The 576,716-nt window shown below is 41.3% G+C and overlaps 6 protein-coding genes and 2 long non-coding RNA genes across 21 annotated transcripts; 7 read left to right on the forward strand and 1 right to left on the reverse strand.

Annotated features, from left to right (window-relative positions):
- The first annotated feature begins 79,626 nt into the window (after positions 1 to 79,626).
- On the forward strand, positions 79,627 to 93,252 carry LOC147260507 (uncharacterized). The gene is made up of 3 exons (XR_015116302.1): positions 79,627 to 79,735; positions 79,820 to 79,884; positions 92,813 to 93,252. It is a non-coding gene; the product is annotated as an uncharacterized LOC147260507 (long non-coding RNA).
- Positions 93,253 to 184,710: 91,458 nt separating this feature from the next.
- unc5db (unc-5 netrin receptor Db) lies at positions 184,711 to 409,118 on the forward strand. 3 transcript variants are annotated; one of them, XM_086207110.1, is made up of 17 exons: positions 184,711 to 185,040; positions 285,543 to 285,758; positions 318,717 to 318,860; positions 322,381 to 322,484; positions 333,829 to 334,009; positions 334,772 to 334,939; positions 345,559 to 345,723; positions 348,925 to 348,957; positions 350,139 to 350,324; positions 353,422 to 353,784; positions 363,231 to 363,315; positions 377,973 to 378,144; positions 388,058 to 388,285; positions 393,034 to 393,183; positions 396,681 to 396,845; positions 401,471 to 401,649; positions 403,827 to 409,118. In XM_086207110.1, exons 1-17 carry the CDS (start codon positions 184,956 to 184,958, stop codon positions 404,080 to 404,082), a joined length of 2,880 nt encoding a protein of 959 aa, XP_086063236.1. In that variant the 5' UTR covers positions 184,711 to 184,955; the 3' UTR covers positions 404,083 to 409,118. The 3 variants fall into 3 exon arrangements, with proteins under 3 accessions (XP_086063236.1, XP_086063237.1, XP_086063238.1); XM_086207112.1 differs by lacking the exon at positions 184,711 to 185,040 and adding an exon at positions 267,687 to 268,146; XM_086207111.1 differs by lacking the exon at positions 348,925 to 348,957.
- Positions 409,119 to 412,330: 3,212 nt separating this feature from the next.
- Positions 412,331 to 414,037, forward strand: LOC147260509 (uncharacterized). Of its 2 annotated transcripts, none has more exons than XR_015116304.1 (2): positions 412,331 to 413,330; positions 413,461 to 414,037. It is a non-coding gene; the product is annotated as an uncharacterized LOC147260509 (long non-coding RNA). The 2 variants fall into 2 exon arrangements; XR_015116303.1 differs by having other exon boundaries at positions 412,331 to 412,500.
- Positions 414,038 to 420,188: 6,151 nt separating this feature from the next.
- LOC147260510 (tumor necrosis factor receptor superfamily member 6-like) lies at positions 420,189 to 434,564 on the forward strand. 3 transcript variants are annotated; one of them, XM_086207113.1, is made up of 10 exons: positions 420,189 to 420,374; positions 422,867 to 423,017; positions 423,182 to 423,310; positions 427,725 to 427,836; positions 427,928 to 428,019; positions 428,473 to 428,565; positions 431,224 to 431,255; positions 431,421 to 431,660; positions 432,616 to 432,649; positions 432,921 to 434,564. In XM_086207113.1, exons 1-10 carry the CDS (start codon positions 420,351 to 420,353, stop codon positions 433,211 to 433,213), a joined length of 1,200 nt encoding a protein of 399 aa, XP_086063239.1. In that variant the 5' UTR covers positions 420,189 to 420,350; the 3' UTR covers positions 433,214 to 434,564. The 3 variants fall into 3 exon arrangements, with proteins under 3 accessions (XP_086063239.1, XP_086063240.1, XP_086063241.1); XM_086207114.1 differs by having other exon boundaries at positions 420,190 to 420,374; positions 431,421 to 431,489; XM_086207115.1 differs by lacking the exon at positions 431,421 to 431,660 and having other exon boundaries at positions 420,191 to 420,374.
- Positions 434,565 to 443,145: 8,581 nt separating this feature from the next.
- Positions 443,146 to 453,290, forward strand: cyb561a3a (cytochrome b561 family, member A3a). Of its 9 annotated transcripts, none has more exons than XM_086207117.1 (7): positions 443,146 to 443,240; positions 444,851 to 444,960; positions 445,287 to 445,491; positions 452,245 to 452,453; positions 452,555 to 452,709; positions 452,785 to 452,953; positions 453,025 to 453,289. In XM_086207117.1, exons 2-7 carry the CDS (start codon positions 444,862 to 444,864, stop codon positions 453,049 to 453,051), a joined length of 864 nt encoding a protein of 287 aa, XP_086063243.1. In that variant the 5' UTR covers positions 443,146 to 443,240; positions 444,851 to 444,861; the 3' UTR covers positions 453,052 to 453,289. The 9 variants fall into 9 exon arrangements, with proteins under 9 accessions (XP_086063243.1, XP_086063250.1, XP_086063249.1 ...); XM_086207121.1 differs by having other exon boundaries at positions 443,220 to 443,240; positions 444,851 to 445,086; positions 453,025 to 453,288; XM_086207116.1 differs by lacking the exon at positions 443,146 to 443,240 and adding an exon at positions 444,286 to 444,356.
- Positions 453,291 to 456,648: 3,358 nt separating this feature from the next.
- On the forward strand, positions 456,649 to 500,414 carry loxl2b (lysyl oxidase-like 2b). Its single transcript, XM_086207125.1, has 14 exons — positions 456,649 to 456,811; positions 460,974 to 461,327; positions 461,534 to 461,709; positions 477,375 to 477,586; positions 481,690 to 481,906; positions 487,948 to 488,131; positions 490,508 to 490,659; positions 492,499 to 492,666; positions 495,555 to 495,720; positions 496,057 to 496,297; positions 496,469 to 496,584; positions 497,109 to 497,245; positions 497,340 to 497,451; positions 498,463 to 500,414. Exons 2-14 carry the CDS (start codon positions 460,985 to 460,987, stop codon positions 498,531 to 498,533), a joined length of 2,295 nt encoding a protein of 764 aa, XP_086063251.1. The 5' UTR covers positions 456,649 to 456,811; positions 460,974 to 460,984; the 3' UTR covers positions 498,534 to 500,414.
- Positions 500,415 to 501,529: 1,115 nt separating this feature from the next.
- LOC147260513 (golgin subfamily A member 7-like) lies at positions 501,530 to 520,768 on the reverse strand. The gene is made up of 6 exons (XM_086207126.1): positions 520,658 to 520,768; positions 517,705 to 517,830; positions 514,689 to 514,841; positions 512,663 to 512,764; positions 510,372 to 510,424; positions 501,530 to 502,687 (listed from the first exon to the last, which is right to left on the reverse strand). The coding sequence occupies exons 1-5, from the start codon at positions 520,664 to 520,666 to the stop codon at positions 510,383 to 510,385; spliced, it is 432 nt and encodes a 143-aa protein (XP_086063252.1). The 5' UTR covers positions 520,667 to 520,768; the 3' UTR covers positions 501,530 to 502,687; positions 510,372 to 510,382.
- Positions 520,769 to 556,652: 35,884 nt separating this feature from the next.
- Positions 556,653 to 571,289, forward strand: LOC147260514 (secreted frizzled-related protein 1-like). Its single transcript, XM_086205455.1, has 3 exons — positions 556,653 to 557,291; positions 560,845 to 560,925; positions 569,778 to 571,289. The coding sequence occupies exons 1-3, from the start codon at positions 556,799 to 556,801 to the stop codon at positions 570,098 to 570,100; spliced, it is 897 nt and encodes a 298-aa protein (XP_086061581.1). The 5' UTR covers positions 556,653 to 556,798; the 3' UTR covers positions 570,101 to 571,289.
- The last annotated feature ends 5,427 nt before the right edge of the window (positions 571,290 to 576,716 follow it).

Consider the following 576,716-nt stretch of genomic DNA (forward strand, 5'->3'; position numbering starts at 1 on the left):
CATTTTTCCTCAAAATAGTTTGCACACACATCCAAATTGTTCAAAAGGCAGCTCTGCATTGAGTTTCTTTCAAAATGTTGGCAGTGTGTATTAATGAGTCAGTGTGGAGGTAAATTAGCAGAAAGTTGAGCTAAAAGTAACTATCAAACATCACAGTGACAATGCATAACAGTAGATAGGGATTCAGTCTATAAGGCAAGTTCAATCAATATCTGCTAACTAGTGTGGAGATATTAGTTGGAGTTGAAAGTGTTCAAGCGGACATCTGAGGCTGAAGTATTAATGAGGACAAAGGGAGCGTCAGACAAGGGGCAAGTGTGATGTCTGATTTGCTTCTCAACAGCAGAACTCTACTCCTGCCTCTTTAACTTGCTCTTCAAAAGTCAAGTCACAGTTAAGAGTCACCCCGAGGTTTCTGCTCACCAACTCTGCAGAGGAGCACTCACTGCTGCTAAGATGATTTAAAAAAATAAATAAATAAAAAATCTGCCTTGAAAGCGTTATCTCTCCACTGTTCCGACATAGTGAGGAAGCTCCACTTGATCAGACAGGAACTGCACTCTGACTGACTTGTCCTGTGGCAACGTCACCTGTCTTTACAAGCGTGTGACGCTGGTGTCACAGTAAATAATCCAGCTGTGGGAAAACAAAGTTTCAGGCATGTGAGATTTTTTTTTTTTTTTTGGTGGCAGCAGCTTTCTGGGAACCAGATTATATGAATTCCAGAAATTCACCAACAGGTGGCAAAAAGGCATCCAATGATCTGCTTCTCAAATGATTCTTATCACTGATTCAAGTTAGCGCATAAGCTAAACAGTTAACCAGAGTGTGTTTTTCAAGACATTTGAAGCGAAATAGTCAATTTTACTTAATTTTGATTCATACTGTACCTTCGTGTTGAACTAATAATATAGACCAACAGAGAATAATGTAAAACTGTGGCATATTTGGACCTGCTGAGGTCTGTATCTGCCTATTTTCTTTCAAGTCATAAACTATAATTATTAACCTACACCTTTTACTGTCCAAGTGTTTCAAATAACTTGTGATTTGAAGTGTACAATTTTACTGACTGGACTTGAATACTACATAAATAAACTCTAAAATGTACTTTTACTCTCATTTTGGTAATATGCTTATAAATTAAGTCACATCAACACACTATTAAGAATGCATGTGTACATATTCAACCACTGCCACTCATGGTCACCCAGGTGTAGTTTTCACTTTTCAGCTGCCATTTTAAAATGTTTCCTCTGACCTCTTTGCATTTTGACAGTTACATTTGACTCTATCATTTGGATTTAACTTTAAATTTAATGTTATAGAGCAATGGACTCCACAGCTGTGTAAATGTAACTTTTGGCTCCGTTAAATCCAGTTTTCTTGCTCACCAGTAACTGCGTTCAGGTCCTTCACTACTGTTGAACTCACACCTCATGACAGTAATAAGGGATTATGAGCTCTGAGATACGGCAGTGCCTGACCCTTAAGGGGTTTGTAGGTAAGGAGAAGGATTTTAAATTCTATTCTGGATTTTTACAGGGAGCCAGTGCAGACGTTAATACAGATGAAATATGATCTCAGCAGCATGTTGGATCAACTGCAGAGTGTTCAGAGACTTGTTAGAGCAGTTTAATAGTCAGAGACAGCAATAATCCAGCCTGGAACTCATAAATGCATTGACTATTTTTATTAATAGTGTACTCCAATTTTGAGATAAATGTACACTGCAAACAATGAAAACATGTTGCTGTGTATGACTGGCTGAGTGCTTATTTGTCGATCCTTGACACAGTATTAGGAAAAAAGAAGTTTGGGCGCATCTGTACAAAATCATGCAATCTAATTCAACAGCAGATTGATCCTACCTTCACAAAGCTTTGTCAGCTTTTGTTGGCAACTTTGAGGTTGTAGTGGGAAGTGTCGGACTGAAGTACTCTGAAAATTGTCTCTAATATTCTGTCACTTATTATGTAATGGGTTGTCAAAAATATTAAACACGTCTTAAGGGGGAAAAAAAAGCTCCGTTTGTGAATTAATACAGTAAGTGTATATTATATCAGCACTTTTATGATAATGGCTGAAATACCACCAGGCCCATGCTAGTACACAGCTGCAAGCGGCACAGATGGAGGTGGTGCAGCAAGTAAAAAGACCTTCTCTGCTGGCAGGTTGTGTTGCCAATCGGCCAGGGTTTTCACTGTAAACATTTGCATACAGCATATATTGTGAGACATTTAATCAGAAATCAAAAACAGTGGGTGTAAATCTGCTGGTTACATACATAGCTATAGATTAATTCACTGAATATTTTGAGAATAATTGCAACCCTTTTACATGGAACACCTAACTTTGCACTCAGACAATGCATTTTTAACTTATTTGAATAGAGTTACAGTTAACATCAGTTTTTGTAGTTTTCAAATGCAGGCTCAATTTACAGACTCCATGGTGCAAAAGAATGCTAATTTACTTTATGCATGGGTACAAAAAGAGGTCTTGACTTTAACTTTTAAATGACGGAATTCCACAAAACACAGGAGTGGTGCTGTTCGCCCTAATTCACACATATAATTTGATGTGACAAGCAAACAAAACCTGCTGTGTAAAATCAATAGAGTTCCCATTGTGATTACCTTTGAATACTTTCCAGTCTCCTCAAGTGATTCACGTTTGGTCAAATATGAATCAAAAAGAATGGTAGGAAGCGTGTTATGTAGTTTTACAAGCACAAATAAAAACATTTTTGGCCATTCTGATTAATTGTTGAAAACTCAGACACACCCTCTAATTATGTTTGCGCTCTTGCTGTCAGATGAAAAGAGATTTCACCTACTGAGAGGCAGATTTGAGAAAACTCAGTTAACTATTTGTTCAGTAATAGAAATCGGTCCTGGAGGTAGGTGAAACATGTCATTTGATTGCATGGTTTGAAAGATGTTTTTCTTCTTTTGTGGCATTTTCTGTGGTTTAAAATCCCCCAGACTGTTGTGTGTTTGACCGAAGCACAGGTCTGATCCACATATGGGGTTCTTGTTCTCATTCCTTCTTTAATCTTTCAGGTCTCATCTTGGCATTTTCCACGTCACCTGAAACAGAGGCTTGTCCCTCTGTTGATCTGCTAACTATTCAGAACTGCACAACTAGACCTTAACCATCACCTGAGTGCCTCGCAGCAGCTGCTTCATTCATCTGCACATCACACGTCAGCCCATCCATTTGTGGCACGGTGACAGATACTCCCTCGTTATTTTGCACTGATGTTGCTGTTATTGCTTGCAGTTACTCAGCCCTCATTGTAATGTTTCTGCCATGCCATTACATTTAATTAACCTGCTCAACCCCGATGTTAATCAACATGGAGATCAGGAAATCCAGCCCCACTTGGCTCAGCCATACAAAAATCATTCCCCAAACATCACTTTGCAGATGCTTATGCAGATCAGACGGGTTCAGAGCGGAGCAAAGGCCCTCGTTAGGACTGAACCAGCAGCTCACATATTCCACACGTGATTCTCAAATCAGCAGGTCTGTTTTTAACACCACACCATGGACTTTTTTGTTCTCAAATAGTAAGATGTTTGGAAGCATTGCTAACGGTTAATTCAACCTGCTGGGAGGTCCAGTGGCACTCTGCTACCTACAACAACAGGTCATTATTCCAGCTTTGCATGTTCTGCAGCTGTGGAACATGTGGGTACAGGATAATTCTGGTTGACAAAGAGAGCAGATAAGTGGGTTCAGTGGAAAACCTGAGCCTGTTGCGGTAGCCCTGCAGATTTTCTTCAACAAACCTTGATTATCTCTCTCTTTCTTCTCCTGTTACACCCGCAACACCCTAGAGACGCACCCAACGTGTTCTACCAGCAGTACAGAACCCTGTTTTTAAGTGGCCACTGTGGCTCTATATACATGTCAGATGGAGGGGTTTCTATGGAGATTCTGTCATTTTAAACGCCTGGAGGAAAATACAAAGAGCTGCTGTGTAAAAACAAGAAAGGTTGAGAGGTGATGGTTGTGTCTTATGTAACAGATGTGGCATCACTGCTCCAATTAATTACAATGGTTGACTGCAGGGGCTGTCACTACACTCATGTTAGGTGGGTTGGACAAGCAGTTTTTCAGCACTTGTACCCTTTGAGTAAGTGCACACACCTGTGCACTGAGTATGTGGTTGAAGATAGATGGGTGATGGAATTCACGTCAGTTACAAATACCTTGTCCATTTTATATCATCTACGATTCCGATTTGGCATGATGCCCTAATAGAGGTGCAAGTCTCTCTCTGTGCCATCATGCTGCCAAACACAAGAAACTGGTGCATCTTACAGAATCTTAAGACATTTAAGATAAGAATTTTTAATGATTCTGCTAATTAGGATGAACATTAAGCATGCTGATGGCCATACACCAAGCTTTACGGGGTATGTGTTTTTTATATTTATTTGATTCGTTCATATTCATATTTTTACCTTCCCTGTCAAATTCTTACACTTATGCACAGTATACTTTGAAATGGAGAGGCCAGAGGGTCACAGGGAAACAAGTGCAGGGCAAAGAAAAGGAGGGCAGAGGACAGGGTCTGGAGCATCTGGGTTCAGGGCAGAGTCAGCAAAAGGGCTAAAATGCTGTCAAGATTTATTCTGATATTGTTTTCTACTTTTAACGACACCATTCAAAAAGTTGATTAAAATTGGTTTAACAAAACATTTACGAATGGGAGCGCTGATAATGATTTAAATTACTGTGTTAAATTATCCAGCTTCTTCTCACATAAAAGAGGTGGGATTAGAGCAGGTTTCAGATCAGTGTGAAGACACTGGGCTGTGGGGTACGATTAACTATGGAGGATGTCTTTAGATACAGACTAAAAATAGTTTTCATGAGGGAGGTATGTGGGTCAAGAGAACATGTGGAGGGCTTCAGTTATGTTACTGTAGTATTTCCTTGAAAATTTCCATGTCATCCAGGTCAAGATGATACAACTTGATGATGATTCCATATAGATGACGAAGGTTGGAGTGCAGAGTGTTTGTTCTGCTGGTAGATATCTGAACAGCAAGCTAACAAGTCTACCAAATACTGCAGTTAAGGAACATCAGCTGAACTTAAAAGCAGTCTGCCATCGTACATGCTCGTATTTATCAGGTTTGACAAATGCTTGAAATGAATTACATTTTTTTAATGATATGCATTCAGGAAGCAGGGACGTGGTGGCCACTGGGAAAATTGGACAATTTTTTTTTTTTAATAGACCTATATAATTTCCAATATACACAATTATCTTTTAACAAGGCAACACTGTTGCAGCCTACATAATAATGTGACCAAGCAAGCAACATGCACAGCATGCTGGGCATTGATAACACACACAACACGGACAGGCCAAGTGAGACAGTCATCTGCACGTGTTCATAGTCCTGTGGAGTGTCAGTGTTGTGCTGGCTGCAGCAGTGCACGCGCTGCCTGCCTGGTCCTGTCTGAAAGATCTAATTTTGCTGAAATCTGATTGGTTATTTGGCTCAGTTGGTTTCATTTCTCTGTCATCCCAATCAGTCTCAGTCAGCTTTTTTTGTGGCGTGAACGTGATGGATAGCAAGGAAAAAAAATGGCAAAAATGAAGAAGACAGGTGAGAAAGAAATGGGTGGTGCAGAAAGATTAGATTAAAAAAAATAAAACTGCTACAGCAAGATGCTGCCAAATGTGCAAAATAACAGACCTCTTCCAAAGTGGAAGGGCTGGTGGTAGGAAGGATACTGAAGCTGCAGGAGCAGGACCCAGCACAGTGGACACGATGAGAAGTGGGCATGGTGGAAACTTAAAGTGTGTTAAAATTGGCTAAATATTAGACCTAGCAGGCCATGCATGCATTTATTATGTGAATTATTGGTAACAAAGTAATGTTAAATACTTTGCAGTCCACTGAATGCACAGTGGACTTGAAGCATCATAGATTCTTGTTACTTGTCACTTCTTATGTTTATGACTTTACTGCCTTTGCCTTTATAAAAACAATACAATCTTTATTTTTTGCACGTGTAGATGGAGTGTGCCTGAGTGAATTTTCAACAGTTGTCTGGACCACTTGATTTGATAAAGCTACAGCTAGAATACCTGAAATTTGTTTCCTGAGCTACTAAAAAAAATCTGTTTTATGTTGTAAATGCAATACAGCAGTGTGTCGTCGTTTTTTGTGAAAAGTAGTTCATATTTTGGTACAGAAGTTAGCAGTACCTCGGCTAGGTTGCCTCACAGCAAGAAGGTTCCTGGTTCGAGTCCTGGCTCGGGCATGGGATCTTTCTGTGTGGAGTCTGCATGTTCTCCCCATGCCTGCGTGGGTTCTCTCTGGAACTCCAGCTTCCTCCCACAGTCCAAAGACATCAAGAGGGGACGAGGCTGATTGATACTCTAAATTGACCGTAGGTGTGACTGTGAGTGTGAATGGTTGTCTGTCTATGTGTGTTGGCCCTGCGATGGACTGGAGACCTGTTCAAGGTGAACCCTCTCGCCTGAAAGCCGCTGGGATAGGCTCCAGCCCCCCCCCCCCCCCCCCCCATGACCCTTAAAAGGATAAGCGGTAGAAAATGGATGGATGGATGGATGGATGGATAGATGATTCGCTGTGAGACTCCCGTTCTGTAGAACTAAAAATGCAGACCAATAATGACAAACATCAGCGATCATAGAACAATAACATTGTTAGCAGCATTGCTAATCATAATTATGAACATATAAAACAATAATGACCTCATTAGCCTGCTCCTCAATTAACGGCAGTCACCCCCCACCCCCAGGCAATCTTCAGGTTAAACAAAAATGCAGTCTCCGACACAAACTCTTATACAACACATTCATAACTGTAGTAAACCACATGTGATAATAATAAGACAACAAAAACAAAACTTGCGATGCAACATTGCTGCTAATAGTCACCACTTCAGTTTTTTTCTCTTTCAAAATAAAGTCACAGATTTCAAAACAAACTGATGAACTGCTGAAATTACAATATATGATGTATCCTGCAAAACAAAACTGTGCACTGCTTGTTTTCTTGCTGGATCATGGCACTTAATCATAACTTGCATTCTTTAATGAACAAAGTATTTGACAAAGAAAGGAGTAATCATTGTGTAAGAAAACACATGCATACAGGCTTCATGTGTTTATGACAGCGGTAGCTCTGGCACCAGCTCTTACACATGTGACCATATACTCCACGGATGCTAACATCATATATCTGCAGTTGGCACTGGCTCATACTGGAAAGCCAGATTTGCACAATAATAAATTGCCAAATAATGTAACAGTGGCCACGGCACTGACTGTGTTATTTTCCCAGAGACGACCTGTAACCAAAGATATCACACAAGAGCAGTTGAGCACTGATCATGTCAAAAAAACAGATTTACACAATAAACAGTGATCAAAAAAGGGACCACAGACACTTGTTTGCTCTAAAAGTGTTGAGTTCATGCTGATACATGAAAGCCACATTGGCACAGCTGATGGTAAAACAATGACAACTGACAAATTACAGAAAATACATAAGGATGGGATCAACAGGCTTATAGTTATTTAATAGGCTCTCACTAATGTGATAATTAAGCTTAAACAATTGCATGAGGATGAAAGATATTTCTTAACTTCAAATGGGTTCCGGTGTTCAGGGTTCACACTGATAATGTTTATTTTGTCATGTCCTGTACATCCAATTTTTCAGTGTCACATGCATGAGTGCAAGGTGCGTTCGTCTCTTCTGGGACATAATGCTCCTCGGCCAGAGTTTTAGGTGTCTGAGTGTAAGAAAATTCTCTGAAGAAGAAACTGATATAGAGAGGCACAAACTTTTTTTTTTTATTAGTTTTCCCTCTCCCTCACAAAGAGGATGGAATTTTGAGAGAGCTGAGGTCAACTCTTGGACTGTCTTGTTTAGAAGAGGTGGTCTCTTGGAAGACACTTTCCAACATCTGGAGCTCAAGGTGCAATTGGCCTTGGTTAAAATGTGGGGAAAAATGGAGATACTGGGTGTCCAGTATTGCAGCCAGCATTCCCTTTGCCATGTTGACAACAATCTTCGCCATGGATGGAGCCACTGACATTCCATCTGCTGCTAGCAGCTTCCTCTTGGTGCACCTGAATGAGACTGTTGTTGCTAGTTTCCTCTCGAGCTAAATAAATGTTGGCTCTCTGCTCCTCATACAGAGTTTGCAGAGGTACAGTACTGCATGTATCTCTGTCAGTTGCTGTTTTGGATCCATAAAGTCACTCTACTCTGCTACAGTATTCCCAAAGAAATCAGAAACTCACTCCTGGGCAGCCATTTTCCTCTGCTAGTGAGCACCAGTATGAAACCAGTGTGTGTCTGCTCACATCATGAAACTAGAATTCAAATGTCTTTAGAATAGCAACATAATCAAATGGGAATTAAAGAATTGTTTCAGCATCATGATTATTCTTAATTTTGATTTATGGTACTGAATATTTATCTTTATTTATTAATTTATTTTTACACTGTAGTCTGAATGTGCAGATCATCTGCAGGGTGTGCTGAACAACCTAACGACCCCTAACTCCCATGACCTTGTATATGACATTCCATCTACCAGGTGATTCAGCATGTTGAGACATTGCATGAAATAAATACAAGTATGACCTGATTTTGATGCTGGAAGTAAAGAGAGGGGATCCTCAAAGTCTCAAGTTCATAAAGATCCATCCAATATTTTTTTTTTTCCTCTCAAACTTGTAGTCAGAAACTAAAATAGGTAGCTACCCTTTATATAAGATAACCAGCTGACAAAGAAGAATTCTTATTAGAATACAAACATATTTTCTCCTATTAGCTTTTTTGGGAATGTCATACAGTGATTCTTGAAGCTCAATCTGAACCAGTTAACGCTTACAGTTTCTAATTTATTGACATAATTATTAATTATAACATTGACAACATTTTTGACATGCGTTTCTAAACACTAAGCATTTTGACAATTGCCCTTCTACATTGACACAAGTTAAATTACTTTTCACTGAGCTGCTCTGGTTTGAAATTGGTTCACAGGTAAACCATCATTCATCACACTTAACCTCTAGTCATCTGTTGTTAAATTGTTTTGAAGATTCTTATCTGTCTGTGTTGGAAAGTGTACGATTGCCAGTCTCACTGTAAAGCCAATGATCAGGGGTCATGCCAGGTTCAGTTGAATTTATTTCTTGTTTATTTTTTCTTAGACTTTTCTTGTGTGTGTGTGTGTTTTTTTTAAACAAAACAAATTCTTATTTTTATTGATAGCTATTCTGAACATAACAGACTATCCATCCATTTTCTATACCACGTATCGGTTAAGGGTCACCGGGCAGGAGGCTCAAGAATACTTTGACATGGTCACTGGGGGTGTGTGGCACGGTGGTGCAGTAGTTCGCACTGTCACCTCACAGTGAGAAGGTTCCAGGTTTGAGTCCCGGCTCGGGTACGGGATCTTTCTGTGTGGAGTCTGCATGTTCTCCTTGTGGGTTCTCTTCAGGTACTCCGGCTTCCTCCCTCAGTCCTAAGACATGCAATTGGGGACGAGGCTAATTGAATACTCTTAACTGACCGTAGGTATGATTGTGAGTGTGAATGGTTGTCTGTCTATAGGTGTTGGCCCTGAAATGGACTGGAGACCTGTCTAGGGTGAACCCTGCCTCTTGCCCGAAAGCCGCTGGGACCTGCCACCCTTAGTCAGGATAAGCCGAACAAATTGGATGGATGGATGGATGGATGGATGGATGGATGGTCACTGGGGGAAGTGAGCATCGAACCAGCGGCCCTTCAGTTGCTAGATGGCCACTCAACCTCTGAGACACTATGAGCCACTATCAACTATCTTTACACAATTGACTGCCATCTCCACAGCAATGTAGCTGGCAAGAGCAAAACAAAGGAAATAGGGAAAGAGAAAATGTGTGACAATGAAGGTCATTCTGTTTCCCTCCTTTCTGACTGTCAGTGGCAGTTAAGCAAAGTGGATATGTGTCCTCGGGCTACGTGCAGGTCGAGTTCTTATGAATACAAAGTCCCATGTAAGCTACCTGCACTATAAAGACCATGCAGTAGGCAACATCTGACGTTGTTGACCTTCTTATGATCAGTCTGGCTTTGTTTGCAGGTTAATTTCCCAGTCAGGTATATGTTGTGGTTGGCAACTCAAAGTTTACCTTTCTGGCTACTTGTTATTTGATTGCACTGGGTTAAAAATTCAACTTCTCCATTGAGTTGAACTTCTGGCTTGCCTGCAGTTATATATCTGATTTAGCACATAGCCTCATAAGCTACAAGGCATTTAGGTGAACAGGCTTGTAGTTGAGCACATTAGCCTGTCTGGCTAGCTATATGTTCATCTTTGTGCACTGAGCAGTAAGTCTGCTGGAGGTTTCGTTTGCATTCTGTAATTGATCATAATACTTGCTTGGAATGCCTGACTATAAACACAGGGTACAGGAGCAGACTTGCTTAGGCAGGAATACTTCAGTTGGCTAGCCACTGGCTTTTCTGCCTGTGATGTTAATATGTTGTAGGTTCTAATCTGCATCCTGTGGCCTGGTCATAGTTCTCGCTCAGATTTCCCAGCTGACCCTCAGTTGTGTCTTAAATGAGGTCTGTTGTGGAGCTCAACTTAAGGTTGGCTTATTTTGGCCGTGGGTTATATCCCAGGTGCCCGGGTCACTTAGGGGAGGCCCTGTCTGACCCATTTATGTATTGTAGAATTTTCAGAATTTTGCCACTCTCAGCAGGTGAAGAGACTGTGACCTTTCACCCTCAGGGCACAGCCATAGAAACTGTGGTTCTTGCAAACAGTGTGAGAAATGAAGAGGCTTGCCGCATGATATACATAAACAGTGCAAAACAGTAAAAGGCAAAGGAAGCAGTTCCCTTTCCCCTGAAACAGAGCTCATTAAAGCACTGGTACAGGCTCCTCCTCCCTTGCCGGGTCCTTATGTGGCAGCCAGGTAACGATGGTGAGGATGATATGTCCTCAAGGTCTTCGAAAGCCCAGTTTCAGGCTTCTGAGGAAGGAAGATCCTTCCCCTGAACTATTCCAGGGGGTTGAGTCTACAAGTGCACAGGCTAAGGATGGCTCAGGAACTTCCTTCAGGAGCCCTGGGATCCCTGAGTGATGAATCAATCCAGGGGAGGGAGCTTGCTTGTTGTATGCAAAACTGTGTGCAGCCCTGGGCCAGGATGATGAATCCACTTTGTGACTTGTGGCCAACCATTTTATTTTTTGCCTGACCCCCATTGCCCCATACTCTAAAACCCCTCACCTGCCTTCTTGGAGGAGCTTATGCACTGCTAGGCTGATCCAAGGATGCTTGCACCAGCCTGGCTAAGATGCTAGAACCCTAGACTCTATGCAATATGGAAGAGGATCATAACACAGAGCACCCGCCTCCTGTGGACCAGTTTATGGCCTCACTGCTCGTCTCACCAGATAAAGACAATGCTCACTGCCCCCGACCACAATGCTGGGTCACTTATAGTGTTGTCTCAAAGGCTTTTGAGATTTCCGTGAGACTGTGCTCCTCCTTACCCACATGAAACAACTCAATTTTGATGGGGTGAGAGCTGGATGACACGGATAATGTGACAGATCAGGCTTTGGGTTGATGTTCAACGAGCTTGATGTCCTCTAACTGGTACAGAAATGTGAAATGAAGAGTAAGAAACACAGTCTGGGAGTGTCAGAATAAATGGTGAATATAATTATTTCTCACCACAGTAAAAATGTATCCTTCATAGAGGTACTTGTCAGTTAGCTACAGGGATTTTATTTGTCAAACTCTTGTGTGACTCTCTTATGATCCACTAACCAATGTCCGATTATCAGTGGGATGAGTGGTGGCAACATTATCCATGAGACACGATAGGTCAGTAGGAGGTAATTGTACATGTTTTGATCATGTAGTGTCTTATCATTTATCCTGCTGTGGAGCAGCCTCGGTTTGTAACATACATTTCCACAGTGATATATTTTTCTGAAAATTCAGCTACCTTCTTACTTCAGAGGATCAGGTTATCTCAGTAACTGTCTCATCCTGCTGGGTAGCACAGGCCTCTGACCCCCACCCCCAGCATAGTTGTTAATCCCTACCAGATTGTCTTCTGTTTCAGCCTCAGTAGTCCAGACTTTCCCCCTGCCTGTTTCCTGTTTGTGATGATGACCCCTCTGTCTTCCACTTGGACCTTTGTTCTCTTGCCTGCCTCCCTTTTGTGAAAGTCGTCTTTTGCATCCTTACCTACCTGGCCTGAGGTTTTGCTTTTGTGTTCAAGTCTGCTGAGCCGTTAATTCTAGAGGGTGAAATGAGTGACAAGAGACAGCCAGCTTTGTAGAATCCAATTGATTTATTTTGTATTTGCTCTCAAACAAGATCATTTTTTTTAAGGGGGGAAATGCATTGAATAACATGAGGCCTCTTGCTGCTTTAGTAATTCCTGATTAAAAAGCTCCACAACTACTGCTAAGTCCTTATGTTTCTTACTTTTTAATTTATTTGTTCATTCTATATGCGGTGTAAAAGTATGTGTGTGTATGGGTTTATTTTATCTTAGGGCAAGATGTTAACTTTTTCTGCCAGTAGCTTTGAATTCAATCAGTCCTATAAATAGGAAAACAACAGTCTGTCAAAATAAAGAGGCATTTACTTGGATGATTATGGAATATGCTGCTTTGTTAATTTTACCCATTAGCAGATGTAGTTGAAACGAGGTTTATGGTTTTATAGAGTACTGTTGCAATGTGTCATCTCAGAGCCAAACATTTTATTTGTGAAAATACGATGTTCATGATGTTTTGTCTATGGCACAAAATGCTTTCACAAGAAATCTATATAATTGTTTGATCAACTCTATTTAAGGAAACAAGAAATTACTGTAGGTGCCACCCTGATGAAGTTAGATCCTTTTGTATGTTGTTCTTTGAGATGAAGCATCCCACAAGCTATTGTGAGCAGTGTCAGGAGCAGGACATTATAAACCATTCTCTATATCCTGCAAAAAAACAAACAAACAAACAAACAAACGAATACACAGAAAGGATTGTTGGGGATGGTATATCAAAATACTTAAGAATAGTTTGACTTAAGTGTTACTGGAACTTTCTTGGGACCGATTTACTGCAAAATTACAGGGGTGCTAGTTAGGGCCTGAGCCCAAAGGAACTTCGGGGCAAAGACCCTTTTGTTAAAGGTTGGCCTGGCTTTGTTATTTTTATTTTAGGAAGTACATGTGGAAGTCTGTTTAAGTTTGGTTGTGTAAGTCAGTTTTTGTCACATCCTTGGGTCTCATCACATCGCTTCACGTGTTTTGCAGCCTATTAGTCTCCCAGAGTTTTCCGGAGTTTTGAGTTTTTGTGTTTAGTCTCTCAGTTTATCTTTTGTTTTGTTTGCTTTTAAACGTTCATGAAGTCCTACCCCTGCTCTCCTTGCCTCGGTGTTGGATCTTCCTCCACACGTCACATGCCAGCTGATTGGTAGTTATAATTTGACAGTATGAATTATTGCCTTTCAACAAGAGACCAACTTTAGACAGGATGATCAAAGCTATTTACCACCATCGTAGCTTATAACGCATCAGGAGGTTTCTGCTCTGTGACCTGAAACTGACACACACTCTCTCAGTGGTGTAGCAAACCAGCAGCACAGTGAAAGGCTGGTTGCTGCTGAGACACAACAGGTGAGAAGCTTTTAAACCAGTCTGTAGAAGTGTGCAGAATTTTCTTTGTAGCTTTCTGTGGTCTGCACAATAGTGCAATTAAACTGGCCACAAACGGTGGTGTTGAAACCCGACAGCAACATGTTTGTGATAGATAGAAAACTAACATAAGCCTATAGTTAAAGCAGCTGTAGGAAGTAATCCCACAAAACCAGATGACTGAGTCTCTTCCTACCAGACAGGTACTTGCAGACCCAAGGGCTTCTCGGCGAGACATGAGTATGTTTCTAGCTGCATGCCATTCTCCCGTTACAGATGAGTGGTGTCTACGTTATTTATTCAGCAGTAATGTGAGTGTGAAGTGAATCCTCAGTTGGAAACTGTAGCAGCGAGGCTGGTCATCAACAACGGGGGGATTTTTGTACTGCATTCACTTCCCCTTTTCCTTCCAAATCTTGCCGCTCTGATGAGCTCTAATGTATAAAGTCAACTTCATGCTGACTCGTGACTGTACGCAGACTACCTTCTTCACATACATCATCTACAGATAATGAAACCCCAGTGAAATGTGCTACTGTTTGGAATTGAATACATCAGTTTCACTGCTGAGAGCAATCCCTGCACCAGTGAAATGCCACTCTACGCAATTTTGGAGAAAAAAAGATGTAAATGTCTATGAGGTTGCTTGCAGATGTTGGACATATTTAGATATTGGACAAAATAATTGCTCTGGGTGGCTGGCCGGTTGTTTATTTTTACAAATAGTTTCTGACAATGTATGCATTATTGATCCACCCGTCACATCTCTAGAGAGTGACGATGTTTTATTATGTGTGTTGCTGGACTCTTTTTATGTGGTTTTATGGCATGGGCAGCCAATGTTGGAATGGCCACCTTTCTTGCCAAATATTTTGCCATTGATTTAAGTTCTCCACTGCACACACAGCTGCTCAGTGGAACAGCCAACAGGAGTAGTTTTCTCTTAGAGCATTTGATTCAGATCAAGGTGAAAATAATGTTGGATTTGGTGTTCTATAATGCCAAACGATTACAAAGAAAAAAACTTGCATACCCTCACTTTAAGGCAAAACACTCTAATGGCAGAAAAAGGTTTTCTTTGTTTATTCTCAATGTATGTGTGTCTTGTAAAGATTACCTTCCTGAGAATGAGGACATTCTCTGAGGTTTATATGCTGTAAGGGGGTGGAAACAATTTGAAATTCCATTCAATGCAGAACCAATCCACGGTCAAGCTGTGTGATATGTACAACTCATGTACTTCTGTAAACATTGTCTTACCGCACATGCATTCATAGTAGGAAGACACATTAGCAGCAAAATATCTGTCAAACAATTCTTTTTATCCACTGCTAGGTATCCCCCACCCTGGACTGGTTAGTGCACACACACTCAACATTTCACGCAGCACAAACACACGCGCACACGCACACACACACACACACACACACACACACACACACACACACACACACACACAGTTATTTACACATCTCATTCATATAAAGCTTAAGCACCACATTTCCTCCATTCTTGCCTCCCTAGTTCAGAGTGAGTTTGTTCCCTATTTTTAATAAACAGCCTTCGGCATTATCCTGCTTCACCGGTGTCCTGTCTGTCTGTGGTTGTGTTACTCGGGTTCGGCTCCAGTTTGGGTCAGCATAACATGAGACGGTTTATATCCTGAGGAGTAAACTCTTAGTCACATCTTTGGGTTCCTTGGTAGCAGTTTCAGCTTGACTGGTATTGGATCTGTGAGGAGGGGTCATTAAAAACAAAATTACTATTGTAATATTGTATGTACTGTCTGAATGAGTCACTAGGGTATAATGTACTGTTTTAAAGTGTGACAAGCTGCTCTTATTATTGACTCCATCTCATTAGGAGACATAACATTGCAACCACTTACTTCATTTCCATAATCTGACATTTCTGGGACTGACTCAAACTGTGCCTGGTAGACACGTCCTACCTTTAAAAGCCAACAGATGCATAGAATGGCCACAGCGATAATTGATTCACAATCCCAGCGGGTGATGCAGCTGAGATGAGAAATGATGCTGGTTTTCACAGTAGTGGTTATATTCAATGAGGCCTGTGACTGAAAGACAGACACTGTTATCACTGTGTCTGGCATCAGTGGAAACAACTTTGAACTCTGAATTACACAGGGGAAAAGCTTGTTTTAAATGTAAATTGTACAGTAGAGCTGCTATAAATGAAGGCTGCACTGTGTGTGGTTTGAGCTATGAGCCACAATGCTCTGTCATGTGCGTCTGCTATACCTGCCATATTCTGTGGCCACCAATACATATTTACCCTATTGTTACGGGGTTGTTTTCTGTTGGGTGAATGAATAGCTGGACTCACTGTTCCTAGAATCTAAAATTATCTGTAGGGGGTCCTCCCTTTTTAAAGGTGCATGGTTAAAGCCACAGGGGTTTCAATGTCTGAGATGGCTATCTAATGTAGTAATAACCTTTTTTTCAGAAAAATGTGGCTAGAAAACACTGAGATTTCAGATTTAAAGTTGCAGAAGACAAGAAGGAGAGCCATTTTTACGACACCAAGACATCCACTGAACTTTTAGAAAGGTGCAGAATGAAAGTTTAAATTTAGCCAAGAAAAAAAAGCTATTTCAAAAAAGGTATTGGGTAAATGCTCTGAGTATTTACATTCCAGGAAGTTGGCTGTCTAACTGTTAAAGATCTCAGAGCCAACGGTATTATCACTTTGATATCAGTGTTCTTTTTCACTGAGCTCAGGAATTGACAGATGTTGGATTAACCAGAGAATTGACTGAGATCATGGCCTCATTCCGTTAATCATCTCAAATACCGCCAGACCAACAAAGGAGCAAGATAAAGGTCAATATTGGTTCAGCAATTCTATGCTGGTCTAAGCCGAAAGACCTAACATAAGTAAAGTTAGCAACAGGTAAGTTTATGTTTGCTAACTAGCAACAGCACAAGATAACTTTAACCTCTGACAGGTTTGTGTCATTAAGGTGAGACAAATTCACCAAATGTATCGTGATGACATAAAACCACATGAATTGTGGCTATTCCAACCCCTACCTTTGTTGGGTCGTGGTGTCAACCTGGTAGCCAACAGGGTAGATTAGTGCAGCAAGAATGATGGAGACCCGAGTGACAGGGAGGTGTAAATGTGGTCAATTGCACCTTTTAAATGTCTGATTATCTTAATATCTACTGAAGATGCAGTGAACCTGCAGGACTCTGTTTGGATACAGGATGTCATTGTTGCACAAAACAGGCTGCAGGCTACATCCAAAAAATAATAAGAATGAAATCACAAAATGCTTTTATTTACATGTAGGAGCATTACCTTTGTGGGGACATCAGCCGGCTGAGTACATGTGCTTCTGAGTATGACTGAGGCTTAACTCAAAGGAAACGGAAAATGTCTCCACACCAACTGTATGATGTTAGAAACAGAAGGTTGTAGCTCAGCTGATGTAGAACTTCAGCAGTGGCCACTTTGGAACTTTGCCTGCAGCTTCCACTTGTAGTTGCTAACATAATTGTGGTGGTGTCTCTGCGCTAACAAATTGGCAGGGTTGGAGGAAAATAAGTAACCTGGGAGAAGTAAAGGTTGATCGAAATTGAAACATTATTTCAATCAATTTCCGATTTCAAGTCAACATGGTGACATCCCTAGTCTGTTTCCATGCTGCACACACCATATCGTCTTCGATACAACTGCAGGGTCTTGGTCCTCTGATCCCTCTTCCTGTCTTTTCTCATCCTGTTCATGAAAGGATGCAGTCCCTCTGAACCCTAATAGAGAGACACAATTGCGCATGGAGTGAAGAGTGATGATTCCACTAAAACCCTCAGACCCCTCAAGCATGAAATTCAAGGGAAAGCAAAAAACTTTGTAGTTCTATTTGGCTGCCAGGTGATCTCGCGAAAGAACACCCTCAGCTATGATGAGATTATGTGTGGAAAAGCAAAGACAACACGGATTTAAGGGATTATTATTTTTCTGTTTTTGAGAAAGTGTCCTATTTGATTAGTATTTCATTTGCATCAGTTATTAAGATGCTATTGTTTTCCACTAAATGTAGCAGTGTGAGGAAATGCATGTGAAAAGCAAGTCCATCCATATAAAACTTCAAACTGACACTGAACACATTAAGTTTAGTGGTTTGGAGGGTGATGGCGCTTCAGACACCATTTGAAAGGATGTTGTCAAATCTGAATATTATCAGAATTGTAAATTATTTACCTGTGACTCAACCGTAACAGCTATGTGCATCATTGCAGCTGTGATAGAAAGCTGGAACATGGCAGCATGACAGGTGACACACACACAGCAATTTTCTTCTCATCAAGAGATGAGGTAAATCATTCTCAGGGTATAATTCAGTCAAGGTTGCTTTTAACGGTTTAGATTCTTGAGATTGAATTGATTTCACTGTTGGGGCTTTGACTACTTTTGACTTTTTTCCCCCCTCGCTTCTCTTATATACTCTCTTAGGTATATTCTGCAGGGCGAAAGCTTCCATCGGACTAAGGCTGACTGAACGTAGATAAATTGCCATGGGAGAAAACTACACGACTGTCCTCCCAAAGGCTGTTGATAGAAGATCCATCTCGCTTGCTCCCCAGCAGCTGCCAGGGAAATGAGACCTTGAGAGAGTCTGGGGAGTTTCACATTTTGTCATATTCATTGTTTGCTCCTTCATATTTCCCAACCTGCAAGTTGATGGTAATGGCACATCTGTTGACAAGATAACAAGAAGGCTGGTGGTTAAAAGTGAAAAATGAGCTTGTTTTCTCACATTATCTTCCTGCTTTAATTAATGTTGATATAATCTTTTCTTTTTGGTTCTGTTTATGCCACCTCCATAAATGCCCCACTAGTCTCATGTATAACGATTTAAGATCAGCGAGAATAAATAATCACTGTCTTTAAAGCAGGATAATCTTCCAGTCATGTCAGATAAAGAATCACCTTTTTAACATAAATGTTTCCCCAATTATCACAATATTTCTGCAGATTCTGTAAGTGCTTTGACATTTTGTGCCTTTATATGTCGCCATGGTATTTATGGTGGGCAATATTCATGGTGTAATGTGCATTAATTAAGGACTACGTCTAAACATTTTGTAAGTAAGCTGTTTTTGTTGATATGTTTTGCTGCTTAAAAAGGCAGAACTAGTTGAAACAAGACCTAAACACTGGCATATAGTCACTTTACATATTTGCCGACATGTCAGGTATTAAACGTTGCTCACCTATTTTATTCTTGATTCCTAGTGGCTGTCATATTCAAATAAATTCCCTGAGTGTTTCTGAGAAATCCCATTCATATGAGGTGACAGAGACTTTGACCCTTTACCACCCAAATCTTTTCACTTCAACCTTGAGTCCTATTGGATGTTCATGCCAAAGCTGATGGACAAACCAAAACCACAACGCTTCTGGTCCACAATTGTTGCTGACAGAGGCACAACAAGCAAAGCAGTGGAATAAGGAGTAGCAGGTGTGATTATGGAGTAGGGCCACTAATATTACCCACAGAGCTAAAGAATGCTAATAAAATCTGTAAATTGGGTCTGAATTATGCTCGTGGTTTTTGCGATGTCCATCCATTGCCCGTATATGGTCACAGGGGGGTTGGAGTGTATCCCAGCTCAGTCCATCACATGGATCACATATAGAGACAGACAGCCATTCACATTCACCATCTATTCAGGATCTCCATTTAATAAGTATGTTTTTGGCATGTGGCAGTACCCAGAGAGACCCACGCAAACATGAGGAAACCATCATGCTGCCCTACTTACAAAACAGAGATTGTAAACAGATTTTGTTGTTGTTGTTGTACTGAACGCTCTGTCCTGCAGCCGGAAACATGGGTATGAGCAACAAATGCAAAATTAGGAGAAGCAGCTCCTCTGACTGAAATACTGGTAGTGTCATGTTTTGCAGTTTTTCACCACTGTTTTTTCTGTGTCACCCTAAACTCGTCACCACTCTATTACTAACTCCCTCAGCCAATCAGTCTCAACCACCTGCACCTCTCCCCACTTTATAAAGGTTTCCCTTTCCCTTTGCTCTCGGCCAAATAGGTGTGCATTCATGCCAGACTCTCTAGCAAAATCTTTTAGACTGACTTCCTGGCTTCAACCCTGCTTGATTCGACCACCTCTCTAAGGGCCTCTGTCCCGGTAACCGCTCCTGTCTGCCCCTTTGTCTCTGGATTTCCTGGTACCGACCTTCAGGGGTTAATTTGAGCTGGGTCCTGACGGAACAAGATCCGGCACCTCTGAATTTTGGCCTCCCTGTGTTCTGGTACTTATTTGGGCAGATCCGGTAACTCTTGCATTAAAAGAAAATATGAAAACATTTTAAAATGTTTAAAATACAACAATAATGTGCATAGATAAATTTACAGACCAAATCCTTAGAATTTCATGTTGTTTATTAAGATTCAACGTCATTTGAAAGAGTTGGAGATCTGCTGATGCACTGATGCCAACACACCACGCCCCTGACACAAACAAATAACCTTTCGAAATTCGCCGCCTCTGAGCAGCAAGCAGAGAGGAAATAAACAGTTACTGTTTCAATGCCAACATGTCAAAAAGACAGTTAAATTTGCTGTTTTTTCAAAAAGAAGGAAGAGTCGCATGACGCTTAAAACAAGTCAGAAAAACCTCCACAAGCAGCAACAAAGGCAGCTGCAGCGGTCATGTTGACGATCAAAATCTCGGCTGCAGCAGGAGGCTAGCACCGCCACTGCTAGCCAGGTTCAACTCCAACTAGCCAAGCCGGGTCTAGCATGATGTGGGGTGTCTTGGACAACTAAATGGTGTGCATTCCGTCTAATAATAGGCCGCCGTGCCAATCTTTAAATACCATAATAATAATAATTATGGAAGATTTGTGTGTTTTATTGTGAGCTCTTTTTTGCTTGTTTTACAAGTTAGACCTGTTGAGAAACGAATTGCTGACTGTAGACTCTAAGTCCCACCTGTGGTGATGTGCTCCTGAGGAGGAGAGGAGGAGGCTAAATAACTGTGAATTATCGTCATAACATTGATACCATGGATATTATTTGAAATGGATGCTTGAAAGTCCCACATCATGGCAAGTGGGCATTTGTATGTTGTTTTCTGTACACGATCCGGGACCCGTGCCCCTCTCTCACCCCTGAGCTGTCATATGTACTTTGTGTTCCAGCACCTTATGATTTACAAATTAAGCAATGCCTACAGCTGAACCTCAGCCACGCTACTGTATGCCCCTATGTCTCTGGATTTCCTGGTACCCACCTATACCTGAACTTGGCCAGACTCCTGTCAGCCCCTTACCCTGAACCTGTTGGAATAAAGGTCATTACCAATCAAACTACTGTGAAATGTGATTACATCTGGGTCCATACAACCCAGTTTCAATAAAATCTGTCCAAACGTGGACCTAGCACACACGTCCCCTGTCAAAAATAATTTTGAATGCATTGAAGGAGTCTTCCAGCAACATGAGGCCCTCATGGCATCTGCCCACAGCTGATGCAACCACTCAGGAACAGGCTTTCTCCTCTTTGGCAAACCAAGTGCTGCAAGTAACTGCAGTCATTGCCCAGTTAGCCCCTGTTAGCACTGCCTTTGTCCCAGCCCCTGCCCCACGTACAAGCTCCATCCTGCCACCAGTGCCAGTTTCTGAACCACGTATTGGAGCCCCTGAACATTATGCTGGTGAGCCTGAAGGTTGTAGGCCATTCCTGACAAACTACACCACTGCAGTGCAGCCTGTGTAAGTGGCTGGAATGAGAGTGCTCTTTGTGATGCTTTTCTGCATGGGCTGGCTGATTACATCAAAGATGAGCTTGTGTCCTACCCCATACCCCTTTCTCTTGATGATGTCATTGCTCTCAAGAGGCTCTCAAGAGAGAGAAGCAAAAAACAAATCAAAGCTCATGTACCTGCCCATTCATCACAAGGTTCTGCCCCCAACTTGGCCCAGTCTACAGCAATTCCTGAGCCCATAAGCAACAGTTCTGAACCCATGTAGTTGGGCCGCGCCAGTCCCTGAGGAAAAAGAGCGACACTGAAAGGCCAATCTCTGTCCATACTGTGGTCAGTCGGGTCACTTCATCTCTCACTGTCCAGTAAAAGGGAGGGCTCATCAGTCGTGGAGGAGTTACTTGTGAGTCCATCCCCTTTTAAAGCCTCTTCTGCTTTTAAAGCCTCCTCTGTTTGTAGCCAAGCTCCTTCTACCTGAAAGCTCTCAAGTCCAGTCCACATTTATTGATTCTGGAGCAGATGCTAACATATTCCTACCAGGGCTCTTGCCAGTCATCTGCTGGGAATGGTCACTCATCAAACCATACTGATCCATTTACTCATGTCTTGGAGTCACCACAAAACCATCCAGTTTTATGCTCTGCTCTGCTCTCACCTCACCTCCCTCTTTTACTGGGCTACCCATGGCTTTGCTGCCATAATCCACATGTTGGCTGGTCAACAGGGCTCATCCATGGTGGGGGTTCTGCTTGTCATCTGGTCTGCCTGAAACAGGCGGTTGTGCAGCTCACTCTCCACTCCCCCTGTGGCCAGCCCAATCTCTCTAGGGTCCCAGCCCAGTGTCATGACCTTTTTGAGGTTTTCAGCAAAACCAAGGCCATGTCACGAACCCCCATCATCCCTATAATTGTGCCATTGACCTTCTGCCAGGCACCTCTCCTCCCAAAGGGTGCCTCTACTCCTTCTCTGACGCTAACAGGGAGGAATACATCAATGACTCCTTGGCAGTGGGTATCATTCAACCATCCTCATCCCCTGCTGGTGCTGGCTTCTTTTTTGTGGAAAAGAAGGATAAAACCCTCTGCCCTTGCGTTGAGTACAGAGGCCTCAATGTCATTACTGTAAAGAACCGGTACCCATTGCCACTTATGTCCACTGCTCTTGAAATATTCCAGGGGGCCAGTGTCTTCTCCAAATTGGATCCATGCAACGCATACCATTTGGTCCACATCAGGGAGGGAGATAAGTGGAAAACACTACTTAACATCCCCACAGGCCATTATGAGTATCTTGTCATGCCTTTTGATCTAACCAATGCCCCTGCTGTCTTCCAGGCATTAGTTAATGATGTCCTTGGAGCCATGCTGAACCATTCTGTTTTTGTTTATCTGGATGATAATTTGATTTTCTCCAAGTCTATAGAGGAGCATGTTCATCATGTAAGGCCAGTCTTGCAACAGCTTCTGGAAAAATCTCTTTCTCAAAGCTGAAAAAAATGTGAGTTTCGTGCATCCTCTGCCACCTTCCTTGGTTACGTTGTTGCTCAGGGTAGCCTACATATGGATCAGGGCAAAGTTTCAGCCATCACAGCCTGGCCTGCCCTTGATGATTGGAAACAACTACAATGCGTCCTGGGCTTAGCCAACTTTTATCGCTGCTTCATTTGTGGCTACAGCACTCTGGCTTCACCCCTCACAGGCCTGACTTCCTCCAAAATCCCATTCTCTGGGACTCCTGCAGCCAATAAGGCCTTTGAAATTCTAAAGGCACGTTTACCACTGCTCCCATTTTGCATGTCCCTGACCCTGAAAGAGTTTATGGTAGAATTGGATGCCTTTGGTGTGGGGGTGGGGGCTGCGCTGTCTCTACGTTCAGCCTCAGACCAGAAACTCCACCCGCTTGCCTTCTTTCCTCACTGTCTGACTCCTGCAGAACAACACTACAATATTGGAGACCAAGAATTGCTAGCAGTCAAACTTGCCTTTGACTGGAATGGCGGCACTGGCTGGAGGACACTAAAGTTCTATTTCTTGTCTGGACAGACCATTCGCACAGCCAAGGCCTAACCTCACCTCAAGCCCGCTGGTCACTCTTCATTACACAATTCAACTTCTCTCTAACCTACTGCCCTAGGTCCATAAATGTCAAGCCCCATGCTCTATCCTGTAAATTTTTGAAAGGAAATTCCCCTGTTGAGGCTGCCCCTCTTCTGTCCCCCTCCTGTCTTGCTGCCTCACTCTCTTTGAACATTGAAGAGAGTCAAAGCCGCCTCAGCTGACCAACCTGGACCCAGTGCTTGCCTCCCGATCATCTGTTTGTACCTGCTACATTAAGGTCAGAGGTTTTAGAGTGATCACATTCATCCAAGCTCACCTTTCACCCTGGGGTACACAGAACCAAGGTGTCATGAACTTAGACACAAAATAGCAGGATTCAAATGCATGACTAAGACCAGTGGGATCAGACAAGCAGGGATATGAATATGAAACAAGGAGTTGCTATCACGACAGTTCTGGTGGCCCGCTATGAGGATGTGCATGAATATGTCAAAGCCTGCTCTATTTGCAACCAACACAAACCATCCTATCAGGCTCCTGCTGGCCACCTCCTATCATCCCGGGTCCCATAAATCCCTGGATTTTGTTACTGGTCTTCAGCCACCAGTCCCTCTCCTTTCCAGTGCTCCCTCAGTCTATGCGTATTCATCCCATCTTCATGTCTCCAAAATTGAACCTGCTCCAGAAAGTCCTTTGAAAGTCCCCAACACCTCCTCCCCCTCCTCCTTGTGTGGTTGAAGGCAGGCCAGTTTATGCTGTCCGATACCTCCTTTGTTCTCGCCGCTGAGGGTGAGGCATGCAATATTTGGTTGACTGGAAGGCTATGGGCCAGAAGAAAGGTCTTGGGTTTCTGCTACTTTTATTTTCGACCTTCTACTCATTGCTGACTTTTATCAAAAGAACCCTGATCCACCACTGCTGACTCTCAGCGATCTGCTTACTCCCAACAGTCCCACCCCTCTCCCCAGTGGTACTGGATGAAGAGGAGGAGAACAACCAGGAAACTCAGGATAATATTGACTATATGGATGTTCAGGATTATCAGGATGCATCTCTTCCCTGGACCCCTTCCCACCCCACCCCGGATATGGAATGGTCTGCTTCACCCGAATAGCATTTTTGATCTGGACACTGTCATTTACCTCTTGATGTGTGCTAAGGTTGACTGGCTAGCTGTAATACTCTGCCTGTCTTCATAAATATCAACTATCTATCTTTTGACCAAATTGCCTCTTTCTTCAGAGACCTTCATTCTGTAGATCCTAGTATTTAGTTCAATTTTGTTTTGCTGCAATCAAAAGGTGGCCATGCAATTGATGTTATTTAAAGGAAAACATTTAGACCTAGAGGCTTAAGAGTTCGTCTGATAGGTTCAGTATATTCTATATAAACAGCAATGGAACAACTTGTCTATTCAGCTATTTTACTTCATGTTACATTTTATTAAAAGACAATGTGTGTTGTTAGAGGCATGTAGAGTCAACATTAGATTTTCATGGAGGACAACAAAATTACTTCAAATGAAAAGAATAAAATTGACTGTCTCCTGTGCTTACCAATAGGCCTTTCATAACAATTACAACATTGGATTTTGTACAATAAATAGTTACAAAGTGAATTATTCTGCTGATCCCAATACATTCCCCATTGCCTTTACATGTTTGTATAAAAAATCCTTTTCAAAGGAAAGGGGCATGATATGACTCATGCTATAAGAGTGTGGTCAACCTTATTGTAGTTAGATTTTATTGTAGGTTTTAGGATATTTTCACATTCTAATTCTACTGTCTTACTGGTATAATCCTTAAGAATGTGTTATTGTGTTATTATACTATTATAATTGTCATAAAAAGCTCTTAAAGTGACAAGAATATAATTTATTGCATAATTTCTGGGACAATATGTTATCAAACTAAAGTTGTTTTCTCATGCTCACTAGATACTTTGTATTTATTGATAAGCAGGAGGAACCAAATAATCAATTTAAATTTTTGATCCATGTTCTCTACTGTGCAGTTACTGGGGTTGGAATTTTTATGATTTATAAAATGTTTATTCGTTAACATGTTTCCGGATGATGGTTTGTTTATCATGTTTTGTTCAGATCTTCAGTTGGTTCCTGTTTTATTCTGAAATGTTCTTCCTGTTTTTGTCTGTTTACCTTCTTTTTTTCTGCGATCACATGCATCTTGTCTGCTAAACACAACATGTCACCTGCTGCTTATCCAATTATCCTCCCCGCCTTCCCCTTCTCCCACCTTGTTTTTATCTTATCATTATAAGATTAGTTTTTCTTGAGTTTGCTTAACAGATTCTAAATCCTTAGTTTGTGACACTGTCATAATTGTTAGATTATTAAATTGACCTGAAAGCAATTTTGAGAAAAGATTCTAATTACTTTATACCCCCTTTATACCACCCCCCTTATTTCAATTAATGACATATTTCATTAGTTCGTCACAGGTTAGATGTGTGAAATAATGGGCTAGGAAAGCTTTCTTGTACATAGTTTTTACAAATAAGTGGCGTAGAAATATGGCATTAAATGGAAATAAGATCAAGTTTTCAAACTATAATCCCTGATAAAGTGCTCATTTGATAATTTGATTATTATATCTGTATGGTTTTATATCCTTTTTGTGATAAAAAAAAAAAATGAAGGGGGAAGGGGTCATGGCTAATCACCCTCCCAGCTCAGTCCCATCAGTGTGTTGTGGCTTGAGTGTGCTGGTGGCAGCAGCAGGGACAGTGAGACTGCAGGTTCTCAGCCTCTCCCTTGAAAATTTAGGACAATGACTGGAAGTAGCTAAAACAATGCTGGTGTACTGAGGGAGAAGTCTGAGTGTCCTCAAGTGGCCCAGCTCAAGTCCTGATGTGAACTCTGTTGAACATCTTTAGAGAGAAGTGACAGTACCCGTCCAAGCTGACAGAGCTCCGGAGGATCTGCAGAGAGGTATTGCAGAAAATCTCCTAATCCAGGTATGCAAAGCTTCTCCCGTCACACCCAAGATGACTTGAGGCAATAATCACTGACAATGGTGCCTCAGCTAAGTAAAGGCTGAGAATACTTTTACATTTTCACTGTTCCCCTTTCAGACAAGGCTCTCTGTTTCTGAGCTATGTGTGTTTGTGTGTGTGTGTGTGTGTGTGTGTGTGTGTGTGTGTGTGTGTGTGTGTGTGTGTGTGTGTGTGTGTGTGTATGGGGGGGGGGGGGTTACAGCAGCTCTCAATACACATAATGCAGCACCGCAACCCGTCACCATGGTGGAGAAAACAAAACATTCAGAGATTAGGCTTGGCTGTACTACCAAAGTTGATGCTGACAATGCTGGTTGGAAGTGCAACACAAGTTTTTTTTCATGTAAGGATGGAAATTTGTTCAATTTAGGAAAAGGCAATCATATGCAAATACAACAGAGGTTAGCTATAGGCCAGGTAACATTAACCAATCAAACATAGAGGCCAAGCTCATGTCTTATAAGTAGTTGGAAAATCTCACTTTTCCCCATTCATTCAATCACAGATGAGAGGGGCTTTTATAAAATATATATATTTTTTATTTTGTTGTAGAACATACTTTACGAATGTACTTAAGAAAATTTTTCTTTTATTGTCTTAATAAAAGTCAGGAATATTGATAATCATTAAGGCCTGACTGACGAACAGTCACTGATAAAGATGCAATGTGAGAACCGACATCGTTTATTTATATGTAATAAGTAAAATTAAAAAAAAAAATTCAATCACAACCTGTGTCCCAAATTCACATTCAAATCCTACACCACGACTGACCGTTGACGCTGACATTAAGTACGTCAGCACTTTGAACATGACAAAATAAAGACACCCTGCATTCATACTGAAAAGCAATTGATTTTGAATGGTCTATTGTACTAAATTCCCCCATAATGCGATGCACAAAGAAAATGGAGGAGCTGCTGGAGGCGGTACATAGTTCAACACACTTGTGAAAAGTGGTGGAACGGCTCCAGGAGCACCTAAGGCCAAAAAATATACGACCTTTTATGGAAGACTTATGCTCTGAGTTTTAAAAAAAGTGTAAGAGTGTGTCTGTTTTTACTCCTTTTGACTGCTGTATGTATTTAATAGCACAGAACTGGTATATAATCATGATTGTGAAAGTACTACAAGCATCATTAAAACTATCAATCATTGTTGTGACAATTGCTAAACTGAGATGAATGGATCTTTTTTCATGAACTCACAATATGAAAGATCCTATGTCTTATGATATTTTGAAGAAATGGTATTTGCTCTTCGGCCCCTTTTCATGGAAAAATTTTGTGCAAATTTTTGAAAAAGCCTTTAACAAACAACACATTTTTGACTGATATACTGTTTAAAACACTTTGAAACTGTAATCAAAACAAATGTATTCGTACAAACAAAACAATCCTCAAGTAGATGTGAATATCCTTAAAAACGTGTTGCGTCCTGAGGATTTTCTCCTCTCCTGTGGCCCTTGAAGTGTTTTCACCTTGACTCTAAATTTGACTCTCTTACTGTTTGACGTGAATCTTGCAGAGGTTGTATCAGGGGTTGGAGGTGTTTTGATCTAACCAAGGCCAGTCTGCAGCAACATTGGTGTTCTTTGCAAATTGTGTATTCTGGTCCATGTCCAGCGTTTCAAAACCACATCACAACCATAACAGAAGAGGACTTTCTCATTTTGGCCAGCCAGTTTGTAGTCTGGCTGTTGTTTGCTGTTTTTTTTGTTTAGTTTTTTGTTTTTTTCTTGAGCTGCATGAAACATTTGGACAATATTTTACTGCAAGAAATGCTTATTGCCTTCATGGCCAGAAAAAAGACCTTTAACAAAAGAAGAAAACATCGACCGCACATCACCTTCAAGAAAATCATCAAGACAGAATCCTTTTAAGCTGTGAAGAGAAAAAAAAAAATTAAAAATGGTTTGGAATCTGGAAAAACTGTGTAATCCAAAAGGTCTCTCTCTCTGGGGGAGTTTTTTTGTTGGTTTGATGTACCTTCTTCTTTGAGGAGAGTTTCATCTCTTTTTTGAAGTTTTTGTCTTTTTTAGACAGCTCTGGTGGAGAACATCAGGTGTATTACTTGAGTGTTTTGAAAAATGAAGCTTGAGAAATATTGGTACATATTTTAGAATAAATGATTCTTCTCTTGTAGGGGTGGCATGGCTCAGAGGTGGAGTGGCTGTCTAGTAACCGAAAGGTTGCTGGTTGGATCATCACTTCCCGTGGCGACCATGTCAAAGAATGCTTGAGGAAGATACTAAGCCCCTGATGGCCCTGTGACGGACTGGCGACCCAGTCAGGGTGAACCCTGCCTCTCACCCAGTGTCACCTGGGATAGGCTCCAGCAACACTCCCCCCCCCCCCCCCCCGTGACCCTTAAAGGATATTGAAAATGGATGAATGAATGTATGATAATTCTTCTCTTCTGCCTCATCAAATAAAATGGAAAACACCAACAAACAACCTCCGAACACAGCAAATCAAGTGGATGTGGTCATGGAGGGATGTCTTTCATATATGAGGCACTATAATGTCTAGTTCCATTGTTGGATTTTAATGTTTAATCGATCATGTTTGCTTCAAACTGTCCCCTGCCTCTGAATATAGCTCTTAGCCTTCAGAGCTGTGATGTTGGCACTGAGGTACCATTCAGCGCAGGAACACTGTCCTTCATTTCTCCATGGGCTGCTGTGCACAGGCTGATTACTGCCTTGAGGATCATGAGCTCGGCCATTCTAATGTTGCTATTACTCAAAGGCAAGCGTGCTACTTGACTAAATACATATATTACATCTGTAAGCAATGGGAGCAATTATTCTAAAAAGCCATTTAACTATCCAGGAGGGAATTTTCTTTAGCACATTTTTTGCCAAGGCTGAGTTGTGATGATGCATATGTGTGAGATATTAGTACATTAGGGGAGTGGAGTGGAGGGAGAGAGCTGTGAGTTTGTTCTGAGGTGGAAACGAACCTTTTTACTGACGACTGAATCCTGTCTCAGGGGCCTCGGTGTGTTCCCCAGAACAAATGCAAACCCCTTCAGAACATTTTTTTTTTTTTTAATCGGGACGAGCTGTTGCACATACTTTCAAAACCATTTCATGAATTTCCTCCCTCATCTGCTGCTGTTAAGGTCAGGTTTTACAACCCCCTCCCCCCTTCACTCTGTTCAAATTAAACACCTACAACTCTTGTGATTGACATTTTTCAATTAAAAAGCATAATCACAGGCGGAACGGTGGTGCAGTGGTTAGCACTGTCACCTCACAGCAAGAGGGTTCCTGGCTCCAGCCCAGGCTTTCTCTGTGTTTGCATTTCCTGTTTCTGCGTGGGTTCTCTCTGGTACTCTGGCTTCCTCCCACAGTCCAAAGAGATCAAGAGGGGACGAGGCTGATTGATACTCTAAACTGACCGTAGGCGTGGCTGTGGGAGCGAATGGGTGTCTGTCTCTATGTGTATTGTTGACTATTTCTGGGTTCACATTTCGCACCAAATACCAACATGACTTCCTGATAAAAAACAACAATTGATAACAGATGATAATCATAAACTAGAGGTAACATTTGAACAGAAACAGAGTCAAAGTCCAATAATTTCTGACAGTGTCCCAGGAGATGGTTGAGGGAGAATCAGTTGGAAGTGGTCGATGACGATCGATTTTCTCAAAATTTGAAGTTGATTTGCCAACTGATGTTAGAATAAAAAAAAATAGGAAAAAAATAAATAAAATTTGCTCATATTCAGTTCAGTTTTTCTGAAAGAAATATCTACAAAAGAAAAACTACCTCAGTAAATGACATCTTTGCAATTTTTTGGACACTTTTGCAGGATACAGGGTCAAAATGCTGCAAGTGTGCGTGCATGGCGCAGGCAGGTTGGCTCTGACACAACGCAGCAGTTAATCGTATTCATTATGATTATACTGTTGCTTTCATCCAATACATTCCTACAGAAAGAAGCCCTTTTTCCCCCTTGTGACGCTGCAGACTCATTCATGTTGTCTCCGCTCTGTCATCTTTGCATGAAAAACACAACACAGTCGGGCTTTTGGGATTAAGCAGCCTGAAGTGTTAGGCTGCTACATCTGTGATATGTTAAACCACTTACTCAAATCCTCCATTTTGGCTTTTCAGTTTCACAAAAAATGTTGTCGCTTCCTCTGTACATCTACGGTAAATGCTACACACAGTATGCTGCTCAGTGCCTTTGAAGAGACACAATTATCTGAGGATGTCCAGGGACTATAAGAGGACAGAGACTTTACGTATGTATTTATTTAAATCATTCATTTAGTAGATTCTTATCTTTTTTTTTTAATATATTCTAGTTATTGTGCATTTAGTCTTCCCTCATATTGATTCTATAAGATGCATTTATTTTTAATTTCTCTTCACTGTACTTTGTTGGCTATATTTTTATAGACAGTTTCTTGTTACAAAGTGTGCCTTGAATGTTAAGAGATTTATCATGTTTCTATGCCTTCATGTCGTGGAAATTATTCTTTTTTTAATTAAAGAAATAAAGCTAAAAACTCATTTACAAAAAAAGTTACATTTCAACTGTCGACTAGTTCGACTACTCACAATGATGATCAAAACATATATAAATAATAATGCTACTTGCAAGTTAGGGCCCCGTTTCATGTTAACATAACTAAATGCCGCCAAGATTCTCAACCCCTTTATTTAATTATCCATCCATCCATCGTCATCTTCCGCTTATTCCTTACTAGTAAGGGTCGTGGGGGGCTGGAGCCTATCCCAGCATCTACGGGCGAGAGGCGGGGTTCACCCTGGACAGGTCGCCAGTCCAGCGCAGGGCCAACATAGAGAGACGAACAACCATTCACCCTCACATTCATACCTACGGTCAATTTAGAGAATCAATCAGCCTCATCCCCTCTTGATGTCTTTGGACTGTGGGAGGAAGCTGGAGTACCAGAGAGAACCCACGCAGGCACGAGGAGAACATGCAGACTCCACACAGAAAGATCCCGCGCCCGAGCCGGGACTCGAACCTGGAACCTTCTTGCTGTGAGGCCACAGTGCTAACCACTGCATCACTGTGCAGCCCTATTTAATTATCATTATTATTAATTATCGTAGATATGCATTCAAAGAAGAGGAAGACTATTTCAACACACACAGACATGTAGGCTACACACACCTTCACACACACATACACCTTCACACACGGTGGGAATTAATGAATGACTTACAACGTCTCTTCAAAATAACCTGGGAGAATAAAGAAATGAGAAATGTTCACTTTCGATTCATCTTCAGAGACTGTTCAGAATTTTTCTCCATTATTGATTAAACTGTTGTGCGTTCTTCCTTTCACTACTGACACGTCGCTCCATTTTTATAATAAGCAACATATATGTTTTCCAATACAGACGGAGTTCTTTCTGGTGTTGCAGGATTCATAATGACTAATGTAGATCATTTTACAACCCAACCCGTTGGGTATTTTAATATGGTATTATAATACACATCATTCATTAAAGAAAAAAAAACGCACGAGGGATTTAGGTTCATATCTACCTAAGGTGCGTCTGTAAGCCAACTCTGCCCACAAGTATTTAATTTTATCCCTCTTGCAGCACGCTTGACCAATGGAATTGTTCATTTTACATTTTAAACAAATGCTTGACGTGTCTTCATTGCATCTATTTTATCTCTTGTATACTAAACCCTGGTCGTTACTTTGTATTTTTATATGGGGTAGGATTTTTGTTGCTCCTTATATTTTGAGAAATGCTCAAAGACTCAAGCCAGTTGGTGAATAAATTCACAGCTAAGTCCACATTCCAGGTGTTAATTATTTTCTATGCTCTTCGTTTTTATGTTTTGAGTTCGTTTCGGATGTAGAGAGAATATCATCTATTTCACTACATTAATCCCATCCCAATATTTTGTCAATGAAGTGTGTAATTTAAAATAATCCTTTTTGGTTAAGCTACGTTTTAGTGTGTAAATTGGTATCTGATCCAATTCAAATAAATGATGGTGTTGTTAATTAGTTCTTTTAAATGAAAAATATCTCCTAACTTTTCCACTTTGTCCATCTCATTGGTTAAAATGTATTTTTCCGTAATTTGATATTTTTATTTATTGTTTTTTTCAAACGTTAATGGTTTTCCGAGACCTTCTCTTGAGATATTGATATTCAGCTTTGTCCTTTGAACACAGAGTTTTTCTCCAGATTCCCTGAATCTTTTGATGACATTATAAACAGTAAATGATAGGACATTGAAAGTCTTTACAATTTCAAATTGGGGGACATTTTTTGAAATTGTTCAGCAATTTGCAGACCCAGTTTTCACAGACTGGTGAACATCTTTTTCTTTTGAGAGACTCTGCCTCTCTCAGCTGCTCTATTTTTTTTAAATACCTAATCATGTTACTAACCTTATATATTTCACACAACGTCCCAACTTTTGGGAATTGGGTTAGTATTTTTTTTTTTTTACAAATCCAGTTTGATCCGTGGTTTGAAAGGTTTTTGCTAAAATATTACTTCTCTTAGTCAGGATTTGCGGTATCAATTTCAGCTGGTCCATCTCCTATTGTATACCTTTATTTTGAATGGTGGTTATTAGAGACTGGTTCATTGACTCTGGTAAGGTTTGGTTGGTGCTGTTAAATTAAACTGTCATGAAAAGAAGTGATATTAAATCACAAGGTCTTACAGAACTGAGTCCCTTTTATCGTGAAAATCCTGTACCGCCTCTTCAGTCGCTTGAGCAGTGATTTTCTTTCTGGGACTTTTGATTTCTGTTGGGGAAAGTTTCAATACTCTGTGTTAGGCTTTATTTTGGATGTGTATAATTTTTCAGAGAACTTTTTGAAATAATTATCTATTTTATTATTAGTTTCCAGAGCATCGGTGCTCTCGTTTTTTCAGCATTAATCCCAGTTTACTTGTAATGTCATTTTAATTTGTGCTGACATTTGTTTCCCTGCTGTCATATAGACAGCTTTATTTGAATTATATGGATATTTTAAGCCTGTCTGAGAAGGATTCATATTTTAATTTACCTTCTTCTAATTCAACTTTTTGTCTTTTTCACGTGGATCTCTTTTATGATTCGCTTTCAATTTAAAAACATTTTTCTCTTTCATTAACATTAATGATTCTAACTTTGATTTTTTTTTTTATAAGATTAATAATATGAGAGCTAATTCCTTGAATATAAATTTCGAGGCATCAGTCATTATTTTATATATCACTTATTAAATATTGATCTGTTTCTGTTGACGTTTGACAAATTTTGGATCATTAAGAAGAGCTCTGTTTGTTTTCACTGTATTCTTTGCATTTACTGCATTTTCTTTTGTAGTCACTCTTTTACGTTCATTGAGAGATGTTTTAGAAATACATTGTCTGGAATATTATACTATCTGGAATAGCTATTTGTTGAGTACTGTATGTGTAAAATAGTCTTTCATTTGGGGATAGCGAGCGGCAGCAAGTGTGACTCAAGTATTGTTTGTAACTTACTGAGGAAATACAAGTTAAAATACAGTGATACCATAACCTTTCCATATGAATATAAAATTGCGCTATAAAGAATCTACTCTCTTGATCTACATATTGTGATATTAAAGAAAATGAAGCACTTTAATTACTAATATTCCCTCTCGTCTGCTATTACACTATGTTGCTGCGAAAACCTCTCCTAATTTGTGTTTTTAAGTAGATTTTTTTCCCTTTTAAGGTAGAACACTGCTACATCTGCTCAGTTTTTCAGGTGGTTGAGAACTAGTCTTTCTTTTGCCCTGTCACATTATCCATGCACACATAGCTTATTTTTCATATTTCAGTGTTTTGTGAGTATTGATATTTTCCTTGTTTGTTTCTACTTAGCATTTTTCCCTCTTGTGATTGAACCATAATCTAGTTTCATCATTTCCATTGATAAAAAGTCTGATTTTAGTTCCCTCATACACTAAACATTTCACACACACCATACAACACCAACAATGACTACACTCTAAAGACAGGAACTTTAGTCTGCTTAAATCCATGTTGTTCTACAGTTTTTATTTTTAATTTTTCGTGGGTTATCAAAATTCTTCAGATCATGTCATAAGCATTCATAGATCTTTTGTGCAAAGATTCAGATTCATTAGATGTACCTTCTAGGAGGAGCTATAAAAGTACAGGAGGTTTTGCTAAGTGTACTTTTTTAGGGAGGGGGGGGGGGTTATGGGTATGGCCTATTTCAGGAAGTTCAGTTTACTCAAGCAAACTTGAGTTTGGTGTTGCAATGAGTGGCATAAACGTAATCAGATATTAATGCATTATGCAGTTCTAGAAGTTTCTGTCAACCACAAAACGTATACATTCTGCAGTGTAGAAAAGAGGGACTGAAGTGAATTATTGACCTGAGAGTTTCTTTGCAATAATCTAACGTCTGCATGGGAGTTTGACACCGTATAGTTTTCTAATCATCAATAACGATAGTTTGGATTGGTATCAGTGAACATGTACTGAGGTTGACGTGACATAAAACACTGTATCACATAGTCCTCAGGGACAACGTTAAAGCAGTGAACTGTCATCATTTCCACAACTGTATTTCAATTATAAGCCATAAAATTTCAAGCCATGCACAGATGTCAGGACAATCCTGCCACATTCTGTACTTTAATGCATAAACATGTACACAGAATATAACATACATTTGGCTATTTGTGACTCGAGCTGTTAATTAATAGATTTTTTTAGGGCAAGGTGGACTGATCCTCCTGATCAGGCCCTGCAGTTTGCACATCCACAGTGGCTCCTACCAGAGAGAAGAAAGAGCGACTGGCTGATTTAAAGACGTCCAGTCTTTACCTAATTGTCTAACGCACCTCACTGGGTTCACAGGAAGTCAGCAGGTGTGAAGTCGATCAGAAGCGAGGATGTCGAGAGAATCCAGGAACATACAGTGCAGTAGAGTCCTTTAGCAGAGACATGATTACAGCATCTCGTGATTCTCTTAAATGCCCCGTTGACATTATAGCCAACAAATTAAAATGAGAAACCTGAAAGCGTCAAATATGATTATTGCTCCAATCGATCCATTATTGATGAAGTAATTGCTTGTAGGCTTTCCTGACTCAGTCTTATCGGCTCTGCTCAGGATGAGTTTCTCTCACACGTGTAGTGTTAGCGAAAGAGTGGCTGACATTTTAAACAGATTGTCACCTAATCTGCCTGGTAAGGGCATCATACGATAGGTGAACTTAGAACTTTGAGGGAGATAACTTTTGAAATGTCACCAGCAATGAAAAATAAAGCAACGGTTCTCAGATAAAGGAAAATATGCTCAGTGTTCCCGAGGGCTCGTCGAACAGTCTGTGGCTGCCCCCAAATATAAAAGGAACAGCGACATCACTGCCCTGGAACCTGTAAGATTCATGATAAGCAATGATCTCAAACCAATAATTACTTTTGAGTGCACCTTCACAGTCTTTTCAGATATGTTTATCGCTTAGATTTCGATTCCTAAAAAAACATGGTACCGGAAAGATTGATTTTGACCGAGTTAAATTCCGATCAAATCACCTGTCAGTATGGTGCATTATTGTTGGCTATTTTCTCTTTGATTTTTTTTTGACAATGTAAAAATAAATCAATCAATGTGTCTATCGTTGATATCAAGGCGGGGCCATGAAACCGAGTCAAGACCACGGTCCAGCTAATGTTAGTAGCCTTGCTAGTGATAAACAGGATGAAAGTCAGGCTGTGTACTGGGAAGTATTTCCAGATGCTCATTTTCTGTAGTGTGCCATTTTAAAGTTGAATGCATTTGTGGGGAACATCCCATCCCCTGAGGCCAGTTTGATTGATCTCCTCCATACATGTCCACCGTAATGATGCACCTATTTAAAGTTCAAAGACGATTCGGTAGGATCCAGTTTAGCCCTGTTGTGATACAAGGTGTTGGTGCTCATATGCAGGCTTGCCAAAATATCAGAAGCGACTCTCAAGATAATTCGGCTCAGTCATCACCACTGAAAACTGCAAGACGTTTGAATTAAATATAGAATCAGTAAATTAATGCTGCTGCTGTGATTGACAGGCAAGCCTGCTGCGGGTCTTTAAATGTAAATGCAGACGATGCAAGTAGATATCAGCTTTCTATCCTCGAATCCAGTTAAAGTTAGCGCCATGTCACCTGGGTCCCTGACTATGAAGCAGGATTAGATGGTTAGCTAGATAACTCACTCACTCAACATGGTTTGCTTTTAAGGGAAATGTATCATGGTAACACACCACAGACGGAACCTGCTCTGGAGCAGGGTAAGAGGTACACAAAATCAAAAAAACATACAAGCGTCGTTCGCCGGCCATTAACATCTCTACTGTATATTAAAGTCATCAATGTTCCTCCCACTGATAGTTTGACATTGGTGCACAGATCTGTCTAGTCTGGCCTGACAGGAGTTGGACAGAAAAAATAGTATTTCCATGCAGAATGTAAAAAGCTCCTCCTACATGAAGTAGTAGTTGCAAGTCAGACAAGCATGCTGGGAGTCCAATCAGAGTTTGTTATGTTTTAGTCCTGGTAAACATCGTGTTGCGAAGGGAACAGTTCTCTCTCTCTCGCGCTCACTCCTGAATTGACCATCAAACAGCAGTCAGCTCCTTGTATTGGGGGATGGGTGGGCTAGGGCTGAAGATGAGTTTAGACAGTGGTGTGCGGCGTGTGTGTGAAGTAGAATACATTTTCCAGAGTAAAGCAGCAACACCATTAGTAATCAAGGGTTTATGTTAACTGCTTTACTGTTGATTTGTCAGAGACCCTTTTTTTATATTCAATTATGTTAATACTATTGACAGTCCTTTTTTTATTCTTTTATCTTTTCTAGGCTGAATTTGAGTGGCAATTGTTTCAAGGGTTGTCAATTTACTTGTCAATACTTTATTTGCAGAAAAAGTTCTGTGTTGGAATTGATGAGGATAATAAAAGGTGAATGCAAACTAAGTCTTTTTAACCATTACCTTTACTTTCAGTACTTTCTATATCTCTCAGCTGCTTCAGAACCGAAGTTTGCAGCTTAAGTATTTTTGCAGTAGGAAGCACTTAAAGGAATACATTAGCATTGTATGGTAGCTTCATAATTCTTTTAAATAATTCATTTATGTTGTACACTTCTAATGAGAAACTCAATAATAGCAAAATGCTAATTTAGGCTTGCTTGACCTTTGTATTGCACATGTGGGATGCAAATAAAAGCTTCACATTATAACCTGGACACCAGGTAAACAAAGTTGAATCAAAGATGGTTGTCCCACCATGAATACTGCATACTGTGTTTCATTGTACAAAACAATGGGAAACTGGTAAATGGATTTAATTTGCAGTACACCAGAGTTGGCCAGCTACAGTTTACACTACAGGTTACACTATCAGGCAGGAAAACAAATACATTTGTAACCTGGAAGCCTAATGTAGATGGAGACAAATGCACAGAGGAGCTCTCACATCAAAATGATTGTGTTAACCTTAACTTTATCTTCATTAATATTTCTCTCCGTCTGTATCCTCCTTTTTGGGAGTTGTTGACTACTAATTAAAGTGATATGTCATCCAGAAATAGTATTTTGCCTTTCAGTTACTCTAAAATGGGTGTTTTGATCATTCCAGTGTGTCATTTACCTTCGGCTAGAAGCGAATGGCTAATGGCTAAGAACAGTAAAACTTTCCAAAATTGTCTTTTTACAAACTCTCTTCATCTGTTATGATCTCTATCTTTTTTTTCCAGCCATATGCTTAACAATCTACAAATACTTTGTTTTCAGTGTAATCAAACTATAATCCTTTTGCTCGTTCACTGTTGGCAGGAGGTCAAAGGTCTTCGTTAGCTCAAAACAGTCTATTTGTGAGTATTTGAAAGGTAAAACTTTTTTTCTTGTGAAAAATCTCTTTAAGGGTTAAGATTTGTTCTAAGGGTTGGGGTTAGAATTTGGTTATGGCTGTGATGGTTGAGATCCAGCAAGGCTAAGGGGCTAGGGGATGTACATAACCCTGTTGAGGATGATGTCAAAAGTCTGTGTGTGTGTGTGTGTGTGTGTGTGTGTGTGTGTGTGTGTGTGTATGTGTGTGTGTGTTTTGAGTTTTTAAAGGTAAAGTCACCACGTCAGCACGATGAGGTGGACAGAAACAGATCTAAGAGGGATGAGAACATCCAAATACTGATAACACGCTGGTAAGCAGCCCACTCTGGGGGTTATAGAGGAGCTGACTGATAATCTACTTCAAAAGTAGCTTGCACAGGGGAGGGAGATGTGCTGTGTTCAAGGCAGGAACAAATGCCCCATCCGAATGTGCACCTCTGTTCTTCTCTCTGACTGATAGTTGTTGCAGTCAAATTCTAGGCTCCAGGCACTGCCAGAAGGAATAAAACCTCTGCTGATTCTGATCCAATTTGTGGCAACCAGGTTACAGACTTCTGCATTCATTGAAAAAGACAAGAGTTTGGGAATTGGTATTCTGCAAGGTGCTCTTGGAGTGTTCAGGCAGGCAGTTTTGCATTTGGGGGATCGATGTTTTCTGGCATGAAACAACAACACTCACACTCACACTCTCACACACACACACACACACACACACACACACACACACACACACACATACACACACACACACACACACTTGTCAGCTCTCCAGGCTGGGCTGAAAGTGGACCCTGTGCTGAAGATGAAGCCCAGCACTCTAATCCAGCAGCCTACTGTGAGGCTACTGCCTGCCTGAAGCCTCAGATTTCACATGTCAGCGTTAGCACGTGTTCTCAGTAATTGGGATGGAAAAAGGGCTTTGGTGGATGTTGGTTGGTGCGGTTTTGGTAGGGAGTATAATTTTCTGTTTTATCTATGTACAACAATAGGATGATGTAAAACTGGCCCTGTCTCTCAATAATTTCACACTGTATGTCTCCCATGACTATGATTATTGCAACATCAATGCGGCAAACACATGAGAGTAGCTGCTCTGGAGCATGATTCTGTTACCGATGTGCCCTGAGAGCTGCATGCATGATGTTCTTTCCTCCAAATGTGCATCATCATCCAAGGTGTCTTTTACAATGTGCCAAATAGTCCATATAGTACATTTTACTGCCTCAAAAGCCAACACCTCCTCCAGCTAATAAGCAGTCTTTTGCTGAGTCTTCACAGTCATGTACCTCAGGTGCTTCTGAAAGTACAGTTTATACATCTGGAAAATAAACACAAAAATCATCAGGTTTCATGAAAACGCCAGTGCAAAAACTGTGAGGTGCCTCTAGTTTTAATGCAAACCTGTCCTTTTGGGTCTTAATTACTGTCATAGAAGAGCTGAGAAGACATTTCCCTGGAGGATACACTGAGGAACACTTTTGAGAAAATAAAAACACAAATGCTTGAGATCATTTTTGGAAAACTCTGTTGTTGTGGAGCAATTTCAGAGCCTATGTTGTTCGTAAGTCATACCAAATATCTTCAACAGAGCAGTCTGTCAGAGGTAGATGCGGATTTCAGACCTGCAGGTGGATATATTCATCTAATATTCTTTCTTCACATTTGCAGATCCTGCAGTTTTCTCTAACTCTGTTTTAAGCTTAGGAGTTTACTGTATTTTTTTTTTTTTGTGGTTAGCCAAGTTTGAAATCTCTACCTTGTTTTGTCTTTATTGGATCACAACTTACTGACATTCACCTTTTTTTCTGAATACACTTTTGGTCTGGTATTCATTGTGTGAATGTTTATACCAACTCCTTTCTTGTTTTCATGAAATTCCTGGCATCATGAAGTGGTAACCTGCTGTTTTCAACAAATACATACCTCCAACAAAGCAATACGATAAACAGGTCCAGATCAGGATCAACTGCTCCTGTCTATTTACAACTTTTTTCAGGTATGCTGCTAAAAGACAGACATGGCCAATGATCACTTACCTCATTGGCACATGTAATTAAACCAAAAGATCACTATGGTGATATGAAAACAAAAGTTTCTGCTTCACTGCAGTGCTCTTACAAGGAAACACAGTTATGTGTATTATTGAGCTGAGACTTTGCTGAGCCACAATGCAAACAAAGCTTATTATAAAGTACATCAACTATATTAAAACAAAAATAGGGTTCCTAATGTTTAGTATATATATTGAACCATATTCTTGCTGTTTGACAGTTAAGGTTTTACAAAAATAATTGCTATAAACATCCTAATTTATTTATAAATCTGGTCCTTTCTCCATTAATGGGCTATGGTAGTTGTTTTATTCTTAAAATACACTCAGCACATCACTTTTCACCTGCTACACCAGATCTGTCTGTATTTCTTGCAGCTGCATGCCAGCCATGTTTAATCATGCAGCTCTGATTACTTTATAAGTGTTATCAGAAAAAAATGGTTCAAATTCCATCCATCCATCCATTTTCTAGTGCTTATCCTGTTAGGGGTCATTGGGGGGCTGGAGCCTATCCCAGCACCCTTCGGGCGTGAGGTGGGGTTCACCCTGGATGGATCGCGAGTCTATCACAGGGCCAACACATACAGACAGACAACCATTCACTCTCACAGACACACCTATGATCAACTTGGAGTATCCAATTAGCCTCGTCCCCTCTTGATGTCTTTGGACTATGGAAGGAAGCTGGAGTACCAGAGAGAACCCACGCAGGCACAGGGAGAACATGCAGACTCCACACAGAAAGATCTCGTCCCAGAGCCGGGGCTCGAATCCGAAATCTTCTTGCTGTGATGCAACAGTGCTAACCACTGCACTGCCTTGCCACCTGGTTAGGGCAGCCTGAGCCTGTGAGCCTGAGCTCAGAACAAAGGACTTACACAGCCATTTTAAAAAAATTTTTACAGACACACAACTCTCTGCAAAGACAACTCCCCGCACAAACAACTCCCTGCACAGACAACCCGCTGCACGCATTGACAGATCTGCAGTATACCAAAAATCACCTGTGCACGAACAGCCAACTGAGAGCTCCCGATGAATTTGTGTGGGTGTAAAATAAATCCTCGTCCGTATTGAAATGTGTGTGTTAAAAAAAAAAACTTTGTCCGTATTCAGCTTTGTGTGTGTGTATAAAAAAAAATTGTACTCACAAATCTGATTACACACACACAAATTGAGATATGTACACCCATGCAAATGAAAAAACAACATGCAGACATATATGATCACACACATGGATTGATATATGCATATGCAATTATTAAAAGGTACAATAATACCTCCATAAAGGCCTTATCCTAAACCATTGTCTAACTTGAATGTGGACGTGAATGTGGCTGAGGTATGGATAAAGATGGGGGATCCAACATGGCGGACTCCACGTCTGTGCTCTGAGATTAACTGAGTTGTTTAAGTGTATATTCTTCATTTTTAGTCAGTTTTACATCAGATTTTAATCAGTTTTACTACTTGAATTTGGTTTCATTTACATAGAAAAGATCAAGCAAATAGTGACCTGCTTTTATGAATTCATACTCATACTGTGTGGAACTGTATACCGCTAGCACTGCCACTAGCTTACCTGTGTTTCTTTATTGCCATTGCTGACAGGCGAAGGCACACCACCATTTTATATAGGAAGCTCACACATGGCACCACTCACCTTTCAATGGGCTCCCTATGAGTGCTGCCTTCGCTTCACTGGAGGAAAGAGTCTCCCCCTTACCAGATTGGTGAAGATTATTGTGCCATGCCAATGCAGTGTTCCTGGAATGCAATGGCATCAGGTGAGACCGCTGGCAGAGACCTGAATGACACAGCACCGTGGAACATTGCAGTCCCTGACTGAGGGACAGTGGACTCAATCTGGAGCAAGACTCTCCAGAATTCCACCCCTGGGCAGTGGACACCTTAGAGGGTCATTGAGCTATGCAGAAAACATGGCGGTTATCTGGGAAAAACATCATCCCCTTGTCTTCCTCCAGCTCATGATCTCTGCCTCTCAAACAACATTGTGTTGAACTTACAGGAGTTTCCTCTACTTGCTGGATCCCCTAAACAGAGCCCCAGACACAGGCAGTCTATGGTAGCTCTCATCTCCACCTCTACCAACTGCAATGGCTGGTGTAACTTACACGTAGACAACCAAACAGACTCAGGCTCAAGAGATTTGAAATCTGTTTAGTTGTATGAATTGAATCAAGCATGTCACCCAGCCCACTCAAACCAAAGGCCACACTGTAGATGCGGTGTCATTTTTGATTCCCGTCTTTATTTTGAATGACACATCAGAACCATAACCGAAACAGCATTTTTTTATATTAAATTACCAGAGTTTGACCATTTCTCTCTCTCAAGCCAACAAAGAGACACTAATGCATGCTTTTATTACCCACAGAATTGACTACTGCAATGCTGTACTTTCTGGTCTTCCTGAAAAGAATATCTCTCAATTGCAATTACTGCAAAACTCAGCTGCACGCGTGCTGACTAAAACCAGAAAGTGAGCATTGGCTTCCCGTCCGCTTCAGAATTGATTTGAAGACCCTTTTCTTGGTTTTGAAAGCTCTCAGTGGTTTAAGTCCTAGCTATTTATCTAATTTGCTTTTATCTGAAAAACCCTCTAGAAACCTCTGGTCCTCTAGCAGTGGCCTTTTAATCATCCAAAAAGTTAGAATGAAAACCTAAAGCGAGGAATCCTTTTATTACCATGTTTGTCGAACAGCCTGCCTGAAGACCTGAAAGACAGCAGAGAATGAAGAGATTTTTAAAAGCAAACTTCCAGACTACTTCTTCGGTCTTGTTTTTAACTGAATTTTATTTACTCATTTAATGACAGTTTATAAACTTAAATACATTTTACCAGTTTGTGTCTGCTTACAAATGATATTTACCATGCTTTTTATTGTCTTTTATTCCTATTAACATTGATTTATTTATTATTTTCATCTTACACTCCAACCTGCTCATTTATTCCCTCATCTAATTAACATTTTTGCTGTCTTTAGTGCCATATAAACAAAATCTGGGTTTAACTGAAATGGTTAAATCTTGCATCTTTCAAATGTTACCACACCAAATGGATCAAATTCTCATGGATACTGAGTTATTTAAAAGGGGTTTTGTGATACTCCGAAAAAACGCACTGTTTTACAGTCGAAACAATAACGACAGAGCCAATGACATGATGTACCGTGCAATAACTTTAAGTGGTCGCAGCCTAAGCCTGCCGCCTTATCACACCGTTCCCTTCTCCCTTCAATAAATGTTTATCCCACTTACCAGCTGTCTGTGTCTGCGTTTGGTTCCTCTGAAACTGAATCATAAAAGACTTTGCTTAGGTGTATCTAGTAAATTTGTCATTTTTGCGTATTTGTCCTTGAACATGAAGATCCATTATAAAAGATGTGATTTAAATAATAATAAAAATGAAGTTCATCTTCCACTTCAGAAGAATTTCAAGAATAGGTCTTTTTTCGTTCTAAATTTGCACTCGGCCCTCGATGTTGGGTTCAAATGCTGTCTTCAGGGAAATCAAGTGCAGCTTAGGGAGCGTTTCCACTGTCTCACTTGGGCTCACGTCGGGTTGGTACAGCTTGGTACAGGTGCATTTCCACTCGCATAGGGAACATGTCAGCGTGGGTGGACTCACCGACTGAGAGTTCCCCAGCGTCATTTGTGTGCGATAAAACAACAACAATGGACGACATGGAGGCAGCGTTGTGCCTGTAGCTCTGTCAGTGTTTTTTTCTTGAACTAAAAGTAAGGGACGACAGACAGGCAAGGCTTCAAGCGGCAGAAAAAGAACACCCAAGAAAAGTATGACAGACTTTACCACGCATCGACCAGTATTCCACCAAGGCTAAGATGATATGAAGTAGACGACATAAGCTGGTAAGTTACCCAATCAGCGCCCTGCTATGAGTTTATATTTTAGTCCCCACTTGACTCGCTTGGAACCCCAGCGGAGCAGGGACCAAAATGGTAATGGTTAGTACCGTGTTGGGGCCAGTGGAAACGGCCAAACTGACCCGACTCAAGCCAAAGTGAGCCAGTGGAAATGAGGCCTTTGTGTTGCGGAGAGGAGGCCTGTTTAATCCTGCTAGAGCGTCATCTTCCACAGCAACCTCCTGAATGATGAAAGCTTTTACTGGCTAAACAGATCTATGATTATCTTATAACTTAGTTTGCTGCAAGAAAACACTGTCAAATTACCATGTAGCACCTGACTTAACTTGCTCCAGATGCTTTATGTCTGCCTTTATCTGTTGGTAGAATAATTTAGATCTTTTCTTGTTTGTGCATGTTGAAGTAAGGAGTCTTTTAACAGTAAGTGAGCAAGAAGCAAATAAGAAAACAAGCCCTCCAATGTGTACTGCATACATCATTGCCATGAACAAAACACAGCTGTAAATATTAAATAGGAGAGCCTTGGCTTTAAGTTGGAAGGCCTTTGCTGCTCCTCTGGGCATGGCTACTTGCTTTAATGCCCTTGCTTCTGTTCTTCCCATTTGGCTCAAATTAGTGTGGTGGAGTTTTATTAAATGGAGGACAGAAAATGAAGATTTGATCAAGCTTGAGTCGGTGCCTCAACAGGGCATGTTTTATGGATGTGTTCCACTGCAGCTGAATGGGAAGCCTGATGCTTTGCTGTTTTGCTTGTTTGCAGTTCTTATCATGGTAGTAATCTCTCCAGAGTTGAATGGAAGAAAAAAAGTTCATTTTGTGCATTTTTATCATGTTGTTTCAGGCTTCTGTCTTTTTTTTTAAATAATCTTATTAATGAATTAATCTCAGAAAAAAAACTACAAGCTAATTAGGAGAGAAGCTTCTGTTATATTCTACACATATGCGCTACTATGGAGAAGGCTCTTGACGTTTTACGGTTTGCTCATTTCTTCATACACTGAATTTGACATGAACCAGACAAGCACTTCAATTCTATAAAGCTTCTTGTACCAACTTAAGAAATGCTATAAACATCAGGGGATTTGCGCTAGTTTTCACAGTATATTTTGATGGACTGACTCGGGCATATCCTTCCACAATTGGTTGCTGATATTGGAACAAGCTGCAAGCACTGAAAAACTGTACATCATGTTTCTCTGCGCTCCAAGAGAGAGCACCTGAGGGTCTGGAGATAGCCAATGATTCCTGGGAATTTTCTGCACAAGTGAGTTTTGCAAAACCAGATGTCTTTCTATTTCTTTTTCAAGAAAAATTTAAGTTAACTGGAAACGTCTCAAAATAACGTATAGTTAAGTGCTTCGTGTGCATTTTCATCCACTTGGTTTGTAGCAAATAGGCTATATAATGCTGTAAGAGGATGACATAGGCAGAATTAAACATGTTGGCCATCTACCATTGAAAAAAATTGAGTTAAGTTTAGAGGACTTCCTTTTTTGTGCCTGTTGTCGTTGTTCTTTCATACCAGCGAATACGTCGCATGTTATCGTGAGATGAAGTTCATGAACATAGAGACGCCAGCAGCAACAGAACAGCTGTTCAGATATGTGCGTTTAAAAGATTTGCTATTTATTAAAGTTGTCTGATTACCATGCAATTTTGTAAAAAGAAGGCTAAAAAAAAAAAGGCATGAGGCAGCAAATTGAGTTCATTTGAAATGGAAGAATTTCCTTCTCACTGCAGCCATTTTGACAGGTAATGGCAGGGAAAATATTAGGTGCAACTGATCAAATTAGTGATGGCCCTGTTCTGTTCTGATGGCCATTCCCATTGGCCAGCGTGTACAATACCAAGACTGTGGCCCATCTAAATGGAGCAGGGCCTTAATTAATATTATTAATTACACCTGTTTACCCTGTGATGACCTGTCAAAATCCCTGCTAAATGGCTGAAGTGAAGGACCAATATCCCTTAGGGATTAAAAATGAACAGGATGATACAACAGGGCCTGAACTCTATCAGTAAGGAGGATAGAAACAGGATTTGTCAGAGACCTAAAACTATGTTGGCGATTTCAAAGAGGTGAAGGAGGCCTAAGGTGGGCTCGCGCTCACATTATTCACCCATTATGGGCTGTCCTCATTTATCCCCATCTCCAAGGTGTTTTTCTACAATGAGAAGGAGTTAACCTTGGTTGTTTTAGGAGTGGTGGAAAATGCTTGGTCAGGAAATGACAAGGAAATACAGGTTACAAATGAATGTGTTTTAAGTCTACTTAAGCAGAGCAGTATGAATTTGTGTGCAAGTGCGGATCTGCATGCTATTAAACTGCATATATTGGTATCAAAAGTTGCAATCTAACAGAGAGTGATAGAAGCTCTCGATGGGTGTTAGTCAGTGTAAATCCTGTGTGATCTAGAGTACAAGAGCATTAGCTCAGTGGACTCTGGTAGCAGGGGCTCACAGAGTTTGTGCCCTGAGGCCTCTACTGTAATTTTTCATCCATTGTTGATCAGGCACTGTATTTGAATTACCTAGATAAACTGTACTTTCCATTTCAAAGGTGCCCAGTGTTATTTTTTGGGTATGTGTCAACTGAGTTTCCTAATTTAAAGGACAACACGGGGGCACTGAACTGACATACATTATTTGCTCTAAGGGTGATTTTAGTGGTTTATTTAAAAAAAAAAAAAACAATTAGCGAATGAACTGCATTATAAGGAAAATTGTAACTGTTGTTGTAAAATGACTGCCAGCTATACGTTTGAAGTAAACAGGTGTGCAGGTATTTTAATTTGTCTACTTTTCATTAAGAAGTACCTTTTGATTTAGAGCTTTTGGACACAGTATTGTATCGTGTGCTCAATAAGTGCTTCTGTAGAGGCTGAAATGACGTAGTATTTTAAGTTCCATGTGCACCAGACTTTTTTCTGATTATTAGATTAGATACATATTTTTAGCAGGTTTGCTGTAAGGTCACACATTGCAACTCCTCAGCTTTTATATCTGAAACTCAGTAACAACCTTGATTTAAAGATAGAATTTGCAAGCAGCCATGAATAATTTTGTGCAGCACTAATTTCAGGGTGCTGCATTTCCTGCCAGTGACTAATAAAATACTTCTCACCTCATATATTTCACCTCACCTTCACCCGCTCTGTGACACATCATCATTTCAGGAGAGGAAACAGGATGGAATGTGTTTATTTTACCTCTTTGTGTTATGTAGATTTTACAATCCATGATACAGCAGGTAATTATAGATTGCTACTGGAACTTCCAAGAATTGTGATTCCATTTCCAAAGGGAGAAAAAAAAAGTTTGTATATATTAATGTTGTGGATTCTAATATTTGAAAATCAATGTTATATATTTGACACAGTTAATCATTTCATTTGTTTGGATTACTGTCTGAACACTCAACCATTATTAAGTAAACAATAAACTTTGTAACACTGGTAATGACAGCTCTTATCGGTTTTTTAACTATCCCACCTTTGATTAAATTACATTTTATTAGCTGCTTAAAATAACCATGACTTTAATTAACCAGATTTGCTTAATCGAAACTGTACGCAAACATCTTAATTAAAATCATTTTATCAAGAGCTAAGATGTCGAATACCACCTCACCCCCAAACACCCCATTGGCTCCGCCTGCTAAAAAGCAATATTGCAGTGAGGGCACAAAGTGACGCACAAATGGAGGATGAGGACAAAGATAGGAAGAAGAGTCTCACTGACTAGTAATGAGGATGGTATTGTTAATGGAAGCATGGTATGTTATGGATTAGTGTCATGCTGCGTAGTATGTTTAGCGTACAAACACTCACTCTACACCCACAAGGACCGATGCCTACTTATGATGCTGTTGCTCATACCGTCAGCCTGACTCGCTCACTGCACTGATCCAATTTATAGCGATAGGCATTCCAGTCACTATATAACAGTGTACAAATTCAGTTTGGTTCTTGTCTTAGCAATATAGTCATGACCATAAATCCCAGTGAAGTAAGTAACATGTAAATCTTGATGACGGGAAGATCTACGAGTGCTGTTTCAAAATATGAGGCCTCCCATTTAAAAAAATCAAAGCACATTTGTAGGAGTCAATTTATAGCATTTAATCAGATTGCAGCATGATGTGTGTGTGTGTGTGTGTGTGTGTGTGTGTGTGTGTGTGTGTGTGTGTGTGAAGTGGTTGTTTACATTGTCGGCACAGGGACACATTTCTAATAGCCCATAACCCTGTTTATCAAAGTGAACTTTGTGGAAGGATGCATTCAGCTATTTAGGAGGATGAAAGTAAACCCCATAGCACGGCAGCATGATAACCAGTGACATTAAGCTCTAAGAAAAACAAATAATCCAGTGTAACGTTTATGCATTTCAGATGCCTCACTGTGTGTTTGAATGTCACAGCCTTTAAAAATGACTCAACATGGCTATTCTCTGGCCAGGCTTAAGCTGCATCTCATCACCTCATGCTGTACACTCGGGTCGGGTGATCCATACTCCTTTTAGATCGTCAGTTCATTTTTAATGGAGTTTGCGGATTTACGATTTCAGTTGAGCAAAGAGTGAGATGAGTTGCGTCACTGGGCAGCAAGCATGGGGGAAAGAGAAGTTGATTTTGGTATAAAGAAAAAAACATGATGCAAATAAAAAAGCCAAGTGAAGTGTTCCAAGGCTATAATTGGTCAGGGTTACTGGGGACTATTATTAGTGATGGACAGATGGAACGTAGTCTGCATCGAGTCAGATTTGATATGAAGCTAATTATGCTCACAGTCACATAGCGGCATTAATGCTGCACCATCCTTGTGCTAAACAAGTGTCTTGCTAACACCTAATGCACCTTGCCAGTCCTCGATAATGGCGGCTTTTGCAAAAGGTGTAAACCATGAGCATGACAGAACAGATGGGTCGAGTGCGCAATGGCCACTGCAAGACATTTAGCAAAGATTCGGTTTCCTTTTCCGTAGTCAGACTAGTCAAACCCTATTAAATACCTGGATTCCTATTTAATTTAAAGAAATGACTGTGATTAATCCATTCTTTTGCTGATTAATTACCTGATCACAAATCAGAACAAGCCTACAGTAAACTTGCTTTGCCGCTGGGAGGAAGCCTTTCTCTGTGCATGTGCAGTCAGTTCCAGGACTGTTAAAACATGTACACTGAAAGGCAGACTATTAAGCTGCCTTTAAACAGAACTGTACAAAAATGCTGTTATTTCCATTGTGACTGCTTTGACACCAACTCTCTTCTATGTGCTGTAAGTTCAAGAGAGCTAATGGACATGATGACCCACTTTAGTTGGCACCATAGTTCAGTTTATAGCTTTTATGAACTCAAATTTAGGTTTACTACTGTAATACTGAATTATGGCTCCTCCTCCTTTTTAATACCTTTTGACGAATGTTTTTTTGGGGAGGGGGGAATTAAGTTAAATATGCTCATCGTGGCTAGCACCAGGCCCACCCAACTGAGCTTACTCTAGATTCTACTGCAGATCTGTTTGTATCCAACTGTGTTCCATTAAATGTATGGATTGCTTAGATGTATCATTAGGAATATAAATAAATATTCGTTTCATTCTGTCAGCAGCAACCCCGGCTCGATTGAACAGTCTTTAGAGTGCAAGTACAAATAATAAAACTGTTGCCAAGTTCAACAAGTAGAGGTTGTAATGTTTTAATGAGTCTGTATTTGGCCTAAATCACGACACAAATGCTTGTGGAACAAGAACATAGATTGACGAGGAAATAGAGATATTGGGGTTTCTGTGCATGGAGGTCCATGGCATGCGTGGCATATAGCTGACACATGCACTGAAGCAGTGTATGCTGGATGAAACAAATCACACATAGATATTTATATAGTGATGCTGTCGAGAAGCTCAGCGATAAATAACTATGTCAGCTAACAGGTGTTAACGCTTTGATGCAAATTCTTTTCATGTGCTGAACATTTTTACTGTGATTTTGGTTTTAAAAGAACTTTATTTGGGATTTGGTGAATTCTGCTTTGATTCCGTAGTCGTGAGAGACTGATACAGAGTTTTCAGTGGCCAGGGAAGATATATAGCAAAGATATCACATTTTACAGCATAATAGATATTTGAAAAACATTTTTTCAACACAAATGTTATTGATATTGATTTGCCTCCATGATATCCTTGTCCATGAGACCTGGTGGATGTCTGAAATATTCAAAGCAAAGACATTTCTTCTGGATAGATATGAGAATATAATGCTCATGCTAAGGACTGTAACCTTTATCCTTGACCCCAAAAACCTCTTCAGTTCCACCTTGAGGCCAGGTGGATATCTGCGGCAAATTTGAAAGAATTCCCTCAAGGTGTTTCAGAGTAATGCAAGAACAAGAAAGGGGCATGGTGTGCATATGAGCAGACGCTGACCTTGCATGTGAACACAATAAAATCAGTTACACTGTGTCAGAAAAGACAAATGTACTTGTGGTCCAACCCAAAAAAAAAGTGTGTGTGCTGAGAAATAGCCGTGAGGACAAGTTAAACAGAAATTTCATATAAACGTATACAGTGCTATTTCTCCAGACCAAAACATATTAACGATGTTGTTTGATTTCCAATGTGAAATGTCAAATAGAAATACACGGCAGCTTAACTCAATTCCAATGCGACAGGAAAAACAAGGCGATATGCAATCTTAAATATGATTTAATCTGAAATGCAATAACTTTCACAGCACTGTAGAGAGCTCCAACCATCGCCAGAGTTAAGAACATGAATGGGACTTCTTTTTTTTTTTTTCACGGCTCCAAAGTTTAACCAACAGATGCAAGAACGGGGTTGGTATATTCAGGGCTACAATTATGACAATCTTGGCCATGTGAACCCAGTATGGAGCTTACCTTGTTTCACCTCATTGCAGTGAAATCCATTGACCCTACAGAGTCACACCAAGCACTGAAGCTCATCCCCTCTCCAGGCTATAAAGCTCCAACAATGCTTGTGCACTTATCTGGATCATTTAATCTCACATCTCCAAAAGACCTTGTTGATTAGATGTTTAATTATCATCATGCTGGAGTGGCCTTGGGGCATATGATAGCAGCCTGATCCTGGAACACTATGTACCCACAACATGGCTCAATGCATTGTGCCCATCAGTGGTTATAAGCGCTGGGCAATGAAAGACTGCATAAAGATATCGGCCGCAAGAATTATTTTGCTGTGAGACGTCCTCCGCACACTTCAAACAGAATGCCAAAATTGCAATGCCAGGGCAGATTAGATGAAAAGCAGATCAAAATCCTCTCCATTTGCCTTATCAGAGGAATACTGGGTGCCAGAGAGATTGCTGCATGTTCGAGGCTGACCCTCATACTGCTCAAACTTATTTTCATGCACCATGTGAAGTTATGAGATTAAAAGATAGCATTAACACCCACATATGCTTCAAATGCATTCATGAGAAAATCACATCCAAGGTGTCATTCTTTAATGCAGCTTGGAATTGTGTGTGTGTGGGGGGGGGGTGGTGGTAATTCCTGGCCCTTTGCAGTTCCCAGTGCTGCTGTAATTACTCCACTGTTTGAGGAATATTTGGCCTGACATTTTGTATTCCCATTGAAAGCCAGGGAGATTGAAACAAAAACAAGCATGATAGCTTACCACATGGCAAGTTTATTGCTTTGGATGTACATGTCTGGAGTTTTACTGAGCTGTACCACACTGTGATTCCTGAATGGTATATTTGTCAATTTCTGTTCCTTTTTGTTCAGCTGTGAGCAAAAATGCAGAAAATGCCTTGGAAATGAAATATCAGCTACATCTTCCAGCAGGTCTAGAACTGAATAGTTACTTCTTTTATACAGGATGCACATACTGTATAGATACATATATCTATATATGTCTGCTGTCAGCTGAAAGCCTGTCAACATATGGAGTCACTGCATGATGCACATACAGTACAGCACATGTGCTTGTTTTGGAACCCAGCCACATGTGCTTATGCCTCAGTCTGGTCCCTCATTTAAATGGGGTCTGGTTCCCTGACAGGACCAAATCAATAAGTAGCTATGCATTATCTATGAACATTGGTTACAGCAATATGTCACCAAAAACGTGTATCTTGCCTTCAAGCACTCACAAATACTGTGGGTGTTGAGCTCACACGTGTTTTCTTTCACCACTGCATAACTTATTGTAACTCCAGAAAGTAGAAAAAAAACAAGCACACAAATTTAGCTTGAAGCTAATGACTGACCTCCTCCCAGGCCTGCTTCACCTCTGACCACCACCTCCTCACAGGTGTGCATTACCTCTAATCACCTAGGTGGATTCCAGCTTCTCCTGTATTTACAAATAAGACATACTCACACGCCGTCACCTGGTGCACGAGGAGGTCTAATTCTTATTAGCTGAAATGATGCATCACTGAAATAACTTGCCAAGTCCTGGTGCAACCTGGGTTTTCAGGTAATGACACAAGGCACTCTGATTGGTGCCACTCCCAAAACACACCCATGAATAATTGGATACCTCTTAGTGGTGTGGTTTACACTCTGATTATGCGCCCTCGAAATACCAAAATGTGGCTAAACCACTCCTGAACACACGGTACACACATAATGGCATCTGTCAAATCCCTGCCACCACAGATCACCTAAACAGGGCCCTTAAACTAAATATATGTCTTTCTCTGTCTTCATTTTAGAATCTTGAAGAACTGGGGGGGCGGGCTCATGAGCTCAAGAATCAAGCGTCAGCGTTAGTTCTGTCAGGCCGTGGTAGTCAAGCGCTATTGGCTTTCCCGTCCATCAATCAAACTGATCAATCAGCTGATCTACAGCTGCTCCGAATCAGCTGATCAAATCCCTCGCTTCTGATTGGCCCCTCTCAACTTAAATGTCACCCGGCCTCAACTACCACTCTGCTAGCTTCTGGCTATGCTGCTCTGCCCGCTGCTATCTGCTGCTATCTGCTGCTATCTGCTGCTATCTGCTGCTATCTGCTGCTATCTGCTGCTATCTGCTGCTATCTGCTGCTATCTGCTGCTATCTGCTGTATAGTTTCTCCTGCTCGCAACTTGCTACCCTCCACCTCCCCAGCTCCACCTTGTCGTGTATACATGGCATAGTTTGTTCCATGTCATGTTGCTACTGTGTTCACGGGGTTATGTTTGCTCTTCCAGTCTTAAACTGGGAGAACCTTCCCTCATGCTGCTGGTCCCGTTTCATGGTGCTCATGAAAAATTATCAGGGGACTCCTGAACAGAGCCATACCGCCAATTTGTACTATAATAAACAAATCAAGCTCTTTATCATCTCTTGTGTTTCTTGACGTGAATGGACCTGACAGAACACCTATTTGTGAGTTAACTCATTTTCTGAGGCTGGTGACTTGGATGAACTTATCCTCAGCAGCAGAGGTGGCTCTTGATCTTCCTTTCCGGGGGTCCTCATGTGAGCCAGTTTTGTCGTAGCGCTTGATGTTTTTTTGTGACTGCACTTGAGGACACATTCAAAGTTTTTGTAATTTTCCGGACTGACTGACCTTCAGTTCTTAAAGAAATGATGGACTGTCATTTCTCTTTACTTAATGATTAGTTCTTGCCATAATGATCATATATGAATTCTAACAGTTGTCAAATAGAGCTGTCAGCTGTGTACCAACCTGATTTCTGCACAACACAACTGATGGTCCCAACCACATTAAGAAGGCAAGAAATTCCACGAACGAACCCTAAAAAGGGAAACTTGTGAGGTGAAAACCATTTCAGGTGACGACATCATGAAGCTACTGAGATAAGGCCAAGGGTTTGCAGCGCTGTCAACAAAGCAAAGAATGGCTACTTTGGGGAATCTATAATATAAAACATATTTACAGTTATTTAACAATTCCTTTTTTTTGGTACATAATTTGATATCTTGCTTCATATATTTGATGTCTTCAGTATGTATCTACAATGTAGAAAGTAGTAAAAATAAAGAAAAAACATTGAATGAGAAGGTGTGTCCAAACTTTTGACTGGCAGTGTATATGAGCACCTAGGTGGGAAGAACTTTATAATTATATTTTGCACCCTAGTTACAGGGCCAGTTTCACCAGCATCACACCATGACAGCTATAATTTACAGCAAGTAAGGTCATTTTCAGCTTGTTAATCTGATGAAACCTGGGCCTCACTTGAGGATCTTGCTTGAGGATACAAGAGTCCCAAGGGCTCAAATTGATTTGCTATTCTTGAGAAAAGATTATTCCAAAGTTTCTGTCTTTTTTTTTTTTTTTTAATTTGATCCAGAACTGTATTGTTGACAATACAGGGGGGAAAAAATTAACTTTTATTATTTAAAAACGGCGGCATGGTGGTGCAGTGGTTCGCACTGTCGCCTTACAGCAAGAAGGTTTCGGGTTCATGTCCCGGCTCGGGCACGGGGTCTTTCTGTGTGGAGTTTGCATGTTCTCCCTGTGTCTGCATGGGTTTTCTCTGGGTACTGCAGCTTCCTCTCACAGTCCAAAGACATGCAAATGGGGACGAGGCTGATTGATACTCTAAATTGACCGTAGGCATGGCTGTGAGTGTGAATGGTCAACAGGATAAGCAGAAGAAAATGGATGGATGGATTATTTAAAAGAAACAAAAGTTATTCAAAATGCTTAAAGGGTATTTTCCATATTTTATGACAGTAGTTATGGATTAAATCTATCTTTAACCAGTCAGTCAGCAAAATGCAGCATACTGTCTGTGCATCCGATGTATTTGTCATATATTGTACAAGTTCATGGTTTGAGGGAGGTGTTAATTTAATGACGGCCATCATTTGTGTACTGGTGTTCCTAATATTCTGTCCATTTTTGCAATTGAAACAAAATAAGAAAAGATTCAAGGTTCTTTAAGGAAGTCTTGAAGCAGATAAGAATTATGTTGGGGCATCAGAAAAATTAGACATGTCTCCTAACGAACTAATTCAAGGAGAGGGATCAAACCTTGTGCTCTGGGACAGGTGACCTGTACCGGATTTGCTTCAATGGATTCTTGACTGCAACAACAATTACTATGCTCCCAGTAGGCATCACGGTGAGACTGGGTGTTTAGGTGCAAGAGTTAATTACAACAGGGTTTGATGAAGATGAGCACTGGAAACACTGGAGACATATATCGCTCATAATTACTAGACTGAAAATGGTGGACAAACCCTTTCCTTGCCTGGGACAGTTTAGCTAGCTCCGGGGTCGGGGGTCCTCGTCTCACAAGATCTAACTTCACTTGAAAGGTCTGTCTAGATAATGGCCTTACAAGTATATCTACAACCAAATCTTCTCCTCCTTTAGCCAATGTGGGCTAAAAAAAGTGAGCTATATTTGATATGCCAGCTAGCGGTCTCCAGGTGCTGCTTGGTTATTCTGCATAGCACTGCCTCTGCTCAGACCCTCACAAGTGAGTATCCAGTTACAAGACACTTACATGTCACGTTCAACGTGAGGCCTTCTTGCTGACTTTACTGTCACTAACTTGTGATCTGATTGGCTATCGCAACTAATGATATGTGCCTGTTCACTTTGCGCACAGATGCTTGCACTGTTGATTCTGAAGGCCTCGGGCAGATTTCATACTGCCTGGTAACACAAGCTAGCTTAATTCTGATTGGATAAAAACTTTAACCTTAAATTAAAACAAGGAGTGTAACCACATAGATATAATATGACATGAAGAGAACAGAGAATCATTTTATGTACAGATTCATGAAAAATGAATTAAAAATGAAATTAACTTGCATTATAATTATGATCATGATTTGTGGTTATGTTAGGCCAACAGAGAAGGCCTGGCTGGCCCTGATGGCCCACCACTGAGTTTGACCTCACCAGTGAAGAAGCATTGTTGCTGGGTTGTCCTATTCTCCTCGAGGGCCTTCTCACAGGAATGTGTGACACAGCAAAAAAGAACAAGTGAAATAACACTGACCCTTAAGGCAAAAATTGCCTTAGTCCCAGCTGTGAAACGTGAATATGGTGACGCAAACAATATACCTGTTGATCAGCTTCTCATCTGAACAAGCTGTTGATAGCAAATCCTTTGGCAAGGATTATAATCCAATGATTGCTGTTTCATGGATGTGATCAAAAGGAAAATGCCGCCCCAAGTGTCCATGCTGGACTGGCTACTGCCCCTTGTCACAGAAGGAATGGGCATTTAATCAAGTAGTCCTATCAGTAATACAATATATTGTGTTATAAATTGACCAAAGCCTGAGATGCTAGAACAGACTATGCATCTATGATATTTTTAGAGTGTATTATTTTTTACATTTAAAAACTACACAGTAGTGTGTATGTGTGTGTGTATCCGGCAGCAGACCAAGGCGGGGGCCTTGGCAATCTGATCCCCAGCGATGGAAGCTTGTTTTTGGGAAATGGAATGTCGCCTCTCTAGCAGGGAAGGGGCTGGAGCTGGCAAGCTGCCCTTGCCCTTGAGAGGAGTTCAGCTCACTCCATTGCCGGAAGTCCTGACTGTTCTCTGCACTTATGTGCTGAACAGCAGATCAGAGTACTCACCCTTTTTGGAGTCCCTTGGAAGCGTGCTGGATGGCACCCCAACTGGGGACTCCATTGTCCCACTGGGGGACTTCAGTGCTCATGTGGGCAATGACAGCATGACCTGGAGGGGTGTAATTGGGAGGAATGGCCAGTCCAACTTGGATGGTGGAAGGAATACTTTGAGGAGCTCCTCAATCCCACCAGCATGCATTCCATGGGGGAAACAGAGCCGGGGGAGGACTTGGTGAGGGGTCATCTAATCTTGGGGGCAGAAGTTGCAGAGGCAACAACTCTCTGGCGGCAGAGCTCTGGGTTTGGATGAGATTCGCCCTGAGTATCTCAAGGTTCTTGATGTTATAGGGCTGTCTTGGTTGACACGTCTCTGCAACATTGTGTGGACATTGGGGGCAGTGCTTTTAGAATAGCAGACAGGGATGTGGTCCCCATCTTTAAGAAAGGGGACCGGAGGGTGTTCTCCAACTATCGGGGGATCACACTCCTCAACCTCCCCGGAAAGGTCTTTGCCAGGGTACTGAAGAGGAGGGTCAAAGCATTAGTCGAACCTCATATCGCGGAGGAGCAATGTGGTTTTAATCCTGGCTGTTGAATCGTGGATCAGCTCTTTACCCTCAGTAGGGTGCTGGAAGGGGCATGGGAGTTTGCCCAACTAGTCCACATTTCCTTTGTGGATTTGGAAAAGGCTTATGTCTGTGTTCCCAGGAGCATCCTGTGGGGGCCACTCCGGGAGTATGAGGTGGATGGCTTTTTGCGGATGATGTGGTCCTCTTAGCTCCATCCAACAACAAGTTCACAGCCAAGTGTGAATCAGCTGGGATGAGAATCAGCACCTCCAAGTCCAAGGCCATGGTCCTCAGCCGGAAAAGGGTGAACTGCCCACTTAAGGTTGGGGGGCTCTCGGGATATTGTTCATGAGTGAAGATAGGATGGAACGGGAGATTGACAGGCGAATTGGTGTGGACACTAAACCAGTCTATTGTGATAAAGAGGGAGCAAAGCCAGGGTGAAGCTCTTGATTTACCAGTCAATCTACATTCCATTCATGTAATAAATACAACAGAAAAATCCCTCTGGGTTTAGATTGTGTGCATAGCATTAACAAGTGTGCATTGAAGGCAAAGGATGTGTAGTGGTTAGCAGTAACATGATATCTAAGAATATATTTGTGCAGAAATGATGAGCAAGTTCCCATGTTGATACTGCTTGATTAAATACTTGTCTCAGTGGATCATTGGTAGCGTAACTGTTCTCTGAATTTGCAGTAGTTTTTCAGTATCAAAGCACTGAAGCTCAAGAGCAGCTAAGATTACTGAAACTTAAAACTACCAGTATCAATAAGCCTAATGCTTATTATAAGAACCTTAACATAAGGTGTTAACAATATTTGAATTTACAAAAAATTATCATTTCAGGAGTGTTTGTTTACAGATGCAATTTTAAAAGGGATAGATATGAATGTAAAGGATTTATTTTCTTTTTCTAGCATTATTAATTAAAATGAGAATGTTTATTATTACCGTATCCACATTAGACTGCAATAATTATCCTTGAGTGAATTTGTGGAATTATTACTGTAAATCACTATTAAGAGTGATCAGCATATGTTCACCTTTCATCTTGAGAAGTACTGCACGTTTGGAAAAAAAAAAACTGCAACACGTAAATAATTGAAGGTGAAGCTGCCTTTATTCTTGAACTGCTTTTTTTACTGACTATTTTTGCTCTAAGATAACTGGAGAGAAATCTTGCAATGAAAACTACTGTTATATCTCTACACAACAGCTTTGCAGTACCCACTAACAGCAGCACTGAAAGGGAAACATAGACAGACGAGGAAACAAATGTGAAATCTTCTCCAAGCTACTGGGAAGGCACCTCTCGTCACTGCAGCTCCGAAACATTTCGCAGATGTATTTATCACCTGACATTGAGGACAATGTCTCCCCAAACTAGAATACTATTAGAGGATGATGAATTCTCTCAGATGAACCTTAAAACAAGGTGGCATGGTGTTGCAGTAGTTTGCACTGTCGCTTTACAGTCAGAAGGTCCAGGTTTTGAATCGACCAGCACACTGGGGCCTTTCTGTGTTTGCATGCTCTCCCCATCTCTGTGAGTCTCTCTGGGTATGCTGACTTCCTCCCACATGCTAAAAAACATGCTTGTTACTGTTAGGTTAATTGGAAGGCGTCAATTAAAGTCTGTAGGAATGATTACACCATTATCTGTATCTGTACAATCACCAGAGTGATCTGTATCTGCACTTGGAGGAGGTGGGGCTTAATCCTGAAACATGTGGGGCTCTAAGTAGGTCAGGCTAAGAGGCCCTTAAAAAAAAATAGAATAAAAAAAAATACAGATTGATCAGAAGTTACTACATTTTTTTGAAAATTGTATTGTTGGTCTCTATCCTTATGACTCAAGAACAACAACGTGCTGTATTATCCATTACATTTACTGACCTTCTTCTCCTTAACATTAACACGTCAGTGAACCTCAAATCCCACAGTGCAATACCCCATAGTGCCACTCCCTGGTGTACTCCTTCCATTACATCTCCCCCTTTTAACTAAGGGTTTCACTGTTTTGGGCTGCACGGTGGTACAGTGGTTAGCACTGTGGCCTCACAGCAAGAAAGTTACGGGTTTGAGTCCCGGCTCAGACACTGGATCTCTTTGTGTGGAGTTTGCGTTCTCCCTGTGCCTGCGTGGGTTCTCTCTGGATACCATCCAAAGACATGCAATTGGGGACTAGGCAAATTGGATACTCTAAATTGACCGTAGTTATGACTGTGACTGTGAATGGTTGTTTGTCTCTATGTGTTGGCCCTGCGATGAACTGGTGACCTGTCCAGGGTGAACCCCGCCTCTCGCCCGTTGACGCTGGGATAGGCTCCAGCCCCCCCGAGACCCTTAATAGGAATAAGCGGATGACAATGGATGGATGGATGGGTATCACTACTTTCATAACTCAAATAGAACATGTTGCATCTTTACTTATGATAACTGCATAGATTAACTAAGAGTATGACTTATTCAGAACATAACAAGAATCACTGGTCCTCGTTTTCGTTTTCTTTTACATTTACCATTCACATGAATTTCTGTTTTTCATCCTTCTACCCCTCTTTTTTTAAATGTCCAGTCTATGGTGACCCGTGGCGTTGGCACCACCCTCAGATGAGGACTGTTGTGACGCGCTCCAGCTGTGTCCACCACATAAGAGCGTGGCGTGTGTGAGTTGCTAACAACAGTACCCTGCAACTTTGAAGACATAATCCAAACCTTCTGCCCAGGAGTCAGAGTGGGCGGCATCTGTGCATGATGTCTGTGGTTGAAGGCTTGCTGCTGCTGCATTTTCATGGCTGCATCCTTTCCCATAAATGACTGCAGATCTGGCCACTTTGGCTGAAGCTGTCCAAATGAGATGGGGACTGAGATCCTGATCTCCCTCCACATAATGAGTAGTGCTAGGGAGCTCCCTTGTGCAAGGGGCGTTGCTCTGTAAATCAGCAAAGCCTTGTGAAAGTCCCCCTCCTTGGCAAGAAGTAACTTAATCGTCTGAACAGCCTTCTCAGCTTCCTAATTGTTGCTTGGACATCTGGGGCTGCTTGTCACATGTTTGAAGTCAAAGTCAGTTGCAAACTGAGCAACCTCTTGGCTGGAGAACTGTGAGCCGTCATCTGAGATTAGGACCTCTGGGCACCTGAATCTTGCAAAGACATCTTTGCACCTGTCAATCACTTGTTTGGTTGATGTGCTGCCGGTCATGTTGCATACCTCTATATATCTGGAAAAGTAGTCAACTAAGACCAGATAATCTCCATTTCTCCACTGGAAGTCCCCCCCTACTGTTTGCCATGGTCTGCTTGGTAAGTCTGTTGTGATTAGTGGTTGAACTGGTGTTGGGGTTTCCATAGCACAGTTGTCACACCATTCCACCTTTTGCTTTATTTGTGATGTTGGCCATCAGACCGATTCTCTTGCTCTGGTGAGGCATTTATTGATTTATTTATTCTTAGATGACCTTGGTGAATTTTCTGCAGTACCTGCTGCCTCATGTGGTCTGGAATAAGCTGCCTCGCTCCCTTCATAATCAGTCCTTCCGCCTCATGCAGATTTGAACGCTCTGGCCAATAGGGAAGAAGCAGTTCATGGACTTTTCTCCTGTGGTCCGGCCACCCCCTTTTTATGAGTCCAATGAGATGTCTGCATGTGTCATCTTTGTTCTGAGCCTCTTTGATTTGTTCCATTTTTGTAGTTGTTGCTGGCAGTTGGGCCATCACACTGTCATCATATGCCTTACATTCTTTTTCCAGGTCCTCTTCACCCTTGGTGAGCATCGCTGGCAGTGGTGCTCTGGACAATGTGACAGTGGTTATCAGGTTCTTACCTGGCACATACATTATGTCTTCAGTGAACCTTAGCAGCCGCAGTCAGAATCTGAGTACCCTGGGTGGGTGGTCATCCAATGCCTGTGACTTAAGGAGTGAGGTGAGAGGCTTGTGGTCTGTGCATATTGTGAAGTCAAGCCCATACAGATATCCACACAGCCGCTCACATGCCCATGTCATTGCAAGGGTCTTCTCTATATGAGCATATCTTGATTCAGCTTCACTGAGGCTCCTTGAGATGAAGACAACTGGCCTCCAAGAGCTATCCAGTTGTTTTTGTGTGAGTACTCCCCCCAGCCTGTAGGAGGAAGCATCGGCCGACACCATTGCCTCACGTGCTGAGCTATATTGAGCCAACATGGTGTCTGAGCTGAGTTCTTTCTTTACGTCCATGAAAGCTGTTTTTTGAGGCTCCTCCCATGTCCAGCGGGTGTCGCTCTTCTCCGGATCCTGTAGTGGTTTTGTTAGTTAAGGCAGACATGGGGAAAATTTTCCCACAATGTTGACCATGCCCATAAAGTGGTGAATATCTGCCACTGTCTTTGGTCCTGGCATATCCCGGATTGCTTTAATTTTGTCAGGATCTGCCCTGATGTCTTGTGCATTGACAATGTGCCTGAGGAACTTGATTTCTGTCATGGCAAACTTGCACTTGTCATTCAGAGTCAGCCCTGCCTCTCTAAATTTTGTCAGCACATGGTGCAGTCTGTTTTCATGTTCCATCCGGTCCTTTCCTGTCACAGGGATGTCATCAGCATGGCAGATGACTCCATCAATGACATCAATGAGCTGAGAGATTCTCTTTTGAAAGTGTTCAGGGGCTGATGAGATCCCAAAAGGCAGCCTTTTGAAATAATACCTGCCCTCTGGAGTGATAAAGGTTGTGAGCCATTGTGAGTCTTTGTGTAGGGGAACTTGCCAAAACCCTGATGTAGCATCATTTTGTAAAGACAGTGTCTTCTTCTGGTCTTGGCAGCGTCTTGTCCACTGCAGGCAGGATAAGCCATTCCCTTTCCACACTGCCATTAAGATGTGTTATGTCCACACAGATACAGTTTTCCCAAAGGGGGACCATATCTGCACACCAATCAGTAGGTTCCTCTACATGGGCTATAACCCCCATTTCCTTCATTCGCTTGAGCTTCTCCTTGACTTAGCTGCCGAGAGAAAGCGCCACAGGTTGAGGGACAGAGAGTGCAAAGGGCTGTGCCAATTCCTTCAGTTTTATTTTGTATCCTCCTTTTAGTTGTCCCAATCCCTAAAACAACTCCTGATAGGCTGAGCGGAAATGTATCTCTACATCTTCAATGCTGTTCAGCTGAGGGATCATTTTTAGTCTCATGATTGCTGTGAAGCCAAGCAGTGGAGTAGCTCGGTCTCTAACAACAAAAACTGTCTTCTTCCTGTCTTCTCTCTCTGTAACAGCATCCACCTGTCCTATGGTGTCCAGTGGCGTGTTATTAGGGCCATACAAGGGCTTGCTGGGAGATGACAGTGGGTCACATCAGTCCTGTGTGTATGCAGGTACCGCAGTGACGTCTGCTCTTGTATCTATTTTGAAAGACATGGGCTCCCCATTTATTATCAAATTTTCTGTCCATCTGGGGCTTTTCTGTGGACTCTGTGCAGCCACTGTGTCCAAATATGCTGCATCTGCTGCATCCGATCCTGCCTCTGCAGAAAGGAGGGCCTGAGCTGACCTGCACACAACTGCAAAATGTCCCTTCTTGTGGCATTTTCTGCATTATTCAACATCCTTTGCTTGGCATTCACTCCATGGATGCTTTGTAGTTTTTCCACATTTTCCACAAGGTTTGACTTTGGTAAAGGAAAACTGATGTGAGGCTTGGGCATGATGTTGCGTGGTTTTCTGCTTGTAGTTATTTTTCTTATATTTATTATGTACTACAGCATCCATGTGGGCGGGGGAACCAGCTGCTGCTTTTTCACCTCTTCATGCTGTCTCACTTGTGTGATTGCTGTGGCTAGATCCAAATTTGGCATCTAATTGTAGTCTCTTTGACAAGCCAGCATCGCGTATCCCCACAACAATCCTATCACGGATCATTTCCTCCCGCAAATCCCCATAGTTACAGTGTTTTGCCATTTTATGGACATCTGTAATAGAGTGCTCCGCACTTTCCCTGACTTCCTGGCTTCTTTTCTTAAATTTTGCCCACTCGTATATCAACATTGTGTACTCCAACAAAGTGGTTATCAAAAGCCCTCTGAACAGCAGCATAGTCTTTTACCTGCTCCTGGGTCAGTTGTAGGGACCCCAAGATATCATCAGCCTTGTCTCCCGTTATGTCGATTAAGGAATTTACCTGATAATCCCCCTCTTTACTTGTCAGGCCTGATGCTGTCCTGAAGCGTTCAAACCTTCTGATCCATGTTTGCCACGAGCTGGGTTCAAAATCAAAGCCTTCTGGCAGGGAAAAAAGTTACTATTTGTCCATATCAGCAGGGCAGAGTTGTCCTGACGCATCTTCATTCATCAAACTTCAGCAAAGTAGTCAAAATGGTCCTCGCAGGCATTGAACTTAATCCCTAATGGGTGCAGCACTTCTGACACCATGTTTTGTTGGTCTCTATCCTTATGACTCAAGAACAACAACGTGCCATATTCTCCATTACATTTATTGACCTTCTTCTCCTTAACATTAACATGTGACTGAACGTCAAATCCCACAGCGCATTACTCCACAGTGCCACTGCCTGGCGTACTCTTGCCATTACAAAAACATTTAAAACACCTCAAATTAGGGTTAAATCAGGTTGTTTTTTTTAAATCAGTAGACTAAATTAACTGTATACAGAAGAGTCTCAAATTAAGCTTCTAGTAACACTGCATTGATGGTGTCTGACGTAATGTAGAGCAGCTGATTACTCATTCAGTGTCACTGTTAGACAAATAACATTGTATATCACTCATTGCTCACTGAGTATGATTGTTTCAGATAAAACAAAACTAGTGTGTGTGTGTGTGTGTGTGCGTGCATGTGTATGGGGGTGTGTGTGCGTGTGTGTGTGTGTGTGTTTTCACTCACGTGCATATGTAGGGCAGAAATAAATGAGGGAGTGTTATTTATTTGCAGGCCACATGATGGTTGTTTTTTTTCATTAATGTTTTTGAACTGACAGTGTGACTGTGGACCTGGAGATGATGCAGTTTTTTCTGCTTTCTTTAAAAATAAAAGCCCCCAGTCTACTTTTCTATCAATCTGCAATGCCCCACGTGATCTGATGGATAAAAAAGAGGCCAAGCTTCACTGAGCCTTGTCTAAGCAGCAGGTCTGTGTTCTACAGCTCTATGTGTGTATCTGTGGGGGAACTCTGCCGATCGGAGAATGGTGTGGGACACTCAAAAACACCCAAACATGGTGATGACACATTGTTAATTGTTAGTTACTCAGCCTTGTGACAATTCTGTACCAGATACTCCAGTATCCAGCTCATCCCCAGTAGTCTGTCCCTATATGTGAACTCTGGGATGGACTGAGTATCTATCCAGGGTGCACCCTGGCTCTTGCACAATGCCAGCTGGGATGGGCTCCAGCCCTTTTGCAGCCACAAACATCATAAAGATGGATGGATGTACTGTAATCTGAAAACAGAGCTCAAATAACTGTCCATGTATAGCACTGGTGCTACCAGTAGTGTAGTCTACGTGATACACAGGTATGCAGACTAAAGGACCTTGTTTTGGTTAATTTTTACAATAACAATTCATTTTACAGTTCGCTGTACGCAGCTGTACTTATCAATGCATCCACATGAAACAAATCAGCTGACTCAACTGGAGGCCTGTCTAAAGGAAATAAAAACATCTATGACCCTTAATTTCCTTTTATTAGACTCTGACAAAACTGAAGTTATTGTGCTGAGCCCAAAACACCTTAGAAACACCCCATCTAATGAGATAGGTACCCTGGATGGCATCACCCTGGCCCCCAACCGTAAGGAACCTAGGGGTTCTCTTTGATTAGGATCTGTTCTTTATCTCCCACACAAACCAAATCTCTAGGACAGCTTTCTTTCATTTACATAACATCGCTAAGGTCAGGCACATCCTTTCTCAAAAAGATGCAGAAAAACTAGTCAATGCTTTTGTCACTTACGGGCTGGATTACTGCATTTCCTTTCTTTCAGGCTGCATCAATAAGTCCCTAAAAACTCTCCAGCTCGTCTCTCCTGTACTGGCTTCTCTGCATAGTTTCCCTGTCAAATTCAGAATAGAATTTAAAATTCTCCTTCTAACATACAAAGTCCTCAATAATCAGGCACCTTCATATTTGACAGAGCTCAGAGTCCCCTATTATCCTGCTAGAACCCTTCACTCCCAGGATGCAGGATTACTTGTGGTTCCAAGAGTTTCTAAAAGTAGAATAGGAGCCAGAGCCTTTAGCTATCAAGCTCCCCTTCCTTTTTGATCAGGCTTATAGTTAGGTCCGGCTTAGGCTAGCCCTCAGATATGCTGCTATAGGCTTAGGCTGATCTCCAGTGGTGCACTGGGCTCCTCTCTCCTCCTCTCTTTCCTCTCTGTCCCCCTGTATGTTTTATACATAAATCATACACATATGTGTTTGTTACAACCCGGCTCGCAGGGGAAAGGGAAGCAACACAAAAAAAAAACCTAGTTGTTGTCAGGTAAGCCAGTTTATTGTAACTTAAGATTCTAAGAATAATGGTTAACAAAGATTCAGACAAACCCAGGACCAGGGGCTGGAGGATGCTGTTCAAAACAAAAACAGAATATAAAAAAAGGAGGACTCTCTAGGGTGTAATGATTTACAATTCACTAATTCAAAGTAAAAGGAAAACAAACGGGCTGTCTAAGCTAACTAAAAACCAAACTCAGCAGAAACAGCACCCTTGAATTTAGTGATTCTAACAGAGGTACGGATCTACGTGTAAAGGGGAATCAACAACATCAGTCACGAGTGTCTTAAGGCTCAAGCCTGGCCACACATTGGGTTTTAAAAGGTTACAGTAGCTACCGAGACAAAAAGCCCACTAAATCCCACAATACAATTCAACAATGTCCAAACAGAGAGGCAAGCTGGCACTAACAATCAGCCGCCCAGGCTGACAAGCTGGGAGAAGTTTTGTGTCCTCTGGCTCCTGTTTCAGCAGCTGGGATTGGCCAGTTGCACACAGGCCACACCAATCAGGAACCCAGGTGAGCTGAGGGCTGGGCTGTCAGGAGCCAGGAGGCCGCACCAATCAGGTGACCGGGGCGAAGCCTCTGGGGTGGACTGTGCAGCTTGGGAGACAGAGGAAAATTAGACATACAGTAGAAAAAGTGGGAAAAGTGCTGGCCGTAACACTCCCCCCCTTAAGAGTAAACCCCCAGGTTTTAAGTTGAAATTCTAAGCAACAGTATTTTCCTATGTTTACTTAACACAATTGTTTCCACATCAATTTATCCACTCAGGACTGCGGGGCATGTGTCTGAAGACGAGTGCAGCAGGACTAAAGCCGAGGGATTCCTGCATGGCCTCATAACGATTCTGACAATGATACTTACAATCTGGACAACACATCAGCTAACACATTTTCCGACCCCTTTTTGTGTTGAATCTGCAAGTTATAGTCCTGCATGAGCAGGGCCCACTGCATCAGCCACTGGCTGTAGTTGTACACATGGGAGAGAAACATGAGAGGGTTATGATCAGTAAACACTGTTACTGGCAAAGAACTAGACCCGAAGTAAACGTCAAAAAGCTGAAGTGCCCACAGCAAAGCAAGGGTTTCCTGTTCAGTGGTGGAGTAGCTGGCTTGGTGCTTGTTGAACTTGCATGAGAACTAAGATACTGGATGGTCTACCCCATCAGCATCTTCTTGTAGCAGCACAGTGCTGGCCCCAACGGCACTGGCATCAACCTCTAACTTGAAGGGACGAGAGAGAGATTGGGCGCGGTGAGCACAGGGAATGGCAGAGGAGTGATTTTACACTTTCAATGGCATGTTGCCAATCTGGAGACCACACAAAAGCAACTTTTGGGCTGAGCAGGTTGGTTAATGAATGGACCAAGGTGGAGAAGTTGCGGCAAAAGCCTCGATAATAACCACCCATGCCTAGAAACTGGCGCAGGGCTCTCCTTGTGGAGGGCACGGGGAACTCTGAAATGGCAGAAAACTTGGCCTCCACTGGGCGCACCTGTCCCTGCCCCATCCGCCTCCCAGAGTATGTGACTGTAGCCTTGCTGAATTCACATTTAGCCAAGTTGATAGTGAGTGACTTACTTGCAAGGCGAGCGAATACCTGCTCCAAGATCCGAATGTGTTCTTCCCAAGTGGTGGTATACACAATCAGATCATCCAAATACACGTTAGAGTTTGACAAGCCAGCCAGAACGGAGTTTACAAGATGCTGAGAGTTGCACATACCGAAGGCCATAACAGTATATTGCAGGAAGTAGTCAGGAGTTACAAAAGCAGAAATTTGAGACGCACGCTTGGTTAATGGCACCTGCCAATAGCCCTTGAGGAGATCCAACTTGCTCACAATTTTGGCTGTACCCAAATTATATTTGCAGTCCTCCATCCTGGGCAGAGGATAGGAGTTGGGGATGGTAACTGCATTTACTTTACGGAAATCTGTGATAAAGCGGGGCGAACTGTCAGTCTTAGCTTAAAGGCCAAGCTGTGTTGAAGGAGAGTCTCTTTTTTCATTAACTCACACTTAGCAGAGTTTACATGATATGGGTGTTGTTTAATCAGCTGAGTGTTGTTAACATCAATATCATGCTGAGGAACTATGTACGGGACGGAACATCACTAAAAAGACAAGGTAAATGATCTATTCACGCAGTTACGTAAAATTGCTGCTCAGGTGACAAATGAGATAATTGGGATGGCAACACTTACAACATTTCAGAGTTGGACAGTTGAGGACATTGATGTGAGGAGGAGAAACGCACTGTCACATCATCGGGCAGGTCATGGGCCTCTGACACAATTAGCGCGCGGATACGGGGAACTACAGATGGCGGTGTGGATTCAGATGCTTTTGGACTGAGAGTCTCTCTGGAGTGGTACTGTTTTAACATACTGATGTGACAAACACAGGTTTTTCATTTTCTCTCAGGAGTACAGATAACATAGTCTGTGTCACTGAGACGCTCACTGATGTCAAAACTTGGCGGAGAGTGCGAAGCCAGGAATGGGCAATGACGCCAAAACTTTGTCACCAACCTGAAACTGTCAGGGAACAGCGGAGTGGTCAAAACGACACTTTATTACAGTTTGTGAGGAAGACAACGACTCTTTATCAAAAGTGTGGGCACAGTGCAAATGCTCATGAAACTTGCTGACATAGTCTAACACATTCTTCTGGGGAGAAGAGGCAGATGACAGAAACTTTTCCTGCGGGGATTTCAAAGGACTGCGGGGTATGTGTCTGAAGACGAGTGCAGCAGGACTAAAGCCGAGGGATTCCTGCATGGTCTCATGGGCTGCAAACACAACGAAAGGAATTCTCTCATCCCAACTTTTAGCAGTTTCCAGGCAATATTTACGGAGCAGCAACTCTGGTAGGCGCTACAGAGCCCTGCGCACAAAAACCACAAGACTGAAAAACAGTTTCTTTCCCACTGCCATTACTCTACTAAACAGTTGATCTGTTAACCTGCTGCACTGTTGAGTGGTCACACACTCATGTTCAACTGGATACCCACTTAAGTCTGCACTACATTGTGGACCTTGCACAAACTGTGTTTTTGCACTGACCATTTTTGTACATATCTTCTTTCTACAGATGTATATACTTTCTATTATTTGTTTATTTTTATGTTTATTCTGCGAATTCCATGAGTGACACCAACGGCCGGAGTCAAATTCCCTGTATGTTGTGAACATACTTGGCCAATGAAACTGATTCTGATTCTGATTCTGACTCTAAAGTCTGATGCCAATGCTCTAACATGCCCTTGGACTCAGGATGATAGGGACTGGAAACGGCATGCTGCACGTTCAAAGTCGCCAACACCTGTTTGAACAGGTTGGATTTGAAATTTGTGCCCTGGTCTGTCTCGATTACCCGAGGAAGGCCGAATGTGGAATAGGATCGAGTCAAAGCTTTAACAACAGCACTGGCTGTTATTTTACGCACTGGTATTGCTTCGGGGAAACGAGTGGCGGCGCACATTTCCATGAGTAGATACTGATTTCCACTCTTGGTTCTGGGTAGAGGTCCAACACAGTCTATAATAATACGATCAAATGGCTCTCCTACAGCAGGTAAGAGATGTAAAGAAACGGGGGAATGGTTTGAATGGACCCTCCGACAATTTGGCAGATGAGGCAGAAGCAGCAGTTATTGGTTACATCAGATTTTAAACTGGGCCAGAAGAAGTATTTGTGGATAAGCTGATATGTTTTTGTAATGCCTAGGTATCCAGACCACTGACTTTCATGTGCTACAGACAAAACATGTGATCGGTACACAGAGGGCACAACTATCTGAAACACTGTGCTCTAATCAGAACCAGAGAGTCTACTGTCTAACAAATAAGCCACTTTCTCACCCTTTGCTTTTTCTGCTCTCACCACTTTTGAGAAGCGTTTCTGTAGCATCGGGTCAGCCCTTTGTGCAGCTCACAGGTAATCAAGAGACGGAAGGATAAGCCGTCAGGAGAGGCTGTTTCAGGGCTGACAGGACACACCCGCTCAGCGGCACTTACACAGAGATATTCGGCAGCGCTTTTCTATCTTCTGGCTCCTGATTAGGCGGCTGGGATTGACCAGTTGGCTGCACCAATCAGGAAACCAGGTGAGCTGAAGGCTGGACTGTCAGGGGCCTGGAGGCTGACCAATCAGGTCAGCAGGGCGGAGCCTCTGGGGTGGACTGTGCAGCTTGGTAGACAGAGGAAAATTAGAAACAGAAAAAGTGGGAAGAGTGGTGGCCATAACAGTGTTACCAACACGGTGTTCTTCTCCAGAGCCTTTGGGCTCCCCACATCCAGATGCAGGGTGCTGCTGGAGGAGGCGACAGTCCTGAAGAGGCTCTCGTGGCCACCCATAGCACCAGCTGCTCATGCCCCTGTCTGTCCATCGGTCTCTTCCGTCTCTCTCTCTCTTTATCTCTGTCCCTCTCTTTCCTTTTGTATATCTGTATAACTCCATTATCTGTCTTTGTCTCTGCCCAGAGGCAGAAGGCCATTCCCATTGGGCCTGGATCTGCTCCACATTCCTGCCTGTTAAAAGGAAGGTTTTCATCGCTGCTGTTGCAGGATGTGCTTGCTCATGGAGAAATGTTGGGTGTAAATTCATTGAAGGAGTGTGGTACTAGACCTAGTCTACTTGCAAAGTGTCAGATAACTTTTGTGGTGATTTGGCGCTATACAAATAAAACTGACTTGACTTCACTTGACTCCTGTTCCTGCTTGCTACTCTTGAGTTGTTGCATGTGGGTCCACTTGCCCCCAACATTTGTAACATTAGCAGGCATCAATCAACTCCTTTGCTCCGATGACATTACTGTACATATCACAATAAACAGTGTATTTTTTGGGTTCATTTCAAAGGAAAATAAAACAGCATTGCTACACAGTAACATTTTGGATCGTAGGCCACAAATTTACAAATACAATAAATTTACTCAATTTTAATACAGAAAGTGTTTCCAATTAAGCTGTTGACATTTATGTGATTTCTCTACATTGTAAGATGAGACAAGTATGAAGTAGACTGAAATAGGGTACAGTCGATGAAAGAAAAGAAACAAAAAATATATTTAGAGAATACGAATGATCCAGCTAAGGCACACTGGCTGCCTCTCGCTGAGGTTTACTTGTGTGGTATGCACCTTAAGGTGATACTTTACCAAAAGGATATTTTGCTTTTAGGTGCTCATAAAAATCAGTAGCACAAGAGTTTGACCCTCCTCATCTCCTTCCTCCTCTGTCTTCATAATTGCCTTTTAAAAATTCCCTTTATATCAGAGCATCTTGCTAAATTTCTTGCTCTGACTGTAGATTGTCCACTGTAGAACTGCAGTCAAACTTGATCTGACATTTACAAAGGTCTTGAAGTGCCTTATTGGGAAGAGAATTGGCAATGTTTTTATGAAAGTCCCTGGAGTGGAGCCATGCCGAATCAGCAAAGAGAGAGTCCTTTGGCCACATATCTTGAGGGGATGGCCTCCATTGCTGTGTGCTCTTTATTCACTCCATACGCTCTCCCCCAGCATCACTTAGGACCTCGTTTTGAGCCATCTCTCCAACCCTGCTTTGTTCTTTTCAAAGTGCTGCCTCCACATATAACTCTGTCTCTTCCTCCTTCTCTTCAGTGTTTTCATTTGACAAGTGGGTCTCTTCCAGCTCCTTTCTTTCACAGTTGTGACATCCCTGGCATGGGCTTGACATCTGCAAACACATTGCTAATGTTAGCTAGATAATAGTGCTGACATTACTTTTCACATGGAAACTTTCAGAAAGGGCGGCATGGTGGTGCAGTGGTTGTTAGCATCTCACAGCAAGAAGGTTCTAGGTTCAAGCCCCAGCCCATGGGATCTTTCTGTGTGGAGTCTGCATGTTCTCCCTGTGCCTGCATGGGTTCTCGCTGGTACTCCAGCTTCCTCCCACAGTCCAAAGACATCAAGACGGGACTAGGCTGATTGATACTCTAAATTGACCGTAGGTTTGACTGTGAGTGTGAATGGTTGTCTGTCTATATGTGTTGGCCCTGCGATGGATTGGCGACCCGTCCAGGGTGAACCCCACCTCACGCTCAAAAGCTGCTGGGATAGGCTCCAGCCCCCCTCGACCCTTAACAGGAAGAAAATGAATGGATGGATGGATGGATGGACGTTCAGAAAGCTAATGTTAGACAGGTAGCACCATTTAGTCCAGGATCTCTGTGAATCAATCAATTCTTGCTCCACTTAAAATATATTAAAAAATTGTTTTTTTATAATTTGTCTTGCATAACATATACTTCAATGATCAGACCCTGATATGCACAGAAGTGTGTCTTTAAATTTCAACTGGACTACGCAAATTCCAAATATTCTATTATTCTTCATTGGAGATGAAAATCCCGGCGTGCCCGTCAGTACCCTCATCTGCACTACAACATTTTTCATGTCATGGAACTTGACATGGATGGTTCTCATTTAAACAATATGTGTGATAAAAAATGACAATTGAGCATTATTATTGAGGTTTCATGTCGCTGAAATATTCACTATTTATACCGAGCCCAAAAAAGTAACAATTCATGTTGTCACTGCTTGGATGATACTCCATATTTAAGATTTAAAATTTCGTGAGAGTAATAATTTGCTGTTAAATATGTGGCAGTCGAGTAAAATGTACAATATTAGCCTCACCTGAAGGATAAATTGAAGAAAAAATAAGAAAAATATTCCATCAAACAACATGGATCAATAATACAAGGATACAGCGTAAAAATTCTTAGATGAATCTTTTCACCACAAATGTGGAACCAACCTTGATTGTCAAATGAAAAGGAAAATAAATTATTTTAGATTGTGTGCAAGCCAAAGCAGTGTTTCTGTTGGAAAGACAGTCATGGTAATGTCACTGTTCATTCAGGACTTCAAAAGACAGATTTGGACTATGGCCCCTCAAATTTTAAGAGTGGCTGACCTCGTCATCAATACTCTTTTGAGGTGTTTCTGGAGGAGGTTGTCCTTGTCAAACCCCTCCACTTCTCCCAGGGGTCAAAGGTCACAGTATTGTCACCCATGGTGAGTGCACAGGGTGAATAGAGAGCAATAAGACATCCACCATAACTGCATTTCCTTTTCCAGTTCCAGGACATACTGGGCCCAATATCAGGCAACAACATAGTAAAGTAATGCATTTTGCATTGACCTGCCAGGAGTCAGTTTCTTATCAGTCCCTCCATCTTGGCTCAAGAGGCAGAATCCCATATGAGCAGCCTTTGTCTTCCTATCTTTGATCCAGTGCTGCCATTAAAGGTTTTCTTATTGCCATTTGGACCTGCTAGTGACAGTCCTGCAAAATTGATAAGATACCTGTGGTGTGGGAAACATATCATGGCATGCCAGCACTCTATTAGTGCAGTCATTCATCATTGATAGTTAAAGTTATGAGTTCAGGTTTGAATCAATTTTAGATTATTTCTAAATATTGCTTTCTGCACTGAAATAAAATATTTGGTTTGCCTGGTAATAGAAACTAAGTTGAAACCTGCCAAAATTCCATTACACCAGGCAGGAAAATGAAGGTGCATTTTCTATATGAAAATAGGACCCATTTTCAGGGCCATTTCCTGTATAGAGTACCATACTGGTTACAGCATTCATTAAAGAGACAAATGACACTGTGTGAAGATAACACAGGAGGTGAGGACACATGCAGTTAAAGTGACATTTTGAGTCATCATGATCTGTTATGTTGTGGAGCATGATGGATTTAGTTCTCATGAAGAAACAGGAACTGAGGATGTGTTTATGGTCTGCCTCTGTATGAGCGTGTGAAAGAGTGTTTGAACGTTAGCTGTTGTTCATGTCATTTGAATAACACAGCAGGGACTCGATGATGGCAGCGCTTTAGCTTCTGCTGAGCTATTTCTTTAATTAGTCCACAGTCAAATTAATTATTCATGTCCCTCCACTCAAAACCGTTTAAATCTCAGCAGTGCATCTTTGAGCTTCAATTGTGACATACATTTAAACTTTAGAAATGAAATAAATGTTTGGACAGTTTGAGGGGGTAGCTGAATTTTAAGAATTTTAACAAGGCCATTTCACATTTTTCTTTAAAAGACATCAAACACATGTATTCTTATGTGTTAAACTGGGGAGCATCTTATAAAGATCACTGCTGTTTATATCAACTAAGGTTTTATTTGTCAAGGATTTTATTGCTTTTAATAAAACTATACCAGTGGAGAAAATCATACAAATCTAGGAATACAGCAACATCTCCAAAAAGCAATTAGACAGGAGACAATTGTGCAGTGATACCAGTTTGTCTTATTTTACTGGGAGTTTAAAAGGGAAGCGAATGCAATTCAGCACCATTACTGTAAAGTAACACAAGCTAAATGGTCTTAATTCTGTTTTTTTCCGTGATCTTAGAATTATAAACAGAACCACGGTTGTGAGGCAGGGGTCTTCTTTACTTGATTGGGTATACCCACGCAGACATGGTGGGACTCTTCCTGAGGGTATGTGTATGTGTATTGCATAGTTAGCGTGTGCATTAAAAAAAAAACCTTCACGGATGGCATCAAGACCTACTTGAAGCAGTATCACAAAGTCCCCCCTCTTGTCCCTCATCACTACTCTACTGTTAGCACCTGATAAACGTTCAGCCAATCAACACAGAATTATGAAGCAATGCTCTATAGGGGCTTCAGGCCTTGTTATCAAATTCATGTCGTCGACATTACATACAACAACACTGTGAGCTTTTAAATTTTTCTTTGTACAGTACTGATGTGACAGAGGGGCAAGCCCCACAATCACCCGTCTCACTCCCAACTCTGCTACCAAAGGCAGGCACAGATCAGTGGAACACCAAAGCAGCAACCACTACACATGAACTAAAATCCTAATTTATGAGTTTTGAAGATGTGCAAAGTAGGAAGAGGCTTTCGTCATACTCTATATAATAACTAATAGCAGGGTTATTCCCACTTGAGAATAATACCATCCATCATCCGATTTTCTGTACCGCTTATCCGTGAAAGGTTGCGGGGGGGGGGGGGTGGTGGGCTGGAGCCTATCCCAGCTAGTTAGAGGCGGGGTTCACCCTGGACAGGTCACCAGTCCATGGCAGGGCCAACACATCTAGACAGACAACCATTCACACCCATGGTCAATTTAAAGTTGCAGATTTAACCTAACTTGCATTTCTTTGGATTGTGGGAGGAAGCTGGAGTACCTGGAGAGAACCCACACAGGCACAGGGAGAACTCCACACTGCAAAAGGACAGGGCTCAAACTGGGGCTGGAACATGGATCCTTCTTGTTGTGAGGTGACAGTGCTAACCACTGCACCACTGTGCCGTCTGAGAATAATAATATTTTTTTGTTTATGATTGACAGCATGTAGCATGACCATGTTGTTTCGAACAGAGTTGTGCTGTGTACACACCTAAACCCAACTTATGTCTCCTCAGAATCACCTTTCGTGAGGACGCATCTTGTGGTTCTTGTTTGCTTGCTAGGTCACCTCTTTGGTGCAGAATCAACCAATGCCTCCACATGCCTGATCTAAAGACCTCAAACTAATGCCAAAAGAAAATTCCTTTTATCTTAGAAGGAGGATTTTACTGCTTGCATACATCAACGAAAGTGTGAGAACCACTGACAGGTTATGCATTTAGTGTGATATAGCACCCCTGCAATAAACCCTTTTTCATGAGGATTTTAATGTACAGTTTTATTAAATATGTTTGAAACACATTAATTAATATAACTGTCACTTGGAGGCGATAATTTGTGGTGCTGTTGAAGAGTACTGGTTGGAGCTCTTCTTTATAAATATATTTTTACCCTTATTCATATACATGGATGGACAAAATATTGGATAAAGCCACCAGTAAAATTAAATATAGTTCCACAATAGTACTACAGACTGTAGTCCTCACGATGTGGAACTCTCTTCCAGTGTTGGTAGTATCTAGATTGGTTACTACCCGCAAACACCAACTTCACCTGCTGTTGTTGAAGTGAATGAGAAGAGATTTATTTGCACAAGGTTCCACTGCACATGATCACAAGCCTGATCCTCTCATACAGGATTAATGAACCTTGTTAAAATAGAAATGTAGAAAATGTTGATTGCTTCCTGTTTTTTTTTTTGTACATGAAAATAAACTGAGACAGATTTGCAATCAGGGTGTGGCATCAGAAAGGTCAGCCACATTTCATGTGTCAAATTTCAAAAATGGATAGGCCTAATGAAATGTGCTGAATTAAAAGTCGTCAGTGCAAGCTGTAGCTCTCGCTGCTTTTCTGCTGAAGAGTTGCACCATTAATTGTGGTGGGCTGTGATTATTCACAAGGGTTTATAATTAGGAGGGAGTCAGGAGTGTTTTATGCTGGATAATTGCATGCATCTACCTGCCTCCATTTAGCCAGGGAGCACAAGCTACAGTACCATTGTCAAATCAAGGGAGGCTGCTCTGACCCTTGTTGCTTAAAATTGATTTCCAAGCACCCATCAAACAGATTGCTTTTGGTAAACATCACTCTTCCTTAATTTTACAGATCCTGATGATACGCTGCTGAGCAATTATCTATTTCCACTGAATTCATGAATCAGTCAGCCATACCACGTTTTTTGGAGGAGGAGGTGAATGCTGCATATAAAAATTAATATTTTTCTCAATGTTAAAAACCAGATATGTGTATGTATTGTTAGCTGTGAAAGGTCAGGTGACTGGAAAAGCTTGTCACTTCACATGTCTTTGTAGAATAAATAATTGCAACGAAACTGCTACATGCCTTTTCATCAAGAGTGGCGTGTGCGCCTGACCAGTAGGACAAAGGCATAGACATGCGCTGTCATTCTGAATCCTTATCAAGAACTTTGAAGTCCCCCCCTCATCCACTTGCATGTAAAAACCAGCTTGCAGAACTTTGTATGCTTTAATAAAACTTGTCCGCACAAATATGACTGTGTTAACATTTCCTACTCATTTCTTTGGCTCTGTGCGTCTACCATATGGTGCCATGTGGTGTTGTTGCGCAGGCTGCTCAAAATGCAGAAAATTCACATTAATTTTCCTCCTATAAATCCAGGGGCATCCATTTGGATTTGCGTGACATGTCACAGGGGCCACATGGGGACTGCGGTCCCGCACACTTTCACAGTCTGCAGCTCCACCAAGGACTGCAGCAGCAGCTGTTTTCCTGGATGTCTGTTCCTAGGTAATGTGCCTCTAAACTTGATGGGCTAGAACAGCTTGCTCTTGTTACATTCTGTTCAGCTGGGCTGACTAGCACCGGAGTTTGTCACAGGCTGAACATCTACTAGGGGAAAGCTGAGAGCTGCCTGCCACCTCCAAGCCAGCTATGGAGCAAAATGGATGAAATGCCATCATGAGATAAGATGGCAGGAGGCACAAGAGGGATGACTGGTTGCTGTGCTATTCATTATTCACTAGCGGTGGTCACACAGTACTCGGCTGCACTCATGTTTTATTTGAAATGACATGTTATTGTGGTGTTGAAGCTTTCTGAAAATTAGCTTTTCAAGAAGGAGAATTTGAGTTCTTTTACCGAAATGGTGGGGAAAAGCATTTTAGAAGGCTTTTATGGCCTATAAAATGTGGAGTATTTTATGCCTTGATATGAATAAAAATGATTCTGAAATGGCTTTTACTATATTTTGCTGTGCTGCATGAAATACGGTGGAGATGAGGCAGTGCTGTTGGTGCGTGGGGGGTTTCAAAGCCTTTGAGTGGGTCAAGGACAGCAGTGAAAGGAAGATGAATTTTATATATTGCACATCATAAATATTCACATCTAAAGAGAGCAAAGACAACAGAGCAGTTGTCAGTAGCCATCAATGTTCAGCATGTGGGCCAACTCAGTGCAACCTGCTCAACCCCATGTTTTTATCTCTAACATCAAAGTAGTACTGTACACCGAGCAGCTGATCTTATACTAAAGTGTCCAACATAAATGTCAGATGTTGCAGCTTTGGAACAGAATGTGTGAACAGTGTAAGTTCAGAGAGAGAGAGACGATGTGTTGATAATTAAAGCAGACAAGCTCATAGATATCGATGCTTTAAAACTGCTGACTTCAACGTGCACACACCCATTTTCTTGACTGCACCAGACTGTGAGCTACAATTGAAGGTGCGAAGCCCATTTACAAAAATTGTTTTAACTTTTGCCAAATCTTATGGTTTGTTTTGTTTTGGTTTTTTTTTTTGTGATCAAGATAAATTTTCGAGTTGAACACAAAACCCCTCCTCCCCTGCATGCAGTGAGGCCTGCACGGATCTCTACATAGGGGAAACCAAACAGCCCCTCAACAAGCGCATGGCCCAACATAGAAGAGCCAACTCTGGAGGACAGGACTCAGCGGTTTTTCCTCCACCTCAAGGAGGAAAGCCACTCCTTCCAGGACGACCATGTCCAAATTCTCGACAGAGAGGACAGATGGTTTGAAAGAGGAGTTAAAGAAGCCATCCACGTCAGGATAGAGAAACCATCTTTGAACAGAGGAGGTGGACTGCGACATTTCCTTTCACCTATTTACAACCAAGTCCTTTCAAAGCTTCCCCAAAGAGTTCAGCTGAAAGACCCATGTGGAACGGCTGATGCCAGCACAGCCCATTAGCATCTGAGTGGTCGGTGAAACCCCCCAACGACCACCCCTGAAACTCCCTGACACCGCACAACGACTGTCGTTTGGAGAGGCCAGGTGAGTCTCGGGAGGGTCGTTTCCACCACAATAGCACTGACCACTCCCACATAGGTTTATAAGCTGGAGTTTCCACACTCTTCACTAGAACTGAAGAAGCCTCTCGGATGAGAGGTGAAACGTCTTCAAGATAAACTTACGTCCAGTTGACCAGATTTTACTTCGCTTCGATCTACGATGACCTGGATGAATGAGAACCTACACAGACATCTCCCCTGCATTGGTTGCACAAAGCTACATATTATAGGACCACGTCCTTCAATTCTGATTTCTTCCTCTGGTTGGATGGTTGCAGTTGATAAATTGATTCTTGTTTTTGAAAGATGTTTATTTGTGAAGCTTTGGAGAGGAGATCTATTTCCGATGTAATGTTACATGGAGGAAGTCTGATAAACGCTCCAATGGTGTGACGTTTTTCTTGCTATACTTCCTTTTGGCGCTGACTAGTTGAATATGTTACGTACCTTCATATTAAAGTTTGCAACATTCTCTGTTGTGCAAGTGAGCACAAGGTGGGTCTCACACATTCACAAATTACATTTGTATGTTTTTTTTTAAAAAAAACAACGGCACACAGGATCAGACCTTTTCAAAAATGTATTTTTAAGCTTCACGTCAACAATCCTATAGTTGACACCATGAAGGATTTGTCCATTTTGTGTGTTGTCAATGTGTCGACAGAAAGGCGCAACAGAATGACAGCCATACAGTCTTTTGATAGGTTCATTTATTTAACCAGGTGAATAGGGGTGACTGTTGTTTCTTGTCACGGAATACATTTCTAGGTGTATGACCTTAAAACCTGCTGTGGGGGGGGGGGGGAGTCTCGCGAGAATGCGGTAGTCGCGTGAGACTTCGTGCGCCCGCGGAAAATCGCCTACTGAGGAGCGGAGTAGCGATTCTGCAGCCACCTGTCCGGGTGTGGTCCGAGTGTGTTGTCCAGTGTCCAGTGTGTTGGCGGTGTTGTGCCGGGAGTTCGCCTAAACGGCAGCGGTTCAGCGTGAGTGATGATGAGAGAGTTAGAAACGTTCGTCCTGTGTTGTTTATATGTTGTTGTTCATGCTTAGCTTGCATACCCATTTAGAGGGGAGATACAGAGGTGTCTGTGCATGTGCTGGAGGAAGCTAAGCTCTCAGACGGCTATACTGAGTAAGTTTGTTTCAGTTGCTAATTTCTTGTTATTTAAATCCATCCTGACATGAAAACACGGTAGTTGATTTATGTTACATGCAAGATGTTTATGACCTTCGTGAAGTTTGTTTATTCAAATAATGAAAGTGTGGCTGACGATTTGTATTTTGTTTTATTTCCTGTCTGTATAGGAAAAAGTAGCCACTACTGTTATCCGTCCAGGATAAAAATGTTGCCTTTTTATTATAAAAAGATTGTCTGTTAGTTGCAGAAGGATTAAGACAGATAAGCAAACAATATATGTTTTTGTTTTATTTTATTTATTCAAATCCACTTCAAAACTAAACTAATTAATGCTGTTCTCGGCTGAGGACAGTCGGGGCAATAAAGACCCACTGAAGTGTATTTTTTTGTGGCAGTCTCATCCCTGTGTAATCTGGTCACATTTATTGAACAAACACTCCATCTGCATCCTTATACATGCTACATCACCAATAAAACAACAAAGAAAAACACACACCCTGAAAAACATGACATAAGGTCTGTTGGTTTTCACTTCTAAAAGACAGACAGCCATGGCGGTGGTCTTGTGATACCAGATGGAGACGCTACAGCCATGTTGCTTTTTATCATTATTTAAGATTCTAATATTCTTTTTCTCATTCAAATTTAAATGTTATTTCCTTACCATCCCAATAGGAATTTAGAATTGCAAGAGAAAAAGTCTCCTGAACCACATATGCAGTTTACAGAGTGGGAAGAATGGAGTGTATCATACTCTTAAGGGTATCTCAGTGCATATTGTACTTGCTGGCTTTTCTTGCTGGTGTGTTTACTGAGTCTTAGTGACAGTCCATGCTGCTGCTGATTGAACAGGAAATGTTACTTGATTACGCAGCAACCAATGTGCTCTTCATAAATAGGTGCAATGTGAGTCATAGTCTCTGTGTTTACTGGAGGGTCATTTGTGCTGCTCTTAACTTTAGCTTCTTCTGAACTAAGCCATATAAATAAAGAAATTACGTTCAATGAAATTCATGTCTGAAATGCAAAATAAGCACAAAAGATAGAGCACATTTAATAGCCCTTGTAATTATAATTGGCAAGTGCAACAAAATCTAGTTAGTGTAGTGTTACAAGTTTAGCATTGATCATGTTATGCAGCTCCATGCCAAAGTGACAACGGCGTTTGAAAAAAGGGATTGAATTTCACCTTGTACAACACATTCCATCACAATCAACTACAACTTTAATTGAAATATGAAATGACTTTGATCATCAATTATGTTTTTGTCTCCTACACAACAGTCACTGCTCATACACCCTCCTTAGTGTGGGATCACACCATTGCTCATTACCTGATACAGAAACTTTAATTAAAGCTCACGAAGTCATGTTGTTGATGCCTCTGAGATCTTGTGACACGTTTGAAATGAACACTTTTTAATATGTGGTGCAGCATTAGAACTCCATTTCCAAATGTGTCATTATAACCGGATGGTGCAACTCAATTTCTCCTTCCAAACACTGTTGCGACTTTGGCATCTTGAACACCGAAAACAAGTATTAGTTTATAAACCCTGTTACGAGATCATATTATCATGTACAATTAAAAATAGAGACTATGTATTATCATCAGTGTGGCAGTTTTTGTTGTTTTAACTATTAAGATAGCAGGTTAGTTTTGAAATTCAATTATTGCGTGATCTGGTTACTTTTTCAAATCCCCTGTGAGTTAGTTAAGAAAATCCTTGACACATGAGAACAGAGAATACCTATGAAAGAAATAAGAACATTGTAGTGAAATCCGAAATTGTGGTCTGTGATAAATGTCTCTCAGTTGAGAAAAACTACTTTAAATTTGAAGCAGCAGCGGCAGCGCATCATAAGCTCCACAACACAGAGGTCGGAGGAGGAGAGTGATGTCACCCCGGAGCAGCAATGGCTCTCACATGGCTTGAGTAGCTTTGCAAACTCATCAGCGATAGTCAAGGTTTCCAGAGAAAATGGACTAGTGTGCTATATGGACACCAGACAGCTGACACAAATATGTTCACAGAGCTAACGGAGATGAGGTGTAAAACTCCAAGAGAAATTACTGAGCTTGTTGCTTGTTGCTTAGGGGTTGGGTGGACTTGGGAACTGCGGACTCCCTCATACACGACATCAACTAGGTCAAACTCTTTGCTGTCAGGTGACAAGATGCTAATGATTCTACATGTACAATGGAACAACAACCAGGACAGGAGGGGTAGGTTGACCCTGCAATGTACATTTTAAGAGAGTAAAAACAAAAGGAATAAAAATATAATGCTACGTGTCTTGCACAAAACTTTAGTTTTACCTGAATGATACAAGGTTGTATAACTTGTTTACAAGCTGAAGCTGACACAGCCAGAACAACTACACTATCAGCCTGTGATGTTCAGCCTGTACTCCATTAGGCAGGTCTCCAGACACCACCACCACCACACACCATACAGCGTAGCGGTGCACCACAGTGGAGATTGTTCCAATAGACATAGTATGAGCAGAATGCAGTGTTTCCCCCACCTCCAGTATACTCTGTGAGTGCATGGAGGACCATGTATTCCATGTACCTCATGTCCTGAGGCAAGAGGATGAATATTTCAATGTTGAGCCTTTATTGCACAAGGTTGTCCCGTATATTATTTTGTTTGCTTCCACAAAGCTAAAACCTCAAATGAATCCACTCATGCTGTACTGAGACCACAAATAGCAACAGTCATTATGGCTGTCACAGTGGTTACTAATGTATGCGTACTGTCTGTAAAAATTTTCATCAAGTGCTGTATAGAGGTGCATAAAAGTAAAATGAGATGAAATTCCCCCTTAGTTTTGCTTTAGAGCCATATGATTGCTGTCATTTCATTTCCCCCCAGAGCACAGCTCATCAATACATTCAAAACTGATACATCTTGATCCAATCTGATGATTTACCTTAAAAGGCCCCGTAAAGAAAGGGTCGTCATACCCTTCCTGTCTCATCAGCATCCATCAGCCACACAAGAACGTATCAATCAAAGTGATGCTATCTTTAATCCTATCTGACATGGAAATCTATGTTCCAGCGGTCTGCCACCTCATGATTACCAATTCCCACGCAGAGATTAGAGCTGCACGAACCACTGTCTGACTGGAGCTCAATGTTCTCAACAACCTTGCTCCCAAGGTGCGTTATGATGATGTTGTTGCCTCTGTGTGCTAGAATGACTTTGGCACATCTAGGAAGGAATTGCAAACAGAGTACAAATGAGCAGATGTCACTGAGGCACAGTAAACATGTTTTTCACAACAAATGAACAATCATTCATCATTTTAGGAGACTCGCCAGGAAAACAGTCCAAATCTTGTTTTTTCACCATGTAATACTGACCATGTAATACAGAACATGCAACAAATGTCAAGGTGAGATGCATTGTTTTAAACTGCAGATTGTTTTTAGAGCCTGCTTCTGCTGAGTCTGAATGCTTAGAGGGACACAGTTGTGCAGCGGTGAGATGTGAAACTTCCTCATGTAAAGCAAACACATGCAGAAGTAAAAAAGCAATTTAATTAAAACGTGTGCCTTAAGGAATAACCTGTAGTCCCTGTGCCTGGAAAGGTTTCTCAGTTTGTTTTATTGGGCAGCTTCCAGGAACACAATGTTTGCAAAAAAGTAATGTTGAACGATAGATTATACCAGTCTTCATATCTCCAGAAGTGATATCTTGCAAATGGCCTCAAATTAAACACAAACATTCAATAAACTTAAGAATGAAATGAAAAGCTTCTGGTAGTCAAAGGTCAAGGTCACTGTGAGACCTGAAGTTATCTTTCCCCATCTTCCCACCAGCATTATTCCAGGGGAAAAAAAACCAAACACACATATATATATATATATATATATATATATATATATATATATATATATATATATATATATATATATATATATATATATATATATATATATTATATATATATAATATATATATATATTTTTTTTTTAGGGCCTGAGCCCAAAGGCAAAGACCCTATTGTTTTTTTATGTGCTCTTTCAACACTGCCAGAATATTTAGGTTTTTTTTCTCTCTTTTTTTGAAGAACTTGAAGATTGTTCATTTTAATTTAGAAATGTTTGTGAATACAACTACAACAGTCCAGTTTCAACATCTCCATTTTTCCTTTAGCATGTAAGCAGCATGGCTAACATTGTGAATGCATTTGCTGTTGCTGGAGCTAGAATGCTGGTGTAGTCACGCCATCTACACCAGCGTATTTACAATACTGCCTCCACCAAGGATGTAATGGGATCGCCAGTGTTTGATTTATTATTCATTAGCAGGATATCTGAATTTCAGTGGAAAGAAAGGTAACAAGTGGCTAAATTTTGGCTGCAATTTATATGAAACTTATTTTGATACTATGGTAATATTTTGTGTCCGTTTTGCCTCCTCGGCAGGGAACGTGTGTTCTCTGGGTGCTTCCTAATTGGCTGTTGAGTGTTTGAGTCACTTAATGTAGTACTGTTTACCTCTGAAAGAATCTAGTATCTTTTTTTGTGACGACAAAACCATGGTTATGTGTCACAGGCAGACACACAGGGAAGAACCTAGATTTGAAGCAGCAGGTTGCTGTCACAATCAAAAGTCTTTAGCACTCAGGATACATTGTTAATGGAACAGCCAGAGCTTGAACCCACGTCACCAGTGGGAGAGGCAGAGATGTTAATGCTAGGCCACGAGGTGGTGATGTGTTCAACTTAACAGGAGCAGAGTCTTTGTTGTACTTAGCAGTCCAGACAAACGGGAACCAGGGAGCAGACCACTGGATAGTCAAGAGCAGGCATGGGGTCAGATAACCAGCACAGCAGGAACTTATAGGTTGTCCCGTTCTCAGGGGTGGAAGGCAAGGTCAGTTGCCGGGGCTATGGAGAGCAGGCAGGGTCATTGCAAAAACTGGATTGGAATCTGGCAATCAGTCCGAGGGCAAGGCAAGCAGGCAGGTGGGCAGGAACGGGGATGAAATGGGTCAGCAACAAGTGGTCAGTCCTTGATAACCTGCTGGAAAGGCTTGCATGAGAGTGAAGACAATCTGACAAATGGTGTGTGTTGAGCTGAAGCTGAAGAGGGCTGAAGGTGAGTAGATGATTGGCTGAGGCAGAGCAGGCGAGCTCATGGTGAATGTGATGCAGGTGTTGCTGGAACAGGGGAGTGTAGTAGTGGAAAATAACTGGGTAGAGCAGGCTGTAGACTGTGACAGGTACGTGTGTTTTGCTGATGTTGTTCTGGTTGCACTCTGCACCTGACTCCAACTGGTGAATGTACTGATGAACAGTTTGTATGTTCACACCGAGCGGCTGTAATCTACAATATTCCACAAACAGGAGGTACATTGTTCCGCTTAGGGACCCTTTCAAACTCCTGATTAATACACACTAAGAGCTGTTGCGAGTGTGTCTGCCAACAAAATCAGATTCAGATTGAGAAAACTTTATTTATTCCCATGGGAAGCAATTAAGGAAGCAGAGAGCGGTACAGTTTGTTCCGTAAACTACACAACAACATACATTAAGTGAGGAAGTGCAGTGGAAAGGTTTATACATCCCAGAGTTAGCAGTGATTACCTTGTAAAGTGCATAATAAAAGTAGTAGTGCACAACAGATAAGTAGCATATTTACATTATTGCACTGAAGTATTTTTACATATACTGTGGTATGTACAGAATGAATGGTAGCATAAATTGAATATGTATATATAACTGCAGCTTATACACAAAGTACAGGCGTACACTGAGTGTGTGACAAATGGTGATCTTTGTGATGGTACAAGGGGTCAGAGTTCGAAGAGTTCAGAGAGGTGTGTGGGACAATTTTAGTTGCCTGTTCTGTGGCATCAATTGGTTAGAATTAGGTTCAGGGTTGGAGCTTGGGTTAAGCTCTGGTTACAAATGAGAGTCAATGTCCAACCAGGACAGCAGCACAAACCTACGTGTGTGCGTGCATGTGTGTGCGGGCATTGTGAAGAAGGAACATGTACCCAGTGCAACCTTGTGCCTCATTTAAACACATCCTTATAGCTTTTCAACAATCAATCTCTGTGATGTGAGAATAAAATACGTGGGACAAAGTTAATGAAACGGGGGCGGCATGACTCAGAGGTAGACTGGCTGTCTGGCAACTGAAGTGTTGCTGGTTCTATCCTCACTTCCCCCGATGACCATGTCCAAGTGTCCTTGAGCAAGATACTGAGCCCCTGATTGCTCCTGATGGCCCTGCGATGGACTGGCAACTTGTTCAGGGTGAACCCCGAACCGACCTGACTGGATTGATAAAAGATTTGTGATTCACAGATAATATTTAATGCAGTTTTCAGAGGCAAATGTGTTGATGAGTGAGTGCTCTTAAAGTCTGATCTGTGTTACATCGGCAGCAACTATAATAATGAAGGATCCATTTATGTGTTTTGTGTTTTACATTTTACTCGATTTGGTTGTCCCATCATGACCTCACTAGATGTGAGGTGCATAATTTGTTCGAGACCTGTTTCTCCACAGCGACCTTGCAAATCATTGACAGTGCAAATAAAATAAGACGAAACACCCAGCTCCAGTGAGCTCGAACAAAGCTAATAGAACAAATCACCAGCGTTCCATGTAGCTGAATCTGTAACCCACAAAATTTCTGTTCATAATTTAATCATCTTTTAGTGTTGGAAGATTTCATTCATGCATACTTGTATGTATACTTTTTAACAAATGTCATTGTTAAACTATTTACTGCTGAAATCTGGTCGACATTTCAATATTCCAAAAATGTAGATAAAAATGGACATGGAAGTTGATTTCCCTGATGTGGTCATGGTTCTTTCCAGGTACTCCTGCTTCCTCCCACAGTCCAAAGACATCTGGAGGGGACGAGTTTAATTGAATACTCTAAATTGACCGTAGGTGTGACTGTGAGTGTGAATGGTTGTCTGTCTATATGTGTTGGCCCTGCGATGGACTGGTGACCTGTCCAGGGTGAACCCCACCTCTTGCCCAAAAGCTGCTGGGATAGGCTCCAGCCCCCCTCGACCCTTAACAGGATAAGCAGAGGAAAATGGATGGATGGATGGATGGATAAATTGACCATAGGCATGGCTGCGAATGTGAATGGTTGTCTGTTTATATATGTTGACCCTGCAATGGACTGGCAACCCATCCAGGGTGAGCCCCTCCTCATGCCCGAAGGCTGCTGGGATAGGCTCCAGCCTCCCCGCTTAGAAATTGGATGGATATCTTCTGGCCTAAAAATGATCAAATTATAGGAACAGGTTACATCTTGTGATCACACATAAATCAAAAGTGAGAATGTTTTCACTCTGGGCCTCCATATGTACTTGAGTGTATTGGGGATTTCACTTCAAATAACCCTGATGTATGTTATAGTCATCTTGTATTTTAGAGGAGAGAAATAGTGCACTTACCCAGCTGAACCCTCCTCTCTTGCTGTGCACACTGGAGTGTGACATTAGCAGGGGAGAACCTGCTCTCTGGGGCAGGCCTTGGAGCCTTTGTGCCTTGCATGATTATGTCTGAGCTGATCAAAGAATTAAATATAGAAACAACTTTATGGAAATGAAGATTGCCTAACCATTGTTGTTGTTTTTTTTCCTGGAGTGTAGCTGTTTTTTCTCCTTCAACAGCCTCATCTTGATCAGTCAGATTTCATTTCCAAAACGTCGGCACTTTGACACTCTTTTGCTTCTTTACACTTTCATGGTGCCCCCTCCTCCAGCCACTGCAAGTCTAAACAACCTCAGCAACACCTTTTATCATCGCAGGGATTTTGCACCATCCACAGTGGCTTCACACTCGAATAACTGATTATTTCTGTATGTGGTTCTCCAGGCACTGGGAGTAAAGTAATGGACAGACTGCTGTTTCCTGCTCCGAGTTAACTGGGTGTGATCACATGCAGGAGTTCACTCCAGCAGTAGTACTTTCATCATCCAGCTCTGTTTCCTTCACATCCAGATTCCTCCCTAACCCTTTGATATCACCCTCAGGAAATAGTCAAACACCCTCACACCCTGCACTTGGAAATTGTTTCATCCTCAGATAGACCAGAGGTGATGATACTCAAAGAAGTCCTATCGAGAAAATAAGGATTTGATGGGTGGCATAATACCATATTTAAGTTCATTTAGAACACAAAAGTTTAAGAAAAACAAGAAATGAGTTCTCTGTGTACTGTGTGTATGATATTAAATCTAATCATTAAATAATCATGAGGTTGCTGCTACAACTGCAATACTTGTAACTAAAGGATTACAACATCACTTTTTAGTTAGCAAAAACACTGCAGTGGGGATAGGGCAGCTAATTAGCTGACCGGTCAGTGTTCAAAAATGAATGTGTCAATACTGTGAATCCTCGCCTTTGTATATACTGTACATGCTTGTGCATCCTCTGTTGTGTTCTCGATAAATTGTTACGCTTTGTTACTCTTGATGGCATTCGCCTTTTTGAAAAATAGATGCTAATTTTTTTTTAGCCATATAATTTTTTTAAAAGTATAATTTAGTTTGTGAAAGATGTTACAAAGGCATCAGTCATGTGCTGATGACATCAGAAAACAGGATATGTGAGCCCAAGGAAGGCTGAGGGGAAAAAAAAACACATTATATGTGTTATACCAATGATTTTGTAATATTACAAAGCTGGTTGAAAACGGCTAAGTACCCATTCAAATGTGAACCATTCTCAGCTAAAATACTTTCAGAAACATACACTTATTGACTACTTAGCCGTAAAATGAGATTCTTTGTGACTGCCAACAATTCAGGAACAGTTTGAGAAATAAATGAATCCAAGCGCAACCAAAGGAGGCGCCATCAAAAATATTCATTACAAGTTGGAGCTCAAAGTGATCCGATACATCCAGATACAAAGCCCCAACACCACTCAGTGCTGTGTGCCACTTTGCGCAAAATCAATTACTCAGCAAATATAGTCCCTCAGCATGGGAATGCTGGACCTATAATACGGCCAAAAATAGAAGAAATATTAGATTTTATATGTCTGTCCTTGTCTGGAGATACACTACCCAACTTGATGCAAGATTTTACAGATTAGATTCACAATCACAGCAAGTCCTCACTTGTTTGCATCTGCCAGCTCTTGTTTGGGCCGGTTGGGCTGACAGGTTAGGTGGCACGGCGGTGCAGTGGTTAGCACTGTCGCCTCACAGCAAGAAGTTCCCGGGTTCGAGTCCTGGCTCGGGCACGGGATCTTAATAGGATCAAGCAGAAGACAGTGGATGGATAGTCTGACAGGTTGTGTGAGGAGAACTGACTCCTCCTAACACGAGTCAACGGATATCAAATATTTTTTCAAGAAGACTCTAGACGCAGTTGGTATATGCTCGTAACCAACTCAATGGCGAATCCGTATTTTGAACAGCCAAATAAAAAAAAGGGGAAAGATTAGAGATTGACAGGTGGATTGGGGCGGCATCCGCAGTGTTGCGGGTGCTAAACCAGTCCGTTGTGGTGAAGAGGGAGTTTAGCCGAAAGGTGAGGCTCTCGATTTACCGGTCAATCTACGTTCCAACCCTCACCTATGGTCATGAGCTCTGGGTAATGACCAAAAGAACGACATTGCTAATACAAGCGGCTGAAATGAGTTCCCGCCACAATGTGGCTGGGCTCTCCCTTAGAGATGGGGTGAGAAGCCCAGTCATTCGGGAAGGACTCTGAGTAGAGCCGCTGCTCCTCCATGTTGAGAGGAATCAGTTGTTCGGGGATCTGGTGAGGATGCCTCCTGGATGCTTCCCTCGGGAGGTGTTCCAGGCATGCCCAACCGGGAGGGGGCCTTGAGGCCAACCCAGGACACACTGGAGGGATTATATCTGGGAACGCCTCGGGATTCCCCCGGAAGAGCTGGTGGAAGTGGCTGGGAAGAGGACAGCCTGGGCTTCTTTGCTGAGGCTGCTGTCCCTGTGACCCGGACCCACCGAATAAAGCGGAGGAGGAGGACGACGACAGGGAAGATTACAGTATATGCCATTAGCCCGTGTTTTCAATCTCTTCCTCCTGATTTATTGCACCTAGCATTAGCCTACGTAGCCAAGCTTGAATCCTGTACGTAACATTACCAAAAAGGTGGAAAGGATTCTCTCACTTCTGATTCCCTAGTCTGTAGAGTCCATACATCTATCCTAATACAACTGCACTCAAATTCATTTTTTCTTCTATTTATTTATTCCACCTTTTTTCCACACACGTGGTGCATATAAGAACAGCTGCTAGCTCACTCACCTCCACGCCTGTTTATTCTGCAAAAAAACAAAAGTACTTGATAAGAGTTTTGTGCATTCAGTTGGCTTCAGTTAGAGTGAAGTCATGTAGAATCTGATCCCTAAACTGGTAGAGTCACATTACACATTTAAATGTGTAATCTCCAGATTTTGAGTTGAGACTATTGGTCATATCTCCTTACTTCCACTGTGTGTATTCACATAACAATGTAAAGCATCACCGATTAAATGTCTTACCATATATTTAGTTGTATTGAATAGATTAACAGGGAATGTTAAAGTACCCAAAAGAAAAGAATACACTTCATTAGCTAATAATTATCTTTCCAAACAAGCACACAGTCTGAGTATTACCAATGAAAAGGATTCCTGTCTGAGGGGGGATATTTTATGTTGCATCTACAAGAGTGCTAATTAAAATCCATACCCCTAATGAGATTTTAGCACCCCTATTGGTTAACATGATTACCTAAGATAAGAGCAGTAAATTGAGGTCCTTTTAATTAGGTGTAAGATTTACAACCTTTTTTACCGAAGAGGCTCGAAATTGACTTTCCTTCTGTACTGTTCCTTGGCTGAGTGGCCTCCTCAAAGGGTTACACTCTTGTACTCAAGTACACCCAAATCCCATTTACAAATGGGATTCTACATTCTTTACATGGCAGCCTAAAGGAAGGATGTGGAAGGATTCTATAAGGAATGCTTGTTTCTCTGGAACGATACTTGCTTGTCATGACCAATAAACTAAGTTACAACAGAGCTACAAAACTAATTCCACATGTTTATTTACTGCTAAATGGGTGAACATTACACAGTTCAGTCCTTCCAGAAAAATGCAGACCTTTTTTGTGATCATTTTGGGCAAACATCCTTGATTACGCAGCACGTTTTACATCACAGAAAGTGCTGGAATTAATTAAGTTCTCATCTTGTTTTATTTTCGACCTAAATAAATGCATAGCTGAAACTTCTGAGTCAGAGCTGAGTCAAACAAGTTTCAAGTTTATTTTTGTTGGTAAATGAGACTGATTTGCAGAAGTCATCAGGCCATCTTCGCGGGGTTTTCAGCTTTCTGATGACATCACTTCACAACATTCCCAAGGCATAAGGAGGAAATATGGCTGCTCTGTGAAGCAAACACAATATTTTTCAAATTTCTGCGAAGATATGTGACTTTTTTGCAACAAAAATGTGGGGATTATGAAATCATGCAAGCCCTGCATATTTTGCGCATTTTGTGTGGAAATCACCAATTTATGAGGCGAAAGTGAGGCGTCTTTGAAAAAATGCGGCCCCATAAATGTGCGGAATTTGGCTGATTATGCGTTGGGTTATGCTTTCGCATAATTGCGTTTCTTAAAGGGATTGAAAATATGTTTGAACAGGGGACAAATGATGTGATAATACTGAGGAGTACAACAAAGAGACAGACCAGAGAAAAAGTCAGAACGTCCCCGAAGTTAAGGATCATTTTCTGTCACTGCTGATGATGAACCTGCTGCTGATACATTTCTGACTTGTGAAGAGCGTAGGCAGCCTTACCTGCATTTCACCTGTTTTAGTTGAAACAGGCCCCACTCTAGCAGAGGACCTGTGAAAGACTTGAAAAAATATAATCATTCCCACACTTTTTTATGTGCCAAATTAGCACACCTCTTAGATCATTCGTTTTCTCTAGGCCATAGACGTGGTAGTAAACAAGGTTGAGCAATTAAAACATCAGTTTGCGGATTAAAACACACCATGGCAACATGTCCGTGATGGTGGGTATGTCTGATTCCCACCATGCCAGTTGAGGAGATTTCGAAGGTGATTATAAGCAGGACACTGAAGGTTCTCCTTCTGTTAACGTACTGTATATTTCAGGGGCATTATCAGCTGCCTTGGATGTATATTGATTGTTTTAACTACAGGATCATGAATACATATTGATTTATCAATGTTATGTGTTCTCCACATTTAACCCATCTTCTACAGAGCAGGGAGCAGTAATGTAAGGCACCCAGGGACCATCTCAGGAGCAGTGATGTGCCATTGATAGAAGGGAACCTACACACACACACACACACACACACACACACACACACACACACACACACACACACACACACACACACACACACACACACACGCACAGGAAGAACATGCAAACTCCACAAAGAAAGGACCTGGGATGGCAGGGACTGGAACCCAGGATCTTTGAGGACCTTTGAGGCGACAGGACTAACCCCTGAGACGTGTTGCTATTTGTGTCACGCACAGTGAACTGTTTCCAAGCAGCATCATTCTATATTTTTTTAATTTCATCAATCTCTCAAGACCCACCAAAATTTTGTGCTATGATAATGAAAAATTCCCAACATATTAGATGAAAGATCAAAGCAAATATATATATGTATGTATGTGTGTGTATACATATATATGTATATATATTATATATATATATATATATATATATAGATATTATATATTATATATATATATATATATATATATATATATGTATATATATATATATATATATATATATATATATATATATATATATATGTGTGTATATATATGTACATATAAAAAAAAAAAGATTATCAAGCTAGGATTAATTTGTTTGTATTCACTCATTTGTCCTCTCTTCCATATAGTGACTTCAGTTGTTCAGGATCCTAAGTTGGCCTGGTGCAGCTCAGCAGATTCCTTGGAGACCTGCAACATCAATCCATCTTTTGGTTTCTGGACATTCTTGTTCGCTTGTTTTTGGACCCAGATATGCAGTATTCTGTCACAAGGTGTGCTTAGAGCCTTTTTGACAAAAATAGTTTGACAGAGAAAGAGTCAAATAAGTAAAGTGTACATTTCCATTTAGTCACGGCATCGCTTTCTGATGTTCACTTGCCACAGTCATCAACCAGGTATCATTGCCAACTGTACCATTTATGACTGTATGCAAACACCAGATATTAGTCGTGATGGGACTTACTGTACTCTGGAGGACGTCTGACGTTCAGGAGGCATTTTTTTCCAGGACCTGCTCATTGATCTTCTTTATTTGTGACGGAAAAAGAAAAAAAAAAAGTCACCAGAACTGGACCATGTCGTTGCAATGTGTGTGATGTGTGATGCTCCTCTGGTAAATTGCATTTCTAGCCTACAAGCCTCTCCTTTTCTGTGTGTGTGTGTGTGTGTGTGTGTGAGTGAGAGAGAGAGAGAGAGAGAGAGAGAGAGAGATGTGGATTTTAGGGCTGGCAGAGAAATTCAGGACCAACGAGCCAGCTCTCATTGTTTGCACCAGAAATTTTTTTTCATGAACATAACAGCGATGTTTGTGTTTTTTTTCTAGTATTATTTTTGGTGTGGAGTGAAAGCTTTATAATTTTTTTCAGCTTTGCTTGTGAAAATTGTCACAAAAAAATAATGTGCTGCAATCAATTAATATTATTAGACGAAATACAAATATATATATGTATATATATACATATATGTATATATATATATATATTTTTTATTTTCTAAAAAGGAAACTAAGAAGTGGGTTGTCTCAAGTGACTTACATTTTGTTTCTCCTAGTGACAGGATTGATTGAAGGAATCAGGATACTTGATAGCTAAAATTATAGATGGCAATAATTACTGAACTTCATAAACCACCATCAATGTAAAATTCTGGATTTTAGTTCCATCAGCTTGATATGGATCGATGCTGTTTTCTGTGGCCACTTGTTCGTGCCATCGTGCTGAGTACACAGCGGTCTTCTCCTCAACTGCGTGAGGACTCACACAAATAACACCAAATGATTTCTTTGTACCAGAACAGTGGCTGATTTCTAGAAATTGAAAATCATTGACTGAAAAGTGAAATTTACTCAAATTGATTCTAATTTCATAGATTATTACTCAAAATGTTAGGAATACAACATACAATTTTTGGGTTTCAACAACAGTGCACATGGTGTATTAATATGTATTGTGCCATGGCGTCCACCCCACGCTGCCACCGTGGCCCTGGAGGTGCTGGTGCCTTGGCCCCTTTGTCTCTAGTGCAGGGTAATTGCTTTTCTGCACACTGAGGTTATTCATGTTTTGTGATTCGATCATCCAACCTAGAGCAAGGAAAGCCACATTTGAGGCAAGGTTGGGTTGTTTTACTGCTTTCCTTCTGAGCTGATTGTTTCAGCACGGTTCTGTACCCACCAGCTGAATACGCTGCTGGTGCTGGCATATTGAGAAAACGGCCTGCTTTTTATTAAAACTCATTCTCCATCAGGTTCCCCAGTCGATTTATTTCTACCTATAAGGAGGGGGGGGGGGGCTTTAAAGACACCGATGAGTTGTGTGCATGTGTGTTCTAATGGGATTTTTCCAATGATGTATTTGTCACAGATTCTCTTCAACTCAGAATTTAATTGGTTTCCAAAAAGAAAAAAAAGGAAGAATGCCTTTTGTTCTGTCATAACGAACTGTGTGACATTGAGATGCACAGTTAGTAGTAGTTTCATTGAATTTTAATTAGGACAGAAATGTGTTTTCTAAATGTTACAGCATTTTTATAACCCAAATTCACTGTAAAACATTGTCATCACCTCAGGGGGATGTGAGATGTCTTATTGTCCAGGTTGAAAAAAAGCTCAAAGTATTCTGGAAAGCAAGATTATTATTTATGATCACATTAAAAAAAAAAGCCTGATCCTGGCTTTGCGGTCACCTTACAACCAGATGCTGCGGCAGAGGAAGAGTATGCTCTCATAGAGACACTGATCTCTGATTGACATCTCGCTCCATTCTGGCATTAGTTTCACATTTTACTGTGAATCTTTCACAGATCCTGCATATAGCATCTTTTTTTTTTTTTTTCCCCTCACCTCAGGGTCACAAATGATCAGATTGTCTTGCTGACATTTGGCGTGGTCAGAGTAGCTGATACCTGACCTTTCTGCCTGCTCGTCCCTCCTGGCTTTCAACTTCCCGCCTCTGTACACTCAGCTGTATGAATGGAACCTTTAAATATTCCACACCTAGTTGACAGGACTCAGGTTTTATTAGTCGTATAAAACATACAAGGGTGCGAAACTGATTGTCTTATTTGAGCATGAACACAAATGGTGAAAGGGAAGTACACCTGGATAGAGGGAGGTGTCAGTGGAGGTGAATTATTGATGGCTGAAGCAGCGAGGTTGTGCTTCAGGGACCAGCAGCCACTCATGTTTACCAGTTAAAGGCATTCATGATTTGCTGGAATTTTGATTCTAAAACAGACTTGATTTGTCATCACATGGATCTCTACAGTAAACCTGTTGTTGTGCCGAATGTTTCCCTGCCTGTGCCAATGTTGAAAACATATCACATTGCGTGTAAAAGGAAGTGAACGCATTTCCCAACCTTCTGACCTAAAGCCTTTTCACACAGCGCAAGATATAATTGCAGTGTGGAAGATGCACATTATCCTAAAATAAGAAGACTGCATACACATACTGTATATCCACAGAAAAGATATTTTCTGGTGTCATGTCAATAATTGGACCCCAAAATCTGATGCTATGACAAATGTAGCAGCTCTTCCTGTATCATTATATCTAGCTGCTGTCAGGTCTCTATGTACGGTCTCTGACCTGGTTGTAGAGATGGTCATCAGTAGTCTCCTATTTTGACACTGAGCAATAAGCAGTATTTGCTAGTTATGACCTGGAAGATGGACATAAGCTGTAAACAAAGAATTTGATTGGTCATACGCATTTGTCTTCAATATGTTTCATCTGTCTGAAAAGAATGTCACTGTCACTCATTAAAAATCCAGATTCTGGAAATATTTGATAGGTGGTTAAAAACATGACTGACTTACTCTTTTACCCTAAAAGTGAGGATCTGGTCTAGAATGACTCGCGGGTCTTTAATGGTAGGGGCTGTATGGCAGCAGGGAATTGTAAAACAGTTATTTTCTCTGGGATGTCAATGTGTCTGACAACTGCGGCTCCGGGGATGTACAAAGAAAATGATAGGGGCATCTGTTTTGATGCGTGCTGTATGCTGATGGATTGTTTAACAGGCAGAGCTGCTGATATTGTTGGTCTTAAAAAATTGGATGCAAATATTGGAAGGACTATCATAGTAGTTGTTGGTTGATCCCAGTGCTGATAGGTACCATAGTAACAGTTTACTGGAGCAGTTGTGACGCAAAATCTGAATTGCCATAGTCTGATGATAAGAGCAATGCTGTTGTTTCTTTTTAGGCCTCCATAGCTGCATGATGGTGGGATAATGGAGGAGAAAGCGCCTCTAAAGCTGTTCCACTATTGATTCTGACAATGCAGCGATTACACATTGGGATTTGTGGAGCTAGTTAGGGGTGATGTTGAGCCGACATGCCAAGTAAACCTAAGAGGTGGGACTTTGCTGCCTCCCACACAGTGCTGCCCGTCAAACATTTGCTGGGGTCGAAGCAGGATGATTTTTCACGTTGACTGTTTCCAAGGTGATTTTCAATAGCAGAATGTGTCTGTATTGGTTAGGCTCAACACTGGAATGGAGATTACCACCGCCCACTGCTGGCCGGCCAGAATGAAAAACCAGAGAAGGGTGATTACTCATTGGCCCCTCAGCACCATCAACAGCAACACATCCACACACACAGTCACACATACATGCATACCCACACACACTCACTGACCTTGGCCAAAGGTTTTGTCAATCAGGCAGGGAAGTCTTCCTACACTTGGGTGAACATTGACTTTGAGTTGGCAGGATACCTCATTGGAGCAGCTGCTGCGCCTCCTCCAGGACAAATTTGCCCGCTGGCTGATAATAAAAGAGCCACACAGATGTTGCTTTACCCTCACCTCAACCTTCCCACCACTATTTCCTCTTTCTATCCCGAGCAGCTGGGTTAAAAATGTGCACCATCTTGAAAAAAAACAAACATTGAAAACATCCTTCGATTTGTTTTCCAAGTTGGATTCAAGAAACGGACCTCAGAGTTGAAGAATATATATATATATATATATATATATATATATATATATATATATATATATATATATATATATATATATATATTTAGAGAGAGATAGATAGATAGATAGATATATAATTTATCAGTACAACAATCAACACCCAATTTTTGTCCAACTTATCCCAATAATTTTTTTCTCCTCTTAACTACAGTTAAAGGAAAATCTACCTACATTTTTTTGATATGATGCAAATTTTCCACTCTCCTCTAAAATCATATAAATATTAGGCAAAACTGAAAGGTTTAAAGTAGAATAATTTGCTCCATTTGCCTGTTTTCACCAAAAAGAGTTGGAAAAACCATACAGAGGTAACACATTAGCAACATGCTTGACATCAGTGCTCATCCAGAAAATGTTTGACTACATGATTGTTTGAAACATTTGAATATATGAGGGGCAAATATATAAATATGACTTTTAAGTGTTTTAACATTAACAACATGTTTTGCTGTGAGTGCGCATTTTTAGTTAGATGTTGATGGAAATTCATATGCGAGGTGTTCCAGTCTACTCTTTCAAGTAGGAGATCAGAGGGGTCCCAGTCCTTAAGTTATTTCAAAATGAGGATAACTGTTTTGGAATGAGTAATAACTGAATTTGAGGTGGCACGGTGGTGCAGTGGTTAGCACTGTCACCTCACAGCAAGAGGGCTCTGGGTTCAAGTCCTGACTTGGCACGGGATCTTTCTTTCTTTTTTTGAGTTTGCACGTTCTTCTTGTGCCTGCGTGGGTTCTCTCTGGTACTCCACTTTCCTCCCACAGTCCAAAGACATGCAATTGGGGACGAGGCTGATTGATACTCTAAATTGACTGTAGGTGTGAATGTGAGTGTGAATGGTTGTCTCTCTATATGTGTTGGCCCTGTGATGGACTGGTGACCTGTCCAGGGTGAACCCCGCCTCTCGCCCGAAAGCCAGTGGGATAGGCTCCAGGCCCCCGCGACCCTTAACAGGATAAGCAGAAGAAAATGAATGGATGGATGGATGGATTGATTAATTGAATTCCTGGAAATTGGTCACTTTAGATACACCATACTCAAAACTTATGAATTGAAAATTAACAAAAATATTAGATAGGATATTTCAAATAGGTAATCTTAATCAAATGTCTTTTCGGGAATTAAGCTTAAAAAATACAAATTTAAGTCAAAATCAACTTTTCTGATGTATTTTTTCTTTTAAAGTGTAACATTTTGTTATTGTGACACTAAACAATGGCACTAAATCATTTACTATTCATACCTTCACCATCTATCAGCTCATTATTTTATCTTGGACAAGTCATTTTTGAAACGTGATCACTGTTTCTGAGATGTTATATTGTAACATTTACCTAAACACATGTTAAGGAATAGTGGGTGCTGATTGGGTGAAACCTCTGACACACCCATCAAACAGGAGGAAATGTGCCTCTGTTGGCCCCAGACCAACCCCTGACTGGGCAAAGTCCCCTTCTCAGGGTTGTCTCTGTTTTCCAAGTCCTCAATCCTGCACTCTCCTCATAGAAGCAACACAAGAGTCTGCCAATGATTCTTGTTTCACAAAGCACACACACACACACACACACACACACACACACACACACACACACACACACACACACACACACCTCTAACCAAGAGTGTTAATATAGCAAGCTGCTATAACACAAGTCTCTCGACTGACTCAACAAGCAACAGAAGAAACACAGAAGCTTAGTCAGTTTGTTAGTGGGATGATTGAGACATTTTAAAAATATCTGAATTTGAGGATCCATCATGACAGTGTCATCCAGTGTGCCAATTATTTGTTCACTTTGTACCTTCAAAATAAATCATTTTATTAAATCTTTAATTTAAAAGTCTTTTTTAATTGCTTGACAAATTGATAATTTTCTCTCAATATGATGTTCACCATTCGGATTCTTGCTGTTACACTGGAAATTTAACACAAATGAAAAAGGACACATTGTAATTTTCTGTGTTTTGCACTTGTGTGACTGATTCCTGGTTGTGTGTCTTGTGCATGACAGTATGTTACACTGATATTAACAGAAGTAAAGTGGGATGCCCATGATGTTGAATTCATCTGCAGTTCATGTTGGGTAGAGGCATTCAGTGTCTTACTTTTTCACATAGATAAACCAAATCATCATCGAAATGACAATAATGAAATCTCCAGGGCAGTGACACAACTCTGTGGCAGCAGCGCTCCAGAGGTGGATGAGCTCCGTCTTGGGTATCTCAAGGCTCTGGATGTTGTAGGACTGTCATGGTTGACACATCTCTGCAACACTGTGTGGACAGCAGGGGGCAGTGCCTTTGGAGTGGCAGATCGGGGTGGTGGTCCCAGTTTTTGAGAAAGGGGAGTGTGTTGGGTGTGTTCCAACTATCGGGGAATCACACTCTTCAACCTCCCTGGAAAGGTCTTTGCCAGGGTACTGAAGAGGAGGGACAGGGTGATAGTCGAACCTCATATCGAGGAGGAGCAATGTGGTTTTTCGTCCCAGCCATTGAACCATGGATCAGCTCTTTACCCTCACTAGAGTGCCGGAGGGGGCATAGGAGCTTGCCCAACCAGTCGGGGAATCACACTCTTCAACCTCCCTGGAAAGGTCTTTGCCAGGGTACTGAAGAGGAGGGACAGGGCGATAGTCGAATCTCAGATCGAGGAGGAGCAATGTGGTTTTCGACCCAGCCATTGAACCATGGATCAGCTCTTTACCCTTGCGAGGGTGCCGGAGGGGTCATGGGAGCTTGTCCAACCAGTCCACATGTGCTTTGTGGATTTGGAGAAGGCTTATGACTGTGTTCTCAGAAAAGGGTGAACTGCCCACTCCGGGTTGGGTCCTGCCTCAGGTGGAGGAGTTTAAGTATCTTGGGATCTTGTTCACAAGTGAGGGTAGGATGGAGTGGGAGCTTGACAGGCGGATTGGGGTGGCGTCTGCAGTGACGTGGGTGCTAAATCAGTCCATTGTGATCAAGAAGGAGCTAAACCAAAGGTTGAAGCTCTCAATTTACCGGTCAATCTTCATTCCATCCCCCACCTATGGTCATGAGCTCTGGGGAATGACCAAAAGAACGAGATTGCTGCCGAAATGAGTTTCCTCTGCAGGGGGGCTGGGCTCTCCCTCAGAGATAGGGTGAGAAGCTTGGTCATCCAGGAGGGACTCAGAGCAGAGCCGCAATGTTGATGCCTTCTGGAAGCCTCCCTCAGAAGGTTTTTATGACATGTCTAACCTGGAGGAGGCATGGTGGCAGACCCAGGACACCCTATGTCTCTTGGCTGGCCTGGGAATGCCTTTGGATTCCCCTGGAAGAGATTGAGGAAGTGGCTGGGGAGAGGGCGGTCTTGACCTCCATGCTGAGGCTGCTGCCCCTGCGATATGGAGGAAGATGAGATGAGACAAGTTTCCAAACCATGACCTTCATTTTCATGATTATTCATAATTATGAATTCCTAACTGTGACTTATGAAATCAAACCAAACATGCCTTCAAAGTTACGGACAAAATCCATTAGTGAGCAATATTCAAAATAGGGGAATAGTGGTGAATCTGGCAAATTCTTGTGAAACAAATCCACAAGGAATTATAAGAATGGTGGTTCTCTCATGAGGCTGACTGAGTAGATAGGGAGGTGAACCAACCTGCAGGTACAACCCGTCTTTGCCATGAAAAAAATGAAACGTAGTTACTGGCCATGTTAGACATTCTCTCTGAAGTTCAGTAGAAAAATACATTTAGAAGAAAGACAAAGATAAAAAAAAACAGAAATGAGAGCCTAGCAACAAAGACAGATGCATTATAAAACACAAAGAGCTCACAAATGATCACTGTGAGCTTGAGATGAGGCTGAAGTGTTGGCTGTTGAAGAACGCTGAAGTGCAAGTGACTCAGATCTGAAAGTATCTCAAGGTCCAGTCAGTCCATTCACTCTGGCAAACTTTAGTTCCCAAAGAAGAATGAACTTTCATGCTCACAAGTGAGGGATATTTTCAGACTTGGTTTGGTGTTAACATCCACTGCCATCATAGTTCTTGAGCAAGGACTTTCCTGTACCAACTTCTTGTATTACTTCCTGCCTTTGCTCCTTTTTGTGTGATCATCTGTCTTTTGTCAGTGAATCAGTCCTTGTCAGCTCAGCTCTGTCTGTTGTTTCTTACCAAATCAGCTCCTTGCCTGCCAAGTGTTCTCCCACTTGTTCCCTGCTGCGTGATTAGTTCTGTTGTATTTGTTTGTTAAGCTGTGATTGTTTGCCTGTTAGTCTGCCCTGCTTTGCACCTCTGTGTTGCTCAGGATCTTTTCAGGCAGTCAGTCAATCAGTTTGTCTTGTCCTGCAAAGTCTCTCTCTTTTTCTTTTTTTTTTTTCAAATTAAACATTGGTCCTCTAGGTCCTGTCTGCCTCTGCCAGTCACTTTAGCCCCTTTCACAATGCACCAAAAACGCGGGTCAACACGGGTTTTTGGGTACTCTGAAAGGGTCGACTCGGCATTTTGACCCGCGTTGACCGACTTGCCAAGCGACCGGGTGTTTAGGGGCTAGGCTCGGCTTGCCTGCAGTGTGAAAAAGGCAACCCGCGTCGTCTCAGGTTTCACGCGAACTTCCTGTCGCATCCTGATTTTGTCACTGTGCCGCCTGTCAGGCTTCGCCTGTAGCTTCTTTGGCTCCCTTCCAGACTAGCCAAAAACTCCCATCCTCCTTCGCTGCATTAGCGCTCTGACATTTTCCAATCTGCGCCGAGTTTGTATGCTTTGCAAAAGGGACAACATTGCAATGCACGCAACGACAACGTTCGTTCATTTTTTTTTAAGCATCAGCACTTAATGTTAATACCTATTAACACTCATAATAACAAACACAAACACTGACTTGGTTCTACTAATTCTTATGGCCATTTTAGTCCAGGTTTTGCATCGATAATTCAATTCATAACTGACCCTACTTACTTCACCTCTATTCAAGTAGAGTGTTCGTCAGCTGAAGAGTATCAAGAATCAACGAGCAGGGAGGAAGGGTGGATGATAAAACCCTTCATCAGAGAGCGTGCATGGAATCTGACCCCTCCAACACCACAAGCCCTTGGTGCAGTTAAATTAAGAATGGAGGAAACATTTATTAATTACAAGTTCCATCTCACTACAATCCTACAACTTTGTTCCCAGATACTTAAATATAAGTTCATCATATAAATACATTTCTTTCATGAAAATATAAAAAGGGAAATTTAACTTTTCATGTAATGAGTGAGTTAAATGAATTTTTATTACAAAATGCTCTCTTTCTGACCATGAGTTAGCTCCATTCAGAATAACGCAGCAAAACACATTTTCCAGCTTAGCAATATACTGATCCTTTCCCACATCTGTGAAACCTTCTGGTAAGCCTGGTAACTATTATAGGGTGAACACTATGAACTATGTATAATTTCCTCAGGCAAAGTCTGCAGAAATGTGGATAGTGCAGTACTTACAGTAAGGGGGCACTGAGTACTCCAAATGTTGGCCATAAAGCCCTCATGCACTTGACAACTTGACAGCGGGATGACCCTCAAGCCCTCGTAGACTTCACACCTCTAAGTCTATGAGTTTTTGAGGGTGGAGATAGGAATTGTGCCACAAAAAGAGGCAATTTTCAGATTGAGCAGATAAATACAGAAAGATGTCTTGTTTAAGCTCTATTGGATATATTAACTCACAGGACATTAGCTTAACTTTGGTCCCAGTGGATACAGGAAGTGTTCAATTGTCAGAAAAGAGTCCAGTTCTAATCTCCACCTTAACAGACTCGCAGACTTGACTTGGAGACGAATACCCAAGGAGTCCACAAAGGCTTGGAGGCTGTCCCACTGTCAAGTTGTCAAGTGCATGCGGGCTCTACCACTGACGTTTGGAGCCCTGAATGCCTCCTTCCTGTGCCTCTGCATTTCTGCAGACTTTACTTCAGGGAATTAGCCACAGCTCTTGACACTGTGGAACTACATACTGGTTACTCTGGTTACTGGGGGCTTCCCGGGAGTGTGACAACAATGCTAAACATGATGGTAAGCTGGAAAATGTGCTTCATGGTTTCTTATGTATGTGACTGGCACATCATCTGAAAGAGGACTTTAGAATCAATCTCTTTGCTCACTCAGTTATTAAATGTGCATTTGCTGGATCAAGGTCATTTCTATGTTTACCAGAAAGAAATTATGCAGGATTGTGAGCAGATACTAAAATAAGTACTGTGAAACTGTACTCACAATTTAATATTTCATGTCTTCATTTTATTACTTGTACATTTGACTTCTGACTGTATATTCTCTGAATTTATGCAACATTTCTTTGCATATTTAGCTAATAAAGAAGTTCCTCATGACATGATTTTTGTGGAGTCAGGGCAACCTGAGAGCACTGGTCCCATTCCTCTTTATACTCTAAACAGGAAGGCTTTGGTCATAATTTCCACAGAGGGCTTGATTGGCGGTAACATTGTTGTGACCATCTGAGGTCGACTCATTACGAATCAACTTTGTTCTCTGCTAAAAGCTTCAAGTTACTAGGAATTGGTAGAAATCTGATAATTGAACACAGTGTATTATTGAAATAAACAGGAATTAAAGAATACACAAAACACTGATATGAATGTTAATTTTTTGTTCAATTCAAGTAAAAGATCTCAGATTTTAAGAGCATAGACGTGTGACAAGTCAAAGACACATCTGTGCTCCGATCCTGCACTTGGGAGTGACGTTCTTGGCAAAGACTAACACAAATTTTAACACATTTTCCAGCAAAACCTGTAAGAAATCTTTGCACGTATTAAGTCTTAGAACTTTTACCTGAAAATGTGAAAAGTGGAAGTGAAAAGAAGTGTTTTTGATTTATATTTTTATTGTTTAAAACATGAATCTGATCATACTTTTTTAATCATCTAGGATTTGTTAAGCTCTTCAATGTCTCATCTTCTAGAAAGAAGGTCATTGACTAACATTTTCATATTTTTTTTGTTGACATGAACAGTGTGTCAATAGATAAAATTAGTCAGAATCAAGTGATTAACCAACAAACTTGCTTCAGGTGTGAACATAAAGTTTACTTTGCTGGTTATAACATCCCCAAAGTTTCTAACCTCCGTCTCAACTTCACCCTTCAACCTTCTGCCTCAGGCCTGAGAGATCAATGCCGAGAAAATGAAAAGCACACACATCTGTATAAGAATTGTGATCTTTGACTTAAACTTTGAAAAACTGAAAGTGAAAACAAAAGTCTAGTGTTTATATTTTTTGAGTGTATGAGAAAAATGTAGGTTTTTTTTTTTTATTATTGCTTTTTTGCCTGAGCATCTACTCCTCTAAATATCTATATATGTCACTGGGGTTCAGTGTGTGTCAGCCTCGTTTTTCTTCTGCATTTCTTCGCAAATCAGGTCCCTGCTTATCCTGTGGTCTCATTGCCTGGTTTATATTGTCTCACTAGTTCAGTTGCATTTTAGCTTCAGGGTTTCTATCTGTTTTTGTCCAATCCTCTTTGAATCTTGCCAATTTCGACTTGTCTGTCAGTCTGTTCTGTCTTTTCAGCTCTGCTGTTACTTCACCTGCACACTGCTAATAAATCCAAGTCTTTGTATTTTTGCTCAGCTTCCTTCTCTGAGATCCTTTCTGGCTGCTGAAGCTTGCATTTGGCTTGCACATTTCTTTGCTCCAAACTACAAACTACAGGACAAGTTCATGGAGATACAAAACTTAAAATTTCAACCTTGAAGTATTTTATGAATTTGAGACCATGAGAGTGCACTTGCAGGATATGCTGGTGTGAAATGAAAATATAGATGCTTGTGCTTTCAGTATAAATACATTTAACACATGGAATTTTAAGTGTTGTACTTTTATCGGTAAAAATTATAATTTTCCTCTACTTTAATCCAGTCCTGTCACCAACATTACTGTTAAGCGATCATTGGCGTGGTGGTGCAGTGGTCAGCACTGTCGCCTCACAGCAAGAAGGTTCTGGGCTCAAGCCCTGGCTCGGGCACAGGGTCTTTCTGTCTGGAGTCTCCATGTTCTCCCTGTGCCTGCATGGGTTCTCTCTGGTTCTCCGGCTTCCTCCCACAGTCCAAAGACATGCAAGTGGGAACGAGGCTGATTGATACTCTCAATTGACCGTAGGTGTGACTGTGAGTGTGAATGGTTGTCTGTCTATATGTGTTGGTCATGTGGTGGATTGGAGACCTGTCCAGGGTGAACCCCGCCTCTTGCTCAAAGGCTGCTGCGATAGGCTCCAGCCCCCTGTGACCCTTAACAGGATAGCAGTGGAAAATGGATGGATGGATGGATTATTGGCATACCGAGTGGCAGTAAACGCAGTCTACCTCACTTGATATTGGATGAATCATTACGTTAGAAATCTGGCTTGAAGCTGAAGATGTTGTCAGATAATATTGACAGGATTACAAGTGTATATGATGGATTTCAGCTTGTGTCTTAGTTGCGCATTTGATCTGCAGTAACTCCAACTCCAGAAGAAGCTCCAACTCATCATCGAGTTTCCTTGCATAAGTCACACCCCCGCTTTAACGTAATGTAGTCTTTTCTAATAAACCCAAAGTCAATATCCCCATTTGGATTCCTTACACATGCCTTCCCAGAGTAATTTATTGTTGTTGAGTATTTCAACCTACATCAACCAAAGAGATAAACTCATGCATCCCATAATATGAGACAGACCCATGCATCACAGCTCATTTGGGTTATCTGTGCTGTATTTGTGCTGGAGATATTTGTTCATGAGGGACTCCAACATATTTCCTTCCAAAGCCACCAAAGAAATCTTATTATCAACACATGGAATTACACGAGTGTCAAGGGGTGTATGATCACTACTTCCTCGGAGGGCATGGCCGCATAGTTATGTTGAAGACAGTTGCGACTCTGAGGGCGAAATAGTGGAGCACCACTGTGCTACTGGTTACTACTTGCTGTGGGAACGAGACTCCTGTGTAAGTCTATGATGAATAAAAAGAAAGGGGAAGCCACTGTCTAACGCCAAGATGAATGAGCAGAGCACTCCATAAAGTGAAATAGTTTACCCCCAGCCTAACAACATCAAACTTGTAAACGTGACCGTCATTATTCTTTCCAGAAATCTGCAGCCAAGCTCTCAGTGCATTCATTCCAGGAGGAATAATAACAGATCCACCCCTCTGAGTCCGTATTAGCCATTTGTCCAACCTATAGGTGGCTTGGGGGTTGCCTGTCTTCATACTTTGTGTCTTTTATGTGGAAATCTTGGCAGATTCACAATAAAAGCCGAGTGTTGTGTTTCATACTCAGTGTTTTCAAGGCTACGCAGGCGAGAAAGAGCAAGATAACATCCAATCCATTCAATTTTCTCAGGACCTTGAAATATAGACCACGCATTGTGTCATCGTTTATTTATCACAAATGACTGATGACTGGCTTTTCACTGAAACATGTACCTGTTTTAAAACTGCTTGCAGGATTTTGTTGTGTTGATGGAAGGTAATTTGTTTGTCAAATTTACTGTAATCGTCAGTCTGATGCATTATTAGCATAAACATATTCTGCTCAGCTCTGCACCACTGTGCAGTAACTGAAATGCTATTTCTATTTCATCAAGGAAAAATCTGTGATCACAAGGACAGCATGGCAGTGGCTGAATGACACAATTTTCTTTGTGAAGTCATGCAGCATTATTCTATAAAGACCATTTTCTAATATGGCGCCATTACAGAAGTGCATTATGAGGGGTTTCAGGTCCTATTTAGCCAAATAAATGGAGTTGTCGTCTGAGGGTCTGCTACAGATTGTCTTGCTGTGTTCGTGTGTTTATGTATGTGTGTGTGTGTGTGTGTGTGTGTGTGTGTGAGAGAGCCCACATGCATCAAAGAAGGTCAGCTGTGCTTCCTCTCACTGTTTGAGTGCAGGAAATTAGTACATTGCTAGCAGCTATCAATTCTGTCTCTTTAATCAGTCCCATTGTGTCAAAGACAGTAGAAATGGATGGATGCAACCCAGGAGCTGATCAGCACTTGCTCACAGAGAGGGGACGAGGTTCTGTTCCCATCTCTGTCCTGAGGAAGCAAAATTAAATTCAGTGTCTCAACACAACATTCACTTTACCATCAGCAGTGAGCAGATTGTTTCCTGGACTGCATTTACATGCATTTACACTGCGTGCCTGATTAGGTATTATTTGTCCTTATCTGTTTTTTGACTGCTTATGTCCTTTAAAATTTCAACCATCTGATACCTGTGTTTGTGCTCCCCTAACGCTGCATATATGTGTGTGTGTGTGTGTGTGTGTGTGTGTGTGTGTGTGTGTGTGTGTGTGTGTGTGTGTGTGTGTGTGTGTGTGTGTGTGTGTGTATGTGTGTGATGGATTGGTTACACAGAAGTAAAACAAGACTAAACCTCAACCGGTTGATTGCTGGACTTGCAACCAAATCAAACGAGAAATAATTTTAGCTTCCCCTTACACAACTGCACTCTGCTGTTAATCTGCAGGTCTGGATCAGGTCCAAAAATGAATGTTGGGATTAGTAATGGATGGGTCACGGTGAAATGATAAAAACAAAGCAACTTAATGTTAGAGGGCTGCTCCCCTGACAGCTGATTGGTCACCTGAAGTTCATGCATGTTTGACACAGACAGCATTGCAGGATTAAGCCTTGAATTTTTTTTTTTTGAATTTGCAGTGATTATGGCCATTAGCAACATAATTTTTCCTTAGTCTATTTCAGTGGAGTGCTGTAACCATAGTTACAGATACTACAGCGTGCATCAACGTCATCAAAACGCCACTCTTGTAAAACTTTTCAATGACAGAATCTATAGAGTAGTGCAGATGCCTTTGCCCAATCCTGACAGCACAAAATGGCCAAAGAGATGCAGTTAAGACAGAAGTACAAGAAGCAGTAAGAATATGCTGCAGACCTCTGACAGGCAGTGCAGTTCGCTCATGAGCTCAAGCAACATTGCATAAACTGCTGACTGACTGCACTTGAAGTAAGCAGAACCATCCACACATGTGACCCACTTAAGTCCTCCTCCATTTAAGTTGCATGTTCGAAAGTAATTTAGATTTTACACATTTTAACATTGGAATCAGCCAGAAAATTGAAGTTAATCTCTGTAAGGAACAAACAATGTTACACTTCAGTGGACAAACTCTTTTTTTTTTTTGTATTATGGGAGTTTTCCCAAGCCAGGAAATGACACAAGCTGTTTTTTTAATACAGTACATTCGTGTTAACAAATATCTGTATTATATTAGTATATAACTTCATATGTCACATTATTATAACAGTATAATACGCTAGGACTCTTATTTAACCAAAAATTCATCAACGTTACATCTACCACTTTATCATTGTATACATACACGCGCGCACACACACACACACACACACACACACACACACACACACAGATACCAGATGGAATTAATTTAGGCATGAGGACCTGGAAGCATACACACAGACTGTCCTATTTTACATCACTCACTGTACGAACAGTGGCACCATAGATAAAGGCATCATGGTTTTTCCGAATTAAAAACCATGGATGAGCAGGGAACTGCTCAGAACACGCAATGCAGCCTTCAGATCAAGGGACACGTACTTGCACAGCACTGCCATGGCCGAGCTGAAGAGAGGCATCAGGAATGCTAAACAAGCTTTCAAGAACAAGATAGAGGATTACTTCTGTGGCAATGACCAAAGATGAGTATGGTGGCCATTCAGCAGGGCCTCACTGACTGAAGAGCTGAATTGTTTTTTTAGAGGCCACAACATCTTGCTCAGTCTCACCGTCACCACCAACCACTGACTCTGAGGCAGTTTCTCTACAGGAGCATGAAGTGAGATCTGCACTCGGAACGGTGAACTGGAGGACGACTACCGCCATGATGGGGTACTTTGGAAAGTATTACAGTTGTGCTGACCAGCTCTGCGCTGTTTTCAGTGACGTTTTCAACGGGTCCCTGACACAAACTCTTGTGTCATTGAGTATTAAGTCGGCAGCCATTCATCCCAAGCAACCCACCATTGACAGTCTGAATGATTATAGGCCAGTTGCATTGACACCTGTTATCATGAAGTGCTTCTATAGACGAGCACTGAAACATTTCCTGTCGTCTCCCGCCACCCTCTGATCAGCACCAGACAAGGCAGGTCCACAGAGGATGCCATTGCCATAGCTCTGCACTCAGCCCTCAACCACCTGAAGCACAATGTGAGCTATGTGAAAATGCTACTGTTGCAATATATTGATCCACAAACTGCTCTGTCCTCAGTCTGTCCATCCACACCTGCACCAGGATAAAGGGCTTTTTTTTTAAACAAACCACAAACTGATTGTAAAGCTTTGACCCCATCTCTCTTGTACCGTTGCGGTCGACACTGGCTCACCCCAAATTCATTATATGTCATCAGATTTGGGGATGGCACAGCAGTAGTGGGGCTCATCATTAGGATGAGGTGGCGTACCAGGACAGGGTCCAGTGACTGGTGAGGTGGTGCTCAGACAATAACCGAACACTAAATACAAAAAAATAAAAAAAAACCTTAAAGGACTCCTCATCATTGTTTCAGAAACATGAAGCACTGATCCCACATTGATGAGTGTGTGGAAAGAGTTTATATTTCTGGGGAATCATATCTCTGATATCCTCACATGGTCTGCAAACACTACATAAAGAGGCTTAACAACACCTGCTGAAAAGGAAGGGTTTGCATTAACAACTGCTAATGGTATTCCACCACTCCTGCATTGTGAGTTTTTTAGTGAACTGCATCACAGTCTTGGTAGCTGGCTGTTCAGCTACCGACAAGAAGGCCCTGCAGAGGGTAATAACAACAGACCAAAAAATCATCGGCTGTTCTCTAGGTTCCCTGGTCAAGATCGCTGACACCTGCTACCTCAGCATAGCTTCAGCCATCTTCAAGGACTGTACCCATCCACCAACTGTCCTGTGGGAGGTAATACCGATCTATTAACACCCCAACCACCAGATTCAATCACAGCTTTTTCCAAACGGCAATACAGACCCTGAGTGGACTCATATAACACACACCATATGGTGAATGTGTCCTTTTCCTTTTGGGTTGGGTTGTCTTTGGCACCCTAACAAGGAGTAGCACTTTTAATTTTGTTGTATTGTTGTGAACGGTTCATGACACTTAAGCCACTTTCTCACACTCACACTCTCTCTCTCTCTCTCACACACACACACACACACACACTAATTATGTCATTACACAAACAACTGTAATTGCTAATTGTCAGTGTTTTAGTGTTTCTCTGCCTAAAATAATAACAGTCATAATTATAATGAAATGTTCTTTGAATTAGTACACATGCAAAATTAAATTGTTTTATCACTGACATAAATGACCTTGAAATGACATCATCTATGTCAGTTCATTTTAAGATCACACCCTCCCTATTTTTATTCAGAGTGCCATTGATGTCTCTTTTTATCATACTTACAACCAGACATCTGATGTCCCCCCTCCCAACAAGTAAATGAGGGATACCTGCATGATTTCTGCTATTGTCAGTAGGAGGGACCAACAGCGATGTCCGTGAATAGTTGTTGGTTGGGTGTACTTCAAACTCTCACTCTCCTTCCGTATACTGTAACAAATTATTGGCATCTTTTCTAAATATGTCAATTCTAAGTCGCATTACCACTTCATGTGTTAATGAGCCAGTTGACAAGTTCTCCTTAACTTCTCTTGTTAAAGACAGGTAGTTAGAATGTGCCACAGGTCTCATATCAAATTAACATGAATTACCTGTAATTACAACAGATAATCAATCCTGACACCTGCAAGACAGCCACAGTTCCCATGGATGAAATGTTAGAAATCAAACCAAGTTATGTGTACAGTGGAGATGTGCCTCGGAGGTCAACATCAACACGTGTTCATCTCACTGAAAGACACGCCACTTGCGCACACTTTCGAAACATCTATTCAGATTCGCTCATCTTCTTCTTTCAGATTGGAACAAAGCTAGCCTCTGTGTGAGGCGCCGCGTATGCCACAGATGATGTATCACTAAAAAAGGTCGCTGGCTATGATAGACACTTACACAGCTCAGATTACTTGCTATATGCAAAGGAATTACCAGGCTGACATTCTGAGAAAAGGCCCAGGTGCTGGGATATGACCTGCTCTGATCTCTTTCTGATTGTTCATTTCACGTTAGCTCATACGCCACCTGCGCATAAGTCAGACGGCAAAAGTCGTACATTGACAGCTCGAGTCAAAAAATAAAGAACAGTTGGGGAGATGGAGCCCATAACAGGACAGCAAACCATTTCCAGATGAATGGTCGCTGCGTGTCGACCACCTTATTTGGCCTTTGCAAATGTGACACTTTACAAGGCAATCTGTGGTGAGCGGCAGAGGCCACGTCAGTCATATTACACATGCTGTCATCTCCAGATTTTTTTCATAATCTGTTGTCACAGACTTGAGTGGAGGCGTCAGGTGTGGCAGGTGAAATTGTGGAATTTAGAAAGTGGCTTTACTTCAGCTGTTTTCAGACACACAGGTTCTGAAATCCCTTTTCTATTTTCTTATTTTTGAATACAGCTGCCAGTTTTGAGTTTGCTAATCCTCTGAGATTTCTTGATTCAGCCGAGCACGCTGGACTTCATCTGCAGCCAGTTTGAGCTGTAACGTCCTTATCCATGGCTCATGTTACTTTTTTCAAAATTTATTTTTTTCACTTTGTGATAACTCCTGTCTGAGTTCAAGCACTGGTTGGCTGGTACTTTCTTAATATTGGTAGCGCCCATATTTGCAAATCCACGGAAAGCCATTCTCTCTAAATATAGTAGCTTTTACTCTGCACTTGTTCTGCTCCTCCTTGTTATCTGCTGGTGGAGTCATCTCTGTTATCTGTAAAAGAAGTTTCCCCAGCACTTCTTTTACTGCCTTGTTGTATCTCGCTGTCCTTTGAAAACTCATTACTTCTTCTCCTCCATTTTTTCTCGTTAGCTCCTGTCAGCCATCCCCTTCTGTTCCTTCAGTTGAGAGAGCATCTGAGAGGTTATGAATTAATAAAGACTTCCAAATGCAAATGATGGATTCTAGCGTTTCCATGGTTATGAGAGAGAAGCACTCAGTTTAGTCAGCTATGACACCTATCGCCAGTTGTTCAGCTCCATAACAAAGATGTTTAATAAAGTTGACAATGAACGTGTCAGCTGCTAACTATTTGTGATAATGTCCCTGTAGCCAATTAGGCAAGTCACCAAACAAACGCTGGCTTTACAGCCGATCATTTAGTCAATCCTTAGGGACAGTCATCTTTTATTTCCCGTGGAATGCAGAGACAAATTGATTGTGTTACTCTATAGTCATCCATGGTTAAACTCTACAGACAAAGAATTACTTGTTCATTTCACTTGGAAGTAATCCAAATTGACAATGTAGAGATGTGGTGACGAATCATGTTTTAGACCTAAAACTTGATGTATGCTCAATTAAATCAGTAGGTCTGACATTTAAACAGTAGAAAGTATTGCATTGAAGTGTTACAGTATTGAATTGTTGCTTTTTTCAGTATCCAAATAAAAGTTTTCAGTTATTCTGGGAAGGATTTCTGATTTGTAATGTTTTACCTGTGTAAACAACAGGTTTGAGTTATTTTTCACCAAAAGACCAGGGTTGTTTTTGCAACAAAATTCATCTTCTATTTATTTAGGAAACTAGATGAGCAGCAGACAAATCCCCACAACTAAATGTCCACAGGGAATCATTAGCTGGATCTCTATCTCTTTCTAATTGGGTTCAGTGGTGTGTACACACTGGATAAAAATATTACTGTACTGTGTATGAGAATTTGTGTGTATTTGCCTTAAATTCAACACATCCAAGTGCACAGTCAATGAAATTTATTGATGCAAAGAACACTGCTCAAGAATAGGGTGGGGGGGCACTTAAACATCTATTCTCAATCATTTAAATGTTTAAATTTTGCACTCTAAAATTTGTTAAGGACAAATTATGATGGGTGATCAAATGGTTAAATAATGACCTCACTGCAAAACCTACTGACCAGCTGTTCTTCTTCTTATTATTATTCAATAATATAGTTTGAAAGGTCTCAGGAGAACTTGACTATCATGAAATGTTCTTTTTTGTTTTGTTTTGTTTCAGTCACGACATGGTTTACTGATTTTTTGTTGGATTTTTTTTTTTACTTTTTGTGCTTTCATTTTACTTGTTATGTTAGATTTGTTTCCGTGACTTTCTGGAGTTACTACGAGGACTTTTTCTTGAAAAGTCCGTAAACATGCCTAAGACATTGTGAAAAATAAGGTTTTGGTATTTGAAGAGATCTGTAAGGAGTCGAAAAAATTAAAAACACCCTAAAGCAAAATAATTTTTCAAAGGTGAAAATGAAACTTTCAAAATACCCCAGAACTTGTTTTGTTTTAATTTATAACAGCCGAATTTAATTTGACATATTAACAGTTAAGTGTCTGTGTTTGGATTTAAAAGCTTTTCCTAATCATTTAAACAACAAACTGTGCTACATTATTAAAAATCAAACATCCCACAACAATAAATAAAACATACCCTTCTCTTTTCTTTTTCTTTTTTTAAACCTGTCCTGTTCAGTAGCTGGGGCAAGCAGCATCAATGTTCCTGGTGCCTTGTTGTACTGAAGTAGTTTTACTCTGCAAAGGAGGAATCTGATAAACTCCTCCTATCGCAATCTGTGTTTAACTTTATTTGGAATGGTATTGGTTCATTGATAAAGCTACTGGACTGAGGCTCAGGAGTGGATAGGAAGAGAGAACAGGGACAGGATAGGGAAGACAGGGGGGGGCACAAAAACAACAATAGCAAAAGAAAAAAAACAACAGTAACAATAATAACAACAGAAAAACAAAAAAGAAAAACATTAGTTGCAGAATTTCCAGTGCAAATGTACCATTTGGGTTCATATAATTTCAAAATAAATGTCTGAGTGTGTGATTGTTTAACAGTTGTGCACCGCGTGTGTGTATGTGTATGCTACGGTTTGTCTTTGGATGCTGTGGGTAGCTGACTGTAGCTAATGTGGGGGACCAGAACAATACGCCCCCAGTCAAGGATAGCAGGCAGGTCAGGACCAAGCCACCAGGGCGTGCCCTACCCTTTTACTGGCACAGTTTAGGAAGTAAAGCGAGCCACGCAAGTGTAGTTGCATACTGTTGAATTACAAAGGAGTCCCTGACTGTCACATAATGTGCAGCTTGGTTGAGCTGCTGTCTTTGTTGGAATAAAACAGAATGTCATGAGACATCACAATTTATTCTGCTACGCGTTTTACTTTGGAGATTTTGAAGCAAACGTCTGCCAGTCAAAACCTGATAACACTGGATATTCGTCTGCTGCCGTGAGATATCCAAGGCTCCCACTGATGTAAACTAGCAGTAATGTTATGTTTTGATGGGCAACTGGTCTCCGTCCAGCATGGATCAAAACACAGCATGAATGATTCAGAGGCGATTCAGATGTGCCTCAGATTAACTTAAAAGCATTTGATAAGAGATCACTACTTTAAGATAACAAAATGATAGCAGAGGTGTTGTCCTGCTTAAGAGCCACTGTGAGTGGTTGTGAACGTGGGTTTTGACAGGATGCTACTTTCCCCTCTTAATTGTGCCGTGTACCATCACTGAATCTTATGCAGTACTGGGCTGTAAAGGCCTATTCTCACCTCTGGTGGTTCCTCCTTTATTTTCAATCGACTTTTTTTAGAATGTACAGTATTATTTTAAACCCAAGCCATGCAATTTGGATTGACAGTGAACAACAAAAACAAGCTAAAAGGCTAAATTATTCACCAACACTCAGTTAGAACCTTTTCCCAGTGCGCACAATGGTGTACATGCAAGTTTTTAAAACCTGGCCAGTTGACCCAATTCCAACATAGAGGAGAGTTACAGTGCTTCTCTTGAATTTTGTGCTGCAGTCTGTTTCTTGTACTGCAAACAGAATAATCTGAGAGTGGCTCGATCAAAGATGGGTTGAATATGTGGCGAATGACAAAGTGCAGAAGTTACTGACAGAGTTAATGTAGAGGTGACAAGCTCTCATATGCCTCTATGTATGTTGTTGACAGTGGAGCCCTGATCTCTCACCATACAAGGTTCTGACCATGGAAGCACTGGAATTGGGATGTAGATTACCATATCCACAATGCTGATCAGAGCTGATAAACACCTGAATGAATGCAAAAGAAAACTGCTCCCACTGGAAAATGGACTGTAGATACTGATGCATCTTCTTGTGTATTCTCAATTTGGACAGTCAAATAAAGCAGTAAATCAAGAGGACAGAGAATTGAAAGGGGGCAGAGGCTGAGGGTTTGTGTCATGGTTGTCTCTTGGAGCTAAATGGAGACACATTACAGGAAGAAGTCACGAGGTAGAGCTGCATATGCTAGTGCCAGTTAACTACAATGTGCCGGCGGCAGCACAAGTGTTGGGTGCTGAAGGATCAACTGGCTGAGAAGCTGCAATGCCTGTAGTCTGGTAAGCAGGCTTGCAGTTCACCATTTTTAATATGACAGGAATTTGCTGTGGTTTATTGGACATCAACATGAGCAATATAATTTCAGGAAATCCTTTACAAATAAAAGGTAATTTTAAAAAGGGAAAATTACTATTGAAGTTAAAACCTAAATTTAACATTGCCATGTTACCATTTAATGAAAAAAATAAAGTACATACATATGTGTACAAAGTTCACATTATTCTTCTCCGGGGGGCATCGGCAAGCAAGTGGAAGAGGTGATGTTGCAGGAACAAACTACTCAGTTGCTTCAGCGAGTCAACCAAGATTGTCTGAGATCCAACTGATGAGAGGCATCATCATCTTGGTACACCTCAGGTAGTGTTCATGCAGCTGCACTCCCCCTGGTGACATCCAATTCTCCTTCCAGCATGTGGAATCAAGCCTGCTGGGTTTCTAGAAAAGAGGGGTCCTTCATGTTGTGATCACATCTCTCCTTTTGACACCAGTGCTGCTTCCTACCCACTGCTCCTGACAGCAGCTCCATCAGGGCTTCCCCTGGGAGACAACCCAGTAATTAAATGATGAATCCAAAATTTTGTTTGTTTATTTGAATAAACAGATCTGCAATTGAGTTTGCAAATTACATTCTGTGAGGGTACACAATGATTTGGGGGAACACTGGTGGGAATCAGTAAGTGTTACACAGTTAAACTATTACAGGGCACTTTAACAAAGAGAACAAGCTAAAATGGTCCGTTAGCTGATAGAAATTGACCAAATGACCACCTAAGTAATTGAAATTATGTAACTCTACTTGTCTACTCCTGATAAAGGACCTTTGTCATTTATGTTGAAATGTAAAAATCAATAAATTAAAGGAATTGTCACCCGGGCAGGTTGACTGGTTAGCACTGTTGCCTCACAGCAAGAAGGTTCTGGGTTCAGGCCCGGCTCAGACACAAGATCTTTCTGTGTGGAGTGTGCATGTTCTCCCTGTGCCTGTGTGGGTTATCTCTGTTACTCCAGCTTCCTCCAACAGTCCAGAGACATGCAACATGCAACTCTCCAACAGTCCAGAGACATGCAAATTGACCATAGGTGTGGCTGTGAGTGTGAATGATTGTCTGTCTGTATGTGTTGGCCCTGCTATGGACTGACGACCTGTCCAGGATGAACCCCGCCTCTCGCCCAAAAGCTGCTGGGATAGGCTCCACCCCCCTCTGCGACCCTTAACAGGATATACAGAAGAAAATGGATGGATTGTTCACCCTGAAGGTGTCTTTTGTGTACATTTTCTCACATGGATTGTGCTCCCAAAGACTTTTTTTTCACTGTTGGCACAGCATAAAAAATGCTAACTACAACTGAAGTGTCCACAAAGATCTGTTTAAAACTCTCAAGCACATCTGATATTCACATCTTCTTAATCCAGCCCACAAATTTACTGTATGCAAACTGGTTATATGAAATGCACCGGCTGGCGCAACAGTGAATGAGCACTTAAGGAACTTGTTAATTTGTTTTTAGCTCAAATCAAAGTGTTTGTTGATTACTGAGCATGTGGCTGGATAAAGAGTGCGATTATACCAGATGATGCGTTTGGTAGTTTGCAAAAGTGTCCAAATACATCAGTTTAGAGACAGTGGTGGAAAAAGTTGAAGAGTTAAAGAAAACACCTCCAGTCGTATATGTGAGTACTTCAAAGGCTAAAAGACTTTTAGGGTGAAATATCATTTTAAAGTGACAACCTCTTTGTGCAGGACCCTCAGGCAGGATTGATGTGCATGAAATGAAGCCACTTGCGCTTAACACTTTAAGCCTGGACCTTAGAGGATGCACCCAAAAAAGTCAGGTGCAAAGAGTTAAAAATTGTCATTAGGTTTTGCTTCCTGTCCCTAAATGGAATAAAACATTTGTGGTGTGTAAATCACAATAGTGTGTCCAAGGATTTCATGAATGACATCAAATGTCTGGTCAAAAATGAATATTGCTGCTTTTGAAATGTGTTTGGTTAAAATAAATTGTAAGATTGGTAATTACTTCCACTCTGTATATTCTAATGACCAAGCATTTTATATGTTGTAGTAGCATATTACAAAAGGAAATAAAATCAAAATGTCAGGACCTCCAAGCCTAATTCTTATCCATCACAGAAAAGGCCCAGATGGATATCACTTCTCCAGGAAACCCTAATCTGCACACACATGTCATTCAATCTAAATTCTATTTTATAAATTTTGACAAGTGATTGATCTGTCAGTAGGATTTATCAAAGGAGACGGTATCAGTTTGAAGCCACAAAGGTAAGATAGGCATGAACAGGCTTATTTGTCTTGTGCTGTTGTGATAAGTATCCAGGAGTCTTGAGGTGTGATTGTTTGTTCCTTTGTATTTGCCTGCAGGCCAAGTTAGAAATCTATCTAATACATGCTCAGCCTAATCCCAGATGTGGGATCCACAAAGATGGTGTGAGGTGTACTACTTGTAGTTTCATCTTCAAAAACATGGAGAACATATCAGATTAGTTTGCTGTCATGCTGTATAGACCAGCTCGATTTATTTCTGACAGATTCTGGCAAGTAAATATGTGTTTGATGGTACTTTTAAGCAGTAAATTGTTTTATGGATGTTAGTTATGAGGCATTCAAATATTTCCAGAGGGCTCAGTTTCCATCTGCAATATATAATATGGTAAACAAACTCATAATGTGCATGGCTCCAAAGTATAACGGTTTCTAGATATTTCCCCTCATTGTTTTGTGCTGGTAAATTTATACAAATATATATAAATGTGTTACTATATTATGTGTCTGACCACAGTCACCTCAACTTCCCTTTTTGCGTGAATGATGGGCCAAGATTATCCATCCGAAATAATCCCCTACTGATGTTGTTATCTGCATGCATCCTGTTGCTGCAGCATCATAACTGAATAAGTCATCCATATATAGGGATTTATAGACAATGTGAAAATATCAGAGGGAGCTAAATGAGAGACACTCTTTTTGTCTCATGACCTGAGTGAGTGCTTTTCATTTTCTCTGCATTGATCGTTCAAGCCTGAGGCAAAAGGTTCAAGAGTGAAGTTGAGACAGAGGTTAGAAAGTTTTGCTGTGTCCTGAACATCATGTGCTTTGCATGCCACACTACACCACCGGTTGGTTAATTAATCCCTCTCTTCTAACAGGGTGTGCTCCCACCCAGCACTGTCTCTCAATCATCTATCCATCCATCTATTTCTATACCGCTGATCCGTTCAGGGACGTGGAGGGCAGGAGCCGATCACAGCTGACATTGGGTAAGAGACGGGGAACTCCCTGGACAGGTCGCCACTCCATTGCAATTAGATGTTCAGTATCTTGTTCAAGGATACTACGACATGCTCACTGGGGGAAATGAGAATCAAACCAGCAACCCTTTGTCTGCTAGATGGCCACTCTACCGCCGAGCCATGCTGCCTCCTCTGTCTCAGTCAACCAGTGTTCATACAGAAAATTACGGCAAAAAAGGTTGGGCAGTTACTGTTTTTCTATGATTAAGATGAGACTCTGAAGAACTGAAGATACCTCCTTGATGAAAGCAACTTGGATAAAATGTATGTTTTATTTTCACTAACATGACGAGACTACAATTTTAAAGGTGGCCCATAGCCCAGTTTCAATTCATTTTCCTGTGCAGCTCCAAATCCACAAACAGTCCAAGAAGAAGACTTGTCTTTTGCTTTTTTGTTGACTAAATTATTTTATCTTAAATCAAAGAAGGAATCTCTCACCACCTCCGATGTACAGATGGTGTTGTCTCTGCTTGGCATCTCTGCCTGTCACACCTGCAGTGCACTTTTTGGGTCAGCTGCAGGGTCGTCAGCTGGTGCCACCATTCATGGATGTTTTGCCCCCAAACCAGTACAACTCGCACAGTGGGAGTGCAGTGGCTTTTACGTCTCCCCACCCCCTGCAGCTGCCCTCATTATTAAAACGCTCGTCTTATTGGTATATGTGCTAAGTAGATGGGTACTCCTGTCATGTTTCAAAGTAAAGTTATGGGGCGCTCACTTTTGTTTGTGTGTGTGTGTGTGTGTGTGTGTGTGTGCGTGTGTGTGTATTTTTAGCTGAGAACAAATCCCAAAGAAGTAAGTTCTAAGAGGAACTTTATGTTTTAAGAACAGTTGATTAATGAGGCTCAATGTTCTGTTAAACTTTATAGTCAAATTAAATGTTCAGCAATCCATGTTTAGAACTTAAATTTGGTCATCTGTTGATAGCCTGATTAAATTACTTTATGAGCTATGACAGATTTTGACTCCCAATTTATTGAAAACTGTGATTGAAATTTGAGGACTTCAGTTGATTAAACTGGATTATGACTGATCTATGAATGACTAAACCTGATAAACATCTAAGGTCTAAGAATAAATCAAAAATAGCCAGCAACATCCTAGTGGTCTGCAGCACCACAATTTTTACCAGGCAAAAAGGAAAAACACATTTTATGACCTTTCAGAATGGAATATGTGCTAATTAGATGTGTATAGTCGCATTTCAAATAAAAAAAAATGTAGAGAGCTGTGGAGTTCTGAATAGCTATAATAAACTTCTTATTGATTCAGCAGTAACAGTCAAAGTAATTGGTAGTGCAACAAAAACACACTGGCAGAGACTCGAGGAAAGAAGCGTGGCAATCTGACCAATGGTAACTTTTTAAAGTTGAGCAGCTTACTGAGCTGCTACACACAGGCTGAGTTCCATTTATCACTCAGCTATTAGTAGTGATTAGTATCCTGAGCAAATGTGGAAGAGGGAGATTCCCAAGTGCCAGAAACTGAATGAGCCATCTGGGATGGAAGCGTCCCACCCACAAACTCTTCTGAGGGCCAGGCCCTGCTGTCCTCTGACCTCAACAACCTTCAGTAAGGACTAAAGCAACATACAGCATCCAGGCATCATTCCACGACTAACAACTTGACAAGCACCCACGATTTACTTTCTGTGAACTAGCTTAGCTCAGTCCTTCACCCGTTTTGTTGCTATCATGAACGTAATGCATGAATGCTTTATGGACTGTGGGCTGAAAAATGGGTTTTCTTTGTCTTTTTTCTTATAAGCTTTAACAGAAACCGAGGTGTAAAGTGTGGTAGAATGTGGCAGTGAAGGGAGAAATTCAAGTCAAGTCAAAAAATCTTGTTGACCTCTGGGTTTCAGAGTTGTTACTGTCACCTGAGAGTTGATGATCTCGCTGGTCGTGTGGGTCATCAGGGCCAGATGGATCCAGGTGTAAATGGTTGTTTAACTGTCTGGGAAGGGAGTTCAGGACAGCATTGTGGATGGGTGATGGAGGCTGTGTTGAAGGCCGCCTCATCTGTTCATTGATGGTCATTTGCATAGATTGCATCCTTCTTTCCCTTTCAAACCATCCGGCAAAGCTGTGTACTGTACGTCACTGTTCTCTATAGGTCTCTTCCCCTTCAGATGTAGGTGGACAGCAAAATCTTGACCTTAGGAGTTGGCTCTCCTGCGTCATACCATTCACATATGTGGCAGTTGTTTTGTCTCCTTAATTCATCCACCTGTGCATTCCTGGCTGCATTGAACAACATAAAGAGCATTGCTTATGCAAGGACGGGCTTCTGCTTTAGTGTGTTATTGGGTTTGAAGTGAACAGGGATGTGGTGTTAGTGACACTCCAATGACTCACATGAATACTAATTGGGTAAACAACTTTAATTTAACCTAAGCCATTCTTTAAACTTAGTTCTCACGTGACCTTATCGACTCTGTAAGGGTTCACATCCTCACAGAACTAGAGAGTTACCATGACCTGGGTGGCTGAGCATATGCACTTTCTCTCAGTGAGAGAGGTTGGAACAGGGAAGCTTCTGGTTTCCGGTTTTCATTTGAATAGCTTTGACCAATCATGTTTGAGCGGGCCTCTTTATGTCCCTATAAACAGTCTGGAAAGATGTCTGTCATCTAACGATTCAACAAAGCTCTTGTAATGGTTTTAGAATGTTAACTGAGTGTAAACTGGCCTAATTAGAAACAATCTGCTTTCAGTCACTGTCTGCAATTTCATGCAAATGTCTCAAGTTAATATACAAACTGCACAACTTCACAATGACCGGTGAACGTAAAAGATAAATATTGGGCTGGACATCTGCAGGTAGGATGGTACAGTGGTGCAGTGGTTAGCACCGTTGCCTACCAGCAGGAAGGCTCCGGGTTCAAGCCCTGGCTCAGGCACAGGGTCTTTCTATGTGGAGTCTGCATGTTCTCCCTGTACCTGTGTGGGTTCTCTCTGGTACTCTGGCTTCCTCCACAATCCAAAGACATCAAGAGGGAACTAGATTAATTGAATACTCTAAATTGACCGTAGGTATGAATGTGAGTGTGAATGGTTGTCTGTCTGTAGATGTTGGCCCTGGTGACGCATCCATTCTGCCTCTCGCCCGAAGGGTTCCAGCCCCCCCCCCCCCCCCCCCGACCCTTAACATGATAAGAAAATGGATGGATTGATGGATGGATGTATATCCGCTAGCTACACTGGAAACACTGAAATACTTGCCCTTGTTCTGTCATCATGATTGTGTTTCAAAAGAATTGTGTTCTTATCTGCATATTTCAGATTAAACTTGCAATGATTTTAAAGACCAAAAACAATTGGAGGGACAAGGAGGCGGAAGCAAATATGTACATAGTCTAGCCAAGGTCAATTCAAGTATGCTGCGCCCTGAACCATATTGGTGCTCATTCTGAATGGCATGGTGACACTTGCATCGGATTGTATCTGTTAATTATTGTCAGCTCCCAAAACTCTTTGCCATTTGTCTATTTTTCAATTTGCTCTCTATGTCCTCATGGTTCAGATGGAGACAGAAATAGTGACAACAAAAGTATGTTTTGTTCAAAATCTTTGCGGCACGCTCTGTGTCACGAGCAAGTAATGTGTATATGTCTCAGCTGTTTTACTGGACTGCCTGTGGTGGATCAGTCTTTGAACAAGATTGGCAATCTTTGATTCGAACAGATGGAGCAGATAGTGAGGTCAGGGGTTTATATATTTTTAAACTCAGGTCAAAAATGTGACGAAAGAACCAAAGTCACAGAGACAGGACGATCAATATTAGGTATGTCAGTGATGAGAAAAAAACAATTCTCTCGTATCCACTTGAAGTGTTGCATTTACACTGGAATAACACCCATTTGTAGTTTGTAGGGTATATAGCCTCTTATTTCAAATTAGCATTTAAATAAAAGGCACCGGACCAGGTGAATCTCTACAGCTGCCCCTCACTTTACCTTTGAGGTCACTTCTGTGAGTAAAACTTCTCGCCCTGACCGGACTCAGTTTCCATCCATGTTTGAAAATTACCTGGGTGAGGGAGTGACTCCGGGCAAAATCTCTGGTGATGGATTCTCCATGAAAAAAGGGGCCAGATTGTGATAGATGGGCAGGTCCCTGAACCATTTCTCAGCTGCCTCTACCAGCTGGGCTACCTATGGTAATGGCCTTTTACAGGACACTGCAGCTTGATACGTTTTTATATTAGAAAAACAAAGACGTTGTCAAGTTTTACTCCCAAAGTCAATATTCAAGTCACCTTTATACGACACAAGGAGTATAAGGATACACGGTTTGTATTGGAAAATTGTTCATGTGTGACAGAATTGGCTACTGATGTGTGGCATTGCATTGTTTTTATATGCTATCTACCAAGGTTCAACACTCATGAGGCACTTTTTTTTGTTCTACAGGATGACGCAAGTTATATTTGATTGTGTGACTGACTGCATGCAATCAGGAGATGCAACCTTTGTTCTATGAGCGTGATTAGAGTTCTTTAATTGGCAGGGTGACGTGGGGAAACGAATCTGCCTTTTCACAGCCAATATTTAGAGGAGTCAAATTAAGAAAAGAACAGCTTTTGCTAAGAACATTAACAACTGTTCTTTTCTTGTAAGCCAGTCTACATAATACCAGGACCCTCAAATTGAGCATTTGAATTGAACTTAGCAACAATAAATTCCAGTGTTTATGTTTGTGCTTCCTGGCTGTGGCACGTTGAAATATCGTCTGTGAACAAAGCCAATAGCAAAGCCTGTTAGAGGGTGAAATAGAATGTTCTTGTCGTGTCCTATACTGTAGCATTGTGGAAAAAAGCTACTTCCTATGTCGATTAGGGCTCAACCAGCAAAATGCATGCATATGTAGACCAGAAAAATTATTAAACTGATATTCAGAACAGCAAAAGCAAAGCAAATGATGAGGTTAAAGGTCAAAGTAATTGACTTTTTCATAAGTGAAAGAACCAAGATCAATGAGTGTTTTAGAGAACGAAGATAATTACTTCCTCTTTATTTCAAAATGACTGTTGTCTCAGTTGATAGCAAGCTTTACAGAAAGTGGGTGTTCTTTCCCCCTCCCGCCTCTTCTCATTCAGCCTGTGCCTTGAGAGGTAGAAAATAAGCTTGCCGTTTGAGCGGCTTATCTACAGCAACATATGAGGAGAGCAGCCCAGTGAAGTTCCAGGAGAATGTCTTGTTTTAATTGCTTCTTTAAAGCCTGAGCAGCTCCACTGAGGGCGAGGATACATCTGTAAAATAGCATGGAGGCTCCAAGGTGTATACTGTGGGGGAACAGTGGGACTCTCTCCTTACACTTACAAAGAGCTCATTCATAGGTGATGAGAAGTTGCTCCGCAATGCATAAGCACTGAATTGAGCTTTACGGCTTAAACATCTTCAAAATTAAGAGGTTGTATAAGAGGGCAAAGGTTTTTAGCATTTAAGATCATGAAAGCCTGATTTAAATTGAATAAAATAAATACATACAAGAAAAGGGGCAAGTAGGGAACCTCCAACAAGGCCAGTAGTCTTCAACATAATAGCTCTTGAAATAATTTAAAAGCATTGTGCATATGCCAGTTCTTTTTTTTAAATAAATATTCAAAATATTTAATGAGAAATTTGTATATTTTACAAAATTTACTTACACGATTTAAAAGATTACAAGAACTCATACTAGCAGTATAAAAGTTATACGATATTTTCATGACATTTTTTAACTCAGCTGGGATTTATGTCTGGATTTATTCTTCTCTTAAGTGAAAAGGGTCAAGCTCAGTGCTTTTTTTGAATGAATAATGATTCGCACAGTCCTCAGTTCATGCTATCAGATTAGCTTGCGAGTGGTAGTGTTAGCTTGGAACGACTACAAGGCCCTTCGTTGCCTTTAGTGGTTGTCGTAGTTCCTGCGGGATATTCTTTTGCAGAAAGCTGCGGGGTTCCAACATCTCCAGACTTTGCCTCTGATACGTCTAAACTGAACTTTGCTGAACTTTACTGTTGTGCTGCTTTCTACTTAGTGAATAGAAATTACTGTTTTGTATTTGGAAAAAAAATGTATTATCACTGAGTAAACCCTCTTGTAGCCATTTTGTATCTCTGTTTCCTGCGCAAACAATTTTCTTTGATAAATGTGTGATTTTATTTTACCACCTGTCACTAAGCAGATGTGGCATAATATGATTTTTGGAATCTCTAAAATCCACCCACGATTTTAATTATTTAATCCCCAAGAGCCCTTTGTAAAGTTATGATTTACTTTTTAGATGCCATGTAATTGAAAGGAGAATTAACCAGAGAAAAAAGAAACCTCTCAAATAATAGGAAGATTTTCATCCTGTCCTCCTTTGGACTATTTGAATTTTTAGTTATGGACTTTAGTTTGTATCTTGGTGGTCAAGGCTAATTGGATACTCTAAATTGACCACAGGCGTGGCTGTGAGTGTGAAGGGTTGTCTATATGTGTTGGCCCTGCGATGGACTGGTGACCCATCCAGGGTGCACCCCCCTCTCACCTGAAGGCAGCTGGAATAGGCTCCAGCCACCCGTGACACAGGATAAGCAGTAGAAAATGGATGGATGGTTGGATGGATGGATGGATGGTGTGTTACTCACTTTAGTTTCCAGATTATAGATCACTTATTTTGTATACACTTCCCTCTTGTGTTTGGATTTGCTGTTCCTTCTGTCAATAATTGGGTGTCCGTCAGTCTGATTTTATATGCTTTTTGATTTGAAAATACATGAATGGAACCAGAAAATACAAAAACATCCAGAAATATTGCAAAAAAGTTTTCACACTTGGGGAAGAAGGAAAAGATGGTGTATAAACAAAATGTAAAAGTGAATAAATTCAATGAAAACAGATTTAGTAAAGAAAAGACGACTTAAACTTCACTCTGGCAACAGTAATCCTCTGCACTGAAGAAGCTACGTTGGGGCAGATAAAAATTCTAGATATGTGCTTGGTTAGTTGAGCTTGTCCTTTCACACATAGCTGGAGTGGTATTTGAGTTTTGACGTATTTGCATGTCATTGTGTCCTATACATACTCTTGCATTTTCCCATGTCTTCTTTCCTTTCTGTTTGTTTGTAGTCACCTTTCAGTTCCATCAACACGTTGCTCATGTTACTCCATTTTCTTTTGATGTGGTAAATGCCATCCATCCATCCATCCATCCATTTTCTTCCACTTATCCTGTTCAGGGTCGCAGAGGGACTGGAGCCTAACCCAGCGGCTTTCAGGCGAGAGGCGGGGTTCATCCTGGACAGGTTGCCAGTTCATCGCAGGACCAACACATATAGACAGACAACCATTCACACTCACAGTCATACCTACGGTCAATTTAGAGTATCAATCAGCCTCGTCCCCACTTGCATGTCTTTGGACTGTGGGAGGAAGCCGGAGGACCCGGAGTGAACCCAAGCAGGTACAGGGAGAACATACATGGTAAATGACAACTAAATGGAAATATTCATCAATCACAAACTTTAAATATTCGCAAAAGAGTAGTGGATGGAACCACATATAAATGCACACTTTCTATTACAGAATTTCTACAAATTCGGTACAAAAAAATTGGGATACCTTTCTCATCCAATCACCTCCTTCCCTGCCCTCATGTTTCTAGTCAAGTTAATTCAGTTTTATTTGTATCGTGTCAAATCACAACAAAAGTTATCTCATGACACTTTACAAGAAGAGCAGGTCCAGTACCACACTCCTTCAATGAATTTACACCCCACTATTCTCCACGAGCAAGCACATCAGGCAACAGCAGTGACAAAAGCTTTCCTTTTAACAGGCAGAAACGTCAAGCAGATCCAGGCTCAATGGGGACGGCCTTCTGCTTTGACCAGTTAGGGAGAAAGAGAGCCGGAGAGTGGGGCAGAGACAAAGATGAATAATGGAGGACAACAGACATACAGAAGGAAAGAGAGGGACAGAGATAAAGAGAGAGAGAAGAGAGAGAGAGAGGGATACGGGGAGCCTGAAGGTTCCAGAGAAGAAGAGGAGTTAGTAACACATATGAGTATGATTTATGAATAACACATACAGGAGGACAAAGAGGAAAGAGAGGAGGAGAGAGAAGCCCAGTGCACCATGGGAGATCCCCTGGCACTCAAGCCTATAGCAGCATATCTAAGGGCCAGCCTAAGCAGCCCTAACTATAAGCCTGATCAAAAAGGAAGGTCTTAAGTCTGCTCTTAAAGGTAGAGAGGGTGTCTGCATCCTGAACGGAAACTGGGAGATGGTTCCACAGGAGGGGAGCCTGACAACTGAAGGCTCTGGCTCCTGTTCTACTTTTAGAAAGTCTAGGAACCACAAGTAGCCCTGCATGCTTGGAGTGAAGGGTTCTAGCTGGACAATAGGGGACTCTAAGCTCTGTCAAATATGAAGGTGCCCTACTGTTGAAGACTTTGTATGTTAGAAGGAGAATTTGAATTGTATTCTGAATTTGACAGGGAGCCGATGCAGAGAAGCCAGTACAGGAGAGACACAGTCTCTTCTGCCAGTTCTTGTCAACACGCGGGCAAGCAGTGTTTTGGACCAGTTGGAGAGTTTTTAGGGACTTACTGGTGCAGCCTGATAGGAGGGCATTGCAGTAATCCAGCCTGGAAGTGACAAAGGCATGGACTAGTTTTTCTGCATCTTTTTGAGACAGGATGTGCCTGATCTTAGTGATGTTACGTAAATGAAAGAAAGCAGTCCTAGAAATTTGCTTAATGTGGGCATTAAAGGACAGATCCTGATCAAAAAGAACTCCTAGGTTCCTTGCGGTAGTGCTGGGGGCCATGGTAATGCCTTCCAGGGTACCTATCACATAAGATAGGGTGTCTCTAAGGTGTTTTGGGCCCTGCACAATAACTTCAGTTTTGTCAGAGTTTAATAAAAGGAAATTATGGGTCATCCAAGTTTTTATCTCCTTTCGACTGGCCTCCAGTTTGGTCCACTGGTTTGTTTCATGTGGATGCATTGATAAGTACAGCTGTGTATCGTCTGCATAGCAAAGGCAAATTTATTTGTAAGCACCATTCATACACAGGGCAATTCATAGTGCTTTACAGAGGTAAAGAGAATTGAAAGTTTGAATCGGTTTCAAATCGAAATGTGAATTAAAACATTCAAAAATCATTTAAAATCAATAAAACAGTTTAAAATCAATTCGACAGCAGACAAATCAATATTAAATCAATCCATTCATACCAAATCACCTAGATCAATCCCAAAATCAATACACGATAAGAAGGCTGCAGTAAACAGCAGTGTTTTCAGCCCTGATTTAAATGAGCTGACAGTTTATGCCCCCTCAGAGGTTCAGGGAGTTTGTTCCACAGGTGTGGACCACAGAAGCTGAAAGCAGCTTCACCCTGCTTGGTTCTGACCCTGGGGACGCTGAGTAGACCTGTCCCTGATGACCTGAGGGGTCTGGATGCTTTATACCCAGTCAGCAGCTCTGAAAAGTATTTAGGCCCAAGCCCATTCAGTGACTTATAGACCAGTAACAGGATTTTGAACTCAATCCTTTGACACACAGGGAGCCAGTGCAGTGATTTAAGGACAGGTGTAATGTGGTCCATTTTCTTACTGTTGGTCAGGACTCTGGCGGCAGCATTTTGGATGAGCTGCAGGTGCTTGATTGATTTTTTTACTGAGACCTGTAAAGACACCATTACAATAATCTAGCCTACTAAGAATAAATGCATGGACTAGTTTTTCCATGTCTTGTTTAGAGAGAAATCCTTTAATTCGTGCAATGCTTTTGAGATGATAATAGGCTGATTTAGTGATAGTTTTTATGTGGCTCTTAAAATTCAGGTCTGAGTCCATAACAGCCCCAAGGTTTTTAGCTTGGTCAGTGGTTTGTCGTGTCATTGAGTCAAGTTGGCTGCTGACCTCAAGCCTTGCATTTTTGGGACCAAACACAATGACGTCTGTCTTTTCTGCATTGAGTAAGATCTGAGCCAATTTAGCACCGCACCATAAAGTCCAACCCACCTCTCCAGTCTGTCGAGCAACAGGGTGTGATCGACTGTGTTGAATGTGGCACTAAGGTCTAGTAGTACCAATACTGATATTTTAGATGCATAAGTATTAAGGCGTATGTCATTTAACACCTTAATAAGTGCAGTTTCAGTGCTGTGGTGTGGTCGAAAGTGGTCGAAAGGTCGTGTAGCAGTTAAAATTAATCAAGTGTTTCCTAATAATGTGATATAGAGGAAACAGCTATAGGGTGAAGAGGACTGGTCCAAGCACAGACCCTTGTGGAACACCATAACTGACTACAGTGGTTTCAGAGGGGTTATCATTAGTCAGTGCAAACTGAGATCAACCTAGTAAATATGATCTAAACCAATTTAGTGCAGTTCCTTTAATGCCAATGACATGTTCCAGTCTCTGTTGAAGGATATGGTGGTCAATAGTATCAAAAGCTGCACTGAGATCTAATAAGACCAGCACAGAGACGAGTCCCTCATCTGATGCTAGTAGGATGTCATTGGTAACTTTGACGAGTGCTATTTCTTTTCTATGATGAATCCTGATACCAGACTGGAAATCCTCTAATAGGCTGTTGCTATGGAGAAAGTCACAGTGCTGTTAGCAAGTGCTTTCTCCAGAATTTTGGGGAGAAAAGGAAGATTTAATATTGGTCTGTAGTTGGCCAAAACTTCTGGATCCAGGGTTGCTTTTTTGAGAAGGGGTTTAATTACTGCTACTTTAAAGGACTGTGGGACATAACCAGATAACAGCCACACATTGATCATGTCCAAGAGAGCGCTGCAAATGAGGGGGAAGAGATACTTTGAGCAGCTTAGGTGGGATGGGGTCTGGAAGACAGGTGGATGGTTTAGGGGAGGAAATTATTGTACTAAATTCATGAAGGCTAATGGGAGAAAAACTATCAAAGTGTATGTCTAGTCCTACAACTGCCTCTAAGGCTTCTGAGGTTACAGGTGCCATGTTGTCAGCAGATGGCAGGAGGAGATGAATTTTCTCTCTAATATGTAGAATTTTGTCATTAAAAAATTCCATGAAATCTTTGCTACCCAGGGAATCACAAATACTTGGTTCAACAGAGCTGTGGCTCTCTGTCAGTCTGGCTACAGTACTGAAGAGGAACCTGGGGTTGTTCTTCTGCTCCTTAATTAGTGCCGAGTAGTAGGCTGCTCTAGCTATACGAAGGGCTTTCTTATAGGTTTTAAGGCTATCTTGCCAGACTATATGTGACTCCTCCAAACTGGAGGAGCGCCATATTCTCTCCAGTTTCTGGGTTTTTTTGTTTAAGCTGTCTGGTTTCGGAATCGTACCAAGGTGCTTGTTTACTTGGATGTATAGATTTCTTTTTTAGTGGGGCAATTGAGTCCAAAGTTGTTCTTAAGGTGCCTGCTACACTATCGATAAAATGATCAATTTGGGAGGAACTAAGGTTGACAACAGCGTCCACTGTTATAATGGGACATGACACTGAATTTAGCGCCAATGGTATCGCTTCCTTAAATCTAGCTACGGCCTGTCCACCTGTGTCTTGCTGTGTAATTGATTCAGTTTGTATCTCCAGTGAATGGCCATAAACAGAGGTTCACACAAACCTAATTAATTCACTTTGATATAAATTGTTCATTATATGGAAAAGAAGAAAAAAAGACACAAACAACAAAAGCAACGTCACCAAATGTGAAATTGAAACAATGGTTGGAAAGCTATTTTGTTTGATGGTCTCAGCAGCCAGCTACATCGTAGCATTAAATAAACCAGTGTACCATTTCGTTGTGTAATATCTGATGAAGGAAATGACATGTTTGCGCTGGCACATCCCATGTATTTAGAGGCTGTGACTGCCTGTATGTCAGTTCGAGCTTGATTGGATCAGAGCCGTCAGCTGTCGGTAGAAAAAAAGCTCATAATTGAGCAAGGTGTCAAGACCTTTCCCCAAGTTGTGTTTATGCTTTTATCCTTCATTACAGATTTCACTCCTCCAGTCTTCTCTGAAAGGCAGTTATTTAGAAGAATCATGCTGCGTGGTTATGAAGAACAACACCACTCAAACAGTTTCTTCATGGGAACATGTTACCAGGAAATAACACATGTATACATGAATGTATTCTGGGCCTTTTGGATTAACTTGTTGCTTGAAAGTATTGTCTATTGACTTCACTCATGTAGTGGATTATTTTGGGTTTGCACATGCCGCTTGGTGAAATTTCAGGTTGCTGTTGAGGGAAATATCATGAAAACTGAATTTAAAGGCCTGATTGATTTTGTTATTCAGTCTGACACCATGCAGAACCATTTCAGCATTCCACCCTAGTGATTCATGAATAATCTAATTTCTCTCCCAGCTAATCACGCAGTTGCTTTGCACTGCAACTACTAAGTTGCCTCTTTCATGCCCTCCTCGTCCTACCTTTATTTTACCTCTGCAGTGGACTGCACTCTCCACATCTGAACCAAGATTGTGGAAGAAATATTGCCAAGCACTGGGCCATCCATCATGAGGGGTGCCCAGGCTATGAAATACAGGCCAGGCCCTACCAACAATGAGTCCTATCTTGTATGTTAGACCTCATGCTTGTGTATTTATCACCTAAGCGGCTGCACGGCGGGTGATTCATTGGACAGACTCACTGATACAGCATGCTGACTACATCTCTGGCCAGTTGGTCCGCTTTTCTATCGGTGATAATACTACACACACACACACACACACACACACACATTAGTTTTGTTTTACACACAAACACATAAACACACACAAACCCCTTTATCCCCCAATGCCCACACAGAAGGATGTGCAGTACGTTATTTTTTTTTCTTTTTACTATTTTGGCCCAATGTTTGAAGTCCTAACAATTAAAAACAACAACAACAATGTATGTTGTATTCCGCTGTTAACTGAACTTAAGCCTTCCACGTTAATTCAAGATGACACTCTGATATCACATTTTACATCTTGACACAGTTTTTTAGAATTAGCTTACAGCATGTTGTTGAAATAGAGAGACTATTCTTTTCCCACTTAAAAGTTTTGTGGGATCTGTAAAATATAATTTTTCTAGGAGTCTGGAGCACATTAAATTACAGAACTCCATTAAATAAGTCCTCAATGCACTCATGTTTATACAAGTCAATTTAGCACAAATAGAAATAAGTTAGAAATAGAAATAACAGTGAAATTAAAAGAAAAGTTGAAAACAACTTTGATCAACTTCTTTTGTTTTCACCTTTTCTAACAGCTACTTTAATTTTAAAACTAATAACCAGAATCTATTAATTATATGTGCATATAGGTATTATAGGTAAAAACTAACATTTGTTGCAAGAACACCTTTCACATGTAATCCCCTTCTTCTTTTCCTTCAGTCCAATTTTCTCTTTTTCCTCTGACTGAAAAATAAAATAAAAAAGCGCCAAAACTGCTACATGTCTTAACCTGTTCCATTCTTCTGGTGGAGCTTCTTCATATCAGCTGGAGCCTGAATGTACCTGAGCATTGTGCAGGCTGATCACTTTGAAAGCAAAGTTTTGTATTCCTGCTAGTTGACCTGGTAAGAGCCAGATGAAAAGGTGAATTTTCATCTAAGCTCAAACAATTAATGGCAATGTTATTTCACATTCACATTCACTGCATTGAAATTAATTTGGCAGACGCGTTTGTCCAAGTAATAACTATAAAATTCAATATTGTGCTTTAACCTGTGAGAATAGGAGAATAGATGTTATTCAAGCCTCTGAAGTATGCGTTAGTGAAAGAAACATCACATCACCCCTGCAACTTGTCCAAGTCTGACACAAGTGTGGTTACACTCTTCAAAACTTGACACAGACAAAGCTGTCTTGCCCTACTTGTAAAGTTGGCCATGGCAACACATCTAAGCTGAGGAAACATCTGGGTCCCTATTTAAGGCATCTATGGCACCAGGCGGTTGTCAGATGGCGCTTTGTGTGCGTTGTGTGTTTGGGGCATTTTCAGCTTCAATTTGGTATTTCGAGTGCACTTAATCAAACCGCAAACCACGGTGCTAAGAGGTAGACATTATACACCTAATTATCAGTTATGGTTGAGGCATGACATCACTCAAACCAATCACAGTGCCTTGTGTCAGTCCTGTAACACCCAGTCTGCACAAGGATTTGGTGTGTTGCTATTTCAGTGGTGAATGCATTTCAACTCAGGAGAAGTGAGCACTTCTGGAGAAACAGACCTCCTCATGCACCAGGTGAGGGTGTGTGAGCACATCTTATGATGATACACAGGAGCTGTAGGAATCCACTGAAGCTATCCGTGGTGAAGCAAGCACGGGAGGAGATGCTGGCCAATGCTTCCACATGAGTGGTTGTCAGCAGAACCCAAATGCAAGGCCGCGCTTCAACCTGTCTGACTGATGCACCCTTCAAATAGCACCTCACACACATTGCCACTGACCAAGGACCAGCCTCTTCTTGGTCTATGGCATAAACGTTTTCTGGTGTTCCAAAAAAAGCAAAGTGCCATGGTTGTACCAGTCCGCACCTCACAGCTGAAGAGTAATTGATTTGGTAACATTTGCGCGGGGTCAGAAATTGTGTGACATCACAAAACATCAAGGCAGTCAATCATGATGCAGTGTCCTTACATATACTCTTCCAGATGTTTAAAATGGCTTCTCGACACTGTGGTGGCCTTGATTATCTATTTAAGATGTTATACATACAGACGAGGAACCACTGGCTTAGGAAGGTGAGAGGGCAAGACAGGACGAGAGGCTGATTCAGACTAAGTAGCTCTGGGCATACATCTGGAACAAAATTATAATGTGTCATAAATGGCTTTTTTTCTCAACAGTAAGTATGAATCAAAAACTTTTTTATAACGCAGGGAAAGACTGAGAGGAAATTGTATTAGACTTCTGATATGATACGCTCCTGCACCCCACTAGCCGTCAATGCAACCATGCCAGCAAGCTTTCAGCCATGTGGTGGGGGTCTTTAGGCACACAGAGAGGTAAGAAGGGTATTTATTTTCTTATCTGATGTTAAAAATGATAGACAAGAGGCATCTTTCTCAGAAGGCTTACTTTAAGACAAATATAAAAAGAATATTAGGGTCCATTTAAACTCAGCCTTTTTTGATCAAAAGAACTTGTCTGCTTTTGTGGCAGGACCCCTCTTATTGCAGGCTGAAATGTTGTTCAGGCACATTGTTTTTAAAGCGTGACGTGCTGCTGCAATGAGCTATGGAGACAAACTCTATCTCTCTACTTGTTATAAGGCTCTGATGGTGTCATTACGACTGCATGCTTTTCAGGACTTGCCTTGGCTACTTTCCTCGCAAGTTCATTAGGCCTATGCACACAATCTGTGACAGAGTACATTAGTTCTGCGCACTGTACAGCTGCCAACCCCAGTAATCTAATAGTAATGTATAAATTCTGTCTGGCAGGCCAATAAAACTCAGATTAGCTTCTCTGCAAAGGTAACGCTCTTGCAGCAGTTGACAGACATGGGAAGAGAACATTTGCATATCGTTGGCACCAGCTCTCTTGGAACGGAGACACTCAGTACTTTCCCGCCACATCGGCTGTCTCCAGTAGTTGCAATACAGGAAACAGTAGTGATTTGGATATTTGATGCTTAGAAAGGCTTGAGTTCATCAACATTATATGTGGTGGGGGGGCAGGAGGCGTCGAATGGATTATGTAGATTAGAAAGCAAAATCTGTTTTGTTTTACCCTGAATGTTATATGCAAAATGGAATATACATATTTTTCTGCAGCAGGATATTATCTTTATTCACCACCATAATGATTTCATTTATTTCTGGTATAGAAAGATGAGCAGTACATAAAAAGAACTTTTTTCTCTCCAAATCCTGATCAAACCTACAGTAACCACATAAAGATAACCTGTGTCATATTTTGACCTTGCTGGATTACTGGTATGTTGTAAGGTCACTACTGTTTTGTGGAGTAGCGAACAGGAAAGTGTTTTTTTCATGGTCCCACATACCTACTTTCCCCATTATTAAATGTCCAGCCTCAAGGCCTGCTCTATATTCATGACATAAATGCTGTTCATACCTAATATTTGTGAGTAGTTCCCATTGTGTTCCAGTAAACAGAGGCCGCCCTCGCACTACTGGAGCTGCACTGGCACCTTTATTGATCTCCATGCAATAAAGGAGCACAAAACTACCTCTGGAAATGAGATTTTTATACGACAGAAATATGCTGGCTGAAATTGCATTACCTTAGCGCATTTATAACATTTTTGTTTTCTTTTTTTTTTTCTTAAGCAAAGTTAGAAATTAAATCCAGGTCCTGCGGGTGTTGCTGTGTTTCAAATTTGCACCTCACCAGAGATGCTGTGAACAAAAAGATCTTTAGTAAGTTAAATATTGTTTTGTCTTAAGATAATGTATTCATGGACATCTATGCTCTCTCGCTTCTCCTGCATGGTCAAGTTGCTTTCTAAAAGGGAAAGTGCATCCAATGTATTCACAACATAAAAATGACTTTACTTCATGTGGGATGTTGTGATTTATTTTCTGCTTGTTCGCTTTTTTTCCTCACAAATTTACAGAATCAGACTCCAACTTTTACTGTTGCTTTTGACTATGGATGTTATATTGCTGGAACATAAAAATGATAACTTTTTTCCCGCTCAGGGGAGAAATATTTCCCATCAAAATGATAGCGCTCATTTTCTGCACATCATCTGTGGTGTCACATTTGGTGATGTAGCTCCTGCCTTCAATCAAATGTACTTGCACACTCATGCTGAGAGTTTTATATTTGCATTCATACATATGCAAGAGTCTGGCGGCTCACTCTATGCTCCAGTCTTCCTGTGAGAATCTGAAGGTAAGAGACCACAGGGCTGCATGATTACTTTCCATTGTTTTGGGGATCATTTTAGAAGTCCTGCTGGAAATTGTCCCCTTAAAACTGTATTAATCTTGTGAGTTTTATGAATTTCATGCTGAACATGAATGCAGCGTTATGAATAAATACATGCTCCACTTGGACAGATGAAGAGTACTTTTGTAAACCATAGCAATTGAGATATTACACAAAGAAATTAGCATACATGTATTTTCTTCTTGCACGCACACACACACACACACACACATGGTTTCACCAAGTAGGTGGCAGTTCAAGATTTTACTCAAGGATGCTTTAAAGAAGGTTTTTCAATCATTTCCCTTCATCTCACAAAGCTAAGTTTGTTGAGCAGAGCAGTGCTTAAATCACACCTGCTGGAATGCCAAAACAAGGGGTGTCATGATAAAGCTGACCATGTCAAAGTGTCCTTGAGCAAGATACTAAACCCCTAACTGCTCCTGATGAATAAGTTGGCACCTTGCATGGCAGCCTCCACTATTAGTGTGTGTGTGTGTGTGTGCGTGTGTGTGTGTGTGTGAAATGGATGAATGAGTTGACATGGTAAAGCGCTTTGAATGTTGGTAAGGTAGAAAGGCACTATATAAAAAGGAGTCAATTTATTGCCCCCCCCCCCCCCCCCCCAACACACCACCTCAGTACACTTTATTGCTGCATGAAGTGCAGTGCTGAGTTTGAAGTCCGGTGTTTAGGGGGTCTGGGGTCTGAGAAAACAGATAGACTCCTTCATAGCTTTGATGCTGTTTGTTAGAATCAAAGCAGTCAAAGTTCACAGACGATGGGATGATAGAGTTTGATGCTTCGCTGAGTGAGCCAATAGTCAGAACGACTGGGATCAAAGTCTGAGGATGTTTTGTTAAGAAGAAGAGGAAGAAGAAGAAGAAAGTAACTTGGTCCACACAAAATACATGTTAAAAAATTAAACTACCCGCAATTAGTGATGTTAGCCTGTCATAATACACTTTTATTTCACTGTAAGTCTATTAAACAAGTAATGGGGTTAAAATTTTGAATCAGTAAAACTCTGTTGACCTTGATATATGGTTGAATCAAAGTTGTGACTTGGATGATCCAAATTTAATGTCAGAATATCTAATATAGGTTTTAATTTTACTCATAATACTGAATATCTAATGTTAATATTTGGCAGGTTTAAGTCGTGTTGTCAAAAAAAATCTTTCAATCAAATCTTTAAATGTGTTATGCTACTTTCAACAATTCTGTACATTGATATGTCATAAGTAGACTGGTGCCCTTCTCATTTCTCCTCCGAACTCTGTTCATTTGTTATTGATAGTAATTTTGAGCTGACAGGCCATACAAATCCTGCTCACTTTAAATGCTGCTGACCACAGTAGAAGCTAGCTCAGAAACCTCTGTGCAGAAATCATGTCTGAGTCAACAAGAAGATGAATAGGATATTTGTGATGTAACCCTTCCAGTGTCAGGTCGACAGAACCAAAATATCACCTTTACGCTGAAAAAAATAGGATCCTGATATTAAAGCAACTCTGTGAATATGTACCTTCATGCTCATTCCTCTTGAGCATCAGTCTCCCACCAGCATCTTCCACAGAGCCAAGACACACAACTCCCTTCCCGAGGAACATTACTATTGATAACCCAGTTACGAATCATTTAATACCATTAGAGTGCTTCTACCCCTGCACCTCACATGGAAATATCATTCCTACTCCAATCTCCCACGCTGCGAGAGATTATCAAGGGTTATGAAGCAGTGGAATGGTGGATGATTTGTCAAGTTAATAAAATGAGCTCCAGGGGCGCTATTCCAGGGTTTATGGAAGTACGTTTGAAGTAATTGAGAGATGATAGCGGCCACATCAGTTGGAAGTAAACCATCTACTTTATTTGCCTTTTGTTGACTGATATTGGTCACGGATAATGCTTGAACTCATGTCATGGGTATCAGATACTTCCAGAGAAAAGGATGGAGGCTTAACTTGACATTGTAAATTAAAATGATTCTCCATTTGGTTTCATTTCAGGGGCATTTTTGGTTGTCAAAGTGAATGATGGGAAACTGCAACATGGATTAATTTTTTTTTATCCATTTATTTATCAAGGCAGTATACAAGGAAATTGTATTTTCCATGGCCACAAATTAGAAAGCGTTCAGTCTCTAAGTCTTCAGTACGAATGCAAACATTGTTCAAAGAGTCATCCTAACAATGGTGAAATACACACCCATTCAAGGATTTCATTCTCAATATCAAATTAGTGAAAAAACAACAAATGAGATATTGTAAAATTTAAATATTGCAACTCCAGCAATCATAACAATGGGAAAATCTTATCATAGGGTGGATTTCTGTGTTGTTGATAGCATATAGCACAACCCGAGGTCGGAGTTTACTGCAATTTAAACTTACTAAAAGTAAAATACAACACAAAATGAAACATTTCCCCTTCATTTTATAGACTTTTACATCAAAGTAAGACAGTATAATCCACTAAAACAGGCCATCAAGTATGAAACTCATTTATACTGATTCTAAAATAAATACTAAAATATTTGCAACAATAAATCCCACACTTAGCCACATTTACTGACCTTAGTGTATTTAGGAGTTATCATCAACACAAGCAAGCAACTTATTAAAGGCATAAAAAGGCCTTCTTTCAAACGATCGCTGTCAAATCTCAACCCTAACCCTTCCGGAATCCTCTAACTTGCCATGCATTGCCATCAGCTATCACAAAGCTTTTGCAGTGATGGAGCCGTGAGCCAGACACAGAGCTCAGACTCCTGGCTGTGTTTCTAGATACACTTTTGAACTATGTTGCTGTAAAACACTGTGGTGCTGTGTAGATGCGGAGAGAGAGCGCTGCCTTAACAAAGCCGGGGTTAAGGGTGGATTCGCACTGGGGCCACATATGCTGCAAATATATGCATGCTCATGGTACGATCAGGCACTTTGAATGAAAGCCTCTGTCAAATAGCATATGTTAGTGGACAACTGCACTCTAATAGATTTTACCACAGTTGAAAATTTAGCTTTTTGTTGTTCATCCCTCTGTTGGATGTATTCTTTGGGGTGATGGCTGTCATAGATGAGAGCGTGCCATGACTTTATGTTTTTTTCTAGATCTTCTAGAGGAGTTTGTTGGTAGGAAATGTAAAAATATAAGACAATAGTTGTAAATCCTGTTGTCAGTCTTTCCAAAGTTCTTTTGAAACATTTTTTGTCCCAATAGTCATTCGTACAGGAGACAACTATTGCTTGGCCTACCAACAGAGGTACTGCTGGTTCGGTTCACTGTGTTGCCTCAAGCTTTGCCATGTCTGTGATTTTCCTGGTTGCTGCACAAGAGCATCCTCTACCAAATCTAAAAATCAAATGTATCAATTTCAATTTGATTCAGTCAAATGGTCTATTGGTGTGAAAGTCTATGGGTATGTCCAACAGTTAATGCTAGTCATATGAAGCATTGCAATCCTTCATGAAGGATATCACATGTGCTACATCTGCTGATGAAAAACTAACATCATCTGAAAATCAAAACCGTCAGCTGCTAATTTGTTTATGCAGCTTCCATCTGTTGCTCACTGGTGGTTTGGCTGTTTCACACACTCAGCTTTCTGCTTCCACACAAATCTGCAAACAACGTCTTTTCTTGGGCTTTGAATTGCATATTCCATATGTTAGTGATATGTGCGCTGGGTTCTGATGTGTCTACTTGTGGGGTGGGGTGTCCATACATTCCTGGATCTCTGCCTTCAAATCAGGGAGCAGAACCTGCATAATCGGCACAACCATCTGTACAATAAGTCACTAATATATTTCTGGCCATGTTAATGTGGTACATACAGTCAGCTTTAATTGATAGTGATATGTTCAGTTACAGTCTGTAGGAGTTGTCAAATGTCATGCTGGAATACAAAGGAAAATACTTGTTAGTGATGCATGACTTGAATTGGATATTTAAACCAGTAAATGACATACTACTATGTCAGTGCATGAATTGATTTTATTTGATGAAACATTCTAATCAATGCAAAATGTGAAATGTGCTTGAAAGGAAAATGCCTCTTGCATTATAACCTCCTTGGTACAATCTTGTTTTGCTTTACAAAGGCAATTAGTAGTTAGCTCTGTATCAATACAGCAGCTTAAACTTAAAGCAGACAGCAGTGGGTGATAACTGTGTAAATGTAGTCACTCAACCCGAGTCCTCTTGCATGTGGTTTTATCAAGGTGGAGTGTGTGTGCTCTTCTCTCTGTACCGGTGTTCTACGTTCAATCTATTTCCTCTGTCGGAGCATAGCACAACAGGATTAAAGATGCATGAGATTATTCTCATGTCCAGCAGGGTGGAATGAAGAGAGATCATGTTGAGCACATTGGCCTTCTTGTCAGTTACTGACCGGCCCCTCACCTTTGCAGAGGGCGTCTGTATTTAACATTGTGTTTCACCGCTTAATTAGCATCCTTGGTCTGCTGCCAAACTATCTCACACAGGAAGAGAGGGTATCTCATTGGCCAGTGTTCTATTTCCTGTATTCAACCAATAGCGTGCATTACAGTTTCAGGGACAAGTGGGGAAAAAAGATTAGTTTTTTTACTATGCTGAGCTACTGCAGAAGTAGGCTAGGACTGAACTTTAAGTGATAGGGATGCACTAATATTGATCTGCATGTGTGTGTGTGTGTGTGTGTGTGTTTAAAAAAAAGAGAGGTGAAACTGGGTCCATGGGGTGCCAAATATGAACCCTTTCCTCACTGCCAAACGCCCTGGCTCACTGGCATTTTCAACCATGATGAAGACACTGTGACACAGCTGGAGAGGTCTGTAACACCTCCACACCATGTGTATTGTGAGCTCAGTGTCAATCACTGCAGTCAGTAATCATTGTCATGATTATGAACGTTTTATTCGTTGTGGGTTAATTTGCTCTGCTGGCCAAGTAAAAAAAAAAAAGAACTTCAGAATAGGACTAAAACTGTGTATTGTAAAAATTCCCTTGTATGTTGCTGTGATTGTGTCCTAAAAATGTAATCCATGTCCATTTCTCTCTGTGGGCTTTGGCTGGCGTTACACAAATCTACTACTTCCTCTGCAGATTCAGTGAGTTCTTCAAGAAGAAACTGACATAGACTCTATTACAATGTTCACCGATGAACAATGCAAATATCTGTACAATCGCATCCAGTTCACTCCAATGTCAATTTCCCCTCATACCTGCTGATGGGCAGGGCTTGTTTGTTGGCTATCCATCGCTGTACTCTAGTGTATTGGTAGTAATGAAAATCCAAGTCCAGCAGTAGACTTTTTTTTACAAAACATCCTCTTGCTTATGGGCTTTGAAATTGACTTCTTACATAGTTGTAGTTGGGTTAAATGAACAGAATTTCCTCAGAGGACAGTTAATGATGTGTTTTACATCAGCAGAGGCAATTTTTGTTACCAAAGAAATCAGAATACCCAGGCCCAGGGAGGACTATCTGTCAAATAAGCAAGTAAACAGAGGTTAGTAGCATGTGCAAACCAAATGTAAGCCCCACACACATAAAACAAATTCACAGCTTTTCATGTCGCAATCCCGGAAATGTAATACATTACCTACAAACTTAGTAACAGTTTCCAACCACATACCCTCAATAATAGAGATCTGTAAATGAAATATGATTATCCTTAATTCAAGTTTGTGATATCTATAACATGTTTTTGATTAATCATAATCCCCAGTCCAATATCTTCAGTCCCCTTTAATTTAGCATATCTGTATCACCCTTATGAGAAAGCTTAAGTTTCACTTCGTCAATGTTGTAGATATCTCCAATCCACCCCTTCTGCCCAGCTACTTATTATCACAATATTCACTCATTTATAGCTGTTAAAGACACTGTGCACGCAAAAACACTGGGGTGCTGTAGCTAGATTTTCCTGTCCTCAGTAAGAATGTTTCCTCTACATTACTTTCAGGACTTTATTCCTCTTTCACAAAAAAATACACAGTGACATGTGTAATGGTATAGTTCCATTCACACATACACATGTCCACGAACAAACAATAACTCAAGTCTGTTAGCAGCGTTGTAGATCGACTAGAACATCTCATCAAACTGGCCTGGTGCAGGATGGCATAGTCCACTCTTGCAGTCGCTATGGGGTGAGGTGGAATAGTCCAAGTCTCAATCACACAAAGGGGGTTTTATACAGTCACTCCCTGATGTGCATGGCACATTAGAATCATCCCTGTGATTATGGTGCAGCATTGTTCACATCATCTGATGGTACCTCAGGAAGCACAATGAGTTTTGCAACAGATCGATGGTAATTGTGTCCTTCAAAAGTCACCTCCACCACCACCACTCTGATGTTCCCATCTGGGCTGGTAATGGTCTGCGTTACACTGCCAACAGGCCAAAGAGCATGAGGGAGTTGTGAGTCCACAACCATGATAATCTGTCCTACTGATAGTGTGGGAGTGGACTGCTTCCATTTCTGACATTGCTGAATGTTGGGGAGGTAATGCTGGGTGAACTGAGTCCAAAACTGAACTGCAATGACAGCTTTTCCCCACTCAGCGACACACCCGCTGAGAGTAAAACTCTACATGTCGGCTCTGTTGCTCGCAGCCCCGCTGTGAAGTCGACATTAGTCATTGGCAGTTCTGTTCTCCGCAACGTGAAGGTAGAGACTCCAGCAAGCATAAAGTGCATCCCAGGGGCCAGAGCGGGCGACGCTGAGGCAAATCTAAAGCTGCTGGCAAAACGTAAGGTTAAATACAGTAAGATTGTAATACATGTCGGCGCTAATGACACACGGCTTCGCCAGTCGGAATTAACTAAAGTAAACATGGCTTCGGTGTGCAACTACGCTAAAACAATGTCGGACTCCGTAGTTTTCTCTGGCCTGCTGCCCAATTTAGCGAGTGACGACATGTTTAGCCGCATGCGTTCATTCCATCGCTGGATGTCTAGGTGGCGCATAAGCAACAACGTGGCTTATATAGACAATTGGAGCTCCTTCTGGGGAAAGTCTGGTCTGATTCGGCGAGATGGCGTCCATCCTACTTTGGATGGTGCATCTCTCTTATCTAGGAACATAGGCCAATTTGTTAGCCATACTAATCCCTGACAAGCACCCAGAGTTCAGACCAGCAGGCAGAGCTGCAGTTTAACACGCCCCTCTGCTGGTTCCTTCGTGTTGTCACGCACGCAGCCTATAGAAACTGTGTCTGCCCCGAGGCTATATAAGCCTACACCCAAATCTGGAGGAGTAATTTATAGCAACTTAGTTAAAATTAAAACCAATGCTCCAGCAAATCAACCCAATACAACTATTAAATGTGGTTTGCTTAATATTCGATCTCTCCCATCCAAGTCTCTCCTGGTGAACGATTTAATTACTAATTATCAGATTGGTGTATTAGCACTTACTGAAACCTGAATGCAGCAAGATGAGTATATTATTTAAATGAATCTTCCCCTCCTGGTTACATTAACTACCATGTACCTTGCACCACTGGCAGAGGAGGAGGAGTAGCTGCAATCAGTCAAATTTGGTGCTTAACCCTCGACCTAACAGTTCATATAATTCATTTGAGAGCCTTATTGTCAGCTTTTCCCACCCAGACTGGAAAGCAGAGAAACCAGTCTTACTTGCTGTGGTGTATCGTCCTCCTGCACCTTATTCTGAGTTCTTAGAAGAATTCCCTGACTTTCTATCTAACTTGCCATTGAACTCAGACAATGTCATTATAGTGGGTGACTTTAACATCCATGTGGACGTCAATGATGATTGTCTGGCCACTGCGTTTAAGTCGCTTCTTGATTCTGTTGGCTTCTGTCAGAGAGTAAACAAACCCACTCACACTTTTAATCACATCCTTGATTTAGTACTCACTTATGGAATAGAAGCTGACCTCATCACAGTTCTTCCTCAGAACCCCGTCTTGTCTGATCACTCCTTAATTACATTTGAATTTACCCTAACAAATTATATCCTACCTGGGAAAAGGTCCCGCTTCAGTAGATGCTTATCTGACACTGCTGTTTCTAGATTTAAGGAGCTTATTCCAGCAGAACTTGCTGCCCCATCTTGTTGTAATATAATGGGCAGTTATGCTGATTTCACCCCCACCCAGGTATACTATATTGTGGACAGCACTGCAGCAGCTCTCCTTGGGACACTTGATGCCGTAGCTCCCCTGAAAAAGAAGGTTATCAACCAAAAAAGAATAGTTCCCTGGTACAGCCCAGAGCTGCGTGCCTTAAAACAGAAGACCAGACAATTGGAAAGGAAGACACATTCCAGCCAGCATGAGGAAGTCCACCAAGCCTGGAAGCCTTAATTAAGTCTAAATTCTTGCTTGTGTTGTACGTCGCTTTGGACAAAAGTGTCTGCTAAATTAAATTGTAGAATTGTAGAAGGATAGTTTATTAATATATAAAAAAGAACTCCGTAATGCGAGAAGCGCTTACTACTCGTCCCTAATAGAAAAGAATAAGAACAACCCCAGGTCCCTCTTCAACACCGTGGGCAGGCTCACCAAGAACCACAGTGCTGTTGAGCCATGCATCCCCCCAACTCTCAGCAGTAACGACTTCCTATCTTTCTTTACTGAAAAGATTGTGAATATTAGAACAAAGATTGCCAGCAATGGAGGACAGACTACAGTTCCCATAGAAGCACCTCCCAGACTTGGTGCATACTTTGACAGCTTCTCCCCCATCGACCTGTCAGAATTAACTTCTGCAGTCACTTCTTCCAAGTCAGCCACTTGTCTGCTGGATCCCATCCCAACAAGCCAACTTAAGGATGCCTTCCCTCTAGTCAACACGTCCATATTAAATCAAATTAATCTTTCCTTAGTCACAGGTTATGTGCCACAGGCCTTTAAGGAGGCTGTCATCAACCCTTTACTTAAAAAAACGTCTCTTGATCCAGATGTGTTAGCCAACTATAGGCCTATATCCAACCTCCCCTACATCTCCAAGATCCTTGAGAAGGTTGTCCTGGAGCAGCTACATGAACATCTGCACAGCAACGAGCTCTTTGAAGCCTTCCAGTCAGGATTCAGGGAACACCATAGCACTGAAACAGCACTGGTCAGAGTCTCTAATGATCTTCTCATAGCTTCAGACAGAGGTCTTGTCTCTGTACTTGTCCTTTTGGACCTCAGTGCTGCATTTGACACCATCGACCACAGCATCCTACTTCAGAGACTAGACCATGAAATTGGGATTAAAGGAACTGCCCTAAAATGGTTTAAGTCATACTTATCAGATAGGTTTCAGGTTGTTAATGTTAATAATGACTATTCAGAGGAATCAGAGTTACATATGGTGTACCACAGGGTTCAGTTTTAGGACCGATTCTCTTCACTCTTTACATACTCCCATTAGGTGACATAATACGGAAGCACTCGATCAACTTCCACTGTTATGCGGACGACACACAACTTTACTTGTGGAGCCAGACGACACAAGCCAGTTTACTAATCTGCAAGACTGCCTAAAAGACATTAAATCCTGGATGTCTTCTAACTTCTTAATGCTAAATTCAGATAAAACTGAGGTCATCGTGTTTGGACCTAAACACCTCAGGGACACACTCTCTAATCAGATGGCTACTCTAGATGGCATCACCTTGACCCCAAGTACAACTGCAAGGACCTTTCCTTCAGCTTCCACATAAAGCATGTGTCTAGGACCGCCTTCTTCCATCTGCGAAGTATCGCTAAGATTAGGAATATCCTTTCCCAGAGTGATGCTGAGAAACTGGTGCATGCATTTATCACTTCTAGGCTGAACTACTGCAACTCTCTCTTGTCAGGATGTCCTAAATACTCTCTAAAGAGTCTCCAGCTGGTCCAGAACGCTGCAGCGAGGGTTTTGACGGGAGTTAAGAAGAGAGAACACATCTCTCCCACTTTAGCTTCTCTCCACTGGCTTCCTGTAGGATCTAGAATCGACTTCAAAATCCTTCTGCTGACTTGTAAGGCTCTCAATGATAAAGCTCCATCCTATTTGAAAGAACTCATTAGTCCCTACTGTCCCACCAGAGCACTCCGCTCCCAGAATGCAGGTCTTTTAGTGATTCCCAGTATCTCTAAAAACAGACTGGACTGTAGAGCCTTTAGTTACTCTGGCTCCTCTACTGTGGAACCACCTCTCTCCATGGGTCAGAGAGGCAGACACTTTAACTACGTTTAAGTCCAGGCTTAAGACTTTCCTTTATGACAGAGCCTTCAGTTAGGACTGGTTCAGGTAGTTCTGAACCATTGATAGCTATGCTGCTATAGGCTTAGACTGCTGGGGGACACATCAGGTTACATGGAGCCCTTCCCTCCTCTCCTCTCCTCTCCTCTCCTCTCCTCTCCTCTCCCCCTCTCCCCCTCTCTCCTCCCCGCACATTTTTGGAACTTTCATTTCCATTGCTTGTTGCACTTTGTAGTTTGGCCTTGGTGTCTCGCAGTCTCTCTGTGTTTCCACAGATCCACCAGAGCTCCAACCGCTGCCTGCATCGCCCCCCCCGTTTGTCTGTCCTGGGTGAGGGATCCCTCCTCTGTTGCTCACCCTGAGGTTTCTAAGATTTTTCCCTGTTAAAAGGGTTTTCTATGGAGTTTCTCCTCAGTCGATGTGAGGGTCTAAGGACAGAGGATGTTGTTATGATGCCATGTGAAGCCCTTTGAGACAAACTGTTTGCGAAAACGGGCTCTACAAATAAAATTGCCTTGCCTTGCCTAATGATGAATGGCCCAAAACAGTCCGCTCCTGTGGACAAGAAGGGAGGCATGTGCATGCGAAGTCTGGTGGCTGGAAAGGTCTACCATTTTTGGGATGACAGGTTTACCTCGCCATTTTCTGCACTCCAGACACTGACACTGATGTTTCCTGATGGCCTATCTGCCCCTCAAAATCCAATGGACGCGTCATAACTCAGCAAAAACACGCTCTGGGCCTGGATGCAGGAGGTGTGTGTCATAGTCTTTAATGATGAGCTGGGTGGTGCGATGATTAGGTGCCAATACGACTGGGTGCAGGATGCCAACCTCTATGTTTTTTGCTCTGCGAAGGCAGCCACCTACTCAGATGAGGCCCAGATGAGAATCATTCTCTGGTGACAGGTTGGCTAGCCGACTATCAGTTTGTACCTCATTTCCCTGTTGGAGTGCATGGACCTCTGTAGGAAAAATGTCAAGCTGTGCCTGTTGCAGGTGCTGGATTTCAGTGTCTATGCGCTGTGAGGCTGACATGGGCAGGGTAGCTGACCCATGAACAGACTGGTATGTGGCTTGTACTAAATCAACCCAGATATGATGTGTAGGACTAGGCTGAGAGGGACTGGCATCTGCAACATGGGCACAGAATGCAGACTTCCTTGACTCACTTTCATCTCGGGTGACTAATGGGGGCTGGGTCAGCCAGTGTTCATGTTTGTCTTTCAGGAAATGAGGGCCTTCATTCCATTGACTTGGTTTAACCAGCTCGAGGAGAGTTTTCCCCTGGGTAATGTGATCTGCAGGATTGTGGGCAGATGTCACATATTTCCATGTCTCAGCCTCAGTGATTTCTTGTATTTCTGCAATTCGGGTCCCACGAAAACTTTATACTGGCAGGACTCAGAATGAATCCAGTTTAGTACTGTCATAGTCAGTCCAAAGCGTGGTGTCACTGATGGAAAGTGTGAGCTCAGTAAGCAGAAATTTGGCCAACTGGGCTCCTGCAAGAGCTGCACATAGCTCCAAACGGGGAACTGATAGCTGTTTCTTTGGGGCGACTCTTGACCGGGCCATGACGAAGGCAGTGTGGACCTCATCATTGGTTCACTGGAACCGCAGATATGCCACTGCTCCATACGCACATTCTGATGCGTCACAGAAAACATGCAATTCCACTGAGCCGTCCTGAGTTTCAAGAGTGGTGTAGCACCTGGGCATACAGATGTCAGGCAGATATCGAAGCTCAACAACCCACTCTTGCCACTGGTGAAGTACTTCATTCTCTATAGACTCGTCCCAGCTTCTCTCCTTTCTCCACAACAACTGCACAAATATTTTAGCTTGTGTTGTGTATGGCAGGATATAGCCTCGAGGATCATATTGTGAGGCTAAAATCCTGTAGATGTTTCGCATTGTTGGGTTATATGAGGATACTGGACGATACCTGTAGCTGAGCTTATCAGATAAACAATGCCATGCAAGTCCGAGAGTTGGCTCCAGTGTATCTGATTTGTGAGCAGTCAACCACAACTCACCGCCTTGAGATCTTGCTTCTGCTGGAAGATAGGCTGTTGTGTCTGGGCGATTGCTGGCCCACTGCCTGATTTCAAATCCACCTGCTGCAATCCAGCTCTGATATTGTTGATCAGTGGCTTTGCATGGGCTGGTGCGGGGATGGACCGCAGGCAGTTATCAACATAAAATAAGTGCAACACTGACTCCCAAACCTCCTCGTTTCTTTCCTTGTGGTCCTGTGCATGCGCTGGAGGGCATACATAGAACAGCAGGGACTGCAAATGGTCCCAAATGGTAAAACACACCACTCATAAATGTCAGGGCTCCTTTCTTTCTCCATGTCTCTCCAGAGAAATCTTAGCAGCGGTCGATCCCGAAGTAGGAGCCGCACCTGGTGAAACATGCCACGTATGTCCCTGCTCACAGCCACAGGGTGTTCTCGTAATCGTAGCAGGACACCGAGGAGCATGGGGCCAAGAGTTGGACCTGGCAATAGCTGGTCATTGAGGCAGACTTGCTGGTAACTGTAGGAGCAGTTGAAGACGATTCCGGGTTTGTTATTTTGAAATACAATATGATGAGGAATAAACCAAGACTCATCTGTGCTGTTCACCTGTTCAAGTGTGATTTTCACTCTGTACCCTGCTTCCTCTAATTTTTGGACTTCTGAGTTGTAAACATCAGCCAACTCAGGGTGTTTAGCCAGGCTCGGCTCTGTTGAACGCAGGAGAGCCATGACCAATTCTTGCAATCTGGAGATCTTTTTACAGCAGAAAAGGGAATCACATATCGAGCCACTCCATCCACTTCAACACGTACTGTCCTGGTCTGCAGCATCTCCAAAGCCTCTCTGTCCTGTTTGGATCAAGCAAACTCTTTCTCTGGTCGGAAAGGCAGTACATCCAACTGCCATAATCTTTCAACACTGTGACATAGCTCTTGAGATGGGGCAGGTAATAGGGAGGTGTGACGACAAGTGGATTCAGAGGGGTGATCGAGGAAGGTAGCTGGTCCCTGTAAAGTCCAGCCGAGTTTTGTGTTCACAGCAACAGGGCAACCTAGTGGTCCTGTCTTCACAGGCGAAATTGAAGTGATTAACTGTGGATTATCTGAGCTGATAAGGAGCATAGGTTGTACTCCTTTGAAGGCCTTCACTGGGATATTACTAAGATGGGCGTACTTCTTACAAAGAATGTCCATGGGGCAGGATTGTGGGGCAAGATTCAGCTCCTTGGCAGTGACGGCATTGCTGATGTGATGTCTGAATTCAGGGCTCCCAGCTGAACTCACTAATAAATAAATCATCATAAATCAAATAGATAAATCATGCTTGATGCGGCGCTCACAGTAAGGGTAGTTTTATTGGTGCTGAAGGCTGCATCATGGAGAATCTGCAGATGTTGGTTTCCACACGTCGCACAGGGTTTTTTCCAGTTTACAGCTGTTGGACTGATGTCCTCTTCCACACCTCCAACATCTTTTATTGTCATTTAACCATGCAACTATTTGTGAGGTGCTCAGCTTTCTGCAGTCTGAACAGAAGCTCAGATCATGCTCTGTACTTTTGCAGAAGGGACAGTAGGGCTTCAAGCCTTCTCTTTTCTTCCCTTTGTTTGTCTCTCTCTTAACAGTTGTCGTAGGCTGCATGTTAGTAGCGACAGACGATTTGGCTGTGACATTCTCAGTGCCGTAATAAACTGTTGACTGTGGTTTTAGGGGCTTGAATTGTCTTGGTTCTCTTAGAGAAGGAAGAGCCACCACACTGCCTTCTGGAGCACCCAGTTCAGCTTGTCTCTTGTCTGATGACAGTAGAGATTGGCTAACACTCAGTGGTTGGATAAACTGTTGTGCATGTGGTGTTCCCTTTCCTAGCCCTTGTATAATGTTAACGGTCAATTTGACCCATTTCAGTTTTTGTGTGGGCCAAAATATTGGTTCTCCTTTCTTTTTCTTCATGAAATTTGGTGACTTTTCCTCATTTGGGGTCATGAACTGGTTTGTAAAAATCTGGACACTTCGATGTGTAGTGGAATGTCTGTGCAGAGTTTGTATACAAAGATGATGTTGCGGGTCATTTTGACCCAGACACTTTAATGTGGGTAAGTAGCTGTTCAGATCCTAAATAAACATGTCTTTTTGATGCACTTGTATTTTGATTGCCTCTGAGACCCAGACCCAGGTGTGTGAAGAGAGGGAACTTTCTCACACTCGTCCTTGTCAGTGTTCCCAAGTCATCTCTTTGACAAACTCACCAAAAATGAGCTCCCGAAGGATTACAGCTGAGGAATCTTTGTCACAAATTTTGAACTGGGACAGTGATGTAGAGGAAGAGATTTCAGAGACAGAGGATCTTTCAGAAACAGAGGACAACATTATTGCTGATCCAGATTGTCAGTTTTCCTGCAATGAGGATGATTCAGAGGATTAGTCTGGCGCTGTCCTTCCAACAGATGAAGACCAAGGAATTCAGAGATCATCATCCACAGAGGGGACATGGGCATCTAAGGACGGTAATATAAAATGGTCTACATCACCACACCAAAGCCGAGGCAGACTGTCATCTTCTAATGTGATCAAAATGACTCCCGGCTCCCGACTCCTACAAGATTCGCTGTCACACGAGTTGATGAGATTCAATCAGTATTTCAGCTCTTCATATCCCCACCAATAGAGAGGATTATACTGGAAATGACCAACTTGGAGGGGAGACGTGTGTTTCAGGAGAAATGGAAGCCACTGGATCAGACTGACTTGCATGCTTACATTGGAGTTCTGTTATTAGCTTGAGTGTACAGGTCAAAGGGAGAAGCAACTGTGAGTCTATGGAAGGAAGAGAATGGAAGGCCAATCTTTCATGCAACAATGTCTCTGGAGAAATTCCACATGATATCTCATGTGATCCGCTTTGACAACCGCGACACCAGAGCTGGGCGATGTGAAAGAGACAAATTTGCTGCTATCAGGGATGTGTGGGATAAATGGGTTGAAATTCTACCTTTGTTGTACAATCCTGGTCCCCATGTTACCGTAGATAAGCGCCTTGTTCCATTCAGGGGGCGCTGTCCTTTCCGACAGTACATGCCCATCAAGCCTGCCAAGTATGGCATCAAAATATGGACAGCCTGTGATGCAAAATCCAGCTATGCATGGAATATGCAAGTTTACACCGGAAAGCTACCTGGAGGAACAGCTGAGAAGAATCAGGGAATGCGTGTGGTGCTGGAGATGAGTGAAGGGCTGCAAGGTCACAACATCACTTGTGACAACTTCTTTACTTCCTACCGTCTTGGAGAGGAACTTCAGAAGAGAAAGCTGACCATGTTGGGAACAGTCAGAAAAAATAAGCCAGAACTTCCTAGTGAAATTCTGAAGATGCAGGGCAGACCTCTTCATTCCTCAATATTTGCTTTTACTGAGAAAGCAACAGTTGTTTCATACTGCCCAAAGAGACACAGGAATGTTCTTGATATGAGTACAATGCACACAGATGCATCTCTGAGCACAAGAGACGACATGAAGCCACAAATATCCTGGATTATAACTCCACCAAAGGAGGAGTTGACAATCTGGACAAAGTCACAGCAACATATAGCTGCCAGCACAAGACTGCCCGTTGCCCTTTGGTTATTTTCTATAATATTGTGGATGTGTCTGCTTACAATGCCTATGTCCTGTGGACTGATATCAACCAGCAATGGAATGCTGGTAAACTCTACCGACGTCGGCTTTTCCTGGAAGAACTTGGCAAAGCACTTGTCACTCCCAAGATCCAGACGCGAGCCAGGCCAGCTCGATCCCCAGCAGCAGCAGCTGTCATCGAAAAGGTCAAGCTCAGTTCATCTAACCAACCTGCGGCCTCACCCAACCTTACCTCATCCAACCAAAATCCAGTGGACACAGGTGAAAAAAGAAGGAAAAGATGCCAGGTCTGTCCTTCCCGAGAGGACAGTAAAACAAGTACCTCTAGTGGGAAATGCAAGAAGTACATCTGCAGAAAGCACACGGTAACATTCTGCCCATCATGTGGAGAACATTGAAAATCTGAAAAATGGGGCATGTTAAAGTTAAAGTTAAAAAGAAATGTGTTTGTGAAGAGGAAAAAACTTAAACTAAATAGTTCTCAAATATACTTTTGGAATTAAAAATATATTGTATGTCACTTTTCTAAATGTTGATATAATCTAAAATAAATTGGTTATTGGTTTAACCTGTTTTCTTGATGTTTTGCAAGCATTTACACAGTACGGGTCGAAATGACCCGCAACATAATCAATGTACTTTTTTCAACATAATACAAGGGCTAGTTGCAGTGACATCTGCAGTGTGCTGTGCTGCATCCTAACTTGTTGTTGTATATCCCATACACAGTTCCATTCGCCTTAGTCTATCCAATCCATAGTCATATCGTCCAGTAGTAGAGGGGGAACAGGCTGTTGCGGTGGATAAGTAAAAAAAAAAAAAACCTCCAGATGTCTTGGGATCTGTTGTATCCATCTTGGACAAGCACCTTGATTTTCTTCATCGTCTGGATATCGTGATGTCGCCATAAAGAAAAGCTGTCATCAGGCTCGAAGGAGCATTTGTTAAAGACACTGCGCATTCGATAACACTGGGGTGCGGCAGCTAGATTTTTCCTGTCCTTGGTAAGAAGGTGTTGGTGACTGATTACAATGAAGAGGAGATTTTCCACTTCCTTTACATTACTTTCAGGACTTTATTCCTCTTTCACCAAAAATACACAGTGAACATGTGTAATGGTATAGTTCCATTCACACATACACATGTCCATGAACAAACAATTACTCAAGTCTGTTAACAGCATTGTAGATTGACTGGAACAATTTCATCAAACTGGCCTGGTGAAGGATGGCACAGACCACTCTCACAGCCACTACGAGGTGAGGTGGAATAGTCCAAGTCTCGATCACACACAGGGGGTTTTATACAATAGTTTAATTCATCAGTGACAAATACATCAGTATATATCAGCAATAAACAAAAACTGGATCTATTTACTGTCACCTCATCCCCAATTGACACATGCAGTTGAAAAAAAGTTCAGATTCATGTACATATTCAGGCACCGTGTCTTTCATGTTTCCCTATTATTATCCACGTCAGCATGGCTTTCTGGGGAAAAAAAACAAATGTTGCCCACTATACTGGCTTGAAGTATTTCAGTGCATAAGAATAGCTTCTCCTAGAACACAGAAGTGTATCATGTATCATATATAAATCTCTGGTGACCCAAACGCCAAACATTGCACCTTGTTGCACATTTGCACTTGAAACTGCACCTTATTTTCTCATCAAAAGCTGTTGAATATATTTATTTATTTTCAAATGCTTTCCTTTTCATATGTTAATGCTGTGCTGCTAATGTTTGTCTTTATATAGTTTTATATTTTATTTCTATTCTCTTATTGTTTTTTATTTCGATGTTTATTATCTGACCTTGTGTGTTTGAGAGATACCACCTAGAGCTTCAGTCTGCTGTGTTAAGATCATTCTGAAGGGTTAGGGTTGATTCTAACGAAAGCACAAACATTCTATTATAATGTATTTATTCAGCCATTTATTAATGATAATCAAATACTCTCTTTGAAATATAGCATTGTTTGTCACTATTTACAATTGTTATTAAAGTGAAAAGTTCAGCATATTGTTGTACTGTATGTACTCCTGTTTCTGCAGTTTCTTCTATTTTGCATCTACCAAAGTATGAGTGAAAGTGTTATTCTTGATCTTGATGACAGAATCGGAAGTCACATGAACAATAGTGCAATAAGAACTGGTGCAGCTCTCATCCATCATTTATGCATAGCTCTCCATTACAGGTTCATTTGAATGGGAATAGTCTAGCCCCCCCCCCCTCTTTTTGAGCTGGAAAGGTCAGTGATTGAATACTGTCCTCATGCAAAAAGTAACCTGATTTCCCTTTCATGGTTGTGCAGTAATCCCAGGTTCTGGCGGTTTAGTAAATAACAGTACAGCCTCAGTATGCTGGAGAACTGTTGCATTAATCTTTCACTGGAATTGGTGGGATTACTCTCTGTCAATTTATGCCTCAGAATTGGGTTTATTATTCAAAGCAGTGCACACTCTCTTCTGCATAGATCCAGTGTATCTTGCTGTTTATTTGATTCAGCCCAGCATGTGCTGAGCCACCTTTCGTGTCTCAGCGGCAACAGTATCAGCTGACCAGCTGTTCAGAGAAGGAAATGAGCCTCCACATAATGATCATCCTGTGGTCTTATGCACCTGGCTATTTGTTTGTACTCTAGTCTTTCAAATCAACTTTGGACTAATATCTCCAGGACTCCATCCTGGGTGGGAGCGGGCAGATAATGTGTCTCAGTCTTACTGTATCCATCTCCAGATGGAGGAAATTCTGGTGTCCCAATGTAGTGCTGTCTGCTATTAGCAGAGTGGGGCCTTCTCACCTTTCTAAAAGGTTGGAGTGTGAGAGCCTTAAGGCCTGCTACACTTTGATTGATTATCCTGTGAGAGATTTGGCTTGCTAGGATTTCATCAATGGCTGCTTTAAAGCCAAACCTGATGTATCTAAGGCTGATGTCACTGTAAGCCACACCAGAGGTAGCTCCGCCCCTACACTCAAAGCAGCAATGATATGGACAATGGAATAATGGAATATGAACACCTGCAGCAAAGTAAACAGTGAATTAAAGGGCATGTGTGAAGCCTCTAATGTTATTCTGCCTCAAGTCAGTTGCATACAGGTTCATTACTCTAATAGATAGAGAAAAGGAGAAGAAGAATAACAACTGGTTAAACTGGAAGTACAGTAGAAATATCTCAGTTATAGATAGGGTATCTAGCAACAGTATCCTTAGGAGGCTTTTCACTGTTTTTGTTTTTTTTTCAAAGTCACTCACTGACCGTACAGCATAAAGTTAAAACCTGCTCTGATTGCTGGAAAATAGATGAACACTGTTGTGACGCTTCCTGTCATTTGTATACTGACTTCAATCTCACAAGTCTGACTTGTTCCTCTGAATTTTTCGAAATTTAGTTCAGACTATCGTCTTTAATCTCAAAATTCGAACTCTTTTAAATTATGAGAAAGAAAGTCAGAAATCAGTGGTTGGTGTTTTGCGATAAAATATTCCAAGTGACTTTAATCCTCTTCTGCAATTAATTTACATTTCATTCTCAAACATTGAAAAAACCCAAATCTATGACTTGATCCATGTGAACTCATGCACATACATCATTGTGCGCAGTGAAGCTCAAACATTCGAGTAAAGGAGCAAAGGGCAAAGCACAATTTAGAATGAAGTGTGACTTTAACTGATGACTGATAACCTGAGAATGATCCAGGGTTTCCCATCATCATCAAATATCAGCACTCACTTTATTATGAGTTAACTGTCAGCTCATACTGTGGCCTCCAGTCTATAATCTTTTCATTAGGTCTTGGTGAACTGCCTGTGGTTGTAACTTTTACAGAGCAGCTGATGGCCTCTACGTTACAACTCCTCCTGCTACTGTTGCTCTCCAAAAAGCTGTGACACATTTCAGCTCAAACCCCCTATGGAAGTATTTTACAGCCCTTAATATATCAAAATACTCGTACAACCCCAGAATTATTAAATACATTCAGTATTATCATTCACACCAGCCGGATGAATGGAAATAATTAACATGCCACACACAAGTCTCATTTGAATAACGACTGAAGGGACATATTCACAAAGGGACACGTAGTTTCTCTGTAGTCCCGACTGTGCGAGACATCAGATGGCTTTGATAACAGCAGCCTAGTGGTCACCCCAGCTGGGGGAGTCAAATCAACCTAGAGAGACAGCTGGGGGCCCTGCAGAATAGGCCATCCACAGCGCAGCATGAGCACTATATCATTACTGGCTGTTTGTCTGCTTCTCTGTCCTCCTCTGTGTTTGGGCTCACGAGAACGAACTGACAGTTGTCCAAATGGGTTTGGATCAGAGTCAACCGGGCTTAACTTGCCAATGCTGATAGGCTTTGGAATTTAGGTGTGTAATTATTTATTTAGCTCCCTTCTTTTCTTTTCATGAAAACAATTTTGTCCATGCCCTGATACGTGATTTGGGTTAATAGAATTTAAATACATTCTGACTACAATCCCCGAAGAGCTTTTAAGCTAAGCGAGATGGGGAGCAGTCTGCAGGAATGTGATGGAAGGCTTGTAATTACTTGCCAAAGATGTGTTTTTTTATATCAACAAATTACCAGGTGTACAAAGGCAGCTCTATGGTCTCAGAGAACGACAGCAATAAAGCCCGCCTGCTCTTTCTTCCTGGTGTTTGTCTCTTGACTCTAATCCCATCAAAGGCTCCCCTGCTTTTTGTTTTCCTCTTCCGAATGCCATATCCTCCTCCGTTAACAGCTTACACCCCCCTACCCCTCCCCTTCCCAAGACGGGCATCATAGAGTGCGCTCATTGGTGATTATATGCTTCCAGACAAACATCTGGGAGCGTAAATATAGCTAATCCCCTTCATCACCACAATCTCTGCACTATAGCTCTTTCTAAGTATCAAAACAAGACACAGGACTGGCGACAGGATAAAGTTGCTGTGGTGACTCTCACAGCATATAAATGAAGACATGAATCACTGACATATTCCTAGATGCTTTCTCAGTCAATAATGGTTTCAATTGTTTTTCTTGGCCTTCACAGATGACAAATGTACATACAATGAAGTCTTGAACTGACCTCAGTGAAGCAGTTTGTAATTTCCTATTTATTCTCTTTTTGGATTATTCAGATTATCACAGATTCAACAAAGCTATTCCCTCTCCACAGAGCATCAACTCTCGAATTGGTCCAGATTTAATTGATTGGTGACATAATCTCATTTTCGAAACAGAATATTCATCAAGTGTCGGTGCTCAGTCTTACAGTCAGGAAGTAAAGCCTGATGGTTATATGTAACTACACGTTGCAGCCATCTATGTGCACCTGCGGTAACATTTAGTCTTTATAGCATGTCAGGAGCATGTAACATACAGCGATCAGGCTTTGAGACTAAATGGGGGGCTAAATATGTTCTAAACTGTGTACGAACAAACAAAGCCTCACTACATTTCATGAATGTGGGTGAAAGTTACTAAATGAATACACTCATGGAGCAAACAGCTATGCAGTAAATAGCACCTCTATTTATTTATTTCTGTCTCTTGACTTAGTAATTCACTGAAAAGAACCTTCAGGTCTGACCCTAAAATTACTTTTAACAGCAAGGTTTCTTAACCACACAACAAAAAAGTTGGTTCATGGCCTTCAGGAAGTACACGTGAGGATTCTCTGATGTCACTCCTTCAAGGTCCATATTGGCTGCTGGTAATTTAGAGAAAGGTGGTGGTTGGAAGCAAACATTCTTGTCTGCACGAGCTCCAAACTGCAGCTTCTAATGTCCAGACAACAAAGTTGACACAGCTGCATTATTACATCCATTGCTCTTTTTAAAAAAAAAATTCTCTCTTCCTTCAATATTCTTACATGGCAACTATGATATGGACAATGTCAAATCGGATTATATTTACTGTATGTAGCCCACAATCAGAAAAAAAAAACTGATATATGGCCTATATTTCTGTCATTTTTGTTGCGGTCCGCGTTAAAACAAAAAATAAAGAGGAGATCATAACTTGAAAATTCTGAGACGTGGCACAAATGTAACACAGGTGTGTCCATCATCTACTATCCTTTAACAGCCTCAACACTTGTATCTGTCCTGAATGTTAAAGTTGGATTGAAAAAAAAAAATGAGGGTCCGTTTTGACGTAATGCCTGAGACACTGGACTTGAAGCTGTCACACGTCTTCATCGCATCTCTCTCCCTTGGCTCTTGCCCTGAGCTAGAGTCTCTGCTCCCCCCTTTATCTTCTGGACTCACACTCTCTAAGTGGCACCAGAGTGTTATCCCAGGCTCCACATCAATGCATAGCCCCCCCAACAGACAACATTATTAAGATAAGAGCATGCCTCTTCCGCAACTCCAACTAACACATCCCATATAGCAGCAGAAATCATTTTTACTCCCCCAGTTTTACTATCTTCTTTTAAAGCACACATCCTCCCAGTGTCTGACACTCAAATGCCAGAGGACCAAAACTTCAAGCTTCTCTAATTCAGGCCCGAGACTTTGAAATGACCCACCTGAGGACACACACTCCTCTAAATCACATTTACTGGCTTCTATTTACATTATTGCTCTTTCTTTCAATTGTTGACCCTCAGGTCAGCTCAGCTGGCTTATTTTACTTACCTCATTTACATCTTTTCTTACCCTCACTAGCTTTATCTTTTTAATCTTTTGTACTTGAGCACATTTGCATTTAAATGTCTCCTTTTTGATATTCTTTAAAGAAACAGTTTTTAGAAGGTGGCTGCATAAATAACGGTTATTATGATATTATTATTTCAATCCTGGAACTGGTACTCTATATGCATTATATCTCAATTGCTGCGAGAGTGCGGTTATGAGTCTCCTCTGAAGAATTGCAAAAACAAATTGAATGTAATCAAATCCTCAGATTCCAAATGTGTGGCTCATCTAGCAGGTGGCTGCTGTTTCTAAGCAGTAATGAGTGAAGCTAAATGACAGCTTTAATGTGGCAGGCGTGTTTGGTAATGGCCATCCTACTCCGCATTTTCCTCATGAAACTCTACCTTGAAGGGAAAACAACCTCTGTGCCTGTGCTGAATGCACCGGATGAAAGGCAGGGATGATATTTGTGAGGATGAGCTCCTGTTCTGAGCACTGCACCATTTCTGCTTTCTCTCGCAGGTTGGCTGCAGAGTCGAGCTGATTGGCTCCATCCTTTCTGCATTTCACACACGGCAGTCGGGCATCTTTTCAGTTAACATCTCTCTCTGAGCACAATCAAATTAATAATTCATCTTGGCTTGATACAGAGTATTTGCTATCTGATGATCATCCTCTAAAGACACACGTATAAGAGCATATTTCTATCCAGACAGACGTGAAACAAAGACAAATAATTGCTGCAACATAAACATAACAAATGGTTTTTTTTTCTTTGGTTTGGCTTTTTGCAAGAATAGAAAGGAAAAAAATTGAAGGCCACAAGATGTAATTGTTTCCCACAATATAGTTATTCTGAGGATACAGGAGGTTGTTCCCTGAATCTAATTAATGCATAGTCACTAGATACATTTTCTCCCTGCAATTTGTTATTTTGAGGCCACAATAGATATCATGTCCTGTTGATTTAGTTATTTGGTATTTTTGAACAAGTTATATATTCAGGCCAAGTGTTAATGAAACTAGCTCCATAAAACAATAAAACTGAAGGAACTAGCATAAGTTGTGCCATGAAAAGAACTTGTTTTCCTCTTTGCCCAACGTGTGAGGACTCCAGGGCTCTGTTTGTGTGAGCTCAGTTAGAGTGTACATGGAAGCATTAGACAGGAGAATTGCTAGTAGTTAGTGAGGTGCTTAGTCACAGAGAGCTTTTCATGAGCCCTTCACTCTTGACACCTGTTCAATAAAAAGCCCTCCACGTAAACCACATGATCTTGACAGATGAAGTTTTTCACTCTAGTAACGTGAGGTACTTCGTGCTGCATGTAGTAATTCAGAGGTGTTTGTTTGGATTCAATGAGAAATTAATCATTTCCTGACTGCTATTACCAAAAGAGAAAACTGATGCTGTTAACTGGAAATATTTGGGGTTGGTTTGTTTTGTCGAAGGTTAGAAGGGAGGCTCCCTGGGGCTCATATTAAACTGCAATGATTTTTTTTTTGTTTTAAGTTGACGATGAATCAATTGATGTAGTGGTTAAGGTTTGGGTTAAAATTATCTCTCAGAACGATACAAGATTATTTCTGCAGGTCTGAAACATCTTCACTTTGGTTCCTCAGTGAGTTTATTTGGTTTTTCAGCGCAAAACTGAACTATTTTTGTTTTATTCTCTCATCAGCTTCATTTCCAGCAGCAGCTGCTTTCAGCAAGAATCCAATTTTTCCTCAGAACGCAGAGGACCACCGGCAGGATGGCGATGATGTCATTTATTTACCATTCAAATCAGAATGCGTACAGATGCCAATTAAAGAGGATAGCACCAATGTGATGTCATCACCTCAGTTTGTTGCACCCCCAATCGGACAAACCGATTTTAATCCGATAAATCAGCTTTGAGTGGTGAAGGGTGAGCAGCCATCATTTTATATTGATCAGCAGCAGCTGTGGTAGCAACATGAATGCATGCAGCAAGCAGTGAGCAAGTGTTAGTTTTAGGGCTGTCGCTTTAACGCATTAATTAGATTAATTAATTACATCGCAAATTAACGTGCCATAAAAATTAACACCGTATTAATTATAGCACACTTGAGTGGCAATTCAATGTGAATTTTACCCAGACACGAGCATTTTAAACTTGGCCCATTGAAGGACCCATGCTTTGCAGTGGCTCGTTACTTCACACGTGTCGCTAATAAAAGTGCCTGTTTGAGACTCAGCCTTAAGACGCCCTGACGAAGGTTTTATTCAATCACCAATAGAAATGTGGATTTCAAATCTTTTCTTCTTAGTGTATTCATTTGATTAGTCTTGCACTACAATTTTGTAATGTCCTAGGATTTGAATTCTTTATTTGGGGACTTTAAACACATTTGAGATTAAAATGCAATTATTTAGATTAAGTAATTACAAATTCTGTAATTAATTAGATACATTTTTTTAATCGCCTGACAGCACTAGTTAGTTGACATCAGGCATGCTATCATTTGGTTAACAACTTAAAGACCAAGGTAAATTGTTGCTTCTGCATTTTTATTCAGAATGAAGAAAACTTGAAAGGACATTTTTCTTGTTCTTATTTATGCGAGAGTTTTTACCTGTAGCTCCTCATAGAAGTTACGATAGACACCTGTAATTTGTCACACCAAACAGGCAAAACAGGAGTCCCCACCTTAATCCCCCCAGTTTTGCATCAGAAATACACTGGATATGGATAGGTGATCAATTCTAACATTGGTCTGACATCACACACCAACACTGGAACTAAAACAAACGAAATATCATCAAATCATCTTTCATCTAGAGTGGACACACACAGAGATGATGCTTGACCACATCAAGACAGGGATGCATGAGGTGTTTGGCTACTGAAAAAACACAACTGACAAAATATCAGGGTCAGCTGACGTCAGTAGATTATTTTAACTGACAAAATATCAGTGTCAGCAGATGTCAGTAGATTATTTTGAATTGACTTAGGTATTATTGTTTGGCCTGACACTGAAATTAATGTCTCCCACCATCACAACGTACATACAACCAACCAATCTCTTCAAATGTGGGGCTTCCACCACCGGAGAGAGAGAGAAAAAAAAAAGAGACAAGCTGGTTTTAATCAGGATCACATAATAATTATGCGATTCTGAGCTGTCCTGAGCTCAGTATTGCATAAATTATGCCGTAATTTCAGTTGTTAATACATTGAAAACATCTTCAGTATAATGGAGAGCTCAACATCGAAATTATCCAAACAATTCCCACCACTAAAATCTGCAATAAATAATTTTTTGTTTTGGAATAAAGAGATGCCTTGTCCTTAACAGAAACTATCAGTGTGCATTTAAATACAGCATAAACCTATAATTAAATCAGCAATGAAGCAATGCCATATTTAATGATAATTTTTTTTATTTGATACGACAGTGTCTGAAACTACCAGAAATGTTTGCACTGCTTCAGCACCATGGTTAGCTCATGACCCCAGGAAGTTAGTATAAATGATCTATTCAAAATGACAACAAGCTGACCTGTCCGCATATGTGGAGAGTAAGAAGGAATATTTCAAGTTTCTACAGGCACATCTGAAGTGCAGGTCTGTCTTTCAGCTGTCATCCAAGCAGATTGCTTTGCTTCATGGAGGAAACAATGAAAAATAACAGAACTCTTGTCATGTCAGTGAGTTTGCGCAGCCTCTTTACTGAAGTGGTTTGACTGACATTGTCTATACTTTGAATAAAATAAGAATTATTCCATTTTTGGATACTAATCAAGTTCACATTGAAACACATAACTTAGGCCACCTATGATTTGTTAGCTTTGCAAATGTAGAAAATGTACCCAGAAACCTGGTTTAATCAACATGATTGAATGGGTTGCTGTCATCAAGAAGTATTAGCCTACTTTAAAACTATTTTAAAATGGTGATTGTATTTCTCCCACCTCAGCAGTTGTTGTTTTCATTTCTTTGCCATGTGTAAAATTTCCATCCAGACCTGAAACTTGCATGAGTTAAGAAATCTGTTAGGATGAACATGTCTGCTTTTATTGTTGTCAAAGACTGCAAAAGTCAGAACTGTAGCGCCCTACAGCAGTAATTTACACCTTTGACAAAAATTAAACGTAACCTGCTGCTCACTGTGATGGATTACTTAGCAAGCAAGTTTCAAATCTCTGCAAGTTGCTTCTCACACTATTGGGAAATGAATCGAAATGAGTTTCTCTATGAAAAATGCATTCAAGAAACTAAAACATCTGCTATGCATTGGGGATATAGCCTGCAGACACAGAGAGAACACTGGATTTATTGTATTGTAATAACTTGAGTGGAACATGTAAAACATGTAAAAATGTTTCATGGCTTTTGGTGTCATACAGCTAATATACACACATACATAGTCATTGTCCCTTCATGAATTCAGCCAAAAATATTTTAGAGTCTTGCCGTTAAGGTCCTGCTTAATGTCAAATAGTCAATTTCAATCACATTTTTTTTTGTTTGTCTAATTATCATGGACCAAATGCAATCTCACACGGGACATTAAGTGCATGGCAGCAGTACAAATAGTGCCAGTTCAGCTCCTTTAAGCATCTCATGGTCTCAGAACATCAATGTCAGCGTGTCAGGATCATTGTAGAATTGAGGTAAGTGTACCACTTAAGTCAAGGGGATGACACAAAAATCTGCAGTGATCTCACAAACTCTTCCATCAAAAATAAACCATTGTTTTATCATTTCCACCAACCACATTCTACTAAAGCCTGCACCTTCTCTTCCTCTGATTGGTGACCCAGAGAGACAGAGAAGGGCCATGGGCAGGTATTCTTGGAATGCATAACCAGTAGTTTATGTCCATTTGCTCCTTAACTGGTAAGGCCCTTTAGCACCCAAAATGTTGCTCAAACGTTGATAAAAAAAAAAAAAAAAACCTCATCCCACACCCATAGAAGCAGCAGAAACTGTTGAATCCTTAGTTTTGGGCCTTTCAGTAGATTTTAGTCTGACAGAGCTTGTGTTAATTTTAGCAGTGCTAGCCCAGCCACTGGTGGTGCCAGTGTTATCCATGGTGGTACACAACAGGAGAGTTAGAATTTCAGGTGTTCAGAAAGTTTTGGGAACCACCGTTCCACACAAGGTGGCACGGTGGTGCAGTGGTTAGCACTGTCGCCTCACAGCAAGAAGGTTCTGGGTTTGAGTCCCGGCTCAGGCACGGGATCTTTCTGTGTGGGGTCTCCATGTTCTCCCTGTACCTGTGTGGGTTCTCTCTGGTATTCAAGCTTCCTCCCACAGTCCAAAGACATGCAAATGGTGACTAGGCTGATTGGATACTCTAAATTGACCGTCATGGATGTTTTACAAGTACAGAAGTTTCCTGTGATTTAGGGTAACTAGCCTTTAATATTTGAGGACAACTTTAAATATGAGGACCATTCAGCCAATGGAAAAACCTGCCTGTATCAATTAAAGGTGCTCTGTTTTGAGAGTAATGGGGTCACCCTCTAGTACTGGTCAAATACAAATAGGCACATGTGGTCATCAAATATAGACTCTGAGCTCAATTGAGCTCACTTAAATTTTGTATTGCCCACAGTTTGACGTGCAGTTTGTGCGATCACATACCACTGATCTGCGCTGAGAGAGAAACACACACCTGTTGTTCCTTATGGCAGAGACAGAGATGCTCAACTGGCTGAGATCATTCCCCAATATGCTGCCATGGATCTTTTTGATTCGCATCCCAATTCAATAGTCTTATTAAGCCATGGATCAGCATAACACTCAGTTGTAAATACTGCAAACATGTTTAATCACTCAAGTCAAACTGCCTTTGAACCTCATTAAGTTCTATGATTCTCCATTTCTTTCAAAAAGCTTGAGCCCTGGGCTGTGTTAATATGGCTAAGCACCATTTACTAGAATTGGACCCACAGCTTGTGTATGGGGCTGATTTCTTCATGGATGAGAGGGTCCGTCAATAAGAACTTGCTTGTTAATTAAAGTGAATTTTAGGCTTGTCTGTCCCTCTGGTGGACAGCGTGATAGCAAGGGGAAGCTAGATAAATATTACTCGATTTGTTTTGCTATCGCTCACATTTCCTCCCTCCTCTTTCCCCCTCCCACATTAGGCTTTTTTCTGTAATGCATTTAAATGATACTTCATCCACAGAATGTTCTTTTATTTTCCTTTCAAAATTCTCATAAATAGCTGTACTTGGTTCTCCTGCATGATTTCTTTGTAACTCCAGAATGCAGAAAGAACCAGACATCACAACAAAAGTTATCTCATGACACTTTACAAGTAGAGCAGGTCTGTCATCACACTCCTTCAATGAATTTACACCCAACAATCCTCTAAAAGGAGATCAGGCAACAGTGGTGACGAAACCTTCCTTTTAACAGGCAGGAACATCAAGCAGATCAAGACTCAATGGGGACAGCCTTTTGCTTTGACTAGTTGGGGGGGGCGCAGGAGAGTGGGGCAGAGACAAAGACAGATAATGGAAGAAGACAGATATACAGAGGGAAAGAGAGGGACAGAGAGAAAGAGAGAGAAAGGGAAGAGACTGATGGACAGACGGGGACGTGAGCAGGTGGAGCTACGGGTGGCAGCTTGAGCCTCTTCAGGTCTGCAGCCTCCTACAGCAGCACCTTGGATCTGGGATGTGGGGAGCCTGAAGGCTCCAGAGAAGAAGATGAGTTAGTAACACATATAAGTATGATTTATGTATAACACATACAGGAGGACAGAGAGGAAAGAGAGGAGGAGAGAGAAGCCCAGTGCACAATGGGAGATCCACCGGCACTCTAAGCCTATAGCAGCATATCTAAGGGCCAGCCTAAGCCAGACCTAACTATAAGCCTGATCAAAAAGAAAGGTATTAAGTCTGCTCTTAAACTTAGAGAGGGTGTCTGCATCCCGAACCGAAACTGGGAGACGGTTCCACAGGAGGGGAGCTTGATAGCTGAAGGATCTGGCTCTCATTCTACTTTTAGAAATTCTAGGACCCACAAGTAACCCTGCATGCTGGGAGTGAAGGGTTTTAGCTGGACAATAGGGGACTATGAGCTCTGCCAAATATGGAGGAGCCTGATTGTTGAGGACTTCGTATATTAAGAGAATTTTAAATTCTATTCTAAATTTGACAGGGAGGATTAGTGAAAACAAGGTGATTCAACCGAATCCTCCACCTGGTTAAACTCTGCGCTACCATCACACAGCAGATTAGCACTTTAATCAGCATTTACTCTCAGGTAAAAACCACCCTGCAGTAGACATGCGGATTTCCATATGGCTCCAACCTGGGTGACTGTCACGACCAGGCTTGGACACAGGCACAGGGTTCAGGTGTTTCAGTAAAAGCTTTAATGAAGGTTTCCAGGCGACTCCATGTTCAAGGAACAGAATATAGGCTATGATTCTCTTATAGAACAACCCCTCTTCCGTTCGAGAAGAGGCTTGTGTCACGATCCCCGTCTCGTGCTTCCTGTTTTATTTTGTAGTAATGTCCTGTCTTCCTGACCTCCCTCCTGTGATTACCTCATGTGTCTCACCTGGTTGATTGCACCACCTGTGTCTTGTTTCCCCTCTTGTATTTAACCTGTGTGTTTTCCTTGGTTAGGTGGTTGGGTCATTGTTGTCGTTTGCTGTCGCTGCTTGTTGTCAAGCCTCCTGCCTCACGCCACGTCTACAGTCGTCCCCGTCTCTACATAAAACCCCCTTGTGCACCTATCCACTGTCTGCGCCTGGGTCTACTTCCCCCTCACCTCCCTACACGTAACAGCTTGGCTATGAGAAATATCCAATTTTTAAAAATCCCTCCAATAAAAAGGAGAACACACACAATAGGCTACTGAAGGTTGAGCGATAAATGAAAAATCACTCCAGCTATGGAGGAAAACAAGAACACTCAAGGTGTGTTCACATCAAGGCGCCGCAAATTTTCACGATGCTTTCATGCAAAATTGACTGTTATTTGTGTTTATTCATGTCATTCATGCAAACTTCCCCCACAAGGAGAAATTATTTCCGCCATTTTTTTCAATCATCAACCATGGCTGATGTTACAGCCATTGCTGGCTTGTACCTGTTGTGGAAGTCCCTGATAAAGCAGAAAACCAAACTCCGCTGTATCTGGAGCCATGGCATAATCCAGAGGAGCACACAGCTGGGTGAATTTCAACACTTTCTCCAGAAACAGCGCCTTCCAGCGCAGCGGTACTTCAGGCTGACGAGGGCCCAGTTCAATGACCTTTTGGCGAGGACCGGTGCCAGGATATCACAATTGGACACCAACTACAGGTGCCAAGACCATTGGCGTCAGTGACAACTGACGGCAGGGAAATCTCAATGCTGATAGGCTCTTGACACACAAATTTGTCACTTAAGTTGAATATTCAACTTGCACGTAGACGCCAAATTTGCGCCGCCCTGCGAGTATACATGCAAATTTGTGTCCATTTGCTTCTCTACATAGACTTTACGTAAGACTGTATATATGTATATTTATATGTTTCTGCACTTTACGAATTTAGTTTAGATTATTGGACTGCATGCACCAACAGCACCACAACAAATTCCTCGTATGTATAAAATCATACTTGGCAATAAAGTCTTTTCTGACTCTGATTCTGACATCTAAACCTAACATGCGAAAAACTCACGTCGCGTTTGGTGTGAACACACCTAAAGTAACGGGAGGCACCGAATTATGAAAAGGTAAGGAAGCAAAAGATTCCTCATGGAAGAAACAAAAAGCTATGAAAAGATTAACTAAAGACAGATCTAAGATAGAAAATTTTAGATCAAAAAATCTCTCACTTGAAGGAAGAAAAACATCAATCGAGGCTGTGGTCAAAGGGTTGGGACAAAGACACATGGATGAAACACACTGGCACAAGACAAGGGTTGCGTCCGAATTGCCAAGTGGTAACCCACGACTTACTGCTACGACGTAGGCTGTCCGAAACCACAACTGGCGTGAGTAGCGACCTACTTCGCAACCTAAACTCCAGCCTAAACAAGCCCACATTGTAGGTCGGTCCAGGTGCATCCTACGGGGCAACCTACAGCCCACAATGCACCGCAGACTTCTTCCTCATCCCCTAAAAACTTGTGGACGTGCAAACTTGCGCCACCAACAGTCTCCCATTCTTATACAGCACCAACATGTACAGTCATTGTTGATGACTAAAAGCGTGTTCACATCAAACGCGACGCGTGTGAACACACCTGTACAGGTGCGTTAATGTGCTTAATAGAGAATGAATGACGGGTCCGCCCCGAGTGGAGTGCAGTACGACAGTCAGGCCAGCAGGTGGGGCTTTCGTTGGTTCTGTCTACCTAATTGCGATATCTGTGCTCTGCCAGCAGAGGTCGTGCTTCACCACCAATTTTCGAGGGTGTCTGAATTGTGCCGTGTAGCTGTAGGTCGTAAGTTGCCACTTGGCAATTCGGACGCAGCCAAAGTGAGATGCAGGCAGTATAAAGAAGCAGGCTAATGGGGAACAGGTGGAAACACTTAGCAATCAGACCAAGAGACCTGAAACAAGAGAAGAGTTAAATTTCAAAATAAAAAAGGAAATGACAAGACAAAACATGGAGACAGGCCAAAAACCCAACTTGACTTCACCGTGTGACAGAATGCAGTAATGTGTGGCCCGTTTATAGGTTTACCCAATTTCAAAAAGGACAATTCTAAAGATACACAGCGAAGGCTAACTTTCAGAGGTCTTCATTGGCCAGCAGGATTACTGTGAGTGCAGGTTCTCTAGTCATCGCCTGACTGGGACAGGAAAATGTTGCTGGGAGTGAGCAGGATAAGAATCTCAAATTAGTGTTTGTGTTTTTTCAAGTGCCTCAGTGTTTCATACATTGATCTATTCAAGGTGGTGCAACATATTGGTTTCTACTTAACTGACATGGCAAAATTCTGATTCTGTGGAAGGGCTGCGTGCGCACTCATTCTCTCAGCCCCTCATGTCCTCGCTCTCAATCGCAAACACACTGACACCAGACACGTATATAAATAAACTTGAATCATTCTTGTTCAGAACCATCTTCTCGACGCTGTGTGCATAACTGCAGTCCCGTGAGCACGAAGCTGTGATGACAGTGAGCTCAACGCTTGAATAAAATTATCTAGCATGCATGAACTAGTTTGTCACTATGAGTAGCTCAGCCATAAGCTTATTGTGAAATCAGAATTTAGAAGATTAAGATGTCCATACACACTGTCTATACAATTTGCTTCACTGATCCAGTAGACTTTCAAATTTCAAAGCAGCCTGATTGCATCTGTTTCAGATGTGGGATGAGGGAGTTCAGTAGGACCATCACACGAACCTGCACGTTAAAACATACGTATGTAGAATGTTAAAAAGCGACCATATAATACAAGTTTGAGGTGATACCATGTTACTATTCCACAAAGTAATCAAGAAGATGATGAGCAGAACAAACCAGAATCACTACATTGCCTAAAGACCCCCCTGCTCCCTCCCTGAAGAAAGACTGGAACAGCACAGGGGTGTTTTTCTTGCCATGAAAAAGAGGATATTTTTTGTGGGAGTGTAATGGGACAGGAGAGTTGTGTCACTCCCTGAACGACACCATGGAGGCAACACGTACTCATATTTCTAGTCACAAAGGGACTTTTTTTTCAGACAGTTTGATTCTTTTTTATCTCACTGACAGCTGGAAGAGTTCAATTGATGTAACAAAGATCAGGAGGGATAATATTCGAAAAGATGCCACTCGGGGTGAAATCTCTGACCCGAGTTGGCTGAGGACACTAAGATCTGTGGTTCATCTCATTTTTAAAATCCAATACAGCCATGCACAATTCTGTGAACAATCCCATAATGCATGTGTCAGATTTTATATTTCAAGTTAAGGGTTACATCAGAAGCAATGAATGGGAAATAGTTTTCAGTACAAACACCCTTTTTGGACCAGTAGTGATGCTATAAACTAATGATGACATCAACAGGTCCTCCTAATTTTTACCACTGCACTATCATACTTACAAATATGTACATGAATGAGCAAGGGACATGAAGTGAGGATGTCTGACAGCTAATAAATAAATCTTTTATCTTCTGATTGATACTCTAAATTGACCGTAGGTGTGAGTGTGAGTGTGAATGGTTGTCTGTCTCTGTGTGTTGGCCCTGTGATGGACTGGTGACCTGTCTAGGGTGAACCCCGCCTCTCACCCGTAGACGCTGGGATAGGCTCCAGCCCTCCCCCTGCAACCCTTAACAGGAATAAACAGAAAACAATGGATGGATGGATGGATCTTCTGATTTTGCCAAAAAAAAAAAATTCTTGTTCCCTCTGTGAAATGTTTCAGCTCCACTGTCTATTTTCATGTCCATTGGTGAAAGCAAACATCTGCTATCTGCAAGTCGGATTTCAAGAGATGGGAGTACAAACAGGATTTGTAATGCCACAAATATTTTTTAGGAAGCTGATCCTGGTCCAATATTCACCAGACACAAGTCTAATGTGTTACTTTGAAGCCTTTGTGTCACAAACAGTTGAAATGGGTTTGGAAGAGAAGTAAGAGATATCTTGTGTCCAGCCATTTAACATGTGAAATGATCGAATGTTTATTTCATGTAATATGGAATTTTAAGAAGAACAGATGCTGTTTTAAGGATGTTAATGTTCTGTGTACAGTAACAATGTCAGACATTATTTCTTATCATTTTTGTATATATTTAGAAAAGTGAGAAGGACATCTTTAAAGGCAAATCACCAAAACTTCACACAAAACAAAAAATGTGACAAATGCAATGCAAAATATAATATTGCTCTGATGATTTGCCAAAGCACAACTATGTTCACTGAATACACTGTACACACGTACCCATATAGATGATGAACAGACCTGTAGCCAAGACAGAGGTATATAATTATTGAATTATTTATTCAGTTATCATATATTCCCAGAAATTTTATTCCCCCACCTGAAAAGCGTAAATTTCATGTCCAATTCAGAAAAATTTAAACATGTTCTAACGCAGAAAGATAAAAAGAAATATCGTCATTAAAATACTAATCAAGGATTTTTGTGTGTGTGTGTGTGTGTGTGTGTGTGTGTGTGTGTGTGTGTGTGTGTGTGTGTGTGTGTGTAAAACAGACTTTTCTAAACTTCTGCCAGGATGCTAAATGTATCAGTCAGGTGCTGATGACACATTTAAAAGGGTTTACTTTTCCACAAGCCACTTGAGTTAGAATATTTGTCATCATGGTGCAATTGTGTTTTATAAAGCATCTGATGAGTATTTAAAGATTCATTCATTTCTCTGTTACTAGGATCAGCCTCATTGTGTGTCATTGCAACCATTAGAAACAAATCAGTCGCAATTTACAGCCATTAAAATTACAATGACCCGCAGTTGACTCGAACAGTAAAGACACGCTTTTATTGACTTTTCATTTCAGGGATAATAAATTTCAAGTTGGTCCCTGTTGCAGTTTCCTATCAGCCCCACAGACAGCATCATTATCTTCACCTAAAACTGGTTACTATAAACACAACCATTTGTGTCCTGTCAGTCAAAACAACAGTATTAGCTGCCTGCAGAAAACTGTTCTCCACATTACCCTGATTCCTCCATGTGGCACGACTCAAAATCAGAAAAAGAAGCCTTCCCTTCTTCTGTTTATATGTTTGTCTTTAAGGGCCACAGAGAGAGCCAACAATTCCGAGTCAAACCAGAGTTCTAGTCCTTGGAGGTGGGATTAGTTTTTACGTGCTTGGCTGTTGTTTTGTGAGATCATTGTTAACCTGTTGAACCTCGCAGGCGCCATTTGGGAGCCTGGAGGCTGAGGCTAGGGTTAGATACATTTATTTTGAAGCAGTATCATCTATATTGATTCTTACACTTCTAGATTCATGTCATCATTGTTACATTTATTTTGAGGCCAAAATTATTGATTGAGCCCATGTGGTCTTATTTAATGTGGGCGAGTCATTTTGAGCCAGAGGCTTGAAAATAGTCTCATAGGTGAACAAGACAGCACAGTCAATTAGAGAGAAGTAAACTTTGTTAAATTGCAGTTGGAGATCTTTGATTACCACACCACTGTCAGAGCTACTCTCTGACTAAACAGCTGCACATCCAAGATTCTTGGGTTCACTACTATGTGATTAACTTGATCAGGTTGCTGTCAGTTCAAATAGTGAAACTAGTGTGAACGCTGACTGCTGCAGTGGAGACAACGGGTTGCACATGCAGCCCGATGAGTTTCACAATCGTCTAAAGAAACTGTGTCCTTCAAAGCAGTCCAGAGAATCTGACACGTGGAGACATTTTGACAGACGTACAGACAGACAACCCAAAAAACAAAAAGCCTTTGGTCTCTGGCTGGCACTGGTGTGGATGCAGGAAAATATGAAGCCTTTTGTGAATCGAGAGAAAACTCAGCGTATCACTGAAGTTAGCAATGTTCACACCGTGCATGTATGTGGCCCATTAAAGTAAGGAATTGGAGCAACTAGCAAGCAGAGCTAATTATCAACAAAATCATTCATACATTTTCTTGCATGCATTTACATCATTATGTACAATAAACCATGTAAAACTACATCAAAGGAGTTTTTCCTTTACCTCTGCCACGCCACACAGAGATGAACAGTCATGCTGAGCAAGGTGCAACTGAATTCTTCAACAAGATGTCACAGATCATGATGTACTATACCTGAGGTGTGTACGACAAAAAGAGGTTGATTTAAGCGAGGTGTGTTGAGCCTAGAGCCAAGACATAGGTCTCCTTTCATTTGTGCTGTTGCAGGTTAGGGTTGAACCAGCTCCAGAGCAGTTTTTGTTCAATCAGCTAGAAAAAGAATTGGCAAATATTCACTCAGCCAATCATTGGAAATGAGATTCTCTTTTGCAGGTGTTGAGACTCTCTACTTCTCCAAATGGTCAAATTCATATTTTAGCCCATCTTCTGAATTAACAAATTTGTCTGCCAATGTTCTTATATTGTCTTATTTGTAGCAAATGTTATATCTTTGTTGAAAACCCTAACCCTCTCCATTATCAATTAGACGGTAAATTGACAATCCATTGTGTGCGGAGGAAGATTCAAATGATGCACCAAATGCCCCCTTTTTTAGGAGTGTGCACATATTCTGCTGAACAGAGCTTGAATTAACAGAGCACAGCAGTAATCATCGATGTGGTTCTCATGATCTCAGACTGGGTCAAGAGGTTTTGTCGAGCCCGCTCACACAAACACAACCTGTCCAACTTGTTTTCCTCCCTCAGGTGCTTCATGTTTGTAAGGCTCTTGATAATAAACTGTATTTTTTCTTAATAAAATAAATAAATAAATAAGTGCAAATAAAGATAACTTTTTTTAAGGCTACTGTAGTGAGTTCAAAAGGCAGACCCAATTATTAAGACAGCCAGAGGGTGGTGACATGTTTCCCTGTTAGGAAGTGGCACTCCTGAGCCCGGGATTTGAATGCTCTACCTCTCATTGAAAATCCATAAGCATGACACAAGTCACATCTGCATGCATGCAGGAGTCACCTCATCTGTTAGCGAATCTCCTGGGGGTGCCTTCAGTAATCTTCCAATAGACAAAGCCTTCAGGCAGTCCAGCTATCAAACACCCTCACCGCTGGTTTGTTTATGGATTTTCAGCATGTTCCCTTGAATAATTAAGGTTTATCCCTGTAGGATGTTTCACATTACGAGCCACTCAATACTTCTGACACTAAAGTGAGGAGGACAGTGACTCCTGTGCAGGGAGTTTACAGGCTAGCTCGCTGTCTGTAAGGAAAATATATCAAATTAAAATGTCAGGAATTTTGAAAATATACCAAACGTGCACTGTGAACTCCCAGTAGGAAAAAAAATGTATGTGATTAAAAACCCAGACAGACTCACATCTAGCATGATAAATGGCATCACTCCATATGCTCTCCACTAAAAAGGCAACAAGCAGTAATAAGAATACAGTAAAGTAGTGCCATTCATCTGTGGCTGGAAGAGCACAATTCAAGTGGTATAAAGCACTCCAACAGAAAATAATTGAAAGGTTCCTGCATACAAGGTAGTTTTAGATGATGTGTTAAGCACACTGAGGTTCAAAAGGCCAGTGCCACTGCATTATGCTGTATCTTCATGTATTTTATTATATAGTTATAAACTTTGGCTTGAAGGTAGCTCTGACATAAGCACTTTAAAAGAGCCAAGTATTAAGTTGGAGCAAATGTAATTAAAGCATGAAAAAAAGACTGAAGCTTTCATGTTAGAAGCTGATGTGGATTCAGCATTAGAAAAGGCTGCTGTGCAGTCCTGGAGAGGAGAGTGGAAACGTCACTGGACTGAGAGTGAAACAGATATCACTCTTGTATTGCTCCTTCATCAAATGAAAACAAAAACTATTTTATTCGTTTGTGTCCAACTACCAAGTGCTGCAGTCTGGGTGTAAAATGGAACCCTGATAGTGGTTTGTCACTTCAGGTAACTTGAAGATATTCTGGGTTTGTTGAACTGGCTTGGTAGTCCTGGCTCCAGAATGTCCACAGTGATGTTGCGATCCACACTACATTTCAGCCGAATGATGAACTGCTCCCATGTTCTGCAAACATCAGAGACTCATGCAGTCTTATCAGACAGGAGGGAAATACACAGGGGAACTTTAGATAGTTGAAGGATATTTGAGCTGCTGGACTGGTTCTGTAATATTTTGCCACATGTCCTTATCCTCCACAACCTGCTGCAGAAACAGACAATTGACTGGATGCACACCCAGGGAATCATCTTGGACCAACAGTGTATCAGTTGTCAGCTAAATTAAATTTACCTCCATATTGTCTCTGTCTCGTATTGCAGATCAGATGAGTGTTTTTAATATTGCCGGCAGCAGTTCACCAAGCAGTGAACAGGTGGTGTGTTGCTTGTTGCAGCCTTGTAGTTCCTTTTGGGAAGGCATTTTTTGTGTGTGTTCGTGTATGTGTGTGTGTGTGTGTGTGTGTGTGTGTGTGTGTGTGTGTGTGTGTGTGTGTGTGTGTGTCTTGGGGGGGTTCCTACGTTTTGCAGGTGACAGTAGCATGGTCTCTACAGTAAGAGTACAAAGTAAATAATGAGTTTGGCAAAAGACATCTTACTAAATTAGTATGAATTGGCTAGAGAGTAAAGTTTTACTTGTGTTCACCTACTTAAAGGAAGAACTTGTCTATATTAAAGTTCTACATGGTTAACAAATGTTTTTGTTTTTTCACACTAGTTTTTTGATATGAACACCAGACAGACATTGGGCCTCATGCTCACCTATCACCACGAAACTCATACATGTACAATGCTAATACCATGAATCCTGCCTGTTTAGATCTAAATGAATGTGCAAGCTTTGCAAATTAGCATGAATGATGTCTCAAAAATACAATATATGGACAGGCACAGTTACGGAGAAGCTCCCACAAATTGGAAAATATCACCAAAGATGAACAGAAGTCTCAACCAGCTCCGAAATAGAGATTAAGTAATGATCATGACACTTGGAAAGGTGAACTACAACATTTTCATGCTTAGGAGAACACTCAGTTGGTTGTAGCTACATGACGTTCTACAGACTTCCACCACTTGTTGATTTTGTTTGCACCTTAGAGAAAAGCCTTAAAACGAGAACATTTTTGAATTTGGAAAGTTCTTGTTAATCGCTCATTCACATGATTTAGGAAGGGACCTGTCTGTAAGAGTGATTCTTCCAAGAGTCCCATTGTGTGAAGAATTTTACAGACATAACTATTCTAACTCATTGGGAATGTTGTTTGTTTTGGCAACAATCTGAGGAGAGCATGCAGGAGGCAGGACACGATGCTATAATCTATTTGAAGGTTTTGCAACAAAAAAAAAAAATCACTGACATTTTCTGTTTTCTAAAGAAACAATGGAAATTCATTGTATGAGACTTTTTAGAGGAGCTGCTGTCTGAAAGCAGTGCTGGCTTCAACTCTTCTGCTGCACTCCAGTCAAGTATAATTGAGCTAGTTGTGTACCACGTTTTTCAGCTCCCACCATCCATGAAAACAAAGGGCTGGCCACTTTGTTTTCCCTGCATGCCTGGAGATACTTAAACTGATTGTTCACTCAATCATTTTAAATAAAAAGCTACAAGAGATGAATCATTTCATTTTTGTCCTTAAGTGCACTTTTGACATTCATTCTCACCCGGTCGCAAGAGCTCAGTTTAGAACAGAAGAGCAGTCAGGAAAGGCAGAGGTGGTCATTTGAAGTTCTACATGTTTGTGTTACTTATAGATTCAATCAGTAAGATTTCCCTGGTTGTAGCACTAGATAGCAAAACAAACTATTGTTTTTCCATAACTCTTTGTACAAACAGAGCTGACTTTACATTGCACGCAGCAGCATCTGTGAATCAGCAGGACACAGCGAGGGATCTGGTTAGCTTGCCGTGAAGTTGAAGGTGCATCCTGTCGCCTCAAGCGCCTCATCTAACAGCTTACTGTGGCTTCTCCCTCTTGTTGCACCACTGAAATATTTCAGACTGATCTGCTGTAAAAATAAAAACAAAAATAAAAGCAGCCGTTGTCTTGTACAGTTATTTTAAGACAGACACCGCATGGTGTGGGATGAATTTATAATAAAAGCAAATCAGCTAAATGGAAGAAAAAGGAAATGTGCAGCTTGCATAATGAGCAGTGTTGGCATTAAGGGCCGCATGTGTAAATGTGCTAAACTTGATTTATACATGTAGATGTGATGAGTCAACACCTCAGACGAGTAGTGGCCTGTATGGCTGAAATGCATGAAATGCAGAAAAGAGCTCAGACCAGATGGAAACGTTATTGTGTGACCAGGGCACTTAAGTCCTGCAGAAAAGACCGATTGTGTCTGTACGAATGCCCACTCAAGCTGAAGGCAACGAAGGGGAACTGAAGGTTTCCTGTTGCTATGACAAGTATTACCGCCAAAAATTGTACTTTGTTGAAATGATGACATTGCTACAAATGGGTACTCACATCAACTTGAGTTTATTGGTGAAAATAAAAAAAACATTACAATTGATGTATCAAAAAATGAAGAAAGTATGTTACCTCTCTGTTACTAGAGAATGTTGCTAGTGAGCGGCTTAGAGAGATGGATGAGTGAGGAGGATGAGTGTGCCAGCGAGGTGAAGCTGCTGTGAAGGTGTTTGAAACTCTGACACACTGAGGATCACCAAAGATACTGAAGATATGCTTGCACCGTTGACAGAGTGGTTGGACAGAACTGTCTGCAAAACTCACAAATGTTAAAAGAAACAGTAGGATGTCCAGAAACTATAGCTGGAATAATATTCCAAGCTGTGGTATTACAGTTTAATAGCTAAATATAACCCTGACTGCTGATTTAATAGCAAACACAAGTGAACATGATACAAATGATAAGAGATAAAACAAAACGTGTAGGATTCAAAATTCATTGCTCTCTGATTATTTTGGTGAGAGTAAATCAAAATCTGCATCATTGGAAATGCATTAACTTGTGAATTTCACATGGTAGTAAGTGTCACAGTCCCGATCATGTGGACATTGATTTATGGACTCAATTATGGACATTTCATTCCCTTGAGTTTTGGTTGTTTTCTCTCATTACTTCTCAGTTCCTCTTTTATTTTTAAACCATCTCCCTCCATGTTTTTGCTTGCTCTACCTCTTGTCTTTGTGTGGGTGTCCCGCCTTTTTTGAATGTTTCACTTGTGTCTTGTCTGGTTATCACTTTGTGTTATCCAGCCCCATGTGCTCCCCACTGTTTCTTGTAGTTTGATTGGATAAGTTTGTTGTTCAGTTTGGTTCTCTATGTTAGTTTTCATTTCCCCACCATTGTTCTGTCATTCCGACTATATTTTTGAAATTATTCTGTTGTTGTTTTCATCTTGCCTCCTCGCTATCTTTCTCTCACAGCGTAATTATTTTCACATTACCATTTGGACTGTTCCAAGATTTTGCTCTGGACTTTAATTTTTGAACTCCTAAATTCATACAGTTTCAATTGTGATCTTTCAATTTTTCCTTTTTTATCAGCGTGTCCAGGGCTGCACAGTGGTGCAGTGGTCAGCACTGTGGCCTCACAGCAAGAAGGTTCCGGGTTCGAGTCCCGACTCGGGCACGGATATTTCTGTGTGGAGTCTCCATGTTCTCCCTGTGCCTGTGTGGGTTCTCTCCAGGTACTCCGGCTCCCTCCCACCGTCCAAAGACATGCAATTTGGGGACTAGGCTGATTGTATTCTCTTAACTGACTGTAGGTATGGATGTGAGTGTGACTGGTTGTTTGTCTCTGTATGTTGGCCCTGCGATGGACTGGCGACCTGTCCAGGGTGAACCCCGCCTCTCGCCCGTAGATGCTGGGATAGGCCCCCGCGACCCTTACTAGTAAGGAATAAGCGGAAGATGACGACGACGGATCAGCGTGTCCATAGTTGATGTTCTATGTTTCAAATCCTGTTGTAAGCAGGGCCGTTTCAAGAAATTTGGGGGCCCCAAGCAAAATGGATATGGAGCCCCCCCCCCCCCCCCCAAACAACAAAGACACATTGTTGGAGTTCACACAAACTTTATTGAATATAACTACGAAATATATTTTAGAAAAATTGTTGAATATTAAAAAAAAAAAACACCACCATCCCATAACAACCATAAAAAAGTGCAAATAGCATTGGAACAAAAAAATCCAAAATAAAACTGCTAATATGATAACAAACCAAAACTACTTAAAAATAAATAATAAAAATAAACAAGCAAGTACCTTCAGGCTCAGGCCCTAATAAATAATATAATATAGCTTTCACAACTGCTGCTAATCAACACCCCAAGCTAATGGATATTTCGTACACTGATTTAGCTTAACCATGACTCGTCTGTAACAGATTTAAGCATTCTGCTTGAAAATTAGACACCTGATGCTTTAAAGACAGTGAACAACCAGAGTACATGGGTGGAGTTTTGTTATAAAAAAGTAGTGTTTCCAGTAGTAACAAGAAGAGTAGTAAAAGAGTTGCTAAAACACCACTGCTTCATTTATGCAGTTTAAACGTAATTATATAGAGATTTTACTAACGTTACTTGCTGAATATGTAATGTTAGTCACAACATTGCAGCAGCCAGTAACACTATTTATTACACAACTGTGTTTTATTGTTAACATTGGTGTTTCCAGTGGTAATAATATTAGGTAATATATACAGAGAGAGAGAGAGAGAGAGAGAGAGAGAGAGAGAGAGAGAGAAACCGTTTAAGTTCGTTAGCATTTGCCAGCCAGCCAGGTAGCTAAAATAAACATCACCCATAGCCTAGCCTATTTTGTTTGCCTAACCTTACGTGCAGCAGCAGCACTCGTACAAGACTGAAGACTCAAACGGCTAATTTATCAAATAAACTATCACTTACCGGTGTCTTGTTTTTCTTTGCTTCCTCTTCTTTTTTCTTCTTTCATTTTTGGCTTCTCGATGGATAACTTCATTTCATTTTTTAAAATTTAGCGCCGCTAAATGGGAAGCTCAGGTGTCGCGAACTTGGCTTTCTGGCAGAATTTCAGGGAGAATCCGCAACAAGTAGGGGAGGGGGCGTTTGGGTCCCCCTGCTTCCCCGACAGTATTAAGTGATAAGTGTGACCTCATAACATTTTTCTCTGGAAATGTCACCGCACACCCAATTTCTCCATAACCTGCAAATTCACCGCCTTTGTCTTACCTTGTGATTGATGATGACTTACGGGACACTTGCATATCATTGCATGGTGTAAAGGTACTGGATCATACATTTTCTATACCGCTTATCTATTAAGGGTTGGGGGGGGGGGGGCTGGAGCCTATCCCACATTGAGCGAGAAGAAGGGTCCCCCCTTGATGGGTCGCCAGTCCATCGCAGGGCCATCAGGAGCAATTAGGGGCTCAGTATCTTGCTCAAGGATACTTGGACATGGTCATGGGGGGAAGTGAAGATCAAACCTGCAACCCTTCGGTTGCTAGATGGCCACTCTACCTTTGAACAATGCTGCCCCTTCCCGGTACTTGACTATGTGCAGGAAAATAAGTGGCAAGGCAAGCCTATAGCATTGGTTTTTTGATCACTAACACAAGTGCTTGGATTCTAGCTCTAATTAGCTAGATATTTAAGGTTAACTTTAGCTGGAAAGTAATATTACAAAATAGTGCTACCGAGAAAACTGGATGCACTTAATGATGTATTTTGTCCCCCTCACTGTTTCCTAAATAGTTATGGCTTGGTCACTATTAATATCCATGATCACTATAGCTACTCACACAGGGTCATACTTCTTATTCTGCTGTACAGTACATATGTACATTATCATCTTGTATTTCTGCTCGGTTGTTTACTGCATGTCCTTGTCCCATAAAGTGTAATCTAATCTCATTGTCTGTTCCCTGAGCAAGTAGGAGAAATTACCCTGGAGCACAGAATTGGCCATGGGGCTGTTTGCAAGGGAACCTGGCAGTGTTTTTGCTGTATCAATGCAGGTCTGGTGACCCACCATCTGCTATCCTACCTGGAGGAGAATGATGCACTCACGGAAACTGCAAGGACAGGCCATTAGACAGCAGCCTGGAAACCTGCAAACAACATTGTCAAACTACCCTATTAGCCCTGTAACCTACTGTTTTGACTATTTGTTAAAAAAAAAAAAAACTATTTCACAAGTTGTAAGCCATATTTGATTATAACAGTTATCATGCATGGCAAATCTGTTGTGCTGAGGCTGGAAATTATGACTTGTTCTCCATCTGCACCTCAAGATGCTGCTAGAGCAGTTCTGCACACACACCACAGGCTAAGGTTGGGTCATAACCAGTGTTTCACTATCATTTTATGCAACGCTCGTGTTTTCTGAAGCATTTTCATTTGAGTCCTCAATGGTATTCTAAGATCAAACTCTACATCACAAAACTCAGTGGTCATTTATATTGAATGATTGCGGGACTTTGTGTATGCTGCTTACACCTGAAATTTACTGGGCTGTCAGCGATGTGAAACATCAGCAGGGTGCTGCTCCGGTAGAGCAGATAAAAAAAAAAAAAAAAAAAAAAAAAAAAAACGGATCCAAAAAAACTGCTTTGCTCTGCTTCATCCATTCAACAGAGGTACTGAAAGACATTCTAATTCAAGGACAGAAGACCCATGGTTTCCCCCCCCCCCCCCCAAAAAAAACAAAACAAAACACTTGAATAAAATGAGCCATTTAGAACCAAAATATCCATCCATTTTCTAAGGTTTATCCTGTTAAGGATCCGAGGGGGGCTGGAGCCTATCCCAGCAGCTTTCGGGCGAGAGGCGGGATTCACCCTGGACAGGTCACCAGTCCATCACAGGGCCAACACATATAGACAGACAACCATTCACACTCACAGTCACACCTACAGTCAATTTAGAGTATCAGTTAGCCAAGACCCCATTTGCATGTCTTTGGACTGTGGGAGGAAGCTGGAGTACCCAGAGAGAACCCACACAAGCACAAGTAGAACATGCAGTCTCCACACAGAAAGATCCTGTGCTCAAGCCACGGCTTGAACCCGGAACCTTCTTGCTATAAGGCGACAGTGCTACCCACCGCACCACCGTGCCACCCGAACCAAAACATACCAAACTGATTTCAAAATTTAAATATTGATTCATTTCTTATTATACCCTTCATTTAGATTGTACAGATAACATGTCAAGCCTGATTTATGGAACGTTATTCCAAAACTTTTTTTTTTTTTAATGGTTGACAGTATTTTTTGTGTGTTTTCACCTTAATAGGCAGTCATTTTGAGCAAAGATCGCATGTTCACTTAAAAGAAAACAACAGACAGTGTAATTCGCGGGCGCTTCCAGAATAGATGGTTCTAAAGTCTCCAGAGGCCTAGTCACTGTTGTTACACATGTCAAATATTCCCACAGGGCACAATACTTTTGCACTCTACACTTTACATTTGTATATGCCAACAATGTTGAGTCACTTTTTTTCCACTACGAAGTCTGGAAGAGTTTAACAAATGTTTGCTTCAAACATTAGCGTGTCCAGCAAACTTGCTTAGCAACAGTGGCTTTATGACTTTACCTTCAAATAAATAAAAAACAAGTTTTTTTTATCGGACCTGGTTCGTCAAACACTCCAGTTGAGTCTTCAGGCGATTTACTTCAATAACAAAAGAAACTGTAAATGTTTGGGGGACAAATGAAGGGAAATTTTAGATCAATTCTACTCAGTTCCTTTATACTCACTTCCTTTATTAGTCCCGGTGGGAAATTTGAATTACACACTCAATTGCCTGATACAGCTATCACAAATAATCACAATTATTACTGGTTGGATGTAATAATGGCACACATCAGAATTAAACAAAGCACATATATATTTGATTGTGTATGTACGCTAAACTTGAGCAGTCCGTTACACACATTAGACACATTCTCGACTGACCTCAACTGACAGAGAGAGCTGCAGTAAAGACCAGCAAAATTTCCTTCCTGTATAAATCATTCTTCACACAATCAAATATGGAACAAAGTGCATCCCTTATTAGTTCCATAAAGTAGATGTCTTTTAATGTACAAATATGGGACAATGACATACCTTAAGGGATGGTTGGTAATCAATACCACTGATGGTAAGCTAGTTAGCTGGACATGCTAATGTTCGAGGCAAATGTTTGTGAAACTCTTCTAGACTTTATTGTGGAAGAATTTGACTTGATATGGTGAGCATATACAATACCTTGAACAATACCACAAGAGACAAATGCAAAAACTACATAAAAACAAGGCCCAGAACTCTTTGGCCACAAGAAAGGACAATGAAATGCAGAACCTGCCCAGCATACTTTGAGAGAGACCTCAGCAATTGTAGTGGGGAAAAAAGAATAGGATACTTCTGACACATGGCAGAGAGATTCAGCTCACAGATAAATCCAAGGCTTCATTCAGGCCTTCATGCTGAAAGACTTCTCTCAGAGAATTTGAGTTCTTCATTGTTCCTTCTTTCACCCAATTGTAAATTCAAGGATGCATCCTCTGTGAGTGAATAATTGTGTTCGTGTTGCAAAGGTGCGAGACATAAAAAGAAGAATTCACAAGAGAAAGTCTTTGTCATGAATTTGAATGTATTTCACATTTATATTTGTTCATTCTACCAACTATTAATCAGCTCAGGCTTAATTAGAATATGCTTATGGTTACGGAAACGTATACAGAACATCTAATTTGAGTGTCTGATGCACATCCTGACTTCCCGTGTTTATTCAGTGTTTCACTATACCTCCACATGGCATTTAACGCCATTCTATAGTACTTCCTGCTGCTTTTATTATCTACAAAAACATAAAATTGTCATCACATAGAAACAAAATTGCAATGTAGAATCAGGTGAGTTGCAAAATATTTGGACAGAATAGCAGAAGCAACAGTGCTGGCTTTGTAATGTTGATGCCTAGTGGCTGAGAAACATAAAATGAATCGTGGACCCACATTTACTCATTTGTAATGTAGTTCTCTGTGGATTTATATTGTGAATGAGATGTAGAAGGTTAAGATAGTAAGCAAAACATCTGAAACAGATGCATCTTAACATGAAATTGTTTCTGCATGTATATAATGTGACACAAGAGACGTGCCATGAGTTGTTTCAAACCCCGGATTTGCAAAGGAAATCCCTAATTGGAGTGAGCCCTGACACAGCGGGTTTTTAACCCTGGTGACTTACCAGCTTTTTGAGCGGTTGCATTTGTCATGTTGACAAACACTCACCAGCCACTCTATTAGGTATGGATAGACTGGATGACTGAGAACCACGATGCCAATCTCCCATCCCACCACATCCCAAAGGTGCTCTACGGGATTGCGATGCAGTGACTGTGGAGGCCATTTGGTTCTAGTTAACTCCATCATGTTCAAGAAATTAACTAGAGATGATTTGAGTTTTGTGACATGGCATGTTATCCTGCTGGAAGTTGTCATCAGAAGATGGTCCACTGTGGTCATCAAGGGATGGGCATGGTCAGCAACAAATCTCAGGTAGGCTGTGGGGTTTAAAGATGCTCAGTACGCACTAAGGAATCCAAAGTATGCCAAGAATATATCCACACACCTATTATATCACCAGCAGCCTGACCAGTCGATACAAGACAGGATTGATCCATGCTTTCAGGTTGTTTACTCCAAATTTGAACCCACCCGGCAGCTGGTGTGGTCATACTGTTGCCTTTCTATCAGCTCCAACCAGTCCGACCAAATCTTCTCTGACCTCCTCCGCTCACTGTACTTTTCTTTTTTTCAGGCCATTCTCTGTAAACTCTAGAGCTGTGTGTTTGTTTGTCTGTGTGTGCGTGTGGATGCGTGCGTGTGTGTGCAAAATCCCACCAGATCAGAAGTTTCACCAAAACTCAGACCAGCCCATCTGGCACCAGCGACCTCGCCAAGTTGAGAGTCGCTTAAATCATCTTTCTTCTCCATTCTGATGCTCGTTTCCTGAATGTTTGAACGTCAGTAGATCATCTTTTCTATGTCTACATGGCTGAATCCATTGAGCTGCTAAAAATGTGATTGGCTTTGTGTTTTGGGGCAGTTGAACAGGTGAACCTAATAAAGGAGCTGAGTGAATACTCCCAAACTTTCACTTGGTCTCTGGATGGAGAGCAACATGTCCAACATTTGGTAGTTGGTACTTACAGTTACAACAATTGCAACTTGTCCAGTGAGGGTAATTCCTCCTGACCACGCCACCTTTTTGTTGGTCGATGCATATTGAGTTCTAAACGGTTGTTATTTTACTTAAGAGACTTAGAAAAAACATCTAAACTTAAAAAAGCAACATATTTAGAGCATGATTCAAAAGGTGAATGTGCTCAGCATGGTTCAGACCTTTCAGGCATTAATTTGGAAGGTAAACAGGCACTTTGGTTGGAACTTCTCAGTAGGTGTTCCACTTCAGGAATTCATTTACACCCACCAGCCAATCAGATTCATGTATTCACCCAGAACACGGTACAAAGTCAAGTAATTTTTTTTTAATATTCTAAACATAACTGATAATAATAATATTATTAGAGTTAATATTTCTTGAAATTTTGAGAATTCTCCTTCACAGTCTTTTCAATTATACGTTTGTACTTTATATGTGGATATTGAGAAAAGAAGTAAACGTGTGTGAGACCTGAGACTAGTGCGCTACAGTTGGAAGTGGTTCGTGATCACAGGCTGGTGGTCTCCCCCAGGTCTCCTCCTCTCCGCATCTCTCACTCTGCTATTGGTTAGCAGGAGGCAGGCTCCGGGATGATGAGGCCAGGGAAGGGAGAGGGGGGTAAACTCGGAGCGCACGTCTCATCCGCTGCGCTCACACTCTCTTTCACTCATACTGCAAAAGTGAAGTGAAGATGCTCCTTCCCTCTCGACTCGCAGTCCAGCCCATGAGCCAACCTCTCCTTCCTCTTCTTCTACACAGCGCCAAACTGTCATATTCCCGGGCGTGCAGGGGGAACTTGAGCGGCCGGGGCTCGTCCAACTCGGAGGAGGCGAGAACGGATCAGCCCAATAGCGGATCCGTGGAGAGCTACGCGTCGGTATGGGCGCGCTGACAAAAGGACGTTACCTCTCCATGGCAGGCATCCTGCTCCTCATCTACTGCACCACATTCGTGATCTCCAAAGGTAAGCGCCGTTTCTGAATGCATGCGTGGCTACTGTGAGTGCCACTACCTTGAAAAGCTCTTGTGCCATCACCGTGGTTACGCACCGCTTGTCACGTTTCCACCGGGCTTTGTAAACATTTAGATTCATCTGAATGAAACTATAAGACAGCACGTCACATTTTCATCAGGCTCTTTGATTCATCCTCGGACTCGTAGTCACTGTTGGAGCTCGCTCCCCCATGCGCAGCGCAGCCTCCGATATTGATTCATCAAGCCACCCTTACCACTGTCCAGTTCCCACACAGTTTATCGTCCCTGTGTCCCCGTTTTAATTTCCCGTCAAATCGCATTTAATTGTCCATTTTTTCACTCAGCTCTTGCATCTATAATGAATCCATCACCGTGGTCGCGCTGCGTTCAACAGCGGGCTCGCCCGTGCAACAGGCAGCATGTCAGGAGTGACTGGAGTCTTCAGTCCTCGTTCCTAAACGCTCCTCTCCCCAACACATGAGCAGCTGGCTAAACTGTTGGCCGGGTGAATGGTTAAAGAAGGCTGTTTGGCGCCATGAATTAGCTAAATGTGTACATGTCGAGGCAGCCCAGCACTGACGCACCTACAGTGTAATGATCTCTGGAAGGGCAGCAGGGCTGGACTTTATTAAGGTGCCACAATTTAAAGACACATTTCAACAGACTTGTAATCAGCTTGTTTAATTACAGTATGCTGGTAAAACTATTAAAAGAATCCTTTTGTGTTCATTTTTTTAATCAGAGAAAAGTCAAGGACTTGGATATTCAGTGGGATTTTTCCCAAACTGAGGTTGCTGTGACAGTTGTGCGTTAGAATACAAGCATACAAGTTAACAGGAATATCTTTGCCTTTCCAAGATCTGGTTTTGTCCCCATCGATCATCCTCGGCAATAGACTTCTGCTGCTGTAGCACGCACCAGATCGTTGAGTGGATTTGAGATTCTGATACATTACAATGTCCCATCATGGAGTCAAACTCTTTAAACTGCTGTATGGTGGCCTGTGGCGCTGATGAGAGAGCAGTAATATATTGAGGTCAGAGCTTCACTGCAGTCATGGTCGTGGGTCTTGACAAAGACGTTGGTGGCAGTAGTAGGATGGGGAGTGTGGGAGATGTGCCATCAGAGAAGCAGTTGCTGTGTCTTGAAGTGTTTCGCATGCAGCTTGTAAATATCAGTCGACCGACTGCACATGCCAGCTCAAGGCAAATCACTTAATAGACAGAGTGCTACTAGGTTAATAACTGTAATGGTCTGTGGTTTGTGAGCCCTCACAGCCACAGGGTGCCTCTAGTAATGAGCACTAATACCAAGTGTGGTCGGGAAGGGGGGGGGGTGATTTGCCTTTTTTGACAAAAGTACTCGCTGGTCGGACAATTGCTGATGTTACTCATGAGTTGAAAAGTGGGTGCAAGAGGAATGTGTTCATCTGCGTGTACATCATATTTAGTGTTACAGTTCCTTGCGCATATGATGTAATTTTGGAGATTAGAATACCCTTGTGGAATCATGTACATTACATTTGGAATGCTATTCACACTGGCCTAGTAGCACCGGGAGAAGTTGCTTATTTGTTATGAAATTTAACATTCCAACTCCCTTATTTCATTAATGAAGTTCTTGTGGTAATAGCCAGTGTGGGTTGGCATCTGTGTTGATTGTAGCGCTAAACGGAGTTGCCGGCCTGACTCTGTGCAGCAGCTCGAGGCTGCCTCTGCCTTCTGGGGTCCTGCCACACTGCTGTCAGTGGGGACAATCGATCTACTTGTGAACCATATTTAAAAAGTTAGTGATCCATTTGTTCCAGAAATGCTTTGTTGCTGAACTCCAGTCAGTATATCAGTACTTGAGGGGCATGAGCTGCTGCTGCATTCTCATCGTTCTCATCATTCTCTCTTTTCATGTATGCATTCCCCTTATTACTGCACAGTTGGAGGATAAGGTCAAGTGTCAGTTTTCTTTGGTTGTCTACAAACATAAAAATACACTAATTGGGTTTGTATTCTTTTGTTTCTCATCTTGTGAATCCATCTGATTTCTCCTGTGAGGCATTCAGGGAGGCTGACCTCTGGATGTTAAATTGGTAACATAAAACGTAGTGCACAAAAATACTCATCAAACTCTGGTTCACAACTTCATGAGGATAGGTGTTTCAGGTTGAATTTTTGAGTACTACAAACTATTTCAATTCTCAGTGAATCATGTAGTCTATGAGACATGAAGAACATTTGAAAACTGCTTGTGATAATTTTCCAGAGCCCAGTGTTACTAGAGATGGAATATCAGATTGGGAATACAGGAATCTGGTTCGGATAATGACATTATTCACAAATTGGTCACCGATGGTACCGATCCATGTTTTAGATCTAGACACCATCCTGTAGCAGGATCAGGAATCCACCGTGCCACGTGAGGCCTGACATACTAACAGTCCAGGAAATAGGCTCTGATTTTAGAAGTATCAGTATGCTTTACTTTGTCCATCCAAAACTGAATGTCTCTTCATTTTCAGTCCTAAATGAAGGAAAAATTTGTGATCCGTTATCAACATAGTTGGAAATTTTATTTTCGATAGAATGATTGATTAATTGCGGAAGCTACTGTAAATAACTTAATATTGGATGCCATATTTCCCAGATATCAGACTTTAAAATCAAGAGACTTCAATAAGTATAGAAGGCCCAAATGGAGTCATCGATAAGCTACCCCTTCCAATTGGATATTTTATCTGTTGCATCATAAAGTTACAAAATCCGTCGGCTGCAGCTCTGGTGCTTATTGTTGTTTAGGAAACGGTTTGAATTTTAATTCGTTCAGGGATTTTATTTTTCTAATAGCCTATGTGCAGAGAGGTCAATTCAATTTGAACTAAAAGGGCAAATCTGCAATTTTTTCATGACAGAAGGCGGGACTGTGTTCAGTTGATGTATCCTAGTAGCTCAGATGCACTTTAAAGTCTCTTATTGCACCCTGAATCTTTCCCTGCTGCCTGCAGCACCAAAGTGCATCTTCATCTCCTCGTATACATCAGAACACCTTCCGTGTTGCCAATTCTCTGCGTGCCAACAGGTGACACACAAATATATTCCCACAAGGTCAACTCGGTGAAACACACGGCAGCCCGGCTGCAGTGGGACTTGACAGTGGTAGCCTGCACTCAGCGAGCTCTAGTTCTTCAGGATCAATGGTTATGTTTGCAGGCCTCGTTGGCTGGGAATGAGACTCACGCAAAGGGTCACGAATGAGGCTCCTCCTGTGTAACACGGCTGTGAAGAAGCACGCTGAGGTTCATGGGGAAACACGGAAAGGCTTTTGAAAGGTGTCATATGCTTCCAGACGAAAAACACAATGGTCACAAATAAAAGAGATTTCAAGTTACAGCTTCTGAGGCATGAATGTTTGATCTTGCGTCCTTATGCACCCGGCTATGTATTCATCTACACGCATGCATAACGGCTCAGTGGCTAATAACTTCAGTCAACTGCCAGATTTAATTTTCACACAGGTGTATGACTTGGGGATTTAAAGATTTTAATATTATGTGTGATTTAGAGAAAGCTTGTGTGTAGAGTCAGAAAAATACTGAAGAGGCAGATTATCTTATATTTGATTGGGGAAAGTTAAAGTGATTTATTTAATTTTCCAGTAATTCCACATACTCTGCTACAAATTCACTTCATGCTAGTTGGGAGTAGAGGAAGCTGCTAATGTTTGTCTGCTGGAATAAGAGGGAGTCTCCATTTTCTACACAGGCGCACATGTGCAGGGCCCCTGGTGGTCACTTCATTTGACACCACATAGAGGGTGATGATGTGTTTGGTTTCTGTCATTGCAGCCTTGTTTCCTCTCCACTCTTTAGTTTAGCCTTGACCATCTGCGGTGTGTTGTACCTCTGTTCACAACAGTACAAGGGTGCACAAGATTCTGTCAAGTTTTGTTTTCTGGAGAAAATAAAATCTCAAGGTTTTATATTTTTCTGTGCGCAAGGGAGGGACAGAGGTCAAATCTGTTATTTTCCCTCAGAGAAAGTGAAGGGGCTCTTACATTTTCCCTGCCAATCCCAGAATGAATCATCACAGTCAGGCTGTTGTGGGTGACAGTGGGCGCAGTTCAGTGCCCAGATTTACATTTAAATGAAACCAAATGGCTCTACATTCAGAAATGATATACAGTAATGATGATGGTAATAAAAGCAAAGTCCTCTTTCATATTGGACTAGCTCTTACTCGGATTGCTGTCATTTGGGGACTGTGCAGGTACAGTCTGAGTTATGTCTTTGCTATGTCAAGACTATTACCTTCACATTTCAATGAGTGGATTCATCAACGTGCTGCCTAAGAGACTTAATGTAGTCAGCAATCAGCCTGGAGCTCATTTGGACCTGCTGTCCCCCATGTGGCCGGATGGTGCTTAGACATCCAACATTCTCCTGCTACTGTATTCCATTTGTGTCTGGAGATTTGCACGTTATATAAAGGGTGCCTAGTCATGTCGTATTCCTGTGCTAGAGGCATAAAAATGGCAGTGAGGCCCGGATGTACTCATGGTGCTTTTGAGACGGACCTCATTGCATACGTATTTGAAGGCATTCGTCTTTCAAGGTGCAACGTGGACAATAACTGGGTATGTTTCAGCTGTACATCTAGTGAAGAAGCTATCTCTGGCAGATGGAGATTGACCAAGCATCATTTGCAACATGACCATATAAACAATTTCTCACATTAATAACTCTACATTTACAAAAGTACCCAGCTGCATGGCCTGGGCTGCATGGTTTGCTTGCCAGATAACATAATAACCTGTTAGCTGCTATGAGGGAATTTGCTGCAACTTAACTTAACTTGGGCAGGTAACCAAGATATATTAAGAGCCACCCAACTAAATTTGTGGACGTATTTTAGCTTTTTTTTTTAAGACACCACGTGTCCCTGTTTGGTCTCAGCGCAAGAGCACATGGTTTGACAAGATGCACGCATAGACAGGAAACGTAAAACTTGATTGAGCATTTACAACACTTGTACAGCATTGGTCAGGTTGCACAGATTGCCCAGCCAGGGACCGCAACCGGCCAGTTTTCGGCCTGACTGGCCGGTCATTATCACTTTTTTCCATTTCCTAAAAAGTCACTTGCCACGATGGGTCTAGTTTTGACAGATGGTGTTAAGAGTTTCACAAAGCAGACAGAGCCAGAGAGGAAATCTCCACATGAATAGCATAGTACATCCAGTCAATTTTCCAAAAAATAAACACCATGTGCAGGCTCCCCATTGCAAAAACAGACTTTAAAATGACACAATGTCTACATGCACATGATAGAAAAACATAAATCAAGAGATAACATCTAAATCAGCAGAATGTGAGTCCATCCATCCATTTCCCATACTGCTTGTCCACTAGGGTCCGAGCCGTGCTGACCCCTTAGAATCAGAGTGTTAGCCAAACAGGGAGGGCAGCTGGAAATTGTAGCTTTGTGATAGACCGATGTGATCGCAGTGCAGCTGGAAACTCCTCGGTCATATATTCTGTTTGTTCCCATTATTCTTCCCCTCCCTCCCTCCTCCATTAGCGGGTGGTCCAATCCTGCCAGCTCTAGCTAACTCACCGAAGCTAATGCCAAGCCAACCACTTGGCTAGTGTCCACGTCTTTTTTCACGGGAGGTAGCTTTACTTGTGACACATAACATTTCATGAACAAGGCACAAACATTACAGTTGACTCACTGTAGGTTTATTAAGTGAAACAATAAAGAGCAGCAGTGTTAAAGTCGATGCAATGTTCTGCGCTGTCGTCTGGCAGACTTCAGCTTAGTCGCACACTCCAAGGCAGACTGGGCAACTTGTACCCCAAGCCCTGCCCCCCACATATATGCTGAGCAGCATACCAGAAGTTTCTCTGATGATTTAAAGCTATTGTGAAGTTGAATCAGGCTCGTTTGAACAAATGGGCGATTAGCATCGACAATTATTCGCGGTCTCACGACACTCTTCATATCAGATGTTTTAGTCTGAATCAAACGTCTTCATTTGTAAATACAATTGCAAACAACGCCAGATAGCGAGCTACTGGAGGTATACACGTGTGTCCCTTTTGGTGCTTCTCTTTCAGCAGAATATGCAGCCTATTATTTAACATTCCCTGGAACATTTCTGGATTCATAATGGCCTAATCTTTCCTGGAAGAATGCAGCAGCCTCCATCCTACTTAATCTGAGGGGACAGCAATCAGGGCAGGGTGAGAAGGTGCACTCCTTCATGGTGCTAAATCATGTAACAAAGCTGCAGATACTGTTCATCCATCTCAGTCAAGAGATTCAATCAGTTGAGCTCTTAGAGCCACACGTCTTCATTCCACAATCCTGTCTAGACCGCAGCCGAGTAGGTTTCTGTTAAAATATTGCACTCTTTGTATGAGCCCTGAGTGATGGATGTGGACACAGATTCTTTTTTCAGTACTTTTGAAAGAACGCCCTGAGGGTGATAAAAACTGTACATGGATGACAAAAAACACATTCTTAGGGGGTCCTCCTTCAGAAAATATAGTTTAGCTAAAGATGAGGTTATTTATTTTGCTATAGAGGAATATCAGCAATAGACAGTGGACCAAAGAACAAGCAGGTGGTTATGGCAGAAACAATGTATATTTATATTGAATATTCATATATGATAAATTATAGAGGGTTTTTCTATATATATTTCATTTCTACATTGCAGCCGTCTTAACACACACAAACACACACACACACACTCAGCAACACTAATAAAGATGGGTAGAAATTCATACTCATTAATTGAACATCCTCATTTATGTCATTTGCAAGATCCGTACATGTTCTTAATAAACACATGTTTATTGCTGTAATTAATCACACTTGTTTGGAGCAATTGCTCTCAAGTAAAAAAAAGTTGCACTAATGTGTGCTTTTCACAGTAATTAGGCCTTTGGTGGAGAGCAAATACTGGCACTACATCAATGTGGCGATACACTCAGAATGCAGACTGTATGAAGTTCTTCATTTTTCAAGTTTGCAGATGGTGTGCACCAGATGAGCTTTTTACAAGGCAGCTTTATGGTCGCATCCTTTTTAGCAAATGTCCAAGCAGCCATAAGGACTCCCCAACCCCCCCCCTCCCTCCCAACACACACGCTCACACACACACACACACACACACACACACACACACACACACACACACACACACACACACACACACGCTCACACAATTATTAGGAAACCCACACAGACCTGTTTTCATTTATATCCCCATGTGGCACATTTGATGGGATCTGGGGTTATACTTCTATAGAATCAGGGTCAAGAGAAAAGCGAGGCCTCATCTCTTATCAAGTTGGAGAGAATTCAATATTGTTATCGAAAAACATGTCTGGTTGATGTATGGGTCACGGCTGGAATCTGTGTCAGCCTATCTCAAGGAAATGGCCTTTTGAATGACTGGAGTTTCCTCATGAGTCTCTGGTAGTCCATCCATCGACAAGGAGGCAAATGAGTGTCATCCCCCTCCTTTTTGTTATGTGGAGTCTGACATGCTTACACTGCAGAACTTCAAAATCTCCTTGGATGTGTAAGAGGCACCATTTTTAAATATTTTGTTTGTGTTAAGTTATATATGAGGCGAAAGGAAAAAAAAATACCTTGGAACCCTTCTTGGTCAGATCATTGATCCTATTGCGCCTCATTCATGAAATGTTCTTATGAAAGATTTTGTTCCTACACACCTACAGTAGCTTTTTTCAGTTTACAGTTGATTCTTACAGGACAGGTACAAGCCTCATGGCTTAAGTCCATGCCCCTGACATCTATTATGTACCTCTTGAAAGGAGCAATGAGTTACAAGTAGCCATTAATCTGTGCTTCCTGTCCTGTAAAACTAAATTAAGGGCAATAAAACCCCAATAAAATTTTGTAAGAACAATGAGGCTCAATATTCATTGATTCAAATGCCAAAATATACTACTTATGTACCCGCTACTTTCAGCCAATATTATTTTAACCATCAATTAATCTTCAGCTTTTAATGGTGTATGCATATTGCTACAAGTTAAGATACATTAGTTAGCTTGTTTGCAAAAATGACATGTCAGTATACCCTTGGCTGTTGGCCACCTTAAACCCCGTTATCTCAAAATACCAGTCCACTGCTCGATTGCATTCATGTTAAGGGAAGTGGGATCTGTATCAGCCCCACGTCATAAGCAAGGCATTTATAAAGAGCACCGCTTCAGCCGCTACATGGAGCACAAGATGGTCTTTGTCTCATTGAGGTCTTGGCTAACATGGATGCACCTTGTTTTTCAGCATTCCAAGCATTCAGATCAAATTCTGCGTTACTGCCTGCCTCCTACCCTGTTTCACTTGGAAAAAACAACTCAGTACAGCAGCTAGACATTCAGCTGGACTTGGATTAAGCTAGAGCGAAGTTATAAATCTCTTCATGAAAAAGAACATAAACCCATCCTGTTGGAGTGTTCCCCTGTTTTTTTTTTTTCCTTTGAGGGAACAATGTCAACTCATCAAAACCACACACACAGCCTCCAAAATCATCAGCCCTCCATCTCTCAGCCTGTCAGACATGAATGACAGAGCCACACCACGCATCTGGCAAAATTAATAGCAAAGGACGCTGGTCGTCACTTGAATCCATTTCCTCACTCAGCTGTACAATGTGCCGAGATAGGAAAAGAGCTCCTTCTAGCAGATATTTTCTCCCCTTGGCCGTATCAGCACTCGGAAAACTAACATGCCAGCACAGCTGCGAAGATCCAGGATCTCTTGGACTCATGTCAAGGTGATCACATTACTGCCAGAAGGTAATGGTGTTTTTCTGTCTGTTAGCAGGATTATGCTTAAACTATGAAGTCAATGAACAAGTGTCACATGTGCCAAAAAGGACCCATTTAATAGGACGTTAGAGCTGTTGGGTCATTTTGGCTAGGGTGTACACTCTCCTAGTGCTATCTAGTTTTTAATACATTGTGATGTGATATGGATGTGTGTATATATATATATATATATATATATATATATATATATATATACATATATACATATATATGTGTATATATATACACATATATACATATATATGTGTATATATATACATATATATGTATATATATATACATATATATGTGTGTATATATATATATGTGTATATATATGTATATATATATATATATATATATATATATATATATATATATATATATATATATATATATCCATCAAGGTACAATGAAGATCATCTGTGATTGTAGAGTTTTTCCAGTGTAGTGATTGATGGGGTTCAGCCTGATCAGATCATCCCATCAATCAATCAAGGCAATTTATGATCCATTTGACCGAAGGGTGGGAGGAGTTACGACAAAGTTACTGGCAAAAAAAAAAAAGAAAAAAAAAGCCACGATGAAAATAAAACACACAAAGAGGTGTTCTAAGTCTGTAACTGGTCTGGGTTACCAAGGACCATTATTACTGACAGACAGGTAGTTTATATGTGGATTTTATTAAACTGTTATGTCACTCTGTGACTTTACTTTTCAACGTGTCAAATTAAGTCTGCCATTTAGAGTCAGGTTTGATATGAAGCTGATTATGTTTACAGTCACATAGCGACACAATTGCTGCAGACTCACCATCTCTCCGAGGCTGCTTCACAAGTGTTGAGCTAGCACCGCTAATGCACCTTGCCGGTCCCTAAAAATGGTATCTTTTCCAAAAGATGTAAAATACAACTATCATGGCACAGATGGGTTGAGTGCACAGCAGCTGTTGCAAGACATTTAGCAATGGAGTCAGTTTCATTTTACAGACTAGCGAATAGGCGACCCCTATAAATTCCTAAAATCCTGTGAAATGTTCATTGGCGAGCCAGCCATCCTAGAAAAATTGACAGTGATCCATCCATTCAGTTCTTGATTAACGATCTAATCACCAATCAGAACAGGCCTAGCATTCAGCTTCAGTTCAGCAAAAAGGTTCAAGGTGCTTGTCGAGTGTTTGCAGGTCTTTGTTGTTATTGACCCGTTCAGGCCAGTATGGAGTGGAGTTAATCAGCCCATCCGATTTCATTTAACTAAAGCAAACATCCAGGATGTGATATTGTCCACCTTCGAGTCCAAAGATCACAGGGGATTCTCCTTGATAGGCCAGAACGGATGGTTCTCTGCTGGTACTGTACCCACTCTCATGGCCTTGGGTGAGCTGTTCAAACATGTCCTCTGTTGATCCATGGTGCAGCAGCGGATCTACAGGGACACAACAGTGCTTAAGGACAAGTTTTGATGAATGGACTGCTAAGCGCCACTCTCAGGTCGCTGTGTCCTGTCCTGCCTGGAGGACCTCTCAGCCTCGCTGGCGGATAGACGTTAGTCATCAGACCACGCTCTGCGTGACCAACACAAAGGTGCAGCAGAGAAGGCCAGGGAAAGGCTTTGATAGTGGCTTTTCTCCTCAGATATTAGTCATCTACTCACAAAGTCAGTTTGTCAACCTCAGTGACAGTATTTCCCAGAAAATAAATAAGCACATTTTTCTGATAAATAGAAAATCCTCACGTTACTGAGTTTTTAATTACTGATGTTATTTCATATTTCTTTGTCAATTGTATAAATATATTTTGTATTGATGTTGTCTTCAGATCAGGGAGATAAAAATGGGCATCATAACAAAGTTTCCATTTTTCTGATGGGATAAAAAGTGATTTCATGAGGAAAATTTTCACTTTACTAATTGAGAAAAAAACAGGTGCAGTTTAAAGGCTCGTTCTTCCCAAAAAAAACAACAAAAAAACAAAAACACACAAATTCACAATCCATGCATTCCAAAGGTTGGCACTATAAACCTAAAGACAACATATTGTTGAAATTGAATATTGTTAAACACAATGAAAACATGTATATTGACAAAAGGAAAGCATTTACCACTGTTGTGACACTATGTCAGTGAGGTTTCTCAATGTCAACCTGTGGTTTACAATCCAAAAAATTAACTTCTCCGTCCTTGACATTCTCCAGGTGGACTTTTCTTCTTCTTTTTTTTTTCTTAGACACTCGTTTCCATAGTCTCCTGTTGCCATGGTATTCGGTAGTGCTTACACCTGATTGGTGAGTTTGCAGTGCAGCACCTACAATTAAGTGTATGTACATCTGAGGGCTGTGATCCATCCATTCATCAGTGAGGAATTTTTAAAAGAAGAAGCTTGAAATGGCAAATGATACGTGTTATTTTTCTTGATTTGTTGTTGTTTTATGTTCGTGTTAATTGTATTTCTCAGCCACGCACTTTATACAAAACATGAATGTGCCTATAGTTGTATAAACCAGGGTGTAAACATGCCGAGAGCTTCTTTCCCAACATAAAGGTAGAGCGTAAATGTTCCCTTACGCATGGAACAAGAACACAAGACAACAGAGTTAATCACACAGCGGAGGAAAGACAGCGGGACGTACAGAGAGACCGAAGGACAGCACAGCTAATGAGTGTGTTCCTTTTTCTGTGTCTGATGTAGAAAAAGGACAGAAAATCTGATTTTGTTCTATAAAGTTGGAAAAAGTAAACTTTCTTGATCAAAACTCACAAATGAAACACTGTTAAAACAGAAACAAGGCCTCTTCCCAACTGTCACAGAAAATAGTCACTGAAAACATGCTACACTTCATATTCTCTTCCAATTGGGTTCGTCAGGGCTGTCAAAAGTGACATTTGGAATCTCTTAAATTATAATGTTGAAATAACAAAACAAAACAAAAAACGTTACGCATAACTTTGAGCCTATCTGAATGTTTGGATGATGTCATAGAACCTTTATCGTACAATTCACAAAAGGACAAAACAGTACGGGACATATAATCGTTTGCAGGAATATTTACTGAGTAAACACAATCTGCGCAAGTACAAAATACTGTAAATAAAATGTCAGACATACAATAAAACATCTAAGAACTGCTGTGGACATCTCTCTTGCTCTCTTTGTCATTCTGAGTAAACAGAACTTGCGCTGTCTCAGAGCAAGATAGAAAAAAACCCCACTTGATTTAAACTCAGTCAATAGTGAATTACTCTGCACACACTTTTATTTCAAACTGCAAATGCCATCTTGTTGCTGCCTGTGCCATTTTTTGGGGGGGAGGGCTGAGTTGTTGGCTTTGGCCTACAGCTTCAGGAGCATTACTGCCCCCTACTGATTTGGAGTGTGAGTGACTCCTGTTAGATGTTCTTGGAGGTGTGTACAGCAGCTCATGAGAGAACTCTAGAGAGAGATAGTACTGATACTAGGAGGATGCTTAGTTCCCCAAAAACCTTCAATAATTTTTTTCAGCTTCAAATAAATATATTGTATACATTTATTGATTACATGCATTTTTTACATGTATGAGGTTGTAGTGTAAAATTTAATTTCATTTGACATTTTTTCCTTTTCCAAAATGGTATAGGTTGATATATCTTGCCGTAGCATCAAAATACCTTCTGATCAAAGGAGCTGCTTTAGTTTGTCTCAGATTATTAACTTCAGTTATTTAGTTGTATTAGTAACAGTTTTTGAAAACAGCTCACACAGTTTCCACTCAAAGACATGCCAATCTGATGGTCGTTCGTTAATATCATGAATGATTCATAGTGGATAATGTTGCAGACTGCTTCTACTTCACTTATTCTTGTTCGATAGGTTTCATTGGCCTGTTGGTTTGACTGTGTCTGATGATAAAACCAAAGCATGATGTCTCCCCCTCAGACAGTGCTTGAAATAGGGGCTCATATTATCCCTCCAACGTAATAGTTTTGTTCCTGGATGCCTAGCTAGGATCTTGATTGTGTTATTTGATCCCGTTGCTGGTCTACAAAGCTTCAGAGTAAACTAAATACTCCAAGTACATCAGTCTCTGTCCTGAGTCATTATTAGCCTGAGATCCCCCCTGGATGTGTGGAGCTTCCCCGGGGAGGCCCGCGTCCCACTGAAAACCTCTGAGCTATGCATGTTGGTTACAGCAGGTTTGTCATTACCACTTCAGGAATAAAGAACTTGAAAATTAGTGTTTAACATATATTTTTACCACACACTACACAGAAAATGCTATCCACCCGATGTAAACCTTATGATGCCAAATGACAATGTTAGCATGTAACATATGAATCAGATGAAGCTATCTTAGTCCAAAGGTGATACAAATCCCTGAAACTTTATATCCAAATACAGAAATTTGATGGTTCTTGTTTCACTTCAGGGCTCTTTCCATGACTTTGTGAAAGTCTCCTTGATCAATACAGAGAGGACTCATTGTTGCCGACCCTGCATGGCTGACTCCCTCACCGCCACATGAACGGCTGAATGAGGCAACGGTGTACAAGGGCTATGAGCAATGTTCTGGAGGACCCTGAATGCAGCCTAATTACCACTATTGTAATTTAGTCAGACCTCTTGAAATGAGGACCAACGGTCAGTGAACCTGCTAACCTTTTAGTGCACCTGGTCCATCACATGACAATGACCAAAATGTATACCTTACTATAAAATGAAGGAATCTCTTGTTGGTTCATATGATCCATTTATCTCCTGACTGGGTGGCCAAATCCGTATGAAATTGCCAGACACAGACAGTTACGGGGCCCTGCAATCAACATTATTGATTTATTTAGTAATCTTATACGAAACCACACACAAGCCCTCCATCTTCTTTTTCTCAGTTACACATTGATACAGAATGACATTTTCTTCATGTCTTATTGAAGTATTTCTTTTGATAGAATTTCTCAATGTTTTTATTTCTTTTATATATTTGTTGTGCTATACTTTTGTTTTGATTCCATATAATATGTTAACATTTAATTACCATCCATTTCCGTCTGTTTCCTTCCGCTTATCCTGTTAAGGGTCACGGGGGGGCTGGAGCCTGTCCCAGCAGCTTTCGGGCGAGAGGCGGGGTTCACCCTGGACAGATCGCCAGTCCATCACAGGGCCAACACATATAGACAGACAACCATTCACACTCACAGTCACACCTACGGTCAATTTAGAGTATCAATCAACCTCGTCCCCATTTGCATGTCTTTGGACTGCGGGAAGAAGCTGGAGTACCAGAGAGAACCCACACAAGCACAAGTAGAACATGCAGTCTCCACACAGAAAGATCCTGTGCTCAAGCCAGGGCTCAAACGCAGAACCTTCTTCCTGTGAGGCGACGGTGCTGACCACCGCACCACCGTGCCGCCCCATTTTAATCACAAAACTAAAACCTGTTTAAAAACAGTCAAGGCTTTTGTAACTCAGTGTCATGATTCTGAATGTTAAACTGTATACTTGCCTTTTTTCATGAGTCTACTCCTGTATAGGGGTCTGCAGTCTGCAAGGTCACAACAAGCAAGCACATGTCTTCAAGCCCGGGTGTGGACTAGTGTATGTAAATGTCCAGTTCTAGCTGTACACTAGCTCCACCAACCAACTGAGACAACAGGCTTGTGTGTGTCACCTTGTCTGCATGATGTCTCACCTTGCTGGACTTGCATTTCTCTCAGCGCTGCAGGATCACACACCTTTTAGCAGCAGACTGACTCCCAAACAACATTATAATAGTTACAGTAACTGCAGGACCTCTGGAGTCCGTGCACATACCAGCATCACACCCCCAAACCCCTTATACATCACACAGTATGATGATTTTTTTTTTTATGTTGGTACATTTTACACTTTTTTTTAAAAAAGACAATTCATTCAGCAATAAAGCTAAAGGGTTATTAACGCATTTGAGAGCAGGTTTGAAAGAATTCCACTAATGCAGCGTTAACACAAGGACTGCTCGCATCAGCAATACCGTAGAAAAACTTGAGAAACTGCTTTACCTCTTGAGTGCAGACTCTAATTTCCTAAAATATTCACCTGCAAATATGTTTTGTCACTCAGAGATAATCAACCACAGCTTGAACACACATTAGACTCACACATTAGGCACTTGTAAACACTATGACTCAGCACAATGTCTTTGCTTTAAGCTGCTTAGAAAACTCCAATCTGATATGCAAATAATGACTTGACTAACTCTGAGTAATTGCAGCTAAAATATTGCTCACAAAAGCGTATTTGTCACACATGGATGAGCCTACAGATTAAAATTTTCAAGTGAGTGCCACAGAGAGGCATCTTTAACTGGTAGACTGACCTTAGTTTGGCTTTTATTTTTGGAAATGTGATTGAGAAAGGTCTATTTAACGGTAACAGTTGGCAATAAGTGTACATTAGAAACTGTTCATTCTCAGTGATATGAGTTACACATAGTGATTTGTATTTTTTCCATTCGTATCTGATCACAGAACTGCCAATACTACTGATAAGATTTCCAATAAGGCTTTTAGGCTTCTTGCTATTGGGTGTAATGTGTAAATCTAAAAAGAAGGCTCTCCCTCTTAAAATCGCAAAAAAAAAAAAAAGCATAAAGCATTTAATTGAAATAAATTATACAACTTGTGATGATTTTCTTCACACATAAATGGAGCAGAACAAAAAGATTTACATTCACATTTAAACTTTATGTTCACATATGAACACTGCAGTGGACATTTTGGATTTAAATTAAGTAATTTACTTATTCCCTACCATGAACAAGATTTTCTGTCAATCTGTGTTCTCACTGATATAGACTGCACTATTGTGCACCTTTTAAAAATAGTATTGCACTTCTGGGTCAAAAAATCAAGCAATGAAGCAGCTCCAAAAAACAAAGATGCAGCAGGTGGAATGATGTGGTGGTTCCCCATGGGGCCGTGTGGTTCCCCCCCCAGGCTGGCGCAAGGCAGATGGATGCACTGGTTGTCTTGCGTGCAGCTCCAGTAGGTCTATTACTATTTTAAAAATGCATTTTTCTCAGCTTTTGTCTGAAAATGGCAGGTTTTGATTAAATACAACCATTATTTCTGTTGATAAATACAATGGATTAAATTGTAATTAAATGCTTTTTTTTAATGAAAATTGAGGCTCTGTTTATTTGTGTGATGTGGTATTTTTTCATAAACACAGTACAAAATATTCTTGAGTCTTGAAGAGTGAATGAATAATCCTCTCCTCCATATATCTTCTCGCCTATCAATGTGCTGGGGGCTGAGGCGAAGTTCTTATCAACTGAGAAGGAGAAAATCTCATAGTCTAAAAATAGTGACACTGGCCGGCCATGAAAGCACCAGCTGCACATTCGCAAAAAAAGAGATGGCATATTATTGACTGATCAGAGCTTGATTTTCACAATGTCACAGTCATGATAAGTACATACAAGAGGTACATACGAGTATGTCTGAGAGTTTAACCTCAATGAACACTAGCAGCACTGTCATTAAAGTCAAATACACTTTTCGCCATAACAGGCTGTCTGTCTTCATAAGGTTGTGCATGGCAGACACTGTGAAAAACTTAAACATTGCAAGATTGCGTCAGTTTATAACCTCGAGCTACTTTAACTGCCTCAAACTCCCATCCTATCCTTCTCTGTCAGTTTCCAAAGCCTGCAGTTCCTGTTCCAATGAATCAGGGTCTTGGTTTCTCCAGAAGTAATCCTCCTCATCCTCTTACAAGGTCAGCCATGACTTGTAACAGCAGTGGGTCTTTTGGTCAAAAACCTACCCCCCGGCCATAAAATGAGTTCCAGGTACCTGTCTGTCATAATTTTCAACAATGGCTTACCTGCTTTAATAGAAAGAGTGGTCAGGATAAAACTTTATATGATTACTTTTGAGGCAGCTTTCTCCACTGCCCCACCACTAGCATCCATTGCAGTTACGCTCATTAGCAGTCAGCTGTCAAGCAGGGGTCTGGTGCTCTGTAACCAGTAAGACAGCAGTTCCCAAACTTTTTTAGCACCCCCTTCTATATCCCAGCCGGGTTGACGCACCCCCAATTCCCCACACCTTCGGGAAAAAAAAACCGCGACACTAGAATATCATAGAGTGTCGGGTCCATTTTCAAAATAAAACACCATGTGAGAGTTCCTGATCGCAAAAACAGACCTGAAAAAGGTCGGCAGCCAGAAATTGAAGCTGTGTGGAGGACCGACGCGATCGAAGTGTGGAAGTTCTTCACTGGGAGTAACGAGGACATAAAGCTCTCAATTTGTAAAACATGTAAGGCCAAAATAAACCATGGGGATCCACAACGAACAACAAATCTCGACAGAAAACAGAATCTGCAAAAATTCAATCGGAACCCAGATCAGCCAAGAAAAATGCAATTGGTGTATCTCTAGTTCCTTTGAATGATGACAATGGCATTTTTGGTAGGATGAAATGTTCAGTCAGTTGACCAGACAGAAGGCACGATGAGCATCACAACCTGTAAATTACCCAGAATTTTATTGCCATACATTTCAGAACACAGTTGTCCTGGAAAAGAAAAAAAAAATTAAAAGGGACCTTTGCCTGCGGGGGAAAGCAAACATAAAAGCTAGAACAAAATCACTACCCTTTTTATTTTCTGGTAGCTGTACAGTCAAAATCCTGGATTTCACTCTGGTGAAGAACAGCCAACAAACATGACAAGTGTGATGTGGTTTTGCACTGATACATTTGGTATTCATCAAGTGTTTGATACCTTGATGGTAAACATGCTAATGTTAATATAGAAAATGAGAGAGCTCATTACTCATGTTAGGGTTGCTTGTGTGCTTTTAACCTTCACCCCATTGCTCGTTTCTCATTTTCTGCAGGAGCTAACGTCTTGCACAAGTACCCATTACTTCACATGGAAACTGATCAGGCACACGACATCGCTGTTGAGTCTAGACATACTGCAGCTGGTCATCAAAATAAAACACCTTGTGTAGTCAAGTACTTGTATGGAGCCACTGAGCGCCTGATTACACATTGTGTACACTAATAAATACAAGTGCTTTCTACTACCTGTCATAATGTGAATACAAAATAATTATGAGGAAGGGTCTTTTTTTAACAAACCATTCCTAAATTGATTTAATTGTTTGAGCTTTATCTGAAGTCTACAGACAAAAAAAGAAAAACTTCAGGTATGATTTATAAAAATCAGAACTAGCTAGTGATCTCACCGGCACTAAAGGGCAGCAAGATTTCTTTTTGTAACCACCTGTAACTGCAAGCTATGGGAAGGATTTTTTTTTTTTTTTTTACATTTAAACAGAGCATGTGGGCTGAAACTAAGTAGGGCAGCATGGGTCAGTGGTAGAGTGGCTGTCTAGCAACTGAAGGGTCGCTGGTTCAATCCTCACTTCCCCGATGGCCATGTCGAAGTATCCTTGAACAAGATACTGAGCCCCTGATTGCTCCTGATGGCCCTGCGACAGACTGGCGATCCATCCGGGGTGAACCCCACCTCTCATCCAATGTCAGCTGTGATAGGCTCCAGCCCCCCAAAAGTGGATGGATACAGAGCAAGGCTGCACGGTGGTGCAGTGGTCAGCACTGTCGCCTCACAGCAAGAAGGTTCAGGTTCAAGTCCCGGCTCGGGCACGGGATCTTTCTGTGTGGAGTCTGCATGTTCTCCCTGTACCTGCGTGAGTTCTCTTCAGGTACTCCGGCTTCCTCCCACCATCCAAAGACATGCCATTGGGGACGAGGCTGATTGATACTCTAAATTGACCGTAGGTATGAATGTGAGTGTGAATGGTTGTTTGTCTATATGTGTTGGTCCTGTGATGGACTGGTGACCTGTCCAGGGTGAACCCTGCCTCTCACCCGTTGACGCTAGGAAAGGCTCCAGCCCCCCGTGACCCTTAATGTAGGAATAAGCGGAAGACGATGGATGGATATAGAGCATGTGGGCTGAAACTGAGAAGTGTCTCAAATTTAACAAAGACAGTAACTACTACTAAGTAAAAATTAGGTTCTATGCATAGTTTCTGCAGTTACTCCAGTTTTTCTTCATCTGGAAATGTTTTCCAAGCCTGAAAAAAATTACACTTTGTGTGTAATGTAATGACATCACTCAATGTTCCATGATGTATTAGTGTTCTTTCATTCCTCTATCTTTTCTCTGCATGTTAAGGTAAAACAGAGGGAAAATGTGATGAGGGGGACAAGGGAGAAATATACCAGTGGTAATGAGAGTTGTAGATTTAACTCTGAGGAAGAATGGTGCTCGTGTGAGATAGAAGACACCAACTGTTTTCACCATTTTTAATATGGTCAACACATAAAAGCGTAATAATAAATTACACTGTGTTATATGGATGCTTTCAAATGCTACACATGCATTTTCAATAATTTTGCAGGCTCCCAGGTTTGTATCCCTCCTCAAAGGCACCTTCTTGACCGCCTCTCTGTTTTATAGCCTATCTGTTTTTGACAGTCTGTCCGCTCACCAGCGAGAGCCATGTCCCTCATGCAACATTACTCACCGCAAGCATCATCTTGGATTGACAAATGATCAGAACCAGCCTGTCGACAGTCGTGGCTACTGTGAAACGGGGGGTAATATGAAAATATATTTAAAGCCTGTCACCACAGTAGAGACGTCAGGCATTAGTTTACAGCGGGCAGTGATGGGCTTCGGTATATTTCAAGATAGACTTCTGGACGGGAAAATGAGGTAGCCATGTTTTGATGATAGCAGACAGCTGCTGCTATAGCCTCCGAGTTCCTTAGCTGGAAGGTGATGAAACACCTGGCATGTGTTCCCCCTCCAACTCTTCAACAGCTCTTCACAGACATTTTTTTTATTTTTATTTTTTTAAATTTCCAGCCTTCACTGTATTAGTCTCTGGGTTGTTCCACATTAAGCTGGTTTCCACCTTTTGATGGGAGAAACAGTGGGCTATTGTACTGATTCTCCATTGATGTATAGGTCCTGACAGCTTGGCTTTTGACCTGGTAGAACATTTAGAATATGAATATTGTATGGTTCTCGGCACTGCTTTGTCTTTGTGGGTAGTGTCTGTGTAAGTCTTCAGTTCCTCATGTGCCCAAGGCAAACTCCCACTGCCTGCTTTTTATGCTTTAAATGTTTTCTTTTGAAACTCTGTTCATCTTTTGATACAATCCCAGAGTTCTCAAAGGTCAGCACCGGAGCGAATTACTCAATCCTTCTATGTAGACCAACGTGTACTTATCTCAACCTTGTGGGCCATGTTGCATCTTTGCAGATTTTCTGTGGTGTGTGCCCACACACCATCCCAGGGTAATGTTTCTTTTGTTGCTGTTGTGTTTGTCTTTTGAAGCTGAATTTCAGATTGAATTAATAGCAGTTATGAAACAATGTGTCATGTACTGTTGCACTGACCCCAAGCTGCTGTCTGTCCTGTGTCTGTATGATTCACTTTTCCTTTTCCCACAGTTATGACATTAAAGTCACAGAGATGAACGCTGTCTGAAAAACCAACAAATATATATATATATATATATATATACATATATATATATATATATATATATATATATATATAATTATATATCACTCAATGGTTTTTATATGTTTTTTTCTTTCTTTTTGCTAATTGGGAGCTCAGTGGTAACCTGTACTTCCCTGTCTTTCTCAAGTGCTTTGAGGTGTGTTAATAGGAGATTCCCAGTGGCTATCACCTCTGACAAGTACTGCATGTAATGTTGTCTGGCAGATAGCAGGCTAATGGAAAACAAACACAGGTACACTAAAGCTATCTGATAAATATCCCCTTCACATAATAATGAAGGAGTGTGCTTCCATACCTCAAGAACAAGGTATAGCCTCCTGTGTGTCACTGCATCCAGAAATGAAGAATGTCATTGCAAATTGTCTTCATACAAAACAAATTCCAGTTGCAACGATCATGCAAATATTTTCGCCTCACTTGTACTTTTCAGAATAATAAAAGTGTTGAGGGGCTCTTCATTATAGATTAAAATGTAATTTTAATTCAAAAGGATCTCAGAGAATTGATAATCCAAATAATGTCACACCCAATTAATTTGAGCCCTTGGAAATTAGTGCATATGTACGTATGCAAACGTCACAGTATCTTGACATGTGACCAAGTATCGACTGCAGTTTTGCAAATGGCAGGAAGTCACAATGTTTGTTCAAGACTTCTGTATGCCAAGTACCACGTTATGTTCAATACTGCAGCGCTGCAGCCATGTCCTGCCTACACATTATTTTCTACAAACTTAAGAAACATCTTTGTGTTATACAACTGGCACCGAAATTAAACCATTATCATTAGAATGGTTTTTCTTTTTCAACAAATGTGAGAATGACATAGTAAACATTACTTTCTTCCTCATTTTGCAACTCATAGTGTAATATCATTCAAAATAATCACAATGAGATGGGGTTTTTTTTGGTCAAAAGTGTACTGAATATATTTAAGACACTGATTTTAACTAAAGACCTCTTTGGATGTACATCGTCATACCTAAAAATAAAAAAAAAAGAAAAGGTTATTTGCAAAGGGTTCTTATTACATTATTAAAAAAGCATGTCTAATATCACCCGCAGTCCAGTAATCATTCCTCATATGACAGGACCATGGATATGGATGGTTAATGAACAACTGACCCAGCAATCAAACAGCAAACACGACTGGAAACTGAAAACAAACATTCAACCTATTTGTACAGATGGTTTGCCCGATGAACAGAATTAATATTTTTTGTCTGTTGTTTAATTATTGACATGTTTTTCCAATTTATTTTTAAGGGGGAAAAAAAAAATCGTGGTGGTTTCTTTTTTAAACACTGCATTCTTGCTCAGATTTGTTTGGAGCTGATTGTTTTTGACCATGGATAATTTGAAACTTCTGAATCCTATGTTAATATTTACTTGTGTTATGTACTTGTACGAAATCTAGAAAAATTGTTTACATGAGGATCCATACTGCCAAACCCTGACATTTCACTATGATAAGCTCAATGAAAGCATCAAAATGTAAGTTTGATGAACCATTTTACTGTCAACTTTTCCTCTTTTCAGTGCAACAATTAACAGTTCATAAAACGTCCCTCTTTGTGAGCCCTCGTGTTCCAAACAAGGATTCAGTCTGACTGAAAAGAGTTTGATGGCTGCTGTTTCCTCCTCGCCAATAATTCACAAAGATCCTCAGTGAAGCACAAAACCGCAATTCTCAATTCAAAGTCCAGTTTATTAATGCTGTCATCGTTGTTGTGTGATAGGAAAAAAATAGATTTGCAATAAATTTAGTGATGATTTGAAACTTTTAAATTGAAGCATTCTGTGACTCAATAAAACGCAGAATTGTAACTGGAGAGAAGAATAAAAACAGTAGTGGTGCAGCACTGTTGTACATCTTCACCTAGTTGTAGAGACTTGGTTCATCACTTGATTGATGAAACTTTTTTCAAAGGTAGAACATTCTAGAGCAGAACCCCTCTGGTATAAGAAGAAGTTTCATGTTTATTGAGCATCTCATTTTCCTGTAAATGTGACGGACAACATAACAACTCCCTAAAACAGCCTCCATTTCATGAATCTCTCTTTAACACAATCAAAACTGAAACTTAGAATCGTAATGTCGAGAGGGTTTTTTTTTTCAATTTTTTGCATGTTTTTAATCCTTAAAAATAATGTGACTAATAATAAAGTAAGACGATAAAGATTACGTTGTCACTGTCACAGTTGCAGTTTTGATGTTTATAGTCTTCATTGGTTCTGCATCGCGTGTGTATTTCTGTGTACCAGATGAACTTCTTAGTTCCCAGTTGGAGATTTCACCTGGAACCTTTGCTGAGTTCAGACCTCCTACACAAAAACTCAGCGATAGGCAACCTGACGAACCCTGAGATCACAATTCAGAATGGCTGTAGATACTGTATATGGCTCTTGTACAGTAAATACACAATTTTTAGAACTTTTGTCTTCTTTTAATCACATCAAATAAGTCATGCGCGCAGTATTGTTCATATTTTATCTGTGGACATGTTTACATGCACAAATAAGCATGTGGAATGTTATCATCTAAGGGTTGAAAATTATTCAAAAATAGAATAAATTGACTTGCATTTCAAAGCAATGAATTTGACTTTCATGCATGGATGATCCTGATACGTCATCTTAGCTGTGATGGGTCAGAGATTCAGCAGGAGCTTTCAGAATCAATCAGATTCAGATCAATACATGGATTGGCAGCATCGGTCCGAAATTTGATGAGTCTGTAATGCACTCTATGCCATAGAACAAAGTGTAAAAATATCTAAAGTTTTAGGACTCGTTCCTTGGCTGTCTCTATCTTTTCAGTAGCCCCCCCCCCCCCCCTCCGTGTCTGTTCTAAATGAGCCTTGTTAAACGTGTCCAAACTAATATGCTCTTGCGCTGTTCCCCGACAGTCACTCCTCTGATTAGCTCAGTGTGTGCGCACATATATCACTTCAGCAGCCTTGGTTCTTCGGTGCATCATTGATATTATGTTGCCGTCTGCGCCTGTTTTATCCTGCTGAAGACTGAAGACTCTACACAGTCCTGCCCTTGGGTCCTATTTTCCTTTGGCTTATGTACTGCATAAAAAAATAAAACTATTAATGTTAACAGTCACATCCCTCTGTGTTTAGAACTGTCAAAAAATCATATCATATTGTTAGAATTAGAGTTGAGTGGTAATTATAAGACATGAGTAATTAACACGCCTGCTGTAAGTTGATCTCTGAGAATAGAAGTTTAATTCCATCTTCTCACCAGAGGGACACGCAGGGAGAGTCAAGTTTTTTCATCAACTCCTCTGCACAGTGCTTGTGAAATCCATATTTGCTCTGCAAACCACAGATGCCGTGCAAAGACCATAAATCAGCCCCCAATACTAAAAAGCTTTTAAACAACACCCTGCAGCAGGTCAGAGATATTTCCTCCCATTGGGGTAAGGATGGAGAGGGAGTTGGCGGGAAGCAGAATTACTTTTATGTTTTGAACATTCTAACATGATTAATAGGCAATTGCAGTTTTTGGTGCATTCTATCAATGATGTTCTGAAGCAATATGAATTTTGAATAAAGCTTAATTAAAGCCAAATCAATGATTGCAGCTGTCAAACGAACACAGACATTTAGCTTGAATCAACACCGTGAGATTTATACCCCGGGTGGTTATTCAGTCAGTCAAAAGACCCCAAGGTGTTGGAGCGAATCAGACATAAAAATGAGTCACCAAATGTCAGCACTGCATCTATTTGGAGCTACTGTAGCTTGATAGACGCATTTTTGTATATGCAGACAGTGTGGAATAAATGGAGGTAGTCCATCAGCACTGTAAGGCCTTGAGTAATGAGTGGCCCTCAAGGCTGCATAGAAAGCAGAATGGTAATTGCAGACCCAAAAAAAATTTCGAAAATCATTTCTGGATATTTTTTTCACCCCAGTGCCATCCGGAATATTGCACATTTAGTTTGGCCTCTATTCAACACAGGAGAGGACAGGATTTGAGACACATACTCTATATCTCTTATTCAAGAAAAGGCCCAACAATGCAATAAGACAAATATCCCTCCGAGAATTAAGAGGCATAATAGATTACACTAAATTTCAAGTATAAAACCTTAAATCCGTGTCATTTCCTATAATCCCCATGAGCTGCTTCTGCTTAAGATCCATCAAGTGCTACAAAATACACTACTGCACAGACTGTAACACTAGCATTGATTGGAAGGGTGTCTTTTATTGCTTTGCCAGTGATGGTAAAGATTTTGCTCCTCATCCACTGTTACAAGTACATATAACTGCTCGGAATACTTCAGATGGGTTTATTGTTCAACAAATATTGTAGAATAGAGGGAAAAATGCACAATCCAGTAATGCGAGTTGAAGCAAAACAAAGAAATGTAGCAAAACTCCTCCTAGTGACTCTCAGGCATGACTCCTGCTTACTGCCATCTGGTTGAAAACAGCCTTTATTCCACCTGCGGACTCTGACAATTGACCAACCAGTGGGAAACTAATTTATTCAGGTGCCTTTCAATATGATGGACTAAGCTTCGGTCATTTACCAAGAGTGAACAGAAAAAGGAGATCCAGTTATCTCGCTTATCTTCCACCGCATGGCCCTTTTACAGTCCATGATTGATACTCCTATGTCAAGTGACTTTACGTGACAGATCCTCGTAAATGAACCTCCATTTGCAATAGTAACACAGTCAGTTATCGGCAGGGTTATGTAAGGCGAAAAAAACACCCATTGCATGAAGGTAGGAAATAATCTTTTTTAGCAATCTTACAGTCCTTCACAGCATGGTGACTATCCACTGGCTGCTGCAGTGTTACTGTTGCATCATGTTTATACGATCAGGTTGTGATGTCATAAAATGAACGGGGTCCAATGAAATGTAACATGATGACGGGGAGGAGATGTATCCATCCTACTGGATGGTAAATTAATGTAAGTAGGCCTGGCTTGCGGGGGGGGGGGGGGGGGGGGGTAGTGTACCACTAGCCCCCCTTCTTCGCCAGGGGCCCCCCTCCCATTTTACTCAGAAACACAACCAGTATAGCGAGGCCAGTGCCCAGATGCTCCTCTCTCTCCTCCGGAGGGAGGCGGAGGGTTTCAATGTCTCCTCCCTCATTCCAACACTATGACAATATTATCATGTATCGCAATCATTTCTGGGACAATTCATCGTCCAGCAAAATTTGTCATCGTGACAGGCCTGAGTGTAAGTCCTAAAAAGTTGGTGTGTTCCTTCCAACATTATTAGAAAAATAGATCAAATTCAAACAACTGGACAGTTCAGCCAGTTGGAGCCAACACTAAGACTTTTTCCCTTTTGCCATTTCCTCGCATGATTTAAAGAGATTTCCCTTACAGTTTTGAATCCATTGCTATAGTACACCAACCTAGAGGTCTAGTGGGGAGGACAGTTATGATCAACCCATTTTTTCACACTTAACTATGTGAATCTGAACTGGTGGCTGTATGAAAGGTGCCGTGGGGTTGAGACATCTTCACCAAATACTGCACAGGGAGCTGACGAAGGCTGATCACCCAGTTAAAATCAACCAGAGGAACCATCGTTAGCCGAGAGGAGACGAGGTATTACATGGAACAGCATGAATCTGGTGAGTCGTTTCCCTCCATTCAAAGGGATGCCGTCTACAAACCAATCAATATCATAATATAGGTGCTGGAGAGTGGCCAAGAATATCAACCTCTGTCTGGACACTTAGCTATGACAAATTAAAACTAATGAGGTAGGATAACTTTAACAAATTTGCTTAGGCTTGATATTTATTCTTTATGCAGTACCAGTTGCAAAACATCCTCTGGTAGATTTTACCAATGAGCTCTAACCTTCAAACTAAGTGTCTAGCAGGAGTTTGACTGTTGACGTTTTTGGGCTGTTCTGTGACATTTCAGGTGCTTGTACTAATTCAAAGTTCCATTTGCCTCTAAAGTAATTCATGTGCGTCACAGTGTCACGTTTGTCTTTGAATCCAGCTCCATACAGAGGACTGCAGGGTACAACCTTCAAGGTACAAGTACTGAGTTTCTATCAGCAGGATGGAAAAATGTATTTTGAGGCTTTCTGCCAATGAAATCTATGTTTTTTTCCTTTCCTTTTTGTTGGTCTTTCACCGCCTCCTGCTCATATTAATTCCCTTGTCATTCGTCCTTAAGCAATTTAGGGGGGAAAAAAAACACGTGTTGATGGTTGATGCAGTGGATTTCTCTAATGAGAGATGCCTGCATCAAGATTGTAACTGTAATTTGTTTAATCATGCAGCATATAAGTGAATGATGCAGAGACATGCAGACTTTTAGGTTCAATTTCGATCAAGCTACAAAAACACCTGATCCTCCACACCTTAATGTGGCTTGATCATGAGACTACACACTACAGCTCTCAAAACCTTTTTAAAATGATGTTTGAACGTTTTTTTTCTCAAAACTGCACATGGCTTTGATCCTCTGCGAATGTATATTTTTGGACGTTATGTTAGTAAAGCTTTGGATGATGTCACAAAAGGACACATTAAGGGGCGTCTCTTGCCATTGCAGCAACATACTTTGTGGACATTTTTGTTACGTGCGTAAGCGGAATTGACAATATATTTTATACAGGAAAACTTGAAACAGACTAGAGTATATTTACTTTAAAGTACACAATACAGTGCAATGATAGAGACATATTTTCTTAAACTATCTAGTTGGATTATAAAATTATTAAATGATAGAATATATGACTAAAAACATGCCATACATAGCATCATATCTCATTTCTGCTCTCTCTGCATCATAGGGAGTGACTGCGAGTGCTCTGTCAATACTAGATGAGTTTGTATACAACTTTTTCTCCAGCTGTTAATGCAGTCTTCTGCTTAAAATCCAAAGAATTTCCAAATGGAGCTTTTCAAATGGATGATTGACCACAGTGGTGCTAATTGTCCCAGTTATTTTTTTCTTTTCTTTAAAATTTGAATACTCGATTTTAGAATCTTTGACAGCCCTGTTATACACTGCCTCTTCCATGGGGGCAAATGTCTTTCATTGTTCATTTCTTGCACTGGTTTTCCGTTGAAAAAAAGAATTGTAGTTTCAATCTGCTGTGGCCCCGGTGACATCACCATGTGGAGTCTTTAAAGTAAGAAGTGATTTCACGGGCTCAAGAATCCACGCATGAAGAGTCAAATAACTTAATATGTAGATTCTGTGGACTTAACCTTTAATATTCTCAGAGGCTGTTGCAGGTCTGTACTTTCACTTGAATGTAGAGCTTTGACATTCAGCTCTATTTCACAAGTTTCCTGTGTAGATGATGTTATAATTTGATAAATGGCGTATCCCACTGTGGTTTAGCTTTGAGCGACTCTGGCATTAAACTCTGATAAATGTTACTTTGTTGGTAGTGTCCCTGGTCAGCAGCCTCTTTTAAAGGCCATGTTTGTCATAATCAGTTCTTTGCTTCTAAATGTACTGAACCATGCTCACAGGAGGAGACAAGAGCTTAAATGTCAGCCGCAGACTGCAGAGGGATCCTCTGCAGTTTGGCAAGGACATCTTGTGTGGCTCTCTCTGGCAGACGGCAACTTGAAGTAGTAATTGCTTTTTAGCATCACCAGGGTTTGAAGCCAGAGCGAATGTAAATACGATCGAATGAAATTCTGATGGTGGCTTGAGAGGCAGAGGGGCTGAAAAGTAATAAGAAGAAATGATATCACCAGGGAGAACAAAGTGCAGTGATTACATTTATTTCCACTGGCCTATTACTGGAGCACTGGGGGGAAATGAGCGCTGAGCTTTCTGTTTTTGCAATAGGCCACAGGCCGTTAAGAGCCCACAAGCCTTTTTTATTCATGACATGTCAGAAAAACAGCTCGCTATGCAGCTGTCCTTTGAGAGTTTTTGGATGATTTGGAATGAATTCATTTGCAGGGAAAAGCATTTTCATGCTTAGAAATTTCAATTCTGGTTTTAAATATATCAGTGTATGCCTGTAGAGGATATATGTTTCAACTATTACTGCAAATTGGCCTCTTTTTTCCGCACTCAGATCTGACAGTGGGATGGATTCTTGTCATGTATTAGTGCATTCACGTCACCTTCTGAAATGGACCCTGTGGATATGCATGTCTGGAGCACATTTGGAAGCTTAAATGTACTGCTGGAAACGATTGAAACTCTGAATAACTTCAGTAATGCTACTATCATTTCAGTTTGAATCATTATAATGCTAATTGACATTTCCAACTATGCCTTTAATGTTTGTGCATCTTAATGTAACCCTGCATTTATCAGCAGATCATTTCCAGGTGTTCTCACAGGCTTTATGCGCAGTAATATTTGAATATGGCAATAATCCAAATTTAAAAAGGGTCATGTAAACAGCATGGGTCCGTGGAATTTGGCCTTTATTAAATTGTCACATTTTTAGATTAAGAAACGGGATATGCCGACATTAGTAGGGTTGTAGAAGCACTCTTTGGGCATGTTTATTGTAGCATAGCTGGAATAAGCCTCTTGAGCGTGGGACTAGACTGCTAACAAGTACATTAATATAACTCATCCAACTTCCCAAAGTCCTCTTAATCATTAAACATGTCACTGCATGGCACTCACAGTGCAGCAGTATGTTGCCTTCCACCACCAGTCCCTCTTGTGAAGCTCCTCGCTGTCAGGTGAAAAGACACCGCTGAAAACTCCATGTGACAAAGGACGCATGCGTCCACTGTTCCCCCAAGCAGCATTTTTAGAATATTTTTCAATATATTATTATATTGTCTGTATAGTCCGTAATACTTACCAGACAGGAGGGAAACAACAAGGAACTTTAGTTCCGCCCTTTGTCTGTCCGACAATCCCAGCCAGTGAATTATCACAGCTGCATGTAAAAAGAATGATTAATGGAATACCGATTTTCCTACGCAATGTAAACATCTTAGTCAGAATACTGTCATTTTCAGAAAAAGGAAAAAAAACAAAAAAAACCACACCTAGATTAATAGTGGAATATTGAGAGCATGTTGCTTTGCTGATGCACATCATGAGCCTGGGTGGTACTGGCACTGGCAATGTCCTGACTGGCAGACATGATGGATATGCCTCCATTATCAGGGTGTGCTTCTCTGTCCCTCGTCCTGTGGGACTCAGCTGGTCCGACATTTATTAATCGACTGCAGATAATTCCTAATAAACAGCAGAAGTGCCAAGGCTGCACCGGCGAGATGTGGAATGGCATACATGATGCATTACCATGCCAATGCTTTCCCCTGACAAGAAACTATTACTGGTGGAAGGAGTGCAAGCCTGGTGCTTTTTACCACTGAAGTTGCACATCTCAGCTGCATTGTACATCAGTGTGACATGGCTTTTCATACATGGTCAGTAATGAGCTGCAGTCACTCATGTCCAGCCACTTCAGTCATTGGCATATTTCAATATTAGGATTTCCTTTTCTGTTGGACATTTGCAGGGAAATTAATACGGGTATGTCCCTAACTGCTTGTCACTGTCTTCAATCTGAGTTGCTCCTCCCCATATGTACTCAGTTTGATTTCATGTAGGCTATAGAAGTACACTCAGATGTAATTTACTATAACATTTTTAATTGATGTGGTGATTGACCCCGTATCACTCAGAATCCTATCAATACTCATTTGTTCAATGCAATATTTTTACGTTAAATTTCAAATTCACTAGGGGACATAATGAGATAACTGTTTTTTTTCCTGACCAACTGTCTAAAACTAAAAGCTTTTCCATATATTAGGTAAAAAAAATAACTTTCTTAGGAACTTGTCTTTTCTCTACTGGAACAATAGTTTAATTCAAACACTGAAAATCTGAAGATAGTGTTGGCCAGCGAACTTTTTTTTTTTTTAGGAATTTAACTTAAAACTCATTTAAAAAATCCAATTGCCTTCAAGACGAGCAAAACTTAACCTTCAACAACCTTCAACGCATTGGACAAAAGCGTCTGCTAAATGAAATTGTAGAATTGTAGAACAATGCTAACTTATTATCTGTGGGTTTTTGGACCCCTTCTAACACAACTCCACCATTCACATCTACATGTGACAAGTAGATACACTCAGGTTTGTCATGAAACAGCATTCTTTCTTGAGCAACACACGGAAAATTTGATGGCATCAGAAATATGAGCAAAACTCTTCCCTCTAACTGGGCTAACAGTCCTCCATGCAACATACACTGTTAACTGCCTCTGGCTTGTAGCAAGCGATGTTAGCTCTTCCAAACTGTAACAAACAACAGCTGATGCTGATAATGGGATCTGGTGATGGGCCAATTAGGTATCATAGTATATAATGATAGCCTGGATATGAACTGGAAACCTGGAGCAGTTTGACTCTGTTAATATCATGTGAGATAAAAATAAAAGAAACTTCACATCATCATTATTATGATGTCAACAGCTTCAATTTTTTGAGAGAACTTCATTAGATCATGTTGTATGCTAAAACGATTGAAAAATAAGTTTTTCTTTTTACTGAATCTTTAAACTCATTGAAAAAAAATGCTCCAGGCAACACATGTGACTTCTGTAATTACTGTAAGTACTAATGCAGAAATGAATATGCAAATGACATAATAATTCATCGCCACAGCCATGAGGATGTGATCCCAAACAACAATTTGCAACAAGAAGTACTAGAGCAAAGTTATTAGTGCAAATGGTCAAAAAGGGACATTAGAAACGTACAGTAACCCTGAACTACACAGTAGTTTGAGTTTGTTTTCTTTTTTTCGTGCAGCAATAAAGCAACCTGTTGTAGAGCCCGTATCTGTGCTACAGCCCAGCAGAGGGATCAATCGTTCAATAAGTCCCTGCAGTGTTGTACAACTTGCACCACAAGACTCAAGAAAACTCGTATTAATTTCCTTCATCAAATGCAACACTTTTTTGGGTCTTCAGTGTGACCTGGTGCTTGGGGGCAGTTTCCGTCACTCACTGTACATCTGGGTTTTCCTTTAACTTTAGCCTTAACCCAGCTGCATCTGTATGACGGTGTCTTAGCTCATGGATTGATCTGCCTGGATCAGCAAGGTGCACTTCTGATCAGCAGGGGCTTTGCCTTTGCTCACGTTTCCAATCAGACAGACCCTCTACTTACCAACTTCTCATCATCGACAAGGTCAGTATGTTCCAAGACTCTATTCCTTGCCCGCTGCACCTGATGTGATTGTACCCCCCCCCCCCCCCCACACACACACACACACACACACACACACACGCGCCATACTCCTGGAACATCATGCATGTGTACATACGGACTGCACTAATTTGTCAGGCAAGCAAAACAGCACACTTAGCTGAACGATTCTATATGTACATTCAAAACACACTTTCCCTGTGAGTCATCATTGTTTGCCATGGCTTCTTCTCGAGCTGAAGTGCGTGACACACACTCGTGGGGGGGTTGGGGTAGTGGTGGCGGGTGGGGGTGCTTTATTGTTTTGCCAACGGAATTTCATTTCACAGCTTCATGCTGTGAAATGGTAGACGCAAGACAGCACACAAGATGGGCCGGCAGCCAAGGCAGGAAAGAGCTTTTCATTAGTCTAATATTTCTCCTGTGCATTGGCTGCTTTATTATGCTCCTGATTCTCTTACCAGAGAGACACGTTGAAGCAGAGGTGCGAAGATGTAGCAGAACCTCTTGACCTTAGTTTTAAATTTGAAAAAGCCCCTTGGTGCAGTGATGAATGACATGGAATTATAACCATACTCTATATGCCACAGTTGCTTCCAAACTAGTTTGAAAGAGCGGTTTTGGAAGTTTTCCTGTTGCTGATTGCCATTTGAATTTGGCTTGCTAAAGATGAAGGAAGCATTGACAAATAAGTGCTTTGTAAGGCCTGTCATCTGTTAAGCCATGGCCTGGAATCTGAATGATGTGAGCAATGTTTCTCTAATGGTTTTTGTGGTGAATAAAGTGGCTTGTGGTTGCTCTGCTCCCACTGCTCTCTGCACACTACTGTTTGCCACTGAAGAAAAATGAGCCTGATTTTCTTCCAGCAGTGCAAATGTGGTTCACCACTGTTGTCATTAGTTTACATATATCTTTTAAAGCAGACTTTTACTCTGGTCACATCAGGAAGCCAGTTCATTTCTTCTTAGCACAATCCCTCAGCAAGACTACAACCCCTGTGTTGACATCTGTCAGTTGGTGACATCATTAGAGCTAACTGGGAGTGGGCCTCACAGACTGTGAAGCTGAGCTGTACATGGCGGGAACAGCACGTGTTGAGTTGAGTTGAGGCATCAAAGGCAGTGAAAATACCGTCGTTTGTGTGGCGAAGATTAATTGGGAAATCAAGAGATGAAAGTCAACACAGATATTAATATTAGTGATACTGTTGCTAAAAGGAAAAAACACAACCATCAAGATGAGACTGATCTTGGACATAGTGAAATTAAGGCTGGCAAAATGACTGATTCATTTAGATGAATTAAATATGTAGATATGCAAGCTCTGCTGGCATCCCGGAAATCTCAGCTCAGCTGTCCCCAGCCAGCCCACTTCATATGGCGACCCAGTTGTCTCCCTCCACGCATTCGGTTGACTCCGCTGATTGGCAAGTCCTTCAAAGCGCCTCAGTTTAGCTGCTTCAATCTGCCTACATTTCCTGCTTCCTGTGCGTGCCTTCATGTAACCCACCCAAACCTCCTTTACTGTCTGTATCGGAATTAATCAGTGTCACTTCCGTTGTCATTGTTACTGACTCTGTTCTAGACCCCGAAGGAGTCTTTGCTTTTGTTGCTCTCCCTGCCATCGGCTTTTCACGTATGCTCATGGAAGGGAGGTCCCAGAACAGAGCCGTCCTGCCAAATCAAACATTCTGCCATGGTGTTTGTTACCTTTTTGACAAAAGAAAGAGAAATCTTTATTTGACTTGTGTTCGTTTTACAGTGAAATTCATACTCTGCACTTAACCCATCCTCTGCAGCGCAGTGAGCAGCTGTGCTCAGTGCCCAGGGAGCAGCACAAACTTCAGCCAGCACCTTGACCAGGAATAGTAACAGCAGTGGTCCTGATACTTCCTTTCACTGATAGAGTGATATTACTCCCTGCATTGGCACCAAGTGGTAGCTTTGGATAGCAGCTTTGTGTGTTGTATATGTAATGTCCCAGTACTGTGTACTGTCATGTCCCAGAGCACAGGAACCAATGTATCAACAGAAGCACGTATCAAAGGTGTCACATACCAAAACAGTTTGAGTGTGGAACAGTGGATGAAAATGTATTTTAAGGAATTTAACTCCTTCAGCCGAGAGAGCATAAAGTGCTCATCTGTCCAGTAATACATTGTTGTTGCCCCAGTAACTGCCGTGATGACTCGTCCTCCAGGATCTGCGGGACCTCCAATCAGGTTCTCTGAGTCTGACTGAAAATACTGACTTAAGAGCAAATTCACTTGAGTGCATGTGTTTTATAAGAGAGTAGTTTGAGTGATTCTAACATAGTAACTCCATACTCATTTTATGTGAAAGTAGCGCATGTGAATGTACTGAGAATAAAAATGCTGCAATTTTGCGCAAAGTTGTCAAGAGAGTGCGGCTAATTGATGAAATGGCGGTTAAAAATCATGAGGCTTCAAACCAAAGCTTCATGGGGAGACTTCCTCAGTAACAGAAGCTGGAAGCTGAACAACTGCTTGCTAAGAGGTGGCATCAGGGCTCTGTTTGGTTTTCAGACCACAAAACACCAATTCATTGCCAACTGTTGAATTAATAGCAAATGATTTCTGATAATCCCTTAATCATTGTAAAAAAAGAAAGAATAAAAACTTCTGCTTCCAGTTAATTACATTTCCAGTTTCTGTAGTCCTCTAGACTCAAGTTTTGTTTTGTTTCTGGACTGGTCACAACAGACATGTAAGGACATCGTCTCTGGGATCAGCAGTTAAATGAAAAATCCTCCAGAGAACCAACTCCACACAATTACTCACTTTTTTGACTGTTTCCATTGAGCTTTAAAACAAAGACATTCATTTTCCCCCGGAGCAGCTTTTCTTCTTTAAAATATCTGAATATCTAAAAGTCTGTGATTAAGTACTGTGGGGGGGAAGCAGTATTGTGTGATTGTAGCATTAATTAAACTGATGATGACAAAGCATGTAAAATAATCTTCCACACTGAAGAAATTGATTAACCGGGAATGTAAAATTGTGGGCAGACGACTCAGAATACTGCTGTGCTGGGATATTGGAACTCAAACAATAGTACTTTAATTGGCAATATCAACACTAAATTGGCAAATACTCCTCTAAGTTGTATTACTCAGTTAATAGATTGTATTCTGCATCCGGGTTTTGTAGCTTTTATCACTAACCCAGAAACAGTTACGACTAATTAACTCTATCAGCTGGCTGTCTTTGCTCCAATGTTTCTGGCTCTGCATCTAAGAACTGGGGGAAAATGGTTTAAGGGGATCTGTAAAGCAGCACAAAGGCCTCCCATTAATACAGCTGAGGTTGGCACTAATAATGAAGGATCGTTTGGTCAAATAGTCACCGCCTGTAGTTCTGAAGCCACAGGTTTTTCCTCAGTGATGATGACCGAATGGATGTTGTGAACCGCTCGGTAAAAACTGGCCAAGACAAGCAATTAGAAAGTGATGAACTTCTTCCTTCACCGTTGTGAGTTACAGCAGTGTGAGTGGTGGAGCAGGTGGTGGGGGTGGCAGTGGTGGTGGTTTGGGGGATGGGTGGGTCCCAACTCAGAGGAGTGCAATGCTTCTTCCTCTGCCTGAACACAACTCCATCCCTCTTTAAGAACTGACAGGAAGAGACAGGTGCAAATTAGGTCCACTTAACCGTATTATAGTGTTCGGCAGCGACGCTGGAGAAAAGGGGCTGTTTGGTTCCCTGGGTGATCGTTTTTAACAGATGAAAGCGTTCTCTGTGTCTGAACTGGAGTCACAGAGGTGTGTCAGATGAGCTGAGTCTAGCTCTGGTGCTGATGACTGGCATGGCTGACTAAGATGGCTCTCATATCGTCATTTCCCAACTTTTTTTCTGTACCAGTAACACTAATGTATAGTGTTTGTGTAGCAGTTGTCATCGTCGTCTGTCATTTTCATCCAAACAGGTAATTTAATATAAAAAGTTGATATAAATCAGTCCATTTTGTATGACATTAATACGTTTGCCAGTTCATGCAAATATGTCCAGTTTTTGTGCTTTTTTAGTTGCTCTAAACCTACAAGTGGAAGATATACACACAATTGTCTGTTGAATATATGATATTAGAGCCTGGCAAGAATTATTTTTCTTTTCAAATTTATTACATCGGGCAAACAGTACATAGAATTTACCGAAAATGTTGTGTTGACTTTCAAACCAGGGTTTCCAATGCAGAGGAGTTAAACTCCCATCGCCCCACAATTGTCAGAAAGTTGCTGAACTGGTGTTATATCATTGGTTTCTTTACTGTCTGATTGCATCAGCACTTAGTTTTTATTCCTGACATTTTTCTTTTCCTTTTTCAAGATATTTCCACATTTTTCTTCTCAAAAATCCAATTATCCCTGGCCCGAATACTCCAATGTAAAAATGCATCTGTATCAGTCAGACAACTGATATTTTTATCGGCTCAGTTTTCTCATTCTTTAGCTCATCAATATTGAAACAATAATAAATACGCAATTTATGGAACTAAACAAATGTATTGGGGAAAAAAAGAATAACATTTCTTTTCAATTTCAAAAAGTGTGAATATGAAATAAAGTTGCTTTTACACAGATAATAACAACATTGGTGACTATGAGGTATATCAGTTCTAAAATCCCAGCATATTTGATATTGGCGTAAAGTCCAATATTGTGCATCCATCCATAAGCGATGGGTTAATGACCGTGCACGCAAAGTTTTGGGGAATGTTTTGCACTCAAAGTCACAAGATTGTGAAGGGAGAGCTTATTATTGTCATGATAAGGGTTCATTTTAGTCCCTCTCACTGCCAAGCCATATAGTCACAGTATAAATTACAATGGAGTGTCTCACAGTTTCCGTGCTATGATGCTTATTATATTCACTCCATGTCACGGGCGTGAAGACAGACCTAACAGGATAGCAGGAAATGACAAAATGTTAATGTTGCTAAGCTTAGAGCGCTGATTAATCTGGAGCCAAGCGGTTGCAACACGCACATTCCATCTAATTGTTCTGTAAATTCATTGAAGGAATGGTTCAGTATTTCAGCACGGTTAATTATGTTCTTTCTTTCTTTTTTTTTTTAATTTGGAGCTTCCATAAAAACAAAAGCACATTCATCTGTTGGAATGCTTCCTTGTGCTCCTTTACGTCTGCCAAATTCACGTTACATAATGCAAGAACATAGCTCACCGTACCTTTAGTAATAAAAGACAGGCTATTCACTGCTGAAAAATCATGTTATCACCATTCTTTTGGTCTTAAAAAGTAATTATTTCTCTATTTTTATGACCTGCTTGAATGTTGCTCACCGTGACAAACAATAGCACCACAGTTTTTGATTCTAAATAACTATAGAGACACACACCCTAAGTTCAGCACACATAATTGAGAAAGAGAATTTTACCCTTGTAGATGGTGCCATTTAACACAGCTTAAAAACATGACCTTGGGAAATGAATTTGTGTGAACGTCACCTTGGAGCTCTATAGCCGTTCTTTTACTTTTAGACCAACCTTGAGATGAATTCCTAGCTTTGCATGTAAGCTCCTGCTACATTGCAGAATCAATCACTCCCCAGCTCTCCAAGCCTATCATTTCAATGTGTCACATACAGCAAGAAGGGTAATACATAACTGTTACCTGCCACACCGGGATGTTGTTCATCACCAAGCGTGAGCAGGAAGACATTCATCCTTTCCTGCATTTCAGAGAGGGCTGTTGTGCTTTAACTATGGTCCCATATCCCAGAGGCTTGTGAGAATTAACGCTAATGAAATGGCAGGAAGGGAGACGCTGGCTATGTGGTTAACGTGCAGGTGAATGAACACGCCTGCAGGGGACGATCTGTCTGAGTGCGTTCATTCTTCAACAAGCTGCGAGGCAAATTCAACCTCAAGTAGGTGCCGCGCTGTACATCAAATCAAGTGCTTCACAGGCAGCGTGGCCCTCGACTCTTCACATGTGTGCTCGTTTGTGATTAGCGTTGTGCTGTGAATAGTTTCCTGCATTATTTCCACATGCACAGAGTTGATTTGCAAAATAAGAATAGCACCCCTGATATTAAAGCAATTATTATCCATTTTGCCAATGTTTGCTGCATCTAGTCTCAGTGAAACGATGAGTAATTAAGGTGCTAGTGTCTGAATTTGTTTGAATTTGTCTGACTTTTGTTTATCGAGGCAATAGCTGACCTCTTTGCTTAACATGAGGATCTATACAGCGAAGAATTGTCTGTGCAAAACAGAGGAAGACACTGCAAGATGCTGTTGGTTTTTTGTGATAAATTAAAGGAGATTATGTTATTTTGTGGCGGGATGAGAGAGAGCTCCTCAACTGTGCGAGTGTACCAATTACATTTCAAAGACGGAGGATTAAGGAAACTTTTAGCTAAAAGGAAGGAAAAGTAATGTTTCAAATTTGGTAACACTGATTATTTCTAAGCATTCTCTGTAAGGATTTTCACTGCGAGACAGATTAAAGTATAATGTTGATGAAGCAGAAGAAATTAACCCTTTGGGCCTAATTAACATTTTCTCGATTAGCATAATATTTTCCACTGGGATGTCACTTCCTCTTTGGCTCTTTAAAAAAAAAAAAAAAAGAAACATCAAAGCAGAATTGGCTTGGAGATATCCCAAGTCTCCCAATTTAGCCAGAAAGATGCAGACCCTGTGGACCACCACCAGAGAAAATGAGTGAGGGGATAATGAGGGAGAGGAGGTGTCAAAGGTTCCAGGAGATCCTGCACTGGGAGATTACTGCTCTAATGGCACTGCTTGATCAGCTCGTGCTGCCCAGTGAAGATGTAACCTTCAGTGATGTTTGCAACCAAATAGAGTTAATGTTCCTGAGCTCATTATTTCTCCAGGACAGCAGCAGGCAGGCGGCGCCCCTTCGGGGATCTGAATTCATCAAACTATAATCGAATTATACCGCTAACAATTCACACACAGACACTGAATGAATCTATGTTGCTAGTTGGGAAGGGACTGATACGTTCGTTGCTATATCAGGCCAACAGCAGCAGGTTGCCCAGCTCTGACATGATGGATTTGATGCAGTTGGACTGATTCATCAACACTACATCAGCCGTGTATGGGAAGCTCAAATTGAACTGGATTCGTAGATGACGGGGTTGACCTATTTTGGAGCTCCAGGGTGAAGAATAAAATGCTGGGTCTGAATAAACAAACAAAAAAAGGCTTAAACCCACATTTCCAATTAAAGACTGGTTCTCAACACTGGGTAACAGCAAAACCAACCTATTCATATTAGTTGGGATGCAATTGCCATAATAACTGACGCTTAAGTACCAAGTTGATGTAAAATTCTGAAAATGTAATGGCACACGGAGTAACAACGTGCAAAATGGGGGCAAAATGTGCAGCTGCATAACAGATTTATGTTAAGAAAAATAAACACCCTGACGAGGCATGGCCACAGTAAAATAAAGTATAGGCATAAAATAACTGACATAAACTAGCAACACTTTTGTAAAGGGTCATTAATGCTTCATTATAAGCAATATCCACAATACACCAATCGTGTAAGCTTAGTTCATGTTGCACACCAAGTGAAACAGATCAAACCCAGCTACAAGCACATATAATATCAATAGCTCTTTAGCACAAACAAGCCATCTGGTACTTCAAGGTACGCACCTAACCTCCACTTTTCCAATGCTCCTTCCCTTGCTAAACAAGAAAACTTGTCACTCTAATTCTTATTCTGACTTACTTACCCTCCTGTGATTTTTGCCACACTTTTGAAAACTGTTCATGATCGCCTGTGATATTTACTTTGACATGCGACCATTATTTTGCAGAGAGTAGCCGTCTAGGAAGATGTACATTGAAATAAGAGGCTACAGAAGTTGAGTGGGTTAACAGCTCGTGGACATACTGTCCATCCTTGGCCAATCTTGTTTTGAACCAGGACCTGGTCTCTGCTGCTGTATTCCATTGGCTGTAAAGCTGCCTACAGACTGAGATTTTAGTAATCTTATAAGTTTAGTGACAGCCACAGTGTGTAACGTGGATCTGTAAACTTGACTCAAACATCAGTGCAGACTGTACAATGATACCCCCTCCAGAATTACAGGCTGTGACATGAGTCAACCAGACGTCATCACACAGTGGAATAGTTTCCCTCCATTTCTGACACTGTCAGACTTCTTTTCCAGGTTATCTTTGGTCAGAAGACGTTGATAACAACAGTCTTCGAACTTCTGTCACAGTTCAGTGTAGGACAACAATTTTTGAGCCACAACCAGAGAGAAATTGCCCCAATTAGTCATGTTTTGTCTGAGACAGCCCAAATTCACAAAGTGTATACCTGGCTTAACAGTTCTTTTGAGGTGTCAATCACCCAAATTGACCATCTGTCTCTTAGATGTCTCTCAGTGCAGATTCGTGCTGTAGTTTCAGTCATATTTCTGCTGCAGCTGCTGACAAAATCCAGTTTCCTTATAAAATGCTAATTAAATGAGAAAAATAGCTTTCAAATTAAGTCACAAATGCTTTTATATGAATGGAAGTAATAAGTAATATTTGATTGATTTGTGAAGTAAAATTACTTTCTCAATCGTATAACTGTATAAGTTCAAATAGCCCATGCAGCCTGAAAAATGAACCAAACTGTACTCAAACCTCCTCTGGTTCTCTAGATTATCATCTACTTTGACGCAGATAGTCATCAGATATTAATTTACTGCTTCATAGATGAATTGAGCTTCTATCCTATCAAATGTTTTTGCCTCCCAGTGAGTTTTCGTTCATTCATTTCATGGTTTGCTCTAGCCGCATGATGGAAACGCTTAACATCTGTTTTGATTCTTACACTTCACTTACCGTCATCTCAAAGTTTCCACAGTTATTTGAGGCCATTATTATTGATTTGACTCTTGTAGTTAAGGGGATAAACTTTAATGTGGGCGTGTAATTTCCAAACAGGAGCGCTAAAATCAGTGCACAAACATTGTGCAGAAGTTTTTTTTTTTTTCTCAACTTCAACCAAGCAATAATAAAATCATCCTATTTAGCTGTTAATCTTTAGATGTGTTGACACGAAACATGACTTGACTTTGAGCTCAATGACACTGCAGAGGCACACGCTTTAATTTAGTTAAATTCCAGTGAATAAAGTGAGACAGCCGGCCAAAAAGGTTACCCAGAAAAACCAACACCCTATTTTGTCTTTAGGGGGAAAAGAATCTCATTACACTGCCATATAATTTTACGGCTCCTATAAATTTTTTGACAAAGCTTTAAAAGTAGTAATTGATTAAAGCAAGAGTGCAATCAAATTTAGACAGGGGATTATTTGCTGTAAGTGTTCTAGAAGGATGGGTGCAGCATATTAATGCTCTACTGCTTGGATTCATCCCAAAGCAAATCTCAGGCACAATGATTCCATGAAAAATTCAATCTCATTCAATTAAAACGTTTTTTTTAAACTCATGGCCCTTTGAGGGAAGTCCTCATATTTGTTGGGGCTGAGTAAAGAGGAGTAAAGCCAAAAAAGAACTTGGATAAAAATGGTAACACTTAAAATAAAGGTTAGTAAATGCTTAGTTAAACACAACGATGCTGAAAAAGCATTTCTTACATGATTAGCCACTTTATAATTGTGGCCCTTATTTTACAATTGAGAACATATGTCCCTTAATTGCTGTAACACTTCCCCAAGCCCATCTCCCCCAGTTTTACCATCCATCTTTGCTGCAACCAATAAAGTTAACATGGCCACCATTTGTAAATAAAAAAGACATTAATTAACTGTTAAATAATGGTCAGTAAGGCATTACCTAAGGTTAACTTAGTTTGAACTATTATTGACGTCCCCTTCTGGTAAAGTATTACCAATAAAATTAATCGTGCAGCAAGGTTACACCACGGAATATAAAACAGTCAGTCAAATGACCATCGCAATGCTTTACTAAATCACACAAAACCAAACAATGCCACTTCAGCGTGTGATCCTGAATAGCACTCCTGTGTGCCGTAAGCAAAGATGGACTGGACCTTGTTGAGAACACTTCCGCCTCTCCTTTTTACACAGACGTCAGTTTGGTGCAGTGACCACCCTCCTCATATCCATCTTTGGGGTCGCAATAGTTGTAGTGCTGCTACACTCCTGCCGTGAACAGGCCGTGTAAAAGGGCCTTTTGTTGGCGTGCTGTCCGTCTCAGCAGGTGCAGCTGATTGCTCCATGCCCGTAGAGGCGAAGCAGATGAGTGGATTTAATTGTGGCTCTGCTACTCTGGATGTCAGTAAGCCAGCCTGTAACACTGACTCCTGGCAATATTAATATCTCAGCTCCTCCACTCATTTATTTAGTTCATCTCTTATTACATTCCTCAGGCCAAGACCTTATTGCCCCATCCCCCACCCCATCCCCGTCAACCAAATACAGTTGTATCACATCGACACCGGGGCTTTACTTGAGGCAGGTCTCGTCTATGCGCAGGGTAATGGAGCAATCTGCGTATTTCGGGGGGTGTTATCCACCTCAGGGTGAGAGATTTACCCTTCTGCTGCCAAGTCAAGGTCAAGCTGATTGGTTGACAGTGGAGGATGTGAGTGGTTATGGAAGGAGGCTCGGTGAGACCCTGCCAGGGAGCTTCGCAGTCCAGCTGGACTTTACAGAGCCGTCTGCCAGGTCTCTGCGTGCGGTAATCAGCTCTACTGAGAATCTAAGGCGCCAACTCCTCCAGGTACATGATTGATGCAATTAGCCACAGAGGGATTATACAATCTCTTGTGAAAAATGCCACCGTAATGGTACCCTACATCAGCTTTTTCAATGTAGCTGTGAATTTAAAGCTTGAAAAACACATTTAAAGGATATCTCACTCTGTGGTACAAACAGAAAAACTGCGTGCGCAATGTACAACGTCATCACACAGTATTAAGTGAATGATTATGAACGACGGCTGATTTGTGAAGTAATGAACCACTAACAAACCATGATATACATTCAGCCAATTACCTAAATAATAATCTTCACATCAGCACTTCACAAACCTTCATCGCATCTCATCTTCCAATATGTTTTCCACCTTTTTAGATTGGCAAGCCTCCTTCAGATAAAAGCTTTGCTGTGTCTTTTGAAGCATATTTTGCATTTTTAAAGAGGAGCCGTAGCTGAGCACATGATGAATGTGTCACTGGGCCTTTTTGACGAGTTAATTGAATGCTGCGCTCTGTCCCCTGCTAGATTAAGTGCCGCAAATGACAGGTTACTGTCAGTGAATGGGACAAATGCACCATCAGCCGTTCACTTAACTGGAAAATCAGTCATCAGAGTTGCAAAGGAAAATTGTTCCATCTCAAGAATGCCGTTCACATAATTCTGTCATGTGCTCCATTTGCTTAATTTGATTTAACAAGTAACTAATTCATTATAATGCAAAACAGCCTGCAGTTTTCTGTGAACATTCCAGATTAAATTGGGAGTAAATTATTGGTCATTTTCTACTGCAAATACAGAACAAAGCAGAGAAGCTATATCATATCTGAGCAAAGAAGGTGTAAATTACCAAAAAAAAAAAAAAGTCAAAATGTTGTTTTCTTGCCTACAGGAGGTGCTGATGGGTCCTTTTTTTTTGCTTTCTTGAGTGCTTCTCAAGTCAATTTGGTATACGGTCCCCCAAGAGCAGGTAGAAGGAGCCTCCGGCAAATGTATGGAGTGTTCTGTAGAGAGCTTGTGCAACTGACAGAGTTCCGATAGGCAGCCGGCATAGAAACCCATTACAGCCATCACTCCTGCTCTGGCAAAATCCATTTATATGATCACCAAGATCAATCCATAAGGTAGCCTTTTTTCTTTTTTTCTTTTTTTTTTTTGATGTCTGCATTTGAAGCAGCCCAGGGTGATGGATGATTTTAGCCTCCGCTTTCCAGGAACCTGTTTGAAATTCTGCCTTTCTCTGAAATTGACCGCTCAATATGTTCTCAAAAGCTCCTCACCAGTGGTGGAGGTAACGCTACTGGTACGAGAGAAATGGAAAGCATCGATGTGGTTTCCCGAGGTTCAAGTGATGAAGAAGTCATTATGGTCGACTACTGTGTCCCTCAACAGACAACATGCTGTCTCCTCATTCAACAACTCCATTACACATAGCACTCTAAACATATTTTCTTCCCCCGGATTGTATTGACATGACATGATAGATAGCCAATGAAAAGCTGCCATCCATCAAACACATACAAGCCTGCATTGCTTTCGGGAACAAGAACGCTGACAATATATCTCCTAGTTTAAATGAGCATGCTCATTGGAGGCAGCACGAGTTATTAGTTTTCCCCAAATATCCAAGACACTTTCACTAGCCCCATTCTGGTTTGAACTTAATGCATTCTACTGCACTATAAGGGTCTCTGGTAATGTAATTGCGCAGTGATATACTACATGTTGACCTGCCTGATTTAATGAGCTGTCGCACTCTTCTCAGATACACAAAGCATCCTTCTTGCTTCTCAATATAAAAGCTTCACAGCAGACATGCCATTAGTTCAGTCTGGCATCGCTTAAACCGCTTCACATTGTCTAATCTAGGAGGAAACCTTTCAAAAGTCAGGAGTGAGTGCAGAAAATTACAACCTGGTGATTACAAAGGGTTTTATCTTATGGTTCTAAGAGCATTTTTCAGGAAATTCCATGCAGCATAATCTTTAACATTGAAATATTCACACTGGCTGGGTGCAGAAACTGCCGATGTTGTTACTCTTGCTTAAGTCTGTCTAATGATCCCATACAAATGAGCAAATGGACAATCCAGCGCGATACCTGATCCCCCCCCTCCTCAACTTCATCATGCACAGCTATTATCACAAGCCCTGAAGACCATCTAAATGAGCAAAATAGAATCTGGACATGTATAACCCCGCATACACAGGGAAGGAGTTGGAAATGGATTGACTAAATTGGTGCTGTGACATTCAGTCAGTTGATGTGTTCCTTTGAAAGCACGTAAATCCCAGTTACATTTTTTTTTTAACACCCCAGCACCATGACAGGGCCAATCTTGATTCCTCACTAGATAGCAGCTGCCCCCACATTCCCAGCAGAACCATTCCTACTTTGTGTTGCGCACTGAACCAGATCCTGTTACTATATTCAGTTTGCAGAACTGGTCAGCCCACAATCTCCAAAGTGATATCAGTGATTTGTATTTGTTTGTTGTCCCTGTCCCATTTCCTGGCACACTGAGCCAGAACTGAACCAATATGGTCCACTGCCAAACGGCACAGAATGTTTTCTTTGACTTGAGTGTAATTCAATGCGGCGCTATTCATCAGGGTTTATTCTTTCTCAGATCAGTGGGATCTATCGGATTTCTTCTTCTCCTTATTTCATACTTGGAGGGGTTGGGGGTAGCAAATGAGGATAATATGCTATACTGCAAAAAGAATTCATTCCACCTGGCTCTGCAGACAGAGCGAGACGCTGTGATCATAATAATAATTACATCTCTATTTGACTGGAGAGCAGTCAAACTTATTGTTTTCTCTGAGGAACATCCCCAAGGTTATTATCCCTAGATCTTAACATTTTCTGCATTTCCAAATTAGACATCCACATGTAGCTGGATTTGTGTTGTTTATCTCTGGTGCAGTCGTCATCATATTAAATCAACAGTTGAGGTGCATCATCTTTTTGTCATAATTACAATCATCAGACACTTAAAAAATAATACTCACACAGAGAGAAGTAAGAAATGAGAGGCGCAGACAAATAAAATAGGTCCCCGTTCTGTACTTGAGAGTTTCAATTAGCATATGATAATTAGTTATGGACAATTGGCCTCCTGGATGCTTTCATTAAAAAGTATCACACTGGGACCTCATTAGTAGTATGATATAAGAGGAACTGTTAGACCTGGTTCAGTCTGGTGGATGGATCTCATTTTAAGCAGAGCGGTGTGATCAAGGCCCACCTTAAATCTCACCTAAGAGGTGTCAAGTGTTACTTTTGACTTGTTTGTCTTCACTTGTTTCTGAAGCTTTTCTGAATACCTGAGCTTATGTTCAGATCAAATGTTGAGTCTTTACAGAATGTTCACGGAGGGCTTAATATCCCCAGGTGTGTAATTAAATATTCGCGGTAAAGAGATTGATTGCAGCCACCTTGATAAGCATAGCCAGGAAAAGACAGCGGCATCAGAAAAAAAAGGGTGCTAATTTGAAAGAAGTCAAACATAATGCATTCAAATCCCTCTGCTGCTTTTAGCAACTGTCATTGATGGGAAAGGTTAGCGTTGCCACTTGCCAGCAAAGAGGGATGGGGGGGGGGGGGGGGGGGGGGGAGTCTCCCTGGATCTTATCAGAGAGCCCTTTCCAGTATGGTGTTCCACGTCCATGCACCCACTGAGCGTCTGACGGTGTGAGGTTGTTTCACGACAACTACAGGACGGCTACAGAGGAGTCACACTGTGAGGATAAGAGTAAGGGTCACACTCTGTCTGCTTCTCATCCAGTCCATCCCTTTGAGGAGAAGTGAGCCTTCCTTCTTTAGATCACAGAAAGGAACCTCACTCTCCTCCTGTCTTGGCTGCCAAACAAATCCTTCATGTACGGTGGATGAACTCAGTTGATCTTTGCTAAAGCTCCTCCTCTTCCTCACATCAAAGTCTGAGCAGCTACAAATTAAGTTTGGTCATGAGATGGCAGTCTTGACAGGATTTCCTAACAAGATGTGTTTAATAACAGCAGAGGAAACTGAGAGATTAATTATTGATACAAACTCTGTGGTGACCCGCTTCAGCATCGCGCAAAAGTTCAGTGCCACAAACCTCTGACAGCGCTCATTATGAGTGAGACAGCTGCAGCAGCCTGTCCCTCGCTATCTTTGTCTGTTTCCTCAAGGAAAATCTCTTCAAATGTTATTGGGTGCCAGATGGTAAAACCCCAGTGTGACAACAGGTGTCCGAAGCTAAAGCCGTGAGGAAGCGATGAACTCTGTTGTGCAAATTTCTTGACAAAACGCATTGTTGAGGTGATTTCCACCGAGATTTAAGCCACGAGGAGAAGTTACTCTGTGTTCCAAACAGCCATCCAGTATCTAATCCCTTGAAGAAAAAAGGCTTTGTCTGAAAACACACAATATATTAATAATTTTATTTGTGCCTTCTAAATTATAGAGGTACATCCCTCACTGCAGTTTGAACCTTGACCGAGGCAGTTTTATGAATTTTCGTCACCAGACACACATCACCCACTGCCTTCCTTCCCAGCATCACAGTGACGCTGTCAACCTAAATGTGTCCACTGCTGTCTTCCCCAACAACAGGGAACAGGTTCTGAGACTGTTTAGGAACCGTATTCTGATACCATCTCATTCTCAACAAAGATTAAGATGTTCTTAATCGTGGCTCACAGTGGGGATGCAAAACCACAAAGAAATGTAAAAAACAACATTTATTACATTAGCCCAGGTTAAGTGAGATGCACACACACACACACACACACACACACACACTGATGGCTTTTGAGCTCCACCATCACCAAGAAACTCAACAGTTTCAGTTTCAGTTACAGTAGAGACAGTAAATGATTGTTTTTGTCATATCAGCTCAGTGACTCTGCATTTTGCTTTTCTTTGCTGTGGATGTTTTTCTTCTCCTGTAATACAGAAACCAAACTGAAAGGAACCAAATTGTGTGATGCCCTCCATCAGTGACGCAACCGTTCAGCTCATAGCCAGTGAGAGTGTGGACCGAGTCCATGGACTGAGCCAAGGTTCTGAAAGTCTCGAATAATACTGGTTCAGGAACCTGCAGCAGTGGGGGTAGGGGGAGTGGATGAGCACAGTAACACCCGGAACTATCCAGGGAGGGTCTCCAATCTACCCTCATAAAAAAATACAGTTCTCTGTACTATTAACCTGAATCCTGCCAAGATCTGTCTGAGCAATGCAGCAAGAAACTACTGCATCTATCATTTTAATATCAGAAAATCTGATTCATATTAAATCAGACAGATCATGTCTGGCTGAATCTTTATTATCTGACCTTAATTGCCTTTGGCTCTGTGCAGCTGCAGGTTGAACACAAGCAGCACAAGGAATGCAGAGGAGGGAATTAAAGCTGAAGGCAATAGTGACAGAAAGTGCAACACAGTCATTCATAACAACAAGTGTTGCACATGGAGTAAAAGTGTTTTCCAGAACATAATGAAAGTCATGAATCTGTGCAGGAGGCTGCCCTGAAAATACCATAAAGTAGCTGTCATAAAATCCCAATGGAGCACATCTCTGTAAGCCTAAAGCTGTGAATTTCAAAAGCTAGTTTTATGTTCACATAGATTTTTAGTTTGTTGCTTTGATGACAGTTGATATTTTGGGGAAATTTTATTTTGCATAGGCATCTTTGCACAGAAAAAACAGAAGCTGTGATGTAGTTAAACTATATATGGACTACTTGGACTTAGATTGCTAAGACACACGACAAACTTTAATAATAAAAATAATGATGCGTTTTATTTTAAGAGTGCTTTTCTAGGTACTCAAAGACACTTTATAATTCAAAAAGGTAAAGAAAAAGTCATAAAAACACAAACACATGACAGTCACATAGTCACACATTAAAAGGAGCAGACGCTTAAACATGGATGGGTTGTTGAAGTCATGCATGTGTACCAGAACCTTTGTGGCAGAGACTGTTGGTGTGTATGTGTGTTTGTGTGTGTGTGTGTGTGTGTCCGAGAGAGAGAGAGAGAGAGAGAGAGAGAGAGACTGAAGAAAACAGCTGAAATGGTTAACTGATTATCATAATAGTTGGTTTGAGTTCCGTTTTTTTTTTTCAGATCGATTAATTAAATGATTAACCGATCAATTCTCCCAGCACTAAATTAAAAACATTGTTAGCTCTTGTTTACTTGTCTACTTGATCAAGAGACCTCACAAGATCTCACACTCACAACACCTACACCTACAAAATACAGGCGATTCCCTTCGCTTATTTAATATGTGAGCACAATGTTTATGTCGTTGAAACAAAACAACTTGAGGAAAACATTATAGCTTGTCGACTCAATTTATCTCTTGGAACAAATTCAACAACAGAAAAAATGTCTAATGGTCTCAAAATTTATGTTTTTTTTCCCTCTCTATTCCCTAAATGAAACAAAAATCTTGATGGCCCCTACAGGGCTCCGTAGTTTCCGAAGAAAAGAGACACTGGAGAATTCTGTGAGACTTTGTTGAAAGAAAGTAGGACAAGTTTCATTTGTTAAATGAATTTCCTCAAATTACCCTGATAAGAAAACCACGTCAAGCATCAAAACGACTGCGTCTGATGTGTATTTGCATTGTTCTAACCTAAAATGAACCTTCAGTCATCTGACAACAAATTTATTTTCCCTTTATATGTTTTGTTGTAAGGGAAAGTATGACTCAGAAGGAGAGTGGCTGTCTAGCAACTGAAGGGTTACTGGTTTGATCCTCATTTCCCCTGGTGACCATGTGGAAGTATCCTTAATCAAGATACTGAGCCCCTAATTTCTCCTGATGACTGCAACGGGTGGCACGGTGGGGCAGTGGTTAGCACTATTGCCTCTCAAGTCCAGGCTCGGACACGGGATCTTTCTTCGTGAAGTTGTGCCTGCGTGGGTTCTTTCTGGTACTCCAGCTTCCTCCCACAGTCTAAAGTCACGCAAATGGGGACGAGGCTGATTGATACTCTAAATTGACTGTAGGTGTGAATGTGACAGTGAATGGTTGTCTGTCTATATGTGTTGGCCCTGTGATGGACTGGCAACCCGTCCAGGGTGAACCCCACCTCTCGCCCAAAAGCCACTGGGATAGGCTCCAGCCCCCTGCAACCCTGTACAGGATAAGCGGAAGAAAATGGATGGATGGATGGATGGATGGATGGACTCTGCAATGAAGTGGCGAAAGGGCATACCTCACCTCTCGCCCAAAGTCACCTGGGATAGGCTCCAGGCCCCCCCCCCCCCCAATCTTTAATGGATAAACTGTATAGAAAACAATGCATGTTTTGTTGTAAAGGATTTTGAATCACAGAAAAACGTCCTGCCAACTTCTGTAGGAATTTAATTTATTCTTAGTCCATTTAAAACATTTTTTTAAAACAGGGATTTGAATCCCTAACTCCCAGAAACACACCCCATTTACTTGGCAGTCAAATATTCACCCCTATTAACCTGCATTCCTGTGGCTCCCAGTGGAGGGGGGGGGGGGCTGACTGAGAGAAAAAATCAAGATAAATATAGTTTCATTCCCAGCCAACATCTAACCTGCTCATAAGCACCCTCTGTTGCACTGTGATCATCCAAATGGGCTTTTCTTGTTTCCTAATATCCTCCTGCTCTCAGGCGATTTGGCTTTACACAGATTTGTGGAGATGCCTGAAACGTCCCTCACATCTCTGCACAAGTTTTGTTTTTTGTTTTTTTTGCTTGACCATGGTTCAGTACCTGTGTCTGTGCATTGAAAATCATTGATTTTATATCACAGAGGGTTTGCCGTACCAGATGTTACATCTCCTGCATCCTGTAGATTAAATCAACAACCAGTCTGAACACCTTTTAGCTGCTGACGAGAGCCGATAAACCAAATCCCAAATGAGAGTCTGAAATTATCATACAGATTGAAGTGATTTCCGGTGTGTGATTCTCCTGATTTCCTGTACTTAAACTAGAGGCTGGAGGTCTGGTTACCTTGAATAGCTGCTGATCAGCTCTGAGATGCCCCCACCATCACACACACACATACGCACACACACACATGCACACATGCACACACTGCTTGACTGTAGAATGGCAGCAGCAGTTGTGCAAGGATCACTGGTGTTCACTGACCAGATGTGTGGATGCTCAGGGCAATGAATAAGTGATGAGACCAGGAATCCCCTCATTCTCCATGTTGCAGGGGAGAAAACAATTATGCTGTTGAAGTTCCATGAATGTCAAGAAATATTGTTTAGCCAACTGTATGTTTAAACTTGGGCAGCTGGTGGTGCAGTGGTTAGCACTGTCGCCCCACAGCAAGAAGGTTCCAGGTTCGAGCCCCAGCTAGAGCACTGGATCCTTCTGTGTGGAGTCTCCATGTTCTCCCTGTGCGAAGGTTCTCTCCAGGTACTCCAGCTTCCTCCCACAGTCCAAAGACATGCAAATGGAAACAAGGTTAATTGAATACTCTAAATTGGCCGTAGGCATGGCTGTGAGCGTGAATGGTTGTCTGTCTGTATGCGACCCATCCAGGGTGAACCCCGCCTCTCACCGGAAGGCTGCTGGGATAGGCTCCACCCCTCGCAACCCTTAACAGGATAAGCGGTAGAAAATGGATGGATTTCTTAAAAAAACGTCTTTTTTTTTAGGTTATTAGCACAAAGGCTTTAGGTGTGATCCAAGTTATGGAGAGTATATCATTCAGATCTGTTCCACATAGACATGCATGTTAGCAGTATGTTCTAGGGTGTGGTGATTGAAAGTTATCAGAGAGAGAAAAATAAGCTCATCAGGGGAAACATTTGTGCTTTTTCATAATGTTGTTGCAGTTTCACATCTGCGCCCATTTGTACTGTAGGTTTTCAGTTTAAGACGGCAGAGACCTGTGTGCCGATGTCGCAATGGAAGGATTGTTCATCATTCGTTCCTTGTCAATGAAAGTTCTTTCTTATCATCATTTCTGTTTGAGTTATTTCCTGTTTTATTTTGAAAGTATCACCCTCAGTGCTGATTATTGCTGTTACATCCTGTCATTGATTGCACATTCCCTCTCTTGTAGATTTCCTGCAAAACCCTGATCCGTTCCACCAGCACATGTGACGCAGTTATTTTAGCTTCCAAACTTATTTCAAGCCCTCTAGAAATTCTTTGTATTTCCTGGAAATTTCTAGATATTATTTGAGAGTGTGCATCTTTCTTGTGCATCATATTTTGTTATGAGTGGTTGCTGTTGCCTACTTGTTTCTTGGATCATGTGCTGTTATTGTCTAACTGTACGGCTGGGCACTGAATTTACATTCTTTGTGGCACCGACCTAATAGCTTTGATAATTTCTGCATTAATTGTTGGTATTGGCATTAATCTTCCAGTAGTTATACACTAACAAGCATGTAGCATCTTTAACAAGAGCTCATAATGCCGCAGGGGCATGGCTGTCTGTGTTTCATGTGATAACGCTGCACCGTTCAGTGTGTGTTGTTGTGTGACGGTGTAGAAGTCATGCCCTAGTCGTTATGAAGATTGACAACAGAAATACACAGCCATTCCTTAAATGTTAGTAGGCACAAATTTGTGCACAAAAGGGGAAAGGAGTTATACGTAAAACGTTATTGATTAATTTCATCCCTCTAAAACTAAAGAGAATGTAGCCCATTGTTATGTTTGTCTCAATGTAAACCTTCTTTTGGTATAATGAGTTTTATTACAAATATTGCTCAAGGACCGGTGTCTCGGTCAAGAAATGGTGTCAGACTCTTTTGCATCCTTCACTCAATCCTCATCCTTCAAATGTCTTTTAAATTCCCTGTTTTTTCATTGTGCCTGCTGAGCTTTCATCATACTTTATGTCCAGTTTGTGGTTATACAGCCCCTTCGACGCTTCTAGGCTACCTGATAATTGGTCAGAACTGCTCCCATTGTCTCTTCAAAAATGACCCGCTTTTGTGCTGCTGTATTTAGAATGGACTGTGAACTCTGTTGCATGTCTCTCCTGAGGGATCGAGACTTATTGTTCTCAGTACCAGGCCTTTGGTTAATAAACGGAAACTAGCACAGTAGCAGTGTAACAGAAGCTAAATAAAAGCTTATATATCAGACGCTTCTCAGTGACAGCTGCAGATATTTGTGGCACAGTGGGATCTGAATTAATTGTCATGTTATGATTCGCAACATCTGCTATGTAGCTTTCATAGAATCCTTAACAGGACATGATTGTGTATCTACTCTTAGAGATGTTTTCCCAGAGGAAGCTGAGCCTATAATCCCAGAACCATTAGGTCCACACTCCATCATTCTGCTACAGAGCTGCTCCCTCGTGCTAACATGTTCCATTTAATTGAATCCGATATCTGGTCTGTCATCGTGTACATGAAGTCACTTAAGCTAACCTTGACATGAAAACAGTTGTTTGGGAATCTTCTCCCTGTGGAATTAATCTTCCCCTGGCTGTCCCTTTGTCCCCCAGTGATAATATAATGAAGAATGAGACAACAGCAGTATTTTGACATTCATCTGTGTGGCTGTAATCAGCGCTGAATCAATATCTCATCTGTTATCATTTCATTCGACGCCCTCTCCACAGACGGGCGGTTAGGAGCTCCCTGTAGATCTCAGACCAATGAATCCCAGAGCTTGGACTCCTGTCCTTGATGACAAAATGGCAAAATTACAGCTATGAATCACTTAACCATGAACTGGAATTGGAATCCTGAGCCGTTCAAGTCAAACTCCAACCCTTCCAGTCACCATGACTACATCCTCTATCCCTCTCTCTTGCTTCCTTTCTCTTTTTACTCTGATGGCCATCCAGCGCTGCGGCAGCTCAGCTTCCCAAAGCCTGGGGGGAGTCCAAGTCTGAGGTACCGATTAAACAGCCATGCTTGGTTTATTTATTTTCTATAGAGATTTACAGCAGGCATCCTTCACATTTTTCTGGCCCACATGCTGACTCCCTTGACAGTAATTCAAATGATGTATGTAAAATACACCCCTCCACCTCTTTTCCCTTTCCATCTTTAAAATGTGGTCAGTCATGCAGGGGCAACATGTGGATTTATTCTTTTATTTATTTATTTATTTTTAATTTTTTTTTTAGCATGAACAAGCAGCACAAGGGGATTTTCCAACACAGGAACTACTGGACATGATTCATGTGACATCTTGCCAAGAAGCCAATGACAAAAGCCTCGACTTCTTTCATAACATTTTGGAGATTAAGTGCTCTCTATTTTGGTGCCATCTTCATTCCCACCAGCAGTGTAACAGAGGGAGGGCTCTTCTGTGCTCTACATAGTGTAGGTGCTCATGTGTGGTATTATTAACTCAGAGATAATTCTTGCTTACGTGAAGAAAAAAAAAATTCCCCTGCCAGAGGTTTTCTGTATATTATACCAGAATAATCCATGAACAAAGCAAAGTTACTGTTAAACAAGATAAATTCATACAAAAATACAACAATTTCCTTTTTTCTTTCTTTGCAAAGGAACATTACAGTGACAAAGACATCTTATATAGAAATGCTCAAGGACAGGAGGGTGGAACTCACTTCCGTCAGCCAATTTATGTAGCTCCTTGCCTAGATTTTCTTTCATTCTATTACATGTTCACACAATTTATTCTTCTTTGTTCTTTCTCAATACCAGGACCCCTTGCCTGGGGTAACTGGGAGTTTTTTAATCTTAGCAAACCCAGACATTTCACTCTCCACACCATTACTATAGCCTCCTCTTTTGCATGTTCTTCTCAAACAGGAGTCGGACAGTTGTCTCCTCAGCACTATGCTCGTCTCTCTCACTGATGTCATATGATACTATTTTTTTCTCTCTGGTTTTAAGAGCTGATCTCGGCTCAGTATTGTCTTTCAGGTTTTAAATAAATTAATCAGGAGGGAATTTTTTTGCAATGTGAAGATACAGCTTCACTGTATTTTTACAGGCTACTCAGGGCATGGTAATGCTAACTAGTTGTTAACCAAACTGTTGGGCACACTTAATGCCATTTTCTACTTTCCAAAAAAAAGAAAAAAATGACACCCACCATGAGTGTGGTTGCTGCATTAAGTATGACACATCAGGAAAATGCAAAACAACAAAGCCAAACCACCATAACTCCTCGTCTGCCCATAATGGGAGCGGGAACAAATGTCTTTTTAAAGCAGGTTCACTCAGGTGTAAATCCTTCATGAATGCGTGCAGCTCCAACACAGGTTTTGAAACACACATTAAATGAGTGGAGCTTCACACATTAGGCTCCAACCCAGACAGGAGTGCCAACAAACAGATTAAGAGGTGACAAAATGGACCACAGGAGAGATTGCTTATCTATGCTAGTTTTGTTGTAAAAATGGGTACATTTGCATTGCCTGTGACTCATGCTTACTCCTTAACAGTTTGAGTATAAACGTGTAAGTTCAGCTCTCAGAGCCACGCGACTTTTCTTCCACTGTGAGGAACGCTAAGACTGCAGACAACCTGAGAAAGGAGACAAGACATATATACATATACTGTATATACATATATATAGTATATATTTATTTATTTATTACACACAAATGAGGGGATCAGGAAAGGCTTCACACACAGAGCTCACTGGGAATGAGATCAGCAATGAGAGACACCTGTGGAGGACATCTCTGTGGTCTGAATCTGCTCTGCAAGGTATTTACTTGGAAAGCCACATTTAATGGTCCATTGCCTAGCTTTTATGTTAATTGTGAGAGTGATCATAATAGCCTCAGTATTTGGAACTGTGGTTGCTGTCGTGAGCACCACAAGTGGCTGGCTAATTAGACAAGCTTCTTCTTAGCACCTCATTTTATACCTTTGACAAAGTTAGATAGGAACATGTCAAGTGGAAATGAAATAGAGAATGTCTCATTAAAAGTGAACCCAGTGAAAGGGAACGTAACTACAACATAACTAATTCACTTGAGGACTTAATGGAGGACTTAATCGTGCAGCTTCACTAACATGCCTGTTTATTGGGGTGATTTTTATTTGCTTCGTTGTAACCGAAAGGCTACGACAAGTGGATAAAACACTTCTGCTACATTAGCAGGAAAAAAAGGTTTCAGCAAACAACACTGACAGAGACACTTCTTTAAACCTATCTGCTAGATTTAATACCAAAAGAGAGGAGAGTGAGGAACATGAAGGGCAACAAAGCACATTTAATTACTCTGAGCATCCATGTGGTGTAATAGCCGCCTGCTGTTCAAACAACTAGAGCCTCTTCACCCTCGGCTCGGTAAAAGCTGCTGACGCTGCAGCTTTGCTCCCATCTTATAGTGTCTTCCCTCAATCTCTCTTGATCAGAAACTTCAGAGAAAACTTGCAAAGTTATGCATTTTTTTCAGAGCCTACAGCCTTTGAAGATAGCCCAGGATATGCCAACTTTCTGACAGTAGATGAACAGGAAATAAAAAAGCTCATAAAACAAAGTATCAATAAAGCTCCTACCTTCATCTGGATCGTTGCCTGGTTTAATAGATTTAGAAGGATTGCAATGGAACAAATGCTATTGTTTTATTTTCTTGCATTTACGATGTCAGCACACACCCTGTATTTATAGAGCACTAATACATCACTTGAAGGGAGCTTTTCTTTCCAAGCTACCCGACACCTTTCTGTAAAACAAGTCATCCTGGTTTCTCCTGGAAAGATGACTGGAAAGCCACATTTAAGACATTTAACCTTGAAAAGACTTTGGATCATTTACCACAGTTAAGAACATTCTAGAAGCCTTTCAAAGTCAATTGAGTTTCCAGTGAAGAGTTAGGCGATTCCTGCTCCCAGCTCAATCTCCCGGGCTATTTTTATCCATCCGACTGACAGATCAAGTGGCACTGATCAGCACACCTGCTTCTCTGTGCTGAGGGGTAGAGGGAGCAAAAAAATAAAAAAAAACTGGAGCTCATACATCAATGTGTCACCGGCCAGGGTTGTCCGATGGAGCCCTTGGGAGCAAGTTCCCACTGCTAGGTCAAGACCAGAGACCCACCCAAAATCCTTCATCCAGACTAGACTGACTAGAATGCCACATAGAAAATAAACTCTTTCTAGGCCACCTCAGAATTTTGAAGAAGGTTAACTGCTGCCTTAACGAGAAGGCCAAATTTCGAAAGCACGCTTAAAAAAGAACATTGGGTCAATCTGCAATGCGCGACGTGAGTGTAGTGACACATGCTGCAGTCAATAATCATTAGAACTGATCAACTGCACTGCCCACATTCGTAGTGCTGGGCAAAAGAATTGCCACAGTGTAAATCTATAATGTATGTATTTTTTGTACCATGCAAAACTCTACAGTAAAAAAAAAGAACTGAAATGTAGCAGAGGCCACTTTAGGTAGCAGTGCAACAGTTTTTGTCCACATTAACAGAGGTTAATAAAATGCCTATAAATGATTCTGTATCAATGTAGAGATATAGAGCATCTGTTTGTGTGTGGGAAACACCAGTGATGTAAACAGCAGAAAAACACTGCATATCTTGCTTAAATCTCCCCTGGATGAAAAAGAAAAAAAAAAACTCAGACCACACAGTTGGGAGAGTGCAGCCCTGCAGGGAAAACAGAGCTGGTGGAGCAGGAAAAAAAAACAAAAACCAGCTACACCCTGTAGTTATAGCACATCGCGGATGGCTAGAGTGTGGTTTGGCATAAGTCACCAAGGAGGCTGATATAGTTTTGGTTCCCAATATTACATGTCCTCAAAAGTCTATCCACAACTTCACACTTCAAACCTGAACAGATTATTTTCTATTATCCCTGCTCTTGACCTGCCAGGAGTCTGCCCCCCCCCCCCCCCCAATCATCAGTCCCCCAGTCTGCTGAAAGTAGAAAACACTCAAATTGTCTGACATGCAGTATTTACAGTGTATGTGTCTTCCTTGAAGGAGTGAAAGAAGCAGGCTGTCAGAGTGCGACAAACCTTTAGAGTAAGCAGTGATGGCTGCTGAAACATACGGTTTTCAGACAGCGGTTGATGTCCTGGTGTGAGTGTTTTGGGAAGACTGTTGTGACAGTGGCTGCGTGCAGGTCTGACGAATAGAGGAGTTTTGAGTCCATCTCCTGTGTGGCAGGTGAAGCCTCCTAATTGGACCTGCAGCAGCAAGCCGGTGTTTGTAGTCCTCCAGAGGCCCTGTCACATTTGGGCTGAGTGTTGCTGGTGTCCATGTAATGATGGACAAGGCAAGATGGAGCAACAAGGGCTTTCAAAGGGTTTCTTGGTACAGGACAGAGAGAGAAACAGCCCGTTGTAGAACTAGATGCAGAGTTTTAGAACGTCAATGAAATAATAGGCAGCCTTTTTTAATTGGAAGTCATTAATCACACTTGGGAATATTTTGTGTTTATATTGTTACTAATGTCCTTTTTTCTTCTTCCTTTCTTTTCTGTGCTGGCTCTCTGTCATCATCTACCAATGTGCAATTAGGTGAGTAAGCCTACAGTATCTCGCCGCAACTGACATAATTTTAAATGAAAAAAAAATCTGTCACACAGCATATATGAATTGCACTTCCTGATATGCATAAGGGAAATTGTAAGATATCGTGTCTTCCTCGTTTTAGAACTTCGAAGAATGGATTCTAATCGACAGAGTCAGTATTATCCTTTATAGTTAAAGCATATTTTCCTCATCTTTATTCTGTCAATCAAAGACGTGCAGCATGATGTTGCTTTGATTCCCAAAGGCAGGCTGTGGGTGATATTCCACAGTGGAAATCTCTGACTTGTCAAAACACAGCTCAGTAACGATCACTCCCAAACTATCTCCAGCTCTTTAGCATATCAGCTCATCCCCTCTCCATTCCCTGGTTGGCTTGTGTGAACAGATGTGTGTACATCAGAAGCAATCGCTCCTTTTCTGCGATCACTGTCTCTCCTTGGTGTGTATTCCCTTGCGGTCAGCTTGAATCAGACTGTCACCTCTCAGCTGACCTTAAACTGCCTCCAATAAAGCTGTGAGCGAACAGCTCTAAAAGCTTTCCGTGGTCAACCTTCTCTTCCTGCTGCTGTTGTTGCTCACTCTGATGTATTGACCTAATAATCGCTGCCACCAACCAAAAATATACGTATAGTGAGACAGGCTGATGGTGACTGGGGAGATTCTGTTTTATGGTGAGCGCATTACACATTATTAAAAGAGTAGACAAGATGTTGGTGAAGGCCGTTTGGTTTGCACTTGGGAGGACGATCAGTCAGCTGGTGCAGTATTCTACAGCTGCAAGGGAACCGTCTCTTTGTTGGTCATGTATATGATGCCGATCCACCAGCTAAAATTCCCTTATTGGGGAGAAATTCAAAGAATATTACCAAAGAATGTTCTAGTAATGTTTTCAGCTTCGAAGTTTTCTGAGTTCAAACCAAATGTTTGTAATGCAGTGACAGTGTTTCAGAACGTTGCAGTCAATTGGCGGGGGTCTCAGAAGACGAACTGAATTTCCAAGTGCAGGTTTAGAATGTCTTTTGTTTGTTTGTTTGTTTGTCTGTTTGTCTGTTTGTTTTCATGAACATCTCTAGACTTACTTGGACAATAAACAAAACAAAACACCAGCATCCTGCTTCTTAACCGCTGAGCAGGTCCTTCATGTTTTAAGCTCTTTGTTGTTTCATGGTCAGTGTGAGAGTATAAACACTGCCAAGAAGTCAGTCATTATATAATTTTGTCCTTGAATGGTTCACCACAACGCGAACCTGGGGATCAATACAACACTGATGATTCCGACTTTTCTTTTTGCACGCCAGGTCATTTTACTCAAACAGAGATTGAGCCCAATTTAAAGGCTCACTACAATGTATCAACACAGAAGAAAGTATGTGTAGGGATGCATCTTTGTGAAATGCTATGATGTCAATAGCCCAGTATTAGAACATTTACGGTATAATCAAAATGTTTTGGATTTTGGCATCAGTCTTTTTGTGAACCATTGATCTGAACCATGGGATAACATTAATTTAGGGGGCACAATATTATACTCTAGTGGTGTTATGAATATATTAATATAAATAATGTCATTTCTACAGTCACACATCAAAATCTATGAAACAATTTTTAACTCAGGATCTGTAATACATTTACTAATGTTGTCTTTAGGGGGCACTGTGACATGACATGACATTTTCACACACATGACATTTTCATGTTGAATGGGGCTGGCGAAAACATTCCTTTTTTGTTCTTTTTATCAAAAACATACTCTTTCTAATAGTGTAAGAACCCTAGAACACAACCACTTGTAAGACTAATAATTCTATGCTCACGACTTTAGCCAGGTAGCTTATCTGTCTTTTAAGAGACAGACGTGGGATTGTGTTCCTCAGTTTCACTCCACCTGGGCCCAGGCATATTCATGGCCGCCAAAGTATATTTGGTGACCTATTTTATTATGTCCCATTTTAGTTTTATTTATTGTTTTGTGCCACCAAGTACACACTCTAATATTCTAAGCTTTCATCATGAGATGTAATTTTTTGTAGATTGTAGGCACTCCTGACTGTAGTACAATCCGCAACAAACATTTATAAAGGCCCAGTCTTACAAAAAAGGGAAAAATACACAGTGAGGCTGTCTTAAAAAATACAGCGCAGTTAAAACATTTATCTTAGTGAACCTTTGAAACTGAAAGGAACATGATTAAAACATTCTTTAACTTTATATCCAGGTTTTTTCATTCGAACGCAGAAGTAATGTAAGCCAGTTTTCTCTGCAGGCTGGGATATTGGAATGTCTAGTGATAGAAGCTCTACCTCCCTGAGCCTGACGTGCTCGTTTTAGCTTGTGGGGTTTCTGTGAGTATATGATGGCCTGAGTGTTTATTGTAGCAGCTAGCTAAACTGTCCCCACAAACACTGGCAAAGATTTCCGATTACTCTGAGAGAACAGAGCGGCATATTGGCTTTTTACTACATTGAGGATTTTGGCTCATAGAGACGGTTTGATGAATGTCTTGACACATCTGTGACCATTATTTTAGAACACTGCAGCAAAATCAATAGTGTTTTTCTCCGGCTGCCTGAGGCAATGATACCCATGAATGGTTTATTTACCTCTTTATGTGTGAAGATTTGAAGCACTTGACTAATGAATGAACTGCCTTGCCAAACACTCCAGTCGTGGAACACAAGAGTATCTAATCACCTCCAAATGTCACTCTGGCTGTCTCCCATTCATATTCCATTCACCCTCCACCTCATCAATAATGGGTAAGGAGTGAGCTCTGTAGAGGTGCAGCAGGGAGAATGTGAGTCCCTGTGCCCCTGTTAGAGCCCATGGAGGCCCGGAGGTGAGGATGGTCACTAGCTTTCACCGCTTGTTCCGTGGAGTTAATGAGGCAGATGTCATTTAGGCCAAAGGAGCCCCTCCTTGGTGCCTTGAGTTCAGAACCAAATCAGAGCCCACCCCTATAATTGACACCTGATGTGTTGGATGAGCTCACTTCACTGACATTCATTACACTTAATAATACAATCCAGGCTTTATGCAGTGCTCTCCAACCAGCTGTCTGCTCGCCAACCTAATGCCATTCAGCTTCACAGCTGAGTAGTCTACCATTGCTTTTGACACAAGTCCTCTGGTGTGGAGGGGAATGTGAGTGCAAGCTATTTGTCCACAAGGTTGTTCTGCCCACTCGGCTGTCCATCACTTCACTGATCTGGAGAGAGCCGTGTTCAGCTGAAGAGTGAATTTCCTATATCCTGGCAGAAATACCCAAGGTACCGGCAGGGGTTTCTAAGAATGTATGATAATGGCTCACTGTCATGCAGGCAGCACCAAGACAACCTTATTTGGCTGAACCTCCATGTCCTCAGGTGTGCTGTTCCAGAGACACACTACCGCCTGATGCCAATCAGTTTACCAGTGTCAGTGCACTGTTGCATATGCCGAATCTTGAACACTCTGCTGGCACGGAGGACCAGCCTGTCCTCTCCAATCAGGCTAGAGTTCCCCAGTACTGCTGCATGTGCAGGAAGCATGTCTGGGGAGAGCAAAGCTCCTTCAGCTTAAGAATCACAGGCTGCTACTGTCTGCAATTCCGCCCCTTCCACACTTTCCTTGCAGGACATGCAGTGTCACGTGTTTTCCCACCTTCTGTATGAAGGAAGAATATGTAGTTTTCCACTGTAAAAAAGAATGTAAAACTATTGCTGTCAAATGATTTTAAAACGCTGTTATGTTTTGTTTTTAATTGAAATTAATCAAGGGCGGCACGGTGGTGCAGTGGTTGGCACTGTCGCGTCACAGCAAAAAGGTTCCGGGTTAGAGTCCTGGCTCGGGCACAGGATCTTTCTGTGTGGAGTCTGCATGTTCTCCCTGTTCCTGTGTAGGTTCTCTCTGGCACTCCAGCTTCCTCCCACAGTCCAAAGACATCAAGAGGGGACGAGGCTGATTGATACTCTAAATTGACCGTAGGTATGACTGTGAGTGTGAATAGTTGTCTGTCTCTATGTGTTGGTCCTGCGATGGTCTGGCGACCTGTCCAGGGTGAACCCCGCCTCTCGTCCGTAGCCGCTGGGATAGGTTCCAGCCCCCCCACGACCCTTAACAGGAATAAGCAGAAGAAAATGGATGGATTCAAGTTCTTTGGTAAAAGTATGAATAAATTAAAAAAATACTTTGGAACCCAAATTCTTTTTTTAAAATTTTGCCTGCACGTTTTACTGTTCAGCAGCAACGATTGCTATTACAATCAAAAATATGAGGCATTTATAAAACTGACAATACAAATTTGTCAGTCTAATTGGTTGAAAGCCATCATATCATGAACATATAACACTGGTACGAGAACTGTTATTTCACTTGAATTTTTTACACAGAATTATTCATGAACTCTGCTGGGTTAGGGGTGGAGTTTCACTGATTTTTTTACCATACAAAACCACAACTTTATACTGGATTCACTGATGGGTGCTAAACTGTATTATATTTTATAAAGAACACTTTTTCCACAGGCTGCTATGCCCCAACTCTCAGGAAATTGTTGTGTTTCCTGAGGGCTCTAAAGGACTCAGCAGCCTCCTAGTGAGCATGACTGATAGCTGAGTTAGCAAGGTTAGCTGTTCAGCAAGCCTTAAATAGTCCTATTAGCTGACTCGGCCAGGTTGCTGGGAACCAAACCCGCCATGATAACCACCTCGGTATTGTCTGTTCAGTCCTTGTTCTCAGCCTGGCTTCTACAGGGTGTCAGGCTAGGATACTGTGCTAGGTGTATAGGATAGCAAGCTATTGTAGTAATTCAAATAAATTCAAGATTGTGTAACTTCGTACTCACTGCTATTTGCAGGCAGTGAGGAGCCAATTATGCTTGAGGTCTGCTGCTAATTTCCGGCAGATTGGACGCAGCCAAGATGTATTAGTGCTTATTTTCAGGTCTCAATTTAAAAAGAAAATAAACAACTCCAGGATTGGGGTCAAAGGGCAAGGGTGCAATTGGTTATGTAATTATTTGAACCAAGGATTGATTCATCAAAATTAGTCCTAATATAAACAAAAACATGTTGAATTTGTATTCTATTTCACTTGGACTAAAACTACAACACAACAATGAGAGCTCCAGCTCGTGGTTGTAGCCAAATACAAATGGATTTTTTATGGAGGAATCCGAGAAAGGAAGCAGCAGAAGGGTTTCTAAGAGGCAATATTGCACGCTGTTGCACCTCTTGGAGGAGTTGAGAAAATGTATCGGTGACAATATTCTGCTGGTCCTTTGAGACCGCATGCACCCTCAACAATAAAACTGGGATTTCCAGTGGAGATAAAAAAGTACAACTATACAGTTGATAAATGTGATGTAAGCACCATCAGGAGATTACAAGAAAACATATTGCATACACCACAAAACATGACTGCTTTTGGTTTTGGTAGACAGAAAATATGAGACACCCACTTGCTCTTCCGTCTTGTGCCAGAAACAGCCTTCCTTTTTATGTTTGTATGTCTGAAGGCAGCGTGAGGCGGCTCTGCAGCTGCATGGTCTCAAACATTTGATTATGTCTGCTGAGTCTGACCAGACACTGATTCATTGTCATCCAAATCACTTACTATCACCCACTGTATGATCATGGATGACATAAATGAATGATTTACCAAGCAACCGCGTGTGTGTGTGCGTGTGTGTGTGTGTGTGTCTGAGTGTGAATGTCCATGTTCATTTCACAGACATTTGCTGGTCTTCTAACAGGACAGGCTCCATGTGTAGCAAACTGATCATCAATCACAGACAAGCCCTGTCAAGCTAGTGGCAAAGCTTTGCCGCAAGAAAAATTCATTTGGTTACAACAGAGGCATGCTGTTAGCATAACGTTAGCATACAGTAGATTTCACAGTAATAAATGTGTTAGAATCTAATTGCAATTTACACATCTGGCAGGCAGAGAAAAGCCTTTGCAAGTATTTGAAGTACTGTTTTTTACAAAATGGCAAATGCATATCCAACATTCTTTCTCCTTTTAGCTGTGATTGTTCCTCCCTAAAATAAAAAAAGCTCTGTTCAGCCACAAAATGATCAGCCGTGTTTAGTACTTGGCAGGAAGTATAGAGTGCATTTATCAGAACTGAGAAAAGCTGCATCGATGAACAAATGTGTTTCACCTTCTTAGTAAAATAAATTATCTGCTCTGTACAAACAATTGCTGAAATTCAAGTAATCCATCCATCTTTTGTCTATACCTGCCATCCTATTAAGGGTGCTGGAGCCTATTTCAGGTGTCGCTGAGCGAGAGGCAGGGCACAGCCTGGCCAGGTCACCAGTCTACCACAGGGCTCACTCACACTAATACCGACGGGCAATTTAGAGTCTCCAGTCAACCGAACTTACATGTTTTCTGCTGTGTGGGAGTAAGTCAGAGCACCAGGAGAGAACATGCAACCTCTCAACAGAAAAGCTCCAGCCAGCCAGTGCATTTGAACCAAGAGGCAACAGTGCTAACCACTGCACACCGCTGTGTCCCACCTTATACATAGGCAGATTTGTTTAAGATCACGTTTAAAATGAATTCAAGTGTTTAAGAGTTAATTTAAGAGTTTAATGAATTTATTCGTCAGAGGTCAAGACCCCTGTCATGTCACATGGAGGTAATATTGAAAGGAACACTTTGAGCGAAATTCTTCATGTTTTGACTGAAAGAGAAACTGAAAAAAACTAAAGGTCAGGGTCACTGCGACTGTGTAAAAATATGCCTGGCCATAACTCTAGAATTAGCATGCTAATTAATAACAAAATTTTACACAAATGTCTGGTAGAATTAAATTAAGTGATGACATTTATATCCTAGAGGTCAAAGGTGAATCCAAATGTAACATAATGCTCTGAAAAAAAAAGCACTTTCCAGGCCATATCCAGTGTCATCTTGGTAACTCCTTCATTTTTTTCTCCATTAATTATCCTTAGTCTTCACTGAACTGTGAGTTTGGACAAAAATAAACATAAACCCACTGGACAGGCTGGCCAAGGCAGACATCAACAAGGCCGTAACTCTAGTTACAGCGTGACTCAAAGACCCTGCTTTTTCCTGCAAACTGACATTAATACTTACTGATGGTCATTAGGACTTTCCATAATGAGATAGTGTGTGCTTCAGTTTACTGGAGCACCAAATGAATGCAAGACTTTAATCATTTTCATAGGTGATGGTTCAGCAGCATTTTTTATTTGATCATCAACAAGTATTTCGGTTTATATTCTGAACGAAACTTGACAGGTTTAATCGCAACTAATTGGATTCAATCTGACTAATCAGAGGTGAAATGCCTCCTATTAAATTTATACATTTATTCATTAGTGAGAGACAGAGAGAATTTGTTTTATATAGAATTGTAAAATAGCAGCCAAATCCGGGTAAAGTGAAGCAGTTGAGACAAAGGAGAGATGAGGGGTGTAGATAATGACTGCTGTTGTTTTCGTTATCTATGAGAATGAATGCTGACCACGGTTTGTTTATGTTGAACTCATTGTGTTTGCAGTCAGAACTCCGAATCTCAGAGAGTGTAATTAACTCCCTTCAGACATACAGCCAACGATAGAGTTTGAGGCACAGAGAGGAAGCGTTACACTTTCAATCTGTACAGCTAAACTATGCACCTGTTTAAAATGAAATGGGTTCTGCTCTTTTTCTGTACTTTTTTTTTATTGATACACCTTTTCTCTGTCTGTGGTCAGAATCAGATCAGAATCCTCAAATGTCATTATTGTGCAGTACATCAAGAACTGAACACCCCCCCCCTTCCTCTCCTGTGAAATATTTATCTTTCAGGTTTAAGACAGACTGCTGCTCCATCAGGTTGTGCGGCAAACCCTATTTTCTTTCATATCTCATAGCTTCACTTCAGTCAGATTAAATGTCCTGTTCCAAGCTCACTATTTGCATTTCTAAAAACTCCTGTTGATTATCACATCCACAAGGATTCTGAGTCAGAACTTGCATCCTTGCAGAGAAATTTAGAAGTTATTTCAGAAAGAACTAACTTCTCGTGAAAGAGCGGAGAATGGTCCTCCCAGACAGGTGTGAGCTTGATGCTGCGTTATGATGCACACCTGTTTATTTCAACCAGCTGTTCGATCCAGTTCTACAATTTACCTCCTCTTAAATGGATTGGATTTGCAATGATAAGAAAACTCCTCCAATCCACCACCATACAAAACTATTGTTCTTCTTTCTCCTCTTGCAGGTTCATGTTTGAGGTTTGTGTGCTGGATGGTTTTCACCTCCACCAAGGAAGTCCTGCTGGAGTTAGTTCGTCTGTCAGCAGGATTATGCAAAAAAAATGTGGCTGACATTCACCAAACTTGGTGGAGCGGTGTAGGATGAAAAAAAAAAAAAGAACCCATTACATTTTGGGCCAGATTAGTTCTACTTTCTCCTGGTGGTAATAGAACATGACACGCTTTTGTTTTTCACACGGTGCCGTACTAATTTAGTGGTTCAACCGTATCAATCTCAGATCAGGTCAGAAACACATCAAGATTTTATTAAAGTTTACCATGAAGACTGAGAGTTTTCATTTGTGTTGCTGTGGTGAGGTGGCCACTGTTGTTTATTTGCTATAGAACAGGTAAGTGTTGCAACTGGACTCCACATGGTCAGATCTTTTCCATACATTTAATGACAGACTACAAACTGAAACTATAATCCTGTTGTAACAAACATCAATTGATTTACATAAAAGGGACTGTGCTGCCTTCATGTGATGTACGGCAACGTTAGATACAAGAGAGTGTTCTCACCTAGTGGACTCAGGAAGTGGTATTTGCACCCTGGTGAACGTGTAAGTCTGCTCCTTCATACAAAATCCAAAATATCAGGTTTCATCAACCTCTCACTCTATGAAAAAGTCACACACTCCTCTGTGCATGGGGGTGTGACGGTCTGCTAATCACTGCTTTTAGTTTCATTAAGGCCGAAGAACAAAAGTGCCAGGAGCCAGAATGTTTCCTTGGTGGAGGTATGTACTCTCGGAGTGCGTTCTAATTAAGAAGTTTCACATACATAATAGAAGTTTCTTTTGTGGAGAAAGTCTTCTGATGCAAATTACAGTAAAAAAAAAAAAAATGAGATCACCAACGTTTAGGGTGTTGGATGAAATCCTAGAATAGGTGACTGCAGCAATGTGACATCTGAACAAAATAATAAATGGTCACGAACAGTCATACATTTGTTTACTCTGGATTTTGTCTTTTTTGGATGAATTTATTGGACTCAATACAAGTGATGGTGTTGTCTCTAACAAGTGTTAAGAGGCATTACCACTAAAATTCATAATTTTTCTACCCAATTTCTTATTTCATTGCTACTTTTAAGTCTGCTTTCAAAACTGAAATACTGTTTTTCATTGTTTTGTTTTGTTCCTGCTTCCACCAAGTCAAATTTCTCAGACTAAACCAACAAAAATCAAAAATAGCACATTCCTGCAATCTTTCTTTGCACAATTCCCTCTCCTGGCTCGATTTTATTTTGTTAAAAACAACATCCTCCCAGTCGGTAACACCCTTATCACTCCCATAATGTGACGTTATTATTTCTTGCTGTTTCATTTTGTCCTTGAGCGGGCACCTTTTGGTTATTGTTGTATGCTTGTAAAAACTCCTTTCACCCAATGTTACTGTTCAGTTGGATTTTGGAACTTTTCACCAGATGCTCTGTCAATAATTTCAAGAGCCGTCGTCCCTTGGAGCAAGTTTTTTTTTTTAATAAAAGTTACAAGTTAACATAAGCACTTAAGCTTAAACTGACACCCCATAGTGGATATGCAGTCATGTTTACTTATGTAACTAGAAATAACTTGGTTTCCATCATAAATACACCAGTAACAGTTCCAAACCTGGATCTTACAGAAACATCCCCTTCTTCGTGCAGCAGGCCTTTTACATGGGAGAAGCAGCCAGGAACCCTGCATGCATAAAAAAGGCTCTGCATTATGTCAGCATTTTCAACAAGGTGGCAGTCAGCAGTGCAAAGGCAGCCCATCTTTGAGCTGGATGGATGTGTGTGATGATATAGTCAATCTTACATGTACTGTTTCATGCTTCAGGGTTTTACAGCAACACCTGCCTACACAGAGACAACCCAGTGATTTTATTTCCCTGACAAGTGGTCACTTTCCCACTTGTCTTATGTGTTCACCAAATGCCTTGTTGTCATTCGCATGTGAGGAGAAAGCATAGATTGAATTTTAAATTCTAGCTGCAACACTGTGTCGATCTAAAAATGAACTTAATATTAAAAATAAGCCGTTATTGGTGTGAGGCAGAGCAATGAAGACATCAAATTAATCAGTAAAATATTTTTATGCAAGAATATTAAATAGAAACTCAAAATGGAAGAATAATGGTTATGTGTGTTAATCCGAAACAACACTTATTTTTGCTCAATATCACCGTAACATCTCACAGTGAAGTTGCAGATCACACCAAAACTTTTTTTCATGCACGTGGGTGTCTAGAACTCATAATGACTTTTTTTCACTTTTGCATGACTTCTTTGTGTCTGCAGGATGGAAAAAGAGCCAATTCCTCCATAATTACAGACCGATCTTCAAATTATCCTGTCTTGCAAAGATCCTCGACACCGGTCAGCAACGCACGAAAGGCACTTCTTTCAGATCGCTCCCTATTAAGTCCTTGTCATCTGGATTTAAAACTAAGCACAGCACCGCCTCCACTGTTACTGCGGTTACCATTTACTAAGTAATATGTGGTTTGGCCGCCTCAGTCATAAGCGACGAATCAAAGGAGCAGAAACATTGGTTACTTCTATGAAGTCAACAGTAACTGCCCACATTCAGAGCAGCTCCAGTACCTGAAGCACTTTTTCCATTCAATTCCTCCATTAATAGTTCACTAGATTCCTATATAAACAGCTTTACAGCAAAAATCACTCCAACTGATAAGTAAATGAACATGACAAGGCCATTGTACTGCTAGACTGTGTACAAATGGTTTGCATTGAGGTATCCCATAAGCCATTGCAAATGCTTTTCCTGACCCAGAGGTGTTTCAAATCCCTCCATTTGTTACCAAGTGACCATTTTGGTTGCTGCTTGCTAACTTATTCCCTGATGTCAGTGACTACATATCAGAATACTCTGTGTTTCTCAAAGGTCAAATATTTACGGGAACTCATGATCCAAAATGACCAACAGTGACAAGTATGGTAAATGTTTCCATGGAAAAAGAACACAAACACACACCCCCCCACTCAGACAGTCAGCTTGGGGTTTTGGGAAGCGTAGTCTTTCCAGAGCCAAGGTGGGCGGCCTTTATTGAACTTTATTTCCTTCCCGTCTCCTGGGTCTCAAAACTTGGCATGTGTGAGTGCACATGGAGAAGTGCTGTTCACAACTCTCAGCTTGTGGGTTACCACCAGCAGGGCTCCCTGATAAAGATGACTTTCCTCTTCCTCTGTGCTCTAATCTCACAGTCATGTGCCTCTTTTTTTTTAATACACATACGCAGGTTTTGGAACTAAACAAATTCCATAAACTGTATAGGATGAGCGGCCCGGATGAAACAGCTGTGTCCTCTGTGCACTTTTGCCCTCTGTTAAACTTGGCAGCGAGCAGCACTTTCAAGTCTGCCGAATGTGGGTCACACAGCGCTCTGCTTGTGGTCTCTGTGGCCTTGCTCTGCATAAATAACAGCACATCAGTAGCTACTTCAAACTAACTCCACAGGCTGAGACAAGACCCCGCGCAAAATGTCTCCTCTGCTTGACTCACCGAAGGCTTTTTTGGGGGGGGGGGGTCTCTCTCAGAAGTTGTAAATGGTTAGTTGTCTGAGAGGGGGCTGCTCATTATACATGTTTAGGATATATAAATAGGGTGTGTCTTTGATCTGATCCACCATCTCTGGTTTGACAGCATTAACTCTATCATGCCAGAAAGCAGCCTCTCATACTGGTACTCTATCTGTCTCAGCCATTTCGGAGCTTCACTGCGGAAGATAATGAGGCTGCCTGTGGAGAGGTTATGTTGAATAATTGGGATCCTCTCCTGGCTCTTGTTAAGTGCCAGCGAAATGGAGTAAAACCTTTGGCAAAGCTGTCTAAAGCAACATGAGGGGAGCGTATTTTTTATTAAGGCCTTTTAAAGTCCTGTCTTTATAATATCTTTGTCTGTCATGGGAGAGAAATCTTATCCACCCCTTAAACTGCTTGAAAAGACAGTTTCCACTTCCAATTGTTCATCACAGCATGGCTGGCACTCTTCCTGATATTTGCTGGAAAACTGACCCAGCGTGAAGGTCAAAGATGATAACTTGAACATGGATGTTTTTCAGAGCAAGTTTAGATGGAGGAAGCACTTAAGTCAAAGGATTAGATTAAAAAAAAAATTGCTAATACTTTAGGATATTAAAAGATTATGACAAAGCAAAAAACTTTGTTAGTTTTCCATAAATCATAACATTTTGCAAATTCTTGGAAACGTATTGCTTGTAGAGAGCCTCTCCTCTCTCCATCCATCCATTGTCTACCGTTTATCCTGTTAAAGGTCGCGGGGGGGCTGGAGCCTATCCCAGCAGCCTTTTGGTTAGAAGGGGGGTTCACCCTGGACAGGTCGCCAGTCCATCACAGGGCCAACACATATAGACAGACAACCATTCACACTCACATTCACACCTACAGTCAATTTAGAATATCCAATCAGCCTCGTCCCCTCTTGATGTCTTTGGACTGTGGGAGGAAGCCGGAGTACCTGAGAGAACCCACGCAGGAACAGGGAGAACATGCAGACTCACACAGAAAGATCCTGTGCCTGAGCCAGGACTCAAACCCAGAACTTTCTTGCTATGAGGCGACAGTGCTTACCACTGCACCACCGTGCCACCCTCCTCTCCTCTTTCTCTAAGATAAAACCTGCAAGCAAGGACTGATTCTAACTTGTATCTGACTGACATGAGTTAAAACTTCAATTCAGTAATTTGATGCTAAAAATATGATTGACTTCACTGACATTTCAGTTTCTTTCTCATGGGTTGTCGTTACTTTGCTGAAATAAATTTTTTTGGTCACCGTATGTGCTTTTACAGAATGGATACAACTTTTACAAAATATACAGAAAGAAAACAGCAGCCAACAAACCGGGGAAGCAGAAAAACAAAGGCCAGTTTTGCAAAGCAATACTTTAGTTTGTCTTTAAGGTAACTGAAAAATGGAATTTTCAGGATCTCTACAGGGGTTCCTTCATCTGTGGGACAGTGAGAGGATTTCAGAGACACATAAGACCCTTCGGCTAACCCTGACAAGCATCTTAATGAAAGACATCTATATTCTGCAGGTCTCTGTTGGATTGATCGAAGTCTAGTGACTGATCAATGCACTAAAGCTTTGTAATTCTTACCCATGTAAGTGTGTTTACCGGTTACAATTTTTAAAAAAAATGTATTCTCCACTTTCTTTCAAAACCACCCTAAAGACACAAAATATGCCTATTAAAAATGCAACTGAGCAAGATATTGTCCGCAAACAAATCAAATATCACTTCAGACGTTCAGTGCTTAACAGACTTAGTAGACTGTTTAACAGCTCCAGGGTTGCAGTAGACAGAGGGATGCTAATTAACTTAAACAACAACAATCTGACTCTGATTCTCAGGTTCACAATTCAGTGATAAAAAATGTTCTGCGATGCATCTTCAAACTTTCTTTTTTTCCGATCATGTTTTGTTTTTGTAATAATGAAGTTAAACAGATGACTTTACCAGATATCACTAAATAAAAGAGAGGCCTGCACTCTACAAAATGCATTGCCTTGACAGTTGTTGACAAACATTTGTTTCTTTGATTGGATTTTTATTCACACACATTTATAATAATAGATATGAGAAAAATAAGACGAGGATAGGACGTGTGAAGATCAGCGGGCCTGTGTATGCTATGACTTCCATTACCCACTGATTATGGTTAATTTGATGCTAGCCGGTGACAGTGGCACTGTCTCACTGACTTATCATAATTTAGACAGTGAAAAAAGTTAGTATGTCACATAATAAATTGCACTTGTTGGTCTAGTCAGCGACTTGATTTTGTAATTATTTGCGGCTGACTTGAGACTGTGTACAGGTCAGTTTTCGATGTGATTCAACCAATACATCTTTACAGACGGGCTGTTTGGTGCCCGAAGGCCTCGACTCTGTTAAGGTGGAGCTCTGCACTCGTAAACACATTCACACAGGAAATAACAGTTCCTGTTATCAGCGACTGTAATGTCAAGAATTGTATTTTAATTTTTTCCTCTACACTTAATATGAATTTTTATTCCTCACACTTTTAATGATTTGTTTCTCTCAAGTGAAATGCATTTCCTGCACTTGCTAATTATGGAATGTGGCCTGATGCAATATCATAATTGGGGGAAGTGCAGTAATTACTGAGGGTGAAATTTGTGTCAAAATTCACAATAAATAAAGTATTGTGGCGCTGCAGAGATATGGCGCAATACCCACAAAAATGATGTTTTTCAAATAAAGTCTGAATTATGATCATATTAGTCAAAATAATTGTAATTAGCCATATTTCTCAAAATCATTCAAACCCCACAAATCCATAGGAAATCCTATGTATGACAAAAGGTTTTTGACACATTATCTTCAGTAGCGGATGTTAGATTTTCAGCTCCCTTGCTAAAGGTCCGGGGTCACAAAGTAGAAGTCGCATCCATCCATCCATTGTCTTCCGCTTATTCCTATTAAGGGTCACGTGGGTGGAGCCTATCCCAGCAGCTACGGGCGAGAGGCGAGGTTCACCCTGGACAGGTCACCAGTCCATCGCAGGGCCAACACTTATAGACAGACAACCATTCACACTCACGTTCACACCTACAGTCAATTTAGAGTATCAATCAGCCTCGTCCCCTCTTGATGTCTTTGGACTGTGGGAAGAAGCTGGAGTACCAGAGAGAACCCACGCAGGCACAGGGAGAACATGCAGACTCCACACAGAAAGATCCTGTGCCCGAGTCGGGACTCAAACCCGGAACCTTCTTGCTGTGAGGCGACAGAGCTGACCACTGCACCACCGTGCAGCCTAGAAGTAGCATATTATAGTTTATAGTATCGAACAACATCAACAACCCATCAACAAACATATTACTCAGCAATCTTCTCTGTGTATCTCTAAACACCACATATTATTTATAGTTTTTTTTATTCTTCATAAGGATATAATTTTCTCATTGACTGCCATTGAAAATTTAAACCAGGATGTAGATGGACTTTTAAGGTTATATGGCACTGTTTAAAGAACATACCAGCTTATTGGAAAGTAAGCTTAAAGTCCATCATTTTAAGAGCCAGACTGGCAGTTTGCTTTGCCGCAATGATTGCTAGCAGTGAGGCGCCGTAGTACACCAACTCGAATGTAATCAAATACACCTTAAACCAAGAGGGTTTTACCTGCATTAATAGAACTAAGGTAACACAGGGAAAATATTTGAAAGGTTTGAGGTGTTGTGCTTTTCCTTTTATCAGATGTCCACAAAAAGTTGGCATATTCCTTTGAACTGAATTGAATGGAATGGAATTGCAACATATTTTTGGGGGGTAATCTGGATCACCAAGGCTCCCTCTCTGCCCATTGCAAATATCTATAAACGGGGATCTGGTCAGTCCCTGGGCCCACTAACTCACAGGCCAAGGTGTGACAGCTCTACCTGACTATATTTACGCCCCTGGAGGTTGGGTTGTTTACATGTCAAAAACAAAACCCATTTAAAAGGCTGCCTCACTGTATTGAATTTCATGATGAATTGAGAAAATGCATGACCTCATCAATCAATGGGCCAAGAGGTGACTGAGGACACTGTGGAAAAAGGACAGAGAAGGGCTACATAAAAAGAAAGAGCTGGAAACATTACTGATAGAGAACCAGCAAGATAAGAGCATGGATAAATGAATAGATGATATCCAAGTCTACAGCTGCTTCTCCATGACTGTGAGATGATGAAAACATTATAAAAGAGAGCTTTAATGCCACAGGGAGCTGGGTTTGACTCCACTGTCTCGTCAGGGTACCAGTGATGCTCATACTGAGACGACGCTGTCTTCAACATACAGCCAGCTGTGTAACAGCACAATGTAGACATATAACTTAAGTCTGATCCAGGATGTATGTTTCAGCTGCAAAGAAATTAACATTAACCAGAAACAGACTGCTTCAATCAGTTCTCCTGGTTCGGCTTCTTTTCAGAATTTGCTGCTTTATATCCTCAAAGTTCACTCTGCCAGGGTATCGCTGCTGAGATAAAACAAGATATCTGAAAATGTCACCTCGGGCTTTGAAGAAATTGTTGATTAAATATTAATAGACAAGAAAAATAGCTTTAAGTTACAGCTCTTGGATGAACATTCCCTTAAAACAACTTCTAGTGTAAGCTAGGTCTATATGAGCATATTTCTTTGAAGATAATCAGTTCTCCTGGTCTGAAGATAACTGTAAATAATGACTGTACGTCTTCTTGTAAGAATTCTGTTGCACGGAATCAACTAATTAATTCATTGTTGGTTATCTGCATTGGTCCACAAAGCAAACCATACCATGATAATGAAAGATTGCGTTTAAGTGAGAATGTTCTTTTTGTCTCTTGTTTTTGCTCAACTATTCTTGCAATAAAGGCATACAAAGTTGGTTTAATAAATACAATCGGTGTCTGACATATTTCTTCTATGTTAGAATCCATCCATCTATTTTCTATTCCGCTTATTCGTTAAGGGTTTTTTTTTTGGGGGGGGGGGGGTCTGGATCCTTTCCCAGCTGACATTGGGCAAGAGGCGTGATACACCCTGGATGGGTCACCAGTCCATCGCAAGGCCATCAGGAGCAATTAGGGGTTCAGTATCTTGCTCAAGGACACTTCAACATGGTCATCAGGGGAAGAGAAGATCAAACCAGCCACCATGAACGGCCTCTCTACCTCTGAGGCATGCCACCCCATCAATATTAGCAAACCACATTAAACTCTGCACATATGTCATTCTGTGCAGTAAAAATGTAACTGTAGGATGAATAGCAACACAAAAGATGGATTTGAACTGGCGACACGATGGAAATGTCAAATCCTGCTGACAGAATGAGCCAAAGTAGCTTCATCCGGAACTGCTGATGAAGATGTGGACAAAATTTTAACGAGACCATGTCACTGATTACATTTACAATCATATTTCAAGATTAACCTGACTAAAACAATGCTTGGAATGAGACATTGACATGTAGACAGCAGTTTCTTCAACATGTATGCACCTTGATCCTACTATAAACTCCTACTGAAGTTTTCACAGCTTTTTTGCCACACAAATGCCAGTAAAACTGTTTGGACAGTTCAGCAAGTGTCTCCAGTAACTGTCACGATTCTGACACAAAATAGTCTTTTCTTAATTTGCAGGAAAACACACAATATATATTCCTCAGCAGCAACAAAACAAATGCTTGGAGGTGAAATTCTGAAAGTAACTGACATGGAACACAGTTTTATTTGTGTGCCTGAGGGATTTTGTTTTGTGGCATGTAAACCAGAATGTAGCAGAATACTTCATAAGCAACTAAACACTAATTGAGAGAGTGGTTTTTTTTGTTGTTGTTTTTTTTTTGGATAAGGTGTGAAAGGTGCGGCACGTGACATGAGCATAGCCGCAGCAGTTGCGGCTGTCTATTTTTGCATGACGAGGCTTTTTTTCCCCCTCATTAAGAGTCTACAAGGTCCAACGACTGCTGCAGAACAAGAACAAACATAGCCAGTGTGGCTGCTGAAAAATGGAATTATGTGCTGATGACATTAGGTGGCAAATGTCTCTGTATTTTAAGTTTAATGTTCACATGAATGACCTCCGTGTAAACACAACTGGTGTGCAGTACATTATTGCAAATGAATGTTTTGACATCAGCTCATCGTGGATGGCTTTACACAGTCACGTGCTGCAGGCAATGCATTTTCAGGAAGCACAGGGACTCCGCCTCTCAGTAGGCTTCCAAATATTGAGAGAGCAAGAGAGAGAGATAGAGAGAGAGAGAGAGAGAGAAAGAGAGCAACACTATTAGTGTTGTAGAAAAGAAATATAGAATACAGAGTTAGAAATGATGGGTCACCTTTAGGAAACCGAGTGGATGTAAACCAGTTACTTTGTAAACACTACGTTCTGCACTCAAAGGTCGATCAAGGCTCACCATTGGGACACCAGTATGCATGTACTGTAAGCACTACACTAGAACAGATATATTTGAAGAGAATGAATCTGACTTTTGATGCCTTTTGTAGTTTGTTGGTACTTTCTTTAGTACTTTTATATCAAGCAAGTTTAATTGTGGGTTCAGTGCCAGGGGTAAAACAGAAAAGCAAGCTGAAACTAACACCGCATTTTACATCTCCTGTCTATGACAGCTGCAGCATTACAAAAAGTCTTGTTTTCTCCTCTTTGAGCTGCACTCCCAGACACTCTACCAGATTCCTCTCTGTCTCTGTGTCTGTCATTCAATTCCACGCTGACTCTGCACTCCCCTCTGAGAGAAGACACATCAACAGATCCGTGGAAGAGATCAGGTTGTTCAGAGATTTCTCTCTCTCTCTCTCTGTCTGTCTGTCTGTCTCTCTCTCTCTCTGTGTCTGTCTGTCTGTCTCTCTCTCTCTCTCTGTCTGTCTGTCTGTCTCTCTCTCTCTCTCTCTGTCAGCTTTTCTTTCTTATTTCATGTGTGCTGAAGGGCCAGTGTATAAGCAGGCAGGTTGCAGTACAGCCAGTGTTGAAACAGCATTTTTGATTGCAGCAGACTTGTTGGTGGGCTGCAGGGAATTGAGCAAAGGAAGAATAGGCAAGGTCAGCTGCAGAATTCACTCACACACACCAACATGTTCCTCTCACATTTTCTATTCTTAATTAGCATTAATCACGAGTCCTTTTGTAAATGCTACAGGCTGCCTATTATCAATGATTACACATTATTTGCTGCTGGGAAGGTGGGGTGGGTCAAGGCTGGACATTGTTCAGTATAGTGTGCACGGTAATACCAGGACTCTCCACACATATTCATTTGAATGACCATAGCTGCAAATGTGCCACCAGCAGTAATTTCACACAGTTTTATGGTTCTACACCAATAATCAGTGGGTATTAAACATCCTCAGAAACTACATTTTACCACATTAGCCTTGGCAGTGATTTTTCAGTGCTTAAATTAATTCATTATGAAATGTAATTTAAAATGATGCATAATATTTAAACATTTCAATGATGCTTTAAGAAACAGGAACTCTTTGAATTTAAAACAGTACGACTACAGTCAAATAATTTTTTAATATAACAGCAAGTTAGCAGCATACATTTTGCAACAATGCATTGGAATGTAACTGGAACTGTAGGGCTTATTTTGACTGATGTTACAACCATAATAGGATTCACAATATTAGACAATATCATTCCTGTAGTAGTTTTTTTTTTACTTTTTTGTAAAAAGAAACAAAGAAATGTACTACTTAAGGTACAATTCTTGTGCGATTTGTACTCAAAGATATTTTCATAAACTTACAAGAGCAAGTCAGGATATCTCCCCAGTTACACAGTACTTCATTTTCAGTGGTAGTCGTAAGCAAATGAAGCAAATCCTTTGATTTGGAAAATTTCAGTGGGTTATATTGTAATCTGATAAAATTAGGATATATTATTCAGCCCATTGAACTGGTATGGAATATGTACATATGTTTTTGGTGTTTTTTTTATTTTTAATTTGTGATCAAGAAGTAGCTATTTCACTTCTAGACTTGTTTCCATAGAAGCTGTTCACAAGCATTAAGACGTCCAGCTGATGGGCTGACTTATTTTTCCAAATGAGAGAGTAAACCATGTGTGAACAGCGTGTGTGAACATGCAGAGCCGAAAGCGAGAAGATGGGGATGATTTCTGTGGGGGGTTTTGTCATTGCGAGCAACACCTTTCACCCTAGTGCATTAAAAACATCCCTGTCAGTTTAACACTCCTGTCGGTGCTCCTGACAGCAGCACTGGCAGAAACATCTGGAGATGGTCCCTGAGTGCCGCACTTAGTCTCTCATAGCCGTGTAGAGGATTGGCTTAATTCAGTTGACAAATTTAATATCCATAACGATAATAAAAATCAACTGCTGCTGCTGTTTTAAGGGTGGCAGGTTTTTGTGTTTGGGAGCTGCTGAGCCTCAATAATATTTCATGTGGAATGAAGCATAACCCTGCAACAGTATGGCAGTATATTGCTCATTTGGTGGATTATTTTTTTCACAGAAACTTAGCAATGTCTTTAGAGAAGCCACAGCATTCTTTTTGTTTGACAGTCAAAAGTCCAGTAACTGCTGTGAAAGCTGCACCATCCTGCTAATGTCTGGGTGAAGAAGAGAGCTGTCAGTCATCTCTTTCTGTAAAGCTGAGCTGAAATTATGTCTCTCTCTCCAGCAATATGGCTATTCAGCCTTGCCAGAGTACAATAAGCAAAGTGAAAATTGTGGGCTGGCGTTGCCAGGTGACAGTAATTTTCCTTTATGGTGTGCTCCCTTCTCCTCAGCCTGCTTCGACTGTGTCATCTTCACGGTTTCCAATCTGGGAAAGTAATGGGAATGGTTGGAGTAGGAATAACTCCCCCTCCACACTCACATACCTCTCCAGTATACATTTCTCCCTCGATAGTGAGTGGTGGTGCCAACACTCACGAGAATTCTCTGCTTTCATTCAGAGAGACGCAGTTCAAAACCTGACATCTGCTGTTGATGTTCAGATGGCTGAATGATGTTTTCTGTCAACACGCGCCACTGAAGCTATTAGGGAAATATCTTGACACCTCATTTACCTTCACTGTCTGATCCAAAAAAAAAAAAAAAGGGGAAAACGCCATCAAAAAACAAAATGGACCCATAGACACAGATGGCTCAGAGTGCATGTGTTTTATGAGGGATTTCTCCTTTAATATCTGCTATTCATGTTGGCAGTAATTGGATCTTTGACAGGCTTTTTTTGAATGACATGAATGTGGGGTAGCAATCCAATAATCCAGTCTGGATGGCACACATTTGGTAATGAGCTTAAAAACATTTGCTTATCTTCTTAACTGCTGAATAAAGATAGAGCTGTGCCCCCACTTAAGATTGCAGCACAGTGCTGTGCTGAGGAGAGAGACAGAGAGAGAGAGACAGCGAGGGAGAGAGAAAGAGAGAGAGAGAGAGACAGCGAGGGAGAGAGAAAGAGAGAGAGAGAGAATAAATAAATAATGGAAGCAGAAGGCAGAGGGGGATTTGAAATTCATTTGCGTTGCACAATTGATTTCTTGCAACTACCCTGTCCGTAATGTCAGTCATTCTCTCTTTTGAGTTTTAATTAAATCCCTGACTGAGTCCTGTTCGAATTTCTGATTTGAAGCAGCAGTCGAACTGTCCGAAGATTGGGCCCTGTCCACTAAATCAATTCCAACAATGCTTCCAGGCCCATTCCTCCGCAGTGGGAGTTGGCTCCACAATGGGTGTCAGAGGAGATGATATCTCCTCGCTTGTAACCCTCCCATCCCTGCTGGGAGGAAGACTTCACCACAGGCCTATCACCTCTCCTTCTTCCTCCCAAATCATGATATTATCCATAATGTGATTCTTCTGTTAATGGATGGTTATGAAGTTTGAATTTAACACATTTTAATGGGTATGAGATAGTATTGCCTGTATATTACAAGGGAATTCCTCTTACATATTACATGATTACATATCATTTACATGTAGGTGGATGTATTATATATTCACTCTTGTTGCATAATGTAATATACATGCGCATACATATGAAAGACTGCATACAATGATCTACATATTCGCTCTCTGTTCTTATGGAGTCCAATGGACTCCTTTCTATGCAAACCCTCCTGCCGAACGGATCTTATTTGTATCGTTCCTAAGTGATGTGCACCAGCTCACGGTGATGTAGCCTGGAAAATACAAGATTACCCCGACTAAGCCTAATAAGACCTTTTGAGGATCTACTGTAAGTGTTACCTTTGGCTCATTACACCTCACCTCCAGCAGGTTCTCTGTTGCATTTTTAATGAAACTGTGAACGCAGCTACTGCTTTCATTTTAGTCATCTGTCAGAGATGATAAACTCCAATTTGGTGAGAGGTCAAGTGAAATATTAACAAGGGCCTCCAGCAAACAGCCAATCAATTACTAAATGATATATTCATACATCAGCGGGTTGGAGCTGACAGCTGACAGACGAAATGCTTGGTTGCAGTGAGACTGACGTTGACAATTTCTGGAGCAAATCAAGATTTTGTTTAAATGTTGAGCAGTTCTGCAATCAAAGAAACAGCTTCATTTGAGTTTCTTCTGATTCATAGCTTGATTTTACTTTGCAGTGAGTACACTAGTAAATTCCTTCTGCTGCTGGAAGAATCTTCTGCAGTCATGCCCTGTAGTCTCTTCAGCTTAGAAATGGTGCGCCATAAAGATAGACTATGCACTAGATTCATTTTAATTCAAATCATTTTAGTGTTGCAAGGGACATAATTTGTGCAGTGGACAATCAATATAAATACAACAAATACAAACAGCAGTGGCAAACATGATAATGATGTGCAACCGCTATACATAAAATAAATAAATACACAATCCATTCCTCTACAATTCAAAGAAAAATATCTACAAGTTCAAATAATTCAAAAACAGACCTGGGGAGCAAAACAAAGTAAAAACCAGGGGCAGAAGTAGTTCGATAATAATATAATTGAGGGTGGGGTGGGGGAGTTGTCAGTCTGTTCTGGGACAGTAATGAGCCCAGTGACTGGATGGTGGTTGGTGCAAATCTACAAAAACATACTGGACATGTATACTCAGCATACCATTATTGATCAGTTCTAACATTAGTCCAGATTGGGTCCACAAAAGAAATGAACTGACTGTGCGGTTTGTTCCATCCTGATAGGACACATCAGCCCCTTTGCTGTTCTGTTAAGAAGAAGTCAGAACAAACACTTTTGTTAAGGTCAGGGAACAGCGATGATTTTTCCAACAGTGTTTTGATGCGTGGCTGCATGAAAACTAAAAAAACAATGTCCCCCTCCCACTATATCTGTTACAACAGCAGCCTACGCTCACTGTTGGCAGAAGAAATCAAATTTGGTGTTTAAAGTTGATATGATCTGATTTCCTACTTTCTTGTGGTCATATTCACTGGGACCACTAAATGCCATCTCTCCGTTTAATGTTACCGTACGGGTCATTTATTGTATTTATGACCCATAATTGTGTTTTTTGAGGGGGAAGAAGATAATAGAAGATGTTTCCCTTTAGGGCTCATGGGCATCTTGTCCTATGGCTCCAGGTAACATGCTTTTTTTCAATTTTAGTATGTTTGGATGCTATTCTGAAAATGTTGGTGGGTCATTTATTTATCTCTCTTCTTCTTTCTTTTCCTTTTTGTCACCAGTTTGCTTTCATAAGCAAAGGTTACAGGCTCTTTTATGTAGGTGTAGCATCAAGAAGGCCATGTGATGTGTCTTGGAGTGGACGCTGGACTGTGATGGTTTTCTTTTACAATCCAAAGACAGTTAAGTCTTAGAACACATGGAACACCCGTCTGTGGTAGACCTGTCAGAATTGTCAGGTTTCCACCCCTTGAATGCTGATAATAGACATGTGCCCACTGACCCAGAAAAACACATCTTGTGAAGACGACAAAACAGCATGTTCAAATTATTGTTGGTATCTTGCACCACAGTGGAGGAAAAAATAAGCATAGCCCGAAGGTTGCATTAATGCATAGAAACTATCTGCGCTGTCTACCGTATATCTGTGATTGTGTGAGTACAACTGTGGTGGAACGCCTGAGTTTTCCTCCGCACTATAAAGCAGAGTGTTAAATAAGATTTGTCAGAGCTGCCTCGACGCCGGTTTAGAGGCCATTTCCCTTGAATCCCTCAGTGGACCCTCTGTGCCCCCCATCAGCCAGCTTGTAAATAAATCAACCCCAACTGTATGGCCCTCGTCTTTTCAGATTTAATTTACCTCACGACCGCTGAGACACTTTTCTCACATCAGGAGACAGCAGCAAGCTGGACAGTTAGTTTGAAAGATGGGGAGGCTGGGCAGCGGGGAAGGCTTATGCAGAGTGAGGTTGGAATAGTAGCTTTGTAAGGCAGTCACGGTCTATAATTAGTTTTGGCCTTTCAATATAAATCTGCCAGCAGACAGCACAGGTGAGGCATACAGCGTTTGCCCGTGCTGAAAGAGTGATTAAAAGCGTTCGGTTGGTCCGACAGATTCCATTCTGTAGAGGTTGTCGACCTTTTGACATTTTCAAACAAAGCACATCTGCTTCTGTTAGGAAAAAATACGGTCTCTGATACATAGTAGAATCTCACTCAGCCTAAGCCGCCAGCCCACACAGTCTTAAGACTCTCGATCTATGTGGTATCATTTCCTCTGTGGGGGCCATATTATCTTCAGATATCACATGAGCTCACAAAAGGCTGTGTTTTTAATATATATACATATATATATATATATATATACACATATATACATATATATATATATATATACACATATATACATATATATATATATATATATATATATATATATAAAATTTGCAATTCATGCTTTTCTGTTTGAGATGGGCTGTTACTGCCTGCCACAGGATTTTCTCACAGAAGATGCTGAAAGTGGAGGCAAGGCTTCAGTCAGGTCGCTCTAAGACAATAATTAATCCATTAATTATTTTAAAATAAAATAATGATGCGCATTAATTTACAGTACAAATCCTCAGAATTTCATGTTTTTTAAGATTTAAAGTCATTTGAAAGAGTCGGAGATCTGTTGATGCACTGCTGCCGACAAACCACGCCCCTGACACAGAAAAAACAAACGAAAAAAACTTTTTGAAAATCGCCGAATCTGAGGAGCAAGCAGAGAGGATGGTTACTATTTCAACGCCAACATGTCAAAAAGACAATTAAGTTTACTGTCTTTTTTCAAAAAAAAGGAAGAGTTGCATGACGCTTCAAAACGAGTCAGAAAAGCCTCACAAGCGGCGACGACGGCAGCCGCAGCGGTCACGTTGACGATCAGAATCGCCTGCAGCAAGAGGCTAGCGCCGCTACAGCTAGCTAGGTTCACCTATAGATAGCCAAGCCGGGGCAGTAGGCTGGCACCGTGGCAGCAGCTGGTTAGGTTCACCGCCAGTCGGAGCAGGAGTCAGCTCCAGCGCTAGCAGTCGGCCAGGTAGACCACCAACTGCCGGAGCAACAGGCGGGTACCCCGGCATCAGCAAGCCAGCTACAACAGCCGGGGCAAGAGGCGGGAACCGCGACATCAGCTAGCTTACAGCAGCATTCAGGAGAGGAGAGCGCACTGAGTGGAGAAGAGTGTAGGACGTCCAGCGACAGGTCAGGGATGGGATGATCTCTAAATATCGCAATAATAATGGAAGATTTGAATAATAATGGAAGATTTGTGTGATTTATTGTGAGCTCATTTTTTATTTGTTTTACAGGTTAGACCTGTTGAGAAATGAATTGCTGACTGTATACTTAAGTCCCACCTGTGGTGACGTAGGCATTTACCTGTGCTGCGCAGAGTTGCCTAAAATAATTGTAAATTATCCTCATAACATTTATACCATGCCTATTATTAGAAATTGAGGCTTGCAAGTCCCACAGCATGGCAAGTGGGCATTTGTATGTTGTTTTCAACATGATTTCTGTTTACGTTCATCCCGGAGCTGTCCTGTGTACTTTGAGTTCCGGCACCTTATGATTTACAAATTAAGCACTGCTTCTACGTAGTAGCAAACCGCAGTTAACCATCTTGGTTTTTGTGCGACAGCTTGAAAATTGCACAGTGAATAAACACAGTGCTTCAGAAACATTTCATAACCAGAAAAAAACGGAAACATTATTGACTCGCCAAGTTAGTCACCTGACCTTTATCCCAATTAGCATGTGTTTCATTTCTTCAAGACCAGACTGAAGACAGAAAGTGCTGAATTCAAGCAAGAAGTAAAGCTGGCCACAATACAGGGCTGGCAGAGCATCACCGAGGAGATGCAAAGTGTCTGCTCAAGTATGTGGGCGACAGACTGCAAACTGTCACTGGCTCCAAACTATTTTACTCTTAGTTTTCAATTTGTTAAATTGCTTCCAATCCCCTTTACTGGCTGGGAATCTGTATAAAAAATCTCCATGCTGTCAATCTGATGTGGATGCTCTAGCCTTCAAATTCAAGCTGAGCCAGCACTTGAGGCACACACGCATTGTTTCACTCAAAAACCAGGGTGCAGCTGCATAGCCTACACAACATAAGTATGTGTCACTGCATATATCTGACTGCTTTGTTTTCTAGTCTTTGCAGACGAAGCAAATGTCCCCCTTCACTGAAAGTCTACTATTGTCATCTCACTGAGAGAAATTAGTGGAAGCAAATTAATTTAGCTGGAAAACACTCTTCAAACACCTCAGCTCATCAAACAGGGAGAATAAAATGAATTTCATTTAATTTGATAAGATTAAACTACAGTAAAGCTTCTATGAAAATATGTATAAATTGTCAGCCTTATACCTCTGAATTAAATTTTAATCTGATGAGAATGAGATACATAAAAGCAAGGTTGGTTCAGGAACATGATGACTCACCACATGGTGCATGTGTGGTAGTATGTTGTTTCAGTGACTGTCTAATAGAAGGCCAATTGATTCAGTGGTATTGTGAGGATTATTCCAGCAGACAGATCATGTTTAAACATGAGACGTAGATGTAATGCTGATAAGCTCTCAGCTCACCCTATAATGACTGCTAACAATGCTTGCATGGCATTTTTAATGAACTAGATTATTAAAAAAAAAAAATAAAAGAACACTTTGAAAACATCAGATCTCAAGGGAGGAAAAAAAAACATGCTATCTATACTGATATGGACTAGGTAATATGTTGGGATTGAAAGGATGCCACATCATTTGATGGACATGAAAATGATCGACCAGCAGAAGACTGAATTCTAAGACACCCCATAAATCAAAGTGAAAAAAGATGTGGCGTGTGAGTCCATTTTGCTGACATTTCATTGCAGCAATTAAAAATGGTGCTCAGTAGTTTGTTTGGCCCCCACATATATATATATGTATATGTGTATATATGTATATGTGTGTGTATATATATATATATATATATATATATATATATATATATATATATGTGTGTGTATATATGTATATGTGTATATATATGTATATATATACACATATACATATATGTGTATATATAATGCATATGTATATATATATGTATATGCATATATGTATGTGTATATATGTATATGTGTGTGTGTGTGTGTGTTTGTGTGTGCACTCCCAGGCTCCATATGCATAGTGACAATTTTTAATCTCCTTTTGGGGTGCACAACCCCAGACCACTAAAGTGGTAAAGTATAAGTTACCACAATGTGTTTAGGTTGGTAGTCATCTTGTAAGTGTTCTTCTTTGGCTATTAGTTACACACAGCAGTTGTGTCTTCTAACATACTAATCAACACCTTGCTGAGCTTCTGATGCCAATATCACTCTCTCTCTCTCTCTCTCTCTCTCTCTCTCTCTCTCTCTCTCTCTCTCTCTCTTTCCCTCCACCAGCTGCACAGAGTACTCACTCCTGGTGACAGATGATTGAAGGGTCTAAAATCAACACCTGACTGCATGTTGATTGGGATGTTTCTCTGCTTGTTTTTTGAAAACCCGTAGCGCATGTTCTTGTCTGGGAACTTGCAGCATTTCACAAGTTTTTGTTTATCCAGGTGTGACATGTGAAATATGCTGAGCTCAAATGCAATCTGACAGTAGGGTTTTGATGCGTGGGATATTCAGTGTTCGTGGAGTTCTTCTAGAATGGTTCGATGCATGTCCAAGTTCATTGCGCCCTTTACTGTGTTTCTTTCTTTTCTTTTATTATTAACATTAGTGGGGCTGGTAGAGTGTTGACATTTTTCACAGGTAGTTGTCTTGTGGCATTATTAATGGTTTACCACCATAGCTTTCAGGAAAATTGGAAAACAACTGTAAAATATTTCAGAATATCTTAATTAAAATTAACAGAGGTTGATGCTACATGTTCTGTTGTTACAAGGTTCTTTGTTGATCCTTTCACATTAGTTTCATACTTCAACTAAGACCAGAAGTTAGCACAAAAATATGATGCAATTTAAAGTAACACATGAATGTCACTGCCTCACATTTATTATGCAACTATGAGAACAATTATTATCCCACGGTAGCATAGGATTAGACAGGTGCCAAAAAATACCCCCAAAAAACAAAGTGGGCTACGAAATTGTTGGGAATTGTAAACTTAACCATGACATTCATCTGCATCAGTTCCCTTTAAGGACAGTCTGAAACTCATTTTCATCTGATTTTATTTGTACAACCTGGATCATTATACATTTTATGATTTTTTCAGTGCAATCTTATATAGCCTGTAACCTTTTTTATGAACAAAAAATACAAAAATAGTTGTCTATGCTGTGAATCAGGCTGTATTGGTAACGAAGTAGAAGTAAAACAGAATTGGCAGGTCAGACTAAAAAAAATCTTGAACTCAATCAAATCTGCCAAGAAAATTGTCATCCCTGCCTCCTTAATTGTGTGCTATCAGTTGGTGGCTGATTGCATAAAGCAGCAAAACAAGCATTTTTTTTTTTAAAGTTTGAAACTGTAAACTGATGAAGAGAGTTAAATGTATAAAGCAGCAACTAAGTCCCAGATGTTTTTTTTTATGCAGGGTTAATGAAGAGGTGTCTCCTTGTCAGATGCAATGAGGTGAAGATATGTGATATTTGATAAATAGCCAATATTGACCTGGCAGTCCATAAGAAACACCTTCAAGTGCTATTGGGCCAAGAATCCTATTTGGAGGCTGAGCAGAGAGAGGATATGTGAGTGACCCCAGCATGGGAATTTGTTTCCCGCCTCTTGTCCTTTCTCTCTCTCTCTCTCTCTCTCTCTCTCTCTCTTTCTCTGTCTCTGTCTATGTCTCTCTCTCTCTCTCCCTCTCCCTCTCTCTCTCTCTCCCTCTCTCTCTGTGTTGCCCTTTCTGGGAAGTGCAGCAGCCTGTCAATAACTGTCAGAGGCTGTCTCAGTCAATCAGGCCTGTAAGGCTGCCTGGGCCTCTCGTGGAACAGGAGGATCTAACAGAAACAACCTATAACTGACACAGCTCCAGATCTATGCTCTGTAATCACAGGGGAGCCCACCCCTCAAACTACAGCCCTGCCATGCTGGACAGATGTGCCGTGTAATTGCTTTTCGTACAATTCAACCTTTTAAAATTGATCACAGGCCATGTAAGGAGCTTCACCGAGGAGTGCACGGGCGGGGATTATTGCTTACCTATGTCATGCAACAAAATCTGTATGTGTAAACAGTACATACAGCTGCTGTAATGCAGAGAGGCTGCACACATTGAGTCATCACCCACCATGGGTCTAATCCACCCCCCTCCCCCCGCGCTTGTGTTCGACAGACCACAGCACATGGGGAAAAAAAGCTGAAAATGTAATTTTCTTCTCAGTTTCTGCCTTTGAGTAAGTGAAGCTGCAAAATACTATAAATGCACTGCATTCACACACACGCACACACACATCTGTAATTTGTGGGGCTTTTGTGGTTTCTATAAGGCTGTTTCCATTCACCATTAAATATTGCCCGATAATTTGTAAATAACCCACATAATCACAAGCAAGATGCGTTTCTGGTGACACAACTGCATGTTTTTAATGAGACGTCAAGATATTTGCAGCTGTGTATTGGGCTACATAAGTAGCAGTTTTAAGGGGGATGTCAGCAAATTTTTAGCTGCTGTGTTCTAGTTCCTTCTATGGCTTTGAATTTTTCCCAGAACCAACCAGACCTGGAACCACAGTGTTGTCATAATTATCTTAAAACAAATTAGCATTTTCATTTGAGAAGAAAACAAATGTTGGCATTGAGCTTGAGCTTCTCACTGCAGGTTTGCTCAGGTGCAATTACAGTCCCCCTCTGGCCGAAAACTTATCATCAAGACAAGGCACTGGTAAGGAGGCCAAAACCTCCAATGTTGAAGTGTCACCAGGAGGTCTGAAGATGCTGGGGTGAGAGGTCCATTGTGCACAGCACTGTATCCGCTGTCTAGTGTTACACAGGTGTACTGATCGCTCGTTCTGCTGGACATTTTCAGGATTATTCATGAATGCATAATTTTTCCTGACATATACAAATGTTTCATGAGACCACACTGTCTGGATGGGTTCTGCTTTGAGTGGGTTTTGTACTTGTGTGTGCATATGTTGGTATATTTTTTCATGATTGACAGTTATCGGTTTCCTGTGCTGTAAATTTGTTTTTTGGTCTCAGTGGTCATTATTAGGACTTATCTTTATTGCCAACAACAACATGAGAGTTTCTAACTATATCAGTGCTAATCGCTAACTGAATCAGACATTTGCAGCATCCCTGCAGACAGGCCCTCTGTCAGAGTGAGGGCCTCTCATGCACTACCAGTGGATATTTTTTGTGACATCCAGCACAAGTCCCCCTCACATGTCCATCGTTCATTATTTGCTGTTTAGTGACATTAACAAACATTGTTGCTCTGTTTTGCACCCTCATTGTTTCCTGTATTCGGCAAACATGGGTGAAGATCGTCTTGTTTGTCCCCTGTTTCCAGCTCATCACATGGATGAGGGTACCCACAATAATAAACTACATTAATCTTGTGAGTCGCGTTTATCAAATTGTATAATACAATTTATATTGTCAGTGATTCGGTTAAGTGAAAAGGGGCCTAAAATTCATGCACATTGAATCTTGCACATAGAAGGTGCTTAATTTGATTACCTATAAATTTGTATGGGAGTATGCACCATTAAAGCACAGTATCAACTAATGTGGTTGTTGTAATATGTGTCACCAGCCAAAGACACTGGTGATCCAGAACAACTCTGCTTGACTGCATGAGTTCCTCACCATTCTTCATTGCTGCCATCAGTATTTGCCACATAAGCACAATTCTTGGCAAGTATTTTACTGTTGTGTCATTATTCCTTTACATGAATATTCTATCACAGTAATAGTTTAAAGAATCACTGGTTTGATCTTTACCCTGCTGAAGTGTTTTAAGAGCAAGATACCGAACCCCTAATTGCTGCTGATAGGTGGTTGAAGATGGCACTGTGTGTGTGTGTGTGTGTGTGAGTGAGTGAATGAGGCAACATTTGAAGTGATTTAATTTCTGCTACTGTAGAAAGATGCAAAATATATTGTTTATTTAATATTCACGATGTCTTGACATATTTACTCATCTCCTGACAAGTTTGAATGGTGTAGTTTTCTGTTTGAGACTCTAGTCGGACCGATTGGATTATATTTGATTCATTTGATTGATATTGATTTTTTTTTCTACCAACCCTGAAAAGATTAGCATGAATATGGTGAACTTAGTCTCATCAAAATGACCCCAGAAGGCTCTTTGCTATGTTAGCACCCTTACTGGTGGCAGATGAAATACCACATATATCAATTAGCAAAACCATCATGACAATGGAGTTGTTTTCAGATGTGACATGAATCCCCTGATAGAGACTGGCAATGCAAAAAACACAAAATGAGTTTTGGGGGGGAAAAAAAAAAAGGTTTTTAAATATTTGACTGAAAACAGGAATGTGGGTTCTTGTTTTGTTTCTTTGGACCTGACCTGACCTTCAGACCTGACCTGTGCAATTTCTTGCTGCATAACATCATTTGACTTACTATGGCTACGAGACAGTGTCTAGTTCTTAAAATGCTCTGGTAGTCTGACGGACCGTTTAGGGGCCTTTGAAATGCAAATAATTAACTTTAAAAAAAACAACAACTCTAGCTTCTCACCCCCTGAATATATTTTATGTTTTCTGAAGCCTAGAGGATTCTAAAATATAGCACACAATATATACAAGCATTTATTCCTCCTAAAAATATATTGATTTATATCTTAGTGTTTGTATGTGTGGGTTATTTTTTGGAGGCGATCATCTGTCTTGGAGCCATCACTCTGTCTATCTAAGATACAGAGAAGACAGACAGTATTGGACCGAATAAGCTTGTGTAGTTAATCACTGATAAATTGTACATTTCTGAACCTGGTTCTTCATGGAATCTCATCGCAGCAAGTGTTGAGGAACGGAAAATCATCTAATTATTAAAATATTTGAATATCTAGTATCTTCTCTTCCATCTGCAATGAGAAAACAAGTGTAACTTTATGAAGTGGATTGGTGACTTTATTTTAGCTTACTAATCACTATATACATCACCAATACTGTTTTACTAATTATGCTAGCATGTGAGAGATGTCGCAGTATCCAGGACTGTGAAGAGGACATAATGTTTACATGCCCGTCACAAGACAAGACACATTACAAGGGTATTCATGTATAGCACCCGCATCAGTACTACACGTCTTCCAAGGCTTGAGGTATTTCATGGACTCAATCGGCTAGCATGAGAGTAAGCGTCAGGGAATTGTATCACAAATAGGGTGTAGTGTGTGTGTTTGTGTGGGTGTATACAGCAGTGCCTCTGTCCTTTCACTGTCTGCAGCACCTATATTCTGGAGTTCATCCAGCGGTCTTGCAGTCCTGCCGTGTGCAGAGCTGCATTTTTGTTGAGCCACTCTTTCTCCTTTAGTGTCAAGGATTAGTCTGACATCTCCTGACTCTCTGCCTTTCAAACGAGGAGGACTCCTGCTGAAAAGCTGAGAGGCTGCTCACCATGTAAAGCCGATACTGACACTGCTGACGCTCCTCATCCCTGCCCTACGCCTAGCTCAGCTCCTGTAAAAAATCCATGAGCACTCCCCAGTGATTTTGCGCATGTGAGAGGAAGAATGTGTGATTTTAAAGGACTTTGACTGTTGAGCGGCTGTGTGAAATAGTAATGTCCGTCTCAGTCAGGAAGCCAGGCAAGGTGAGGAGTATAGTGCTGCCAACTTGATCTTCCAGGAACACTTCACTGCTGAGGCCAGTGCACAACCTACGGGCACAATATGTTTGTGTTGTGTTTAGTTCTCTGTGTAGTTAATTGCAAATTGTAGGAAAGACTATTTTTTTTTTTTTTTTTAATCCTTGTCATTTCAAATGTCCCCATTTGGCACAGACCTGGTACTTATCCTAAACATTTAAATCTGTCTCCCTGCACAGAAACTCCCAATTACTCCCTATTATAACGTTTAACCAGAACCGTTAAAATGTTTCATGGTCCACTTTTTAACTTTAAAAATAGATCTAGAGAAGTGACCAGCCCTGCTTTACTTTTAATTCTGCTTTGCTGCTCTTAGAAGATTGTGTTCATAATTGTAATAAGCTTGCTGAAACTGTGTTACTGCATTTGACTCCCCCTCCTGCCGGCACTTTATGAATTGCAGCATCACGTACAGTACATTTGCTGTACTTCGTAACAAAACGTGTGATTTTGTTTTTGTTAATTGTTCTACATTATAAAAAGGATTAAAACAAGGACATCAAAAGAAGGTTTTGACGTTCAAGTTTGAGATCCCATCTTCAGGTTACCTAGTCAGACTTATCTAAAAGCAGAATAAACACATGTCTGGGATGGTCAATGAGCAGCACCTCTGTGTAAGCAGAAGGGCATATTTGAAATATACAAATGCTTTGCCAAATCATGTTTGTAGTCCAACCTCCATCGACTGTGACATGTAATGAGGATTGCTGGCCTCACTGACCGCTGGTTAGTTGCCAGTACTGTAAAAGTAAAACAGCTCTGTGAAAGCACCGTGACTGCGAACCCATCCATCCATTGTCCAGCCCACACTGGCTCTCTCCGTGTTGCCCTGACATGCTTCTAAAAGACTGTTGATTTGAATCTGATTTTGTTCTACACGGTCCCCTGACTCCCAGGCATTGTCAGCCAGCCTGAGCCGACAGTGCCACCACCGTGTCGCCTGTATCCCCGTATGCAGATTGACACCCAGGGCATTCATCAGCTGCAGGTCGGCTGCACTCAGCCTCCTGTTAAGTCAGGTGGAAAGCTGTAACTGGCAGTAGATACGGTGAGAGAGAATTTTAGAGGCAGTGTTAAAATTAACCAGTGTAATGAGGAAATAAGTGACTTATTGTGCCACAGTCATTTTCTTCATTACGGCTGATATTTATGAGCATCCATCTTGAGTGGAGCAGCCAACAGCTCCAGGTTTATGGAGCATGTACTGTCACCTTGTTCCAATTATCCTCTACCTTTTGAATGCGAAACATTAGCAGAAAAGGGCACATTGCAACATTCGTTGTTGTCCAATGTGAAAGAAATAAAGTGTCTCATCTAGGGTGTGTGCTGCTATTTTTGCTCCTCATAGGGATTAATAGCTGATTAGAGTACGGGTGCTCATTGGTGAGAAGACGCAGGACGGCAGGGGGTGTTTCATGGCCTCAGCATTAGACATGTCAGTGCCTTAAATTGTGTTATTTCTCTGTGGTTGGACAATGTCAACGTTATTATCACAAATTGAGAAGCTGTTTCCTTGATCCATATTCAAAACTGGCATTTGTTATCACTAATTAACAAGCTAAAGACAAAAGAATATATATCATTCAAAATAAAATTACCCTTCAGAAGAATGGGAATGGTGCCTGTTTTTGAATACACTGTAATCCTCTGAGCTTTGAGGGCTTTAAGGGAAATATTAGAAATACAATGTGAATTTAAATCTGTTTCGGAAGCTGCAGGGATTCACAATCGTCTGGAGCATTTTTGGTCTAATCAGAAATAGCAGATGTACTGTGCAAGGCTATATCTATACACACATATGAGTTTCAAAATTCTGTGGGTTTTGTGTGTTTAAATGAAAAGAAAAATACAAGAATTTAAACCCAATATAATTGTGTGTTGGACCACAACGAACTGCTGATTTTTCACATCTGAGACTCACCACAAGAGAAAATAGCCATTGTATTTTGATGAGAGCTTTTGAATACAATCCCCAAACCTTCCTTAAAACCTGCTCTTAGACTTCAAAAATAAAAAAAAACAAGTTCAAATGTGCATGAAGTAGGGCTGCACAAGGGATTCAATTTTTCTATCACTTTTCTATCATTTTGGCTTCCTACTATAAAGTTAGCATGATCATTGCTTGATCATGTTAATTTTTGATAATGAAAGAAATGATGGTGTGGAAGGTGCGTACTCCACCCAGAGAATGAGACCTCTGCTGGAAAAACAAATCCAGCAACTCCTGAACCACTGCCTTGTCGGTCAATCCCAGCCGTTACACCGCCAAAACTAGTTTGCACCAGGGTGTTGATGCCATTGCGCTATGTTGAGGTACTTTGTGTTGTCAATGGTGGGTTTAAACAGAGATTCAAAAATAAATTTGTGTTGGAGTAAATGCATGTTTGACAACAATTAGACTTGATAGCTGAAAAGAGCTCAGACTAGAGGAGGATGTAATGTAGTTCAGTATGTGGAAATGTGATGTCATTAGGCATATCACTCACAGCTGTTGAGCTGTACGCCACTGCAGTGTAACATTACATTTTCAGGGAAGGGCACTTCAGGCTATAAATCTGGCATTATGTTTTAAAGTTTTCTCTAAACTAAGCTACTCTTTATGAATGTAGTAGGGAAAGACAGAGCATGTGGGACTGGACAGAACAGGAATCAGCTAACACACTACCTGCAAAGAAATTTAATCTTTTTAGGCCATTAGTATTCATAAAATAAAATAAAAGCAAGCAAATGCACAGTGCAAACCTAGGTGAAACCTTGAAGGTGGCACTAGCATCGGTCTTGGGTCCTTTCAGGCCATTGACCCTGACGTCTGGTGCTGAATCGCTGCCAATCTGGCTTTGAGGGCTGAATGAGCAAAATGTATCATATCAATACACCGTTTAATTTTGATGAAAAACAACCGTTTGACACTTTGTGGGTTTATTTCCTAAAATCTGTCTTTCCATGTTTTCTTAAAATTAATTGATCCTCTCTGATTCAGAAACATCATTTACAGACACCAAACATGACAGATTAATTTTTTTTTGTCCACTTTATGACATGATGGATGAGATAGATTTTTATGGCTATTGATATTCATGGAGCGATAAACAGATATCACAGATCCCCTTAGTAAAAACCTTTGACTCTAATGTGTCAACATCATGAAATATTGAACCTGAAGCCTCATCCAATAGTCAGATCTCCACTGCAGATGTGTGCATATTTAATTACATAATGCATAATTTGCATATAAAATAGCATTTCAGAAAACTTGTTATCTGAAAAACTTATGAAAACAATATGCTAAATTAATGAGCAGCCAGCCGGTCTCTGTGGATCTTGGCTCCTTAATGCAGCAGAACAGGGACATTTTGCTTCTTGTCAAGAGGACAAGAAGTACAGTACGTGTATCTCTCAAAAAGTTTCTTCATTCCATCAATGATTTATTTGAGTAAATTCTATACTGTATTTTTTACCGAAAGAACATGCATTTTCAAAGTTTTTGGAAAAGAACACACACTTTCTAACAAAGTTTATAAAGTGCACTTGATTGGCTTTTCACACACTACTTTAACCTTGATAGAGTTATAGAGAGTATCAGCTAGACCAAGGGAGGAGACTCATGCTGGGATGAAACAGAGAGCAACGATTATAGCAAACTTGCAAGTTGTCAGGGTTGATGGGAGCAGCAACAGGAGGAGGTAGCTGCATATAATAGTCCAGGATCAAAAAAGGGGTAAAATCCCCCAAATGAGGCAACCAAAAGCAGGAGGGCAGAGACAGTAATCCAAAAACATTACGAGGTCTGAAACACATGAAAGCACACTAGATACTCACTGGAAAACACACACACACACACACACACACACTGCAATGTTAGGGACCATGCGATGATGGTACTAGGTCTGGCAAAGACTACTATAAACAAGTACTAACAACAAACGATACATTGGTGTAGAGAACAAAGGTGAGAGGTAAGACAAGAAAAAAAATGTCAGAAACCTTGGAAGTGCAAATTTAAAGGCGCCCAGGGGTGCAATAGGGCAGTATATTGATTAGCATTATACACAGAGCAGAAGATGGAATAAGCAGCATGATACATGGTGCTAACAGGGTAACAGTAATATCCATCAGGGATGCCAGGGAGTGAACACAGCTACAGAATCTGATTTGTTTTATCTGCAAATGTGTCCAGACTAAATAAATATGTGTCTCATGTTTGTCATGAAATATTAATAAGCAGTAGTAGAGTAGCTGGAATACAAATGGAACAGGCGTCTTCATAACAGAATCATGAGAGGGAATATGGAATAATATAAAAGATTGATAAAGAATAATAAATATGAGTGTTTGACATGACATAATAGTAAATATGTCTGGGTGAAATAATCATGAACTGCAAAGAAAATAGATAACAACTCATTAGATGAATATCAAACAGTATATATCTTTTTCAAACATAAGACCAGAGTCCTCTTGAATGACTACGTCCCTTTTTCTGCATATTTACCTGTGAGACTGATGTGAACCAAGCATTTAAGATCTCCAGTGATACCCATCAATGTACTGGTCCGGATGATGCTAGAAGAATAGTGAAAGCAAATGTCACAGCCAAGAGAGATAGAGGGAGAGAGAGAGAGTGCTACAATACATTGGTTGCCATATACTGTATTCTACTCATAAATGCTAGACCATGCTACCTGCTATCTCTGCTGTTCAGTGGGGCTTCAGGTCTTCAAAGTCTTGTTTTTTTGTTGGGTTTTTCTTGTATTGGCGACACAAGGTTGCCCTTGATGCTCATACCCCCCCCAGGATCACTGATGTGTCCCCACCAACCACAAGGTTACTTCTTTCCTCCTCAGCAGATTTTATGTTATATGATTTTAATCATCAGGCCACGTTGAAACATGCGTCTTTTTCCCCAGCGAGCCATCCATGATCATCCCCTACCATTTACTGAGGTAGTTATTGGAGCACAAACCAGGATGAAGAGACAAGGCGGGGCTAAAGAATCAGTGACCAGCTGTTGTATAGGAAATGTGATTTGTTTTATTAGACGATTGGAACAATCGACTCACACGGTGGTTTGGAGGATGTTGGAGAGCTTATATCTTTGCGATTTTATTGATCCAAGATACAATCACAACAGCAGCTACAATCGATGCAATTTTTCATGTAGCCAATGTCTGTAGGGTAGCAAATCTGAAGAAATACCTACTTGAAATTAGGTGACAGCAATGTAATTTTGTGACAATATAGCTAATATTAATCCTTCACATCAATCATTTCATCATAAATTATTAATTGAAAGAAAGATGTTGTGATGATGTCTTCAATCTGTAGAATATGATGTGTAGCAGGAAATCTTTGCAGGGCCAAAATATCGAAGAACTTTTTGCACATGTTTAGCCCTGATGGCTAAGCATCATGATTTCTTATCCTAAGTGTTGCACATGCCACAATTATTCAACCAGGCAGAGCCCTCAAATCTCAATACTGATACCGATATCTGTGAAGAAACACAGAGATGAGGAATTCCCAGAAGACGACAAAATATTTTATTTGAACAACTACAGTGTATTAGATAAGTGAGTTTAAACCTGCAGATGAGTGTAAAAAGATATTCCATTTTACCACACACACAATAAAGGAAGAGGATGGATCTGCTAACCACACTTGAATGAACAGAGCGACGCTTCTGTCACCAGACCAAGGAACAGAGGGGTGGGCACTAATACACTGCAGCTTATCACTGAATTAGATTGATTAAAACCAGGGAGCAGGAGGTACCACAGGCTGTCTACTCCTACGATGGCCAAAAGGGGACATTTCACCAGCCACACATGGCTGCTTTTTATATATATATATATATATATATATATATATATATATATATATATATATATATATATTTCCATTTATTGCATATTAAATAAATGCCTCATTCAGATCAGAATTGATTGTTTTCTTTATAAATGATCTTTCTATCAAGGATTTCACATACGTCATGTTCGCATGAGTTCTATATCTGGTGTTGGAGCAATATTGTGCTAATAATTTGCTCATTTTAGAGCTACCTGGAGGTGAATGATCTTTTAAAGATCCTCTCAAAACTCAGCGGAAGACTCCACACTAACTGTGGGGGGGTTTTAATTAATTTTTGAAAACAAATCTCCTACAGACAAGTGTCGATGAGGCGCGCAATGCACCAGGTTTCAACAAAGTACTGACAGTCTTTTAAATCTACCCGATTGCCCACAGATGACAATGATGATCACCTGCATAGTGTCAAAATAAATTGTTCCTTTATAGGGAAGAAGATGAAAACTTCAAGAAACAGATTGTATTTGATGCAGAATATGTATAATTCATGCTGCACAGAGCTGAGATGAAGACAACCTCTATGTGGGTAGAACAGCTTGTGGTACTAGGTGTAATGGCTTGACTCCACATGTGGTGATATATGTGGACATGGAAAGGCTGCTCTCCCCCAGAGAGCACAGACTCCGCTCAATTTGTAGGGCTGCCTCTGATTTTCAAACATGGCCACATTGATTTCTTCACAGCACTTTCTTTTGTGGCTGTTTGTGATTTAAATGGCATTTATGACATGAATACCTAATGGGCTGAAATTTAGTTTAAAGCAACTTTGGTGAAAGGCAGCAGTTATCCTGACGAATCCTGACAGGTGTCATTTTTGCATCAGATGTATATGAAGTACCACAGGCCACTGATAGGAGGAATCCATCCATCCATTTCCATTTTCATCTGCTTATCTTGTTGCGGGGGGGCTGGAGCCAATCCCAGCAGCCTTCAGGCGTGAGGGGGGGTTCACCCTGGACGGGTTGCCAGTCCATCACAGGGCCAACATATAAAGACAGACAACCATTCACACTCACAGCCACACCTACGGGCAATTTGGAGTATTCAATTAACCTAGTCCCCTCTTGGTGTCTTTGGACTGTGGGAGGAAGCCACACAGGCACAGGGAGAACATGCAAATTCCACACAGAAAGATCCAGTGTCCGAGCCGGGGCTTGAACCCGGAACCTTCTTCCTGTGAGGCGACAGTGCGAACTACTGCATCACTGTGCTGCTAATAGGAATCCATTGACTTTAATTCATCTTCAAGATGTGTCCCTCTCTTCTACCACTATGATGCAGTGAAAACTATCCAGCTCTTCCCATTCCCGCTGGACCATTTCAGCCAGCATGTTGTCAGGACTCCCAGTTTGAAGCCATTAGATTTGTTTTTGGCAGTTGCCGGTTGTAACCACAGCTAACCATTTTTGGATGGCACGCTGGTGCCAGAGAGGAGCGAGTTGTTCTTATTCACTTTACAAGATAATTATTGTGCTGCTCTGAACATTTTTAAATAGTGAAACTGAGACTGTTCACTGTGGCAATAAGAGATGGAATCATTTTCTCAGTGCCGTCCATACAGTCTGTAAGTGAATTTGCCACTGATGCCAACTGGACAAAATTCAGGTTTTTTTGCATTGGCCTCACGTTTCGGTCCAGAAACATGTTAAGGGCTTACTGAGTGAACAAGTGACTTACTTGACTCCCCATAGTTGAGAAGGGACAGCTCGGCAGTCGCCAAGAGTGCAGAATGTCAGGATAGTGCTGCAAGTGATGTGTTAAACTCAGGTAATGGCACAAATAGCAGACAGTTACAGTGGCTGAGAGGTGCAGATGCGCTGCAATTTCAGCTGCAAACAGAAAAAAAAACTTTGTCCATTTTACAACACGTGCAAAGTATAAAGGAGATACTCTGCAAATACAGACAACACAACCAAATATACAAACATGCTGCAATGACCTGAAACACCTCTGTTAGGAAAAACATGCAAAGTCACAGGTCTGCGTTTTTGTTGTATAATTGATGAGGTTCATGGTGGTGTTTTCTTGGTGGCGTTTGTCCTCTTTAATCGCACCTCTCAACTACCACCGAAAGGACACTGTGTGTGGAGAAAAAACATTATTAAATCCATCTGAAGGCAACAGAAGGAAATCATGCCAGCTGGTTTTTCAGTTTCATGTCAGTTTAATGTATGGCTTCATCAGCTTTCCACCTACAATTCATTAACTCTCTTGTTCATGGTTTAACGTGATGCTTCATTTGGGTCTGAGGAGATTTCTGATGAGAGTAAAGCTGGAAAATCTTTGTTCTCCTGCTGTTTACATCATCAGTGATTTCCACACACATGATTTGTATTGAATCATGATCATATAGACACCCAAGTCATTCATCTCTTTTGAAAAGGAAAAAAAAAATACAACAGGAAAGTTGCTCTGCTGCCTCACATCACTTCTGATTAAATCAAGTGTTCATTTGACCCATTTTATAATGCTAGTACGAATAATAGTTGTGATTAAACACTTTTCCCTGCTTGTATATAGTCAGCCCAGATTAACTAGTCTTGCCTTGTTAGACCTAAAATTGTGCTGGTCATCATTTAACCCCTTGACACCTGAACTGATTTACCTACATAAAAAAACAGTAATAATATTTTTGTTTTTTCTTTCTAGCTGATGCTAAATGAAGTGGAGATTGTTAATTTGTCTGTAGTACATAGTGTAGATATAATTTTACGTCTAAAGCAAATTAGCTGAACTGTAAAAATAGTAAAACATTTATGGAAATTACAGGTTCCTAGGTACGTAATGAATGTGCACAAACTGGCATTGGAGAAATATGCAAGTCATCTCAGCTGCAGTCTGACTGGGAATGGAGTTGTGAATTTGCAACACTCAGCGTCAAGGGCTTCAACAGTCCAAAGATATACTACATTTTAGCCCTTAGTACTGGCCTGGATTCAGGGTCCCTCTTTTCCAGTGATGAATAAATAAAAATGGTGATTTGTACTACAGGAAGCTTGTGCAGTAGCAATATAATAAAGACATTTCCCTCTTCTACAGTCGGTGATGCCAGTAAATGATTCCTGTTCATTCACCCTCGTCCTTGCCAGTTTGTTTTGTGTGTGGCCTCTCTTTACACCCGCATCCATTCATTTACCCATTTAACAAGGACAACATTGATTGAGAGAGGTGGCGAGAGGGCCGATTCGATTTCAAGGAACAGAATTGGATTTGATGGTGGGGTATAATCACTTTCATGGGCTTTTACAGCACTGAATAGCTTAGCTGGAGCTGTCTTGACGGGACTCGGGCATAATTCTGAGAATGACCCCGGGGATGGCCAGAGCACAAACATCCTGTTCCTTATTGTACCACCCTGCTTTGGTCTCTGTGCTTCAGGCTACCGAGGGGAGGCACAAGCAGGAAGCCATGTGAATTTCTTAAATCACTGTTTCCAAAACTGTGCTCAGATCGATGAGAACAATGGTTGTCAACTTGGCTGGGTGTTCGCCAGACTGTCGGCAGCACAAAGGCTGTTTTTGTGTGGACCAAAATCAGAGCCATGTGGTGGAGATAAGATGTACTCCACAGCCACAATTTGGGTAATCAGTCCCTTCCTAATTCCTCTCCACTTGGTTCACTCTGATTTCATTCATCTGAAAATTGCTCAGAGGAGAACAGCTTTGATAAAATGGAGGGCGAATTGTACTCTGTGTGCAATTTGCTTTTCTATAATTTGTTAGTTTTTCATGCATTCAAAACATTGTCCACTGACCAATCACTGTCACTGTCTAAGCAGTTTCCATCATATAGTACTTGTGAATGTTTTACTGCTAAATCGTGTCTACAGGTGACATTTTCTACTTGCGTACATAAAAGATACATTTAGAATAATCATGTTACTTCTGTGTTGGTTTGTAGGCGCTACTGGGGAAGCTCAGACAGATGTCCTACCCTCGGTGCAGGGCACCTTGCCGCACTTCATCCAGGAGCCAGGAGACGCCTACATCGTCAAGAGTAACCCCATTAAGCTGCGATGTCGAGCCGCGCCTGCCTTGCAGATTTTCTTTAAATGTAATGGAGAGTGGGTGCACCAGAATGAGCACTGGTCCCAGGAGTACAAAGACCTCAACACCGGTAAGATTAGAGACCTTATTTCAGTCTGTTATCCCACCGACTGGAACATAAGTCAAGTCATGTATGATGGAAGATGTAAACACAAACTTAAGGAGGAGTCGAATGCAGTATATTATGTTTAATATTTGAAATAGCAACAATGTACAATGTATAACAATGTGTTCAAGACAAATCCACTTGTTTTAAGGTTCAATGAGTAAAATGATTTATTTGCTGTTTTTTTTAAAATAGTTTTTGCAGTATTATAACATATATCATAATACTGTTTCAAGTTTGGAATTTGTGTATTCTTTCAATGTAAAAACTTTTTCAGTTCCATCCATCCATTTTCTTCGGCTTATTCCAGTTAAGGGTCGCGGGGGGGACTAGAGCCTATCCCAGCGACTACGGGCGAGAGTTGGGGTTCACCCTGGACAGGTCACCAGTCCATCACAGGGCCAACACACAGAGACAGACAACCATTCACACTCACATTCATACCTACGGTCAATTTAGAGTATCAATCAGCCTCGTCCCCAAATTGCATGTCTTTGGACTGTGGGAGGAAACTGGAGTACCAGAGAGAACCCACACAGGCACAGGGAGAACATGCAGACTCCACACAGAAAGATCCTGTGCCCGAGCCAGGACTCAAACCCGTAACCTTCTTGCTGTGAGGTGACAGTGCTAACCACGGCACCACCGTGCCGCTGACTTGGCTGATTGATACTCTAAATTGACCATAGATGTGACTGTGAGTGTGAATGGTTGTTTTTCTCTATATGTTGGCCCTGCGATGGACTGGCGACCTGTCCAGGGTGAACCCTGGCTCTCGCCCGATGGCTGCTGGGATAGGCTCCAGCCCCCCCCCGGCGACCCTTAACAGGATAAGCGGTAGAAAATGGATGGATGGATGGATGGTAATTCATTACCATAAATTTAATTAATGCGTTTTTTTCATTACTATGGCAACTTGACTAAACAGATATGACCTCAGGTCTGGGAAACTGATACAGATGTATCATGTGGTCGGAGGCCCTCAGTGATCATTGTGACTTTGCTGTGTAGCATGTAAACAGAATTCTCATGTAAACACCTTAATCTGAATCTTGTCTTATTTACAGTCAGGTCAATAGTCAAATTATTGCATCCACGTCAACATAGTCAATGTTTACTTGGAAAATGTGAGGCAATCAATTGTGACTGACACTTTTTATGTAAATTTTCAACACTCATTTACAATGAACAAGCAGCATGTGTCCGTCCATCAGTCCTGCTGCTGTGCAGTGTACCTTGTAAAGGGTGGCAGGAGACTCGATCCTGGACTGACATTGGCTTCACCTTGAACACTTCACTAGTCACATGGAACTGTGACACAGAGAGACTGACATCTAGTCAGCAGTTAACCTGTGCTGTACTTTTGAGGTGGAATAAAGGGAGGACATGTAAAGGCAATACATCCTACCTGCATGTTGTGTTTCTAATTTCTTTAGTGGCTGGAAAAATCTCAACAGTGCCCCGTAATTGAGAGTGTCAACCATCTTCTTAAATTAGGCAAGACGTTGTAATAAGGCATACTGACTATACTGCTTTTTTGTTTGTTTGTACAAATAAATACACTTTATTTGTACAAGGTAATACTTTCAAAACAGTACTGGTTTTTAATACATTTTTTTTATCATTTGGGTATAAAAATTACATGATATATATGGGAGCAGGGCGACATTTTTAAAAATAGACGCACAGATGACAGTTGTATTCGTGAATTGTGTGTGTCTGATTTTGATTGCATCATGACTGAAGTTTTGATATTGTTGTGACAAACAATCGCAGAGCACGACGTGTGTGTATTTGTGTGCAAAAATATTGCAAAAATTTGAGTGTAGTTCAAATCTGAAATCAAATTTTTTTTTAGCTTTTCAATATCAGACCTGAAATATCACATTTATGATGTAGATCACAGCAACAGTTAAAGATAGTACAATGTTTATTTTGCTGGAACTTAAAAAAATATTGTGTATTTGTATAAGTATTTACTTTTCTGGCTTTCAGTCCAATGTGTCTCTCAATGCCACGTTTTCCATGTTTGTAAAATGACAGCTCTGAAAATTAATTGATTGACCTATGATTAACCTTAAACATGAAATTTTCTCAGTTAAATGTGAAGGGTGAAACGTGGTTTACATATCATAGCAACGATGAAGCTTTAAATGGATATAATACAGACTGCAGCTATATCTGTGAGGAGGGTGGCATGGGTCACAAAAATTAACATTCTGATTAATAGCAGATGGATCTCAGCTTGTGAAATAGAATGTCATTAATTCCAAAAACCTTAATTACAGCCTCTAAAATGTAAACAGCTGAGCTCATTACATGATGCAGAGCTGTGGTCTGCACCTGGGCCAAGCTGCCTACCTTTACCTGTGTGTAACGGTGACCTTGCTGAACTATTGAGGCTCACACACCAGATGGTTGTCGTACAGTAGTGTTGTCAATAGCAAGGATCTACTTCTGTTCTTTTATTTGACAAGGATTGTTTACTTCTGTTGATAATACGGTAATAGGTTCTTCCTCACGTATTAGTGTAGCATTTGGCCTGTGGATGGTTCCAGGTCAGGGCCAAGTCTACTTACTGACCTTGAATACGAGTCAAAGGGGCCTTTAAGACAGAGAGCAAACACAGACAGCTTCAGTAATTGGTCGAACTACTGTATGTATGCAGGATGTGCTCGCTAAAGCTGTATAATAATGTACCACATTAGCATCATTTCATCATTCACACACATAACTGATTTTCAAGTCTCTTCATGACCAAGGCTAAGAAGAAAAACTACATGCAGCCAATTTCATTATTCATTTGAATAACATTTTAGAATTAATATTAAATGCAAGGACAGCCACCTTGGAGTTCATTACCATGGAGTAGATGTCATAGGTCACCCTATAACATCTAAAGAGCCTACAGTGGAAGAATTTCATTAGTGTGCTTGGAAAGTTTCATTAAACCCTTGAAGGGAAAATTAATGCGTTTGATTTAGCATGAAAATGGAAAACCTAATGATTCTGACATATTTAAAAGTAACATATCGGTGCTGGTTTGGCAGGTCAAAAGTCCACTTTGATCAAACTTTAAAATTATAATACCAATGGTTATTTGTCAAAGAGCACCCATTTGATCTAAAGCTCCTGGAAACTTTCTTTCTTGCATATTTCCTTTTAAAGCAGTAACAAAGTATTTTAAGAGTTTAAAACTCAGCTCAGTGCTTCATCAGGACTCTTTGAAAAAAGATGGGATCTCATTTGAGCATCTCTTAATTGAAATAGACTGATGCTCATCCCTCTTCAGAATCTTTCACTACAATCACTTCATCCACGGTGAGAATCAATAGAAAATACATCTACAGGACATTAAAGACATTATTCTGAAAAGAAAAGAAAATATATAATTAAATATTTAAGTTCTAGTACTCATTCTCTTTAAATGGTTGCAGAATGTAGCTTGCCAGTTGGAAAGGATAACCTTTAATATTCAACTAAAAAACCTGAAAAATGAACTGGCAGGATATCTAGGACGAAGGAACATTGTAAAAAAACAATTAAAGGAGCTTTCTAATGACCTCTTTGACCTTGACATAACCTAACAGTCCAGTTCTGTGCCTGTGCAGCATTGGGGTTTGTCACAAGAATTTCCTCTTAATGACCTTTAAATGATAGAGACTGGATCCGAAGAATCAAAGTTTAAGTTGAATTTATTTTCTTGTACAAGAAGGAGCGTTTTCCAATGCAACACTCAAGTGAGCTTATAGAGAAAAGACCCACTTTGGAGCACTAACAGTTTGTTTCATGTACCTTACAACTGGACATTTCTGCTTACTCCTGTTTATACAGACACATTCCACAGATATGGTCACATATCTTCCCAGTCCTCTAAGAAATGGCCAGCTTTAGATCTTTAAATCAAGGTGGCATCCTCCAGACCCATCTGTTGACCTTTTATTCCTTTATGACCCCCACTAACCTATGCGAACTGCAGGATAAACCACAAACCCCCATCATGGCATGTGAAAAGAATTTTTATAAAAGGGTTGACCACCCTCAGTTTTGGATTGCAGTAGAAAATCAGTTGAGTATGAGGCTTAGTATCACCCTGTATCTTTTATAGGTTTGAGCTGAAGCTGATAACCAGAACTAAAGAACATTAATTTGGGATACTATTTCATTTTGTCAAAACAGAACAAGTAGCATGGTGGCTCAGTGGCGAGCACTGTTGTGTCACACAAGGTTTGAGTCTGGTTGTCCCAGTTCCCCTCTGTGTGACCAATGTGCTGGCAAAAGATCTTGGGTTTGGTCCCTGGATGCTGCACGTGGCCTCTCACTGCACGCTAGAGAATGACATAAATGTAGAAGAGAAAAATTTTGTTGCATTGCCTTGCACAATGACAAGAAAGGCTTCCTCCTCTGCATTAATTAGTAATGAAAATAGTGATCAGGAGTTGGTATCAAAGTCAAGGTACTGGTATTGGATTTTCTTTCACAACAATGCTTAACCCTGCCCTTTAGTGCTTACTACTGTAATCAACCAAAGAAATTCTTGGTCGACTGAAGCCCTCAAATTTTGACTAAAAATCGACTGATTTTATATATGAAAAATATACTGTGTCAACTATCAGCACAAAACCTGTTGAGGAATATTTAGACAGTTGTTTTTGTCACGTTATAATAATTGACCGACACTATCATTTCGCTCTGTACGTGTCCTGCGCACAGAGCGAGACTGAACAGAGGACCTCAGCATTGCGGCTGAGACACAAATAGACTTTTAACTTAAAACTTTACGCTCAAACACAAAAGGCAAGTCCACTGTAAGAATTTTTACAATTAAAACAAAAACAATTATCAGGCTAAAACATTGAACTGTCAATTCTGATATGTTCATATGTAACAGGGTCGATCATGCACTGTACATTACTTCAACATTTTATTTTTATAATCACACAAAACCTCTAAATAGATTGCCATTTGTTTGACATATTAACTCTGAGTGAAACTTCTGTAGCTAAGCCCCTGTGCCCCCACGTACACGTCCGGGGGACACACCTACCCGTACTGAGTGCCGCTCCCGCCTTCACCTCTCCCCCTTTTGCCGCTGCATGCTGTGGGAGAGGGGCTAGCTTCATGCTACATACTGAAGAGGTGTTTTGTTTTCGTCTTATTCACGCCAGCTGCTGTCCCAAATAAACGGAGATCGCCTCCAAAGATAATCCTGGTGTCACGACGTGATCATTACAACACAACGCAGAAATCAACCGGTTACACATATACTCAAGACTGACGGGGCAACCTAAGGTGGACAAGTTAGCTTACCGTTTTAGGTGATACGCCGTGTTTGTCGTGGAGCTGTGATATACAAACTGTTGTTTGCAAACTTTGCATTCAACTTTTTTCCCATCATCTATTTTCATGAAATGCTGCCACACTGCAAATGTCTGTGACATGGTGGACGAGGACTGACTTTAAATGAAACCGTCAAAATTAAATATACATTCATCAAACCACCAGACGCTGGCCTTCTAATACTCTTCAGTCTGTCTGTCTCTAGTGGGTCGGGCGAGTCCAAAATAGCAAAACAAGGGGGGTGTTCAAAGATAGATTATCTGTGAAACAGGGGTGTTTTGAAAACACCCCCATGAGCACTTGGTACTTTCCTCCTGATGAAATTAACGTGGCAAAAAATCGACCAATCAGAATTTTGGTCGAACCAGAACGTATTGACTAATAAATTGACCAGTCGACTGTGAGATTACAGCCCTACTTAGCAGTGACCACTCACCTTTAGAGTGGTGCTTCTGGAAGGAAATTTCCCATTCATTTTCTCCATTGACTTTAAGTTAATTATTCATATGAAAAGAGGTAAACACTGGAACCCAGCCAACGAGCAAGCAGATGAATTGTGACTAAGATAACAGGAAAAAAGAGGCAAAGGTGCACGGCTGAATGAATTAGTTGAGAAGTGAAGGAACCATTCACCCGATAAGGCATTGGCAACAATATCTCCCACCCAACTTTACTTAAAATAACTACATTTCACATTTTGTTAGCTAACATGTTACTGATATCAATGAATAAATAAAATATCAAAATAGTCAATGTTTATTGCCAGGAAGGGTAATCATTTTTTTTGCAGCCTGGTCCCTCTCAAACTATTGCTGAAACTCATGAAACTCAAAATGGCTGACATAGAAAAGTTCACTAATCATTTCCCTGATAACAGCTTGTCCCACCAGTCACAGATGTTGCTGATATACTTCAGGGCAGTGTAATGTCCTCATTTTCTGTGCAGTTGCTTACAAAACAACAACAACAAAAACAGGTTTTCTTAAATCAAGGTTGATATCATAGGAACCTCCACAGGTCCAGACGTCCTCATTTCACAACCTGCTTGCTCATGGTGAGGTGACCTCGGATCGTTAGGACATCAGGGCTTATAATCAACCGCTATGTGGTACCGCACAGTTGAGCTCTGTTGGAGTGTTCCTTTGAACTCATAGTTTCAGTGTAGCAAAAGAAATGTTTCATAACAAGCCAGTTGTATTTGAATATGCTTTTCCCTTCTTTCCTTCATCTCTGCAGAGTCCCTGCTTTGTTGTTCCTCTTATGAAACATATCAAATGCAAAACTCTGCCTATTAAAATGTTCTTTTCAATGCCTCTGTACACTTGATTCAAATCTAATGCTGCTATAATAGTTTATAAGCCTCCTTTGCAATTCTTGGGTTTTTTCATTCAGTGGGGATCAGCCCCACTTGAGCTTGGTCTATGTTTTCATGGTCAGAAAACCAATTGTTTCTGTCATTCCATTGGCGCTTTTACACTGGACAGCAATTCAGCAATTTGCCTGTCTTTTTTGCGGCTCAGTCCGAGGTTTTAGACAGAGTGTGGCAAATTGGGGGTCAATTTTGGCCCTGCAGTTTTCCTCCTCCCAGGGTACACTTATTGCCACCTCCATTGCTATGCAAATCCAAGCCATTCTACAATTCTACAATTTCATTTAGCAGACGCTTTTGTCCAAAGCGACGTACAGCACAAGCAAGAATTCAGACTTAAATCATCAATGTGCCGGCTTGGTTTGAGGTGGGCGGAGGTGTCGATGACGACGTAAACTTGCAAACATAACGCTCACATCAAACACCTCAAAGCATGTCAACACCGACACTGCTGGCGGCCAGAGCAGCGAACTGCTGTTTTGAAACTTATAGACTGTCACAGGCTAAATAGCAACTCGTGAGCCGCTGAGATCAGGGAGCTGCTAGCATCACTGCTGAGAGGACCGTGGACAACCACCTCATGTCAACTGTGAAGGATGGCTTATTGTATGAAAAGGTTGCGGAGGAGCCTGGCTATCGGGATTGTAAGTCGTAAGTTGAAAAACTTACAAAAAAAGTACTGCAAGGTCTGTGACCACAACAGTAGCAGCGGCAGAGGGACGTTGGACTGGGACACTACGAGGTTTGCCAGACTGTGTCACAGAGCTAAATATTCTTCCTACCTATATGTTGTATGTCAATGTCCAAGTGCAACTTTGTGCTGCATGTCATGTCACATGTTTACGCCCACACAAGTGGTGGCTTTTTTGGAAAGAGGAATTTCATGCCTCCATTTAACACAAACAAGATGGCAAAGTCCCATCTCTACCTGGCTGCAAATTTGGGGCATTCTCCATCTAAAAAGGCCTTATGTTTAGACTGAGACTTCAGGAGACTGGGACCCTCATCCTAGACTGTGTTTGAGCACCTTGAGCTGGTGCTGCATGTGGAGCCAGTAGGGAGTTTCTGGTTGACACTATGATAAAACATGTGATGGAGGCAGCAATGTACCACATTAAGTAGCATTAGTGTGTCAGGTGCAAGCTTGTTGATTAGGGGACCTAACGGAGGTGCCGTGAAGGGATTTCTGGCAAACAACATAGCTGTGACACCTCAGCTGGAATGCTCTGTGATTAGAGATTGCGAGAAAGCAGCCTTGTATTCATGAAGGCCCCTCCACAGGAAGGGCTTTAATTGCTTCTGGAAGTTCATTATAGTGTGATTGCTGTGCTGTGAAATTGTTGTGAGCTTGATAATGCCAAAATGAAATTTGGAGCTTCAAATGTTTGCCGCTCTATATGCAGGAGGAAAGAACAAGGTGAAGTTGGCTTGGTGGTATATTGAACAAGTCACATCAAACATGCAGCTTCAGATGAGATAATCAGTGGACTTGACAGATACGAGTGAGAAACAGTATCAAGAGTCTGCTCTGCCTCAAGGCTACAACTGCTGCATTAACAAAGTGAAACTGCATTTCACTTCCCTTTAATAAAAAATAATTAAATAGATTTAGAGGCTTTAGTGCTCCAGTCTTACTTGGTCCGATGTGACCACCAGTTTGACAGGAAATGAGTAAGCCATGTGTTTAATAATCTGACTGCGTCCGGTGAGGGCAATAATAATCCTGCTCTGACAGCATGCATCAGATGTGATTCAGGTGGAAAATGCTTTCATTCTCCTCTTTAATGTGCAGTGGAACACACCATTAAATTATTCAATTCAGTACATCCTGTAAAGGCACTAAATCATCTGAGTGCTTTTGTAACATGTAGAGAGGCTTTTGACTACAACAACTAACTTTACCACAGTATTTCTAGGACAAGAGATGCTTGTGTATCAGTAGATTTAATACAGGCAGGGCGCTCTGACACATGCAGTTGTAGTTTCTACACCTCTTCTTCTCTTATAAATCGCGTGAATGAGAAAGGAAGCTTAGCCTTACAAGTCCTCTAAAGCGTTCTTTGTTAACGCACGGACCGTTCTATGAATATTCCTGTTGCTGTGTTCAAAGCCTCCTCCAACATCCTGGTCATACTAAACATGTCAAACTTGACATGTGATGTGCTCCAACTTTTTCTTATGCAGGGCTGAAGTACTAATGGAAATGCTCCTTTTATGTTCACTTATTATGTAACATATGAAAGAACTGAGCCATTGCTCTAGAAAACCTCTGTTATTCTTGCAATGACAAAATGTCTGCAATGAAATGGTCTTGTTAAAAGAATGAAGGAGCTAATACCATCATTACTGGGCTCTTGGTGTGCATGTAAATAAAGCCAAAACAGAATCGGACTTGATGAAAGCACAATGTTTCGTGCTTCAAAATGGTAATTGTTGTTAATTATAAAGAATGTAAACCTCACTAAATCTACCCTGATCCATCCTAATTAAAAGTAAAAACACGCTGATGTTTAACTTCACAGAAAGACTTCTATCTTAAAGGAGCCAGTGTGCGTGAGGTGGCTGTGCATGGGAAGTTCTATGTGTATGAAGCATAATGTTTTGTTGCATTTATGCTTCAACATTCATGATAGTCATGATAACATTTGCGATCATTTATTGAGGCTGTCATTATGAGTGAGACATTAAAGTCTTATGTTTATTTGTACAGTAACAGAGTTTTTTGTCCCCCCCCCCCACAAAAGTTGGGTGGTCATAATCACATTTAAAAATCTCACTGGTATTTGGTTGAGGTAACACATGGCAGTGCTAACGTCTTGGTGGGTTTGCAAAAATATGTCATCCCTGCAGCACCCTCTGAAACTGTAAGTAATGTAAAAATGAAAGGATGAGGCTTATTTGAAGCTTTGCCCAAGGGGGGGCCCACCAGCTCCATTCATCCATCTATCCATCAACTTTCTTCCGCTTAACCTGTTAAGGGTCGCGAGGGGGCTGGAGCCTATCCCAGCGGCTCTGGGCGAGAGGCGGGGTTCACCCTAGACTGGTCGCCAGTCCATCGCAGGGCCAACACATAGAGACAAACAACCATTCACACTCACAGCGGTCAATTTAGAGTATCAGTCAGCCTCGTCTCCATTTATACTGTATGTCTTTGGACTGTGGGAGGAAGCTGGAGTACCCGGATAGAACCCACACATGCATGGGGAGAACATGCACAGAAAGATCCCGTGATCGAGCCGGGGCTCAAACCTGGAACCTTCTTGCTGTGAGGCGACAGTGCTAACCACTGCACCACCGTACCGCTTCATCATCTCAGTATGTCGAAATCAGTGACGTGCGTTGAGGTTTATGGCTGGTGAGGCACTGACTTCATCACAATCAGATCTGTAAACATATGAAAAAAAACTGCATTTAATCATAAAAAACAACAAAAAATGTTCTCCGTGTTTTAGGTTCTGTCTGCCATAGCTTCTTCAGCGCTTTGGATACTTTAGCGTTAACCTCCTGCTTCGACTGAAATTCCAATTTAGAAAATTGTTTTAGCTTAGAAATGTAATCCTCCATTGTGACATTACGGCCAGTCAGGAGAAAAAAAAACAAACTGAATGACTGCACTTGACTTTCCTTACAGTAAAATGTAGCTGGCTGTCACTTATTCTGCAGCGGGGCGGAGGAGGCGCAAGCAGAATCCCTGGGCTCACTAGCGCCTCCTCCACGAGGCAGGAGAATTGCGTGCCTCACCCGAAACCTTTTCACAGCCGTTTTATGATCGCTCAGCACAAGAAACACGTTACACAAACATACAGTATTCGACAAAAACACTATACATCATATTCACCAGCTAAACTGTAGAAATGTAGTTTATATAGCAAAAGTATTTGAACATTTTAATAGCGCCATAGAACGAGACAGCAGTACGGGCTCCCTGCGTAGCATGCAGCACAGTTAGCCGAGTCATTGCGCAATCCCTGGTGAGGCTCAGCTGCCTGGTTCCTCACCGCACGTCTCTTCTCAGTATTTGAACGATAAATATGAAAAATCTGTGATTTTGAATAAAAAAATAACTTAAAACTGGTTTAGTTAAAAGCAAAATAACTTTATTGGACAAATCAAAGGATAAATACAATAATTACATTTATTTTTTTCAATCTACATTTTTTTCTTTCCACGACAACAGGTGAGGCACGGCCTCACTTGCCTCCCCTGACCGCACGTCACTGGTGGAAATTGCATTTAATCGCATCTTAAATCCAAGTGTGAACATGCTCACCAGAGCCCCTGATTCTCTTCTCACGACAGGAAGGATGTTAATAGCAGTTGTGTACAGGGCCTCATTTAGAGTTTCTTGTATAATACAGCTGGAAGCATGAAATGACACATTTTTAAACTTTCACTCTGAGATTTAAATATTAAGTTGCTTTCATAGACATCAGAGAGATGTGAGTGTGACCAAACCAGCATCAGACACTGGATAAGACACCTACTTTCTAGTAACATGCTACCCCCTACTGACTTGTACTATAAAATATAAAGTACCTCTGTCTCTCATCTGTGTTGTGCCCCGGTTTGTCTTCACTACTCATCACTATTATTGTGTATATCATGAATATTACATATATCATAAAATGTATTATATTGTATAGTGAGGATAGTATTATTCTAAAATTTGATGACTGCTATAATATCATATACAGTATGCATTACTACTGTATAACAGTTATTAATCTGGCCCAAATCCCTTTCTAAGAACTTTATCACTTCTTCACAATACCATAACTGCTATGTTTTTGTCTGTGTGTATGTCTGCAATATCCTGTTTGTATTTTACGTCATCTTGGTCACTCTAAGCAATTTTTTGCTTTGCGATAATAAATAAAACAGGAAATCTTACCGACATCATATAAAAATCCCACATTTTAAGAAGACTGATTAAACAGTCATCTTCCCTCCATCCGACCAGCTCATTTACAGGTTTGTGGACTCGTGTGTAACATGAATCACAACTTATTATAATCAGCCTCTAGAAGTTAACTGACTAGCTTATGCACAGTCATTAATTAAACTCATTGTAGACCATCCTGAAAGGTAAACTTGATGCATATTTCACATTCATTAACACAAATTAGGCTCGGCTTGTTCATCGGCATCACCGTGTCAATAAGTACCTGCCACCATTGCTGCTTATTAGGGACTAATACACACAAATACACACTCACTGCCCCTCCTTTTCCAAACCCATTTCATTATCCATGCCGCTACACCATCTCCCATACACTTTGAAAGGAGTTTAACAGTTACAAGCCCTTTTACCTCAAGGTATCATCCCTGTGCACCTTCTGCTTACCTCTCACTACAATCACGCCACATTAACGCGCCTGTGGCAGTGCCAGGCCAAGGGACATCTCTCTGCTATCAGCTAGCCCAAGTGGATTAACAATTAGAGGAGCCACCATAGCCTGTGGCATAGTTCCACCTTTTATCAGTGGTAAACGCAAAACTACAGATAAGAGCGGCGGTCTTAACAGAAAGGCTTTGTCCTGGCTCTGTAATAGACTGCAACATTGTGCATTGGGTTAGTGCAGCTAATCAAAGGAGGAGATCAGTGAGGAATTGGAATGTTATTGATTAGGACATGGGCCCTCAATGCCATCAGGGGTACCTGATAGCATCTTTTATTTACCAACAAGCAGGCTGATAAAGCTTACAATGCCCTTGAGTTCCCCGACAGCAGAGGTGGCTCTGAATACAGGCACTCCAGTAACATGTGTACATGGATATTGATTTGATTTTTAATATATTGTTACAGCTGCATCTAAAACGAAATAACAGAAGAAAAACATTGGGAGAAGTTGTTAATTTAAAGAGGCCCTACTATGCTTATTTCAGGGGCTTTTAATACGGTGTTGGACCCCAGTGGGGCAGGACTGAAAGATTCAATCAATAAACTCCATAATTATCGTATGTCGCAGTCTGTGTACTCCTCTATTCTGTCTCTATCCTTCTTCCCTCTGAAATGCTCGGATTTATCACCCCCCCACACACACACACACACACGCACACACGCACACTGACACATACACTGAACACACACCCTCTGCGCCTCTATCTCACTCGGCTGCGATTGGTCAAAGTATCAAGGGGGCCTGCCCCCCCAGTATCGTAACACCCCGCCTCTCACATGCAAGGAAGTTGTCTCATCCGATAACTGGCTTGTTTACAATTTTAGCATTTTAAAAATGTCGACTTCAGTGATGCAACCTTTCGTCTTGGACCCAGAATCTGACCCAGAAAATGACAATACGCAACCTGAACCTCTGTTGCAGCAACGAACTTTGTGAGACATCTCTGAATGGTAAACTTTAAATTCCATCACATCTCATATTATCTATTAACTACGTTACTCTGTTACTGTTTTTTAGTCACTGTGGCCTGACACAAAACTTCAGCAAAGTCTCTAATGCTGTGTAATGTGTACCTGCTGCTTATGTTTTTATATAAATATAAGCAGCAGGTACACATTTATATATACAGTGGTCCCCCGCTATAATGCGGTTCACCTTTCGCGGCCTCGCAGTTTCGCAATTTTTTTTGCGTGCAATTTTGCATGCCTTTTTTTTTTTTTAACAACGCATTGTGTTCTGCATCCCGATTGGCTGTAGACCACTGTCAATCAATCTCCTCTGTGCCATGTCTCCTGTACAGTACAGAATGCGTTCAGCTTGCCAAATTTACATAAATCTTTGATCACTAGCAGTGTGACTCTGAAGTGCTGTACTGTATGTTTGCAAGTTTTCTCCCCAACGAACCCCACAATGTCGACGAAACATTCTGCACAGTCAAAGGCACCTGTGGTAGCACCCAAACGGCAGAGGAAGATGCTAACCATCGCAAAAAGTTGGACTTCTGGACATGCTAAAGGAAGGTAGAAGTTACGCGGCAGCTGGATTTTATGATGCTGATGTGGAGTTTTCTGATATTTTCTACGAAGGTGTGAACTTTGAGAATGTTTAAACAAGAGAGAAAAGTGTGAGAATGTTAATGCCTGTCTGAGAAAAGAGTATAAAGTGTTTAGTGACCACTGTATGGCAAATCTCTCACCACAGTTGAGCTAAAAACAGACAAGACACTGACAGAATGTTACTTACAGCCTCAGGTCCTCATGACCATGTAAAGACGGGACAGCAGTTGCCTTTAGGATTAGCTTTTTCACAAATCCAGCTTCAAACTGAGGTTTGTTTATATAATTGCTGTCCATGAAATGCTGAGAGCACACGAGCAGCGAAGGCAAAAGAGTCGTCGTCCCCCCCCCCCCCCCCCCCCATTGCTACCTTAATTCATCTTCTTTGGGAAGTCCATGCAAAGATAAGAAATGTTTGCACCCAAAAAACCCTTTCGGTCAGCCATTCAACGACAACACCGTAGCTCTGTAGTCTGCACCGTGTACTCTCATGGCAGAGTGGGGTGGGTGGCCACTGGGCACTAAGACCAGAGCCAGGTGAGCTGCCATATATGGAGCTTCCCCTGAAGTTGTGACATAACAAAATGAGACTTTCACAAAAAAAAAAAAAACTCCAAATCCGAGCACTTTCAGCAGTGTGAAGCTGCCAGAAACTGCCCCTGGGGATTACTTTAACACATGCCCACCTCATGACATGACACTTCAACATCCTCTAGAACAAGTATCCAACATTTTAAACATATTTATATGTCTGAAAAGCTTTAAAAGCAGAATAGGTCCTCTTTAAATATTACTCTGAAAGAGAATCTCTTCTGAAATTAAAGGAAATGCCCAACTTTTTAATGTTGCATTGAGGTTTTATTGACTCCCCAGGTGTCAACTGTCTAGACTCACTCTTTGGGACAAACATTCAACAATCTGTGAGAAATCATCATCTGAGAAAACAAGAGCCCTTTTCATTCACCCTCAGCTGCCTTACTGCGCCAGAATGCAATGAAGCCAATTGGTATTTTGAGTAAGGTCCGGACTTCAGACACACTCCAGTGCTTGCACTGAGGTCAGTTTGTAATATACATTATTCCGCGTTTCCTCAAATAAAAGCCAATTAAAAGCCAGGCCTCATAAATGACTGGCCATGTTGTTGGAACAAACAAATAACAAGCGACACCAATTACTGGCTGTGCAAAAAGAACAAGAGGAACAATTTTTACTGGAGGATTGACAGAAGGAGGGAAGGAAGAGGATTTGGTGGTCAGGCCTAGAGATGGGAGCGGGTTAGGCACAATGAGGCTTCCCTTTACCTTCTAAAATATGAGTTACTATTCTTACTAAACAAAGAGATTTAGAAATAAAGGCTTGTGTGTAATAGATGCCTGACTCCAATAAAGGCCTTGCTTCTTTTTTTTGAGGAAATACTATACATATTTATTCCCTCAGAAATCTCTCTGGGACAGAGTACAAAAAAGCTCACCCAGGACTGATGGGTTCTCCCCAATCCCGGTTCATTAACCTGATTTTAAAAATGTTCTTATTGTAGTGGGACAGCTACTGATAGAGGTCTAACCAGGTCCATTAGATACATTACCTCAGTTTAACAATGAGGAGAGATGACTTGGATAACATATGCAGGGAACAGATATGATAATACAGATCAGTCTCAGGGGCAATACTTGCCCAGGGATAGATGGTCTAGCTCGATGCAGTATTGAGAATATTCTGATAAACTCTTTCTTCTTATTAAAAATGCTCCATTCAGAGTTTTTTTTATGCCAACTACCATCTACTGAATTATAAAAGCTGACTGGCAATGGGGGGAATGAGACGATATTCTCACAAAAGGTTGAAAAAGTTCATAGCTAAAAGGATGTTACTGAATTGTGATGGAAAGTCATTGTTCAATAAGTAATGACAAAAGCACAGTGTTGCAACCCACGATACAGCTGTTTGAACATCCATCTGGAATGAAACAAAATCTGTGTGCCAGTAATCACAGACACTGCCCCAGTATCCCAGACCACCCTCAGGCCTGGCATTGTTGACTGGGGGTACTACCAACCCAGCAACCCCAGACCCCCGCTGCTCGTGTGGGTAATGAATGTCTCAGTTCTCTTTGGAGGGCAATTAATTGCAAATAAAACAAACATTTATGCAGCATTTCTTTTCTATGGTGTATTTCTACTCTATGAGTCAGCATGTGTCAGCATACAGATAAACAAATCTGTAATAAGCTGGGGAAAAAAAAAAAGAATAGTTTTTTTTGAAAATGGCAAAGTTCTTTGTCATCAGCTGATATAGTTACCTAGAGTATTTTAAATCAATCAAGTTCCATCCATCGTCATCTTCCGCTTATTCCTGCACATTAAGGGTCGCGGGGGGGCTGGAGCCTATCCCAGCGTCAATGGGCGAGAGGCGGGGTACACCCTGGACAGGTCGCCAGTCCATCGCAGGGCCAACATAGAGAGACGAACAACCATTCACACTCACATTACGGTCAGTTTAGAGTATCCAATCAGCCTAGTCCCCAATTGCATGTTTTTGGATGGTGAAGCCGGAGTACCCGGAGAGAACCCACGCAGGCACGGGGAGTACATGCAAACTCCACACAGAAAGATCCTGTGCCCGAGCCGGGACTCAAACCCGGAACCTTCTTGCTGTGAGGCCACAGTGCTTAAATCAATCAAGTTAATTCATCAAATTTTATTTATAAAGACCAAAATCCCAATTTGCATGTCGGGGCTTTATAATCTGTACACATTTCAACCTCCTCTGTCCTTAGGTCCTTGATCAGGGTGAGGCAAAATCCTTCGAGATCGGTGGCCACAAACATGGATGGGCACTGGTAATGCTTTCCCAGCTGGAGTAATCATATGTATTAATTGAGGGGGATCCATTCCTCGCTGAGGGAAATCTATTTTTAAAACTCATCTTAAAACCCATGGTAGCGGGAAACAGCAATATATCCGCAGCATGTTGTCAATCAAAACACTCACATTCAACATTTCAATAAAGCAATTTATCCACAGTTAAGAAAATGTTGTAACGAGGAGGCATTATTTAGGAAAATTACTGAAGGCTGTGCAGCCATTAGTATCTGGTATGAGTTAGTGAGGAGAGGGTACTTTTCTCAGGTAAGGGATTCAAAAGCCTGTCTGGTTCACAGGTTTGTGCCAATCAAAATTTACCAATGAGTCTGTCAGCTTAAAAAAAAAAAAGTCCAGTGATAAATATAGCTTAAAAAAGGTAGTGTCTTAGTTGCCTTAGTATTTTAAGTTGATGGAACTCAAGAAGACAAGTTGAGGTTATTTTCTATTTTGCCCTCACAAATTCCATCAACTTAAAATTCTAAGGTAATGAGTCAGTATTTGTTTTAAGCTACAATGTTGTATGCGACCTCATATCCATTGAATATATAGCCATGATGTTGTGTGTAGGACTGTTGTGTGTGGTCTCACATTATTGCTTTAAAGGGACACAAAGGAACGCCGGAGCACGATAGTATTCCTCGGTAGCGTTTAGCTCTCTTAAGCTGCCATAGTTGAGGACTGTAGGAGTCGAAAGACTAAAGTTATGCCCCTGGACCCCCTGATGTGTTCATCCAGCCATAGTCCTGTACATGTCTCGGCTGACTAACACTGTGCAATATGGCAAACATGAGCAAAACCTGTCCACATTTTAAAAGATGTCTTAGTTGTTGGTTTGTTTTCTGACATTTGGGTTTTTCACATATGAGCAGTTTGTCAATCACTTGCTTCACAGTTGAATAAAACTAGTGACAGCTCCTTAATGAAAGCTCATTAAAGTCACATTGAGAGTATTTTAAGTGGGCAGAAAAATTGTCGTTTCATCAGAATGCTGTTTGGACACATTATTAACCAAGTGAATCCGTTGGTACTACCATCTGATTGTTACAGCAATCCTTCATGCCTTCTCCTCGACTAATAACTCCTCTGATATATATCTGAGACATGAGAGCCAGAGAAATATGAAGAGAGCCATATGAAAGAATATTACCAAGGCTTAGACCAATATGGGATTTGTATTTGACTCAATAGTGTTTGGGGTATCGGTGTGTAAAGGCTGTAATGGAATCCGCCTCAGCCAGCCATAAGGAGCTGCAGCCAAAGAATTTCATTAGTCTGGTATTCAGCGGGGAGATGAAATGTCCCCTTGACGATCACAAGAATGAAAATCTGCTGAAATATACAGAAATTTCCTGGGTCATTCTGTAGTTACTGGTATTAGTTGTTAACCCTTGAGTACCAACTGGTTGAATGTTATATCCTCCATGACCTTCCTCTTTTCTCGTCTTGTACAGATTCATCTTCACCTCTCGCGCCCCTGATCCTTCTTTCAGTCCAGAACTTCCTCTGTATTCAGCTGGACTGAGACAGTTATCAAGACTCACTGCACCTCTTGCTCATCCTCAACCCCACCCCACCTCAAATGTCACCATAAACCCCCATCTGACCATGCTAGAGTTAGGGGACTCCATAATAAGGAGAGTCCATGGATATTTTTCATTTTCCCAGTTGCCAAGTTAGTTAATATGGAGAAATACATCAGCCTCCTAGCCAAATATCTCATTACGCTCAACACTGAAATCCATGTTGGCTGCAGCAGCACCTCTGAGCAGAGGTCTGAAATGTTAAAACAAGATTTAATCAAGATATTTGATTCCTTTGTTCTTGACTGAGTGTTTCAGAAGGATTTTTGGTACCATTCTGCCTTTTAAATGAGGCATGGGCCGCTTCAGTGGGACCCTTACCCTCCATGGCTGTGGTCCAACTTCCAAATGTTCAATACATTTTTATTGACAATTTTCTTATGAAAAATTAAAATAAAGGTATACACCACAGTGCCTGGGGATATAATCTAAATGAGAAATTATATTATTTACATCAGAGGTGCCTAAATATTTCCCTTGGGAGAGCTAAAACTGGTACCTGATGGTGGGCCATGGGCCAAAAGCAAACACTGTTGTTAAAATTCCTTTTGTGTGTGTGTTACAGTATACTGTCTGTGCCTCTCCATTTTTTTGTGCAATTGTGCCAAAGTGACACCCTTTTATGGCACTCTCCTGCCTGTTTGAATAACAGGAAAAAAATTACCTCTTAAAGAACTAAATAGCATAAACAGCTATTTACAGTATATTTTGTAACTCGTACACTAATTATGTGTTATATATAATATAAGAAGTGGGCTCTTTAGTTATTCTATCTGCAAGGTAAATCCTTGATGTATCCTCACAATGTTGTGCAAATGAGAAACCCCTCAGGATTAGGATTTGCCAGCAGCAGGAGCTCAGTAAAAATGGAGTGTAGGTGGGGTTTTCTCAACTCCATCCCTTGAAGTTAACACCTTCTTATTTTCTGTTATGAAAAACCTTCAGTGCTTCCTTGCACAGTTGCAATGAAAACCTCCATGTCTCACCAAATGCAGGAGACACTCAGCGGGACACCCGCTGGGAGAGCTGACTGATCCCCTGGGTGCTGGGTGTGAACCAGTCCCCTCCCACCCATATGTCTGGGACAGCAGGGGTAGCCGTCATTCATCGGTGTCACCTCTCCTGGCGCTTCACTAATTGTGATAACTGCCTCCAACCTGGAAGTGTGAGAGAAAATCAGCATCCACCTGCCTCCGTCTGGAGAAAACTCTTTATCCTTGTTTGTTCTAAAAGAGGAGACTTGTTTATGCTGTTAGGACTCATGCGCACTCCTTTATGCGACTTTAATTGAGGCAGTTAAGCCTCCCTTGGAGAAATCTGGCTATTAAGCGTTTGGAGTTGCACACAAACATGTTTCTGTATGGAATCACATTGTTCAATAGTTACCCATGGAGCAGAAAGAAGAGAGGGTGAAGGAAGAAAAAACATCATTGACCTTTCTCCTGCGTCCGTACAGCATGATTGTTATTGTCTGTGAGCAGCAAGCGGACTTCGCTCTCACCTTCTTAAGTAGCAGAACCTATCACGTGTCTGTGAGGGAGGTGGTGAGGTGTTGGTGTGTTTTGTGTGTATTTATATGTATGCATATTTGGATGTGGGATGGGTTCTGTATGAATTTCTGATATATATATATTATATATATATATATATATATATATATATATATATATATATATATATATATATATATCTGTCATCTGGTTATGTTATTTGCACTATTTGGAGTGAAACCACGTGTTCGCATATACATAATAAGGCAGCATTGGTGTGTAAAGGTGTTTGTGGGCTTGTGTGGCTTCACATAAGGACATCTGAAAGTGTATATGACATGAAGTCTTTTAGTGTGTATAAACCATTACAGAAAAAAAAACAAACTTATAGGGCTGCACGGTGGTGCAGTGGTTAGCACTGTGGCCTCACAGCAAGAGGGTTCCAGGTTTGAGTCCTGGCTCGGGCACGGGATCTTTCTGTGTGGAGTCTGCATGTTCTCCCTGTTCCTGTGAGGGTTCTCTCTGGTACTCCAGCTTCCTCCCACCGTCCAAAGACATCAAGAGGGGACGAGGCTGATTGATACTCTAAATTGACTGTAGGTGTGACTGTGAGTGTGAATGGTTTTCTGTCTCTGTATGTTGGCCCTGCGATGGACTGGCGACCTGTCCAGGGTGAACCCCGCCTCTCGCCCGTAGATGCTGGGATAGGCTCCAGTCCCCCCGCAACCCTTACGAGTAAGGAATAAGCAGAAGATGATGAATGAATGAAAAAAACTTATATTTTCTATGTTGTTCACATGTGGACAACTGGATAGAATTGCTGCTGCAAACAAATGTAAGATAGGAGTTTGAAAAACATCCATCTTTCCAAGGAGAAAAGCCTTCTATGGTATTGTTTCCTCTTCTTTCAAAGAGGAAAAAAAAACTTGCTCATTCAGACATAGCGATGAACCTTCTCACGACCTGCCATTGCTGTTGTGAATGGACAGTCACTTCTTGCTGCCGTCACACCTGAATCACACCTGAATCACACCTGAATCTCCTCAAAGGATGCAGATTGGTCCATTTTAGACAAAAACCTTGAGTCCTGACAAGATAACTCTCATGTGATCTTCTGACATTGTGATCAAAACCAGGTGCATCTCCAGGTAAATGCATTTATTTGTATTTAAATTGTGTTTGTGTGTCTGTGAAAAGTATGAAAGTCTTACTATCGCAGATAAGCTGTTTAAGTCCTCACCTGCCAAGCAGCCTTGGGGAGATGTTGAAGCTTTGTTGTTGTTGTTGATGTTGTTGTTGTTGTTGTTGTTGTAGTAGTGTGTGTGTGTGTGTGTGTGTGTGTGTGTGTGTGGTCAGGTCAGGGTTGCCAAGTGGACAGAGGGTTGAGCTTGACAAACGGGTAGTGACACCTTAGCACCCCTCCAGCTACTCAGCTGCCACCACCTCACCTCACTTTTCCAGCGCATCACGTATATCTCAGGCTGAAATGTAATGGCCTCTAAAGCCAGGATTGATGTTATCGTTGCCCCGGGGTTGCTTTGTGAGCCAGATAATGGGGTTGTTAACCGAATGTGGCCCAGACAATACACCACACACACATACAGTATACACACACCACCTTAGCACATATAGACTCCTGGGGGGAAAGTAGGGGTTATAACTTCTCTTTCTCCCAGAGATGATTTTATTTAGCCTTACCGTACGTTTGCTGCAAGGGCTGAGGACGGGCCTGTAAAGGTATTATTTTTTTTCATATTTTATGATAGAGAATGGAGCCCTTTGTGGTTATTGACGAGTCAGCGGATTTGTTTTTTATACCTGAACCGTCACAGGAGTATCAATGCGTGCACAAGTGTTTCTACATCCAATTTTGACCCTTGGGAAGCTACAAGCTTACAATGCAGCGATGAATAGGAACATGGGGCCGTAAGCATAAACACAGTTCTCATGTGTAGTATATGTTGTATGTACCATTACTATTAGAATATCATTGCACCTGATGAAGAGGGTGAGGCAAATTGTACATTTATGTATTTTTAAATCTAATTGCTGTTTAGTGGTTTTGCCAAAAATGTGGTATTTATCTTGGCAGCTGATGAGAGCTGAAACACTTTAAGTTTTTAATTTTTAAAAATTTTCCAAGTATCCACCAGGATGTTTGATCGTCTTCAGTGAGCTCATTATACTCAATTCCACACCTGTGTACCCCAGTCGCGCTCATCCACGTTGCTGCTGGATGTAACCCAAAGGAAGCATACAATCAGGCAGCTCCACCACATTGTCTATGGGCAGAAATAAGTGCCATGTCATTGGAACAGAATTAAAATAAAATAAACTGGGTTTGAATCACATAACTTGGAAAAAAAATAATACACTTATACATTCAGAAAGAAGAGGAACAACAGTAGAGTGCAGATTCCTAGAGCCACTGTTCAGCTCGCCATGAGAAACTTTCTTTTTAGAACTTTCTTTGTGATCCATCATTTTAAATGTCAGTATTGTCAAAAACACTAAAGAGCTGATGTCGTTCACCTGGATTCATGCTGATTCTGACAGATATTGCCACAATTGTAAAACACAGATTTTATCAGCTTCAGACTGATGGCCTGTGGTGCCCAGCAGTTAGGTTAATAGATTGAGTTAAAAAGGATGATCTCATAGGCCCAGCGACATAAACAGAGATAACTTGTCAGTTGAGATTGTATACTTTATGTGTATCAATTTAGCGCAAGCTATAAAAATGCATTTTTAAGAGAGTATAAAGTCCAAGTCCCAGCTTCCCTTGTACAACAGCGATGATTATATGCTCAGCCAGTGTTGGAGCCCATACAAATGTTGGTGATCACTATTTTGTATTATATCAATAGACTGAGCATGATCAGAAGTGTAACTTCCGAGGTTTTAACATCAACACTTGACGCAGAGGAGGAAAAGCAGTCAAGTACCAGCCTGGGCTTTGAAAATGGTCAAATTAACCCCCGCATTGTTTTGTAGCAAGTGAATGTAGCAGATATTGTTAGAACTCATTTTAAATCAAACGCTACGATCTGTTTAGTTCTACATTCTGTTGTTAATAAATAAAAGATAACAAATGATTATTAAAATGCCTACAGCCAGAATGTCACAGAAAAAAAGATTTGTAAATATAAGGATTTTAATTTCAAATGTATTTATTTATTCGAGTTCAATACCCAAATATCAATCAAAATAACGGCCATCAGTGATGTTGTTAGGTACGCGTCCTGCGTCCCTGACGCATTAAAATATGAAAGGACGTAGTAAATTCACGATCCGCGTGTCCCAGGGACACACCTCACTTTTCCCATGAAAAACCATACATTGTGAACGACAACTTGTGTTTAAAATCACAGTAAGTAGCAAAAGAAACCTTGCCGTCAGCGGACCTGACGAGCGCTATTTTAACCCCTTGCGCATTAACTCAGCGCAGACATGATCCCCTTGAGTACTGTATCGCGACATGCTAGTTTAGCCGCTACAACAACTACCGTGGATTTCATTTCAACAATTAAAGATACGAACTTCTTAGTAGTAAACAAATTCACGTTTCAACTGTTACATGCTGTGTTCACTCGATGGTTTAATGTCTAGGGGACGTGCTCTAACGAAATAAATCAAAAATATTACGGTGGTGGCTGTGTGGCAATAAAAAAAATACGTTGAATGGTGAAAAAAACATTTTGAACATACCTGCTAATTAGAGCCATATACCATACAACCATTGAGAGAGTTTAACACTACAATTTAAGAAATAGAAAGAAATACATTTTTTAATTGGGGACGCATTGAATTTCCCAGGGACCCACTCAAATCACCACCTGTGGGTCATGGGGACTCACTAGATTGAAAACCTATCAACATGTCTGGGCCATTAAGAATCCTCCTGGAGAATTACAACACACCACATCAGCTAAAATGCTGATTACGCAAAACCTAATCAGTATGTGCGTTTGTTCCTCTGTATTCTGTATATGTATTCCTGCTTTTTTGTATTATGCTAATAACTTACTTGCGGAGAAAATCGTCGAGTTCAAGATGACTTTTCACTCGAGTGGGTGGCCGACTTGACACTTCAACCATCTGCAGCTCCTCAATCCAAACACAGCTAGACAAATGCAAAACAATGTCTCCTTGTTCTTTGTTTACAAGCCACTGCCGTTCTAATTGCTGATGTTTCCTGCCGTGGCTGAACAGTGTCAATTTGGTTCTCTGCATCTCATAAAATTGCAAGATGTTTCACTTGTTAGCGGTATGTTTTGTATTGGTCAGGCTTGATTTCACATTTTGCAGGCTTGAAATTGGGTATCATTTTCTAGGAGCACCCACTGTGGGCTCTGGACTGTCTCTGATTACAGAGCTATGAAGTGGGCACAGGGCCTAATGGAGTAAGGAGATAAAAGTTGCACTTTTCTGTGAGGAATAAAAAAAATTGGGTGCTATCAAGTATCTCTCCCAAATAAGACGGGTGAAAGCGCCTGTAATGACTCATACATACATTCGTGTGTAGGGTGTCTTGTGTGAAAGCCAGTTTTGCTGGCATGCGGTATGAATGTGGGCAGATGAAACAGTGGCTAATTTAGGGATTCATTTTAAACAAAAAACTCAGCAGCTTGCTCCAGTTACTGAACAGCAGGATGATATGAGAACAGTACCTGCAGGATTTGCCTGTCAACATTAAGTCCTGGTGTGGAAACCAGTTTTACATGGCGAGCTAGAGCAGGTGTAATGAGAGGCTCCGTGGATGATGTCGCTGATGTGCTAATGCTTCCGTCATGTCCTCAGTTTTGTATGCAGAATTTAGCAACAGATTTGACAGCATGTGGGTGGCACACAAGTACAAGAGAGCACATGGGCAAGATGAATAAAAGAATGATTATTATTAGCCCTCAAATAGACAGGTCTTTGACTTTCAACATGTTTCCCACTGATGCTGCACCAAATTTAAACTAGAGATGTTATATTGCTCAAGTGGTAGTAATCAAGAGGTCACTGGTTTGATCCCCTAACTCCCCAGACTTTGTGTCAAAGTGTGTGTGAGCAAGACGATGACGGTGAGCTCATTGGCGCCAGGCATGACAGCTTCCACCATCAGTGTATGAGTGTGAGCTGTGCTTCAGTTCGTAACTCATGTACTCACAGATGCTGGTGTTTCAGCACACCAGAGGGAAAGAGAAGAAAGCAGAACTCCTTGCTGTTAAAACTAAATACAAATGTGATCTAAAAAACATAGGTGCTTGTTAACATTCAAAACAGTCACAAAAATTCAACAAGAGGAGGTGTGTAAACAGCTGATTACGGTTCGTAGGCAGCTTTCTATCTTTCCCTTTCTCTCTTTATCTGTCTCCCTTTAATAGCCTGACCTTTTGCTTTTTTCCATGGTTCACTACAATGGAGTAAAATAGAATTACAATGGGAACTTCTACAAAAGCCAGCTGGCATTTGCCCCGTTTATAAAGAGTGATGTTGAAGTGTGGAGGGCGTGGGAATTTTTTTCCCCTTTTTAAAAAAATGTGGGTTGCTTGTTCCTCTCCCTCTTAAGATTACTGGTTTTCTTTTATTGATCATTATCAAAGTCTGTTTAAATCATCAGCTACATTGTGTAAAATACGCACTGTTTACATTTGGTTTTAAAATTTGTCTTCAGTGATCATATCTTTGGGACAGCAAGAAATATTTACTCATGTATTTATCAAACCTTATTTCTTTTTAAGGTCAAAGAATGTTCCGGTCAGTCACAGAGCCAATTACGGTGTCTTTGTTGGAAGTAATTGAAAGAATCCTCTTTGCGCGCACGCTCACATATGATATGGATTAGTGCTTCACCACACCTCTCTGTTTTGCTGTCTTTTTCTATTAAAACCAGATTTTAACTGTATAAACGATGGCCAAATGATCAATTCACAATGTGAGTGACTTAAATGGGGGAAAAAACAAAAGTGACAAAACAGATATTACAGAGAGATGCAGTCGATTACGTACAGGAGCATGCTCAAATATGCCTTCATAGAAAATGTGAACGTGAAAGAGGTAATAATGGAAGCCAATTCTGAGACAGTTCACCAAAAGAGACCTCTAATTCTAAGGTAGTTGCAAGATAAGATAAGATAAGATGAGATGAGATGGCCCTTATTGTCATCGACACCACGAGAACACTATATAACAAAATTGGGAGTGCCAGAACTGACGTGGGCGTTGTAATTACCTCTTAATGTATGAGTGTTTCAATTAACTGTTTGACTGCTTTCAGTCGGCTGTTAAGTTGCAAACATGACTTCCCTCGATGCTTTCACAATATGATTGCCTTTCAAGGATGAGCACTTTCAATACATGCAGAGCACATGTAAGGAATGTTTTTGTGCATTAAAATCATTAAATGTGCAGCAACACATTTGCCCTTAATAGAAAAAAATGGTTGTCATTTCCCCTAGATTAGCCTCATTAGCATGCAGTAGACAAGCGCTTCAGATAAGAGCTCTTGTCCATTGAGTGTGCATCAGTAATGGGGATCAACTCTTAAAGGCGTCAAACAGAGGAACATTGTGCCCATTTAAGGCGGCTACATAAGAGGTAGAGATCAGTCTACCCTACCTTAGAGTTATACATTTTTAATATTTGTGTCATGAATCCATGCTAACTTTTGTCCACTGGCCACAGTGACAAGTCAGTACATTCAAACCAGCCAGTAAATTGGAAAAAAGGCACTGGTAGGTGCTTTGAACCTTTCAAACAAACTACCTCACCAGCATTCAGTGTCGTTTGCTAGATGTACACTCGGCTAGAGATTATCAGCAATTTCACACCATTCCTTCACGAAATGGAAACTACAACCTCACCAAGCAACAAGATGTGGAAGCTAATAGGGTTAAACTAATTGAGGACCTCAAGTCGTGATAATGCAACTGAAGGCATCAAAACACAAGCTGCTGAAGAAAATAAGATGGTTACATTTCAAATGATGCCTCACTGTGAAGGTAATGGGGATTTTACTTGTATTTTATCATCATGGTGCCACATGTGACATCGGTACTTTGATTCATCCGTCGACTGACCTCCTCCAAATAGCGGTTTAAGATCTGTTTAAAGACCAAGCAAATGACATTCTGATCTGGCACAAATACGATTGAAACACAATGAGCAGTTATATGTATCACATTAATTTATGCCTTAAGGGCTTTTTTTTCATGTCCACTGCACAGCGCTACACAGACAAAAGTGGCACATCAGCAACTTGACCCATTATGAGTCAGTTTATTTAAAATCACTATCTAGGCCATTCTTCTGAATTGTGATAATCACCCAGAGGGAAGTTTTGTAAAGTTTTATTTGGGCAGGATCAGTGTCACCTCACATAAACATGATATTATGATATATTAACCTGCACTTAGACTCTTGGTTGTATCAGGAACTCAGGAGTTTGTTTGTTTGTTTGTTTGTTTTTTTGGGGGGGGTCTCCTTAATTAGATATCCTAAAATCTGCTTCACTTATGTTATTTTTTTATTCTGGACAATGATTAATAGACTGGACTGGATAAAGGAGGCATACGAGGTGGCAATTCTGGTTGACTATCACCACCGAGGACTATTGGAACTATTGGGACTACCCTTCTGTTGCCAGCTTCTGTCAACAGTCCAGTCATCCATAATTGATGTCATAATTTTTTAAAAAATCCTCCATTATTGTATTAGTGTGTAGTATATTGTGATGTTGAATGGCTGAGAATTGATGAAAAGTCTGGGGAAGTAAAAGCTTTCAGCAGAAAAATTAAACATTTCACCAATTGAACCAAAGTAGAAACCACTACTCAGAAAATTGTAGTTTTACATATTGATGTTTTTTTGTTTTATTTTTTTCTTTGATCTTCCTGCAAACAAATGTTTGTGTCATCCATTTTCTACCACTGATCCTGTTAAGGGTCACGGGGGGGCTGGAGCCTAGCCCAGCAGCCTTCGGGCGAGAGGCGGGGTTCACCCTGGACTAGGGCTGCAACTAACGAGTATCTTAATAGTCGACTAGTCACCGACTATTGAAAAGATTAGTCGACCAATCGGATAATTATTAATTTTTTCTGAAGTTGATTTCATTATGTGGCAAATGATAATAAACACAAGAAAGATGGGTACAATGAAAAATACATCTTTTATTGAACATACTGCGGATTCGTACAAAAATTAAATAAAAATGTCCTATCTAAAACCAATTAGGCAAAGTGTTCGGACTGCATGCATTTAATTTAACATACGTTTGTCAGGCACAGTCTGGCATAACGCTCAATTCTCTTTTATAGCGAAAATACGCTTATAAAATGTACAATATATGTCATAAAAACCGTATTGGCTTGAATGTTACTTGAATCTCACCGAGGCGAGTCAGACTCCGTTTCGTTCAACTGCCCGACGTGCTTTCTCTTTAAATGTTCGTGCATCACCGAGGTCCTGCCATGACATGCAAGGTCTGCTTTGCAAACTTTGCAAGTAGTCTTTTTATTCACTGTATCAAGGCTGAAATGCACCCAAACTTTAGTTTTGGTACGCGTCCCTGATGTTGATGCCGCCATTTCTATATGTTACTGCACAGAGACGGAGACACTATTGCGCATGAGCGACACTCGGCAGAGATTATAATCAAGTGAGATGCCTCACTCTGTTGGAAAAACGTGTCTGGCGACAATAGTCCACGATGGAATTCATTGTCGACTATTTCTATTATCATTTTTGTCAACAACGTCGACTAATCGTCTCAGCCCTACCCTGGACAGGTCGCCAGTCCATCGCAGGGCCAACGTATACAGACAGACAACCACACCACTCACAGCCACGCCTACGGTCAATTTCCATCCATATATCATCCATACATTTTCTTCCGCTTATTCCTGTTAAGGGTCAAGGGGGGCTGGAGCCTATCCTAGCGGCTACGGGCTAGAGGCGGGGTTCATCCTGGACAGGTCGCCAGTCCATCACAGGGCCAACACATATAGACAGACAACCATTCACACTCATAGTCACACCTACAGTCAGTTTAGAGTATCAATCAGCCTCGTTTCCATTTGCATGTCTTTGAACTGTGGGAGGAAGCCAGTGTACCAGGAGAGAACCCACGCGGGCACAGGGAGAAGATATTACTCCACATAGAAAGATCCTGTGCCCGTGCCGGGTTCGAACCCAAAACCTTCTTGCTGTGAGGCGACAGTGCTAACCAGTGGACCACCGCGCCGCCTGTTTGTGTCATAATAATGGCAAATTGCCTGCCTATGATACACATATGTTACTATTTCTTATATCCACTCTGATTGCAATACCAATATTAACATTCAGTGTAAAAGAGTCCATTATCATGGTACAGTAGAAATGTCTTTTTGCTAATCTATATATTTGAAGAGTTATGAGTATGAGCCTCATAATAACGGAACGGAAATCCAGTCTATGACAGACCTCACTATGATGTGCGGTGACTATGCCATGAGGCTGTAAATGACAGCAATAAAAGCAGGCAGTTACTGTAATTACCTCTGCAGTCAAGAGACATTTAAATGAAACATCACCTTTTAAATGCGGGCAGGGACTCTGTCTCTGCTCTCCAAAGCCTAATCCTGAGCCTCTGTCTGAGTCAGAGCCAGTGGACCAGGATTTTTGGGTTTTGCCAGTACATTGGGCAGATATTGCTACTTTCAGAAAAGTCTAATATTGATTTATGGGACACCATCCCATCGGCATTTTACTTTTATTGGACGCTTAAAAGTAGAGAACCAGCAGATATGTCTGAAATATGAGGCGAGAGAGAAAGATGGAACGGTTCAGAAGTTGTTGGGTTTTTTTCTCCTTTTTTTTGCCGCAGTCAAACCAAGAAAGTTCAAACACAAATTACCCTAATGTAACATTTTAATGAAGTCCTCCATGCGCAGCCGCATCCACGTTAATGAGCTCGATGACAGCAAAGACGCAGTCGTGACACATTCTTATTCATCGGGCCAATTTCCAAAACTTCTTTCTCAGAGTGATTCAGCCTTTTTGGATGGTTTTATTGAATTACACCGGAAGCTGGGGGAGGGGGTGAGTGAGGAGCAGACTGAAGTCACATCAAGTGGTTTACCCTAATGAGCCCTGTCAACACTTTTCTGCCTATAAACAAATAAGGCTGACAGATGACACGACAGCTCTCAACTCCATCTCTCCGGCAAACCACCTCTCAATGACGGTTAGAACTGGAGGAGTTGTGTTTACTACCTCTCTCTCTCTCTCTATCTCTCTCTCTATCTCTCTCTGTCTGTCTTTTTCTCGTCTGTCTTCATTCTCTCTTTCTCTTTAAACAGTGGCTCATACTTTTCAGGTCATCATAGAAAGCCATTAGTTATTATTTTCTCTGCTGTCTCTCTTCCCACACACACTCCTGTCACTTCCCAGCTCTCAGCCGCTGCTCAAGAAATTATGAATTATGTTTGTGTCCCACTCTCCACAGAGGCTGCGATGAGGAAGCACCAGCCGTAGAGCTGCTGCTTTGTTTATGCTTCTTCTTTTTTTTTTCTCTTTAGGCCTGTCAATCATGATTTAAACCCTGGTCACCAAATACGCCGCAGTGCATCGTATCAAGAAGAACAGCCGTAATTTGTATTGCTGTTTCACAACTTGTCAACCGTGTTTGGCGTGACAAAAAGGATGAATTTTCTGTTGTTGTCATTGGTATCCAGCACAGTCGATACCACCCGCTAGGAAATGCTCTCCATTTCTTAATTTTACTGCAAACGCCAGCATGGATCCATCGCCATCGCCCCACTGCCATTCACTTGGGTTTAATTGGTATTCATTCAGACGTCTGCTAAGCATTTCGCAAGCTGTGCACCCGCAGTATGAGGCTGTTTGACTTCAGTAAGAGCATGTCAGATTAAAGTGTTATTTATCAGCGTGGATGCACAAGAGCTAGAGGAGCCAGGGGTGGAGGAGTTAGGGATGATGTGAGAGGTGGTGGTGGCAGTGGTGCTGGTGATGGTGGGGGCATATTGGTCTTTTCTAGTCTTTAATCCAGCGGCGGCTTCAAGTTTGTGAAATAACACATCTGCCCTAAGCCGATGAATCAGATTATAAATGTATACTGATGTGAAGCTATGTGACAGCAGGGTGATGAACATTTTCAGCTGAGGGCCTCGCAGCATGTTTCCTAAGAGGATTTTCAAATGGAGTCCTGCTTTTTTTTTTTTCAGCCTCTTCTTTAATGCGTGCAACATAATAAGAGCAAGTGTTGCGTTTGCACACCCTTTGTGTTACATCATCTGCTACATTGTATTGGTGTCGTATGTATGCTGTTTGAAGCGGTTTAGTGTAGCCCCCAATTGTTAATGCTAATTCAGCTACCGCTGATGTAGCCTCAGTTTTTATTAGCGACATAAGCACTCAAACATGCTGTCAAGGCCCCCAAGAGTCTCTGCTACTGCTAATTTCCTAAGTGATGCTCTTAAAGCCCAGCAGTGAGGTGGAGAATGCAATGATTTAGGAAGTGTGTTAGCCTTCTCGTCAGAAAGAATTTAAGCAGAACAATACTGTGAAATCTAACGACCACACAAGACCATTCATGTATCAGCATATTGATTAAGGATTCTTTAGGGTACTGTTATTACTATGCAAGCCTTTCAGTTTTCCCTCTCAACTGTAGCTTTGTTGGAGACTAAAACTGAGACCTAAACGCTGTGCTGCCTCAGATCTCAGACAGTGTTTTTGTTTCTATTTAAACCAAAGCGTGCACTTGCTTTGGACTGTAGGCAGGACTTAATAACAATATCTATGCCTTCAGCCAGAAAGTTGTTTTTTTTTGTTCAAACTGAAAACACCAGGCACTCCTCTAAAAACACCAAGCTGGGAGCTCTTTGGAGATGAACCTTTTTGTTCAGTTGAGACATTTTTGTTGCTATGATGCAGAATCTCAGCAGAGGTGCAGTACGTCATCTGGTCTCTACTCTGGTTAAAAGAAAGGTTGAACCGACCAAGGCAGAGGAGTAGATTTTGTGGACAACAGAACATTTAGGCGAGTACAGTCATCTGGTGCACCTCCACTATTATTGTTCAGCATTTGCACATGCAGGGTATTACAAGTGGGGGGTAAAGCTTGGCTGTCTAGCAACTGAGGGGTCGCTGGTTCGATCCTCACTTCCCCCAGTGACCATGTCCAAGAATCCTTGAGCAAGATACTAAACCCCTAATTGCTCCTGATAGCCCTGCGATGGACTGGTGACCCGTCCAGGGTGAACCTCTCCTCTCGCCCAATGTCAGCTGGGATAGGCTCCACCCCCCCCCACCCCAACCCCCATGCCGCTTGACAGATAAGCGGTATGGAAAATAGATGGAAGGGTATTCAGGCGGTATTTGTCTTATCTTCTCAATTGTGATTGTGTAAAAGGTGATAGCAAAGGTAAGATAAAAGTAAACATTTAGCACTCGACACATCAAACCGTTTGTGATACAGCATACATACGTGAAAAGTCCAGTGCATAGAATTGACAGCTTGCCCCTTGAAGTTACCTAAACAACTTAATAGTCATTAATACAATTCAAATCCGATTATTAGATTGGTTTTGTAATGTGTTTAACTGTTGTCCTGATGTCTAACTAAATGAAATGATGGACAGTGGCTCAGTAATCTACATTATTGTGCATCTACATTTGTCTGTTTCCATCTGTTACTGGGTGTTGTCTTGTTTCTGTCTGTGTAACGTGTATGTAAGGTGGTTATGATGTAAAACGGTTTTACCCCCAGGTCAGAAAGCTGCTAAACTTATCACTGGCGAACACCCATTAGAGAGTTTTCAGGCAACTCCCTGATATTAGCTTGAGACATATGTAGCTTCTCATTAGACGTCTTCTCCTTCTAAACCTCGAAAACAGTTCACAGAGATCTGGGTCTCGTCCAAAAAGCATTCCCAATGTGTCCTCACCACTGGAATTTTATCCTTTGTCATAAGGCTGTAAGGTGTCAACAAAATATTCACAAGCTCCCCTTTAGTGTTATCCTCTAAGGGTCATTCGCTCACCAGGCAAACCCAGACACAGGCTTGTCTGTCTCGTCCTACTTCACAATAGGACTCCATATCTACTCGTTTTTTGTGCCACGCACAAGTATTCAGATAAAACATTTCTTTATTCATTTGAACTAGTAAGTTCATGAAACTGAGTCTCAACTCAAACCTTTATACAGCAAAACTGGCCAGAACTTATGTGATAGATTTGCGTGACCCTCCTGGTTCATGTAGGTTCGCATGACAAACTGTCAAGACTGTAACACACTTGATGTATATTAATGCTCCATCTTTTGGGTTTTCAGGGCTGAAGGTGCGAGAGGTGATGATCAACGTCTCCCGCCAGCAGGTGGAGGATTTCCACGGTCCTGAGGACTACTGGTGCCTATGTGTGGCCTGGAGTCACCTGGGCACATCCAAGAGTCGCAAGGCCACTGTCCGAATTGCCTGTGAGTACAGCAACAGCACTGAAGTAGTTGTATAGTCAGTGGGGCAGTGCTGGAAAAACGTAATTTTCTTCATATAGGCCTTTTTTTCATTTTGGAAGATTGAAAGTCACCTTCCAAAATATAAGGCATCGCTCCTCAAAAATACTTAATTTCTTTGATATGTGAGGCAAGTTTGTTTACTGTAAAAAAACAACAACAAAGTATTGTAGAGGAATTTTGCGTGAAGAAGGAATTCGTCATACGCAAGAAACACACTGGAGACTCAGAGATGGCTTACACTGGACACTTAAATGGACATGTCAACGACAGGTTTGCTGTGAAATGAGGTTGAGTCAGCTCCCGCCCTACATCCTTGCTGACAGTCACACTAGTAATGTCGAGCACTACCCAGTAATACCGTATTAATGAAGCTGAGGTGCAGCTGCATACCAGTTATATTTAAACACTGATAAATCAAACCCCGAAATTAATGAGCTCTGGCATTTCTGACCCTGCTAGCAGGTCCTGTAAAACAAGTGGAGAGGTGAGGGTATTTGTGGTGTAGAGAGATTTCAGTTACACATCTTTTTTTATTTTTATTTTTTTAATTTTTGGTCATAGACACCTTTATTTAACAGTAAACAAGGGAGAGAGAGAGAGAGAGGTGTGACATGAAGCAAAGGACCTCTGTCCGGTATTTGAATTTGGGTAAACGGCGTATGTGACATGCACTCTAGCCATCAGTCTCAATTACACAGCTTAACCAAGAGCTAGATTGGGTATAGTTTCTTACATTTAAGGTTGATGATGTTTTTTGTGTCCATACACGCACACTGTTGAAGCACAATGGTCCAATTTGACCATGACAGCTTGAATAAGGGGGGGCAACACACGCAGGAGAGAGGTTAATTGTGGCCTTGCTCCGTGACCCCATGCATGGATTTAATTGAGAGCTTTAATTGTTGGCATATTTGTGATAGCTATGTCAATCAGTTTTCCAATGATGGAAAAAGAAAAATATTTTTCTACCTCTGAAGTTTTTTCATTCATTTATTCAAACATAAAACAATTTGGATTTGAATTTAAATGTTTTAAATGCTTATCCCAGCAGGTAACTTTTTTTTTTTTTTAAATTGCTTTACAGCCTTATTATTATAATTGCAGCTTTTGTTTTGAAGGCACTATCATTATACCGGAAGACAACTGACAACTGATCCAGGATCATGCCTAAGAAGGGAGAAAATTTCTGACTCCGTCTTTGAGGAATGACATGACATCATGTCACAGCCAAAGTGTGAGCACACAAAAAAGCAAAATGCCTGGTTAGGTACGAGGGGGGAAACACGGCTTTTGTTGTCATGTTACAATGTTACAACTCAACCGTCTTTTCAAAATCTGGTGATTTGGGGCTAAAAATGGAGCGCTCCTTCAGTGTCTGTCTCCACATATTGGTGTCATCACAGTCTGTGATTTGTAAACTGACAATTGAGGGGTTCTGCAGCATCGCAGTTTGGAAGTTCAGGGCCACTAATCAAGCATCATTGTGTAACCAGTCGAGAACCAGCTCACTCAACCGTTGATGGTACTGGTGGAACTAGAATCCGAGGCTCATCATGTACAATGAATCATTTACTGTGCACTTAAGCTCTGATTATGAATTCTTTTTTTTTTTTTTAATTTTACATCAAATATTGAGAAAACTGCTGAATCAAGATGTAAGAGCACTTGGTGATCACAAAAAGGACCCGGGATGACAAGACAACAACATATGGCCATTAAATGAATTAACAAGCCAGAGAAATTGGCCTGATTACTGCTTACATCCAACTGTCTCTCATGACTAATGGAGCAGATGAAAGCAGATTAAATATAATGCGTCCAATGAAGTGAAGTAGAGCGTAACTGGGTGTCAGTCACTCAGAAAAAAAATTACATTTTCCCTTCGGAGGTCTGTGTATGCCTTCCAACAAATAATTTGCAATGTAAATCACACATTGCCAAACTTATAGCAAACTAAAAGAACAAAGGAGCCTCTTTGTCTTTTGGCATTTGTTTGGATGAAACTGTGTAAGCCAAGTTTTTGCAACAGAATCTGACGAATCAGAAGCGAAATAATCGATTTCCAGAAAATAATGCTGTCTTTTCAGTTCATTGTCCATGAGCAACATGATTACCAGAGGGTGTAATCAATCAGTTATCTGGAAACCCTTCTCCATCTTTTTAAGAATAAAACCGTGAGGAGACTGCAGACAAAAATTCACACAACAATGAATATTAAGAAGGCGGAGAAGTAATTTCCCAATTACAATGTGCAAACCAGGGAAAAGAAAATTTTTGGACTGAAGAATATTTAGTGAAAGTAAAGAATTTCAACTGGAGTGTCTTTCCTGTTTAGGGGGCTCGAATATATGAGGCATCTCTTATGATCCCAGGGTACGTAAAACCCTTTGAAATAGTTTCACAAAGCTGAAATTTAAAAGACACTTTCTCTGGCTGTGCCGCATCATACCATTCAAAATAACACCGGTATATGTTTTTTACATGATGAAAATTGACATATTATGATATAACAATATAACTGCATGATAGCGTACTGCTGTGATGACGTGTTGATGCATAACCCGCAACAACACAAGTGCCTGCAGCTACTTCCTTCATGTGGAAGTGATTATAAAGCACAATCATCCACAAATAACTATGACGGCAACAGGGATAAACACTGTCAACAGGTTTCACCACTGAAAGCATAAACACAAGATTACACAGGTGAAAATATGGTGAGTTTGTTTGGTCGTGGCATTTGGAACATTTGGAGGTATGTGAGTGTGTGTTTAGAATGACAAATATATTATGTATGTGTATATGTTAGGATGTGTTGGTGACATGTTATTCTTTTATGTTGTGTTTTTTAAACTTTCCAAGGCAGAAACACAACCTACTTTTATTTTTATTTGATTTATGCTGCATCAATATTATAAAATGCTGTGCCACTATCGAACTGGTAAAGCTGCTGCTGCCCCCTTGAGGTAATAGATGCATACAAATTTGACAGTAGCTCAAAAGAGAAGTATGGAAATTGTCAAATTGCTTTATTTTGTTTGAGCTAATAAATGGAATCGCTTGTAAAACATTGTTAAAAAATACTTTGTCATGAGTATAGTTTTTGCAAAAGTCCCTGAAAAATCATGATTTAAGTCCATCTTGTTGAAAAAGGCTGCAATTTTAAAGGTTTTCAGTGTAAGGTTGCAGTGCAATAAGCTTTCAGAGATCGGAAAGTGGGAAGAACAGGATCCACACTGTATGCATGTGAATGTGATCAGAGTGATCCCTATGTTCTTCTCCCATCTAGCGTATCATCCACATCACCTTGTCCACAGATTACCTAGCACATATCATCTCCATCCCATACAGGCTGGAGTGGGTTTTGAAGGTCACAGCATGCAGAGGTAGGGCAGGTTGGCGTGTGAGGGCTGAAGAGGACTGAGGGCAGGATGAGTATAATACTTGACACCTGACAGCTGTGTCTTATCTTCCCACACAGACCTGAGGAAAAACTTTGAGCAGGACCCCCAGGGGAAGGAAGTGCCAATCAATGGGATGATCGTTCTGCACTGTCGCCCTCCGGAGGGAGTGCCTATGGCGGAGGTAAGACTGACGCTTCTAGTTCCTCATCTCCTGAAAGAGAAGCTTATACTCCCACTGAGCAGAGAAGATCTAAATCAGAGTGGCCAGCCTTATATGGCAAGAGTACATCTCTGTAGCCCGGTCAGTCGATGCTCTGCTGACCTTTAGGAGATTGATATACTTATGTTAGATACTGGCAATAAGCACACATCAATGCTTGAATGACAGTGTTGGCTTCAGAGGATGATGAAAGAGATGCATTGGATACAGTTTAGCCAAATATGAGATATCAGGGAAAAACATTAGAAACTGAGGAATGTAAAAAGTGGTTTGCAATTTGTGTTTCCACAGCTGGAACCATCAGAAACTCATTATTTTTGAGCACCCCCTCCAAAAAAAACTGTGAAATTGCTTGTTTCACCATTAACTTCCCCCTCTGTTTAACTTGAACTTTCACAGCTGCTCGTGTTTTGTTTAGACTTATTTCCATCTTCAATTCATTTAGGGACTTGAATATCATTTTATTGGTACCACACATCTAAAAGGTGTATGAATGATACAAACTATAGCAATGTTATAATCCTCTTTTGTTGTAAATCAGAAATCTTACACACTAAACACAGATATAAACTTGCACTGAAACCCTACAACATTCAGGAATATTCCTGAAAACTGGCCATAACTATTTACATAGTTTGTAAGACACAAAATGCTGGTAATGGTCTCATGCACCAGATGATTGTGGGTTGTTGTTCAATTTCTTTTCAGTATTTCAAATAATGCCGCTGGCAATTTAAATGATGGCTCCCAGGGAGACGCAGAACAAATGTTTCTCAGTGTGCTCAACCTGCAAAACTGACTTGTGGGGCAAATACAAGATTTAAATGTTTCTGAGAAAGAATGTCACAGTGCACAATCCTCCCTCAGTGCCAATTGTCCTCCAGCATATCTGCTCGTATAGTAATAAGTATGAACACACGGTTTGCAAATGCTGTGTGCAGGGAACAGATTTAGACAGAGGTCAAGTCTTCAGCCCTGTGCTATATAAATGATTCAGCATGGAAATGGAGGAGTGATGTCATTCCAATGCTGCAGAAAACCACAGCAGGATAAAAATAGTTGAATCTGAGTGGTACAGGCCGAATCACAATCTCCTGGCTAGTCCTTTGTCAACACAAATGAACCCAGCCACAAGAGATCGGAGTGAATAATGTAGAGAGCACAGGCCAGATATCGTCAGCCCAGTCGATTTCTGCACACCTCATTCTATGAAATATTGAGATGGCGGTGAGTGCTGCTGCCAGGTGAATGCTACTGTGGCAAACACGGCACTGCAGGACCAACACGGTTTGAACCTTCAGCCTTGAGAGCAGGCACTTCTAAAGTTGTTTGGAAATCACCCTTGTCAGCAAGGCTGTCAGGGTGAGTGTAATCACTTCGTTTTATGTGGCTACAAGAGTTTATTTAGTCTCTCACTTAGCAGGGATAACATCTCCTCTGGAGATATTTATTTGCATTAGGGAAGTGCCACGCTGGAAACATTTGATGATTATTTCACCATCATTCCTCTCCATACAATTTAGGGCTGTAATCTCCCAGTCGACTGGTCGATTTATTCGTCGATACGTTCGGGCTCGACCAAAATTCTGATTGGTCGATTTTTTTGCCACGTTAATTTCATCAGGAGGAAAGTACCGAAAGCACCCCTGTTTCACAAATAACAATCTATCTTTGAACACCCCCCTTGTTTTTGCTATTTCCGTCCGCTAGAGACAGGACGGACAGACTGAAGAATACTAGGCCAATGTCTGGTGGTTTGATGAATGTATATTTAATTTTGACGGTTTCATTTAAAGTCAGTCCTCGTCCACCATGTCACAGACATCTGCGGTGTGGCAGCATTTCATGAAAATAGATGATGGGAAAAAAAGTCGAATGCAAAGTTTGCAAACAACAGTTTGTATATCACAGCTCCACGACAAACACGACGTATCACCTAAAAACGGTAAGCTAACTTGTCCACCTTAGGTTGCCCCGTCAGTTTTGAGTATATGAACATATCAGAATTGACATTTCAATATTTTAGGTGAATAATTGTTTTGTTTCAATTGTAAAAATTCTTACAGTGGACCTGCCCTTTTGTGTTTAAGAGTAAAGTTTTAAGGTAAAAGTCTATTTGTGTCTCAGCCGCGATGCTGAGCTCCTCCGTTCAGTCTCGCTCTGTGCGCAGGACAAATGATAGTGTCGGTCAATTATTATAACGTGACAAAAACAACCGTCTAAATATTCCTCAACAGGTTTTGTGCTGATAGTTGACACAGTATATTTTCCATATATAAAATTAGTCGAGTTTTAGTTGAAATTTGAGGGCTTCAGTCGACCAAGAATTTCTTTGGTTGATTACAGCACTAATACAATTATTTAGTCCCTGTTCAAGTAGCAACAGTGCACTAGCACCCGGGAACGTCACAGTATGAACGCTTATCTTGCTGTGTACATTTACTAACTTCCGTATGATAGACAGTCGTACCTGCATATGCACATCTCTCCTCTTCAAACTTTGTTTTCAAGGGAGTCTTTCATTAATTCTGGTTCAATTACAATAAAACTCTTTACTTGGAACTTTAATTCCTTTCAGGATCATTGTGACAGCTAATAGTGATGTTGATAGTCGTATATTACAGGGAATCTCAGATATTTTCTGGGGAGACAGTGAGCATACCGTGAAAATTTCACAGTTTTACAACCCTCATCCTAGCAGTCGGTAAGTTGAAAACCAACGCTTGACATCTTTCGAGCACATATTACCATTTCAGTCCCATTTCTAAAAGTCATTATTGACACACTGGAGATTATCAGCACTTGGGTTTTCTTTAGCTGACACTGAGGTTAGATTTCAATTTCCCCTAGAATATAAAATTACATAATTGTGCACTGGGGAGAGCTCATACCTCTAACAAGACTAGAGTGTATGGTGTCATCCCCACACTTGGAGTCTGAAGAGCTCAGCCAAACCCAATGCAGAAAGGAAAAAAACAATCCTTTTTTTTAACATGTTAAACAAATCTGGCTCAAAATTGAACAGGTTCTTTCTTGGTCCATGTCATACTCCTAACACTAAGGTGTGGCAACTTATACTTGCAAACTGTAAGGTGTGGACAGTCTTGTACTGTAAAAGGTGCCATAGAGAGGTTGAACGGGGTATTCATTCTTGTTCTGTAGTGTGATATGTAACCCCACAAAAAATGGTTGGGTGTGTAATGGCTCAGAACCTTCCTAAAAGGCTCTCTGAAACCGCTATGTCACCATGTTGGATTCAGAATGCGTCGGTTGTCCCTATTGGGGTCGTTTCTGACCGTATCTGGCAACCTCATTATTTATGCAAGAGCATGAGTTGACCACGATCAGTTGCTGTGGTTTATCTGGCAACCTCATTTAACTACTACTTGGTGATTGGCTGCCCTCACTGTCACTGAAAAGAAAGTACTCCCACTTTCTCGGCTAACTGTCGCCAGTGCTAAGTGTGACTGCTACTGTCAGTTGACAACAGTCCATATCATACAACAACATTCGTAAGACAAGATACCAAGTAGCCATGGCCCATTCACAGATCCAGCCGTACATGCAGTGGCGGGGTGGCCATCGGGACAACTGGGAGTTTTCCCGGTGGCCTGGCCCCTTGGTAGCCTGGCTGGCTGGCGAGATTCCTTCCCCCTCAAGCCAGGCCAGGCCAGCTAGCAACAGATAGCGCAGATAAAACAAAGGTCTCAATTCTATCGAGGCCATTCATTCAATCAATCTGCTCAGTCAGTGCTGCTGCTGCAGTCTCCACTTGGTGTCGCGCTAGCGAGCGACACGACAGAGCTGCACTCACTCGGCCCGCTCGCATAATTGCCCCCTCCTGAAATATGTCGAAGTGTGGGGGGGCACTGACTGAACTGTGACGTAACACTTCAGCCAAAAGCGCATCGGTCCATTTTCCCGCGGCGATTCAAAAAAGGGGAGACACTTCAAACAGAGGTTATGACACTGCCTCACACTTCTTGTGTATTCCCCACAACTGGGGGACGTTGAATAAACACCAAAAACACGAAAACGATGATTTTCATACTCGGTGACCTTTAAAGCAAATATTTTCAGGAGCTATTCTTTGTTTGTTTTTATGTTCATTCAACTTTCTTTTAATCGTCATTGATCTGATCAACAGTTGCTCTTCTAAAGTTTTTCATGTGGACTTAACACTGGTGGAATCTTTTTTATCCTCTTTTATTCCACCTGTTCTTACTTTTTCTCTGCTTTACTTCAGACGGCATATCGCTCAACTCCCAGCCACATTAAACATGACACCATATAGGTCTTAGGATAGTACTGCACAAAATCCCAAATTGCACTAGACGATAGTAGTGTGCTGAACCACTATTGCACTGTGGAAAACAGCTGATTGATGGACATGGTAAGGGTGAAGGTTCGGGGTGTTGTGGGACTCTGTCTTGAGCCCGGAGCAAAGCCGAACACAAAGCAGTGCAGGTGTCATTGCTCATTTCTAACTGGTGCAGTTGTCAGTCTCTCATCATGGGCCCACCTTGTTCAACTGTTCTGTGCATCCACCGAAGGGTTAATCTAATCAGGCGATATGTTGTGCGTTCCTTTTTTGAGGCAATGCAAATCTTGTGCCACTGACAAATAAATTTAGGTCTTAAGTTTACAGCACAGTGTTGCGTTGCTATTTAAATGCTGCAATTTCTAGACAGCAAACTGCACCAATGGCATTTGAACACATACACACTGATGTGCAACAGCACAAACATGCAAAAAAAAAAAAAAATCACAAATAAAACATTCCATTGTGAATGGTTATTATAGTGAACATCTGCTTCACCTCAGGGAGCTTTGGTGGATTCCCCCACCCCGCCCTCCACATTACGATAGAAGCCGTGCACATTACTGCACCAGACACAGCAGCACAACACTGTTGATAATCTAAACCTCTGCTTCAGTGGTTGTAACCTTGTCATGTGTGCCGTAACATCTGTACACCCAGTAAATATAAGACAAAACTCTCCCGGGGAAAAAAAAAGAATCAAGCACCTAGCATCGGAAATATTTTTAGACAGACAAGCAACAAACAAGTTGTTGTGGACTATCCGTTCATTTCTCAACCTCACTGACAGGAAATGGGAAAGGAAACTGTGATTGGTTATATTTGTGTTAAAACACAACATTTAGAGACTATACCAGCCTCTTTGAGCCCAGAGTAGTCATCAGATAACTGATCTGAATAAATCGACCCGCCCCAAAGCCACTTGACCCATTACACCCTGTGTTTTATATCACTTAAATGGGGCCCACATCATTCTCCCTCTATAGATCTCTACAGATTGTTCCTGTCACATCTGCTTTGTGTTTTTGGAAATTATGACCCAGAATTTGTCACACTGCGGGATTTTCTCCATGATTTACACAGACAGTATAGTTGACCTGTGCTTTACTGTGTGCATTCCTTTTTGTGAATCTTAGTTTGGAATATTTCGAATTAAATATAAACAACTTTTTATTGTATAAACCCAATGAGAAAAAGTTAGAAGGTCCATCATAAAATGAATCCACTGACTCCGGACTAAAATCTCTTATCAAAAATTATGCATACATGGTTAAGTGCACTGGGGGAATTGTACATATTTAAGTAGCCAAGAATAAAAAAGACACAAAAAGCTGCTTTTACCTGCACTCGTCACCAACCAATTGTTAGGCCGTCCTCGACACATACCTCTTTATCTGTCTCTCTGCTCCATACTCAAGTCACAGCTGCATACTGTATGTACAGCAAATGGAACTTCCATTTGTGAAGAACAAGACATATCTTTAAGGAATGAAGTGACATTTGTGCTCAAAAACCTCTAAAGCCTCATCCATTTAAACATCACTTTGTCCAGTTTCTTTGCAACGGTAAAATGAGGAGTAGCAGATATAATTTCGAATTCATAAGGAATTGTCTTCCCATCTTTGAGTTTTCTTGACATCGTCAAATACTCACAAAAGTAGTTTGTAACTTCTTTTCCTCCTCCACCACTTTTTTGTGACCCCAGAACATAGAACATGCCACCCACATATATTTAGCCTGAAGCTAATGGCAACTGACTGCTAACAGCAACAGCAACAAAACAGCAAAACTGCCCAAAAACGTCCACTTATAAGCTCTCAAATCAACATGCGGATTTCAGGGCAGATGACTGGATGAAGATGATATTGATGTACCAGACACGGCAGTTTAGGGCTTACATTTTTGAGCAGTTTTGCTTTTTGTAGCTGGAACTGATGTTAGCCTTTTGTTGCCATTAGCTTTAAGCGAACTACATATTGCTGGCTCTCTCTGCATCCTGGAGTCTGAAAAAAAAAACCTGATGCAGGTCGCAAATATTTATTTTTGAGCTCAAGCCACCTATTTGTGAGTACTTGAAAGGCTAAAAATAAACCTTTGTGGGTGAAGTATTGCCTTTAGGTTCACTGTTTTTGCTTTACAGTTCACAGGCATCTGTTTATGAAAAGTTTTAGGGAAACTTATTGTGCTACTAGAGAAGAAAAACAAAACACTGACCACGTAATCTTAAAACTTTACTGCTCAACTCTTTTGCAACATGTGATTGATTGCATAGAACTCGAAACATTGAGGGTGAAACAAATTAAATGTGATAAGTGCACAAGAAGGGTACAATCATATTTTAAATTAAGTGCAAAATTGTTATTGTCTTTATTTCAGAACAGTAAAACAGCTGTTGAATATGTCTTTATTGTATCTGTGAAACATTTATTGATAGGTTTTGATTCCAGTGCCTAGACATCTTCACATCCATTCAACACAAAACAAAAATGCTTGTGGATTTTCCCAGTGAATTTTTGGACACAGGCATGTAAACATTGTCTATGATCATGAATGGCAATATGCAAATTCTGAAGTGTTTTGCTACGAAAATACATTCAGACATCACATCAAAACAGCAAAGACTGTAATTTGCATGTGGTTAATAGAACGTAGGAGCAGCTTATTTGCAATTTTGTTTTGGTGCTCTCAATCCAAAACCAATCCCCCACTTTTACTTCACAGATATCAGGAGGCGTGAATGCAGAGTAGATCTTTTAACTGTGGGAGAACGGAGTCCATGAGAGCCAAGTATAATGAGTTTCTTTTGAGAGGTTACTCTGAGAGAGTGTGAAATGAACAGCCGAACTTGAAGCTAATTTCAACATCCCTGAATGAAAGCCTTTAATCCAAGATGAATCCCCTTGATCTACAGTAGCTCAGGTAGACAGCCGGAGCTGCTGCACTGAGGGGAATCGACTAAATGCTTCTGCTCTGTGATACAAGCTGTTCTCTGTTGAGCTTCACAAAGACATTACGATGTGACTCCAAAACAAGTTTGCATTTAACTCTGTCCCACCTCCTGCCTCCTCTGCACTCATTTCCATGTTCCCATCCTGCTTCCTCTCGCCTCTGTTATTTCCTCATAGGTCGGACCAAGTCTCCTACGGTGCAGATGATGAGCTTCATTATTAAACCAAGCAATTACACCCCCATCCCCAAGCCCAAAGCTGGGAGCTCCCTCTATTTATTGCATTAAGATAAGACAGGCCGGGGCGGAATAGTAATGTAGTGTCACATCGCTCGGAGGAGTGGAGAGGTGGTGTTTTGGAAGCAACAAGGGAGGCGGATGGGCGATGCAGGCTCAATTTGTGTTCTCTGTGCATCTTTTCTGATTAACCCCCGGAGTTGGGGAGCAAAGCTGAGCTACAGATAGCTCCCCGCATCTCTACCTGCTGCTGTCAGGTTTGCCATTAGGAACACACCATGGTATGCTGAGTTCAAAGAGTCTTTCACAGATATCTCCGCGTGTGCTGCTGATTGGTTGGAGGGAGAATCCAACAGTCAGATTAGCTCTGTCACTTCGGATATGTTGTCCAGCAGGCCCCACCGGCATCCCCTAGTCCCCGAGGTATGTCTGACAGAGAATCTTAATGCATGTAATTGTGTCAACTATTAAAACGTTCTGCCGCCCTCGCTGGCTTCACCACAGGCAGCTGAGATTTGTCCGTGGGGGGAGGACACCCTGCCAAATTGCAACACTTTAGCATGACTCAGCAGAAAGATTTTTCTCCTCATAGAACCAAATGGCACCGTTTGACTGCGCCACCTTGACATTACTTGACCATTTGGTTTAGGGTAAGCAGCGGGGAAATGTGTCAGCTGGCAAGATCTTGATCAGCTCTCTCATCATACGTCTTGATGATGACCGCGGTGTCACCAGTTACATGACTCCTCTGTCCCCTAATTGCCCCTCGCAAATGTCATCTGAAAGAGCTCTGTGTGTGCGCGCGCGCGGGCGTGTGACTCTTAAGGAGATAAGAGGACCTGGTTGCTGAGCATGGCTCGAGGAGGTCACCTTCAGGGGCAATGTGGGTAATGGAATCACAGGAAGGAGGCCCTGTTGTGGGGGCCCCCGCCTGGAAACCCCTCTGTCAAGGCTGACACTGATGACCGCATTCTAATTGAAACAAATGTGCCAATTAGGCAATTCATTTCTCACATCCTCTGCCACACTCTTGCCGCTCTAATCTGTATTTGTTCCTTCATCTTTTTTTTCTTACTGCCCCCCTCCTCTTCCCCACCACCAACCCCATCTCTCTCTTCATGTATCCCTCCCCCTCCCCTTCTGCCTTGCAAATCTTTGTATCATTACCCGAGGGCTGTTAGCAGCAGACAGACAGCTAATGTGCAACGTGGCCCCAAACACGGCAAGGGCCGACTCCTGCCACATGTTAATTGCCTCTTTCAAGTCACAAATTTCCCATGATAAAATTGAAATAAATACTTCAAGAGATGGATGGCGGTGGATTGGGGGGAGGGGGTGTCACCCCTTGCGTCAACCATTCGTAGACAGATTACTTTAATCACAAGAAATTAGGCTCTCTCCCCCAGTTTTCTTTCTCTCCCTGTATTTTCTTATCTACCAATGAGGCGAAGTGATTTACCTCTGATGAAACCTGCGCTAAAGGCTATCTTTTAATTGTCGAGAAGAATCATGGAGTCTTTGAAGATCAGATTCAGAGGTTCCTTTAAGGCAAACTGGCAGAAGAAAGTGGGGGTTTTAGGTGTCGTATTCCAACTGTACCCCTCTTTGAACAAGAAGAATTCACACTGCTTCTAACAGCGGTACAACGGACTGAAATAGGTGTGAAAAAAATACCAGAATGTGAGGAATGATTACCGAGTTATGATGTTCATTATCATTTTTATTTGTGTCAATATATACCTGCAATCCATCATCCTCGGGCCCTGCGTGTCATTTCTTTTTACCCAGTGTTTGCATGCCTACAGGCACTTCCTATTTGCATCCAGCCTGAGTGTTGTTTATTATAAAGGTTGCCTGTGTGCTTCCTATAAATCCATCAGCCCGGCCCATTCTGCCATGCTATGAATGTAATTTGCGAACGCAGTGATGCAGTTCTTTTACCAGGGTAAAGGCACTAAAGCATCACTAAGTTTGTAATTCCTAATTAGTTTTCCTCTCTGTGGCTGGTAATTGGTTACAGTGCTTCTTTTGACTGCCTAATGGTTGTGCTGCTTAGCAGGGACTATACGGTACAGCAGGGTGGGAGGTTTTGGGTGCAGCTGACCAGCTTTCATGTGTGCGGGGGATTATAAAAATCTGAAATCTGCATCCTCTCAGAAAGTGAGGCTTCAGAGTTCAGTAAGCTTGAAACAAAGTAGGCTGTTACATCCAGTGAAACCTTAGAATACTGATTTCTCCTGGTGTGTAGGTTGGCACCTTGCATGGCAGCTTCCACCATCAGTGTGTGAGGGTGTGAATGGGTGAGTAAGTCAACAAAGTAAAATGGTTTGAGTATCGCTAAAGTAGAGAGGCACTTTACAAAGTCCATTTACCATATAATTTACTTCATCAAATGATACGTCCAGAGTCCAGAATGTGCTGGTACATGCAGTAACTCAGGTGTGTAAGTGTGTGTGCCAGTGTTGCACTCAAAAAATTAAATTTGTTGTTAATTTATTTAGTAAATTGTTTTGACTCAGCACCCCTGCATCTGGTGCCGCTGATCTTATTGGCAACCAAATTAGAAAAAAATAAAGAGTATTGATATTTGTAATAAATGTCGACTATTGGATCTCCTAATCAGCAGACTGTTAACAATTAACCCCTGATATAAATTAACAGCCTAGTGTATCCACTTGATTGCAGAATATTTTAAGTTAGGTCAGTGAGTGGCTTCATCTGTGACTTCTCAAAAACTCTCATCATTCAAGTCTCATTCACTGTCAATGATATACATGATTTGTCTGTGCCCCCCCCCCCCCCCCAACCTGAACTTGCAAAATGTGACTAAAAGTCAGGTGATATGTCACTACAGAACTTTTTTTGACCGCTCTCTGCAGCAGTTCTTGGTAAGAATGAATGTATTGTGGGAGTGATTGATATAGAGAAATGATATTAGTTTACTACATCCCATGTTAAGCTGCTGCCACTGCTGATGTTGCTGTAGTCTTACTGTTGTGATATCTTTGACTGTGTTGCTTTTAAAAACCTTAAACAGTAGGAAATAACGATGCCTGCCAACAGTGAAACATTTGCATAATTGTTGATTTACCCGTGTAAAAAAAATGCATAAAAATATCAGTGTAGGGGTGGCACACACCAGCTGTGTATGACATGTTTGAAACACGTTGTGTAGAATTTTTTTTCACCTTATCTTATTGTGTGTTTTATATCATTCTCTCCCACAATTAGCATATCTCAGCTTGGCACTTAAAACAGCTTTTCAGTATGGTGCCCCTGGAATGTGGTACAGGTGTCAGTGGAAGCAAGTCAGATGGATTGTTGCTAAGTGATATCCTTAAAGTGATATGTCACATAAAAATATGTTGAAAAAGTTTTGTTTTTTTTGGGGGGGGGGTGTGTGTTTTTTTTGTTTTTGCTTCCAGCTGAACCAACTAGCTTGGACTCATCCAGGCTTGTTCTCAGTTGTACTGAGCGGGCAGTGCTTGTGGATTACTGCGTGTACGACCGGACAGAGCAGACGACGTGCCTGAGAGATTGTAAACAAAGGTTTCTGGCCAGTTTGGCTGTTACCTGTCAGCTGCCATTAGCTTCATGTATGATACTGTATATGTGGCTGGCTATTTCTGCATTATAGTCACAAAGAAGTAGTGCAGGAGGGAAACACAGCTTTGTGAGATCAAGACACCTATGTATGAGTACTTGACAGACAAAATACACTCATTGGGTGAAGTGTCATTTTAACTTTATGCTAATTCATTGAGAAACATCTCTCTCTCTCTGTCACGTCTCTCCTGCAGGTGGAATGGCTGAAAAACGAGGAGCTGGTCAGTTCCTTGACTGACGACAACATTGACACTCGAGCTGACCACAACCTCATCATCAATGAGGCGCGTCTCTCCGATTCGGGCAACTACACCTGCCTGGCCAGCAATATTGTGGCCAAAAGACGCAGCGCTACAGCCACTGTGATTGTCTTTGGTACGCTGTTCTCCCAGCCGCTGTTATTGCCTTCTACAACACATTATAGTCAAGTAACACAGTGTTTACATGCTGCTTCAGATCAATTTGTTTGCTTTCCTGAACCCTTACACAAGTGATTAAGAGACCCATCTCTGGGTTTTTTCACAGAAGAGCAATGTTACCTCTTTATTTCGATGAATGTATTATTCAAAGACTCAATTTATTGCCTCTCATTTAAAATCAATGTGTACTTTATGAAAGGAAATAAGCCACTGTGTCTTAATCTCATTTAAAAGGATTGTTGCTTATTAAGTATTTATTTGCCAGAGGCCTTCCAGCATTGTGGGTTCACCAGCTTTGATAGCGCTGCTAAACAGTCAGCCTCCACACGCTGACAGAGAGATCATAGAGTAAGTGCTTCAGTCAGAGCACTAAGTGGTCGACTCCAACCTGTCGACCAGTATGAGTCAGTGTCGCCTTTAGAAATAGCAATTCGGTGTAATGGCTGTTTTCTTTGCTTTGCTAAAGCTCCACACCTTTATCTTAATCCAAGGGCAATCCAAGAGCGTGGAATTGAACTGGCAATTAGGAACGATGGAGCTGTATTGGTGTGCTCCATCTGCTTTAGCCGTTATGCATTGTTGCCTCACAGCGCCCCAGAGCCTGCGTAATCTTTAATAACCCTGGTTCCTCTTATCATATTATGTTGCTGAGGAACAGTTAGCGGTAATAGGTGATGCTGCTGCATCCCCTTCACTAACTTTGTTGAACTCTCTCCAGTGAACGGCGGCTGGTCCCTGTGGACAGAGTGGTCAGCCTGCAACGTGCCGTGTGGGCGCGGCGTCCAGAAGCGATCTCGAACCTGTACTAACCCGGCACCTCTCAACGGCGGGGCTTTCTGTGAGGGCATGTCAGTACAGAAGATCACCTGCAATGCCCCCTGTCCAAGTCAGTTCCACCTACATTTCTGCATGGATATATTACACTCATGTAACTTAATGGATACAAAAGTTGCCTTTCTGCAGGTGTCAGAAGTTATTAATACTCCGCTAAGAATGTTCACAGGTGACACATCAGAGATTTAATTCTATTCTCTTTCAGATGATGTGCTGTATTGTCAGGTCTTTTCTTCTTGAAGGCGCTGTCGCAGCACTCCACACACATTAACATATTCGACATTTATCCCTCACTTATATCCGTCGTGACTTCAGTGACTCAGATGAGCTTAAATTTCTGCCACATTAGCATTACAGATCACCAATAATAAGGATTACAAGGCACAGATCCATCATGACCTGACAACATCCCTGTGACAGTGGAGCCGCCATACTCAGGGCGAGGTGCTGCATGGAAGAAAATGTGAAAGATGACAAGAAAAAGAGGGCATTTGTGAGAAAAATTAGGGAGCAAAAATAAGCGGGAGTGAGGGAGGGAAGAGATGTGACTCAGTGTGACGCAGGAGGAGAGGGTGAGCTGTGGTACAGAAATGAGTGTTCTCCTCACAGGAAACAAACAGGGAGCAACTGTGTACTTCAGACTAGTGCTGTGAGGTTTCTTTTCTCAGAGGAACAATTTCACTTTAGTTTCAATGCTGTGAACTGTACATCCAGTCGCCCCGAGGCTGATGAACATACATGCAGCTCTGCAGAACACATTATGAACAATATTGATACTACAGAAGCAGAATAAATGCTGTTGATACTAGACAGAAGCTCTGTCAAGCTTCGGCCTTATTCAGCTCCTAGAGGGTGGATGAAAGATGAGAACATTATTAGACAAAGATGGTAGATTATTGAGTTGCTCGTGTAAGGCTGATGGACTTTGGCAGACAGACATGTTTTCTGGCATTTGCATATACAGTAAAAATTTGGCAAAAGGGCAACAGCAATGCTTCTGGTGTCCAATAATTAGATAGATATTGAGGAAACCACAAAAAAATGGCTCAAATAATCAAAGTCCAGGCACTCAGAATGGTTGGAAAAATAAAAAGCCCTGAAATGATGGGGCTGCAAAACATTTGCGAGGTGTACTTTCACTGTCAAATATGCTGAAATATGAAAAGAAAAAAAATACACAAATAGAATTTTAACTCGTGTGTGATTGTTGACAGAAGCTCACTTTGAGGATGTGTGTGTGTGTGTGGGGGGGGGGGGGGGGTGCTGTTATCATTGTTGTTATGTCCTGGTATATAAGGATGAATGGCAATGCAGTGAGACAACTGAGTTAAAATAGAAGGTTAAAAAAAAAGTCTTTTTGGGTGAAGTATCACTTTAAGCTCCTTTCAGATACAGCTCTTCCTTTATGAAACTCACAGAACAATGCAAGCAATTAGAACAGTTGTGTGGGTTTAGTTGGCAAAGGCCTAAACACACATAAACCTCTCTGGAATCATTATTGCTCTCATGTAAATTGATATGGGCCTCCCTCACTTTGTTCAACGATTTCAGGGTCTATAATGCGTTCAATGACTAATTTCAGACATTACCCTCTGAGTTATGCTTTGTTTCTATGCATTATTCCATAGTCATCACATGCACACTCCAGTTACATGTATCACTTGGTGCCTAATGCAGAGATTATCAGTGCTGCAGCGGGAACGCAAAAGCCCAGAAGTCTACAGCCATTTTCCTCATCTCTGCTGGTGACTGACTGGTTTCAATATTTTCCAGTCAGCTATCAAGAGGAAGCAGTTCATGTTTAGAATCCAGCTGCTACACACACACACACACACACACACACACACACACACACACACACACACAGACACACCCTGGGTTAATATACCTCACATCAAAGTGATGCAGCCGTGGTGGTGTAATCGTAACACACAGTCATACAATCTTAGTCAACACCATTAGAGCTCCTGGTGTACCTGGTGTGCACGCAGGAGACCAGATTGATTAAAAAACCTTGTTTATTTGAATTTGGTGACGACGTGAGTGGCAGCACCCTCATTAACTCAGAACTGTGATAGTGGCTGTGAATCAACCTGCTCATTCAGATCTGCATTACAGGACAGTGACGGTAACTTCACTGCTCTCAAATACTGATATTACATCATTCAGTCAGAAAGAAAGGCTTAAGGTCAGTGGTCCCTGTCATGATGTAGCACAAAGTGTTTGTGATACTGAACAACAGAACGCAGGTCTAAGGTCTAGGGTGGAGTGTGTTTCCTGCTTTTAAAAGGCTGAACTATTCAGCGGTGAGTTGAGTGATGGAAGAAAAAAAATTGCACTTCTAGATTTATTCACACATTTACCAAAATCTATTTGAATTGAAATATTTGCAATCATGTCATGGTCATAATTTATATATAGAATCAAATATTTTTGATTAATTAATGATTATTTTCTTTCATGTGAAGATACAAATAAAGAGTTTGTCATGAAGTTTGAAAGCCTCAAGGTGACAAAGGAAAAAAAGTTCAAGAGAGATGCAACAAATCAGATTAAAATGTTTAAAGCGATGACATCTGCAGCTGTCTCGCACATTGTCACCACACTGTGTAGGTGTGTTTTCCAGCTCAAGCACACTTATTCATGTTATGAACATGTGAGGAGAGAGCATGAGTTGAAAGCATATAAGGTCTCCTGCCTCGTCCCCTCTGTGTAAATGTTGGGTCCCTGCAGATATGTCGGTCCCTGCATGCTACTGTGTGTGTACAGTATACTTATGCTAACTCTCTAAATATTGTCTTGTTGTTTGTCCAAAGAGCACCGGGCTTGGAAGTTAGTGAGGTCATCCAACGAGACAGCTTTGTGCCAATTTGTTCACTTTGTGAGGCTTCAGACTGCCAAGGTGCAGATGGGGACAAGCAGCCGGGTCGAGTTTCATGGCCAGCTACGATGTGCAGCCTGGGTAAAGAAGGAGAGGGGAAGAACACTGAGGCAGAGGGCACGCCAAGTCTATACGTGAAGTTGAAATGAGACGGAATGGCGATCAATCCAGACTGTACATGCATTTGTTGTCTTAGATGAACTGAAATTTAACTGGCATTTATGAAGGGCAGAAATGCTCCTATTGACACTAAAGGACAATGATAAAGTCATAACTTTTGTATTTCCGCACCATGTCCAACTTGGGCCAAGCTGTTCTCTTTCACTCTTTGTGAATTTACAGCTGTTTCACTGGAACAATTGAGGTTGTTTTCAGCAAAACATCAGAAAAATTTCAGCTGTTTGTGGTGACAGAGCTGGGTGTTTTTAGCAAGACATTAGGGCATTTGCAACTGCATTCCTGGTGACAAGACCACCGGTTTTTAGAAAGATATGGGACATTTTGTTGCAATATTTTCGGGATCAAAACCAGGTGTTATCAGTGAGACTACAGGACATTTCTGGACATGGTTCTTTTAATGAAATAGATATTTTTAGTGAAGTGCTTGGAAATTTGAACTGTGTTTCTGCCAAAAAGCTGTGTATTTTCAATGAGACGTTAGGAGCTATGCAGCAGTTATTGATTTGTATAACCAAACGCTTCTTGTGCCTAAATTTAACCAGACTTCAGCCACATGCCTTGTCAAAGGAATTTCTGGCATTCAGCCTGAGGTGCAGGATGTGATACTGACCTTGAATCCATGACCACGACTCAGAAGGCAGACGTGCAAACAATGAGGCCAACCCATCATCAGCATGTATAGTGGAAGCGCATTAGCTACCTGCTAGCTGCTGTTGCACAGGCGCACTGATTGGTGTTAGAAATTTGTATTGACAAATTATAATTTCTTAACTTTTTTTTAAGATTTCATAAGCACAATTCAGGAGAATGCGGAGAATGTGTCACTTTGGCACATGCGATCACAAGTCACGGCTGTTTATCAAACATCAAAACTATGCTGAGGCAAATCCTGTTTTCCAATCACCATCCAGAAAAACTTCGATATAATAATATGCTTAGAAATATATGAGGAACATTAAAATGGGCTCCCAAAAACACAAATGCTAAAAGCCGAAATATATCCTGTAAAGTGTCCCCCGGGCTGTCTAAAGGACTGTAATTTTTTATTTTAGCTTTTGAATTCTCAACCATTCTCAATATTTCTGATGTATCAAATGACAGTGTTTCATGTCAGGTATCACTCGTAGTGACAGAATTAAAAGCCTCACTCAATTTTGTAGAGCTTTATATCCGGTTTCATCCAAGTGGCTCCACAATGTTGATTTGGTTGTTTTCAGCCACAGCAGGCAGCTGTTTTCAGAGCAAAAACTGCTAAAGCCCACTGTACATGACTACTAGCTGCTGAACACTGCTGAAGAGCCAGATATTTCTCTCAGTAGAGAGAGAGACAGAGTTAAAAAGGAGTGAATATTGGATGGAAATATGAATGACTGATAATGTTGCTCTGAAAAGACTGGATGTTTATGAGCATTTTTTTTCCCCTTTTTTGCCATATCTGCTCAACAGATGATAATATATCTGTGTTTGTTTCAAATAGAAAACATAATTGAAAGGTACCGCAACATTCTAAACAAACTACTTTTTTTACAAATTACTTTATTCCCAATTTAAGGGACTGGGACACGATGACACATTTTCAGTCACATGGAGGGGATTTATGCCACACATTCACTTTTTCACATTTCTTACTTTCATGTTATGATATAGGAACAAGGCATTTGTTAGACTGTTCTTTTTCGTCAGAGAGCACATAGCTGCACTTAATGACTGTTTGGTCCCTGGCACTTATTGTATTCCAGCCAAAATTAAAGATGTATGCAGCGATGAGCGGGCCCCCGTACCCCTCCACAGTGTGTGGCAACAGGGAGGTGAAACAAGATAATATTTTGATTTTGCATGAAGGAGCAGACCAATTCATCTGTCCTGTAAATATCACGGCCAGTAGGAGGCACTGGGGAGCACACACTTACCATACAGCATGTTTTGCTGTACATGATACTACGTGAAGGTAACACTCATTTTGATGTCAAGCAAATTATATTTGTTACATCAAGTTTACTTCCTGTGACCACTAGGTGGAGCTGTGAATATGACTTAAATTTAGCTTGACGAGGTCTATAGGCTGGGATTCTAAAACAAATGTGTGAGGATTCGAAAAGATCTGATCGTAAGGAGTTTCCAGTCTCCAGGAATTACAATTTCCATCCATCCATTTTCTATACATTTTATCCATTAAGGATTTCAGGGGGGGCCGGAGCCTATCCCAGCTGACATTGGGCGAGAGGCAGGTACACCCTGGATGGGTCACCAGTCTGTCACAGGGCCATTAGGAGCAATTGCGGCTCAGTATGTTGCTCAAGGATACTTCAATATGGTCACCGGGGAAAGTGAGGATAGAACCAGTGACCCTTCGGTAGCGAGACAGCCACTCAACCTCTGAGCCATGCTGCCCCCGAATTACAATTTGGTCTAAATTTTTCAAAAGTTGCATTCCTTTAAATGTTTTCTTATCTCCCAATTTCATTAAAAGCCATCCATTAGTTTCTGAGATATTCTCCAAACAAATAAATCCGCAAATAACCAAATGCAAGCTGGTGATTATGAGCTTGGCTGAGGTATTTAGGTAAAAGTACTGATAAAGGCAAACAGTGATTTAAAAATTCTAAAAACACCTTTGAAACAGTTTGCTTTGGAAGGAAGAGTTACTACACCGGGTTTTATGTGTGCATTGAAAAATATACACCCAATGTTTGGAGCAAAAATAAACAGTATTTGTTTTTAAATATGAGTAAAATTTTCTTAACGCATAGCCACACCGATCTACTTTTTTTTAGTGTGTAATAGAGCAAATGTATGTAAGTAATATAATGTTAATATCAAAAATATATTTCTGAACCACAGCAAATGTTATGTTATGTATTTATAACCAGGTAATATGCTTTAATATTTGGTAGCAAGTAACATTTTTCCTTAGATGTCACTATTCTCAGCTATTCTGAAAACATCCTCATCTCTCCAAGTTTTAATATATTTGTTGAAGTCACCTTGCATCACATGAATGAATTGCAAAAAAATACTGATGTCTCACTCTCGCTCACTTTAGTGCTAACCCATTTTGGGCCACATTTTCATTCCATTTACCGATGACAGTGAGTGGGCGTGATTTCATCATTTCTGCACAATTTCTTCCTTGCATTTCTGGCTAATGAATCCAGGCTTTGTACTACACACTCACACACACGTGCACGCACACACACACACACACACACATACACACGCACACACACACATACACGCACACACACACAAAGAGATACTTATTCTTAAACTTGCCGATGACATGTATCTCTTCGTAAAGGAGGCACAGACAAACCACCTGTCAGCCACCTGGACTTCTGCACAGAGATAAAAAATAAAACCTCTGGGGAGGTGGGTGATCAATAACAGTTATTCAGCATTTGCTTCTCAAGAAAACTGGATGGCTTGTAGTTGGATCTGAAACACAAAAATCAGTACCGTCGCCTTCTTAAACTAATTGCCTCAGTCATTTTTTGACAAAATTATTTTTGGCCGAAATCAACTCCTTGTGATGTTTTGTTTCCAGTTTTCTGTGTTTTCTAAAAAAAACTTGAAAATAGGACTTAGGCGTCATTTTAAGAAGGCGACGATATACAGAAGATCAAAATTGAACTGACTCCCACATCCTGCTTTGTGTGCAAAGTTTCAGCCTCTAGCTTCCAAGTAAAGTTGTCAACTAAGAATTGGACCTGTGGAGGAGGACGGTTTATGTTTGAAACTATAATTATTATCTCTGCTTAATGATACATGACTTTTGCCACCAAATTGCAACTTGCATGCAGCAGAGAGGGAAGCAGGTGTTGAGCCATGTCTTTGTCACAACATGGAGGCGCAGTCAGGAGGGAGGCGTGGGGTGCCACGACCCCAGCTGTCTGAGCCGCTCCCTGACAAGGCTGTCACATTCTGACAGGCCAACCCAGAGTATGGCCTCAATAATGGTCTGAGTGCAGGGAAAGCAGGGAGGATGGATGAGGTCATGAGGCCGCACCATGATGAGAAAGATACCCACTTAACACCAAGTGGTAATGAAAGAAAGAATAGCAGCTTTTGCTGGGGAGGCTAAAGTGCTGAGAAAACATAGGTGATTTAGCAAAAATCACTGCAGATTGTTTAGATTATATAATAACAATGTGGTTGTGGCTAAACACACAGTAGGCATCATTAGTCATTTCTAAATCATCTGCCAAGAGTAGCAATTAGATAGGAGGCAAATTTAGATGAAAATATGTAGCGTTTGGATTAAAAGTCTGAAATGTTATCAAAATGTTCACATGAATATGCTTGTGTTATTAGTCTTTACTGGCCAAGACTGTAGGTAGTTATGATGGAAAATAACTTAAAATCTTTTTTTTTTCTCCCTCTTACAAAAATGATCACCTGACCAATCAATAGAAAGCTCAGCTCCGCAACTTACAACTTCACAACAGAATATGCAAATAATATTCTCAGAACTGAAGATTTCTTGCTGTTTTTACATCGGTCACAACCCAAAGAGTATTTAGAGGCTGAGCTTGATTTTGGGATTATGGAACTCTACCTGTTCTCATCTCTGTTCTAACAATGTGTGTACACGTGTGTGAAACAGATGTTCTTGCATATCTACACACCAGTTATGGAAAACCCTTATGTAGCAAGTGCGGTCCATTTCCATAGTTCCATGATAACTTTGCGAGGGCACTGTGGCAGCTTCCTGGGCTTAATGATATTCTTTTTTTCTACCATGGTAGGTTGAGCCAGGCGTGTCATCTCCAACCGTCCATCCATTTTCTTCTGCTTATCCTGTTAAGGGTTGTGGGGGGGCTGGAGCCTATCCCAGCAACTTTCGGGCATAAGGCGGGGTTCACCCTGGGTCACCAGTCCATCACAGGGCCAACACATAAAGACAGAAAACCTTTCACACTCACTGCCACGCTTACGGGCAATTTTGCTTCTCCATTTAGCCTAGTCCTCATTTGCAAGTCTTTGGACTGTGGGAGGAAGTCGGAGTACCCGGAGAGAACCCACGCAAGCACATGGAGAACATGGAGACTCCACACAGAAAGATCCTGTGCCCGAACCGGGGCTTGAACCAGGAACCTTCTTTCTGTGAGGTGACAGTGCTGACCACTGTCACCACCATGCCACTTTGTGTCATCTCATGTTTCTCAATCATGTGTCTTATTATAGTGTTTCTTTGTCAGTAACTCAAAGTAATCTTGACACTTAAAGGTCCATAAATGTGGAGATTGTTGCACAAAATAGCATTCATATGTGCATTACTAAGGAGAACTCACTGTAATTTTTCCTCCAGGCCAAATGTTTAGCAAAAGTTTCTTATCTCCCATGAAGTAGTACCTTTGGTCATATTCTGTATATTTGGAGACCAAAATAAGAATGAGCAACTGGTATGGCCTGTGACTCAAAATGTCAGATTACATCCAATGTAAGCTGGTGAAGAAAAAAAAATCCTGGACCCAAATATGGACATTTTCATGAAAAAAAAGAAAGACGACCATGAACAAATCAGATAAGCTCCTTGACTTTCTCTGTGTCACGCTGTATCACACCTCTTCAGTGGCCGTCTGATTTTACCAAGAGGGCCAATCATGAGATCTTATAGCCACAGTAGCAATCTTGTATTTTCAGTCTTGAGTTTTGCATAAATCTCCATTTAGCTACTCTCAGCATTGGGGCTTTAAGTCCACTTGTTCAACATGAAAAGAACGTCTCTGGTTTGTTTGTGATGTTGTTTCTTTAAATTTAAGAAAGGAAATTAGAATGTAATGTCCTCTTGGCTGAAAGTCACCAAAACAAGTTCACGAGGCTCTCGTTTACCAGCCAATTTAAAAAAAAAAAACTCAGGATGAAAAAAGCATAGAACACCCCCCCCGCGCGCGCGCGCGCATACAACAATGGATAAGCGGTATAGAAAATAGAGGGATGGATTGACAGTACAACAAGTCATAGTCAAACTGATTGGAGAATCTATATATTTATATATGCATAAATAGATATACTCAGCAATCTCTGCTCTGCAGCACACAAAGATTTATTTTAAAGTATCTGAGAAGAAAACACAAAGTATAGATGCAATTACCCTCTTCACCTCCCCAAAAGACTATTACCGGGTATTGCTGCTGCTGCCAAATAACTTGAATCACCATATGGTGCCTGAATATTTGTTAAGCTAAGCATGATGAGCTGTTCGTTGATCGGATGATGGAGGATGGCGCAAGATTCCCCGCGTTTGCACCAGGCTGTCTTGGTTTCATAGCTTTTCATCAAATCTCATTATATAAACAGGCCGGGGGGTTAATGGGAATAAAATGTGTCTCAAGCTGTACCTCAAGCTGTCTGAATTTGTGTGTGTGTCCAATAAGGAGACATTTTCAATAAGGAGACATCCTCAAGGTATATGAATATAGCAGCGACATGACAGTAGGCGTGTCAAATCAGAACTGAACCCTTCAAAGACTTGGTAGACCACAAAGGCCAAATCGAGCATTGCTGAAATGAGACAGTCTAGCCGAGGAGGATTTCCTTTGTGTGTCAGCAGCTCCCGACAATACCATAGCGTTACATTGGTAGCCTAGCAACCCTGACAGCTGCAGAGACGCAGCTTGTGGAAATGGAGCCAGAAATTTTAATTTCATTGTAATGGCAACCCCTCATCCAAGTCCAGTAGCACTACCAGGGACTCCTTCTTCAAAGTGCACAATCAAGAAGATGTATTTTTTTGTTGAACTGATACTGATATTAAATAGTTAAAAACTGTTGCTTTATGGTTTAATATGCTCCAAAGAAATATTTAGCATTCGATGAAATGTGAACTCTCCCCAAAAAGAGCGCTCATTAATCTCAGCACCGCCAGGTAAATCTCTCAGAATTTCACTCTAAATGATGTTTGTATATGTGGTGACATGCTAACGTTGTCAGGAAGAGGCACCCTCAGGAGAAAAAAAGGTTAACACCTATGTAGTTGTGTCAGCTGGGATGTATTTGAAGGAGACACACTCAACTCTTCTGCCATCATCTAATATACATAAACCTACTGTATGTTAAAACCGTTTGACACGTTCAAAATTTGCTGATTTGCTTTCATGTCTCTGAAATTCGTCAAGATGGATCTCATGTCTTTGATAGGACGAGTAAGAGCTGGAATCTGAAAGACTGAAGTCATAGAAACTTTGCTTTGCTTCACCTAATTCTGTACAAGTTTGTTTTGTTTTGGGGGGTTTAATGCCCCAACCAGCAGCAAGTCGTAAGTTGTTAAAAGAACATGCAGAAGATGAGAGTAAAATGAAAAAATCATGTTGGGAAACTTGACAAATAAACAGCTTAGCAGTGACACAGCGAGCTTGTTTTCAGAGAGGAGACAACATGTGGCACCATTGTGTCTGCACTCATGTTAAAAGTTTACAGCCTTGAATTTTTAAGTTTTCAGATGTTCTCTTTTCCTGTCTTCTTTCAGACTGTTGTGAGTTGAACTGTCTCATTATATAAACTGAATAATTTACTGTAACGTGTTCTGCTGCCTTTCTCTCTGTTTTTACTTTGTTGACACGCATCCAATAATCTCTCCATCCACCCTTGTATACAACCTTGCCTTGCAGTTGATGGAGGCTGGGACGAGTGGAGCGAATGGACCACGTGCAGCAGCCAGTGTGAGAGACAGCGGAGACGGGAGTGCAACTCTCCAGCACCCAGACACCGCGGCAAGATGTGCGAAGGGAACAGCGAGGCCACTGAAAACTGCACAGATGGATTGTGTACCCAGAGTAAGAACCTGCTTCCTGGTGGCAGTGATTGACATCATCTCTTCGCTATCATAATGATCATCATCATAAATTCGCTCATGGCAAACCATCAAAAGCATGTCGGTGTTGGTGAAAAGTCATTCTGTGTGTTGACACAGATGTCCAGTGCATGATAGTGTCAGTGCTCTGGCTCCTGTGTGCTGCTCACTTCACATATTATATATTCCAGTACATGTAGTACAGACTCACATGTTCAGCCACTCACTCTTGAACTGATGCTTGACATTTGCAATGACACGTCTTTGTACTGTTTGAGTCACGGACATGCTAAGACATACATTTGAAGGCACTCGCTAGTGTTAGCTACTAATGAACCCTGAACTGCAAAAACCTGCTGTTGGCAGGTTGAAAATCAATTTTCTCATTCAAAAGAAAATTGACCAAAATGAAACAATTATTTCACATATAGTGAAGTGTTGTCAGTTAGTACGGCACAGCGTATGCTTGAAAACCGAATCCAACAGGTATGTTTTCAAAACAGGTGTGTAGAAGAGATGGTGCGATCACATTAGTGAGGAAGCTTCAGCAGACAGTGGGGGATGAAAGACTGTCGACTCCGACTCCAAAAGATCAGAGCCTGGTGTTGAGGGTAGAGAACAAGTCAATATCAGATGGTCACAGGTCAAAGGATGGGGCCAAGGGGTGAAGGAGGTCAAATGTGGGTTCTAGAGAACAAAGGGCATGGAGCTGTTGTATGTGAGGAGGGGGATTTTGTTGATGACGTTGGGCTTGACCGGATTTTCATTTCATTTAATATGTTGCCAGAGAATAAAGTGTTGAGAAAACTTGAAAAATTCGGCGGCAGGATTTGAAAAAATAGGCAAGAAACGTTTAAAAAATTAAGCATTTCCGTATTTATCATTGAGAATCTAATCACTATTTAATATGAATTCCATGTTTATACCGCATCCTTTGATTGAGGTTTTCTCATCTACTTCGGAGTTTAGTACTTTTGACATCATAATTGTGTTTTATTGTTAAAAAGAAGAATGTTTGAGTCCTTCCTACCTCATGGATATGTTGATATGAGGAGCTGGAATTTATATTACAGTGGTAAGTGTGCAGCAAAATGTTAATATGCTAAAGCATAGAGCACATCAGCTTTGATCATATTTTAATTATTGAAATAACTACAACTTCTAAGACTGAATTAAATTCAGTCAACTTGTATTAATTTCAGGAGCTGTGAACACAAATATCCCACGCAAATACTGCCGCTTCTCTCTGTTGTCCCTTACACTTAGACCTCTAAACACTTGACATCATTTTTGTGTTTCAAAATATCACAAAAAAAGCTTTGAATTTGTAAAGAGGTTTGTGCAGAGTCTACAGTATCATTAGCAGTGGATTAGCAGATATGGGAACATTTTTGACATAACTCGCCAGCAATTACCATTGTCCCGTTTTGTAGCTGCAGCACCATGTATAAATATCGTGATCATTTTGAGATGTATTCTGTCAGGTGAGCTTAATTTAGAGGAGACCAGACTAGGGGTGTCCCTGAATAGGAGCGTACAGTTTTAACTCTGACTGATCAAGTGTTTACTGGAGATCATCGAATCATACTCTAATTTGATGACATCGGCTTTCATTTTGTCCACACCAAAACAGAGCTGAATTAAAACAAAAGACTAATTGTGAGATAAAACTAAAGCTAGTTACATTTGGGCATTAGCGGCTGATGTGGGATTACCAGACTCAGCTTCTAATTTCACAGCAGCCTCTCTGATTATCTTTGGCCTCACGAGAACTCTGCGGAACTCTTTGGTCACATACTAAGTTTGTTCTCATTATCCTTCCTCTCCTCTATCTCCCTCCTTCACTCTTGGGCACTCTAGCTAATTCACTAAAGTTAATGCTAAACTAGCCCCTGTGTACATCATCTCTCGCTGAAGTAACTTTGCTTCTGACACTAGTGTAACCTTTCCTTGGCAAAGCGAACACGTTATGGTCGACTCCCTTGAGGTTTATTGAGCAGAGCAATAACGAGTTGCGGCGGTACAGCCAGTGTGACCTTGTGTAGTCAGGCGGATGTCAGCTCAGCTACACACTACAAGCTCCACCCCCACCCGTGCCAGTTATACATGCTGACCTGTATGACATCCATTCCTGTGATAACTGAAAGTTACTGCAAAGCTTCGATCTTGTGGTTGTCTGGGTTACTCCCAAGTGATACCTGCAGCCACTTAATTAGATTATTCAGACATAATTTTGAGTGCAAGTTAGGAGTCCGGTCCCTAAAAATCCCTCCCCTCCCTCGCAACCCCTTTTGGATTTTTACAGATCTTCAGATTCAGATTCTTAGTTGAACTATTGAGTTTATTGTTGATGCTCCGATACCATTTTTTGCTCAGGATAAACTTGTAACATTAGAAAAACACACCGTCAGACTAAATTCATCTTTCTACTTCATAATCACCTCTACAAACATTTTATGGGTTGGATTTTACCACGTAATATCACCTTATTGTCAACAATTTGATACCTCTTTACAAATCACGTCACATAACAGAGATCGATTATTATTTCTTTATCCAAAAAAACCCCCCCAAAACTTGCTGTGTTTTATTTTTTATTTTTGACAGTAAAAAGAACTGGCTACATGAAAAGGTAGCTAACTGGGAGCAATTCTGTCTCAGGGCTAATAAATCAAATCAGTGCATAGACCATCAAGATTACTGGTACTGAGTCTTCACTTTTAGCCAGTGTTGGATGCATTTCTGATAGCAGAATGTAGCGTTTACTTCATGTAGCTCCTTTTATCTTGAAGCTGCCTTGTTTTGAAACCTCTTTCAAAACAAAAGGATTATTATTCATTAGTATTCATTATTGTGATTTCAGGGCTTGTTTGGCTGATAGGGTCTGGTAAGAAAGTGTGTGTTCATCCTTCAAGCTCAAACTGGTTGTTGAGTAGGAAGATGATAACCCCACCTCGAGGCACTCTCAAATCTTTTGCACCTCACTGCCGTTATCGATGACACATGGAAAGTAAAGATGCCTGCCTCGCCATTATCAGATGCTGTATATCATCTCTGTGCTCCGTCAGCAGAAGAGCTTCTCTCCACTCAGGCTGTTAAATCTGAGACCATACTTGACAGAGGCTCGGACTTTAATCACCACTCTCTCTCCTCTTTGTCTCACTCTATCTCTCTGTCTTTGCAGATCGAAAGCTGCGACATGACGTTAAACCTCAAAGTGAGTCTTCCTCGGTGGATTTCTTTCATCTTCAGCTTCGCCCACCCGCATATAATAGTCAAGCCCTGAATTCTGAGGGCAGAGCTATGACATGTTTTGAGTTTAAAGGAGTGACAGTCTGCGTTCTCTGTGCGTGAAACGTCCCGAATTAACGCCGTTTAGTTCACCTTGATCCAGTCGGCTCTTGTTTTAACCTAGCAGGTGCTCATTACGCATTCATGTCATTTTTTTTTTCCCCAGTGCCCTGACTTTTATGACAACCGTGACATCACAGCTGTGTTTCTACTCGGAGCAGGGAGATGTATTGGTTGTGACAAGTGAACATGTGCTATGTTTTGGAGGATTAATGGGTTGTAATTATTGCAAACGAGCTAATTTGACCAATTTACGGTGCTGTCCTCGTATTCCTGTGGCGGCTTTCAATCACTTGCCGGAATTAGCCCGGCTAAGTGATTGTCAGGTGCTAGCGTGAGTGCTTTCATTAGCCTGCTATATTGGTGGAAACGTCATGAATACTGCCTTTGTTGCAGGCTTTAAGGAAATGATTGAGCAGGGAGTACATTAAACTGCTATCTGGCAAGTGATCGCCCTTGTGGGAATGCTTTAAATTAATTTGCTTCTTAGTTGTTCCCACGATAACCGGTGTCCACCTTGTACATTGTACAGGCTCTGATTAGCTTCACTGAGAGATATCCATCGTAGCTATTGGATATAGACCAGTGGTTCTAAAGGCAGTTAGGTTCATCAACCTACATGTTCGCAGCTTGAGTCAACCTACATGTTCGCAGCTTGAGTCAACCTACATGTTCGCAGCTTGAGTATGTACGTAAGAGTTTAGAGTAACAGCTGGACATAATGTCAAATAGAAAGATGAGACAGGTGATCTGCTCCATCTTATCACTTTCCATCACTCCTCTTTCTACTCCTGCCAAGCATACTTGCCTGCTGTTGTCCTTCAATGACTTCATAAAAACAGCTTTTGTTTCATTGGATTTTCTTTCATTCTGTTAAAGTTGCTTTCATCACATTCAAGTAAAAGATCATTTTCAAGTAAAAGATAATTTTCACAGCAGAAAGCTTGCAAGAATACATACATTCAGACCTGCATGTCTGATTGTGTGTGCGTGTGTGTGTGTGTGTGTGTGTGCGTGCGTGCGCGCGTGTGTGTGTGTGTGTGTAAGGTATGGACAGGTCCAACGATGTGGCACTGTACTCAGGCCTGGGCGCTGGTATCATCGCAGTTGCCATCCTCGTGGTAGCCGTCATGCTGTACAGGAAGAACCACAGCGAGTATGGCGTAGATGTCATTGATTCATCTGCTCTGACCGGCGGCTTCCAGTCCTTCAACTTCAAGACCACCAGACAAGGTAAGAGAAAGACCGCTGACATGAGCCCATGAACGTAAGGCCAAAGGGCAGCGTCCTCAAAGGCCTGTGCGACAGAGCCATATCAGTGATTAATGGCATTTGTTTGGATTTATGCTCCCATAATTAGTGAGAGGACCTGTCCTTCTGTTTTATTAAGACCTGCTCCTCTGTTATTGTGAAGCATGAGGTAATCAATCTTTGATAGATGCCAGCGCCACTCCCCCCTACCACATGTGCAACTCATCTCCTCCATCAGATTCCACCGTTGGATAAATGTGAGGCGTGTCAAACAGTAACTATCAATTACCTGTTTTTGTTTTGTTTTTTTCCTGTGCACAGCAATAACTTGTGCTGGTCATGTGACTCCTGGCAAGCTTTGCTCCAGGCATTGTTACAGTGGCTGACACTTCTGGGTCAGCAAAAGTGATAGCCATTGTAGCATAGGGGGATCCATCCTCACCAGCATGGTGACAGGGCTGTGTGAGGCACCACACTGTGCCCCCCAGCTCCCCAAGGCCTGAGGAGTCAGTCAAACCCCGCCCCCAGCCACACGAATGGAAGTATGTGAAGAGAGCTAGGAGTGCAAGCCGGGTCTGCGTTCAGCAGGTCATCAATCCTATTTAAATAGGCCATCTCTCCGAGCAGCCTGCCTGCTGTGCCCTCCACTGGCCACAATCACTCCTTTCCATTTCCTCCTCTATCAGTCAGACTGAGGCTCCCATGAAATGTAGAGCGCTTCCTCTCATCCTCTTATGGAAGATGTTCTGGAGGAAATTGCTGCGCAGCATCACACTTCTGTTGTGCAACATTCTACCATATTTTCGATAAACACACCAGGAAATTAAACACCCATAAAAGTGTGTGTTCATGTGCGAAGCCTTTTCATGCCTATTGATCATCAGATTTTTTAAAATTTTTTTTTTTTTTGAAGCGGCAATGCTTGAAGAAGTTTATGGTTAAATGCTTTCGGATGGCTCTGTGCTGCCGATGCAGCTGTAGGCAGAGTGCTGAATGAGTCTTCAGGCCTCACCCTGTCACTCCACATTACTTCTACCTCTGAGTGATTTTTAATCAGAGGCCCAATTCCAAAGCTATCCCTCAAGGTATTCAGCCTGAGGTACATTTCATTAACTTCTCTCATCTCGCCACTGCCATTCCATTTTCACCACGCCATTCTTAAAGATGCACACTCAAGCGATAATCAGATCATTCTCCACTCAACCAGAGGGGAGAAAATTTAGCAGTGATCGAATGTCAGCTGCAGAGGGCTGATGTCCACTGGGCTGCAGGCCTGGCCGAGAGCGTGGAATATCCTCCAGTTACTACCGGGCTGTTTTCATTTTTAATGGAACAATTCCATCATTAAGCAAGGTGACTAAGTACATAATGCACACTTGCAACATATCTGGAAATGCATTAGCTCAACAACCATTTGTGTGATGGATGTCAACAAAAAATCTCTGCATTTACATGTTCATACAGTTTATTGAGCTGGATATTTACAATTTTCCAAAAGTTTCAAGCAATAAACCCTGAAAATCTGTGATTTTTGCTTGTCACTGGTGTTACATCCATTAAACACCTTAATATTACACCAGCTAATGTTAGCTGTCTCATAAGAACGAAACATGAATAAAACTATTACACATGATGTCGTTCGTGAGCACAACCATTTTTTGGGGGAGTTCTGGTTGTTTGATAATAAAGACAACAACTCCTATGATCCCACGCTACCTCACATCAACGAACTGCATCTTTTTCTTAGGTTTTGATGCACAAACAGCAGCAGTTCCGTACTGTGCATTAAAGAGTCAGAACTAAACCACAGCGGTTTGTCTCAAAGTTTAAAGAAAATGTGTGCTGAAAACTAACATTATTTGCACACAAATCTGTAAATCAGATTGCTCAAAAACAAATATAAATCAATATCCGCATTGCTACTTGCTTAAGAAATGAATTGCAGCACTGTTCCCAAAATATATTTCTTGTTATTTTCCATATTTAATATGACAAGAAGTCAGCAGGGAACAGGAAACACACTAAATAAAAGATGAGTTTTGAAGTGCAAGTCAAAACTAATTCACCTCAAAATGCTCATCACAAATCATGCCCCTGGTAATTAACGATTTCCCTAAAAATAAAACAACATTAGCCTCCTGCCTTGCACCCCTCACCAGGCAACAGCTGGGCAGCAAGGACTCAGTGACTCTGCAGTTATTTTGGCAGGGGGCAGGGGCAGTGTGTGTCTGAGTCTGCCAGATCGATGTGGTGCTCTCCTCGCTCTGTTTGGCAGCATCGTCATATCTAATAGCCACAGATGAAGCGCCCGCTCCCCAGGATATGTCAGGGGGTATACTGGGAGCTGAAGGACTCCCCTCATTTACAGAGCAGTCACCTAAACCCCTCCTGGCCCTCCCTTCCGTCCTTCAGGAGGACGGCTCAGTGTCCAGAGAAGCTGACTCCAGCAGATGGATTATGGAGATCAAGCTGCGTGTGCCTGGTAATTAAATCTAATGCTTTAACCGTGGCTCCGAGGCCTGGACCTTCTGTCCAGGTTGTGCTCCCTTACCTCAGACGTGCTGGTCGCCTGCCCGGACAAGTTGTTTTAATTGGTGCTGTCTGCTGCATAACATTTTAGTGGAATGAAACCTGAGATCTTGGTCTTAAACCTGATACTTGCTGCCTTAATATCACCCGAGGTCATCCAGGAGTTTGTATTAATTCCGTAAATTTAAAGTAGATATGATTTCTGCTTTAGGGACAATAACAACTCTGCTGAATCCACTCTGTTCTGTTGCGGACAGAAATCCCCTGATAATGTTTAATCCACACATCCGGGCTTGAATCAGTTTTGTTTCTTCTTTTTAATCTTTTGTAATTTCAACTATTGCTCTGCCAAATCAGCAAATTGCCGAACAAACAGAAAAATCTCAATTTTAATTCGTTTGGGCATCTGTGAATTTCATCATCCTGTAAGAGTGGACACACAGAGGTTGGGCTTTGATATATTAATTACAGGGTTTCACACGTACTGCGAATCCCATGTGAGCTCAGAAGTGACTCTGTGTTTGGTATGTGTATGTCCTCATCTCCATAGGCAACCCACTGCTTCTCAACTCCTCCATGCAGCCAGACCTAACAGTGGGACGAACATATAGCACTCCCCTCTGCTTCCAGGACAGTGCAGACAAAGAACTCTTCGACCCCTTGCCGGACATCAAGGTCAAAGTTCAGAGCTCCTTCATGGTTTCGCTTGGCGTGGCAGAGCGGGCAGAGTTCCACGCCAAAGCCCCACCTGAGACATTCCCACGAGACCTGACCCGGGATTACTGCAGCTCCGTTGACAGATGCAAGAAAGGCTTGCTTACCTTCAACGGGCCCTTAAGCGCTGGTAAAGCACAGCTGAGGACCACCGGCGTGTTCGGTCACCCTGGAGGACGGCTGGTGGTGCCAAACACCGGTGAGCTTCACAGGAAGTTGATAAAAGCATAGGCTGAGCTTGTTAGCAGGAAAAAAAGCTCAGCCTTAATCCCATTTTGTATTGATAATGAAAAGCTGCTCGCACACTGTGAGGCTGCAGTAACTTCTCATTATAGCCTTCATGAGGGAGCGCTGTTTAGCATGAGCTGCAGCCTCCACAGAGAGTCTTACAACACAACAAACGTCCAGCAGTTCCTCTCTACTTCCATTCTGCTTGCCTGAAATGGTCCGGTGCATGTGAGAGGAGATAGTACAATTTTTCTTTGTTGGGTTTTAGTTCACACACACACACACACACACACACACACACACACACACACACACACACACACACACAGTTAAGTTGTCCTTGCTTGAGAAGGTACGGTGCTGCGAACATTGAAAAAAATTATGAAATATAAAACATAATAATGCTGAAAACACAAAATGAAAATAGTAACCCCTCATTTACACCAACCCCTCCATTACCCCCTGAGCCATGCTATCAAAAGATTTGAGAAACAGTAATGAATGTAAGTTCATGAACATTAGCGTATGTTTGATTAGAAATCCATTATTTGTTTATTTACTCCATGACATGTTTATGTTGTATCAAACCAGGTAGCTTGTCATTGATTTTTGTCAAATATATGCTGATAAATTTTGGCATTGATTTCTCAACTAATTTTCCTTCTGTAAACAGATATTTCAGTGCATGCGTGGTCATGAAAATTTTCCTCAAAGGGTTTGAAAAGTTGTGGAAAAATGTATTGGTAAAAATCTGGATGAATTATGTATTTCAAGTAGAAAAAGTAACAACTTCCTTCCCTTCAAAAATCTACAGTGATTCAGCCCTTGAACAAATAAAATGACCTGTATGACTGAGAATCTTCAGACTTCCTTAAGCGATGTTTCACCGAAAAAGTGGACTCCAACTGTGTTTTACAGTTAAATACATACCATTACGATCACTTTTCCCTGTTATCATCCATCCATTTTCTACCACTTATCCTGTTAAGGATCACGGGGGGGCTGGAGCCGATCCCAGATGCCTTCAGGCAAGAGGCAGGGTCACTTTGGACGGGTTGCCAGTCCATCTCAGGGCCAACACATATAGACAGACAACCATTCACACTCACAGTCACACCTACAGTCAATTTAGAGTATCAATCAGCCTAGTCCCCTCTTGATGTCTTTGGACTGTGGGAGGAAGCCGAACAGTGCTCCCCACTGCACCACCATGCTGTCCTCCCTGTTATTAATATAATTATATTACTATTCAATAGGGGCTGGTATGGCTCAGAGGGAGAGAGGCCATAACCGAAGGGTCACTAGTTTGATCCTCACTTCCTCTGGTGACCATGTCGAAGTATCCCTAAGCAAGATACTGACCCCCAATTTCCCCCAATGGCCCTGGGACAGACTAGCAACCCGTTCAGGGTGAACCCCACCTCTCGCCCAATGTCAGCTGGGATAGGCTCCAGCAGCACCAGTTGAAGAGAAATCAGAGTAAATCGAACAACTGCAGTTTATTGAAATAATCAAACTCATGCACTCGCTCAGTGCTTTTGTTTTGCCTGGAAGCTCCAGGCTGGGATTACATGAAGGCTAACAGTTTTTTTTTTTCCAGCTAAACCACTTTGGTTGCTATGATACATCATATCTGCAAGTTAAAATGTTTGTATAAGGCAGAGTACTTCCTCCTGTCTTTGCTCATGATTAGCCATTCAGCGAGGGATGGTGACCCGCTGCTCTCTGTAGGTTTATAAAGACTGCAATTGTCTGGTTAAAGAGAGCCTCCATTGTTGATTTTCTGCACTTGTACTTGTGGAGTATGTCAGTTTGTCCCTCCCCACCTCTGCTGTGATTGGACAAGGTGACATCAGCAAGGTGAAAAGTGTCACTGAGTTCTGTGTTTTACTCGAAGTTTAACATTTATTAGCTTTCCACAAGTAGAAACAAGAACAACAACAAAACAACGCTCAATGGTTGGCGCAGAATAGATGCATAACGCCTCCACACAGCTGAAAGTTGTGGCATCATATAAAAATTTACCAATCCAAATGAAACAACTGGTGGACACAAAGCCTAACTGGATTTTCTGTGATTCACTTCAAGTTTTCACCAACCTATCCCATTGTGGGACATCACAAATCTGACTTTGATCTCTGAGTTCTCAATTTGATCTCAGTGGTTGATTGGCTGGTTCTTACTTTAATCTCTAACTTTAGTCCCTGATTTACTCCTGACTTTGCTGTTTTAATCAGGGCAGATCAAAAATGGTGATGTTTATAATTATGCATAAAATACAATAAGTCTTTGGGAGTTAGACTCCACAAGGATACCATCATGTGAGAAAATGTGGGTTCTGCTAATATATAGAAGTGATCAGCTGGAGAGAGCTGAAACTCAATCACTCAAATCTCTGTCTGTCTTTGATCTCAGTCACTCTGCCTGTCATCTAAGTGCCTTTTCATCAATGATCTCTGGCCGCTTTGATCACCCCTAGAATACAAACAGCATCAGATCTGTCCAGAATCTTGTCTGTCATCTCAGTCTCTGGACTTAAAAGCTCTGTCCTCTCAGTGTGTCATCTTAGACCCCAGGCACTCAAATACAGCACCACAATTCCTCAGGGTGGCAGGAATGCATATGCCATGTCAGCTCTTGCACTTATACTAAAATGGAGCTTGTCAGTGTTTACACCCGCAATTCACGGCAATCATCAGCAGTAGATCTTGGTTTGAATTGTGACTGAAAAATGTGTATGGAAGTGAAATAGCACAGCTGGACAATATGCTGTTTGCGCTTTGTTTAGAAGTCACGATGTAGCTTCATTGCTTCATTTCAACCACTGAACTCTTTAGACATTGCATCAGCTGTTGCTAAGATCCATCTGTGTCGTTGCCAAGGCAGGTAGGTGTTTATTATTCGTCCACATCCCTGCAGGGGATCTCAAGCAAACAGGGGTCAGCTGTCATCATGTCTCGCCAGCACAAATGGAGTGACCGCTTGGACTGTTAGTCTTCATGAGGTCAACAGTCCGAGAGAGTTGTTCTTCCAGTCCTCCTCTGCGGTCCTCGTGTACATAGCAGTGGCCCTTAGCACGTGTGGAGTGGTGAAGAGAAATCAGCCTCCCGCAGTGGTTGTTCAAGCGGAGGGGTCTGAGTGGAGGAGTCACAGCTGTCAAGTGCTGCACTCACACAACCGGTCTGCAGGGACCACTCCTCATTAGATTGCAGAGCCAGATACATGCAGCACTTTAGCTGCACATTACTGAGGCTTTTTGCTTTTTTCTAATTATAAGGGGCCATGTCAGTTCTGTCTTTAGTTCATACAGGCTACATAACTGCTCTTGAGAGCAAGCAGAAGACTTAGTCCAGGATGTAGCCACAAACGCAATGAAACCACATGACAACCCCTGCTCTGCCTGTAGTGGAGGGTGGAGGCTGATGCAGGCGTGGCGGCTGATGCTGTTAAAGTAGTTCCTGGTATGCATCCTGCTAAATAACATCTTGAAATGTTCAACAGTTCTTTCATTGTGATTGTTAGACACAGCCCCTGTTCTATGATGGTGGTAAAGATCATTTTGGGAAGAGTGTATTTGACAGGTTTCTAGGTGGCTTTCTCTACTTCTCCAATGCTAGCATTGATTTCAGCTAAGCTAAATAGCACCTAGCTGTCCAGTGGGTTCTGGAGGGGAGAGACTGCAGAGAGGACAGAAGGTATCATTTGGGCAGTAAAAATAATGAACAAACAGCATATTTCTTCAAATAAGTAGTTTGTTCCTTTAATCTTCTTTCTGTTTGTGTTCGTCAGGTTTTTACGGATGAATATCACTGGTAAATACAAGGGTTGGTAGAATATCCCATTCATTTCTATCAACTTACTTTTTGATAAATAAGGTGTTTGTTTGTTTTTTTAAAAAAAATCAGGATTCCTGCCCTTGTCTCCATGTGTGAAAACAGCTTGTAAATGGAGAGCTGTGAGTGACTAGTGAACGGCAGCAATATGCCCAGGCTGCTTCTGGTCTTCTGGAAATTAAAAGACACCATCAAACATTCTCAGGGGTTTTGTTTAAAAAAAAAAAAAAAAAAAAAAAGGAAAAAACATAGTGATTGCCTGAGATTGGGTAATATTTTGATCATAGTTGTGATTTTTATGGCTCATTGCCTATGAAATGATAGAAAATAAAGAATTTCCTTCAGAATTCAATTAATTCAGAATTTCCTACATGCAGGGTACTTCCAATGGATAAAGGGCATAAAAAATGCAGAAATGATCTTTAAAGATCTAAGAAAACATACTTTTATCACATTCACATGCTCATATGTGATGCACATTAAAAAACCAATACTGGAAGAGTGAAAGCAACTCCCTTGGAATATAGTCAATTCAAGAAAACACTATAAAGTATGATTTGCAATATAGATAGATTAATTAATGCACATAGAAAATGAGCTACTTATGAATACTTCAGGGGGCGGCATGGCTCAGAGGTAGAGCGGCTGTTAGCAACCCAAGAGTTCAACATGGTCCATGGTGACCATGTCGAAGTATCCTTGAGCAAAATACTGAACCCCTAATTGCTCCTGATGGTCCTGTGACGGACCCCCCCCCCATCCCTTAATGGATAAGCAGTATAGAAAATGGGTGGATGGATGGATGAATACACAGACACCAGAGGTATGTAGCAAGGCATCAGAGCTCTTACTGACCACTGGGGCCCCCCTCCACTCACAGACCAACGAGCTCAACAACTTCTTTGCTCGGTTTGACGTCAGAAATAGAGAGGGAAAGACCACAGTCCCAGTCTCGGAGGAGGATCACCTTCTTACTTTGAGCGCTAGGGAAGTGCAGCGCATTTTAAGGAGAGCTAACTCATTGAAAGCTGCGGACCCGGACTGTGTTCCAGGTCGGGTTCTCAAGGGCTGTGCCAGTCAACTAGCAATAGTGCCAAAGAAGTACAACATCTCTCCGAATGACTATTGGCCAGTGGCCTTCACTCCGACAGCGATGAAGTCTTTTGACAGACTCTTCCTCTCTTACATGGAGAACTTCATCCCAGCCACACTAGACCCACACCAGTTTGCCTACAGATCAAACAGATCCACGTAAGATGCCATCTTCCTCACTCTTCACACCACTCTGACTCATCTGAAGAGAATTAGCACATACGGGAGGATGTTATTTGTGGACGATAGCTCTGCTTTTAACACAGTTATCCCTGGAAAACTTACAGTAAAACTCGACCAGCTCGGCCTCAGCTCACAGCTCTGCAACTGGATCCAGGACTTCCTCAAAGAGCCCCTGCAGGCAATGAGACTGGGGCCCCTGACATCCTCCGCCATCACTCTGAGCACAGGAACACCACAGGGGTGTGTGCTTGGTCCCATTGGTACTCCCTGTTCACCCACGACTGTGTCCCTAAGTTTCACAACAACACAATAGTGAAATCTGCAGAAGACATGACTATGGTGGGGCTACTCACCAATTGCGATGAAAAAGCCTACAGAGCAGAGATTCACAAGCTGGTGCACTGGTGTTCAGAAAACAGCCTCTCTCTCTAAATGCTAGGAAGACCAAGGAGCTCATCATCAGCTTCAGGAAACCCAAGGCTGCTGACTTAGATCCAATCTTCACTGGGGATGAAAGAGTGAAGAGAGTGTCCAGCATCAGGTTCCTGGGAGCTGACATATCTGAGGACCTCTCATGGACTACACACACCACCACACAAGAGAAAAAGGCGCAGCAGCAGCAGCTGTTCATCTGGAGGACACTGAGGGAGGCTATCGCGAGAGACGCGGGTAACCTACTGCTGCTCCATAGAGAGCATCTTAACATTCTGCATCTCAAAGTGGCACTGCAGCTGCTCGGCTGTGCGTGGTGACAAGTAAACAGAAACTAATTTGGCCTGGATGATATCTACACCACCAGGTGCCTCAGGAAAGCAACCAGCACCTGCAAAGACCCCACATATCCATGCCATCACCTGTTTGAACTGCCGTCAGGCAAACGTTACAGAGCCATCCTCACACACACGAGCAGCCGCGGCTGCCCTTCACAAATCCAACAAACCCCACTTGACACACTATTACAGTGCAAAACATGTTGCTGCTACCTGACAATATTTGAATTGTTAACTCATTTTGAACCTTCATATTTGTACACTATTTGCACAATGCGTGAAATTATATTTATAGCTATTTATATTTTTGTCCACGCTATTTCCTGTTTTTTATTGCATTGTTGTACGGAGCCATAACAAAATTTCGTTGCACAGTACTTGTATTCTGCAATGAAAATAAAGGCTTATTTTATTCTGTTCTATGTTTATCTAGTTTTACCAGTAACAGCACGACAGCTTCAAAAATGTAATTTTTTTCTTTGTGTTTTTATGTCTTTTATTCTTTTCTCATGGTACATTTCATGGTGCTGTATGTCAGGGGTGTCATGGAGGGCAAAATTCTAAATGGTGTTTGTTTGTTTGTCCAGCACCAGAGAGAAGACAAGGACGTATTGTTGCAATTCAAATATGATTCTTTTGAGGGAGGGTGGCGACTAAAATACCACAGGGCTCCTCTAATTTGCATTTTTGTTTCTTTTATAAATCCCCCGCCTTTTTTGTGCACAGTGTATTTTCATCTGTTGTCCTTAATTCACTGCTACAAAAAGGAGGAAGAAAATATAATAATAATAATAATAATAATAATTTCAATTTATATAGTGCCTTTCACGACACCCAAGGACGCTTAACACACACAAAAAAAAACAACAAGACAACAAATTTAACAGGCAAAGGCCTGGGAGAACAAGTGCCTCTTCAACAAAGATTTAAAGGATTCCAGGGTTTAGGCCTGGCACAGATGTATTGGGAGCAAGTTCCACAGAGTGGGAGCTGCCACACAGAGTCCTGCTCCCAAAGGTGCGTCTGCTTGTGCTGGGGACAGTGAGGGACCCAGGTTGGCAGACTGCAGGTTCTGTGAGGGATGGTGAACATGAAGGAGGTCAGTTAGATACTGAGGGGCCAGTGCGTGCAGAGATTTGTGGGTGAGGATGAGGAGTTTGAAGATAATCTGGTATTTGACGGGGAGCCAATGCAACTGTTTGAGGGTGGGGGTGATGTGCTGCCAGGGTTTGGTGTGGGTGACAACGCTGGCAGCCGAGTTTTGCATATGTTGACTATACTTTTTTTCATAATTTGAGTGAACTATTTGAACAGCCACCGGTCTGCTTAACGACAAGAAGTCGAAAGGAAGTCTTGTCTGACATCTAAATTTTGGTGTGAATTTTTGTACGTTTTTTTTTTTTCCCCCCCTGAAGAGCCAACAAATTTGTCCCAACTAAAATGTCACACAGAATGTTTACTTCAGGTGAGTAAACAAGTTAAAATGCCCATTTACAGATGGCATTGCTTTTACAAAATATCCACTTTCCTTTGAGCAGCCAAAACCCACCTTATCTGTCATCTACCACTCTGCTCCTCTGAACCCTTTCTTTGTAAAGCTTCTCTACGCTCTCTGCTCTTTGACATGAATGCTTTCCCATTCACACACCGGCAGATGAATAGTGTGGAGCAATAGTGGCGGTGGCAGAGCCGCTGTGTTTACAAACCTCAGCTTTTTGAAAAATGTTACATGATCAGAAATATAGAGAGTGCTGCTGGTGGGGGGATCAGAACAGAGATTGTTGGGAGATCCTGTCTGATTCAGATACACAGAGGTTACAACCACATCAAAAACGGATATTCATTCGTTCATGTGTTTTCTGGTGCCTCTCTTCATGCTCTTGAATGTTCAATAAGATGCTTGGGGTTTTTTTCTCTGCCAGATTTATTTTTGAATCAAAGTTCTCCTCAAAAAGGACTGAACTTGAGAGGTATGAATCATCACAGGTGCCCCGATTTGATGGGGACTCTCCTGCATTTCAGTCCATCGCGTCTCCATTTTCTATATGACAGCGAATTATGACTGTTTTATCACTGAATACAAGAATTCCAATGAATCTAAAAGATTGGACTAAAACTGTTTGTAACAGAAACTCTTTATCTTTCAAATACCTGTCTAGCTGTGCTTCAGTTTAGCTGTTATTTTTTCTCACTTGAGAATTAATTTACTTTGTTCAGCACTGTAGTGCGTGTGTGTGTGTGTGTGTGTGTGTGTGTGTGTGTGTGTTTGGCTCTTGTCACCAATGGGATTTGCGACTGAGCTTTGTTTAGGGTAGTGTCTGAGTGAACGTGTAGAAGATTGCAACATACTTCTTTGGAAGTGTGCCATCAGGTACACTTCACGATTATCTGATTGTTTAGTCATTAAAATAATTATTTCTTTTATAAATATTGATCACACACTCTGTGTGCAATCTTGCTCCTTCATTAGCGTTTTTTTTTTTTTTTAAATAATTATATGGTGGGTGTTGAGCTCAGACCTGGCACTGTAGTGACAATTTAAATTAGAATAGAGACAGAATCATGCTCATGACTTATTTTGTCGTTCACTCCCGATAAAGAAATGATCAGATTTTCGATACGCTTGTCTTTCTTCTCTGTCCTGTCTAAATTCACTAGACCAAAAAAAAAACCCATGAACTCGCTCCCGTTTTTCACGAGTTCAAGTTCAGGATCTCAACGTGCTGAAGACAGCAGGGTTACTGCACAGTTTCCTCCACTGGTTACATTAACAGGACACTCTCAAATGTGCAGTTTACATGATAGGACTGTGGAGATGCTTCTTGTTAACCTCTTCACTGGGTGACTTGTCTGGTGAGTGTGCAGGCCCTTCAACAACAACATGTTCTACATCCCAGACTTCTGTGGCTGGACTCAGACGATCGTGCAGGTGAACAAGTCGTATGTGGTGGTCTGGTGCTGGTGTGGTTGTGATTGTGAGACTGATTGGATGTATCACCAAATTCTTTGAAACAACTAATGACAGTGAAATGAAGATACGATCCTACAACCCTGCGTGACGCATCTGTGCAATAATCCAGCTGTTTAATCAGTTTGCTGATGTGTCACACTGTGAGGTGGAGGGATGTTCTTGCTCTAATTCAGATTTTAATACGTGTGGGGGGGGGGGAATGTGTGCACATAAGTTCGTCATATTCTTACACTTGCAAAAATGGGAGTGAAAACCAATGTGTGGTTTGTATTTTTCCATGTATTTCAATTTAAACTGCCCTTCCGCCGGTTCAAGAGCAGACAGATGTTCACATATAATTGACTGTTTTTGAACAAATATTTCAGTCATATTTGGGAAACAAAGTGGAATAAGTTGTGTTTTGTTTACTTTACTCTTCGATGTTCTCCCTTTGATAGAAGAACAATGAAGTACTTCTAAATATTCTCCTGACCCCTGCGTGCACTACATGCTGTAAGCCCTTCCTTTGCCCTCCACTGTCAAGTCTCCTGCAGTTGTTGCTGTTGACACGTTTGCGTGTGTTTTCCAGGGGTCAGCCTGCTGGTGCCTCATGGAGCCGTGCCCGAAAATATGTCCTGGGAGATGTACATGGTGATCAATCAGGGGGAGGCAAGGTGAGGCCAGAGTTCACCCAAATATCTTTTCAAGCATCTATCTGTCTGTCAGACTCCCTCTATCATGTCATCCATCTCTGCCGACTTTCTATCCTTTGTCCTGCGTCTTCCTCATTACCTTCTCTTTGATTACATGTGCTGGATTGAGTCTGCAGGGGCTCAATAGGACCTTCACTTTCTTTAAGTACTTTTGAAAGAGATGCTAAAGTTTTATTTTCACTGCCCTGCATTGTTCTTGTCTGAAGACTAGAGATGCTCCTGGTTCTAAACATGATGCAAAATAAGCACAAATAATAGCATGAAAAAAGAATGACTTCAGGATTATCTCTGGCATAACTGACCCGTTGCTGCTCATGTTACAGCGTCTCAGTCATGGTGACATACTGTGACAGTCTCTAATAAAGCCCCTTTCACTATGCACCAAAACGTGGATAAACACGGGTGTTTGGGCACTCTTGAAGGGTTGATTCAGCATTTCGACACACGTCCACCAACCCTCCAAGCGACCCGGGTTTTTAGTAGCTCACCTTGGCTCTGCTCGGCTCACCTGCAGTGTGAAAAAAGCAACCCACGTTGTCTAAGGTTTCCAGCGATATGACCCGTTGACGCAGATCTACCTTCCTGTCGCATTCTGATTTTGTCACTGTGCCGCCTGTCAGGCTGTCATTGTGGAAGCTCCCGGAAAAAAAATTGGGCAGCGCTGAGAGCTGCTCACTCATCTCTCAATAAAGTTTTGGCCTCTGCCATAAGATCAGTTTTCCTGTTGATGTCCCCGAGACTCTATTTCACTCTTTTTTTCAAACAATTTACATGTGTATGATCTTAGGTGAATTAATCTATGCTTGGGAACTCCCACCAACCAGGGAACCCTAACGTGAACTGCGCAAGCGCAACCATGTGTATAAATAACTTGTATAGCGATTTTGCACATCTTTCAACCAAAGAAATTCTTGGTCGACTGAAGCCCTCAAATTTGGACTAAAAATTGACTAATTTTATATATGGAAAATATACTGTGTCAACTATCAGCACAAAACCTGTTGAGGAATATTTAGACAATTGTTTTTGTCACGTTATAATAATTGACCGACACTATCATTTGTCCTGCGCACAGAGCGAGACTGAACGGAGGAGCTCAGCATCGCAACTGAGACACAAATAGACTTTTAACTTAAAACTTTACTCTTAAACACAAAAGGCAGGTCCACGGTAAGAATTTTTACAATTAAAACAAAACAATTATTAGACTAAAACATTGAAATATCAATTCTGATATGTTCATATACTCAAAACTGACGGGGCAACCTAAGGTGGACAAGTTAGCTTACCGTTTTTAGGTGATTCGTCGTGTTTGTCGTGGAGCTGTGATATACAAACTGTTGTTTGCAAACTTTGCACTTGACTTTTTTCCCATCATCTATTTTCATGAAATGCTGCCACACTGCAGATGTCTGTGACATGGTGGACGAGGACTGACTTTAAATGAAACCGTCAAAATTAAATATACATTCATCAAACCACCAGACGTTGGCCTTCTAGTACTCTTCAGTCTGTCTGTCTCTAGCGGGTCGGGCGAGTCCAAAATAGCAAAATAAGGGGGGTGTTCAAAGATAGATTGTTATCTGTGAAACAGGGGTGCTCTTGGTACTTTCCTCCTGATGAAATTAACGTGGCAAAAAATCGACCAATCAGAATTTTGGTCGAGCTAGAAGGTATCGACTAATAAATCGACCAGTCGACGGGGAGATTACAGCCCTAATTGTGTCAGCTGCATCTCTTTCAGATCCACACAACCTTGAGTAAATATTCAAATGAAGCTTAAAACTTGTAGTTTTTAGTTGCGTGCATCAAATCGCCAACAAATTGGAGGAGTTTGAGGATTTCACAAATGTGTGTGTAATTTAAGAACAAAAATATACTGAAATAAAAAAACCTGAAATGAAAATGTGACGGTAATGTGAGTCGCTTTCATTTGCAACTGTAAAGGGTTTTATTTTATAAAAGCTGTTTTTCTTTTCATCTCCCAGTCACGCTGATCCTGATTTAAATACGCTCATGAAAAGATGATTTGCATCCAAAAGCTGATACACTGTTTTGCAAACCAGCTCCACCAATAGCTGACAACTGTTGGAGTTCAACCATTTTCACTCTGTACGGGTTACCATAATGACTAAAATAACAAATGAAATACAAGGAAATGTTCATGAACATGTGGATTTTACCATTTGGGGGTCTTGTTGAACCCAAGGTTGCAACATTAGCAAGTTCCTTTCCAGGAAAATCTTGCAGGGTTCGAGGTAGAGAAAACCTCATTCTTGTTTTACTTAAGTAAACAGTTGGGAATAGTTTGTCTAGGTTCGACAGACTAGATACAACTGTGGAGCATTGCTCCCCTTTCCCATTTGCTTTTAAAGTTCCTTTTGACCACATCAGTCTTTCCATAGCTGTATAATGACGTTCTTTTCTAATAAATCATCCAGTATGTGTGATTAGGATTTTATTCATCGTATCAATTCAACGACGTCAGATTCGATTTAAATTCTCATACGCCCCCTGCTGTGTTTGGCATGCAGACCGTCAGGTTGAGAACCACTAATCAAGCTGATGCATTAAGATAACCAGGCACAGCATCATAGAACGATACGGTACTCATGGATTCTTGTTTTTAGGGATGCAGTCTGAAGGCCTGCTGTTGAGGATTAAGCTCAATAACACAACCTAATATATAGATGATAACCAAAATATAGGAATTTCCTGACAGAGCCTGTGCATGTCTGCATGGTGCTTACATCCTCCACTAGAGCCATCATTGCCATATCTGTGCAGTTTGTAACTATTTATAGTTGTTTTGTCATTTATATTTTTGAAAGTCCTTGAGCTGCTGGTGCTGAGGAGATGTTTGTTCAGTCTCCTCGTGAAAGCATGAACATTTCTTGATGTGTTGTCTTACGCAAGCATTTGCCCTGGGGAGTGGCAAGAAATGCTTGACCGTAACCTCCCAACGATTTGACCCTCAGTTGAATGTTGAAGGAGTTTCAGGTCTGCTGGACACAAGGAAGTTTGCAGCAGCTGTTCTGTGAAGGCTCAGCCTGGTGATGGCTTAGTTCTCATCCACGCCATGGGGCTTTTAGGTCCTTTTATTTGATGATACTTAGTTGACTATGAGTTGTACGTATGGTATTTAATCAGGCAAAACCAGACCTTTCCATGATGCTCCTTACCTGAGTTTGGTAGATGTTGGCCCTCCCGCTTATCTCATAACCTTTTGCCAACATCCACTTATATTATGTGATGCTTTTGCAGTTGTTTTCTCTGCATGCTCAGTCATTTAACCAAAATCTGGATTGATTTTAGGCTTGAAAGACATCAGGACCAGAAGAGTTTGTCTCTCTGAGCAGAGTCATTGTTACCTACTGTACTATACAACTGCTGGGCTCAGTGGTGACTTATCAGAAGTGGCAAAGCAGCATTGTGTGTTTTTTTCTCTTTCATGGACATAAATCAATCAGATTAATGATCCTGTGTCACCGATCATGCAGCTGCCCACAGCACCAACGGTGTCAGTGGTGCAGGTAAAAAAAGACAGTGATAATGGTGCTGTTGACACCCTTACACAGACACAGAGAAACGTATTGTTCCATAGCATCATTTATAAAAAAGAGAGAGAATAATAATGGGTCATGAATAGATCTCTGAGGTACTAACGCACTGAGGAGTCAAGATGATGAAGACCAAGCAAAGAGCACAACTCTGACTTATTATTCCAAGTAAAAGAAATTGAATTTGTAAAAATCTGAACAAGAATCTTGGGGTGATCTTTGATCAAGATTTGAAATTTGACAAACAAATAAACTGTGGTGAAAACCTATTTTTTCCATCTAAGAAACATTCCCAAATTTAAATAAGTTCTTTCCCTCCCTGACCTTAAACTAGTTACCAACACCTGGATTACCTCTTGGATTATTGCAGCTCACTCTATTTACTGTAGGCAGCAGCCAGACATCTCTATCCTGCTTGTAGTTGGTTCAGAATTCTGCTGCCCGATTGGTAACAGGCACTAGGAGGAGAGAACCAAAAATGCCTATACTAGCATCCCCTCTTTGGCTGCCGAAATTACAGGACAGAGTTTAAGGTTCTTTTATTTGTTCTTCAAGCACAACATGGCCTGGCTCTCCAATACATTTGCAACCGTCTCTCTCCCCTTTCCAACCCAAGAACTCTTACATTTTCAAATCAGCTGCTCCTGACCTTCTCCCGTTCTATGACGAAAGGGTGATCGTGCCTTTGCTGTAGCAGCCTTAAAGATGTGAAACAGCTCACCCTCCTCAATTGGATGTTCCTCTTCTGTAACCGCCTTCAAGGCCAATCTCAAAACTTTTGTTTTCCAAAGCCTTTAAGTGTCTTTAATTGTCTCAGATGTCAGCTTCCCATGTGTGTCCTTTTGTCTTTTGTACAGTACTTTGTTTCTAATTGTGATCCTTCAGATGCACTTTGGTCAACCTCCAATTTTTTTTTAAATGTGCTTTATAAATAACTTTGATTTGATTTAAAGTATGTCTTACGAAGCCCATTCTGTCCTTGAAGTTAGTTCAATAATTTTAAAATAGATTTCAAATGGGTTCCATTCTTGAAAACTAGAGACATCACAAATGAGTCAAATAAATGAATGGAAAAAAAAAAGATCAACAATTGATGTGTGGCAGGAATTTTGGATGGAACTATTTCCTGGCAAATGCTGTTATTGTGTTGAGAGCATGCTGCATTTCATTACTACCCAAGGCCTTCACCACACTTTAGGGACTTGTGCCACTTTTTCTGTTGTATTGACCAATGATAACATAAAGATGTATCCTGCAAACTCCATTTACAGCAGTTGGAATTTCTCCAAGATAATCTTGCAGCAACTCTTTTCCATTTTTTAAATATTATCTCTTCAAGAAGCTAGTTGGCATGATATGAGATGTCATTTCCATAAAGTTAAATTTGAGTAACGGTTATCCATCTCAGGCAGGAAATTGCGAGAGACAACCATCTAAGTAAATCCAATTTAACTCATTTAAGGTCAGGAGATAGTTTCATCTGAACCAGATCCTCCAGTTGACAGTGGATATGGAGCCCCAGATATTTCAAACCATTCAAATCTGAAATATCTTAAATTTAATAGAGACATTCTGCTGATGGGAAATCTTTGCTTGGAGTGCAGCCCAAAAAAATGACTGTTACTTGAGATGCAAAACAAATATTTTTAACCTTAAAATACACTTTACATTTCACTTACATGTATTTATTTTTTTATCAGCTAAACATCCCAGTGACTTTTAATCCATCCATTCATCCATTTCTTCCGCTTATCCTGTTAAGAGTTGTGGGGGGCTGGAGCCTATCCCAGCAGTTCTCTGGCGAGAGGCGGGGTTCACCCTGGACAGGTCTCCAGTCCATCACAGGGCCAACACATAGAGACAGACAACCATTCACACTCACTGCCACGCTTACAGGCAATTTTGCTTCTCCATTTAGCCTAGTCCTCATTTGCAAGTCTTCAAAAGTCCTCGTCCCCTCTTGATGTCTTTGGACTGTGGGAGGAAGCCGAACAGTGCTCCCCACTGCACCACCATGCTGTCCTCCCTGTTATTAATATAATTATATTACTATTCAATAGGGGCTGGTATGGCTCAAAGGTAGAGAGGCCATAACCGAAGGGTCACTAGTTTGATCCTCACTTCCTCTGGTGACCATGTCGAAGTATCCCTAAGCAAGATACTGACCCCCAATTGCCCCCAATGGCCCTGGGACAGACTAGCAACCTGTTCAGGGTGAACCCCACCTCTCGCCCAATGTCAGCTGGGATAGGCTCCAGCAGCACCAGTTGAAGAGAAATCAGAGTAGATCGAACAACTGCAGTTTATTAAAATAATCAAACTCATGCACTCGCTCAGTGCTTTTGTTTTGCCTGGAAGCTCCAGGATGGGATTACATGAAGGCTAACAGGTTTTTTTTTTCCAGCTAAACCACTTTGGTTGCTATGATATATCATATCGTATATTGTCCAGAAAGTTGAATCAAACATTTAATATGGTAGATATGAGCAACCATCCCCAAATATCCGTGTGCTTACCACCAGCCGTGTGACAGATGGACTCATTGAGCTCATCTTCAGCTCACTAAAGGCGTCCTCTCCATGTCACGACATCTTCATTTCCAGAAGCCTCGCACAGGTGGCTGTGTGCACCTTTGAGTACTCGCGACTGTGGAGAAACTTCAACTCTTGCTGCGAGATCCAGTGAGCCTCCACAAAATAGTCCTTAATTTAGTCAACTGGCTTGTAGGAAGCAAAGTCAAGCCCACAATCCACCAATCTCCGTCTCATCCCAGCTCCTCTGCCGCGAGTCAATATGTAGTTATGTACTCCACTCGGTGTCAACAACGCGGCGCTCTGGGAGAGAGTCATGACCTGGGAAGCTAGTTTAAACGATGATGAATGCCATGATGACTGGAGCATGGTGCACTGATGGACATGCACGGCAGAAGAGAAGACACAGACGTCTCCCGAGGCCTTTCATCTCAGCAGCACTCACATTATATATTCTGATCACAGCTAGGTAATGACCCTTGGATGGACTGAGCTTCTCTCAGGGGGGTTTTTGCACGCTCTTCCCTGCGGTGAACCACAAGGGCTTCCAGTTTCCTCTGAAGTGTCGCTGTTTATTATGAAAGCACAAAAGAAAAGAAACCTCCAGAACATTTACATTCGAGGTAAAATGACAAATGTAGTGGATCACCATGAAAGGAAAAAGATAATGAGTTGCAGACTGTCAAATAATGAAGAAGTTACACTTTTTTTACCCAATTTTAAGATAATTCACATCAATTGAATTTAAAGAAAGCCAAGCAACTCTTTTCAGAAAGGCATTCGAATAAGAAGTATACTATGCAACCCATCAATGAATCAATCACTATGCATCACATCCCCTTGAGGTACCTTTATTGAGAAGTACGCTGACGTGACGCTTTTGTTAATCTTTACAAGAAGGTCAGGAGCTGTGGTGATATCCCAGTGTTGAGTCATACGTGCCAGCATGAACGCGTCTGCTGTCTCCCACTGATTTATCCACCTTTGAAGCACATCAAAATATTTCCGGTTCCAACCGAACAATATTTGGTTTCAGCCACAGCAGTGTTTCTCCACTGTTTGTTTGTTTTGTTTTTTTCTCTCTTTGTGAGGATAAGGATGTTTACTGTCGACAACCATTCTCCCCGTGGTCAGCTGTGCTTGTCATTGGGCCAGCTGTCAATCACTGTCGGCATCCCGAGCAGGCCAGGGGACAAGAGAGAGAATTACATCCTTTCTGTCCAACACACTTCTCCACACTCTCACTATTGAAGCTTATTTTTTTTAAAGATGTGTTCTCAAAGCTTTTCAAAGGCTCATCTATATCTTTTGAAGGTGCAGTTTTGCTTGTGTCAGACATATTCCCTTTGCCTCCAAGGCTTTCTGAGCGCATTGTGTTGTAAGATAAATCCTTCAACCTACTAAGGCAGAAACAGCTTTGTTGTAGTAAAAAGGAGTTTGGGATGTTGAAAGTAGTTTCTATATGTGTGTTTTATGAAGGAATTTGAGTCAAACATTTGGAACATAGCGCTCTAGCGTATTTATTCTTCTCTAGATGCCTCCTGGACTAGTTTTATCACATAAATGAGCGGAGGACAGGTATTGTACCTTTTTGTCTTTTTTTTTTTGGATAATGTGCATGCCTGAGTCACTTCTATAAAGCAAATATGATAATGCAGCATGCTTCTAAGGAGCAGTGCACCACTGCATCTGTTTGACATGACTCCTGGCCAGGCCTGGCACAGCGACTGACCCAGCTGACTGTTCTTTGTGCTTGGAGATCCCTGGCAGCTTTTGATTTAAGCTTCAGCACCCATGGTCCATAGAGCTTAAACAGATCTCTGGATGGACAAATTGTTCAGAGTTTCGGTCCAGAGCGTACAACTATCTGTCCCCCTAGAAGGTGATATTACACCTCAGAAATAAGGGCTGTCAAACTTAAGAGTGAAATCCTTCTTCATCTGAAATGTTTGACTGATCCCGAGATAGATAAATGAGTTCATCTACGTCCAGCACAAAGCAAACAGTAACCCCCACTATAGGTGGAGCATTCTTATGTCAGTACATCTACCAACACAAGTTCTTTTCAGCCATTCTCAAAATCACATCATGCCGATTTATCTTCTTATTTCATAAAAAAAAGGGTGAGAAATACTTTATGGTGAAAATTTCAATCACAACGTTACTGTGGCCAAGAAAAGTAAAAGTTTACCAATCATAGGGCTTCAGTTATTGCTGTAGCTCCTAATAATGTATTGCTGATTGCACACATCACATTAGTGAGAGTTCTTGATTAATAATTCCTAATGTTACGTATTTTGTATGTCACTAAACCTGTGTGTTATTATCTTAAACTTATATTTTACGGCTTTACCAAACAGAAACTGAAAATGCTCTCCTTTGCGATGTGAGAGAGATCACCAGAGCGAGCAACTGTCTCTGATGTGTGTTCGCAACTTCGGAATTAAAAATACTTTTTTTTAACCCTTCCCATTTTTCCTGCAGTCCTTCTTCTTGTTTTGCAGGAGACCGTTAGAATTGCATCACCAGCCACAGTCAACTGTCTATCATTTCCAAAAGAAGAGGCTTTTAGTGTTGTGGTACGATAAATAATCTGCAATTTAAGACAAAATCATCTGTACCAGTAATGGAGAATGAATGTATGCAGAAATCAAAAGTGAGCCGAGCTTGCATTTTTTTGGCAAATAGATAATGCATCAGTTAATTGAATGGACAGTAGCTTTGATGCTGAACATCAGGTTGGTACGTTCTAGTCATGGTGAAAAAAATGGCTTGACCGCCCATGAATTTTCTCTTTTGCACTGGAACATTACATTGAACACTTTTCACTTAACCTCAAGCAAATATCGTTTTTACAACGCCAAACAGACAACACACATAATTTCAACTATTTCACTGACAACTACATGAGTGGGTCTCAATGTGGTGCTAAAGAGAAGTTGATGGTGCTCAGTGCCTGGAAGAGAAAGAGCTAATGTATTTCATGGCACCTGAGAGAGTCGTAGAAGGGCAGACATTGTCCTGGATGTCAGTGACCATTGTTGAGATTACTTTTGTTAAATAAAGTGTAAACAGACAGATTGACTGAAATCAATATCCCTGACGTACAGAACAGCCGTGGTTTAAAGATGATCACAGTCTTATTCATTAAGCTCAAGTGTTTTGTGTATTTATTTCGAAGGCCAAACTCATTCAACCCTTTAGAATAAAAATTCTTTTATAGTGAAGCAGAATAAACTTCATGTTTTCCATCTTAGCAATTCTGAGGAGAATCTTGAGGCTTGTTCAGTTTTTGCAATGTTATGTTGGGAAAAAAGGAAATATGTGGGCGTTTAAAGGTGACAAATCCTGATCGGAGATCCTTTACAGGAGTGGAGGCCAAGACACAACGGTCAAGATTATCTTTGTCTTCAAACATATTGTTTCTGAGATGCAAAGTATTCTAATGTTATGTGTTAAGTGGAAGTAAAACTGCAGGTCTTCCAGCTCTTGATGTCATTTGGGCATGTTTTAAGTTTAGTTACTTAATTGGTTTCACCCTGCTTCATTGTTTAATGTATATGAGTATCATCTGCACAGCAATGAAAGTTAACAGGGTTTTACTACATAAAGTTTCGGGCGGCACGGTGGTGCAGTGTTTAGTGCTGTTTCGGCTGGGGCACAGGATCTTTCTGTGTGGAGTCTCCATGTTCTCCCTGTTCCTGTGTGGGTTCTCTCTGGTACTCAAGCTTCCTCCCACAGTCCAAAGACATCAAGAGGGGACGAGGCTGATTGATACTCTAAATTGACTGTAGGTGTGACTGTGAGTGTGAATGGTTGTCTGTCTATATGTGTTGGCCCTGTGATGGACTGGCGACCCGTCCAGGGTGAACCCCGCCTCTCGCCAGAAGACTGCTGGGATAGGCTCTAGCCCCCCCATGACCCTTAACAGGATAAGCAGAAGAAAATGGATGGATGGATGGAAACATTAGGTTGCACAGAGGAAGCGTATATAAATTAAATCATTTTGGCCCAAGTCTAGAACCTTGTGGAATTTGGAAATTTATTTCTTGTGTGCATGGAGGATTCCTTTTTAAAGCGATACTTAACCAAAAATATGAATTTATTCATGAATTACTCCCCCTTAGATGTCTTGTATTTAATAAGATTTGTTAACACCTGCATGACTTCTCGGTGAAGCGAGAATTCAAAAAGCTGGCCACATAATTATGGCTGGAAGCTAATAGAGACTGAAGATAAACAATAGCAAAAGTATGCAAAACCTATTTTTACTCATAAAATCATACAATCATAATCCAAGTCATCTTTATTCTAGCATATCCTCAGTACTTCACAAATGCACACAGTCATTTAAGCTAAAAACTCCCTCATCAACGGCTACATATTCTATGGCATGTGTGTGAGTATGCATGTGGGTTTCAACTCATCTTGTGCAGTCAGTTGAAATCCCGCCATCCCAGTTCTTTCACTGGCTGGGACTCCACTACCTGGAGGTTAATGATGCACACCATGTAAACCTACATTTCAAATTTCAATTGAATGCTCCAGTTTCTGCAGTAGGGTGTGATGGTTCATTGCACCGAAGCAGTACAAGACGAGAACAAAAATAAATTGTTTTTTGATCAAATAAATGAATTGTTGTACTGTAGAAAGTCACACAAATGACTCTCAACTGGGAGAGAAAATTGGATTTGAGATATGTAGTTAACGAAGACATTTGGATCCAGAGAGCTTTGTTAAACCTCTAAATTGATTATTTCTTCAAAAGAATCATAAAACAACCTGAAGCAGCTTAAATTAAATGCAAGGACAAGTTGATGGTTTAGATGAAATTATTGAATTAGTTTGGGAAGACGGATGGAAGAAATATATATATATATATATATATATATATATGGTTTTACGACCGTTAAGCCTTGTCGTTCTCACATTCGACTAGAGGTATGGAAAGCAAGTGGTGTGAAAGTTTTTTGAATAGTCATTAGGATGCCGTTATAAATCAAGGTTCATTGCCTTTTGCTGTTTTTTTATAAACACATCATGATTAGTTTGTTGTTAATGTGCTGCAGCGCTATTCTTTCAATCAAGTCGCTGTCACTCCTTGATTACAGAAGTTGTTTGCATGAAAGCTTTGCAATAAATAGAGTCTTGTTAAAAGATGGCAGTTGCAAAAGAGAGATGCTTCACCTCTAAATGGATTCATGTATTCAAGCAGCACCAGAGCGGCCGACCTCAACCTAAAAATGGACAAAACCACTGTGGGATACGCAGGTGAGAGACTACAAGTAAATAACAGTGTGGCTAATGGAGCGTGCTAATGTGTGCATTTATTAAGTATGCCGTCTCCTCTCTCAGTCCAATCTGCCTCTTTAGATGCCCCAGGTCCCTGAGGAGTGACTCATCTCTCACTTTAAATAATGCACCTCATCTAAAGGCTTAAGAAGCTGCAATATAGAGTCCTTCATTATATACATAAGCAGAATTTAGAAAAGAAACAGTTAGCCTCTATCGGTGCTCCAGGATTGCGCTTTAGGCCACTTAAGGAGCGGCTGATTTGGACCTTGCCTACACTTTGCATTGAATGTGTGATCAGGCTCAGTGCTTTCAACGGACGGATTGAAGGCTCTCTAAGGACCAGTCAAGAGCAGCTTCTGGCATAATAGAAAAAAATTACTTGAGTAAAGAGACACATGAGAAGAGGGCCAGGTGGGTGCGCGGTGCGGTGACCTGATACCAAGAGAAGATGAGATTATCTGCTTGGCGCTACGTGTGTGTCATGCGTTCAGGGTGTGTTCAGCCTCATTTTGGTATTTACAGGGCGCACAATCAGAGCACAAACCCTGGTGCTTCGGCAAGCGACAGGTACACTCTGGACGGGTCGCCAGTCCATCACAGGGCCAACACATATAGACAGGCAACTATTCACACTCGGCTACTATGGTCAATTTAGAGTATCAATCAGCCTCGTCCCCTCTTGATGTCTTTGGACTGTGGGAGGAAGTTTGAGTACCAGAGAGAACCCACGCAGGAACAGGGAGAACATGCAGACTCCACACAGAAAGATCCTGTGCCTGAGCCGGGGGCTTGAACCAGGAACCTTCTTGCTGTGAGGCAACAGTGCTAACCACTGCACCACCGTGCCGCCCCTTTTGGCTAATGTAAATGTCAATTAATGTCTGTGACAAGAACGTAGCTTCATAGATTTATGGTCAAAACATAAATATGTGAAAGCAACTTTAAGTCTGACATCTGTTAGGCTGTTAAAATGTAACTGGCAAGCCCGGGGCTGGTGCCATCTCGAGACTGGAATAGCTTTTCACTCCGATGAGTTCAAATGTGTGTTTATAAGAAACATATTGAAGTTTCAGTGAAAACACTGCATTGAAATGTAACAATTTTCAATATCTACATCCAATATCCAAAGATGGCACAGGTCAAGCAGATGGAATGTGGTGCTTATTGAATATTGTGTTATTGCATACAATACCAGTGGTAATCACACAGCATGAAATCTTCTTTACCTTGAAGTTTATATCCACTTTATTACAACTTTAAACTTATTTTTGTAGCTTAATATAGGAGGAATAGTAATAAAAACATGATGGAATATTGCTGCTAAACCTCCACTGAAGTGTAAATTGAAGAGAAAGCGCAGTCAGACCTCTTGACCTTACTTTCTTGCTGTGTGTGGGCCTGTTTTCATTAAGATGAAGGGTCATCACTAAAGTTTTGAGTGCACTCTCTCACTTGTAGTTTCACCACTCTTCAAAAGTTTATTTACATCTGCACCAGCTGCTCTGCGAAACTGGACTTAGCACAACCCTGTCCTACGTTTTGCTAATGAGCACACAACACAACGGCTGAGTCTTATGGGAATGTCATCACTGTTTTGTCCTGAACCAAATAATTGGACTGTCTGGTGGTGCTACTGACACACCAACATTTCCAGCTCCTCTCTAGCTCAGATTAAAAGAACAACATTACACTGGTGTGTTGATGGTGGTCTGTTGCCCAAACTACTGGTGAACAAATAAGATATGATCCAACGACATCTGCTTTGATGTCAAACTTTGAGTTTTGCATCACATGTAAATACAAAACGTAAATTTACCTATTTCAGCCAAATCATTACAACTACTGACAGGTCTGATGTTGAGTATAATACAACAGCCCTGCACTAAATCCCATATTCTGAAGAAAACTACAGATTAAAATCTTCATGGCGAGGAGATTTGTCAGATAAACTTATTTTTGTTGCACACCAAATTTGTATCTCTTAAATGCCATACATCCCTGAACCCCAGTAAGAAGCCAGAGAACGAAATATCTGGCTGTTTGTGAACTAAAACTTGCACTGGCCGCCTTCATTCTGACCTCATGACTCAAGTATTTGTAACCAACCTACAATGCACTGCTGTTGATTCTGACTCCACTTCACAGTTTTTTTTTGTGCTGTCACACAAGACATTGCTCGAGATGCTGCGGATCCAAAACATGGAGCAGACATTTCATCGCTGAAGTCTCTGTCTCCATCCCCAGCCCTCATCTGTCTCACACTGCAGCTATATGCTAAAATGAGACATCTCTCTGCCCGTAAAGGAACTGGCAGACCACCCATTCAACAATCCAACAAGCATATACTTTATTCATATTCCAGCAATGTTCTGCATTTGTTCTGTGAAAGTAACCGCACAGGACATTCTACCTTGACTACCTGCATGTTCTGCATTTGTTTGTGCACCCCCTGGCCTTTAAGAGTTTTTCAGACTCCCGTGCATTTAGCAGAAGCATCTCTGCGCATTCTCTTAGATTGGGTGCAATATGCAGAGGCTGACACCACAATGCCTGTTTGAGCATATAGTAACATAAAACAAATGAAAAACAATACTTAGCAGAAGCATCACTCTCCCATTTTCATAATTCCAACTGCACTTTATTCTTTAAACTGAAAATGAATTCTGCTTCGTGGGATAAAGTTGTCTGAGCTGAACTCGAACAACCTGCTGTTGCTGCCATCGTCCACCTGTAAGACATGTTTGTTGTGGGCTTCTTTTCAAACTCGCTGTGACTTTCAAAAGCGGGCTGGAAGAATTTGTGCAGCCCATCTAAGTGGCAGTAATGTGAACTCTCACACTCGCAGAGAGTCAAACCTTGAACGTCAAGCCTGTGGGCATGTTTTGCTCACAACCCACTCCTTTTCATAAGCTTCTCTCATTAATTTGTTGTGTTTCATGCTGCAGCAGCTCAAAAGGCAATGTTGAAAACAAAATAGTAAATAGAAAATGTGGCACTCATAACTTCCTGGAGAAATCTCTGCTGTTTGACCTGTAGGTTATGGGGAATGTTACATGTGAAACTACTGTAGATGTAAGGACGGGTTTTCTTCCAACTTGGTGCCATCACATGTGAATCCAGGCCGTTGCTTCTGTCTGCTGAACTGCAACATCTTACTTGTACCTTTAACTCTGTGGCTAATTCTTTCTTTCTGTGTGTCAATGTTCATTTGTGTGTGTCACAATGTGTTTAGTGTCAAAACACTGGAAGGCTGTGAAATCCTTCTGGGTCCAGAGGTGATGTATGGTCCTCCGGGCCTTGACCTGTCCTGCCCAGTGGCCATGACCATCGCTCACTGCACGGAGGTAGATGCCGAGAATTGGAACATCCAGCTCAAGAGGAGAACCCAGGACAGTAAATGGGAGGTGAGAGCTGCAGGCCCCGTAGCTGTCAAGTGAAGTACAGCACATCAGCTTCTTAGCTTGGCTCGGACACAGCACTTGGCTTTTCTAACTCGTCTTTTTCCTCAATGGCTTTATTCATTTTTATAGCTGAATGTCAAATAGAATGAATGGAGAGAAAATCCATTGAACTGGAGCATTTCCACGGTTTCTTGAGGTACTGTACCTCCCAATTAGGCAATATAGGTGTCTTATCTCAGAGTGCAGGTGCATGAATCTCATAAATACGAGTATATACCAGGATTAAACCATCCATGACATTCTGGTTGTCACATTATAGGCTGGCCAATGTTTTGAAGGTTTTTTTTTATTTTTTTATCATGATTAAAAAAATGAATTTCACTCCTTTACTGTATTCAGAAAAATGAGAGACCTCAGACATAATCTTATATGTAACCCTTTTTTTTAATATTTATAAGAACACACATTTACCAGACAACTTATCGTGACGCCTGGCACACACCGATCTTCTTTATAGGGTGTCGATATTGTGTTGCTTTTTTAATGATCTACTTCAAAGACTCAAGAGGCTGCTTTCAGCGATTGTGAGTGCGTCTGCATGTCAAGTAGTATCGTAGGACATTTAAGCAGCAAAACAAAACACTTTGACCTTCATCAAGTGAATTAAAATTATTCTTTTAGTTTTGGTTGAAGTTATATTCAAATTGCTATTCGGGAGATGAAAACAGGAAGAGAGGAGGTCACGTAAGAGGAGGTTGGAAGAGCGAGTAAAGCTGATCAAAAGGGCTGCAGGGATGGTGACTGACTGTCTCGTTCAGCTAGATCCTCCTCAAAACTCCCAATAAGGGGATAATCATAATGAACTAACAACATTTTCAAACCTGTACGGCTCCTTTAGCATTTAAAAAAAAGAAAAAAGAAAACTCAACAACAAGGGCTTCGCTTTTTGGGACATAAGTAATGTAGAATGGCCAGATGCATACAGGAGATTTATCCTGGAATGGTACCTAAAGGTTTCTTTGACCAACTGCAGATTTCCCGTTCTTTGCTAATAATACAGTTTTTATGCAGTGGATACTGTATACCGTTCGCACTGTATTTTACCATGATGTGGCAGTTTGCCCACTGCATGCAGTACAGTGACCGCACAGGACAGAGGTGCTTCACCTGACAACAGCCCCAGTTACTCAGTATGACATGTGAGAGGTGAGACATAAAGGCCACTGGAGCTTTGTGGGGGAGCTGATTGATCCGAGCATATGTTCTCTGTTGGTCCAGAGGGTGACATAAGGCCACATAAAGAAAATAGTGCTGCAGGAGGAAAATAAAGAAACAATTACAGTGTGTAATAGCCAGGAAGAAGCATGGCTGCTGTCAGTCAGTGGGGCAACAATTGGGGAAATTAGGGGCCGTTAGACAAGGGAAATATTGATTAGTGGATCAGAAACGAAGCTGCACAGTGAATTCAGATGTGAAGCAATCAGGTGGTGGGTCATGAAGATTGTATATCTGCTCACAAGGACTCTTTATTGCCTGCAATGCTCAATCAACAACTAACACAACTGAGCAGTGCAACTCTCGCCTGGAAAAAGAACATTGTATTTTTGCAATGGGATTTTTTTGTCGTTGTTCATTTCAACAGCGTCTGAATGATTTTGTTCTTTTTTTCCTCCTCCTCTTAAAAAGATTTTTTTAACTGTTTTATTTTTGATTTCATTTTACCGGTCTCAATGAAGTCCAGGGAGCTTAATCGCACAGGCAAAGACTTAACAAGCACAATCGTCACTTTGCATGGCCTGTGTTTTTAGCATTAAGCAGCAAGACGATAACAAGACAAGTGAAGATGGGGGGTGGAGGACAAATAATGAGGAGAAAATTCAGTCAGGCGCTAATGTAAAAGTAAATCTGACGCAAAGTTGTGGCAAGCCATGCATGGGTCAGAATAATGAATAGTGCAGGTTTGCCCCAGGCTGTTGTGGTGGTTGTCAACACTTGAAAGAGCTTGAGAGGAAGACCAGCTGGATTTGCTCACTCTCCACATTGTATGCTTTTGTCCTGAATAATGTTTTTCTAAACGACTGAGATGACTGCTGTAAGGAATTTTCCATCATTGTCACGCACCAGCGTCTTACCTCAAGCAAAGACCCCTTTTACACCAAACCTATCTGGACACATTATCTGGATAAATGGAAATGAATAATGCAAGGTGTGAATACATCATGATCAGAATATGGTTGGCTCTGAAGTGATCCATACAACATGCTGACATTCTTACCTCCACAAATCATCCAAAGAGACCTTTTGGCATAATACGAACTACAGCCAGCTGCACACTCAAACAATTCTCCATGAACAGAGTGACAGCCACAGCAGACAATTTCACATTGAGAGCACTGTGGGTGCTACTTCCCGTGGATGGCACTGAACAAATTTCAGCTTATTCTGAAATGTGGCAGACAGTTATTTTGGCCATGACATTATGCTCCCATCTCTCACTAATGTCCACTCATTCACAGACTCGTTCACTGTAGTAGACCATTCTGTCGGACACTTCTCCATCTCTGTCCTCCTCCATAAGTGGATTTTCATTCTTTTTACATTTTACTTTTTACTTCCATGTGGTCATAATTACTATGGCCACCAGGTGTCATCAGTCTCTGGTATTCATACAGTAATCTCTTTGTTCTTCTGCCCAATGAAAGAGACCAACCTATTCAGTATGACGACATTTAAAATGATCAATTACATAGAGAGTTAAAAGCAGGTTCAAGCTTGTGAAGAGTAGCTAGGCTATTTGACCAGAAAACGGGTTGGAAGTTTTGACCACAAATGCAGAAGACACAAACACTTGGCAAGTGTGCTGTGAGTGTGTAAAGGGCAGAATAAACACGCACCATTGGAAACCGATTTTCTGTAACAGTAAGGAAACAGTCTTTTGCACTAATAAAGTGACCAGAACTTGAGAACACGTAGAGAACAACACACAGGTCAGAAGGGAAGGAAATGCCAAAATGTGACTGCACTTTTGAATGTCAGCATTTATCAAGTAAGAACAACTGCTGTGTAATAAACCTCAGCTAACAAGCTTGTCTAGCATTTAACGGCCCACCATGGACAACGACTTATTCGTGCAAGTTAACTCTCTCAGAAGTCAGGTACAAAGGTCCTTGTTAAGATTTGGTCCTTGTAGAGAAGTTGGCTGTCCATTGATCTAAGTTTGTAACTGCTGGGCCGACTGTGACTGAAGCCATCAGCTGGCCCTGACAACAGAAGAATCAGCCATTACTGCTGCTAAATGACCCTGTCTAGAGGGCTGCTGTCCCCAGTCGACCAGCAGATTTCAGCCGTCTGTGGCGAGCAACCAACCCTTACCCATTCATCCATCAGTCACTCAGACTGTATGAGGAGCAGACAGAGCGAGAGTGATGTCACCGTTTGTGGACTCCTCATCTCTCACAGGTTGAAGGTTATATCTGAATGAGACAGTGGAGCTGCAGCTGCTCAGATTCCTATAGGCTTTAAAAACATATATTTTCCCCATTTTAATCTTGCATCGTTGTTTTCCTTTTTACATTTATCTTTACATACTGTATGTCAGAATATTAGTATCAGTGTTTTTCCTGTAAAATCACTCAAAAGTTTGATGAACCCCAGTCAATATCCACAACAAGTCCTGTCTTCAATTTGTGTTTGTACCAAAAAGCAAACATGCAGATACAACTATCAGTGTGCTTTCTGTTCGAATGGGCCATTAAAGCTCCTGTTCCCCCACAGACAAATGAGCCCTGTCCCTTTCAACCCTAGAGTGGCGGTCATGACACTTCCAGTTTTCATTTGTGGCCAGAATAGAGCATCTCCCCATGGATTGTTTTGTTGTTTGTTGTTTTTTTGATACCAATGTCACCACATTGACTATGAAATGTGACTTGCACATAATTTTTAGCATCATTAATCTCTTTAAGATCTACTTATCAAGACTGAATTGTTAAGTAAGGTTGTTAAAGGTGCCATAGAGAGGTTGAACGGGGTATTCATTCTTGTTCTGTGGTGTGATATGTAACCCCACAAAAAAATGGTTGGGTGTGTAATGGCTCAGAACCTTCCTAAAAGGCTCTCTGAAACCGCTATGTCACCATGTTGGGTTTAGAATGCGTCGGTTGTCCCTATTGGGGTCGTTTCTGACCGTATCTGGCAACCTCATTATTTATGCAAGTGCATGAGTTGACGGCGATCGGTTGCTGTGGTTTATCTGGCAACCTCATTTAACTACTACTTGGTGATTGGCTGCCCTCACTGTCACTGAAAAGAAAGTACTCCCACTTTCTCGGCTAACTGTCGCCGGTGCTAAGGGTGACTGCTACTGTCAATTGACAACAGTCCATATCATACAACAACATTCGTAAGACAAGATACCAAGTAGCCATGGCCCATTCACAGATCCAGCCGTATATGCAGTGGCGGGGTGGCCATCGGGACAACCGGGAGTTTTCCTGGTGGCCTCGCCCCTTGGTAGCCTGGCTGGCTGGCGAGATTCCTTCCCCCTCAAGCCAGGCCAGGCCAGCTAGCGACAGACAGCGCAGATAAAACAAAGGTCTCAATTCTATCGAGGCCATTCGTTCAATCAATCTGCTCAGTCAGTGCTGCTGCTGCAGTCTCCACTTTGTGTCGCGCTAGCAAGCGACACGACAGAGCTGCACTCACTCGGCTCGCTCGCATAATTGCCCACTCCCGAAATATGTCGAAGGGGCGTGTGTGAAAGGGGTGGGTTCAGTGGGTGTGGGGGGGGGCACTGACTGAACTGTGATGTAACACTTCAGCCAAAATCGCTTTGGTCCATTTTCCAGCGGCGATTCAAAAAAGGGGAGACACTTCAAACAGAGGTTATGACACTGCCTCACACTTCGTGTGTATTCCCCACAACTGGGGGACGTTGAATAAACACCAAAAACACGAAAACGATGATTTTCATACTAGGTGACCTTTAAGTAAGATGTTTCACAGAACTGTTCTGGTTCCATCTGTTGTCCGAGTCACAGGCAGGCTTTGGTTCTATGCAAAGTCCATGTTGGGAACCAAGGGTATGGAAATAGTGGCTGAAATGCAATCTGAGAATCTATCTGCTATCACCTGATTGCTAGTTAGCTTTTTTGGTTTATTTGCATACTTCTGTTGAAAAAAATGAATCCAGTCATAGAAATCATCTCTCAACTGCAAGCTCGGAATGTGGGCTTATTGGACCGTAACCATAAACACCAAATGGGATTGGAAGACTTGAATATTAGGAAACATGACAGTGAGATAAGTTTTTGCTCCTTTTTCAGCCTGAAAAGCTTTTCACGTCATCAAAAAACAATCGACATGATGCATAAAAGTCCAGACACGATGTGACAAGAGTTTTCACAAATATGGATTCATCTGCAGTGTCTGTGTTTACACTCCCATCTTTATCGCCACCAGTGGCTAGCACTGCTAACTGTCAGACATTGTACTAAGCCCTACAGCAGATGGTTTGGACAGTCGGGACTGAGTTTCACCTGTTTTCTTGGTCCACAGACAGTTTCTGTTCCTCTCATGGGGCATCTGACAATGTTTTATCAGCCATTTATCTTTTTCTTGGCAGGTTCCTCAAGGTATAAGGCGCTACACTGCCTTGTTTTCTTTCCGCCAGGGAGGAAGTTGGGGTTACTGGGGCTCATAACGAGAAGATGAAAAGCTGCCCTGGTCTTCCTCAGACTGGCTGGTACTTGATGCCCAGTTAAGGCATGTGGAGTGAGATCACGCCAGACGAAGAGCAGGAGCAAGTCTTAACAGAGCATGTGAAAAGTGGAGTTAAAAACATTTATGATGAAGGATGTTGACACAGAGACAACAGATTATGAAATTGAGAATAATGGTGCTAAACGAATCCATGTCACCCTCAAACGTGATGGTACATGTGTGTTTGGTAACCCCCCCCCCCCCCCCCCCCCCCCAGTTCAAAGAACAAAACTTGCGGGTCTTTTTTTTTTTTCATCTTAGTTTCACAATCTATCTAAGAAGAAAGAGATCTTACAGAGGTCGCCGCCACATTCTGTCGGGTTGTATTTTTCCTCCTCTGTTGAGTTCAAGCTCATGTTTAACTAGCCTTTGCTTCCATAAGCACTCGAGGTTCGCTAAAGTGTTAGAGGGCCGTTTCTGGAGCTATGCGGGTGTCGTGAATAAGGAAGGGAGGGGGACCTGAGGGAATACCGGAGAATACTAAGATTCATGTCGCTTTGAGATTTCTCAGTAATATTGAAAGGGCAAGGGATCTTTGTTGCATGGTTTGAAATGGAGGGGGTTTAAAATGCAGAATACCTGCAAATGCTCACAGCCATTGAAAGACCCCTATTTTAGCTATCATTTGAAAACACACTGAAGACTCCTTAGCTATTGTTCAATACAAAGCTGTATTGCAGGGTGTTGTGCTCTGCTCCTGGAGGTACTGAAAATTTTTTAGTACAAATAGTATAAACATAAAGTATCCACAAGAGGAATCTTGTTGACGAGAATGTGGAGAATGAGTTTTAACATCTCTCGCCTCATGTTCCATCTTATTGAGCAATACAGTGCTTTATTGTAATATATGAGCTGATAAACTGTATTTGTTTGCTGAGTTATTTATACAGTATTGGTCCGACGCCAAGCTGGCTGAGATACTTCCTTTCTCACTGAGCTGGAATATTACACTTTGTTCTTATATTGTGTTGTTGGATCCCTTGAAGCCTGTTTAGTGTGTCGAAACGGAAGAGTGGCTGTGTTGTCCTGAAAGACGAGGTGAACGTCTAATCCTGTGCTACAGAAAATCATTATCTGTGTAATTTTATATCAAGAAAGACTTTTTTTTAACCTAGAAAACATTAAAACCTTTCTATTTATCCAGTCAAATGGGTTTTCGTGTCACTAAGCAGCCACCCCCCTTAAAGAATCTTGTCCAATTCATGGAGTTGAAGCTGAATCTGAGAATTAATCGACTTAATCGGTTAGAAATATTTCTGCTATTCTGTTATCTAATAGTCTTTTTAAACAGGGACGGTAACAGCAGTTTAAGCTTGGTGATTGGATGTTTCCACCATACTTGCATGCTAAGTTTTAAAGTAGCTCAGACTTTAGGTTGAAAGCTATGTTCCCAACCCAGACATGCATGAAGTTAGAAAAAGTCAAACGTGTGAATCCCACTAGTTTTCAAATACTAATAATCAAAATGGTTCGGTTTTGGCAATAGTGAACTGTATCCCTCAGTTCACTTTGTCCCCTCTCTGTTTGTCAAAAGGTCCTGATGTTGTACTTCTGAGGTAATAAATATATCTTTGAGGGGAAATTTGACAAAACTTTAAATACAGAACTCTTCTACCTGCCCTTGGTTTTTCCTGAAATGTCTCTCCACTCAGAAAATTGTTGTTGCAATTCAAGTCAAATATGTAAACATAAGGAAATACAATAAGGTCATAGATTATTAGGTAGTCAACTCTGTTTAAAAGCTAGTGAACAGGTGGAGGTTTGATGTCTAGCAGGTCGTGCTGGCTGTGACTGTGTAACCGTGGATGCCATATTGGTTGTTAACTTGTTTGCGAGGCAGTAAATCCTGCTCCTCGGGCTGTGCTTTAGCACCTTGTTTGGTCTCACAGACACTCGTTAAACTGTATAATCACAAGTATTTCATGGCTCACATCGGCCCGCATTGAAGTTTACGACGTACTGTTTGATAATACAGTGATGATCAGATCAGTGCAGATAGACGCCGTCAAATTTTACTACACGTGATGTGTTTGGTAGTTTTTGTTCAAGGCTGTTTGTCTTGAAGAAAACAGTTTTAAGTTTTGACCGGAATGGGTAAGACGTCGCGTATCACTTCCATCACAAGAATGAAGGTCACTTGAAAAAATGTTTCCAGCTGCCTTTTGGAAAGGAAAGGAAAGAAAAAGTTGAGACATAAAAGATTCTAGTGGAAATGTTGAAGTGCTTTGCTGCAGCTGCTGCTGCTGCTGCTGCTTTGGTCTCATAAATAAAACACCCCATTGCTCTCGCAGACTGTTTTGTGCTCTGCTATGTACTAACACCCTGACTATTGTAGGAAATGGTTGTCACATTCTCTGGAGACTGGTAACACTATGTGTGGATTTTGCTTTGTGGTTTAACCCCGTGTTCTGTAACCTACACTCTCACTCCACTAGCCTTGAACGAGAACTCAATCCATAATACATTCTGTACACAGAAGTTCATTTTATCCATGCAGAGCTCTTGGCATGAATATTTAGTTGTGTGTGAAATACTTTGAGTACTCTCACTGTATGTATCTGCCCTGCTGCTACGATCTAGTGAGCCAGGAGCTAGTGGGCGATGAGCTAGTGTTTCAATACGCCGTAGGCCGAACCGGTGATTCTTAAACTGTGGTACGTTTACCACAAGTGGTTCATAAGCTCCCTCAATTGGTACACAGAGGACTCTAAGAAATACGTATTTTGTTGAAAATTAAACAAGTCAAAAACATGAAAAAAAACCAAATACTCTCCAAACAGTAAATATATGTATTTAAGTATAAAAATATTTAAACTGGTCTTGAATTCACAATAACTACAACTTTGCAAACTGTGACCCACAATGATCAACAAAATATAAACGATAACAATGAATGGAATAAACTGTGTCTGTGGCTGAATAGGCGACACTGTATATTTGAACTTTGGTCATAGTGGTGCTACTTGAAGAGCCTATTTGATCGTAGATGTAAGAGATCCCACAGCAGAAGCACCAAAAATGACATCACAGCAGAGAGTAGCTCTTATGTTCATTTGATTTCGACACATAGGTGATTGATTTTACACGTGATTCCAATTTTCAGTCAATGACGTGTTTTCCACATCCCATAAATCATCTGAGCCCACATTATTCTTTCAGGTTTCTTCTGATGATTGTGAACGTGATATAGCAGGAACACTTCATGGACATTTCTTTTAATTTGGTGCAAATCTTCACTTGGACTCATGAACTAAGTGGGCTGGATTTTGGTGTTCAAAGTTCAAGATGTGTTTTTGTCTAGTTTCATGTTATCTTATCTCTATATGGGTGACACATTTTTATAGTTTCCCCACCTTTTTTTTGACCTGTCCAGCCCTGGCTGGGATGCAAGTGCAGAACCCTTGTGTAGAACCCTTTATGATGCAACATTTCAGAACAAAACAGGTTAAAATGTTCAACAAACAGAACCAATTTTTAGATAATATTGAACAGCACCAGCATTAAAACCCATACCAGTTTGCGAGGAAAAAGGCTAGTTTGAATATTTGGACTCTCCTCAGGAAAAACAGTGGGTTTCTGTGTTGTGAGTCCAGCTTTTTTTTTGCATTGCGTGGACTTTTGAGAGGCCTCCCTCTTTACTTCCTCTCCTTGAACAACTGCCAGGAATTGAAGCCTCCTTTTCTCTGGTTATCCAACTCATGTGTGCTGATTTTACTGATATTGAGCTTTAAGTGATTGACATTGTATCATTGTCAAAACTCTTCAGCAGTCCTCTACACTCTGCTGTGATAACAATGTCTCAAAAAATGATTTCACAGTAATCAAACATGTCAAAAATATTGAGTGAAACTTCCATTTAAAGTTCAATTTCCCATTGAGGTTTTAAGCTGATGGGCGTCACTCATAGTGCTGTGTTTACCATCACAGGCCATGTTAATAGCTAATACTGGCTTTTAGAACAGCATGTATCTACAAATGACATTACATCTGCTCGTAACTGCCAAATACTGAGTAGTGACATTTTATAAAATGTTTGCATAGTGATTGTGAGTGCTAATTATGGGTAACTGAGTGAATTGTAATATGAGGGTCACAAGGTCCCTATCATCAGAGGCAGTCCATTAGCACCCACCCTGACCACCTGTGCTCTGTGTTGTAGGAAGTGATGCTGGTGGAGGATGAGTCCACGTCCTGTTACTGCCTAATGGACTCGACCAGCTGCCACCTGTTGCTGGACCAGCCAGGTTTATATGCCCTGGTGGGCGAGCCACTGACACAGGCTGCCGTCAAGAGGCTGAAGCTGGCTGTGTTTGGGAGCATGGAGGCCGGCTCCATGAACTACAGCCTGCGGGTTTACTGTGTGGACGACACGCCACACGCATTTCAGGTGAGGAGGGACATTGCCGGCATGAATCATCTCTAGCAGCTTCATGTTCACGGTTACAGGCAGTAGTAATAGTAGTACACGTGTATACGATTTTATACGTATATGATTTCAACTGCTAAGTCAATGCTACCCACATTGCAAGAGATCAAAATTGACCTGGAATTTAAATATACAGTGTATACAGAAAAGTACTGACAGGAGTACTAACAATGGCTACACTATTTCTAACCTGTGAGAATAATCTCACAACTATGCAGTTTGTACCACAGCTGCCAGATTTTTTTGCCCAACAAATTTAATGTAGTGGTTCAGTCTTCCTGCTGTCATCAGCATCATTACAACTGTTTCAGATACAAAACGCACCATCAGAGCTCAAAGAATTATAATCAATATTGAACTTGCATCCCTCAGGGATCAAGAACCATGATTCCACATCATTTCGAATTCAGATTCATGAATTCATGATCATGGTTTGCCGTAACACAGCTGGATAAAATCTGTTGAGCACTTTTCATAGCAACTGTTTCTTCAGCTTAAAACTGTTATCTCTTATTCCTAGAGTGTGGGCTGCAGCACACTAGTGGGCTGTGAAGGTACTGCAGGTTGATAGTAATAGGTAATTAACAATGCTGCCCTCCACCCTTCACTAAAAACTCAGTGCAGCCCTGTTCTGATATCAGAACCAGAGCCCTCACGTCTGTCCCCGGAGAGGTTTGCAATGTTCTACAACACCACATTTTGCCAGGGTGAAAAATGTGGTGTCTGGCTTCCCTTCTACTGTGCTACTGGCCATGGGAAATACCTGTCTGTCAACATTGAACCATAAGATCAGAAATTCTGAGTAGACTCTTCCCCTCTTTTCCCACATAAAACTCCATGACCCACAAAGGCTCCATGTCCCACTTTTGGTCCAAACCCATCAGTTGAGAACCACTACTTTAGTAAATTGTTTTACCATGAAATGAGACAGTTTGATACTGGGTAGTTATGTTTGACACAATCGAATTGCAACACGGGACTTCACCAGTTATGTTACCCCCATTAACGCCTATCGGCCTGGTCCCTGGTATGGAATGGCGCTGGCGCCACAGTTTTTGAGTCAGATGGAGTTTCAGATATCCATCAGTCTTGCAGCATCACAGCTTCTGCTGTCCATCAGCTTTTTCATCAGCAAAGCGCTGCATAGTTGTACTACTGTTAAGAGGTACATGTTTTGCAGGTCGTGACCTAGACCTTGTGTGAGCCTGGGCTCACTGGGGTAGCAGTGATCCCCCAACATGTGCTCTCTACCAGTGAGACCGAAGACTGAGGATTCATGAGCCCTGTGAAACAATACAGTGGTGACACGCTGACAGGGGTTTAATGCACCAAGACAAAGGCTGCTGTACAGTCATCGCTGCCATTCATATGTTAACCAATCTTCCTTTTTTTTCTTGTTTGACTTGATTATCTCTCAACAACCTGTGGGGTTTTTAAACATTGAGATCTCATCAGTGAACATCAGGGAAATCAAGCCTCTGTCCTCCTATGAGAGACCAGACTAAAGAGAGGAACTGAACCTAGCTAACGGAGCACCCAGAGCATCATGACAGCCCCCCCCCCCCCGACTGTCTTTCTGTCATGTCACAGCAGTCAGCACCAGCTGTCTTTAAAATGCACTCTGGATTCAGTTTATGAATTCCCATCCTGCCAAGCAGATGCCAGACTTTAGTCCATCCCTCGGGTTCTTGTCTGTTAGCGCCACATCTCTGTTGTGTGTTTTCCAAGCTGCTGTGCAAAGTCAATCACAGGCAGTATTCAGGATCAGCAGGAAGCCTGATGCCACACAAACAGTGGTGCGAGGAAGAGATTTTCTCCAGCTGAGACCAGGGAAGGGTTATGATTTGCATATTTGTGCTATTTTCTCTGATTCTGTATCTTACCTTAAAAGTAAGAGGGTTCAGCTTGAATGTTCAAATCATAAAAAAGCATGTGGATGTTGTTGTTTCAGCTGTGACAACAGAGATGAGTGTAGAGTTGCTGCTGTAGAAAGGAGAGAAATAAACCCCTCCAAGTTATTTTGGAGGTAAAAATACCACTATTATCAGTATTCTGCTGGCAAAATTTACCTTCCACTGCAGATACGACAAAATAATATTTGTCTCAGCCTTAAGCATTTAGCCTTGGCAAAGGACCACCCAGACTACTGTCGTGACAATTCCTCCTCATCAAGCAAGAATAATCTTGAAATGAAAAGTGCACCAGTGGAGCTCACTCCCTTCATTCCTTTTTAATTATCATGCGGTGAAGTATCAAATAACAGACTGGGAAGGTTTCATAGAAAACGTATGACAGCTTCAAACAAGTGAACATGATCGCAGATTCAACACATGCTATGAATGCAAAGCAAGCTGCTGCTGCCGCACCGCTATTGTCAGCATCACTAGTGAAATGATTCTTTTCTTTGTAAGTTTCAGCAACATTTCGTTCAGATAGAAAAGGACTGAAAAGTTTTTGCTCGGTTCTAAAGAAAAACTGAAAACTGCGGTAAAAAGCGAAATGTTTCCGACAGATGTTTACATGAACATCTACAAATAATTTTCACCGTTTAATATTTTTGTGGAGAATCTCGCTTTTCATGTCACCGGTGTGACATCTTGTCTTTCAACAATTTTCGTGTCAATTTCAACTTAAAATCTCGAGTCCTCTGACTTTTTTTGTGGACAGGGCCAACATTAAATTGAATGAAAGCTTTTGTAGTATTTGAGGTGATACTGTTGTCATCGCAGAAACACTATATCCACTGTAGTTGTATTTATAAGTTGAAAGAAATTCAACCCGGGGCAGCATTTTTTCATCCCTCTCTGTCTTGATGGACATTATCAAAGGAAAACTCATTGCAGAAAGATGCACCTGGCAGCAGCAGCAGCAGCATCTGTGGGGACGCCGCAGGCATGTCAGCTGCTGCAGGTCAGCCAGGGTGTTAGAAATATGTCCACGAGATCCTGTTGAGCGTGTTACATAGTTAACAAATGCAAATTACCATCTGAAATTGCTACTTTCCTCAAAAGATGCAACCACATTTGGAATCTTGTTTTGTTTTTTGTTTTTTTTTCATGAGGCTACTCATGTCTTGAGTCAACCAGACTGAATTAATGTATTACAGGCGCTTCAAACATTCTGGGTGGTATATTTGTCAGGAACGCACCAAAGAAGAGACCCGGTTTGTGTTGTTAGGATTTTTCTGTCTTTTGTTTTTCATTTTTGACTGATGAACACCTGATCACGTCAAACATCTTTGGTTTTTTTTGGTGGTTTGGTTTATCAGAAACAAACCATGGAACTCACTCAATGTGATATGTTTTGATTTTTTTTTTCCTTCTTCCACTTTTATTTAGCGACTGATAGACAGGAAAAAGCAGTTACACATAATATTTATAGTTTTTCAGTGACATATCTATGTGGCACTAATAATTAACTTTAACTGCAGCAGGTAATTTGGTGGTTAACAACCTTACAAACTGAAGTAATATTAAGAGTATTTATCAAATCTTGTAGTCTGAGGCCACTTACAGGCACACAGATACACACGATACAGACACGTGAAAGTGACATGAGCTTGAAAAGACACGAGTAACAAATCAACTGAATGCAAATAGAAATTGCAACTACAAAAGTATTACTGCAAGTTTAACAACATAAAGAACAACTGCTATGAAAAGGGTTTATGTACAGTATTTCACAAGTACACTGGAATCCCCAGAGTACAGTCAGACAGAGGCTTTATGCCTTGCTATGCCAGCTTGTCAACACAACATCAGTTCAGAGGGGTGGCTATGCTGTATGGGAAAAAGAGAAGAAAATCAACATTTTCCAACCTCTGCGTTTTGAAATTTTGAAAGACAGGAACACCATTTTTCAGGTTCTGTGGTGTCTCATTTGTTTTCATCAGCATTTTGCGGAGACTTGATTGCTTTCACACCCATAGCATTGACAATATGCAATTTGCCAGTCTGTGTATGTGCAAAATACATATACATACACACACACACATACGCACACACACACACACACACACACACACACACACACACACACACAGTCTGTGCAGCCTGGTGTTAGTTACATCTCTTTTCCCATACGCTTCCTTTTGTGATTGAGATGCTTAAGGATAGACAGACCAGACACTGAACCATCCCACCGGGACACTGAACAATGATGATAGATGAAAACCTGCAAGCGACAATCAAAGGGCTCTTTCATCACCACAAATCCAATTTGGAAGATGTGACGTTTGCCCCTGACACACACGCACACGCACACGCACACGCACACACACACACACACACACACACACACACACACACACACACACACACACACACACATACACACACACACACGTTTCCACAGCATAAATCCAGGCATCAATCTGTCATGTTGAGGCTGCAAATGTGATGCTAATGGAGAGCACAAGTTGTAGGATTTGTTCAGTGGAGACTTGATGTCCCAACTTGGCAGCATGTTTCTGTGTTAATATTTGTGATGAGTCAATTAGTGGATGTGACAGAGGAAAGGATTAGAAACAGGTGGTCCTGCTGATACGCAAACTCAGTCTACCTCCTATGCTTCCTTTTGCAATCATTGCATTTCTTTTTCCACATTTTCTCTTCCTCTCGTCTCTTTTTACTCCCTTATCTATAAGTCATTCTCTTTTATTGTCTCTTCTTCTTTTTCCTCACTCCCTCTTTTTTCTTCTTTTTGTCCAGGGAGTGGTGGCTGCAGAGAAGACCAGAGGGGGTCAGCTCCTCGAGGAGCCAAAGATGTTGCCTTTCCAAGCGAACACCTTCAGCCTCCAGGTGTCCATCCAGGACGTCCCCCAGTTCCTGTGGACCATCAAACCCTTTACCACATGTCAGGTAACGGTTACACTCCCTGAAAAGATGCTGCAGCAAATTTTTCGCAAGACGTTTATGCTGCTCACAGCTGATTGCTGAGTGTGTAATTTGTGAATAATACATGATGTTTGATTTTTCATTTAAAAAAATCAGTCTAAAGTGATGAAGAGGCCAATAGAGACTGGCCACAAATGAAAATGTATGAAGTAATAGATCAATAATTTTGGACTGAATAAATGCATTCTTTGATAGTGAGCATCATGCTTGGGCAGTATCACCATCAGACAGACTCACTGTAGCCATTTCTCTAGCACCGTCATCAGGGGAGAGATCCAATGTGTCTGACTCTCAGCATGGTGATCATAATAAAATCTTAAATCGAATCAGCCATTGAACGATTGGCCCATTAGTTTCAGCTGTGCTTGATTTGGCCAGTGAGCGAGCTGGGACTCGTGACTTCAAATGTTTGCACGAGGTCTCACTCACTAGCATTTTAGAGTTTGATAATTAACATTTTGTGTAGTTTTGCTGTTGTCTTTTTTTTTTTTTTTTTTTGCCTCCAGTAGCTTTACGCAAAAGTGAGGCTAACAATTTCTGAATTCTGGATTCGCCAAGTAGTCGAACGTGGGAAAAAATCAGAAACACCATATCGTAGTTGTAAACGTCCAGGATGTGTGCCTCTGTCACTGACCTTGATCTTTGACCGTCAAAACCTTTTTGGTTCATCCTTGAGACCAAGTGGACATTTGAACCAAAAGAATTCCGTCCAGGCGACCCAGAGGTACCGCGTCAACAAAAAAAAATGTGACAGCATAATAAATGTCATAGTGAATTCTGGCCATCTAACTGTGAATAATTTATAGACAATTACATTTAAATGAAGTTTCGCTTTAAAGCCAGCAATGTAGGATTTTTATAGGTCACGCCAACTTCACTACATGTGTGAAAATAAATGAACTGGAAATTTCAGGTATTTACTGGAAATTTTAACTGCTGGCAAATTTAGACCAGATTGTGTCCACATGAGCACAGATTGAGTTGAACTGCACCAAAACCAAGGAAATTATTGTTTTGTATTGTCCCTGAGTAAAATAGTACTGACCTCTTGAAACTTCTTAAAGCTCATGACATTCATCCGGGGAATCTTTTTGATAGTGTGCTCACTTTAAAAGTGCTGTCATCCTTTTCCTGCAGGAAAGAAGGAAAAATGGATGTGGCCTGAGATGAGTAGCTGGTGGTTTGTTTTTCTTAGTAGGAGCATAAATATGCAAACAGAGTTAAATGAATCACACCACTGCGTCCAGTAAATCGTTCCCATTGTTGCCATTATGAGAGCAGCTGAACTATGTCCCCACTGTACACCACTGTTGCTCCTACATTCAAATGCAGGGTGAAAGCTTGTTGTTTCAAAGACATACACACAAACACACACACAGGCGCACACATGCGTGCGTACACAAACGCACGCACGCACACACACACACACACACACACTCCTCTCCCTTATTTATGAGGGCTTCGGGACGGTGGGCAGGCAGGCATTGCAAAACAGCTTCGGTGGAGCAGGTGTAGAATAATAGCCCAGCATCCTGCCATACATCAAGTCAGCTTTTAGTACTAAAGAGCATCCAAGCTTTCCACGTCCATCACCCCTCCCCCGCTGCCGCTGCCTTTCCCCGACTCTATTATCTCCCGTTGTGTACTGCACCGTGCAGCCGAGATCAAAGCCATGAGGGTTGGGGTCTTCAGCATTCATGAAGACTGTATTACAATATGGTCTTCTTCAGGAATCATTTGCAGGTCACTTTAATATGCAGATGGGGCAGAAATAAAGTCTAGCAGAGGTCAAGGGCATTTTCCCTACAGATGCTCTGGTTTCTGGAAATTAATTATACATCAAAGGAATCTCCTCCCCAATTATTGTACTCTCAGATATATTGCTTAGAATATTTAGCCGATAAACTGCATCACTATCGGAGTTCCTGTTAGAGGGATTAGGACTGTGTTTGTAAATAGTATCACTAATAGCTTCCTCTTTCTCTTCTTAACATTTCCGTGTCTAAATATATAAAGGCATGGAAGTCATTGAGACTTCAAAGCCAGCTCATACCTTTTATCTCTGTGTAAGTGGGTGCGTGTGTGGACGGTGTGGCCACATGTAGGAGAGAGTCCTGCTTCATCTCATTACTGGTGTTTCTATTCAATTTCTCAAGTGAAGAGAACTGTGGATGTGCTTCATAAAAGAAAATTCACTTAATGTGTTTCCATGAGCTGTTCTGAAGCGGGAAAAAAGGAGGGGGGCTATATAATGCTGCCAGAAGATGGCAGTATAGGCAACATTACACACAGCTGTCTGTGGCTGTGACAAAGAGAGTACAAGAGCTGTCTGTCATCAGGTTTACATCTGTATGAATTGTTTTAGTTTTAAATTAATTTTCAGAAGTGCAGCAAGCCAAAATGGGAATACATGTTAAAGTTTTCGTCAAACACTGTTACATGTCTTTAACAAGATAAGCAGTAGGGGGCACAATACAAATGCCAATTACCACTGTAGAAGAAGAGGGCACAGCTAGATAAGGTAAATAAAAGAGCGGCAGTCAAACGTCAAACAAGCACAGGTCCAAATGAAGGGAAAAAAACTGGGATGGATATCAACCTGCTCTTGGAAGAGTTCTGGTAACAGCCCCGCCATGACTGACAGCAGCCATGACTTATGTACATCATTATTCCATTCCATCCATCCATTTTCCACTGCTTATCCTGTTAAGGGTCAAGGGGGTGGGGGCTGGAGCCTATCCCAGCAGCCTTCAGGTGAGAGGTGGGGTACATCGTGGACAGGTCGCCAGTCCATCACAAGGCCAACATATAGACAGACAACCACGCCTACGGTCAATTTAGAGTATCAATCAGCCTCGTCCCCTCTTGATGCCTTTGAACTGTGGGAGGAAGCTGGAGTACCAGAGAGAACCCACACAGGAACAGGGAGAACATGCAGATTCCACACAGAAAGACCCCGGGCTCGAGCCCGGAACCTTCTTGCTGTGAGACGACAGTGCCAACCACTGCACCACCGTGCCGTCCTGCATTATTATTTATTCATTGAATTGGTTTAGATTGCATATTTATGTATATATGTTTTATCATTACACCAAACTTTTCCCACTCCCTCAAGTGTAGATATTTTTGCAATATTTTCATTTCAGATTCATTTGAATTTTCAGTGTTTCTGCGCAGGTTTTTTTAATGCACAAATTGGAAATGGGCTTAAAAAGAGCTGGATGGAAACATACTTTATCAGTAAAAATAGAGAGAGGTCTTGAGGAAAGTTTGTATTAGTTTTGAACATGTTTGGCCCCCTCAAGCAAGCGTAATAACTTTTTTACAAAATTGTTGCACTTTTATTTAAATTTGCTGTCTCTATTTCAATACGTGAATGAAAATGCATTGAAAACCTATCAGTTTTGAGCACAGAGTTTCTGTAGCTGATATTTGTTTCTCTCCTCGTTCTGCCTCCTCAGGAATTCTCCTTCCCCCAAGTGTGGTGCAGCAACCAGCAGCCCCTGCACTGTGCCTTCTCTCTTGAGAGATACAGCCCTGCCACCGCCCATCTCTCCTGCAAAATCAGCGTGCGCCAGGTCAAAGGCCACGAGCAGATTCTGCAGGTCTACACAGCGGTAGGCGAGGTGAGGCTCTGCAGCCGAGGGGACGGGAGGATGGAAGGGGCATTTGACTTTTTCTCGCTTACTTCATGTAACCTTCCTGCATTGTGTGTCCACTGACAGCACGCTGAGATCTCCTGAGCTTACACTGTGTATTAATTGAGTCATTCTCTACTCACAGATGTATGCTAATTGTGGGCAATACAGAACTTTAGCTGTGTTCGCTGTACAGATGTTTGAACCTTTATTCATTAAGGGACACATGAGTTCCAGGAAATAGCCACCTTCACATTCTCATGCGTAAACGCCTGGGAACTGCGCGGTGTAACAACGGTCTTCTGTCAAGCGCTGAGCGGCTCCACTGGAGCAGTTGGAGATAGAAATTACTCAAGAGCACCTTGATAGTGGTTGCAGAGGCTGACAGGAGTGGTCCTCGTTGATTTCACCCAACCACTTTCTTTACAGCCTGTTACAAACCCGCTTGTCCTACCTCAAGGCCGCCAACACTAGTGAAACTGATGGCACCATAAAATATTATTTCCTGGTGTTTTTATGGTTCGATTTAATCCCGCCTCGATGATGAGTTAGGTTTTGTAAGGTATGAAGACAAAATAAAATTCTTTAAAGGACCAGTGTGTAGAATCGGAGACATCTGGGTATGAGGTTACAGACTGTAACTCCTCACCTCAGAAACACTCATTCATGATAATGTGACCAGTGTGGCACAATCTGGCTCAGTGCTTCCTTCCTTCACAATCTCTGATTTATTTATTTCCTCCTGGAACATCTGTCTGTGATGGCAAAGAGTATCTTCACACAGACATTTCTCTATGAATGCATTTTTAATTGATGAAGAATACATTTTACATATTTTGATTTCATTTTTCATATTCATCAGTGACAGGGCAGCACGGTGGTGCAGTGGTTAGCACTGTCGCCTCACAGCAAGAAGGTTCCGGGTTCGAGTCCTGGCTCAGGCACAGGATCTGTCTGTGTGGAGTCTGCATGTTCTCCCTGTTCCTGTGTGGGTTCTCTCTGGTACTCCGGCTTCCTCCCACAGTCCAAAGACATCAAGAGGGGACTAGGCTGATTGATACTCTGAATTGACCGTAGGTGTGACTGTGAGTGCGAATGGTTGTCTGTCTGTAGATGTTGGCCCTGTGATGGACTGGTGACCTGTCCAGGGTGAACCCCTCCTCTCAACTGAAAGCTGCTGGCATAGGCTCCACCCCCCATGATCCTTAATCAGGATAAGCCGAAGAAAATTGATGGATTGAATACACCAGTGACATTAGACTTAAATGGGATCACAGCATTCATTACAAAATGCATGTAAATAAAATAGATACATAAATTCAAAAATCAAGGGGCTTTTTCAAATAACTGAAGGTTAATAGTAATTAGGGCCTGAGCCTGGAGGTACTCCGGGGCGAAGCCCCTATTATGTTTGCTCGTTTTCACTGTTTCCTTTGCTTTTTTTCTCCATTACATTTCAGGGATTTGTTCAGGTTTTTTTTAGGTCATTCATTCACATTTAGGGTTGTTAATATATTTGCTTCAATGGATGAATCAGATAAATAAACAATTAAGTAGAAATTCAGTTTTCTTATCCTCTATTATGCTTGAGCTTTGATCTTGTTTCTGGTAAACTGGGAATGGGATCGGAATTTTGGTTAACCAATCACATATATCACACCAGATAATTCTACTCTGTTGGCTGTCCATCCAGTTCCTATGTGTGTGTATATATATATATATATATATATATATATATATATATATATATATATATATATATATATATATATATATATATATATATATAAAACAGACATTTTCGATCAGCAGTCCACCTGTGTGAGCAATTGTTATTCCACTGACTGTTGCATTTCCTAAAAACCCATGACTGCGACCACAACAAAGGCAACCTACAAAGCCTATTCTACAATTCCTCATCCAATTAAGTTTCTCCCTTCCTTTCAGAGCCTCTGCTGCCTCGCTTTAGAGACACGGTAATGTTGCTCCCAAAGGCAGTTATCCACAATTTTTCCATTTATGTTGTCAAATCCAAAGTGCCTCCTCACATTACTTAGCGTAGCTTTTCAGTCACAATTATCTGCTCTATATCTTGTCTGACAAAGTTTTCTCCATTTTGTGTTAGCAATACACATTAGCCTAGCATGTTGAAAGACAGCAAGGCAGACAGTCGATCCATTTAGAAACATTTGTACAAGCAGATACAGTGTTCTAGTTTTTAACAATTCTATTTAATTTGCCCCAGTCAGTTTTTTAAGACATCGCCACATGACCTGAACACCTCTTGAACGCAATCGGGTTGAATTTGCAGCCAAGAAGGCCGCAAGTCATTGAAGCTTATTGGTGGAGTTTTTCGTGTTTTCATCAGTCGTTAAACAAATGTATGTACTGCACTCATTTAACCTGACGTGGGAGTGACTGCTGCTTAAACCTGGTCCCATCACAGACAAAATCCAGCAGTATCCTGTGTAAAAATATTATTCAACTCTGTCAGTTGTTGTGTTGGTTGGGTGATCATTTTCTCCATGTTTTAAGTTCCAGATAGAATTTAGGATAAATGCTTCCTATTTTATATCTTACAGCTGTACACACAGTTTGGTCAGTTTAAACTGTGAATTTGTAAAAAAAAAAAAAATGTAATGTAAAATGTAAAAGATGGCAGTCGTTAAACTGGAAGACAGCAATTCAAAAAAAGGGCAAAACTTGTGATAGAAGGTACATGTATTTGGACAAACCCACACCGCATTTCTCCTTGTCACTGTTCTCTTCATCCATGTGGCAATGAGTGCACCTTGTGGGCTAAGACCTTACAGGGTTTGTGAAAAAAGAAACAGTGAGAACTCTGATTCCGAACTGTAGCATTGTGGTGAGAGTGATGCTGCTGTTTGTAGTCTGACGAATTACAGGTATGCGACATTCTCTGTCAGTCAGTTCAACTCAAACAGTGAAGTGAAGAAGCACAAGGTGACCCTTAGATCTGGAAATATTGGTCATTTTCCAGTGAATAAAATCAAAACAAAGACACACCTAAAGATCTAAACTGGGCCTTTTGGAGCTCTAACTATAGCAAGTCTTGATGCACTGATCCTGCTTCTGTGGATGGATGGGACTCAGCTGGAGATGGTGGAGAGTCTCGCTGTGCTTCAGTTGAATTTTGAGGTATTTTACTTGGTCAAGGATTTTGTATGCAGACCTTTGAGTATTTCTGTACTATTTCCATTGGTATTTAAGTGTGCTCAGCATATCATCCACCTCTAGCATAAAGACAGAACACAGGGATTTATGGGAAAGTGGCATTAAGTGATACTCAAACTGAAATTTGAAATACTAAAGACATTCCAAAGGCTCTCCTTTGCATCAAACAAAGAATGCAGTCAGCTCCAAATCTTTTACAGACACTATTTGCTAGTGAAGTCTTGTCTTTAGTCTCAAACCTCACAAATGACAGTGGTGAAGGTTTGTGTGGGTTTCAATACACTGACAGCCTTCAGAGCAGTGTTTTGCTTACAATGTGGCGTGTCTGGAAACAAATCTATTCTTGCGTGTTGTTTATATCCGTCTCAGAACTTTCAAATAGATGCAGTACTTCAGTAAACCGGGTATCAGCGATGGGGCTCGTATGGGCCACATTCAAGCCCTCAAGGTTGAGATGGGAATCAGCGAGTCAGAAACAGTGAAGGATCACTGCTGCTGCTATTTACCAGCTGCAGAGCGACGAGTTTGTTTTCACTGTCACTGTGTGTGTGTGTGTGTGTGTGTGTGTGTGTGTGTGTGTGTGTGTGCGCGCGCGCGCACACACACGCACGCACGCGCGCGCCCTCATCATTGTTGTGGTCCTGGAGACATCTACTGGAGCAGAAACTACCAGAGGTAGTTTGAGTAGTTTGGCAGGTGATGAAGTCACAGTGATGATGTCACAACAGTAAGATCTAGTCACCAAACTTCACTAGTGTGTAGTTGAGATCGGTTGTGGTTTCAGCAAAGAATTCGAAACATTGAAAGCAGTGCAGTTGTGGAAAAATGTTGTATTGACAAATGAGTACTTGTGTTACAGTATTGTAAAGAATACTGAGTTCCAAAATAATGTAGTACAGAGAACTGAATATTCATGTAAAACTGTGTGAATGACTGCTAAGTACTCTTGTAGTGATATAGAAAATGAATACCAAGTATTCCTATAATAAGTAATTATTGAATATTCATGTAATAATGTAGTAATGCTTATGAGTCCTGGAGGAGTCTAAAGTACTGCTGTAATAATGTAATACTTAGAACTGTGTAATCTAGTAATGAGTAATGACAGTAATCATGTAGAGTACTGGTGTAATAATGCAGTACTAATGAAGTAGTTTGTCACGTTAGGCTAGATAGATAGAGTGAGAGAGAGAGAGAGGGAGAGAGAGAGAGAGAGATGTTTCCACTTCTGTCTGTAGTATTTTCAGACCATGTACAGGTGTTGGATAATGTTAAGCATACCTGTATGAATTAATCTGACCCAGTAAATAAGCTCCACCCATCTGGAGCGCTATCCTGGTTGTAACAAAAACCAGGCTGTATTTTCCAATCCTGCCCCAGTCTTATTATCACGGTCTGTTTCTGTTCTGCTCCCCCAGACTGAAAAGGAGTTGGTTCCATTTTTTATGCAGACAGACTGCACCGTCACGTCCCAGACAGGGCCCAAGGCCTTCAAAATCCCCCTGTCCATCCGCCAGAGGATTTGCGCCACCTTCGACACTGCCAACGCCAAGGGCAAGGACTGGCAACTCTTAGCCCAGAAACTCCACTTAGACCGGTGAGCTGCCTGCCTCCCTGAACCTGTTATGTGCCCCCTATCTGAGATTGCATGCCTTTTCTCTACTAATGGCCTCCCCATGAACACACGCTGACAGGAATGATAACCGTCCTGTGAGCGTTGTTGAACTCATGGCTGTGCCTTTATACGCGGCTTGTCGCCAGATACCTTTTATTCTCCCCCTTCTCCTGCAGCAGTGGGAGACAGAACTTATTATTTAAGTGCACAACACATAAGTGATTGTGTTCCCTGCTAAATGCTGTCGCTTCGAATGTGCACTTGTGGTGGTTGTTAAAATGCAATTGCTTTTGAATCAGAAATAGCATTTGGTATTATTTACCTTCAGAGTCTTTGCTGATCAACACTCACCAGTCAGTCTTTGCTGTGTGTAATATTTAATCACTTGTATCGGTTTCTTTAAAATGAAAAACACTAAGGTGAGACTCAATTCAGCCGTTGTCTTTGCAGCATCTCAGCTTGCCGTGGCTATAATCTCCTGTTAAGTGCATGATACATGAGTCACTGGTATCTAAGAGTCCTCTGGGATTCCAAATTATCCAGATAAGCTTTCCACTCCTCATTGAGCTGATGTGACCACAAGCTGCAGCCTTTTTTGCTGCTGCTTGTTGTTGTTTCTCTTGGACAGCGCTTAGAGAGAGAGAGAGGTAGTGAAACACTGCCCCCTACTGGATCCATTTCTGCATTATACAGTAATGCATTGTATTTGCATGGCAACTAACTTCCCTTTACTTTTTCCGGCGTTGAGAATTAAATCTGAACCAAAGAATCTTCCAGTAATTAATCCCTATTTGTAATGCAAATGTATTCTTGCTTATATTTTTAATTGCCTACTTATTGTTTTGGTTAAAACGAGATGGACGTGCTTACTGCAATTGGAAAATCCTATTTCTGCAAAGGGACACAGATAAATAGAATAATCAGCATTGTATTTATTTTTTAATGTTTTAAGGACATTGACGTAGTGCTTGTAGAGAGTACTATGGGGCATGTGGATAAGATTTCTTAACACAATACATTTTGTAATTAGGCGTCCCCAAGAGATGTAATAAAAGCTTAATGTTTTCCATTTTTCACCAGACAATTAATCCAGAATTTGAAACATGACGCCTAAAGTGACTGATTGGGCTTCCTGCCTCAAATGCTTATTTCTTTGTATTTATCTAGACTGTAATGTTTATTTGCTTCTTAATGTTCATCTGTTACAAAAATACATAATGAACTCAATTATACAGTATCATATTCATTTCCAGCTCTACATTTTTTATTCTTAACCCCAGTAGCGTTGCCCGACAGTTAAAAAATCTGTTTTTTTTTCATATGAGGCCTCAGCCTCATCGATTTTGTGAAGCCGTGTTCGCACAGAACACAAAGGGGATAGTTCCCTCAATTAAGTCAAATTTAAAATCAATTCAATATTTCTGGTTAAATTGCTCAAGTCTTTGCCTCTTGCCATATTTGCCTACGCTGAAAATATTGACCTGGAAGCATCAGCATCCCCTGACGTCCTGTTGAGTCAGACACAATAAATAATTTCGCAACCTCATATAAACGAAGCAAGGTGAAAATTTGCTTTGCATTTGGTGCGAACACGACTAAACAGTGAAACTCAACCTGCCAAGGAGCTTAACTTCAACAAAGAGGAGCAAATCTATCATTTCTCCCCTCTGATGATCCACATCTACTCAGAATCCACTTGAAACCTCACTGATGTTATTCCTGACTGTTCAAGTTGCACCCAGCGTTTCTCAGTTTAATGTAGTACTTCTCTTTCCATGGAAGTAAGGAGCAAAGTTTATTGTCATATTTCACAAGCATGCCACAAACACACACACACACACACACACACACACACACACACATGCACACGCAGTAAGTTATAAAAATCCCATTGTTTTTTTGCAAGGGGAACCCATGGAGGCGCAAATTGCTTGATTGGCTTACAAATGTTCTCATGTCTGGGGCACTGTTTTAAGTATTAAGTATTATGAGTATTATATTAAGTAAGATTTATGTACTTAAATCAGATTAGCACTATTTCAATATTCAGCTTATATCTGTTGCAAGATGATGCATGCCAGGATATGGTAAATATCAAAAAGTAAACGATTTCCTTGTCCTCTGTGTCCATTAAGCCAGCATCATGTGCTCCTTTACAGGAACCTGGGTTATTTTGCAAAGCAGCGGAGTCCATCAGCAGTCATCTTAAACCTGTGGGAGGCTCGCCACCAGGACACTGCTGACCTTGACTCTCTAGCCAGCGCCCTTGAGGAGATTGGCAAGCTCCACTCCAAAAGCTCCCCACAGGAGCAGGATGAGCTGGAGTCTGACTTCAATCACATAGAAGCAGGAAGTCTGTGTGGAACACTAACAAACCATAAGACAGAGGAGTGTGCTCCAGAATACACGGGTTGAGGTAGAGGAGGTGGTAGAGGGAAAACTGACACATATCTGTGTAGACACACGGACAACACACTGTGGCGGTGTGCTGGAAGGTCAGGAGGATGCCAGCGAGAAGATGGAGCGAGCAGTCAACACACCAGCCCGTCATGGCAGGTGGAGGTGCCTGCTGCAGAGCCACCGCCCTCTCTCTGTTCGAGGATGGACTGTAAATCATTTTCTGCCTTTATTTTCAAATCATCTCTAATTTATTTGCTCTTTATTTATTTTCCAGCTTCCAAGCAGGGGATCCTTTGTGTCCAGTATTTTCTTGCTATGTGTTAGAAGAAATGGGAGCCCATCCCCCCCCCCCGGGCTGTCCCTGCTGTTCACAGTGGTGCACGTGGCAACCGTTGGAATGAAAGTTCTTAAATGAGAATAAAGGGATCCAACTGTGGCATCATATACGTATTCATATCCCTGTGTGAACAAATGAAAGATAACAGTTTATTTAGAAGCTATACTTTTAAAAGATATTTTTAAATAGAAGATAATGATGCTTAAATGTTGTGATTGTGAACTTTAAAAGCCAAGTATGTTAAATCTGACCGTTTTCATCTCATGAATCCTAAAAAATGTGCTACTATAGGACTTCAAACAGATGGCAGGTGTGATGTGATCATTTTTAACAAAAACCAAGTTACAAAATGTGTATCAGCCCAGTCAGAGGGTGACGTCCCGCGTGTAAGACAACACAGTCTGTACCTAATGTGACAGAGTGAGATTTTAAACATAACAGCTCAAAACAGTTTCCTCACCCAACTGATATGGCGGGAGGAAGCAGTAAAACATAATTTCCTGGAGCAGCAGGGAGCGCGTTACTGCACAATTCGACCATCAACACCTGTCACATCGACCTCATATCAGCACCGCTAATTAAATTCCAGTCACCTCCATTTTACTGGGCTGGAGGGAAATGTATTTATCTTAAAACCTGCAGCAAAAACAACAAAGATGTGCACAGTTCGACAAGTAGAATGATTAGAGAGGTGCAGCAACCAGGAAAGGAGTTAGCTTTGTTGGACGTCCAGTTCCCTTGTCTCAAAGACGGTGTTTCTTATTTGTTTTAATGGAGATGAGCTTTTATCTGAAGTTCAAGACCACACCCCTTCCTGTCATGTGCTTATATAAGCCTCACCATCCTCCACACCTTCATTTTCTTGTTTCTCGTGCCCCCCTCCCCTTATTGTTAGGCGTCATGGGCTCATATCTGATATATGACTAAAAATCAGTCACATCTATTTCATTGATGATGTGGTCCTTGCTTGTGAAATGGCATTTCAGTTAAATGCCTGAAAAAAGTCTGTGGTTCACACAAGCTTAATATAATATTATTATTTGTTTATGATATAAGATATGTACGTAAATACCACACTCGTGAACTCATGTGTCTTTAATACAGCAGTTGCTAACAAGTGGCTGAACGAGACTGCAGAGATTGTCGAGTATTTCATGGCACCGGAGTGGGAAGAAGCGCAAAGTTCGCTGTGGTGACATGCATCTGTGGTGTAGCTCACTTTTTACTTGATGCAAATGGGTTTATGCCTCAAAAATCGTGCAAATAATGTCCATTCGTGAAGATGATCTTTCTGAACACAACATGTGGTCACTTATACATTTGTGTTGTGGTTCTTTCTCTACTGTGGCCATTGTCAGTTACTACACCTTGTCTGATCTAGACTTTTTTCAGTTTGCGTCATCATGGACTCCTCGATTTAGATCTTTGAATTTTGTTTGTGTTTTAGATCGTAGCCTGAGTCAGTTTCTGTTTATTTTGAAGTGTACTTCCCTCATGTGTTACTTCCTGTCTTTCTGTGTTTTTCTCGCCTTTCGTGAGTCACCCACCTTTGCCTTGTAAGTTCATTCGTCCTCATCAGCCGCAGCCCTGCCCTGGTGTTCCCAACCAGTGTATTACGCCATTACTCCAGTTTGCATTCGAGTTCGGTCTCTCCCTTCATGTGCTGTCACATCCTTAGTTCGCTTGCCTGTTTTTGCACACTTGTTGTTTTTTATCTGTTATGTTTTCTTCACCTCCCATTTCTGCCTGATACTGAGTTTTTGCACTTGGGGTCCTTTTGCTTCCGTAAACATCAACCTTAGATTAGTTTCCCATGGAGCTTTTCCGCTGATCAAAAATCCAATGTAAGAATCTAATTTGATTTCAGTCGAGGGAACGCATGGCTATAGCAATTTCCTGGTCAGTCTTCAAAAATATGTCAGCCCCGTCACACAAGTTAATATTTAATATGACGGAGAAAATCCAGGTGAGCAGTTGTGGACTCCATGTGTCTGTAGTGTTCATTTATAAGTCACTCTGAGTCATAATATTATAAGCTAACTGACAGAAGAGTGGAAAAGCAGGTTAATAAAGGTCACTTGTAGAAAGAGGTGACAGATAGCAAGAGAACGAGAAAAGACATTTTAATAGAAACTGAACACTAACACATTGTTTTTTGAAGCGTGAGCAACATGTAGATTGGCTTTGTTTCTGACTCTACATTACAGTTGGTTTCCTTAAACCTTAGATACAATTTTGTTTCACAAACAAGTGAATTGACCGTGAAGCTTATTATTTACGAGGGAATTTGTTTCCTTTTTGTTCATGTTGAATATAAATCAAGAATGTAATGGAAAGTACATGTTCAAACCATATTAAAAGAAATTTAAAAGGAATACAAAAAGAATGAACCCATCTTCAGTCACCAATTTGAAAGGCTCAGTTTGCAAAGCTAATTGCTATCATGAGTTTTTTTTCTTTAATAAGCACTTGTTACGTGCATAAGTAGGTGGGCCTTGAATTAGAGGCCCCCTGATCTGATAGATGTCATCTGTCTGCCCGATTGCAACAATATTTGACCAGCCAGCTATAAACAAGCTAATTTGTTGGTGTCCCGATAGTAGTGCAGTCACAAATGAAGCTCCAGTATGTGTCGTCGCAGTCCACTTCTTAAAAGAAAACAAAGCATTTGAATATGAAAAAGAAAAACAAAACTTGAGAAAAGTTTGGTCTTGTAAGAATCTATGTAAGTTATTGTCAATCTTCTTTGTTAATCATGCTTGTCTTCTCAGCCGTGGCGTTTTAGATTTGTGGTATTTCCCAGTTACAAAACAAAATTATCAGGAAATCAAATTGGTCATCACAAACTTGGCAACAAGTGCAGGTCAATGTGCGACAGAAGACAGCGTCAGTCTGGAGCTGCAAGTACACATTCACTGATCCTTTGATGTGGATCAGTGTACCAAGTATTCATTACTTATCTCGTGACACTTTACAAGTAGAGCAGGTCAAGTACCACACAGTGTTGTTTTCGTCACGCTGGACGAAAACTAAAATGACGACGTCAGACCCCTTTTTTCCATGACATCACTGCTGAGACGAAGACGAACGTCACCATAGCCCAGTAAAGACTAAAATGTGACGAAATTGTATACATTATTGTCTGGCGAGAACGAGACGACACTAAATTGTTAGTGGGTGGACGATCAAAGTTTCAAAACATGCAGTTTTTTTCCGCCAAGTAGAACATGCGTGCAATGTCAATCAAGAGCTCAAACATCAGAATGGAGCCAGCTGTAGCTGTTGGTCCCAATGGTCACGCCCCCACCGTCAGTACACATGCACTAAAAGCCTCTGGCGCGCACACACACACAGACAAGTCTGGGCCTGTCTGCAGTGGAGAGACACACACCACGGCAGCAGCAGCGGTGTTGGGTGGTCGTAAAAAGAGGGATGATGAAAGCATAGCTTCAGTCTATGTGAGGCCAGCCCTGTGATGCATTTTCTTTTTGGTATTAAGCCTAAAGTTTGGTGGTGGTGGTTCCACCTCCCCGTGGTGCAGAGACCGCTTCCTAGTGCTACCTGCTAAAGCTAGAATGAATGGGGGTTCCAGGAGCCCTGCTAATGATGGCTCGTTTAAACCAGCCCTTCTATTCATTTAGCATGTTATGAATAAAACCCCTGTCCATTTGTGGACGGGTGGCAAGTGAAATGCTTTGACCCATGTTTGTGGGACTGGGAAACACGGTAGTCTTCAGACCTGCTGCTGTTCCCTATCTAAGCAACACACGTGGATGCTTTAACCAATAATAGCAGCTGAAGCCAATATGTAGGACATATGGTCGTTCATATGGAAGTCAAGTGTGCTTTTATTTTTTGTTTAATCATATTTTATTGTGATACAATACTCATATTGTGTGCCAGTGTGTTGTCCGCATCTGCAACAAAATAATAAAAGTAAAAAGTAGAGAAAGAAAAAGAGGGGAAAAAACTCACCTTTGAAAGTTAGATCAGTGTCAGTGTGCTTCATTCTCACACCTGTATTGGCCTATTAAGTACATACACATATCTTTTATTTATAGGTATCTTTGATATTTGACTAAAACCTTTGAGTTTTCGTCAACTAAAACTACACTAAAACTATCAAGGATAGAAATGACTAAAATGTGACTAAAACTAAGAAGCATTTCATCCAAAAGACTAAGACTAAAACTAAATCTAAAATGCCTGCCAAAAACAACACTGGTACCACACTCCTTCAATGAATTTACACCCAACAATTCTCCATCAGCAGCACATCCTGCAACAGCGGCGACAAAAACCTTCCTTTTAACTGACAGGAACATCAAGCAGATCCAGGCTCAATGGGGACGGCCTTCTGCTTTGACCGGTTGGGGGGGGAAGAGAGCAGGAGAGCGGGGCAGAGACAAAGACAGATAATGGAGGAAGACAGATATACAGAAGGAACGAGAGGGACAGAGATAAAGAGAGAGAGAAAGGAAGAGACTGATGGAAAGTTGTTATTTAGGAATATCTGATAACTAAAGACAAGTAAAATAAGATTGTAGAAATAAATGTTAATAATTGAAGTTGATGGCCAAAACTTAACCATCCTCGATTATTACATTAAGTAAAGTATGAGAATTATGTCAGTGTTAAGAATATATATATATATATATATATATATATATTTATATCTATATCTATATATATTTATATATATATATATAAATATCCATAACAACTAATGATTTTAGACTATTTAGATTCAAAAGCAGTTAGTTGGAAGGATCTTTTTTCTTTTTTTTTAGGGTGTGTTTCATTGTTTCATCTCATAATCAGCTAACGGCATCAATTATCATCGAATTATTGCCTAACTGTTTCTGACCTTTTATGGGAATGGCTTCATCTTGCAGTGATAGTATCAATTCTTATATTTCACTACATTTTTTTCTATGCAGTACTGACAAAATTGAATTATATGAGTTCAGCTGATAAGTGAAGAATGTGAAAGCTGATCTTTTGCCCCACCCTTCCCCCATGAGTGTTTCTTTAAATGTGGTTCAATAGTTTCTCTTTTTACTTTTCTGCAAGCAACAGTGACAAAAATGGAAATGTGTGCTTTTCTAATGCTAATTGGTGGCTTACGTTACATTGATAGCATCTTGTCTGTGCAGTACATCCCACTCAACAGTCACCTTCATGTTAGACGTGTTTCAAAAACTGTATGTTGACTGTGTCTCATAAACATATTGAAATTCATTTTATCAAACGTAAGGTCAAATATCCCCACACACACTTGCACACACACACACACACACACACACACACACACACACATAATGGTTTTGTGTGAGACTAACCCTGTTTCATAAGCTTAAAAAAAAAGTTGTGTCCATTATTTTTGTGTCACCTGAGTGGGTCCGTCCCATGCTATTTCTGCTGCACGCATGGCCTTTGGCTTCATATCACTATTCTTGTGCCTTGTTTAACTACTGTAAATGGTGAATGTTGTAAAGTACAGATGGGGATGAGAAAAAAAAAAAAGAAACAACAATTAATCATACTCACATACATTTAAAGGTATTAGTTGAAAAAGTATTTAAGATTATAATATTGAATAGGCTGCAGAGCTTTTTTAGTGCTGAACATCTATGTTTGGTAATGCCAGGGCAGCTTTGTGGTATATTGTATCTACAATTATGGACATTTTGGATGTTTTCTGTACAGTAGAATTTGCAAATGTATATGCAGCCTTTTTGGAAATAAATGTACAGTCGAAAGATGTCAACGCTATTTCATGTTTTGCATCATCAAACACACAATCATCATTTCATGATTCTAAAAGATAGTAATTATATTATGGACGTGACAAGAACTGGCTAATAAACCTTCTCAACACCTCATTACATTATCAGAGATTATTACATCATGATATAGAACCTATATCTTGTATATTAAACAATACTGATGTTCTTTATATCCTTAAAATATTGACTTGTAGCAACATCATACATCATAGGCTCCATCTTGGCAAACTCCATTGTTTCTGCTGCTGTAAAACAGTGGCTATATGGGCCCCTAATTCCAACGTAACATTACACGGTGCCTTGAAAACTGGCACTTGCCTTGGTAAATCACTCATGACACTCAGTAGTTAAAAGAAAACATTTATTATTAGAAACAATATGATTAATTAACAATAAAGTGCATCGTTTAGCTCATAAGTGAGCTTGAACAGGCTACATGCTCAGAGCGCAAACACTGGCTGATGATCTGTAGCTGAATACAGCAGCCAACATTCTTGGACACACCTTGGAGCAACAGTATAATAAAAAGCCACTTTCTTAGTCATCGGAATAATTACCCAACTTTGTCTGTCAGAACATCCGTCTTCTTTCATGCTGTGCCACCAGGAGACTGAAATTTTCCTCTGTCTTCTGCTGCTTTATTAGCAAAAAGTAGAACATCAAATGCAACTACAACTCAAACTGGATTTATTGTTTTGAGCAGGATTCCCTGCAACACAATTTTTTTTTCACCTTCAGAATTTGATCCGTTTGATCTGATAATATTTGGAAACTCTGAGGGAGCCACGTGATTAAATTCAATATCCACATTCAAGTTAGCAGAGGGCTGACTGGGAGTCATCATGCAGGGCCTAAGTTTGGAGCTCGTGCTCAATATGCATTCTCCTGGGAATGCTGCCGCAAATACAAACCTCATACATGGTGGAAAACAAAGAGATGCGAATGAGCATAATAAACATGGTGTCAACAATTTGTTGAGGGCTTGAATTTGAGGTATGTTCATTAATATGAAAATATAACAACCAACCTGACACCAAATTATTAGATTTAAAAAATTAACTGAGCAACTTCTTGAAGAAAATGCAATAATCAAAATGGCAATTACAAGAACTAACTTGAAAAAAAAATTGCAGAAAAAAGGTTGGCTTCCTTGTGACTCTTGCCTGACTGTATGCAATTGAAATACCAAGTTAATTATTAACTTGATTACACTTTGTGTGCTTATGGTTTAAGAGATGTGCTGTAAGCTATTTTTGTCCCTAAGAAAACAACTTGAGCATCTGCACCGAACTTGTACAATTTAGCCACCAAAAGCATGATCACGGCCAAGATGGTCATTTTTATTTTATTATGTGTACATTCACTGCACTTCATCTACTTCTCCATTAAAATGGGATTCCTGCTATTAATTCTGTCTTTTTGAATATAATATTGTTTGGTTTTGAATAATATTTTGAATAATGTATTCATAAATGAAATTCTATTATTGTTGTCTACTGTGGTGTTGAAGCGGGCCCCTGTTTTGAAAATCTGGCCACGTGCTTTTTACATAAAGGAGAGGGACAGAAAGTCAAAAACACATTCCAGTAATAAAGTCGTTGTTTTTTTGTTTTTTAAATTTCTGACTGTGTGAAGAAAAAAGAGAAGTAGAAATTCATGGCGGAGCTGTTGCATTGGACTGCTTTGGAATTGTACATTGTGTTCATTATAAAGTGGTGCAGGAGTGTGTCGATTGAAAACGAAATCCTGAATGAACTGCCTTCACAATGAATTGAGCTTGCGCTGCATGAAAGTATATCCTGTATGTTCTCTGCAGACACATCCGTTGTGGTGTACTGGAGGCTGGAGCTTAGGCTTTTACACTGTTTTTACCAGGACTGCTTCATTTCCTTGGTTCCTATAGTTACAGGAACAGCATTTACTATCATAGAACTTTGCCGAGCTTACACGCGTTCCCCTCAGGACTGAAGGACATTTCATATGAAAGGACCACATTGCAACATTGGCAACTGCCTATGTGGTAATACCTTTTCACTATCATGAGGTTTTAGGGAAGTTGCAAGAAGAAACTTCCTGTTTTTAGTCCATTTGTATCCATTTCTTTCCACAAGGTAAGCACTTGAAACTCTTACGACATTCTGCACTGATTAATGAACACAGCTCCCTGTGTTCTACAATTAAATTTGTTCTGAAGACATTGGGACATTTAACTTTGATCAAGGCTGTATGTTTTTTGTCTATAATTTTTCTGATGGATATCGATGGATGCTGATCATCTCTTCTGGTTCCAGGAATAACGACATGCATGTGAGATAATCCAACATCATCTCTGGCTTCAGTTGCGGGTCTGGTTCCAGTTCTTTTTCAGGTTCTGGTCTGAGACTTCTTGACTCAGGGGAGGTTTCTCGGGTCGTGACATCCACACGGCCTTTCTCAGTATTTCTATGATCCCCTCAGGTCGATGAAATGTGTGAGTAATTTGTCAGAAATACGGTTTGTTGGTGGTTGTTGAGGTCTTTGGAAAAAGATCCTGGTGGTCCAGGATTGTGTCGATTGAAAACAAAATTCTGAATGAACTGCCTTTAAAATAAATTGAACTTGCATTGTTTTAAAGTTGTATAGATATTATTATACATATATCTATAATACATAAATAGATTGTTACTGTATATATTGCTACGTTTTATTTTTTAACTTTAACGCCCTGCAAGTTCAATTTATCTTTGGATAAAGATCCCGTAGATATCAATCTTATGAGTGTCATAATCTACCACAGTTCCAAGACATGCAACACTACATGAGCTCGCCCTAATCATGTATAATAGAATGACCTAAATGCCTCACAGTTTTAATTCAATCAAAAATATTTCACAAAAAAAACAAACATCAAAGATAGTTCATCCACCTGAGGGTATCATAGAAATACTGAGAAAGGCCCTGTGGACGTCATGATCAAATGGAAAAGTCCCAATGTCTTCAGAACAAATTTAATTGTAGAACACAGTTCAGTTCATTAATCAGTGCAGAATGTCGTAAGAGTTTCAAGTGCTTGCCTTGTGGAAAGAAATGGATACAAATGGACTAAAAACAGGAAGTTTCTTCTTGCAACTTCCCTAAAACCTCATGATAGTGAAAAGGTATTACCACATAGGCAGTTGCCAATGTTGCAATGTGGTCCTTTCATATGAAATGTCCTTCAGTCCTGAGGGGAACGCGTGTAAGCTAGGCAAAGTTCTATGATAGTAAATGTTGTTCCTGTAACTATAGGAACCAAGGAAATGAAGCAGTCCTGGTAAAAACAGTGTAAAAACCTAAGCTCCAGCCTCCAGCCTCCAGCCCCCAGCCTCCAGCCTCCAGCCTCCAGCACATCACGACAGATGTGTCTGCAGAGAACAGCCACAGCCCAGGAGGACATGGCTTTTCTGCTTGATTTGATGGAATAACTTCAGCACTATTTGTTCATTATTTGGAGGGTCAAGGACATCATTCTCCTGGATCAGGAATTGTGAGTAGAAATTCAGATGAGACAAGAAAACCATCTCTTTTGTTTTGTTCCGTTTTGTGTTTAGATTTTACTCTCTTTGTAACTATGCTTGGTCATTAGTCTGGGATAGATGAATCCATTTTACTTCATTTACTGTTAACATTTGCTTTTTAACAAATAAATAAATGCAATAAAAGTAGACTTTTCCTGGCTTTATTGTGTGAGTATCCAGGTTCCTTAATGGGTATTAGTAGCTTCGACACCATCATGTATAAATAAAGATAGCGTCATCTGGTCTTGACCGAACTGTCCAAAATGTGGCCTTGGAACAAAATTTGACATGCCAGATGCGATAGATAAATTTAAAAAAAAACAAACAGTTATTAAAAAAAAACGTCTTATTCTAAAGTATACTATAAATTACTGTTTTTGTGAGGTAAAAATACTCCCAGTAGCAATATTTTTATAGTTTGATCAGGCGGCAGAGGTTTTTTTTTTTTTAATGAAGTGGCCATAAAAACAGATGTGCACACATAAAAGGGCATTTTACACCATATTTGTGCTTTGAGCCTGCTGCCCACATCACATTTTGACCCACCAATTGAAAAAGTTTTCATGTTCCTGTTGTAGCAGCTCAACAACTATTATGATAACTGTTCCATTGTCATTTACTGCATTAGCCATCACTCACTCTTGCTGCAGCTTTCTGAGACGAACCACAGTGTCTCATTTCAAACTTGTATGTCTGTCAGTCTTCTTTTCTTATTGCAGTCTCTCAGGTGGATTCATAGCAGGAGTGTAGATTTGATCAAGATCAAAATCAAGAAATGAACATGATGCTCTTTGTGACCTGCGTTTCCGTTGAGTTCAACATGGATGCAAACAATTCATTGTAATAAGAAGAACAAGGTAACATAATTACAAAGTGCTTTTTCGACAGAAAAAAGTTTAAAATCACAATCGAATAAAATAACAATCCAAAGATTTTATGAAAAATAAAAGTAATGAAATAGAATAAAAAAGCAGCACGGTGGTGCAGTGGTTGGCACTGTCACCTCACAGGAAGAAGGTTCTGGGGTTCGAGCCCTGGCTCCAGCACGGGATCTTTCTGTGTGGAGTCTCCATGTTCTCCCTGTTCCTGTGTGGGTTCTCTCTGGTACTCCAGCTTCCTCCCACAGTCCAAAGACATCAAGAGGGGACGAGGCTGATTGATACTCTAAATTGACCGTAGGTGTGACTGTGAGAGTGAATGGTTGTCTGTCTATATGTGCTGGCCCTGTGATGGACTGGTGACCTGTCCAGGGTGAAACCCGCCTCTCGCCAGAAGGCAGCTGGGACAGGCTCCAGCCCCCCCCCCCCCCCCCCCCCCCACAGGATAAGCAATGAAAATGGATGGATGGAAATAGAATAAAATCTAAAGTAAAATAGAACTTTAAAATTCACACAGCAAGTAGTTAAATAAAAGCATTTTTTTAAAACAGCATTTTTAAAAGAGGACACTGATGTGGCTCGTCTGATCTCATATAGTCCTGAAGGTCTGTCCAGGCCGAATAATGGGGCCCTGGTTTCCATCCATCTGGACCCAAGAATCTTGAACAAGGACACACAGGAGGATCTCAGGCTATGTCTCAGACAATGCCTAGGCTTGTATGGAACCAAAGAGGTCGTGGAAAAACATTCAGGGGAAAGTTTCTAGTTCTCCTGAATGTCCTTGTGACTAATCTCCCATTATGTGCTACATTTCATCATCGCTGAAGACATACTTTACAACAAGTGGTCAGACAGCAGATTTACTTGCTCCGATAAACATTTCCCTAGCACATAAACAAGCCAACAAAACTATCATTAGAAGTGATTGATGTCAATGAACAAAGTCACCTAGCTTAGTTTCACATCTTTTCTAAAAAATATCTATTGGTATACTAGTTACCTCCAGCAAGGTCAGGTAATCCATGTTTAATTGTTACCAAACAAATGAACCAATTTTTTAAAATTAAATTTGGTGGAAAGTCTATAATGTAATATTATGAGGAATGAATGATTAACTTTTGGAGGTCATGTGGACTGAATTGTAGATCCTGGATCCTCATGCCCCCCCCCGTTTTGCTTTGTCTTCCTGTCTCAGCCTCTTTCTTTGCCTCCATCCCACTTCATAGTGTCTGTCTCACACTCTCTCTCTCTCTCTCTCTTTCTTCTTCCCTTTTGCCCCAACCATTAAAAACAAATGGCTGCCCACGCAGACCATGCTCGATATTCCTGCCTGTTCAGATCATTGCCACTGTTGCAGAAGTGCTGTCCCCTGACAAAATGTAAACTCTATTTATACTAAATCATTTAATGGAGTGATTCTAGACCTACTTTATACGTAAAGTGTCTTGAGATTTGGCACATTGTGAATGAAACTAACTTGACTCAAAAACAGACGTCACAAGGAAGTACCAGTTTGAAAGGCTGTTGCATACTTCTGGCCTCGACACCAATGTTGTACATTTGAGGTGATGAATCTTCCTTTGAGGAAACATTCGATAAAAAGTGCATCTGTGACAACAAAACCTTTGCTGTTTCAGTCCTCATCCCCCAGGGTCTGAAAAAATAAGGGTCTTTAGCGCATCATATGCTGCCTAATTTGAGCATTATTGTTAGCGGTTGCTAGCCTAGCCACTGGTGGTGGTAGCACAGCTAGGGTCAACACCAACAGGGCAGATCATTCACTCACATTGTGCCTGAACTTGTGCACCATGTCAGTTATTTGATGAAATACGAGATGATTATGAGTCAGAGTAAAGAGCAAAGACTATTAATCATTCTCATACTTCACTCATATCTACATTTAACAAGCATACTTCCTGTTTGTTATACGTCCTTTTGTGGAAGGCTTAAAAACACAGCAAAATGTAACATCTTATACGAGTTGCCATGGGGATTTACAGAGGGAGGCTAAACCTTTCAGGACTTCTCAGGTTGTTGGTCCATCTGTCAGTATGCCACATTTTGCATTCACGTGAAATCTCTGAAAGCTTTGATTTGATCTCTTCCAAGTTGGCTCAGATGTCCTCTGGGAGTCAATTATTTTGAAGGCCAAAGCTCATTGTCACTGTGACAACACCAATGTGATACTTTTAGTTCTCTATAATATGTGTACTTTTCCTCCTACAAAAGTATGAGTGAGCCACATTCGTGTTCAATTGCTCTTCACTACAAACTGTTGCACTGACAGTCAGCTGCACTGTACCCAATGCAGAATTGCTTCTTTTTAGTGCCCACAGAGTCAGTAGGGAAGAAAAGGATGAAGATTTTATTTTCTGCATATCATTGAAATTGATCTGGACCTCAGAGAAACAGAAGAGCAGAAAGCAGTTGAGTCCCTCTGAATGCTAATTCGTGTCTTATCTTAGAAAATGCAGCTCAGAGGTTTCTGCCTCATCCGTCGCCTTATCATGGACTAACACAAGGTCCAGTTGCACGCTGAAGTAAACAATGCAAAAATTCTACCAGACTGTGTGGACTCTGAAAGCTGGTGGACATGAAATTAGGAAAAGAGAAAGGCAATGTTGTGTTATCAATGTCTGAATAAGATTTTGATGAGCTGCGGGTGGCTCCTGCAGTGCTGCTGTGTCTTGGCTAGTTGATGGTCTGCTGACTGTTTGTGCCCGTGAAACCATGAGATATACAACAAGATGGAAGCAGAGTCATCATGTTGCTGCCTTTCACTATAACACACACCACTTTGACCTTGAGTCTCAGTGGAGATTTTTATACAATACGCAAAGAAATTCACTCAAGCCATCGCTGAGATAGAGCATTGATGTGACGTGACAGTTACCTATGACAACCAAAATCCTCTCAGTCCATTTTGAAGTTTCTTGCCAAATTTGAAGAAAATCACATTACAAGAACATACAAACGAATGGATGGATGGATGCAGAACCCATAATGTCTCCGCTCGACTATTGTCACCAGCACAGAGGTATAAAAATGTGAATATTTCAATCCAGAATCAACAGCCTGATGATTTATTACCCCTATGTTTTCGCCTAATCATTCAACATCCCTGCCTGAGATGATGTGCTGAGCCCACTCCTTCCTGTTGGGCTGCGTATCTTTGAGCAGCAGACAACTGCTCATGAGATAATGTTCAAATTGGCACATGCAGGGGAGAGAGAGGTTGGCCACAAACTGCGATGGTGGCTGACTTCTTGGACGACTTTGACCAGGAGTCCGTTTCTCCTTCTTCCTGCAGGACAGAGCAACGGGCAGAGAGTAACCACTCAGGACAGCATCAGTCTTTCCACTCAAAGCTCTTAGAGTTTTGAACATACACAAGATGAAGTGCAATGTGTGTGACGAAGGTTTTTAATTCAGGTCTTTGCAAAATGATTGTACGCTGTGGTTAAAATTGAGTTTCTATGGAGAGGTTCATGCAGAAACTTAAATTCTATTATCAGTATTCAGAAATTTGTTACCGAGAGAAAGAGAGAGAGAGGAGTTTAGAGCTCCAGGTCTTTAGGTAATTGTTTGAAGATATTAAAATATAAATTGTACACATAAACCAAGTCATACTAACTTGCAGCATTAGTAGGCTTAGCCTTCATTTAAGCAACATGGAGCCTGTGATTAAATAGTATCATTACCATGAATACAGTAAAAACTACTGAGCTTTGGGGTAACAGGCGACTTAATATTTATTCTGAATGTATTCAGGCTATGGCAGGAGGAGCATATATTCAAGTAAAATGGGGGGGTCAGAGCTATCCCAGCAGCCTTCGGGCGAGAGGTAGGGTTCACCATCGCAAGGCCAACACATATAGACAGACCGAAGTGAAGTAAAATCTGGTCAACTGGACGTAAGTTTACTTACGTCCAGTTGACCAGATTTTACTTCGCTTCGATCTACGATGACCTGGATGAATGAGAACCTACACAGACATAGAGACAGACAACCATTCACACTCACAGTCACACCTACGGTCAATTTAGAGTATCAATCAGCCTAGTCCCCTCTTGATGTCTTTGGACTGTGGGAGGAAGCTGGAGTACCAGAGAGAACCCACACAGGAACAGGGAGAACATGCAGACTCCACACAGAAAGATCCTGTGCCCGAGCCAGGACTCAAACCTGGAACCTTCTTGCTAGCAGTGACAGTGCTGACCACTGTGCTGCCCATATTCAAGCACTGTATGTAAATATGCAGGGCCAATAAAGCTAAAGGGCATTTCCCCTGGGCTCGATCCCTTGGTGACAATTAAGGCGACTTATACTTATAAAGCAGCTTCTCCCTTTCCCAAGGATCAAGTTTTATCAGCAGCAATAATTTTTGTTTGTCAATCACAAAAATAGAATGGACCTAATACCTCTCGTAATATCTCAAAATTCAGTACATTATGTTGTACTAATCTGATCTACTATATTAAGTTTATTGACTTTTCGGATTGATATTTTACATAAAATCACATCATATGATTGCCACAATATAATGATTAATAACAAATCCAACAAGTGGTTAACAACATTCGTGGCTTGTGAGTCCCAGAAATACAGTTCTGTGTATTTGTGCCTCTTTGATGTTGATCATTTCCACCATAAAGACTCCCCTCCCCTCCTCAACATCACTTATCCTTTCCTCTAAATGTACAGTTTCTCAAATATGAGCCCTACAACTGTGTAACTGGTCTAACCTGCAAAAGGAGCCACTTTAAAAAGTAGTCTATACGGAAACTTTAAACTTTCAAAGGCATATAAATTTAAAACATTTTGCAGAAAACATATAAACTTATATAACTGTCCTGACAGTGGCTGTACTTGCAGTACATTTCTTAATGCCATCATTTTCTGATAGTCAGATAAAATTATTGCCAGATAAAAGAAAAAGTCCTTTCCTCTTTTTTTTAGGTCCAAGGACTGTGGATGTTGCATCTTTTTACATGCACCTTTGTCGATCCCTTGAGACAAATTCTGATTGATAATTTCTGGCATCATAATAACAAACGATAGACTGATTGATCATGTTATTACACTGAGATAACTTGTTATTACGAGATGATGGATAAGATATGCCTTATTTCTTTATAATGGATTAGATGTCCTATTTTGGGGTAATGAAATCATGATTTTCTGATAGTGAATCGTTAACTCGCATTAAAATTTCAATTGCAAGTTCTGCCTGTTTTGGCTACCAGAAATATACTGAAAATTCCACCTTTCCACCTCCTTCTAAAACAAAACTCATGAATTTATTGCGATTTTTTTTTTTTTTTTGAATTCACGAGTTTGACAAATGTCGTTCCCCACGTCTCTGTAAGGTGCATTCACTGTCTTTAAGTACCTTTGAGGATTCAGGTTCATCATTACGCTGCATGGCTGCTGGTTACAGTTTACAAAATTGATGTTCAAACATACACATAACAACTGGAAGACTGTAATTCCACGCTGATATTTATCACTTTTATCATCAAATATTGGAATAATTATGCATCAGACGGGACAAGGGTGAATTCAATGAGCCAAAGCTCCGCCCAGCCGCTTTCGTCAACACGGTGTCGTAGGATGAAGTTGCTGCACACCTGCGATAGACCTCGAAGTGAACAGACACGAGTCTGAAGAAGCCGGTGAAAAGCTGTGTTTTGGGGGGATCGTATTATTTAAATCTGTGGATTTTGACTTTTCAAATGAAGAATGACCAGCTTTAATCGATGTATGGTAAGTGTTCTTCTCTTTTCCCAGCAATGACACACCAGGAAAACTTTGACTCTGTGTCCTGCTGTCCTCACGCTTGAGCATTCATTAGTAAACCCCGTCTCTGTTTCCGGAGACATGAATGTTGATGTCGGCATAATTCAAGAAGCCCAGAAGTTTAATCTCAGTTGAGGTGCGTTAAGGCGGAGGGGTTTTTGCTCCGTGTTCATTTTCACCCGTATCCGACAAAAACCGCGGAGTTTTTCCCGTTTGTTTTCGCCACAAGCCTGGACGCGGAATGTCACGTGTTTCTGTCAAACTCCTTTAGCGCCAGGCGCGAAATTCCTCTTGGGTTTAAAGAAAAAACCAACCAACACTTTCAGCCCCCCAACTATCTGCTTGAAAGTTGAGTTCGTAGACTTCTAAATTGATTTATAAAATACTGAACTGCAAATCAGCTCACAACAGCTTTTAGCGAAGTGGCCTGGTCTTGGATACGAAAGTATTAACTTTAGGTACACCTTTAAAAATAACATTTATTTTCATCAGACTCTTGCAGGAAAATATTTTAATTAATTGATAGAAGTCTTATTTTTAATTCGGCGTGGAAATCGTTACATTTTACCTTGTAGTTCAGATTTTTTTGGACTAGACCCACCGGTGTAGACGAGTCAGCAGACCTACCCTGGCAAGGTGTTATTTTTATTGAAAGTAATTTATTCTTGGTGAAGCACCCATGCCGATGTTTAATATTGAAATTTTACATGATAGCGCTGTTTTTATATTGACAACTTTTGTTGTGCAGCTGTGTAATTGAATGTGAAGTTTTCATTCATTCCTAAGCACTTATTTAACCCACAATACTGTAAACAAATTATTATATCTGTCATTAAGCAATTCAGATTGACGTTCTGCTATAGGTGCGGTAAACTGTTTATCAGGTCGCATGCATAATGTCAGGTGTGCCAGGGACAAGCTGTATAAGGTGAGGGAAATGTGGGTGTGAACACATCAGCCGATGGCCTTATTTGGTTGCATCCGCTGTCTACCTGGTGAGGTATTGCCTGTACTCGACTGCACTTTGTGTACAAATGGCAGTACAGACATTTTTCTTTACTTTTAAGGTTTTATGGCTTTCACTTCAACATGGCAGATTTCTCATGACTTGGTTAACCTCCCAACAGGCTTGCTCAGTGCTCTGAGTGAAGGAAGTCCCCTCTCTTACTTTGTTTATTAGATGGGACTCCTGCTGCGGGTCAGAGGTGTCTGCCACAGATTCAGGAAGTGGTGCAACACCCTAACCCAGTCACACCATAACAGGAGTGTTCATCGAGATGTATGACTAACGTTTAGCTCAAATGAAGAATTTTCCTGAGTAAATAAGAGTGTGTGTGTGTGTGTGTGGAGGATATTGAATTAAAATCAAGCAGTTAAGGCCTGCCTCATTTTAGCAGCGGAGTTGCCTTACTCATGACAGTCACATTTCCTCAGTTTTATTAACCAGATGAGACACACGTTGTGTAACAGATAATCTCATGAAAAAAACAAAGGGGCAAATAAGTATATGCTTTATTGATGAATCAGCCGATTAGACTGTTGCTACTGTCCATCATTCACTTTCTGGTAAGAACATTTCAGAGGGTTTATCATTGAAATGAATTGAATTTACCACAGCAAAGTTGTTTAACTTTAGAATTATTTTTGTTTTGTTTTGGCAAAAGATTTTTTTTCCCCAAAAAACACATTTAGTTGTAGTTTTATAAATTATATCATTTGAAGCTAATGCATTTTTGGACATTTTTCTTATAAAGTCCAAAATATTAATTGATTCTAATGTCTAATCAATATATTTCCCATTAGCGATGCTTGGTAATACCTCTGCAGATCATTTTGGTCTATAAGATAATGGGCTCATCCCAAATGTTCTGAGAGCAAAGGAAATTTGAATTCCCCGTTTTATTTTTTCTGTGTACAAACTGTAAATATCATCTAAACATGTATTTATACGGATGATATTAGGAATGCACAATTAATCAACATTTAATTCAAACTGCAATGTTGTTTATACTGCGAATTTCCAATATTTGTCAAAAGACTTATTGTGTGTCAAAATACTACTTAAATTAAATATCGTGGTTCTGCCCCCACATCATACTGTACAGATGTAAGAAAACTGCTTGGTTCAATACAAAGCCCCACAAAAATAACTCAGTAAACGGTCTTGGATTTTTCAGTAAAGAATGAGTGAAGGGATCTGTAGAAAATAATATTCCATGTGATATCACAAATCATACTGCAATGTCTGTCAAAATGATTGCAGTCACATCTTTTTTTTTTTTTTTTTTTAAATCGTGCAGCCCTTGCAAATATCTCTAGCCTTAAATTGGTAACCATGAGCACACCAAACTCCACTTATGGATTATATATTGCAGTGTGTTTTTGTTAAAACTGTTCCTGACAGAAAACAAAGGATACCCATTTTTAACATGTCAGTTCTCACTTTTTTTTCTCCAAAGGTTCTTTCTGTTATTATTTTGCCCTTCACGTCCCTGGCTTTGCCTCCACATTCTGGGCTTGATTTGAGAAACAACAGAACCCGGCGGGATGTCCCGTGCGGAGATGAGGAGTACCTGGACAACAGTTTCTGCTGTAGACTCTGCCCAGCTGGTAAGCAACATGCGGCCACACTCAAGTTAGTCCATAGACAAGTCAGTCGCTGCTCCAGTCAGAAATCCATATCCAGAACCACCAGGCAGAAGGGTAATTCTTGTTTTGCAAAAGTGACTGACAGGTTTATTTGATGCTCACTCAAGTGTGTTACATTGTCTTAGGCACAAGAGTGAAGTCAGCCTGCATCAGATCAGCGGAGAGGGGCCAGTGTGAAGAATGTGATGATGGGACATTCACTGAACATGCTAACGGACTGAACCGCTGTTTCAAGTGCACACGTTGCCGCCCAGGTAATTCTGTCTGATAGGGTTACTCTGACCCGTTCAAACAAAATTGATACTCCTTTTCAAAATGGCTCTGTAGAGGAATTTCGTACGATGGAGGATTTGGTCAGACGCAAGAAACAGGCCGTAGATTCAGAGATGGCTCACACTGGACACTTCACTGGATGTCCACCACAGATGTACAAGGTTCGCTGTGAGATGAGGTTGAATCGGCTCCACCAGAAGGTCTGAGTTTCCCCCTCGTAAACCGTCATACTAGTAATGTCAGGTACTTCCAGTAACACCTCATTGGAACATCCTGCACAAATATGAACTTTCACATTGTCCAAACACAGCTATGCATCTTGACAACGCTTACATAAGTGTCAGTTTAACTATCAGTAAGTGTTCAGTAAGAATTATGAAAGGCACCACAGGTTCACTCCTGGACCCAGGTCAAGGCCCGGGGGTCCAATCAGCTCTTAACCTTACAGATGAAGAACAGGGATGAGGCCCAAGAAAGTAAAAAAAAAAGAGGATGCCAGATGAAATTCCTTATCAGATCCCTCCTTTTCATCCCTAGGGGATAAACAAATTTACAACCCAAAAGAATTAAAGGGGGAACACACAGAGGGTGAATGGAGCTGTGTCAACCTGTTATCTCCTGACAATACAGTGAAATCAAAGTCCAAAACCCAGTGTAAGCATTTTCTTTGCTTTTATCTTTTGTCAATTCAACAAACATGAATATAACATCAAACTTAAAGGAATCACTTTAATAATCTGACAGTAAAGAAGTCCAGGTATGAATGTCCTGTTATGTACCTTCCACGAGTTTCATCCCGCAGTCAAAACCAAGTGCATATGTTATTATCAAAGCAATGGCCCAAGGGCAAAGGTTGTGAAAGATGCATAATGGCAGCTGCCTGAACACCCAACTCCACTGTTGACTAGGAGTGGGCAGAAGAGTCGATCTGCCCTATCTAACTGTCCCTTCAAGTCAAGTCAATATATTGTCATTATACAAAAAGCACAGGATTACGTTGGAGCCATCACATACAAGCATAGTCATTCAGACTGTGCACGTACAGTAAATAAATGCAACCAGCAAATCCCCCCCCCCCCCAAAAAAAATAGAAATAAGACATCCCGAATCTAAATAGTGATTTTATATTTGAAAATAAAGTTTCATAGTGCAGGGTAAGACCTCAGATCATATCAGTCTAGGGGGCCGTCGTACGTTTGGCAGTCTTGACTGCTCAGGGTAGAGGCTGTTGGCCAGTGTTGTGCTTTTGACTTGTGTGAATCTGTATCTTCTCCTGGAGGGCAGGAGATGGAATAGATGATGTGCTGGGTGTGAGCGGTCCCTAATAATGTTCTGCATGTGGCACTGACGGTGAGAGGTGTAGACAGTGGCAGTCTCTGTGGGGCTAGGCCCAATGATTCTTCCCACTCTCTTCACTGCTCTTGTAGTGCCTGCTTTTCTGCCTCAGTGCAGCTAGAGAACCATACTAAAAGACCATACAATAACACACTTTCTATGGCACAGTGGTAGAAGTTTAGCATAAATCTTTGGGGAAGTTTAGCTCTTCAAACGACAAAAAACACTGCTGAGCCTTCCCTATGGCTGAGGCAATGTTTTTCCCCCCTGACAGATCCTCCGTCACAGTTAGACCCAGGAACTTAAAACTTGGGACTCTCCACCTCGGTATTACCAATGAGGACTGGAGAGTAGCTGATCTGTCTAGACTTATGGAAGTTCACTATTATATCCTTGGACTTTTTGGAGTAAAGAGCCAAGTTATGATTGATGCACCATGTTACCAGCTGTTCTACCTCTCTCCTGTATGCTATCTCTTTGTTATCAGTGATTCAGCCAGTCACTGTTACGTGATCTGCAAATTTAATAATGCAATTTGCTGAAAAAGAGGGGGTGCGGTCATGTGTGAAGAGCGTGTAGAGCTGTGGACTAAGCACACATCCTTGGGGGGACCCAGTGTTAATAAATAGGCTTGATGAAGTGTGCTTGCCGACTCTGAAGCACTGTGATCGATTTGGTTAGGAAGTCAAAGTCCAGTTGCATCTTGTGGTGTCAAGTCCCAGGATGTGCAGTTAGGTTTGGAGTTTGTTTGGCAGGATTGTATTAAAGGCCGAACTGAAACGGACAAAGAGTAGCCTTGCATATGTGTTTTCTGTTCTCTAGATGTACTAACAGAGTGTGCAGCACAATAACAATCGCGTCTTCTGTTGACCTGTCCTTCCCATAGACAAACTGGTACTGATCTAATGTGGATCCCTTGAGCAAAACCTCATGATGTCATGAGAGGAAGAAAGCTCAAAACAGTGTCTGTAATACCAGAGACTGAATACTTGAGCAAATCGGTTCACAATAACAATGAACACAAATCAAACATGTATGAAATGATTCCAAGATAATCAAATACAAAAGTAATGTATACTGATAAATGAAAGGCAGAAGTAAAACACATAGATTTAAATGTAGAGTCATGAATAAAACAGTAAGTTCAATGTCCCTAAACTACAGTGTGACTCTAACATTTTACGTCAAACTCAAATCTAAATGACAAGAGTAAATGAGTGTATATAAGATTAAACCGTTACTGTAAATCAAATCAAATCTGATTATGCTTTAGACTTGGCCTTAGCTGAGTCCTTATCAAAGCAAAATAAATCTTCAAGATCACATTAAGAATCCACTGAAACACAAATTTCTCTGTGTTGATCAGAAATCAGAGTCTTAATTGATCAGGAGAAGAGTCGCTGTGGCCAGACAGTCAGCGTTGGTCCATCTTCTCCCAGGAAATAAGGAGAGCACACCTCAAAAGTTCTCCATCCTTGAGGGAGTTTTAGCCCCTTCTTGTGTCAAAGTAATCATGAATCAATGGATCTCAAAACAACACTCAAGGACCACGCAACTGGTTTCCTATATGGGCAGAGCTGATGAGGACAATTAACAACAAAACAACACTGCTATTGCTAATACTACTAAAATGTATGTGATGAAAAGTAAATAGATGGATGACATGCAAATCATGATATGATAATCAAAACATGAATAGATGCCAGAGCGATTATAAGAAATGCAAATAATAAAACATGAAATTACCTCTAAGAATAACTGGAATCAATCTCAACAGCGTGCGGTTTTCTTTATCAAGGGGACAGAGGCAGAGAGAGAGAGCGCTCAGGATCCCATTTCAGTCTCGTTTTCATCACTTACTTCCTCGTTGTCTGTGGTGGATGAGGGGTAGTAGGCCAGGGCCCAAATGTCACGATCCCAGGCCAGGGATTGGGCGCTGCCATTAAACTCCACAGGCCTAAGGGGGGCTTGGATCACAGCCCTGGCGGATTTATGGATAATCAATTTCACAATCGTTACTAGACATAAACAAATCAAAGCAAAGAGAAGCAGCACAATAATGAGGGTAGTCAAGACTTTAGTTATTCCAGAACCCCAGGATCAAAACATTGAAGAGAAATTACCCAAATCAAATCCATGCTCCTCATGCAGTTGTTTCAGGCCTATGTGGTCTCGTGAGCCAAGTCCTTGAAGGGGTTGAATCAGAGACAACATTCTGTACCCACAACTTTACAGACTCCACCTTGAGCAACTAATATGAGGTCAAGGGCCATGCAGCTTTGAAACATCCCTGCTTTAACCTCCTGCAGTCCTTTGTTAAGAGCCTGTATTCTGTGATCAGTACTAAGGTGACCATACATATGCACATAAATTATGCACAGAAGCTGCTCAACATTAAAATTAGGTAGAAGATGTTCAGAATTTAATATTTACCATGACCTTGGCCATGCCTGTGTACCTCTTGTATGTGTCAGGCTCACGTGGATCTGGCTCTGGCAGACTGAATATGACTATCGTGATCCTCTTTAGCTTATCTGAGCAAGTCCTCTTCTCAAAGGGTCATAGGTGAGGTCTCCCTTTCCAATCAAAGTAGGACCAGATTCTCTTTTAATTGCAGCTTGGTAGAACAATTCTGGGTTTGGGTGTGAATCCATTCTGGTTTTCCTTCAACCTTCAGAGCCGTTGGAGTGACCAGCAACACCTGGAAAGGGCCTTTCTGCCCTAGAGAAAGAGATTTTTTTTTTCCAAAGATTTGACTAGCACAGAATCACCATGCATAAAATGAATATATTGGATCACCCAAGGGCTGGGATAGTCTGTCAGTAACCTGTTTGTGATAAAGTCTCAAAATCTCAGTTAGCTTTTTAACGTAGTCCACCTGGAGGTCATCAGTCCCGAGCAGAGTCATCCCAGTCTCTGCAGCAAATGTATAGAACCCTCTCTGCAGTCTTTTTCTGTGGGGGTCTGATCAGCTCTTTAACTCATAGACAAAGTACAGGGATGAGGCCTATCAGGCTCCAAACATAAACTTAACAAGATCTTTTCCCTTTGCCTCTTCAGATCAGGAAGTTGTACGGCAGTGTACTCACACTCAAGACATGGAATGTCAGTGCAAAGTCGGAAAATTTTGTGCTCCCGAAGAAGTGTGTGAGGTGTGCAAGACGTGTTTGCAGTAAGTGTAAATTAAACAAACCACCTGACACCCGATGCGTATAAATTCATTCATGCATTCCATTAATATTTTTTGCCTCCGTCTAAAATAGATGTGGCAAGGATGAGGAAATAATGAGGAACTGCACTGCAACCTCCAACACAGTGTGCAAAAAAATCCTTTCACCCCCAAACTCTGCCTCAGGTAAGGTACAAGAGGAAGCTAGCACCACCTGACAGAATCTGCACTGGAGACATGCCTGGCCTTTACACCTTAAATATTCTTTCATTGTTGTCGTCTGCATTTATCATAAGTATAAACAGTATGGATCCATTTGTATATAATCTTGCTCTGTGCAAGCAGTGAACAAAAACACAAAAAGACACTGTCTGTAAAGTGAGTTTGTAGTCACTGTGATGTCTCATGTGACTTTTGTATAAAAAAAATAAATGGACATACTTCAGCCACACCCCACTGTATGATTCAGGTGCTAAAAATGTGCCCGCTGAAGATTGGCCTCAATCCACAGCTCCAGAAACATGGCTTTACCAGAAGACTGACAGGACAGGAGCTTTGGATTGATTGCTTATTACCATAACAATATAATTATAACAACAGGGTGCTAAGGGTTGTTCTTTTGCTTTTTTCCTCATATAGCAAACACTGCAATAATTGTTCCACTGGTCCTGGTCACTGCTGCTGCATTGAGTGGGATAATCTGCCTGTGTTGGTGGAAACACAGAGCAACAGGTAAGTGGAAACAAGAAGGGAATGAAAACATTCAGGCGAATATTTTAAAATGTCTTTGGAGTTTTGAGTTACATAATAGAATAGGATCTAGATTATTGTCTTCTCTGACAGGAGCATGGGTTCCATGTCCGTGTGAAGCAACTCTGTAGTTCCCCAAAAACAACAGTTTACAATCAAGTAACATCAAGTGTTTGGAGCAGATAAAGTGCTAGTTTTGGAGGAGGGTGGTGGTAAAAACAATGAACCCTGAGATAACTGTCATAAAAGGTAGAAGAGGTGGAATTTACAAACTAGAAACAAAATACTGGCTGTAGTGTATATTTTTTCCATGGATGAGACAAAGGAACGTTTTTGGTCTCCTCATCAATCCACAAGTAGTTATTGTCATTACCAGCCATGTTGTTACGCTTCGCAAGAACACTGGAAAGACACTGTGAGCAGAAACGGTGGTCATGTGTGTCCAGTGTTGGCTAAGTCAGAACTTACTCATTTACAATCAGTTGTGTATTAACTCATTTTTGCGTAACTTAAAAGCCACAGATGATTTTATTTTTTAATTTTAGCATTTTCTTCCTCCTTTTCTAATGCAATACTTCAAAATGCACATAAAGCAGGATAATGGAAACTTGGCTGGTATCTGTAAACATTGTTGAGCACTTGGCCTTCAATCATCAAGCTTGGATTTTTGGAAAGGGAAAGTTTCATCCCTTGCAGATCAACATGAGGTTCACATGGAGGTGCTTGCCTTGCAAAAGACAAAGAGCAGCATTCCTTTATAGAGGCAAATAAAGTGTCGTCACAGGAGAGACTGAATGATATATTCCTGTTGTTGTGAACCTAAAAACACCTCAGGACATAGTCACTATAGACACACCCAATTTCCCAAAAATGAAACGCTTCTTTGATTCATGTTAAGACACAAATGATCTGCATGAGTCAGGAAGCAGCACTGCTCTCTATTAAACCCTCTGAGCAGTTCAGGTCTACAGCACACAGCCTCTGGGGTTCCATTTCCATCGCGACCATTTTTGGGATGATGAGGTTCTCCTTTTAATATTGAAAGGAAAAACATGCTGAAACCTCGTATCATTTCACTATCAAATAAGACAAAGCTGAAAAGTGTCACAGCACTTGTGAGTTGGTGGAAATGGGGAAAGTTTGGCATTATTCAGAATGCTCATCAAAGTTTGTGTGTCATTGTTTCAGCTCTATATTTCTCATATTTGGATTTACAAATGTTAGGGAACAGAAGCACCTGTGTTCTCCCTCAGATCTACATTTGATGAGTCAAATATATCCGTTTGTTATATTAAAGGCAGATTGAACACTAACAGGATCATGCTGAAATTGGCTTTCCTATGACAACATTAAAACACCTACATGCCAAATGGGTCATAATTTTTTGTTTTTTTTAATGTTCAAGTTTTAAATTGGGACCAACGTACTTTTGATATTTGATGTGCATTTTGCTGAATGTACTTGTGGACTTTTTTATTCAAAAATACTGAGCGATATTACCTTTTTAACAACCAAATGTCAGCACTGGACCGAAATGTTGAGTATCAGTCAGGCTCTGGTCTGGTCTGGGCAACACACTGCATATTTTGGTAGAATTTTGGATGCTAAAACCTGCTCAACTGGACTGCTGCTGGCAGACCTGACATCATTGTTACAAGTGTGTGTCAGACGATACGGTGACATTTCCTGGTTGTTGGAATGTTCAGTAGGAAACTTATGATGCAGCTTTTCCGGCAGCAGGCTTTTTTTACACTGTGAATCTCGAGGACTGACTTTGAGCTTGGGTCACAAATATTGGGTGTCCCACAATATCACATCCAAACTAGTACTTATACATAGCAGAATATACACAGCGCGTGTTCAGTACACATCAACCAAATTCCAAGTGTAGCGTATAACTTTATAAATATCACTAGCTAATGCGAAGATGTCTCCATCTGCTGGGGTTGCAACTACAGTCATTCCACTGGCACGTAAACAGCAGTGTTACTTTTTGTATTGTCTCCTAAAAGAACTGTCAGGATCAACATTTGACACTTGAGAATGTGATGGTGAGCGTGTCTGAAAATAACAAGCTGAGTCAGAAATCAGTGACCGTGCACGTTTCTCTCATACCAATGTCATAATTAGCGTTTCATCATTACACTCTCACTGCTAAAAATGAGCAAAATGCTGCAGACCGTTTGAACAGCAGCAGACAGAGGTTTCGAAAGACCTGACTTCTATTGGTTTTGTTCTAGTTGATATCCACCCTGCTGATAAGGATATTCAGGACCTCTGAAGTTCAAATAGCTTGTTAGATTCAGCCATGACGAAACATGGGAAGGAATTTTCCCTAGTACCATGGGCTGCTGTGCTGGCTATGGAGGTGGTGTTGGAGGAGGAATCACGAGCACTTTTCTGCCCTTTGTTATTCAGCATTGATTTTGACATTAAGGCTGGCAAAGGCAGGCAGATTTAATGTGACAGTGCACTGAAGACTCAAATGACAATAAAACCACAAAAACAGAATTACAAACTTTTTTGAAGCTAAAAACTTTGAAAGCAGTTCAGTATGTGCATGTTACACACAGGAACTGTGGAGTAGCTGCCCCTTGACTTCTTTCAATGATGAATGCTCTCCTCCCATTCTCTTTCCAGGCTTGCAGGGAGACGGGCTGAAACATGGAGAGGTGAGTCCATGTCATATTTTTGGTGTGAATTAAAACAAGAGCAGGGCAGCAAAAGGGGTTTATTTCCATTTCCCTAGATTTTGTTGATTGTGTTGAAATCCAACATCCCAGACTTAGTGTGGGTTCTTTACATTTTATTTTAAACATGCTGGTCATCCTCTTCAGCAATGCACTGAGGACAGGAAGAACGGACAGACCCAGAGGCCAAGTTGCACACTTCTGCCTTGGCAAATGGTGGGAGGCCAGTCGTCAGTCGCTACGGAGGATGAGTGTAGAGAATTGTGTGACAGCCTCATCAGCTCTGCCAGTAACTCCCAGCACAGCCTAACCAGCCTCCCCTCCTCTGCCTTCCCTTCATCCTCCCTCCAAGCCTGCCCCGTGGTCCTCGTGCAGCCCAGCGAGAGGGTGAGAGCAACTGCTCCCCAAAACCCCCACCCTTGCTTGCATTCCAGCCTCTACCCTTGCCTCACCCTTGCTACCCTCCTAACCTGCTAACCTGCTAACCCTTTGTTGGTTCCTGCTAAAGCGCTCTCTGCTGTGTTCTCCAGCGGTCTGACTGGCCACATTCCCCACTACTATCTTTAAGCATGACAGTGTTCAGGTGCTTTATGAAAACATCACACATTCTAGATGTGTGAACCTCAAAAACTTACTTAATTCATTTCTTTATTCCTCTCTTTCCCCTGGAACTAAATGCATTTGTCCTCCCTGAAGTAAAGATTTCAATGATCCACCCAGTTGAAACAGAATGACTGGTGGTTACATATGACCATATAAATAATTGACTAATCCTGATTGGTCACTGGTGACTAACTGTCGTAGCAGAGACCTTTCTTGCTGGTGAAACCCACGTTCCAGTCATTCCAGTTTGTTGTGGTAGAAATTTGTCCGACATTCTCCGTGACTGAGAGCAAAATCGGACATTAACAACTTCCAATGCAAAACATGCAACCAAATCTTTGGAAAAAACAAGTGTTATGACTCAGGCCTGCCTCTCTCCTGATCCATGACCCAGTTGTCTACTGGGTTAATTGTGTTGTTCAGGGTTGCTGGGAAACGTAAGATGAGTCACATTACCTGTTGAACATGCTAAACATTAACAAAGACACCGACACAGATCTTACTGTTTTGCTCTGATTTTTTTCTGTTCTTTTTTTCATGAAAACCTTAATATCCATGTTTGCATTCAGAGAATTCTGCTCAGCAAACCTTTTAGTTCAGCTCACTGGAGCGTCTGTCTGGTCAGCAGGGGAGCTGGGAGCATGCGGTTTTTCTTTAATTTACATTTTATTTTATACCTTGCAAGTCCTTTCAGACTGCTGTGGTTTATTCAGACTTGTTTCTCTTTTATGTTATTTAGGACAATGAATTTCCGAAACTTCGACCAGTGGACGGTAAGGTGTCTTTCACTTTTCTAGATGTAGCAAGCCTTCCTCTTTAACACGCACCTCTGTCAACAAGTGTGATGGACACAGGTTACAGATATATCCCTCTTTTTATATATATATATATATACATATAGTTTTTTTAATGATGGATAGGTGATAATCACCACTGCAGCATCTGCTGTATGTGGTGTGGGATGTGTCTCTGTACAACAGAGTTATTAGAAAATGGGTTTGAATATTGTACAATATAAAACAGGCGTTGTTCATGATGCTACAGGCGTGGAGTCTCTGAAGAAATGTTTCGACTTCTTTGAAGAGCTGAACGTGGACTACTACAAGAGATTCTTCCGTCAACTTGGCATCACCGACAACGTGATCAAAAGCAGAGAGAATCTCCTCTATGAAGACAGGATTCATGAATTGCTCAACATTTGGGTGGAGAAGGAGGGCCGAGACGCCAGCATGGACGACCTGCTCAGAGCGTTACTGGCGTTGAATCAGAGACGTACAGCTGAGACTGTCAAGCAGAGGGCTGTGGACAGTGGTCATTTCATCCCTGAGGATGACTGAGGGATCACTCTTTGTCTCTCAGATGCCATTCAATCCTTGATGTTGCGTCACTCAAGCTGATCACCCAAAACGGTGAAAGCGCGCCAACAGCAAATCTATTCTGACAAGAGAGTCGCGCAGCTGACTGACACTGTTACTGCTAGTTCAGTGAGTTATATTAGTCTACTGTACAACTCTGATGGGGAAACAAAAGGTTTGGCTGTTTAAAAAAAAACAAAAAAAAAGTGGCCTAATTACATTGAGCAACAGGAAAAGTGCTTGACTTTTGACACACTTCTGAATGACGACTTGAATCATGGTGTTGGCTTTTGTCTGACTCAGTGATTTGCCACAGAGCCAGAGGTCTTCCTGCAGAGCTCAGAAACAAATATTTATTTCGTACAGGGTACATCTTGACGGCTTTCTATAATTAAGACAGGCTGATTGTTTTATATGGCAACTGTGTTTTTTATTATTGAGAAACTACTTCCTGAAGATGTGCTTAGTTTTATTTATTGAGAAATATTTATCTCCAGAACGAATGTCATGAAATGAGCAGCGGAACATGTGAAGCTTGAATCAAAACCAATGAGAATGAGGTTTTGTGGTAGAGATCAGTACAATTAATCTGATATTTTTAAAAACCAACTGTTATGGCCATTGCTTGACAGTATTCTAATGAGCATGTTTCAGCTTGAATGATGGTCTTTGTGTCCGAGCACCTGATCAAAAATGGCTTCACTGGTTCTCATTCCCTCAGTGTTACAGTTTTCCTCTAATCATGACCACAGTGACAGCCTAGACAAGTGGGCCCCTGATCAGATTCAGTACTCAGGTTTTAACTTTGAGGGAAAAATGGTCATTCTGTCACTGCATCCTCTTTAACATGCCTGCAGTTCCTCACATTTGATCTGGAAATACCCCAGCAACAGAACGATGATTTTGTGGCTCCTCATGACCTCGTCTGCCTAACAGACATTATGTTACACAAAGTCTGCGGTAGACCCTTTACATAATCCTGTCACTGTATTTGGTTTGTCGACATAAAGTACCTTATTTATTGCATCCTTTTGAAGTCTCCTTGTACAGCTTCATTTACTGAATGTGAAAGTCTGCCATATCTGTTATGGGCATGACATGTATGACCACACAGTTGTTGTTTGTTTTTTTTGGATTGATTTCATAATGCAACGGATACATCGAGTATGTGGAAACTTCCAGTTAGGAAGCTACTCACGTGAACAATATTTACATTAAAGCATATTTTCATGTTGTAGAACACATCTGGAGAGGGTCGGATGAATTGTGGGAAAAGTGTGTTCTGTTGAATGTATGAAAGAAGGGTATTAAATTGTTCTCATATTTCACTGTCCTTTTTTTCTTTTTGTCTCTTTTTTAAATTTTTTTTTAGAAGGAATCAGACTTTACATGAAGAAATGCCCACAGATGCAAGGAAACGAGCTGGGCATGTTTGTCAACTTCTGCTGGTGTGAATGAGCTTTGAATGTGCCTCCACTGACTTGAGGCACTTTGCCTGGTAACTGTTCCAATGTTCTAGTCATTCTAAAATGTCCAATTTTGGTTTATACTACATCTTCCTTCGAAAATGGATAACTTTTCATCAATTGTGAGTGTGACCAGTCCTATGTACTGTAGAGCATAAGATCACTACGGAGCTGGGAGTTAATCATGCGGCCCTGATGCTTTGATGCCGGCTCAGCCAGGGTCCTAGCCTGTCCTGCAGGTGTCCCAGCTCTTCTGTATGAATGAGATAAATGCGTGACTGGGTCTTGTAACCCAGGTGGCACGCATATACTTTATATTTAGAAATTTAAGGAGGAGGCAATTATGTTTCAAAACAAAAAGAGAGGCAGTGAGCCACACACGCCACATACATGGATTCACAAGTTTTATCGATAAGTAGGAATCTGTGGAACTTTACTGTGGAAAGACATTTATTATTCAAGTGTATTTGTGTTGGGGGGGGGGGGGGGGGATCAAGAGGAACTTCAGCGGGAAGGGTTTCATCACTGTGTCCACCTACTGGCAATGATAGTGTGTCCGGTATTCTATCTTTCATTTTGAACCAAATTGTGTTCGTGTGTTGATGTTGAGGCTGGGCTTGCAAACCAAGCAATGGAGACAAGAGTTCCAACTTGATTGAAGGATGAATGGATGGAGGCAGAGGAAACCCAGCTGTGAGGGTTCCACCACTGGGGATCGAGGGCCAAGGACGAGTTGAATTTATTGTTATTTATTGTAATTACTTCATTTGCTATGCAGGCATCATGAGCTAAGCCTTACTTAGCATACTTCTATGTCAAAGTTCATTGCAGGAGAAGTTGTGGCATTGGTTTCATGCAGATTGAAAAAAGTAATTTGGACAATGCGCAGTAAACATGGGGGAAATAACGAGTTATTCTTGAGTGATCCAGTTTTGAAAAATACAACGATGGCTCAAATACATACTAATATAACGAGTATTATCACATTACTGATGGAACTTCCAGATAACCTGGACAGTTCTGAGACAAGTAGACAGAATAAAAGCATGAATTGCTCCTGGATGACCAAAGTGGAAGTTATATTTTTGTAAAATTAGTGTGAATATCATCTGAAGTCTTATTTGTTGCAGATGGCAAACAGCTTGTGTGGAAGAAATCAAAACATCAGCAGCACAAGGAGAGTGAATAATGTCAGAGCAGGGATTCATGATATGATTTTGGAAACTGCATAGATTGATTCCTGTTATAGGTTTGCAGGTCCTCGGGAACACTAAATTTAACAGGTGACTGCGGGTGACTTCATTGGTCAACCTCCTTTACATCATACATTCGATTTTTGCTTATGAGTATGAGAAGTTGCAATGTTTCTACAGCTCCTTGTTTTCCCAGTGTCGATATTTCTGGTCAATTACTGTTCTATGTTGAAAATCCCTTTCCTCTCTCTTGTTGTGTAACTTCCCTCCTTTATGTGTAGTCCAGTCTTTCTTGTTTGTAAATTAGTTTCTGCCCTCATAATATTTTAATTGAACATCATTTTATTTCTTTGTTGTATTTCAAAGCTATATTGTTTTTTTTTTTATTTAGTAAAGGAGGAGTTCCATTCCTTTTTCTTTCCCGCTGTTGTGTTGAAACACCAGCATCTAGGACTCCATGATTTATAGACTTAAGCATGGCTCACACTCATACACTGATGGTGGAAGCTGTCATGCCAGATGACAACTAGCTTACCATAACCGTCCTGCTCACAGCCTCTGACACAAAATCTGGGGAGTTAGGGGATGAAACCAGTGACTTCCTGATTATTAATGATGTGGAGTAAAGTGGGATAGAGGGGCATCATGGGGAACGGGTGCGGTCGCTGCAAACCCCTAACAGCGTGTGTTAGGTATGAATGACCACACATGCTGTCGTAACAGTGCATAGTGTGTGTCAGGAAATTCCCCTACTCCTGAATGGCCACATATGGTGTGATAACTGTAAATGGTGCATATTGAGAAATTCCACCACTCCTGCAGATCGGCACGGAGTGTGTAACGGCCATTGCATAACCACACATTTGGTGTGCAGCCACATGTGGTGTGTGTTTATATCTACCAGTGTCAAGGGACTCTCTCCCCCTCCTCCTTCTGTGATTACGCTTTTGTGTCACACCTGTGTCTTATTGTCTTCATGTCTTTGCGAGTATATATACTTTCCTTTCCTTCCTCTTGTTGCCGGTCCGTCTTTGTCAAAGTCTTCCAGTGTCCTTTCCTCTGAGTGTTTTGCGAGTGGAGCGTTTTGGTGGTTTTGACCACCTGCTTTGCCTAGCATTTTTTTGGATACCTTTGCCTTCTCTGATTGCCTTACCGTAAACCGACCTCTGCAAATAAACAACCTGAACTTCAGTCCTTGTGTGAGTCTGGGTTTGGCCACCTCTCTGCCCGAACCCTGACAGCATGTTCTGGCCAGAGATGGATTCAGGCTGTTACATTCTGTTAGTTTGTTTGTAACTGTCTGTGTTTACTGTTTCATGTTTTAGTCATCCAGTTATTTTCTAGTGCAGTTTTTGTGTATTGCTGTTTTTGACCACTGAGTTCACCCAGTGTTTTTTGAATACCTTTTCCTTACCATGTACCAGCCAGAACATTAGTGCTTGTGTGAGTCTGCTCTGTGGAGTCCTCCTTGCCTGAACCCTGTTGTTTGTATTTTTATGTGTATGTGTTTGAGTTGCTGATTACATTTAATTATGTTTTGACGATCAGATGATGTCTGTGAGGTCTTTGGGAGAACACCTCACACACCAGCAAAAGTGCTGACTCCAGTAGATTCGGACCAGCCCAGGAGGGGCGAGAAGACGAGAGTCTCCAAAGTATTAAGAGAGCTATGAAAAGTATAAAAACAATGTTTGAGAATGTTGGGCAGTTTGTGCCCGGGAATGGCTCAGATTTGTAAGTGTTGTAGAAGCAAAAACTCTTTGCAATCAATACTGGCTGTTTTATCGTGAGCATCACTGAAGTTGACTTTTCTGCATCCATTAGACCTACATACGATTTTTTTGATTACTGATGTAACAACTGTAAAAGTCAGAACCGGGCCCGGGAGAAGTCAGACACGACACTGCCTCCTGAGCAATACAACATCTCCAGTTTAAACTCTGTGCAGCATCAGTGGAAAATATGTTAAAAGTCAAAGACCTGTCTAATGGGGGCTAATAATAATGGTTCTTTTATCTGTTTTGCCCATGTGCCACATGCTGTCAAATCTGTGCTTTTGAGGACATTAGTGAAGCATTAGCACATCAGTAACATCATCCATGAAGCCTCTCATTACACCTGCTCTCGCTCCCCGTCTGAAACTGGTTTCCCCACCAGGACTTAATGTTGACAGGCGAATTCTGCAGGTACTGTTCTCAAATCATCCTGCTGTTCAGTTACCACAGCAAGCTGCTGATTTTTTGATATAAATGAATCCTTAAATTTGCCACTGTTTTATCTGATCACATTCATACAGCATGCCAGAAAAACTGGCTCGCACACAAGACACCCTACACGCAAACGTATACGCAAATGGGTCGCTACAGTCGCTGTCACCCATCCTTCTCAGGAAGGAAAATTGATAGCATCCCATTTTTTAGTCCTCACAGAAAAGTGCAACTTTCCACATCGCCTCCCCACATTTGACCAATTTGCCTGCAGTTTCCCGTGATTGTTGGTAAGACCCCAAGAAGCCCAGCTGCCACTCCAGAGAATTTATTTCCATTTAATGATAACAGCGCCACTGGCTCTCGGCAGCTGCCAAGGACTTCATGGCACTGGAGGCAAAGACCCAAAACTCTCTGTTTGTGTGTGTGTGTATGAGAGAGTGAGATGCCCCTTGTAACAACACATATTACATGTAGAACAGCGAGGTTCGGCTCACATGACCGTTGTACTAACACGTAAGAATAATAAATCAGACATCCTCTTATTATCGTCACCACTCTGCTGAGTAAGTGCTGTCCCAAAAGGATGCTGGGTACTTCTGTGCAATTTAGACTGAATAGGGCCTGATTTTGATGAAAGCTATGATGATCGCTCCATTCTGGCCGAGTAAGAAGATAAAACAGCTTGTCAGTCAGTGCTCATATCAAGGGTTGTAATAATCAGTGTTGAGAGGGGAAATAAGTGCATTTGGTCTTCCGTGGCATTAACGTGGTAACTCCAGAGAGAGTACAATCAAGCTCTACATGATGAAGAGAAATAAAAGACTTTATATACTGCCACCTTTGCCAGAAACAAATGGAGATTTCTTCATGAGAATTTGCTCGACTGATGTAAAACTCTGCAGACAATAAATTTGAAAAGGAGAAAAGGTCAGAGGGAGAGAATTCAGTATATATCGCCAACATAGTGGCTCCACACTGTAGATCAGTATGACATCACAGATTGGAGTCTCACCTCATCCAATTTGCTTCATGACAGAATTGTTCGTTTCACTTATTCTGATGCATCACAACCGAAATGTCTTGGTCAGTGGGAAACCCAGCAGGATCGCAGTTATAGTCTGTGAGGATGGGATTCAGACTGGGGGGGGGGGGGGGGGGAATAGTTAATTTGCATATGTAAATTTTTGCAAATTGTAAATTAGCAAACATGCAAATTGATAAGAATCGATAAAAGTTATGATAGTTTTCCCACATATTCATTTTATGTATCTTCAAATACTGAATCATCCTCTCATTACATCATCATAAATTTGTATATAGTATATTGTTGTGCATGGTATGTATGATGCAGCAGATTTTTTCTTAAAGAGTTCTGGAGAAGAGATGTATTTTTGTGTACGGCATCCTGAAAGTTTGCATCGTTATGGATCCCATGACCAAAAGTCGATTGGAAACGACAACTTCCTTTGACCCAGCTTTAAGAATCTGCCCAAAATCTTTGTCTCTACTGTCCCTGTAAACAGGTTCAGTTGACATACTGGATGGTGAGCTTAATCATAAACAGCTCCAGATCAACATTTTTGGGTTGTCTAGCACCCAAAAAGCTCCATCATGCCACACCACACTTGCAGTAAACTCTATTCTTTGGTCATTTCATCTTGTCCATCAAATACATCTCTATGTGGCCTCTCCTTCTCCTACCACTCTTGCAGATTCCTTCCTTTGGGATCGCCATGCTCTTTTGAATTAGGTCAGTAGTTGGCAGCAGGCACTTCCAGCGTGAGGCTGATGGTATCTCACCTGGATCAAACTGGAGTGAGCACACACAGTGGGAAAATCCTGAGAAATGGAAGTACTTGCTTTTCTACACCAGGGGTTCTCAACCTTTCCCCTCACAATACTACTTGTTCTTGTTCCTGGCCCTTTAAAAGGAAAATCCCAAATTATTTTGCTCTTTACTTGTGAATCCATGTATGTGGCGTGTGTGGCTCACTGCCTCTCTTTTTGTTTTGAAACATAATTGCCTCCTCCTTAAATTTCTAAATATAAAGTATATGCGTGCCACCTGGGTTACAAGACCCAGTCACGCATTTATCTCATTTATACAGAAGAGCTGGGACACCTGCAGGACAGGCTAGGACCCTGGCTGAGCCGGCATCAAAGCATCAGGGCCGAAAGATTAACTCCCAGCTCCGTAGTGATCTTATGCTCTACAGAACATAGGACTGGTCACACTCACAATTGATGAAAAGTTATCCATTTTCGAAGGAAGATGTAAGATAAACCAAAATTGGACATTTTAGAATGACTAGAACATTGGAACAGTTACCAGGCAAAGTGCCTCAAGTCAGTAGAGGCACTATTGCAAGTGCATTAATGATACCTACTAACATCCCTGGAATTAAGTATGTAAAATAAAAACAACCGGGTTCTTTAAAATTGTATTGGTCTTCCATTATTCACCTCTACAGCCCAGTGTTACCAGTTGGAGTCTCAAACTTTGATATTTAAGATAATAACTTAATGTTTTTTGAGCATATAGTTCCTACCAATTTTTTTTAACTTTGTACAACTTCACTAAAATAATATTTCTCATAAAAATGGAGTCATAACTTGAAAGGATTTTTCAGCCCACTAAAGGGCACTCGAGGCTCCTCATGGGACCACTTCTGAAACACTGATTTAAGCCAGGATGGCACAATGGTGTAGTGGTTAACACTGTCGCCTCACAGCGAGAAGGTTCCTGGTTTGTGTCCCGGCTCGGGCACGAGGTCTTTCTGTGTGGAGTCTCCATGTTCTCCCTGTTCCTGTGTGGGTTCTCTCTGGTACTCTGGCTTCCTCCCACCGTCCAAAGACATCAAGAGGGGACGAGGCTGATTGATTCTCTAAATTGACTGTAGGTGTGACTGTGAGTGTGAATGGTTGTCTGTCTCTATGTGTTGGCCCTGTGATGGACTGGCGACCTGTCCAGGGTGAACCCCCCACCCCCCACCCCTCTCCCAAAGGCTGCTGGGATAGGATCAAGCTCCCCCCATGACTCTTAACAGGATGAGCAGTAGAAAATGGATGGATGATGATAATAGAGGCCTTATACTTAAATCATGTGTCCTTTTCATCAACATCCCTGGGTTAAACACTAGTTTTGAGCACTCTAATATTCGATATTAATCAAATTACACACTACATTTTACCAAACAAAGAAAGCTGCCAAAATAATGAAGTCATCATTTTTCTTTTTGGCAGCCCACTAATTTTATTGCAAAGTGTACCAGATAAAATCAGCTCTCAATGATAATGGTAAATGTGTTTTTAATGATGTCATTATCTTTTGTCAGTACATTGTCTTTGGATGTTAGTGGTCCTGCATTACACTTCTTGAATGGCATACCATGTCTTTTTTTTTTTTTTTAAGCCTAAAAATGCTCCAGTTGGATTTTATTTTGAAGATGTCAGTGCCAAATTTTTTGTGTTTTAGTTTGAGGCAGTGGTACAAATTCTGGAACAGCCACCACAAACAACATAAACTCTGATGTTTCCCTAAAAAGGTCAGACGTAATCCAAAAAAAAAAACCCTGAATTTCCACCTTTCTCTCCCGGGTCCCGCCACCGTACAGCAGAGACACACACTTCTCCTGGAGCGGAGAGGAGCGTGATTAATGCTGTGCTGCCTCCAGGTGGAGCTGAAAGATCAAAAATCTCTGCAGTCAGTCAAGCAGACCTCGTCCCACACTCTCTCTCTTTCTCTGTCTGACTGTCAAGTCAGTTTAATTTTTATAGTGCCAAATCTCCCAAAAAAAAAAAAAAAAAAAGTTACCGGTGGGTTTAAGTATTGTTATAGAATTGGTGTCACTTCCTACTGCTCTGTTTCATCAGAAGGTGAATTTGACAGTTTTCAGAAACTCTCTGTTACATACGATTTAGAAAAGTCTGACTTTTTAAGGTATTTCCAAACTGGGACTTATTTTAATGCTGAGATAAGATAAGATAAGATAAGATAAACCTTTATCTATCCCTCAGTGGGGAAATTGGGTAAAGTCTACAGAGAAATATGATACCACTCTGACTGACATATTTGAAGGCATGTATAAAAATAAGGGAAATAGGAAACTTGTGTCAAAATTGTATTTATGTATTCAATCCAATAAGAAACATTCAACAAATAAGATTTGATTAAAATGGGAAAAGGAATGTGGACTGGTCATTACGGAGGTGGACTGGTTGTACATGTACTCTGTGCAGTCTACCTCTAGCAGTTCTGGTCTCTGAAGAATTCTGTTGGAGGAATTTGATTAGCTATTTTATAATGCCTGAGCTAAAAAGTGTGCAGATGGGGGAGATGGGAGGGGGTCTGTGTTGGAGGAGTTGCAGAGAACAGCTGGCAGGCCATCCCCATGTATTTTGGGGGTGTCCAGTCATTCAGTCATACTGGCAAGGGCTAACATGGGTGATACAGAAGATCTTTGGTGTTGGAATTGACTGCTCCTTTCCTGCAATCTATCTGGGAAATATCACAGCTTATCTTTTAGTTCAAGACAGGTATCTGTTCAAGATGCAGCTAGCTGCCAGCAAGAAAGCTGTAACACAAAAGTGGCTGTGGGCAGCTCCTCCAAGAGAGACTGACTGCATAGATATTGTGAATACTATAGATGTGGACAACATCCACTCAACCTCTTGTCTGGTGCTGCTGGAGAAGGCTCCAGAGCTGAAGAGCCTCAAGCTGGCACCCAGTAGCAATATTAGCATTGGTGCTAGTAGTAGTCATATCAGTATTCTTAATACTGTACTAGCATGAACATATTTTATGGAATTAAGTATGTAAAATAAAAACAACCGGGTTCTTTAAAATTGTATTGGTCTTCCATTATTCACCTCTACAGCCCAGTGTTACCGATTAGAGTCTCAAACTTTGATATTTAAGAGAATAACTTAATGTTTTTTGAGCATATAGTTCCTACCATATTTTTTAAACTTTGTACAACTTTATTAAAATAATATTTCTCATAAAAACGGAGTAATAACTTGTAAGGATTTTTTAGCCCACCAGAGGGCACTCGAGGCTCCTCATGTGACTAGTGTTTGGAACTCGGCGTCTCGGTGGTGCAGTGGTCAGCACTGTTGCCTCACAGCAAGAAGGCTCCGGGTAAGAGTCCCGGCTCGGGCACGGGATCTTTCTGTGTGGAGTCTGCATGTTCTCCCTGTACCTGCGTGGGTTGCGTCCAGGTACTCTGGATTCCTCCCACACTCCAAAGACATGTAATGGGGGACTAGGCTGATTGGATACTCTAAATTGACCGTAGGTGTGACTGTGAGTGTGAAAGGTTGTCTGTCTGTATGTGCTGGCCCTGCGATAGTTTGTTAACTCAGGGAGGACCGTATCTCTTGTCTGAAAACTACTGGGATAGGTTTCAGCCCCCTCGCAACCCTTGATCAGGATAAGCGACGATAGAAAGTGAATGGGGGGATGTATCACTTAATATATCTAAAATAGTTTGAACAGTCATGTACAAAAATTAATTTCCTCCATGTTTTGGTAATCAAATATTAGTGGCTGAGGCTGTAAATCATGCGTTTTCATCCATTTCCCGAGGCATAGATATGTTTGATCAAATAAAATGTACGCTATTTACGAAGTGACACAAATGGAACCATTGAAAAGGATTTTAAGACAATACAACTAGTTTTGACATTGAGTATTTTTTGTGAAAATGTGCCACCTGGTGGCTGATTGTCAGAACATGCTGCACTTCCTGTTTTGACAGCAAAAATGTTTATCAACTGTTAAAATTATTTCTCAACTTTTATTCAGGAGGGTCCAGAGATATTACATGCTAATTTTTTGGTTCTTGGTGGAGGGGGTAAACCCCCATGTCCTGTTATCAGAGAGCTGTTAAAGTATTTATGTTTGAACCTGTGGGGTTGTAATTTGAAGGCGTGTTGAACTCGATTTCTGTTGAGAGGTGTTTCTGATATTTTGCCCACCATGCTCATCCCCACAGAGGGTGACCAGTTATGCTGCCTTTGGAGAGTGCAGTCTCTGGAATGAGATATATCCAAGTCGCTATTAGTTCACTATTAGGTCAGTTTTCAAAAATTTGTCAACAGGCCTTCCTAAAATAGGTTTTCTTCCAGAACAGACGTCTGCTTCAGCGTGCGCACACGCTAATAACTAAAAACACCTCATTTCCCACAAGGCCTTGCGCTGCCGATAAGGAAATGGATAAGTTACGTATTTTTCTGACATGAATACGTCTGACAGGTAAATGCTGCGGTTCCTCTTGGGAGTTTTGCCGTCAATTTGAGAAATGAGGCGTTTTTTATAAGAGGTACACGACAAGGCGTGTGGCAAAAAAAAAACCGTGAATTTCAAGCAATACGTAACGTGGGGGGGGGGGGGACATGAGGCAAGACGTCGTTCTGAAAACATTCAAAATAATTGTCTTCGTGTAAAGAGTAAAGGTAACAAGTGTTCAACAAGAGTGAATACCTTTAATGGTACCTTTAATGATGCTCTTTAATTCGGTGAGCTATACACTTTTTTGAAATCCTCTTGAACAAGTAGGTAGCCAATTTCTCAAAAGCGTCAACGACTTCTCAAACTGATGATCCGCCACACTGCTGTCCAGTATTTAAAGTTCACCACACGTCAAATAAAGAAATTTAAAAAAAAAAAAAACAGCAGAAAAGTTTTCAGCTTTTTGTATTTGTTGTACATAATGTGTCATAATTTCCATCTTTCCGCCTGACCTACAGGAGAGCAGCAGATGCAGCCTGTTGTCTCTTCTCGTCCTCACAGCCTCCCCCTCAACCAACTCAATACTGCTAAATGTGGAACCGAGACACCGGAAAAAAAGAAACACGAAGTGAGAGCAAATACCAGTGCAGCATTTAATAATTGACCGGGCCAGATCACGAGTTGATGTGTGTGTGACGCTCAGTTGTAGAGAGTAGGAAGTGAGCCAGTCAGTGAGCCGGTTGCAGGGGAGCAGGTAAGGCAACGCTGGGGGACACTCTTATTAGCTGGATATTTATTCACTTGGATGCTGATGTAAATGTTGTCAAATGGCATTGTTTATGATCAAACTCATTTTAGCTCACTGAATTGTGACCCAGATGTTTAAAGTTAGAATATCTTCTCAAACAGCATTTTGCCATGCAACCTTTTCTTTCTCTTTCTCCTCCCCTTTAGGGTACAGATCTCTTCAGGATGAGGTCCCTTATTAGCTTCTACCTATGCTACCTCTTGTGCCTGGGACTGGGCCTGGCCTGTGTGGTGTGTGTGTGTTTGTGGAACAGCCGGTGGCGTGGCGGCTTTGCCTGGGATGGCTCATCCCATCAGTTCAACTGGCACCCTGTTTTGATGGTGGCTGGTCTTGTGGTGGTGTACGGCATTGGTGAGCCTCTTATCAATTTTAGATCATACAGAGTTTCATTTCTTTTTTCACTTCTCCAATTTAATCACATGTTACAGGTGTAAAGGCCCTGCTCATAATTTGCTACGTCATTACACATGCATAAATGTCTTGTAGACCTTTGAACATTCCTGCACAAACTATGCAGTTCAATGAGGCCACTGAAGAAACATGTTAACATCTGGTATGAATGTCATGGTTTTATTCACGATATGAGACACATTTTAATGCAAATTTTAAATTACCTCGTCAATGTGGTTCATTTTTTTTTTATTTTTAAGCCTTTTCAAATGTCATTTATGGCCAGAATGCTTCCCTAAAAGCAAACACCACTGGATTCTTTGGGTTAAGAGAAGTCAATTACAGGGATTAGTTGGGTTTTTGTCTGTCATACAATCCTAAAAGACCTGGAAGAGTTGAGGAATTGTAAAAAGGCTTGGAAAATTGTCTGAAATTTTTTTTTTTTTTAAAGACAGACAGGAAATTAAGGAAAGCATCAACAGAGGAAAAAAAAACCCCTCTTCTCCAATGAATACTCTAGTTTCATATGAATACATAACCTATCATTTCTTTTAGTTGTTCGTGCATGTCAATTTTGACATGGATTTCTCAGTTTCTTTTTTTATGTATTGTTAATGTGGATCTGATCTGACTGCTTGGTAAAGTTCTGGTAACTAGTAAACTGATTTAACAATAACCTAGAGAGTGATTCTGGTCTCCAGAGGTAAACCACCTCAGGGACTAAAATAACATTACTGAAAGAACCTCCCACTTTTGATAAATTGTACTTCTAGCAGATGAACTCGTCGTATTTGGAGAAGTTTGACAAGTAACACTGTACAAAACATGTCACTGAGGGTCGCATTTGTGATTTATTAATGAATTAGGAAATCATTGGAGAGTAATCAGCAAATGAAATGATGAAAAATGAATGTAAAGAAAACATATCTTTATGTTTACACAATTTTGTGATTATTTTATCATGTTTCAATAGTAAGAAACAGACAAAAAAGAAAAACTGCGTCTGCATTCTGACCAGGATCCAGCTGATTGCTGTCACAGGCATTATGAGGACGATTCATACATTCAGAAGTGCCAGCTGGTTTGGTTTGTTGTTAGCCTGCGTGAGTCTGTCCTGACAGTGTCTATAAATACTCCCCTGAGCTTCACAATGCTCTCTTCTGCCTTTCAAGAACACCCAAAACTTTTTGGATGACGCTGAGCTGAGTACAGTTATTTATGTACTTGCTGGTACTTTGCTAGCACAGCTGATTCTGGATCCATACGGGCTTCCTTGGCCTTTTTTTTTTTTAGCTGGCTGCACAAGCATTGTTGAAGTATTGGTGATAAAACTAAATATGTGACAGGTGTAAGTGTACGCCCCTTTATCCATTATGAAACATTCAGTGCATCAGATGATTTGTTTTTTTCTGTTTATTTCCTCCATTTCTTTCTTTCTTTCTTTCTTTCCTCTCTGCTGATAAACTGATGTGATGGTTTGGTCCAACTGGTGTCAGTAACCATAAAAGTTTAATCTTCCTCCAGGTTCTGCTTGTAAATATGAATTACTTGGTCATATCTTTATTCCATTGGGATTCTCATATTACTGACTCAAATACCATAGTAATTACATCCATCCATCCATTTTCTATTCCACTTATCTGTTAAGGGTTGTGTGTGTGTGTGTGTGTGGGGGGGGGGGGCTGGAGCTGTATATCATGACTTAGTAAACACAACGTTTCTTCAGTTTTGTCCCGTTTATTCCGCATTCAGCAGTGGGAGTAAAACAGCAACAACCTCCCTCCATTTTCCTTCGTCACACACTTCCGTCCTCCCTTTGCATGCGCATAACCCACAGTAGCCGGTACCGTAGTGAGTGCAATATAGGAACATCACAAGTTAACAATCTCCCCTATTTTCTTTAAAAATAAAAGGAACAGGCATCCCATAAACAAGGTGCATAAAGAAAGTGCATTACAGAGAAACCAAAACAAAAAAACCCAATTATAATTCTTTAGTACAATCACACAAACACTTAGGCTGGGTTCCATAGTCCTTCACTGAGTGCTTTCAAGAGCACCAGAGATGATGCTCCCTTTTTTGTTAAACAATCAGCGAGCTGTGCTTTTGTCATTGACCGTAGCACCTTCTGGATTTTCCTGCTCTGTATGAGCTCTTTGATGCCACTTATGTCCAACCGAAGTCTCTTCTCCGTTACTTGTTGTGTAGACTTGAGGGCATCGTTGAGGGAATGATTGTCTGTAACACAGACCAACGCAGGAGTATTTAGATCAACAGTTCCAGTAGTGAGCTCAGAAAAGAGAGCGGCAAGGAAGATTGCATTGTCTATTCCATCTGACATGGCAAGAGTCTCTCCTTCAAGGGTACTCCTTACCACACGCCTGATCCTCTTAGATTGCCAGCAAAGAGGAGAAAATGTCCCATTCTCCCCCATGAGTGTGATCAATGTTCCCCCTTGTGTAGCTCCATCCGGCAAATTCCCCAGGGATGCATCGCTGAAAACAGTCAAGTTGAAAGCATCATTATTACCCAAATGTTGGAATTTCAGAGTAAACTTTTCAGCTGTAAGTTTCCGAATCACCTTATTAGCATCATGAATTGACTGCACAGTAGCATTTTTCAGGATAGATGCCAGAATACAAGCATCAAACATGACATCAGGTCTTGTTTGTTTTGCCACCCATAGTATTTGTCCTATTTTCGACCTCAGCTGCTCTTTTTCTGTTTCACTAAGAAGTGCATCTCTTTGCATAGCACGTGCCGGTGTCATTTGAATGGGTTGCATGTTTTCAATGGAGCTTTGTTGATACATCTCTATTACACCATTAACAGTGGCAATATCCATCCCAACATAGCAAAAGTTCTCATGTTCTTCACGTCCCACATGGATCGCAGACTTCAGTTGAGGAATCACATCAGTTACACTGCAGGATCCACTTGTGACACTTGACCACCTGTGCCAAACATAATTTCTTTCACCCTATTGTACCAATAAAGTGATGCATCAGCGAGACCATATACACATTTCTTTAGTTTCCATAGAACCACTTTGCTGTCTGCTTCTGGGGGTGGGCGTACATGTATAACCCTTGACAACTCCATGCCCTGCAAGAATGCAGGTTTGATGTCCATAGAATGGGCTTTCCACTTATTTTGACAAATCACAGTTAACAATAATCTTAGAGATTCAGAGGCGCATGTTGGAGAATCTTTCTGTAGCTGTTGAATATTAAGCTCTTCGAAACCTCTGGCCACAAGTCTAGCTTTAGGCACAATGCCCTTATCTGTTTCTTTTAGGCTACAAACCCATCGAGTGGAGACACCCTCTTGACCTGCATCCTCAACCTCTTCTAAAACACCACTATTTTTCCAGTTTGTTACCTCTTCTTGTTTTGCTGCATCAAATGATACGTCTTTTGTTATGAGTACATCAGCGTCCCAGACCTCTGGTTCAGTGTTGAGATTATCAGCATGTGACAGATCAACTGACTCTTTTTGACCATGACTCCCATCATTTTCAACGTGCTGCAGGTTACACCAATGTTTGTAATCTCCTGTGGCTTTTGCCTGCTCTGCCTAGAACTTTGGCTTGACATGAAACATGTTCATCTCTTTTCACAAAAGTTACAGTCTGTCCTGTTTTCAATTTTACATTTTGAGAAAGACCAGTATTGTCATCATTGACATTGTGCTCCATTTCAGTTGGACTCACACCATTTTGATTCACAAATGTACCTGCTGCCCCTCCTGCACATTGTCAGTGTCAATATTGCTTTCACCTCATGAGCTACATGTGGCTCTGTTGACACTTCTGTTTTCATCATTGTGAACCACTTCATCTTGTTCATTTGGGTGAACTTTTTTAAGCCTTAAGTGGTGCACTCTAACAAGAATGCCACCATGTCTCACAAATACTACAGCTCAATCTTGACCAATAACTACCCCTGGTCCCTTCCACTCTGCACTATCAGCTCATTTATAATAGACTTTGTCTCCTGTTTCATATTTTTCATCTGTGGATCTGAGCTGTCTACGTAATGCCCTTCTGATCCTCTCTGAGCATTCAGATTCAGTGAAAGCTTTCCTAGAAGCATGCAACGCTGATATGTGTTGGCCCGCTCTAGCACTCATAGTAGTGCCCTCCAGTGCAGGTGGCTTATCAATTAATACCGAGGGAAGGTTGGGATTCTGACCAAATACAAGTTGGTGTCGGCTCTAACCATGAACACTGTGCATACAGTTTTTAGCCGTAAGGGCCCAGTCTAAAGCAGTGTCCCAGTCACATCCATTTTCCTTTCTCACCTTCAAAATGATGTCGGTGAGAGTCTGATTGTGTCTTTCCAACAGGCCGTTGCTCCAGGGACTGTATGCTGCTGTTGTCCTCGTCTCGATGTTGAAGTTTTCTGACATGTCTCTGAACTCCTCGTTATTGAACTCCCCACTGTTGTCATGGAGCCAATTACGAGGACGGCCATAACCACTGACAATTGCAGAAGCCCTTTTTGTTCTCACAGTGCTTCCCGCGCTGAAGCGTGTGAACTGGTCGATTACATGTAGGTACCAAATTCCTGGCTCCAACTCGTATAGATCCACTGCTACAGTTTCATTATACTCCGAAGCTAGAGACAGACCAACAGCTGGTTTCGGCTTTGTCTTGCTGTATCTCTGACACATATCACAGTCCTGTACTATTTTTTGTAGAATGGCAAAACAGTCTTTGTCTCTGTTTCCAGAGCTTTAGATTAGCCCCTGCAGTCTGTCTGCGGATGCGTGACCAAACTGCTTGTGAAGCTTAAGAAGGACTTTGCGCTTCTCACCTGGCAACATGTTTTCTGTCACTGTCAGCACTTCATCTGTCACTGCAGGCGTCTCACCATGCCCCGCCTGTCTCCTTGTGTTGTCGTTGTCTCTAATGTCCACACAGTAGTGTCCTGAGCAAGTGAACTCAAGAGGTATCTGATGCTTAAACATCACTGCTCTGTCATTTTGCATGTCCAAAACAGTTCCGTCTCTTTTGAGTCGCTTTACTCAGCAGCAGTGGGATGTCAACATTAACCACTTCTGTCTCAATGTGACATTTTGCTTGTCCAATCTTGGCAGGTAGGTTCACTTTTCTGTTGGAATATACCAAATTGCCATCACCAAAGCGAAAAGGTCTGCAACTGTGCACTTCAGTCTTCTTTAGCTTGTTTGTCTGTTGTGTACTGAGACCATTTACATAGCTGTCAAGCCACTTCTCCCCACATACAGTGCGAGTGCATGCAGTGTCTACGATGGCTGACCCAAGGGACTCAGTTATGAAAATCTCAGTGTCAGACATGGGATTATTTGTCAACAATGTGATGTTAACTTCCTCCACATCTTCTTCTTCAGTTATTCTTAGTTGTTCAGTCTTTTTGTGAGGACAGTCTCTGGCCCAATGAAACGTGCTTTGGCACACAGCATATTTTGATTGCTTACCGAATTTATCCAGTGGGTTAGTACCCGGTAACGGTGTCTTTTTGTCATTTTGAAATGTCCTGTTTCGTCTTCCCTCTCCTTGTCTCTGTTCTGTGAAGAAAGCTGCATCTTGATTTAACTGTATTCTGTTTAACGTGCCAGGCGCGCTGCCGGCAAAAATGCATTTAGCGGTGACTTCATGAGAACTTAAGATCAAGACATGCCGTCAGTGCGAGCTGTCTGTTTTTTTTCATCAAGGCAGGCTGTATCCAGCAATTTGAATGCTAACACAGCGTTGGGGAACAACATGTTATACTTCTTCATGCGATTGTATCGCTGCTCAAAGTCAATAATGTAGTCCCCCATTGACACGGAACTGTCTTTCGTTAAACGGTCGACATGTGAATACGCTTCGTAAACGCGGTCCTTTTCTTCTGGCTGGAAAACACTATCCAGTTTCTCCAACAACGTCGCCATACCATTATCGTTGTCCAACTCTTCTGCTGGTATTTCCATGGCAATCTCCTTGGCTCTTCCTTCGAGCCCCAAAGCAACAGCCAGGGCTTGTTTCTTTTTGTCGAGTTCTGTAACTCCTCTCCATATGTTGACTTCATTTTTCCAACATTCGTACAGTCTGGCTTTGTCAAATTTCGGCGGTACTCTGTAGTTTGCAGCCATCTTCTAACCATCCTCTGCTACCAGTGTAAATCATGACTTGGTAAACTCAGCGTTTCTTCAGTTTTGTCCCACTTATTCCGCATTCAACAGTGGGAGTAAATGCAACAGGAGCCTATCCCAGCTGACATTGGCTGAGAGGCGAGGTTCACCCTGGATGGGTCGCCAGTTTGTTGCAGGGCCATCAGGAGCAATTAGGGGCTCAGTATCTTGCTCAGGGACACTTCCACATGGTCGCGGAAGGAAGTGAGGATCGAACCAGCGACCCTTAGGTTGCTATGTGGCCATGCTACTTCCAAGCCATGCCGCCAAGTAATTATTGTTTAGCTCCATAAACTCATACAAACCCATTCAGATATTTGTGATAAAAGTGTCACATACGGATCACCTGTGTGGTATCTCTCGTGTATGGAAGTTTATCAGTGTGTGGAATCAATCAGCCTTTTACCGTTTATAGTTGTTCTCAATCCTCACAAGATAGACGCATCTTAAATGGTGGCAGAAATAAAACTTCATATTTTTACATTAAGCTGTGTGATCTAGAAAAAAATCTAATTTTAGACAGTAATACTGAATGTTGTGGTCTGTTTCCCCTTGAAGGAGCTGTGGTGTACCGCATCCCTCTGACCTGGGGTCAGAATAAACTCCCCTGGAAGCTGCTGCACGGTGCACTGATGCTCCTTGCACTGATCTTGTCAATCATTGGACTTTGTGCTGTGTTTGGCAACCACAACGCCAACAACATCCCCAACCTCTACTCCCTGCACAGCTGGATCGGCATTGCTGCTACGGCTCTATTCGCCATACAGGTTCACGTCAGCACCATCACTTACTGACACAAGTGCAGGAAGATGAGCAGATGTTGTTTGAGCTTTGGTTTGTTTGCTCTTGTTGTCTGTCTTCTGTCCAGTGGGTGATGGGTGTGACTGGCTTCCTCCTGCCGTGCTCCCCACTATCACTACGACAGCTCCTGAAACCCCTCCATGTGTGGATGGGAGGTGTTATACTCTCACTCACCATTGCTGCCTGCATCTCTGGCATTAATGAAAAACTCTTCTTTGTTCTGTGAGTGTGTTTTCTGTGTTATTTGATGAATAACATGACAGTTTCTTTTTTCATAGAGATTTTTTTGTGCCTTAGGAAAGGAAACACCAACGGGTCGCTGCCATACGCCAAACTACCACCTGAAGCTGTGTTGGGAAATTTATTAGGAGTCTTGATTGTAGCTTTTGGCCTCGTTGTCTTCAGGATTTTGTCCAATCATAAATGGCAGAGACCGGACTCTCGGCCCGAGGATATGACTTACTCGGTGAGAATGTCAGCGCAAGAATTTAATGTCATATTAATCCTTAAGTACTCATTATGTGCTCTAATCTTCAGCCACTGCTTCAAGATGAAAATGAATGAAGGACATCTCTGCCCAGCACAACGAACCAAATCCGTTCAGCCGTCACAGATCTCCAGTGGCTTCACCGTTTTACTATTCAGTCACGAATAAATGATCTGTTTCACATGTTAATATTTATTTTAGATTGTATTTAAAGTTGCTTTTGTTTTGTTTTTTCCAAAGAATAAAAATGTTTAAAGCTGAAATTTTTTTCCTCGTTGTTTTACACTCAAGATTTGACCATTGGTCCGTTAATACCAGACAGCACCCAAAGATTTTGTTAAAACAGTTTAATATTGACAGAAAAACAAACAAAACATGTTAATAAATGTTGTGAAAAAAATTAAACATTTAAATGTCTAACTTGGTTTATGATTACCTGGCCAATAATAATTGAATTGAATGGTACAACATTTGTCATATCTTTCCTGTGATGACCGAGGCCGTAACTCAGGCTCTGGGACATCTTGGCATCACAGGAATCAGTCTCTCTTTGATGCCATCTGTGTCTCCAAGTATGAGATCCACTGATGCTGCAAGCACCAAGAGTGAAATGGGAAGAATATTTACCCAACACAATAGATGAAACCTGGAGGATGTGGTAACCTTGGTGGTGTTGTCTTTGCCTCATGGAAGATTGAGAAAAAGTGTGTTGTGTCTTGATTGACACTAGGTGGCAGCAGTGAGGAGTCAAAGAAATTGACACTATAACTTGTTAACTTGATTGACAAGTCAGCCGCTGCCAGAGAGCAGTGGAGGACAAAGAGATTGGCCAGCATGACTGTTAGACTTCAGTGCTGCTTTACCTGTTGAAATAGAGCCAAGGACAAATTGGTGAGTGGGGTCAAATAGAGGTCAACATTTCATAGATGCATGTTTGTCCTTAAGAAATGTCTGGGGAGTCGAGGCACAGTTCTCCCAAGTAAAGTGATTATTAAAACCTAAATTTAAGCGAACGTGTACCTCAAACCTCAGACCCCATAGATCTATGGTCTCAGTTACTGGTTCAAGTAAAAAAAAACAAGCATGTGTTTTTCACTGTAGGTGTTTTTGTTCTTTGCTCAGTTTCACTGCACCAGGGAGAAAATGTACTCATTTATCAAATGATGTACACTACAATGATTGGTGCTGACTGAGCATATAAGTCTAGACTAGTGTAGACTTGGTTAAAATGGTTTTCATATAAATGAAATACTTAACAGAGCATCTTGTTTCTGAAATACAGCAGAACACATGAGCTTGCAGGCAAAATAATTTGGAATACAGCATGACGCATAAGAGTGTTTTCCATCTCATACATTTAGAAGGGGTTCATTTTATTAAAGAGGGGAAAGAAGTGACCTGCATTCCTATGAGTTTTCTTTGCTTGTAGCCACCAAATTTAGCAAACAGTAGCTTTATTCAACCCAAAGACAGCATTAGCATGAATTTGTTTGCTTTTGGTCATCTGATGCATGAAGTTTATTTTGCCTCTCAGCTCTGTTGGTCTCTGACTTCATCTCGTGACTTTGTGTTTCTGCTGGTGTTTATGGCCACGGCGGGTTTGTAAGAGCTAATTGAGACTGAACCGAAACCGTAAAGTTGCCGGCCAAAACCAAAACAGGTTATTGTGAACGTTTCAGCACAGCTGAGGCAAACTGTGTTAGGGATAGGTTTCTGTGGGTTCATCACGAGTAACCTTTGTTACACAATGGCCATGAAATACAAACTACTGTATAAAAACAATAACTAAAACACATCTAGTCATGGAGAATAACAGCAAATTTCAAATCAAATTAACAAAAATGAAACTATGACAAATCAGAAACAAACTCTAGGAATCACAAGAGCAAAACTAAAATCATTAATGTAAAGCTGCGCTTCACACAGAAAAAGCTCTCCCAAATAGGTACTGTAACTTGAGCAAACTAATGTTTTCTCCCTGAATTACTTCTTTGTGACTCTAGAATGAAGAAAGAGGATATTTAACATGAAGCTAATGGCTAACAGCAGCTACAGCAGCAAATCAACAGCAAAGCTGCCCAGAAACATCTGTTCAGGAATTGTTGAGCACTTTGTATAATCCACCTGTCTTCTGTATCCAGCTGAAATCCATAAGGACTTTGATATGAGCTGAAATAAAAACCCAGCCGCACTTCATCCACTCCATCGTTATCACAAACAAATGCAAGAAAGTCGTTTCAAAAGAACACGGCAAGTGTTTGAACTTGCCGTTTCCATGTACACGCCCTGAGCTGGAAGGGCGTTGTAACTGTGAGCCGCAAGTTTCTATGAGCTATGAGCTAAATATACATGGCTGGCTCTTTCTGCATTCTGCAGTCACAAAAAAGGGATGCAGGGGGGAAAATGTCCCCTCATGGGCTGATATTTGCGAACGCTTCAAAAGGCAAAGTACTCTTTTTCATTGAAGCTTCACTTTAAAGCAGATGCCTGTTGTTGACAAAGACCGTCACTGATTGGACCACTGACTGTTTATATAATTAGGATTCGACAAATGACGGTCAGCTTTTGTTTACCCTGCATCACAGTAATATCTGAAGACTGGATGGTTGATAATAATCGAAACTGGTTTGTCTTATTTATACCAGAACATTGCCTTTATACTTTGTCATGTAGTTTTTATTTTTTTGCAACAAGTTTTGCTGTAATCCGATGATTGCAAATGATTCTTTGTATTCCTCTTTTTTTTTTAAAACAGTGACTCTTAAATCACCCACGTTTCAAATATAGCCAATCAGAAACTATGCTTGCTGATAAGAAAAAGGTTCCTCACCTTCCAATTTGCTGCAGTAATTTATAATTTAACATTTAATATGTTGTTATTTTTATCAAGCTTTGCAATTGTTGCAGTTATTCCCCACAAACCGTTGTTTGTGTGCTCTCTTGCCTGCTGTAATTTGCACCTCAGGGCCGATGGTAAATGTTTTACATTTCTAAGCTACTTCTCAACATATTCACGGGCATCCAATCATACATGCATCTGTGCATTGTTGGAAGAGGATGTTACAGAAGGTGCCAACATGTGAACACATTCACACACGGATGATGAAGGCATCAGGTGCATTTGGGACCACAACTTGTCTCAGGGAGCAGGGGATCAAATGATATCACTTGAAAGAAATAATTATCAATTACATTAACATGTAATTAGACTATAATCCGTAAGTGAATAATTATCTCGCAGAGACATCTTAACTGTTGTTAGAACAAGCTTCCATTTAAGTTAGGATGATGAGATACATTTTAAATGAAATTGAAAAAAAACAAAACATCTGGCCTTAATTTAGCATTTCATAATTTTATGTTTTTATGATTTATATTTTTAATATATTATCATTTTTATGTGTCACTGTCATGAATGAAGCTTGTTTGTTTGATGAATGGTTGTTGTCCTTAATCTATTATTATTCAATAACCTCTGACAGGGTGTGGTAAGAGCCTCTTCATGAAGGCATTTCCAGTTTTATCAGTCCGTCCTTGAAAGCAGCATTTCCTGTACATTCAGCGTTGGATCCGATATTTCCACATCCTGATCCATCTCCCCTCCGGTGAGGTCATTGAAGGGGGGCGTCAGTGGGCGTGGCCTCCGCAGCTCTGGTCCAAGACTTAGGTTCTGCATGAAGGTCTGAAAGTTAAAGAGAGGGGCAGAATCAAAAGAGGCTGCTGACGTCGGGCTCTGGCGTGTGTGTGCGTGTGTGTGTGTGCGTGTGTGTGCTCACTGGACTGCTCTTCTTCAGCTCTCACTTTCTAGAGGGACAGAACACAACACCGACGAGCAAAGTAAGTTTATTCAGAGGATGAAAACACGCCGAAGTCCTCTCAAGAATGGAACATTCCAGTTGTAGTCTCTGTTTGTCAGCCTTGCTGGGTTTTCTGAAGTCCTGTGATTTAACTGCAGGGCTCAAAAATCAGTTACATGATCAGGAGCTTTTTCTACACAATAGAAGCACGTTATCTAGAGTGATTTGCTCCTGTAAAAATATCTGTTGTGTATTCAGTTGTGAGCCACACTTGAATAGCATTGTTAAAGATTTAACGGTTCATAGGCTGATGGATTCTTTGATAGCAGATAGATCATAGCTATTGTTGGTATCATATCAGAGTACGTTATTGGAGGGTTATGGCTTGTTAGATGGAAAAAAGTAACTTTTTCCATCATCGATTAATCGAAGGGTCTTAATGTCTATTAAACGTCAAGAAAACTCTGTAAAATGTTCATCATATTTCCTGCAACCTAAAGTGACGTGATGGAATAACTGCCATCCAAAACCAAAAGACTCTCAAGTCTCTGTCTCAATTAGTCAAGCGGCAAATTCTGATATTTTATATTTCTTGAACTAGTAAAAAAAAAAAAAAATTATTTGGAAAAGGGCTGACATGATGAATCAAATATCAAAAATTGTTATTTTCTTATTTTCCCATTGAGGCTCGCAGCCTGAAACGTCAGTGATTGGCTGATTATGTATCAATATGTATTATGTATTCAAAATTCAAATTCCAGCGTCGATGATAAAGAAATTGGGGTTCAAATATTTACAGCGAAGCTCTTTTTTCGTGAGCTTTAAAGAGACGAGCAGTTGGCATTCTTATGAAATGACTGTTTGACCTTTTCTGCCAATGCATAGATTCCGCCCAGCAGCAGGTGAGACTGTAGGTATATTTAGGGCCCAAAATGACCTTCTGACCTTGCTTATGTCACAACAGCATTAACGTTAGATGGAAGTGTTGTCAAAGAGACGTTCATCATGTTTTGCATTTGTAGCTATCCTTCACATTCAAAAATAGAGATGTATCGGGGCGTGTGGTATTTGAAGGTGGAGACCCTGTTCAGGAGATAGTTGTGCACTCATGAAGGTCACAGCTGTTCTTTTTAGGTAACGAAGGGTGTTTTTCTAAAGTGTAAACCCTTAGCTACAAGCATATGTGCCATTTTACATTAATACCTCTATTTTTGAGTGAGCATGACTTCTCGTGTCCAGATGGATATGTCATTGTTTGTGAAGCAAAAGGCACTGGAGGTTTCAGATTTCAGAATTTCTGCCTTCTTGACATTGTGCAATGGAGAGAAGCGCTACAGCCAGGATACTCTCCTCTGTGGTGGAGTGGATCCCGCAAACTGGTTGATCATCCTTAATCTCAACTGAAAAACAGATTAAAGGTTGGCTTGTGGTTACGTGTATGCCAACCATGTTGTTCTCTTCTCAGCATGGCTGTTCGCACTCACACGTTGTAGGCGGACCAGGAGGCTGCAGGCTTCATTCCATCACTTCATTCCCTAATGTTGTTTCTAGCTTGTGTAACCACTGCCACGTTACAATGAGGAAAGAAGAAACCCTGCTGCTCCCTTCTCACACATAGTTGAACGAAAAAAAGGAAGAAGCGCACGAACTTGAGCTTTAAAGATTTGATTGGCTCGTGGAAACACAGGTGCTGACGACTTATGATTCATGCGTGTGGGTTTTTTTTTTTCCAGTCATGAACTCTGGGTTTGGTCAGTATTTGACTAGGAATTGAGAGTTATTCTTTCTCCTCAGGCGCAGATAACAGCGCTTCTGTAATGTATCTGTATTTTTTCTGTGGGAGTTTGACGTTACACAGCTTTGCAGGTTATCAGTTTAAAGTACAAGTCTGGCTTTTTTTTGGACTCATTTTCAGCAGTTACAGAAAATGACAGTCATATTTAACTACTTTACATCCTCCATTGAGCTCTTATAATTAGCCAGTCATGAAATGATACAAAATATGCAATTTGTTCAGAAAGTGTAGAGCTGTTATCCTACGTGTTTAGTCATTGTATGCAGAACTTTACAGGCCTGTATAATGAGACCTAGAAAGTCAAAAAAACGAATTAGCATTGTTGATTGTCTTGTTCCTTTATCTCAAAGTTAACACATTTTACGTTAAATATTTGAAATAAGGTCTCCAGCTTAAGATATATTCACGTTTTATTCTATAGCACAGAACGGCACAGGAGTAAAAACACATGAAGTAGCTAAACGTAACCCGTTGTTGCCCTGAAGAAAGAAGAAGCTTGACATTTGCTTATGCCTGAATGCTGTCTTTGTTCTCCCGGTGACCGCATTTGACACTTCAACAATCATAAAAGAGCAACGTTACGAAGCATTTAGAGGATAATGCTGAAAATGATGTCATGCAATACCTGATTAAAAAAAGAAATAAAATATACTACTAATAGGAGTATATTTTATTATATACTACTTTATATAGTATATATAGCCTGTGAGGTGACGTGCTAACCACTGCACCACCGTGCTGCCCTGTGTTCTCAGATGTACCTGGGAAATTTTATCCCCGGATGTGAGGATGTGGGAGGCAAGTAGAAATTTCTATCCATACATTCTGAATTTGTCCTACACTGACGCCCTGTTGAGAAGAAGTTGAGAAAGCTTTGGTGTATGTTTTTGACAAGAAAGAACCTCTGAATTTTGAAATTAAATTGGGTACTAAATTTGATAGAAATATAGAATTGTGTGTCATTGTTTTTAATCAGGGCTGCACGGTGGTGCAGTGGTTAGCACTGTGGCCTCACATCAAGAAGGTTCCGGGTTCGAGTCCTGGCTCGGGCACGGGATCTTTCTGTGCCTGTGTGGGTTCTCACTGGTACTCCAGCTTCTTCCCACAGTTCAAAGTCATGCAATTGGAGACTAGGCTGATTGATACTCTAAATTGACCGTAGGTGTGACTGTGAGTGTGAATGGTTGTCTGTCTCTGTGTGAATGGTTGTCTGTCTCTGTGTGTTGGCCCTGCGACGGACTGGCGACCTGTCCAGGGTGAACCCCGCCTCTCGCCTGTAGACGCTGGGATAGGCTCCAGCCCCCCCGAGACCCTTAATAGTAAGAAGTGGAAGAAAATGGATGGATGGATGTTTTAATCATCTTATTGCGTGTGACGCCATGACTCTTGTGACAAGGACATGGTAAAACAGTAAAATCCAATAAATCTAACTTCAAGTCATTAAACAATAGAACAAACTTTAGCCATGGAAATATTAACTCAAATATTAAGGGATCACACAAAAAACTGGAACAGTATTTATCCCAGAGACAGACTCAGGGAATGAAGATGCTATTAAAGTCCAGCTCATGATGTGTAATAAACAGGTACGCCACCTCCCTCCCATCACTGTTCCTCTTCCTATCATCAGTTTTTATTTTACTGTATATTTGTTTCTGTGATTGAAGTTATTTAATTTGTGGGAAAATGTAATGTGAAATTAATTCAGTTGAATTGTAATAGTTACCTTCCTATAAAACAAGGAAAGAAAATTACATTAAATTGATTAAAAAAAATCATAAAAAATGATGTTCATTTGTGAAATGCAAAACGTGCAAGTGTGTGCTGCCACAAAGCTTAATTCAGCAAAAATACAAATATTAAGTAAAAATCCCTTTGACGTTTGGTTGAGGGAACTGATGGAGATGCTAACTTCTGGGTTTGCTCCCTAAAATATCATCCCAATGTCATTCCTGAAGCACAAACATGTTTCCTCTCTGCTCAGTGAGTATCAGTTGTTTCACCTCTCATTCGTCTGCTCCTTTTGTTTGCATGCACCAGCATCCTATGTTCTACCATGTGTTGTCAGAAGATTTTGCAGCCTAGTAAAATTACAAAATGTCGCTTTTAAGCTGTTTTAACTGACTTTGTGGACAGTTTGAGCTGTTGAAGGGGCTTTAAAGTTGTTTGAAGTTGAAACAATTATTCTTCACACATTTAGCTGCAACTGAGGAATATGTTCAAGGATTTGTGTAAGTCTAGATGTTCTGGGAAATACTACCCTTTGAGTCCAGCCAAAGATGAAAATAAAGACATCACATGATTTCACCTTCACTATTCCTTTAGGTGTTATGTTCTTCTTTGCAATGGAAAGACAGTGGAAAAGTCAACATTATGGACATCTTTCTCTTCTGTTTTTACCCTTTAGTTCTGATCAAAATGCTGGCCACCAAGTTCCTGTCCTGCTGCAGTCTACTAGTGCTATTAGAGCTGGCTCTCGCCCAGTATGAGCACCTAGGCTACCCGCCGGGCTACCCAGAACCACAGCAGGAGCAATACGTTGCCCCCCAGCTGGCACCGGACACTCCCAGGATCCAGCTGCGACTGGCTGGAGATAAGAGGAAACACAACGAGGGCCGCGTGGAAGTTTTCTACAACGGAGCGTGGGGAACTGTATGTGATGATGACTTCACTATCCACGCTGCCCAGGTGGTGTGTCGGGAGCTGGGCTACCTGGAAGCCATTTCTTGGTCACCATCCTCAAAATATGGGAAAGGAGAAGGTAAAAAAACAGCAACTCAGTACATTGATTTAAGGTGCATTCTTTTAATTTAAGACTTGTTTGTACCATTACTAAATGGAAAATGGTAAATTTTCCAAATTCTTTTAGAGAAACCAACATAGCCTTGACAAAATTGTTCCTGAATTGTTTCCAAATGGGAAAGATTCTCCCCATGGAAGCATTCACGAACTTCTTGTTTTCATCAGGACCCATCTGGTTTGACAATCTCCACTGTACTGGCAAAGAGAAGACCTTGGCGCTGTGTCCCTCCAATGGGATTGGTGTGTCGGACTGCAAGCACACTGAAGATGTAGGCGTGGTGTGCAGTGATAAGAGGATCCCAGGATTTAAATTTGTCAATACTCTGCCCAACCATGTGGAGGTAAACCATGGACACATCTACACTAAAGCCATCCTGGTGTGTTGTATCGAGTACTTTGTATGTAGGTATTCTGTTGATGAAGTTGGTAGCATTTGCTAGCTGACACCCAATCAGCCTGTAAGGAGACGGATAGATTTTATTACAGCTGTTCATTAAGGCTTTGTATCATGGGCTTTATCAGTTCTTTAATACTGTCAGAACTATTGAATTTCATAAAATGTATCATTGATTTTCATCAATAATTCAAGAATTCAGTTGCCCAACTCATAATTTAGGTAGCTTTGATGGTGTTCTCCATCTCTCTGAATGAGTAAACGATGGGACTCTTTTCTGGTTAGAACTCTCTCAGAAACTGTTCTATAACGTGCAGTCCCATCAAAATGATTGTTTGTTCACAACAAGCTAACAAGTTAGTATAGATGCTGTAAAAGCACAAGTTACAGTATATCCGAAATGGAGAGTATTTTGTATTCAATATGAGTTTGTTGTTGTGACTGATTGAATTTAGCCATATAGACTGTGATGATGGTGAATTTCAGGATGGATTGGCATACCTGGGCACTTGCCATGCTAGCAGGGCTGGTGCTCCTAGCTGAGCAGGCCAAAACCAGGTGGGTATACCTGATGGTTCCGCAGCCGAAAGTTGGTGAATCAAGTCGCTGTTTGCTGGCTGGAATGCCTCTAGTTGTTAAACATGACATATGGCCAGTAAAGTGAGGTCCTGCCAGCTAACCTAGCATAGCTCTCACCAGCTGCTGTGACTGGTCATTGCTCAAAGCCCATGGCTACAACAACAATTTTTAGGTTTTACCGAGATAAAACAAGCACAGATCAAAGGTTTCAGTACCAGCATTTTCATCTAAAAGTTGCCTCAAATTTACATAAATACTATTATGACAGTACAGTGGGATTCCACCACACTTTCCTGAAAAAGAATATTCTGAGCTTAATGTGAAGACGCTTGATGACCATCAAGTTTTAGGAGCAGCCAGAGAGAATTCTGCCCCCTTTTTTTCATAACATCAGGAGTTAATGACTTTTTAATCCTTGTCTGCTCACATTGTCAACGTGAAGGTTTTTTTTTTTTGTGGTTAATCACAGTTAAATGCATATAATTGGTTTACGTAACCTAGGAAAGGCATTTTGGTCTGCTTTGCTCACACTCAGGGAACTTTATATACTGTAAAACTTCAGTTTATAGCAAGGACTATTATTCACACAGTGCCTCAACTCAAAGGCGTCTATATGGATGGTCTTTAATTCAGTCAGGACCACTTTCATCTAAAAGAAAACTTAATTGCCATTGCAATAAGTGTAATTTGGATGTGTGGCTCTGTTTTGGGACCTCCCTGCTTGTCAATGAGCGTACATGGAAAGCCAAATGAGGACAAAGCAGAAACAGCAAAGATCCCCCTATGGAACACATAGAGTAGATTTACTGTATGTTTACTCCTGTAAAACTGACACTGATTACCGTATATCTGACACGGAATATAAAGTTGGAGTTGGTCTGGAGGTGGGTTACGAGATGAAGTAGCTTAAATACAGCAATAGAGAGCACTCAAACCAGTCAGATCAGCCAACTCAAACCAGTCAGATCAGCCAACTCAAACCAGTCAGATCAGCCAACTGAATGCATGAAAGAGGATAACTGGGTAGCCAGCTCAAGTTGACCAGTTGTCAGCTGATATTTCAGGGATGTGAGCTTAACTTGACTTCATGGCACTAGCAATAAAACTTTCTCCATCCTTGCTGCCATTCATGGTTGGGTTTATGTTTTCTTCCTGTCTCTGAGATGTTGTGCCTGATTCTTCTAGAACCACTCTAACATTTTTTAGCTCTGGCTTATTGCTAATCGGCCCCAAACAAGACATTCTGTGCACGTTCTGTAGGTATTAAACCCACAAGTTGAACAGCCTGCACCAGTCCATTGCAGGGCCACTAGTACAACATAGTCTAATTGACTAGACGAATCAATCTAAAACTATAGCTCTGCTGCCACTGTGTATGTAAGCCCAGGGAGTGTGAGCAGCCACTCATGTCCAGGCTGGGTCATGACTTTGAAGTTCAAAACAGCTTCTCACAGTGACTCATCAGATTCTGAAGCGCTGATCAGTAAAAGGTCCCTTTTAATTGTGTCTTGGCTTGAAGCAGTCCTGTTCAGTTAAAGCCAATAACCCACCCTGACTTTGCGTTTTAATAACAGTCCCTTTTTAACAGCCTGCAGCGCGTGTGTGTCGGGGAAAGTGATGTTAAACTGGTAATTGTTGGGTGCTGCGCTCATAACTGTCAAGAGTTGTCTGGACGGACGTTTTAAGGCCTTGCTGATCATTGCTCTCCACGCCAACCAATAAGCAGGAAAGTAATTGCCACCAAAAGCAGAATGTTATCTTTCTGCTCACTGTGCAGGCCTCATGAATCCACATTCCAATGTTATGAGCTAATTCTGCCTCTGTCTCCCTGTTGCCCACCATCATTAATACAGTATTTCTCAAAATCTGTAGGGATAACCCAACAGAGCTTTTCTTTTCAAAAGCAACTAGGAGGGCTCTATAGATTTCTGCTGTTTCACATTGTTACATTTTGAATCTAATTGCTGGATTTTTGGACTTCATGCAGAGGCTTACAGACGCAGAGTAAAGGTAATAACTGTGCAGAGAGGTCTAGATGTCTGGAATCACGCAGGGATAGTAGCTGACGATTTGACTCAGCTTTTCCACCATAAAACCCACAGCCGCGCCTGGCCTTATCATCTGGAAGTGGTCATTTGGTGACTCACCCAGGCACATTCTGGTGTGTAATGGCAGCAATGATGACATACCGTTAAGGGGTTTTGTGGTATAAGATGATTAGTAGGCTCCTGAACCCCTGAGAAGTCTGCCCTCTCAGGTGATGCTAACCTCAGTCAACCACAAAGGAAATACCCAGAGAGTGACCTAAGAGGGAGGTGAAACATGAACCCTTGGGTGCACGTGTTGCTGACCTTTGACATCTGTGTTCCTCTCTATGAGTGCTTTGCTCTCTACTTAAATAAGAGGTGTTCCCTGTTGAACATGCCCAGTTTTTCCACCGCCTTGTAAACTTGCAGAAAAAAAAACACATCGTTCCATGGAAGCTCCAGAATTTGGCAGATATTTAGCACCCAGCGTTCACTTCTTTCTCTCTGTTTTATCTGTATTTTCTGTCTGTGGTGCTTTGAGGAAGTCTGCTGCACTTTACTCGAGAGTCTGTGACAGAAAGTCATGTGAATGCATTCCTTTCCCTTTCAAACCTTTTCAACGCTAAGAAATTCCAGCATTTATAAGGTGTGATGCTTGGCAGCATCCATTTCCATACCGCACGAACAGACTACTTCATTTATCCAAATGATGTGTACAGTACTGTAGTCAACAACTGATTCATTCAACTCAACACTCTGGGAGGAACCAAAACAGGGAAATGTCCACTGATGTGGTGACTGTCTACACAAAAGATCTTTATAGACGTGTCTGTCAGCGGTGTAGCACGTCTGGGGAGATATAATTAGGGCTCAGAATTGTAATCGCATGGTAAAAGTAGGCACTTAACATCAATTCATCCTCAGCGGCTTGTGTAAAAATACTGCACAGGCCCAGAGAGTCTCGAATGGACACAAATGGCTCGCTCAACTGTTTTAAAATGAACAGTGACTGCTTTACATGTGCATTAGCGACTCTTCCTCAGGTGAACGTCATTGCAGGATGTGGTCGTATTAAAGCAGGGTTGAACCCCTCATTAGAAAGATGAATACACAGCTCAGGGTCCAGTGTGCAAAAACCATCAGTACTCCTGTGGAAAAAAAGTGATGCGGTCCAATGAGTCATCCTTCTCAACGAGTGGGTGAGTGCATGTGTGGCGGACGCCAGGAGGTCGGTACAGACCTGAATGACCCCTGAAGTGAGTGGCTGTGGTATGCTGGCACGTTTTTGGCTGCACTTGTCCCTGAAAACTTCGTTTCCACACACAGATGTCTGCTGTCTGTAATGCAGTATAATCAACAGAGCACACGATGGAAACATCCACTGATCAGCACGTGTTGAGAGGCTAATTTATCTGTTTTTCTACACCTACATGTGTGGAATATCTCTGCAGAGATGGCTGTGGAGAAAATGCCTGTTATTTAGCCCACTCATAGCCTAAGAACATTAATACGCAGGAGGTCCATTCATTTCTTATGGGGACCTCCATGATCTCTTACGTTATTTTTGGAGCAGTACTTGCTTTTCTCTGTCGTCTTCAATGTATATATATCACATGTCTCAGTGCTGAAAAAAGACAATATTAGTCTGTTGCCCTGGACTAATCAGCAGACCGTATTTCCAACACCGAATGGGGACACGCTCCTTGTATTACACAGAAATGACAGACTCCAGGTGCACATATGTGGAAACAAGGTGTCAGAGTAGTTCTGAGCAGGGACAGAAACTCTTGCCTCAGGAGGTTTGGTTAACCCTCTTGTTGGCATGATGTATCTTTTAAAAGGAAGTGCTTGCTTGTTTTATTAACTCTGCAATTATTTACTGTGCTGGTAATGTAATCAATTTGATTTTAACGGGTAGCTACATTAACGACCATGACAACGCAGTAGGTGTCAGATGGGTGTAACAAACCCTTCCAGTTGCCAAATATCTTGATGCTGTGATCACTTGTTTTCCTGGCATCACGATGAGACTGACCAAAAATGTTATCCCTGCATGATAGAATCTGTAAGGTTTTAATTACTCACTGTCAGACAGTGTTTGGAGATTTACTGTTTTTTCCACTGTTTTCCTGCTCTCTTTCTCCCCAACCGGTCAAAGCAGAAGGCCGTCTCCATTGAGCCTGGACCTGCTCTATGCTCCTGCCTGCTAAAACGGAACGTTTTTGTTGCTGCTGTTGCAAGATGTGCTTGCTCATGGAGAATTGTTGGGTATAAATTAAGCAAAACAGTGCAGTTCTAGACCTGCTTGACTTTTAAAGTGTCATGAACTAACTTTTGTTGTGATTTGGCACTATAAAAATAGAATGGACTTGGCTTGACTGTCTTTAACGCTGTGACCCCTAACAGTTTTTCAACTTGGAGCGCTGACAAAGCAGCCCCTTTGAATTTTTGTGTTCCGGCGTTTGCTAGAGTGAACCACTGCCTCATGTCGCTTCGGGCAGCTTGGAGCACATGCATTTGTTCAGGAAGCGAGAGGACATAATATATTTAGCATGTAGGATGCATGGGGATGAGGTCATGCATCTTATTTGTGACTATCTAAGACAAATAACTAACACAATAAAACATGCACTGTTGTGTTAGCAAACTTGTGGTCCCACTCCTTTGTAAATAGAGCATAACAAAAGCATACAGTCAACATGGTAACACCTAGAAAATCTGCTTTATTTCTGTTGTCAGGATACAAAAAAGTGGTGGTACACCACCTAATCGCCGTATGACCAAAATGATATGAAGACCAGAATATTTTAACGTTAAAATTCTAATTTTGTACAGTTTTATTTAGCTGGCTAGAAGCTAATAACTAAGTTGTAACTGCATTTGTTCTTCATTACAAATGATCAGCAGTAACAAGAGCATACATGTCCCATTTTTCTCATCTCTCAACTTTTCCACAAATATATATATATATATATATGTATATATATATATATGTATATATGTATATACATATATATGTATGTATGTATGTATGTGTATATATATATATATATATATATATATATATATATATATATATATATCTTGAAAGAATATAAAGTGAGTTATTCAGCGAAATACACTCTCAAATGAGAGAAAAATGTCCAGCTAAAGCTGGAGCAACACGTCCTCCCTGTGAAGTGTGATGGAGGTGATACCAGATGCCCACAGGCCACATCCCATGCTGCCTGGCTCATTTAACGTCTGGTTCTCTGCTCTCTTGTCCTGACAAATCTTCTGGTCTAGTCGTGCTTCAACAGGTAGCAGTGAAATACAACAGCGGGGATTAAAAGAGTTAAAGATCTGCTCTCTATTTGCTCTCTATTTTTTTTTTGGCTGCAGCTTTCCCCCCTCCTTTGCAGAGCAGATTAGCTATGAGGTCATTGCTTACAGGCTATACTGCTGGCATTTTCCTCTCTTTTTCTCTCATTTTTTCCGTTTGACTCTTTAAGGTCAAATCTTCCAGTCGCGTCCATGTAAATCTCATGTCCTGGTTTGGTGCAATAAATTGCCTTGTCAGCCCTTCAGCACTGCACTACAAACTTGACTTTGTACATGGCTGTGGTTTGTGACACAGTCTGAAAATGATTTGAAGTGTTAATTATTTTTTACATAGCTGGCAGATGTTTCTGCAGCTATGTAAAAGCTTTCACCCTGAGGCTTCACATTCCCAGTGTGAAACAGGCGGATGTTGAGACCCTGGAGAGTCACATTCTCAAATCAAGGATCAAGAAATGTGAATTTGCTGCAAGTTGTGGTCTGTGGGAATTTGCCCTTCAAGGCTGATAAATTGCATCATTGCAAGCGGAGGTTACACCCTCGATGATCTGACTGGTTTCATGGGTTTGGTGTCATGTGCAGAACAGACACATTTAGTCAGCTCGTCATTGCTGTGCTAGATTCTTGTTCGTTCTGCTCAACAGCTGTTCTTTCTTTCCTACACAACCTGCAGATTGTTTCACATGAATGTGTTATTCAAGCTCAGGCCAGACTCAATAACATGCTCAGATAGAGTTTGAATCATATTTAAAACCCAGGTAATTCTTGACTTTGGAAATAGATGTTTGACGCAAACACCTGAACTCAAAGTTCTTTTATTAACATTTTCCAGAGCTAAAACTGTGCTTTCGGGTGGAAAAAAAATTATGCAATGAAGATGTGCCTTAGACCGAAATTATTTTTAATGGCCAGCAGGGGGCGACTTTTTGCAAAACAAAATCAGATTGTCTAAAATTCTTCATCAGCTGATGTATAAAGCTGACACGTTTTTCGCTAACTTTGGCCCTTAACCCTTCAATTTACGTAGTAAGCAAGCAAACCTTGTGTCTTTAGCATTTATCAACTTACCCACAGTTGTGTTTGTAGTGGAGCCATCACATATTTATCCGTAGTAGTTTGATTTCACATCACATGCTTTCTTTCTGTTGAAGGCACGCTGGCTAAACGCTGCAGTACTTTGATGGATGACATACAGTATATAGTTTGTGTGTATTCTACAAACCCATAAGCAGACCTGTTGCTGCACCTGCACTCGCCACCATACGATCTCAAGTACATAAGTCACCTTTTGTGCTGTAGTAAAGTCACATTTTCTGAATTGCAGCATCAACTTGGTGTAATTTACAGTCCCATTTAGAGTAGGCTACATGATTTGCATGGTATACTTGAGGACATGGCAACTTTGTGAGTGACAGCTTGCTACTATTGCAACCCATCAGTCAGGATGGAGGCATTTCTCCTTCCCTAGCTTCACCCTGTCATCCAATCAGGTCACTCTGCTATCCATGAAACAAGCTCACTGAAAACAAGATTGAGCTCAACTCAAACAGTTTAAACCCATCCATCCATTTTCTTCCGCTTATTCCTGTTAAGGGTTGTGGGGGGGCTGGAGCCTATCCCAGCAGCTATGGGCGAGAGGCGGCGTACACCCTGGACAGGTCGCCAGTCCATCGCAGGGCCAACACAGAAAGACAGACAACCATTCACACTCACATTCACCTATGGGTCCTGACCCTAACCTTTTAAGCCATTATGTGCTACGTAATAGTGTGAAGCATCGGACCATTTAAAGGTGCCATAGAGAGGTTGAACAGGGTATTCATTCTTGTTCTGTGGTGTGATATGTAACCCCACAAAAAAATGGTTGGGTGTGTAATGGCTCAGAACCTTCCTAAAAGGCTCTCTGAAACCGCTATGTTACCATGCTGGGTTTAGAATGTGTCGTTTGTCCCTTTTGGGGTCGTTTCTGACCGTATCTGGCAACCTAATTATTTATGCAAGTGCATGAGTTGACGGCGATCGGTTGCCGTCGTTTATCTGGCAACCTCATTTAACTACTACTTGGTGATTGGCTGCCCTCACTGTCACTGAAAAGAAAGTACTCCCACTTTCTCGGCAAACTGTCGCCGGTGCTCAGGGTGACTGCTACTGTCAGTTGACAACAGTCCATATCATACAACAACATTCGTAAGACAAGATACCAAGTAGCCATGGCCCATTCACAGATCCAGCCGTATATGCAGTGGCGGGGTGGCCATCGGGACAACCGGGAGTTTTCCCGGTGGCCTGGCCCCTTGGTAGCCTGCCTGGCTGGCGAGATTCCTTCCCCCTCAAGCCAGGCCAGGCCAGCTAGCGACAGACAGCGCAGATAAAACAAAGGTCTCAATTCTATCGAGGCCATTCGTTCAATCAATCTGCTCAGTCAGTGCTGCTGCTGCAGTCTCCACTTTGTGTCGCGCTAGCGAGCGACACGAGAGAGCGACACGACAGAGCTGCACCCACTCGGCTTGCTCACATAGTCGCCCCCTCCGAAATATGTCGAAGGGGCGTGTGTGAAAGGAGTGGGTTCAGTGTGTGTGAGTGTGTGTGTGTGTGTGTGGGGGGGGGGGGGGGGGGGCGGGGGGCACTGACTGAACTGTGACGTAACACTTCAGCCAAAAACACATCGGTCCATTTTCCCACGGCAATTCAAAAAAAGGGAGATACTTCAAACAGAGGTTATGACACTACCTCACATTTCGTGTGTATTCCCCGCAACTGGGGGACGTTGAATAAACACCAAAAACACGAAAACGATGATTTTCATTCTCGGTGACCTTTAATGTTCCCATTATGTGCCATATGATTGTTTGTATGTTGCCGTGCGATTCTGTAAAACATTTCAATTTGTGTCGCGCTAGCGAGCGACACGAGAGAGCGACACGACAGAGCTGCACCCACTCGGCTTGCTCACATAGTCGCCCCCTCCGAAATATGTCGAAGGGGCGTGTGTGAAAGGAGTGGGTTCAGTGTGTGTGAGTGTGTGTGTGTGGGGGGGGGGGGGGGGGGGCGGGGGGCACTGACTGAACTGTGACGTAACACTTCAGCCAAAAACACATCGGTCCATTTTCCCACGGCAATTCAAAAAAAGGGAGATACTTCAAACAGAGGTTATGACACTACCTCACATTTCGTGTGTATTCCCCGCAACTGGGGGACGTTGAATAAACACCAAAAACACGAAAACGATGATTTTCATTCTCGGTGACCTTTAATGTTCCCATTATGTGCCATATGATTGTTTGTATGTTGCCGTGCGATTCTGTAAAACATTTCAATTTGTACACCAGTGTTGTAAATGATTCCTTTGAAATACAAAATCAGACAAGCGGTACCACCAGTCAGGTCCTTGTACCCTGAAATCAGTTCCAGGTGTGTCTTTGATTTCCCTCCTGTTGTAATGCCGCCTCAGCTTCATATGTGGTATAAAAAAGCTCATTTCCATTGAATCACTGTCATTTCTGCTCCAGACCGGGCTTTGTCATGACTTTGTGCAACATCTGTTTCCACTTTGTTAACAAAGGGTCTTTTAATGATTGGTAAAGGAGGGGCTTCATGCAACACTCTCCCCACTTTGTAAACACCAGCTCCAATAACACATCATCCTCAATTTGTGTCATAGCTGGTGAATTATCATCTCTCAAGGGTTTTTGATAATGATTCAATTAATAAACTTGCCATCCAAAGAGGAGCATTAACCAAGCTAAAAATTACAGGAAGTACGTGAATGTTGGAGGTTTTCAGCGGCTGGTCTTTTTTCTCTCTGATGTGTGTGTGTGTGTGTGTGTGTGTGTGAGAGAGAGAGAGAGAGAGAGAGAGAGAGAGAGAGAGAGAGAGATGTTGAAGACCTTTATTGGAACCATGTGTTCTGAAGTTTAGTGCACTTTATTTTTTCTGGCAAATGTCTTAACTCTATTGTAGACCGTGGAGGAAAAATATTGTCAAAGCTACTGGGTCAGCCTTCTGTTCTCGAGCTTTCGTATCTATATTCAGTGATATCTAAAGTGACATGCAGTGAGTGAGAAAGAATCAGCCAGTATACAGAGAACTCTTGTGCCAACAGGTGACCTTACCGGGCATTGCAGGCTAAGTAACTCTAAAACTTATTTATTTGTCCAATTCAGAGCCTGAAATTAGCCTTGGCTACATTCAAGAATAGCTTTTTCCACAGGAAGAGTGAATGACTGGGGATACTGTTCATGTCTTATCCCCCTTTCCTACTGTACACACCTGTTTACGCGTTGACCTCTTCAACTTTAAAAATCTTCTTGATCCTGTTCTCACTGCAAGGAGAAGAGAAGTTGCCTGCCAGTTTTTTGTCCTCTGGATCACATCAGGATCAATATCACAGATGAAATATCTCTACACGTGTTAGTATCAATATCTGAAACATCAGACAGCTCTTTCTATTGGCTCTGGAATGTATAACCATTTTGCAGTAATGTCCAGCAACTATGTTTCTTTAAAAAAAAAAACCTGAACTTAATTCACACTCTGAACATTTTGAAGTCTAATATTTACTTTCTTGCAACTTTTGAGGAATAAAGAGCAAAAGATCACTTTGCACATTGATTAGATGATAGACAGGGGCATAGGAGAAAGGCCAAAAACTTTCAGAAAGGACCAGTAAATGAGGAACAGGAGCAGCTGATGGGGGCTCAGAGGGCCATGGCAGCCATCTAGTAATCAGAAAATTAATAGTTCGATTCCTCCGGCCATGTCAGGGTGAGCAAGACACTGAACCTTCTCTTTGCTCCTGTCACTTTGTATGGTCTCTGACATGTGAGAATGGGGCAGCACCCTCAGTCTCTGGTGATGATGAGGAAGATGATAATGTCTGTTTTTGCTTCTTGTGGCTCCAGTAACGTTTCCGCTCATTTCTCATTCCTCTCATCTTCAGATCCCAGCCCTGATCACTGGCACTGATGTGGAGGCTTTCACCCTTTATTGGGCACTCATTGAAATACTTGGAAATCCAAATTTCAACCCTTCATTGTCATTGCAGGACACTACAAGACTATTTTCCTTTTGTGAAATTTGAAAAAATATTACATTTTTATGTTGAAAGTCAAGATGAATGAAATGAACTTACCATATAGTTATTTGTCCATCCAGGGCAAAACATGTTCTTAAAGGTACACACACACACACACACACACACACACACACACACACACACACACACACACACACATATATATACATATATATATATATACACACACACACACACACACATATATACACACACACACACACACACGCACATATATATGTGTGTGTGTGTGTGTGTGTGTGTGTGTGTGTGTGTATCACAATATAACATAAATAACAACTGAGAGAAGTCACCACGTGGTTGTCTGACCTCACTGAGCCACGGAGCAGCGCTGTTTTTGACGTCTGCTGAAGTAATAAAGGGTTAATGTACTGGATAGTTTGATGTTGTCTTTAACTGCTCGTCATTGTATTGAAGGTTGAATTAGCAGATTTCTTTGTTCTGCTTTGATTTAGACTGATCACCAGAGACTAAAGAATAAATTATAGGATGGCTTTCTAAAATAAATCAGATTTATTCATTCACAGTTTTTACTGTTTAATCTTATTCAGTATGTTTTTGGGCAACAGCTGAACACATTACTGATGAGTCTTGTTTTGATGTGATTCATAGCTTGGTCTCCAGCTGTAGTTTTATTTATATTTATTGCCTGTGGTGGCCTGACAAGCTACAGACATGAGTCAGGACAGCAACATGTAGTCTGGCTGCTGAAAATCATTATACCAATTATCTGTCTTTGGTTGCTTTAATTGCTTAAACTGCCATTTTTTTCCAGTCTCTCCTTAAAAGCTCTTTCTCTCATCATTATCCATCCGTTTTCTTCCGCTTATTCCTGTTAAGGGTCGCGGGGGGGGGGGGGGGGTCGCCACTCCATTGCAGGGCCAACACATATAGACAGACAACCATTCACACTCACACTCACACCTACGGTCAATTTAGAGTATCAATCAGCCTCGTCCCCTCTTGATGTCTTTGGACTGTGGGAGGAAGCTGGAGTACCAGAGAGAACCCACGCAGGAACAGGGAGAACATGCAGACTCACACAGAAAGATCCTGTGCTTGAACTGGGGCTTGAACCTGGAACCTTCTAGCTGTGAGACAACAGTGCTGACCACCGCACCACTGTGCTGCTTCTCATCTCTTTATATTAAAATAGTTGCTTGGCGAGACTCAGCTCAGCTCCTTTTAGCATCTTTCTAGATTTTGCAGCCAGCAAATGTTTGTTTTGATATGTTGTCACTGTTTTGTTTTTTGTTTTTTTTGTTTTTTTAAAGAATTTTGTCTTTATAGTGAATTCATGAGCAAACAGGGAGTTCGTCGGCAGGAATTTCATGGCTGCAATTCACTACTATTGACCTGCAGGGCTTCACCTCTTCTGTGTTTGGTGATGTGGATGTTGTTCACCTTTCTGTGTTCTGACAGTGCAAACAGAGCAGATTTGTTGCCCGTTGTAATTGGAACGCTCTTAACTGGGACGAAATAGGATAATAGGACTCCACAAATTCCCATCCATCGGAAGCTTGGAACCCTGTTTTTTTCGTGAGGAATATTAAATTGCATGCTAGCTGGTAAAGAAGGTAGATGATTGCCTGACATCTGCTGGATGTGAAGATGTAAACCAGCAGCCTTATGAAGTATGAGAGATGTTCACCGTTTTCCTCTCAGAATCATGAGTGCAGCTTCAACACGTTTATGATAAACACAGCTAGCATACTGATACGTCAGCCATAAAATATCTCATTGCTACAGAACACCTTTGGGCTCTTATTTGTGATTTATTCCCCGCCAGCTGCAGTGTATTAGGAAGCAATGGCGTGCCACCCTCCTGCTGGGGGAAAGATCCCCGTCGGTGTTCATGTAAGATGATCAGCGTTATTTGGGATTTTCTTTTTGCAACAAGGGACCTTTGAGGTGGAACAACCTTGGAGTTGCTGCTGTGAAAAGCGATGCAACAGATCGAGGACCCCTTCACCTCTGCCGTACACAACATCCCACTAATGGCTTTTCCGTCTGCACCAGCTTTCCTCAAGCAAACGCTCAGGAAAAGCCCCCCCACCTTCACTGGAGTGTGCCAAAACAAGACACACATGGTAGAAATCTCCTCCTTTCTGGAAATGAATCGCCCCATTTTTCAGTCTGCTAAGAATCACGTGAGAAACATCTGATTGCTTGACTGGAAATTAATGAAGATAAATTAAATGAAGGGGGGAGGGGCAGACCAACTCCAGCTTTTATATGGTCGCATGTATGCATGGGAAGTTTAGGTTTGGCAGAAAGTCGTTTATCTCTGCGAGGATTGTGGTCAAGTCTCTGTTGTGTCTTCTTTGGTTGTATGTTTACTGGTGGACTGTGTTCATCAGACTCTCTGACTTGATTATGTGTCTGTCACCAGGTCATGCGTGTTTATCCAGTCAATCCAAACAAAGTCCCGATCACGATCATCTTGCGTGATTTCAGTGATATATTTTCTGCCCTTCAGACCTAATTGAGTCTGACCTGAGGGATCAGTGTGGTTATCTTTGGGAGAAAATAGCAACGGATCTACAGACTGGTGATTTGTAGTTTTCACTGGCATCTGCCCCTCCTTTGAGGGAAATGCCAGTTTTGGAAACCTTCTCATTATTTGATGTCTTGGTCTTCTGGGTTGTTTTTCTGTCCCGTCTGTTGAGCAAATCGACCCCCCCCCCCACACACACACACACACACACACATACACACATACACCAGCTGTATTGTAGCTCCCTCTCCTAAGCTTGCACAAGAATGTGGGTTTGGTCTATGGGAGAGGAAAATGTTTATTTAATCCCTGAAAAAGGCAGAGAGGGCTCTGCCCTGGTTTGTACTTCACTCGAACTGCACAGAGATTTCTCACGTTACAAACCCAAAAACGTCTTGACAGGTCAATCAGTCAAATTTACACAAAATATTTATTTGGGTTGTTGTAGCAGTTTGATTGACTTCTACACAAGTCAAAAAACTGCGTTGAATAAAATGATATGGCTGACGCTGTTATTATTATTCAGTATTTTTACATGACATTAGTTGAATTATTGTGTCAGACTAAAACTAGATTTTTTAAATACAGGTAAACATGCAAGTCCAAAGACCGAAATTTTCATAGTTGCACTGTCATACTAACTGAATTACACTGACACGTACACACTTCAGTCTGCTTCCAGCCTGGCCTGGCGTTCTGCTGTTCCACTGCAGAATTTAACCTTGATTCTTAGAATTTAAGTCTGCAGTTTAGCAGCGACACTGTTGGCTAACTTGTTTTGTACGGGACACAAAAGAACCCGAAGGAATTCATGCAACCAGCTGTCAGGGGACATACTGTCACTCAGCGTTTCAGAAGGCTGACACGCTTTGATTCTTCCCTCTTCATGTGTACTGGGACAGAGACAGTAGTCCAATTAAATGACCTGACTGAGCTGTTACTATAGCTTGATTGGCTCTCTTCATGTAAATCCACTCAGACAAGAAAAAGCCATGATTTGTCATCACTGGCCCATGAAAGTAACATTTTTCTGACAACCTGAATAAAATTTGAAATCACTGCTTGTAGCATTCACATTCAAACACCAACGTAAACAAACTGAAATGTAAAGACACTTTTCTACTGCAAAGTGCAAATAATGTGTCAGTATAAGCAGCTACAACGGTGTGATGGGGTGGGAGGATGTTTAAGAACGGCTGATATATGGCACGTGGAAATGTTTCGTTGTGGAACGCAAACACACAATCAGATAGACACAGAATGAGTGTTTACTCAGAGTGGCCGACTGAAGGAAAAGGTGAAAGTGCAACCTTCTAGTAGATGTGACAATAGAACTTGTGGTTCAGTAGTCTGGAAAGATGTGACCTCCCACTGCAGCACATGTGTACTCACAGCACAGGGTCTGGACAGCTTTTGTTTTATTAGTTGCTTCCCTGCTACACACTGGTATGTGTTGCATGTGTTACCATGGAAACCCTGTTGCCACCTTTAGCTTTTAAAGCCAAAAACAGTTGCAGAGCAGACGGTAATGGTGTTTAGTATTAATAAGGTGATTCAGCATTAAAATGTCTGGAGGAGATTTACAACCGGCAGCGGTGGTGGTAGGGCTCCAGGTGGTGGGACAGACTGAGGGTGTCCGATTGCCTCTTATGTAACACAGGAAACACACTTTGATATGATGTGAGTGCAGCCAGGATAGGGCAGATGTGTGTTTACATCAGATTCCAGAGGGACATCCTCGAAACAGATGAAAACATAATGCATCCACGCAGAACTAATAACTTTTCTTTCTTCAAATAAATACAGTATTTCACTTGACTGAAAGAGTATGTTTCAAAATGTTTTAAATTCTCCCAAATGTGGCTCGAATGTCCGCTGGTTCTCATGAACTGAAAAGAACTGAAAAGAGGTCAAAGTCACCCCACATGAACACAGTGTCTTTGGAATGCCTTGAGGAATTTCCTCACTTACAGTATAGTATAAACATCTGCTGGGGCTCACAGATGAAAACATACATCTGATATTTCTAATTCTATGTTAAAAGAAACAACATCTCCTTAGTATTTTGATGCAACTACTCTGCTTGTTACCTACAGAGCCTGGATATCCAAGTTGAGGATGTGCGTATACGAGCCATCCTGTCATCGTACCGAAAACGGATCCCTGTGACGGAGGGCTACGTGGAGGTCAAGGATGGTGGTCAGTGGAAGCAGATCTGTAACAGAGAGTGGACCCAGTTCAACAGCAGAGTCATCTGTGGCATGTTCGGCTTCCCTGGGGAGAGGAAGTACAACGCCAGAGTCTACAAGTGAGTAGCAGTCTGCTGCATGTGTGGCCGCTGTTGCTAAATGTCATGGTTCTCGGAACAATGTGGCCACCAGTCGGAGACTGAGTCAGGGGGCGTTTTTGATCTTGGCGTCTGTTGTCAGCAGTATTTTTTTATTGTCTTTAGTCACTGGACACAAATTTACGTCCTTACTTTTGGAAACTGTTCTGTTCTTGTGACAGATTAAACAAGCATGTAAAGGGACCAGCGATCTGGGAAGCTGCATGTTTGAGCAGAACTTTGTCAATCAAGTTACCCAGTCGAGTTTTTCTGGCTACAGTTTCACAACTGATTGTCGCCGTTGTCAGAGTATGAGAGCATAATTTGTCACCCTTAATCACCCCATCAATATTACTGTGCTTAAAATCTGTACAGTGACTGTTAGCATTCATTTTATATTTGAAAAACTAGCGAAGTGGCTTGAGGTTTCTCATGAATTTCTACATTCTCTGGGAGTGCTGACATCCAAACCTTAACAATGTTCTAAGTTTCATTTTGATTCATACTTTTATTTAACTACAGCATTTTCATAAAATAAGGAAGCTATCATAACTTTATTCCTCATCCCTTCAAAGAGAGGAAGATTATTTATTGTTCATGTCCTTATTGGGACATGATGGTCATTTGCAACTGTTGTAAAACATGTTAAACATCCATCTTCATGATCAAGATTGTTGTCCTCCAACTGCCATGGTAGCGGTAGGAAGGAACACAACTTAAAATGTTAGAATTGAAATACTTGAGGTATAATTAAGTCATAAACTGACTTGCGGGTGCACGTGTGTGCGCGTGTCAGACATTAACAGTTGGAGGAATCCTTATTTCTTGTCATTCAGGTTGGGAGAAATCCGTGTTGATTCTGGAAAGGCTGAAAATATTGATCTTTGTTCTAAAAGCACTCGTTATTTTCAGAAATACATATATCGTATACAGTATCCAAGTAGCAAAGTACTTATTTGTCGACATGTCAACTATATATTTCTTGTAAATATGCACAACCTCAAGCTGACACTCAAAAATGGGACCTTTCTTGAAACACCACCCCCATTACTGACTGATGGTTTTAGGCGTTGAAGACAGAGAAATGACCCTGCAGATTGTTCACCTCTGGCTCTGTGCAGTACGTGCTCAACATCAAAGGAACTTATATGATGAAAACGAAAGCCACATACCCAGCATCAGTACATTTCATAGAGCTGCTGTCATGTGTGGGATCTAAATCTTGCTTACATGGGTCAAAGAGCCACAGGTTAATCACAGTGTACCATAAAACTCATAGAAGTCAAGTTAACGTTGATGTAATCGTCTGGCAGGCTGGAAGTCTCCTCTGATTTAGGTAACCACAGCTTCGCTCTTCAACTTTCCATCTACGTGTCACCCTGCTCCCACATCGCCTCTCCATGAAACACGCAGTGTGCTTTTACAGGCTGCTGTGACACGGAGCCAAGAGCTGTCTCCTCTTTCATAATCCCAAGTCTGACTCTGCATCCGTAGCTTCTAATTTAGCTCTCTGGCCAGGGTCATTTTGGGAACACCAGAATATACATGAAAATGTTCTTATGGAACTGAAGACCACAGGCACGCAGCGGATAAAGATTATTTGAAAAATGTAGGGGCACATATTAAGACAAGGAAAGTACAAGAAGTACGTTAGAGTGGCATCATCAGAGACCAAAAGTTAACCTATCAGGCTATTATTGATTAACACAGTATCGGATCAAATTAAAAGCAGAAGGGAAGTTTGAGTTTTTCAGTCTTTCTATAACTGTGATTTGCCTGCTTTTGTATCCTGATCAAATTGTGACAGTGAAACAAGTCGATATGCAGGTGATGCATGATACTCAAAAATAGTTATCTGCTGTTGTTGTAGCTGCAACACAAACAAGTTGACCGGAGTGAAGCAGTGACGTAAGCATGTGTAGACAACTGTCGGTTCTCTGCCAGGAGATGTCCTGCAATAATTATGGCGATCTAGCCTATCAAGTTATTTACACACTAAAGTTGAATTTATTTATTTTTTTGTATTTTAACCGATACACAGAATTCCACTGTTATAATTACTTGGAAAACGCGGCGACTCCTGGGCAGTAAACATATCTTTGATACATTCTATGCAGTGACTGAGGAGTTGTTTTAGACGTCATTTTAAGCAGGTTGATGACTGAAAGATTTATATTTGGAAAAAGGAGAAATCCTATAGGTCTTTCCAACCGAAACGAATGGGCTTTGTGGCAGTAATTTTAACAAATTCATAATTGAAACAAGATCAAAGACAGAACCAAGGTTGAAGGTAAATCTTGAAGAGCACCTCTTCAAAAACCCACAGATTTGATGGGAAAAGGGCAACATGGCCTCCTAGAAATGCTCCCTGAGAATTGTGCCCCATGAACGACTGCAGGATATAACATCCTGTATTAATATACGTGCGGTTTGAAAGCCACAGAGAATAATACTATGACATACTGTTGTTGTTTGGTAAATCACAGTGGTGTCACAACTACTAATGACAGGATAAACGTGGTGGTATATTGCCTCTGTAATTAATAAGAACAAAAATAAGATCAGATGCTGAAATTCATGTTCCTGATATCTTGTTGCTCCCTGGTTGTGAGGGTAAATTGAGGACGAAAAACAAAAACAATTTTGTTTATCAGAACATTTCGAAAATGAGGCCCGTTGCCTCTTTTTTCCCCTGTCCCCATCTCAGAGCTGGGACACAAAGAGAGGACATGCCGTTCTACTAATGAGGATAATGAAATAATACGGCATGGGCTGGCTTATAAATGGACAGGAAGAGATGAGAGCGGCCCAGCAGGCCGATGGAGTGTCATTAACCTCAGTTTGTTCAAGTTCATCTGGAAGACAGTGAACTCAAACAGCTGTTATCTGACATTTAACTTTTATTATTAGTACATTAATTCCGCAATATGCTAATTTCATTGCCTTTGTTTATGGTGTGGTGACCGAACACTCTGATGAGCCTAAAACGGTCAGTCGAAATCTTTCATGTCTGATGATTCTCAACCAAGACATCCAGAAGGTCAAAGCAACGTCCCAGGATAAGATCCTGCTTTCTCAGTGGCTCACACAATTGAGCCTGTGCAGATAGCGCTGTGTTTTTTCTTCCTGACAAAATTAGCTGCCGTGCAACGATGAAATCAATTAACTAAGGATGCTTCAGTCCAAAACATTTAGGATATGATGCGATTTTTGTGGGGATCTGTACCGATCTAAGAAGTATTCTTAAATCTGGAGAATACCATTTGCATGCTGGAATATCCCTGAGGAGCAATACTTCATTTAGTTTGACTCATTTTTTTTTTAATGTAGCAAATTTTGCACCCCCTTAACTTTGGATATTGCACAAAACCATATCGCAGTTTAGCTAAAAGTTCAATTAATTGTTCAGTCCTACTTAAATGCTTCCCTGGTCTGATAAACCTACATTCTCTCAAATGGCCAATAGGGGGTGACATGATTCCTCACTGTTCTGTTTTTCAAAGGATTATATAGCGTCACACAGTTGTTTCACATCTTCTCCAATACTGCATGATTTACCTTTGCTAAATTATGGTGCCATTACAATAAAATACATTATAAAATAAATTGTGCTTCAGGCTGTTGTTACATTTTGAGGTACAAGTCGCTACCAGCTCCAAAGTTCATCTCATTCTCCTGTTCTGATCCGCCAACTCTACCAGCTATGGATTCAAAAAGCCAAAACATCAGTTTTCAAAACTGGGGTCAGGGTATAATTATTTCTGCTAAGGAGGCCACGTGATTGGTTCCATTTGTCTGTTAGCAGGATTACATCAAATTTTATAAGCCTGATTTCCACCAGACTAGGTGGAGAGGTGTAGTGTGGGCCGGGGAACACCGAAAAATTCAAAATTGGCTGAAGCGTGTGGTGCCCTAGCAGCCTCCAGTTCTTTGTGGTGTCATCCTGAGAGCTCAGTACGTCACCATCCTACACATATACATCAGACGCTGATGTTTCGGCTATAATTCATGTACAAATATTGCTATATTGTTCCCAACATACTTACATGACTTATAGGATCTGCTGGCCTTCTCCTTTTCTGCAGGATGTTTGCTCGCAAGAGAAAGCCCATGTACTGGGACTACTCTGTCAACTGCACTGGCAACGAAGCCCACTTGTCCAGCTGTAAACTGGGACAGGCTGCATCCATGAAGTCCAACGGGACCTGTGCTGGAGGGTTGCCTGTGGTGGTCAGCTGCGTTCCTGGCAGAGCGTTCGCCCCGACGGCTGTGGCTGGATTCAGGAAGGCCTTCAAACAAGAGGTGAAGTCTCTAGGGCCGATAAATCTAGAACCACCATCCTCTCCAGAAGACCTGTTAGGTCTTTAGACATCCACTGGTGTTGTTAGCAAACAGAGCTGATTCGGGACATGACACTGGTTCACTTAACTGTTGCAGATCTAGAGGGTTAGTGAGGACATGTTTGTTGTCAAGCCAATGCAGGCGGGTAGTGCTTTGTGTCACTTTTAGAGCTGCAGCTGTGGCTGCCTCAGTGAAATAAATCATCATCCTCCAATGGTTACATCATTGTCGAGGTCGTTAAATTCTTGGGATGAGGAAAAGAAAAACAGGAATCTTCAGAGGGGAATGCCAGAGTGAGTTTTGCTCTCCTCATGTGACCCTGAGCGTGCACCTTGTTGTCTTTGACATATGTACCCCCCCCCCCATGCCCTCCAAATGACCAGAGCTTTCCTCTACACAAACCTTTAGTGTGTCTTTGTAGGTTACCTCTGAGACTGACCTCTGACCTTCACACTAGAGTTTTCTTTACTGACATACACAGAACATTCAAGAGTTTATGAAACCTACTCAGTCGGTAAACAACCATTTCAACTCTGAAGTCAAGCGGGAAAAAAAAAAACCCTCTTTTGTCAGTGACAGGAGCATGAAGCTTCCCTGAATTATGTCTGTTACTCAATCCACATTCTCACGCTCCTCTGTGAGCGGTCTGCCTGCTCTCCGTCACGTTCCACAGCCGAATGCTGCGACTCTTAATCATCCCAAAACTTCCAAACAGTCTCAGCCAGCCTGGAGAAGGATTTCTTTACCCTGAGACCAGATGTTTACCATTTGGAATGAGATCATATATCAGCTTGTACACAACCTCCTCTGTTACTTGTGTGTGAGTGTATTTCTCATTTCATTTGGGATTTTCTGTCTTGTTCTCTATCAATTTTCTTCCTGTACTCCCCAGTAGCAGCATAAAGTTTATTGTTGTAATGCTGCAATTAATAGAACACGTAAAGAACACAATTTTAGTATTATTGAAAACTTATTAAAATGACACTTTGGTTAACCCCAAACAATTTCTGGGTGTTTTATGCTGCTTTCAAATTTGTTGTCACTTTGTTCTCTTTTTTTTTTTTAACCAAAGGAAAGAAAAATATTTTTTAAACTTAATTTTGATGCATATAATCAATATTTCAAAAACTTTCCATGTGTATTTTCCATATGTGTGACCAGCTTTGGAAAATATACATTGAACTATTTACACATTTAGTGTATGAGCTTTCTACTGTCAACTGATTTAAGGTTTTTCTGAATCCTACAATCCTCAGTTAAGGCACAATTTCACTAAATTTTTGCCTGATGTGACTGTCGATTTCAGCTGAGTCATTTATGGCTTCCACAAAGTTAAGGTATGTTTAGTTTCCTGGTAGAAGATTACATCCTACGTTATATTTTCAAGACATTTCAAAAGGTTTTTACAGCTTCTGGTTGTGTTTAAGTATGTATTTTTAACAGCAGCTGCAACAACAAAAAAAGAAAATTAAAGCTGCAAGCAGCAATGTTAGGGCCTGAGCCTTCTCGCGCCTGCGGGCGGGTGGGAAACGTCGGCCCGAATCCAATGGTGTAAGTATGATCGCGACGCGACATTCGCAAGTTCCACCAAGAATAGGTGCAGTTCCCGGAGAAAGCGGTGAAATTCACCCAGCTGTGTACGCCTCCGGATTGTGTCATGGATCCAGATACAGCGGCGTTTAGTTTTCCGCCGTATCTGGGACTTCCACAACAGATACAAGCCAGCAACGGTTGTTAGGTCAGCCATGGTTGATGATGGAAAGAAATGGCGGAAATAAATTCTCCTTGCAGGGGAAAAAAGTTCACGTGAGTGACGCGAATATAAACATACTGATCATATGACATTGATTTGGTGTGAACACACCTTAATAACTCCCCATATCTTGGTCAAAAGTGGAATGTAATACCATTCTTTGTAGGGATTTTGTCAGGAATCCTGTGGTGTGTTTTTTGAAGCTGTAGGAGTTGTAGTGTAGAAGTGAGAAGCAATCGTTTGAGAGTATGTACTTTGAGAGAGACAGGCTCCCCATTGACTGCCATTATAAGTGGAGAAAGTGGCCCAACTTTGTGGGCTTGTAAAATGGTAACCTGAGCCCGGAGGTACTCCGGGATGAAGACCCTATTGTGTTTGCTCGACACATTCGCCACTTCAAAGCTTAATTTGACCCCCTAAACATGCTCAAAAACTCACCAAATTTGGCACACACATCGGCTCCAGCGAAAAATTCAATATTTAAAAAAACAAAACAGCGCTCTACTCAATAACGCCACCTAGAAAGACAAAAAATATGGCCCGTAGGAATGTCATGGGACCAACACCATTTTAAGGCCCATTCATACCCTACGTAAAAGACTGAGACGGCGACAGATGGGGCATTCCGTCCGTGCCTTACATTTACGGATGAAACATAGCAATACCACCGGAAGTCGCGGGGGCAGTATTGAGTTCATAGGACAAAGTGTCAACAAACAAATAGAGTCACGAAGAAGGCATTTAAACCGGGCATTTATAAATGGCGCAATTCGAGGAGAAATTGTCGGAGTTGATCTGCAATTATCGCCACATTTATGACCCAATGCCATTTATTCATTTATGAGCAAATGCCAGAGTGCAAGCTCTTCCACAGTTGCCATCTTTATTGATGCCTCGGCACTGCCACCTGCTGGACATTGACATGTCATGCGCACAAGATGTTGGGAGGTATGAAGGGCCCGTACATAATGGACGGACGGACGTGATGTACGGGACGGACACGTAGGGTATGAATGGGCCTTTATTCGTCTCATCAAGATGGACAAATACACCGACACCCCTGACCTAACTCCAACAGGACGTGCACAATTTGGACAGGAATGTCCAATTTTTTACAATTTTGTGCCCCAAATAAACACTATCTCCTCCTAGGGCGTTAATGGTATGGCTTCCAAAACTTAAGACATGACTCTCCAAACTCTGCTGATCAAAAGTTGTTAAAAGTTTTATGTAACTCACTCGGTTAGCAAACACTGACATATGAACTGTGGCTATTTGTAATTTAACATTTCAAAGTTTTCCAGCCTGTATAGGACCTCCACGACTGATATATACAGCAAAAATATAGATGCCAACCATAGTCAATTGCAAAAATTGCCATTTTTTCCCATCTTATGTACAAGGTTATGAATAGACTCAACACACACTCGTCCATAATGTTTTCATATTATTTAGATGACTTACATTGTATAAGTTGAGAAATAGGCTGCACGGTGGTGCAGTGGTTAGCACTGTGGCCTCACAGCAAGAAGGTTCCGGGTTCGAGTCCCGGCTCAGGCATGGGATCTTTCTGTGTGGAGTCTGCATGTTCTCCCTGTTCCTGCGTGGGTTCTTTCTGGTACTCAGGCTTCTTTCCACCATCCAAAGACATCAAGAGGGGATGAGGCTGATTGATACTCTAAATTGACTGTGAGTGTGAATGGTTGTCTGTCTCTATGTGTTGGCGAGAGATGAACTGGTGACCTGTCCAGGGTGAACCCCGCCTCTTGCCCGTTCACAATTCTTTGTCTTCGTCTTCTTTCGCTTGTCCGGGTCTGGGTCGTAGGGGCAGGAGCTTCAGCAAGGAAGCTGTCCTCACCCCAGCACCTTCCTGCCCTCCTCTCCAGTACCCTGGCGTAGACTTTTGCAGGGAGGCTGAAGAGTGTGATCCCCCAATACTTGGAACACACCCTCTGGTCCCCATTCTTAAAGATGGGGAGCACCACCCCGGTCTGCCATTCCAAAGGCACCACCCATGGGATTGAGGAGTTCCTCAAAGTATTCCTTCCACTATCCAATTATCTCCCCAGTTGACGTCAGCAACCTCTCGCCCCCACTGTAAACAGTGTGGGCAAGTTGACAACCCCTCCCCTGCTCTCTCTGTGCCGTCTGTGTCAGAGTGGAGAGCAGAGGAGGATTTTGCGATTTTTAGTGTGTAAAAATCAAATAGCTCCACATATGTTGGTCACAAGTGGACCATACCATATTTTTGTAGGGATATTTGTCAGGAATTCAGTGGTGTGTTTTGTAAAGCTGTGAGATGTTTAGTTTAGACGTGAGAAGCGTTTCATTTGAGAGTATGTACCATGAGAGGACACGGCCTCCCCATTGGTTTCCATCGAAGCATAAAACATGTCTCCCTGACTTTGACGCTTATAAAATGGAAACTGAGTGAATTATTACAAAGTTTTTAACAACTTTTAATGAGCACAGTTGTGTGAGTAATGTAATGTACCAAAGTTTGGAAGCGATACCATCAATGCCCTAGGAAGAGATAGATTTTGTTTAGGGAGTAAAAATTGTCCTCATTTTGACAGTTTTGTCCAAATTGTGGACATCCTGTTGGAGTTAGGTCAGGGGTGTCATCATAGGACTTTTTTGTCTTGATGCGACGAGTACAACGGTGTTGGTCCCATGTCTGTAGGACATTCCTGGGAGCAGTTATGGGGCTCCAAAATTCTGTTCGTGTTCTTCGGTCCCTAGGTGGTGCTATTGAGTTTTTGTCAATTTTTTTTTTTTAGATAATGGAATTTTTTGCTGGACCGGACATGCATGCCAAATTTGAGCGAATTTTGAGCATGTTTAGGGGGTCAAATTACACGTATAAGAGTTCATGGAAGAAAGAAAGAATTTGGTCCAAGCCAAAACAGTTATTGCCACCTATTCCATTGTGTTTAATGGGAGACCTGACCCCCCCCCCCAACCCCCCCAAATGTGTCTATACAGTCTTTTTTGGGCTGGGACACTGTTTAGTGTGTCATTTTGGTGTTTTTAGTGCTCTGCTGTGCCGAGCAAACATAATAGGGTCTTCACCCTGGAGTACCTCCAGGCTCAGGCCCTAAGCATGACTTTCTGCTGGAGTTGCACCATATAGAGGATTTACCTGGATTACATGATGATGCATTCATGAACAAATGGGAGAAAGGAAACTGAAATAAAGAAAGCTGAGAAGATTTCTTGTCATTCATTTTGATACATTTCACAAATCAAAGCAAACCTGCTGGCTACAAAAGAGCATGCAGGAACTAGCAGATGTTTTTTCAGTTTTTCAGTGATATAAGTCATGAAACACAAGTGTAAATGTGTAATTAAACAAATATTGTTTTGATCAGGCCCCAGGACAGCACAAAGTCTGTTTTTTTCCAGAATTAGGGGCCACTTTTCGAGAGGATTGCTTCTCAATATTAAAGGTATACTTGCATTCCAAGTATTCATCAATAGGTGTCTTGAACCAAAGACTTTTCTTCCTTGGATTTCTTCTGGGCGACTCTTGAATTCAGAAAACCCCTGCCACATATTTAAGCTTTTAGCTTATGCAACAGCAAAACTGTCCATGTACAAAATCTCACACTATGTTTACCTTTAACTCAATTCAAATTCCTTCTAGATAAATTGTCGTACAACTGACAAAAGAAACCATGGATTATTTTGGATAGCGTGTTTCAAAGTTTTACTGTTGTTTGTGTCTATTAGCTTGAAGCTAAATACTTGTGGCTGGTCCTTACTGTATTCTGGATGCATAAAGAAGTGATTAAGGGGTTAAGGTCAAAAGCTTTGTGAGTTTGAGACATCTAACTTTTTGTACTTGAGAGGCAAATAAGTCTTATTGGGTGAAATATCACTTAAAGTTACTGTGTTAGGGGAGTTGTGGTATGGGTGGGCACAGTCGCATTTCAGAGGCCACACATTTAGAATTTGTTAACGCGCATCACAGTAAATCAAACTGTGTAACTAATGTGTTTACTTGTAAAATTAAACACTTCCACTCCATCTAAACAATTAATGGGAAAAGTGCATTACTGCTGCCTTCTATAAATATGAAGCCACCCAGTCTGCTGCCCCTGCGTTCTCGTCACACTGAAGTTGAGGTTGCATACTTCCAGCTGAGTCTTATTATTTCCGAAAGAAAGTGCCGGTATAACCTAAATATATGGTTGTCTCTTTTGTACATGTGGGTTTTTTGACAGAGATGTCTGTTTCCCCTTCGTAGCAACCATTGGTGCGTCTGCGTGGAGGGGCCATCGTGGGCGAGGGCCGGGTGGAAGTGTTAAAAAATGGAGAGTGGGGCACCATATGCGATGATAACTGGAACCTTTTGTCTGCCACCGTTGTGTGTCGAGAGCTGGGCTTTGGCACAGCTAAGGAGGCTCTGTCTGGAGGGCGCCTGGGACAAGGTATGCTGCTCAGCTTTTTTTTCTTTTTTTTTTGTTTGAGTGTGAAAAGTCACCTAACTCTTTTTCTAGCATCTCTTTTCACATCCCAGCCCTTAGGAAAGGAAACTGAAGGATTTTTAAGGGATTTTTGAATGAAATTAATGCCTTTAACACCTTCTTCTCTGTCATAGTGAGCTGCATGGAAACAGGGAAGGCACACAAATTTTAAATGTGAGAAAGATAATGATGTACAGAAAGACTTGCCAGAGCTTGCAGTGAGCACACAGACGACCTGATACAACCTCATGCCACTGAGCTCAGAATGATGGTCTTTACTTTCCATGCATGTTGCCTTCATAGCAAGTAATGACTGTAGCAAAACCGCGTATTCCAAACATTTCAGGCAGTAACTCTGTCTTCTTCACCTCATCGGCCTTTGCCACTGGGTATCATGAACTCACCGACCTGAAGTGAAGGTGATTCAGCTTACTGGAACAGGATTAGTTCTGTTGGCCAAGAGGAGGAGAAGGAAGAGGAGAATTCAGCCCTGAGCTGTATGAACTGACAAGGATATCTCTCTGCAAGGATATTTGAACATTCCTGTGGTCTGAACTGGGCAACAAGGACAAAATATGATTCTCAACAGGAAAAGAAAAAGAATTAATAAAGTAAATGGGGCGTCACTTGATTGAAGTTACACAGCAGCATCTGCTTGCAGGTGTTGGGGATCGCTACTGACATGAACTTTTTAGAAAGGCAGTTGTGCCGCAGTGAAAGACCATCTGATGTGATGTCGCTTGTGTCAGTGCTGGTTTGGGCTCAAGGTATCAGGGGGTGTGGCCTGTACCTGCTGCTAAGTCCATCAGCTGCTACAAGCGTTGTAAAGCTGTCCATGACAGATCCCATATTCTACTTCAAGAAACATTCCAAACCAGTAAATTGGAATAATTCTGCTCTGCCAGAGCAACTGTTTTTTGGTTGTTGTTATTTTTAAAGCGCACACACACACACACACACACACACACACACACACACACCGTCCCCCCAAAAAAACATGTACTCAGTTTCACAGGTTAGCCCTGGTGCCACTGATCCACTTCTGTGTCACTCACTTACCAGATGTGGACCCAGGTTTTAAAGGCTGAGCTCACCTGTCAGCAGGATACTCAATGGAATACCAGAAACTCACAAAATGAAAGACTCCTGCGCCGCTCGTTGCCTCAGACCAGGAAATATTTCCACAGCGTGGACGTGCTGTATGTTGCCACTGCCGCACATTCCAGCAACATTACAGATGGAAAATGTTCAAACTGCTGCTTTTCAAAATTATTTTTCTTTCATGATGTCTGTAACCTCAGAGAAAAACAAACCTCAGATGGAAATAAATTAAAAAAGAACTCCAATGGTTAAGTTGTGGGGAAGGGTTGCTGGTCGGACTCAAGCGTAGTGGAGAGGCAGAAGGCAGGTCACAACACACACAAAGCAGCCATAATCATCTTCAGTTAGAAGATTGTCATTATAGTTGTATCTGGTGCTGTGGTATGTTGCCCACTGTTCCCAATGATAAACTATAAAAATGACTACACACACACACACACACACACACACACACACACACACACACACACACACACACACACAATGTTTACTGTTATTTTAGGGAATGGTTTAGTCTGTTCTAACATTTTGAAAGGTTCAAATCGGTACATTTGGTGGGTCTGTTTGTTTTTGGATGTGGTTCAGATGATCAACAGATTTAAGTTGGCGCTTAAAGTTCAAGAATCTTTGTTTACCACCAACCTCATTATCAGCCTGACTGATCATTCCACATCAGGTGCTGTTCTTTCACTTGTTAGACATAGAAACAAAAAGGAAAAACTAAATGTGTGAAAGTGAAATGATGTTTGGAGAGCGTGAAAGCTGTGTAGTGTGTGTCGGCAGTAATACCACCAAGAAAATGAGAATGAAAAAAGTGACTGAAATCATTGCGTATGTGATGTTGTGACTCAAAGCACAAGGGGAAGATGTACATGATTCTAGAGTCCAAGAGGAGACGCAAGTTCTCTCCAAAATAAATGAATGTACAGCTTCATTTCTGGCATTGATAAGGTCCTTAGTCCCTGGCTGGCCTTTCAGTCAGGAGGCTAAGCCTGATAATTAATGTGAGGAGCAGGGACTTTCAATCAGGCTTTGCTTCCTGTCTGTGATACTAAATTGAGAGTTGAAAAAGTCCTACAAATGTATGAGAACAATTTTGTGCATAAGACCATTTCATGACTGACTATTCTTTGTTAGGTTCTGACTTTTCTCCACCAGCCTGCATCTAAAAACTATGCAATCGTGGTGAGTGGGTGGAGGTAAGCACATTCTCACTGATACATTTCTTGTGTGTGGCAGGAATGGGTCCCGTGCACATGAACGAGGTGGAGTGCTCTGGATTTGAGAAGTCCATCACTGAGTGTTACTTTAACAAGGAAGCTCTGGGCTGCAGCCACGAGGAGGATGCAGCCGTCAGATGTAACGTCCCTGCCATGGGCTTCCAGGAGAGGGTGAGCCTCGTAAACCTCAGACACACGTCACAAATGGATTCTGGTTGAAAAAATACAAAGTTCCAACTTTAAAATCTTTTGATGCGTTGTGGTTTGAAGGTCATGGGTGGTGTCACGTTCTGATGTAGGACTCTCACTGTACTGGACTGTTAGAGTTGCTGGAGCTAAGGAAATAGCACATTTGAACCCAGAGAGGAGCATCATTCCTAAAAAGCTATCTTTGACCAGTACAACACGGAGAGCACACAAACCAGATGATGGCAAAGTTTCAGTTTCCATCCATCCATCCATCCATCCATCCATCCATCTCATCCATTGTCTGGAGCCTATCCCAGCAGCTACGGGCGGGAGGTGGGGTTCACCCTGGACAGGTCGCCAGTCCATCACACGGCCAACACATAGAGACAGACAACCATTCACACTCACAGCCACACCTACGGTCAATTTAGAGTATCAATCAGATCCCGGGCCTGAGCCTGGACTCAAACCTGGAACCTTCTTGCTGTGAGGCGACAGTGCTAACCACTGCACCACCGTGCCGCCCCCCCATTTGGCTGGTTAAAAAAAAAAAACAGCCGTGTACTCAGATTGTTTTATGGAAACATTAATTAAATTGATTATTAATTACACAGCAATCGACAAGGCCTGAGCTCATCAATCCTGCAAACAACTACTCACAACTAGCTAGCAACAGACTTGACTTCCGGTCAGATTTTTTTCCCCAAATGAACCTCTCAGAGCAAACACTGACAAAAGGCAGTAGACATGAAGCATGGCTGCTTTTATTTTGAAGGCAAGATCACTGCAGTTGAAGTGATTGTTGTGGACGGCGGATTCAGTATGACGCCTGTCAAAACAGACCAAAACAGTAAAAGACACAAGAGCTTGTGGAAAGTCAGTTGATGTGTGGATTTAATTGAATTTCAGTCATCGATTCAGAAAATGTTCAACTCATACTTTGATTTGATTGTATAACGACATGCTACTTTTCCCACGAGACATCTTAATCAGTCATTCAAGACAAAATCACACTGAATCAGCAGTTACCAGAGTGAGAAATGTAGATTTTTGGATTTTATGAATCCAATTTTTATCTGTATCCTAATCATTTTTGCACATGCGTGAATACCTGCTGCATGCACAGTTTGTTATTTTAGCTGGAAAATTACAATTCAACAGCTTCTTATGTTCAGGATGATGATTATTGCCGTTGTTAATCCACGTGTCCGAATGTACTCGCCACTGCACCTAACTATTTCTTCAAATTCCCTCACGTGTCCTCAGCAGGCTGATGTGGACAAACTCAGGAAAAAAATAATTGGACTTTGACCTGCTGAACTTTAGTTGAAACTGATCCGCTGAAATAAAGACAGATCAAATTGTTTTGGGACACTTTTTGGTTTCTTACCTGCACATGCGAGACAAATACAAGAGACCAGCAATGTTTGATGATGGAACTGCAACAGAACGTGCACACAGGTACATTAACATCAAGCTTTCCCACATTAACAACAGCTGTAACTGGCTGTAACCTCTCCAGCAGCTGTCAGAAGTTGCTGCATTGCACCATCCATTGTTACTGCACCTGACATGATAGAGAACTTGGTGGAAAAGGTCCCACGTTGGCAGCCTTAAAATGTCAGTATGAGATATGTTGCTAATATTGATGAACTTGCAGAGAATTTCCGACCTGATTGCATCAGATTTATTTCTGTTTTTAGGTCTGAACCATCTGTCAGACAGACGTTTGTCATTCCAGACACATAAATCCAAAAACGTCACATATGTATGTGATGTTGCCTCATTTCTGTGCTTCTCTTGTGTTTTCTCTCCATGTAGCTGCGTTTGAGTGGCGGTCGCAACCCCTATGAGGGCCGTGTGGAAGTGCTGGTGGAGAGAAACGGCTCTCTGGTGTGGGGGACGGTGTGCAGCGAGGGCTGGGGAACCATGGAAGCCATGGTGGTCTGCAGACAGCTGGGCCTGGGCTTCGCCAGCAACGCTTTCCAGGTACAAGAGCGGCATTCTTCTTAATTAAACCCCATTTTACTTCAAATGTGTAAATCCTGCAAAACAACAAATTGTATAAAACACAAACATCATACCAAGATTTTGTTGTAAAAAATCATCAAATCAGGTTCTGTCCAGGTGCTCTGACTTCCTCCAAAACACCTAACACATTCAAGTCAAGGACACTCAAGTCAAGTCAAGGTCAAATTGTTTGGAGGTGTGAATGATTGTCAATCAATTAGTCAAATTTTATTTATAAATCCCAAATTACTATTTGCCTCGACGATCTACACGTGATCCAACACCTTAGACCCTCGATGAGGGTGAGGAAGAACTTTCACAAAAAACACTTTTAACAGGGAAAACAGACAGAACCCTGTGGGAGCCCCTCAGAGGAGGAGTCCCTCTCCCAGGACAGACAGCCTACAATAGATGTTTAAACTAGAGCCAAACAGTTAAACAACCACATCTCCCAGGAGCCTTAGCTGGTTAGCATGCTGGGAAGAAAACAAAGTAGCAGAGGCGACAGATACAGAGAGAGAGGGAGAGAGAGAGAGAGAGTGAGAGCGTGGTGATAGAGACAGTTACATTTTGTTTGGCAAAATAATCACGAACGTTATTCATCACTTTCATAACTTTTGAAGTGCAAATGCAACCAGAAGTTCAAAGCTAACGTTACGCTACTCCCAGGATGCATCCTTAAACTCCTTAAACATGAGAATCTGGCCAGTCTGAAATAGTGTTGATGTAAAAAGCAACAGGAGCTTTTTCGTTTGTGCCAGCTCATCTGTGGAAGTGTTAATTGTCACGTTTCTCTGTTTAGAAAATGTAAGAGGTTAAATATAGACCTTCAGTTAGAGATTTCCTCATAAGTACCTATAAACGACTGGTTTAAACGAGTTCCTCATATACTGGAGCGCCATTGTTCTGTGTTTCAGTGGTTACTGAGAGCAACTGAGAGCCCTTTAAGGGCATCAGGAAACATACAGTAGCAGAGGAGAACCTTGAAGAAGCCTTTCAGTTCTGCTGTGCTACTGTGGCAGGTCAGCCTAGGTTTCACAGTCTAGCTATGGGTTAAAGACAAAGTTTAAGGAGTGAAGAAAGAGTTTAGGCTGTGTTTTAGATAAACTTCTGTCAGGGAAGCCAGGGCCCTTGACGTTCCCACCAACATCAGCCTCAAAACTGAAGTCCTGGCAAGAAATCAGATCTGTTGGACAAATAAATGTTTGAATCATTAGCTGGAGCATTAAAGGCCATTCTGACTATGCTGCCACCTCCTGGTCTAAAAGTACACTGCAGTGCACAGAGACCAGACCTCACTGAACATATGAATAAGGGTTGTGTTCTCTCCACTTGCTCACCTTGATTCTTTTTATTTCAACACGTTAGCTTAACAAATTGTATCCTTTTTAGATTCAAAGGTAACATGAGCTAAAATACCTTTTAATACACACACTGAACTTCCAAAATCTCTGAAACTCATAAGCATTTAAGGAATGAGTGGAAAATAGATCCCTCTTATGATGTTGCAGGAGGGGTAGTTGCACCCTCTAGTGGACACAGCCTCTCACTTGCAAACAGTTGCAGAAGTCCTACACAACACAGGCACGGCAGTTCATACTTTTTGTGGATTTACCTCTCAATAAAATCCTGCTCAGTACTTCAACTCAACTATCTAGTAAGTATTGCACTTTATACCCTACTGCTGTGCGTTCATTTGTCTTCTCTGGTTACTTATTTTGTTAAAAATCCATTCCATTCATTTAAAGATCATGTACCATCCATTTTCTATCACTTATCCTGTCAAGGGTCACGGGGGAGGGGGCTGAAGCCTATCCCTGCAGCCTTCAGGCAAGAGGCGGGGTTCACCCTGGGAGGGTCACCAGTCCATCACAGGGCCAACACATATAGACACACAACCATTCACACTCACAGTCACACCTACGGTCAATTTAGAGAATCCAATCAGCCTCGTCCTCATTTGCATGTCTTTGGACTGTGGGAGGAAGCCAGAGTACCAGAGAGAAACCACAGGAACAGGGAGAACATGCAGACTCCACACAGAAAAATCCCGTGCCCGAGCCGGGACTCGAACCCTGAACCTTCTTGCTGTGAGGCGACAGTGCGAACCACTGCACCACCGTGCTCCCCGATCATGTACAAGTCTGCTATAATATTTAACAAAATGAAAGTTGTAGCCCACATTATATTTCATTATTGAGTTTTCAGCTCCTTGACATTTTCGCACACTCAAAACAGTTTTATAAGATGAAAAATATAAATAAGTTTATCCAAATTTTGTTTAAGTTGATTTAGTCTGTTTACTTTTATGTTCAACACATTGGAATTTTTCTGTTCAAACTAGTTTTAAAGCATGACAGATGAACCAGAACTCAAGAGGTGAACTCCTGATGATAGAGTTGATGATTGTGGAGTCTGCATGTTCTCCCTGTGCCTGATGATTTTGAATGATGAGGCATATTTTTGATGCGCATCATAGTAGAACTGAAAATCTACGGTTAACAAAGCTCAACCCTGTTGATGTGTGAAGCCGTTTACTGAAGATGGATGTGTGTTTGAGAGGTTTGCAGACCATCTGAGGATCCACTGGATTCACAAATTTTGAATTACTGCTATTTTTCAGTGGGTAAATATGTGCACAACCTACAGGCACACATCAACATACAAAAAAAAAAGTAAGATGATGGAAAACATATGGTTTCCATCCTCTAGTGATGAAAAGTAAAATGATTTAAAATCACAATGCTGCAACTTAAACCATGTGCAGATGAAAGATTCACAAACATACATCATGTCACTGTCAATAACTGTGATGAGTCGTGGTGGTGGATGACTTGTTGATTTCAACCGCTTTGTTGTCTCTACAGGAGACGTGGTATTGGCCCGGCGAGGTGAGTGCAGACCCGGTGGTGATGAGCGGTGTTCGCTGCTCTGGTACCGAGATGTCGCTGTCCCACTGCCTTCACCACGGCGCCCACCTGACCTGCCCGAAAGGAGGAGGACGCAATGCAGCTGGTGTCTCCTGCTCTGAGAGTAAGACACAAAAGCTCACTTTTTTTAAATAAATTGACTGATTTTATTTGAATTTGAATGTTGACCGAATGTAGGCATCATTGATATTTACTCTCAGACTTCTCCTTGCACATTATTTTAAACGTAGTTATTTAGAAATGATGTCTGCCTCTGAGAAATGTTCATATAAATGAAACTCTCATGCCCCTCCTGGATCACAAAAGGCTGAAACGAGAAGTACGGCCTTTATTAGAATAATAAAGATTATTGTTTGCTCATGAGAGAGCTGGTCCTCTTCACTGTTTGGTCTGTGTCTGCTTCCTCGTCATTGTTTCTCCTTCCTTCTCTTCCCACTAGCGGCTCCTGACCTGGTGTTGAACCCCCAGGTGGTGGAGCAGACCACCTACATGGAGGACAGGCCCATGTTCATGTTGCAGTGTGCGTATGAGGAGAACTGTCTGTCCTCCTCCTCTGGCCAGACACCAGCCAACTCTTACCGCCGACTGCTGCGCTTCTCCTCCCAGATCCACAACAACGGCCAGTCTGACTTCCGGCCTAAAGCCGACCGCCACGCGTGGGTGTGGCACGACTGCCACAGGTCAGTGTCACCTCCAGTTAACCGTTAGCTCATGATGGAAGCCTGCTTTTCATTTTATTCAAGTATGTTGCTGCATTCTGGTGCTGAGTTTACTCACATGGTTTCATTTGAACAACATGCGACTAATGTTTGTTTGCCTGTGTGTGTTTGTTTACCCGTGTGTGTGTGCAGGCATTACCACAGCATGGAAGTGTTTACGCTCTACGACCTGTTCAGTCTCAATGGAACCAAAGTAGCAGAAGGACACAAAGCCAGTTTCTGCCTGGAGGACTCCGAGTGTGACGAAGGTGATGGTGACAATAATATGAGCCTTTGATGCTGCAGCAATCGATGTTGGCTGCTGGGTCTCAACTCTCAGCAGCTTCATATCAGGACACATAGAAACTGTTTCCAGCTAAACTCTTGAACTGACTTGCAGCCAAGAAGAGGTGAAGCACTTAGTAGCTGAAAAGACTTAAAAATTGATGGAGACAACAGTCTTACTTTTTTCAAGTTTTCAGATACAGGACCAGAAATAAATGACCAAGTGTCATTTATAGATAAACTACTAAATACTGTTGTTTTTTTTAAATTATACCACACATATTTCCCACATATTTTCGAACCACTGAAGCACTTAGTGGTTGTTTGTGTCGTGATGCTGCTCTGCTCACATTAAACCTGTTATTACAGTTCATGACAGTTGTTCTGTATCACTGCAAAGCATCATTTTTTTGTTGCAATGAGATGATGGTGTTTGAGTTGCGCCTCGCCCTGCTGCCCTCTAGTGGCTTCTTTGATATTTCACACATCTTTTCCCTTCCTCCTGCAGGTATTGAGAAGAGATACGAATGTGCCAACTTTGGAGAGCAGGGCATCACGGTGGGCTGCTGGGACACCTACAGGCACGACATCGACTGTCAGTGGGTGGACATCACTGGTGTCACACCTGGAGATTACATCTTCCAGGTGAAGCCGCTCTTCATGTCGCGCATCATCATCTCTAATTTGTCTTTGTGTTTTGTTTTTTAAAAAAAATCCTCCGTGTTTTTTCCTTCTGCAGATAATAATTAACCCAAACTATGAAGTGCCCGAGTCCGACTACACGAACAACATCGTGAAATGCAGATGTCGATACGATGGTCATCGCGTGTGGATGTACAGCTGCCACAATGGTAAGGGTAGAATAACCTCTAACACTCTGGTCAGGCTGTAACACATGAAATATAATGTGCATGCTGAATGTTTGAAGCAGTAGAATCAATAAAGTGAGTATAATAAAAGAATGGAAAGCCAACAGAGTGAGTCAGAATAAAGAGCCAAGGAACCAGAATTCAGAATCACCCTTTAATTTTTTAGAACAACAAATAAGATGCTGTATCAGCCTGCTCAGGCTTTCTAGATGTACCACTACCTTCTTAAAAGGTGTAAATAATAATAATAATAATAATAATAAAAAAACATTGAAATTCATTAAAAAAGTCTATTGCTGATTTTCTGGGTTAACTATTTACAATATAGAAATAAAGCCAATTTACAGTCATAGAGCCAATAAGAGATTCAGTGTTTGTGTTACAAACACCTACATACAATTTATATGCCATTAAAAGAACCAAATACGTAACATTAAATATAGCCACTAATGAATGATGTGAATTGATAGGTTTGTGAATTTCTTATTGTGCCTCTCCTTTATTTACTATTTAATTCTTCTTTTCACTTATCAAAGTAAATATGAGGGAAAATGAACAAATAAATATATAAATGCAAAGCTAATGTATACAATGTGAATTTAGCAGCAAAAGGAACATTTATGAATAAATACAGTCACCGTTTATCAATTAATGAATGTCTACATTTATTTAGAATATTTTTGGGGCATTAAATGACATTGTAATTTATTTGAGTCATTTCTTTTGAATAATATCCTCTGTACAAATGATATTTCCAGTCATCAGTGCAACTGGATAAATCTTAACGTTGTTTTAGTACCAGTGATCAGAGAAGATAGACTCACGAGCATATGACGCAAAAAAAAGTCTGATAAATAAGTCTAAAGTCTAAGTCTAAGTCTATAATAAGTCTAAATCTGAAAAACAAACAAACAAACTTTCTGTTTGAAGATTTCTTTTGTGTGGAGGTGAGTTCCCGCTGTTTCAGCGTGCTGCTGGTAACTCTGTCTCCAGGTGGTTCTCTCAGCGCTGAGACGGAGCAGACGTTCCCTGGCCTCCTCAACAACCAGGTGACACACAGGTAAAGACCAAGCAGAGGACAGGCGTCTCCAGGGAGACCCTCTGAAGCCCAAGACCACTATCTGGGGTGGATTCCTCCCGCCAGCCTTGCCCTGGTCACCACATCTTGTTATGACCCCTTCATCCACGAGGCAGCAGCTGTCTCTGACTACCAAAAAGAATATCTGACGACCCCCCGCTCCCCTCATATAAGCAGCACCGGCTTCCATCAAGAGGACGATGATGCTCTCTGCCTGCCTTGTGACCTGTTAAATGAATGACTTACTGACGTGGTCGGTGCCTTCTAGAATCGTCGCGTGCAGTTTGTTTAAACCCCACCCAAGGATGGACGGGAATCCTCGACGAACAACTGTGGTCTTCAGAAACAAACCTTCCACATAAAGGGATTTTTACACACACTGAAGTCAAGAGGTTAGACTTTGCAAGCAAACACAACAGTTACCTGAACTCACGCTGAGAAGCTAATGCTAATCAAGGGGTCAAACTAGTGCCTTGACATCGCCTGAATCTTCCTCAGGAGCCCCATAGCGTTTTTATAAATAACTGGAACATTTCATTGGGCGAAAGGAGGTGTGACTTCAGTTATTGTATTTTCCTCTTCTTCAGTTTCTTTCCAAAACACCTACATTCATCCTTTTTCAACCTTGAACACCCACACACACAGGCTTTTCCAATACAAGTATACTGAAAATGCAGTATTGTATCAGTGAGTTTATGCTACAAAATGCACTGGAACAGGAACCTGCTCATTCCCAGTTTGCTCGGTTCTCTGATATCAGATTAGGGAGAGCGATTCTCTTTCTTCTTTCTAAAATAGTGGTGCAGGCCTTCTCGGGAAGTTGTGCCGTGCTTCCACTCGCAACTTCTGTTTTAGAAGATTGAAGAAAAATTGTTCGTGTTGTAAGAGAAGGCAGACAGAGCTAGAAAATATTCATAATGTGTCAAGATTTTACACGGAAAAATCCTGTCCACCATCAAATCTGGATTGAAGAAGAAAAGTAACAGAAAACAAAGATGACATCGTCTCACATCCATAAAGGTTTAGTATACATGTATTTTTTAATACATGTTGCTATCAGATTAGCACTCGGTATCGGCTGTCACACACGCTCCAGTATCTGTATCAGTATCAGGAAGGAAACACAGTGTGGAAGCATCTCTACTTTGATTCCAGGTGGAGTTGTTATTTGATCATTCGTCTGGTGTCTGTTAGCAAATGGAGTTTCCCAGGTTGTCATGGAAACAGCTCAGTATTGGACAGTACTTCTTCCCCGAGATGAAAAACAAATTGTTCTTGGCTCAGTTTTGAAGATGTTAGGGTCGAACCGCGACTGTTTTCTTTCGCTCTCTTTGAAAAGTTTTCACCAATGTTTAAAGAGATAAAGGAATGAGACTGTGACCACATGGCAGCACTGCCGTAAAATATCTCTGATAACTATCTCGTTTACATGTTCCAAAAGTCTTCTTTTTTTTTAAACAGGCTGATCACAATGATCTGCTGTACAGTCAATGTGGCTTCTTCAAGTGAGGGAGGGGCTCCGCCGTTTCCTGCCTCTGTTTAATTTTTTGCTTTTCTAAGGAATCGTGACAAACAGAGCTCGAGCATGTCTGCCTGTTTATCTGCCCTCTAACTAAAGTCACACTTTTTCGGTTTAGTCAGGTTAAGCTTCATTTCTTGTTTTAAAATCATTTTGTACCATAGTGTGTGTGAATCCCATTTTATGGTGTTGTTATTATTATTATAATGGTGCTATCAAACTGGCCCTCTGTTTTCTGAGGGTGCAGTTCATGTTGTAAAGCTACATTATGTATACTAACAGTATACTTGAACTGAGCGTAAGAGACAATGTGCTTTGTGTGTTCAACTATAATAAAGATCTGAGTTACGGAGCAACCAATCACTTGTTCATACGTATAAAGTTTGTCTCAATTATCAAAGGAAAGAGTTTAGTGCACGTGTGAGTCAGCTGGCTACACAGCGGACACACATATTCCTCGACAAATGTAGCTGCATATTTTGACAGCATTGAGACAGAAAGAAGAGATGAACACAGATGCAGTGTAGAGGAAATCGTAAAACTGTTGGATTCAAGAAGATCCTCTTTCTTGTGGTATGCGATTTGCCTTTACTTCCCCCCACAGAAATCCCCCCCGTTGGAAAAACTATCAGTCTTAGTGCTGAATTTACGCTGCTGCAGACATGACTTTCTAACCTCCTCTGATTTCTCAGATACCAGATTCTAGTCACAAAGTCTATGAAGCTGTGTTTTACAGGTAGAAACCATAAAACTGTAAATCAAAAACTAATCTGCCCTTCAAGTCCTTTTCTTTCTTTCTGCCAAATTGTGGAAATGAAGTTTCCTTAGGAAAAGCTAACTGGACATTGCCAGATAAAGAAAATGACATGCCCCAGCTACATTGTACAGAAAAGTATTCCATTCATTCACTCTAAGGATAAAAAAAAAGAAATCCTTTTTTTCTGGAGTAAATTTTGCTCATTTGGCTCAATACCTCAAAATCCCACGAGAATGCTCTATACTCCTGCTGGCACATTTTTCAAAGCAAACACGTCCCATCTGCGGACTTGAATCCTGTTTTATTGTGTTGCGGATTTTGAAACATTCGGAGATTCTATCGTCTTAGTTGGTCGGCACTGCACAGACGCTTGTTTTAAGCTGTCAGCCTGCCGGAGACCCACTGAGAGCTTCTCACCAGTAACTGACAAGACAGGGAGGACTTAAAGAGCAAACAAAAAAAAAACGTTATTAATTTACAAAAACAAGGCACTTTTTTTTTTTTCTCATGAAAGCTCAAATATATTCAGAGAAAACGGATGATTTCTTTCGCCCTGAAGCGAATGCCGTACGCTCCTGTATTCCTGTACTCCAGGATTTTTGAACACCAAAACAATGAGCTTCACATGTGGCTCTCACACAAACAGCTGCCCACAGCAAAAATCCACCAGGAAGTGTGTAACATTTAAATTGTACATCAACATAACCCCAGAGGCCAGCATGGAGTAAAATATGTACATATTTTATTTAGTAGCATACAACTTTTAGGCTGATAAAACATTTGGATTTTAACTGCAAAAGAACATAGAAAAGTTCAGTTAACCAAACCTCAGATAAATAAAGCATGAGCTTGATGATAAACGAACATATTTACATGAACCAGAAGTCAAGGTCATTGTTGTTGCAGTTATGGCATCAGAATCCTACAGTTTTACACATTTTCGGAGTATCTTTCTCAGTAAAGAATCATCAGCTTGAAGGTAATAAAACTCAATCCAGATCTGAGCGACATGATCTCACTGCTAACACATTCAAATCATTACAGGCACAGTCCACTGACAAGAGCACTTCAATACTTCAAAAGGTAGATCCCACAACAGATGAATCAGCTTTAATAAACGTGGGTCACAAATCAACAGTAGTCACCAAACACTATGCATAGCACAGTTTTACAAAGAATAACTGGACGAGTAGCATTAAGGATATTACGAGCACAATACAGAGCAAGCACAGATGTTCTTTAATCAGCGCACAGGAGAAGAGAATCTGTGACCGTCTGACTGGAATGTCTGGATACTTAATCATGAGGTCAAAGTCTACAAAGGAAACGTGCGGCAAGACAAGCGACAAAATAACATAGCTGATTATAAAAGAAGAAAACGTGCAGTTAACCAGATGAGCGCTGCCTTGTTACACAGAGTTCCACATTTAATGAGAAAAAAACAAGTTACCCTGTTAGCTTCAGTATGCAACATGGAGTGTGCCACAAAAAAAAAGAAACACACAAAAGGTCATGATTGCACAAAGGCTTCTTCTAGGCAGCGATAAGAAAAGGATAATTCCAAAGATATGTGATTGTTGATAAATTGTTTGAGTTTTTTTTTCCTTCAACCGAATTCAGGCTTAAAGGAGCCTTGCACCTCCAGCTGCATCAGAACCAACACCGAGTGGAGGATTCAGGAGAGACAGGCATGTCACAAACTTATAAAAATCATACGTGACTGGCGGGTAAGACAACTTGGTTATAAATGATACTGTCAACTGGACGTGCATATGATATTAGAACATAAAAGATTGTACAGACGCAGTATTAAGGGTACAGGTCTGGGTGATCCTCAGGGAGGTGCCCACTGGTTCTGAAGCTCCTGCAAAAACAGAGATTAGTCAGCGGCACTTCATGTGAGAGGGAAAATCCACAAACACGGTGTTCTGTTCAAGGATCAGGGTGCCAGCATGATGAGTACTATCTATAAAAACACGTGTTTCAACACGATTGATATGATTCCTGTGTGTGTGTGTGTGTGTGTGTGTGTGTGTAAGAGTCAAACAGAATTCTTCTTTCAGTGCTCACCAGTCAACTGGTCATCTTTGAGTTTGGCTGACAGCAGAGTGTAAAAGACCACAGTTGATGGTTTGGATCATCGTCTCTAACAGCAGGAGGTAGCGGCTGCTGGCTCGTCCACACTGGGAAATACTGTTCTTAGCTCTGTTCTTCTATCATTTTTATGTTTGTCATTTTCTTGCGTGTCTTGTATTTCTTATGTGCAGTTATGAAAGCAGCTGCACCACTCGGGACTGATAAAGTTCAACAGTATACCTCACGATACACACCTGCTCTCACCAGTTTAGAGGAACTGGTCCAAAAATATATTTTGAGACAGAAACCAAGGCAGAGGCACAGGGTAGCTCACTAGAAAGGGGAGAGCTACTTTCCCTCCACCTGACAAGCTTTGACACTTGGTAAATCAGATGCAGTGTTGTGTTGCGGTTTGTATTGTTGTAAATTTAGGCATGAAAATTTTAACATTTACTGAGTTTCAGCTGCAAGTTTCAGTTCTCAGCTTCCTTCACTCACTAATAATTGGCACTGAAAAAGAAATGTTGGTTGACCCCCAGCCTATAGAGCTCATATTAGAGCAGCTTTAAAAAGTGCCATTCAGGAAGTAATAGACTGAATGTGAGTGAAAAACAATGTAATTCATCACTTATTCAAGCCTCTACAAGGAAGGAGGGGAGGTAAAGGCATCGTCCCAAGGAGGAGGTTGCTCTGACGGATGTGGACTGTCATCTTGGACAAAGCTGTCTTCCGGGTCTGGATATTCCAGTGAACGTAAAGAAAAACTCAGGTTGTACTACTGACAGGACAGGGGGAATATGCTGTAACCAGACAGCAGCATCTAGTGGTCTGACTGGGTTACTGCACTGTACTCCTTCTGGTGCCTTGTTACTGGTTCAAGCCACCACAGCACTGGACCTTTGACCTTGTATATTTATAAATGGGTAAAAGGTTTGAACTGTACTTTCTTTCGTAGTTTCACTCTTGCTTAACCTTTCATGAAAAGTTCAAATGTGTGTACTAACAAAGTTTATCCCTCACTTTGAGCATGTGTGTGTATCCTGTCAAAATAAGGGGCTAGGAACAAGACAAGAAGGGGCCGGTAGTACTGGGACTAGATGTCAATGTTAGACACTGGTCCATATCCAGGGTTGTTGTTGGTACGCCTTCACCATTAATATGAAACGGCAGCTATAGTTAGCTATAGCTCAGACCATGTGCTTACATGATGTTGTTAATATGGAGCCCGGGAGAGAAGCTGCTGCCAGCTAATGGATATAAATCAATAAAGAGCCTTCTAGGCTAGGCCATCTCACAAAAACACGGAACATTCATCTTTGGCAGAGACAGCACAGTAGGAAGTCACGTATTGTCGTGCTAGCCAGCAACTATTTGAGATGAAATATCTCCGTCAGTAGAACCCTTGAACCTTATCCCCTCTCTCCCCCAACTCAGATTAAAACAACCTTTATTCTAACAGTAGTTACTCTTCTCAAAGTAACGTCTGAGTGCAGCATGTGCTCAAGACGTTTCAAATCAAATTTGCCAAGACAAACCATACGAGAGGAAATTAATTAAAAAAAAAGATAATAATTTCTATTTATGAATTGGCCTATTTAACATTCACTGTTTCCATCAATGTAATGGAATTTGCAGGTTACCTGCCATAGTGTGGCCAAGCTGCAGGCTTGCACATGGAGCCAACAGACACCCTATCAGGAGCAGAACTGGTTTTTGACAACCTGCTAGGACAACAGCTTGGCACCATTTGCCCCAGACAGAAAGTTCAGCAGTTGGAGGTGAAGTCTGGTTCTCCTACCCGGCAGCGTGGAGTCAGAGCAGGCTGCTCCATCACACTGATCGGCCCCTCTACTAGCAGACTCCCCGCCAAACAATAAAACGCTAGGTGCTTGATCAGGGTAGGACATTAGCACCTGCCAAACAGGGGGAGGGGCCTTTGAATTTGCTCAGTCTACCAGACAGGAGGCGAGCAAAACATAATTAGCATAATTGATAAATAATGCTATTATAATGGGGTGATTTGTAACTTTTGGCAATCTCCGATACTCTGCCACAGTAGCAGCAAGCTAATCCCCAGCCTTAAGGAACCCTATCGATCCACTGGGAAACTGAGCAGCGGCTGACGACGTTGTCTGTCTCTGTGCTGACTAAGTGTGAGCCCTCCTCCCAGGCTCAGAGGTAAAAGTAGGAAAGAATACCAGACACTTGGTCGACTGTCTAATACCATTTCACTTCTATGATGTGCAATGCCAAAAGAAAAATTCCATTAAATAAATGCAATTTGAAATAAAACCCTTCTGCCACACAGTCCATCTCAAGTTCTATTTTGCTTTTTTGCTCGAATCCCTTATCACTTCAATGAAAAAAACTGGAACACCTTGAAAGCAATATTTCACCCAATGAAGGTGTTTAACCTTTCAAGAACTCACAAATAAGAGACATACCTCCTGCATCAGTTCTGTGTGATCCAGGAATGCAGAAAAGACCGGCCACACACGTTTAGCTTGAAGCTTACGGTAGCCGCCACCTTAAACTACAGTTTACAAACTCTAAGCCACATTGTCGGGTCCAATCCAAGTCTTCTTTATCTAGCTGTATGCTCAATAATCCACTAACACTTTAATCTGGGCTAAAAACAAACTATTCATAACTAAAAAAAACAAAACACAACTATGACTGACAAAAATCTATTCTATTTTTTATGTAAAGTATGTATGTTTCAGTCTTTAAATAAGCCATGGAGGAAGTTGTCACTAGTTGTTGGGCTACACTCCTTCACTGAGCAGCTGACAAGTAAAAGACAGGAACACAAAGTTTGGTTGGTCAGGCAGCAGCAGCAGCAGCAGCGCAGCACAACTTTGGAGACCCGGTGTTTCAATGGTCTCGTATGTTGTCTTTCCTCAAATAGGCCTGTTGCTGCAGCTGCACTTGCCATGACCTATTCCTCATGTTATTGTTCAGTATCTCTTCAATACCTCTGGATACTTCAGTGCCAAGCCGAGACATTATTTTCTATGGTGCTGAAGTATCTGTGCTTGAGAGAAACATACATAGAAAAAGAGAAAGGGAGCGATAAGCAGGGAACTACTGGGGTGAAAGGGAAGCTGGGCAAGCCCACCCACCACATCATGGCATCCAAGAGGTCCACGTTAAAAGAGGTGAAGGTTAACTGGTGCCGCAGCAGAGCAGAGAGACGAGGGAGGAACTCTGGGCCACAAGCTGTGCTGGAGGTGTTGATGATCAATGTGAACATACTCCTCAAAAAACAGCTCATTTAGCAAAAGAATGAATGCTGTTGAATATCTGTAGATCCTGTTGAGTGATTTTTTCACCTGAAGTTACACACTGCGAGTCAAAAGAGACAGCGGCTGATAAAGAAATATTGAGTGACTGATAAGATTTTGAAATGCGGACAAAGAAAATAAGAAAACACTTTCCAATCCTGAGCTTGACGGATGTGGAAGACGGTCCATAATGGAATATTTGCACTTGAGCTTGGCTCTGAAGCCATCTGAGTCTGAATCCACATGTAAGCGAACGGTAATCCATCAACTAACTGCAAAGGGATTGTTTTCTCAGATTTATAACCTGTGCCTGCCTGCATGGACAATTCCCTCTACTTCTAATTGTTTTATAAATGCAGAGATGTTGATAGGTTTTCAATCTAGTGAGTCCCCATGACCCACAGGTGGTGATTTGAGTGGGTCCCTGGGAAATTCAATGGGTCCCCAATTGAAAAATGTATTTCTTTCTATTTCTTAAATTGTAGTGTTAAACTCTCTCAATGGTTGTATGGTAAGATATGGCTCTAATTAGCAGGTATGTTCAAAATGTTTTTTTCACCATTCAAAGTATTTTTTTTATTGCCACACAGCCACCACCGGAATATTTTTGATTTATTTCGTTAGAGCACGTCTCCTAGACGTTCCAGGGGTAGGGAACCATGTGCCATGGAGAGCCGTGTGTATGCAGGTTTTCCTTCCAACCAAACACTTTCACAGGTGATTCCACTGATTAACACACCTTCAGCCACAGAAGAGTGTTAATCAGTGGAATCACCTGTGAAAGTGTTTGGTTGGAAGGAAAACCTGCATACACACGGCTCTCCATGGCACATGGTTCCCTACCCCTGTAAACCATCGAGTGAACACAGCATGTAACAGTTGAAACGTGAATTTATATACTACTAAGAAGTTCGTATCTTTAATTGTTGAAATGAAATCCGCGGTAGTTGTTGTAGCGGCTAAACTAGCATGTCGTGATACAGTACTCAAGGGGATCATGTCTGCGCTGAGTTAATGCGCAAGGGGTTAAAATAGCGCTCGTCAGGTCCGCTGACGGCAAGGTTTCTTTTGCTACTTGCTGTGATTTTAAACACAAGTTGTCGTTCACAATGTATGGTTTTTCATGGGAAAAGTGAGGTGTGTCCCTGGGACACGCGGATCGTGAATTTACTACGTCCTTTCATATTTTAATGCGTCAGGGACGCAGGACGCGTACCTAACAGCACAACAGTAAATGTGTCAAATTATTGCATGTTCTATTATATATAGCCTGTGTTGATAATTCGTACACAGCACAGAATGCAAGCTCCAGTCATTCAGGAAGGACAGCCTTATTCACAGGCATATTTAAAGAAAACTTCAATTCAAAAAAGAGGCCGCGACACAAGTGTTCATTGTTCAGGTGCTACAGCATTTTAGTATGCAAATAAGTCAAACTAATAAGTCTGACTACATTTTGATTTGATTTGGCTAGAGCCAAAGTGAAACCATCAGCATGACAATCTACTCGATATTTGAGGAGATATTTACATGACTGAACCCACACATTACAATCATGACAGTAGACAGGGATGCACCCAGGTCCAACAACAAATGGAGACACATCAGTTTCTTATCCAGTAAAATTTGAAGTATTTTTCTGGTAGTTATTTAATTTGAGGCCGTCATCATTTACATTCAGAGCATTACAGAAAACACTGAGACCCACTAAGCATCTCACTCATGGTTGCTTAGTGCCAATTTCTGTCCAAGACAATTCTTGAAGAGCTGAACACAACTGACTGAAACAGTGACTCACAAACTAAAGCCAGCTGAAAATGATTTCCTGGTAACACTATGCCCACTTCCTGTATTTTATCTGAATTTAGGAAGAGAACCAGATTATTCTTTGTGTTACCAGGCAGGGATAGAGTACAGGTAATGAAAGATGGAAACTCAAGCAAGATTTTAAGGTTGTGCACCCAATACCTCACACATTTCAGTCTGGACAGCAACAAGCCACTGAATGACATGACCATCTCTGAGAGTTTTCATTGTATTTAGAATATGCCACCCATAAAGATGTGAAACTGACCGAAGAGAAGCTGCAAGAGAGTCAGAGGAGACAGGCCTGGCAGGAGACAGAGGCTTCAACAGGGAAGGCTGTGTCTGCCTGCTAGCTGTGGTTCACCTCGACTTTGACCATGCTAAGGCTACTTGTCTCCTCTCTCAACAGCTTCTAATAAATGTCCCAGGTTTACATTCCTCAACAGGACATGTATACAGTAAGTAATCCCTGCATGTGTGTGTTCAGTAGGAGAGTAATAGTTTATCCATCCACAGTGATCTTTGGCCTCAAAAACTTTGCCAAACTAAACATTCCTCTTGTGTAAAATATTATTAGAGTAGGTCTTACTGGATAGACTGGGCCTCATCCACAGTCTAGTTTTCAGTATAATAGTAGTCCAGCACAGCTAGGTGCTACAAAGAAAAAGAACTTAGCTCGTCTTATTCAAAGACACAAGAGGAAAAGAGGATTTACTGTGGAGGAGACAGAAACAATTTATGGAATCAAATGTTCTCTTGAGGAAACAGCATGAGGTGTGTGCCAGAATGAAAGATTTGCTGATATATAAAAGAAATCTGTGGTTGGCAAGCTTACCGTGCGGTCTTAGAGAGTTTTACCAATTCAAAGACAACATGTACTGTGGGATAGTAAAAATGTTGCGGAATGCTCTTAATAAACCATCATATAAAAGGGTAAATGAGGCAGAGAGTATTTTCATCAGTTCCCGGAACATGTCTTCTCACAATTCAAAGGCACACCCTCATATTTGGAACATAATTGTGTTTTTTTTGGGCAACTTATTGGATCACTTGATCTTCATCAGCTCTCATTTAATCTGAAATACAATCAAAAGATGCAAGGGAAGATTTGATGCAGAAAATTGATGTTTGGAGTAAATAACTAGTTTGTCATCTGCCTGTATGGAGAGGAAAATCCTTTTAAACTATCAATTATGTCTTCTTTTGCATCCAGCTGAGTGAGTGATTGCTGGTCAGGTCACACACTGAATCAACAGTGTGTATGTAAATGTAACCTCCACAAGGTTGTGCATTAAAGAGAGTAAATTCAAAACGCTGCCAGTTCTTTTGAGCTTTGCTCCCAACATTCATGGCTTTATTCCCTGTCTGGTCCGCAAACACACCCCTGCAGATACAGAACGTCTATGAATGATGAGAACGAGGAGATTCTGTGCTTACAGGAAACCTGCTAACCTTTCAATAATACCAAAAATAACACTGATTGACGATGCCAGCGTCTTAATTCCAATGGCTGACAGTGGTTATGATGTTGAACCAGCAAATATATCACAGTTGCTGTACAGTGCCCAAGGACAAGGTTTGTTTGTTGTTTTATTTTTTCCCCCCAAGGACCAACATGGAAGTTAGCCTCGCCATGGGGTTCCCCTGACTGAAAGCCAGTGGGATTTTTACATTGGATTTGGATTATTGCTCAAAATAAACTCTGCGGTGGAACAGAGACCAACTATCATGAAACTTATGTTTTGGTCAGTGAGATAATCTTTATAATTTGCTTTGTGTTTCTTCTGTTTTCGGTTTAATGTCCATTATAAACTCTGCAGTCCCCTTAAGCCACTTGTTGGCAACCACTGTTTCACACATAAACGCTTCAAATTCATGTGTGGTATTTTCTGACAACTTTTATGCTTTAGAACAAAACATTAACATATTTTTGTGTTAACCACAGTCCTTATTTTAGGCATTTAATCAAAAACCCATTCAAAAATATTATTGACCCTAAGACGAGAGAACCTGATTATTTCTGGATATAAAGACTCATTCCTCCTCCATTTCACTGACCTCCCCTGTATTTTCAGTACTGCGCTATTTTTATGTTTACCATAAAGAGTGCAAAATAAAGGGCGTCCACTGTCATTGATTTTGAATTTAAACAATCATTCTGATTAAAACCACAGCAGGTAAAATATAGTTTTGTGTTTTTACCTCTTCCTTACATATCAGATAGGAGCAGGATTTCAACAACATTGAAAGTAAACCCAATTAAATACATCTGAATGCTGTTTGTACTACTTACCTGTTGTAATCCACACTACGCTCAATACTGCAGCTTGCATGTGTTGTTGTTTTACTGCTATTATCAATTCTACTGATCATCAGACTCACCTCTACAGCTTCTATCTGGTCAGGCTTCTGTCTTCAAAAATGGTGACCTCAATCTGAATACAATTTCTATCAAGGAGAAAAGTTTGAAGCAATTACAGTGGCATTTTGTGAAAGGAAGCAAAATATAATCAGAACACCGCATGTAATTACTCTTTAAAAAAAACAAAAACCTAAAGCAACCTCTCAAAATCCACATTGCACTGCTGACTGAAACACATCCTTTTTGCGTGCCTCCTCACAATTTTCAAAAACTCACGAGGGAGCTGAGCTAAATACCTTCTACTCCAAAGGTATTAGTGTGTTTTACCAACGACTGCAACCAGACATTTTGTTAAAACATCAAAACCAGCACCACACACTCAGTATTCTCTTGGTCCTACATGAAGGCGGTCTAGTAAGCATAGTTTGTCTTTACCCAAAGATGGCTTGAAAGAGAAAACTCACATCAAATGGTGACCAGACATTCAGAAGGGACGGAACACACCAAACACCATCAATCCCACGCGATTTATTTCCTTCCTGTTGGAGTTTAACAACTACCCTCACTGATACCCAGACGTCAGATTTCCGAAGAGTTAATACATAAGGTTTCTGTGGTTTGGCTGTTAAAACTGTCCAGGTGAGACGTCTCTGTCAATCTCCCTGCTTTTCTCGACTATGTTCCACTGCCAAAGTCAGCAAAGCAGCTCCACAGTGTTGGAGAAATAATCCAGATCACCACCAGCCCAATAAAATCATAGACAGGACCGGGAACAAAAACCTCAGCTGTGAACAATTTCAGTCATATTTTGTTATCCCTAATCTCCTATTGCCACCCGGTTGAAATTAATTGGGATGTTGAGTCACCCTTCACATACACACACATGTTGGTAAAGCAAGGATGTAGCTGCACCAACAGATTTCATGCAGATGCTATGGATTACATACAAACTTTTATCTGGTGTTTTTACAGGGCATCCCCACGTAGCGCTGGATTTCCTGTAGACTGCCTGGACAGCTGATTTGCATTTTTTCGCAGTTTCAGTGAACAGCATGAAGGCAGGGCTGTAAGTCACTACGCAAGGTCAATGGGTCTCGTTCACCATCCATTGGTTGTGCAGTGACATCCAGATTTTATGTATCTCAGGTTATCTCCTTTTTTCATTGTTATGTTGTGTAATTGTTCATTCTTCCGTTAAAACATGTTTTAACTACTTTAACCCATGACCCCTCGTGTTTCCAATTTGTCTGTTAACTTTGCAATCTGTGTTAAATCTTCTCTACTCCTGCATCCAATGTGTTCCTCTGAGAACAGAGTGAGGAGAAAAAAAAAACTCAAATGTATCTATGTTTAAATGTTTTTTTCCTCAACAGAGACATTTACATAGAGAGATTTTTTTTGGCCGCACTGCCTTACACCAATATTTAAACAAGACCCAGCGTCATTGATCCACACCTCAAGAAAATTCTTTAAAGAAATAATTCTTTTAATCAATAATTCGAAATGTATGTGTGTGTTTTTATTGGTTTTCTATTTAATTAGTTTATTTATTCATAGTTTTCAACTTTTTGCTACAAAAGCCGAGAGGCAATACTTGTACTGTAGTTACTTTTATGATGAAATTATCTCACAGTAGCATCTTAGCTGTTGGGTTACATTAAGATGAATGAATGATCTTGTTATAACGAAGCTTGTAAACGTGTGATAAATATGTAATCTGAAGATAATAGGCTTCATGACTGCACGGTAAACCTTGGTAATAGCTGTGCCAATATCCAGTTATTTTGAGATAATGGCATAAATATTAACTGCAAGTACAGCCATTATCAATTGCAATGAAAAGTATTTTCCAATTGAATTGTTTTTTTAAAAAACATGGGGAAAATCCCCATGAGTAAATGATATGAAAACATTCATGAAATTACACTCGTAATAGGTTTCAAGATGAAGTGAAAACTAGCAAATAACTATGATAATATGAAACTAAAACATGAAGAAAATACTGTTTATCTGATGGCCACGTCAGTGACGTGTCAGATTGAATGCTACATCAACAGAAGCACAGAATGATGATTGAAGACATTTTTGAAGTCATGACCTTTTTAACTACACCCTCCCTAAACAATCACATCGAGAGTGATTTGGGCAGCACGTCTAGTCTTCTTGTTTACACAGGGATCACATGGTTTCTGAAAATGGCTACAGTATTCCTGAGCACTCGCAAGACTGACGGATTTCTGTTAAAAGCTAGTAAAGTAAGAGGCATGGCTAAACAGTGTCAGCTGAGAGGGAATCAGACAGTGGAGGATACGACTCGTAGGCCTCTCTCGATTGGGTCAGTCAGCAGGAGGCCTCTTGGTGCGTAGATCTTGTCATTCTGCTCCTGAACATACTTTGCAATCTTCTTTAAAACCTAACAAGGAACAAATGTCACAGTTTCAAATACATTTTTCATGAACATATGTCTGTCTCACTCATCAGAACCTGACATGATTCACTCCTGTCCCACTCCACTGACGCGTGCTCAGGCCTGGATCAAATGAGCACAGGCCAGCAAGTGAGAGAGGAAAATCGTGCTTTGGCATAGAACAAGACACACTGGCCGAGTGCAAGTGTTCTAATTATTTGTCGAGGTCTATTAATGCATAAGTGAACCTGGAGATTTGCATGGGAGTATCCATGCTTCTGTCCTTATCTTTGTCTACATCTGATGACCATAAATAATTTGAAATTCAAACTAAAAGTTTCTGGGAAAATGTCCATCTTCTAGGTGCAGCTGGTTCCCAGCACTGCTGGTACCGGCTTTGCTGCTTCACAGGTGTTCCATTGACATAATTAAAACGGCCGAGAAACATTGGGACGTGTCATTTAAGTACCAGTGCTGTGCTACTATACATCAGCACTTGTGGAATCAAACGACTTGGCTGGAACGATTAACATTTATACTAGAGAGACAGAAAGGTTTCATTTTCAGCTGTGCTTCCATGTATGCAGTAAGCAAAATAACAATATGAACATACCTTCACAGTAATACAATTCTTTTAATTAAGAACATTGAAAAATATGAATCTTGTGACAACTCATCAAAAAATAATTTCAGCTCTGTATTTCCATCTTTTTTTGTTGTTGCTTTTTTATGTTGCCGCTACTGGGGACTGAACAAGCCAGTCTACTGCCGAGTAAAGGACTGAAGAATGCAGCCCACCACATTCTTGAGCTAAAGAGCTGAAAACCAGTCTCAATTTTTATTTTGGCAATAACCAGTCAATTCAAACGCCACCACTCATAAAAGCACTCATAAAACCCAAACCAAGCTAAGTCCATTCTTCCAGTTCATGACCGTCCACAAAAAAATACTGATCCATTTACATCACACTTTAATAGAGCTCATGAAGCTATTAATTTGACACCAAACTAAAACCATTAACAACAAAGTATAACTTGTAGCACTAACACACTTAAATCATCTCCGGGGTTAAGTGTGCATAGCATTATACGTCTAGTGCAAGCCATATTCAATACAAGAATCAAGGTCTCTACTCTCTAACTGATGCTGCCCGAGTGTTCCTGAGGGCGCTATGATGTGGAGCATTATTGGGGGAGAATTTTACTGAGACTGAGAACTCACCAGAATTATTTCAGTTCTTGAGAGCACTTGCATGATTAACTGCTGAAGTGGATTTGAACGCTCCACCATATTTGCTTTGTTTCATCTAATTCAGTGAGTCAGGCTGGTGCTTTATTTGTCTTAAAACCTTGTTGTCTGTGTCATGTTTTATTCATCTCAGGGCTAAAAGTTTTGAATGACACTACTGAAACTTTATATGCTGGCATCAGGCTCAAAATGAAATGATTAAATACATATGAAAGCGATACCATGTTTCATATTACGAAAAGTCTTTGACAACAGCCCATGCACTCTTGAAGAAAACAGCACTCTAACTCCATCAAGTTGTCATTGCATGGACATTTTAAGTGAACTTCCTATGATAAATGAATATTCATTAAAATACAAGTCAGGTTTAATTCAGATTTGGCTTTTTAGTTTATCTACATGCGTATGAAACAATCCAGTCATAGACATTGTCTCTCAACTACATTCTCACATGTCAAGTTGCTAATTGGACCGTGAAAAAGAAATGGAAAATAGAAGAGGAATCTTGGTACTGATATCTACTGGTTTCACCAGAATCCCACAAATTATTGGCTGTTGCACCCACAGGCTATTTATCACTGATGGGTTCCAAGATCTAAGGACCACAATAACCCTAAATCTAAAAAAGCACCATGCTCTTATTCATTATTACTCTATGTATTGCATGTCAGATGTCACTCACCTTCTCATAATGTGTCTCCATACACAGGAAGACAGTGTAAGCTGTGAGGCAGGCCAGACAGCCTTCAATATATGACTGGCTTCCTAGCTTCTCTGCCTCAGCATACAGGTTATTCAGTGTCCGCACCGTCTCCTCAAACTGCTGTTTGTCAATCTGAAATATAAGGAATCATCAGATGTTAAAATCATTAGATGTAGCCAAGTTGGATTTGTCCGCTGGTGTGTACGTGCGTTCAGCCTCGATAGGGATATTGTAATGGAAACACTCTTCTAAGCGGCAGCTTTTGTCTCCCATTCTTTCCAGCTGTAGATAAATGAGGGGGTGAACTTTCTTGGACTGGTAATACATCAAGGGAATGCTGGGCCTCCGTCCTGCATTGGAAACACCTTCTGAAATTATTAGGATGCCTTGGCCATTTGCTCTACGAATGTTTTCACTTAATAACGGACTGGAAAAACATGTTCAAAGCAGGACACACACCACGACAATGCAGGAATCTTGATTGTTTTTAGTTCTGCTATGGCATGGACAAACATAGTGTAAGATAAAGATGCAGCTCAGCTATTCTGTTGGCTGCAGACGGCTTTAGGATTGCAGACCGGAACCATGACTGACAGATAATTTACAGGAGTTCATTTAAGACTGATAAAGGGTGGAGGAGCCACAAGAGCTGGAAGCCATTTTGACTATGGTGTTGACAAGTGTTCCATCCCGGTGTCCAGAATAGATCTGGTGTTCTCTACGGGATAGTGGGAGGAAAAGGAGCCTCCAGACCAGAGGAGAAGCAAGCCAGAAGCCCTTCTGCATCTCTGAAAACTATCCAATGTTCTGCTTCCTTGTGCCCTAGGAATGCGACAACAGGCTCCAACACATCAGTGGTCTTAGGCGTGTTTGGTACCCGCCATCGGGAAGCTTTGTTCTTCTTCTAATTTTCCAATTCAGAGGCAGCAATTCAAACCACATTTCTCTGCCTGAGCATCTTTCCATTACGTCTGGTTAAGCATTCCAAAAAGCTGAGAGCAAAAAGCTGAACACATTCTCAAATTCAAGAGAGGAAGAGGACATTCTCCTAATTATAACTGTCAGTAAATACACCAGGAATGCTGGAAACAAAGATTAGATACAGGTCAAGAAAACCTATCAGTGTTCAATTAATAAAACAGTCTTGATGGGTTCTGGCAATCTAGATGCCAAATACATTTATATTTTTGAGCAATTTCCAAGTTCTTTGGCATAATTCAAATAAAAAATATCCCATAGTTTGCAGAGATTTGCATACTGTAACATAACATTTGTACAAATAAAGTTCAGACATCGGGGTAAAACTATGTTGGCTGAAGGAACATAATGTTCTGCAAACATCCTCACAAGAGGCATTAGTAAGTGTTGAAGCAGAGGAAGCCACTAAACAGCATGTCATTATAATGCACATTTTATACACTGGGATTAGAACAAATCATTAAAAATAATGTGGGAAGAAGGTTTTATGATGGGGGATTTTAGCTTTTGGCTGTCAGAGGAAAAGCATTCTTTATTTGTCCAGCAGTTCTCCGTCTCAGTCTGTGTGCGTGTGTATGTGCTTGTGTGTTGAAATCCTTGTACCAGAAAACATGGGAGACCACCCAATCAAGAGGGAAGTGCCAATAAACCACCAATGAGCGGTTTAAATGTTGTCAAGCTGCTCTTTTCATGTGGTGCATGCATTTCAAAACTGCAGCTTTTTGTCCTGCGATCTCTGAACTGCTGGGGAAGCACCGTCTTTAATGTGGCATGGAGGCTGTTCAGCCCCAGCAACCTCTTCCTCCTCTTCCACATTTTTCAAATCACATCAACCCTTGTTCACAAGAGGACAAAGTCCAGTGAGCTTCCTCAGGAGCTGCTGTGGTGGCTTCACCTTTGTCGCCATTTTCAAAGTGATTTTTGATGCTTTTTCATCAATCCACTATGAATACACATTTTGGTAAGTGCGATTTCACAACAGCAATGTTTTCAGTAAAACCGTCACTTTTATGTTGCAGCCCTGAAAATAGTCTCCTCAACAAACTGATGTGAATTGTTTTTCTGAATGAGACAGTTTTAGGAACTTTTCTGAAACGTAAAACCGTGTTTGCATTTGCACTGCCAGACACAATCCAAGTCACTTCTGCATGTGATGACCAGTGACATGGAGAATGCCATGATCAGAGCTGTCTCAGCCTATTTATGAAAAAAAAAAAGATGGATGCCAATGTTTTGTTCATAATTTTAAACAAAGCAGTTGTTGGTGTTTCTGTGTTTCATTTGTTAAACCAATTCAACGCACATGCACGTACACGTTCCCTGACACAGGGAACTAAAAAGTTCATAAAATCTAGTTCTAGGTTTCTTTTAGTGCTTTCACAGTTTCCCAAGTATTTCTTTGAGAGATGAAAATGTTCCTATCAACACAAACCACCTATAAATAAACATTGAGACCTTTCACTGTAGCTTCACGGAATACAGGTGTAGTACGCAGTAACCATAAACACACCAGTAACAGTTTGAACTGATTAATGTTCTCACTTAAACAGTGAAGTCTGCAGTATTGAGGAAAAGCAGGCTACAGGCAACATGCCATTCAGTTCACTGAGGCGTGCGCAACAGATGCGCAGCCATATTTCATGTGTAGTAGGCTATTTACTCTTCACTTTGATGAGAAGTTAATTAATATTTTTCAACTTGGAGGATCTAGTCTCTTGTAACAATTATACAGTGTTAACTAAGCATTTCTTACTCTCTTTACAGCGGCACTGCAGGTGTGTGATAACGTGGCAATGTGTGAATGTTGGGTATGTGGTAATCCCCCCCCCCCCCAAATTAATCAAAATAAATCACAATTTTTTGTTATTTTCTCATGGGTCACAGCAGTGTCTATGTAATTAACAATTAATAATTGATTAATCAGTGTCACTTGATGTCAGCAGAAAGCATGTATACAATAATAACTCCTCATGTTTGATTAAAAGCGAAGAAACAACAGTACGGAGGAGTCTCCTACCCTGGTCTCCAGCTCGGAGGGGAACTTGGTTTGAAACTGGCACACTGTGCCGTTGGTATAATCTCTCTGAATGAAGACTTTGGCAGCGATGGCTGCCTGTTGCCTCATATCTTGTAAACTGTGAGTCTGTGAAAACAGAAAATAATCATTTCAAACATCTCAATTCATCACTTTGGCAACTGAAAAAGAGCTTCTGCAAGAAAAGGCATTTTTGTAATAATCTTTATCAAATCATGGTCATAAATGTATTGTCTTAAGACTTAAGATTCTTTAACTCTTATCACCATATACTGTAATTACAGAGATTCTATTAAAGTGTACCAACCAAGTAATTCGATGTAGCTAGAAATCACTTCATGTAGAATGTGTCCCTCCATTTTTGACTGAGCAGTGGTTCAATTTGAGTCAGAGACTGACAATTCTGGGTTTTGGGGGGGCAATGCCAATGATATTTGACAATAAATAAATGGCGATATCAATATAACAGCCAGTATTTTTCTATATTGTGTAAGGACATGTTATTGTCTGAAGAACTTACTTAAGGTATCAAATATAACTGAGAAATATGTATCGCTTCTTCAACACGTGCATATATCCCACTAATTGTCAGAGTGATGTGTTAAAAGGTAAGTATTCAAGTAAAATTTTATTGTAACTCCTTTTTTACTAAGGGTTACTAAGTGTTTATCAGCATCAGGATAGAAACACACATGTAATACAACTATAAACATATTTTCCCAATATTTTACTGATTTGGATATTTTTCACATGAGCACACATCAGCCATGATATATACTGGTACTGAGATATCTGTGAACGATAGTGGTGTCAGTCACACATTTGTGTCAGGAAATTATGACACTTTCCGATCTCTTATTTCATCTGACCCTCTTACAAGTTCAACAATTCATATGGTCACAAAAAACCTGGAAAAGGTCGTGCAATACAGCAATTTCCAGGCCTAAATATCTTTTGAAGATGATGTTAGAAGGTCATGGAAAAAGTAATACAAATTTTACAAAAAAGAAAAAAAACAACTATGGTTTGGTAAGAATTAAATGAGAAAATCTTCTTTGCTCAAAAGTGACTTACTTTATTAAATGTTGAAGTTGTATAAAACCATACTAGTGGTCATCAATTCTAGTTAAATTAACGCTGGCTAATTTTGACATGTATATCTTCATTTTTTTTAATCCATAAAGAAATGTTTCAGAAAATGTATGGTCATGAAAATTTTCCTCACAGGTATGGAAGTCATTGACATTTATTGGTGGAAATCTGTATGAACCCTGAAATTACAAAAAGATAAATCCGCATGTGTTGGTACACACACCATAGGTGTTTCAATCTTCAAGGTCCTGTTTATAGGTTGAGAAGCATCCTGTTGTGTTACATATGTGTTAGTTGCTCCTCATATATTGTCTGGGATATGCAACCCTTTGTAACTGTCTGTTTTAAAAATTGACAAATAGCAAAATATTACTCATTGATAAGGCAGTTTCACAGCATACATTTTAACTTGTAAAAACAGGAAAAGCAAGGTGGAACAGATTACATTAATAGCCACTGTATTCACAATAGTTTAGCCATAAAAAGGGCTCTGGTACTGTACATGTTCACCCACTGAAATGGCTTACTGCAATAATTCATGAACTAGAGCCATCATTAACATCACTGTTAACACCTCTGTCTTCTTTACTTTGATAATGTTTGCTAAGAAAAGGTCCTGCAGTTATGCTGGGATTACAGGAACACTTTGGTCAAATCAATGTTATTTAGGGCAGCACATCAAAATACATAACTTTAAAAGAAGATAGCTTTATTTACTGTTAATTATTCGGTGTGACCTATGCGCAGGAATTATTTGCAACCTAAGTCATACACAAGTGAAGTTTCACAATAATCACACATATTATGCAAGTAATTGATGTTTTCATCAGTTGATTGATTTATCAACTATTCACTCCAGCACTACCTTTACACTATGCCCACCACATATGTACACATGTATACTAAGGTATAAACTGTATCTGACATTGTGCGCAGAACACTTCTAATTACCACATTAAATCTCTGAAACATTATCTACACCTCTCCCTTAATTAAACATTACACATTACAAATGTTTTTTCATCTAACATCCTGATCTGCTGGACAGTTTGTCTCCTACTTCTCTTTATAGTGACCTGGTGACTTCACAGTTCTACAGTATTTTGCATTTCCACAATATATGTGATGTCACAATCAGGCTTATAGGACCAACTCTTGCGATCATATTTCCACTGAGCACATTTATATCTTCACCAGTGAATATGGGAACAATCGACTAGAGTCAAACTCTCATACATCATTCAACACAGTGAAGCTCAAACATTCAAGTGTGAGAACAAGAAGAAAACACTATGTGAGCCTGAGGGAAACTTAATTATTTCACCTTTCATAAAATTGCTTGATGAATTTGTGATTATTGTCAAATGACTATGGCAGCAGAGTGACCTACATTGTACGACTATATTGTCTCTGCTGCCACAGTCATTTTTCTACAGAGACAACGTTTCATGTCCTTCACATTTACAGTATTTTCATACCAGAAGACTGTCAGATGTTTAGCAAATAATTGGCACACTTTTAATTACTAATTAAACCTAATAAACACACATACTTTCCCCAGCTATGTTTCCCGAGTATGACAAAAAAAAGGCTCATAGGTAACTCTTTCGCATTTTGAGTCGTTCTCTAAATAAGCTTGTTAGCTAAAATGAGGCTACCGCTGGTAAACATTACCAATCGAGTTACCGACCGCCAAGTATGCTACCGGGCAAACGCCGGTCGACCTGGCTTCTGGTTTTACGACACGAATGGGCCCAGATTACACGTCAACAGTGACATTAAGAATACACTGAATTATTTCTCACTAAAGATAAACAAAGTCTGATGACCAAGGTTAGCATACCTCTGCCATGTTCAAAGCTTTGTTTTCTTCCGCTAGCTCCTTCTAGCATGTACTTCACCGTAATATTTCCGGACCGGTACTATGCATAACAAGGTTCCGGGCATCAAACGAAGACGGCACAGCAGTCTATCGCCTCTATCTTTTAATGTTTTTGGAGTAGCCCTGGAATGTAGCTATCTCAGTATTACATTTTATCCCAGGGTAAGACACATGTCACATATTTGTGACAAGAATCCATTAATTTACAATCGATTTGGATCAGGAGACTTTCAACTTTATATCATTAAGAGTGAGACTTAGGCAAAAGTGATTTACTTGAAAGGACGGTCCTCCTGTGTCACTTCGTGAAGCATACAGTTTTTTTTAAACTATCATTCTATTCTGTTGCTTAACATAAGAACCAAAGATTGATGTATCATACTTAAAAGAACTATGGATGAATACTCAATAAAAATGAATTCAATAGTTATTAGTCTCTACCTCTCTTAATGTTTTTTTTTCTTTTAAGTTTAAATGAAACATTTAACAAGCAGGATAAAAACTCCCATTTGTTTTATTATTCATGGTTTATTTTTTTTTAAATGACCTCAATTTTAAGTTCTAAATTTTTGAGATCACATAATTTTAACCTGAAGAACCAGAGACACAACAATAATTCATGATTATTTACTGATATAATGATATACGGCCTTCAAAAACTCACAAGGGAAAAGGGAAAGTGGAAAAATATGAGTGAGTAAATGCAGCAGACGAAGATCTATCATGAATAAATGCAGCAATGATGTATTGATGATGAACCAGGGTTTTATGGGCTGGTAATTTGGGATTGGCAGTCTATGAGTCAGAGTCAAAAACAAACAATGGCTCAGTTGTTCAGGTGAAATTACTTTTTCCAAATATGTTTGTAACACGACCAGACACCAAATCTTGGTCATGACAGCAGAGGTTGGCCTGCGGTCACTGTTTGTTATTGTAGTCAGTTCTCTTCAGGTCAGGCATGTCCTCATCCTCACTGCAGCTCCAGTGTGGTTTTTCACCAAGGAGCGGATGGTCACATGAAAACAGGCAGTGTGGTGTCTCAGCTGATGTCGTCATGTTGCTCCACGAGTGAAGCTGTGGGTGGCACTAATCTCTACTGGCCCTGTCTGATCATGTTGTGTCTGATAGTTTAAAAAAAAAGGAAAAAAAACCCTCATTTGAATGAAAACACTTCAAAAGCATAAACAGATTTTCCACAAAACAGTATTTGTATAAACAATTTCTTCAGTTTGTTCCTGATCTAAACTGTGGTTTGTTTAGTGTAAATTTGAATTATGAAGCAGATATTTTAGTAGAAGAGAAACAGATTTACAATTTCTGAAAACATGGCTATCAACCACATCATATTTCAGAGATTTTTTTCGTGTACAATCCAAGACCACTCCTCTAGTCCTCTGGTTCTTTTCTTTTGATTGTTCCACAAAGAAGAACCAAAACATTTGGTAAAGCTGTTTTTAGTAACTATGCTCTGAGACCCAGGAACAAGTTTCCAAAGGATTGAGAGGAGCTGAAAATGCTGATAGTTTTAAGTTTGATTAAAAATTCTTCTATCCCGTCTGGCTTTTCTGCAACATTTTATAATTTTATGGGTTTCAGCTAGACTTTGGGCCCTGCTCCAAGTCTTGACAAATTAAACCGTTTTCCATCTGACCTGGTCTGCAGATTGATGACTTCAGGGAATGATGGCATGCTTCCACACAACAGAAAAGGGGATCCTGAACAAGGTGATATCAAGGACACAGCACTGTGTCACTCCACTTCAAATTTCAAAGGCATCTGACGTTAATCCATCCAAGAATACTGTGCCCTTCATGTTTTCATTGAAGGATGTGATTCTGAACCTGGGTGGACATCAGATCTCAGTATAGGCTCTTTAAGAGATCCCCTGGCTGACTAGATAAAAAGCCATTTTGCAATCTATGAAGGCTATTATAAGGATTTTCCGGCAAGAACCTACAATTTCAACTTTTTGCAAAAGCTCCCGGGTTATTTGGCCCAGGGCTACCAAAGGGTACGTATGGCATTGATGTGAACTCAAGTTCAAAATGAAGTAAAACATTTGGTTTGTGCTGCCCAGTTTTACGAATGAGAAAGCAAGTTTATACAAATAGGGCTTGCTGACACCTGTTCAGGAACTGAATTATGGGTGTTTGGAGGGTTGTGTTGTGCACTCACAGAAAACATACAAAAAACAACATATTTAGATTGTATTCAGGATACATATTCAAAGCAAAAATATTTGATTGCTTTATTTATTTTATTCATTTTCTTAACACTCATAATAGCTAACCAGAGTAGGTTCTATTTGTGCACATCGTTGTCCTGATCATGATTGGACTCATTATTTTGCTATAATTCCTTATTGCAGTTTTATAAAACTCTCTGAACAAAAATATCAACATAAGCACTTACAGAATTAATCATTCCAGATTTAGGTTTAGAAAAATCCATTCATTAGAAAAAAAATCTATTATTGTAAATCTCAGGCCATTCAAGGAAATGTGTCTACTGACTTCATGAGTGTAAACTACATGATAGTGTTGTTCTTCTGCAGTACTTTGCCTTAAAATCCTTAAGTTGTAGGTCTCCTGCAAGGTGCTGCAGCAACATAGTAGAAACAGCAGCAGCCAGCATGCCAGGACACACACATGTTCTGTAACTGGGCTTCACTTTAGCCTTCAACCTGCAGATCACCCATTGGAGGAAAGCCCTTTTCTCACTTCTGCCCTATTGGTCACCGCTGTGCGAAAATTCACACTGATTAATTTTAAAAGAGCAGCATCCAAACCGCTGCACCAGAGAAATAACTTGATCACTCACCAGTAAACCTGTTTACAATGCTGGACCTCCGATCCAGCTAAAAGCAACAGGAAACAGAAAGCATCCTCCTAGAATGGTTTTGAACCAAAATATTTGTAATAAAACATCACAAACATTGGTATTGACCGCCTGCTTAATAAGACCTTTTTATGTGACTCGGTTGTTGTTGTTTAGCATCAACTCTGAGGACAACACTGAATCCAGTTTGTATTTCTGTGTCCACAACTGTATTAGGCATGAAACAAGAGAGGCTAATGCTTCTGTCCTTTGACCATCACAGACTCAAGAGGCCTGTCCTTTGGCATCCATTTGATCTAACATGGCTCAAAGCCTAGAAACAAGCATGTTTGAGAAGATACAGAACACAACTAATTATTCCTGTTTGCAGGAAGAATGTTGTTATCTTCCTACTCTAGCTTCTTAACCTCCCTTAAAACATGATGTGTGATGATGTGTTACAGCTAGGAGTGAAAGAAGTTGCCTCACAATATGTCACTTGTGATATTAAAGCACACAAAAGTTGTCAAAGTCAGGGCAGAGTTTACCGGCTGTCAGGAGCTGGTGGAACTCTTTTCATTCACTAATCATCCAATCCTGCATCTTTAGGCTTGGGTCAGCTTTCTTGTGCTAATGACTGACTGTTTATCAGTGTTAGAATACAATATAGCCTCTCTGCAGAGATTGTCCCCTTGCCAATGGTTGGGCCCTTAAATCTCCTCTCCTCTGTAATGACTGAAGTTGGAGAGACACCACTAATGAGCACCATTTGGACCCTTCATTTACAACACATGCTGGTTATTAGTCCACAACAATAATTTAACTGCAGCTCAGGCTGCTCCTCTTGAAGTGTTTCTCCAATGGAAATTCTATATCTCGCTCTCCAGCTGACCGCTTTTGTCCCAGGCTGCCATTTACAGAGATAAACTGCAGCTGCATCATTCAACTCAGTAAATGTCACTCTGATTGGACTTTTCATGCAGCAGTGCCCTTTTGTGAAAGCTGAGTCAGTTAATGAGAACAATCCAATGATATAATGGAAATGTGATTCTGGTAGAGGTTAACAGTCTGCGGACAATAAAGATGAATTGGTGAAAATCAACTAAATTTCTTTTTTGTTCTTATGAATTTTCAGTGTTTGACGTAAACCCATTGACCCCTCTCTGACTGCACTGTAGATGAGTAGCTTTACTGATTTTTAAAGCATATGTTTATTGCACTTTTGTTAAATTACAAGCAATGAACAATGCAGAACAAGAAGGCACAGAGGATGAGGAAAAAACAAAAACAACAGTAGTAACAAACATAATAGGGTCTTTCGCCTGAAGTACCTTCAGGCTCAGGCCCAAATAAAAGCAATAACAGCGATGATAGTTAAATAAAATGTGGGGTTAGGGAAAAAAATAACGTAAAAATTAACTTAAACAATAAATAAATAAACAAAGGATAATATTATATACATGATCTGTCTATGTCAGCTTTACTGCATTTACAACGTTAAACACACCAGAAACAGACACTCAAGAGACATTCTGAGGCCACACGCCTTGACCACTGTCAAAATTCATCCTCTGGCACTTTCATGCTTGAGCCTAAATTACAAATGTACATTGTGATGAATGGCCCCCGGCATCCTCTGTTCTTTGGAGGAGGATGAAACCTGATATTCTTTGGATTTGGCATGAAGAAGACCAATGTGTGCTCTGTGGTGCAACTAACCCTTCCTGCGTCTACTAGGTGGCACGATGAGTATGATTTAAATTCAGCCTCTTCAGGCTGACTCACAGTAATCTAACATGTAGTTATTAACATGATACCTCACCTAAAAAGTAATGTCTGCTTTTCAGGTACTGACAAATAGGTTTGAGCTCCTGAAGATATTTTTTACTGGAGCATTTTCTGATCACTTATTTGTGACTTCATCCATCCATCCATTGTCTTCCGCTTATTCCTGTTAAGGGTCGTGGGGGGGCTGGAGCCTATCCCAGCGGCAACAGGCGAGAGGTGGGGTTCATCCTGGACAGGTCGCCAGTCCATCGCAGTCCATGCAGCCCATGTAGTATTTCATTTGTACTAATACTGATCAATTACCACTATTATTGTATTCAAAGTTTCACAGCACAGACACAGATGGTTGGTTCATCAGTTTACTTTTTTTAAACAACACCACTTCCAGATGTGACATCCCCTCTTTCAACTCTTTCCAAATCCTTTTTCAAACTCTTCCAAATCACTGATCAAAAAAGGAAAGGCAGAGAGAGAGCGATATGAATATTTTCAGAGAAAGCATCCCACCTGATGATGGAGTTCCTGTAACATTTTACATAGACCACACACACATTCACAAAAACAAAATAAAGAAAAACAAAACTAGAAATATGAAGTGGGGAGTGTGGAGACAGAAGTGGGAGGGGGGTTAGATGTGTTAGGTTATTGTTAAGAAAACTAATGTTACATATTCACAGTAGTCTTGAGACTTTTTTTTTGTTTTTGCTAATTAGCATGCAGCCAATGTTAGATAGCTATGATTAGGTTTTTGCTCAATTAAGAGAAACTAAGGCCTGAATGGTACAATTGGGGCCTGGTAGTCCTTTGGGTTGAGTTGTGACTCTTCAGTACAGCTGGGGCGTATGTCTGCAGGACACATATGTGCAGGGTGTTAAGCTGCTGTTCTCCAGGCCTGCACAGCTCCCTGGCCCTTTAAAGAGGTTCTGACCACATTTAAGATGATTCCGGTTGACCCGCTAGGAGCGCACACAAGTGTAAAACAAAAACACATCATTTCCTTTTGAAGTTTGATCAAGTTTGATCAAACTCGCACGCGTAGTTTTTGCACCATCCTGTTAACAGTGAAATCCTGCTGAATAACATGACAGTCCAGTTGAAAGCAACATGGTGGACATGGGTTTCAGTGGTAACTATTTTATATCTTTTGTGTCAATATGTTTTTCAAAATCAACTGAAAAACATGCGCTGCTTGACGTTGAAGCCAAGATGACAAAAAGTTGCAAGTTAAAGCAAAAGTGGCCAACAAATGATCACATCCAACCAGGTTTTGTGTTTAGATAAATGCTGACAGAAAAATACCAGTGTCAGGGTCATACAGCCTGTGAGGGAATGTCAAAAAATCTTTCCCATTGCAGACAAAGGCAAGCAGATTGCTAGCAATTTTGACCGCAGGAAAAAAGGGTTTTACTCTCATTTTGACAGTAGCGTGGCCAAAGGTAGAAACAAGAGGGATGAACTGAATCATCAACATTGAAATAATTCATATCTCCATGCAGTGTTTAAGTATTCAGGTGATTGTTATGAGTATACATTAAAATATTCCAAATTAAAAATCTAATTTCAAAATTGTACATCAGTAAATTGGTATTTTCTGTAAAATGTACTCATAAACATCCTTTTTTGTGTAACTGCGCTATGTTAAATTTTAGTTCAGTTGTATCCAAAGAATATTGATCATAACATTTTTTATAAATGTGTAATTTTAAAAAGTGTAGGTTGAAAAAGCACCTCTTTTGGAAATGTACAGAAGAATCCAATCCCAGCATAATCGTACAGGGAATAAGAGAATGTACACTGCCGTCCCTATTTCTACTTGGAAGTATCGTTTGAAGCAGTCCAGATCACACTGGGGCCTTTCAAGACTTGGCTTGAGAATCACACATCAGGAGTCCATCCAGACACAAGTTGGTCGCTTTTAAATTGCAGCTTATGGCCATTTGACGAACATTGACTGAGCTTCAACTGGCGTTTGCTGTCATATTCAACCCTGGACCAAATGTTCTATGAATGCAGGAGCTGTTTTTTACTGCTGAATGTTGAAACCTTCATATCCCTTAATGTTCTCTCTGGCCCCCAAACTGCAAACTGTTTACCTGCAATGAAAGCCAAGTAGAAATATCTGCAGCAATCTGGTGCTGGGATGTTTGCGACAGCCGCCAGCATTTCTATTTATTCAACAGATTTCTCTACTTTTAATGGGTATGAAGAAGTCACTGACTTTCAGTGACGTCTACTGGCAGCCGGTGGGAACTGCAGTAACCTCAACAGGTGATACATTTTGTACATTCGATTTGAGCAGCATGTCTAAGCAGGATTCACTTTAATTCTATTCATATACATATTTATTTAAGCCCATTTATGTCTTTCATAGGACTTGGAAAAAGCCATTATGTGGAGGAGTGTGTTCAAAGCAGAGTTTTTGTTCCATAACAGGCTGGTAATGGAAAGCTAGAAATTTCATCACCTGCCCACATAATTATTTAATCAGAAGGCATTTATCTGAAACCACTACAACCTCAGAAAACAGAAACATTAACTCTGGATAAATCTTTTAATCTTACCGTGAAGGTTTTTTTTTTTACTGGGAGAAACCACAGGAATAGTATTCCAAGCTGAATATGAATGAAAGACTTAAGAGAAATTTGCTGTATTTCATGCTTGAATGCCTCGGTCACACATGGTTTGCGTGTAACACTCACTAGTCCCTCATGCCACCCCAAATTACTGCTGTAATGACACAACGTTATTACCTCACCTCCACGTGACTCGCTGGCATCAGATGTGGTCGACAGCCTGCATTCAACAGCCCGTGGAAATTCAAACAATCACTTTCCTCAAGATGCCAGGGAAGAACTTAAAGGGAAACATACATGCCTCTAAATGTTTATTAGCTGTTTAATATCCTGTTTAGGGTGTCTTTTATCAGTTTGGTGCTGTGAAGTCTCTCGGTTAAGTTTCCTGTAGGTACCAGTTCCCAGTTGGCCTTGAGCAAATGACTGAAAACATAATCCTCACGATCCTGGCATATTATGATGAGCCATCTTAACAGCTAAGTATTATTTTTTTTCTTCTTGTGTCAAAAATCTTTTTTCTTTTTTTTTGTGGAGCAAACTATAGTAAAAACTGGCAAAAGCTCCCTATTCATCCCAGCAGGATGTGGCCCTCATGTCGGGCATGTTTTGACTGGGAGTGGGGAGTCAGATTACCTCATATTTCACTCTGCAGTCTGAGAGGCATTAATCATCCCGTTAAATCAAGACAGGTTTATAGCGTTGTGTGCGAGAGTGCTTATAACCCACATAACTCTACTGCTCACTCAAGGCCTATGTGCCCAAATGACCAAGTTAACAAGCAGAAATCTTTACAGCTGGGCATTCTTTCACACTTCCACTGACCAAAATGTTCCTTAACAAAACCAGTGGCCAAAACTCTCTGACAAATAAACTCATTTCAATTGAGTTCCCCCCCCCCCCACTTCGTAGCTATAAAGAAAACTGGAGCAGTAGTGGAATAGAGACCCGCGTCACTGATTGTGACCATCTTCTCCCTGGCGAGAAATAACAACAAATCCAATGCAGAACTTGCGGTAAGAGAATTTAAATTGATTTCGTATGTGCTCTTAGTGTGATCAGGAATTATACTTGGGAAGAACTTATGTGTTATAATGAAATTCACATTTTCTGCACTCAAATATCAAGGAAAAATCTGCAGCATGATTAGGGAAATTATGACCTACAAAAAGTCTTACCAGGACAACGAATTCCCTTTGAAACATTTTTAGACATATTTAGTGTCATTGTCTTTCAACGTGCATACACGTAGACACACTAAAAGACAGCCGATGGATCAAAAATAGAATTATTGTGATGGGCTACAGTGGCAGAAGTACATCTCTCTCACCCACCAGAGTCCAGCTCATAGGGGGGAGACTTCTTCCAGTTAAGCATGATCAATATCTGGGCAACAAAACTGCTGTTAAAAGGATCTGGCAGAGTTTTCCTTTTAATGTAAGATTTGTACACACAAATTGGGAAAAGGAATTGAAGCATGATCAAAAAGGTATAAAGTTTTACTGTTTGAACATTATTTTAAGTCTAGAATTGGTTTTGGTGCACACAATTAAGACTAAACCAAACCATCTGCTTGCTTAACCAGCAAGGAAATGGACCAAGAGGTCAGGTTTTTTTTTTTCCTTCAAGCAATGTCTGTTTAAATAACTTGATATTTCAGCACATACAGGACTCTCTTGACTTCAGTTGAATTATTTTTTTATTATTTTAATTATAATTATTATGACGTGATTTTCATCCAAGCCCGCATACTTCTATAGTGGTTGGCACTGTTGCCTCGGAGCAGCAAAGTTCTGGATTCAACCCATCAAGAGTGTAAGGCCTAACACAATGAAACCTAGAGCAGACTCCCTGTGACCCTGTAGAGAAGGAATGGGGAACATTTCCTTTCAGAGGACTATAAGTACTTTGGCACAGTAAATGACATATCATACAACTGATTTTTCAACTAAGGTTTATTGCCGCTCTATGGCGAGCTTGTGTGGCAGCGCTAACTTTTGTTGATGAAACTTGGTGACATAGGGTGAAGGCAGGACCCAGAAGCAGACACAGAGGAGAAATTTCTCAATCGTCAGTGTTTTTTTACTGGAAGCTTTAAAGGAACACAAGAGAGCACACTCCAGAAAATCAAGAAAATGAAAAACCACTGAGAGGCTTCATGATCAGGCTTGAACCCAATCTTAAGAAAATCTAAGCTCCAGAAAATCAAGAAAATTAAAAACCACTGAGAGGCTTCATGATCAAGCAAACCCAATCTTAAGAACATCTAAGCTCTTAAGCAACAACAGCCTTCTCTGGACAAAAAGCTATGACATTGTAGCAGCATGTCCCACATATAAGCGGCTGCTGCTGATCGGGAGCAGGTGTGCTCCAGCAGCAGTCTACTAATGGGGTGGCACACAAGGTGTGTCTATCCTATCAGGACGACAGTCAAATTCCCTCATGGCTCACATGGTTTGGTCGGTTGCTTTGAAAAAAGAAAATATTCAACCTGGCTAAAAAGTTGAAATACAGTGTCAGGGATTTTTCTTCTTTTTCCATGTTAGACTTTTTGCCATTGTTAGCATTCTAGGTCATTATATTTAGAAGTCCACTCTGTTAAAATGCAACATTCAGAGCAAAGCTTTTTTTTGGAAGCACTCATCACAACAGGTAACATAACTAATCTGTTACTTGACTGAAGAATTCTATCTGTTGGAATCAGTTTTAACTGCAGGTCACTATCATAATGCTGTCTCATGTGATTTTCTTCAAAAATGTTTTACTCTTATTTGATGAAATTGCAGGCCGTATTGAAATGGTCCGTTCTGGCCCGGGAGTCAAATTTTGCCCTTGCATGCTGTACAAGATTAACGGTATGGATCATTGGTGGAGGTTTACCGTTTAATAATTTTAAATATTGCAGTGTGTGAAATCTGCATGTATGTCCCCAAAACTGAGTATTTGTTACACCTGGATTATCATTTCATTTTAGTCTTAAAAGGGAAGGAGGTTATAAGGAGCTTGGCAGGAGATCTTAGTGGACCAAACCAGCTTGTGGTGATCAGTTAAAGACACACATGCAGATGTTACATCAGTGTTGTACACCATGGCAAAATGCAACCCTCCTGGTACACACAGACATTTTACAGATACAGATTATCCTGGAAAAAAAAAAAGTTAAATCAAAAGCTGTATTGTCATTCATTCACTTCTTGATCAAAAACACAAATGTCTTGTTTGGTCTGTCGCTTCCATTTTGATTTAAAATGCCCAGCTTCTCTCTATGGCTGCGAGCTGTGTATTTTCCTCACTGTCAAGGACTGCGAAGGGAGAATGGGAAGGTGTCTTGCACGCTCTGCTAACAAAAAAGTATGTCCAAAAACAAGCCTTGTTTTAATATATATATATATATATTAAATGTGTGCGTGTGTATGTTTATATATATTTATATGTATGGGTTAGCAGTGTCGCCTCACAGCAAGAAGGTTCCGGGTTTGAGCCCTGGATTAGGCACTGGATCTTTCTGTGTCGAGTCTGCATGTTCTCCCTGTGCCTCCGTGGGTTCTGTCCAAGTACTCCAGGTTCCTCCCACAGTCCAAAGACATGCAAATGGGGACTAGGCTAATTGGACACTCTAACTTGACCCTAGGCATGGCTGTGAGAGTGAATGGTTGTTTGTCTATATGTGTTGGCCCTGCGATGGATTGGCAACCTGTCTCGCCTGAAGGCTGCTGGGATAGGCTCCAGCCCCCCCCCCCCCGTGACCCTATATATATATATTCATATATATTATATATATGTATATAAAAATGTGTGTGTATATATGTATTATCTCTCTCTCTCTCTCTCTCTCTCTCTCTCTCTCTCTCTCTCTCTCTCTCTCTCTCTCTCTCTATATATATATATATATATATATGTATATATATCTGTATTCATCGCCCTTGACTGTCTGATCCCCTGACATGGAAGCTGGCTTTTGGAATGTGGAATGTCACATCTCTGGCATAGAAAGGAGCCGGAGCACGTGGAAGAGGTTGAGCATTACCAGCTAGATATAGTCAGCCTCACATCAACACGTAGCTCCGGGTCTGGAAACCAAGTCCTTGGGGTAGGACTCTCTCCTTTACTGGAGTTGCTCCAGGTGAGAGGCTTTGGGCCGGGGTGGGCTTTTTGATAGCTCCCAGACTCTCTGTCTGGATGTTGGGGTTTACCCCAGTGGAGGAAAGGGTTGCTTCCTTGTGCCTTCAGGTTGAGGAATGGGTCCTGACTGTTTTACTGCGCTTATGTGCCGAACAGCAGTTCAGAATATCCATCCTTCTTTGGAGTCCCTGGGAAGGATGCTGGATGGCACCCCGACTGGGGACTCCATTGTCCTACTGGGGGATTTCAAAGCCCACGTGAGCAATGACAGCTTGACCTGGAGGAGCATGATTGGGAGGAACGGCAGGCCCGACCTGAACCTGAGTGGTGTGCAGTTATTTGACTTCTGTGCGACTTGCACATAAGTCCATAACTAGTTCTTGTCCATAACTAACACCATGTTCGAAAATAATGATGTGGCACCAGGACATGCTCGGATGTAGGTCATTAATCAATTTTATAGTCGTATCATTTGACCTGTGGCTGTATGTTCTGGACACTTGGGTGAAGAGAGGAGCTGAGCTGTCAACTGATCACCATCTGGTGGTGAGTTGGATCAGATGGCAGGGGAAGATGCTGCACAGACCTGGTAGGCCCAAACAAGTAGTGAGGGTTTGCTGGGAACGCCTGGTGGAAGAACCTGTCAGGATGATCTTCAACTCCAACCTCCGGTAGAGCTTTGACAGCATCACAAAAACTTCTCAAAACTCACCTTTTTAGACAGGTGTATGGCTGAATGCCCTCTTCTGTGCTCTGCTAGAGACTTCTGTTGTTGTTCTTTTAAATTGTGCATGTTTTATTGTTTTTTTAAACTGTTGTACGGCGACCTTGAGTGCCTTGAAAGGCGCCTTATAAATAAAATGTATTATTATTATTATTATTGTTATCACGGGAGCATTGAGTCTGAATGGACCATGTTCCGCTCTGCCATTGCCGAGGCAGTTGTTGTGAGCAGTGGCCGTAAAGCTGCTGGGGCCAGTTGCGGCGGTAATCCCCAAACTCGTTAGTGGACACCAGAGGTCAGGGGAGCCATCAGACTGAAGAACAGGACGTGGCTGGTCTGTGGGCCTCTAGAGGTAGCTGACCGGTACTGGCAGGCCAAGCAGTGTGCAGCCATGGCGGTCGCTCAGGCAAAAACTCTGGTATAGGGGGAGTTCAGTGATGCCATGGAGAATGACTGACTATAGTCCAGCTCCGAAAAGGTTCTGGCATACCGTCCATTGCCTCAGGAGGGGGAAGGCAGCAACTTGCCCACACTGTTTACAGTGGGGACAGGAGGCTACTGATGTCAACTGGGGAGATGATTGGACAGTGGAAGGAATACTTTTAGGAACCCCTCAATCTCACAGACATGTATTTCATGGAGGAAACAGAGTTGGGGGAATACTTGGGGGGGGTTGTCCTATCTCTGGGGCAGAAGTTGCTGAGGCAGTGAAGCAACTCCGCAGTGGCAGAACTCCATGGGTGGATGAGATCCACCCTGGGTATCTCAAGGCTCTGGATGTTGTGGGGCTGTCTTGGTTAACATGTCTCTGGAACATTGTGTGGACATTAGGGGTGGTGCCTTTGGAGTGGCAGACCAGGGTGGTGGGCCCCATCTTTAAGAAAGGGGATCAGAGGGTGTGTTCTAACTATCTGGGATCACGCTACTCAGCCTCCCTGGAAAGGTCTAAGCCAAGGTACTGGAGAGGAGGGTCAGGGCGAATGTCGAACCCCAGATCGAGGAAGCAGTGTGGTTTTCGTCCTGGCTGTAGAACTGTGGATCAGCTCTTCACCCTTGCTAGGGTGCTGGAGGGGGCATGGGAGTTTGCCCAACCAGTCCACATGTGCTTTGTGGATTTGAGGAAGGCTTATGACCGTGTTCCAAGGAGCACCCTTTGGGGGGTACTCTGGGAGTATGGGATGGACGGCCCCTTACAAAGGGCCATTCAGTCTTTCTACCGGAGGAGTGAGAGTCTGGTTCGCGTTGCTGGCAGAAAGTCAGACTTGTTCCCAGTGAGAGTTGGACTCCGCCAAGGCTGCCCTTTGTCATGAGTTCTGTTCATAACTTTTATGGACAGAATTTCTCAGTGCAGCCGGGTGGTGGAGGGGGTTGAGTTTGGTGGTGGGAGGATGTTTTCTCTGCTTTTTTGTAGATGATGTGGTCCTCTTAGCTCCATCAGGCCATGACCTCTTGCTGGGGCAGTTCGCAGCCAAATGTGAAGTGGCAGGGATGAGAATCAGCACCTCCAAGTAGAGAACAAGGAACAAGACCATAATCAAAGTTATTGTTTACAGCTCTGTTTGCCTCACAATGGTATGTCAGAGTGGCTGCTGTGGTAAGAGTCTATCAGTGACATTAATACTCTCTTCCTGAGCTCAACTGCTAGTTGGTGCAGTGCTATGCCATGTTAATCAAGGTTATAAAAAATTGGAGTTGACCTGAATGCTTCAGCACTTTGAACTTTCATTAGGCAGTCAATATTTGATGGTCTTATGGTTGTTGTTGTTGTTTTTTTTTCATAAGGCCACATCAGTTATCCCAAATAAGGCAGTCACAGTGGCTCAACATTATACGTGTTATTGATGGCGCAAAGCGTGAATTATCTTTATTTATATTTTGACAGAACTTAAACTTCATAGTTTTGTGAGCTGCAGCTCTCATCTGAAGTTGTCAGGAACATGCCAAACCTGCCATTGACCTGTAACCACTCCACAACCATGCTTTCAAAACAGTACACAGGAAAGAAGTTGAAAAAGCCAAGCATCTGGAATAACCTCCAAATTTACAGAGATGAAGTGGAGTGCCAGAACTGTAAACAAAGCTGGCATATCACAAATCCAGTATGACTTTAGCTAATCACTTGAAAACTGAAAGTCACTGCTGAGCATTTGCTAGAAATTTCTATGCGTAGTGTTTCCTTAGTTAGTGCGACCTGCATTCTATGAAATGTTGATTTGCTTCCATTAATTGCAGGTAATTAACATGATGAAAATCACTCCACAGGAACTAATGAAGTCACAAGTAAACAGAGAAAAAAGCAGCATGAAGGCCAGTGTTTTGATGATTACTATTTTATATCTTTTCCTCAAGTCTGTTTTATAAATTCAACGCAGATTAAATGATGTCAGACTGCACCACTGCTTCAACGCAGATGGGTTGAATTTGTGGCCAAGATGACACAAATTTGCAGAAGTTACACACGTAGGTGCTATTTATTACTTGAGTCTGGAACACGCATTGTAGTATTGGGCTGGAAGCATGCCATAAATTATCATGTTCACCTGCTTTTTTTGGGGGGGGTGTTTACATCAGTGCTGATTAGAAGCGATATAGACCTGTGTTCTGTGCAGGGTCATGAATTCGATCAAACCCTTTCTCATTGCAGAAGACAGATGATAGAGGGTGTTAGCCTGTTTTTTTGGACACTGGAAAAGGGCTTCAGCAACCATTTTAATTTAAATGAGAGGCAGCCAGTGAGCTGGCGGTACAACCTTATCACTACAGTGTCTCCATTTGTTTAGAGAATTAGTCAAGGAAATCAACTAGAGGTCTATAGCCACACCACTCGCCTTGCATTTACATTTTCATCTGCTGCTGTGGTTCATTTAGTATTTCAAAAGCCCCATCTACACCTGGGGTAAAGTTTAGAGACACATCATTATCATCACTCCTCACTCCCTTGCTTGGTGCTTCCTTGTGTGTTAGTGGAGCCTGGAGGTCACATGCTATTCCACATGCTCAACATTTATATTATAATCCATTCCACTTAGTTGTATAACTGTGGAAACTACTTCTGACCAGACAATAGTTCTCTGATCATGTGTTTCAATCCAAATTCACAGTGGCTTTGTTTGCACAAAACCTTTTTGTGGGTTATGAATGTAGCCTCAAATTATAAACATGTTTGACAGTGGTGGAGGAGTAACTTTAAAAAGCGCCAGCATACATGTCACACAATCTGGATCTACTATGACGAGCTCTGCTTATCAAATCAACTAATGGGATTATTTCAGCCAGAAGAGTAGTTCTGTTTGTCCGGCTAAAACATCCATCTGCTCCAGTTTGGTCTGTAACACATTCATACATTATCGTCACTCCTTATCAGATGTGTAGAGCTGAGAATATCTACCCAGCACAATAAACATATATGCCTTGCGCAATTTGAAATACCAGTTGGGATTGGTTACATTGTGTTGTTAGAACTTCTCGTAGCTCTGTTTCATAACAACTGCAACCACTCACTCACATTCTCACCCTGCTCAGAAAGAGTGAATTCGACTGATCAAAGCAAACCACATTCTTAGTGGAGATCTCCCTTCTGACTCTTGGAATTGTGAGCTTCATATGAAAGATTACAGACAATCAGAACAAGTGACTTGCACAAACCAAACTGTCTGGAAGACTGATTGTGTCACACTGTCCAGAACTGAATCATCTTATCTCTGGCTTTTATTATTCTGCCTTGGAATGTTGTGTTTTCGGGGGGTACTTGCCTTGTAATTTTATGCAGTTATTGCCAAACAATTCAGCACTGGAAAAAGCTGTTAAAGCAGCATCACATGGGGGCTAATGTTCTGATTACCCCCCACCCCCCCCGCCCCTTAAGGAGACCCTTCCATACTTTGAGATATGTTATATTTTATTCTTCTGAGCACTGTCGAGGAATTATTTGTGAGAATCTTTTCCAAAGCACTTTGTTGGATGTGTTCACGGGTGATTCTGAGGTGCAGCCATGTTTCCAAAGTTTTACTGTTCCCAGATGAAACCTAAAGTTCAGAAATTCAGAAGCATTACAAAAACTAACTTGAGGAAAAGTGGATCATGGCAGCCAACAACTTCCCTATTCTAAATTATCTCCCCAGAAAAATGACCTATATTGCCATATAAATGACAGATGCCATCCAGCAATTGTGGCCAAAAAAGTAAGCATATTACATGAACATAATAAATCAACTGTCTTCATTCCAAAAAAAAACCCCCAACAACAACACATGATCATGTTTGAGTTAGATGAGGTGTCACCAGTCTCACTTCAAATGTGTTGGGGCCATTTTAGGAATTGGCTATTTCATATACAGTAAGACCTGTGTTATTGATAGTTTATATATTCATACAAGGCTATTTACATGTTTATATATTTACAGTTTATATATGGTTTTAATATATATTTCATGTTCTGATATATTTCATGATTAATAATGTAGTTAAAAAGAGACTGTCATGATTATTTCATACTTACCAGTTACATTTAGAATTCATTAGTTTTAAATAAGACAAAGACAGATGTGTGATAAAAGCATTTTTATTTAGAACTGTGTATAGGAATATTGCAGTCACATGACCTACCTGGAAGCCTGCCTTGGTTACGGTACAGCTCGAGATGGCAGTTAGGAGATGAAGCCAGCCTAGAAGAGTCAGGTTTTTGACCGTGCGACCTGACTGTTATGATTGTACAATTTTAGTTTTTTTAAATATTAAATTGTAAACTACAAGTTGCTGTCCTGGCGTTCACATTCAAGACTCACCGTTACTCTGGCTGTTATGGTGTAGGCTGTACGGCTGTTTCATTTTAAGAAGAGGATCCTGGGGAATGCACCTACAAAAGGCATTAATATGTCTGTATACACAGAGAGGTTTTGGTAGTGGTTTGGTTCTCCAAACACCAAATTTTTCTGTTTTAGATTGCTGTTCACTTTCCATTCAGTCTCATTTTCTTCTGCTAGTTTCACAACTTTCAACCAAGCCTTTTTCTGACCCAAAGGGTGACATGGCTCAGAGGTAGAGTGGCTGTCTAGCAACTGAAAGGTTGCTGGTTCGACCCTCACTTGACCATGTCAAAGTATCCTTGAGCAAGATACTGAGCCCCTAATTGCTCCTGATGGCCCTGCGACCGACTGGCGACCTGTCCAGGGTGAACTCCGCCTCTTGCCCGATGTCAGCTGGGATAGGCTCCAGCCCTGCCCCGACCCTTAACAGACAAGCAGCATAGAAAATGGATGGATGGGATGGATGTTTCTGACCCCAGCTACCTGTCAAAACCAAACCTGACCTAATATTGCACATCGTCACATCACATCATAAAACATTATTTTTCAAGTGAATTTTATTTTAAGAAGTGTTGTTTCCATAGAGATGTGGCTGAGTTGTTGCATGTAGGCCAATCTTGAACTGTTGATATGAAACACATTTTGGTTCAGAAACACGACACCATGGTTTTCAGAAATGTACAATGCCAACATTTTATTCACACTACGGAGTTGGTAAAATGTTTGGTTCTTAGTACCAACCCACATTCTTGTGTGTCCTTCTATGTCCACCACACCTAAGTGAGGAAAGACTGTGATGGAAAAACATTCCACAAGGAAAAGGTTAAAATTTTAGAAATAATTCTCCTGATGTTAAACCAAATGTGCACTTCATTAGCTGTGGTAGGAGGTGCTTCTGTAGCTCACTTCTTACAGACTATCAAACTTGAGGAAAAAATTCCCTAGTAATAGAAGCAGATAGCAACATTCTACACTGTATTTGTACATATTAATGCTGTAGATGCAACAGATCTCCGGATCAAATATGAACCGTTCTATGTGTACAACTGATTTGATGTAATGAGATATGATATAAATATGCTGATAACCGTGTTCACACGATGATTGTGATCACGGGGTTTGTCAGATATCTCGGTTTATGAATAGAAAAGTCAGACTGGGGGGGTGGGGGGAGGTTTCAAGATGAAATTTTCAACTGGGAAATTGAAAATTCTGGCTTCTAAATTCAACCGGAAAGCATCGTAACTCATTTAAAGTACAGATGAGAATGTTGATTGTTTTTTGGAGACAAACAAAAAGGCAAACATGTTCAAATACTACAGTGTTATTTGAGGTTTAGTATCACTGATGCAGGGTGGCAAGCATCAGAATTATTCCGCATGAAAGATTTTTATTCCCTTTGAGTCAGCTTTGTTGTGACTTTGGGAACTCTGATCTGCTGTCTAGTGAGGACCCTAAAGCCTTGGTATACCGTCTATCCAGAGGTCTTAAAAACAGCGCTATGAGAAGTGGCTGAATGCTCCAGAACAAGTAGACCATGAATCAACATAATTACATTTCTCTTCAGTTGAGTTCATAGTGACCTGTACAAAAGGACCTGTATGGCATAAGCTGACAGCTGATCTGAGCCAGAGCACAGAGAAGCAGGTCATACCTGTGAAGAAGCACCATACCAACCGGAGCTAGCAGATTATTATTATGAGTTCCTTTGTTTGAGGTTTTTGAGAACATTTAACATTTGTTTGATATTTTTTTTAATCATTATGTAATAAAACTGAGCAAATGCCTTAGCCATGGAGAGTCTGAGTCGTCTGTTTGTCTGCAGGTGGAGTTGAATGTCCAGCATGACACCTTGTTGAGGGCAGTTAAAAAGCACCTCAGTGGTCCGCGAGAAGGAGAAAGATCTCATTGATTTGTCAATGGTTATGGAAATGACATGTACAATGACCCTGAGATCAGCCCCCAAACAAATCCATGGGGTCTGACTATGGAGAGCTGGATAGAAAGCAAGGGGAGTAGGGTGGTGGTGGTTGAGAAGGGGGGGGGGGGGGGGGTTATATCCATGTGAAACCAGCCCAAACAAAGACTCCCTGTTTCTGTGGCCAGACAACCCCCACCTCTCCAAGCAAGATAAATAAATAAATACAAATGGAAAAAGAAACCATATACGCCCACTGAAAAGGCCTGTAAGAGAGTGACTGACAGACAATTGAAAAGACAAATTGTTACATTGTCTTTGGGTGGGGGTGGCCAAGGGGTTGATGCGCAAAGGTAATTACAAGGAGATGTGAACCAGGGGGTCAGGGGTCGGACTACATGTCTGACCTCAAGTTTTAGGCCACCACTTGGAAAGAAAGAGTCTGAATCGGGCCAATGTCTCTCTTACCCTTTTGCTAACTTCTGCATTGGTCACCCAGTGACACAAAATGTCTTAGCTGTCTTTTGGAGGGTTTTCTTTTTCACTTTCAATACTCTGTCTTTCAATACCCCTTCTTGGAAAAAAAAAAAGAAAACAACCCCAAAAAACACCAGCTTTTCTCTGGCTGAGCTGAAAACCGCTGACCAGGCATTTGTCCTGCAGCTACTCACCCATGTTTGATTTAATTGCTTTTCCACCCCTCTGTGCCACAGCTCTCAGCAGCACGGCTCTGACGGACAGTGCTGGAAGCCTGAGGGGAAGGTACTGTTACTTTGACAGTCAGACGAGGAGACAAGGTTGACCTGACCCACTCTCACTTGGCTGGCTTTCCCATGGCGCTGAAGCGCCTGGGAACTTGGATGGCTGGGAATAGCTCCAGTCGTCCCAACATCCCAGCCTCTCTTGCTTGGATTTAAAGGGCTTCCTTAGGTTAAAGGGAAGTTGAATTGATCGCTTCTAATACTATGTCCACTTTAAGCTGTCTAGATTTAGAATAGTCTTACTCTCTTGATCTGAGCCATCCATCCACACTAAGCCTGGGTTCTACTTGCCACAAAAATTTAGCTTTTCCACAACACTTTCAAGATTGGATAAAATAGCAGATTGGCTCCTTCATATTATCACAGCAGAACAGTAAGAGATGAGGACCTGAGTCAACATAACAAAAAATAAAACAATTGAGACGTTCTGGACGTGACTTAAAACCTCAAAACTCAGCACTTGCCTCAAGACATGCTGACTTGAAAAACTTGATCATGCTGATTGATTGGGTTTTCATTTTTATGTTTTCAGTTTAAAAACACAGCACAATAAATGTTGAAACAGGCTTTTAAAACTGAGTAAAATCTACAAATTAAAATGAATTAACATAATAAATATAGGTTGCAAAGTGAGTGAATGAATAAAAAATGGATTAAAAAGTTTAAACCTAGTAAATCAATGGTAAAATAGAAAAGGAAATACTTCTAGGTTAATAGCGGAAAAAAGGTTTTTTTTGTTAATGTGAGTTTTTGATTCACATTACCCGCATGTGACTTGACTTGACCGAGACAAAATGACTTGTACTTGTGTGATTTGTTCCACCTCTGAGAACAACCTGTGAATAAAAGCCTGGCTGACAGGAAGAATGTGAAACATGTCAGTTGAGAAAAATTAGCAAAATTAAGCATCAAAACACAGCAAACTTTTAGTTGACGCACAGGATTCTAAACATCCCTAATCTACAGATTTGGATGATTTACTTTCATTAATGAATCCAAAAAACAAGACTGTAAACACTCCCACTGACTACGTATGAGACACATTTGCCTCATTTTGAACACAGTCACAGGCCTAAAACAACCGAAGGGAGGCTGGTTCGGTCCTCACTTCCCCTGGTGACCACGTCAAAGTGTCCTTGAGCAAGATACTGAACCCCTAATTGCTCCTGATGGCCCTGCGACGGACTGGTGACCCGTCCAGGGTGAACCCTGCCTCTCACTGAAGGTAAGTTGGGATAGGCTCCGCCTCCGTGACCCTTAACAAACAAGCTGTAGTAGCAGTATAGCAAACAGACGTATGGATGAACACAGTCCAGCCACGTACCTGGTTTTGACCTATGTGTTCATGGCAACCCAGAAGTCGAGAAAAAAAAAGTTCTGTACAAAGAAAAATGTTGTTACGAGCTAACTTAGCTACAGTTTTCCCACCAGTCTGGATTTTTCAGCCACTTGGAAGCAGCGTAACAAGTTATAAACACTGATGAACATTGATCTGTACAGCAGCTACCATGTTATCAAAGCTTTGACTGTTTACTCAACCCCGTGCATATGCATCAGCTCTGTTTTGGTCTCCATCAGCATCAAATATCCGGCTGCCTCTGGTGCTGGGCAGGTGGAGTGGACTAGTGGCCTTATTAGGGCTTTTCTGCCTGCTGTTGCTGGGAATTACACAGTGAGAGATCAAAGACTGAAGATGCAAGTCATAAAAAGAGAACAATGCTGAAAGATGCGAAAAAAATACTAAATGCAATGAGTCACAGAGATTCAAGGTTAGTAATAACTTTTATTGTGCACCGTAAAAGTGTTCGGTGTAAAAATAAAACTATTTCAATCTGCACAAATGAACAAAGAGGAAGAATTTACTGTTTTCACTGTGATGATGAGAGAACCTTAATACTTTATAGCCAGCGTGCACTAACTGCTAAAATGTAAAATCCCAGCCCTTTCATCTTTAAAACAAACAAACAAGCAAGACCTTTTTTACGTACATGTTGTCATTATAAAATGGTAAAACCTATTTCTGTTCTGAAAAGTGTGTGAGTGTGAGACACTGTCATGAGCAGAAAGGGAGGGGCAGCAGAGACGGTGGCTGAAATCAGTACAACATATTTTCTTGATTAACCGCCATGAGTTCATTGAGGTTGTAAGGGGTGAGAATTTGGAGGGCGGATGGAAATGGAAAACACCCAGGTTTGATGATGGTATACAGTTCAGCCCACCGGCATACTGGTATTACAAGTTTTAGACCTGATCAATGAACATCATTGTTGCTGCTCTGACCTGAATTACATATCAATATCTATATATTAATAATTAAAAAACTGAATGGATTATTAGGTTGAACTCTATCATTTGACTTGTTATTGCAACTTGTGGCTTCACTGGGATGTGATCATTATACATAACAACTCTGCATGCAAGCTGCTAATGACTTGCTCTTTGTTTTGCTGTTGATTTTTTTTTTACATTTGAAAAGCTTTTGGCTTGTCTCTTAGACCACAGTATGGGCAATTTCCATTTCTTCAGTATGAAGAACAAAAAGGCCCCCCGCAGTCTGTGTTCACAGTCACATTGTGGGGGCTCACTGCTTTTTGTAGACATAAAGCAACTCCCCTCAACTGACATCTTACATTTTATTATACCTGGAACACAACATGTGAGATGCATTACACCAGTGGCGTGTAGTTGGGTTTTCAACCAGCTCTGTTTGTTCTGGCCAACCCAGCACAAGTAGAGTTGTTTTTTTGGAAATTTTGTCGTTTTAAGTACTTGGAAAGCCATGTAATGTGCAATGAGAAAAAAAGGAAGACACTGCACTGTGATGCGAGTGAAACAAACATGATCATTGCGGTCGTTTCAGTTGATTACACTGATGATTGACAGCAGCGACTGTCACTCCACTTACATATCTGACCTGGGGTTCTGCAGGCTTTAGGGAAGTAGAATTTATAGTCATAGTCAGATTAATACCCAAGAAAGTCAATAATTTACACGGAGAACAATAATCTGACTATTTTACTATTTTCTAAAGAAGATAATATATCAATTAATTTGCTTAAATGAGCGTCTTGAAGAATATTCCATTCATAGCCATCAATGCATGCCCACATTACATCCCCGTCAACATTCTGTTAGGTATTTCCATCATGTTGTGACCGCTACATTAGGAGTGTTTTCTGACTAATAATGCAGGAAACTGTGCTGAGAGCTGATTTGGAACACTCAATACAATTATTGCTGACTCCAATTATGACCTAATTTGGGTTAATGTCATCAGAAAATGCTATTTACATGTCACTGACTTATTCCGAGTTAGGTCGTTAAAATGTAATTGTGCTTCTGTGTGTTTAGAGAACAGTCTATAGGGTTCTCTGAGGAACCCTTGTGCATGGCCTTGTTTTACGATATTTATGAGGTGTGAAAACTGTTAGCCCACCATACTTGTCTCATGTGCTTTGCAAGGACCAAAATGCTGGTTGGCACAGGTTTGAATAGCATTTTGGGGTTTAATACTTAAGAATTAAGTTATGGTGGTTCCCTAATGATGGGTCCCTGTGAGTAATGTAAGACAAGGATGTGTTGCAGTTGCAGATTTACCTTCGATGTTAGGGGCTGGACTTTATCGATAGCAAGAAAAATGGCCCTGAATGTGTTATCAGGAGGGTGGGGTGAGGGGCATTTAGTTTGTGCTGTCTCAAGGCCTCATGAATTATAATTGTTTATGCATGTGAGCCAGAACACCCTGGGAGTTCTGCTTTGTGTCAAACAGACTGCATGCATCAGGGGCTGAAGGCTGGTGGCTGAGTGGGTGTATGGAATAGGAGGGTGCCACTGTAGCACAGAACGCCCCCACCATTTGAGAGGTCCTCGACTGCATTCACTCATGAGGTTCGCCTATAGCTTGACAAAGTGTCACATAGATGGATTGTTGCTAACAGGGCATTTTCTGTAAAGCACTTCAAGACTTTCTCTCCAGCTGTAAATATTCTTCTAGGCTTGCAATGTTTAGATGCAAAGCCCAAGTGAAGCATGTGAAGATACAGTCTCTCTAAATCATTAGAAATCACCATAATGAGTGACTGCAACATTCCTTCACTGCAAAGTAATATAAAATGTTCCAAATAAAGGGCCTGTGTCTGCCTGTGTCTGGTACATACAGTGACTAGAAGCACCTCCTCCCCAACCTTTAGAATGTCAGAATGGTGGGAGTGGGTGGTGGATGGGGGACTTTCAGTAATCGTCTGATCCCCACCAGGCCTGGGATGTGAAACTGTTGGAGAGGTTTGAACTGAAACTCTATTTTTCAGCCTACAGTCTTTGGACAGGGTTAAACGACAGAGCTTTGTTTGCTTCCAATCTTCATGCTAATTTTGGCTAACAGTCTCCTGGCTGCCCAACAGACAAAAATAAAAGCCATAACCAACCTCTTGGAAAATAAAAGCTTCCAAACTGTCAGCGCAATGTTCATATATGCAGCAGGTCAAGGTCAGTGGTGGGTAGTAAGAATTTCCATGTGAGTATTGTACATAAAATGCAATTCTGAGGTATCTATACTTTACTTGAGTATTTGCATTGTATGGGACTTTTCCTGCACTACATTTCAAAATAAGTATCGTACTTTTTACTCTACTACATCTTCCTTAACCCATCAGTTACACTGAGCAAAAAGATTTTGGATAGAAAACATGAAAAAACTAGATGAAGATGATACACTTTAAATGCGATGCAACTTTGGGAGATCTTAACAGTTGGTTATATGATTGAACACTTTTATAACACTGAAAACAGAAACATCTTGAAGACTTTGTGCTTTATTTTTCATATTTCAGTAAAGTCAATATAAAATTTTATTTCCATTTATATTTCAGTCGAATTTTGAATGGAGGGTTTTACCTTTACCAGAATTCCAACTTTATCTGTGTGTTTGTTCTTTTACTTAAGTACAACAGCATGTTGAACCATGTTGTCAGTTTACGAATGTTCATAATTGTATCCTATGTGTTCCTTTGTTTTTCCTTCCTGAAACATTTGGCTTATATGGGAATATTTTTGATACCTGTTAGAAAACTTGACCTCTCATATTTCTTGCTCCATCTGAAATGACAGAAGTTTTTGTGGTAAGTAAATGTACCTGAACAATGTCACTAAATGATAGATCCCCTTCTCTCGTCTGCTGGGCCGCCACTTAGCGTAGCGAAATTAATAGTAATGGACGGGAAGTGTCTCAATATTGACTGCGACATGTCACAATAAGAAAAGTGATAGTAATTGTATCTGCACCCAGATATTGTCAAGTATTTGAAGTATTCTCTCTGTTGCCTCGCTGGAGAATGAAAGCAGCACTTCAGTTTTGAGTACGTGGAATATTCTCATGGAAGTGATCTGAAGTAGGCAAGACTCTGACTGTGAGATTTCAGCATCCTGACAACACTCGCTTCAATGGTAGATCTTTCACCCTCAGTGGTCTAAACTGTCAAAATGATGGATGTGATTGATAAAAGAATGGTGTAAACTCATTCCACAGACCACCAATGATTTCATTTTTGTCTGATATTCTATTGCAAAACTTTAGGTATTTGTATTCAGAATCACAGAAAAGCTTTGTTGATCCACCAAGGCCAAATGTGTTCTCACCTCTTTAGATTTCTGGAGGCCTAAGATCCATGAGAATGTCTGACTGTGTCATTTAGGTCTGTCAAAGTGAAAAGACCACCAGATGCAGCTTTAAACCTCTGAATGGAAAATCCTGGCTGATGAGGTATCCTGTATCAGTGCATCCCAACTTGCTCCAGTGTCTGACTTACTGTCACAAAAACCATGTGAACACCAATGTTATTTCTCTATTTAACAGCCATACACTCACGTAGTAGAAAGTTCTTTTGTCATGGAAGGGATTATGGCTATAACATGCACCTGGTGGCTATAAAAGTTTACCCAAAATGTACTTTTGATATATCTGAACACATCCAGGGAACTAATGCTTGTTTCAGTTACTCTGTCGTAAAAAATGAAATACCATATATCCCCTGAAACTGATGCACAAGGTTGGTTAGAAAAGAAAGTAAAAAAAAAAAGATTTTGGCTTTAGATTGACACATCTGGAAAGAATGTACCAGTGATCTTGCTTCAGTTTTTAATAGAACTCAAATGTATTTTTGATCCCTGAAAATTTCATTCAGCTTTCTCCTGTACTTATAACTTGCTTAGATTTTAAATGATTAAAAAGTAGGAAATTTCAACACACTTTTTTTTTTAAACCTGTCCTGTTCAGCAGCTGGGGCAAGGAGTACTGTATAGATGTTCCTGGTGCCTTGTTGTACTGAAGCAGCTTTACTCTGCAAAGGAGGAATCTGATAAACTCCTCCAATAGCCATCTGTGTTTAACTTTATTTGGAATGGTATTGGTTCATTGATAAAGCTACTGGACTGAGGCTCAGGAGTGGATAGGAAGAGAGAACAGGGACAGGACAGGGAAAAAAGGAAGGGGGACACACACAAAAACAACAATAGCAAAAAAAACAAAACAACAGTAACAATAATAACAACAGAAAAAAAAAGAAAAACATTGGTTGCAGAATTTCCAGTGCAAATTTACCATTTGGTTTAATATGATTCAAAATAAATAATAAATGTCTGAGTGTGTGATTATGATAGCTACCCCTGTAGCTGATGTGGGGGACCAGAACAACACGCCCCTAGGACCAAGCCACCAGGGCACCCAGAAACCCCCCCCCCCCCCCCCCCCCCCAGGAAACAGCCACAGGCCCAACCCATGCCAGGACCCGCAGGAAAGTATAAAGTATAGGAGCAGCAACCCCCACCCGGAGGCAGCCCACAGAGAGACAGTGGAGACAGAGGACCCCCCCCCCCGGAGCACAAGCTAAGCCCAGGGGCATGGAGCCCCTTCAGCCCGAGATCCGGCCAGAGCCCCATAAGGGGCCCGCCACTGGCGAGGCCGACACCCGCCCACACCCCACGCCAAGACGGGGCAAACCACAGCTCACTACAACGACCAGGCCCACTGCCCCTGGAGAGAGCACCCCCCCAACCCTCCACCCCCATCCCCTCCACCCATCCCCTGTTCTGCCCCTCCCCCCAGAGCAGGCCAAGCTTCAGGCCATAAGGCACCACCAGCCAGCTATCCCCCCCCCCCCAAAAAAAAGCGAAAGGGACCCCCCACTCACCCAAGAGGCCCATGCCCACCGGACGGAGTGAGCCAAAGACACCTGTGTCCGGGACCGCCACCCCCAGACAAAATAAATAAATAAACCCTACCCTCATCTTCCTCCGCCCAGACAGGGGCCGAGCTCTCCATAGATGCAGATGTAGTCCAGGGCACCTCAGACCGAGTAAAACCGCCAGCAAGGGGTCCATCGCACAACAGCAAGGCCTGTGACCAACCCCAGCTCAACCACCATACTGGGAGGCAGACCACCCATCCCAAGAACACCAGTCAGGCCCCCAGGCCCCCATTGTTGCAGTTAGCAAAAGGGGCAGCAATGGACCCACTCCCCGCCCCAGCTGCCTCCCTATCCCAACATGGGTACAGGGTGTGTGTTGTGTGTGGGGGTGTAGATGTGATGATGTGGATGACTAGAATGTAGTTAAAATTGGGGGAGGCACCCAGGGCATGGGAGCCCTACCGGTTGCAGACGGCAGAGTCTCCCAGTACATCCCCATGCACTCCCCCAAGCCCTCGATGTCAACTGTACTATGTGATTAAAATTGGGGGGTCCAGCCCCTCAAGGCCTAATGTCATATGTGATGTGGTGTGATGGGACAGAGAGGCGATAAGAGGGTCCGAAGCATGGGCCATGTAGGGGGCCAGCTTCCAGACTGGCCCCTCTGGTCACCGCTGCAACCAGCCGACAGGGAGTCCAGCCTACCTGGTCCAGGGGCCAAACCGGAGAGCCAAGGGGCACTGTCCGGAGATCTGGGCAGAGGGTCCACCACCCCACCAGGATGGGACCCCCAGCCAGCAGCCCATGGTCAGGGCACCCAGTCTGATCAGCACCAAGGAGGCCAGCCCCCAACCCTCCTATGTCCAGCCCAAGATGCCGCGCCAGGGCTCAGCCCGCCCAAGGACAGGGCCGAGGTAAGCGCACCCCTCCCAAATGTGGGCAAGACCCCCCGGGGGTGCGGGCAGGGTCCCAGGCCAGCAGGTCCCCGGAACCAAACCATCCACCTCCCCCTCCCTCTCCACCCCCCTACCTCCCTTCCTCCTGACCCCCCTCCCCCTCCCTCTCCAACCCCCTCCTAACCCTCCCTCCCCACCCTCCTCCCAGCGTCCGGGGGCAAACATGCCCCAGCCGCAACAGCAGGCCCCGGCATGCCCCGCCAGTGCCCAGGGACTGGGCCAGCGTCGCAACCCCACAGCGGGACCCCGCCGGGAGACCGGCACGGACCCCAGGCACCAGGGCCCAGGGCCCAGGGCCCAGGGCCTCGGATCCCTTGAACCACGGGGAAGCCCCGACCCAGCCCAAGGACCCCCCAACCCCCAATCCCACAGGGTGCCACCATGATAGGGTAAGCCACCAACCACACCCAAGGAACCCAGCGTCCATAGCCACCCACCCTGGGGCCAGGACCACGAAGCCCAGCTCCCCCCATCGAAACTACGTGATGGATTTAATTATCGGGGACCACATTTATTCGAACTCTGACGATCGACTTTCCTCCCAAGCAGACATTCTCTCCATGGACATGTGGTCTAATAAAAGGTTTCTATATTGAGTAATGCTTAGGTTATTCTTGGATTTCCAATTAATCAGGATGGCCTTTTTTGCGATGCTTAGAGCAGTGAGGAGCATGCAGGAGTTGTTTACTTCCATATTAACATTAGTGAGGTCACCTAGCAGACAAAGTGAGGGGGAGGTAGGGATGGGGTACCCTAACCACCATGATAGGTCTTTACAAACCCTCTGCCAAAAATTGTTAACAGGTGTGCAAAGCCAAAGGCTAGCAGTCTGGTGAGCCAGTCGCACAGTTTGGACAAATGTTTGTTTGTGTGAGGCCCATCTGGAACATCCTTTGTCCTGTATAGTGTGTTCTGTGGAGAACCTTGTAATTTATTAATTGTCGGTTACCATTTTGAATCATTCTAAATGTGTTGGAGCAGATTTCTATCCAAAAGTTAGGGTCTGGGTTGATCGACAGATCTTTCTCCCATTTGGAGGAAGGAATAGAGATTATAAATTCTGTTGTAGAAACTATTGAGTTAATTTTAGACAGTAGCTTAGGGGGTGAAAGCTGTAAAAAAATCTGTTATTCTAGGTGGAAGCTCTAAGTCTAACTGGGTAAGGTCAAACCGTGCCTGTATTGTAGATTTGAGCTGAAGATATTCCAGAAATTTGTTTTTGTTCATACCATAACTTGCTGTAATTTGGTTAAATTGTATGAATTCTTTGTCTTGGAAGATATGCTCTAGATGTTTTATCCCTTTATTGACCCATGCAGCAAAATGTATTGAGTTTTTTATTTTGCAGAATGTCAAGATTGTTCCAGATAGGTGTCAGCCTGCAAGGGGTGTTCGAGAGCCCATTGCTTTTGAGAAATTCCCACCAGGCTGTGAGGGTGTTGCTGATGCTAATACACTTAAAGCAGCTGTGATGCTTGATAATAAGGCTGATAAAGGGTAGATCAGAGATTTGGATTTCTTTGCAAAATGTTTGTTCAATATCGAGCCATGCTTGGTCTTATGAGTTTGGCTTTAACCATGTTAGTATGTATTGTAATCTATTGGCCAAGTAGTAATTCTAAAAATTTGGTAGTTCCAAGCCACCATGGTCGTTACTCTTTTGTAAAGTCTTTAAGCTTATACGTGGTGGTTTAGCTTTCCAGAGAAATTTGGAAATGTTAGAGTCGAGTGTTTTGAACCAAGTCCGGGGAGGTTGGGTCGGAACCATCTAGAAAACATCGTTAATTTTGGCAAGATCATCATTTTCACTGTTGCTGTTCTTCCCATAAGTGATATGGGTAGTGTCCTCCACCGGGTGAGGTCGTCCTCTATTTCTTTAATTAGGGTGGTGTGATTTAGCCGTGTCATGTCAGAAAGTTTGGCGGAGATGTTGATACCGAGGTATTTAATGTTTCCTGGCCGTAGTGGTGCGGCGAGCGTACTCTGGAAACCTGAGTTAATGGGTAGGACAGTTGACTTGCTCCAATTAATAGAGTAGTCAGAGATGGTTGAGAATTTATCAATGAGTGCTTTCGTTTCAGGGAGAGATGGTTGTGCATTCAGTAGGAAAAATAATACATCATCAGCATAAAGGCTTATCTTATGGTTCACATTTGTTGTATCAATTCCCTTGATGTAGTTGCTTTGCCGGACTGCAGCTGCGAGTGGCTCTATGAATATAGCAAAAAGGGAAGGGGAAAGTGGACAACCCTGTCTGGTTCCTCTTTGGAGAGAGAAGCTTGGAGAAGTTTGATCATTTGTTCTAACACAAGCACTGGGAGAGCGGTAAAATGTTTTGATCCAGCTCACCAAGTTATCACCGAACCCAAACTTTTGTAATGTGGTGAGGAGAAAATTCCAATTTACCCTGTCGAATGCTTTTTCTGCATCTAGGGAGACAATTATGGCATCCTTGCTCTGACTGTTACAGTCGTCTATCAGGTTGATAAGTCTACGTGTGTTGTTGGTAGAGTGTCTGCCTTTAATAAACCTGGTCAGGATGTATTATGTGAGGTGTTACTTTTTCAAGCCTTCTAGCTAGTGCCTTGAAAATAACTTTAATATCTGCATTTATAAGTGATATTGGACGATAGCTTGGTGGAAGTGCTGGGTCTTTGCCTGGTTTAAGGAGAAGGCTAATATTCGCACGGTTCATGTCGGGCGGAAGGGTCGAGGTTTCCTGTATTTCAGTGAACATTTTGTAGAATATTGGTGCAAGCTCAGGCCAAAACTCTTTGTAGAATTCTGCAGGTAAGCCATCTGGTCCTGGGGCTTTCTTATTGGCATATGTTTAAGGGCTTCTTGAAGTTCCTCGATTGAAATAGGTGACTCCAGAGCCATTATTTGGTCTTGATTTAATTTTGACAAGCCAACTGTGCTCAGAAAGGTTTCGATGCTGGATTTGGATGGGTTAATCTTGGCTTTATAAAGTTTTTTATAGAATTCCCTAAAAATGTAATTTATTTCTTCTGGGTCACATGTCATTTTCCCCATGGAGTTCTTTATGGAAGATGTTGTTGCTCTTTCTTTGTTTTGTTGCTCTTTCTTTGTTTTGCTTTTTCTTTGTACTTGGAGGATCTTTATCTCAGAAAATCTGCATAAGATGAAGATAGATTTTGCTAGGCTTCATTAAATATAAAAAAAAACAAAAAAACACCTGATTCAATGGGAGTGTCTCGTGTATGAAATGAGTGAAAGTGCATCCTGAATCACTTATGAAAGAAGTGTGGGACGCAGCTTCATGACTGATCTTAAACCTGGGGTGGGCCGACTCTGAGTAGGACTCTCAACTGTCTGTGGACCAGAGGAGCGCTCACTCCCCCTCCCCTGCTGAGCGGCAATGCTGCCTCCTCAGCACGAGGTATGAGTTATGTGAGAGGTATTTTGGCCTCGGTGATCAAGAGCACAGAAGCTCCACTAAGCTCAAGTAGCTGCGGCATGTTTTTTCTCTTCTCGCTTTTATTCTGCACCTTGTCTGCATCCAAATGTCATAAACCGCCAGCATTAGTCATAGCGAGCGCAGTGTTTACAGGCAAGTCATCACAGGTGGCTCTCTGTCTTGTGAAACTCCCTCTCTGTATCAGAGGCTGGAGATTGGGGCTGTTGCTACACTACAAATGAGCATTAGTTATACACTTACTCCTTATTAACACTAAGCTTTAACACGTTACAGCTACAGATAAAGCAGTTTCGTATCAAGGTGACTGCACAGACCTCTACTAGAGAAGTGAAATGGTAAATTAAGGCTAATCTTTAATCTACTCCTTTCAGCAATCTTTGAGAGCACACTGGTACACCTTAAAATCATCACATCATTGCTTCATAATTAGAAGGTACATTAACATGACGAGGTCATGAGGGCTCAAGGTCACATATGATGGACACAAATTAGAGAAGCAGAGATTGAGATAACATCCATCCATCCATCCATCGTCATCTTCCGCTTATTCCTACACATTAATCTGGGCTGGAGCCTATCCCAGCGTCAACGGGCGAGAGGCGGGGTTCACCCTGGACAGGTCGCCAGTCCATCGCAGGGCCAACATACAGAGACAAACAACCATTCACACTCACATTCATACCTACGGTCAATTTAGAGTATCCAATCAGCCTCGTCCCCAATTGCATGTTTTTGGATGGTGAAGCCAGAGTACCCGGAGAGAACCCACGCAGACACGGGGAAAACATGCAAACTCCACACAGAAAGCTCCCGTGCCCGAGCCGGGACTCAAACCCGGTACCTTCTTGCTGTGAGGCCACAGTGCTAACCACTGCACCACCGTGCAGCCTGAGATAACATGATTTTTGTAATAATCAGCTCTGGATAAACAGTCAATATCTAGATTTTAAACCACACTAAAATAATTATGCAGCTGGACATGCCAGAATTTAAGATGGAATGCATCCTGAAAGAATCTCCACAATCCTTATCCCTATCCCTATATCCTAAAGACTGGTCAGAGTCTGGACTTCCTTACTTGGTGAATGTAGGTTGCATGATATAAATTATCTGTATTTGACTAATCAGTGACAGTTGCAAAGTCTGTTGTATACCTCGTCACTAATCAGACAGCACTCCCCAGAGCGATGTCGAATACCCCACTGTGCGCACCTGCATAGATGCAGGCATTAATCCGGACTTAAGGAGCCAAAATTATCCTATTTCCATTGTGAGAAGACAAGGACTTGACTTTTTGTTTGTTTTTTTCTGGTGTCACATTCAACATTGCACATGTACATGTAGAGGTGAGAGATGGTGTTGAAACCAAATAGCACCAGAGTGTAGTGTCTTGGTAGCTGTAGTAAAAGCAGCATGGAGGACAGTGATGGTTTCTCTGTTGTAGTTTCCGCTGCAGTCTGTTTCATAAACTTATCAGCTTGAGCAAATGATGTAGTGCACTACAACACAGCACTTAGGAGTTACCGTGACCTGCATGACTGAGAACCTTGAGTGCTGCTTGAAAGCAGACGGACTGAATTAGTGGTCGAGATGCCCCAACTGCTCATCATACGTGGGGCTGTAAATTAACACACTCACACAAGTTACAGTATGGAGCCATTAAACACCTTTTTCCTGCAGAACCATTCCGTATTAAGGGAGAATGCCAATTAGACACGTTCTCAACACCAAGAAAAGCTTGATGGTAGCATGTTTCTGGGTCAAAGGAGAGGGACTTAAGTAGTTCTGAGTTCCCTCAAGTACCACCGAGAAAGCACCAAAGGTTCCTCTGGAGGGCCTCGGGTCCTTTATCTTAAATTACAGGGGGTTATTGGTGAGCTTGCTCACTTTTAACAACAAAGAATCAAACATCTTTCCATTACAACTCCTCTCACAACCTGCTCAGGAAAAGTCAAGTCAAAACAAGTACACATCCAGTCATCATTAAACCCATCTTAAGGCATTTAAGTGAACATTTGACTGTTGATAGTCTGAATTCAAACTGCACAAGAATGAAAAGCGTTTTAAAGAAGGAGCAGTGAGCCTCAGATCTGCGTGGCTCTCTATCCTCCTCCCCCGATGGAACTCAACAGAAAGCAGGTGTGCTTGTTATTTCTATATTTTCACTTTTTCTCGCCCACAGCATCCTTCATGCATGTGCACCTTTGTGAGACTGGATCTGGCATAGTGCTCTGGAACAGATCCAGTGTTTAGCCAGCGCTTGCCGATGACAGACGCCTAATGACATACTTCTAAAATGCCCTTTCATGGCAATAATACATGTGTTGTGACTTTGAAATTAAAAACTGAGAGTTGGGGAACTCAAGAGCCCAGAAAGTCCAAATATTTAGACTCCTTTTGTTTGTCACACACTGTTTGGGAAGTGAACCTGGTTGTGATAACAGTGACATCCACGCTTAAATGGTTATATCAGCGTTTGTTTGTAGAAGCCTCCCCTCCTCCTGCTTTTCTGTACACTCTGACGGCAGCTGAATGAACACTCATCCCCTGGATTCTTCTCTCACTCCCACTGAGGTTTTGGCTTGTTGTTGTCCCACAAGTGGTTTTGAGCAGGCCTATCACTGACAGGAGGCTTCCTCGCACATTTGAGCAAAGCCAGGTCTTGTCTAGAGAGGAAAAAAAAACCCTCCTGTCTCCTAAATGTTGGGTTTGCTTTAGCAACCATCTTTGCACAAACAGTTGTTGGATGCCATCAACCCATAAACTTAGGTCTGTGGCCGCAAACAAGCATGCTTATTAAGCCATCACACTTAATTTGAAATGTTAACAGAGGTGTCATCTCAAAAAGAAGTTGGAGGAATCAGTTGGCCTTCGCATCAGCACACATCATCTCTGTGGCATGCAGATCACTGGGCTTAATGGATCATATCACTGACAAGCGATGAGCTTTTTCACGTTGCCCATTTCTGATTTGATTAAAGTTTCAATTTGATTTACAGCATTTTTCTGACACTCGTAGCCAGCAAATTACGGTTGGGCTCTGAAAGCAGTGTCATCTTTCCCCTTCCACACACACGCTGCATAATGCTTTTAACATGCTGAATAGCAGTATGTGTTCTCTTGGCCTGCATTCAAAACAGTAAAGAAAAGGTGAGCAGCATCCTCTGTGCTGGGGACAGCTGTAAAACGCATCGGTCCGAGAAATAACGTTTAACAAAGCTATTACTCCTAGAGGTCTGTGTTTGCTAGGTCCACAACTTAAAATCTAATTAAGTGCTTTGTTTATCTGAAGCTCTGCTAGACCTGTTAACAACACAATGGAATGCAAATGGACCAACATTTAAATAGAGGTATTTCACACCTTCTGTCTTATCATGAAACTGGGCCAAGCTGTGAGGAGATGGACACTTGAGGCTCAGCAAATTGACTTTAGCCTGAGGTGTGTAATTAGCTTGGATAAAGAAGCGCTTCCCACAAAGTTGCAGCCGCAAACAGAGCAGCATTAGACAGTGTATCAGATAGGATCATTGTGGATCAGGACTTCTCATGAAACAGCTGTTTACTGTCACATATGAGCTTGTCCAGATACTTTATTGCGACCTTGTGTTTTGCTGACATCAGCTTTGCTTCTACACTGTTTGTGATTCACTGCTTTACATGTAAAAATAATCATGACAGGAAAATCCCAGTAATGAGGAGCAGTGTCGGGCTGTTAATCCTCCCCCCTTCAACACGAGTCTCAACATTTCATGAAGCTATTAATGGCCAGAAAACGTCATGTTTTGTTATGTGAGCGGTAAATGAACACACACGCCTGCACTCTCAAGGTCGACCGATACGGGTTTTTCCATGGCCGATGCCAATGACTGATGCATGATTTCAATAATTTGACGGACGATATGTTGGGGGGGGGGGGGTTGTCTTTTTTTGGCATCTGATAATGAAATAAACTGGCTATTTTTAGGTGTTTTACACAAAGCTGAACATTTTTCAGCTCTCAGCATCCAGATGAAAACACCATTTGCTCAATGCAGAGTAGACACTCACAGCCTGTCACACAACTGCAGTTTGAAAACTATTAAAAAGATATGTTGGCCTCAGGAAAGATTTTGGAGGACACAGTGTGCCTGTAGAATGGTTTGAGATTGGGCTGCCTGCAGATGTGCCTGCTTGTTAATCGGCCTCATGAGGTCAGGCATTGCAAAATTTTTTAGAAAAATATTCCTACTGATCATACTTTTCAATGCAAAAATCCTAATTCTTATCTTTTTTTCAGAGAGGCGTCAGTTTATTGAAATATTAATTTCAGTGTTTATTTGAGGAGATCTTAATATTTGTCCACTCTATTCAAAGCATTGTTGGAGAGGACTCCTCCTTATTAATCCCCGGAAGAGGGAATTCCTTTGTTACAGCAGCAATAGCAACAACACGATAAAGTAAGACGGATATTGCAGTAAAAGACAAGCTAACAATAGATAGTTAGAGAAAATGAGAAGTAGCCGCGATGTGATTTCCCTGTATCACATGTGGAAAGAAAAGTGTACGATATAGATTTTTCATTTCCTTATCAACCCTTCGTGCGTTCTTCTGTGAGTTTCTTTAAACTCTGCGTTTTGTTCTGACAAAGGAACTGCAAGCCAGGGCGTAAAAAGGAAGGCTCGGAAAGGCTCCCGGAGAGTTTTTACACGCTGGGTAATTAAGCGCTTTGACTGACAGCAGAGTGCCAAAAGGCTCAGACGCACTCCGATTGGCCGCTGCGCACTTTACAATCTCCTCTTGTTTCCAAGCTGCGCACCAGCAGAGAGCTCTCCCTCCTCAAACTCTGCAGGAGTCAGACGCATCAGAAGAGCGCGGCGGGGCTGCAGCCAGAGGAGACACAGTGGACTTCATCCGAAGCCGACATCGTTTGTCTTTCCAGTTCTTTTGATTTTCTTCATGAAGTGAGGCTTTTGGCTCGCTTGTGTCATCCGCGCCGAGTTGCAGTATTGTTAAGAAAAGAAACCTGTGAACCGGTGAGCAGGATGATCCGTCTTGCTCTAACAGTGGCGCTCCTGGCAGCTTGCAGAGCGTCGGAGTACGAGTACCTGAGCTGGAAGTCGGACACCTACAACGCCGGGCGCAGCTACGGCAAGCCGCCCCAGTGTGTGGACATCCCGGACGACCTGCGGCTCTGTCACAACGTGGGGTACAACCAGATGCTGCTGCCGAACTTGCTGGAGCACGAGACCATGGCCGAGGTGAAGCAGCAGGCGAGCAGCTGGGTGCCCCTGGTGCACAAGAACTGCCATCCGGGCACGCAGGTCTTCCTCTGCTCGCTCTTTGCGCCCGTGTGCCTTGACCGGCCCATCTACCCGTGCCGCTGGCTGTGCGAGGCCGTGCGGGATGGATGCACCCCCATCATGGAGGCGTTTGGCTTCCCATGGCCAGAGATGCTCACCTGTGACAAGTTTCCCCAAGACGATGTGTGCATCGCCATGTCGCAGCCCAATGCGACCGAAGCCACCAAACCGACAGGTAAGCACATTCTCACTGCGCGTAACAGGTCCGTGAGGCATAGCGGAGAAAAGAGTGAACCTGTAGTTGAAATAGTTGTCAGAAGGCTTCACGGCAGTCGTCACTGAGCAGCACGACAGGGATATCTGTGGATTCAGTACCACTGGAAAATCTTAGAGCTCTGGAGAATCAGAAGCTCTGTTCAGAAAAGTGATTATCGCCAAAGTTAAGTTTGCCCTCTCAGGGTTAGGATAATTATTAAAGTATGCTGGTTATTTGATAACGATTTCTTCTTGATAATATATATGTTATTTATCAAACTGAAGAATATAATGAGAAGTAGCCAGGAATCATTTTGAATCATTTGGATTCTGAATAATTTATCCTATCTTTAATCAAGTGTTCACTTATTTTTATATCCCTTCATGCTGGTCGAGGGGTTTACACACTCCATCAAGTAGCCTAAATGTTGTCAAGTTAAATAAAGACTATTATGCAATATAGACTCCCTCCAAGTTGCTTTTAAAACCCACACATTCACAGGAAAATGTTGGCAAATGACAGCGGCCCTCTACCAAATTAAAAAAAAAATAAATAACCACCAATCTGTCCAAATAACAGACAAAAACTCAATTAAAAATCCCTTTACAATGAAATGAAACACAGGAAAGCAGCACAGCAGGAAAGCTGGTCACATCTGCAGTGTTTGCTTGTCAACGCATGAACAATCAATCAACGGAATAGATTAAAGTCCCACTACAATGCTGCCATCCACTAACCAAGCATTAAAAGTCAAAGTACCTGACTGAGCAAACAAACAGCCACCACTTTTGCCACTCTGTAAAAAGTGTCACCTTCGCAGATAAATTGGCTTGAGAATGTTGTTTCAGGGGTGAAGGTGTGTTTGCAGATGCAAATCCAAACACAAACAAACCAAACACAACCTTTTGGGGAAGAACGTTCAGCCCTGAAATCCCTGGATTTGATCCCGTTTAAAGAACCCACCCCTCATCTTCCTGTGCTCGCTCACTGCAAGACTGCTCTTATGCTTTTATCTAAACTCCGGCTTCGATTTGAAGCTGCATGTTTATAATATTGACACAGCGGAGTTGCAGAGGACATTGATGGGGAAGAAACCCACCGCTAAGTGGGAGATGTGTCTGCGGCTGCAAAGGGCATGGCAACCCCCCCTGTCCTCCCTGATCCTCATCTAGCACTAATGGCTCCCTGCAGGATCCCCAAACCTGCAGGAACTCCTGCTTGTGTGTGTGTGTGTGTGTGTGTGTGTGTGTGTGTGTGTGTGTGTGTGTGTGTCAGAATGAGGCTGAGTCAGTAAAGGGGAGGGGGCTTCCAGCACGAACCCAAAGAGCCAAGCTGACAAATACCAGAGGAACTTTGAAAAATATCCAAAAACAACATGTCCAGAGAAGACAAAGCGCGGTCCGATTAGATCGATTTGGTGGTTGGTTGCCATCCCTGCCAGTCGTCGAGGTGAGGCGAGCCAGGAAAGAGAACATACAATCACCTCATTCACTATAACCATAAAATAGATGGGAATTTCCATCATCACATCATCAACTCACTTATATTCCAATCTGAAGCTGTAAATACACCACTTGAAGACAGTTTCACAGTAAATGGAGGGACTGTGGATCTTCCAGCAATTACACAGTACTCACTTTATCTGGAGAGAGGACATATCCTGCGTGTGTGTGTGTGTGTGTTTGGGGGGGGTTATTGACTGACATGGTGGAATGGATGGAGGCCTGTTTTTCTGAAGAAAAAAAAAAGATTGCAGAGTTAAGGGGACCACACAGATCTCTACAGACGTCACTTGTTATCATTTTGGTGTCAGCTCTGGGGATAGATGATGCCAGGATCTACTTCCTCTGATCTGAAGAGGGACTGACGGAGAACTTGATAAAGCGCACTTCGCTAAGCTGTTCTCCTCCATGATTGTTAACAATGCGTATCACTCCACTTCCCAATATAGGCTGGTGATAATTGATTTAAAAGAGAAAGGGGCTCAGATTGGCAAAGGGACCCTGCGACTCTGTAAACAGCGTCTGTTTTCACAAGCTCTTTACACCTGGCCGTTACTTTCACAAGCTTTTGTTAAACACATGTAATGGACAACTGGCAACGGGGAGAAAACTGTTTGTTTTCCTTTGTGCCGACCCTGATACAAAATGCAGATATGCTGCAGGAAGCTGCTTCACAGGTCTGAGTTTGTTTGGAAGGTAAGCTCAGCTGTTTGGCAAGCAGTGATCAGTTGCGGTATTAGAAAAATGTGAAAACATTTTGGTGGTAAAATTTTCACAGATATGCCTCTAGACTGAATTACTTTTTGGCAAGAACACATATCGGCCCTTTGTCTTCAGTCGGGGGTTTTTGTCTCCGAGCTGACTATTACCTTCTGTGTTGGAATGTCAGAGCATTCCTGCAAGATTGGGTTGAATATCTTTACAATTTATTCCTTCCACACTTTAAAGCTCGCCTCTTCATATAAGGCTCTGTCCATCATGTGAGTGTTGAGATGCATTTTCAGAACTGTCTAAATGTAGCGGACACCAAGGACGAATGTTTACTGAAGCTTTTCATTACAGCGGGCCATAAAAGCTGAAGGCATTCTTGTCTGAGGCCAGTTCATTACGACGTTCAAAGCTCAAAAAGACAGACCAGGAAGTTTAAGACTCTAGATTGGATCTCAGTGTGAAGCGAGGGGTGGGTGGGTGGAGAAGTTTTAATTTTACCGAATTAGATTATTAGCAGCACTTTTAATTCTTTTAACCATTTTGGTGTTGGACCCCTTCAAGTCATACGAATCCCAAAAGTGTATTTTGCCTTTAAAATTCTCAAAAATACATGCCTTGAGCTCACAAAGACCTTTCTTCCCTCCTGCAGTCATTCTTAGTGACTCCTGAATGTAGGAGGAGCTGGCCACGAATATTTAGCTGACAGTGACTTGGCTAAAAAAAGCAAAACTGCCCTAAAAAAATCTGTATACAAACTCTCAAGTGCATCATCCTGTGTAATACACATCTTACATTCATATGCGCAGAAATCCACAAGTTCTTTAATTTTATTAAATTAATTTAAAACAAAAAGCAATAATATTTTTGTGGTTATTGCTGTTAGCTTCATGCTGGGTAATTTCGGCTGGCTCTTTCTGCAATCTGGAGTCATAAAGGAGTAATGCAGTTGCATAAAAGTTCTTTATGAGCCCAAAAAAACCTCTTTTTGAGAACTTGGAAGGCAAAATACACTTTTTGGGTGAAGTATTGCTTTAATTACCTCCACTGAGACCAATTTTTTTATCACACATGGTAAGGGGGTATAGCATTGGGCCAAGGAAAAACCCATTACATTTTGCAGAAGATCCTTTAACATACTGAAAAACTGTATTTTTTTTTCATATTTTGTTGGGCTGAGGTTGCCTTGGAAGGGATATTTCCTGTAGTTTTATATAAGAAAGTAATTTTCTTGCACCTCTTTTGATATCTTTGCCTTTCTTTTTTTTTTTTTTTTTTTTTTTTACTAACTTGCAAACTGTGTCCCACCCTTTTTTTCACAGGTTACTCTCCCATCTGCCCTCCATGTGATAACGAAATGAAAGCAGATGCCATTCTGGAGCATATGTGTGCTAGCGAGTTTGGTAAGTATCCTCTCAGGCTTTCAAACAGTCCTGAAGTTTTCGAACAAGCACACTTCAAATTTATAAATCTAATTTACATCATGACATTGTGTGGCTAATGGAAGCCTCTATTTAACAGTTCGCTACAGAAGCACAGTTGGGTGTTTGTTCTGCTGTCTTACTTGACAGTTGTTGCAGAAAACCTGCTGTCAATACTTGATGTACTTAAGACATGAGAAATATTTTAGCCTCAGTTTGACATCCTAATCTTTCTTTTCTTGTGTTGTTTGCAGTGTGTTTTATTTTCCAGTCGCATATGGAATTAATCATGGGCTGGTTGGTGTGTTAAAGCCCCTGAAAACATTTTGTTTAACATTTAATAGTCATTACTAATCAGCAACAATAACAGCTAATCTGCATCTTGGGAATTGCGTTGGTGTGGCTTGCCTTAATTTGATTGACAGCAACATAAAAACATATGCAAACAACCCCAGTGCTTTCATTATATTCTGACTTCTCTGTTGTTAAACCCTGATGGGTGCACGCATACGTGAAATTTAATTTTTCCAGAACTTTTTTTTTTTGGCAGAACTGAACTAAACTCCAAACTTTAAAGTTTATGACTGATTCAGGTTCCCGGGGAAAAGACAAGACATGAAAAATGATAATGAATAAAAACAAAAGGCCTCATTCATGAAACAATGAAATGTTGTTAGGCACAAATTAGTTTTTACTGACTGGAGGACTTTTTTTTTTTAACCCTCACTTCTGTCTTGCAGACAGGAAGGAAAGCCTGATTACTGACTCCTTGCTATTGACAGGACTGAAAAGACTTACATTTTAAGGTTGACAATAGATTTAAGGAGCAAGGACTTAAAAATAGCCATCAGGTAAGAACTAATTTGTGCCTGAGCACATTTCATTAATGTGGCTCATAAAACCAAACTATTAAGAAATATGAAGTGCATTTTCTTGGTTATAAAAATGAAGACTGAAAGATACTTTACAGACATAAACAATTTAACATCTAAATCCACGTATAAATAATGCATTCTTTGTGAAAGCGTCTGTCTTACAGTTGTGTTGCACGTAAGGCAGCAGAGGCCAAATAAACAAAACAAGCTCATATGTTACGTTCTTATAAATATTAATGCCATTTCGGAATCACAATGAGACTAAACATTTGCAGGGAACATAGCAGTGGTGTAAACTTGCAGCTCTCAGAATGTTGCGGACTGGACCATTGATACATTTATATGGTAATATCAACTCATCCTGCATCTTTGGCCCAGACTGGTCGTCAGGCTACATGGATGATGTAAAAAATTAATTCTCATTTTGTGTTTGTTCTTATTATGTTTTCACATAACACATTAGTATTGTTTGGATTTATTTCATTTTAAACCGTGATTGCAAATGAAATTCAAATTCAGATTTAATTGTGATAATCACCTTATACTTACTTCAACTTGTCATCTTATTGGACACCTTTTTTTTTAATTATTGTATTTTCCAGTTTTAAAAAACTTGTGAAAAATTTTAAGGGGTCTGAAGAGCTGTAGAATCATCCTTCTGGATTCCCCTGATTAAGAAATCTTGTTTGCAAATTTCTCTGCAAATGGGGAATATTCTGCACCTTTAGAGAAGGTTCAGCTCACGTTAATTTAAGCCAAACCAGTTTCGCACATTATAATTTGTTCAATATTTTGAACGGTCTTCTGGAGAACTGGAACAGAAGGAAAACATCAGTCGACAGATAATCTTACTGCGATGCCGGTCAGCATGTTACTGTTCTGATCCAGAATCTCAGATGTCAAAACTAAATGGTACTCACGGGTTGGACGACGGGCGGCACGGTGGTGTAGTCGTTAGCAGTGTCGCCTCACAGCAAGAGGGTTCCAGGTTTGAGCGTCGGCTCGGGCACGGCATCTTTCTGTGTGGAGTTTGCATGTTCTCCCTGTGCCTGCATGGCTTCCTCTCACAGTCCAAAGACATCGAGAGAGGACGAGGCTGATTGAATACTCAAAACTGACTGTAGGTGTGAGTGTGAGTGTGAATGGTTGTCTGTCTCTATGTGTTGGCCCTGAGATGGACTGGCGACCTGTCCAGGGTGAACCCCATCTCTCACCCGAAAGTCGCTGGGATAGGCTCCAGCCCCCCCTGCCACCCTTAACAGGATAAACAGAAGAAAATGGATGGATGGATGGGTTGGACGACAGCCATCTTAAAGTTTCTGTCTAAAACTCATGCTAAGTCTAGCTCTTTTTTTATCTCAACCACACACTTGCAGCCTCTCGTGACTGCATCATGCTTTGTCTTGACATTATTAGCGTGACATCATCTTGGTACATTAGTCTGACATAAAGTGCAGTTTTGGTCAGGAAACTTGCATACGTGTATCAAGTCCAGTTTTAGTCGGACTAGCGGGGTAATTTGATTTTCAACCATCTTATAACCATATTGAATGACACTGTAGTGTTTACTCGTCGCCCATCTGTTGCAGAACACTGGAACGGTGCATAAATTCCCAGGCTGTGTGGACCTCACGCTGGCATTGTTTGGTTCTGTTTAAACAAGCTAAGTGTAATAACGGCTGAGTCAATTTTACAGCGCTATTGTGAAAAAAAGTGACAAGACAACACCCCAAACTGTGGTAGTTCCTGCTCCGATGATGATCAGGTGTCTTACAGGACAGGATGACACACACGAGGATGGGCCATCTATATCTAATGGAAACACTTGATTTTTCTGTGGCAATTTGGGGATTTTTGAGTTTGAGTTAAAAACACAGACATCAAAAGAATTGGAAACACGAGCATTTCCAGGAATAATAAGTACATGATGCACACAAAATGCAAGATGTTTTGTTTTATTTGTTGGCTGGACCAAAACTTGTGGCAGCTTGAATTCCAGGTGCCCCGCCGAACAAACACGGCCTGGATGCACATTGGAAACAGACTTCTCTCGTCGCTCTCAGGACAAGTTTAAAGTTACATTTGTTTAATGAATTGCCTTGTTGTTTATGCTGCGGTGATGGGACTAGTCTTTTTCAGTGTGTGTCCTGGTTTGCCAAGCGGAGAGTGGCACATTATTGGCTTGTTTCATTTGGGATAAAGACAGATGTTGTTTTGCTTCCTTGTCACAAGTCCTGTAACCAGCTTACATGTTAGGATACACAAACAGATTTAGTATCAGAGGCTGGGATGAGACGCTGCCGTGGTTGTTTGCAGGTCTGAATCCGCGCTGGACAGACCTCCTCTGGAATGCCACAAACGTTGATGTAATTTCAGTGTCGTGTGGGATTTGATTGCAGTGGGTTAACTACTAATGCACAGCCTGACAACAAATAACATCATTGCTTTTAAGGATTTGTTTGTTGCTCTTTCCAGCAGGCTGATGGAAATAAGTTCTGGTCTGAGGAGAAAGCTGCAACAATAAATATATCTGACAGCTGCTGCAGCCAAGCATGGCTTACTGTTTTGTCTTTAGGAAAAAGAAAATATGCCGATGGAAAGGACCCAAGCTTTAATCATGATGTGTTTTATCCCACCAACGACAGATAAGACCATCATCTTGATTGCACTCTGCTGGTTTGGACTTGAGTTATAGGAGTCCAAGCTCACAAGTTGCAAGCAGGCGTGTGTATTATGCTTGTAGGGGACCAGAGAATAGATATGATAGATAGATGCGTTCATCTTCTCGGAGGAACACGGAGATGATAAGCGTGGCAAGGCTTGAGGAATGAATCGGTGACTTGCGCTGAGGTCTTTATTAATCTGCAGTCATGTGTGAAATAGCCCTTCTTTGGCATCAAATTAGCATTTTTGTCCACTGAAAACCTTACTTACTGGAAATTGTGAGAAGTCTGTTCTTAGTTAAGGTAAAAGTTAAGGGCTTGCATGGTATTTCCATTGTTTTACACTCTTCATAATTGCTTCCCATCAAATGCACAGGCACGTTTCCCTGTGGTTTGACCCTGGTTAAAGTTTTTGAACATCTCTTGGATCTTTTGTCACAAATATAATACGGTTACACACAAATACATCCTATTTGCAGCACTCAGCTGGTAACAGATTTACAGCTCATTCCACTCAACACTTTGTTCCCACCGCAATTTATCTCTGTGCTTAAGATTTTACAGCACCTCATTGCCCGCAAAACTCCCAACACCCTTCAATTAAATCTCCCCTCTGCCTCGGACAGCTCACTTTGTTGTCTTTGCCAAATTGCTGCTTCCCTTTGCAGATGCAGTAAACAACAGTGGAGGACTGATCTCTTACACTTATGGGATGAGTTGCCATTATTGTGAATGAGGAACAGCACACGTGCACACCCCTCCGCTGGTTTTACGACACCCTTGGAGAAGCCTGGAGTTCCTGTCTGTGCCTCTGAGCTCATGTCAGGGCTACAAAACCAGATTAGAGAGAGAGAGAGTGTTTCAGAGGTGATGTGTTTTTGTTTGCCAAGCCGAAAGTTAACACTGCCATCAGGTTCCTCCACCAAAACCCAATGAGAATTTTTACTTTGGGTTTGGAATTATCGCTGAAAATGAGCTCTGTGGCAAGAACATCTTCACAAATGAACTCCATTTTTATGATTTTTGAAGTGTAAATGCATTGCTAGAAGTACAAATCTAACTACGTGGCAGATGCTTGACTTCACCATCATGAGGACTAGCATCAGACTTCCTTTTTTTTTGGCGCGATGACATTTAATATCCACCGTAACGTCCCATTTAGTTGTTAGCAACTGCCTATTGAAGACAAATGCTTCAAAAAATTAACAAGTGTGGTATTTACTCGTGTATTTTATGCTTTAGAAAAAGATGTTAAACTTTACTAATATAATATTAACAACTGATCTCATTTCAGGCATTTAATAAAAAAAAAAACTCATTAAAAAAAAACCCACCGACTTTGAGACCCGCTGGGACCAGGTTGTTCAACAGTTCTAACTTAACTCTCCTGAGTTGAAGAAAAGTCGGCGTTATGTCATGTGAACAAAAATAGCGTTTAATTAAACTGATTGTGAGTTAAGGCATCGTCTCACGGGAACTGCTGAGTTTAATCAAAATCCTGTCGAGAAGATGAAGTACTCCCAGCAAATGAAAAAAGAAGTGTAAATCAAAAATGTAAAAAATGTTTTGTTCGGTGCTCACTTTGCCAACAAAGCTGTGTTTGTTTATTAAATATCACGTCCATTCAGTCATATAACATTTGATAAATGTGTTAGTGGGAAAGTATTCAGATCCTTTGGTGTATTAAGTGAAATTCCTACTCATAACTGCAGCAAAGATGTATACTAGATGGAGTATACATCTTTAATGCATGTATACTACATGTAGGGCACCATGGCTCTAAGGTAGAGTAGTTTTCTTTTGTAACTAAAGTGTCTCCCACAGAGACTGTGTTTGTGTTTTTTGAGGAAGACACTGAACCAAATAATTACTCCTGATGAATCAGTGTTGTGTGTGTGTGTGTGTGTGTGTGTGTATGAATGAGGCCATATTGATGTATGTAATCAGTACAGCATGCACACATGTGATTTCATTTTTATCAAGCGTCCACATCCTTAAGTGTGTGTGGTGGTATGTGTGATGTCCAGTTAGTCATCACTCATCAAAGGTAGTCGGTGCAGACACTCTGGGCAGACAACTGCATTCCTCCAGTTTATTGTGAACACACAAGGGTGCTGGAAAATACATTCATTAGTGAGTGATTATCATGTCAACCCACAAGTATGTCAGTGATCAGATAAGCTGTGACTTCTACCAGAGGGCTGCTGTTTAAAGCATTTATCATCAGATCTGATCGTAGTGGATCGGTGATCTTCTGTCTACTGGCTTCAGTGTGGGTGCTTACAACAATGGATACAGCCCCTCTCTTCAAGTAGTCAGGAAAAGGTGTTCAAGTAGACGCACTAGGTGTCTATTCAGTTGTATAAGGATACCTGAAAGTTTGAACATATTTAGTAGTTGGGTTTAAGTCCAAATTTATCACAAATTTTAACTGTGTTTTTAGTAAATCAGCCAAAGAAAATGTAAAGTTAGGAATTCTTTCATGCACTTCTCTCGTATGAACACGGGCTTCTGTCTCTTCTCCGTCTCACAGACCGAGACACTCTTTGTTCCCCCGACCATGCCGTCAAAGCTGGTATCAAAGTAATTCAATTTGAGGAGTTTTACTGTCACAATCAAAGTGTTTGATACTCAGGGAATAACCACGCTCATGAGTTTCACAGTGCCTCGTCACACTCAGCTCAACATAATATATGCGTATCTTTTTGAGTGGAAGTGCTTTTTAATTTTGTAATGTGAGTTAAAGGCTCATAACATCTAAATTTATACAGGAGAGGAATTTTTATTCCCCATGAAGTGCATTATCTCTTTATGAATAAGCAAAAAACACTTTTCCTTTTAGCCAAAATTATCCTTTAAAAAAAAAAAATTAACCTCTGATAGTTTGATTCTCCAAAACGTGCATTGATGTAAACATGTCCATAATCTCAGGTGTGAAATCCCTTGTGGCAAAGAAGTATTTGTTCTTGAATGATTGTAGCCTGCGCTAAATCCAAGTATTTCCCAGTGTGACTAAACACTTGATTGAACAGAGTATATTGATATTCTTGAACACATTTTACACTGCTATTTTTAATCGTCGCAGGGTTGATTAGTTGTGTCTTGTGTCTGAGTCTTTGAATGTCTGTGGGGGGGATGTGCCTGTAGCATGGCTGAGAGTCAGTCAATGATGTCATACTCTGATGAGTAATAAACTTAATATGCTGCTACAGCATGTTATTGGTTAGTTGTTTGACCTTTCTAAATCTAAAACTGGTCTTAAATGTTGTAACGAATGAAAAAAATTATGATTTAATGTGGCGACTAACTCTCAGCATCCTTGATCGTTCTGGTTTTGGAGGGAGCCGTTGCTGCTGGTTCTCTTAGCACACTTGCGAGCGCAGGCCAACACAAGGCAAGCGGGAGTTAGGATGCACGTCAGGCCTCTGATTCCAAAATCACACCTCGGAACGGCATTACATTCCAGCTTTATTTGATTACACAAGTAAAGTAGCATAATAGGGTTCAACAGCAGTATTGTTGGATTTCTGTGTAAAACAAGTAGTCATTATTTGATGTTAACATCCCTCTGTACATTCTTACGGGAGAGATTAATCCCTCAAACAACGAGGTGCAAAGAAAGTTCATAGTGTCAAAGGATTACGGAGGATGGAGGATTTATTGAGATGAAGTCTTTCAGGGGTGGGCCAGGCCTTCGCTTATATGACTCACTAATAATGAATGCTGCCCGGTTTGATTTTACTGAACACTAAGCCTCCTCACAGAGACCGTTTCAGAGACTAGAGACAGAGGATAAAAGTTTTAATCCCTACCATGTGCGCTCCTAATACTGGGAAAAACAGTGCTGCTCTTTTTTTTTAACACTTTAATTAGCAATGGAAGATGCGTGTGCAACGGAAGAGATGAAACATAGCAACGTTACTTTGAGTGCCAATTTAGGTTTTTATGTCACGCGTAATTCTGAGAAAAACGAATCAGGAGGGATTTTGTGTTTAAAAGCATGAGGACGTCTGGATTAATGATCCAGTTTTATCGCTTCAGATCTTTTTTGGAATATGATTCATATCCAATCAGGCAGGTCACAAGACTTCACCTCAGACATGGTTTATCCCGACACAAACCATGTGAATGAGATGGAATGTAGCATTTTCTCACGTTGCAGTGTCAGTCACTGTATGTGGAGGAGGAGGAGACGTAATGTGTGGAAGCATATGGAGACTCAGACCACCAAAGTCTGACTCGTGCTCAGTTTCAGAGGGAGAACTGGAGGAAACAGGGAGATTAGAAGGTTAAATAGAGTTTAGGGGAAAACCAGCATGAAAACAAAATAGTGAAAAACAAAAAGGGTGATGTGCACCAATAAAACTGTTAAACTGTAAATCACAGCAAGCATCGACTCTGACCAGAGAGAAATATAACTGTCTTTTAGCCATTTGAAATTTCCAGGAGTTTATTTTGCAATTTCAGATCAAATTTTGAATGATTGCGCAGCCCTAATCCAGCTTCTGCTGTGTCATTTAGATTTCTTAATGACGTACTCGGAGCGCATGTATGAACGGCATTGTCGAGGAGGGCAAAATACTATAATTTTATTTTTTCTTGTGAAACTTTTCCTAACTGAGCTACAGTTAATGGATTAAAAGATTCGTTGATCAAAAAAAAAAAGAATCAGTATTTAGATCAACTAATTGCTTTTCTGCCCCCCCCCCCCACAAAACAAACAAACAAACAAACATGTGAAATAGTTACTGGTTCCAGACTTAAATATGACTGTTGAATGCTTTTTGGGGGGTTATTTATGACAGAATAAATGGGGTTCGAGGGCATTTGGACCGTTGGATATATGTTTACTCTATTTTTTATTTATTTTTTTAATATGAAGAAGTCATGGAGCGGCTTTTAATTCAGTTGTCACGCACTTATACTGATTGAACTGTAAGCTACCTGAAGTGGGCCATGGGCAACTGTAGTTCATGTCTTCTGAAAGTTTTCTTATGTCATTTTCAGACCAGAAGTGGTCACTTGAGACACATACAGTACATGCTAACACCAGCTTAAATTCACATGCTTAAAAACTGTTCACTTGAGATCAGGCATGACACATGTTTTCCACAGTTCTGCACAGGGCCACTGCTACCCTTCATCATGTTTCATTTAGCTGATTCACCACAGATGTCAGGCCTCTCTGCATTCATCAAGTGTGAATTAATCCTCTTCAGAGCTTTTGACCAAAATTCTGTCCAAAATGTCATCCAGCTTTAACCATGAACCTATTTTTTATTCTGTCTTTTTACAGCTGTCAAGTCCAGAATAAAGGAGGTGAAGCGAGAAAACATGGACCGTAAGGTGACTCTGCAGAAGAAGCGGGAGTTGAAAGCAGGGAACCTGAAGAGGAAGGATATGAAGCAACTGGTGTTGTACTTGAAGAATGGCGCTGACTGCCCCTGCCAGCAGCTGGACAACCTGGGAAACCAGTATCTAATCATGGGCCGCAAGGTGGATAAGCAGTACCTCCTCACGGGCATCCACAAGTGGGACAAGTCCAACAAAGAGTTCAAAAAGGCCATCAAGAAACTGAAGACCTACAAATGTCCTGCCTTTGAGACTGTCTTTAAATAAGATGGCCTCCCTTTCCCTTTGGTTGCATCTCATCCTACTTATGAACTTGCACAAGCATTAAACTCCCAAACTTTGCTTTTTGTTGTTCTGTTTATATCTATATATCTTTGTATATTTACAGATATACCTTGAAATGTTTGTTTTTACGTTTTCTGAACATGGTGAGTGAAGATATTAAAAAGAGAAGGGTTGGATTTCCTTTTTTTCTTCTGCTAAAAAAAGGGCATTTTAGTTAAAACCCTTCCTCACTGAATTATAATTCCCGCTATATGTATGTAGATAGGCCTACTTTGGTAAACTCTTCCATTCTACAGGTTTTGCTCAAAGGTAACACTTTTACCCTTTGGGAAATTTCTGCAATGAAAGTTAGATGAGAAGTTTGATACCACTCTTGTAATTGTATGCCAAACATGAAGCTACAGCCAGCAGATGGCTCGCAAAGTAGTTATAAACTGCTTGTGGATTTAACAAAGAGCTTCTAAAGTGATAATATGTGAATTGGAGAGGTCCTGGTATGAAGATCTTAAGGACAGAGCCAGGCTAGCGGTTTTCCCTTGTTTCCTGTCTTGATGTTAAGCTAGGCTAATCTTCTGGCTCTCACTTCCTATGAGTTTGGTATTGATGCTCTCATCCAGCTGTTGGAAAGATTCCTCATGAAAAGACCTTAAATCGCTCTCCGTCTGATCCCATAATAATAATCAAATCAATGATTAGACGTCAGATTTGGGAGTTGCTGGTGTTTTTTTAGCTTTAAGCCACACTGTAGAGAACACATTCGATGATTCTTTTCTCAAGCTAAAGACTGCACTAACAGTAATTTTTAGTTTCTTTTTAATTTTCTTTTTTTTGGATTGTCATTGTTTAAATGTTCTGTATGGTACTTCTCAATCTTACAGAGAGTCATAACCACCAGGCTGCAGAGGTGTGTTGTCACGGCCAAATGTTGTATCACATTATTTTCTGTCTCCAGTCTAATTGCAGTAATCATTCGTCATCTGGAACAGGAAATGCCTTACAGTCCTGCAAGTTTTAAAATGCAAAAAAGTGCAAATGTTGCCATTTCTGTGATCTGGTTTGTGTTGCTTGGTGTCGCTGGTCTGTTTGAGCACTATTTTGTTTAATGAGTTGAATGTCAGTGGTGCACCGCTGCCTATTATGTGTACATACAAATTTTACATAAATATTGAAAACAGTGGTGTTGTGATTTCATTTTTTTCACCCCAGCCGCATAATATATGTTAGTGGTATATAATGAATACGTACTTCACGCACATCTGTACATTCTCTTGGAAATATACTCAGATGAAACAGCTGATAGAACACCTGCCATTTGACTGAGGAGCAACCGGTCCGTATTAAGCATGAGATGAAATTACACATTTCTCTTTGGTGAAGCCATCCTCGGAGCTTGCTTCTACCAAATCATACACACATAATACAAACGAAAATACTACCATTGCTGAAAAAAAGGGAAAAATACTGCCTAAATTGTACTGAAACCATTTGAAATGCAGAGACCCTTGCCTACTGTTTATGACTAGTAATACAAATAGCAAAAGTTATGTTACATGGAATATGTAGATAGGAATCACCTCTTTTAATCCTTATACAAGGACATTTTCTATAAATTGGATATTTATAAAATGGAGAACAAATGACTGTTTCTCAACTTACAAAAATCAAAATCAAGTTGAAATCCAAGATGCAAGGATCAAGGGTAAAGATTTTCACATCAGGGATGTGAAACCTTTTCTTTCATCCATCCGTCCATCCATCCACTTTCTACCGCTTATTCCTGATAAGGGTCGTGGGGGGGCTAGACCCTATCCAGGCATCAGTCAGGCGAGAGGCGGGGTTCACCCTGGACAGGTCGCCAGTCCATCACAGGGCCAACACATAGAGACAGACAACCATTCACACTCACAGCCACTCACCAATTTAGAGTATCAATCAGCCTCGTCCCCTCTTGATGTCTTTGGACTGTGGGAGGAAGCTGGAGTACCAGAGAGAACCCACGCAGGAACAGGGAGAACATGGAGACTCCGCACAGAAAGATCCTGTGCCTGAGCCGGGACTCGAACCTGGAACCTTCTTGCTGTGAGGCCACAGTGCTGACCACTGCACCACCGTGCTGCCACTTTTCTTTTAATTTGACAAAAATATATATATATCCTTTGTCTTGCATTCTTTTGCCTCTGGCAGTCAGCATTCACAATCTCTATCAACAACAGCCCCAGGCAAGGCCGCCAAGCTAATGGGCACATTGCCAAATCATCCTGAAACCTCCTGCTAGCTCCAATGTCACTGTACTGCTTAAACATAAGCTGTGGTGCACAAGCACCGAAGTGAGTGGATTAAATCAATCAGTTTGTCCTCCATTGTCTGACTCAACAGCACATCAGTGACTTCAGCATCCACTTTTGCTACTGGCTCCTTTATCTCCAGTGTAAACTGCTCTGCTAACTTCATTCAAGCATGCATGTTTGTCCAGTGGGGAGTCACTCACTCAGTGAATCAGTCAGTAAATAAGACCCTGAAACATTTCTAGTGCTGCTCCCTCCATGCCTGGCCAAAAATAAAGCTCTGAACTGAACTGAGTTCTTGGCAGGCATCTCTCTCTAACCAATCAGATCATTGAACTGATGAAGAGCTGAAGCCAGTCAGAAGAGCAAAACCTCATTTCAGTCAAGGAAGTCTTTGTTGGCATCCTGTGTTCTTCTCCAGCTCTGATATAACCGATGCAATCACAGCATCCATGCTTACGTCTTCAAGAGTGGCTGATATTTCTGAACACTCACTATTATCACAGCTAAACCAGGAGGTGGCTTGAAGAGGTATTTCTCTCAAAGGATGCTGTCGTTCTGACACAAAATCATAACTTGAGGCTTGACAAGACGAAAGGCGTGATCTTGTGAAATCAAGATCAACTCTCCTCCAGCTGCCGCTACCCAGGTTCAGTACCCACCTGTGGTCATATGACTCACATTGAACTACAGAGACAACAGAATGTGCCAAGGGTCATAAAATTGGAGTCAGACGGATCCATAGTGTATGAACGCATATGTGACAGACGAGGAGTAGAATAAACATGCAGTTGAACAGATGAGAATCTTTGAGGCCAGTGAAGATCTTGAGGCCTCTCATTTATGATCGACACCACTAAGCTTTGAAATACAGTAAAAAGGGTAGTTGTGCGGATACAAGCTTTTTAGTTTCCTGCAAATATTTGCATTTTAAAGTATAACATAATGATCACCTCGATGAGACTTTAGAATGCGGAAAAAAACTGCTATGATGATTTAGCTTGGAGCAAATTGCGACTAACTAAAGCTACAGCAACAAAACAACAGGAAAAATGCCTATTTTTATCTCGCTTTGTGATCAAAAACCCACAAATACTTTGATTGAGCTAATTATTACCCTTCCATTTTAGTGCTTGTTCACCAGCTGAGGCCGTCAGTTGAACCAACTCACTCACGCTCAGTCATGCAGAACTGGACGAGTTATAGAAGTGTTCGTGGATACGGAGCTGGACTAAGAAGATGTGGATATGATGTGATAATACTGGGTAATGAGCTTCAGGGTTTGTAGTTGTTTTCCAGCTATAGTGGCTGACTTTCTTTGCCTTGTCACAAAGAAGTAATGCAGGAGGGAGAAACTCGTCTTTATGAGCTCAAGACAACTATTTGTGAGTACTTGAAAAGCAAATTAGACCTTTAGGGTGGAGTATCACTTTTAAGCTGAAACCATGCACATAATAGTGTTGAGTTACTTTTGGTATTTCCACATGCTGGTAAAATAAAGTACAACATCAACTACAAAAAGAGACAGCTTCTGTTCCAAAGGAAGTGTACTTTTTCCTCTGCAAACCAAACATTTTCTCACTATTTGAAGAGACAGAGCAGCGCCCTGCCAGACATATCTGTGTGTTGAAGGACATAGTCTCTCATACACCCTCCCTCTGTTGAAGCACTGTTCCTGTCAGTTCAAGCTCCACCGTGGCCGCCAAGTTTCTCAGATGGTTGTGTGTAAATGCAAATCCTGAGATATGCATCATTAACAGCTCATGCTGATAGTGAATTTTTCTGTTATCCTCGACAGGGCAGAACTGTCTAATCAATTGTAAAATTTCGAGGATTTGTTTTCTCAAAGCCTTTACTGACGGTTATGGTTTGCAAGCTGAACGTGGCTTTCCCATGCCATTTCATTTGATTCATGAACAATAACATGCAAATATGCTCAGAATCTCCAAGACTGACAATGGAGGGAGAGTTGTTAGCCAACCAGTGTCAAGACTTCCCTGCGCTGGAAACATAGATGAGTAACTTGATGGCTAATGCTTTAATGTAAAGACTTACGTTCTGAATTCCATCACATTGGTAAGCTACAACATGAGTAAACAACAAAACATGAACCCGTTCTGTCAATAAAAAGGCTTGTTAAAAAAAAAACAGGAAGTATTGGACCAACGGCTGGTCCATCTGGTTCCAGTAATAGCTTTGGTATTGGAAAATACATCTCAGATGTGGACTTTGCTTTCTAATCATTAGTTCAGCTGCCTTCAAAAGAGCCCCAGAAAGTCTGAGACCAGAATTCAGCTTTGTCCTATTAAGAGATGATTTGTTAAAGAAAAAAAACAGCACTTTCTTTCTATTGTCATCTCAACAGCTGCTAAATAATATCATACAGCCATTATTAATCTATTCATGTTGATATCTTTGTTTCTATCTCAAATCAAAATTAACGATGAAATCATGAAAGTAGCATCTGCAGTCCCCTGAGCTGATAAAAATGTCTTAAGTTGAAAACTGATTACTTTACAACATCTCATATAAGCTTAACATTTGCGATGAACCCAAGGAAGCTTCTGATATTCTTTTTAGCTACATGGAGCCTTCAAGGATCTTCGAACCTGTTTGGCCTCTTCCTTGAATACTTCCCTTTTTTTCCTCTCAAATCCATTCTAACACAAACTATGATTCCGAGCGTATGAAAAATGCACCAGATCTTTTCTCACTGTCCTGAATTTGCATTGTTTTGTTCACGAATGTCTCATTCACACACATTTTGTTCAATAGAACAAATATTTTGGGTGAACCGAAATGAATCACTTACTGAAACACGATCATACATTTTTCAGTTCAGCTTTCTCAGTTACAAGTTCAGCTGCGAACATATAGAGGCTGTGGCAAACGGACGCGATTCGTTCCCTGCAATTAAATGACTTTAATCACGCAGTTTTCCAAGAGACTCAGACTGCAGCTGCAACTAGAGGAGACTGCATGGTGTCTATGGCAGTAGGTGATTTATTGATCCCATGCAAGGCAGTCTCAAATCTTTCACAGTCAAGGAACGGTTCAGTGATTCATTCATTGAACGTAGTACAGAGAACTTGAGCCCTGAGTGATAGTCGGTGGCTTGTACTGCTGGAATCAGGCTCAGTAAGTCCAACAGCAATACTGAACTGTACATCAGTTAACACTTAAAATCATTAAAACTGAGCATTCATCTTTGACATTCAACCAGGAAACTTATAAAATGTCAAAATTTAGGAGTGAATTCTGGCATGTCAAAGTGCAAACACCTCTGGAAGCTGGGAACATGAACCAACCGTTAAGCCGTGACAACGCAGTTGGAGCCCGAACCAAGCACTGAATAGTTTGTTGAACGAATCTTTTGACCAAATCTTTTTAATGAATGGATTCTAGTGATTCAGGACACTGAAAAGAACTTACCCATCCCTAAGTATGCTGATAAATCATGTTTGAACTTAGATTTGATGCCAGGTTGTAAAACCTGAGTAACGCAGCAAAACTGCCACTTGCAATCCAATAAGACATCTGAAAGGTCACTCAAAGACAAATGAAACCATTCTTACCACCTGGGGTCTGTACGAGGAAGCAGGATTACACACACACACAAGGATCTCATGTCCAAGCTGGGACTCAAACCCACACACTTCTTACTGTGAGGCGACAGTGCTAACCACTGCACCGCCCCTGAGCATTCATATCCACTACAGCTGTCTTGCACTGGTAACGAGCACATCCATGTTTTTATACTTTGAGTGTTTCACCTGTGTCTTGTCGATTAATCAGTCTTGGTCAGTCACAGTCCTGCTCTGAGTGTTTCTCATCCAATCCGCTCCCTCCCTGCTCTTGTGTTCTTCCACCTGTTTCTTGTTGTGGCATTAGTAGAGTCTGTATTTTAGTGTGGTTGTCTGACTCAGTTTTTATTGGATCCTCTTGTCAAACTATCTTTTGCTCTCTCTTTTGTGTTTGTCACCCTGCCTTTGTTTGCTTCAGGGTTCTGTTATCTTTTAAAATTAAAAGTTCTTCCTCCTTGACTCCTGCGTCCTTGCTCTTCTCTGTGTTTGGGTCAGTTAAAGAAAACAGGGGTAACAAATTTTGGATAAGAACCTCAACTCTGGGTTGACTAACTCTGAGATGTCAGACTCAAGAAATTTGGTTTCAGAACAGCTCATAACAATTAGTTCAATCAACTCTGAGTTAATTTGAGCCTGAACAGAAAAAAGGATGAGGGCCGCAGGACAGGTCCGCCACCACCACCTCTTACAGAGGTAGAACTAGTGGTCCTCATATCCCCTATATATCAA

This window comes from Aulostomus chinensis, chromosome 6 (genome assembly GCF_037954235.1).
Source record: "Aulostomus chinensis isolate RoL2024-O1b breed Wild chromosome 6, RoL_Achi_v1.0, whole genome shotgun sequence".
In the NCBI taxonomy this organism is placed as follows: Eukaryota; Metazoa; Chordata; class Actinopteri; order Syngnathiformes; family Aulostomidae; genus Aulostomus; species Aulostomus chinensis.

Coding starts and splice junctions, on each gene's coding strand:
- LOC147260513 (XM_086207126.1), bottom strand. Junction 514,842..517,704: donor CCTCCGAGCTGGAGACCAGG/GTAGGAGACTCC, acceptor CTTATATTTCAG/ATTGACAAACAGCAGTTTGA. Junction 510,425..512,662: donor TCGAGAGAGGCCTACGAGTC/GTATCCTCCACT, acceptor AATTGTATTCAG/ATTGAGGTCACCATTTTTGA.
- LOC147260514 (XM_086205455.1), top strand. CDS start 556,799: ATGATCCGTCTTGCTCTAACAGTGGCGCTCCTGGCAGCTTGCAGAGCG. Junction 557,292..560,844: donor CGAAGCCACCAAACCGACAG/GTAAGCACATTC, acceptor TTTTTTTCACAG/GTTACTCTCCCATCTGCCCT. Junction 560,926..569,777: donor TATGTGTGCTAGCGAGTTTG/GTAAGTATCCTC, acceptor GTCTTTTTACAG/CTGTCAAGTCCAGAATAAAG.
- unc5db (XM_086207110.1), top strand. CDS start 184,956: ATGGGCGCGCTGACAAAAGGACGTTACCTCTCCATGGCAGGCATCCTG. Junction 334,010..334,771: donor AGCCACTGTGATTGTCTTTG/GTACGCTGTTCT, acceptor AACTCTCTCCAG/TGAACGGCGGCTGGTCCCTG. Junction 348,958..350,138: donor ACATGACGTTAAACCTCAAA/GTGAGTCTTCCT, acceptor TGTGTGTGTAAG/GTATGGACAGGTCCAACGAT.
- loxl2b (XM_086207125.1), top strand. CDS start 460,985: ATGCTGGCCACCAAGTTCCTGTCCTGCTGCAGTCTACTAGTGCTATTA. Junction 461,328..461,533: donor AAAATATGGGAAAGGAGAAG/GTAAAAAAACAG, acceptor TGTTTTCATCAG/GACCCATCTGGTTTGACAAT. Junction 495,721..496,056: donor TGGTGTCTCCTGCTCTGAGA/GTAAGACACAAA, acceptor TCTTCCCACTAG/CGGCTCCTGACCTGGTGTTG.
- cyb561a3a (XM_086207117.1), top strand. CDS start 444,862: ATGCAGCCTGTTGTCTCTTCTCGTCCTCACAGCCTCCCCCTCAACCAA. Junction 444,961..445,286: donor CGGAAAAAAAGAAACACGAA/GTGAGAGCAAAT, acceptor CCTCCCCTTTAG/GGTACAGATCTCTTCAGGAT. Junction 452,454..452,554: donor CGGCTCTATTCGCCATACAG/GTTCACGTCAGC, acceptor TCTTCTGTCCAG/TGGGTGATGGGTGTGACTGG.
- LOC147260510 (XM_086207113.1), top strand. CDS start 420,351: ATGACCAGCTTTAATCGATGTATG. Junction 423,311..427,724: donor GTGCACACGTTGCCGCCCAG/GTAATTCTGTCT, acceptor TTGCCTCTTCAG/ATCAGGAAGTTGTACGGCAG. Junction 431,256..431,420: donor ACGGGCTGAAACATGGAGAG/GTGAGTCCATGT, acceptor CATCCTCTTCAG/CAATGCACTGAGGACAGGAA.